We start from the raw sequence: 576,716 nt of genomic DNA on the forward strand, positions 1-576,716 counted from the left end.
AGGGCTCAAACCCAGCAATCTGATATGGGATATGAGCATCTTAGTTGGTGCCTGTCCCTTAAAATTTTTCAAATTATATTTGTGGTTCATTTGTGTGGCTCTCATTATGTTTCATTATGTTTCTATTGGACAGAACTGATCTACAGTATCTGGTCCTTAATTGAAATCTCTCATGATCTTGCCTCCTGCTTGCTCCTGTTCTTGGTCATTTCAATCAAGTCACATTGGCCAACTTGTTATTCCTCTAGCATATGAGTATACCAGCTATGCTCTTTAGCCTTCCTTGCAATCATGTGGGTGTTCCTCCTCCTACTCTGGGCTTTATTCAACCTTCACCTTCTCAGCAAAAGCTTGCCTGCTCCCTGCTGAACCTCCTTGACCATACATACCCCCATTCCCATATTCACTGATCCCCTTCCATGTTTTACTCTTCCCCGTAGCATTTGTCACCAGGTAACCTACTGTCAAATTTTCATTTATTTTCTTTATTGTTTAACTTCCTCTCTAGAATCCACAAGGGCAGAGTTTCACTTAAAGGTATACTCCCAACACTTAGAACTGTACCTGGTACATAGTAGGTGCTTAAATATGTTAAATAAACAAATCTTAAATCAATCATAAAATTATACAGGTAAAGAAACTGAGGATGATATTTCCAGTGTCTCACAGTGAGTTAGGGGCCTCGTGGATGCACCCTGCATAAAATCAGATGCTATCAAGCAGAAGTTCATGTGTCACCATCTAGATCCAAGCCCTTTACTTACATCTGTGTCTCCTCACTGGCCTCTGTCCCCATTTGCATGCCCGTCCTTTAAGCCTGTGCTGTAAGGAAGAGAGATCTACAGAAGTAATGTGCTCAGTTTCACCCAGGGAATGACTTCCAATATTCTCTTTTATTCCAAGGATGAACATTTGAGATTCTTTTTTTTAAACCCTACACAGGAATTCTGTAAGTCTAGAAGTAAGGAAACTAACATTTCACTAAGAGAAAAAAATGCTTGAAGGAAACCACTACATTTGATTATATAACAAAATATTTAAACTGTCATCTGCAGGATTTAAACTTGTTTATTAGTTAGACTCATGAACACGTTTTCATTGAGCACTAATATATGCTGGGTATTTTTTTAATACTGGGAATAAACAGATAAATGTGACATGGTCAAGGAGCTACGAGTTTAGTGTGTATTTATGGAGGAGAGGGCAAGCAGACCAATACACAGAATGTATTAGTTTCCCATTGCTTCAATAATAAATTATCACAAGCTTAGTGCCTTAAAAGCACACATGTTTGTTCCCTTACAGTTCTGGCAGTCAGAAGTCCAAATTGGATCTTGTTCCACGGAAATCAAGGTGTCTAGAGACTGTGTCCTTTCGGGAGGCCCTAGGGAAGCACTTGTGTTCTTGCCTTTCCAGCTTCTAGTGGTTGCTTGTCTCCTTGGCTTGTAACCCCTTCCTCCATCTTCCAAGTCCATCACTCTAAACTCTGCTTCTGTTACCAAACACCACCTCCTGTCACTGAGACTCTTCCCTGAGGATCTTCATGGTGATACTGGCCCCCGGAGACAATCCAGGATAACTCCCCATCACAAGACATTTGACTTAATCACGTCTACTGAGTCCCTTTTGCTGTCTAAGGTCACAGTCACGGGTTTGAGGATTAGGATGAGGACATCTTAGGTGACCTTTACAACCTGCCACATAGGACAAGGTGTGACAAGTGCTACAATGGAGGCAAGTATCAGATGCTATGAAAACACAAATGGCAAATCAGACAGGGTGTGCCAGAGGAGTGGAACAGCTTTCTAGAGTAAGTGAGTTTTTCTCTGACACTTGTATGTTGGTATGGACCATGTATAAAAGAATGTGTAAAGGCTGATGCTATCTTCACTAGTTATCTATTGCTGGGTTACAAATCACCCTTTCCCAACCCTCGATTTAGCAGCTAAAGATAATAAATGTCCTAAGATCTCACACGGTTTCTGGGGAGCATGAGTCCAAGCGTCCCGACCATGTCCTACTGCCTATCGTCTCTCTGGAAGCTGCAGTCGAGTTGCTGGCGAAGGCTGCAGGCATCTGATGCAGCTGGAGGAGCCGTGGCTAAGTCCACTCGCGTAACTGTTGGTGGGAGGAGGCTTCAAGTCCGCACCGCCTGGGCCTCTCCCTTAAATGTAACCACATGACATGGCAACTGGCTTCTCTGAGAGTCTAAGATAGAAGCCCCAGCCATTTATAACCTAATCTCAGAAGTGACAGGCCTCACGTCTGCTTTTCTATTGGTCACACAGACCGACTTTAGTACCAGGTGGGTGGGGACCACACACAGTGCTGAATTCCATGAGGCAGGGGTCATGGAGGTCACCTTGGAGTCTGGCCACCACAGTTGGGGTTACAAGCAGTTTCTTTACAGAGGAGATCATGAAAGACTGGCAAGGACAAGGTTGGCATGGGCAGGAAGGGCTAGGGCATACAAAGTCTGTACACTTGGCCAAGGAGCCAGGAGATAACCTTTTTATGGATAGGGAGGCATTGCTGGGGCTTAGTCATGAGGGCCACATGTGCACATTGCTTTTGACAGTGATTGCAGGTCAGCATATGTGGGGGGTGGAGCAGAGGACCAAGAGATTAGGGTGAAAGAACCACGACTAAGGCTGCACGGTAGGACAGGGGAGAGAGGAGGAGGCTTGGAAAAAGACAAAGAGTGGGCAAGGACTGGCGAGGACAGTGGGTTCAGGGCATATCCAGTCGTAAATTGTTAGGGAGGCTGAGGGTGAGGGAGGCCTCGGGGTGCCTGTCAGGCTACTGGCTTGAAAGAGGGAGAAGAAACATTACGTGGATGCAGAAAGAAGGGCAGGTTGCTGCCTGAGAGTGAACAAGAGCTAAGATACCCAGTTTGATTATACGTTGCCTGTAAGACATTAGGTACAGCTATAACTAATGAGTAGTTAGAATGGGGTGAAATTAGTCTGGGCTAAATACAGAAAGGGCTTATCAGCATTTGTGGAGAGGAACTATGTGCTCTAGCCAGAAGAGAGCTCTTCTCACTCTGTGTTGGTGTAAGTTCCAGCCAAAGCCAAATGGCATTTTCTAGGTACCATCCTCATGTTATCATAATCCCTGTTGTATGCGATGATCTGTGCTTCTCACCGCACACGCTCTGATTTAATTTCAACTTCAGACTAACCCAGGGAAGAATGGAACACTACTGTTTCCATTTTATAGGTGAAGAATCTGAAGAAGGTATCACTGCCATCCCTATTTTTCCTATAAGGAAGCAGACCTAGCTCAGGGCTAACAGTGTCACTCAAGGATGTATATCAAGTAAGTGATGGACAGAGCCCTCGGATCCAGGTCTTCTCACTCTGGACCGTGTACTCTTAGTTGAACTCTGCCCCTATGGTTTGTTTGTGGAATTAAGGATACACTTTCTGGCATGGTTGGCATGGGCTGATGTTTACAATCTGATATGTGAGAGATGAAAAATAAATAAAATAAGAACAAGCTCATGAATCCGCACATGCAGTGGTATGAAGAAAGAGTTGAGTGCCCTATTCCTATTGGACATGTAGATGCCCAAGTATTGGCAGTGTTTACAATCTTCTTTCTAGAATGCTTCCTCTTTTTGATATTTCTGGAAAAAAGTGGCAAAGTGCTTTAATTCACTTTAAAAATAACAAATTGTTCATTCTCTTGCCACAAGAAAGTACCAGCATCCTGCATTAGCCAAATGGCTTTTCAGCCTTAGTATCGCTGCAAGGGAAACTCCCACAGTGGTACTTCTCATTAGAAAGGGGAGCGGGTGGATGATGGATTTCAGACAGATATATCTGTTTTCTTAAGGAAATACCCCACAATGGTGGACAGATTGTTCCAGAAAGAGCTGTCAATTATTTATGTTAAACCTCAATTTTTTAAACGATTTATTTATTTATTGGAGAGGCAGAGTTACAGACAGAGAGGGAGAGACAGAGAGAGAGGTCGTCCATCTAGTTTCAAGCAGCCCCATTGCTTAGAATCTCACATATGGTGTGAAGTGGGAACACTGCCAACCAACCCGTCATAATCTGCTTTGCCCCATGTTTATTGCCTTTAAGTCATTTCAAGGTGAAACTCTATTCCAAGGACATTCCTGACAACTGAAAGGAAGCTGTGAAGTTTCTCTTGTTTCAAGGGGACCCAGGCTTCCACATTCTGATCTGTATTTGAATGCTGTTCCATCAATCTCTTCTTAAATTCTATAGTATAACTGTGGATATGGGAACATTTCTTTGTCTTAAATTTGGGTTTTATGGGGTTGGTGCTGTGGTGTAGTAGGTTAAGCCTCCACCTGCAGTGCAGGCATCCCATATAGGTGCCAGTTTAAGTTCAGTCTGATCCACTTCCAATCCAACTCCCCGCTAATGCACCTGGGAAAGCAGCAGCAGATGACCCAAATGCCTGGGCTCCTGCACCCACATGGGAGACATGGAAGAAACTCTTGGCTCCTGGCTTCAGATCAACCCAGTTCTGGCAATTGCAACCATTTGGAGAATGAAAAGCAGATAGAAGATTGCTTTCTCTCTCTCTCTCTCTCTCTCTCTCGCGCGCGCGCGCTCTCGCTCTCGCTCTCGCTCTCCTTCTCTCTCTGTATTTCTGCCTTTCAAATAAATAAATAAATGTTAAAAAAATAAAGAAACGAGAGAAACTGGAGCAGTACAGAGATGACTGAAAAACCCCAGTGGGTTCAGCCATTGGGAGCTCCGAACAACTTTGGACACAAGAGAACAGCTTGCTCCAACCTGGCTGCTACTGCTTAGTAAGCTCCACCTCCTGGATCTCACTGCCCCTTCCTCCTCATCTCTGTTCCACGATTCTCGGAACCTTGTCAAACCCCCAGCCCAGGTTAGCTGTTCGGTCAGTCTCATTTCCTCGCCTTAATGATTGTTGTGTAAGTGAATGAAACTGCTCAGGATTTGGAGGCGTCCTAGATCTGGCTTAAATTGTTCAGTCTGGAGGGGGGCACATGTCTCTGTTGTGACAGCCTGTGGGCCTTTACATAATTTCTCAATTTAGTTTTGGGTTTCCAAACATGAACACCTAACCAATATTTATTTAATCAACACTCATTAACAGTTTTCTTTCCCAAGTAATTTCAACATATGATGGTTGTCATTTCTTTTGTTTCCCATTCCATGAAATATATATTAAAATAAAGAAAGAAAATGTTGAGACTTTTCCGTCTGACTCTACAATGAATGAGGTGCTCAGGTGCATGTCAGTATATTTGTTTTATTGTTGTGATAAAACACATAACTTCACACAAATGGGCTAAGGGTTGCAAAAGCTACGGAAATACAGGCTAACTGGAAGCCAATCCCCATCCCAAGAGGCCCACAATACGTCAAATATTGAATGCCTGAAGCTTTCTATGACCTGCTTGCACGTTATTACCACAAATTCTTTTACTAAATCAGCCATGAGAAATCAGCTCAGGGCCAGAAGGCAGCCAACCAGTGGACAAATACAGCCTTCAGTTTGAAACTCTACTACTGTTACAATCATAGATATCTTTAGGCTAGGACAGTCAGCATCAAGTGGCAATGAGGATTAGGGAATTAGCAAATGTTAACTTTGGAAAACCTTGGCAAGAAGTTGTTGTTTGTACAACTTGTCAAGTTTTCTATATTTGTCTTTGTAACTCAGCTAGATTTAATTTTGCTTGCTGAAAAAAAAAATCATTTTATGATTTTAGTGAAATGGACATCGTCTGAGAGGTTTTCAGAAAAATAAAATTCCATAAATGTATTTCAGGGTGGAATCTGGGATCTGTTTGGTAGCCTCCCCCTTCTCAGGAACACCTCCAGTCCAAGGAGAGGAAGTGCCCCACGTCCGCACACGGCTGAAACTTTCACACTGGATTCTAAATTGAAGCAGCCACAGAGCCCCAGCCCCCTCACCCTCACTCTGCTTCCTTTCACATAACCCTGCTCTGCTCCCTCCAGCTTTTCCTCTCCTCAGTTCTTCCAATTTAACAACTCTCTTCCAGCTGACAAGCTTCTCCCTTCTTCTTTTGCCCATATTCCCTATCTATGCTGTTTCTTGCTTTTTGACTTGGTGCTTGTTCCAAACACCACTTTGGCCACTGACCTTTCCTGCCCAACCCTGTAATGTGCTCCTGAAAACACTGACCCTTGGGAGGTCCACCTTGTGTTTCAGGGCTATTTCAGCCAGCTCCTGGATTTCTTGCTCTGATTGGAGGCGTTTCTGCTTCTCCAGGCTACCTGGGTCCCATGTGAAACAGCCTATGTGGTAAGTGAAGTTCCACCTGAAAGTGAAACCATGCCAAAGCATTCTCTGCTCAGAAAATACCATGGGATCTCACCCAAGACAAGACCTCATGGAAACCTTGGTATATAAAGGGTACTTCCAAAAGTTCATGGAAAATAGAATAAAAATGTATATATTGTGGTGCAAAAATTTTGAAATTTGTACATATGAGAGGCCTTTCTAAAAGGTTGTGAAAGTTCAATATTATTAAAGTCCATGTATGGATTTCAATTTTTTTGCACCAAATTAAGTGTACCTTTCAATTCCATTTTCCATGAACTTTTTGAAGTGCTCTCTTAGAGTGTGGTCTAGATGATCAATGCTTACTTGGCTAGTCATGTGAGCCTTGCTGAGGGGCTCACATTGCCAAAAATGACACCTGAATCCCCAAGACTTGTCATTTTTATCCCTCTTTTCTGCATCAATCCTTTAATCATCGTGGGATTCCATTGCTTGTGGGGACTTCTCAGGTAAAACAGTAATGCACCACTTGGGTGTGGCTGCATATATTCCGTGTTCAGGTGCCTCTTCTGTTGTCGGGGACATGTTGACCAAGATAATGTGATTCCATTATCACTGCTAGTCCTTTTTTCTTCCAAGAAAAAACGGAACACTTACTGTTTCTTTATTGTGAAAAAATATACATAACATACAATTTATCATTTCAAGTGCATTTCAGGGGCATTAAGCAAATTCACTGTGGTGAAATCATCGTGGCTGTTAACCTCCATAACTTTTTCATCTTCTTGAACTGAAACTCTGTACCCACTAGACAATAATTGCCCTTCTCTCTCTCCACCCAGCCTGTGGTAAGCACCAATGTACTTCCATTTCTGTGTGTTTGACTAGCCTAGGAAACCTCATGTAAGGGGAGTCATGCAATAGCTGTCTTTTTTTTTTTTAAGATTTATGTATGTATTTGAAAGACAGAGTTACAGAGAGAGAAAGGGAGAGACACAGAGAGATCTTCCATCTGCTGGTCCACTCCCCAGATGGCTACAACGGTCAGAGTTGGGCGAGGTTGAAGCCAGGAGTCAGGAGCCAGGAGCTTCTTCTGGGTCTCCTATGTGGGAACAGGGACCCAAGGATTTGGACCATTTTCTGCTGCTTTCCTAGGCACGGAGCTGGATCAGAAGTGGAGTAGCTGGGACTCAAACTGACACTCATGTGGGATGTTGGTGTCATAGGCGGTGGTTTTATATGCTGAGTTATATGCCAGGCCCAGTAGCTGTCTTTTTATAACTGGTTTATTTTGCTTGGAATAATGTCTTCAAGGTTCATCCATGTTGTAGCATGTATCAGAATAAGGCTGAAAAATACCCCATGTATGAATATGCCATGTTTTGTTTATCCATTCATCCACGGACATTTGAGTTGCTTATGCCTTTTGGATATTTTGAATAATGCTTCTGTGAACATGAATGTACAGATATCTGTTTGAGTCCCTGCTTTCAATTTATTTGGGCATATAGAAGAGGAGTTGCTGAATTATATGGTAGTTCTGTTGTTAACTTTTGAGAAGCTACCATGCCATTTTCCACATTCCCACCAGCAATGCACAAGGGTTCCAACTTCTCCACTTCCTCACCAACAGTTATTTTCTCTTTTGTACGTTTATCTTCTATAACAGCCATCCTGGTGGATGTGAAGTGGCTATGTGGTTTTATTCTTTATACATCCCTCATGATGAGTGATGTTGAACATTTTTCATGTGCTTATTGGCCATTTGTATATCTTCTTTGGATAAATGTCTAGTCAAGGCCTTCACTCATTTTGAAATCAGATAGTTTGTTTTTTTTGTTGTTGAGTTATGTCAGAAATCTAATTTTTTAAATGGTCTTTCCCAAATGCCAAATATTGGTTAGAAATAAAACATTAAAAAAGAAAAAAGTGCTGTAGTAATGAAAACTGTGGAGGTCAAACTAATCACATCAGCTGAGCGGCTCTGGCCACAGTACTGCCAGGTCACCGCCTCTTTCTTAAGCACCAAGGGGTTTTGGTCCCCAAAACAGTGGAAGAACCAAATCATGGACATCTGCAGTGTGAGCCTGTACTGTTTAACACACACAGTTCTTGCCAAAGTCTCATTTCCTTCCCCTTTATCACCATTGCAGGATCCATAAGGCTAACCTGTGTTGACCTCAACAAGGGAAGCAAATAACACATTTGGCTTTATTTAAGAGAGGACATCACGTGGCGGCAGGAGGTCCTGGAAAAAAAAGATTCCCATCAGCTGAATGAGAGAGAGTGAGAGCCGGCGCCGTGGCTCAATAGGCTAATCCTCCACCTTGCGGCGCCGGCACACCGGGTTCTAGTCCCGGTTGGGGCGCCGGATTCTGTCCCGGTCGCCCCTCTTCCAGGCCAGCTCTCTGCTATGGCCAGGGAGTGCAGTGGAGGATGGCCCAGGTGCTTGGGCCCTGCACCCCATGGGAGACCAGGAAAAGCACCTGGCTCCTGGCTCCTGCCAGGATCAGCGCGGTGCGCCGGCTGCAGCGGCGGCCATTGGAGGGTGAACCAACGGCAAAAGGAAGACCTTTCTCTCTCTGTCTCTCTCTCTCACTGTCCACTCTGCCTGTCAAAAAAAAAAAAAAAAAAAAAAGAGAGAGAGAGTGAGCCTTTTGCCCCCATGCATATTTTTCACCCAAGAAATATCCTCTGTAAGAGTTCTGTTGACTCACTCTTTTTGCAGGAGGAGAAAACAGCACATTGGTATGGAACTGTATTAACCAGATAACTCAACAAGGGGCAACTGACCTTTGCATTGAGCTCCTCTGCTTGTGTCTGGAAATGGGCTTTGAGTGGGCTCAATGGAAACATCCCCACTGGAGGGTCCTAAGATTGATTTCTGCCCCTGCTGCTTCTGTATTACTGTGTGAACTTACTTTTCTGAGCTCAGTTTCTTACCCTAGAAAATAGACTCAGTAATACCTCTCTGGAGGGGCTTTTGGTAGGAGCAAATAAGACTTTTCTTTTTTTAAAAGAGGAAGTGTTTTTTAAATGTAATAGTCTATGCAGCACTGGTTAACCCTCAGTTTTCTGGATCCCTCTAATCCTAGAGACATTCAAAGGAGCGGGTGTTGCTTATGGTAATATTTAGTCCCAGGCTCTTGCAGATTATATTGAAATTTCTAGCACGCTGGACCTTGCCTTGAAGGCCAGTGGAGTTTTGCTTTGTTTTCCCACTGTAACCATTATTGTCCTGGATATTTGTCACTTGGCAGCACACATGCCTGCTCTGGGCTCCTCAACACACCTGTTGTGATTCACACTATGGCAGTCACAGTATCGGCTCCCCACATTCCTGCTTATACTTGCCTGGGCTGAGTGAGAATCTCCCCACAAGCAAGCACCATTCTTGAGGCCATACTCTGCAACTCACCTAAACAAGGAGGAAAACATTCTGATAAATGTGGAGGATCTCCAGGAATCTTTGGGTCCCAGTTCAGGGAATGGTGTTCATCCTAGAACACGGTACTAGAATGTTTTAATGATGGGAAACAGGAGGCCTGTAACAAAATTGTGAACTTTACATGTTTGAGGCCCTCTCTTTGCTAGCTGTGTTATCTTGGGCAAGTTCATCAACATCTTGAATTTCAACATCCTCTTCTGTAAAGTTAGGTTAATAATATCCTTCTTTTCAATATGATGACAGTTCAAAGAGGTGTCAAATTTAATGTGTCTGAATCTCAGTAGGAGCTTACAAAAGTCAGTTCTTTGACAGGTAATGGATGGAAAATGTACAAGGGACAGAGCCATGAATGATTTGCCAAGTACCAGTCAGAGGTATAGGTTGTCCATTCTTCTTCTCTAAGGTGCCAGGGGTCAGAGAGTTCCCAAGCAGTGGGCCTTCTCATGCCACCTGGTGAGTTTCCTGTACATAGGAAGTAGGTGACTTCCTGAGATGTGGGTGGGTTGTGTCATCTAAGCCTTGTGTCATAGATGCCCACCTCTGCTCCTCTTCAGCACTCTCTCACGACGCTTGGGGGCACTGGGCAAATGCAACTCCTGTGGATAGGCCTCATAGCCTGATTGCTCCCAAATGGGTAGGAAGATTGAGCTCCTCACTGTGCCCTTTCTACACAAATGGCCATAGCTATCATTATTCAAGGCCAAGCCTGTGGAGAAAATTGTTACAACTGCGAAGATTAGGGCCATAACAAATCCGTGGTTTTCAAAATAAGTTAACCCTTAGCAATCCTTTAGTCATCAGTCAGTTCCTTCTTCTAATTCCCTCATATGCTCCACTACGTCTTATCTCTGTTGCCCAAGTCTTGTATACTACCTCTGCTCTCACTCTCCCTGCACATGCACTGGCCTCCAGTTATCTTGGGAAACCCAGTTTGTTGGGACTCATTTTCACCACTGCACTTCTGAAGATGTCCACTTTGATGCCAATCCTTCCCTTCTTCCCCCCAGCCTGAGGAGATGCGACTACTTTCTCTTTTTTTTTTCTTTTCTTTTTTTAAATTTTTAGTGTACAATCTTGTATCTCTTTTTTTTGAAAAAAGATTTATTTATTTATTTATTTGAAAGTTAGAATTACACAGAGAGAGAAAGAGGCAGAGACAGAGAGAGAGAGAAAAAGATATATAAAGAGAAAGGTCTTCCATTCGCTGGCCCACTCTCCAATTGGCTGCAATGGCCGGAGCTGCGCAGATCCGAAGCCAGGAGCCAGGAGCTTCTTCTGGGACTCCCATGCAGGTACGGGGGCCCAAGGACTTGGTCCATCCTCTACTGCTTTCCCAGGCCATAGCAGAGAGCGGATTGGAAGTGGAGCAGCCAGGTCTTGAACCAGTACCCATATGGGATGCCGGCATTACAGGCAGTGGCTTAACCCGCTACGCCACAGCATCAGCCCTGTGACTACTTTCTGACATGCAAGGCCACTCCTTGTACAGTGGGCTCATGTTCAATGTCCCTTCTTCTGACCAAGTGGCCTAGATTACATTTTTGGAACCATCTTCTAATCTCTGTCCATGTGATTTAGTTGGAATTGATCCCAACTCATTTCTGCTCCTAAGACAGATGTATGATCTGTGTTAGCCAATAACAACACACAACCTGCCCCTGGCTATTGTTAAAATATAACTTATGCCTTGGCCAATCAGAGCCAATCAGAGATTCTTGCCAGGTCCACTGAAAGAGGGCGTATTCATTTTCCTGAGCCTATAGGTCTTAGGGACCACGTCATGATGGAGACAGTGAGCTCCATCTTTTCTAGCATGTGGGTGCAGAAATGAGGCCAATAGGGAGGAAAGCGAAGGTGAGAAGAGGAGGAAGAAAATGATGAGGGAGAGAGAGGTGGTTATGGCGTGGAGATACAGGGAGTCCTGATGACATTTTCTTGAGATTTTGAAGCAGCCCTGTCTGGATTGCTTTCAGTGGCTTGAGTTGGCCTGTTCTCCTTTTCTCTGAAGATGATTAGGTGGTTGTTTCATAGAAGTAAGGGTGGCCGGTGCCGCAGCTCAATAGGCTAATCCTCCGCCTTGCGGCGCCAGCACACCAGGTTCTAGTCCCGGTCGGGGCGCCGGATTCTGTCTCGGTTGCCCCTCTTCCAGGCCAGCTCTCTGCTGTGGCCCGGGAGTGCAGTGGAGGATGGCCCAAGTGCTTGGGCCCTGCACCCCATGGGAGACCAGGAGAAGTACCTGGCTCCTGCCATCGGAGCAGCATGGTGCGCCGGCCACGGCGGCCATTGGAGGGTGAACCAACAGCAAAAAGGAAGACCTTTCTCTCTGTCTCTCTCTCTCACTGTCCACTCTGCCTGTCAAAAAAAAAAAAAAAAAAAAAAAAAGAAGTAAGAGTAATTGAAAACACCCTGCCTTCCGGGCTGCCCACGTCAGTAGGGAAGGACTGTGCTTGTGTTATTCATTCCCAGCACTGTGCACAGAGACTGATGTGCAGTAAGTGCTCAGTAACCATTTACTGATTCACTCAACCATTTACTGACTGGTGCTGCGTCCAGCTTTCTTTTTTTAAAAACACTGTTTATTTATTTGAAAGGCAGAGTTACAGAGAGAGAGAGAGAGGGAGGGAGAGAAAGCGCTCTTCCATCTGTTGGTTCACTCCGCAAATGGCCACAATGGCCAGGACCGGGCCAGGCTGAAGACAGGAGCCAGTAATTTTATCTCAGTCTCCCATGTGGGTGCAGGGGCCCAAGGACTTGGGCCATCTTCTGCTGCTTTCCAGGCCACAGCAGAGAGCTGGATTGGAAGAGGGGCAGCCGGGACTAGAACCGCTGCCTGTATAGGATGCTGGGGTAGCAGGCGGCAGCTTAACTCACTACATCACAGTCACAATGCTGACCCCAAGTCCATCTCTTAACTTCACCTCCAGCTCTTATTTCCTTCATTTTATTTCCTATGTTTTAAGATTCTCCCTTCCTCAGATAATTTATTTGCTCAAGACCCTTTAAATCTAAAAATAAAACCAAGCAAACAACAACAAAGCCAAATATCTTCCTTCATTATGGCACTTCTTTCTAGCACCATGACCTACTTTCCCATCTCATCTGATATTTTCAAAAGCGTTCTTAACCCACTGCATCCTGGATTCTGCCCCAGATCTCTGAGTGTTGCCCCAGTTGTTCCAGTTGTTCCTGCCGTCGCTACCACGAAAGCACACAGCACTGTCGGTCAGCCACTCTCCTCACTAACCACAGAGTGCACCGAGCCCCTTTCCTCCTCAGAGCCAGGATGTCTCTCAGACTTTCCCAGAGTTCACCCTCTGGATCTCAGTTCATGGCTCTGCTTGAAAGTTCAGCTTGGAATCTGAGCCTTCCATTAACAGAGTATTTGGATTTTTTTTTTTTTCTTGCCTTGGACTGCAACAGCACAACACTCTTTCTTTGACCTTGGTAATTTGCCCCAGGTGGCAAAGTAGATCAGATCTCCATGATGCAGTGTGTCCAGAGCCTGTAAGACGTCACTTTTTTTTTTTTTTTTTAAGATTTATTTATTTATTTAAAAGGTGAAGTTACTGGTTCACTCCCGAAATGGCTGCAATGGGCAGAGCTGGGCCAATCTGAAGCCAGGGCCAGGAGCTTCTTTCAGGTCTCCCTCCTGGGTGCAGGGGCCCAAGCACTGGGACATTGTCTGCTGCTTTCCCAGGCCATAGCAGAGAGCTGGATTGGAAGTGAGCAGCCAAGACTTGAACTGGTGCCCATATGTAATGTGGGCACTGCAGGTGGCGGCTTTACCTGCTAGGCTACAGCGCTGGCCCCAGATGTTACATTTTGACCTTTGGAATTATGCCAAGTGGAAGATGGCTGTTGTGGTTCAGCCCCCCCCTCCCCCTCCAAGGCTGGTACTCTTAGCTCAACAAATATCAGGGGCCAATCTCTGAGGTAAGCTCTCTAGGTATTGAACTGGGAATATTCTCTGCAACAGCCCGGATTAGGATAGAAATTGATTTCAATTTATCTGGACAAGTATATTATTACCAAAGGCTGTTTCCGGAATGGGACTGTGAAAAGAGGTGCTTTGTCAAATTGACTCAAACAAGAACCCTTCTGGGGATGAACCCTGCCTCATTCTAACAAACACTGGAAGATTCCAGGCATCCAAACAGAAAATCAGGATCCCATGAATGTACATAAATCACCTGAATTCTTTAATTAATAGTAGCTTAAGAGAGAAATGATCTCTGTTCATTCTGCTAGTTTTGGGGAAAATATTGAGTCCTCCAGTGGCTACAGTCTTATTTCATTTCTCCGTTCAGCAAATATTTAGCAAGCACCTACAGCCTACAAAGAGTTTATTATCTATGTAGGGACAAAAATCATGCAGATAAATAGCTTTAATAAAATGTGCTATTAAGTTTCAAATGGGTTTTCTTCTGTTAATTGCCCACAGGAGACTTAAAAGTAAGAGGTCAACAAATATGAAGTGCTCATCTAACTAGCAAAACATCAGGCCGTCTCATTCACTGATGGCCAAAACTGGCTGTATATCAGAGTCTAGAGCAGCAGCCAGAGGTCGACCCTGGAAGCTGATTTTTCAGACAGTGTTTTTGGGTGATTCTGATGCACCCCCGGGCTTGATCATTGAAACAGCCCACTCTTTGCTTTCATAACCACACTTGACATCTCAGTGCCACTTGATGCTGTCTTATTGAGAACGGGTGTTCTCTTGGTTCTCTAACTGTAATCTCCCTGGTTCTTTCCCACCTGGTTTTCCCCAGTCTCTTTCCTGGATACATCTTTTCAACCAGCCATGTACTGGTTCTCTATGGCTTGCATGGCATGTGGTAACCCTAGCGGCTTGAAACCATGCAGATTGATAAATTTTGTAGGTGAGAAATGCACGTAGGGCTCCCTGAGCTGAAGTCTGGGTGTTGGCAGAGCTGCACTCCTTCCTGGAGGCTTCAGGACACAATCTTGCCTTGTCTCTTCCAGCTTCTAGAGGCTGACCACGTTTCTTGGCTCAGGGCTGCCTTCTTTCTTCAAAGTCAGTAACAACTGGCCAGTCTTCCGCACATCTCTCAGTCACCTGACCACTCTTCCGTTGTTCGCTGTCTCTAAGACTCTCCTCTCCTGCATCCCTCTTCATCCCTCCTCCTTTATGGTCAGCAACATTGGGCCAAGTCCTTCTCCTCTGCTTCATCTCACATCCTCTGCTGTCTCCCCCTCCCACTTCTAAAGACTTTCGTGATTGCATTGAGCCCACTTGGGTCATCCAGGGTACTCTCTCTGTTTTCAGGTCTATTGATGAGTGACCCTAATTCCATCTGGTACGTTCATTTCCTTTTGGCATTATCATAAGCTAGTCACAGGTTCTGGGGGTTTGAACATGGGCATCCTTGGGGGAAAGCTCTCTGTCATGCTGTTCTCTTTATTGTGGGTCTTTTTAGCCCTCTCTTTGTAAACTCAAGCCTTTCGGGTTGTTGCAAGTGAGAGAAGCTGAAGAGGGAGACAAAAATGTTGTCAGAAGTAGTGGCTGATCAGCCCAGGGCAATTGTTGCAGTATGAGAACATGGCTTCAGTATTGCCAGATCTTCTGATTTTTCAAAAAAGCCAGAGCTTTAATTTTTCTTTCTCTGTTATATCCCATGACTTCCACTATCTAGAAGAATGCATTACTTAATTATTTCTGAGAAATGGAGATAGAGAGATGGAGCCACAGACACAGAGACAGGCAGACCTTCCTTACTCTGCACATTCACTGAAGTTCCACAATGGCTGAGGCTGTGCTGGGGGTGAAGACAGGAGCTGGGAGCTAGTTCAGGCCTCACATAGGGGTGGCAGGAGCCCTACCCTGCAAGCCTTCACGGCTTCCTCCCAGGATCTGCATGTGCAGGAAGCTGGAGTCAGGAGCCGGAACCAAGACGCAAATCCAGGCACTTTGATATGGAAAATAGCATCTTAACCAGCACCTTACACAGCTAGACTAAATTCCCATTCCTCCTGAAACTTTTGAGTGTTGGCAACAAATGTAAATATTTCAAAGCATTATGCAAATGAAACCAAATGCATCTGCTGCTTTATTTGGCTTTGTGTTGTCCATTTGTAACCTCTGCTCTGTATGTTTTTCCTGGAAGTGATCCCACTATGCCAAAGGATTCAACTATCATCAGTACTGTGCATGATAATTGCAAACCTGTTCATCCAGACCTCTCTGATGAGCTGAGAACATCTCCAACTGCATGCTGGACAGCCACACCAACTCATCTTCTCCCTGCACACACAGTTGCTTCTCAAGCACAAAAACTGGGCTTCTCACTTTCTAATCTAATAAGCATTGAATCCTGGTACATGTCCCTTCCTTACTCTTTTCTTATGGCCTTAATGGCTTTTTTACTGGAATATTGTACAACTTTTTAAATTCCTCCCTTAGGATCCATTCTTCTTCTCCCCAGTTCCTGCTTGTGTTAGTGTGTTTTATGAGCAAAAACTCATTTTTCATAGTTCTGGAGACTGGAAGTTGGAGGTCAGATTGCTGGTGTCGTTAGATTCTGGAGAGGACCCTCTTCTGGGTTGTGGCCTTGCCATCACCACAATCTGCACATGGAAGAAAGAGAGCTAGCTACCCCCCTAGCTTCTTCTTAGAAGGACAATTTGGGGGCTGGTGCTGTGGCATAGTGGGTAAAGCTGCCACCTACAGTGCATCCCACATGGGTGCCAGTTCAAGTCCTGGCTGCTGCACTATTTTTTTTTAAATAGTTTTAGTTATTTATTTTTATTTTTTGACAGGCAGAGTGGACAATGGGAGAGAGAGACAGAGAGGAAGGTCTTCCTTTTTCATTGGTTCACCCCCCTCAATGGCCGCTGCAGCCGGCGCACTGTGACCAGCGCACCGCTGCTGATCTGAAGCCAGGAGCCAGGTGCTTCTCCTGGTCTCCCATGTGGGTGCAGGGAAGGACCTGGGCCACCCTCCACTGCACTTCCGGGCCACAGCAGAGAGCTGGACTGGAAGAGGGGCAACCAGAACAGAATCCAGTGCCCCGACAGGGACTAGAACCCGGGGTGCTGGCGCCACAGGCGGAGGATTAGCCTAGTGAGCTGCGGCGCTGGCCCTGCTCCACTTCTGATCCAGCTCTGGGCTGTGGCCTGAGAAAGCAGTAGATGTCCCACCTCCTCGGGCCCCTGCACCCGCGTGGGAGACCTGGAAGAAGCTCCTGTCTCCTGGCTTCGGATCGGCACAGCTCTGGCCATTGCGGCCATCTGGGGAGTGAACCAGCGGATGGAAGACTTTTCTCTCTGCCTCTCCTTCTCTCTCTGTGTAACTCTTTTAAGTAAAATAAATAAATCTTTTTTTAAAAAAGAAGGACAATTCATTCCTTTCATGAAGGCACCAGCTTTGTGACCTAATTGTCTCCCAAAGATCCTACTTTCAAATACTATAGTGTGGGGTGAGATTTCAACTTATGCACTTTGAGGAAACAGAAGCATTCAAGTCCATTACACAGCCTGATCTCCACAATGCAATTCAGATCATATCACATCTGTCTCCTACTTAACAGGCTTCAATGATTTCAGGCAATCCACAAGATAAAGTCCAAAGTCCTAGCATGACATTCCATGATATGACTCCACATTGCCCTCTGCCATCATTTCTTAGCACTTTCTCCCTGCTATCTGGTCTTCCAGTATTATGGAACATCAATTGTAGTTCCCTTTACACAAGATTTTTTTTTAAAGATTTTATTTCTTTATTTGAGAGGTTGAGTTACAGAGAGAGAGGAAGAGACAGAGAAAAACATCTTCCATCTGCTGGTTCACTCCCCGAATGGCTGCAATGGCCAGAGCTAGGCCCATCCAAAGCCAGGAGTTTCTTCTAGGTCTCCCACGTGGGTGCAGGGGCCCAAACACTTGGGGCATCTTCTACTGCTTTCCCAGACTATAAGCAGAGAGCTGGATTAGAAGTGGAGCAGCCGGGACACGAACTGGTACCGGGACACGAACTGGGATGCCAGTGCAGCAGGCAGAGGGTTAGCCTACTATTCCACAGTGCTGGCCCACAAAATGGTGGTTAACACTTGCTGTTCCCCCTGACTTTCTATTCTTGATATGCATGGAGACCTCCTCCTCCTTAAACCAAAGTCTGGGTTTCACTAACACTGTGAAATGTCCCTGAGTCTTTCCTTGTGCCCTTCTACAGCGCTTCATCCCAGCTGCAAGTGCACTTTGCTTACGCATTCTTTCCTGCATCTGTCTCATGTCACTTTCATCATTTGTCCCCATGCATCCTTATTCCTATCATCTTTGAATCACAAGGACTTATCAGAGAGCCCTCACAACCGACACATCTCATACTATTTCTGAATGAACTCATGAATGAAGGAAGGAGTAATGCCAGGCAGATGGCATCTGTCCTATTTATGATCAAAATTACCCCAAGGAGGTATAATTCTTTGATGAGCTTCTCATTCCTCTCCTCCAGCAAGTTGCCATCTTCCGCCAGCTGCAGAAGCCTTTGAATGACTTAAAATGCAGAATTCAGAATTGGCTGCCAAGAAATGCCACTTCATTTCCTCTTTAGAATAAACTGATTTTCCTCATGACCTGGACAAAACAATAACCCTTGGCTAACTTTTCTGAAAAAGGGGAGATTTTTCAGGGGGAAAAGAAGGGTTACCAGCAGTGGACCTGGCCTCTGCTTATTTTTTCAGCACGCTTCGTGTTCCCCAGGTGTGCCTGTGCAGATGTGACACGGCCTGTGTAGCGTGCACAGGGCAAGGCTACCCAGGTCAGGTTTCTAAGTCTGCGGTGATGCCATCTCAGGAAGTGCCTGCACCCTGTGAACCTTGAGGCTCCTGCAATGGAGTCACAGATCTGGGCGAAGACCACAATTTACAAAGCATTGCTCTCTCAGACGGAGAGTGGATTAGTCATCGTTCTAAAAATGGAAGGAACAGGCACAAAGGAGCCCTTGTCTTGCCAGGCCAGCAAAGCTTGTGGCCTGGCAAGAGGAGTGAGGCCGAAGAGCAGCTTCAAGGGCAGTGTCTCACACTCTGCCCAACCACAGGGCAGGCGCCAAGTGCAAGAAAGAAAAACTAGTTCCCAGGCTTGCATAGCTGCCAGGAGTCACCCTTTTACTGTCGGAGGTTTTCTCTGTCCTATGTCCCTTGGCTAATTAGCCACTTCTCCTCCTTGAGCAACAGAGGTGACCATGCACTGCTTATCTACCATAAACCGGGATGGGCTTTAGGCGCTTTTCCTTTTCTTGTTTTAATCTAGTTTGTATTTCTTAAATCTCCATTTTTAAAGTGAGGGGACTGAGGATGAGCAAGACTAAGTCACTTGCTCGATTCTACACAACCAGTACATGATAGGGGATTATAAAATCCATGCTTGCTCCATTTATGGTGCTGTTGATACAGAAAATAGCTGTGAACATCTAACTTTTGTGCTTTGGTTAGCTGTCTATTTATGACCTTCCCTGGGCCCAGGTGTGCAGAATATTGTCAGTGCAACATCTGAGCAATCAACTATCATATGTTATGCATGGGGACTGTCAGCTGGCCAGAGACCTAAGAACCAGTCAGTGCCCACTGGGACTGCCTTGTACCCGGTGAGACAAAAACAGTGAGGAATAATACAAGAGCCATGGCATCACCCAGGAGCTGCCTCAAGCAATTCTGCACATTTCTACCATGACACGTGGTGGGGATGATGTTAAGTGTGACTCTCCCCTGGGTATTTGTAGGGCCACAGCAGTCACTCTGCTTTTGGCTATGCCAAATGTGTGCTGGAGTGCAAGTAATCAGGAGAATGTTGTTAAAGGTATCGCTGCAATCTGCTCTAATGTTAAATCAAAACAAATCAATGAGGCTCTTTGGTGTTTGAATTATTATTAACTAAACACCAGCTGCTGGCTTACAGCAGATGACGGCACATCTGTGTGCTCAGAGCTCTTGTGCCTGAGAATCCCTGCAGGGGCAGCCACATGGCTGGTGAGAGCTGAGAGGGAGGGGAGCCCAAGGAGGCGAAGAGTGGTGCCCGAGACCAGGCCTAGCCCAGTACCTGGCCTGTGGAGGGGCTCAATAAAGGAACTGAATTGAAAAATTCAGGGCACATGCTGGTCTTGTGCTGAATTGCTGCAGATGCTGGCCATTCACACAGAAGTCCAGCACAAGGAAGTCCTTCTCCCAGTGCAATGAGGACATACAGGTAAACCTTATGTCTTCTCCCTACCTGCAGATAAGGTATCATGCACGGAGAGTCAAGTGGAGGAGGTACTCTCGGAGAGACTATTTTTGAAAGGAACTGCTTGATACATCGTCGGACTGGATTCTGCTTGAAAATGAACAGCCTTAAAAATGAGTTACTTCCTTCCTTAGCCCAGTGGCGAGAAGTTTGGGAAAGAACCAGACTGATAGATTATAAAGGGGCTACATTTCTTCTACCCCGAGTGAGTGCAAGATAAATTTATTGATTCTGTTTTTATTGCTGTTTGGTGATTTTTCAGTTTTAGATGTTGTCTTATACCCTGCTATGGCTTGAACAGGATTTGGTTGCTGATCTTACATGGATGTATAAATTTCAGAGTCATGGGCTGGTGGTGCTGGGAGGGGGATGGAGATGGAGGCTTGATCCAGTCATGGTGTTTAGGAACTGGGACCAGTGGAAAGTTCTTAAGTCATTGGTGATGTGTCCTCAGAAGATGGTTCTCATGAGAGTGTTGATTATAAATCTGAGCTGGGCCCAGAAACTCTGCTTCCCGGCTCATCATGAAGTTGCTCCTCTGCACATATTCAGCTGAACCAGTGGCACCCGCTCGACCTTGGACTGTGAGCCTCCAAAACGGTACATCAAAATAAACCATTTTCCTCCATAATTGCTTACCTTAGGTATTTTGTTGTTATAATTAAAAACTGAGTGATACAGATCCAATGTCCCTGTCTCTTTCTTCATCCTAACTTTTATAGATAACAATATTATCTTTAGTTCTGTCAGTACCTTTGTGTAACTTTAAATTAAATCTGCATATGTCTTTTATATTCCATCAATTTTCAGCAAGGTCCCTGAGCTTTCATTTTGTATGACAAGGACACTCTTCTGTTTACTACTACTACTTGCTAATTCTGTTGCTTTTACAAATAACATTCTATTTAGCCGTATTTTAGTATTATTTTCCATTACATAAAGGCTGATTCTATAAGGTTGAGAATTAAAAATAAATATATGCTATTGTGACTGTTGAAAGTTTTTAGAAACAGAGCCACATGTCAGTAGTGTGACTCCTGCTTCTCTCAGAATACACTGGCACCCAGCTGCTGCTTTAACAAATTGCTCCAGACTTAGTGGCCTAAAAACCATGAATCAACTTTAGTTTTGAGAGTTCTAAGTCTGCCACTTGTCACACTGTAGTAAAATCAAGCTGACAATGTGGTTGGTTCCTTTTGAAGTCTCTAGGGGGAAATTTGTTTCCTTGCCTTTTCCAGCAATAGAAGCCACTTATATCCCTTGTCTTAAGAGACCCTCCTCTATCTTCAAAACCAATATCATTACATTTCTTGACCCTTTTTCCATCATTTTCCTCTCTGAGAAGATCCTGGAAAGGATCTCTGTGTTTACAGTCTCATGTGACACAATTAGGCCTACATGGATCATCCAGGATAATCTCCCTAGTACAAATCTCATAACCTGAATCACATCTGCAATTTTCTTTTTGCCATGTAAGGTAACATATTCACAGGTTCCAAGGATTAGGGCATGGACATCTGAGAGGAGCTATTATTGAATTTATTACACAAAATAGGCCAGCGCCGCGGCTCACTAGGCTAATCCTCCGCCTAGCGGCGCCGGCACAACGGGTTCTAGTCCCAGTCGGGGCGCCGGATTCTGTCCCGGTTGCCCCTCTTCCAGGCCAGCCCTCTGCAGTGGCCAGGGAGTGCAGTGGAGGATGGCCCAGGTGCTTGGGCCCTGCACCCCATGGGAGACCAGGAAAAGCACCTGGCTCCTGGCTCCTGCCATCGGATCAGCGCGGTGTGCCGGCTGCAGCGGCGGCCATTGGAGGGTGAACCAACGGCAAAGGAAGACCTTTCTCTCTGTCTCTCTCTCTCACTGTCCACTCTGCCTGTAAAAAAATAAAATAAAATAAAATAAAATAAAAATGAATTTATTACACAAAATAAAATGTTCCTCACGTTGAGAAAAATTTAATTCTCTTTACATCCTGTCAATTCAACCCAACCACATTTATTTACCAAAGCGCATTACCATTCAAACTACCAAAAATCAAAGACAAAGAGAGAATTTGGGAGCAACAAGAGTGAAGAAACATACTGCATACCAGGGAGCTCCAGTAAACTCTTAGCAGATGCCTTGCAGGTCAAGAGACAGTGGATTGCTATTCAAAGTGCTGAGAGAAAAAAACCTGCCAATAAAGTATCAAGAATACCTCACATAGCAAAGCTGTACTTCAGAAATGAGGAGAAAATAAAGACTTTTCCAGAAAACAAAAGTTGAGGAAATTTATCACCACTATACCTGCATTAAACCACAAATATAAAATTTATGAAGAAAAGCTCCACCAGCAAAGTTTAAAAATAAAAATTTTGGAAGAAAATACCATAATGTGTGAGTATGTAATGCATACTATTCATAAAAACACTATTCTCCACTATCATAAAAACTATTCATAAAAGCACTATTCTCCACTATTCATAAAAAATTCTCCACTATTCATAAAAACAGCTCTATCTAAACCTAATCTTGGGGCCTGGTATAGAGATGCAAAAGGTTAAGCTGATGCTTATAAAGGTGCCATCCCAAAGAGTACCGGTTAAAGTCCTGGCCACTCCTCTTCCCATTCAGATTCCCGCTAAGGCTCCTGGAAAAACAATGGAAGATGGCCCCAGTGCTTGGCCCCTGCCACCCAAGTGGAGACCCAGATGGAGTTCCAGGCTCCTGGCTTCAGCCTGGCCCTGCTCTGGCCATTGTGGCCATTTGGGTAATGAACTAGTGGATGGAAAACTTCTCTCTCGGTGTAACTCTGCTTTTCAAATAGTGACAACTTAGTAGAAGGTCTAGAAACTATTTTACCCTACAAGTATTCTTGAGTGTTTTTTACACAGTTTTTAACTCTCTACTGCATTTTGAGTTGTTTAGTCAGTTGTCCTTTCTGACTTCAATTTCCCTCTTCATCTGTGCATGAGTTACTATGCAATAGTCTTCTGTTTTACTCCCCAGTGGTTACTGTTACTGTTTTTTTTTCCTAGAATTATATTTAATTCTTTTCCCAATTTTGCCATTCTCTTGAAATTTAATTTTTGAGGGTAGAGCACTTTTTTGTTGTTTTTTTGTCCCAAGTTCTTGCAGAGTTGATTTCCTGATTTGTTGCATCTGCCAACTCTCCTTCATGGCAGCTAATTCACTCATGTTATTATAATTTTTTTTAAACATCAGTTTTTGATTTTATTTTCCCTCCAGCGGAACAACATGGTGTGGAGATACCACCATCACGTGGTTGTGCATTTGTCCCTGACAAATGGGCTCAAATAGTTCCACCCAGGCTAATAAAGGAAATGCTGATAACTCAGCAGAAGCTTCTCATGTGCCCTCCTGAGTTTCCTCTCTCTTCTCTTTCTCCCTCAGAGGTAACCATTATCCTGATTTGGTATTTGTCATTTCTGTCCACTTGTTGTTTTTTTTTTTTTTTTTAAGAAAATTGATTATTTATTTATTTATTTAATTTGAAAAGGAGAGAGAGGGAGAGGTGGGGGGATTTTCAATCCACTGGTCATTCACAAAATGCCTGCAACAGCCGTGGCTGGGAGCCCAGAACTCAATCTGAGTCACCCACGTAGGTGGCAGGGACCCAATCAACTGCTGTCTCACAGAGTGCACATTAGCAGTAAGCTGGAACTGGAAGTATAGACAGCTGGGACTTGAACCCAGAGACTCTGAAATGGGATGCGGGTGTTCAAAGCAGTGTCTTAACCAGTGGGCCAAATGTCTGCCCCTCCACACACTTCTTTTATTTTATGAATTACTCATTAACTAACATTCACTAAATGAGCATCTATGGTGCACCAGTCACACCTTTGAAGGAATGTAAAGTGCTCAACTTTATGAAATCTTCTTTGAGGTAGGCATTATTATTATTCCCATTCATTGGTGAGGAAACTAGAATACAGAAGGGGTAGGTACATTTCTCACAGCTACAAAGTTGGTTGTGTGTATAATTTGAATCGAGTTGGCTTTATAATCTCTGCTATTTACCGTTATGGTTACTCTGTATACTTGTATTCTTGCATAATATATTCATTTAGATGATGTTAAACTTTGTATAAACTGTATCATATTAATGACCTTTTCTGCAATTATCTTTTCTCCACTCAGCGTTATGCTTCCGTGGTTCATCCATGTTGATGTTGGTACCTCTAATTCATTCATTTTCTGCATAGAATTCAATATGTGAGTTTAACTATTTGCTCATTTGCATTTTGATGGGTACTTAGATTGCTTCCTTTTTTGCTATTACAAATAATTCTGCAAAAATATTTCTTATATGAGGGAACTTCAAGATATTCTTGGGAGATTGAATTAAAAGGTAAGTTTATTTTGGTGGAAAAATTTAAGATTCATGCATGTGAGGAGCCTTCAAAAAGCTTGTGGAAAATATTTATTCTGAAAAATCCATGCATGAATTTCAAAAAAATTCCACCAAAAAAAACTTAACTTTTAATTTCATTTTTCCATAAACTTTTCAAAAAGGTACATCTCTCCTAATAGACAAATGAATTCCTCTAGGGCTATGTCCCTAGAGTGAAATGGATGGTCACAGGACATGTGTTTTGGCAATTTTACTGGTCTTGCTGGACTTGCCTTCAAAAATGCTTGATCAATATATGTTTCCAATGCCAGTGCATGAGAGTTTTGATTGCTCCACATCTTTGCTACTACTATTTTGTTTAGTGTTCAGGTTTTGCTCAGCTGATGTGTATGCAGTATGGTTTCACTGTGGTTTTATCCACTGCATTTTTAGCTGGACATGCATGTTCCATTTATCCATTACTACAGAACAAATTACCCCAAAATTTAGTCTCTTAAAACAGCCAATTTGGGGCCCGAGCTGTGGCATAGTAAGTAGGCTAAGCCTCTGCAGGCAGTGCCAGCAAATTACATGGGTGTTAGTTGTGTCCCAGCTGCTTCACTTCTGATCCAGCTCTCTGCTAATGGCCTGGGAAAGCAGCAGTAGATGCCCAAGTCCTTGGGCCCCTGGACCCACATGGGAGACCTGGAAGAAGCTCCTGGCTCCTGGCTTCGGATCGATCAGTTCCAGCCGTTGTGGTCATTTCAGGAGTGAACCAGCAGATGGAAGATTTTTCGCTGTTTCTCTCTCTCTCTGTCTCTAACTCTGCCTCTCAAATAAATACAAATCTTTTAAAAAATCACATAAAAATGGCCAATTTATTAAGTTCAGCTATTTCATGGCTCACAAATTTAAATGGATAGTAGAAATGGTTTATCTCCATCCCCAAGGTGTCTGGCAGTTGAGTGCATGAAACAGCTGGAAGTGACTCACTGAGAAGGGGCGGTGTCACCTGGAGGGATCCTCATATATGTAGAGCTTAGTGCTGGCTATTGGTTCAGCCTGCAGATGAAGCTACTGATGCAGATGTTTCATATGGCTTCTAGGTGTGGCCTGGCTTTCTTATAACATGGTAATTCAGGATACTTGAACTTCAGTATACTTGACATGGTGGTTTAAAGGCTTCCAAACTGAAGCTGGTGCAGTGGTGTCACTGGTGTAGCAGGTTGAGACTCTGCGTGTGGCGTGAACATGCTATATGGGTGCCAGTTTGATCCACTTTTGATCTAGCTCTCTACTAAAGCACCTGGGAAAGCAGTGGGAGATGGCCTAAGTGTTTGGGTCCCTGCACTCAAACACGAGACCCAGATGAAGCTCCTGACTCCTGGCTTCAGATTGGCTCAGGTCTAGCCATTGCTGCCATTTGGGGAGTGGACCAGCAGTTGGAAGATCTCTCTCTCTCTCTCTCATCTCTCTCTCTCTCTCCCCTCTCTCTCTCTCTTTCTCCCTTTCAAATAAAATAAATAAATCTTTTTAAAAATAAATAAATAAAAGCCTCCAAACTAGAGTACCTATTGAAACAGGTCGAAGCTGTGCTCTTTTACGATGCACCCTGAGAAGTCACACACCATCACGTCTCTCGTACTCATTTGGCTAAAAGCGATCACCAGGGTAAGTGCAATATCAATGGGAAGGAACATAGACATCAGTTCTGAATGGGAGCAATGACAAAGAGTTTGTGGACAGATTTAGGACTTCTAAGATATTCAGAAGGGATGTTTGGGTATTTTCCATAAAACAACATTAGTTAACAAGGTGTAGTTTGTTTTTGAAAAACACTTTAAATTTTTACGAATTATTAAATTTCATATTTTATTGTTAAAAGTCTCCAAAATATTCAACAAGTTAAAAGTTATGATGAAACTGCAAAATAAATACTTAACTTCATAACAGTTTTAAAATTCAAAACAGTGAAATAAATTCTATTGAGATAATTAAGAGTCTATACAGAAACAAATCTCTGAGTTTGATGATTTCTCTGATGCAGAAAAACATAAAGGAGAGGAAGGAAAAACCATCCATTTTAAAAGAAATATTTTGGGCAATGATTTTCCTTTTACCCGTGATGCTGTTTATTAGAATAATTTCTTAAAAGCTATAATATCAATGAAGATTTTTTTTAAAGATTTTTTTGAAAGGCTGAGTTAGAGAGAGAGAGAGAGAGAGAGAGAGAGAGAGAGAGAGAGAAATATCTTCCATTTGCTGGTTTATTCCCCAAATGGCTGCAACACTCAGGACTGGGCTAGACAGAAACGAGGCACCAAGAGCTTCTTTTGGATTTCCCACGTGGGTGCAAGGGCCCAAGGACTTGGGCCATCCTCCACTTCTTTCCCAGGCACATTAGCAGGGAGCTGGATCGGAAGTGGAACAGCCAGAACTCAGACACTGCAGACAGCAGCTTAACCTAATGTGCTACAGTACCAGCCTTATCAGTGAAATTTTATATATGTCACTCAGGTAAACCCATAAAGTTTTTCCGGAATAACAGAAAATAAATCTTTTCTGTGCAACATTATTGGGCTGCCTTGTTAAATAAGTAGAAAAGATTTGACTCACTCATCTCACCCTCTGCTTTCCTGGCTGAGTAGCACATGTTTATTTGGAGAACTGTCCTCCCCCCATGCACATAATTCTGGTGAGGCTGTCAATCACGTGTCTCCCCTTGGGTAGCCTCGGAAGTAGGCTCTGACCCATCTCCAGCTGGGCAATTAGAGCCTTTTTTTGGGCCTTGATCGAGTGCGAGAGAGAGCTCCTTCTCCTTCATTTGGGATCATAAGCTCTTGAAAGTGCAAGCCTGGAGTAGTTTTGTTTCTGTCCCAGGGAGAGAGTCTATTGAGGGTGAAATCAATTCTGAGGAAAGTAGGGCCCAGATTTGGAGAGAGAGGCAGAGTTTCCATGATCCGGTTTGATCTTTTAGATCAGACTTCCTGAGGAGAGGAAGAGGCTAAAGGAACTTTGCATTGTGTGGTTTGTCACTTGCAAAAGCATGCTTTAAGGTTTCCTTTCTTATAGAAGAAATTATAAAGAAGTCAAACAATTCATCAAAGTAGGAAGGAGAAATTATGAAAAACCCCAAATCCCACGTCATCAGCAATGTTATTAGTCTTTTCTCTGTGCACATACATAGAGAGAAAAGTAGAGAGGTAAATAACTAGATAACACTAGTTTTAGAAAAATTATATCATACTTTTTATTTAATTTTACTTATGAAATCCAATTTGCTAGAAGAAACTGAAATGAAAATAACTATAATTGAATTTAACACAATAAACAGAAGTTGATGTCAAAATGAAAATGGCTGAGAACTGTTCCTTCCCTACCAGCAGAATTTTAAAAAATCTTAAAATTGAGAGGTTAGAGTCATTATTTTATTTAACCACATATGCTAATTTTAGAGTCTATTAGTAGACTCTGTCATAAAAGGCATCGAAATTAGAAATCTTCTATCTTCTCTCATTTCCTCTTTCCTCACCTTCCAATGTTGTCAGTCATATTATTCTGTGTTTGCCAGGGTTTAAATCATTTACATTTGGTATTACACTTCCAATGACTACAGTTTCTTATAATTAGTATTACAGCCAGGCAGAATCAGTGTTTACCATGGGCTTTATATCATTGCTTCTCCATTACTAAATTCTTTATTTGGACTTACATCCATCTGGATGTGAGGGTCCATACATTTTTCTAGTCTTTGTTTTTAGGTTAGTCCAACGCCTCTGTCTTTGTCCCTTTTCATTTGGATTCAGTTTGGCTGTGTATAACACTGTTGGCTCATACCTTCTTTTCCCCAGAACTTTCTAGTTTAACTGCCTTTTGGCATTGAATATTATTGTGCAGACATTGAAGGCCAGCCTGATTCCCTTCCCATCACCTTGAGGGTGGCTTAATTTTTAGGCACAAAATTTTAATTTTTTTAAACTCCAAAACCTTCACCAGGCTATGGCTTGATGTTGAAGGCTCCATGTCTCTTGTTTTCTGAAAAACATGGTGCTCTTTCAACAGGTAAATTCTGCTTTCACTTCACTGCAGGGCAAAGTTTCTGTGTGAAATATTTAAATACTTTTTCCATTTTATTAATTACTTCCTTAATTCAGGTATGTTCAAAGTGGATGCCCTTTATTTCCAATATCCGTTCCCATTTCTAAATTTTCTTTACTCTTTTTTCTTTTGTACTCACTGTAATCATCTCATTGTAATAAAAATCTTCCTTTCACGTTACTTGGTCTGTGGCTTCAGATTCCAGTTATCTCTGTGTATTTCTATTCTGTGGAGATATTTATCTTGTTTTGAGTGCAATGTGTGCCTTAAAGATATTTAAAACCATGCTCTAGCATTGTTATGTGCTTGGGATGGTACAGCAGAAGAAGGATAGGAGGGTCTCTGTGTCTTTAAGGTCCTGGCCAAGCTGAATTTCTCTTCTAAGTTTTAGAGACTGTTCTCTTTCTCTCTCATTTCTTATTCCCAGTGATGTTTATTTTTGGGTTTTCTAATATGTACACCTGTTTGTTTCCTTCAGTCTTCCCAGAGGCTATTTTTTTTTTCTTTTTGGAACCACTTTCCTTCTTCCTGAAATAACTGTTTTCAAAGTTCCTTAATGAGGATGTATTGGTAGAAAAGTCTCTTTAGTTGAAATAGTATTTAATATAGCATTGTTTTTGCTTCTCTTATAGTGATGGCTAGATAAGAAAGGTGATAATGGGAATATCAATCAATGTCTAGTCAGGAAAATAATAAGCAATCTAGGAATCTCAACAGAGGAAATTATTAATATAAGAAATTGGTTACACAGGCCATGAACAAATAGAGAGCCAAACAAATGTGTTCTAAATAAACACAAATGAGTACCTATCACATTGTTACTAGAAAGTTTATAAATCCAACTATAAACAAAGACAAACACTAGGATGGTGAAGTAACCCACAGATGACAAATGGTAGGCGGCTCTATCAGCCCTAAGGCTTGAGAGTAAAGAGAAGAAGGATTCAGGGTTCAGGAGCTGCAGCCACTTCAACATGGAACCCTTTTGGTGCCCAGAAGGTAGGATGTCGAGAAGGTACAGAGAGCAAAGCAAGTTAGGGAGGTTTTGAAACACTTTGCTTTTGATCACTTCCTTGGGCCAGGCCTATCTGAATGCCTGATAACCGGGTACCTGCCTGGAAGCTAGAGTCCTCCCTAGTCCCTGAGGCTACCACTTCACACAAGGAAACATTAGCCAGCTTAGCTATGTAATGTTGAGTGAAAAAACAGTCAGTCAGAACTTCCGCAATGTCACTTTACCTTGTGTCTCATGTAAATAAGAAATTGTCCCTTTGAAGGTCATCTATCCTGGCTCCCTGCCTCCGCTCCTCAACACCATGGATGCTCTTGGGTCTTTGTTTCAGAAATCTTAGATGTGCTTACATTACTGAGGTACAACATATCTTACGTTTCTTCAGCTCAATGATATTTCTTCTATAATTTCTTTATTTCCTTTCCTTCGTCTCTGCCTTTTAGAATTATTAGACAAATCATTGTGTCTCTTGAAATGAACTTCTTGTGTTTCTTGAATGTTCTCAGGTTCTCTCTACCTTTTGAATACACATTGTCAAGGATTTTCTAGACATATATTTTAGATTACAAATCTTCATATACAAAAGATATTTTATTTTAAATTGCTTTTACATCATTGCTACTGAGATATAACATAATTATTATAAACACACAGCTCAATGAGTTTTGACAAATGTGTACAACTAAAAATGCTTTTTAGATACATTAATGTTGATTCTATCAGTCATTTGTGAATCATTTTTTGTTGACCCAGTCACCTGTTGCCAGACATTTGGATTGTTCATAGTGCAGGGGCTATTACAAAGCTGCTATGCACATTTATGTCATTGCATGGACAGAGGATTTTAATATCTTGGGTAAATACCTGGCAGTAGAATGGTCGGTCATATGGTAAATATATCAGTCAGCATTTCATTACTAAAAAACCTGAGAAGAGCTTATTAGCAAAGGTTTATTCAGGCTTACAGTTTGGAGGCTCACAGATCAGGTGGCTCCATTGGTACAGGCATCTGGAGGATGGTGGAGGAGTGATCCATGAGAAGAAAGCAACAGGGAGCAAGCTCTTATCTATCCTCCATGTGATCTCTGCTTCTAATGCCATCATGATTTGATCATGGGGCTTCACCACAGCAACCTAATTCAATCTAATCACTTCTCAAGGGCCTCACCTTCAGATGACATAATTGGATCAAGCCTCCTCCCTAATCCATGAACCGCTGACATTAATCCATTCACTGTTAATATGCCTTTGGAGTTTAAAGGTATACATGAAGCTGGGGAGCCAAATCCTATTCATATAGCAAACAGTAAGTGAGTAATTAATTTTATAAAAAGCTGCTAAATTGTTTTCCAACATGGTTTTCCCCCTTTACATTCCTAGTAGCAATGTATGGTTGTTCTAGTTGCTCTTCACCAACATGGAATTGACAGATTGACAGTCTTTCTTATTTTAGCCATTCTATTGGGTGTGTAGTAGCAGTTAATTGTGATTTTAATTTGTATTTTGCTAATTGAGGAGTACATTCAGCAATTACCGATCCCCATTACAGAGTATTTCCACTGCATGTGTGTGGTAAAGATTGTCCACCAGGTAAGGGGTCCAAACACTTAATGTCCACTCCATGTGGGCTACAGTTTTGCAAACTGTCCGAGTTTGTTAAACAGAATGTGCTCACGCACAAATTTTTTGAAGTAGGTTTAATACTTACTGATTTGATCCATGGTGAGCCAGTCTCCCAAGGCTCTAGAAAGCTACCTGGGGTGGAGGGTCTTTTTTTTTTTTTTTAATAATGTGCATTTCCTTGATTGGCTTTTGGATTTTTAAAAACTTTTATTTTTCAAGATTTTTTATTTATTTATTTGAGAGGCAGACTTACAGACAAAGAAAGGGAGAGACAGAGAGAGAGAGAGAGAGAGAGAGAGAGCAATTTTTCCATCCGCTGGTTCACTCCTCAGATGGCCACAATGCCTGGAGCTGGGCTGAAGTTAGGAGCTTCTTTCAGGTCTCCCATGTGAGTGTAGGGGCCCAAGCACATGACCATCTTCTGCTGCTTTTCCAGGCCATTAGCAAGGCACTGGATCGGAAGTGGAGCAGCTGGGTCTCAAACTGGTGGCCAATTGCAGGCGGAGGCTTAACCTACTATGCCACACTGCCAGCCCTGTTGGCTTTTGGATTTTTTTAAAAAAGATTTATTTAGGAGCCAGCGCTGTGGCGCAGCAGGTTAAAGCCCTGGCCTGAAGCGCAGACATCCCATATGGGCACCGGTTCTAGTCCCAGCTGCTCCTCTTACAATCCAGCTCTCTGCTGTGGCCTAGGAAAGCAGAAGATGGCCCAGGTCCCTCATCCACGTGGGAGACCTGGAAGAAGCTCCGGGCTCCTGGCTTCAGATCAGCTCAGCTCCAGCCATTATGGTCATCTGGGGAATAAACCATTCGATGGAAGATCTTTCTCTCTGTCTCTACCTCTCTCCATAACTCTTTCAAATAAATAAAATAAATCTTAAAAAATATTTATGTTTAATTTGAAAAGGTAGAGTTACGGAGAAAGAATGAGAGAGAGACAGAGAGAGAGAGAGAGAGAGAGAGAGAGAATCTTCCATCTGCTGGTTCACACCCAAATGGCTCCAAAGGCCAGGATTGGGCAGGCTGAAGCCAGGAGCCAGGAACTTCATCCGGGACTCCCACGTGGGTGGCAGGGGCCCAAGCATTTGGGCCATCTTCTGCTGTTTTCCCAGGCCATAGGAAACAGCTGATTGGAAGTAGACTGGCTGGGACGCATACCCTGGATGGAGAGGTACTTGTGTATGCCATACTTACAAAACAGCTGAGGGACCTGAAAGGCAGTTTCCCAGGGGTTATGGTTATGTGTCTCTAGGGCAATGTGATTTACTGAGAAAGCTTTGAAGGGTATGCCTGCAATCCCAGGAAATTCTTCCCTAATGTAAGATGTTACCTCTCCTTGGAGAAACAGGAATAAAGCCCAGGTTATATCAGGCAGTTCGTCAAGATATTACATTCCCAGCACCATTCTACGGTGATTCTGACAGTCAGATGTATATAAGAGGTGTGGGAAGCTTGCACTAGTCTAAGGCTGCCCAGAGAACTGTCTTGCACTAATGAATAGTGATATTAAGTATCTCTCAATGTACCTAGGTAACAGAAGGAATTAAGGTTGTTAATCAGATCATCTTCAAATAGGGAGATTAGCCTGGATTTTCCAGGTGGATCTAACGTAATCACAAGGGTCTCTGAAAGTGAAATGGAGGCAGAAGAGGTCAGAGTGATGCAGTGTGAGAATCTGGATCAATGTCACTGGCTTTAAAGATGGAGAAATGGTGTTGCGAGGCTATGAAAATGGGTGGCCTCTAGAAACTGGGAAAGCAAGAAAGAAGATTCTCCTCTAGAGCCTCCAGAAAAGAATGTAGCCCTGACGACATCCTGATTTTAACTCAATGAAACTCATTCTGGATTTAGACTTGGACTAAGTTTGTGTTATTTTAGGCCAGTAAGTTTGTAGAAATATATTACAGCAGTGATAAGTAAATGCATACATATATGGTAATTGCATACTGTGGGTATCGCTAACACTTGAATAATCAAGAGGTGATAAACCAACAGGGGTTTCCTAGTCAACCCTTCATTCCCATTCCCATTTGCCTTTGGATCATCTCATTGGTAGTATCAGCCTTATGATATGGGCAAAGACTCTAATGCAACAAATCTGGTCTGCCCAATTTTATGCTTTATTTGTACTCATTTAAGAGGATAGCTTGACACTAAGAGTAGGTCTGATCTGGAATTAGTGGTTTGAGTTACACTTGTTTTCCCCTGCTACTGTTTAGTATCTTCTGCTTGTAGTCCAGGAAAGATAGCAGGTACACTGAGGGGTGTGAGCACACTGACACATTTTTGGTGGATTTTGCCCATGATAAATCAGTTCAGTTCTGGCCAAGCATAAAGCATCTAAGAGAGATCAATGTAAGCCTCTCACCAAGGGAATGCATAGCCCCATGGCTGTATTGGTTTGCTAGGGTTGCCACAACAAACTGAGTACCACAGATTGAGTTCCTTAAACAATGGAAGTTTGTTTTCTCATGGTTCTGGAGGCTAGAAGTCCAGGATCAAGAAGTCGGTAAAGTTGGCTTCTTCGGAAGTCTCTTCCCACAGCTTGAAGAAGCTCATCTTCTCCCTGTGTCTTCCTAGTCTCATCCCTCTGTGTGCTATGTCCTAATCTCTTCATTTCTTTAAGAAGGACAATGGTTATAGTGGATTAGGGTGCACCCATAAGACCTCATTTTACCTTGGTTGCCCCTTTAAAGATCTTATCTCCAAATACAATCACATTCTTAGTTCCTATACCAGGGATGAGGACTTCAGTATACACATTTCTTTTTCCTAACAAAATTCACAACTCAGTCCTTAATAATGTGCACAAAAGCTTATAAATAAATATATAGAAAATCTTCAGAAAAGCTAAAATGAAAATAAGAATTTACCTTCATTTCTAATATTTGTGCCTGAGAAAATTTATAGTTAATGAAATTTCAAATGATGACAGTCCTGAAGATTTTTATAATTATTTTTACAAGAAAATGTGAACATTGGAATTTATAGTAAGCTCTGATAATAATAAATAAAGCAAGCACTAGTATAAAAATAGTAAGCAGCATGTAATAAAATATAGGAATATTTACAAATGTTTGCAATAACAAATAAAATGGTAAAACTATTAAAAATTATCTAAAAAAATGAGTGTTTCTCAGAATAAAGGACAACTATAGAAGTACATACTAATCAGCCTGATTAAAATAGGTAGATACCATGTGAAGCTCCCGAAGAAAAAAGTGTAAGTTCACTTTTACAATTTAAGGATGCTGATGCAGTATCAACCCTTCAAATATGAATTTTTCCAATATTTCTTAGGTGTAATTTGGACCAATATAAGAAATAAAGAAGCAGAACTACTTTTTAGAAACTATCACATGAATATAGCAATTGCTTAATAAGCATCCACTGTGAATAGATCCTTAGAAACTCCCTTCTCTGTTGTTCTACTCCTACAAGTATCAACCCAAATGCATCAAAACTCAGAATCTATAAGTATCTGTAGTGCCAGCAAGAAAGAAATCAGGAGATAAGGGCATCAAATAGAATTCAAGACTCTGTAAATTATTTTATCTTTGAAGATACTTTAATTGTACAGTTATGGATTAATTAAAAAACACAGTTGTTTTCAGCATTTCCTAGCTATAGTAGTGCATAGGAAATTCCATTCTAAATAAAGAAGTAACTAATGAAATAACAACACACCTTAACATTTTACATTGATAGCTTACAGTGTACAAGGTGCTTTCACATACATTATTTCATTTGATTCTTACAACAAGCAGAAAAAACAATCAGGGGCAAATAAACATTTTTTTTTCAGGCTTACAATGAGTATTTTCAGGCCAATGGGCAGTCAATATAAGAACATACCAAGAACAAGACAACGATACCCAAAAGCCACAGTATCATTTTTGGTAGGCTGACAGTTTGATATCAACTGGGTATTTAGCATCAGTGAATGAGGAAGGAATCAGGACAGACACAAGGTTCTCATGATATCCAAGTAGAAGAACACTGTCAGAGATAAGTAAGATCCCCCTATAACATACCGCTTTACTGTGATGGCTTCAAAACACAATGCCCCTTCAAAACACAAGATAAAAAGAGACTCTTGTCATCACATCTGCAAGTTAGAAGAGACCTTAGAAACTGCCTAATCTAATGCTTCCACAGTACAGATAAGAGAACCATACTGATAGTTTTCTGGCCTGAAACTCACATGTCTTGACTTTCTTTTTCAATTCCCTCCTATACAATGTCATCTCTTTATTTACTGAGCAAAAGCACAATTTCTTCTGTTTCAAATAATATAACTTATGGTTAAACACTGATTTATGCCACGGATTTCTTATTCAAGTTTTTATCTTGTTCTTGGCTACGCTGTGGCTGAATTTCATTTACTTTAAAAATATTCTAATTAAGTATATTTAGTCTTAAACAAACTCCCTTGACATATCTGAAAGCTTGCTCTTGTCCTTTAAATAGAGAGAAAATGGAATGGCTGCATAGCCTAGGGATTATCTACCTAGGTAGATTCTACAGTTGGGCACTAGGAATTTCATAGAAAAAATAATTTCAGAATTCATAGAAATCTTCTTGATTACTGAAAATTAAATTGCAATAATCAAATTGTCATCCCCATGATTTATTAAAATAATTTTACAATAATATACAACAAAGCTACCATAGAATTTGTAGCATACATATAGAATACAATGATCATCAGCATGTTCTTGAATCTAAATGAAATACAAAAACATTGATTAAGATTTTTTTACAAATGCTATTTTAAATTTATTAACATGATGGTATATTTTTGTGACATAAAACTTGCTACAGCAGAGTATTTCAAATTTTTCTTGCACATTATAAATATAGGTGGACCAACTGAAATCAGTATTAGGCTTTACGTGAACATTATCATGCAGAAATACTTGGCAACCAAAAGACATACAGATTGGAGGAGAGAATATTTCAGACAGGATTTCTTAATGTTTTCAAAGGCTTTACAAGGGTATGGTACAGCTGAAAAGAAGTAGTATCAGTGACCTACCTGCACCAATAATAAAACAAACAAAATGGTTATATACATTAATATCAGTATGATAAAAAACAAGCGATTTTATATGCATATAGACTGATCATAAAGATGAAATAAGTTTATTTTAAACTATTTTGATGTGTTGTTTAAAGATAGGTCACTGAGACACAGATAAAATCAGGGGAAATTAAATCAAAGAAAAAAGTAGTTTAAAAATTGAGTTAAGCCATAGAATCTCAATAAACACTGAACTAAATGTGCAAAAGTGCTTGAAATTTCCACATCACAGCAATGTTGTTAAGTCAGTTGGCAAAAAAGTATAAAAAATAACTAACTCAAATACCAAAATTTGTATCTGCATGATCATTCATTCTGTTTATTGAGAGAAAAGAGGCTAGAAATGATGATTTATCTAAAAATATCATCCCTCAAAATTAAAATATAACTGTGGCAGTTTTATAAACTTTGTCCTTGTCCCCTTTCCTCTTTGATGAGACATGGGATAAAAGCAAAAGTTGCAACCATGCCCCTACCTTAGGCTTACAAATATAGCACACCAGAATAATAAGCTGGTGACAACTTCTTTTGTTCTTAACTATTACAAAACAAAACAAAACAAAACAAAAAGCTCATTTAAATAAGAGTACCTCTATACTATTTGCAAGAATCAAGTCATTTGTTTGACTTAGCAAAGTGTTTATCCAAACCAATGTTCTTTTTAGCTTGCTTCCTTCCCTGTAAAAACTTTACAATAGGGACTATTTGAGAAACTTCAAATATTGTCATTTTCACTAATCTTGTTCTATTAAAACAGCAGCTAAAACCCTTGAGGAAGAGGTAAGGTTTATAAGCCTTCAAGCCCTTCTGTAATACTTACAGAAATGCTGGTACCAAGTGAGAGAATTTGGGTGATGAGCCATATCATTAGAATTTGCTGCTGAAGGAGACACATTTGTCACAATGCACAGGGCTGGTTATTTCATTACTTAAGGGATAGAGGTGGGGGAGATAATATAAAAGGAAGCAAAGGGAAATAGAACCTCTGATTTATAGGAATCCAAATTGTTGGGTATAACTACTCAATATTAGTCTATCTAAATGCATTGCCAGAATAGTGAATTTCAAGGAAATTAAAATGAACTTCATTTATGCGAATGTCTTGGGTGGTAAGACATTATTCAATTAAAGAATTGTCTAGAGTTTTGGCAAAACTGAGTTTGAGCTGATCAAACAAAAACAATTACTAGAAAGTTCATCTTCAGGCCATTTACCAACAAAAACATTGGCAAGAACTACTAAAAGCAACAGTTGTCCTGCCCTTCAGAGATTGTGTAGCCATAACACTGTGCACCTGAAACACCAGCAAGATAAAATGCAGTGCTGTTTGGAGGAAAACTAATGAAAAAGAAGGAGGAGAAGAAAAAGACAAACCAAGAAAAGTAGTCTAGTACTGTGTTATGGCACAGGAAATGCTTACTTAGCGGTGCCTTTTTACATAGGTGGATGCAGAGTGCACACACAGATGACAGCAATAAAGACCTCACTCAGTCGCTGGAATGAAGGAACTAGGTAACTGCTTCAACAAGGAGGGTCTCAGCTCCACCTTGTCTCTCACCAGAGTGCAAAGATTGAGTGTGAGCTCTGATCGCCTCTTGTTATCCCTCTCTAAAATTCACAAAATTCTTTCGCACATTTTTCTGTTATAGAGACACGGATATCTTCTTCTTCATAGTCATCAAAGTTGCTGGTATCTCCAGAGCCTCTGAACTTTGGTATGAATGGAGCTTCAACCTATATAATTGGGATAGAGAGGAAAATAAGAGGAAAACTAAATTCCTGAGAGTTTGTAAACACTAAGGAAAATAAATTTCCACTCTTAATAACTGGTGGCATCTTTGAATGCCGTTAAATCCCTAAAATATATTGGCATCAGAAGAAGGAGCAAACAGTAGATTTGCTGTTTAACTCATCATTTTCATTCAAGGAATATAACAACATTGAGACATTCCTAGGATAATTAATTGTTGGCATCAAAATGTAGGCTCCTAAGATTACAGAATTCCAGTTTTTTCCTTTATTATTTATGTTCAAAGACTTTATTTTTCTATCCTCACTTTTATATTCCTTTCTTCTGAAGCTGACAGATAAATCTTAGACTTTCTTTTAATTGCCTTCCTTTTTTAATTTCCAAGTTTATTTTAATTATCTGTCTACATAAATGTGCAACTGTCATAAGTTGGAAAGAAATGTATCTCTTTTGGAATTATAGAACTGCTAAATCTTAAATGTTTTTCTCCTTTCAGATCCTGAAAGTAAACTGTCTTTCCACCATTCAGAGTATGGTCTTTCACAAAGATTATGTGGTATAATGAAAACATTTGAGGAAACTATTTAAAAGCTACAAACATAATAACACAATTTTCACAATCCTTACTGAATTTACAATTACACATACAATTTTTTCATTTCTTCTTCAGTACCACATTATGAAGAAGGCAGAGCAGGTATATTTTATTCTTATTTGTAAAAATCATAAAACAGAGTTGGCCAAAATCACATGACTAGTAGGAGGCTAAAGCAAGTCTCAAACTCATAATTTTCTACTTCTGGATCAGAGCTCTTTCTATTACGTATGTCAGTGGTTTCCAAATCTTTTTGATTTCTATCTCTTTCAGTAAAATAGTTCCTAGCACACATTATCAATATTTGTATAGTTATTTATTTATACATTATTCACATGGTTGACCATATAATATAAGATAAACACAGAAATATGACATTTTAAAAGAATAAAGTGAAAATAAATTGGAATGGAAATTCAAGTATCTTTATTTTTCAGCTGATTATCTTGCACCCATTGCTTTGGGGACTGCTGTTTTGTTCTAGAAGAATGAGTTAAACAGACAGTTGCCTCATGTCTAGCCAGACAACAATTTAGGATTCTACTTTTGGGCAATCATCTCTAGAGAGTGACTGTACAGTTTGAGTCATCTAGGCCATTTCTTTCTTTCTTTCTCTCTCTCTCTTTATCATCGTTCTCCTAGATTCATTTGGCTATTTCACATTCATGAACACTGGATCACAAAATAAAAACCATGACAACCATTCAAATTTACTATCTTTTTATTTTTTGCACTGCTGTGCATTCTTATAGTTGAGAAGATATTAAAACAAATGGCCAAATTAAAGTACTGGATTATTTCTATTTGTAAATCACCCAGGGATCCTAGCGTCTATTTTGTTAATCAAGATTTTGCTGTTATTAAACAAATTATCTAATTTGAACTATAATGAAGCATATCTCAACCAGAACTCAAAGGGAGCTTGGCTAATCTGTCTGATCTTTCTTCCCCAAACTACTCTTCCATCTTAAAGGTGATTAAATTGATGCTTTACAGAAGTTAAATTATTTGTTTAAGATTATAACAATAATGCTTGGTTGATCTGGGACTGAACCTCAGAGTTTATGCTCTTTTTTAACAGCCTTTTGAGAAAGAGTCTTCCTACCCTCAAGGGTCAATATGTGGAAGTCAAGCAGATGATATGAAAATTTTATGAAACAATGTATTGTGCAGTGGTTTGGAGCATCATTTGATCATGTTAAAAGGACTTTAAATGGGTAATGTGGCTCTGGGAATAGGAATCTGAAGAAAGCAAGATCAAAGATAGGCATCATTCAGTAGTTATAAGATTTTTACATTAAGTAACCTTTCTGAGTTGATTTTCTGATTAGTAAAATGAAGAAAATGGTACCACCCATTTCAAAGAATACTTTAAGGATTAATATGAAAAGTTAAAGGCAGTCGCTTTCAGTCATTATAAAGTATTGCATTGATGCTAACAATTATAGAAAAAATACAAAAATATGAAATTCTTTTTATGACAACTAAAGATTATTTTAAATTACTATGGACCCTGTTCTTGACTACATAGCATATCCATTTGTAATAACAATGTTAACAGATATGTTTCCCGAATGGTTGGAGAGTGAACTACTTTTTTGAGAAATAGAGGTTGTACTGCATTTACATTGTTTAGGTCTTGTTATTTCTTCTGTATGTTGCACTTAAAATTCTTTTACTGCTTTGTTTTTTCAATCTTTTATAAAAGTATCAATTACGAAGATACAAAAAATGTGCTTTTGATACTCAGCTAGAATATTAACATTTTCTCACTCTAATATGTGAAGTTGAAAATACTTCTACATATAATTAAACACCAACTTTTAAAAAGTCTTACCTTCCTCTGGTAAATAGCAATCCAATCTGTTGTGGCAAACCATTTGTGAGTTTTTATGTCACTCACACCATTCTTTAGATTTCCAAATCGTTTCGTCAAATCCACTTGCAGTAGGTTCCTTAGAAGATCTTTGAGATCTGAACTGAAGTGGGATGGGAATCGGACCTACACAAACACGTCAAATGATAAAACACAAATTCCAAAACTCATGATATTTCTATTTTGATTTCACATTTTTTAAAGGTAGCAGGGCATTATATTAACAAAATTGTTTAATGACAACTTCAAATGCTTTTAAGTAAAAGTCACAGTCCCTATAGTAGTCTTTTTTATAGAAAGCTTTTATTTAATAAATATAAATTTCATAAGTATAACTTTTGGATTATAGCAGTTCTTCTCCCCATACCTTCCCTCCCACCCCCAAACAATCCCATCTCCTACTCCCTCTCCCATCCCATTCTTCATTAAGATTCATTTTTAATTATCTATATATACAGAAGATCAACTCTATACTAAGTAAAGATTTCAACAGTTTGCACCCACACAGACACACAAAGTATATAGTACTGTTTGAAGACTAGTTTTACTGTTAATTCTCATAGTACAACACATTAAGGACAGAGGTCCTACATGGGGAGCAAGTGCACAGTGACTCCTGTTGTTGATTTAACAATTGACACACCCTACAGTAGTCTTAAAGTAGAGAATTATTTGTGTGAATGAACTAAAACTGTTCCCTTAGTGTCTTGTTTTGGTCATAAATTCCCTTTTAGAACATGGAGCAGTCTCCAGGAAAATGTGCACATATTTAGAACTTTTCCAACAATATCAGTATGTTCACCCATTGTCAAGAGAGAGCTCCCTTGTCTCAGAGATGTGAGAACTGAAACTTGTTCTATACAAATAGAGCAAGCAGCATATGAAACAAATCAGCATGTACATTTTGAAGAGATCTACCAAAAAAGAAGTCTAAAAATGTTTGTAAAAACCCACACTCTTTCAAAGCACAGGGAACTATTTTTCATTTATTATAGATGGTTTTTAAGTATAACTCTGCTATTATGCAATAGTATAAAAATTATGAGAATTAACTGGGAGATAATATTGTAAAAATGCAGTTCCTGGGGCTTACCTTAAACAATGAGGACATTGAGTCTAAAATCTGAGCTTTTATCTTCAAATGATTCGTATATACATGCAAACTGAAGAAACACTATTCTCAACTCTATTCAATACTAACTCCTCAGTACTTTATGTAGAGATTTTGTTCTTTTTTTTTTTAAACTAATACAACCTATAAAATTTTAAATGGAAATAATAAACTGAAACCATCATCATAACAGAGGAAAATTCACATTAGGAGAGAGAGAGGGAGTAGAGAAGGGAAAGGTGAGAGTAATGGAGAGAGTTAGGGAGAGGGGAGGGGAGAGAGTTCCCATCTGCTGGTTCACCACCCAAATGTCTGCAATACCCAAGGCTAGGTTTAACTGAAGCTGGGAGTCAGAACCTCAAATCAGGTATCCCACGTAGGTGGCAGGAACCCAATTACTTGAGCTATCACTTATGTCTCCCATGGCCTGCTTTAGCAGGAATTTGTAGGAGTGGGGTATCTAACTCAGATACTCTGATATGGGAGATGGGCTTCTAATTCAGCAAATTAACCACTAGGCTAAATCCCTGCACCTGTACTTTTAATTTTTTCTATACTGCTTCCATTATGCAATAACCTGAAAAGAGCTATTTCCAGGAAACATCTTAAAGGTTGACATTTTCATCATAAAAATATTTTGCTGTACATTTCCTTATTTATTTATTTTTTTGACAGGCAGAGTGGACAGTGAGAGAGACAGAGAGAAAGGTCTTCCTTTGCCGTTGGTTCACCCTCCAATGGCCACCGTGGCCGGAGCGCTGCAGCTGGCGTACTGCGCTGATCCGAAGGCAGGAGCCAGGTGCTTCTCCTGGTCTCCCATGCAGGTTCAGGGCCCAAGCACTTGGGCCATCCTCCACTGCACTCCCGGGCCACAGCAGAGAGCTGGACTGGAAGAGGGGCAACCGAGACAGACTTCAGCGCCCCGACCGGGACTAGAACCTGGTGTGCCAGCGCCGCAGGTGGAGGATTAGCCTATTGAGCCACAGCACCGGCCTACATTTCCTTATTTATCCTAGTCAGAGTAATAACTAGAAGAGGGGCTTATTTTTCCAGTAGGTATATTAGTTCATAGTTTTTTCCAGTGGTAAGTCTAGTTTGTTTATACTTCAAAGAAATAACTTATTTGAAGTAGATTTTTCTTTGTTTAGAACAGAATTTGTGTGGACTTTCCAATGGTAATATGCCAATTATCCCCTTCATGATGTTCAGAATGGTAGGCAGTAATGGTAGACTACATATAAACTATTACTTCATATAAACTATCTTCTGAATTTAGGATATGCAATGCAATGCATAAATATATAAGCACTTAAAGGAGTTATTGTGGAATGCAAATAAAGTGATGTTCTTGAATTAGTTAATGTGGGGGAGTGTGTATGTATGTGTCTGTTTAATCTTCACAATAGTGATTTCCAAATGGGGAGTGGTAGCAGGTTGTGATGGAAGATATCAGAATCTTATGGGAATGTTTAAAAATTATAGACATAGTCTCCTCACCTCTCTTATCACATCTTGTTCTTGCACAGAGATACTGACAGGTATACTATGCTCACACAGTGGCTCATGATAATGAGGGGAATCTGTCATATCCTCAAAGTATATTGGAGGAGAAATAATAAGGGTCATTGTGAAAGCATGTTTTCTATGATTGTTCTGAAATGTAATTTCTTTGTTGACTGAACTTTCCAAACAGTTATGCTGATTCATCAAATTGGAATTAGCAGCAAAACTTCTACAAAATTATGTTTTAAATGCAAGACCTTTATTTGTAGCATATTAACCTGGAGACACCAATGATTTCTCTGATGGGAACAGTGACTAATTTTTTCCTTCAAAAGTATATCAACAGGAGTATTTTTAGTATATGTGCTGCCGAAGTGAGCACTCAACAGGAGTATTTTTATTATCAATTATATTTACTATAGAAAGTGAAATCTGAATCCTGGATATTGGCGCTAGAGGAGATTTAATTTATTCTATGCCTTCATATTAAAGAATCCTGAGCTCTAGTTAGGTTACCAACTCAGTCAGTGAGATCACAGAGAAAATTAGTTAATCGTTTCTATTTCCATAAATACAGTTTCCACTCAGTCCAGGATAGGGCATAATGTGATGGCAGCTGTAATAAGCCAGATGTAGAAAAGAGAAAGAAAGTCTATACTCATTAAACCATTAGGTATGAGAGAGAAGGTTCCTGGAAACTTGGAATATGGAAGAGGTGCTTGGACAACATGAAAGAGATATCTGGGTAACATAACACTTCTAAGAGTGTTTTTTTTTTTTTTTTTTTTTTTTTTTTTGGTGATCTTTTTTCCTTAATATTATTTCTTTGTTAGGATTCTTCTCCAACTGTTAGAGACTACCTTATACTTGAGAATTCTAATATATGTGTCTCCACTGAAAATACTCTCTCAACACATGGTGTAAATCAGAATTGTCTACTATCATCAGAAAAAAATACAGATGTTTGGCAGCCACATAAGACCAACTGAATCAGTATCTCTAGGGTGGGACAACAAAGTGGAGTCCAATTCATGACAGCTTCATGATGGCAGAGACCACAATTGATTTGTTCTCTCTCTCACTTAGAACTGATCTGGTATATACTATGTGCTTAATAAATTCATGAATTCAAATTAGACAAATATTGATTGAACACATACTATATTCTAAGCATAATACTATCAACACATAATACTATGAAAACATTCCTGCCTTTGTGGAGTTTACATTCTAGTGAAGAAGACATTCTAGTAAAAAATGATTTATATATATATATATATATATATATATATATAAAATTATGATTTAGCAATTGGGTTCTTTGAAAATGTCATGCTATCATTCCTCACAAAATATAGCATTATAAGATCTTTGAGTTTTACTCTGAAGAAAACTGGGAGTCATTTCAAGCTTTTGAAAGGAGTAACAGGATCTCACTGAACATTTCTAGAGAACCACTCTATTGCCTCAGATGAGAGTGGTGGCAGTGAAGACGTTAAGAAGCACTGAATTCTGTTATATATTCTAAAGGCAGAGCCAGAATGATTTCCTTCTGAATTAGCTATGGGAGGAGGATTCTCAGGTGTTTTAGCCTGACCAACTGGTCAAGGATGGTGTTGCTGACAACTAAAATAGGTTGTGAGAGGAATAGACTTGCTAGGGGGACCAAAAACCTGTCTGTTTTTTTAGGTTAACCTGAAATATTTATTACACATTGGAGTGAAGATCTCAGGTGAGAAACTGGATACATGAGTATGGAATTAGGTAATCAGGTAGGAACTAGAAAAATGATTTTTGGAATGATCAGTTAGTATGTAAAGTCATGAGGTTGGATGAAACTGCCAATGGAGGAAGTGTAGTCAAAGAGAAGAGGAATCAGAGAAGTGAAGATCAGTCAGTGGAACAAAACCAAGACTGTGAAAACTCATTGACACCAAATGAAGGAATAATGAATGAAACAAATGAAATTAATCCTACTTCCTGCTGTGTCACAAACTACTGCTTGTCTTTGAGTAATTCTGAGACTTATTTACCTACACATTGAATAAAGGATTTTTATTTGAATGGCAGAATGATAGAGTCAGGTAGGGGGTGTAGAGAATGAATCTTCTATTCACTGGTTCACCTCCCAAATGTCCTGGGGCTAGGCCTAGCTGGGGCTGGACCAGGTTAAATTCAGGAGCCAGGAAAACCACCTAGGTCTCCCATATAGGGGTAGGGGCTCAAGTACTTGGATCATCCTCTGCTGCCTTCCCAGGCACATTAACAGGAAGGTGAGTAAGAAATAGAGTGTGGTTGCCTGGACTCCAACCAGCACCACTCTTAGATTGGATGCTGGCATCACAAATAGCAGCTTAGCCCACTGTACCACAAATCTGTTCCCTCAGAGTATTTCTTTAGTATAAAGAATTATTAATGGTTTAAAAAACAACAGCCACCAACAAATATACACATAGACTGAAAGTGGAAGAATGCACAAAGATATTCCATGTAAACAGAAAGCAGAAACCAGCAGGTGTAGCCATACTAATATCAGACAAAATGGACTTTAACACAAAAACTGTTAAAACAAAGAAGGACATTATTTAATGACTGAGAGATCAATTCAACAGGAAGATGTGACTACTGTAAATGTATGTGTACCCCATGACTGGCTATTTAAAATAAGTGTTGATGGATCTAAAAGGAGATATAAACTCCAATATAATAGCAATGGGGGCCTTCAACACCCCACTTTCATCATTGGACAGATCAACTAGACAAAAAATCAACAAAGATACAGATAGACCATAGGTAAGTTAAGCCATAGGCAGATAAGCCATAAGTAAGTTTCAACCAATTCAAAAAAACTGAAGTCATACCATGTATCTTATCTGACCACAATGGAATGAAGCTGGAAATTAACAATTTTAAGAAATTCTACAAGATAAGAGTCGGAGAACTCAGAGGGCTTCCATAGCCTTGGAAACTCATGACTGGAGCATAGGGAGATTACTGATGCCATAGACAGGAGTGTCAATTGGTAAAGTCAACAACAGGAGTCACTGTGCACTTACTCCTCATGTAGGATCTCTGTCCTTAATGTGCTGTGCATTGAGATTTAATGCTATAACGAGTACTCAAACAATATATTTCACTTTGTGTTTCTATGGGGGTGCAAACTGTTGAAATCTTTACTTAATGCATACTAAACTGATCTTCTGTAAAAAAAAAAGAAATTATCAATTTCCAACTTGACTCTCAATGGGATTAAACATGACAATAGGTCTGATCTGATTTCATCATCATTTAAAAAAATCATCTATTATTTTTCACTTTATGTTTCTGTGTGGGAGCAAACTGTTGAAATCCTTACTTAATGTATACTAAGCTGATCTTCTGTATATTAAGATAATCGAAAATGAATCGTGATGTGAATAGAAGGGGAGAGGGAGTGGGAAAGGGGAGGGTTGTGGGTGGGAGGGACGGTATGGGGGGGAAGCCATTGTAATCCATAAGTCGTACTTTGGAAATTTATATTCATTAAATAAAAGTTAAAAAAAAAAAACAGAAAAAAAAAGAAATTCTAGAAAACATGCAAACACATGGAGACTGAACAACACGCTTTCCTCAGAAGTGAAATAAAAAATTCTTAGAAACAAATGAAGATGACAACACAACATATTAAAACTTGTAGGATATAGCAAAAAGCAGTGTTGGGGCCGGTGCTGTGGCATAGCAGGTTAAACCACAGCCTGTAGTGCAGGCATCCCATATGGGTGCCGGTTCAAGTCTCAGCTGCTCCACTTCTGATCCAGCTCTCAGCTATGGCCTGGGAAAGCAGTAGAAGATGACCCAAGTCCTTTGGCCCCTGCACCCACGTGGGAGAACTGGGAGAAGCTCCTGGCTCCTGGCTTTGGATTGGCGCAGCTCCAGACTTTGCAGCCAACTGGGGAGTAAACCATTGGATGGAAGACCTCTCTCTCTCTCTCTCTTTCTCTCTGCCTTTTCTTCTTTCTTCATGTAACTCTTTCAAATAAATTAATTAATTTTAAAAAAAGCAGTGTTAATTATAGCGATTAGTGCCTACATCAAGAAATTTGAAAGGCATCAAATAAATAATCTAACAATGCATCTCAGGGACCTAGAAAAACAAGAACAAACCAAATCCCATATTAGTAGGAGGGAAAGAAATACTTAAAATCAGAGAAGAAATAAACAAAATTGAAACAAAAAAAATACCAAAGATCAGTGAAATGAGGAGCTTTTTTTTTTATAAATAAACAAAAATGATACACCACTGCCCCAACTAAACAAAAAGGGGTGGGGGAAAGACCCAAATTAATACAATCAGAGATGAAAAAGGAGATGTTTCAATGGATACCACAGAAATAAAAAGAATCATCAGGAATTACTACAAATAGTTATATGCCAAGAAATTAGAAAATCTAGAAGAAATGGACAGATTTCTGGACACATACAATCTATCAAAATTGAGTTAAAGAAGAATTAGAATTAGTTCTTCTTTAAGGTTTAGTAGCATCCAGCAGTGAAGTCACCCAGTACTGGGCTTTTTTGGGGGGGAAGATCTTTATTACTGATTCAATTGAAAGGGAAGGAATACCCTCAAACTCCTTCTAGGAGTCCAGAACCACCTTAATTCCAAAATCAGAGAAAATACAACAAAGAAAAATATAGGCCAATTTGCCTGATAAACAATGATGCAAAATAGCTAATAGAAATCCAATGAAACATCAGAAAGATCATTCTCCCGGACCAAGTAGGATTTATTACTGGTATGCAGGGATGGCTCAACATATGGAAATCAATAAATGTTACACATTGCATTAATAAATTGAGGAACTAAAACTATATGATCATCTCAACAGATACAGAGAAAGCATCTGATTAAATACAACATTTTTTCATGATAAAAATTTTAAGCAAATTGGGTATAGAAGGAACATTCCTCAATACAATCAAGGCAATGTATGTCAAACCTGCAGTCAGCATTACATTCAATGGGGGAAGAGCTAGAAGCATTTCCACTAAGAACCAGACAAGGATGCCTACTTTCACTATTGCTATGCAATATAGTTCTGGACATTTTGGCTAGAGTCTTTAGCCAGAAATAGAATTTAAAGGGATACAAATTGAAAGGAGGAGGTCAAATTATCCCTGTTTGCAGAGGACACAATCCCGTATATAGGGGAATGGGAAGACTCTACTGAGAGACTATTGGAACTTGTAAGAGAGTTTAACAAAGTTGCAGAATATAAATCAATACAGAAATCAATAGCCTCTGTATATACAAACAATGCCATTGCTAAGATTGCCTCAGTGAAAATTATAAAGCATTAAAGAAAGAGATAAAAAGGCACAAAAAATGGAAAAATGTTCATGTTCCTGGATTGGAAGAATTAATATCATCAATATGTCCATACTAACCAAGCAATTTAGAAATTCAATGTTATCCAACTCAAAATACTAATGACATTCTTCTCAGATCTAGAAAAAATTATGCTAAAATTTATATGGAGGGCCGGCGCCGCGGCTCAATAGGCTAATCCTCCGCCTAGCGGCGCCGGCACACCGGGTTCTAGTCCCGGTCGGGGCGCCGGATTCTGTCCCGGTTGCCCCTCTTCCAGGCCAGCCCTCTGCTGTGGCCAGGGAGTGCAGTGGAGGATGGCCCAGGTGCTTGGGCCCTGCACCCCATGGGAGACCAGGAAAAGCACCTGGCTCCTGGCTCCTGCCATCGGATCAGCGCGGTGCGCCGGCCGCAGCGCGCCGGCCGCGGCGGCCATTGGAGGGTGAACCAACGGCAAAGGAAGACCTTTCTCTCTGTCTCTCTCTCTCACTGTCCACTCTGCCTGTCAAAAAATAAAAAAAAAAAAAAAAAAAAAAAAAAAAAAAAAAAAAAAAAAAAAAATTTATATGGAAACACAAGAGATCACAAAGAGCTAAAGCACTCTTAAACAACAACAACAACAACAAAAAAGCCAGAAACATCACAATACCAGATTTCAAGATATAGTACATGGCAGTTATAATCAAATCAGCCTGGTTACTGGCACAGAAAGAGACATGTAGATCAATGGGACAAAACAAAAACATGAGAAATTAGTCCATTCATCTACAACTAACTAATTTTTGACAAAGGAGCTAAAATCACTCCCTGGAGAAAGGACAGTCTCTTCAACAAATGGTGCTGGAAAATTAGGATCTCTGTGTGCAGAAATATGAAACAAGGCCCCTACCTTACACCTTGTGCAAATATGAGCTCAAAATGGATCAAGGATCTAAATCTATGCGATGATACCATAAAATTACTAGAGGAGAACACTGAGGCAACTCTGTAAGACACTGTCATAGGCAAAGACTTATTGAAAAAAAAAAAACCAGAAGCACAGACAATCAAAGCTGAAATAGACAAAAATGAAATTATGTCAAGCTAAGAAGGTTCTGCACTGAAAAGGAAACATTCAATAGAGTTCAGAGGCAACCAACAGAATGGGAGAAAATATTTGCAAACTACACAATTTATAAAGGATTAATATCTGGATCTATAAAGAGCTCAAGAAATTCAACAACAACAAAACAAATAATCCAATCAAGAAATGGGTAAGGAACATGAACAGGCATTGTTCAAAGGATGAAATACAAATTGTCAACAGACACATGAAAAAATGCTCAGGATCGCTAGCCATCAGGGAAAGGCAAATCAAAATCACACTGAGGTTTCACCTCATCACAGTTACAATGGTTATCAAACAGAAATCAAAAAACAATAAATGCTGGTAAGGATGTGAGGGAAAAGGTACCCTATTACACTGTTGGTGGGAATGTAAACTAGTACAACCATTATGGAAGACAGTGTGGAGATTCCTCAAAAATCTGAAAATAGATTTACCATATGACCCAGCCATCCCACTCCGGGGAATTTTCCCAAAGGAAATGAAATCAGCATATCAAAGAGTGATCTGCACCTCCATGTTTACTGCAGTTCATTTCACAGTAGCTAAGATATGGAATCAACCTAGATGTGTATCAACTGATGACTGGACAAAGAAAATGTGATATATATATATATCACATACTATATATATATAGTATGGAATACTATTCAGCCATAAAAAGAATGAAATCCTGTCTTTTGCAATAAAATGGATATAACTGGAAACCATCATGCTTAGTGAAGTAAGCTAGTCTTAATATGACAAATATCATATGCTTTCTCTGATATGTGGTAGTTAATACAGAATATAAAAGTTACATAGGCGGCCATTGGAGGGTGAACCAACGGCAAAAAGGAAGACCTTTCTCTCTGTCTCTCTCACTGTCCACTCTGCCTGTATAAAAAAATAAAAAGATGTATTATTGCAACTTTTCCTTTTCTTGTTATATTTGCTGATGAATCTTTGAAAATTATTTATTTATTTATTGACAGGTAGAGTTATAGACAGTGAGAGAGAGACAGAGAGAAAGGTCTTCCTTCCTTTGGTTCACTCCCCAAATGGCCACAACGGCCGGAGCTGTGCCGATCTGAAGCTAGGAGCCAGGTACTTCCTCCTGGTCTCCCATGCGGGTGCAGGGGCCCAAACACTTGGGCCATCTTCTACTGCCTTCCCGGGACACAACAGAGAGCTGGACTGGAAGAGCAGCAGCCGGGACTAGAACCGGCACCCATATGGGATGCTGGCACCACAGGTGGAGGATTAACCAAGTGAGCCATGGTGCCAGTCCCTGAAAATTATTTTGTTAAATATTTTTGATTCAATTTATTCTAGGGATATCCTGACAAATGATGTAACTTCATATTTTAGGCAATCCAGTGTGTTTTATTTTGTATAGTTTTTTCTCTCTTTTAAAAAATCATCTTCTTTTATATTTGCTCATTGTTACTGTCTCTCAACATATATGAATTGTTTTTATTTCTGTGTATGATTCACTTTCATGTTTGTGTGTCTCATATGTTTTGTCGAAAATAGATATTTGAAGTAATATAATAAGACAACTCTGTTAATCAAAAAAAAATTCTTGACTTTCAATCCAAATTCTAGTTACATAAATATTCTGTGATCTAGGGCAAATCCTTTTACCTCTCTGAGTCTTAGTTTCCTCATCTATAAAATTATTATAGTGTATTTTATCTGGCAGGTAGGAAAAGAAGTTATATAACTCTTATGAAACTGCTTTGTATTATGCCTAATATATTGTAAGCTCTACTTCAATACAGCTTTCATTTTTAAGCTTCCAATTAGAATAGTATTTTAATGATCTGAAACTGAATTCCTGAATCAAAGAAGGAACTTGGAACAGAGTAAATCTGTAATATTAATATCATTGTGTTCCAGACTTTCCATGCAGTTTGCATTAGAAGTCATTTAGACAATAAGAAAGTTTCTCTTTTCTCATTGATTCATGCTCTACCTATTAAATTTCTGAATGAACATTTTCCCTTTTCTTTCATTTTTTAAAAGATTTATTTATTTGAAAGAGTTACATAGAAGACAGGGAGAGATCTTCTATCCTCTGGTTCTTTTCCCAGATGGCCCCAATAGCCAGGGCTTGGCCAGGCCAAAGCCAGGAGCCAGGAGCTTCTTCCATGTCTCCCATATGGGCTCAGGGTCCCAAGGACTTGGGCCACTTTTCGCTGCTTTCCCAATCAGATTAGCAAGGAAATGGATTGAGAGTGAAGCAACCAGGACTGAAATCAAAACGCACATGGGATGTTGGCAACGCAGGTGGTGGCTCAAACTTCTATGTTACAGTGCTGGCCCCTACTTTAATCTTTTTTTAACCTTCAGATTGACAGAGTGAGGTGGAAGATGGTGACTATTATCTTGTTTTATAAGGACAGCACTGCGAATATAGCTGATATCCAAAAATACTTTGTCAAATTACATTTTATAACATGTTAAACAAACTATGAAACTCACTCTGAATTGAGCCAACTCAATACAATATTTGTTCTGATTTCAGTACCAATTACAAAGTCTTATACTTTTCAGTTTGGGGAATGATTACTTTCTAAAAATTTAGGAGGAAGTTATATACAAATTTAGGAGGAAGTTATATACAAAAAGCAAATCAGTTCATGTTCTTATGATATCCACAGTGAATGATTTAAATTCACTAACTGACTTTTTTTTTTTTTAGAAACAAAATAATACCAAATTGAATTTATCTATACTGAGCTAAATCACAGAAATTACAAGGTTGATGCTTGACTGAAAAAAGGGAGAAATCTTACTGCTGATCTACAGTTAATCAGCAAGGAGATGGATTGTTTACCAACATTATCTTTTATGCAATGGATAAAATTTACAAGGCCTAAATGGCTCAAAAGAGTTTGTACACACCAAATAATCAAAAGTCTATTAACTTATGGCCACAAGCATGTTGGAATAAATTTTAAGAAATTGTGTCTTGGGAGTGGCCATTTAGCCTAATAGTAAAGATGCCTGTTTCCCGTATTGGAGTACCTGGGTTTGATTGCTGGCTCTAGTTCCTCACTCCAGCTTCTTGCTAATACAGGGGAGGCAGCACTGCTAGCTCAAATAATTAGATTTCTGCCACTCATGTCGGAGACCTGTATAGTCCCTAACTTTGTTGCAACCTAGATCCAGCCATTACAGGTATTTCGAAGGACTTCTCTCTCTGTCTCTCAAATAAATAAAAATCTTTAACAAGGATTTAGTTCTCTAAATTAGGTACAGCAAGTTCTAAAAAAGCTGCAGTTCTGGTAAAAGATTTATCTAGCAAAAATGGGCATATACATTCATCAATTTTTCAAAAGGCATAATAGTTTTTCATATATTAGACCTTCTATAGATAGGGTGTCAAGCTTCATACTACCTCACAGGACTTAAGGGCAAATCTATTCAGCCTGGACTATATAGATAGATAGATAGAGATAGAACCCTAAAAAATTTTGTAAACATTGGTGCCCTGCCTGTGTGCTCGCTAACCTGTTATCCCCTTTGTGGAAACTGTGGTGGATAACCAACCTAGCTGGATGCAGGGGGCTATTACTCATCATTTTCTTGCTCCCTTCCCTTCTAGTGGCCTAATGACCACTAAAGTAAAGGGATGTCTTAAAACAATTATTAATATGAAATTTAAATGACCACAGTGAAGTGTTAAAAAATAGCCCTAGCTGATAGAATAAAAAAGGGAGAGAACGATCCAACTGGGAAGCGAGATACACAGCAGACCCATAGAATGGCAGATGTCCTGAACAGCACTCTGGCCTCAGAATCAGTCCTTAAGGCATGCGGATCTGGCTGAAAAGCCCATGAGAGTATTTCAGGCATGGAAAGCCAAGACACTCTGGCAAAAAACAAAAAAACAAAAACAAAAAAAAAAAACCAAACACCTAAATGAAAGATCTCCGTGAGTGAGATCCCAGTGGAAAGAACGGGTCATCAAAGAAGGAGGTACCTTTCTCTGAAGGGAGGAGAGAACTACCACTCTGACTATGACCTTGTCTAAATATGATCAGAGTTGGTGAACTCAAAAGGCTTCCATAGCCTTGGCAGCTCATGACAAGAGCCTAGGGTGATTACTGAGGCCATAAACAAGAGTGTCAATTTGTAAAGTCAACAACAGGAGTCACTGTGCACTTACTCCTCATGTAGGATCTCTGTCCTTAATGTGCTATACATTGTGATTTAATGCTATAACTAGTACTCAAACAGTATTTTTCACTTTGTGTTTCTATGTGGGAGCAAACTGTTGAAATCTTTACTTAATATATGCTAAACTGATCTTCTGTATATAAAGAGAAACGAAAATGAATGTTGATGTGAATGGAAGGGGAGAGGGAGAGGGAGAGGGGAGGGTTGTGGGTGGGAGGGAAGTTATGGGGGGGGAAGCCATTGTAATCCATAAGCTGTACTTTGGAAATTTATATTCATTAAATAAAAGTTAAAAAAAAATAGCCCTAGGTTTTATGCAAATAGTACAATTGCTTTTGTATTTTATGTACCTTTAGGAACTTCTGAATCTCTTTACCTATAGCGATAGACAAATAGAAAATGACATTTGCATCTTAGAAAATGTGTAGTGTTTAACTGCATAGGTGTGTGGTATCTAGGAAACAGAAGGTATGCAGAAAAGAGTTAACATTGTGGGCCTGGGATTGCCACCTTCTGAAAGGACTGCTTGTCAGTCTGGTCCTTGATCAGTTCCTTACACTGCAATGAAAGTTGCCCTCAATGATCAGAGCGCCTTACTATATTTAGATTGTTTGTACAGATAATATTGTTTTTGCTGAACATCTGCTTTCACTTTGGCAGCTTGCTGTAGGCTGAAGGTGCACATATGACCAGCTTCCAATGTAGAATTTGGGCAGAGTCTCTAATGAGGTTCACTGATCTATAACATTTCACATGTGTTGTCACATTTTGTTGCTGAAGGAATTAAGTGCATCCCTTGTGACTCTACTGGGACAGAACTCTTGACAGCTTTTCCCTTTTTTCCTCTAGACTTTGTCCCAATTGCCTTTTCCCCTTGCTTTGTATCCTTACACTGTAATACATCTTAGTTGTGACTACCATTATATGATGAGTCCTGTGAGTCCTTCCTGTGAATCGGCAGTCCTGGAGATGGTTTTGGGGACCCCTGACAAGGAAAGGAATAGCCACTGGGCTGCTAATCAATTGCCCTGCAGATGGATGCTGAATTTTCCTTCCAGGAAAATAAATAGACTCTTTTGTCATTCAGTACAGACTTATATTCATACCCCTATATTTTGTACAGTATCTTCTTTGCAATGTTAGTGCTCATTAAAAGTGGCATAATATTTACCTCATATATAACGAAGCCAATGATTTTTTCAAATTAAGTCAAGGACTCTAAAATTAAGGTTTCTACAACTGTTCTTACTTGATTACCTTACTTGCAAATATCAAGTTTAACACAATATTTACTTTTAAATTTCTGTGGGTAACATAGGCAGAGTTGCTGTGGAAACTAACTAGGTTTTTACGACAGAATATATGGTGCTGAGGCATGAAATTTAAAGACTATATACAGAAACTCAGCATATGTATTGCTAGGATGAGGTACAGTTAATGCAGGAATTGTGAGTCTGTCAACTGTGCCTTTCTAAACCTGAACCTTAATATTACATGAATAATTTGACATTTAAATACCACCTCTTCTGTTTTTGAAAGGCAAAATATGTGTAGGAGAGAATCTAACAAGCTGATTGATCATCTTTCTGTACATTTAAAAATATCTGCCTGAGCTAAAATATAGTAACAGAGAAAATACTTAAAAATCTAATGCTCAAATATATTTAGTAATGTATCTAGTATTTAAGTATTTAGTAAATTATTCACAATATTCACTTAATAACTTTTTTTTTGAGAGAGAGAGAGAGAAAGAGAGAGAGAGAGAGGTCTTCCGTCCGATGGTTCACTCCCCAATTGGCCGCAATGGCCAGAGATGTGCCAATCCGAAGCCAGGAGCCAGGAGCTTCCTCTAGGTCTCCCACACGGGTGCAGAGGCCCAAGGACTTGGGTCATCTTTTACTACTTTCCCAGGCCACAACAGAGAGCTGGATCGGAAGTGGAGCAGCTGGCCCATATGGGATGCTGGCGCTTCAGGCCACGGCGTTAACCCACCCAGCCACAATGCCGGTCCCACACTTAATAACTTAACTTTGATAAGTCACTGGCTCCTATAATCTTTCATTTTTAACTGAAGGTGCCAGATTCTCCCCATATTGAATATAAAGTTATTTCCATCTTTGTTCCTTTACTCATCTAAAGCAGAACTCAGGAAAGTGGAATATTGCCATCAACTGATCTCTAGGATCTGTACTATGTGAAATATAAGTCATATCTATCACATCTCAATAAAACTATCTATTTCAACATGCAAATCCAAACTAGGATATGTCTTTACCCACATTGCAAAAAATAGTATTGTCTCTCTGCTTAGTAGCTAAAAGCCAAATTCAAAACTAATGACTTTTTTTCTGTTCACCTCATTAAAAGTACAACTTTGATCTTATATTTGTAGATTCTATATTTGCATTTAAACTTTTAATGGTTTTAATTATATAGCATTTAAGAAAATACTTTCCATACACAATTGCTTTTTCTGATTTTAAAACCATGCATTTTATGCAGTAAGATGTTTATATTGATTGTACTCCATCATATTTCTAAAAAAATGGAAAGGAAATAACTCATTTTGTGGTATGATACATTTTTTAAAAGATTTATTTTATTTATTTGAAAGGCAGAGTGACAGAGAGAGGAGAGAGGAGAGAGGAGAGAGGAGAGAGGAGAGAGGAGAGAGGAGAGAGGAGAGAGAGAGAGAGAAAGGGATCTGCTAGTTCACTCCCCAAATGGCTACAACGGCTGGGCCTGGACCAGACCAAAGTCAGGAGCTCCTTCCGGGTCTCCCACATGGATGCAGAGGTCCAAGCACTTGGCCGTTCTCTGACACTTTCCCAAGCCACTAGCAGGGAACTAGATTGGAATCTGAACAGCCCGGACTCGAATCAGTGCCCACATGGGAATTCCAGCATTGCAGGGGGAGGCTTAACTTGCTAAACCACAGTGATGGCCCTGATATGATATAATTTTATGTTGTTATTTTTTCTAGGGAGACTAGAATTTAAACTGTTATGATTTTAGGAAGTATGAAGATTATTGGATACAAAATATTAAAATTTAATATGAAATGAAACTAAGGAGCTGAAAAAATTTTTACCCAATATAGAATGAATGGCAAGCTGCGGCTGATTCATACAGATGAAATTACCTTCATTTTAACTAAAGCAATTTTTCTATGTAAATGTAAATTAGTTATGACACCATCCTTGTCAGAAAAATCTGGTTTCTCTTATGAAGAATTTAAGAACAAATAAAAGCAATATAGTAAAGATTGAAGAACTTTGTAATTACTTCTAATTAAATTATTAGAAGGTATTTCTATAATATCTGCTTATTAGTCTTTGTATTCTTCTGACTTAACCTATTTTAGTCTACTCATCATCCTTTGTATGACTCTTAGCTCTTATTTGCTCTTGAAAGTTAAATAATCACTTCTCAAGTTCTCTAAAAATAAATTACAACTTTGTCTTAATTTTCCCTCAATGTTTTGTTTTGTTCATATCAAAAGTTCTTTTACTATGACTTTTTATATTCTGCTGGGGGAAAGCAACTATAAAGACAACAAGTCTGAAACCTAGACGTTCATAAATATAACAAAGACAGCAGTGATACTTAATTTTTAAAATACATATTATATATGTCCTTCCGTATTGCCTCATCAGTATAAATCTTTCAATACTTCACTTAGTTATTTATCTGTAAGAGCTATTTATTTTGCCTTTGACATAGTTGAGGTATGAATTCTTTCTTAGTTTCCTAATTTGTGAATAATGACATAACATAAAATTCATCCATAAAATGCAGTAAAATATAAGGGAAAATCTTGTGACCCTGGTGACTGCATATATGCAGGAAAATAGGAAGGAAGGAAAATATCCCTTTCCATTTACTCTTTTATTGTATAGATTGGCTCCTTCTGGGTTGTCTGAAAGCCTACTCGTTCTTTGCTACATGGTAGGAAGCCTCAGGCTCATGGATATTGACATTTCTGTGATATAGTGTTTTTAAATAAAAGAATCTCAGGGGGCCAGTGCTGTGGCACAGTGGGTTTTGCCACTACTTGCAGTGCTTGCATCCCATATGGGTGCCAGTTCGATTCCTGGCTGCTATGCCACTTCTGATCCAACTCCCTGCTAATGTGCCTGGCCAGGCAGCAGAAGATGGCCCAAGTGTTTGGACCCCTTCACCCATATGGGAAACCCAGATGAAGCCCATGGCTACGGGCTTCGGCCTGGCCCAGCCTGGTTATTGTGGCCATTTGGGGAATGAAACAGCAGATATAAGATCTCTCTATCTTTCTCTCTCTTTGTAACTCTGCCTTTGAAATAAATAAATAAATCTTAAAAAAAAGTAAATAAATAAATTCTGAAAAATAATAACAAAAATGAAATAAAAAAAGATCTCAGGTTTGAGCTAAGGCAAAAGTGCATGACTGACCTCAAATGAAACACTTTCAGCAGCAAAATTAGAGATTATAAATGCAAAAGAAGGCGGGCTTTGGAATAACTTACAAAATATAAAATACCATGACAGCAAAACTTCTCATATACAAAAATACTATTGTTATTTTTCATATTTGCTAAAAATTAATGGCAATTATAATCAACATGAACAATTCTGTTAAAATCAATTCTATGAATTTCCATTCTAAAAGAAGTCTATCCACTTTACATTTACTTTTAATTTTGTGTGATTGACATAACTCAAACAAGAAAGCTGTCATAAAAAATCAAGGACATATAAAAGCAGTTCCTAAAACTTCTCTTCAAGGAGACATCCACATGCAATAACAATTTTTACTTATTTGAAGGGGTACTGAGAATTACCTCAATGATCCTGTGCTTTCAAAGGGATAAAAATTCTAAAAATTGAAATTGCCTAGTTATTTTGTTAATTTGCTTGTTAAACTGTGCTTTTTCCTTAAGTGACTACAGTGATTTGATACTTATGCTATTATCTTAAATGAAAGCTAGAGACAAGAGTAACAATTATGATGTTTTATTTTTCCCAATTTAAGAGAATATTCTGATAACTTATGATTTTAATCTACAAAGTTTAAGATTAATATAGAGAAATAATTAATATCAGAGGAAGAAAAATATATTACTTACTTTTCCAGAAACGATCTTTTCATAAATCTGAATTGGTTGGTCTGCAAAGAATGGGGGGTAGCCAGCTGCCATTTCATAGATTAGCACTCCTAATGCCCACCAATCCACTGCCTTATTGTAGCCCTAAGATAAACCGACACCAATGTCAATTATTACTTAAGTTACTCAAAAGAAAATGAAATCACAGGTAATTTCAAAATTATCTGGAAGCATGTTAAAAAGCTTTTAAAGCAGTTGCTAAGCAGCTATTCAGAATATAATTTTTCAAATTAACATATTGTTTTCAGGTCAGAACTAAATTAAACAAAGAGAATTTCCAGACAATAGAATTGAGTATTAAGAAAGATTATCAAATCCTCTTCCTAAAATAATTAAGAATATTATAGACAATTTCACTGGTATAATTTAGGTATTGCTCAATCATACAGAGGGAGCTGGATTTAATTACATCTTACAAGTCATAATCTTATGAATCAGATTATACATAACACACCTAGAAAGGTCAAAAGTTTTGAAACAATACAGTAGATATTGAAATTCACAATAAATACTGGAATTGACTTCAAAATATATTCTTGGAGTTAGGAGAGTAAATGTAGTGGGATAATCCCATGCATTTCACAGGATCTCGTGAATGCTAAATGGTTCATATGCAATCCAACTAATGTAAGTATTAAAGTATTCTTTTGTTAACAACTGTTTTGCTTCTCATCTTTAAAATAAATTCAAGAAAAAACCCTAGTACAACATAGGGTTTTTGAGGACTATATCAAATCAAAGGGAATAATATTTATAAGTAGTGCTTTGCAAATCGAATGTACAATTCACAGGTTGTCTGACTTTTAAAATATTAAGTGTACTAAAATTACCATCTTGAATATCTATAAGAAAATAAATAATAGACACATGTAATATGTAATAACATATTAACTTATTTATATAGTTTTAAAAATAAACTATGATTGGTGTTAACTTGCACTAAAGATTATTGGGGAAAAAACCCAAAAGCCACCTGATCTTGAGAAGAAATAATCTGAGTTCTTCACAGATCTTTTGTTTTACCCTCAATGTACCCTCTAATTACCATCCCCACTCCCTACATTTCACCATTTTGTGAAAATTTTGGCTCTACAAATTATTTAGTTTTCAAATTATTAACTAAAGTTTAATACTACTATATGGAGATTTTCTTTTCTCTTTTTTCCTGATTCTGTATGTTTTTAAAGGGAGGAACTTGTATTAAAAGAATAACACTTTGTTTTACTAATAGAAATGGGCATCAACTTTGTTTAACTTTCATTTCTATGTTTTAAATTGTGTGCTAATCTTCATAGTAAATATGCAAGAAACAAATTAAATCTGGGTATAGAGAATTAAAACAAATCAATACAAAAAATGCTCCATTTAATAGACAAATGGGCAAAAGACATGAACTAATAACTTACATACACACACAAAGAAATACCAAATGGGTAGTAAGCATTTGAAAAACTAATAATCAAAGACATGAGAAATAAAAAAGTAATATCATTTATTGAGTATTAAATTAGTAAATATTTAAAAAATGAGAATAACCAGTACTAGAAAGGGTGTGGTGAAACAGGTAATTTTATACACTACTGCTAGGAGTGTAAAATGGTACAAATTTTTTGAAAAACAATTTATCAATATGTATCAAGAGCCTTAAAAATATTCATACCCTTTGACCCAGTAATTCCACTTCTGGGAATCTATCCTAAGGAAATAATGTGAAATACAGAAAAAGCTTTATGCACAAAGATGTTTATCACAGTTATTTATAACAGCAAAAAATAAAAAATGAATAAAAAGAACCAAAAAAACCAAAATAGTAACAACAAACAAAAATAAAAAGAAAAGTTGAATATTCAGCAACAGAAGAATGGCTACATACTTTATGGTCCATTTGCAAACAAGCCAACAGAATGTTTGCATGCTTGTTATCATGCAACTGAAAAAAGTCACACACTCAAAACTATCCATTCGCTATGATCCCAACTATGATAACATGCATTGGAAAATATATCAAAATGTTAAAAATAAAAGAGGCTGACTCTGAGGGTGGGATTGCAGGTTTTGGAGTTGTTTCTTCATATTTTTCTGTTTTTTAAAATTTTGTACAATTTATATCTGTTACTTTTACAATATATATACATTTGTAAACCTTGTGGTGCTTATTATATCCCATGGTCACATTATTTGTTAAAAGTAAGGAGAAGAAATCTGCTAACAGCAATGATATTTCGATTATAAAATACTAAAATATTACATAAGATTTAAATGATGAATGCTAGTAAGAGGAAAGCTATAAAAATTTTATTTTACTCTAACACTTCTACAGGTTAACCAAATTTCAATTATTCAATATATGACCATCCAGGCATGTGCCCAATGGCTTTCCCTCTCCTTGCTCCTATTTGTGTCCAATTCTTGTTAAGGTTCTTCTTTCTACTTTTCTCTATCAAAGGATGGTAGAAGAAAGGGAAAGAGAAGTTAATGCATTTTTTAAAAGATATGTTTATAGCTTTTCTCACCACATTTCATTGTTTAGAAAACTATTACTACTTTCAGTAAGACTAAAACCAACTCAATTGCTTTAAAATTCCTTTTAAAGTTGTAAATTTGAGACAAAAGAATGGACAATGAGCATATATCCTACGTAATTTTGTTTCTTTTTTTTCAAAATTTAGTTAATTTATTTGAAAGAGCAAGAGAGTGAGAGACAAAAGATAAAGAGGGAGAGAGAAAGAAAGAGAGGGAGGGAGAGAGAGAGAGAGGATAGGGAGGGAGAGGGTAGGGAGGGTGAGAGGGAGGGAAGGGAAGGGGAGGAGGGAGGGAGGGAGGGAGAGAGAGAAAGAGAGAGAGAGAGAGAGAGAGAGAGAGAGAGCGAGCGAGCTCCTATCTACTGTTTCATTTTCCAAATGCCTACAATGGCCCCCTCTGGGGCCAAAGCTGGGAGCTAGGAGCTCAACCCAGGTCTCCTACGTGGATAACAGAAACTCAATCATTTGAGCATTTACCACTGCTTCCCAGGTCCACATTAGCAGGAAGCTGGAGTCAGGAGAGGAGCCAGGTATGAACCAGACACTCCAATATGGGATTTAACCACTAGGTCAAGTGCCCACTCCTAGATTTGCCTCTTGAGAGAATCAGCAAGTTTCCCCACTCAAGCATTAATGAGGATAATTAACAAAAGACTGTTTTTTTGCTTCAAAACATGTATCTAAAAGGCCAGATTTATTCACACAGTTTCTCAGCCCAAAGTTAAAATTAGGGGGTTAGTGGTAAACTGTAATTATTTCTTAGTTATCATGCATGGGTAGATAAAAATTTATAATATAGAACAAATAAAAATATAAAATTAGACCAATAAGCTAATTTTTACAAAAGTCCACAGTGATGCATGCTTATATGTCTACTTCTTATATATTGACATTATAAATATACCTTGCTCAGGATTATTTCTGGAGCCAAATATTCTGGGGTGCCACATAATGTCCAAGTTCTGCCTTTAACTCTTTTGGCAAACCCAAAGTCTGTGACCTATAAAAGGAAAAAGAGCCTTCTGAGAATTTATTGTATCTAAATTGAAATCTAAAAATTCAGGGTTAAAAATAAAATGATGAAAAAATATAAAAAAATTAAGTTAGTCAGTTTAACAGATTAATTTGTGACAACTTAATGAATGAAGTTTAGGACAAGCCCAATTAGAAACTCTCTCCCCTAATCAAAACAAAGAAAAAACTGAAAACAACAATAACAAAAACTCTTTTCAGTCATTATCTTAAGGTCCCAGATTTAAGAAATTAAAAGTGAAAATAAAATGTTAAAATAAAACAATTTTAATGAAAATGAAACGATAAAAGTGTTCCTTAAGTTCAACATTAATTGCACCACCAGAAGTACAAAAACATCAATGGGAGACCTACTGATAATTGTATAAAAGGGGTGCTCTCACTCTCTAATGCTAGAAATGGAAAAAAAAGCATTGTACTCAGTTCAGTAGTGGTATTTTGGGTTCCTTTGGCAGTTGTATTATCGTGGTAAAGAGAAAGGACTATGGAATCACACCTGCTTGAGTTAAAATTCTGATGCTACCATTTACTGGCTGTGCAACCTTGCTATGCCTTAGTTTTGTTAGCCTTAAAATGAGGATAACAACAGTATTGTCACTTCATAGGGTTATCAGGATTAAAAGACATAATACAATTTGGTTATCCAAAAACTCTTGTGACAAGAAGTGTTTCAGATTTCAGGTTTTTCCTGTTTGGAATATTTACAAATATATAATGAGATAATTTGGAAGATAGCAAACAGTTTAAACATCAGATGAATTTATGTTTCAGATACATCTTATACACATAGTCTGAAGATAATTCATACAATATTTTAGTGTTCCTGTGTTTGGACTGCCTCTGTCACAGAGGTCACGTGCAGAATTTTCTACTTGTGATGTCATGTCAGTGCTCAAAAAGTTTTAGATTTGGGAGTATTCTGATTTCAGATTTTCAGATCAGGGATTCTCAACCTGTACATGGCCTGACTCTAATGAATGTTCACAAATTTAGCTATTATTTCCTTATTGAAGAGCCTGTGCTCAGCTCACAAATATAGATTATGGCTAATATTAAACAGGTTCCATCCTAGAGGGAATTTTTGATTCTCTATAAAAGTGGAAGAAATATGGGCTCAACTGAAAGATATTAGGAAGAAGTAACTGTCTCTTTCAAAAAAGAAAAATCCAATATTGATATCTTATGTTAAGTTTATAACTGTCTTGCCTAATATTTTTGCAAATATGTCATAAATAACATTTTCAAGTCATACCTGGATATAACCTTGATGGTCAATTAAGAGATTTTCTGGTTTTAGATCTCTGTAGATGAGGTCTAGTGAATGGAGGTACTCGAATGTTAGCACTATCTGAGCTGCATAGAACCGTGCATGGGGTTCACTGAAAAGAAATAAAACAGTAATTTTCTGTAAAATAGTTAACAAATATATAAGTAGATCAACCATGAAAATTAACATATGGAGAGGTATTTCAGGAGCTAAAAGTACTTTTTCTTCTAAAGAATATTTTTAGTTTCTAAATATTTAATATTTAATATTCTAAACTGTCTTCAATTAATATTTTATGTAAGGGATAGCATATGCTGAAAACACACCTTAAACTAGCCATCTAATTGTAAGCTATTATTGCCTGTATTTTAATATATTGATGTCTTTATAATTATGTCTGACCTAGAGAATGACTGAAAAGCTAATGTGCCAACTGGATTTTCTATCAGTCACTGCTAAAGTTAATAGGCTCTGCTAAGGTTTGAACAGAATTTGGGTTCCCCAATTCATGGCAGGCCTTGTAAATCCCAAAGTTTTATGTTAACAATTAATGGATTAATGATGGTTGTTGATGGATTAAAGGTGGAGATGATACAGTTATGGTGTCTAGAATAGCAGCCTAATGAGAGGTCTTTAGGTCATTGAGGGTGTGTCTTGCAAAAGTAATTCCCCCAAAGGTAATTCTTGGTTACTTAAGCCAATTTCAGCCTAGCTTACTGTTTCCTAGCTCATGATGAGGTTCTCCATCTGCACACATTCCACCATCCATTGCCCTCATCAGACACCAGACTAATATGACCACCTAATCTTGGATGTGAACTTATGAAATTGTAAGCTGAAATAAACTTTCCTTTCTAAGTAGTTCCTCTCAAGTATTTGTTAAAAGTAATGAAAAATTGACTAGTATAGGCTCTACCTTTCTCACAGATTTCAAGTGCTTAAAGAATTTAACTATAGAGAAGCTTTATAACTGCACTGATTTGCAGATTAATTTCATTTTGTTTACTTATCTATTATCTCCTGTTATAAAAATTACATCTACTCAATATAGAAAAAATAATATATTGGTGAAGAGTAAAGAACACCCACAGTCTCATACAGAAACCAGAGATACAATTTTGGCCTGTGACTTTCCAACTCTTCTACTATGCATGTCTACAGAGACAAAATGTGGGTATAATCTGTGAGTTTGCATAAACATGTACTGTTCTTGCATGCATATATTAAATCAACATATCAGTACAATTCAGTGTCACAATCTAGTACTACAAATGGATACACCAATTTTATAATTTGGGTTTCTAATTCATTTTCTGGTATTCATTCAATTTTGCTAATCTGCCAGATAAATTGCAATGATTTTCAGATTTGTGTCTTCAGTGAATGACTGTAACAACAAATTGAATTTCCTTCAAGATACAGTCATGCATTTGATCTTGTAGTACCAGAAATAAATTTTTTTAAAAAAGATTATATAAGTATACATTGCTCCCATTATTTACCATCACTTTCCCAGGTCCTAGTCAAGTTTACATCAGTAAATACTTGTTGAATGAATGAATAGATAAAGTAAAATACTTTGAGGGGCAATATTTTATAATATTCTTCCAGTTTCATCCCATCTCAATACTTTAGCAATCTACCTTTGCATGTCAAATGTCAAGGAATGATGGGAACATTGTAAACAGAGATTGGGAGAATCATCCCAGTCATTGAAACATTAAACTTGAAAACACTTCATGTGAGAAACTTCATTTTTTTTCATGTACCTGTAAATATAAACATCTTATAATATTTATTTTTACATACTAATGTTTGGAAGAATACAGACATTACACAGATCTATCATCAAATTGCTGAACAGTGAAAGCAAAACATTCCAAATGCAACTTATTACTGGGCATTTCCAATTCATACTTAAGGAAATGCAGGAAGACAATAGTAACATTTAATGCTATAGCACCTTTAAGTCGATACATTCTAGTTAAGTAAGAGATAATCACAACGACTCTGTTGATTTTGATGAAAGATATGCTAAGCAATAACTCATATTCTTGCTGCCTCAATGTTTCTTTTTTTTTCTCCAGATTGTATTTTTTAATGTTTTTCCCATTCAAAGTATACAGTCAATAGTTTTTAGTATATTGAGGATTGTGCAACCATCATCACATTTGAGAATATCCTCAACAACTCAAAAAGGAATCCTCCTATCCTTTAGCTATTACTACTCCCTAACCTTTCTATCATCCCTAGTCTTAACACCCCAATCTATTTTCTCCACATATACAAGTGTAAGTTTTCTTTAAAAAAAAAAAAAAAAAAAACCAACCTTAGAGTACTGCAAGGGAAGACTTTCAAAGTTTTCCTAACATATTCTCTATTTTGTATTTCCTTCTTTTCTAACCCCATGGTTTGGAGACACAGACATTAAGCCCAGTTCTCTGCATTCCCTTTGGTCTGGTACCTATCCCAGAATGCACCATTCTCTTCAAAAGTAAGGCAGATTAATGTCTACTTTTCTAAAGCTTCATCTCATATCAAAGGACACCACTGTAAAAGGCAAAATACTTCATCTCTACTATGATCATGGAATGTCTTTGACAAGTTGGAGTAGGCTTTCCTTCTTTTTTTAAAAATTATTTATATATATATATATATATATATATTTTTTTTTTACCAGAATAAAAGGAAAGGTTTTATTGTCGGGGGAGGGAGGACCCAACAGGCTGCTTCTCCATTCACAAGAGAACAACCAATTATTTATATATTTTAAAACCTCAATGTAACAACCTCAAGAATTATATTTGTGAAAACACTTTTATCATCACAATACCTTGATATCATTTTTATCATTTTTGTATATATGCCTTTCTCCTCTTCATCCTTTCAAATCTGTCTCAGAGTTGCATCATTAATATTTGTTCAGTAAATACTGCTATTTTAAAATTCAATTAACCTTTACATTTTTTGGCAATTTTTAAATAATGGACCTTTACAATGCTTACTAATGGTAGAATATTTAAATTGATTTCATAGTGCTTTTACTTGACTCTTTTTTTTTTTTAAAAGATTTATTTTATTTATTTGAAAGACAGAGTTACAGAGAAAAGTAGAAACAGAAAGAGCGGTCTTCCATCTGCTGGTTCACTCCCCAGATGGCTGCAATGGCCGGAGCTGAGCCAGGAGCCAGGAGCTACAAGCTTCTTCTGGGTCTCCCACGTGGGTGCAGGGACCCAAAGACTTGGGCCATCTTCCACTGCTTTACTAGGCCATAGCAGAGAGCTGGATCAGAAGAGGTGCAGCCGGGACTAGAGCCGGCAATGCCTGTGTGGGATCCCAGTGCTTCAGGCCGGGGTTTTAATCTGCTGCGCCACAGCACCGGCCCCTTACTTGACTCTTAAAACCCATATATGGTGTGGCTTCCTGTTAATGTTTCCACTTAATGCTTCATATAGCTAAAATATTGGTTAATTAAATGAAATAAAATTTTGACATTGGTCTTAAAAAAACTTCTGGTTTAAAACAAATACAGCATATGAAGATTTGAACAGGGGAAAAGCATTAGTTACCTGAACCTTCCAATTCTTCTTAGATGTGAAAACATTTCACCCCCAGGAACATATTCCATAACCATGTATAAATTAGAATTATCCTATGGACAATTAAGAAGGAAATAAATCAAAATTTATAAATACTAAAAAGGTACAAAAGTTTTTTTAATCACACCATGTTGAATTAGGAAAAAAAATCTTAAATCCAACTGACAGACTAAATAACATTGAGATATAAAGAACAGATGGAAAATGCTCCAGCTTTTTTATAGTGGGAACTCATTTTCTTTTCACTCCTTGTTATTTTGTCCCAAATTAGTCTGGGACTTTTGCTGGTCCTGCTCTTTTAGGGGAGATTTAAATATTGAACAATTAAACCTTGAGGCAATGACTTAAAGCTTCTGCATATGCAGAGAATAACTAAGTTAAAAAACAATTTTTAAAAGTTAATAATATCTAGATTTTATTAAAGAGACATTAATAATTTTAGTATATTAAAACGTAGGTGCTCATGTGATTTAAAGAATAAAGTGGGGTAGGAGGTTAAAATATTATATATGATTCAATAGTGCAGACAGATGTGAAGTATCATTCCAAAAGCTAAAAAGCTGCCAATTTAAAGAATATCTAGTGCAACTTTGCCAGACATTTGAACTGTATAGCAAAGCTGTTCTGCCTTGTATAAGTGAAAAGACCAGAAAATACAAATTATGAAATAAAAAGATGGTGAGATCCTGGCAGAAAAGATTTAAAAGAAGTAAAGATATGTTAAAGACATTCAGTTGCATGAGTGTAAGAATTTGCTTAATAAAGCATCATTATGGTTATTGATCACTTGAAATATTTGATTTTGTAATACTATCTCATGAATAATTATACATGTCACCTTGAACAATTAATTTCCCTAGACAGAATTAAAATCTTTTCAATTATTATTAAAGTTTATAAGCACAAAAAGATTTAAACACATAAAATCTAGAAACATTTAACTTTTACTTATACTCTCTAGGTTTACTACCTGGTTAGCTCTTACTAAGCTTTACATTTTAAAAAATAATATCAGTTGTAAAATATCTTATTTAGATGTTGTAAAAACTTACCTTAAAAGAATATTCCAGTCGAACAAGAAAAGGAAAATTCACTGCCTGTAATATTCTTTTCTCATTCAGGGTATGTTCTATTTGCTTCAGTTTAACAACCTGTGAGAGATAAATATATTTTAAACAAAATTATAGTTACTATCATTTTAAAAGAAATGTTTTCCATACAATAATGAATGTTGATAAGCAAAACTGATAAACTTGTACCATCCAGGCTTATTTGATTAAAAAACCCAAACCAAAAAAATCTAACAGAGATAAACCCTGGTCTCAAGAAGGTCAACTATGATTTAAGTGAAGAAGCAGAAGTCAGGGCAGGCGCTGTGGCATAGCCAGTTAAGCCACTCCTGCAGTGCTGACATCTAAAACAGGTACCAGTTTAAGTCCCGGCTACTTCACTTCTGATCTAGTTCCCTGCTAATGCGCCTGGGGAAGTAGCAGAAGATGGTCCAAGTGCTTGGGCCCTTGCATCCACGTGGGAGACCTGGAAGAAGTTACTGGCTCCTGGCTTGGGCCTGGCTCAGCCCTGGCGTTGCGTTCATTTGGGGAATGAATCAGAAGATGGAAGATCTCTCTACCTCTGCCTCTCTGTAACTCTCCGTTTCAAATAAATAAAAATGAATCATTTTTTGAAAAAAGAACTAGATCCATAAAAATTACTTTAAAATTAATGTGAAAATTTTAGCTCCTAAAGACTTACAGGCCATGGAAGAAGCTGGCTCAAGACATCATGTTGAGTGAAATAAGCAGGACACAGAAAGATTCTGCATGTTTGGTCTTATTTGTGGGAAATAATATTTTTAAAAAAATCGAAAAACAAAACAAAAAAGAAAGAAATGCCTGTGTATATCAGGTAACTATTGATTTTAAATAACTCAAAAGATTACTAAGGAAATTAAGGATTAGGAAAAAGTCAATAATTAAAAACTACATGAATAAATAGTGGTATAGATTCTAAATATTCAATTACACAGTCACAAAAGAAGATATGACACACTGGAAAACAAGTATTTCATCTTTCTAACAGGTCATCCAGGATTAATCAAGTCTCCTCTGCATTGTCTATTCAATAGAAGGAGAAATCAATTTACTTTGACTTTATGAAGACTGTGATTACATCCAATCTGGGATTCTGTTTGGAACATAAGAAAAGGTGACCTTAGGGAGGTAAAAATAATGCTTTGTATATGTATAAGTCATTAGAAAGCAGCATTGTGTTTTGCTAGATGCTTTTTTAAAATAAAGATTTATTTTATTTATTTGAAAGGCAGAGTGACACAGAGGGATAAACAAAGAGAAAGATCTTCCATTTTCTTGCATTTTTTATTTTATTAATTTTTTGTTTTTGATAACATATTTTCATTTTACAGTATAGTCAAAGGCTTTATGCTCCACTAAATAAAGAGTTCAACAAACTAAAAGCAAGGGCCATAAACAACAACCAAATAAACAGATGTCACCTTCACCAATACACAGTAAATTTCAAGACGGTCACAGATCATCAAAACTCTGGTAGTATATGACTCCCACTAATTTGCCTGATAAATATCCAAAACAAAGTTTGACAGAACACTATATTTGCAGCAAAAATTATATCCATAGGCATTTCTCTCTCTTTTTTTTTTATTTAAAAAAAAAACAAATTAGCTCCCACAAATAAGACCAAACATGCAGAATCTGTCTTTCTGTGACCAGCTTTTTTTTTTTTTTTTTTTTTTTTTTGTCTTACAGGCAGTTAGACAGTGAGTGAGTCAGAGAGAAAGGTCTTTCTTCTGGTGAGAAATTTTATGTTTTTAATAGATAGCACTTATTATTCCAACCAGGAGTATAACAGCCAACTAAGACTGAATGTACCGTAGGCCTGGTAGGAAGAGAGTTTATTGGTAAAGGAGAAAGATCATGCATTTTTTTTTTTTTTTTTTTGGACAGGCAGAGTTAGACAGTGAGAGAGAGAGAGAGAGAGACAGAGAGAAAGATCTTCCTTCCATTGGTTCACCCCCTAAATGGCCGCTACGGCCGGCCCACTGAGCTGATCCGAAACCAGGAGCCAGGTGCTTCCTCCCGGTCTCCCATGCAGGTGCGGGGCCCAAGCACTTGGGCCATCCTCCACTGCCTTCCCGGGCCACAGCAGAGAGCTGGACTGGAAGAGGAGCAACTGGGACAGAATCCGGCGCCCCAACTGGGACTAGAACCTGGGGTGCCAGTGCCACAGGTGGAGGATTAGCCTAGTGAGCTGTGGCGCTGGCCTGTTACCAACTTATTTTAATCAACATGATGTCCTCTAGTTGCAATCATTTGTATGCAAATGATAGAATTTCCTTCTTTTTTTATAGTTGAATAATATCCCATTACATAAATGTGTGTGTATGCATATGTATATGTTTGTATATGTGTGTGTGTATATATATATATATTTCACATTTTCTTTACCCATTCATCTGATGATGGACACCTTGTCTGATTCCATACTTTGGTTACTGCGAACAGTGCTGCTGTGAACATGATGGTACAAGTGTCTTTTTGATAAAATGTGTGCATGTCTTCTGGGTAAACACCCACTGGTGGGACTGCTGGATCACATGGAAAATCTATTTCTATTTTTAAAGAAATCTCCATACTGTTTTCCACAGTGGTTGCACTAATCCACATTTCTATCATGTCCTCACTAGCATTTGCTACTCCAGCTCTTTTGGATAACAGCTATTCTGACAGGGGTGAGGTGATTTCTCATTGTATTTTGATTTGCGTTTCTATGACACCTGGTGATGGTGAGCATTTTTTCATATATTTGTTGGCTATTTGTATTTCTTCTTTTGAGAACTGTCTTTGAGGATCTTTGCCCATTTGTTAACTGGATTGGTTGTATTATCAATATAATCACAGAAGAAGTTGAATATGGGTAAGAAAGTTATATATTCATTATATACATAAAATTAGGAGTAGACAATATTAAGCAAAGAATAATTGACTAGGGGTTAGAAGACCTGTGGTTTTTAAAATTTTTTAAAAAGATTTATTTATTTGAAAGTCAGAGTTATGAGAGACAGAGAGAGTGAAAGAGAGAGAGAGAGATATCTTTCATCTACTGGTTCGCTCCCCAAAGGTCCACAATGATGGGGGCTAGGCCAGGCAGAAGCCAGGAGCCAGGAACTTCCTCTGGGTCTTTCACATGGGTCCAGGGACCCAAGTACTTTGGGCCATCCTCTGCTGTTTTTCGCAGGTGCATTAGTAGGGGAGGTGGATCAGAAGGGAGAGAGAGGGGAAGGGTGAAGAGAGAGAACAAGAGGGAGAGGGGGAGGGAAGGGAAAATGAGGGAGGGGAGGGAGGGGGAGAGAGAGAGGAGGGAGAGAAAGGGAAAGAGAGAGGAGGGAGAGGGAAAAGGGAAGGGAGGGGGAGAGAGAAGGGGGGAAGGAGATGAGGGAAAGGGGGAAGGGAAGGGAGAGGTGAGGGAGAATGAGAAGGAGAGGGGGAGGGAGATTAGGGAGAGGGGAAAGGGAAGAGGAGGGAGGGGGAGAGAAAGGGAGAGGGGAAGGGAAATGGGGAGGAAGGGGAGGAAGAGGTAGAAGAAACAAGAATTAGCTTCATTCTGGTTCACTTCTCAAGTACCAACAATGGCCAGGACAGGGCCAAGCCAAAGCAAAGGGCTAGGAACTCAGTCCAGGTCTCCCACCTGAGTGGCAGGAACCTATGTACTTGAGACATCACCTGCTGCCTCCCATGGCCTGCATTGACAGGAAGCTGAAATTGGAAGCAGGAGCTGGTCATAGACTCAGGCACTATGAATTGGAAACGGACTTCTTAACTACCAGGCCAAATGCCCACCCCATTATTACTTATTTTAGCAAATTAAAGTAAGTAAACTCGGAGACATTTCAAAAGATAAAGTTTTTTTTGTCCTAGTTATGCGTTTTGCAAGAATAAAAATAATATTAAATAGCAGCTATTCTTCTGAGAAATATTTAATTACTATGATTTTTTCAAGATGTAACCAACTCAATAACTGACTTAACAAGTCATAACCTTACTAAAAAAATAGAGTTAAAGACTTCTTCCATAATACTTTGAATCACTAAAATGGTACTTTTTTTATCTTTTGAATATTTTCTGAATAAAGGCACATTCTATTAATTCCTTAAGGAAGGAAAAATGAAACATTATGGGTTATACATACAATAATATTTTATTGGCAGATTTAATATAAAAGATGTCTGAAGCATTTTGTTGTTGTTGTGCTACCAACACAAGTAAACAAGTCATCTGCCCTCTAAGAGACACCATAAGCAATATAGAAATGGGAGCAAGAGCTAAGTGCTCTTTGCTCAGACTGTACGAATTAGAAGGGTATAGCTCCAGAAATATCCAAGGCTATTAGATGAGAGGGTACAGAATAAGCAACAGAGAAGAAGAGCTACTGCAGAGCCTTGGGATTATCAAGCTTTAAATAATAGAAGAAAAAGCAGGACAAAACAGAAATACAGACTTAAAAAAAGAAGAAGAGCCCACGGGGCAGGAGCATAATCAGTAGAGTATGAGATTTCAGGAGTCAAGGGACAAGACAGTTTCAAAGGCATGGTGAGAACAGCCATTTGCTTAAAAAAATGTCAAATAAGATGAGCAGAGTCCACTGGACTCAGAGTTGAGGTCACGGAATTGGTGACACTTGGTAGTGCCATTTCAGTAGAGTATCAAAAGAGAGGGGATAACTACAGAGGAAAACAAGTTGTTGTGGACTATATAATTAACAGGATGGAAGTAAGTGGCTAGAGTAACTGAACTATTTTTTGAAGAATCATGGTTAGAAAAAAATATGAGAATGAGATGAAGATACATAACTAAATATATGTATTGGTATATTTAATTTTAGAGACTTACTCCTGAGCCATAACCCCTTTTCATGTTAAAGATGAAAGTTTAGTTAGATTGGAGATTGAACTGAAGTCTCAGATCAGTCTAATGCTAGGCTGTACAATATGGTAAGGATTAGCCACATGTGGTTATTTAACAGATGAGTTATGACTAGTTCAAATTCAGGTGTATTCCAAGTATAAAATACACTTCAGATTTTGAAGCCATAGTATGAAAATGCAAGATATTTCAATACTTCTTATTTTAATTACATATTGAAATAAAAATTATTTGAATGTTTTGGGCTATTAAACATGTTATGAGAACTGATTTCAACTATTTTTACAATTTAAAGTATGGCTGCCAGAAAATTTTAAATTGTGTATGTGGCTCACATTATATTTCTGTTGGATAGCATGAGTCTAGCCACTATCTGTAACCCTGACTTCTAGTTCAGTTCTGTTTCCTCCACATTTTTCTATCTATATCCCAATAGGCTGAAAAGTTATTCCTGGGAACATATCTTTAAAATAATATATCAAGATTTATTATTTTTCTTTTTCTTTCCTTTAATTATGATTACTAGTGAAGTAGAAGTTTAATATTTAAAGCATGAATACTTCAGATATCCTGAGTCATTAGGTTAAGCAACATGGGGTAAATACTTAAAAATTATTTTTGTTATATGTAGGTTTAAAATTTTTCTTTGCTTTAATTGGCATTTTAAGTTTATTGAACCCAATCATGTTAAATAAGAGTTTTCTACAATAAAACTGCTAAATTTCTGATACCTTAATCTAAGATTTAAAAATTGATTCCTACATTTTCCCAAAAGGCAGAAAGTATTGGACATGCTTGATCTATACATGCTGAATTCAATATTTTGTGCATAAGCATACACATGCATATTATGTATAATTATTGAAATAATAATGTATCTTATATACTAAAGTCCTTATGCATCATATAATCACAATAAATAAGAATAAAAATTGAATATAACAATAACATCATTTGATTATATCAATACAGGTATTATGCTGCATCTGTTTAATAGTCTAGCTAATAAAACTGAAGTTTATCCTGCAGGTAGATACTGAGGAATACACTAACCTTCTGCTTATCTAAGATCTTCATAGCATAATACTGTTCAGTGGCTTTATGTTTCACCAGCATGACTCTTCCAAATGAACCCGTTCCAAGGGTCTTTTTCCTTTCAAAATCCTCAAGTCCGGCATTATTCTGTGTATACATGAAAAAAAAGACCCATAAGGCTTTAGAAAAAGATTATGGTAATTACAATTACTTTGGCAATATATAATCAGAATGTATAATTTAATTTATAAATATCCATTTAAAACAATAAAAATACTATTGATATTCTAAGTCATTGGTCCTGTTTCCCCTTTTGAATAAGAAAGGATCTAATATCTGAAAATATAACTACATTGCCAAATACAGCATAATAGTAATGGGAGGGGCCGGTGCCACGGCTCACTAGGCTAATCCTCCGCCTTGTGGCACCAGCACACCGGGTTCTAGTCCAGGTTGGGGCACCGGATTCTGTCCCGGTTGCCCCTCTTCCAGACCAGCTCTCTGCTGTGGCCAGGGAGTGCAGTAGAGGATGGTCCAAGTCCTTGGGCCCTGCACCCCATGGGAGACCAGGATAAGCACCTGGCTCCTGCCATCGGATCAGCGCAGTGCGCCGGCCACAGCGCGCCGGCCGCAGTGGCCATTGGAAGGTGAACCAACAGCAAAGGAAGACCTTTCTCTTTCTCTTTGTCTCTCTCTCTCTCTCTCACTGTCCACTCTGCCTGTCAAAAAAAAAAAAAAAAGAAAAAAGAAAAAAAGAAAAGGAAAACATAAAAAAAATAGTAATGGGAGGAAATAACAACCGCAGCTGAAATATTGAGGCTCATTACCAAATATGAATTCCTAGTACTGGTCTCTAATAAATTGGTTACACATTTTAATAATAAGAATCATGTTAGTCATACAGTCTAGGGATACTTGTAAACAATTTGATGAATAGACAAGCGAGGGATCAGCCCTTTCACATAAGATAAGCTCTGCTTACTTCATTTTTATTTTTATACATGCTTACAAAACTAGGTAACAGCAGTAAGAGAGATCCTAGAGGCTTTCTCTGTCTGATGTTATAATAACGCAGTATTACCTAAAACAGTAACAATAAGGAAAGAAGAGTTCTTCACTCCACAAAGAACCAAAAGCCAGACTCCCAGAACAATAATCAGACTCTCTCTCTTCTTCAATAGATGTTTTGTTAGAAGCAAACATCTTTGTTTGGCTTTGACTAAGCATAGAAGCAAAGAATCAGAAGCATCAATCTATTGAATTTGTTGCTGCCACAACAAAACGAAAATTACTAGGAACAAATAATGTGCTAAGTAGCAACAAATAGTAATTGCTGACCCATTTATTTAATAGGTTGTCATTACAAAGATCTCCATGAAAATCTCAGAAAAAATATTTTCAAGGCCTAGTCTTCATAATACTTAGTTTGAGAAAAATGTCTACAATATGATTCTTTTTAAAAATTAGGAATATAGTTATTAGAGTTCGCAGTTGTTGGATTTAATCTCTTGCAATTCAAACCTATCTTTCAAGATACAACATATTTTAATTTCATAATAATAGGATTCTTTACCAGTGTAGAAAGAGTATATAATTCTAATTAAATTTATTTTATAGATTAGTTTCTTCGTTTTAACAACTAGATGATTGAAATGTTTAATATAGTTTAACCAAATAATGGAAATAAATTTTATTAATAAACAGAACATGTCTTTATGCTAGTCCTTGATTTTCTTTCAATAATAAATATACCAACTGCCTCATATCCTGTAATATTTCAAGTTATATAATATCAAACATTTTGTAATCATATTGTCAAACTTTTGTATATGCTGTCAAAGACATAATTCTATAGTAACATAATAGAAAATTACAAGGGTTCATAGGAACCTGAAATTAGTATCAAAATTTATAATTAGCTATTATTGCAGAAATTAGTTCCTTCTCTAAGCTTATATAAAATGAATGTTTAATAAATCAAAACATGGCATTATGGCAAATTCCCATCTTAAGCTTGTATTTACTAATGTACTTGCAAATTGAAATTTCTTAAGTAGTAAATCATTAGGCAAGAATCATGATTTTACTTAGCACAAGGTTTTTAAATAAAGAATATAAGAATATTTTAAATATTCCTTACCGGAGGAGGATTCTCCCATTTTTTCAAAAAGTCTTCTTTGGCTTTGGCTAGAAATTCTTTCACTGAAATTATATATAAAAACAGATTTTGTCTTGTAAGAATACTACATATAAAATTTTCTCCTTAAGAAAAAGCAGACTATGTCAACTATTGCAACAAAACGTATATTCACCAACATGACACACTAGAGAGCTATTAAGTGTCTCTGAACAAGAAAGAAAACACTTTCTCAAATTTCTGTGATGCTCTAATCTTGTTCTATATGAAGATGGCTCTGATAATTTCAAATCTAATAACAAAAATACTGTTCCTGAAAACATACCTGAAAGTAATATTAAAACAGTTAGAAATTAACCCAGAACAAAATAGTGATTGTGGATCAATAAGTCTGCAGTGATAGTAACAGAGCCTTTAAACAAGACATAAAGCATCTGGAGGCCATGAACTTATTCATTTGTGGAGTCCAAAAATAACTGATTTTGATAGAAAGCTGTTTTCAGGTACAAGAATTTATGTTATTAATTTTTTGTTCTTTCTACTAAGGATAGAGAAAAGATAAAACCACCGACTAACAAACACACAAAGGATATCCACACCACCTTAAAAACAAAGCAGAACAAAACACCACAAAAACCTCAGTTTAAAAATCTCATTCTAAATCTGAAACAAATGTAAATGTTTTATTTAAAATTTATACTAAAGTAATTCAAAACCAGATATTTTTATATTGAACAGTAATAGTCATTATTTTATAGAGATGTGATATGAAATTTTAAATTTATTAATGATGAATCATTTAAAAGTATTATTTTTCATTGTTTTCCCCCAAATTTATTAACAATGGGTTCTGTTTACAAAACAACTTCAGCTGTTTAAAAACAAATAATAGAAAGAAAACTTTAAAGAGAAAAAATGGCATTAACAAAAAGCACTCATGTTTGTAGGTATAAGAGTAGAACTTAACTGTACTAGTTATTATCTTGGTTTCCTTTTGTTCAAAAAGTAGTATTACCATGAGGCATGTAAATATATACATTATTAGTTCCTCCTTGATCCCCAATGCAATCTTTGGCAAAAGATTTTTATTAACCAAAAGGCTGCTGACATTCTAAATGTTTTGAGATTGCCAATCATGTTGACTGTATCAAAAGCAGACATTAATTTTTAAGTAACAGTAAAGAATGTATTTCTGGAGATATTACTATTTTCTATAAAGTGTCATAAGTATTTTGCTCTAAAATATTCTCAAATACCTATTTTAGAAAATTTGAGAAAAATTATTTTAAAAATTACAATATTCCCATTAGGAAAATATCATACACCAAAATAATTAATTAAATAGTTGCACCTAATTAACCAAATGTGATCTAATTCCTCATCTCCCATTGTGGATAGAGGGCCAGGGTGCACTGTTGAGTGAAAAGTTCTTACATTTTCTTGGGGTTTAGGATCGTTCAAGTCATTTTATTTCTAAAACTATGTATTAGTTACAACTGAAGAATAGTGATTTTATAAGGTTTATTTTTGCATGAAACAGCCATGTCTACATATGGCTTTAACTTAGAACTCATGGCTATAAAATAAATTAAAACACAATCTATTACAAAATACAACTTGGCTTTTAAGAAACAATTTGTGATTCTCTGAATATACCTCTTATCATTAAAAATATATTGTAAAACTATTTTAAACCTGCACATCAAGTTCCAGTATAAACTTGAGATGTCTGCATGAACATAGAAATTTGGAAACAAGGAAGAGAACAAGAGAAAGAAAAAAAACTAATATTCTGTTTCAACTTTTCCTATCACTTTATGATGTGTATCTGGAATTAAGAAAAAATGTAGAAGGTAAACAATAGATATCATGAAGATATTATGAAAAAATTAGAAATGCATATTAGTCAAATATTCACTCTTGTGAATTGTTTCAACATAAAAAAGAATTCCCCTGTAAAGATTACTGTTAACTTTTTATTTTGTCTTTAAATACTCCTATGAAGCAATCTGTGTTCTTGAAACATTTTTGTCATATAAATATATACACATACATGAAATATCTAGTTTATATGTACACTATTTAGATGCAAAGATGACCACAGTTAACTTTCTCTGAAAATATAATAACCATAATATACATCTTATAAATAACAAAACATAAATACCAAAATTAAACTATCTCACACTACATTGTATTATGAATAATCCTAAAACAACAAGCAATCCAGAAATACACATATTTACTTTCAATTTTATTATTTTTAGACAGTGGTAAGCTTAACTCTAAATACATGATTTTCTGCTTCTTTTAAAAACTTCTATCACAGACACAAGGTTTTTGTAGTAAATTGATAAGGGGTGAGAGAGACAGCCAGATTCAAACACTGTACCACATTCAAATCAGAATTTCCAGTAAAGCACATACTCTAAGGTTCTCAATTTTTTAGTTTTCTTGAGTTCTAATACATAAGCCATATGTATGTTTAACCGTTTAAACTATTGTGGTACCCTAAAATAGTCACAGGCTTTGGAACTTGGCCCATAGTTAAAATATTGGCTCTAATACTTAGCTGTGTGATCACAGGCATCTACCCATAAAGCATCTAACAGTGATTAGTAACTTTCCCTAGGGAAAAAAAAAAAAAACTCTCAAAGAATATAATGTAAATATATTTTGTTCTGTATTGGTTAATAAGGGAGCAAACTAGGTACTAGGGGAAGCAGGACACAACAAAAATTTTTATCCCAGTAGTATTCATTTTCAATTATATTCTCTTTCCAAATATGCTTATTTTCTCTATAGTTTGTATTTTTTAGAGAGTATATCAGATTGCATTCTAAAGAAGATGTACAAAAAGAAATCTATATGTCCATAACCCAGAATTTGTTTGCAGGAACATTCAACCATGTTCATGAGATGAAGAAAGAAGAAACAAAAGGCAATTTGTGTGCATTTCTATGGGTACATAAAGGCACAATTCTTATTCCCTCCCTGAAATACTTCTGCATTTACTTATATATGTCATAATTTAAAGTTCAGGTTACAAAGTTCGCTTTAAGCATTTTGAAAATTTAATAAAAATTCATATATGGCATAACTTTATCTCATGTAATTCAGATAATTCTACAATGAAGAACACTTTACAAATAACATTTTGCAAATGTATTAGGCATTTTGGGGTGCTCTTTTAGATAAACTAGAGTTCTGCTTAAATAAGAAAACTTGCTGTGAGTTATAATATATCACTATCCAATTCTTAAAAAGGATTATCATTCACATTTTATAAGAAGAGTTCATAAATCTATTACTGTATAGATTATGACTATTCTATATGTTTAGTTTTCTAGACTCTCTGCAATACATTTCATTTCCTTTTTTATATCTTTTTGACAATAAAAGCACAACTTTCACTTTTATTGAATGTAAGAAAAATAGAAAGGAAAAACAGAACACAGGAAATAGAGTAAACATTTTCTAAAGTAAATATTAAAATACTAGCTGTTTCATTCAAAATTAATAACTATATATATATTTTCTCAAAAACCACTCATTAACCTGAGTAATGTAACATAAGTGGTGTGTATTACAATTTGTCTTCTGCTACCCTGTACAACTTCCACTGCTTCATAGTGATATTTATTGTTTCTAAAATATCATAGAAGAAACTATAATACCTGTATGAATCATTTCTGTAGTTTAAGCCCAACATAAAATTCAACAAAGCATTTTTTATCAACTAAAACATTTTAACTCAATACACTTAATAAAATAAAACTTTATGAGAACAAAAACTTGCAAACAACCAAATAAAAACTTTAAAGGTAACATTTATTTTATTAAAAAATAATCGCCTACCAGATATTTCTGAAGAGGAGCAAGCTTGTGTCCAAAAAATAAATTAAACAGTGATTAAATCATACTCATAGAAAATAACATATTACCATGAAGTCACCAAACACATTTCCCCAGAATATATACAGAAATAAAATGCTAATATAGAAACTCAATTATTTGACTGTATGTATTTGAGTAGGACACTTAAAAATTCAATGGGAAAGAAAGAAAACCAGTAACTACTGCCCAGTGCCAAGTTTCCTTAAAGCCACAAGTAACAAAAACTTAAATAACTCATGGTGATATGGCTAATAAGATTAATATATAAACATTAAAATACATATTCTGGACCTATTGTGATACCATTTCTAGATTTCTGTTATTAAACTCTACTATAGGAAAGACACCACAAATTATAACACTTTTTTCACTCTCTTCTGAAAGACATGAAGTTTCTTTCATATATTATACTTCCATGGTGCTGGTTTAATGTTTTCAACAATTAGTGAGCACCTTTAGCACTGTCTGATAAGGTAGTGATTTTCTGAATACTACAAAAAATAAATATCTCTCTACTGCTAAGGAGATGAGAAAAGCTAAGACATACTATAATGGAGTTGATAAGGACCACAACCAAGGCAATTAACTATAAGGAACTATTAGCGTTTGCAGGAAGAAATTCTTGGATAGTAAGGTAAGGCATAATTGAAGACACACAGCTTTTGTACTGAGTATTGAATAATAGAGTCCCTCTGGCAGATAAAGTTGGGGAAGAAGACATTCTAAGCTGAGATGATCTTGTATAGAAGGCACAGAGGAACAGCACAGTTTATCCAGGAAATGGCAACTGACTTTTAATAGATGAAGCATAGGCTACGAGTGTATACAGCAGTGGGAGGTGCTTGTCTGCAGTGGTGATGCTTTCCAATGTGCAGGAAGGAAGGGGACTAAACTGTATTAGTTCACAGTTGCTAGATTTTATTTCTCCTGGGAAACAGAAGATAAGCTCACTGGCCAAGATACAGGGCAGTCAGATGGAGTATAGAGGGAATGATGAGGGTTAGAGGCCTGAACATTATAAACCTTGATGGCTAATGCAGGTAGTATGAGAAAATTTTCTGTTATGACAAGAGCAGGTATTAGGTAGTATGTGGAAATAATGAATTTGTTTTTTAATGGTATCTTTCTTATAATTACAGTATCAATATTTGTTACTAAACAGATTATTATTCATGTGCTCCCCATTGTCTTCGTAATTAAAGTGTTTTCATCTCCCTCTTTTACATGAATAAAAGTACTATTCTATTTCAGAGTTATCTAGTGTATGTATGTCAAAAGCACAAAATAGGATAGAAATGGGAATAAAATAACTCATGAAGACAATGAAGAAAATAACTGAAGAGGGAAAGTAACTTTCTAAAACTTCTGGAAGGTATAAATCTAGTCAAGTGTGTGAGTCTGTCTTCTGCCATCTCTATTTCAAACACCCAACTCTTTAGAGCTCTATTTGCTTTATCTAAGAATACCTTCTCCCTCCCCACATAGACACACTATACTAAAATTCATTTCAATACATAGAATTCATGGAAAAGCTAAATACAGAATATTCTAATTGCCACAAAACACCTCAAAAATCCAACTTACAACAATCAAAGTAACAGTTATTCTGTAAAGAGAAGTTTCCTACCAGATGCATCTGATGATTTGCGTGCTTGATCAAAAAGAATAAATTAAACAGAGATTAAATAACATATAAATAACATATTCACAAGAAGTCACCCACCTATATTCACTACTATATTACACACAGAAATAGAATTTAAAATACTTGCATATATATTATAGAAGAATTATGATAAATCCTTTGAAAATATATATGTATGTATATATATGATATACATATACATATTATATATATACTTTTAACCAATAAAACCCCTACTCTGGAAATATGTTAATGAATTATAATATTCTATTCATATAATCTGAAGTATAATTCAGGGGTGCTTTATTTAGCTCATACTACTCAAGTAGGTTAATTCAAAGCAAATTCATTACATCCTTAAAATGATAATGGTTCAAAAAAACAACATTAATACTACTACTGGATTTGTGTAATTTATTGGATTGGACCATGACTACTTTTGATTTCTAAGGCATTAATCTTTATATAAAGAATAAAGTATTTAATTAGAATTTCATGAATATATGGAAATTCAATAAGCAACAAAAGCTGCATTTTCTGTTGTTACATTTATTTTACTTGTCTTTCCCCCTCTTTATGCTTTATGATTAGCTAATTCTTTATCAAGTCTTGGTTACAAGTGAACAGTGTAATTGACTGACTCACTAAATTATGAAAAATAAAAACTTTTATTATAGTTTTTATACAGAAAATATACTTTGGTAGATTTTAAATAAATCAAATTCTAGAAAGAGACGCATTATCTTATTTGATTCATATCTACCTGGATATCTGGATGCACTAGGAATCCACACAGTGTACTCATTCACAACCAGTCATATGTAAAGTTCTCTCAACTTCCTCTCTATTTGAGGATGCTAAAGCTGTGAATACTATGTTTGATGGGATTTTGTAATAAAAACTTAAACCAAACTTATAGTCCTAAAACTAATGCTCCAAGGCAATCATTCGGATGCACTTTATAATATCTACCACAATTTATGTCAAGAATTTCCTTGGCAGTTCTGAATTCACACATTCTGCCTTGTTGCCAGACAGTATGATGCTAGAAGTGGATCTCTAGATGATAGGGAATGTGCATTATCAGTTTAGTAACTATCAATAAATGATTTTGTCAATTTATATTTGCACCACATCCCTAATATTCCATAGCCTTAACAAAATGTGTTACTGTCAGACTTTCAATTTTTGCTATTCTAATGAGTATGAATATCTTCTGTTAAAGATTAAACAAGTTTCTCAGTAAAATTTTGTATTTTTTCCTTTAAAGGACTCATTTATTAGACTTGTCTCTAAGTTCTTAGAGCTTCAGTTGCTATTGTAAAAGTAAGACACTTAAAAATCACTTTTCTGTTTGCTGCTGTTGAACAGAACACAATTTACGTTTATATATTGATCTTATTATATCTGGAAATCATGCCTGACTCTCTTAGCAATTCTAAAGTTACGCTAGTAGATTCTCTTTAATTTCTTGTACAGATAATCACACATCATTTATGATTAATAACAATCTGTTTTCTCCATTTTTTCTTGTCTTTACTGTTCAGGTTTTGACTAAATGCAATCAAGGAGAGAAACAATGACATTGACCCTCTTTTTCCTAATTTCAGAGAAAATATTTCTAATTTTCTTCTCTAATGTCTTTCTTGTAAAGCTATATGAGGGCATTCAAAAAGCCTGCGGAAAAATGGAATTAAAACCTCAAGTTTAGGGTGAGCATTTAGCTTAGTAATTGTCAACCACATCCCCTATCTGAGTGCTTGGATTTGATACCTGGCTCTGGATCCTGATTCCAGCTACCTGCTAATACAGGAATGGACCAGGCTGAAACTGGGAGACAAGAACTCAACTCAGGTCTCCCACATGTGTCCCAAGGACCTAGTCAATTGAATTATCCATCATTTGCTGTCTCACAGTGTGCACATTAACAGAAAGCTAGCATTAGGAGCAGAGCCAGGAGTTGAACTCAGGTACTCTGATAGAAGGCATGGGTGTCTTAACCAGTCACTTAACCACTAGGCCAAATGCATGACTCCTTTGTCACTAGTTTTAGATGAGAGTGTAAATGTGACATTTCTGCAAGGGGGTCTAAATCTATTGTGTCAGAATGTCATTTGGAGTACATATTTGTGTATGTATCTATTTTGGTTTTGGATTGTGAACTTGAATTGCAGATATGTCCCAGTATAGGGTATTCCATTAGCTTCTGCTAGTCTAGAACTATCCCATTAATATATTTTATTGGTGGCTCCTAGTCCACACAATTAATATATTAAAAAACCTAATCCTACTTGAGGGGAAATCAGTTCATTATAAATTCTCAAGAGAGGTATTTCGGGGCCAATGCTGTGGTACAGTGGGCTAAACCACTGTCTGTGGTGATGCCATCTCATATGTGGGCCTGGATGCTCCACTTCAGATCCAGATTCCTGATAATGTGCCCGGGAAAGCAGTGGAAGATGCTCCAAGTCCTTGGGGCCCTTGCACCCACGTGGGAGACCTGGAAGAAGCTCCTAGCTCCTAGCTTCGACCTGGCAGAGCCTTGGCCCTTGCAGACTTTTGGGGAGTGAACCAGCAGATGGAAGATTCTTTCTCTCTGACTCTTTCAAATAAATAAATCTTGAAAAAAAAAAAAAGGCCTCTCTGTCTCTCTCTCTCTCTCTCTCTCTCTCACACACACACACATACACACACATCCTTCTCTAGCCCCAGGAACTCAAACCAAATAAAACAACTGTCTTATTTTCTCCCAGTGTCATTGAAGAGGTTTTATCTTCTAATCCATGCTTTCACTGAGAGTAGGGTCCTTTGAGGATCCTGGCTTTAAGAAGAAATCCCAAATTGGGTGGATCAGGGTACTTGCCTTCTCTCTCTGTAAGGCCATTTAAAATGAAAGCTCTTTAGTCAATAAAGCATGAAAATCTCCTCATAGTAGTTTACAGCTATGGCTTTCATTTGCTACTTTTTTTTGCACCCTGGGAATTTCTTTTAATTCTTGCAAATTCAGGAATTCAATTAAGGCAATGCATGTTATTGTTTACTCAGTATTTCAAGGTTTGTTGTATTTTCATTCATTTTTGTTCTAGGCTATTACCAAGTTACTTAGTCTCTAATTTTAGATTTTGGTCTTTATAAAACAAATTTTGTGTTAGGCTGTAACATGTAAATAGGCCTGAATGTTTATGGAATTCTTTATTTATCCTTGAAGTTAAAAATTTTCACAAAGACATATTTAGGAGTATGTTTAAAAATCTTGTCAAAATGCAAGAAGTTCTTTAGATTTACAGATCAGGTTTTTCTTTAACTTAAGAAGAGTCTTATATTAGATTATTGCCTTTTTTTTGACAGGCAGAGTTAGACAGTGAGAGAGAGAAACAGACAGAAAGGTCTTCCTTCCGTTGGTTCACCCCCTAAATGGCCGCTGCGGCCGGCATGCTCCAAAGCAGGAGCTAGGTGCTTCCTCCTGGTCTCCCATGGGGTGCAGGGCCCAAGCACTTGGGCCATCCTCCACTGCACTCCCGGGCCACAGCAGAGAGCTGGCCTGGAAGAGGAGTAACTGGGACAGAACCAGCGCCCCAACCGGGACTAGAACCCGGGGTGCCGGCGCCGCAAGCCGGAGGATTAGCCTAGTGAGCTGTGGCACCAGCTATTGCCTTTGTTTTATTAATCATATCTGTTTTGTGGGGGATACTATTCATTTGATTTGCAGAATGTTCAATTTTATTAACATACTTTTCACTTTATACTTTTCATCTTGTCCATTTCCCCTGGATTCTGGAAGGGCTTATCAGGTTAGTTCTTCACATCATTGATTTACCTTGCTGTATTGATTGTTCTGCTATTTACTGCCTTTAATGCAGCTTTATATTCTGCAAATGTTATGTTTTTTTTTTTTTTATAATCCTTCCTTATCACATAAAGATACTGTTTTCCATTGCGCCTGATTCTTGGTCAGCTCTCATTTCATCCAGGTCTCTTGTTTTACCTTCTTATCTTTCATGTTTTATTTTCATGCTCACTTCAAACTTTTAAGGATTGACACTGATGCTCTCTATAATTTGTTAAGTTTACAACGTGCTGCAGAAATACTGTCTAAACATAAATTCAGCACATTATTAATTTACTTTCCTGCAGTGAGTATTCTGCTCTTTACTGCTTCTAATGCAGCTTTCTATTTTACAAATAATAAGTTAGGTCTAGTATATTAAGGCTATGATTTATTTTTTTATTTTTGATGGTCCATAACCCTCTTTATAGGCTCTGTATTACTTTTCTTATTTATTTATTCATAAGCAAAAAGCTTTTCAAAACTTTACAAATATCCTCCAAACAACATAATTGTTTTATTTTTGAACTTCTCACTTTGATCAAGGTGCTGCTAGAATCAACTTCTCAATCTTTTAGTTTATACATATTTATATTATCATTTAGATAATAAGAAGAGTCCTGTCATAACTGGAGAAGGAAAGGCCACTTTTTCAATTTTGAATGGCTTAGTAAATTTTCGGTTGTCCCAATATAGTTGTTTGAGAGTGAAAGAAATTAGCTGTTTTGGGTCTTACATTAATTTTCCCCATGGTCTTTTATAAGCCTCATTGTTCTAAACTAGTGAAGGTGAAACATTTGTTCTCCATGAAGGCAAACTACTCAAACTTGGCTAATCCTCTGCCTGTGGCACCGGTACTCCAGGTTCTAGTCCCGGTTGGGGTGCCGGTTCTGTCCTGGTTGCTCCTCTTCCAGTCCAGCTCTCTGCTGTGGCCTGGGAAGGCAGTGGAGGATGGCCCAAGTGCTTGGGCGCCTGCACCTACATGGGAGACCAGGAGGAAGCACCTGACTCCTAGCTTCGGATGGGTGCAGCACGCCAGACGTAGCGGCCATTTAGGGGGTGAACCAACGGAAGGAAGACCTTTCTGTCTGCCTGTCTCTCTCTCACTGTGTAACTCTGCCTGTCAAAAAAAATCATTGTTTAGACTTTGCAGCCTGAAGATTAATCTCATAAGGTGCATATCTGGGCAAATACCTTTTTTTACTATAAGACGAATACACTGCTTTCCCAGTTTCGTGTTCTTTTATTTTCAGTCAGAATCTAGAAAGGGTATTAATTAAGTGCTTGTGCTGGTTTGTAAGTTCCCTAAAACTAGCAGGTTAACATCTCCTTCTTCAGGCCTTTTCCCTCAACTACTGTTGGGTCATAGTTCTCACCAAAGACTGTGATTCAGTGATGCTGTCCTATCAAGAAGCACATGAACTAGGAGGACATATAAACTATGAACCTGTCAGCTGACTAAGCTCTATCTTGTAGAAGCAGCAGAGCAACACACTCTGTATGTATCGAGACTAACAAAGCAGAAGAAAGAAAAAATGTGAGGAAGAACGTGATCTCAGCAAGAAAAACTGAGAAAGGTGCTGCTATGATCCCAGTCAACTTTCCAAATCCTAATTCTAATGAAAATTAACTCTAACTCTGCATCCAGATAAAATCTGTATTATTTTCTGCTTAAGCCTATTTGAATAGCTTGCTATTTCTTCTAATCCAACAAAACCTTAAGACAGTTCACTCGATTTTTAAGTTTTTTTTTTTTTTAGTATTTCTTGACAAAACTGACTTAAAGAGCAAAACTTTCCCAAAAAGATTTGAAGAAAAAAAGAAATATTTAGAATGTGAAGGCACTTTTTACATTTGTAAACAATTTTTAAATACTAGAAACAGGAAAGTCCTGATTCATACAAAATTTACTTTCTTAATCATTTTAATGTAACTTCATATTATAGAAATGAGGCAGGAATGATAGTAAGCACTTCAAAAATTCATAGAAAATCGAATTAAAAGATAACCTTATTTTAGTGCAAATTTTTTTTCCAAAATTGTTTTTTAGGTCTCTTCTAGTCTTTTTTTTAATAAATATTTTTAGTATTATTTATTTGAGAGGCAGTTACAGACAGAGAGATGGAGAGATGGAGAGAAAGGTCTTTCATCCACTGGTTCACTTCCCCAAATGGCTGCAATGGCCAGAGCTGAGCCGATCCTAAGCCAGAAGCCAGGAGCTTCTTCCTGGTCTCCCATGCAGGTTCAGGGGCCCAAACACTTGGGACATCTTCTACTGTCTTCCCAGGACATAACAGAGAGCTAGTTCAGAAAAAGGAGCAGCCCGGATATGAACCAGCACCCATACGAGATGCTGGAACCACAGGCAGAAGCCAAGCTCACTATGCCACAGTGCCAGCTCCAGTGCAAAAATTTTGAAATTCATGCATATGGGTCTTCAAGCTCATCGAAATTGTGTATTATAAAAGAAGCTATGGGGATTTCAAATTCTTTTTGCGCCAAAATTAAAGTTATCTTTTTAAAATTTTTTTCAATTCCATCAAGGTGGCATGTACCAATGCCATCTCACTAGTCCAAGTGATCAATTTCAGTTCACAATTGATCATAATGCTAGGACTAAGAATCAAAGAGATCACATAATCAAGGCTGGTGTCTGAGAATACTAACCGATAGAACAAAAAAGGGAGAGAACGATCCAACATGGGAAGGGGGATACACAGCAGACTCATAGAATGGCAGATGTCCTAAACAGCACTCTGGCCTCAGACTCAGCCCTAAAGGCATTCGGATCCGGCTGAAAAGCCCATGAGAGTATTTCAGGCATGGAAAGCCAAGACACTCTGTCAAAAAAAAAAAAAAAATGACCTAAATGAAAGATCTCCGTGAGTGAGATCCCAGTGGAAAGAACGGGTCATCAAAGAAGGAGGTACCTTTCTCTGAAGGGAGGAGAGAACTTTCGCTTTGACTATGACCTTGTCTAAATAAGATAAGAGTCGGTGAACTCAAAAGGCTTCCATAGCCTTGGAAACTCATGACTGGTGCATAGGGAGATTACTGATGCCATAAACAAGAGTGTCAATTTGTAAAGTCAACAACAGGAGTCACTGTTCACTTACTCCTCATGTAGGATCTCTGCCCTTAATGTGCTATACATTGTGATTTAATGCTATAACTAGTACTCAAACAGTATTTTTCACTTTGTGTTTCTGTGTGGGTGCAAACTGTTGAAATCATTACTTAATATATACTAAACTGATACTCTGTATATAAAGAGAATTGAAAATGAATCTTGATGTGAATGGAAGGGGAGAGGGAGAGGGAAAGGGGAGGGTTGTGGGTGGGAGGGAAGCTATGGGGGGGGAAAGCCATTGTAATCCATAAGCTGTACTTTGGAAATTTATATTCACTAAATAAAAGTTAAAAAAAAGATCTATTTTTTATTTATTTGAAAGGCAGCATTACAGAGAAAGGGGGAGAGACACAGAGAGAAAATGAGAGAGAGAGAGAGAGAGAGATCCTCCATATACTGGTACATTGGTTCACAACTCAAATGGACACAAGGGCTAAGGCTGGGCCAGGCTGTAGCCAGGAGCCCAGAGCTTCTTCTGGATCTACCACATGGGTACAGGGACCCAAGAACTTGGGCCATCTTCTGCTGCATTCCGAGGTATATTAGCAGGGAGCTGGATCAAAAGTGGAGCAGCCAGGTCTTGAACCAGCATCCATATGGAGTCCAAGCATTTGCAGGTGGAGGGTTAACCTACTATGCCACAATGCCGACCCCATAAAGTTATCTTTTAATTCCCCTTTCTGCAAACTTTTTGAAGTACTGTCATATTTTCTGATTTGAAACAATCAAAACACATGATTGATATTTTCACTGGTAATGTAAGAAAATGTTCGAATATGTAAAAATATTTAAATCATTTATTCTACAAGTATTTGTGTTTTCCTTGCTACGTTTAGTGTACTTGGTAATTAATGGAAACACAAAGATAAAGCACTGTGTTTGGCTTAAGAAGCTCAAAATTTAGAGACCAGAAACTGACAGGCAAATATATAGTTTCTTTTTATTTATTTATTTATTTTTTATTTTATTTTATTTTTTTTGACAGGCAGAGTGGACAGTGAGAGAGGGAGACAGAGAGAAAGGTCTTCCTTTTGCCATTGGTTCACCCTCCAATGGCCGCCGCGGCTGGCGCGCTGTGGCCAGCGCACTGCGCTGATCCGATGGCAGGAGCCAGTACTTATCCTGGTCTCCCATGGGGTACAGGGCCCAAGCACTTGGGCCATCCTCCACTGCACTCCCGGGCCACAGCAGAGAGCTGGCCTGGAAGAGGGGCAACCGGGACAGAATCCGGTGCCCCGACCAGGACTAGAACCCGGTGTGCCGGCGCCGCAAGGCGGAGGATTAGCCTAGTGAGCTGTGGCGCCGGCCCAAATATACAGTTTCAATAAAATACAATAATTTTTTAAGTTTATAAGTTCACTTTGGGAACCCAGAGAAATCACTTAATTCTACAGAGTTGAAAATGGAGGCACTGAGAAGCATGGCTGCTTCTTGGAATATTCATTTTAAAGAATATAGATATGAAAAAGTAGAAAAGAATTATAAGTGGTATAGAACGGCTACATCAAAATTTATGAGACATGCAAATGAAGCCAGAAAGGTAAGTTATTAATCTTGCAGGGCCTGCTAAGGTGTCTAACTTTTCTTAAAGTTTTCATGTTGGGTTAAGAAACAGGCATAATTGCATTTTTAAAGTTGCAGTATGGAAATTTATCTGGAGAAAATTACCAGGAACTGGGAGAGCTGTGAGGCAATTATTGTAAAGGGATTGAGAAGAGACAGAGTGCCTGATCTAAAAGCATTCCCAGTGTTAGTGAGACTGGAGACATTGGAGTGATTTCTGAGGTATTTCTGATGTAGAATCAATAGAACTTAAGGTCTGAGTGCACATCTGGAAGGTAAGAAACATTAGGAATGTCTCCAAGATTTCTGTTTTTACCTCTTACATGGACAGCTAGGTCATTTACAGAAACTAGAATCATTGAAAAAGGAAGAAATGTGGTGATGGCAAGAGAAAATTCACTTTTGAAGTGACAAGTCAGGTAATGACTGAAGATGTATGTATGGATGAGATACTTTGGAGAACGCAGCAGTAAAAGAAGGTGAAAGATACATTCTCAGAAAAAAAAAAAACTAACATTTAACTGTCACAAAGGAGAAGAAAAATCACATACACATACATATTCCACGTATAGTTACATAGACTTAGATTTCAAAGTCTAGCATTGCATATTTTTACAAATCAAATCTCACTTCACTTGTGATTTTCTACATTAGGAATGGCCTGGGAATTTCAACACTTATGGCACTAGTAAAAATCAGTTGAAATTGAACAATTTTGAAAAAGTGAGAATGTCTACTTTCTATTGCTATGATTCTTATGGTAGAAGAAAAGCTTTAAGGGAAAGACCAATATGATCAAGTATATACTATTTACAATCCACATCTTTCTTGAATGAAAAACTAAGCAGTAGAGAAGCAGCAACAATTTTCTTCAGTTAAAACCAACATACTCTATTTTGAATAGCTCCAGAACATCACAGTGGTTTATATGACAGACTTTCAAAGAAAAACACACACTGGCCTGATTCAAAGAACCCCAAAATACCAAAAATAATCAGGTGTAATCAGTTTTCATATCTGTAGAAATACTAGGAGGAGTGTTGACAAGTTGGTTTTCTAATTTTAGTTCAGATTTAGAACACTAGACCAGAGAGATCTACTTCAACAACACAGATATGAAAGTCCAGAAAAATTCATAATATTTTCCACATAAAAATATTTCTCTACTATGTAAGACCACTCTATAAACAAATGTATAATAATGTTAAAGAGCTTTATGTTGTACTGCAGTAGGATAAAGAATATTTATTAGTGATAAAAAGCGATTTCCAGTTATGTAAGAAAAGGTTCATTGATTTGGTTAAACAGCAAAAATTCAACTCTCTCAGATTCTGAATTCCAAATTCAGATCTTTTAAATATAAATTATAGGACTGTTATGTTATCAGAGAAATCATATAATACTTCTCCTAACAAGGACATCTGAATAAAAGATCAACTTCTAAACAGTATTCCTTTTAGTTAAGCAAAAAAGATGCTACTGAATTAAGCTCTAACCAAATATTTCTCACACTGACAACAGGATATCTATTTTTAGCTGCAGGTTTGGCTTGAAGTGAACAGCTTTTATCCTATGACAAGCTGCAGTATATGCTGTAGTATATTTTCTTAAAAAACACTTTTTGAAATGTTTAGAAAATATAACTCATATTGTAATAACAAAAAGGAGAGTATTTATCACAAACATATGTATTCTAGTAAAATAGTCTCCCAAAAAACTTTTTTAAAAAATGTTTAACAAAGCCATCAAAACCAACTTCATGTATTTATTTCATCACCAAATGCCTATGTTTCAATGAGTTATAGTGAAAGCAATCAATAAATCAACAAATTTTGGCAGCATCCCTTTTTCAAAATTACTATTTAAAAATAATAAAAAGGAAGATAAGCAAAAATTAGTATTAGGATTACAAAGCTAATCAAAAGGAAATTAAGCTAATTATCTGTAGGATCAGATACTAAAAAGAAACACAAATGAAAACAAACAATTTCCCTCTTATCAGGGTGGGTCTTCTACTCACTTATAACAACAATGCCTAATGGATTTAATAAATCAATCCATATATAAAATTCAGAACTGATTATTCATATTTGCCATTAACAGTAAGATCATTCCAGTTCTTACTGGCTTTTAAAAGCAATTTACAATAATACCTGATTGCACAAGCATCAACACAAAATGTAATTCACTGTAGCTCTGGCTGTATAACTGTATCTTTAAAAAATATTTTTCTCTTATCGTTAAATATTTTAAAGATATATATAGCTAAAAGTCTCAAACAGCATACTTACCACTCATGATGAAAACCAACCTTTCCAAAACATATTGTTCAAAACAACAATCCAACAGCAAAGGGAGTTATGCTAATCTCTAGAGGTAGAAGAACCGATGGTGTAAACACAGACACTGGAACATGCAGCACACAGAAAATGAAAAGAGCTTTCTTTTGTTTTAAAGAAAAGCCCCTAGAAGCAAAGCACAACTGCCCAGCATGTGATATCACTACTAAATGTCACATTAATCCCAAAGATGCATATAACCAGATTTAATTTCTTTCAAGCTGGTTCTCTTAGCCTCCTTCATATACCACCAGAACAACTCAAAATGGCAGGGAGAAAATGTTCAAACCAGGATGTATAAGATGTTCTCAATTATATCAGCATGAGTTGTTACCACGGCAACATTAGACCAGAATTATCGGTTCACTTGTAACCAAGGAATAGCTTTTCTAAAGCCTTAATCAACCAAGACAAATAAAATATATTTTCTTTTTAGAGCTACATGATTTTATAATTACCACGTCCCTTAAATTTAAGCATTGATCTGCCGTTTTTACATCTTTCAAAGCTAAACAAAAATTGCTGCTTTCTTCAAATACTCACACAATCCCATGTTGAATCTGGCAAGGAACAAACAGCAGAATGATTGCACCTAAACGTCTTTCAATTACACCAGCTCTTACTGCTAGCTGTGGACCTCACTGATATTAAAATGCTGTGTGCTGTTGCTACTGACTATTGGCGATGAATCTTATTGCCCAGATCGCTGATAGCTTTCATTTTTCATGAGCCAGAAAGCTATACTGCAGCACAAATGTTAACCATTTAAAAACATTCTATATTATGGAAGAGACAAAATATAATACTATACACATGCATTTATAAAGGAGAATCATGAAATAACATATATAAACTTCCTTTAAATTCAGCATTACAAACAGTATTGGATGCCGCCCTTGTGGTATTCCAAAGGAAGCAACACACACAAAAAGTTACTCACAATTATTGTTGAAATATACAATTCCTCATATCAAACTGGATTTAGACAACCTATTGTACAGCAAGGTGGGCAAACTGAATGGCTTGGTAAAAGACTGTTCTGATCCCCAGAGACCCAAATTTGTGTCAGCATGGTAAAGAGATATAGAATGATGCCTTGCAAGGAGAATTTCAAGTTAATTTGCCATTTTAAAAGCTGCCAGGTGAGGCAGGACTTCTGTTGATGGGGGTGTGAGCAGGTCAGGAAATCTCCCCAAGAAACAAACACAGAGCTGGAAAAAATTGTCAAAAACAATGATTCCATTGCTCTGGTAAATGAACAATAACAAACAACAAATTGTGAAGCTTTTATACATGAAAAACTGCTGAACTTTGCACAAGAACAGTGGGAGTCTATGGTGCTCTTCCCTGGGGCTGCTCCCATTCCCTCAGTGTTCAATCAGTATAGCACTTCCAGGGAAGGACTGGTGAAGCAGCTTCACTGGTGGAAGGAGGTGACTTGATTTGGAGTGAAGGTAAAGATCCCATATGAGTGATATTTTCAGTTAAAGAAAACTGTATGATTTAATAGAGAAAGTGCTCACCTCATAGTGTAAGTCTGTGGCCCTATTAGGGGTGAGCATCAGATTGGAGGCCTAGTAAGAAATTTAACAAGGAAAATAAAAAGGAGAGAGGCAGAGAACGGCTAAATAAACTCTCCAAATATCCCTGGCTGACCAGAAGAGACCCAAGAGGGCCTCATGGAAAGTTAAAGCTAGTACAGACTCAAAAACTCTCTGAACATTGAATGTGCCCCCCAACCCACACACAGTTCTATGAGCAGACTGGCTCCAAGTGTTCAAAAACAGCTTCTGATCAACTGTTGAGTAACAACTAAGCTATGGAAACACAAGATAATCCCTAGGAAGCTAGGTTAAAAATTAAAAATTGTAAGAATAAAAAACATGAAGAGAGAAATCAACCATACATCATATGGACATGGATTCCATAGATTAAGATCAAGCAAGTTATTAAAATAATAGATAGATAATACCAACCCCAGAGAAGAAAAAATAACCAGAATCCAGAGCTACTACCAACATATTATTTTTAATAGCTCATTTTTGACAAAAACTTGTGAGGTCCATAATGAGGGGAGAAAATAGTAGTCCCTGAATGCACTCTGATGTAGCATTTAGCAGATGAAGACTTCAAAATAGCTATTTTTTTTTTTTTTTGACAGGCAGAGTGGACAGTGAGAGAGACAGAGAGAAAGGTCTTCCTTTTGCCATTGGTTCACCCTCCAATGGCCGCCACGGCTGGCGCACTGCGGCCGGCGCACCGCGCTGATCCGATGGCAGGAGCCAGGTATTTATCCTGGTCTCCCATGGGGTGCAGGGCCCAAGTACCTGGGCCATCCTCCACTGCACTCCCTGGCCACAGCAGAGAGCTGGCCTGGAAGAGGGGCAACTGGGACAGAATCCGGCGCCCCGACCGGGACTAGAACCCAGTGTGCCGGCACCGCAAGGCGGAGGATTAGCCTAGTGAGCCGTGGCGCCGGCCCAAAATAGCTATTTTAAATATGTTAAAAGAATTAACAAGAAACTATGTTTAAAGAATTAAAGGTGGGGCTGGTGCCGTGGCACGGTAAATACTTTGCCTGTGGCGACGGCATCCCATATGGGCACCAGTTCTAGCACGGCTGCTCCTCTTCCAATCCAGCTCTCTGCTATGGCCTGGGAAAGATGTGGAAGATGGCCCAAGTCCTTGGGCCCCTGCAACCACATGGGAGACTGGGAAGAAGCACCTGGCTCCTGGCTTCAGATTGGCACAGCTCTGGCTGTAGCGGCCATCTGGGGAGTGAACCAGCAGATGGAGGACCTTTCTCTCTGTCTCTTCCTCTCACTGTAACTCTACCTCTCAAGTAAATAAATAAAATATTAAAAAAATAATTAAAGGAAAATATGATGGCAATGATGCAGCAGGTTTGGAATTTCAGTAAAAGGAGACACTATTTTAAACATAAAAATATAGACTAGAAATGTCAATAGCTGAAATTTAACAGCACATTAGAGGCCTGGGCAAAAGATCAGATAGTGAACTTGAAGGTAGAACAATAAAAAGTATCCAGTTTGAAGAACATAGAGAAAAGACAAGAGAAAGATGAACAGAATATCAAGAATTTATGGAACATCAAGGATGCCAACATATAATCAATGGGAATTTGAAGGATAGGAGACAAAGGATGCAGAAAGGATATTTGAAGAAATAATGGCTGAAAATGTCCCAATCTGACAGAAATCACTAACTTATAGACCTAAGAAACTCAACTATTGGCAACTATGATAAACACAGAGATCTACATCTAGGCACATACATTCAAGTTACTGAAAGAGGAAATCTTAAAAGCCACAAGAGAAAGGTATACCAAGAGAAAAAACGACTAATAAACAGGGGAAAACAATATGATCACTGATGATTTCTCATTAGCAATATTAGAAGCCAAAGGCAGTGAAATGATATACCCATAGTGCTATATTCATGAACTTTTTTTTTTTTTTTTTGACATGCAGAGTGGACAGTGAGAGAGAGAGACAGAGAGAAAGGTCTTCCTTTTGCCGTTGGTTTACCCTCCAATGGCCGCCGCTGCAGCCGGCGCACCGCGCTGATCCGATGGCAGGAGCCAGGATCCAGGTGCTTTTCCTGGTCTCCCATGGGGTGCAGGGCCCAAGCACCTGGGCCATCCTCCACTGCACTCCCTGGCCATAGCAGAGAGCTGGCCTGGAAGAGGGGCAACCGGGACAGAATCCGGCGCCCCGACCGGGACTAGAACCCGGTGTGCCGGCGCCGCAAGGTGGAGGATTAGCCTATTGAGCCACGGCGCCGGCCAAAACTTTTTAAAGACCTCTCATACTTAAGACAATGATACCAGACAATAAATAACTCAAGATGACAGGAAGATACGAAGAGTACTGGAAATAGTAGATAGGAAAAGGATTATATAAAAATCTGTTATTCTGTTTTCTTCTTTTAATTGCCTTGGAAGACTTAAAATTGTGTGAAGCTATAATTATAATATGGATTGCTGTGTTTATAAAATATGCAGGTGTAACATGTGAAAATAATAATGAATTTGGAGAAGAAATGAAGCTGTATTGTTTGAAAATACTTCTAGTTTACCAGAAGATAAAATGAATATTATAATTTCTAAAGCAACTATTAGAGAAATAACTTTGAAAAATTTAGTGAAAAAAACAACAGAAGAATTAAAATGGCACAATTTATATTTACTTTATACAAAAGAAGGCCTAAAAAAGAGAGGAATAACAATAACAACAACAAAAACTATCAGACATATAAAACAAACAGAAAATAAAATATGCAAATCCAACCATATCAATAATTATTACAAAAGGACACTTAATAATGACAAAAAGATCAACATATTTGGGAAATTTAAAGTTAGAAATGTATATGGATCTAACAGAAGAGTCACCACAATACCAAAACAAAAGTGACAGAATTGAAAAAAGAAGTAGAGAATTCAATAATTATACAGTCATGTGATGCTTATTGATGGGGATATATTCTGAGAAATTCATCATTATAATATTTTATGATTGTGCAAACATTGTGAAGTGTACTTATAGAAACCTCAATGGCATGGCCTACTACGCACCTTGGCTATATGTTATAGCCTATTGCCCTGCTAGATTTACTGCTCTGATTTGCTGTGCCAGACTATTCTTGTTAGACTAGGTCTGGCAAGTAATTTTCCTCCACCATCTTACATAGTTAACAAGAATTTATCATCTGCCTTCATATCAGCACTCACAGAGTCACCACTCACTTCAACATCAGGTAATGAATAACAATTCTTGACTTGTTTAACCACTTAGAGCTGGCAGTAAATTTAATATTGTAGTTGAGTCCAGACTTTTCTTTCAACATGGCAAATAAACATTTTGTTTTGGTCATGATCATCATGGTGCTAAGGAGGATATGTTTCTGTATATTATCTTCAATTCAGCTCATTAGAAAATTTCCATAAATGATATAGGCTCTTCTTAAATTTTTATTAGTTTTGTTGCCTTCAACGAAGTAGATCCCTTAACAGTTTCTATCACTTTTATCTTTGTTTTTCAAGATCATAGCTGTGGTGATATGAAATGTGACTAATGAGCAAAAACCATCACTAATTTTCCACCTTTGCAGTCTTAAACACCTTGAATTTAATTTCCAAGTCAATCATTTGATGTAGCCTTTTACTGGTAATACTAGCAACGGATCTTGTAATGCTTAGGAGCCATGATAAACCAAGCAAAAGATTAAATCAAGCATATGAGAAAATGATGCAATCAAGAAACAGTATGAGATGAATGAGGCTGTTGCTAGTGTAATATGGCATACTATTTTACAGTAAGCTTTTTTAATAAATAAAGGTATAATCTAAAAATTATAAAATAAAGAATTAACACACAAGCCGGTAACATAGATTCTGATTATCAAGTATTATGTACTGTGCATAACTGTGTTATCCCTTTATTCAATTGGCAACACAGTAGGCTTTTTTTTTTAACAGAAGCATCACCACATACACATAATGTATTGTACTACAATGTTATGATGACTAAGATGTCACTGGGTTATAAGAATTTTTGTTTCATTATCTTATTGGAACACCATAATGTATGTTGTTTATCACTAACTAAAACATCATTATGCAGAGTTTGATTGCAGTCAGAGATTTCAATATCCTCTCTCAATAACTCATGGAAAAACTTGACAGGAAATCAGCAGCAATACTCAAAACTTGAATAAAACAAAAAAAACTTCACATATATAAAAATAGTGCCTAATACCAACAGAATACGTATTCCCATAAAATGTATGTGGAAGTCTACATTAATCAGAGGATGAGCAATATAACACTTCTCAATTTTAAAGGATTATTAAATCAAAATATGAATTAAATTAGGAATCAACAACAGAAATAAACTTTGGAAAACTCCAAATATTTGGTTGCTAAACAAAGATCTCATGAGAAATTAGAAAATATTTGAAACTGAATGGAAATCCTATCAACTTTTATAGGATGTAGACAAAGCAGAGCTTAAAGGGAAATTCATAGCTTTACTAACTAAGATTTAAAAGAAAAAAAAAGGACTTAAATCAATAATTTAAGCTTTCACATTAAGAAACTAAAAAAGAAGAACAACAAAACAAAATAAAAATCCCAAAACAGGGGCTGGTGTTGTGGCATAACATGTTAGGCTGCCACTTGTAATGCCAGCATCCCATATCTGAGTGTCAGTTCAAGACCCAGATGCTCTTCTTCCAATCCAACACCCACCTGCTGTGTTGGGAAACCAGTGGAAGATGGCTGAAGTACTTGGGTCCCTGCCACCCACATTGGAGACTCAGATGGAGTTCTACAGTCTTGGCTTTGGCTCGGCCCATCTTTAGCTACTGCCACTCTTTGGAGGGTGAACCAGCAGATGGAAGATCTCTTTCTCTTTCCCTGTCTTTCTGTCTTTCAAATATGAATGTACATACTTACATACATACTACATAAATTATTGTAAAAAGAAAAATTAAACACCCTCCAAAAACAAACAAAAAAAACAAAAAGGAGAGATCATAGAACAATTCAATGAAATAGAAAACAGAAAGACAATAGAAAAAAATAAATGAAACCAAAAGTGTCATTGGTAAAAATTTAGCTAGACTGAATAAAAACAAAGAATACACTAATTAACAAAATCAGGAATCAAAGAACAATATCACCACTGATATTAGAGAAATTTAAAGGATTATAAGGGAGTACTAGAAACAACTTTATGCCAATCATGTAAGATAACTTGAGATGAAATGGAAATTCAAAGGACCCAGAATAGCCAAAACAATTTTTATATTACTTGATTTCAAACCTTAGGTTATAGAATCAACACAGTGTGGCACTGGGAAAAATCAAGAATTCAGAAATAGATCCATATATTTGTGGTCAATTAATTTTTTTAAAAGATTTTTTTTTTATTTGAAAGGCAGAGTTAAAAGACAGAAAGAGAGAGAGAGAGAGAGATCCTCTATCCTCTGGTTCAATCCTCAAATGGTCACAGTGGTCAGGGCTGGGCCAGGCTGAAACCAGGAACTTCTTCCAGGTCTTCCACATGGGTGCAGGGACCCAAACTCTTGGGCCATCTTCCACTGATCTTCCCAGGTGATTAACAGAGAGCTGGGTCACAAGTGGAACAGCTGGGACTTGAACCAGCTGCCATATGGGCTGCTGATGCTGCAGGTGACAGCTTAACCTGCTACCCATCAATTAATTTTTGACAAATGCAGAAAGGAAAACGTTTGCAACAACTGAAGCGGGATATCCACATTAAAAAACAACAACAACAACATTGATCCATACCTTATACCACATACAAAACTTAACAATGGATTTGTATGGGGCCGGTGTTGTTGTGTGGCTGGTAAAGCTGCCACCTGTGATGCTGCAATCCCATATAGGTGCCAGTTTCAGTCCTGGCTGCTCCTCCTCAGATCCAGTTCCCTGCTAATGTGCCTGGAAAAGCAGTAAAAGATGGCCCAAGTACTTGGGCCCTTGCCACCCACATGGGAGACCGGGATGAAGCTTCTGGCTCCTGGCTTCAGCTTGATCCAGTCCTGGCCCAGCCCTGGGCATTGTAGTCATTTAGGGAGTGAACTACCAGATGGAAATTTCTCTCTCTCCATCTCTCTCTCTCTCTCTAATTCTGTCTTTCAAATAAATAAATAAATCTTTAAAAAATGGTTTTGTAGAAGAAAGTACAGATTAAAATTTTCCATTGCTTTGGGCTAGACAAATATTGCTTCAATATTGGCACCAAAAGTAAACCCCCCGCCCAAAAAGAGAGATAAATTAGACTTTACTAAAATTATAAACTTTTGCACTTCAAAGATATCACTAAAAATGACAGGACAAGCTGCAGCTAGCAGAAAATGTAGAATTTCATATCTGGGAAAGAACAGGTTCAGAATATATAAAGCATTCTTGAGACTTGACAAAAAGAAGACAAACATTTCAGTTTTGAAAGTGGGCAAAAGATTTAAAAATATACTTCTCCAAAGTAAATGCAAACAGGATTACATCATCATCAGTTATTTGGGAAAACCAGACTGAAAACACAACTGAGGAACAGCAATTCACACCCACAGAATGGCTACAGTCAAAAAGACTGGTATCAAGAACTGGTGAGCATGTGCAGAAATTGCAAACCTCTTACATGAATGGTGGCAATGCAAACTGGTGCAGCCACTTTGGAAAACACTTTGGCAGTTTCTTAAATGGCACACATAAATTGATAATATGACCTAGCAATTCTATTCTTAGGTATCTATGCAAAAGATATGAAAATATATGTCCACACGGACATGCTTTCAAATATTTATAGTACCATTATCCAAATATCCAAAAACTGGAGACAGTGCTCATGGTCATCAACTGCAGAATGGATAAACAAAAGGTGTTAAATCCACATGAAATAGTGTAATTCAGTAATAAAAAGGAATTGCTGGTTGATAAGTTCTACAACACGAATATTATTTCAAAATATTATTTCAAGTGGAAGAAATCAGAAACAATATATTACATAATTTCATTTTTATAAAATTTTTAGAAGAGGAAATCTAAAGAGACAGCAGATTAGTGTTTATCTGAATTGAGGTGAAAGTAGAGATGAATTTTGGGTGATGGAAATTATCTAAAACTGAACTGTGAGAATGCTTGCATAACTTCATAAATTTATTAATTACTAGAACCATACATTTATAATGAGTTTTATGGCATATATATTATACCTCAATTTTAAAAAAGTTATCAAGTGCTATATCACCTAGGTAAAGAAAATCTACTTGGAGCAGATCTTCGCTACTCCCTTCAGTGGACAACTTCATTATGTAAATTTGAGGCTAGCAGGCAGCTATTACCTTTGGGAAATGATCTAACAAAACCTTATGGGATTTGGTAAAGGATGTTTCTTCTCAAAGCTCTGTGGTAAACAGAACTAATTAATGGGAAAAAGATAAAACACATTTGCATAAAAAATAAAACAAGAGTTCTGAATGTATATCAAAATAGAGCCCATCCTTTCTGAGGTTCAGAATGACCAGAACCTCTTTCATAAATTTTAGCAACAAATCTATGCACCACAAATGGGAAGACACACTCTAGCTTTATAAACAGACAATCTGAGTGATGATTTAGGCTTAACATTAGACACATTGCAAGGCTAAATCTAAGTGCTTGGCAAAGGCCAAGCAGGTAAAACAATAGAAGTAGTGAGTGTTACAGCAAATCAGACACTATACACCCTGATTGGAAATGACAGTTACTTAGCGCTGCCCACTATTTCTCATATGAGCCAAGCAGGTCACTATAACCAGTTTTTCTAATGGTTCAAGAATATAAAAATCTAGATATCTATATGACTGTTGATTTAAAATAATAGTATTTTATACTTCTGTATTATGTAAGTTATCAAATTCAATTATATTTTACTATTTTTATTTTTTTATTTTTATTTTTATTTATTTATTTATTTTTTAAGGCAGAGAGACAGAGGGAGACCGACAGACACAAATACACATACAGAGAGAGATCTCCCATTTGCTATTCACTCCTCAAAGGCCTGCCAAAGCCAGGGATAGGACATGCCAAAGCCAAGGGGTTGAAACTCAACCTGTCTCTTATATAGGTATCAGGGTCCCAAATATTTGAGCTATAATCTGCTGCCATCCAGGGTGCACATCAGTAGGATGCTGTATTGGAGCAGATTCCAGACTTGAACTAAGCACTCCAATATGGCATGCAGGCTTTCCAAGTACCATCTTAACTGCTACACCAAATATCCGATCCAAATTGAATTATTTAAAAAACATGGTGAAGATTAAATAAAACAAATCTGTGAACTATATTTGGGTCATGAACTACTGGTTTACTAACCCTGGACTAGCTGTTTAAGGAAGGTAGGCTAATTTTGACAAAGTGAAGAAGGGCTGAAAACACCTCATACTTCCAATCTGGCAAGAAAGTCAGGATTGGCCAGCGCCGTGGCTTAATAGGCTAATCCTCCGCCTTGCAGCGCCAGCACACCGGGTTCTAGTCCCGGTCGGGGCGCCGGATTCTGTCCCGGTTGCCCCTCTTCCAGGCCAGCTCTCTGCTGTGGCCAGGGAGTGCAGTGGAGGATGGCCCAAGTGCTTGGGCCCTGCACCCCATGGGAGACCAGAAGCACCTGGCTCCTGCCATCGGATCAGCGCGGTGCACCGGCCGCAGTGTGCCGGCTGCAGTGGCCATTGGAGGGTGAACCAATGGCAAAAGGAAGACCTTTCTCTCTGTCTCTCTCTCACTGTCCACTCTGCCTGTCAAAAAATTAAAAAAAAAAAAAAGTCAGGATTAAAAGCATATGAGTTTAAATAAAAGAAACAAATTTGCTGATGTAATCTTTGAATAAACATAATATTGGTAAAAGATGACTGTCCTCTGACTAAGAATCACTGAGGTGGCCGGTGCTATGGTGCAATGGGAAAAGCCACCACTTGTGGTGCCGGCATCCCATACGGGCACTTGTTCAAGTCCCGGCTGCTTCATTTCTGATCCAGCTTCTGGCTATTGTGCATGGGAGAGCAGTGGAGGATACCCAAGTACTTGGGCCCCTGCACCCATGTAGGAGACCAGTAAGAAGTTCCTGGCTCCATTTGGGGAGTGAACCAGTAGATGGAAGATTCTCTCTCTATATTTTTCTGTAACTCTCAAATAAATAAATAAATTTAAAAAATAAAGAATCACTGAGATCTCTGCAATTATCAGTGGCATCATATCAAGAGCAAGGATACATTACATTCATTAGGACCAATTTTAAACCATGAAACTACTTAGCAGTGGCAAAATCAAAAGCTGCTGAAGATGAAAATCAGTGACTTACATATGGACCAAAATATTCACCTATTTCTTCATTTAACCATTGGAAAGATTAGTCTCTAATGTGCATTCTGGGAGGTAACAGGTGCTAGTTTAAGTGACTAGGTCCCTGCCACCTACGTGGGAGACCCAGACTGAATTTCTGGCTCCTGGCTTTGGCCTGGCCCAGTGTTGGTTGTTGCAGGCATTTGGAGAATGAACCAGCAGATGAGAGATCTCTGCCTGCATCTGTATCTATCTTTTTGTCTTTAAAATAAATTAAATAAAGAATAATTAATAATAGAAGATGAGACCTATTTGTAACCCAAGTGGGTCAGACTTATTAATTAGCAATAACTAGACCCCAGAGCTAGAAGTTGCGACAGTTTTAGGACTTGGCATGTAATGCTGAATCCCTCAGAAAAGTTACCATTTTTTCAATTTTAACTTATTACCTCATTCTAGATTTTAAGTGATTTTCAAAATTCTTTTTCTCTCGAACAATTTTCTAGTAGTAACTGAACAATTTTCACAAATGAGGAAATTTTTTGTTCAAGGCAACTTTGCCTATTTGTGGTCTTTTATAGTTTCCTACAAATTTGGGGATTCTTTTTTCTATTTATGTGAACAATGTCAATTGAATTTTGATAGGGACTGCATTGAATCTATTTTTTTCATAATATGGACATTTTAACAAAAATCAACCTTTGTGATCCATGAACATAGGATCTCTTTTTCTATTTACTTGTTCTTTTTCCAATTTTTTCATTAATGTTTTATAGTTTTCAATTTCCAAATATTTCACCTCATTGGTTAAATTTACTCCTAAATATTTTTATGCAATTGTGAATGGGATTATTGACTTTTCTTCACATAATTTGTTCTCACTATATAATAATTTTACTGATTTTTATATTAATTTTGCTTCCAGCAACTTTACTCAATCCATTTTTTATTAGTTTCAACAGTTTTTTTCTGGTGGAGTTTTTAGGAATATATATTCATGTCAACTACAAATGGGGAAAATTTTACTTCTTCTTTCTGAGTTGGATGCCTTTTACTTTTCCTGCCTAACTTTACTGGCCAGAATTTCAAGTACTATATTGAATAGATAAATGGAAAGTGGGCATTCTTATCTTATTCCTGATGTTACTGGAAAAGCCTTTATCTTTTCTCTACTGAATATAAAGTTAGTTAGAAGCTTGTCATAAATAGCCTTTATTATGTTGAGGTGCATTATTTATATAATTAAAATTTATTAAGATTTTTATCATGAAAAGGCATCTAATTTTGAATTCTTTTTCTTTATCTATTGAGGTAATCATAGAACTTTTAACCTTCATTCTGTTGTATATCATATTTACTGATTTGCCTGCTGAACCAAACTTACATGCCAGGAAAAAAAAAAAACATACTTGATCACGGCATATGATCCCACACTACTGGGTTTGGTTTGCCAGTTTTTTGTTGAGGATTTTTGGATCTATATTCTTGAGGAATTTTGTGCTGTAATTTTCTTTACTTTCAGTGTCCTTGTCTGGCTTTAGTATCAGGGTGCTCCTAGCCTTGTAAATGAGTTTATAAGCACTGTCTCCTCTTCCATTTTTTTTTGGAAGACTTTGAGAAGGAATGGCATTAATTTTTCCTTAAATGTTTAGAATTTACCAGTGGATCCATGAAGTCCTAAGCTCTTCTTTGTTGAAAGCTTTTTTTTTATTTCTAACCCAATCTCTTTACTTGTTATTAGTCTGTTCAGATTTTCTATTTCTTTATGATTCAGTTTTGGTAAGTTATATGTTTCTAAGATATTATATATTTCTCCTAGGATATTCAATATATTGATTTTTATGTAGTTTCTTTGACCTTTGCACAGAAATAAAAAAAAATTCTATACTAAAACTCACATGGAATCAAAGTAATCTTGAGCAAAAAGCACAAAGCTGGAGGCATTATGGCAGCTGATTTCAAAGCATACTACAAACCTGAAGTAGTCAAAACAGCATGGTACTATAAGAAAAACAGACATACAGACTAATGAAATAGACTAGAGAGCCCAGAAATAAATCCACAAAATCAACAAAAATGCCAATCACACACAATGAGAAAAGGACAGCCTTTTCAATAAATGATGTTGGGAAAACTCAATACATATATGCAAAAGAAAGAAATAACACACTTATCTCATAGCATATACAAAAATCAATGCAAAATGGATTGAAGATTTATAAATAAGGCCTAAAATTAGAAAACTACTAGAAGAAAGTCTAGGGGAAAAGCATCTTGACATTGGCTTAAGCAATGAGTTTTTGGATATGATATCCAAAGGACAAGCAACAAAAGCAAAAACGGATATTTGAGATTTCATCAAATTAAAAAGCTTCTTCACAGCCAGGGAAATCATCAGCAGAGTATAGAGACAATATAGCGAATGGGAGAAAATATTTGCAAACTATCCATCTAATAAGGATTCAAACAACTCAATAGCAAGAAAACAAGTAACCTGGATGGGTGTTGTGGCACAGTGGGTGGGACTTCTATGATGCAGGCATCACATTGAGCCCTGGCTGCTCCACTTCCTATCCAGCTCCTGCTAATGTGCCTCAGAAAGCAGCAGAAGATGGCCCAAGTGTTTGGGTCATTGGCATCCTTATGACAGTTCAACTTCCTGCAGATGCAAACCTTGGAAGATGGCAGCTCAAGTGATTGAATTCCTGCCACCTACATGGAAGATCTAGATTGAGTCCCTTGCTCCAGTTCTAAGCCCCAGCTGGGGACCATTCGGTTTCTTAGAGAGTAAACTAGCAGATGGTAGCTCACTCTCTCCCTGTTTGTCTCTCCCTCTCTGTTTTTCTGTCTCTCAAATAAATAAATAATCATTTAGAGGGGGCCTGCTCCATGGCGCACTAGGTTAATCCTCTGCCTGCAGCACTGGCATCCCATATGGGTGCCGGTTCGAGTCCCGGCTGCCCTTCTTCCAATCCAGCTCTCTGCTGTGGCCTGGGAGAGCGGTAGAAGATGGCCCAGACACTTGGGCCCCTCCACCGGCGTGGGAGACCAGGAGGAGGCACCTGAATCCTAGCTTCAGATTGGCGCAGCTCTGGCTGTTGCGACCATCTGAGGAGTGAACCAACGGAGGGAAGACCTTTCTCTCTGTCTGTCCCTCTCACTGTCTGTAACTCTACCTCTCAAACAAATAATAAATAAAATCTTTAAAAAATAATCATTGAGAAACAATAAATAAAATTCAGGGCCATGCAAGTAACAATTCGGTGTCCTGTCCAAATGAGTTTTTAAAAATTAAAAATACTCATTCCTCCCAGCAACCCTACTTCTGGGTATACATCCAAAGGAAATGAAATCACTATGTTGATACATGTACTCCCATATAAATTGTAGCATTATTCATAATAGCCAATACATGGAATCAAGCTAGTTGTACATGGATGGATGAACAGGTAAAGGAAATGCTTATGCACACACACAAACACATATACATACAAGGGTACTTCAAAAAGCCTGTGGAAATGAAATTAATTTGGTGTGAAAATTTTAAAATTAATGTATAGTTCCTTCATAAAATGCATTTTTCATGAACTTCAAAGACACACACACACACACACACACATACACACACACATCAGAATACTGTTCAGCTTTAAGAAGGCACAAAATCCTTTTATCTGGGACAACGTGCAAACCTGAAGGTCATTATAGTGAGTGAAATAAGTTACACAGAGAAAGACAAACCTTGCGTGATCTCACTCATGGAATCCAAAAGTGTCAAACTTGTAGAGACAGATAATAGAATTATTATGCTGTAGACCAGAGTGGGTTAGAAGATGTTAGATACAGCATACACACTTATTAGTTAGGATGAATAAATTCTGAAGGTCTATGCAGTTAGCATTGTGATTACAGTTAATAACAACTTACTGATACTGAAACACAGCTAAGGGAGTAAATCTTAAGAGGTTTTTACCACAAAAAAGATAAATATGTAAGGTGATGGATATGTTAATTAGGTTGATTTAATCCTTCTACAATGTATACATGTCAAAATATCATGTTGCAACTTTATTTTTTTTTTTTTTTATTTTTGACAGGCAGAGTGGACAGTGAGAGAGAGAGACAGAGAGAAAGGTCTTCCTTTGCCGTTGGTTCACCCTCCAATGGCCGCCGCTGCAGCCGGCGCACCGCGCTGATCCGATGGCAGGAGCCAGGATCCAGGTGCTTTTCCTGGTCTCCCATGGGGTGCAGGGCCCAAGCACCTGGGCCATCCTCCACTGCACTCCCTGGCCATAGCAGAGAGCTGGCCTGGAAGAGGGGCAACCGGGACAGAATCCGGCGCCCTGACCGGGACTAGAACCCGGTGTGCCGGCGCCGCAAGGTGGAGGATTAGCCTATTGAGCCACGGCGCCGGCCCGCAACTTTAATAAAGCTGGAAGGGAGTAGAAATAACTCTCCAGACTTAAGTTTATAAAGGATTGAGGTAATTATTAAATACACATTTTCTGTCTTCACATTTATGTTCTTACCATGGCAATATCAATTGCAACAGAGAAGTATAATGGGTCACTATATTTCTAAATTTCATTTAATGTCAATATATTGTTTTAATAATAAATTATAAAATATAAAATTTAAGAAAAAGATCACCTTCAGGGTAGGTAATAAGTATGTAATTACTTTCCAGATAGGCAATTGTTATAATTTATGAAAAAATTGTAATAAGGCATTGTTGTACCCCATGAAAAAGTGGAAAAAATTTTTGAAAATCACTAAAAGTAAGGGAGAAAATAAAGTATGCTTGATGCACCAGAAATTTTTATTAGGGAATTTAAATATTGTAATATGGTAGATGTTCTTACCTGAATAGTGAAACAAATTTAACTCCAAAAGGATATACATATACACCCTGGATGCAATTCATTTAACACAAAAAGTCAAACAGTTCTTTAAGTGTGTTCTATGCCTTCAAGGAATTCAAAATCAAATAAAGGAGATAGATAATATAAGGACTAATAATAATGCAATTTAATACTCTAATAGGAACCACAATAAAGTTAAGTATAAGATGATATGAGAACATAAGATGAAGAATTTAATAAGAATGAAGAACAAATAGCATGACATGGTGATTTAGGGTACATAGAAAATATCTGAGAGGAGCCTTAAAGTTAGAGGAAAATCTCACCACTGTTTGAAGCAGGAAAAAGTACTGTCAGATAGAATAAATACCTAGAATAAGCACTGGTACAAAGGGAATCCATTATCCATTCATTCCTGCCATGTTCACCATAGTGTCAAAAGTGTAAGATCTAATTAAGTACCCAGCACAATCAGAAAATATATAATAGCTATACACATTTCCTTGTAGCAGAATAAGCACACTCACTTATCCTGCATTTGTGCTAGTTAAAATTTTCTAGGCACTTTCAATAAAGGTTATATTATATAACTTTCTACTTTTAAAAACTTCACTGGTTCCCTACTGTCTATTAAAATGTACACCAAAATTCTGAATATCTAACAGAAAACTTTCAGAGATCAGGACCACAAACTCCATTTCCAGAGAGTATCTTACTAAATCTTAAAAGTAAATTCTAACTGTTCATGTTTTCACATACAACTTCAAAAAGTTCATGGAAAAATAAATTGAAAGAGAAGTTTATTTTAATGCAAAAAATTTTGAAATCCACACATACTTTTTTCATAATATGCATTTTCCATAACATTTTTGAAGATTCCTAATTTGCAGATTTAAAACTTTTTGCACCAAAATAAATTTATTTTGTAATCCCATTTTCCATGAACTTTTTAAAGTATCTTTGTATTTGTATATGTTATTTTCTTAAAAGGAAACCTTTTTCTCCTTCTCTGAGTCTCAAAATTCTATTAATTCCCCAGTATTCTTGAAAGCCCCATCTTCTAGCAATAATTTTTTCTTAAACCAACCTCCCATGGTAACCTATTTATACATTTTTATGTGACTACTTCACTATACCTTGAATATTATGTTAATAAATTTGTTCTTGGCACTCTTGTATTTGAGGTCAAGAACTACATTATTTTTCCAGAAACTTTTTTACAGATTACATTATAGTAATTACTTAAAAATATTTATCCAAATGAATAGAAATTGATTGCTATCAAGAAGCTTATAGGGGCAGGTGTAAGCTACTTCTTGAGACACCTGCATCTTATATCAAAGTCCCTGGGTTCAAGTCCCAGTTCTGCTTCTAATCCAGCTTCCTGCTAATGCACACCATGGGAGGCACAAGTGATGCTTCAAGTATTTGGGTCCCTGTCACCCACTTTGGAGATCCAGATTGAGTTCCTGGTTCCCAGTTTTGGTCTGGCCCAGCCCTGGTTGCTGTGGGCATTTGGTGAGTGAACCAGTGGTTGACAGATCTCTTTGTCTGCCTAACTCTATCTCTCTTTACCATTAAAATAAAATAAAATAAAAATAAAAATAAATAAAATAAAATCACTCTTTTTTAAAAAAGCAAGGAGAAGTCAATTGTTGCAACAGGTTAGCCTGCCACTTGGGACACCTGCATCCTATGTCAGGGTGCCAGTTTGAGTCCTGGGTACTCTGCTTAAGATCCAGCTTCCTACTAATGCATCCTGAGAGGCAGCACATGATGGTTTACGTACTTGGGTCCCTGTTACCCACATGGGAGACCAAGATGCAGTTCCAGCTTCTTAGCTTTGCCCTGGCCCAGCCCTAGTGTTGCAAGCAGATGGAAGATTTCTCTCTCTTTCTCTCTCTCTGCCTCTCAAATAAATAAAAATAAACAAACACAAAAGAAAATATTGAATGATGGCAAATGGGAAAAGTAAACAAAAAGATAAAAGTCTGCTAGCTTAGCAGTTAAAACCATGCAGATTCGCTGGTCTAACAAACAGGAAGTAAACCATCTGAAAGACTCCATACACTTTGGAAAGGTAAGACCAAAAAAGTGTTCTATTAAAATCAGTTTAGCTATCTAATTCTACGTGAGGAAATCCATTTTAAAAATTGATCATTAGTCAATATAGTATTTAAACCTAAGATTCCTGAATATAGATTTGTATCTACCGGAGAAACCATCCATCAATTCAAGGGAAAACAGGACATGTAAAGTGTTTGATAGTACTGACGTATTCACTTTAAAATGTTGCTGTTAAACATTCATTACACAAATAAAGTCAAAGATTTAAACCATGCAAAACTTCAATCAACTTTAGCACTGTATAATTCAACAGACCTCAAACATTTAAAAGCTAACAATAATAAATTTACTAGAAAGAGAACTCAATGAACATCAATATTCTCATTCATTCCGAAGCAGAACAAAAATACAGAATTGTCCCATACTTTTCCTTTGCACTTGATGTACTTATATGTGCATGGAATTAGCTGTTACATATTTAGGTTATCAAACAGGAATTCCTGTTACTTAATTTAATAGTAAAAGAAGAAACACCTGGAAACCACTATGTGACCTTTGTTCTATATTTCTTCCTACAAATAATGTCACTGGAGAAGAAAGAAACTTGGATTAAAGCCTGTTACTTTTCTTATCTGCCTAACCTAATTTTTAGAAAATTACATGCAGTTTTTATGTTTGGTTGATCTCTTTAAATACCACTTTTGAGGCAAGCATACTCAGAGTGTTTATATTCATTTTTCTTGTCAAACAAGTTATGCAAGCAATCTGCTTTACGTAGTTTGAAGAATGTAGTTTGTATGAATACTTCATATAGTCAACAACAAAAAAAGAAGGAAAATTTCTGTTTTAGCCACAAAAATAAACCTTTGAAGTTTGAAACAGTAAGATTCCTCTACTTGTATTCTATCAGTGTTCTCTCCACTACATTAGCACATTCCATAATAAAAATCTAGAGCTCCATGCTTATTATTTTCATCCTTACATATAAAGTTGTGTCAGCTACATTTTGGAGACAGGAAAAGAAGAAATGGGCAGAGGAAAATTAAGGAACATTCAGTTACCTTTTTAAGTATTTCATGTACATTGTTTTTTATTCACAGGGTTACACTGTTCCTAAGTTTATTTGGTACAATGACTCTAATTGCCTTACTTGTTGATTTCAAAATAAAGAATCTGTCAACATCTTTTCAGTCTGTTTTTCTTGAAAAAAAAAAAATCATGGTTCATAATATTATTTTCCATTGGGAGACTTTTAAAATGCATTTCAGAACACATCAAAGTTCCCATACATTTAAAAAATGGTGAGAGTCTAGCTTAAACATAACATTATTTTTTTATAAAAACATTTTTTATCCAAGAGACAGAGAGAGTGAAAGACAGACAGACAGACGTAGTTTGAAGAATGATTTGCTGCATGATTACGTCTGATTTGCTGGTTCACTCTCTAAATGTCTACATAGCCAGGACTAGGCCAGGTGCCAGGAACTCAATCCAGGTATCCCTTGTGACATTTATTCATTTGTAATAGATTCACTAAACACCACAATACAAGCATGAGTAACAGGTATTGGGGAATATAATTCAGTTTTGTCCTCATTCCTTATTTAACTTTCAATTAAAAGACCTTTGAAATGCATAGAAATGATTTCTGAGAGGGCTTGGGAAACTGCAACTGTACAGAACAGGGCAAGTGGAATAAACAACAAGCTTTCAAAATACTCGCAAAATTTTAGTAATGTATTACTAAAATTTCAGCCTTCAATAATTCATTAACTTGAAAATAAATGTGATTGATTCCTTATCTGTCAATTTGCTATAAAGACTAACTATAAAAAGTCAAAACCTTTTGAGTTAAAAAAATTACGCCAAGTATGTTCATTTTTATCTTCTCCCTTAAATTTAGCTTGAAGAATGTAAAAACAAATCATGATGTAGTAAAAAATAATTCATATACGTTTCTGTAGAATGGTCAATGTGCTGTTTAAACCAAGGAGCAAATTTTGTAGACTGTTCTTACTTTGGTGTTTTTACAGCTAAGTTTTCTTCCTTAACTGTGTTGGAGTATATGAACAGAAGTGGCAAGCCTTACTGCTATTTGGTGATCCAACACCACAAATGGCAACAGTGCCAAGGGTAATTCTACTGTCCCTGTAATCACAGTGACAAAAATACTTTGGGGAGGGTCCAAGGTGAGATGTGGGATGGAAAAACTGCTCTTGTTTATATGCGAAACTTATCTTTTAAAGTGTACGTCACCAAAAATGATCCTATCTCACCATTTTAACAAAGAAATTATTCCAAATATTTTAATATGTCTAGAAAGAAAGTAATGCATACATAAACAATGTTTCCCTTTCTAGCCATATTTACAAGTAACATAAAATACAATTATGAAAGCTTAGATATCCATGGTTATAAATACAAGGTTTTTACATAGAATAATCATACTTTGCTTTTACTCTAGGAAATCCTACTAAAAACTGAAATGACTTTCACACATACATTTAAAAATAAGACAGGAACCACAATAGAAATTTAACTGCAATTCATGAGACTTCTTGCCTCTTTTAAAGTTTAAATCTTATAAATATAAGCAATTTGAAAAAGTAAACAAGTCATTGTATCTAAACTCTAGGTTTTTAATTTTAAAATACAATAAAAAATCAAAAACAATAACATACACTAGAAAGGATGTGAGGGTTTTATAGAAGATTTTCTAACTGATATTCAACTTAAATAACCATACATAAAACGAAACAATGAACAATGATTCTGCTCAACTTACAATCAAGTTTTAGTGAAATGCTTTCAACTTCATCTTGCAAAATGCCCTTGTGCAAATTATAAAAGACAAACAAAACCAGTTCTTTATGTTTGATTCTAAAACTCCAATTAGTATTTTAGCTGCTAGTTATAATGTATCATTTAGAAGACAAAAAAACTTACTTGATCTGTCCCATAAGGCAGTATGTTCAGAGAAATGAAGGCTGTCATTTTCCAGGGCTGTTTTCTGATCATGTGCAGTACCTTTAGAGTGTCTATGAAATAAACGGCTAGCAAATCCTTCCAATTTCTGAAGAGCAGTAGTTGTACCTGTATACTGGTTACACGGTAGTTCTCTATAAGCTGCCATTCATGTACATTTACACTTTTCTTAAATTAACTGAAAATACTTTCAGAAGGAGTCCAACAACTTCTTACACAGAAGCTAAGAGCTATGCATGTGTCAAACTTCCTGTTTGCAGGGTATTCAAACCACTACTGCTGTTCTGTTTCCTGTTAATATAAAACAGCACATTACTGAGCTTTTCTTAGCCAAACCTTTTCATCTCAACTAGAGATGGGGATTTTTAAAAATTGCAATATTTGCTAAAGGCTCTATGTTTGAGTGTTTTAATATTAAGTATAGGTTTTGAGGAGAATAAATATAGAGTAGACTGAAAATTTTTTAAAAAGAAACATTAGTATAACCCTGCAAACAACTGAAGGCTAAACCTTCCAAATGTAACATGTTAAAATGGTAGACTAGTTTTTCCAAGAAATCACTAATATACAGATTTTATGAGTCTTTATAATTGGATAACTTTCGATAAAAATCTGGTATAGAATGGATATGACAAAATTCTTACAAAAATGTATAACACATATGTTATAATTAAGAAAAATCTGAAAAGCATTTTAAAAAGAAATGAATGTTGCTAATGTATTGACTTAACCTTAATTTATATAGAAACTACAGAAACTAAGTATGTTGGTATTGCTTATCGAGCTTAAAATCTACTAACATGTTTCTAACTTCTAGGAGTGAATTTTAGAACACTCTAAAATTTGAAAAGAGGTACAAAGTAGAAAATTTGAAGTTATATAAGGTAATTACAAATTATAATCATATATCAGCCATAGCAAGAAATTTCAACAAAGAGAGAAAAAAGTTCCTTCTAGTTGACTAAGACAAGTTAATTTTAAAATGTTAATTTGAAAGACTACTGCTTATTTGATCCTCTGATTTACTGGTCTCACTCAGAAATATATCCTTTTATAAAAGGTAAATAAAACTTGCCATCTTTAATTTGCAGGAAGAAAAGTAATTTTTGACATTTAATAAAGATTTAGAGTACCTGACTTTTGACATTAATTAAAGGATGAGAAATTTGTGTGCTATTTTTGAAAGCTCCAAATAACAGAAAAAAGGAAAAGAGAAAATAAAGATCTTTAAAAGTTCTAAAACAAAAATCTTATTTTAGATTTCCTGCCAACTAATCAATAAATACAATAGGAATAATAATGTAATCAAATTAGAAGAATTTCTAGACAGACACATACAAGTTTACAAATGAAACACTGAATTTTGCCATATATCATCTCAGTGTATTCTTCAAGAAAATCAATATTAATTTAAACAAATAGGAAACATTATCTATAAGACTACACTTCTTAAATATGAAGCTTTACATATAAATATTGCCTGTATTACAGGACAATTTATCAGCAATTGGCAATGCCTTACACAAAACAGACACTGACATCCACAGTCTTTAAAACACAACCACGGACCAGGATTTACTGTATATGCAAAGAAATGGGTAAAATTCCTGAATTCATTTGACTTGCCTTTATAATGAAAATTATCTTCATTTTCAAGGCTCACTACAAATATTACCTATTCCTAGAGAGTAAACTGCTTTCTCCTCTGTTTCTACTAATCTTACAATTTTATGTTAAAATTTACTGTTTATGAAAAGAAAGTGAGTTACTTGAATTCATAAATGCAATTCCTGTATTACATACTTGGTAAATGTTAATGTTCATTTTAATAATTTAAAGGTATAACTAGGATTATAAAATACATGAATATGTGGTAATTCATTTGTGATAGGAACATATTTGTAAGTAATCCAACAACCACCAAATTGCTTATGTGCAGAGAACAGAATACAAGCAATATCACTGAGCTTCTCCTTTTTATTTATAGTGTTATGAAATTTTACTCATTCTTTGAGATCTATTTTCATTTAGTGCAAATAGGGTTCCTAAAATAACATCTTACTTCCTTGCCTTTCATCACCCTCTTCATTCCTCTCTGACACATTAGCCTCCCCAAAATACTACACTCATGGTATTCTCTTGCCAAATATATAAATTAATCCTAACACTTCAGCCTGACCATATTCATTTTAAACACATGGCTGGTCAGACTTATTTATGTTCAATGCTGCTTGAGCTAAGTATGGAAATTCCTGATTCCTAGTTAGAACACTAGGATTAATTTTTTCAAAACCATGCATAAATTTTAAAACATAATTACTGTAGCAAAAAAAAAAATAAAAACACTTCATTAGCTGAGAATCTTGAAACACTACCTTTGAAGTTTGTACATTTTTTCCAATAAAATTGCTTCCTTTGGTTATAAAGTCCTTACAGAAAGTATAATATTCAGTCCTTAGAGAAATGTTTCCATAAATGGTTATGTGACCAGGAAGCTGTTGCTATGGAAATGCTCAATTTGATTTTTATTGAAAAAGAACTCTACTGGCATCTACTGCCAGAAAGAAACAACTACAGTTTTAACAGAAACTGAATTCCTTCATAGTTTGAATTAACCTTAAGAAGTATATTGCTTATTATTCTTCTTGAGAGTATTTCAGAATTTTAATTTTTAAAGTATTTCATTTTTATTTCAGAGGGAGAGTGAGTGAGTGAGAGCGCTCCCACACACTTGCTCCCTCACCAAAATATGACAACAGCCAGAGCTGGGCCAACCTGCAGCCAAGGCCAACAGCCAGGAATTCAGCTCAAGTCTCCCATGTGGGTAGGAGAATCCAATTACTTGAGCCATCAAAACCATCACCATCGTCTCCCAGGGTCAGCATTGGCAGGGAACTAGATCAGGAGTTTGAGCCAGGCACTGAAGCTATGTACTCAGATGTGAGATGCAAACATTTTAACTGGTGTCTTAATGACTAGGTGAAATGCTTACCCCCAGTTTTCAGAATTTTAATTTGTACTGTATTATCTAGTCATGTACTCACAGTTTACCATAAAAGCACATTTTGTAAATGAAAATTTAAGTTTCTAAAACTACAGCAATACTCAATTTCATGAGGATATAAAATCCTTATTTCTCATTCTGCATTTATAACAATTTGAATGGAAATAATAGCAATTTTTAGAGTTGAAGCTGCTTTGACTGACACAGATGATCGCAAAATGATTGTTTATTTTATACATGTAATAACAGCAAAGACATATTTGCCAAGAACTTTACAACATATAAAATAATCAGCATTTGTGAAGTTATTATAAGGCTTATGAGATCCTTACAAATGAAGTTAAGTAGCACAGGTATTATTCTTATTTTAAGATGTGAAAATAAACTTATTGTCTTGTACAACGTCACCTCCATCTTCTAACTCCAATACTGAATCTTTCAATGAATGATTCTGCAGTATCTCTTCATTTACTTGGGTTTCTGAATTCTATAAATAGTTTCAGCATGTAGCTCTTGCATATATTGTTAGATTTACACAAACTATATTTTAATTGGAGTTATCATAAATGATACTTTAAAAGTGTTTAGTGATATAAATTAGTTTTGAATGTTGAGTTACATAAATCAACTTTGCTAAACACACAAGTTTTAGGAATATTTTTCTTTTCGTAGATGTCTTGAGATTTTATATGTAGAGAATAATGTCATCTTTGAATAGTTTGTCTCCCTCCCTCCCTTTATTCCTTTCTTCTTCCCTAATTTTTTAAAAATTTATTTATTTGAAAGTCAGAGTTATACAGAGAGAGAGAGACAGAGAGAGAGAGAGAGGTCTTCCATCCAATGGGTCACTCCCCAACTGGCAGCAACAGCCGGAGCTGTGCCAGTCTAAAGCCAGGAGCCTGGAGCTTCTTCCAGGTCTTCCATGCTGGTGCAGGGGCTCAAGGACTTGGGCCATCTTGTACTGCCTTCCCAGGCCATAGCAGAGAGCTAGATCGGAAGTGGAGCAGCCAGGTCACTAGCCAGTGCCCGTATGGGATGCTGGTGCTTCAGGCAGGGCCTTAACCCGCTGCCATCACAGTGCCAGCCCCTTCTTCCCCAATTTTAAGGCATTTCATTATTCTTGTCATTTTGCATTGGCTAACACTTCCAGTATAATTCTGAACAACAGCGATTACAATGGGCATCTTGGCCTTATTTCAAGTCTTGGGAAGAAAGGATTCAGTTTTTCTTAATTACACATGCTAGCTATAGACATTTCTTCTGTAGATACTCCTTATCAAGATAATGAAGTTTTTTTCTGTTTTAGTTATCTGGAAGTTTTTACCTTAGATATTGATTTTATCTAGTGCTTTTTTATCATCTGCAATATTATCACGTGGTTTCACTTCTTTGGTCTGTAATTATGGTGAATTAAATTGTCTAATTTTTAAATATTGCAATGGTTTTGAATTTTCAAAAGAAGTATCTTTTAGTTCTAGAATACTGTCTTTTTTATATGTTGCTGGATTCAACTTACTAATGTTTTGAGGATTTTTGTGTGTGTTCACAAAAAATTTTTTTTGTAGTTTTCTTTTCATTCTGTTTGAAATGTACAGAGAGAATTTTCCCATCTGCTGGCTCACTTCCCAAATGCCTGCAACAACTAGGGCTGGGTCAGATTGAAGCCAGGAATAAAGAACCCAGTCTAGGTCTTCCACATGGATTGCAGGGACCCAATAAGTTGAGCCATCAATTGCAGCCTTAGAGCATATTTAACAGCAAGAACTGTGAGCAGAGCCAGGATTCAAACTGAGGCACTCGGCCGGCACCACGGCTCAATAGGCTAATCCTCAGACTTGTGGCACCGGCACATCTGGTTCTATTCCCGGTCGGGGTGCCAGATTCTGTCCCGGTTGCCACTCTTCCAGGCCAGCCCTCTGCTATGGCCCAGTAGTGCAGTGGAGGATGGCCCAAGTCCTTGGGCACTGCACCCGCATGGGAGACCAGGAGAAGCACCTGGCTCCTGGCTTCGGATCAGCGCGGTGCGGTAGCCGCAGCGCACCGGCCAAGAGGAAAGTTACTAATAATGTGGAAATTATTGATTCAATTTTTAATTTTCTTGACCTATTCAAATACATTTCTCCTCATGTGAGTTTGGATACTTTGTCTTTAAAGGAATTATTGGTCCATTTCATTTATCAAATTTGTGGGAAAAGAGTTTTTCACAATATTCACTTATTATTCTTTTAATGCCCTAGGACTTGTAGTGAAGATTCATCTTTCATTTCTTATATTGATAATTTATGTCTTCTATCTTTTCCCATAGCCTTGATAGAATTTTATCATTTTATTGATATTTTCAAATAATAAGCTTTTTTTTAAATTTTCTTACTGCTTTCAGTTTCATTGGTTTTGGCTCAAACTTTTGTAATTTCTTTCCTTTCACTTATACTGAGCTTAAATTGCTCTTATCTATCTAGTTTCCCAAGGTAGAACTTTATGCTACTGATTTTCATTCTTTCTTCTTTTCTAATACATGTATTTAAGACTATCCATTTCCCTTTTTTTTTTTTAAATTTACTTGACAGATAGACAATGAGAGAGAGAGAGAGAGAGAGAAAGGTCTTCTTTCTGTTGGTTCACCCCCCAAATGGCCGCTACGGCCAGAGCTATGCCGATCCGAAGTCAGGAGCCAGGTGCTTCCTCCTGGTCTCCTATGAGGGTGTAGGGGCCCAAGCACTTGGGCCATCCTCCATTGCCCTCCCGGGCCATAGCAGAGAGCTGAACTGGAAGAGGAGCAACCAGGCCTAGAACCTGGCGCCCATATGGGATGCCGTCACCGCAGGTGGAGGATTAACCAAGTGAGCCACAGCACCGGCCCCCTATCCATTTCCCTTTAAGCACTGCTTTTGCAAAGTCCCCAAAATTCTGATAAATGGCATTTTGTCATTTTGCTTAAAATATTCTAAAATTTCTTGAGACCTCTTATTTGACCTATGTGTTACTCAAAAGGATGCTCTTTGATTTTCAAATATATAGGGATTGCCCAACTTTTTAATATTTTGTCTAGTTTAATTCCTTCTTGGTCTTAGAACATACTTTACATGATTTCTATTTTTAAAAAATTTGTTAAGTATATTGTATGGCCCAGAATGTGCTCTATCTTGATGAATGGTCCATTTAAACTGGAGAAAAGTATATTCTGCAATGGTTTAATGGAATATTCTGTAAATGTCAATTAGCTTAGGTTGACTGATAGCACTGTTTGGGTCAACGACACACTTACTGATTCTCTGCCTGCTTGATTGACCATTATTTAAAAAGTAGTATAGAAGTATCCAACTGTAATAGTGGATTTGCCTAGTCCTTTCAGCTTTGGTTTCATGCATTTTGACTCTCAATTGTTATGGGCACACGTTTAGGATTATGTCTTGAAGTGACTGCTAAATAATTAATGCTTTTTTCTGAAATTAATACAGGTATTGCAGCTTCCTTTTGGGTAGTGATACCATGAAATATTTTTCTCTACCCCTTTACTTTTTAAATATATATTATATTTAATAAACTGATTATTTATATTTATATGTGTTTCTTAAAGACAAACTATAGTCTGGTTTTGTTTTTTATCATTTTGACAACAAATAGCTGGGTCTTTTTTTCATTTGTTAATTATTTGTTATAATTTTATTTGAAAAACAGAGAAAGAGATCTTCCATTTACCGGTTCTTTCCACAAATGCATGTAACATCCAAAGCTTGAAGAAGGCTGAAGCTAGGAGCTCAGAACTCCCAATGTGGGTGGCAGGGACATAAACATTTGAGCCAATACCTGTTGCCTTCCAGGGTGCCTACTAGCAGCAGGATGAATAGGAAGCAGAGTAGACTGAGATTCAAACCAGGAACTTGAACTTGAATTCTTTTGATATGGGATGGGGTTTTCCCAACCTGGATCTTTTTTCTTTTTTTTTTTTTAAGATTGATTTATTTTTTGAAAGTCAATGCTACAAAGAGAGAGGGAGAGGCATTGAGATCTTCCATCCACTGGTTCACACTCCAAATGGCCTCAAAAGCCAGGACTGAGCCAGGCCAAAGCCAGGAGCCAGGCGCTTCATCTGGGTCTCTCACATGAAGACAGGCGCCCAAACAGTTGGGCCATCTTTCACTGATTTTTTCCAGGCAATTACCAGGGAGCTGGATAAGAAGTTGAGGAGGAGGAGTTGGGACACAAACCTGTGTCCATTTGGGATGCTGGCATTGCAGGTGGCCACTTTACTCACTGTGCCAAAGTGTAGCCCCTAAGCAGGGTCTTAACTACCATGTCAAATGTCCACCCCTGCTTATTTGTATTTATGAGTTCTGTTTTTTACCCACTCTGATAATGTCTTTTCATTGTTGCATTTACATCATCCTTTAAAGTGATTATTGACATGATAGATGAATGTCCATGTTTGTACCTGCTTCTACTCATTGCCTCTATTCTTTGTCCCCCTATTCTGCCTCATCTCAATTAGTGTGAAGATTTAATTTAATCAATTAATGTAATTTAATCCAGTTAACTTTCTCTCTTAACATACTGACTATACCTCTTTTTAGAAAAGAATTTCAGGGGCCAGCACTGTGGCTTAGTAGGCTAAGCCTCCTCCTGTGGTACCAGCATCCAAGATGGGCACCAGTTCACGTCCCAGCCACTCCTCTTCCAATCCAGCTCTCTACTTATGGCCTGGGAAAGCAGTGGAAGATGGCTTTAGTGCTTGGGCACCTGCACCCACATGGGAGACCCAGAAGAAGCTTGTGGCTTCTGGCTTAGGATTGGCTTAACTCTGGCCTTTGTGGCCATTTGGGGAATGAAACTTTGTCTCTCCTTTTTTCTGTAACTTTACCTCTCAAATACATAAACTCTTAAAAAAAGACTTTCAGTGGTTGTCCTAGAGTTTGCAATTTATATTTTTAACTAATTGAAGCCTAAGTTCAAATATTACTATACTGACTCTTTGTAGTTCAGGTACATTTTAAAAGACTGTTCCCAAATCTTTCCCCACCCCTGATGTTATTCATTTAACTTTATCCATATTCTATCTTCACCCCATACATTGCTACAATTCATATTTCACATAGCTAAAGAATAGAAAAAAATAAAAGAATTTATTTTATCTTCTTTTTTTCCTTTTCTGGTTATTTTTGGTTCTTTATGTAAGTAAGTTTTAATCTTTATAATTTTCCTTTTCTCTAGAGAACTTCTTTTGTCATTTCTCAGAGAACAGATCTTCGAGCAATGAATAACCTTAATTTTTGTTTGAATAAAAAAGTCCTTATCTGTCCTTCATTTTCAAAGGATAATTTCACTGGATATAGAATTCTAAGTCACTGGTTTTATAATTTCAAATTATTTTACAATACTCTCTTCTTTCTTGGACAGTGATGAGTTTTTTATAATTTGTTTTCTGTACATGCATAGGTACAGTTTTTTTTTTCTTTCCTTCCTCTGATTTCTTTCAAGATGTTCCCTTCATGTTTGATTTTCTACAGTTTGTATATGATGTGCATGGTTTACTTATATGTGTATTTATTTTGCTTGATATTTTCTGAGGTTCTCAATCTATCTTTTGAAGTCTGTCATTAATTTTGTTACATTCATACCATTGGTTGAACTCTTTAACACACAATTATTCTTAGATGTTTAAATTTAACTGAAAAGTGATCCTTGTTAAATATAAGAGTGGGAATAAGACAAGGAAGAGAGGTACAGTTTGGCACATGCTCACTCAGACTTACCCCTAATGGTAGAGCTAGAAACATGCCAGGGCATTCCAATTCAATCACATCAAGGTGGCATGTGCCAATGTCATCTCACTAGTCAAAGTGATCGGTTTCACTTCATAATTGATCATAATGATAGGATTAACAGTCAAAGAGATCACATAAACAAAACTAGTATCTGCTAATACTAAACTGATAGAATTAAAAAAGGAGAGAACAATCCAACATGGGAAGCAGGATATATAGCAGACTCATAGAATGGCAGATATCCTAAACAGCACTCTGGTCTCAGAATCAGCCCTTAAGGCATTCGGATCTGGCTAAAAGCCCATGAGAGTATTTCAGGCATGGAAAGCCAAGACACTGTGGCAAAAAAAAAAAAAAAAAAAAAATGACCTGAATGAAGGATCTCTGTGAGTGAAGCCCCAATGGAAAGAACAGGCCATCAAAGAAGGAGGTACCTTTCTCTGAAGGGAGGAGAGAATTTCCACTTTGACTATGGCCTTGTCTAAATAAGATTGAAGTTGGCGAACTCAAGAGGCTTCCATAGCCTTGGCAGCTCATGACAAGAGCCTAGGGTTAGTACTGACACCATAAACAAGAGTGTCAATTGTTAAATCAACAACAGAAGTCACTGTGCACTTACTTCCCATGTAGGATCTCTGTCCTTAATGTGTCGCACTACGTGAATTAATGGTACAACTAGTACTCAAATAGTACTTTATACTTTGAGTTTCTGTGTGGGTGCAAACTATTGAAATCTTTATTTAGTATATACTAAATTGATCTGTATATAAAGATAATTTAAAATGAATCTTGATGTGAATGGGATGGAGAGGGAGTGGGAGATAGGTTGGTTGCGGGTGGGAGGGAGGTGATGGGGGAAAAAAGTGCTATAATCCAAAAGTTGTACTTTGGAAGTTTATATTTATTAAATAAAATTAAAAAAATTTTTGTTACATTCTCAGCCCTTATTACTTCAAATATTTCTTTTGCTTTTCCTTCTCCTCATGATATTCCAATTATACATCTATTACACTTTTCAAAATTATACCACAGTTCTAGATGTCTTGGTTTTTCTTTTTCTTTCATTCTTGTCTTCATATTTTAGTGAAGGATGTTCCTACTGACCTATATTCTACTTCATTGATCCTTTGTTCAGTTGTGTACATTTTCTATATATCAACCCACAAAAGGCATTCTTCCTTGCTGATAGTGTGTGTTTAGCATATCATTTTTTTAAAAAAAACATTCGTTTTATTTATTTGAAAGGCAAAATTAGGGAGAGAGAGACAGAGAGGTCTTTCATCTGCTGCTTCACTACCCAAATGGTCATAATAGCCAGGGCTGGGCCAGGCTGAAGCCAGGAGCCAGGAGCTTCTTCCAGGTCTCCCACTTGGGTGCAGGGGCCCAAGCACTTGGCCCTTCCTCTCTTCTTTCCCAAACACATTAGCAGGGAACTGGATTGGAAGTAGGACAGCTGGGACTTGGATTAGCACCCATATTAGATGCTGGCACTGCAGGCTGAAGCTTATCCTGCTGTGTCACAATGCCAGTCTCTAGAATATCCTTTAGATTTTTCTTAAGAATTTCTTTCTGCTTAACATTACTCACACATACATGCTTTCTCCATTTTCTACTGGAGTCCTTAACATGTTAATCATGATTATCTTATATTCTTTATAACTCCAACATCTATGATATCTGAGTCTGGTTCTGACACTTGCCTTGTCTCTTCATACTGCTTATTCTTGCCTTTAGGAATGTCTTCTAGTTTTTAAAGTTAATCATTTTTGCATTGGATAATTGAAACAGAGGCAAATAAGAATTTATTTCTTGTTTTCTACAGGTGTCAAAAGTTTCATGTTCCTCTGGTTTTCGTATTTTTGCTTCCCTTATTGACTTTGACTTTCCCTCGTACTCTTCCTTGGATAGAGTCTGTCCTTGCAGTTCTTCCAGCTGTAATGTGTTGTTATTATACTCTAGTCCTACCTGTATGGTGGTAATTTGTAAGGAATGAAAAACATTCTATACTTTTGAGATTAAATAGCATTTTATTTTATTTTTTTTTAAACTTTTATTTAATGAATATAAATTTCCAAACTACGACTTAAGGATTACAATGGCTTCCCCCCCATACCGTCCCTCCCACCCACAACCCTCCCCTTTCCCACTCCCTCTCCCCTTCCATTCACATCAAGATTCATTTTCAATTATCTTAATATACAGAAGATCAGCTTAGTATACATTAAGTAAGGATTTCAACAGTTTGCTCCCACATAGAAACATAAAGTGAAAAATAATAGATGATTTTTTTTTAAAATGATGATGAAATCAGAGCAGACCTATTGTCATGTTTAATCCCAGTGAGAGTCAAGTTGGGAATTGATAATTTCTTTTTTTTTTTTTTTATTTTTTTTTTTACAGAGGATCAGTTTAGTATGCATTAAGTAAAGATTTCAACAGTTTGCACCCCCATAGAAACACAAAGTGAAATATACTGTTTGAGTACTCGTTATAGCATTAAATCTCAATGCACTGCACATTAAGGACAGAGATCCTACATGAGGAGTAAGTGCACAGTGACTCCTGTTGTTGACTTTACCAATTGACACTCCTGTCTATGGCATCAGTAATCTCCCTATGCTCCAGTCATGAGTTTCCAAGGCTATGGAAGCCCTCTGAGTTCTCCGACTCTTATCTTGTTTAGACAAGGTCATAGTCAAAGTGGAGGTTCTCTCCTCCCTTCAGAGAAAGGTACCTCCTTCTTTGAAGACCTGTTCTTTCCACTGGGATCTCACTCACAGAGATCTTTTGCCAGAGTGTCTTGGCTTTCCGTGCCTGAAATACTCTCATGGGCTTATCAGCCAGATCCGAATGCCTTTAGGGCTGATTCTGAGGCCAGAGTGCTATTTAGGACATCTGCCATTCTATGAGTCTGCTGGGTATCTCACTTCCCATGTTGGATCACTCTCCCCTTTATTTATTCTATCGGTTAGTGTTAGCAGGTACTAGACTTGTTTATGTGCTCCCTTTGACTCTTAGTCCTTTCATTATGATCAATTGTGAACTGAAATTGATCACTTGGACTAGTGAGATGGCATTGGTACATGCCACCTTGATGGGATTGAATTGGAATTCCCTGGTATGTTTCTAACTCTACCATTTGGGGCAAGTCAGCTTGAGCATGTCCCAAATTATACATCTCTTCCCTCTCTTATTCCCACTCTTATGTTTAACAGGGATCACATTTCAGTTAAATTTCAACACTTAAGAATAACTATGTATTAACTACAGAATTAAACCAGTCATACTAAGCAGAACAGACAAAAAAACTACCAAGACACTTTTCAAAAGAGGAAACCCAAATGGCCAACAGGCACATGAAAAAATGTTCAAGGTCATTAGCAATCAGGGAAATGCAAATCAAAACCACAATGAGGTTTCACCTCACCCCGGTTAGAATGGCTCACATGCAGAAATCTACCAACAACAGATGCTGGCGAGGATGTGGGGAAAAAGGGACACTAACCCACTGTTCGTGGGAATGCAAACTGGTCAAGCCACTATGGAAGTCAGTTTGGAGATTCCTCAGAAACCTGAAGATAACCCTACCGTTCGACCCAGCCATCCCACTCCTTGGAATTTACCCAAAGGAAATTAAATTGGCAAACAAAAAAGCAGTCTGCACCCTAATGTTTATTGCAGCTCAATTCACAATAGCTAAGACCTGGAACCAACCTAAATGCCCATCAACGGTAGACTGGATAAAGAAATTATGGGATATGTACTCTTTAGAATACTATACCGCAGTAAGAAACAACGAAATCCAGTCATTTGCAACAAAATGGAGGAATCTGGAACACATCATGCTGAGTGAAATAAGCCTGTCCCAAAGGGACAAATACCATATGTTCTCCCTGATCGGTGACAACTGACTGAACACCAAAAAAAGGAAACCTCCTGAAGTGAAATGGACAGTATGGGAAACGGTGACTTGATCAGCATGGCCCTGACTGTTGGTGGGCAACTTGGTACGTTGTCCCTCTTGGTAGTTTTTTTGTCTGTTCTGCTTAGTATGACTGGTTTAATTCTGAGATTAAATAGCATTTTATTTTTACTTTACCTCTTTCCCTGGTCTGTAATCTTCAGCGATATTTCTCCAGTGATATAGCTTATATTATCTTTTATTTATTTATTTATTTATTTATTTTTACATTTTACATTACTTTTATTTTCAAATTTTTATTTTTAACTTTTTATTTATATAAAGGGAATAAACTTAATGTATTTCCTATATACAGTTTTAAGAGCATAATGATACTTCCCACTGTACCCTATCTTCCTTCCTCACCTCCTCCTCCCTCTTTTTCTTATACTTCTTTTAAGTTTTACAATGCCATACTTTCAATTTACTTTATAATTATAAGCTTAATCACCATTAAATAAATAATTCAACAAGTAGTAAGCAGAAAAACAAATGTTCTTCAAGAGTATAGACAAGAGCTATAAGCAACAATCAAATCTCAAAATGTAAATTTCATTCATATACATCACATTTTTCTACTATGTATAGTAGTTTCTGCAAACCAGGGAAAACATGTGATATTCATCTTTTTGAGACTAGCTCATTTCACTAAACATAATGGTCTGAATTTGCATTTATTTTTTTCAACGACAGAATTTCTTTTTTTTTTTGGTCTCGGTAGTACTCACAATGTATATATACCACAATTTCTTTATCCAGTATCAGTTGATTGATATCTGGGTTGATTTCAGATCTTAGCTATTGTGAGTTGAGTTGCTATAAACATGGGGGTACAGATAATTCTTTCATATGCTGATTTAATTTCCTTTGGATAAATTCCCAGGAGTGGAATGGCTGGATCATAGGGTAGATCTATTTTCATATTTCTGAGGAATCTCCAGACTGTCTTCCACAGTGGTTTGAACAGTTTACATTCCCACCAATAGTGTGCTAGGAAACCTTTCCCCTCACATCCTAGCCAGCATTTGTATATTTTTAAATTTTTGGATGACAGCCATTCTACTTGGGGTGAGGTGAAACCTTATTGTGGTTTTTATTTACATTTCCCTAATGGCTAGTGATCCTGGACATCTTTTCATTTGTCTGTTTGCGATTTGTATTTCATCTTTTAAAAAATGTCTGCCCATATCCTTAGCCTATTTCTTAACTGGACTGCTTGTTTTGTTACTGTTGAGTTTCCTGAACTCCTTATATATCCTGAATATTAATCCTTTATTAGATGTATAACTTACAAGCCATTTTCTCCCATTCTGACAGCTGCCTCTTTACTTTATTCAGTGTTTCCTTTGCTGTGCAGAAGTTTCTTAGCTTGAAGTAATCCCACTTGCCTATTCTTGCCTCTATATGCTGTGCTTCTGGGGTCTTATCCAAGAAGTCTTCACCTAATTCCAATATCTTGCAGTGTTTCCCCTATATTTTCCTCTAGGAATTCAGTGGTTTCACGTTTTAGATTTATATGCTTGATAAATTATGAGTTGATTTTTTTTTTTATATAAAGTGCAAGGTTGAGGTCTTGTTTCATACTTCTGCATACAGAGTTCCAATTTTCCCAACACCATGTGTTGAAGAGGCTGCCCTTTCTCCAGGGAGTAACTTTAGCTTGTTTGTCATGCATTAGTTGGTTGTACATAGTTGGATTAATTTCTAGGGTCTCTAGTCTGTTCTACTGGTCCAACATGTCTATTCTTAAACCAATACAACCTGTTCTGATTATAATTGCACTGCAATATGTCTTAAAATGTGGTATTGTGATGTCTCCAACTTTCATTTTTATTGTTCAGGATTGCTTTAGCTATCCAGGGTCTCTTGCAGTTAAATTTCAACACTTAAGAATAACTGTGTATTAATTACAGAATTAAACCAGTCATATTAAGTAGAACAGACAAAAAAACTACTAAGAGGGATAATGTATTAAGTTGTTCATTAACAGTCAGGGCTATGCTGATCAAGTCACCATTTCCCATAGTGTCCATTTCACTTCAACAGGTTTCCTTTTTGGTGTTCAGTCAGTTGTCACTGATCAGGGAGAACATATGGTATTTGTCCCTTTGGGACAGGCTTATTTCACTCAGCATGATGTGTTCCAGATTCCTCCATTTTGTTGCAAATGACTGGATTTCGTTGTTTCTTACTGCGGTATAGTATTCTAAAGAGTACATATCCCATAATTTATTAATTATTTAATGAATATAAATTTCCAAAGTACAGAATATTGATTACAATGACTTCCCCCCCATAACGTCCCTCCAACCCGCAACCCTCCACTTATCCACTCCCTCTCCCCTTCCATTCATGTCAAGATTCATTTTCGATTCTCTTTATATACAGAAGATCAGTTTAGCATACATTAAGTAAAGATTTCAACAGTTTGCTCCCACACAGAAACATAAAGTGAAAAATACTGTTTGAGTACTAGTTATAGCATTAAATCTCAATGTACAGCACACTAAGGACAAAGATCCTATATGAGGAATAAGTGCACAGTGACTCCTGTTGTTGACTTAACAAATTGACACTCTTGTTTATGGCCTCAGTAATCACCCTAGGCTCTTGTCACGAGCTGCCAAGGCTATGGAAGACCCTTGGGTTCACTGACTCTGATAATTTTTAGAGAAGGCCATGGTCAAAGTGGAAGTTCTCCCCTCCCTTCAGAGAAAGGTACCTCCTTCTTTGATGTCGTGGAGATCTTTCATTTAGGTTTTTTTTTTTTTCCCCCAGAGTGTCTTGGCTTTCCATGCCTGAAATACTCTCATGGGCTTTTAGCCAGATCCAAATGCCTTAAGGGCTGATTCTGAGGCCAGAGTGCTGTTTAGGACATCTGCCATTCTATGGGTCTGCTGTGTATCTCACTTCCCATGTTGGACCGTTCTCTCCCTTTTTTATTCTATCAGCTAGTATTTGCAGACACTATTCTTGTATAAGTGATCCCTTTGGTTCTTAGTCCTATTATTGTGATCAACTGTGAACAGAAATTGATCACTGGGACTAGTGAGATGGCATTGGTACATGCCACCTTGATGGGATTGAATTGGAATCCCCTGGTATGTTTCTAACTCTACCGTGTGAGGTAAGTCAGCTTGAGCATGTCCCGAATTGCACATCTCTTCCCTCTCTTATTCCCACTCTTATATTTAACAGGGATCACTTTTCAGTTAAGTTTCAGCACTTAAGAAGAATTGTGTATTGATTACAGTATTCAACCAAAAGTATTAAGTAGAACAAACAAAAAAAATACTAAGAGGGATAACATATTAAGTTGCTCATCAACAGTCAGGGTGAAGACTGATCAAGTCACCGTTTCTCATAGTGTTCATTTCACTTTAACAGGTTTCCTTTTTGGTGCTCAGTTAGTTGTCACCTATCAAGGAGAACAAGTGGTATTTGTCCCTTTGGGATTGGCTTATCTCACTCAACATAATGTTTTCCAAATTCCTAACAGGGATCACTTTTCAGTTAAAATTTAAACACCTAAGAATAATTGTGTGTTAAGTACAGAGTCCAACCAATGGTACTAGAACAAAAAAAATACTAAAATGGATAAAGTATTACATTGTACATCAACCGTCAGGACAAGAGCTGATCAAGTCACTGTTTCTCACAGTGTCCATTTCACTTCAACAAGTTTCCCCTTTGGTGTTCAGTTAGTTGTCGCCAATCAGGGAGAACATATGATATTTGTCCCTTTGGGACTGGCTTAATTCACTCAGCATGATGTTTTCCAAATTCCTCCATCTTGTTGCAAATGACTGGGTTTCGTTGTTTTTGACTGCTGTATAGTATTCTATAGAGTACATGTCCCATAATTTCTTTATCCAGTCTACTGTTGATGGGCATTTGGGTTGGCTCCAGGTCTTAGCTATTGTGAATTGAGCTGCAATAAACATTAGGGTGCAGACTGCTTTTTTGTTTGCCAATTTAATTTCCTTTGGGTAAATTCCAAGGAGTGGGATGGCTGGGTTGAATGGTAGGGTTATCTTCAGGTTTCTGAGGAATCTCCAAACTGACTTCCATAGTGGCTTAACTAGTTTGCATTCCCACCAACAGTGGGTTAGTGTCCCTTTTTCCCCACATTCTCCAACATCTATTGTTGGTAGATTTCTGAATGTGAGCCATTCTAACTGGGGTGAGGTGGAACCTCATTGTGGTTTTGATTTGCATTTCCCTGATTGCTAGTGACCTTGAACATTTTTTCATGTGTCTGTTGGCCATTTGGATTTCCTCTTTTGAAAAATGTCTATTGAGGTTCTTGGCCCATCTCTTAAGTGGGTTGTTTGTTTTGATCTTGTGGAGTTTCTTGATTTCTTTGTAGATTCTGGTTATCAACCCTTTATCAGTTGCATAGTTTGCAAATATATTTTCCCATTCTGTCGGTTGTCTCTTCACTTTCCTGACTGTTTCTTTTGCAGTACAGAAACTTCTCAATTTGATGCAATCCCAAATGTTAATTTTGGCTTTGACTGCCTGTGCTTCTGGGGTGTTTTCCAAGAAGTCTTTGCCGGTCCTATATCTTGCAGCGTTTTTCCAATGCTCTCTAATAATTTGATGGTGTCAGGTCGTAGATTTAAGTCTTTAATCCATGTTGAGTGGATTTTTGTGTAAGGTGAAAGGTAGGGGTCTTGCTTCATGCTTCTGCACGTGGAAATCCAATTTTGCCAGCACCATTTATTGAATAGACTGTCCTTACTCCAGGGATTGGTTTTGGACCCTTGATCAAATATGAGTTGGCTGTAGATGTTTGGATTGATTTCTGGTGTTTCAATTCTGTTCCATTGGTCTATCCATCTGTTTCTGTACCAGTACCATGCTGTTTTGATTACAACTGCCATGTAGTATGTCCTGAAATCTGGTATTGTGATGCCTCTGGCTTTGTTTTTGTTGTACAAGATTGCTTAGACCCCAATACAATAGTACTGGGGGACTTCAATACTCCACTCTCAGAAATAGACAGATCAACAGGACAGAAGATCAACAAGGAGACAGTAGATTTAAACGACACTATAGCCCAAATGGATCTAACAGATATATACAGAACTTTCAATCCTACAGCTAAAGATTTTACATTCTTCTCAGCAGTACATGGAACCTTCTCTAGGATTGACCACATACTAGGCCATAAAGCAAGTCTCAGCAAATTCAAAAGAATTAGAATCATACCATGCAGCTTCTCAGACCATAAATAATGAAGTTGGAAATTAGCAACTCAGGAATCCCTAGAGCATATGCAAACACATGGAGATTGAACAACATGCTCCTGAATGAACAATGGGTCATAGAAGAAATTAAATGAGAAATCAAAAATTTTCTGGAAGTAAATGAGGATAACAACACAACATACCAAAACTTATGGGACGCAGCAAAAGCAGTGTTAAGAGGAAAGTTTATATCAATAGGTGCCTACATCAAGAAATTGGAAAGGCACCAAATAGATGAGCTTTCAACGCATCTCAAGGATTTAGAAAAACTGCAGCAAACCAGACCCAAATCTAGTAGGAGAAGAGAAATATTTAAAATCAGAGAAGAAATCAACAGGATTGAATCCAAAAAAAATTACAAAAAATCAGCCAAACGAGGAGCTGGTTTTTTGAAAAAATAAAAAAAATTGACACCCCATTGGCTCAACTAACTAAAAAAAAAAAAAGAGAAAAGACCCAAATCAATAAAATCAGAGATGAAAAAGGAAACGTAACAACAGACACCACAGAAATAAAAAGAATCATCAGAAATTACTACAAGGACTTGTATGCCAGCAAACAGGGAAACCTATCAGAAATGGATAGATTCCTGGACACATGCAACCTACCTAAATTGAACCAGGAAGACATCGAAAACCTAAACAGACCCATAACTGAGACAGAAATTGAAACAGTAATAAAGGCCCTCCCAACAAAGAAAAGCCCAGGACCAGATGGATTCACTGCTGAATTCTACCAGACATTTCAAGAAGAACTAACTCCAATTCTTCTCAAACTATTCAGAACAATCGAAGAAGAGGGAATCCTCCCAAACTCTTTCTATGAAGCCAGCATCACCTTAATTCCTAAGCCGGAAAAAGATGCAGCATTGAAAGAGAATTGCAGACCAATATCCCTGATGAACATAGACGCAAAAATCCTCAATAAAATTCTGGCCAATAGAATGCAACAACACATCAGAAAGATCATCCACCCAGACCAAGTGGGATTTATCCCTGGTATGCAGGGATGGTTTAATGTGCGCAAGACAATCAATGTGATACACCACATTAACAGACTGCAGAAGAAAAACCATATGATTATCTCAATAGATGCCGAGAAAGCATTTGATAAAATACAACACCCTTTCATGATGAAAACTCTAAGCAAACTGGGTTTGGAAGGAACATTCCTCTATACAATCAAAGCAATCTATGAAAAACCCACAGCCAACATCCTATTGAATGGGGAAAAGTTGGAAGCATTTCCACTGAGATCTGGTACCAGACAGGGATGCCCACTCTCACCACTGCTATTCAATATAGTTCTGGAAGTTCTAGCCAGAGCTATTAGGCAAGAAAGAGAAATTAAAGGGATACAAATTGGGAAGGAAGAACTCAAACTATCCCTCTTTGCAGATGATATGATTCTTTATTTAGGGGACCCAAAGAACTCTACTAAGAGACTATTGGAACTCATAGAAGAGTTTGGCAAAGTAGCAGGGTATAAAATCAATGCACAAAAATCAACAGCCTTTGTATACACAGACAATGCCATGGCTGAGGAAGAACTTCTAAGATCAATCCCATTCACAATAGCTACAAAAACAATCAAATACCTTGGAATAAACTTAAGCAAGGATGTTAAAGATCTCTACGATGAAAATTACAAAACCTTAAAGAAAGAAATAGAAGAGGATACCAAGAAATGGAAAACTCTTCCATGCTCATGGATTGGAAGAATCAATATCATCAAAATGTCCATTCTCCCAAAAGCAATTTATAAATTCAATGCAATACCAATCAAGATACTGAAGACCTTCTTCTCAGATCTAGAAAAAATGATGCTGAAATTTATATGGAGACACAGGAGACCTCGAATAGCTAAAGGAATTTTTCAAAATCATCATTTAAATGTTTTTACTGACTTACAACTCTAGTGGCTTCTGCTCCAGGTAGTCAGATCTCTGTGGGTCTCTAGATTTGCTTTTTTCTTTGGATTGCAGTCTGGTGGTTGTCCTGCAATCTCAGTTCTCTTATGTGTCCAGGAGAAATCACTGATCTTCAGTTTTACTGAATATTAAGTCTTCTTTCTACTTTTCATCCCTGTTTCCCAATTCCTGCCTCCTTTTGGATAGAGTGAATATCCATACATTTGTGTGGTTATTCTTTTACCTTTTTTGATGCTGTTCTGGAGATCTGATTTTTTTTTTTTTGGTGGGTGTATTTTTCTAGAGATTTCAATATATACATTTCACTTCTCAATCTCTTAGAATTTTGTCACTTCAAGGGTAATTTAGAAATCTTGCAATCATTTGATTTTCTATAACTTTACCCTCCCCATTATATCATAGTTGTCATATGTAGACATCGAAATACATTAGAATTTAGATAATATGATAACTTTTATTTCCATCATTATACACATTTTAATGAACCTAAGAAAACCAGTCTGCTATAGACTAAACAGAATTTCACTTTCTGTAGGCATGCAGACATTTAAATTCCAAAGTTTTATGTTAACAGTTAATAAATTGATGCAAATGGTTGATAGATTGGCATAGAGGCTTGATTCAATTACCATGTCTGAAGGTAGCATCTTTCAGAAGTGGCTGGATTGGATTAGCATAGTAGGATAGAGTGCCTCGATTGAGTAACTATGGTTTTATAAAGGAGATACCTCCTAGAAGGTAGAGGAAGAGTGTGCTCTCTGTATGTAGCTGCTTCCTTCCTCTATCATTCTACAAACTCAACAGATGCCTAAACTAATGGGCTAATCTCAGACTGTGAATCTCCAAAAACGTAAACAGAAATCAGAAATAAACTTTCTTTCTTCATAGGAAGCTTCCCTCAGACAATCTGTTAAAGCAATGAAAAGCTGACTAATGCACAGTACATTGGCAGGCATTTGGCCTAGCAGTTAAGCCACTACTTAATACACCCAGGAACCACACTGAAGTGCCTGAGTTCAATATTTGGCTCATGCTCCTAATTCCAGCTTCCTACCAACATACACCATGGGAGGAGGCAGTGACAGCCTAAGTGAATGGGTCCTTGCCACCTATAAGACACTGGATTGAGTTCCTGGCTCCCTGCTTAATCCTTGTAGTGCCCAGGGATGTTGTGGGTGATTGGGGAGTGACCAGAGGATAGAAACTCTTTGTCTCTATTAATATATCTCTCTATATTTCTAATTTCTGTGGGAGATAATAGGGTGATATATGTTCACTTCACTGGAACTAGAAACCAATCCCATAATATTTTATTAATTTAATATTAGATTCATAAATCAAATTTTTTTTTGACAGGCAGAGTTAGACAGTGAGAGAGAGAGACAGACAGAAAGGTCTTCCTTCTGTTGGTTCACCCCCTAAATGGCTACTACAGCCGGCGTGTTGTACCAATCTGAAGCCAGGAGCCAGGTGCTTCCTCCTGGTCTCCCATGCGGGTGCAGGGCCCAAGCACTTGGGCCATCCTCCACTGCCTTCCTGGGCCACAGCAGAGAGCTGGAATGGAAGAGGAGCAATCAGGACAGAATCCGGCACCCTAAGCAGGACTAGAACCCGGGATGCTGGTGCCACAGGCAGAGGATTAGCCTAGTGAGCCGTGGTGTCAGCCCCATAAATTAAATTTTTATTTTTTTTTATTTTTTTTTATTTTATTTTATTTTTATCTTTTATTTAATGAATATAAATTTCCAAAGTACGACTCATGGGTTACAATGGCTTTCCCCCCCATACCGTCCCTCCCACCCACAACCCTCCCCTTTCCCATTCCCTCTCCCCTTCCATTCACATCAAGATTCATTTTCGATTATCTTAATATACAGAAGATCAGCTTAGTATACCTTAAGTAAGGATTTCAACAGTTTGTTCCCACACAGAAACATAAAGTGAAAAATAATAGATGATTTTTTTTTTTTTAATCATGATGAAATCAGATCAGACCTATTGTCATGTTTAATCCCAGTGAGAGTCAAGTTGGGAATTGATAATTTCTTTTTTTTTTTTTTTATTTTTACAGAAGATCAGTTTAGTGTACATTAAGTAAAGATTTCAATCGTTTGCACCCCCATAGAAACACAAAGTGAAATATACTGTTTGAGTACTCGTTATAGCATTAAGCCTCAGTGTACAGCACATTAAGGACAGAGATCCTACATGAGGAGTAAGTGCACAGTGACTCCTGTTGTTGACTTTACAAATTGACACTCCTGTTTATGGCATCAATAATCTCCCTATGCACCAGTCATGAGTTTCCAAGGCTATGGAAGCCCCTTGAGTTCTCCGACTCTTATCTTGTTTAGACAAGGTCATAGTCAAAGTGGAGGTTCTCTCCTCCCTTCAGAGAAAGGCACCTCCCTCTTTGAAGACCTGTTCTTTCCACTGGGATCTCACTCACAGAGATCTTTTTGCCAGAGTGCCTTGGCTTTCCATGCCTGAAATACTCTCATGGTCTTTTCAGCCAGATCCGAGTGCCTTTAGGGCTGATTCTGAGGCCAGAGTGCTATTTAGGACATCCGCCATTCTATGAGTCTGCTGAGTATCTCACTTCCCATGTTGGATCACTCTCCCCTTTATTTATTCTATCGGTTAGTGTTAGCAGATACTAGACTTGTTTATGTGCTCCCTTTGACTCTTAGTCCTTTCATTATGATCAATTGTGAACTGAAATTGATCACTTGGAATAGTGAGATGGCATTGGCACATGCCACCTTGATGGGATTGAATTGGAATCCCCTGGTATGTTTCCAACTCTACCAATTGGGGCAAGTCAGCCCGAGCATGCCCCAAATTATACATCTCTTCCCTCTCTTATTCCCACTTTTATGTTTAACAGGGATCACATTTCAGTTAATTTTCAACACTTAAGAATAACTGTGTGATAATTGCAGAATGAAACCAGTCATATTAAGTAGAACAGACAAAAAAAAATACTATGAGGGATAATATATTAAGTTGTCCATTAGCAGTCAGGGCTATGCTGATCAAGTCACCATTTCCCATAGTGTCCATTTCACTTCAGGAGGTTTCCTTTTTGGTGTTCAGTCAGTTGTCACCGATCAGGGAGAACATATGGTATTTGTCCATATGTTCGGGATGTCCATATCCCGGGATGCTGGTGCCACAGGCAGAGGATTAGCCTAGTGAGCCGTGGTGTCAGCCCCATAAATTAAATTTTTAAAAATACAATTTGACTTTCAATATGCTCTACCTTGATTTCAGTGTGAAATTAGCATATTTCTCCAAGTAAATCAGCAATTAAGTTATAGTACTTTTGTCAGTAAATTTATGCAAGAAATATTATATGTACACATTTTTTATATATTACATGCTCTGAGCAATTGTATATTCTTACATACAAATTTCCTTAAGATTCAATAAACTTCCATTTCTGTGTGGATATGGAACAGTAAGATGCTGTCTTTATATCTTGCATTGTCTCATTCCTCAATAATTAGCAAGTTTGTAAGCTTTATTGGATTGCTATATCCCATGATTTATTACCACATAATATTTTAGGAATTATGGAGATTCCAAGGATGAAAAATATGTAGTGTTCTCACTGAAAATTTGTTTAGATAGTTAACAGTGGATCAGTTTTCCAAATGTTAGTCAATTCCATATTAGCAAGCATACCATCTATGTTATTAATACCACATTTTCTATAAAATTTCATGTTTTAAAAAATGTGTACATATATTTCTTTCATAAATTTACTATGACAAAAGTACTATAACTTGATGAATTAACTGTTTCCTTGCACACTGAGTTTTTTTTTTAAATTTATTCATTTATGTGAAAGGCAGCAGCATTAGAAAGAAAAGAGACAAGAAAAACAATCTGTTGCTTTTCTCCCCAAATGGCTGCAATGACCAGGGTTGGACCAGGCTGAAGCCAGGAGCCAGAGCTTCTTCCAGGTCTATCACATAAGTGTGGGGGCCCAGGGACTTGGGCCATCCTCGCTGCTTTCCCAAGAACCTTAGCAAGGAATTGGATCAGAAGTAAAGCAGCCGGGACTTGAACCAGTACCCATATGGGATGCTGGCACTGCAGGCCGTGGCTTAACTTGCTGTGCCACACCACTTACCTCCACACTAATTTAAAGAACCTAGGACTTGCTATGCTAATAGATGGGTTTATGTCACTCCACTCATCAGTTATCTCTATAATACCTGGTTTCTTCTTCTTCAGAACAAGATCACTAATAATATTCTTGACTATATTACTAATTTTGTATGACTCAAATAAGGTGATACAAGTGAATCTTCTTTGTAAATGTAAATGATGACTATTACTGAAATACAAATCTTATTAATGAATATATGGCTGTTATTTATTTAAATCAGAATGAATAAAATCAAAGTACAATTTAATATTATTTTTAAATCTATGGAAATGACAAACCAAATATGTTGAACAAAAAGGTTCAACACACAAAAAAATCTGTTATAATATTTGAGTGTGTCTATAAGAAAGTAGTGGATATGTAATAACATAACAGTTAATTTATGGAACTGTGAGAGAATGCTACAGATCTGAATTAATATTTCCAGTAACACCAAGGCAATATTGCTCTCCAAGGAAAGGTATCAGTTCTCTCTATATACAGTATATAAAGGACTACATTTTGGTAAAACATCAGTTTTCAAATTGATCTTCATGGCATCTAAGGTACATATATTTGGGGGAAATTTTTAATGAAAAACAGATTGGATTCTGAATAGTAAAAATCTTGGTAAAAGTCTTTTTTGCATAATATACAACTTTACAAATTGGATTTCTTTCAAAAATTCCCACTAAACATGTTATATTTAATATAATTTTATAATATAAAATTATAAATATTATATTTTCATAAAAAATAAGCAGATGGCATTGTGGCATCGCAGGTTAAGCTGACACTTGCAATACTGGTGTCCCACATCAGAGTGCCTGTTCAAATCCTGTCTGCTCTGCTTCCTATCCAGCTTCCTGCTAATGTGCTGGGAAGGCAGTGGATGATGACCCAAGTTCTTGAACCCCTGCCACCCATTTGAGAGAGAAGAATGGAGCTCCTGGCTCCTGCCTTCAGACTGGCCCAGACCTGGCTGTTGCAGCCTTTTAAGGAGCTACCAGCTGATGGAAGAGCCTCTCTCTCTCCCCTCCCCTCTCTCTGTCACTCTGCCTTTCAAATAAATAAATATTTTTTTAAAATGTAAATATATTCATTGGAAGTATTTTTGTACAAATTAGTAAACATCCAGATAGAGAAATAGTCGATAAGAAAATTCAATGTGTTATTAAAACAACTTTTCAAAATTCAGAGTACAATGGAAAACAATAATAAATTTGATGTCTATAGCTATCAAAAATTTAAAAAAGGAAAAGGAGAAGTCATAATATTCTCATTTATTTTAGTCATAAACAATGAAATAGTTCAGTAAATTGCAAGGAATAACTAAACCCTTGTGGCAAATGATTAACTTCTGAACTCATGCTGTTTATCTAATTAAATACATCAATACTACCTGCAAGTAAATAATTTCATTGTTCTTTTCAGAAAGACAGTTGAATGATACTGTTGAGTATACCTCTAGCAGAGTTGATTAGAACACTTTTGTTTTCAGTTTTTGTTATTCCTTCCAACAAATAAAAGCTTTAGAATGTATAGCTCAAGATTTTACAGATTTTTTCAGGAATAGGAAAATTAGCATGCTTACTAATGATACATTTAAATTACTGATATACCTATTTTCAGATTTTATTTGATGGATGACTATCCCATAGTTATTTTACCCTTTTGTCTTCTACTCTTATTTTAAAATCACATGCAAATGTACACGTTTTATAATGTGTTTCAGGTAACACAGAGTAGAATTTATTCCATTGCTGTACACCCTCTCAAATACTGGTCATGACTTCAATCAGTAAAATTCTACTCATAAATGGCAGCTACTTCCACATGAACTAGCTTTATTAAGTTTTCAGAAAGTGGTTTTGCTATTAGTATAACGAACTTATTTCGAGGTTCAAGTTCCAAAGAATTTAACAAATTCCAATGCAACTCCGTCTTATTTTTCAACCTAATTAACAATTCAAGAAATAGAGAATATTCAAACTCCCATAAATACGTACTGAATATCTTTAATGTTCAAAGACTGAACTGAAGAGAATATAAAATAATTATGTAAAAAGTAAGTGTTCACAGAATTTAAAAGTCAAGTTAAATAAAATCTAGTACTCAAGATATATCATCATTTGATGACATGTCATCAAATATGTAACTGTGAAACACAGTGAAAATTTTACCTATTATTAAATTTTATTGGTACAAAAGAGTACTTTTAAAAACAAACAAATAAAATTACTCTTAAACATGCTTGTGAAATACCACTCAAATCACAGAACTCCAGTCACTGGGTCTATATGGAACATACCACAGCCAATGGGGGAAATTTTTTGGTTACTTCAAAAGCCTAGCACCCTTGATCATTTCCTGGTTAAGGGACATTGGTGTCCCAAAAGACGATAAAAAGTAGACAGGGGAGTTCAAGAGCATACTATGAATTGAGGAAAACAGACTGAAATATGTGAAATTTGAGAAAGGTCTTGTGTATATAGATAGGATTCAGACAGATGGGAAAAAGTAAGGCAATTAGAGATGAAACTATTTGAATGCTCAGAGGTAAATATAAATATGATACTTGTAGAACAAAGCTGAAAGCTCTCTGCAGAACAGAAAATATGTTGGCAAGTAATATAGAAAATGTTATATTAGTTAAATGGGGCCAGATTATGATTCTCTATGACCCAATCATTCCTTGGAAATGCCTTCTCTAACATACTCTATTCACCCAATTCACTTATCTCTTTGGATTAAGAAATGTGAAGAGAGAAATAAGATATGATAGAAAGCATGTGGGGAGAGGGTTACTTTATATAAGGTGATATAAAAATTTCTGAAGGGAGACGACACCATGGTGTAGCAGGTAAAGTCACAGCCTGCAGGACTGGCATCCAATATGGGCGCCAGTTTGTGTCCAGGCTGCTCCACTTCCAATCCAGCTGATGTGCCTGGGAAAGCAGTGGAAGATAGCCCAAGTGCTTGGGCTCCTGCATTCATATGGGAAACCTTGAAGAAGCTCCTGGCTCCTGGTTTCGGATGGGCACAGCTCTAGGCATTTGTGGTCATTTGGGGAGTGAACCAGCAGATGGAAGATCTCTGTCTATATATATCTCTCTTTAACTCTGCCTTTCAAATAAATAAGTAAATCTTAAAAAATTTCTTTTCTGAAGAATGTGACCTTTCTTTGAGTTGTTAAGATTTGTGGTATAACCAAACAGAATAAGCCAAAGGATGAATGAAGAAGAGTACATCAAGTAGAGGGAATAGTTAACTAAAAACCCTGAGATGGAAATGAGGACAGGTGTTTCAACACAGAAGTTAAACCACCTGAGATGCCTGCATCTCATATTAGAGTGCCTGGAATAGAGTCCTGCTCTGCTTCCAAGTTAGTTTCCTGCTAATGAACACTTTGGGAGGCAGCAGATGATGGTTCAAGTCCTTGGGTCCCTGCCAGCCACATGGGGGACCCAAATTTAGTTCCTGGCTTCTGGCTTTGATCTGGACAAGACCTAACTGTTGCAGGCATTTGGAGAGTGAACCAAAACATGGAAGATCTCTCTCTCTCTCTCTTTAAATAAGTAAAAACAAACTTTTTAAAAAGAAAGAAATATGGCAGAAAAAATGTAGCTACTGGACACATAATTGATTGTGAAACTGTCTATGTTGGTTGAAGGTAAAACTGGAAAAGAATTAAGGACTACTCCAAGAATCCAGGCAAGACATGACAGCTACTTGAACTAAGATGATAGGAATGACAGAAATGGACATATTTAACATTTTCATACACATATTTCATATATATTTTGGAGAACCAGGGAGATTTGGTGATAGGTTTAAGCTAGAGAGAGAATGAAAGGAAGTAATCAAAAACAATTCCTAAGTATTGGCTTGAATATCTGGATAACAATATTATAAATACTCACCCAGGACATTTCACCTTTACCCATAATCACCCTGTTAGAAGCTCAGACTTCCTCTCTTAAATACAGTACATAATCTGAAAGGCTCATTCTTCAGGTTACGTATGAAAAAATATTCATGATATGAAAGGGTGAATAGTAGTAATAACATGAAATGTGAAGTTAAATCAATAAAGATTGAACATAGATGCTCCACTTACATAAGAAGACCTTCTTCTGGCAAATTCCTACTTGTCACTTGAAGTTTAGTTCAATGTTCTTTCCTCTGACCTAACTCTTAAATATATTAACACCCAAGATTGTAATGGCCACACTGTACAATATGTGGTGATCCTGTGCCTGGCTGAGAGACTGCCTAGCCCATGCAGGAGGTTAGGAGGGCATGGCACACCATGCCTCCCGGGAAAGACCCTGGTTCGGGGCTCAGCACACTGAGACCCACATATGACCTGTCTGCTGGAAGGTGGCAGAGGCCCCAGGCACATTTCCCCACCCCCAATTCCTGTTGAGGGCCTTGTAATTGTCAACTAGGTAAACAGCTCCCAGGTGTGGCCCAGACCCATAAGACCACCTGGAAGGCTATGTAGGCTATGTGACCTTCAAGCTGATTAGAGAAGTGTAGGGGCACCAGTATCAGCTTTATCTTATAGAATTAGTGTTGCTACCCTGAGCTAGGTACTCCCATTTGCCTGCCCTATAAAAGCTTGTGCCTGATTGTTAATAAACGGACATGTTCACTGAAACTGTCTCTGGTGCTTTTTGTCAAAGAACACCATTGCCCCACCATCCCAACAATGAGGGCCTCACAGGTCAAGCCCACAACAATAATTACATGTTTATATTTATAACTCTTTTTTCTGAGCTTTTCACATCATTTTCTACCTCCAGAATCCAACATAATGGTGATCACACAGGAAGCATTCAATAAATGTTTTTGAATTGATCAGTTTCTTAGAGACTCCATAGCACTTTCATGAGACAGTTTTTGGTACTTCAAGCCAAAGATGAGTCACATACAGAAATAGGGGGCCTTGAATAGGCCCTAGTATATCAAATATATTTTTACACTGGTTTAGAGAGCTTTGTATTTCCAATATCAAAGTTATTCCTCACAACAACTGGCCTTTAAAGCATTACATTTTCCAGAGACACAAACAAGCTGTGTTACAAAAAAATCTCAAAACTGTAATTCTATAAAATTTTATGATTTTTTTTGACAGGCAGATTTAGACAGTGAGAGTGAGAGTGAGAGAGAGAGAGAGAGAGAAAGGTCTTCCTTCCATTGGTTCATCCCCCACATGGCCACTATGGCTGGCGCACTGCGCTGATCCAAAACCAGGAGCCAGGTGCTTCCCCCTGGTTTCCCATGTGGGTGCAGGGCCCAAGCACTTGGGCCATCCTCCACTGCCTTCCTGGTCCACAGCAGAGAGCTGGACTGGAAGAGGAACAACCAAGGACAGAACCCAGAGCCCCAACTGGGACTAGAACCTGGGGTACCAGGGCTGCAGACAGAGGATTAACTAAGTGAGCTGCAGCACCAGCCAAAATTTTATGTTTTAATTCCTTCTCCTTATCCCCAGTCAAGGTATACTATACTCATTTTAAATAAACTACATTTTCAAAAGTTTTGAGCCTTTCCAAAAATCTTTTCTGAATAACCTGAATTTCTGAATAACTTTGAAAACATGCAAATACATTGAAATTTCACAAATCCAGAGATATAAAGTACTAAGACTTTAACATGCATATGGTTTCTGCTTTTATTTTAGTGCTCTATTAAGTTGTTACTGAAACCAACATTAATTTCTTTATAAGAAATTAGCAGTGATTTCAGTAACTTTCACTTATAAATTCTCTGAATAACTCTCTTCTTGTAACTGAAAAACCGCTAGCAAACTAGATTCAGTTTTAATGTCAGGTAATACTTGAAAAAACTTTAGTATTGTATTGTGAAAAAGTCAAAGTTATAAACATATACTATGGAGGAAGCAGCCCCACAATATTGTCTTGTGGTATCCTATTCCAATAAACTCTAATATAGTTTAAACTAAAAAATATATGTAAGCCTACAATTCTAGAACTGTGTTATAGCTCAAACTAACCTCATTTGGAATCTCCTAGGCCCCCAGATAAAAGATCTGGTGCCAACCAGCACAGGAACAGCTCCATGACACTGCTTAGTTCCTAGCACTGTAAGACACAAAGTCAGCCAGAAGGTGGCAGAATGGGACCATTTAGATTCTCGGCCAAATTCAGAAAAATCTTCCAGGTTTTGGCAATAAATAAGGACCACAATTTAGATTTTTACATAAATAATTTTGCATACTAGAAATCCACAAGAACATTATTCCATGTGTACAATTCAAACAATAAAATTTTCACATAAACCAGCATATTCAAAGACTAACCCCCATTCTCCCTCTCATAAACCTATGTATACATTTCTATGAAAAAAAAGTGTCCCCCAAAGTCCCCAATATCATCCCAATGCTGCATTTGAGTTTACTAATAACTTAATGGAAGATTACTAGTAAATGTTACATTATGTAATATATTTAATTTGGTAAGCTCTATAATTGTTACTACACAGCGGCAAAATGAAATCTTTCATAAAACTCCATATAACTATTTTAAAAAGCAGCTGTATTTTTATACTTGATCTTAGCCAAAAGTCCAAGAAGCAATAAAAGCAGCTGTATTTTTAAAAACTTATTTTATTTAAAAGGCAGAGTAACAGGGAGAGAGGGAGAGAGAGTGAGAGGGAGGGAAGGAGAGGGAAAGAAAGGGAAAGAAAGATTCTTTCATATGCTGGTTCACTCCCCAAATGGTCACAACATCCAGGTTAGGCCAGGCCAAAGCCAAGAGTCAGGAACTCCATTCAGGTCTCTCACATGAGTGACATGAACTCAAGCATTTGCGACATCATCCATTGCATCCCAGGCACATTAGCAGGAAGCTAGATTGGACTAGAAGGGGCACTCCAATGAGATGCGAACATCCCAAGCAGCAGCTTAACCAACTGCACCACAAAGCCCTCAACAAAAGCAGTAGTATTCATATTGAATTTGTTTAATGGTGTTTCAAACAGTGGTTTAACATATGGCAAATTAATAATATTGTTCATATTACATTGGACTGTTTTACAATAGATTTGTTTATCTCTGCATTCCCAGTCCCACCATAGGACCTAGAACACATAAAGCTTCAGAAACATTTGCTCAATTGAATATAAGATTTCAATGAGAAAACAAAAGGCTGAAAGAAGATAGTTAAGACACCAAACTGTATTAAAATAGTTCTCTTTATTTTTCCAGCAGGTGAGCAGCCCCACAATCACCCCAAGTCCTCCAAACTAAAGACAAAGGGGATAAGTGAAAGCTAATTGCCTGAAGGTAGGGACTAGACCACCTACAGAGACAAATTTAGAGTCTAAAACCAGATCTTCCAACATTAGTTAATTCACATCAAAGGAAGAGACTGAAGAATCCTGGTAAGAACTGTTGTAGAGTTGTCAGGTATAGGACAAAATTTAAGGGAAGGGAGTGGATAAAGCCACCTCTGCCCAGTGACAGAGTGAAAAGAGTTGTGTTGAGAGAAAGAGCTCCATTTGTAACCAAAGGGAAAATTGGTCTATGTCCCATGGACTTTAGAAAAAGGAGAGTGGGCAGTTAGAGTCTGAGAGGCATTTCCTCAGAAAGGGTGCTGAAATCCCAGGTCCACAGCAGTTTTACTGTGAGGCTAAATCTTAATCTTCAGGACCCTCAAGTACAGGGGCAACTTTTAATGGCCTGTGAGAAGTTCTAGCATTCTGTTCATAAGGACTTATGCTTTTTAATTTGCAAAAATAAGACATTTTAACTGCAGTTGGTTAAAACTGCTGTCTCTTTTCACTCCAATTTCCCCTCCTTCACATTTCCCATTATGTTAGGAACCAACAGAGTAGCTGCAGGTATTTTAGAGATTTTGCTGATGGGAAGCTGAGATACAAATATGCCATTTTAGTTGCAAGTGTGAAGATATGGAATTTTCAAATAAAGATAATAACATTACAGACTCTTGATATGAATGTAAATGAAGAGCACCTCTTTCTTCATATTTAAATATGTATTTAAAAACCAAGATAAAATTTAGATTAAAAACAGAAGGAAATAACAAAAAAAACTATAAAGATGAGCCACAAAAATCAACAATATTATTGTATAGAAAAAAACAGATGTTTCTGCAGATCATACAAAAGCACTAAATTATTAAGACAAAAATCTAAATATATAAGCACTGTTTCATAATCTAATGAAGAGAATACACATGTTAGATAAAGATTTTTTTTGACAGGCAGAGTGGACAGTGAGAGAGAGAGAGACAGAGAGAAATGTCTTCTTTTGCCATTGGTTCACCCTCCAACGGCCACCGCGGCCAGCGCACTGCGCTGATCAGATGGCAGAAGCCAGGTACTTCTGGTCTCCCATGGGGTGCAGGGCCCAAGGACTTGGGCCATCCTCCACTGCCTTCCCGGGCCACAGCAGAGAGCTGGCCTGGAAGAGAGGCAACCGGGACAGAATCCGGCACCCTGACCGGGACTAGAACCCAGTGTGCCGGCGCCACAAGGCGGAGGATTAGCCTAGTGAGCCGTGGTGCCGGCCTAGATAAAGATTTTGAAAACTTTTGCTGATTGACACAAATACTAACTGACAAAGATACATAAAATTCATAATAGACTGTAGGAAAACACTATGAACAAGTGATTAATAGATATTTTTGTTCAAAAATTATTTGATTGGTTAAGAAAACTGAAATGATCTGAAACTATATTGCTCAGGGATGAAAGAAATCTGTCAGGGACCAGAAAATAGTGTTTTCCTCAACCATAGGTAGCTTTCCTCAACCATAATATACATATATTTAAGTGTCAGAGAGTGAAGGTAGGAGTGGTATACCTTACCAGTCTATTTCATTGAATGTAAGAGTATTAGTTGACAGAATCATCATTATTTCATGTAACACTAAGAAAGAAAAAGTCCAGCAATTAAACTCAGATGCCTTATTAGTTATAATTTTTATTAAGAAAATTACCTTAGACTTACTGAACCTGACTTTTTATAACACTCTGTATACACATAAAATGAAAAAATAAATTTAAAAATTGGTAAAAAAATTCCTAAAACTACTTCACATTCCAAATCTGCTTCTTCAAAACCATTTCTGATTCCTTCATTACTGTATTTTTACACAACTGTTTTTTATAACATCAAAAATATGGCTAATGCAGTATTCCTTGCAGTTTCTCTACCACCTCCTATATTTTCTTGTAAGCTGCTGAAATCCATTTTCATGTTTGTACATATGTAGACAATGACAATATATGTCACAAGAACTGCCTGATAGTAAATATAAGATGTCATGAAATTTAGGAAGCATTCTAATTTGAGAGACATTAAATTGTGAAAATATATGTAGGTTAGAATTAATTAAATATACATCAGAATTATCCACTTGAAAAACTTCTGTCTCCTAGTCCTGTAACTTTAGATTCTGATTTTTTTAGAAATCTTCATCCCCGGGTGAAAAAAGCCATTTGCACCTCAATATTTGTTGCAGCTCAATTCACAATAGCTAAGACATGGAATCAACCTAAATGTCCATCAACGGATGACTGGATAAAGAAACTATGGGATATGTACTCTATGGAACACTATACAGCAGTAAAAAACAACGAAATCCAGGCATTCACAACAAAATGGAGGAAGCTGGAAAACATCATGCTGAGTGAAATAAGCCAGTCCAAAAGGGATAAATATCACATGTTCTCCCTGATTGATGGCAACTAAACGAGCACCTAAAATGATACCCATTGAAGTGAAATGGACACTATGAGAGACAATGACATGAGCAGCCCTTGTCTAGACTGTTGAGGAAAAACTTACTATTTTGTTCCTTTAGTATTTTTGTTGTTGTTGTTGTTGCTCGGTATGCTCTACACAAGACCACTGGTTGAACTCTGCAATCAATGCACAATCATTCTTAAGCGTTTAAAAATTAATAGGAAATTGATCTCTGTGGAACATGGGAGTGGGAATAAGAGAGAAAGGAGATATATAGGACGGCACATACTCAATCAGACCTACCTCCAATGGTGGAACTGGAAATGTGCCAGGGGATTTCAACTCAATCTTACCAAGGAGGCAGGTACCAATGCCAGCACACTTGGTAAAGAGACAAATATAAATACACAACTGATCCAAGAGATAGGGTAAGTGTCGAAGAGAGTACACAAATAAGACCAGTGTAAGCAAATAATGAAAGATAGAATCAAAAGGGTTGAGAATGATCCTGCGGGGGAAGCAGGTCACACAGCAGACTCATAGAATGGCAAATGCCCAAAACAGCACTCCTGCCTCAGAATCAACCCTTGGGACATTCGGATCTGACTAAAAGGTCCATGAGAGTCTCGCAGGCATGGAAAGCCATGACACGGTGGCAAAAAACAATCTAAATGAAGGATCCTGGCGAACAACACTCCAGCAGAAGGATCAGGCCATCAAGGAGAGAGGCGCCTTTCTCTGAAGGGAGGAAGGAACCTCCACTGTGATATGGCCTTGACTAAACAAATTCAGAGTTGGTGAACTCAAGGGGCCTCCATAGCCTAGACAGCTCATAGCAAGAGTCTCGGGTGATTGCTGACGTCATAAATAAGAGTGCCAATTGTTAAATCAACAACGGAGTCACTGGGTTCATGCTCCCCTCGCAGGATCTCTGTCCTTAATATGTTTATCTATGAAACTCAAAAACAACACTACTAGTCGAACAATACCCTATACCTGGTTCGGTTGTGTGAGTGCAACCTGTTGAAATCCCTGCTTAGTATATACTAAATTGATCTTCGGTATATGAAGGTAACTGAAAATGAAACGTAATGAAGGGGGGAGAGGGGAGAGGAGGTGGGTGAGGGGAGGGCCACGGGAGGGAGGGAGGTCGGGGGGAAGCCACAACAATGCAAAAGATGCATTTTATATTCTACTTAAAACTATTGGTTGAGCTCTGTAATTAATACACAATTACTCTTAGGTGTTTAATTAATGCTATAACTAGTACTCAAATAGTATTTTACACTTTATGTTTCTGTGTGGGAGCAAAATGTGGTAATCTTTACTTAACATACGCTAAATTGATCTTCTGTATATAAAGATAATTGAAAATTAATTGTGATGTGAAGGGGAAGGGAAGAGGAAGTGGGAGAGGGGAGCATTGTGAATGGGAGGGAAGACACGGGGGGGGGGGAGGCTATTGTGGTCCATAAGCTGTACTTTGGAAATTTATGCTCATTAAATAAATTAAAAAAAAAAATCTTCATCCCCATAAAAGAGAGCTTCTACGATGGACACACAATGCATCCCCTGAACTGGAAGTTGAGAGTCCCATGGGTATATTCTGGGCTCCTCATGTCACTGAAATAGCAGGCAAAAGGGGGGAGTTATTTTTGCTTAAAATGACTAATCCTAGTTATCAGTGAAATGCAGGTTCCTGCTATTAAATGAAGGCAGGGAGGAATATGTCTGGAACCAGATCTTGTGAGGTACCCTCTTACTGAATGTAGTTTCTGGTTCCTGGCTTTGGCCTGGCCCAACCCTGGCTGTTATGGCCACTTGAGAAATGAACCAGCAGATAGAAGATTCTCATTCATTCTCATTCTCACTCTCACTCTCACTCTCTCTCTTTCTCTCTCTCCTTTTCAAATAAAGAAATAAAGCCTGACTCTGACTAAAGGACTTGGCACTGCCCTTCTTAAAATGATTCTGTGTATAAATTATTTTCAACTTATAATGGGTTTATTGGGATGTAACCCCAATTTAAGTTGAGGAGCAACTGCTTAGGAAACACGACCTGTCTCAGTGACTCAGGAATGATTGTCTGAACTACTACCTTGAAAAAGTACCCCTTCTGGGTAATATGCTAGCAGTGGGAACACAGAATGATCAATAAAATGTAAATATAAGAAATTCTCCAACAGAACAATTATTGTAGCAGCTACTCATGAATACAACCTTCCTCTCCTATATGTGTATTTATATGCATGCATTTTCTTCCCTCATTTCCCTAGTAATTTTACATAAGATTTGATAGTAACAGTTAACATTATAGTTCAGCACCAGGGTTACAGAAAATCAAGGTTACTTTTGGCAAAATTAAATGAGTGAATATTGTCATCCAGAGACTGACAGAGAGATTGATGGAATTTTGGGTCTCTCCTTTTGGGTAAAAGTTGAATATGTTTTCATTTAGATGAAAGACAGTAACATGAAGTTAGAGGTAGTATGTTGTGAATGCCATTGTATTTGGAAGTATCAGTAAAAGGTATTAAGAGGTGATAAGTAGCCAAAGGAATGGACCATGCTAGATTGATTGATTCACTCAAAATCTATTTGATTCTCCTTCTATGATAGTAGGAGAGGCTGGAAAGCTATAAAAATGTATTTCCTGGCCTTGTGATTCCTAAAGTTTGAATGCATGAGAGTATATCACATGCACTTCTATGATATTTGAACGTATATTTCTGATGGCAAGCATGGTCATGGAAATGAGGTTTCAGTGACTTCCAGCTTCAAAACAATAAAATATCATATCAATACTAAAAGACAGAAACAGATAATAGAGGCAAAAATACAAAAGAAGAAAAAGAGGGAAAAAAAGATATCATCTGAGGTCCTGGATATTGTATTGCATAAAGGCCATTTGACTACTTTAGCTTTCAAGTTACTATAGAAAATTATTTTCCTTTTTGTTTTAATCAGTTTGAGTTGGGTTTCTGCCTCTTGCAGCTATAAGAAACTTATTAAATACGCAGAAACTCATTAGACATACTCTAGAAATAAGAATAACTTTAGGTTAGTGTACTTTTTACATATGTCAACTGATTTCTGTGTATAAATTTATTTATTTTTATCTGGGTAATAAAGTGACTCCCTACTTTCCTCAACTGAAGAAATGAATATCAAAAGTGATTCGAAAGTACAGCTGGATTTTATAAGCAGATATTATTGTTGAATAAGAAATAGAAGAGGATGACAAAGGTGTCACATGTGGCTATAAAATACTCAAATTATAACTTGGACAGCTCACTAATAATATTATGGCTCCTGCCAACAAAATGCCCCGATTCTTATGTTCCCTGTATTACCAGGCAGAGCCCTAGGTTTTCCTATTGTAGTCACTGACTCTGTTCAAAGGTCAGTGTCCTCAATGGGCAGCTGCTGTCCCACTCTTGTTATGGTCTTGTGGTCTGCTTTGGATATACAAGGTGATCACTGTCATTTTCAACTTATTTTTTCCCCTCCATTTTACAACTTTATGTTAGGTAACCAAAGAGAGAGAAAACTTTTACATCTGTTTCTTGGATTTTGGATTTCTGTCCTTAGTTTTATACCCAGAAATACTACTGGTATTTTGGAATATTTGATTCAAGTCCATTTTTCTGCTTATACTTCAAAAACTGCACAATTTTGAATTATAATATCTATTTAGAAATTGGAACATTAGAAACAAGATTACTAATTATTACTCTCATTCTGATTACTCTGCTCCTCAGAAGCAACTACTATTCTAAATTTGCTTGTAGCCTTTAATTTTTTAAAATATATTTATATATTTTAAAAATATACCTAGATACTACTGTGTCTTTTAAAACATATACATTTTTTTAAAAGATTTATTTTATTATTTGAAAGAGTTACACAGAGAGGTAGAGACAGAGAGAGAGGTCTTCCATCCCCTGGTTCACTCCCCAGATGGCTGCAACAGCTGGAGCTATGCCGATTCGAAGCCAGGAGCCAGGAGCTTCTTCTGGGTCTCCCACGTGGGTGCAGGGGCCCAAGCATTTGGGCCATCTTCTACTGATTTCCCAGGCCATAGCAGAGAGCTGGATTGGAAGAGGAGCAGCCGGGACTAGAACTACAGCCCATATGGGATGCCGGCGCTTTAGGCCAGGGCTTCAATCCACTGTGCCACAGAACCGGCCCCAAAACATATACATTTTTATAACATACTTTGACAGTATGTGCTCTGCATATCTTCTTAAAAAATATTATTCCTGAGGCCCCTGCACCACGAGAAAGATCTGGAGGAAGCTCCTGTCTCCTGACTTGGTGCAGCTCATGCCATTGCAGCCAACTGGGGAGTGAACTATCGGATGGAAGACCTCTCTCTGTCGCTCTACGTAACTCTGACATGCAAATAAAATAAATAAATCTTTAAAAAATATATTTTTCCTAATGCAGGATCCTTGGGTTGGTGTTTTGGTGCAGCATGTTAACCTGAGATTAGCAATGCCAACATCCCATATTGGAGCTCAAGTTCAAGTCCTGGCTGCTCCACTTCTCATCCAATTTCCTACTAATGCACCTGGGAAACCAGTAGGATATGGCTCAAGTACTTGTGCCCCTGAAACCCACTTGAGAGACCTGGATAGAGTTCTGGGCTCCTAGCCTGGACCAACACCAGCCCTGGCCATTGTAGCCACTTGGGGAGTAAACCAGCAGATGGGAGATCCTTCCCCTCCTTCCCTCCCTCTCTGTTTTTGTTTCAAATAAACAAATCTTTTTTAAAAAGAAAAAAATGGAGGCCTGCATTGTGTTGTAGTGGGTTGGGCTACTGCCTGCAGTCCTGGCATCTCATATGGGCACTGGTTTCTGTCCCGGTTGCTCCCACTTCCGAGATAGCTCCCTAATAAGGTGCCTGGGAAAAGCAGCAGAAGATGGCCCAAGTGATTGGTCCCTTGTCCACTGATAGGGCCCTTCCTGGCTCCTAGCTTTGGCTTGGCCCAGCCCTGGCCATTGGCAGCCATTTGGAGAGTGAACCAGCAGATGGAGGATTCATTCTCTCTCTCTGTCTCTGTCTCTCTCTCTCCTCTCCCTTCCTCGCTCCCTCTTCCTCTCTCTCTCCCTCTCTCTCCTCCTCTGTAGCTCTGACTTTCAAATAAACAAATAAAAATCTTTTAAAAGAAAAAAATGGGGGAGGAGGCAAAATGGCGGAATAGGAAGGGAGCACACTGATAGTCCGGGGAGAGACAGTTTAATAAAAGTGGAGAGTAGGGGAGGAAACAGCAGAAGAAACTCTTCCGGAACGCGTGATTCACAGTGGACCTGTGTGGAGAGCGTGGGGGCCCACAGTTCGGGACACCAGCGGCAGACTCAACACACCAGCGCTGGAACACAAGGTGAGCCTAACCTCAATAGCCTGAGACACCGGCAGGCAAGTGGAGAGAGGAGACTAGAGGGAACGAACCCCGGGGGGGAAAAGTTTACCAGGCTAACTGGAAGAGAGAGAGAGAGAGAGAGAGAAAAAAGGTGACTGGTACAGACACGGGTTTCTCTCTCTCCGCTCACCTCTCAAGGGCGAGCAAGACAAAGAGCAGGTGCCACCTTGGACATACGTCATAAGCAGAGCGACCTCAGGTCTGCACCGGCCCTGAGCCTAGCAGAAAACCTGACTCTGGGTGGGGAGAATTAACAGGAGATTAGGACCTAGTAAATATGTGGTGCTACTGAACTGAGACTGTGAAAAAAGAGACGGTGGGGGAGAGAACTCACGGAATTCACGTGAGTACTCTCCAGAGACTCTACAATTCCGTAACTTTGGCAACCCAGTGGGAGACTGAAGGAGAATTTGAGCCCACTATGAGGGCCAAACAGATTCCCTGTGTGGTCCTTGGGAAAGAGCTTCCCATCTCTGGCTCCTGTGGGTGTATCATTTGCCTGATAACTACCTCCAACTTTGTTCAGCTGTGTGGAATTACTTCCCTTTTGAATCAAAAAAAGAAAGAGAGAGAGAGAGATCTACCACGCCTAACCTGGGAGTGTCACCTTTGGCACACCAAACAGAGCTCTCAGGCCACACCCATCTCAAGCCTCTAAGGCTCCATCTAAAACAGACAGTCCACTTAATCTAGAGTCTTAGTATAACAAGAAAAAGCACCACAGTGAAGAAACCAAATATCTCCAATATGCCAAATAACAAACACAAAAACCGAGGTAATAAAAACAAGGAAGTCACCATGATGCCCCCAAATGAAAAAGGCACCCCAATTCAAGATTATGAAGATGATGAGATAGAAGAAATGCAAGAAGCAGATCTCAAAAAATTGATAAGAACATTAAGAAGTTCTCAAAAACAAATTCTTGAACTACAGAAATCCTTAATGGACAAGATAGAAAATCTCTCTCCTGAAAATGAAATATTAAGGAGGAATCAAAATGAAACGAAACAACTAGTACAACAGGAAACTATGATAGTGACGAGAAATCATAATGAAGTGAAGAATTCAATAGATCAAATGAAAAACACAATAGAGAGCCTTACAAACAGAATGGGTGAAGGAGAAGAGAGAATATCGGACTTAGAAGACAGAGAACAGGAAAGGATACAGTCAGACCAAAGAAAAGAAGAGGAAATTAGAAATCTAAAACATATTATCAGGAATCTTCAGGATACTATTAAAAAAACCAACATTCGGGTTCTAGGAGTTCCTGAAGGCATGGAGAGGGAGAAAGGATTAGAAGGCCTTTTTAGTGAGATATTAGCAGAAAATTTCCCAGGTTTGGAGAAGGACAGAGAAATCCTAGTACAGGAAGCTCACAGAACCCCTAATAAACACGACCAAAAGAGATCCTCACCACAACACGTTGTAATTAAACTCTCCACAGTGAAACATAAAGAAAAGATCCTAAAATGTGCAAGAGAGAAACATCAGATTACTCTCAGAGGATGTCCAATCAGACTCACAGCTGACTTCTCATCAGAAACCCTACAAGCTAGGAGGGAATGGCGAGATATAGCCCAGGTACTAAGAGAGAAAAACTGCCAGCCCAGAATATTATATCCTGCAAAGCTATCATTTGTGAATGGTGAAATAAAGACTTTTCATAGCAAACAGAAATTGAAAGAATTTGTCGCCACTCGTCCAGCCCTGCGAAGATGCTTAAAGATGTGTTACACACAGAAACACAGAAACACGGTCATCAATATGAAAGAAGGTAAAGGAAGGAAACCTCACAGCAAAAGATCACAGGGAATTCAAAGCATATATTAGAACTTATCCTTGGCAAATGGCAGGGCAAAGTTACCACTTATCATTAGTCACATTGAACGTGAATGGCCTGAACTGTCCAGTTAAAAGACACAGATTGGCTGATTGGGTTAAGGAACAAAACCCATCTATTTGCTGCTTACAAGAAACACATCTTTCCAACAAAGATCCATACAGACTGAAAGTGAAAGGCTGGAAAAAGATATACCATGCCAACAGAAATGAAAAAACAGCGGGTGTAGCCATCTTAATATCGGACAACATAAACTTTACCACAAAAACTGTTAAGAGAGACAAAGAGGGACACTATATAATGATTAGGGGATCAATACAACAAGAAGATATAACAATTATCAATGTATATGCACCTAACTACAAGGCAACGGTTTATCTAAAAGATTTGTTACGGGACTTAAAGGGAGACTTAGACCCCAATACAATAGTACTGGGGGACTTCAATACTCCACTCTCAGAAATAGACAGATCAACAGGACAGAAGATCAACAAGGAGACAGTAGATTTAAACGACACTATAGCCCAAATGGATCTAACAGATATATACAGAACTTTCAATCCTACAGCTAAAGATTTTACATTCTTCTCAGCAGTACATGGAACCTTCTCTAGGATTGACCACATACTAGGCCATAAAGCAAGTCTCAGCAAATTCAAAAGAATTAGAATCATACCATGCAGCTTCTCAGACCATAAATAATGAAGTTGGAAATTAGCAACTCAGGAATCCCTAGAGCATATGCAAACACATGGAGATTGAACAACATGCTCCTGAATGAACAATGGGTCATAGAAGAAATTAAATGAGAAATCAAAAATTTTCTGGAAGTAAATGAGGATAACAGCACAACATACCAAAACTTATGGGACGCAGCAAAAGCAGTGTTAAGAGGAAAGTTTATATCAATAGGTGCCTACATCAAGAAATTGGAAAGGCACCAAATAGATGAGCTTTCAACGCATCTCAAGGATCTAGAAAACCTACAGCAAACCAGACCCAAATCTAGTAGGAGAAGAGAAATATTTAAAATCAGAGAAGAAATCAACAGGATTGAATCCAAAAAAAATTATAAAAAATCAGCCAAACGAGGAGCTGGTTTTTTGAAAAAATAAACAAAAATGACACCCCATTGGCTCAACTAACTAAAAAAAGGCCCAAATCAATAAAATCAGAGATGAAAAAGGAAACGTAACAACAGACACCACAGAAATAAAAAGAATCATCAGAAATTACTACAAGGACTTGTATGCCAGCAAACAGGGAAACCTATCAGAAATGGATAGATTCCTGGACACATGCAACCTACCTAAATTGAACCAGGAAGACATCGAAAACCTAAACAGACCCATAACTGAGACAGAAATTGAAACAGTAATAAAGGCCCTCCCAACAAAGAAAAGCCCAGGACCAGATGGATTCACTGCTGAATTCTACCAGACATTTCAAGAAGAACTAACTCCAATTCTTCTCAAACTATTCAGAACAATCGAAGAAGAGGGAATCCTCCCAAACTCTTTCTATGAAGCCAGCATCACCTTAATTCCTAAGCCGGAAAAAGATGCAGCACTGAAAGAGAATTGCAGACCAATATCCCTGATGAACATAGATGCAAAAATCCTCAATAAAATTCTCGCCAATAGAATGCAACAACACATCAGAAAGATCATCCACCCAGACCAAGTGGGATTTATCCCTGGTATGCAGGGATGGATTAATGTGCGCAAAACAATCAATGTGATACACCACATTAACAGACTGCAGAAGAAAAACCATATGATTATCTCAATAGATGCCGAGAAAGCATTTGATAAAATACAACACCCTTTCATGATGAAAACTCTAAGCAAACTGGGTTTGGAAGGAACATTCCTCTATACAATCAAAGCAATCTATGAAAAACCCACAGCCAACATCCTATTGAATGGGGAAAAGTTGGAAGCATTTCCACTGAGATCTGGTACCAGACAGGGATGCCCACTCTCACCACTGCTATTCAATATAGTTCTGGAAGTTCTAGCCAGAGCTATTAGGCAAGAAAAAGAAATTAAAGGGATACAAATTGGGAAGGAAGAACTCAAACTATCCCTCTTTGCAGATGATATGATTCTTTATTTAGGGGACCCAAAGAACTCTACTAAGAAACTATTGGAACTCATAGAAGATTTTGGCAAAGTAGCAGGGTATAAAATCAATGCACAAAAATCAACAGCCTTTGTATACACAGACAATGCCATGGCTGAGGAAGAACTTCTAAGATCAATCCCATTCACAATAGCTACAAAAACAATCAAATACCTTGGAATAAACTTAAGCAAGGATGTTAAAGATCTCTACGATGAAAATTACAAAACCTTAAAGAAAGAAATAGAAGAGGATACCAAGAAATGGAAAACTCTTCCATGCTCATGGATTGGAAGAATCAATATCATCAAAATGTCCATTCTCCCAAAAGCAATTTATAAATTCAATGTAATACCAATCAAGATACCGAAGACATTCTTCTCAGATCTGGAAAAAATGGTGCTGAAATTTATATGGAGGCACAAGAGACCTCGAATAGCTAAAGCAATCTTGTACAACAAAAACAAAGCCAGAGGCATCACAATACCAGATTTCAGGACATACTACAGGGCAGTTGTAATCAAAACAGCATGGTACTGGTACAGAAACAGATGGATAGACCAATGGAACAGAATTGAAACACCAGAAATCAACCCAAACATCTACAGCCAACTCATATTTGATCAAGGATCAAAAACCAATCCCTGGAGCAAGGACAGTCTATTCAATAAATGGTGCTGGGAAAACTGGATTTCCACGTGCAGAAGCATGAAGCAAGACCCCTACCATACACCTTACACAAAAATCCACTCAACATGGATTAAAGACCTAAATCTATGACCTGATACCATCTTGTTATTAGAGAACATTGGAGAAACCCTTCAAGATATTGGCACAGGCAAAGAGTTTCTGGAAAAACCCGGGAGGCACAGGCAGTCAAAGCCAAAATTAACATTTGGGATTGCATCAAATTGAGAAGTTTCTGTACTGCAAAAGAAACAGTCAGGAAAGTGAAGAGACAACCGACAGAATGGGAAAAAATATTTGCAAACTATGCAACAGACAAAGGGTTAATAACCAGAATATAAAAGAGATCAAGAAACTCCACAAAAACAAAACAAACAACCCACTTAAGAGATGGGCCAAGGACCTCAATAGACATTTTTCAAAAGAGGAAATCCAAATGGCCAACAGACACATGAAAAAATGTTCAAGGTCACTAGCAATCAGGGAAATGCAAATCAAAACCACAATGAGGTTTCACCTCACCCCGGTTAGAATGGCTCACATGCAGAAATCTACCAACAATAGATGTTGGAGAGTATGTGGGGAAAAAGGGACACTAACCCACTGTTGGTGGGAATGCAAACTGGTCAAGCCACTATGGAAGTCAGTCTGGAGATTCCTCAGAAACCTGAAGATAACCCTACCGTTCGACCCAGCCATCCCACTCCTTGGAATTTACCCAAAGGAATTTAAATTGGCAAACAAAAAAAGCGGTCTGCACCTTAATGTTTATTGCAGCACAATTCACAATAGCCAAGACCTGGAACCAACCTAAATGCCCATCAACGGTAGACTGGATAAAGAAATTATGGGATATGTACTCTTTAGAATACTATACCGCAGTAAGAAACAACGAAATCCAGTCATTTGCAACAAAATGGAGGAATCTGGAACACATCATGCTGAGTGAAATAAGCCTGTCCCAAAGGGACAAATACCATATGTTCTCCCTGATTGGTGACAACTGACTGAACACCAAAAAGGAAACCTGTTGAAATGAAATCGACACTATGAGAAACGGTGACTTGATCAGCATAGCCCTGACTGTTTGGTTTGTTTTTTTTTTTTTTTTGACAGGCAGAGTGGACAGTGAGAGAGACAGAGGGAAAGGTCTTCCTTTGCCACTGGTTCACCCTCCAATGGCCGCCACGACCGGCGCGCTGCGGCCGGCACACCGCGCTGATCCGATGGCAGGAGCCAGGAGCCAGGTGCTTTTCCTGGTCTCCCATGGGGTGCAGGGCCCAAGCACCTGGGCCATCCTCCACTGCACTCCCTGGCCACAGCAGAGGGCTGGCCTGGAAGAGGGGCAACCGGGACAGAATCCGGCGCCCCGACCGGGAATAGAACCCGGTGTGCCGGCGCTGCAAGGTGGAGGATTAGCCTAGTGAGCCGCGGTGCTGGCCATAGCCCTGACTTCCAACTTAATATATTATCCCTCTTAGTTTTTTTTTCCTGTTCTACCTAATATGACTGGTTTAATTCTGTAATTAATACACAGTTATTCTTAAGTGTTGAAATTTAACTGAAATGTGATCCCTGTTAAACATAAGAGTGGGAATAAGAGAGGGAAGAGATGTACAATTTGGGACATGCTCAAGCTGACTTGCCCCAAATGGTAGAGTTAGAAACCTAGGGTGATTACTGAGGCCATAAACAAGAGTGTCAATTTGTTAAGTCAACAACAGGAGTCACTGTGCACTTACTCCTCATGTAGGATCTCTGTCCTTAGCGTGCTGTACATTGAGACTTAATGCTATAACGAGTACTCAAACAGTATATTTCACTTTGTGTTTCTATGGGGGTGCAAACTGTTGAAATCTTTACTTAATGTATACTAAACTGATCTTCTGTTAAAAAAAAAATAGAAGAAGAAGAAATTATCAATTCCCAACTTGACTCTCACTGGGATTAAACATGACAATAGGTCTGATCTGATTTCATCATCATTTAAAAAATCATCTATTATTTTTCACTTTATGTTTCTGTGTGGGAGCAAACTGTTGAAATCTTTACTTAATGTATGCTAAACTGATCTTCTGTATATAAAGAGAATCGAAAATGAATCTTGATGTGAATGGAAGGGGAGAGGGAGTGGGAGAGGGGAGGGTTGCGGGTGGGAGGGACGTTATGGGGGGGAAGCCATTGTTATCCATAAGCTGTACTTTGGAAATTTATATTCATTAAATAAAAGTTAAAAAAAAGATGAATTGGATGACTTATTTGAATCTCTTTGTAGCAACTGTCAATCTGTTTACATGTGTAACCCAAATTCAGTGTTTGTTTTTTTTTTTTTAAAGATTTATTTATTCATTTGAAAGGCAGAGCTACAGAGAGACAGAGGTAGAGAGAGAGGTCTTCCATCTGCTGGTTCCCTTCCAAGATGGCTGAAATGGCTGCAGCTGAGCCTATCCAAAGTTAAGAACCAGGAGCTTCTTCGGAGTCTCCCATGTGGGTGCAGGGGCACAAGGAATTGGGCCATCTTCTACTGCTTTCTTAGAAATTTATATTCATTAAATAAAAGTTAAAAAAAATTTTTTAAAAAAGGAATTTACTAGAAAAAAACAAATATGGAATAAATATGAATGCTAAGTGAAGTACAAAAAAAAAGAAAAAAATGAAAACAAATGAAGCATCTTTTACTCATTTCTCCTTTAATGGGTGTTCAGGCTATTTCCAACTTCTATTATAACAAATCATTGAGTAATGACCATCAGATTCCTCTGCTTGTGGGCCTATTTGTGTGTTTCTATTTTGTTTATACTAACTTCATGTGCATTTCCACATTTTAAAAATTTCTCAAGTCCTAATATGCTTCTACCATGATTTCTCTTGGTTATCATTCATCCAAGAACTGTTAAACCATCTCAAGACTACAACATTTATAAAATTCATAATAATCATTTATACAACTTTATTGAGTTATACTGTTCATTTGTTTTAACTGTATAATCCAGTGATTTTTTAGTAAACTTATAGAATGGTGCAATGCTCAATACTATTTAATTTTAGAATATCATTCCCATTACCCCAAGAAGAAACCTCAAGCCAATTTGCAGTTACTCTACATTTTGACCCTCAGCTTTAGACAATCAATAATTTGCTTTCTGATTCTCCAAATTTGCCTTTCCTTTTCATATGACGAAACCATATAATATGTGGTCTCTTGTGTCCATACAACATGTATTTTTGAGGTTTATCCATGTTGTAGCATGTATCAATATTTTGCTTCTTTTTATTACTAAATGTATTGCACTGATTAGAAAGACCATATCCTGACTATTTACTGGTTATTTCTACTTTAAGACTATTATGAATATTACTGCTATGAATATTAGTGGACAAATTCTGCATGGATATATTTTTAATGTTTATTTATTTATTTGAGAGAGAGACAAAGAATGAGAGTGAAAATGAGTGAGACAGAGAGACAAAGTACTAGCTCCAAGTTGCTGGTTTACCCCCCAAATGCCTGTGATGGCTGAAGTTAGGCCAGGCTAAAAACAGGAGCTAGGAACCCAGTTCAGATATCCCACATAGATGGCAGGACCACTACTTGAGGTATGCCTATTGCCAGGACGAACATTAGCAGGAAGCTGGAATTGGGTTGCAGCCAGGACTTGAAATTGTACGTATTGGAAAGGAGCTGTGAGATGGCATTAGTCTGGCCTGCTTCTAGTCCTGCACTCCCTCACATTCTAGATATAGATACAGATAATTCCCAACAGGAAAAAAAAAACCAAAATAATTTGATTTAGTTTTAAACTAACTAAACCCGTTTTTTTCCACAGTAGATTGGTCTTTTTGCAACTTTCAAAATGATCCATTAGATCTTAATAAACATTAACAGTATAGTAAAGATCATTCTGTGATTGGGGGCACACTTATGAATATTAAAATTTTTGGTGTTAAAGTCAATAAAAATGTCAGTACAATCACAGTCATAATAATGTCTTATTGTGCCTTAAAAGGGCTATAAGGAATAATAGGAAGGAAATCAAACAAGATAAAGGTGTCTAATCATGACAGGTCCTATAAGCTATATTATGAATAGATTTTATTCTATATAGGTATGGAGATCTATAAAAATAATTTTAAGCAGAAGTAATCATAGCAGATTTGGAATATAGAGTAGGAAAACTAAAAGCACGGAAATTAGTTAGGATACAATTATAGATATTTTGGAAAAGGGTGATAAAGTCTTGAACTAAAATATAAGTGGTAAAAAGTTTTGGGAAAGATAATTTCCTCAATTTGACTTTTCAAGGATCACATGAAATCAAAATTAGACTCGAGAACATAAGAATGATATGTATTGATCACAAAGACAAGAAGTAATAGAAAGTGACTATACTTGAAGTAATTAGTGCGCAAATAACTCACTTGAAGGAAATAAAATAGAGAAGGGAATCTCTATTACAGAGTAGGGGAATGGGGAGGCCCACAACAGAAAGAACTCAAGATTATTGATGATGCTTACAGAGCAGGAGGGAACAGAAATCAACTTGGGAGGATTTGAAAATAGAAGCTCTGCCACTTAACTAGCTGTGTGGCCTTGTTTATCTTCTCTAAGCCTTGTTTTTTTTACTAGAGAAAAATGATAATAGTAGTATGTACTCCACAGAGTTAACATGAGAAATAAATGATGAAGAGCAAAGCAGAATTTGGAAGGAAATAACAGAGACTAGAAAAATAATTGGAATATCAAAGAAACAAATCTAAATAAAACTGACAAACGCTTAGCTACACAAACCAAGAAGTATCTTTACTTAGTATATACTAAGTTGATCTTCTGTATATAAAGATAATTGAAAATGAATCTTGATGAAGAATGGGATGGGAGAGGGAGTGGGAGATAGGATGGTTGCAGGTGTGAGGGTAGTTATGAGGGGAAAAAGCCATTATAATCCAAAAGATGTACTTTGGAAATTTATATTTATTAAATAAAAGTTAAAAAAAGAAACAGAGAATACTCAAATAAATAAAATCAGAAAGAGGAAAGCATTACAATTGGCACCAAAATACAAAGGACCATAAGAGACTATTGTGAACAATTTTATGTCAACAAATTGGACAGCCTAGAAGTGGATAAAACCCTAGAAACATATAACCTACCAAGACTGAACCACAAAGAAATCAGAAATCTGAGTACATCAATAAGGATTAGTGAGATTGAGTCACTAATTAAAAGCCTGCCACCAAAGAAGGGCTAGACCAGACAGCTTCATGGCTGAATGCTACCAAACATTAAATAAGAACTACTATGAACTGTTCTCAAATTCTTTCAAAATGTTGAAGAAAGAATTCTTCAAATTCATTTTCCAAGGCCAGCATCAAACTGATACCAAAGCCAGACAAATACTCTATAAGAAAACTATAGTTCAATACCACTGATGGATACAGAAGCAAAAATCCTCAATAAAATACAAACAAACCATATTCAACAGTACATTAAAAGGATTATGCATCACAATCAAGTGACATTTATCCCTAGGATGTAAGGTTGGCTCAACAAATGCAAAGCAACAAATGTGATTCACCATATTAAAATGAAGAACAAAAATAACATGATCATATTGATGCAGAAAAAGCATTTTGACAAAACTCAACAGACTTGTATGATAAAACTCCTAACAAATTAGGCATAGAAGGAATGTTCCTCTGCACAACTTGTCATATACGACAACCCACATCTACCGTGTTCAGTGAATGAAAAGCTGAAAGTTTCCTCTAAGATCAGGAACAAGAAAAGGAATATCTACTCTCACTATTTCTGTGAACACAGTACTGGGAATCTTAGCCAGATCAATTTGGGCATGAGAAAGACATAAAAGGCATCCAAATCAGAAAGAATAAAACGAAATTGTCTGTTTTCTGTAATTCTTATATATAGAAAATCCCGAGAACTCCATCAATAAAAAAAAAAAAATCCTGTTGTAACTGACATATGAAGTCAGTAAAGTTGCAGGGTACAAAATCAACTTACCAAAAATAGTGTTTTTAATCATCAACACACTGTCTGAAAAAGAAATTAAGAAAACAATTCTTTATTTCAGTATCAGAAAACAAACCAAAACAAAACAAAACAAATACAGTGAGCATTTATCCCTGCATCCCATATTGGAGAACCTGGGTTTTATACCTGTCTCAGACTACTGATTCCAGCTTCCTGATAATGCCTTTCAGGAGAAAAGCAGCAGTCATTGTAAATGTGTTTCTGCCACTCATGAGGAAGACCTGGATTAAGTTCCTGGTTCCTGGCTTCAGCCCAGCCTCTCTCAGGACATTGTGGACACTTCAGGACTAACTAGAGAATGGGAGTGACCTCTTTCTCTCTCTCAAATAAATAAAAATTAAAAAAAAAAAACTCAATAACAACAAAGGAAGTCAAAGAGCTATATACTGAACACTATAAAGAAACTTCATATAATTATTAAAGTTTTGATAACTTTCTAAAATTTCCTTTATTTTTATAATCCTTATATTCTTGGTGATCCACAGGTTATAAGTATAAAAGAGTTTCCTATAATCTAATAAAAAATTATCCTGGTAATTTGTTGCTTCTAGTTTTCTACAGTCTAGTTTAGACCACTTATTAAAAATGTGGTTAATAATCGTTAACCACAATCTATAAAGATAGTATAACTACTGTTTATTGATCAATTTCCAGATGCCCAGAGAAACACAATCATATGTAATTTCTAAACCTCACAACTTAAAACTATCCCCATTTTGCAAATGAGGAAAAATTCTGAAAATAACTCCATGAATTCTGATACAAATACTTTGAAATATCTATTACTGTTTTTTGAGAACATTTTTATTACATTTTGGAACTCAAAGAGATATAAACAAAGTTAATAAGATTAATTGCCCAGGTAAGTAATCTCTGTTCCCTTAAATAACTAGTTTCTAATTTCTCAAAGGACACTTAGTTAATTTAAAAACAGGGTGGGGGAGTATGGGGTGAGTATTTGGCCTAGTCATTAAGACACCCCTATGTCCCAAATCAGAGTGCTTGGATTCTATTCCCAGCTCTGGCTACTGACTCCAACTTCCTGTTAATACAGACCCTGGGAGGGAGCAGTGATGGCTCAAGTGATTGGGTATCTGCCACCCACATGGGAAATCTGGATGGTATTTGGTGAGTGAGTCAATGGATGGGAGCTCTCTCTCTTTCTGTCTCAAGTAAATAATTTTTTTAAAAGTGGGAAGGAGAAAAAACAACTCCTTTCTCAATTATATAAATTTATATTTGCTGTTAATAAAAGCAATATTTCCACAGAAAATAATACATTCTCATTTAATTATATAAGCATGAATATGATTAAATTAAGAAGAGATGCACAGTTTTTTAAGGATTTATTTTATTTATTTGAAAGACAGAGTAAGAGAGAGAGAGTGTGTGCACTTCCAACTGCTGATGTACTCCCCAAATGACCACAACAGCCAGTGCTGGGCCAGGTCAAAGCCAGGAGCCATTCTAACCTGTGTGAGGTGAAACTTCATTGTGGTTTAGATTTGCATTTCCCTGATGGCTAGTGATCCTGAGCATTTTTTCATGTGTATGTTGGCCATTTAAATTTCCTCTTGTGAAAATATTTATTCAGGTCCTTTGCCCATTGCTTAACTGGATTGTTTGTATTGTAGTTGCTGAGTTTCTTGAGCTCTTTTTAGATTCTGGAAATTAATTCTTTATCAGTTGCATAGCTTGCAAATACTTTCTCCCATTTTCTCGATTATCTGTTCACTTTGCTGTGTGTTTCTTTTGCAGTGCAGAAATTTCTCAGTTTGATGTAATCCCATTTGTTAATTTTGGCTTTGAATCCCTGTGCTTCTGGGGTCTTTTCCAAGAAGTCTTTCCCTATGCCAATGTCTATCAGGGTTTCCCCAATGTTCTTTAGTAATTTGATGGATGGCATCAGGTTGTAGATTTAGGTCTCTGATCTATTTTGAGTACATTTTTGTTTACAGTGTAAGATAGGGGTCTTGTTTCATGCTTATGCACACAGACATCCAGTTTTCCCAGTACCATTTGTTGAAGGGACTGTCTTGGCTCCAGGGATTGATTTTTGCTCTTTTGTCAAAGAAAAGTTGGTTGTAGACATGTGGGTTCATTTCTGGAATTTCTATTCTGTTCCATTGGTCTACACATGTTTTTGTGCCAGTACCAGGCTGTTTTGATTATAACTGCCCTATTGTATGTCATGAGATCTGGTATTGTGATGCGTCCAACTTGTTTTTGCTGTTTAAGATTGCTTTAGGGAGCTGGCACTGTGGTGTAGCAGGTAAAGTCGCTGCCTGCAGTACCGGCATCCCATATAGGCGCTGGTTCAAGTCCCAGCTGCTCCACTTCTGATATAACTCTCTGCTATGGCCTGGGAATCAACAGAAGGTGGCCAAGTTCTTGGGCACCTGCACCTGCATGGGAGTCCTGGAAGAAGCTCCTGGCTCAGCTTTGGATCAGCACAGATTCAGCTCCTGCAGCCATCTGGGGAGTGAACTAGCAAATGGAAGATCTCTCTCTCTCTCTGCCTCTACCTTTCAAATTAATAAATAAATCTTTAAAAAAAATAAAGATTGCTTTAGCTATTTGGGGTACTCCGAGTTTCCATGTGAATTCTAGCATCATTTTTTAGAGATCTGAGAAGAATGTCATTGATATTTTATTGGGATTGCATTAAATCTATAAATTGCTTTTGGTAGTATGGGCGTTTTGATGATATGTATTTTTCCAATCCATGAACATGGAAGATTTTTCTACTTTTTTATGTCTTCTTCTATTTCTCTAACGTCTTATAATTTTTATCATAGAGATCTTTGACATTCTTGGTTAAATTTATTCCAAGGTATTTAAATTTTTTGAAGCTATTTTGAATGGGATTGATCTTAGAAGTTCTTTCTCAGCTATGGCATTGTCTGTTTATAAAAAAGCTATTGATTTTTGTGTGCCGATTTTTATATCCTGCTACTTTACCAAATTGTTTCATGAGTTCCAATAGTCTCTTCAGGGAGTCTTTTGGGTCCCCTATATATAGAATCATGTCATCAGTGAAAAGTGATAATTTGACTTCTTCTTTTCCAATTTGTATCCCTTTGATTTCTTTTTCTTGCCTAATGGCTCTGGCTAAAACTTCCAGGACTATATTGAATAGCAATGGTGAGAGTAGGCATCCTTGTCTGGTTCCAGATCTTAATGGGAATGCTTCCAATTTTTCCCCACCCAATAGGATGTTGGCTATAGCTTTGTCATAAATTACCTCGATTATATTACAGAATATTCCTTCTGTACTCAATTTTCTTAAGGTTTTCCTCATAATAGGATGTTGAATTTTATCAAATGTTTTCTCTGTATCTTTTGAGATAATCCTATGGGTTTTGTTCTTCAGTTGTTCATGTGATGTATCACATTTATTGATTTGCAAATGTTGAAACTTCCTTCCATACCAAGGATAAATACCACTTGGTCCGGATGAATAATCTTTCTGATGTGTTGCAGGATTTGATTGGCTAATTTTGTTGAGGATTTTTACATCTATGTTCATCAGGGAAATTGGTCTATAGTTCTTTTTCTCTGCTGCATCTTTTCTGATTTAGGAATTTAGGTGATGCTGGCTTCAGAGAAGGAGTTTGGGAGGATTCTCTCCCTTTCAATTCTTTTGAATAGCTTGAGTAGAATTGGATTTAGTTATTTAAATGTCTGGTAAAATTCAGCAGTGAAGCCATCTGGTCCTGGGCTTTTCTTTGTTGGGAGGGTCTTTATTATTGATTCAATTTCCATCTTTGTTATTGGTCTCTTTAGGTGTTATATGTCTTCATGACTTAATTTTGGTAGATTGTATGCATCCAGCAATCTATTTTTTCTAGGTTTCCCAATTTGTTGGCATACAACACTTCATGGTAATTTCTGGTGAGTCTATTTATTTTTGTGTTATCTGTTGCTGCATTTTTTTCATCTCTGATTTTATTGAATGGGTCTTCTTCCTCCTTTTTTTTTTGTTAGTTGGGCCAATGGTGGGTCAATTTTATTTTATTTTTTCAAAAAACAAGCTCTTCATTTTACTGATCTGTATTTCTGGGGATGGGTTTCAATTTTGTTTATTTCTTCTCTAATTTTGTTTCTTTCCTCCTACTTTGGTTTTTTGGTTTTTTTCTAGGTCTTGAGATGCATTGACAGCTCATTTACTTGGTGACTTTCCAGTTTCTTGATATAGGCACCAATTCCTATAAATTTCCCTTTTAACAGAGCTTTTGCTTATCTCTTAAATTTTGATATTGTGTATTGTCATTTTAATTCATTTCCAGGGTTTTTAAAATTTCTGAGTTTTTTCTATTACCCACTGTTCATTCAGGAGCATGCTGTTCAGTATCCATTGTTTGCATATGTTGTAGAGCCTCTTGAATTATGGATTTCAAGCTTCAATCCATTGTGATCAGGGAAGATGCATGGTATGATATGGACTTTACTGAATTTGCTGAGACTTGCTTTATGGCCTAGTATATGTTCTTTCCTAGAGAAAGTTCCATGCACTGATGAAAAGAATGTGTATTCTGCAACTGTGGGTTGAAAAGTTCTCTAGATACCAGTTAGGTCCATTTGGTCCATAGTGTAGATTAGCTCTGTTGTTTCTTTGTTGATTTTTTGTCTGGTTGATCTACACATTGATGAAAGTTGGGTGTTGAAGTCTCCATTACTATTGTATTGGAGTCTATGTCTCCATTTTGATCCATTAACAGTTCTTTTAAAGAGTCAGGTGCCTTGGAGTTGCATGCATACACATTTATTATAGTTACATCTTCCGTTGAATTGATCCCTTAATCATTACATAGTGCCCTTCTCTGTCTGTTTTAACAGTTTTTGTGTTAAAGTCTATTTGGTCTGATATTAGGATGGCAACACCTGACCTTTTTGCTTTCTGTTAGCATGGAATATCTTTTTCCATCCTTTCACTTTCAGTCTATGTGTATCTTTATTGGTGAGATGTGTTTCTTAGAAGCAGCAAATAGATAGGTCTTATTTTTTAATCCATTCAGCCAGTCTGTATCTTTTTTTTTTTTTTTTTTTTGGACAGGCAGAGTGGACAGTGAAAGAGAGAGACAGAGAGAAAGGTCTTCCTTTGCCGTTGGTTCACCCTCCAATGGCCGCCATGGCCGGCGCGCTGCGGCTGGCGCACCACGCTGATCCGATGGCAGGAGCCAGGTACTTATCCTGGTCTCCCATGGGGTGCAGGGCCCAAGCACTTGGGCCATCCTCCACTGCCTTCCCGGGCCACAGCAGAGAGCTGGCCTGGAAGAGGGGCAACCGGGACAGAATCCGGCGCCCCGACTGGGACTAGAACCCGGTGTGCCGGCGCCACAAGGCGGAGGATTAGCCTAGTGAGCCGCGGCGCCGGCCACCAGTCTGTATCTTTTAACTGGAGAGTTGAGGCCATTTACATTCAAGGTAACTATTGATAACTAACTACTTGACCCTGCCATTTTTCTGTGAATATTCCAATTGTTTGCTTTGGATTTCTTTTGTATTTTTCCTGGGGGAATTTCTGCCCTCACATTCTTTCATGAGGATGGCTTTCTCTGTGTTTCTGTGTATAGCACATCCATTAACATCTTTTGTAAGGCTGAATTAGTGGTGACAAATTCTTTCAATTTCTTTTTTTTATGGAAGGTCTTTATTTCACCTTCATTCATAAATGAGAGCTTTGCAGGGTACAGTATTCTGGATTGACAGTTTTTTTTCTCTTAAGACTTGGAATATATCTTGCCATTGTCTTCTAGGCTGGAGGGTTTCTGATGAGAATTCAGCTGTGCATCTAATTGGAGATCCTCTGAAAGTAATCTGGTGTTTCTCTCATGCACATTTTAGAATACTTTCTTAATGTTTTTACTGTGGAGAATTTGATTACAATGTGTTATGGTGAAGATCTTTTCTGGTCATGTCTGTTAGGATTTCTATGTACTTCCTGTACTTTCTGTCTCCAAATAGGGATGTTTTCTCTAATTATTTCACTCAATAAGCCTTCTAGTCCAGTCTCTCTTTCCATACCTTCAGAAACTCTTAAGACCCGCATGTTGGGTTGTTTGACAGTATCCCATAAATCTCCAATACTGTTTCAAAGCTTTCTATTTTTTTTTTTTTTTTTTTTTTGGTTTGACTAAGATTTTGTCTTCTAGTTCAGGTTCTTTCTTCCGCCTCACCAAGTGTGCTGTTAAGTCTTTCCATTACATTTTTATTTTGTCTGTTGAATTATTCATTTCTAATATTTCAATTTCTCTTTAAAATCTCAATTTCATGGGAAAAACTTTCATTAATATCATGTACAATTTCCTTTAGTTCATGTGCTTCTGATTGCTTTTGAGTAATACTGTCATTAATTTTTTGAATTCCATTTCCAGAATTTCCTCAATCTCTTCATCTTCACACTGTAATATTGAAATTTTGTTGTGTTCCTTTGGGGGGGATCATGGTATCTTCCTTATTCTTGTTTTTTTTGAACATCTGCATTTATTTTTAGGCATTTGTAGAATTAATTGTTTATTTTTCCTCTGATGCCTTTTATTTTTGAGCTATGCCTCTGTGGCTTAGTGAAGCATCTGCACTCTCTGAATACCAAGAGGTATTTGTGGTAGGTGTGGCTAGGGAGCTCTAGTTAGTGCTCCAGGGTGTTCTGAGTATCCAGGGTAACACTCAAGTTGGGCGTGCGAGCTCCTCTGGTTAACAGGATAGAGAGGAATATTCACTTCTGTTGGTGTGACCACCCCCTCATCTCTACTCCTCCAAGCTGAGCAATGCCCAGGTGTTAGCCCCAGTGTGTTCAATACTTGTCTGCACCACCATGTGAACTGCACAAATGATCTTCATAGTCCTCCCTGTAAGCACAGTTCCCTGTGCTATGCAACCAAAGAGCTCTGAGAGTATGCAGCAGTACTCAGTGGTTTCCCAGAAACCCAGCTACACCCTGCCTCCTCTCATGTGTCACAGTGTTTTCTCAGCTCAGCATTCAGGGCTCTCATGGTCAAGGAGTGCAAGAAGGACACTCCATCTTGCTATCTTGTTCCATCCACAGAAGAGAGACTGAGGGGTTCCCAGGGCCAGTGCCTGTGTGCATTCCACCCAGCTGGATAGAGCCTGATCCTCCTGGTCAGACTCAAAGTCAATGGGAATCGTGGGTTTTTCTCTCTGGCAAAATCCTTGGATTACAGGTGTGCACAATACCCACAGCCCTGCTCTCTTCACAACTATGCTGGGCATGTACAAGAGTCCCTACAGGCAGCACTTCCCTTCCATTGGGATGGCTCCCCCTCCCCACCCACTGCAGAGTGGGTGCAGCTGGTGAAGTGGAGACTATCCTTGCCAGTTGCTCTTAAACTACTATAGCTGGCCCTGCAGCCTGGGTAGAATGTGTCCCTGATAGTTGCTGGGTGCATGCACAACAGCAAGAGCAGCTGCTATCTGTTTATGTTCAAAAATGGTGCCAGTCCTCACACAGCTGGCCATAGGTCACTGTTGTAGGAGTGGAGAAGGAGAGAAAGAGATGTACCACTCCCCCTACACCGCCCCAGATGAGTTGTCACACTATTCCCCTCAGGGTCTGGGCTCGTCTCAAAGACAGTGGAGTCCACTAGGCTCTCCCTCCAGCTGTATCAACAGTGGCACAGGTCCAAGTGGTCTAACCTCACCTTGTTTGCCAGGGTGAGAGTTTTTTCTGGATGCAAGCTGCTGGATCCTTTGTTGTGTCCTTGCTCATTGCTGTGTGTCTGCACCTTACACACAGGTCTGAAACGTTTCTTCTGCTTTTGCAGGACCTCCCACTGTAGTTTATCCTGAGAGTGTACTTTCTCCACTTTTTTTCTATTAATTTTGCTTAGCCTGGATCAGACTACCCTTTCATTATTCTACCATCTTCTGCTGCTGTGTTCTTTTGAGCTCACTCCCTTTAATATCTCAACTCCAATATATTTTTTTTTTTTTTTTTTTTTTTTTTTTTTTTTTTTTTTAGAGACGGGGAGACAAGAGTTCCCATTCATTGATTCATTTTCCAAATGTCTACGTAGAATGGCTGGGTCTGAGCAAGTTTGAAGCCAGGACCTGGGATTTCAATGCAGGTCTCCCACAAGGATGGCCTGGACCCAACTAGCTGAGCCATCAATGCTACCTCCTATGGTCTGCACTATAGCATAGTGGAATTGGGAGAGGTGCTGGGACTCAAAACTAGGTACTCCAATATGGGACATGCTCATTTTAATCACCTGGTCAAACGGTTAAGCCCTTGACTCTAACAGTATTCAGACCATACTAAGATCTCCAATCCTTTTCACTATTCTTTATACTCTAATATGGCTTTTCTCTATAAAAAGCACAAATTTTAAGGTCAAGCATTGCAATCACCCCTTGCATACACTTTCAGCCACCTCTCTCATTTGTCCATCCATATTGCTTGGCATAATCATAAAACTGATGCAACCTTTCTACCCACTGTGTATCTGTACAAGTGCAGCTGTATGAGGCTGAAGAAAAATATAAACTACTTTAAATTTTACCATTGGAAATCCATAGCAAAAAACCTCAAGTGCATCTTTATTGATGTCTAGAAATCATGCTGCATATTTCCCTAGTCCATTCAATTTCCCTGCATACTAGAAACTTTACATATCTTCTTTTCTTTCCCAAACCTCTAATACTTTCTCCATAATTCTTACTTTCAGCTAACATTGCTTCCCACTGTTTTAAGAAATATAAGCATATCTAATTGTGAAAGATATGGTTTTTGGAAGAAAACAATATCTTCATGAACTTAGTTCTTAAATTTCTTAAATCAAAAAAAAATGTGCTAACCATAAAAGAAAATAAAGCTGATATTTTGAGCATAGTGAGACCTAGAACTTGTGTTCATTTAAAGATAACACTGAGAGAATAAAAACACAGCCCAGAATTAGAGAAAATACATATTCCTGGAAAATAACATTCATGCAAAATAATAACTTTAATGTTCTTTTTCCAATAGAAAAGTGGGTAAAAGATTCAGATACCACAACTAAAATGGCCAAAAAAAAAACACACACAAAAAAACAGTGCTCATCTTGATTAGTCATCAGAGAGATGAAAATGAAAAGCATAATTACATATTGATATGCACCCTCTGTGATGATTAATTCCATTTGTCAAATTGATTGGGCTATGAGATGCCCAGATAGCGGCAAAACATCATTTATGGTTGTGTCTGTAAGGGTATTTCTGGGAGAAATTAGCATATGAATCAGAAGATTGAGTAAAGATTACCTTCATAAATGTGGGTAGGCATTAACAAATTTGTTGAAGACTCAAATAGAACAAAAACAGAGGAAGAGCACATTTTCTATATTTAAGCTGAGAAATCTATCTTCTCCTGCCTTTGGATCTCAGTGCTGCTCTTGGGCCTGCAGACTCAAATAGGGTTACTCATGTAAGAGTTTCTACATATGCATGTAATATGAGATTTAATACGAGAATATTGTATTCCTACTTACATAAGCACACACCTTCTTTTAGGTCTGTTTCTCTGAAGAACAGTGACTAATATAACTAACAAAAAGTAAATTTACTTTGGCGCAAAATATTTTGCAACCAGGAGCTAGCCTTGTGGCACAATGGGTAAGGGCACGACTTTGGACAACCACATTCCACATTGGAGAGCCAGTTTGTGTGCCAGCTAGTCTGCTTCCAATCCTGCTTCCTGTTGATGCATTCGTAGAGGCAGCATATGATGGCTAAAGCACTTGGATCCCTGTCACTTACATGGGAGACCTGGATGGAGTTGTGGCTCCTGACTTTGGCCCAGCTAAGGCCTGGCTGTTGCAGACACCTGGGGAGTAAACCAGCAGAAACAAGATTCTCTTTCTGTTCTGCCTTTCAAATAAGTAAACTTCTTTTAAAAAAATTAAATCCATGCATAGCTTTATAATGAACTCTCAAACTTTTTGAAGACCAATTGATACAAACCAAAATGGCTAAAGCAAAGCAAAACAAAAGTAATGTTTGACAGTATCAAGGATGATGACTTTGTGAAGAAGTGGGAACTTCCCTTCACTGCTGCTATGAATGTAAATTGTTGCAAGCTCTGTGGAAAAATGTTTGGCATCATCTACAAAAACTGATAGGCATTCTTTATAACTGAGCAATTCTATTCACAGGTATACGCTTAACAGAAATTAGTATAAATGTATATGACAAAGAATGCTCAACAATATTCACAAAAGTTTTACTTATAATAGTCCCAAACTGAAAATATCCCAAGCATCCATTGACCGTAGAATGGAAAAATAAATCATGCTATAGTCACAAAATGGAATATATATATATATATAAATATATATGTAAAAAAATAAAGTACACCCCTATGCAAATTTCAGACATCATGTTGAGATAAAAATTCCAGATACAAAAGACTAAAACTGTGAATTTATTTATGTACAGCTCAAAAACAGGCAAAACTAATCTATTTTGACAAAATTCAGAATAGTAGGTTCCTTTGAGGGAAGGATGCTTACTTGACTTTGAAAGGGCACTAAAGATGCTTCTAGAATGCTTTTAATTTACATATTATGATCTAGTTGTAATTATGTAGGTAAATTCATTTGGCTCTTCAATATGTAAGCTTAAAAAAAAAAAAAAAACCCTGCCACCATGAGACTTCTGCTTCAATGAAATAAGTTATATCAGAAAAAAAAAATACCTCTTGCTGAAAATAGCATAAATACTGAGAGAATGGTGGTAATAGTTGAGTGAAAGTACTGGAAAGCAAACAAGGTGGCAATTTTTGAGAAGTCAAAATCCTGAAAAAGATGAGAAACTATTGAGCTAAAACCTAACCTATATTCTCTACTGCTTTTGCTGGCAAGGCTTTTTCGCAATTGGTATAAAGGCCAAGCAAAAAGCTACGATTCAGATACTCTACATTTGTCTGGAGAGAGGCTCCACTCATAGGGATAAGGATAAATACGGTACTGACCAATCACTACAAAGACTTCGACCAGCAAAAATTTCATTTCCACTGTTGAATACATCAACACGATCTGACTCGATTCTAAGCAATCTCCCAAAGAAATCCTCTCTGAAGAAAGATCTCTCGCTCTTGCTCTCTCTCTCTCTCTCTTTCTGTAACTCTGACTTTCAAAATAAATAAATAAATCTTTTTTAAAAAGCAACCGAAGTCTGGAGGTTAAATATCGAAAGTGTGCATTAGTACATTTGATACATACAAACGTACATATGTATGTAAGTACGTAATTTGTATTCTGTAAAAAGCAAAAAGAAAGGATGCAGTAGAGGCAATATGATTTACTGGCTAAAATTATTTTAAATGGATGAAAGCTATCAAGCCAAAGGTTCTAAAAAGCTACAAAAACCAACTAGGAAGAATAAATTTGCCTAGCATATCCTATTGAAACTGCCTAAAATCAAAGGCAAAGTCAAACATCTTAAAATTGAGTAAGAAAATATATATTACCTTCAACAAACAATGAAGCTAATAGCTGATTTCTCAACAGAACAATGGACAATAAAACATGATGAAACCACACTAAAATGAAGAAAAGAATTCTCAACCTGAAATTCTATATCTATAGAACATGTCCTGGTAAACTAGTAATAAAAAATAGATAAGTCTAGAAAAATAAAAACTGACATAATTCATTACTAGGATACCTTCACTACAAAAAATAAATAAGGGCTTAGACTTCAGATCAGAGAAATACTCATGGGAATGTATGAAGAAATGAATACAACAAAGAGTGAAAAATATGAGTGATTATACATCAATAAACATTGATGGCTCAGAACAACAGTAGTCTTGCATGGTGGGGACTTAAATATATATACAGTTAAAAGCATAAAATTAACACATAAGATGAAAAGAGAGAGTGGCAAATGGAATTGGTATTCTAAAGTCCTATCCTGGAATTACTGTAAAAGTAATAATTTTATATTATACTGTAATAGGTCAGGAGTAAACACTGTAATGTCTAGAGAAACTAAGACAAAAGCAAAAAAAAACTATAACAAGCAAATGGGAGGAAGACTGGAGTACTAAAACTGATTAAAAATAGGACAAGAAAGGACAGACAAAATGAGTAAGTAGGAAAAAAAGTTCATAAATAACACAATGATAAAAATAAAACCAACTGTATCAGTAAATGCCTTAGTGTGTAAATGGACTTACTACACAAATCAAAAATGAAGATCATTAGGTGTTATTCACAGAATTATCAATTATACAAGAGACAGTCCCTAAATATAGATATTGAAAGGTTGAAAATAGGGAATTTACAGATGTATGTCATGAAAATGCTAACAAGGATGATGATTTAACTGTACCAACATCTGACAAACTAAATAAGAAAAGAAATATTACAAAAGATAAAGAATGGCACTGCATAATTATTTTTAATAACAACTGTAAATTTATATGTAAAAACATTAACTTTGAAATAATTAAAATAAAATATGACTGAAAGGAAAAATAGGGGGCCAGCACCATGGCTCACTTAGTTAATTCTCCACCTGCGGCGCCAGCATTCCATATGGGTGCCGGGTTCTAATCCTAGTTGCTCCTCTTCCACTCCAGCTCTCTGCTGTGGCCCAGGAAGGCAGTGGAGGATGGCCCAAGTGCTTGGGCCCCTGCACCCCCGCATGGGAGACCAGGAGGAAGCACCTGGCTTCTGGCTTCAGATCAGCACAGTGCTAGCCATAGCAGCCATTTGTGGGGTGAACCAACAGAAGGAAGATCTTTCTCTCTGTTTCTCTCATTGTCTAACGCTATCTGTCAAATAAAAGAAAAAAGAAAGGAAAAATAAGAGAAATCCATACACTATTTAAATGTCTCTGTACTAAAAAAATCAGAAAAAATAATAAAAATAAATAATATGAAACTATGCAATAATAAAAAGAATCTGTGTATTGGTGGGTGGAGGATTGGGAAAGGAGATGAGGAAAGAGACAAGGAAAGCACACTATAGGCACAAAAAGCAGAATACACATTGTCTTTAAAAGTCAACAGAACAGTTATTACTAGTATGTATGGTGGACCAAAAGTGAAGTCTCAATAAATTTCAAAGGATTAAAAATAGGTTTTCTGACCACAATGAAATTAGAAACCCCCAAATATTTGAAAAGTAACCAACATTGCCATTAGTCAAAGAAAAATTCATAACAGAAATTAGAAAACATATAGAGATTAAAAAAAAAAAACCAAACTCACTGTTATATAAAAGGGATATAAAAAGGTGTTTCACAGCCAGGATGGGTTTATTCTAGGTATGCAACATTGAAGTAATGTTTAAACCTCATGGATGCAGAAATAACATATGACAAAATTAAACATTCTCAATTTTAAAAAAATACATTTTAGCAAACAAGAAATAGAAAAGACCTTCCTTAGCTAAAAAGTATATTAAAATTTTTTATCTATTAAACATGACAATAGGTCTGATCTGATTTCATCATCATTTAAAAAAATCATCTATTATTTTTCACTTTATGTTTCTGTGTGAGAGCAAACTGTTGAAATCCTTACTTAATGTATACTAAGCTGATCTTCTGTATATTAAGATAATCGAAAATGAATCTTGATGTGAATGGAAGGGGAGAGGGAGTGGGAAAGGGGAGGGTAGTGGGTGGGAGGGACGGTATGTGGGGGAAGCCATTGTAATCCATAAATCGTACTTTGGAAATTTATATTCATTAAATAAAAGTTAAAAAAAAAATTTTTATCTAATGTCAAAGTATTGAAAGATTTTTCAGGGATGCCAGGAACACAACAAAAGTATCTATATCATTATTTGTATTTACAATTGTACTGAAAGTCTTAACCAGTATAATAAGACAAGAAAAAAAGGAATAAGCATTGAAAGAGAAAAAAAATTACAGTCACAATTAGGCTGAAGTATAGTTTTACTGTATGTGTCTATAAAAAATTAACATAGTCCCAAATTGCACATCTCTTCCCTCTCTTATTCCCACTCTTATATTTAACAGCGATCAATTTTCAGTTAAGTTTCAACACTCAGAATAACTGTGTATTGATTACAATATTCAACCAAAAGTATTAAGTAGAACAAACAAAAAAAATACTAAGAGGGATAACGTATTAAGTTTTTTATCAACAGTCAGGGCAAGGGGGCTAATCAAGTCACCGTTTCTCATAGTGTTCATTTCATTTAACAGGTTTCCTTTTTGGTGCTCAGTTAGTTGTCACCGATCAGGGAGAACATATGATATTTGGCCCTTTGGGACTGGCTTATTTCACTCAGCATAATGTTTTCCAAATTCCTAACAGGGATCACTTAGCTGACTTGCCCCAAACGGTAGAGTTAGAAACATATCAGGGGATTCCAATTCAATCCCATCAAGGTGGCATGTACCAATGCCATCTCACTAGTCCCAGTGATCAATTTCTGTTCACAATTGATCATAATGATAGGACTAAGAACCAAAGGGAGCATTTATACAAGACTAGTGTCTGCAAATACTAGCTGATAGAATAAAAAAGGGAAGAGAGCAATCCAACATGGGAAGCGAGATACACAGCAGATTCATAGAATGGCAAATGTCCTAAACAGCACTCTGGCCTCAGACTCAGCCCTAAAGGCATGCGGATCCGGCTGAAAAGCCCATGAGAGTATTTCAGGCATGGAAAGCCAAGACACTCAAGGGAAAAAAAAAAAAAAACTAAATGAAAAATCTCCACGAGTGAGATCCCAGTGGAAAGAATGGGTCATCAAAGAAGGAGGTACCTTTCTCTGAAGGGAGGAAAGAACTTCCACTCTGACTACGACCTTGTCTAAATACGATCAGAGTCGGTGAACTCAAAAGGCTTCCATAGCCTTGGAAACTCATGACTAGAGCCTAGGGTGATTACTGAGGCCATAAACAAGAGTGTCAATTTGTTAAGTCAACAACAGGAGTCACTGTGCACTTACTCCTCATGTAGGATCTCTGTCCTTAATGTGCTGTACATTGAGATTTAATGCTATAACTAGTACTCAAACAGTATTTTTCACTTTGTGTTTCTATGTGGGTGCAAACTGTTGAAATCTTTACTTAATATATGCTAAACTGATCTTCTGTATATAAAGAGAATTGAAAATGAATCTTGATGTGAATGGAAGGGGAGAGGGAGCAGAAAAGGGGAGGGTTTCGGGTGGAAGGGAAATTATGGGGGGGGGAAGCCATTGTAATCCATAAGCTGTACTTTGGAAATTTATATTCATTAAATAAAAGTTAAAAAAAAAAAACATAGTACCAAAAGGGGGGAATAACTGAGTGAGAATTTTTTAAAGGAAAGGATACTGAAATAGCCAGTACAGATATGGAAAAATAACCATGATTATCAGTCATCAAGTATGTGTAAATTAAAACCAGGACATGTTCATCAGAATAGGTATAAATAGAAATATGAAAAACACCACGTTAGGAAAGGATATAGAGCAACAAACACCCTGAAGCACTGCTGGTTGGAAATAGGTTCAATCTCTCTGAAAATATATTGGGCAGTATTTAGCAAAGCCACATACTCTATGACCCAGAAATCCAGCAATTTATTCAATCTCAAACTCAATCTGTTTCGGTCTTACTCTCTCTCTCACACATACAAATACATGCAAATACATATGTATGCATATGTATACATAAACAAATTCAGCATATACTCATCAAAACATAAATATACTCACCAAAAATCATATATGAGCATTATTCCTTAGAGGAATAACATTATATTTAAGAGGTCCAAAGTAGAAACAATCCAAATTTATATCAAGATAAAAAATGCATTTTGTTAATCTTACACAATGATATATATCTGTGCAAATTAATGAACTACTACTATCACAAAAAATGGATCAATCTCACAAATACATTGAGTGAAAGAAGCCAGACACGAAGGAAAATGATGTGATATTCCATCTTCTAAGTCTAGTAATGATTGGGAGAGGCAAGAAGGAGTCTTTTGGGGTATCAAAAAATATTCCATTACTTGGTAGGAAATTCTCTTTACCAAATCCATTAACCTATACATTAGTATTTAACTGCTTTTTCCCATATATTTCCATTGACTTTTTACTTCCAAATATTATAACATAATCTCATAATTCTATTTCATGAAATATTGTAAAAGTAGACCCAACACAAAAATGCTTTCTCCTTGCCCACTCTGCCTCTGCTAGGATCCTCACTGTTACTATTAGAGAAATCAATGGGGCAGGGGGAGGTGGAAACTGGAGAATGTTGGGTCAGTGATACCTTTTAACACAAAAAAGACAAAGGACAAGAAGTCCTTAAGATATTTGCTTTCCCCAATAAACTTGTATAAGTAATATAAAGGGACTTCAAAATGCACCTGGGACAGTAGAATTAAAAGATAAAAATTAAAAAGTAAAACTTTACTTCTCAATGTAAGTTCCATCAAGTTCAAGACACTTGTAAGCACTCATACCTGCCACTTAGTCTGTCCCTAAGAATATTTATCAAGGAAAATAACTACGTCAATGCTTTTATATATTATATAACTGGAGAAAAATGGATGCCCTTTATAGACATTTTATAATTAAGAAACAAAAAGCCAAATGGTGAATGGCTAATGATTTCTCATTGATTTTGCCCCAAATTGCCCTTGATTAATGAGAGGAATGAATAGGTACATTGCAATGGAGACAGCCTGGCAAAGTTTTGACTAACTTTCCCTAAACCCTTCCTAATAAGCAGATATGACTGTTCTTTGCTACTCCAGAAGGTCAATAAGCAAATTGCCTTGAACATCCCCAAAACTGTTTCCATGATCTTTGTCCCTCACTAGTCAGTCTACTTCTGCTTCAATTGGACCACTTCCTCTTCTTGGTAACCATTGTTTTGATTGTGCTTTGTCTTCAGGATCAGTAAAGCCAAGTTTTGTCTCTTGCTCTAGTTCTTTGAGCCTACTAATTTAAGATCTGTTCTTAATTGCAGCTGATATGAGTGCCACAGTTTGGGCTCTTATCAAGCAAAAAGCTTATCACACTTTAATTTTTCATTCAGAATTGTGTAAGCTGAACCAGTTAAGATGTCTAAGGTATTGTTTATTATTTATGCTGTTAATTATCAATCCTTTGAAATAAGGGTATGATAAAGATTACTTTTTTCTAACAAATTGATGTGGATAGTCTGCCAGTATAGCCTTCATCTTCATCATCTCATCTTTTCTCATTTGTTTTCAAGATTTACTTTCAAAATTTATATTTATTAAATAAAAGTTTAAAAATATTCAGAGTGGGAATGTGAGAGGGAAGAGGAAGAAGGAAGAAGGGTTGGAGTGTGGGCACCAGGGCGTGGGGGAAGTGTCACTATGTTCTTAAATTTGCATATATGTAATCCATGAAACTTGTATAACTTAAATAACATTTTAAAAATTTTTAAAAAAAAAGATGTATTTATTTTGAAAGTCAGAGTTACACACAGAGAGAAGGAGAGACAAACAGAGAGATCTTCCATCCACTGGTTCATTTCCCAAATGGCTGCGATGATGACTAGGCCAGGACGGAGGCAGGAGCCATGAGCCAGGAGCTTCTTCCGAGTCTCCCACATGGATGCAGAGGCCCAAGCATTTGGGCCATCCTCCACTGTTATCCCAATAAGGAGCTGCAACAGAAGTAGGGCAGCCAGGATTGAGCCGGCATCCCATATGAGTGCCAGCCTTGTAGGCTGTGGATTAACCCACTGCACCACAGCACCAACCCCTATCTCATCCTTCCTTAAAGCAAGGTCTCCACCTGTAAACTCCTGATTTCTTTGAGGCATTGTCCCCATCAACTTTACATAAAGCATCAAAGACTTCACCATTCTCCCACTCAAGTGTTACATAAATTTGAGATTTGATCTTGCTTCAATTTTAGCACAAATTATTGTTGCTCTAAAATAAATTATTTTAAAACTGATTATCTTATCCTTCTTGAGAGCCTCAAACTAGATCATGTTCAGACACATAGGAACAACTGAGTATGAGTTTTAGTGTCATAATAAAAAGTTTTTGAGATCCATATATAGTTTTATTACAATATACATTTTTATGAACTTTTTGAGAGTCTCTTGTAAAATCGGGTTAATTCTTACCATAAACAAAATCAAGAGCTTGTTAGGTCAAAGAATCTAACGATGTTCAGAGGATAGGTTCCTATTTATTTACTGGATGGCACATTATAATTCAGACTGACATTTTTGTATTGCCATATATTTTATATAACTTCATGTTAAATACTCCAATATTAACAAAACTAACTTTCAAGCAAACTGTAGTCTAAAAGCTGAACTGTATTAAATTTAGGTTAAGGTCTCTGTATCTTGATTGTAGGTAGCTCTAATATAATGAATCTTCAAAAAGATCATGGAAAATACACATTACAGAAAGAGTATACATGAATTTCAAAATGTTTTGAACCCAAAGAAACTTTTAATTCCATTTTCCCAGGAGCTTTAGGAAGTACTCCAACATTGCATGCAAAGAAAAAAAAATACTTTCACCTCTTTTTCCATTGGCCTCATGTTTTATCCCAAACAAATTAAAATTACCTGTCTGGCCACTGAAGGCAAATGACATGACCACACATACTGTAAACCACAGGCCAGTTCCCTTTAGTAGATGAGAGATGAAAAGGAGAAAGAAGAGAAAGTAGAGTCAAATAACAGACTTGAAAGTTAAAGGAAATGAGATATGTGTTTTTAAATGAACAAGAAGACATATTGGATATAAAAGATAAGAATACATGATAACATAAAGACTTCCGGGAAAGCAGGAAGGAATGGGCTCTAAAATAACAATAGAGAGATTGGACTTTCTGCAAAATGTGGTGGTTTTTAAAACTCGTCTAAAAACTATTTTAATTCCTTGTACCAAGGGTAGAATCTAATTCGCCTATCTTTGAATATGAAATCACCTAAATGACTTACTTCTAGTGAACAGAATGCAGCAGAAGTGACACTGCTTGACTTTGGAGATTAGGTCATAATGGGATATTACTTCCACCTAGCTCTCTCCCTACCATGTTACAAAGAGGCCCAAGTCAAATGAAAGAGGTCACACATAATAGGTGTTCCAGACAGTCCTAGTAAGGTTCAAACTGCTAACAGCTAGCATCAGCAAGAATGAGAAAGTCTATAGGTGATTTATATTCCCAGCCTTCGAGCCAAACTAGATATCAAACAGAACAGGGACAAGCTATCTTTGCGGAGCTCCACGCAAATTGTGTTTTCCTAACAAAAATAAATGTTGTCATGGCTTTAAGCCATTATGTGTTATATGATTATTTTACTATAACAGAATAAGAAGATAAAGTTAAAAACAATGGGTGTAAATGTTTGATAGAAAGAAGTTAAAGGGGTTCCCATCTGAAAGTTTTTATTTTGCCAGTAAAACATGGGTAAGATCATTTACTATAAGAAAGATATGGAGAAGTCAAAGGTGTAAAGAGAGAAAAATGAAATCGAAATTGTGAAAAATGGGAGACAGAGTTGCACAGAGTAATGTGGTAGAATTATAAGTGATGTTGACAGTCCATCTGAAGTTGAAGGTGGTGAATTTATACAGCCCTTCTGTGTGACTTTCTCAAGGAGTACTTAGCTCTTGGTTGAAAGCACTGAGAATACAGATACGGACAGCTGATTTATTAGAGTTGGACTTTTGTCTGAAGGATATGATAAAAACACAAAAATATAAAGGATTTTGGGAACCATGCAATCTCAACTGGTTAAGAAAAAAAATGAAGAGGAGAACTGATGGGTGAATAGATGATGAGTTTTTTTGTTTGTTTGTTTGGTTTTTTTGACAGGTAGAGTTATAGACCGTGACAGATAGGGAGAGACAGAGGGAAGAAAGGCCTTCCTTCCATTGGTTTACTCTCCAAATGGCTGCTACGGCCGGCACTACGCCAATCTGAAACCAGGAGCCAGGTGCCTCTTCCTGGTCTCCCATGTGGGTGCAGGGGCCCAAGCACTTGGGCCATCCTCCACTGCCCTCCCGGGCTACAGCAGAGAGCTAGAATGGAAGAGGAGCAATCTGGACTAAAAGCGGCACCCATATGGGATGCTGGCACCGCAGGTGGAAGATTAACCAAGTGAGCCACGGCACTGGCCGGAGAAGTTCTAATATTAAATGATCATAGCAGGAATATATTTTTTTAAACTTTTATTTAATGAATATAAATTTCCAAAGCACAGCTTATGGATTACAATGGCTTCCCCCCCCCATAACGTTTCTCCCACCCGCAACCCTCCCCTTTCCCACTCCCTCTCCCCTTCCATTCACATCAAGATTCATTTTCAATTCTCTTTATATACAGAAGATCAGTTTAGCATACATTAAGTAAAGATTTCAACAGTTTGCTCCCACACAGAAACATAAAGTGAAAAATACTGTCTGAGTACTAGTTATAGCATTAAATCTCAATGTACAGCACACTAAGGACAAAGATCCTACATGAGGAGTAAGTGCACAGTGACTCCTGTTGTTGACTTAACAAATTGACACTCTTGTTTATGGCCTCAGTAATCACCCTAGGCTCTTGTCATGAACTGCCAAGGCTATGGAAGCCCCCTGAGTTCACTGACTCTGATAATTTTTAGAGAAGGCCATGGTCAAAGTGGAAGTTCTCTCCTCCCTTCAGAGAAAGGTACCTCCTTCTTTGATGACCCGTTCTTTCCACTGGGATCTCACTCGCGGAGATCTTTCATTTAGGTTTTTTTTTTTTTTTCCCCAGAGTGTCTTGGCTTTCCATGCCTGAAATACTCTCATGGGCTTTTCAGCCAGATCCGCCTGCCTTAAGGGCTGATTCTGAGGCCAGAGTGCTGTTTAGGACATCTGCCATTCTATGAGTCTGCTGTGTATTTCACTTCCCATGTTGGATCATTCTCTCCCTTTTTTATTCTATCAGCTAGTATTTGCAGACACTAGTCTTGTATAAATGCTCCCTTTGGTTCTTAGTCCTATCATTATGATCAATTGTGAACAGAAATTGATCACTGGGACTAGTGAGATGGCATTGGTACATGCCACCTTGATGGGATTGAATTGGAATCCCCTGATATGTTTCTAACTCTACCGTTTGAGGCAAGGCAGCTTGAGCATGTCAGCAGGAATATTTTTAAAGTAAACAAAATGAGAGGATATTATGATCAAGAATAATGGTATTCCTAGACTTTGTGATTCTTGATCAGTTAATGAATAACATAAGATTCTTGGTGAGACTAGATGAAATGAAGTAAAGAGAAAAGGATGGGAGAGAAAATGGTCAAGAAACTGAGATGTAACAATGATGACTGGATCATCCACAAAGAATTTAAAGCCACTCACAAATAATGCAGGGCTTAGAGCATAGATAAAGATTTTGAGGGAGGTGTTGCAAAGTTTTTGATGAATGAAAAGTAAGGGCTTGGTAAATGATAGCAACAAGGATGAGACACATAGTGGTACAGTTGAACTATATGTCTCAAATCAAAGTTGTTGTTGTTGTTGTTGTTTGAGAGGCAGAGCCAAAGAGAGAGAGTTCACTTCCACTGGTTCATTTCCCAAATACCTGCAAGAGCCAAAGTTGAGCCAAGCCAAAGCTGGGAGCCAGGAACTCAATCAAAGTCTCCCACATGGGTAGTAGGGACCCAATTACTTGAGCCATCTCTGCTGTCTCTCATGGGTACACATCACCAAGAAGCTGCAACAGGAACAGAGCTGGGACTTGAACCCAAACACTCCAATATGAGATGTGGGTATCCTAAGTAATAAATTAACCACAAGACAAAAAGCTTGCCTCTCAAATGATAGATTTTTCAAAAGGTTGGAAGCACACAGTTTTTCCTAATCCAATATCTTATCTTCCTGAGACCGATATCTCCCTAGCAGTTAAAAGTGATATGTTTGGTATATAAACTACTATTCTAAAAAGAGATAAAGAGGCATCCTCATACAAACAAATCAGATATTATCTCAAAATAGTTAGTATATTACAGAGAAAGTTCCTGCCAACTGGGGATGGTGGGAGATGATTATGCTTCTAACAGAGGCTTGAGTTTTTGATACATTTAACTATCTATACTCTTAGCTTCCAACATGACACAGCCCAAGAACTGCTAATTCTAGGGCTTAAAACACTAAACAAAATAGATGTTCTCTCTACCACCATAGATCACACTGTAGAGTAGGGGAAGCAGCTAAGAAAGTGATACAATGTGTTACAATTATAGGTGTAAAAATCTCCAAAATGAACTCAAAACAGGTTTCTACTCCATCAGTTTCAGTCTATTTCCCAAGATAACCTCAGAAATTCCAAACTTATTCCTATATAAACTCCTACATTGCATTTTCACTCTACTATCAATTTCGGGAATCAGCACATCATTATAAATATCATAAAATCTATCTCTCAACTTAAGTACAACGGCCAAGTCATATAATTTTTTGTATCTATGGACTTGCATAGTGTCTGGTACCATGCAGGCACTCAGTAAGTACACATTAAGAATGACTGAAGGGGCTGGAGTTGTGGCATAGTGGGTAAAGTCACCGCCTGCAGTGCCAGCATCCCATAGGGGCAACAGTTCAAGTCCTGGCTGCTCCACTTCCAATCTAGCTCTCTGTTATGGCCTGGGAAAGCAGTAGAAGATGGCCCAACTCCTTACGCCCCTGCACCTATGTGGGAGACCCAGAAGAGGCTCCTGGCTCCTGGCTTCAGATAGGCACAGCTTCAATTGTTGCGGCCATTAGGGGAATGAACCAGTGGATGGAAGACCTTTCTCTCTCTCTGCCTCTGCCTCCACCTTTGTCCCTCTGTAGCTCTGCCTTTCAGATAAATAAATCTTAAAAAAAAAAAAAAAAAGACTGAAGGATTGAATGAACAAATTAAATTAAATTGATTAATTAAGTGAATTAGATTAAATGAATGTCTTATCCCTCTGTCATTCTATGAGTTGACCTATGGCTTATTTAGTGAGCTCAAGATTACACTCAAAAGTACAATTCATCCTTCTCCAGTTTAATCTTCCATAGCTCCTACTCAACAAGGAAGTGAGCTGGGATCGGAGTAGCCAACACTATCAGCATAACTGGTCCCTATAAAAGAAGTTAAGTAACATCTGTATGAAAATGTTCTCTCAAATTTGTGGCTTACATATAATAGCCTACTGATGTTGTTGATAATCTACTTTAAAAATGTAGTATAAAAATTGAATATTCACTCTATTAACTTGGACCCTAAACTAATCAGACCTCAAGGCAGTCTCTAACTTTTTGAGGACAAAGACCTGATAGAGAAGAGAGGTTTGCTACAGATTTGAGGTTTAAATTCAACAGTTGCCTCACAAGAGTACGAAAGTTTCAGAAGTCACCAAAAAGTTAACATACAAACAGTAGGCAATAGTGAATACAATAAATTATGGCTTTATAACTCATTATCCCAAGCCAGATAAAAGATATGGCATCTTTGTAAGGCAGAACTAATTTCTATTATGCTGGTGCATCAATTCACTTAGTGCATTAGTGCATTTCTGTCTTTAAAAGAATCCCGGGGGGGCTGGTACTGTGGCATAGTGGGTAAAGCTGCAGCCTGCAGTGCCGGCATCCCATATGGGTGCCGGTTCAAGTCCCAGCTGCTCCACTTCAGATCCAGATCTCTGATGTGGCCAGGGAAAGCAGCAGAAGATGGCCCAAGTCCTTGGGCCCCTGCACCCAATTGTGAGACTTCGGACCAGAAGCTCCTGGCTTTGGATTGGCACAGCTCTGGCCATTGTGGCCATCTGGGGCATGAACCAGCAGAATGGAAGACCCCTCCCTCTCTCTCTGCCTCCGCCTCTAACTCTGCTTTTCAAATAAGTAAATGCATCTTTACAAAAAAAAAAAAAAAGAATCCCAGGCACTGGTGTTGTAGCACACCAGGTTAGGTTAAGTCACTGCCTGCAATGCCAGCATCCCATCTAGATGCCAGTTTGAATTCTGGCTGCTCTACTTCCAATCCAGCTCCCTGTTAACGGCCTGGGAAAAGCAGTGGAAGGCCTGGGAAAAGCCCTGGACATTATGGCCATTTGAGGAGTTAATCAGCAGTTGGAAGATCAATCTCTTTCTCTCCCTCTAACTCTGCCCATCAAATAAATAAAACAAATCTTAAAAAAAATCCCGGCCGGCGCCGCGGCTCACTAGGCTAATCCTCCGCCTTGTGGCGCCGGCACACCGGGTTCTAGTCCCAGTCGGGGCGCCGGATTCTGTCCCGGTTGCCCCTCTTCCAGGCCAGCTCTCTGCTGTGGCCCGGGAAGGCAGCGGAGGATGGCCCAAGTCCTTGGGCCCTGCACCCCATGGGAGACCAGGATAAGTACCTGGCTCCTGCCATTGGATCAGCGCGGTGCGCCGGCCGCAGTGCGCTGGCCGCGCCGGCCATTGGAGGGTGAACCAATGGCAAAGGAAGACCTTTCTCTCTGTCTCTCTCTCTCACTGTCCACTCTGCCTGTCAAAAAATAAAAAAAATAAAAAAAAAAATCCCAAGTTTGATTCAGAAAATCACTTGCATAGATACAGAGCAATAATGATTCAGATTTTTCATTATAATAGCAAAATGAAAAACCAAATTATTGTCAAAGAAAATATCCTATACTCTACTTCCTACAACATTCTCATAATTATGGTTTTAGCTATGTTAAATCTTTTAATAGACTGAAAGCTACATGAAAGGAACTCTTTATTCCTCATCCCCTTAGTTAAAGAATAAAAATCAATAAATAAATGCTTGCTTTTTAGCAAGTTGAAATATAAAAATGCATTAAAAGTTAAACTATACCTCCAGATCAGGAGAAATAATTTATTATTTATTTAATAGTAGTAAATTTCAATATTAGCAACAAAAAAGACACGCTTATGAATATTGATGATTCTTTCAGAAGGTATAGTGGACAGCAGGTTATAATACTTAGAAAAACTGTGAAAAGAAAAATAAAACTTTTCCAAATGTTTTTAAAGATTTATTTATTTATTTTGAAAGTAAGAGTTACAGAGAGATGGAGAAAGAGATTGATTTTCCATCTACTGGTTCATTCCCCGAGATGGCCACAGCAGCAAGCACTAGGCCAGGCTGAAGCCAGGAGCCAGAAGCTTCATCTGGGTCTACAACATGAATGTCAGGAGCTCAAACACTTGAGCCATCTTCTGCTGCTTTTCCCAGGACATTAGCAGGGAGCTAAATTGGAAGTGGAACAGCTGGGACAAAAACCAGTGCCCATATGAGAATCCAGCGTCACTGGCAGTAGTTTATCTGCTACACCACAATACCAACCTGTAGCTTTTCCAATTTTTAGATACACTAGCTGAATTTATAAAAATAAATGTTTTCAATTTTAAACATAAATGACAACTAATCAGTTAAATACATTTATTCTTTAAGCCCAGTTGATACCAAGGTTTACTCTACTTCCTTTTATTTTCTGTACTTGCTGTTTAAAAAAATTTTAACTGATATATAAAAATTGTACATATTTATAGGGTACCATGAGATATTTTGATACATATATACATTGTGTGATGTTAAAATCAGGGTAAACATGTTTCCTCAAATAGTTATTTCTTTATTATAAAAACAATAAAAATCTTTTCTTCTGGCTTTTTTTGAAAAATATACAGTACATCATCATTATGTACAGTCACCTGAGAAGAACAATGAACATATTTCTTCCAACTATAACTTAATACCCATTAATCAACCTCTCCCTATACCTCCCTTCCTGCTACTCTCCCTAGCAACCACTACTGTACACTCCACTTCTGTGAGTCAATTCTTTTAGATTCTATAGATGAGTATCATCACATGGTATCTGTCTTTCTATGCCAGGTTATTTCACTAACATATTGACCTGTAGTTCCATCAATGTTGCACAACTGGCTTGTATTGGTCTTGAAGAATAGTCTAGGGGTTCTACTGTTTGAAATTTAGGTGTAATACTTTATCCATTTTAGTATTTTTTTTGTTCTAGTACCATTGGTTGAACTCTGTAATTAACACACAATTATTCTTAGGTGTTTAAATTTTAACTGAAAAGTGATCTCTGTTAGGAATTTGGAAAACATTATGCTGAGTGAAATAAGCCAATCCCAAAGGGACAAATACCACTTGTTCTCCTTGATAGGTGACAACTAACTGAGCACCAAAAAGGAAACCTGTTAAAGTGAAATGAACACTATGAGAAACGGTGACTTGATCAGCCCTCACCCTGACTGTTGATGAGCAACTTAATATGTTATCCCTCTTAGTATTTTTTTTGTTTGTTCTACTTAATACTTTTGGTTGAATACTGTAATCAATACACAATTCTTCTTAAGTGCTGAAACTTAACTGAAAAGTGATCCCTGTTAAATATAAGAGTGGGAATAAGAGAGGGAAGAGATGTGCAATTCGGGACATGCTCAAGCTGACTTACCTCAAATGGTAGAGTTAGAAACATATCAGGGGATTCCAATTCAATCCCATCAAGGTGGCATGTACCAATGCCATCTCACTAGTCCCAGTGATCAATTTCTGTTCACAATTGATCATAATGATAGGACTAAGAACCAAAGGGATCACTTATACAAGAATAGTGTCTGCAAATACTAGCTGATAGAATAAAAAAGGGAGAGAATGATCCAACATGGGAAGTGAGATACACAGCAGACTCATAGAATGGCAGATGTCCTAAACAGCACTCTGGCCTCAGAATCAGCCCTTAAGGCAGGCGGATCTGGCTGAAAAGCCCATGAGAGTATTTCAGGCATGGAAAGCCAAGACACTCTGGGGAAAAAAAAAAAAAAAAAACCTAAATGAAAGATCTCCGCGAGTGAGATCCCAGTAGAAAGAACGGGTCATCAAAGAAGGAGGTACCTTTCTCTGAAGGGAGGAGAGAACTTCCACTTTGACCATGGCCTTCTCTAAAAATTATCAGAGTCAGTGAACTCAGGGGGCTTCCATAGCCTTGGCAGTTCATGACAAGAGCCTAGGGTGATTACTGAGGCCATAAACAAGAGTGTCAATTTGTTAAGTCAACAACAGGAGTCACTGTGCACTTACTCCTCATGTAGGATCTCTGTCCTTAGTATGCTGTACATTGAGATTTAATGCTATAACTAGTACTCAAACAGTATTTTTCACTTTATGTTTCTGTGTGGGAGCAAACTGTTGAAATCTTTACTTAATGTATGCTAAACTGATCTTCTGCATATAAAGAGAATCGAAAATGAATCTTGATGTGAATGGAAGGGGAGAGGGAGTGGGAAAGGGGATGGTTGCAGGTGGGAGGGAAGTTATGTGGGGGGAAGCCATTGTAATCCATAAGCTGTACTTTGGAAATTTATATTCATTAAATAAAAGTTTAAAAAAAGATTTTCTGTGTGTATACTACTTTATTTTAAATACTTTAATCATATAGCCCTAATTTATCTAGATTAAAGAGCTCTAATTTTTTAAAATTCATATTCATACAATAGGCCTTCCTTTTTCTTACTCCTATAAGCCACCTCTAATATAAACTTTCTGGTTCTGCCATATACCAAACATCACAACTACATATAGTATATATGGAGGGTTTTACATGAAAGTAGAATGCTATGTTTTATTTCCAATACTCTCCCCAGATGGGCAACATTTAGATGACTCTTTTCTTGTAATACAATATGAAAATATTTTAAAACATCAGTACAGTGATTCATAAATTTGTTTCTTGGGTCATAACTCAGAGACTATCATTCTTTAAGTGAAGATTTAAATTGTTCTCTAAATATATTACCTTATTTTCATTTGCATATATAGTTTCACTTACCATTTCTCTAACCCATACAATTTGTGAAAGCTTTCTATAATGTATAATTTACAAGAAAGTCTTTTTTTTTTTTTAATAATTATAATAAAACCATTAGGTTATGAAGCTGGAAGAGATCATAGCACTACCATTGAATCCACCCTTCTCAATTTTATACCACAGCTTGGAGACTTCAGAAAACTCTAGGGGAAGAAAATTGATATTTACTTTGAATATAAGCTATGTTGTTGCTATATTTTACATGTTATTTTCACTATTACAAATGATTAAAGTTCAATAGCTTACCAGATATATAAACTATGAAACTAGTATTTCATATGACTTTAAATTACTCTGCTGCTTTAAAAGTTACATTGCTCTAATCTGTACTTTGGCTTTTACACTTTTCAAAACAAAAATGCTAAAATTTTAGTACTTACAGTTCTTAATTTATAGAAATTATTTCAGATAACACAGTTTCTAAACAGCTGGTCTTAAAAAAGAAATAAAATGAATATGGAATGTAGGAAAAGCCCCTTAATTATCCAAAGTCATATCCCAGCCACCCATGGCTGGGAGGATGAAAAGCAGTCCATATTCACAACATCCAATCATTTTTCAGAAATGTCATGGGCATCCTGACTTCAGTATTTCCCTGACCTTACTACTTCCAAATCTACTCCTGCCCTGTGTTCATTTCCTGACTCCATTATTAGCATCACAACCTATCCATAAGACACGAAAGTTAACTTCAGTGTCACCCCCAATTTTTCCTCTCCCTTAATCCCTATGGGCAATTAGTAAAATACAGTCTGTTCTTCTTTGGTTTCCAAATTTCTCCCAATGCAGATTCTGGGCCCTATCCATGTCTCTCTATCACCTTGGTTCTCAGAATTCTTCAGACAAATGGACTATACAAGTTTTCTTGCTCCATTTGCTCCACAGTGATGCATCTTCACATGGCCATAAGAATAATCTCTTTAAATCCCAAATTTTATAATATCTTTCCCTATTTCAAAGTATAATAGCTCCTAAGTGTGCACACTAACTCTGTCCATTATGTGATCTTTGTCAATTCTTCAGTCTCATCATTATATATTCTCTTCCCTCCCTACCACGAACCTCATACTCTTATCAATTAGTAACAATGGAAATTTACCTCTTTATCTTGAATAGCTACGGTGCTTCACTCCTCTGAATCTGCCTACTCTGTGCTCCCTCTACTCAGAACACCCTTCCTCTTGTAGTCCATTTAGTGAACAGTTTCCATTTTTACTTCTCAACTCAGGGTTCACTTCTCTGTGAAGCGCTTCTCGAACCTTTCCCCATCCCAGTAGAAATCATCATTTTTCCCTAGGTTACCCTATGGAACTTTCATGAAAGCATTCGTATCAGGGTTCCTCTCGTTTACTGTCGATATATCTGTCTCTATTCTGTAATAATAGGCACCCTGGTGAAGTTACTACATCCTATTTAATCTTTATTTCTATAGCCTTCCATAGAATCTGTCATATATTGGGAGCTCAATTATAAGTACTGAATGAATGAAACAACAAGGAAAATAGCTAGGCAGAATACACTTGATGGAATATTTTTTTAAAGAAAGACTGCTCAAAATAATACGGTATTGACCTACATATATATATATGTGTGTGTGTGTGTATATTTTTTTTTTTTTTTTTGACAGGCAGAGTTAGACAGTGAGAGAGAGAGAGAGACAGAGAGAAAGGTCTTCCTTCCATGGGTTCACTCCCCAAATGGCCACTATGGCTAGTGCTACGCCAATCTGAAGCCAGGAGCCAGGTGCTTCCTCCTGGTCTCCCATGCGGGTGCAGGGCCCAAGCACTTGGGCCATCCTCCACTGCCTTCCCAGGCCACAGCAGAGAGCTGGACTGGAAGAGGAGCAACCGGGACAGAATCTGGCACCCCAACCAGGACTAAAACCCAGTGTACCAGCGCGGCAGGCGGAGGATTAGCCTAGTGATCCGCAGCGCTGGCCGACCTACATATATTTGCCTCCTATAAATTCTGCACTTTCTATTTAACCTAATTTTTTAATTAAAAACTTAAGATTTATTCATCTGAGGAAATTTGGTTACATATGTGTGCTAACACTTATTATCACTTAGATATACTGACAATTTCATACATTATAGTAATTGTATCAACTTAATGGAATCTCAAAATTCATGATGGTTAACTTTTAACTGACAAGACCTTAATAACTATCCTGGCTTACCTAGGATTAGCTCAAGTGCTGCTTCTGCCACTCAGTCATGGCTTACTTTTCTAAGCTGCCTTTGGTGCTTAGAAAATGCTCTAGGCCAGTGCCGCTGTTAAAATATGTTATCTGTTCAGAAACTTGTATTTTGTTGAACCTAATCTATTTATGGCTTTCTTTGATTTCTATTCACCTTCAAGTTATTCAAACAGAGATTCTCTGCAAAACATTCAAAGATCATTAAGTGAACACTAAGCTAAGGGGTCTTTACCACTTGTAGTCATGAGAGAATCTGTATCAAAATCTATAATAACTCTCAACATCTTTATCAAGAGTAAATAATACAAGGTCCCATTGGCAATCTGTAGGTGCAATATTTTTTAAAAAGTAATTGACAAATAAAAACCCTTCCCAGGTTAAAAGAAGTGGCATGTTGAGGCTGGTGCCATGGTGTTAGGAGTAAAAGCTGGTGCCTACAGTGCCAGAATCCCATATGGGTGCGGGTTTGAGTCCCAACTGCTCCACTTCCAATCCAGCCCTCTGCGATAGCCTGGGAAAGCAGTAGAAGATGGCCAAGTCCTTGAGCCCCTGCACCTGTGTGGAAGACCCAGAAGAATCTCCTGGTTCCTGGCTTTGGATTGGCACAGCTCCAGCAGTTGCAGCCAACTGGGGAGTGAACCAGCAGATGAAAAACCTCTCTCTCTCTCTCTCTCTCTTTATCTCTCACTCTCTCTGCCTCTCCTTCGCTCTCTGTGTAGCTCTAACTTTCAAGTAAATAAATAAATCTTTTTTTAAAAAAGTGGGATGTATTTTTTGTGTTGGTGACTGTGGGTAGAGTAAAAAGTAGGAAGCTGCGTAAGTAAAACAATATGGAATGATGAGTTTAAAACTTCATAGAGAATTGTAGTCTCACTTGTATATTGTGATTACTGACGCCATAAACAAGAGTGTCAATTGTTAAATCAACAACAGGAGTCACTGTGCACTTAGTCCCCATGTAGGATCTCTGTCCTTAATGTGTTGTACTATGTGAATTAACAGTATAACTAGTACTCAAACAGTACTTTACACTTTGTGTTTCTGTGTGGGTGCAAACTGTTAAATCTTTACTTAGTATATACTAAATTGATCTTCTGCATATAAAGATAATTGAAAATGAATCTTGATGTGAATGGGATGGGAGAGGGAGCAGGAGATGGGAGGGTTGCAGGTAGGAGGGAGGTTATGGGGTGGGGGGGAAGCCACTGTAATCCAAAAGCTGTACTTTGGAAATTTATATTTGTTAAATCAAAGTTTAAAAAAAAAAACTTTATGCTTCTGTGTATTAGCTGATATATTTTTTTTTGACAGGCAGTTAGAGAGAGAGAGAGAGAGACAGAGAATTATAGACAGTGAGAGAGAGACAAAGAGAAAGGTCTTCCTTCTGTTGATTCACTCCCTTAATGGCCGCCACGGCCAGTGCTGCACTGATCCGAAGCCTGGAGCTGGGTGCTTCCTACCAGTCTCCCATGCAGGTGCAGGGCCCAAACACTTGGACCATCCTCCACTGCCCTCCTGGGCCACAGCAGAGAGCTGGACTGGAAGAGTAGCAACCAGGACCAGTACCCTGCGCCCCAACCAGGACTAGAACCCAGGTTGCTGGCACCGCAGGCGGAGGATTAGCCAAGTGAGCCACAGCGCTGGCCAGCTGATATTTAATTAACTACACATCAACTTAGTTTGAAGAATAATTTTTATTTATTTATCTGTATTTATTTGAGAGACAGGCAGAACTCCCATCTACTGATTCACTCTGCAGTTGCTCACACCTCCAAGGGCAAGGCCTTATCAAAGCCAGGAACCAGTAACTTAATCTAGGTCTCTCATATGGGTGTTACAGATCCAACAACTCAAACCCAGGCTCTCTGATATGGAATGCAGGTATCCCAATCAGCTCCTTAGCCACTATGCTCACTGCCTGCTCCAAAGAATAATATTTTTAAAAACATAGGTATGCAAAGGAGGCTACTTCTTGGTTTTTGGTCTAGAATCAGGTACATAATGTTAAGTTATTATTTCATTAAGTTTTAAGCCACATCAATACAATTTCCTAGTTCATTATAGTACAGCAGGTACCCAAATTAATGTTATGTCCAGAATTTGTGGAGATGAGACTGGAATATCCCTAGTTTATTCAATATAGGTACCACATAATCAAAGTTAACCAACTCTCTCAATCATCTGTATGCTCAACTTTATTCTTCTGGGGTACTTTTAGAGATAAGCTCTAAATTCACCTACCTGTGAGAGATTAGTCCTAACCATAAACTTTTAATCAACTTGGTATTTTCAAATCAAACATTTTCCTATTGGCAATTTTTAGAATTCTAACTTTGCTTTTTCACAACATTAGCACTTATATTTTGCCTTTCAGTTAACGTTTATATTCGCATCTTCTCTCTCAGACTAGACAGTAAAACTTTTGAGTTTTCATTTTAACACTTGGCAAATGTATTAATTGATTATCTAGTGATACAGAATGGTGTCGGGCCATAAGATTTATCCCTTACTCTGATATTATTAATAGCAGGATCTCAACTCCTGCATTTTCAGAAGTCAGGTTGTTTGGCTTTGGAATGGAATGACTACATAAGCTAATTTCTAAGATCACTTACAATTCTAAAACTTTATGTGTCACCTGAAGTTTAAATAACTACATTCAAGTTTGGAAACATAAATGTTCAAGAATAGTTCTCTTAAAAAATATAGAGAACAGTTAGGCACATAATGCTAAGAGTTGTTCTTTCCTTAAGGTTTACAACATATCAATACAATTTCTTTTTTCACTACATTAGAATAGCAACATATACCTAATAACATTGTTCCAAATGAAACTGCAAACACTGATCAACTTGTGATTTTTCAAATAGTTTTCCCTATGAGTAGTATCTGTTCTTTTCTTTAGTCTCTGCACAACATTTTTTCAAACTATTATGATGACCTTCAGTTACCATAAATAAACAACATAAAAAGCTTAAGAACTAGGCTGTCATCAACACTTAAGATTTTAGACAAAAAGTTACTCATAGGAATCATTTAAATATGTTTAGATATGCATTTAAAGTTTCTATTCTGTTTTCTGCAGATATTCCAATTGTTTGTCACAGCTGTGAGTTTCAAATTAACACTATCTGGATAAGAACTGATTTGGTAACTTATTAACAGAAATATATAGATGACAGAAGAGTCTACTACCATCATTAGAAATATGAACACTGTACAAGATACCACTCACTAAAGAAAATCACTGATGTGATTCAATCTTCACACATGGTTTTGTAATTTAATTAGCACAGATTTTATCTTTCAGTCAGCAGAGCTTTAAATGAACAGGGAAAACATCAACCTGTCAGGTACAAATAATTCTTCATATTTTCTGAATTCGTTACATTTTTGTACAGCTGGTTACCAATTTTGTGCAATTTAAAAAAGATAACCCAAGGTCTACTTCCACGCTTACTTCAAAAAATCTCCAGATCACACTAACTAAAGTATGCTCATAAAGTTTGTATGAGAGTTCATCAAACTTTTCTGGAGCTCCTGAAAATTAACACCAAAACCTTATTGATGAGACACAAGCCATATAATCAGTTGATTTCATTCACATTAAACAAAATGAATGATTAAATCCTTCTCTATCAATTCTGCTTCAATACAGAAAAAAAAAAAAAAAAGCTATTCGCTTCACCTTAATTACAAAAGTAGCCTAACTCTTATGTTACAAACATAGAAACATTAAAAGATACTATGTACATGAACTTTAATAAATTACCAGGTTCAGTTCCAGAGCTGAGATGTCATTTACTCCTAATGATATAATAAATATCAAATGGTGTTATTTGGTCATTCCGAATTATAAAATCTAACATGAACCTTGCCTAGGCAAACCAATTTTCTTTCACAACAACAACAACAATGCAAACACACAGAAAACCACACAGCCACGGCCACAGCCACAGGGCAATTCAGTGGGTATGGATTTTTGCTGTTTGGTGTAAAGTGTTGAATGCCCGCACGCACTTTCAGCTCTCAGAAGAAATCACCAGTGTTCTAGAAGCACTTCAACTCCGCATGACCTTTAAGTTTTACAAGCAGTGCAGTAGATTCGGGGAGGGGGGTGTCTAGAGATAAAGCACACCTGCTTCGATTTTTCCTCTAACGGGTCAAATTGCCGTTTGGTCGTACTACGTTTTCCATTCCTAATCAGAAGAGATGAAGGATCGCTAAGACTCGGGATTAACTTCCTTGCGGAGAGCCAGCCTCGCAGCCCCTCACCTTGCGAGAGGCTGGGTTGGACCCAAGTGATGGAGTGGAGAGCGCGAAGTCTACCCACAGCACTACCTGTGGCGCCCAGCGAGGGGCTCGGGTGGGATGGCACACGGGACTTCTCCTGGACCACCTTTGGGGAAGTGTCCCAGGATGTGTGCGGTCCCGCTCGCTCTGAAGAGAAAGGGCATCGCGGGACCGCTTTCCCTTGGCTCGCCCCATCCGGCCCTTCACGCTCAGCGTTCACCCCGGAGCTGGCGGAGGGCGTGGGGGAGGCAGGCAGCTGGTCCCCGGGGCCCCAGGACTGGTTCCCAGCGGCCGCCGCTAGGCCTGGGCCATGCCCGCGGCCTCGGGGGCTGTGATGAGAGGGGCGCTCCGGGTCCCGCCCCGGCTCTCCCAGCGCGTCCCCAGACCCAGCCCTCGACTCACCGCTCTCCACCTCGCTGCCTTTCTTGGCGGTCGCCGCGTTCCCCATGACTGGGGCGATGGCAAGAAGGGGTCAGGGAGAGGAAGGGGGCTGGGGCCGACTCCGCCGTTCCACAGTCTAAGCCAACTCCCGCTTCTGCACCCGCCAGAGCAAGGGTTGCGCCCCGGTGCCCGCGATCCGGGCGGGAAGACCGGGCCGGGTCTGAGGAAAGGGATTCAGCCAACTCCACAGCGGCGGCGGCGGCGGCGGCGGCGGCGGCGGCGGCAGCGGTGGGGTAGCGGCGGCGGCGGCGGCAGCGGCGGCGGGCAGACACTCCCCCTTCCCCCAGCCCGCCCTCCCTGCGCGCCCCCGGACAGCCGCGCGCCCCGGGCTCGGCCCTAGCCCGGGTATATCTCCGCGGGCGGGCGCGCGCGCCGGAAGTGACGTGCGGGCCCGGGCCCGGGGGGCCCGCGGTGGGTCCCCGCTCTGCTTAGCTGGGGGGCCGTGGACTGAGATGGGGCGCAGAGGCGGCCGGGGGAGGTTCCTCGCTGCTGTGTCCCCCGTCTGGCACTCGGGCGCCCGTCCTCGAGGTAGCGGGAGGCGGCGTGAGAACCGTTAGTTGTGAAGAACGGAGAATCCTCTCCTGCCTAGCGCTCCCCGCCTGGGCCCCCGACGTCCTGAGATGGCCGGGGTTGCTTTCCTTGTGCAACGCGGCGGCTCCTAGCTCGAAGGCTGCCTTCTCCCCGCCCGGGCCGGAGAGGAACCGCACCGTCGGGCTGGAGACGGCACGCGAAGGGAAACCTCTGGGCCGCGGTATAAGCCCGGTCCCTGCTAGGGTCCTGGGTCAAGCCTGTGTTTCCCTGGCAGATGCAGGTACTCGCGGAGCCTACATTGTTGTCCTTCCGGTTCCTGGGCTCTGGTACCCTAGCCCTGGGATGTTTGCAGTGAGGTTGTTCACTCGCAGGTTTTGTCAGACGTCCCAGAGGAAGATGAAGAAAACGTTACTGTTTCTGCAGAATTTCGGTGGATGTGGAGCATTGTACTTAGCAACTTTGTAGATCTCAAAATAAAATACATTCGCCATTGTTAGTGCATTTGTTTTAATACAGAAATTAGGTTACTTGGGTTGCTATTAAGTTTACTTATCAGGTCGTTTTATGCGGCCATCTAGTATTTTCTTCTTGCATGTTCCTTTGGACTTTGTTTTGTGAACATTTATTCCGAATTTAAAGTAGAATGAGTCCTCTCGGAGGGGCAGATAATACATGAATGTATTTTGTGTCCACAGGCACTGCAGTTGTTTAATGAATACCTGTTGGCTTGAAAATAAGCTGAGGAAATTTCTCAGGATTAAAAAAAAAAAAAAGAAGAAGGAAAAAGCTTCAATACTCACAAAAAAACAGAATGGTAACTGTAGGAGTTTCTCAGTAAACTCTTCTTATTGTTAGTTTTGTAAAAATATCACATATTTACATCATGCATAATGTATTCCAAATACAAGCAGTAGCTCATTTGATCCTTAGAACGCAATGCCATACAGCCTGGTACTTATTAACAGACAACATGGAGAAGTTAACTAACGCACCCAGTGGTATCCAGCTGTTACCTGGCAGGAGCAAGGTTGGAGCCTAGGCATTTGGGTTCTAAAGTCTGAGAGTCTGTCCATCATGCTATCAGTCAAATGTGTATGCTGTAGTAAATTGCATTTCCAATATTTGAAGTCTATAGAGTTGAAAAGGTAGATGCACAATGAGTATTCTTCTTGATGGAAATTCATTATATTGTTTTCTGGGTTTCCAATAAATCCAAATAAAACAATATGGAACCAAAGATTTTGATTAGATGATGTGAGATTTTGTATCAGCAGGCAACAATACCACGTTTAGTTTTTTGGTTGTGACATTTTGGCCTGCATAAATTAAAAAGTCATTAGCATCGAACCATATATATAATAAAAATTTTATACTCTATTTTTGGAGCAAATCCTTTTAGACTCTTGGAATAATCATATTGCCTTCACTGGTTCAGTTTTTAAATGCATGCCTTTTTAAAGACCAACTAATAATAAAAGAGTAGTTAAATGCATAATATGTCACTTGCCATTACAAACACACAGAGAGAGAAAGAGAGAAGTACAGAGAGTCAAAGAAAGAGAGTTTCCACTCATTGGATCACTCCCCCAGACACCTGCAGTACCTCAAATTGGATCAGGTGGAAGCCAGTAACCAGAAACTCAGTCCAGTTCTCCCACATGGTTGGTGGCAGGAAACTAGAGTCAGGAGCCAGAGCCAGGTATTGAACTCAGGTACTCTAATATGGGATGTGGGCATCTTACCCACTTAGCTAAATGTCTATGCCATCATGTAGTTTTGAATTCTATGTTTCTAATGAGAGGGGAGCCATAAGTTTAATAATTCATTAATTTGAAAAGGAGAGAGCTCTTATAAAGTTAGATGTAATAATAGCCTGGAAAATTAACACATAAAAATAAAATTATTTTGTTTTCTCAATTTATCATTGCTTAAGGAAGTATATTATTTGCTAATGGAAAAAAATCTATTTAAAATTATTTTACCATTTTTATTTTTTCTTTATATGGTTACTTCAGTTTTATATTATCTTACACTGCTGCTCTGATTCAATGAAGCTTATACTTTAAAAGTACAGTTTGATTGGTTAACATTCATAATTATTATAACTACATACAAGTTGTTTTCTATATTAAAAATGATTTCCCTCTAGGGAGCCACTGTTTGGGTGATATCTAAAAGACTATTTCAAGAATTGTTTCTAAATTCTAGAAGAGGCAGAAGTTTTATTACTTTTCCAGTTATTCTTGAACGATTGGACTAGTGTGGGACAATTGCTACCTTGGGCCACAAATGTCTTTGCTTTGCACCAGATCTAGATCTTTTTCCAGGGAAGCAGACTTATTAAGAAGGGAGTCATGGCCGGCGCCGCGGCTCACTAGGCTAATCCTCCGCCTAGCGGCGCCGGCACACCGGGTTCTAGTCCCGGTCGGGGCGCCGGATTCTGTCCCGGTTGCCCCTCTTCCAGGCCAGCCCTCTGCTGTGGCCCGGGAGTGCAGTGGAGGATGGCCCAGGTGCTTGGGCCCTGCACCCCATGGGAGACCAGGAAAAGCACCTGGCTCCTGGCTCCTGCCATCGGATCAGTGCGGTGCGCCGGCCGCAGTGCGCTGGCCACGGCGGCCATTGGAGGATGAACCAACAGCAAAAGGAAGACCTCTCTCTCTGTCTCTCTCTCTCACTGTCCACTCTGCCTGTCAAAAAAAAAAAAAAAAAAAAAAAGGGAGTCATACAGAAAACAGACAGCCTCCCTTTCCATATAATATTTTGGCTAACCTCAGAACATGTAAGACTATGTAGCAGGGAAAATTCTATCAGTGGTAGCTTTAAGAAATAATTATCCTTTTTTCAATAATTTATTTTTAATTAATGAATGAATGAGTTAATTAAATGTATTCATTTGAAAAGCAGAGAGACAGCTCCCATTAGTTGGTTCAACTCCAAATGCCCACAACAGCTAGGGGTGGGCTTAGGTGAAGCCAAGAGCTAGGAACTCAGTTCTCACCTCACATTTCCGTGGCGGGGGCCCAAATATTCAAGCCATTAACTGCTGCCTCCCAGGGTGTGCATTAGCCAGAAGCTAGAACTAAAATCAGACCTGAGAATTGAACCCAGGCACTCTGATATGGGATGCAGTTGTTCCAAAGAGTGTTTTAGTTATTAAACCAAATGCTCACTTCATATTTTCTAGTACTTTATAAAAAATTTTTCATGTATCATTATCTTATCTGACCCTCACAACAAACATACATAAGAGAAATAGATATTAGCACCATTTTACAAATGTTTAAAATAAAATGCCAAAGAAATGCAGTCACTTGGTCAAGGTCACTCAAAGAGTAAAAGGCAAAGCATCAGATTACCTGCAATCACTGTGTGGCAGAAACAATCTTGATCCTCATTAAGATTAGGTTTTATTATTTCTAGTTTCCAGATGAGGAAATGAAGGCTTAGGAACAAGGAGCCTTGGCTCCCTTCTTCCTAGAATCATCTGTTCACTCAAGAATGAGAAAAGGGAAAGAATGAGAGAATGAGTAAATTTTTACTCATTTATTTTCTAGTTTTTACTTATATTGTCAACTTGATTTCTGAGTCCTTTCAAAGTAAAGCAGCATATAAACATAATGTATGTCAAAAATACTTGTTTTTCTTTTATGGTCAGTGGAACAGATAAACTTGAAACTGATAACTACTGAACAATAATGACTGAGTCATTTTGTTTTTATATTTTACTTTACATCAAATAAACGCAAGTGAAGACTAATTTAACCATCACAGGGTTGTGATTATTTTGACTAATAATCCATAATCTTTATAGTCTAATATTTTATTATTGGATAAGATTCCTAAACCAAATGCACCCCTATGAATATAAGGCAAAGTGCAAAATAATGCTTCCAAATGAGGAAGTAAATGTACAGCTAAAATGTTATAATTCTTCAAATCATGCTAGTACAGTACGAAGTTGTCTTGTTGGGAGTAATCCCAACTGCTTTATTCAATAATGAATTGAGTATCTGAAGTTTGTTATGCATTTTGTGGAATATTCTTTTTCAATAAGAAAACTAAAGTAGTTGACTTTGATTAAGTAACCTGGTAAAAAGTCAACAAAAATGAGCTAGCCCCAGAGTAGAATTATAGCTTACTTCTTTTGCAGAAGGACTAGAATACAAATGAGAAAACAAAGCAGGTTCAGAAGAGGAGAAAAATGATTTCCTTTCTTATATATAGGAACTCTCAAAGTTTACATTTTTTTCCACTGTTCTTGCTTTATTAGTGTGTTTTTATTGAAACTGTTGTTAAATGTGAATTTCAGTGGTGTGCTATACATTTTTTCACATATACATGCAGAACAAAGATTCAGATTTACAAAACACTTGCTGCTTTATGAGATTGCCAAAAATTGTGCAAATCTTTTAGGAAACCTCAGTTTGTAACTGGAGCCTATCTTGACCAAGGTGAAAAAAAGGAGAATCTGGCTAATGAGATTAACATGCTGATGTTATTGATATTGACAAACCAAAGTACGGTATAGTCAGGTAGAAAGGATTCAACATTTGCAGACAAAAATCTAAGCTCATATTGGGGTTTCACTACCATATGTGATCTCCACATAAATTACTTAATTTCCCTTGGTCTTAGTTTCCTGAGTGTAACAATACGTGGATTAAATTAAATAATCTATAAAATCACCCAGGATAACTTTGGTTATATAATAGAGATTCAGTAACTATAAATCTGCCTGCTACCTTTTAATAACATTGTGTTTTCTTTCACTTAGGTTTCAACAGTCATTCAATAGATTTGGTTATAGTGGATTTAATGAGTTCCTATGTGCAAAGCATTATGCACAGTCCAAATATGAACCCTCATGAAGTTTTTGTGCAAGGGAAGATGGATGTATAAGTAATTCTATAAAAATAAGACAAATTAAAATTTTTACTATAGTATAAATATAAGTGACTCATTAAAGAAATGAAAAGGAAAGTGCTGTTGAATCACAGACCATATAAGAATTCAGCTTTGGAATTTGATGTTAAATATGTGGGGAAGATTGTTGAGAACTAAAATCACACGAGCAGAGGCTTTCATGGAAATTATCCCTGTGTCATACTAGATCAGATTTTATGGAAGAATGCAGTAACATTTGCAACCTTCAAACCAAATTGTGATTATTCTGGGAAAACTTAAATTCCATTGAGATATGTGGACTTTGTTTATTATGTGATAGAGAACCACTTAAGTTATTTTAAAAGAGTGGTAACATAATCTTACATCTTATTAATAAGCTAACTTTGATAGCAATATGACGTATACACTGAAGAAGCAATATAATGGCAGCAAGTAGACCTGTAAAGTGATTGTTGTAATAGAAGAATGACATGAAGGTATTAAATATTGTGGTAGTGGTGGAAGAGAAAAAGGGTGCCTGTGAGACATTTCAATGTTAAGATCAGTAGAGTTTGTTGTCTGTCAGGACTCTAAAGTATAATATAAGTGATAGATATCAAATTCAAATTAGCTTGAGAAAAGTGAATTTTTTGAGTCATAGAACTGGAAAGTCTAGGTTGGACATGGTTTTAGGTTTAAGTAGATCCAGTAATTTAAGGCTATGTATCTCCACTTATTGGCCCTTATTCTTTTTATACATTTGACTGTGTTCTACTAAATAGTTTCTGCCCACATGACAGATTTACATCCTTCCAGTTTAGCTACTCACTGTACTGAAGAGTTTCATGTTTTCTCTTCCTTTTATTGGTTTCACATGGATCACATGATTATTCTTGTGCAAGGGACTTTGACATGGAATAAGAGAATTTCAGTTTTCTAGAAGTCTTTGAATAAGGTAGACAAAAACAACGGCCACCCAATATAGTGGAAATGAAAGACTAAAACTTCAGTTTCCTATCTTAGGTGACTGGATAAGAGAGATCCAGAATAAAGGAGAAAAATTTTATTTTTATATTAATGAGAGATCTGTGACTTGGTTCATATTGAATTTGAGTTGACAGTGGGACATCTATATGGGGATGATGAACAGCAAAGCAAATATAAAGTCAGATCAGTAGAAATATTGTTGAGTTCACTACGAAGACTAGAGTCAAAGCCACAGCTCTGAAAGAAATGGAGATAACATGTAAACAGAAGAAGGCTGCTAAGGATGGACGAAGAAGAAAGAGGTCAGAAAAGAAGCCTGGTATAGCAGGAGCCTGTCATGGTCAGACAAAATCAAAGAGAACCAGGAAATATGGTCATAGAGGTCAATAAGGAGATAAGAGCAGCAGTTTGAAATTGATGCTAGAAATTTATCCTAATGAATATGTATAAGCAAAACAGAAATGTATTGGAAGGATATACAGATGCTTGTAGAAATGAAAGGAAAGGTAGAGAAGCAGTTGGGGACATTCAGAAACCAGGCAGTGCCAGTGTTGAAATCACAGTGGCTGCTTGGCATCTATCCTTGATACAACCACCAAGGAGTGGGAGTGGGAAACTCCTTTCAGTCTTGTTCCTTTTCCCACAGTTCCATTTCTGAGGGGAGAAGTCCAATGGCCGACCTTAGGAAGTCTCTGCTTCTTACCTAGGATGAGGCAAATGATTAGTGGTCTCATAAGACTCTTCAGTGAAAGCAGAAATTTCCCCTTATCAAAAGAAGATGGAATGGAAGTTCAACACTCAATTAAAAAAAAAGGCACAACAATGTGTGCTACAGAGGACTTATTTGATGGTATTGGTAAAGACAAGCAGTTCTCCCCAGTGGAGCTGCCTTGGAGGTAGTACCTTATGTACTTTATCATAAAGTCATAGATCTTTTTGGTTTGAGATACAACAAATATTCTGTTACCTGATATTGTGGGCAGAAGAATGCTCTTTCTAAAAATATCCATGTCTTAATTCCTAGAATCTGTGAATATATTACCTTACCTACATGACAAAGGGAAATTGAGATTTCTGATTAGCTGACTTTAAAATGGGGTAATCATTCTAGACTATCTTGGTGGGCCCCATGTAATCACAATGGCCTTTAAAAGTGTAAGAGGGAGACAGGAGATGAGGTCAGAGAAATGTGATATGAAAAAGACTCAACACCATTGCTTGCTTTGACAATGGAGAAAGGGGGCCAAAAGTCACGGAATAGGTGTGCAGCCTCTTGAGTGCAAAAAGCGTGGAAAACCAGTTCTTCTCTATAGTCTCCCAAAAGGAACATGCTCTGCCCAATGAGACCCATATGACTTCTGACCTATTGAACTCTAAGATCATTTTGTTTTAAGCCACTAAATATGATAATTTGTTATGTCAGCTAAACTAAAACACACCACCACATTCAAACAGAGACAAATAAAGAGTTAAGTGATTTGCTAAATTGTCCTAAGCTTTAGATTCCAAAGTTAGTATTCATTATATATAAGTCACGTGTGCTAGATATCCTTGCCAATAAAACTAGTGATTGTTTGGAAACAGGATAAAAATGAAAAGTAAGTTTGATTTTCCTCTTAATTATTCTGTTAAATAATTTTAGGGTTCAACTAAGGAAAACGAAGTTAAGTATAATTTCATAGTTTTTTTTTACCTATTGAAAGGGTTATTTAAATAATATCTGTGGAGTATAGCAGAACCATTTTATAATGTTAAGGTGAGTTTTATTTCTTTTTACTTTAAACCTGACAACTACCTTCCTCTCAGTATCATGTCCAAATGCTTTAGTTTTTAGTATGAATTACTTATAACCATAATTATTCTCTCAGAAAAGATGAACCTTACTAAATATTTTTTTAAATCAGTGACTATGCAAGTTTAGGAATGGGTAAAGAGAGAGAAATGTTTCTTCTTAGAGGAGATTTCAAAATGTCATGGTAATTTAGGAGAGTGGAAATGTGGAAGGAAGATATAAATGGAATAATTAGCAAGATATCAGGAGATTGGGAATATTATATAGGGTGGTGCAGCCAATGCAGATAACAGATCTGACATGTGATTACAAGTTATGTTTTACATAGCACATAAAGTAGTGCCCAAATCGTCTTCGATTAAAAGTTCTGCTTCATGGCCGGCACCATGGCTCACTAGGCTAATCCTCCGCCTTGCGGCGCCGGCACACCGGGTTCTAGTCCCGGTTGGGGCGCCGGATTCTGTCCTGGTTGCCCCTCTTCCAGGCCAGCTCTCTGCTGTGGCCCGGGAAGGCAGTGGAGGATGGCCCAAGTCCTTGGGCCCTGCACCCCATGGGAGACCAGGATAAGTACCTGGCTCCTGCCATCGGATCAGCGCGGTGCGCCAGCAGCAATGCACCAGCCGCGGCAGCCATTGGAGGGTGAACCAACGGCAAAGGAAGACCTTTCTCTCTGTCTCTCTCTCTCACTGTCCACTCTGCCTGTAAAAAAAAAAAAAAAAAAAAAAAAAAAATTCTGCTTCATGCAACAGCAACAGTAACAGCCTTGTCAGTCTTCCTTCCTTCCTTCCTTCCTCCCTTCCTTCCTTCCTTCCTTCCTTCCTTCCTTCCTTCCTTTTATGTGAGAGAGCAAAATAGAGAGAGAGATGGGGAGACATGTAGACAGATATCTTCCATCCACTGGTTCATTCCCACAATAACCAGGGCTGGACCAGGATGGAGCCAGGAGCCTAAAACTCATTCTGGATCTCCCCTATGGTGGAAAGGATCCAAGTAATTCAGCCATCATCTGCTGCCACCCAGAGTGTGCATTACTGTCTCTACGGGTTCACATTAGCAGGAAGGTGGATTGGAAGCAGAACAACCAGAATTTAAAGCAAGTACTTCAATATGGGATGCAGGCATCCCAAGTGGTGACTTAACACTGTATCCAACACCCACCCCAACGGCCTTGTCTTTGTGGTTGCCTGAGGGGAAATGATAAAGTATAAAGGACCATTTTTGCCTTTGGCTTTAAAATTATGGCTGAGAGCACTCTGGCCTCAGAATCGGCCCTTAAAGCATTCGGATCTGGCTGAAAAGCCCATGAGAGTATTCAGGCATGGAAAGCCAAGACACTCTGGGAAAAAAAAAAAAAAAAAAAAAAAACACCTAAATGAAAGATCTCCACGAGTGAGATCCCAGTGGAAAGAACAGGTCATCAAAGAAGGAGGTACCTTTCTCTGAAGGGACGAGAGAACTACCACTCTGACTACAACCTTTTCTAAATATGATCAGAGTCGGTGAACTCAAAAGGCTTCCATAGCCTTGGCGACTCATGACAAGAGCCTAGGGTGATTACTGATGCCATAAACAAGAGTGTCAATTCGTTAAGTCAACAACAGGAGTCACTGTGCACTTACTCCTCATGTAGGATCTCTGTCAATGTGCTGTACATTGTGATTTAATGCTATAACTAGTACTCAAACAGTATTTTTCACTTTGTGTTTCTTTGTGGGTGCAAAACTGTTGAAATCTTTACTTAATATATGCTAAACTGATCTTCTGTATATAAAGAGAATTGAAAATGAATCGTGATGTGAATGGAAGGGGAGAGGGAGCAGAAAAGGGGAGGGTTGCAGGTGGGAGGGAAGTTATGGGGGGGGAAGCCATTGTAATCCATAAGCTGTACTTTGGAAATTTATATTTATTAAATAAAAGTTAAAAAAATCATGGCTGAGAAATAAACAGTCTTAAGTTAAAATGGAACAAAGAATAAAAATTCCCAAGAGGCAAGAAATCAGAGTGCAAGGGGTCCGTGAAAGTAAGCCCAGCAAAGCTGTATATAAAATCCTAAGGAGTGTTTTGGATACTAACACTCATATAATCAGGATTTGAATCAACTGTCTGTAGAAGCTGAGTAGCTGGTTGATCCCAACTGAACTCAAGGCTACAAAATCACAACCATCAATACTACCACTATCATGAATCCTAAAACTTACAGAAGGTTCTTCATGTACCAAGCTGTGCACTAAAACCTTGTAAATATACTACCTCATATAACTCACGTAATAATCCTATAAGCTATTATATTCCCATTTCACAAAATGAAAATATATAGGGAAAATGAAAAACAAAACAATACAAAAATTTCCTTAACGTTTTTATACCTAGGAAATGAAGAACTATATGAATTTCAGTTGAACCCAGATTTATCTTATTCCAGAACCATACCTAGTAAAACAGTGAATCCAAATATCTTATCTGAACCATGCACATTAAAATGATGGGTGAGTGCTTGTTTTAAAAATACAAATTCCTAGATGCTATACAAGTCAAAATCTTTTTTTTTTCTTAAGAATTATTTTATTTACTTGAAAGACAGAGTTACAGAGTGAGGTAGAGTCAGAGAGAGAGAGGTTTTCCGTTCCACTGGTTCACTCCCCAGCTGACCACAACTGCCAGAGCTGAGCTGATCTGAAGCCAGGAGCCAGGAGCCTCCTCCAGGTCTCCCACGTGGGTGCAGGGGCCCAAGGACTTGGACTTGAGCCATCTTCCACTGCTTTCCCAGGCCATAGCAGAGAGCTGAATCAGAAGAGAAGCAGCCGGGACTCAAACCAGCACCCAAATGGGATGCTGGCACTGCAGGTCAGGGCTTTAAGCCACTGCACCACAGCGCCGGCCCCACAAGTCAAAATCTTTTGTGTGAACTCAAAATAATCTAACTTTTAGCAAAATGTGGTCTGTGTATATGGCTTTAATCCTTATGTGCTTAAGTGTGACCCATAAACCCACTTAAGTTTAAGAATCACTACACTCTTCTGTTGTATACAAATCCTACTTCCCTAGATCAATAGTTCTAACACAGGGTTGGTCAGGCAACCCTTGATTGTATTTAGGATAGTACCTAACTTTTGGAATTGGTAAAGATAATTTATATAGCATATTTTTACTATCTGTTTATGTAAGAGTACTTCAAAAATCTCATGGAAATGTGCATTATTTTATAATTCCATTTTTCTATGAACTTTGAGGCCCCCTTGTACACATATATTGCATAGTATGGTATGGGGAAATCAATGAGAAAATGGTTGATAGAGGAAACTGAAGAATTATTGAGTCTTACTTGGAGCTATGGGCTGTGCTAGACATTTATATTAACCCTAATGTCAATCCTAAGTAATTATCCAAACTGTCTCCTCTCCCACATCTCGATAACAGAGCCCCAGATCTTCAGATTTCTTTTGTGTAATTGCATTAGTTCTGTAATTAGTCTCTCTATCCCCTATGTTCCTCCTATCCCTGGTATTAAATACTCTCAGATTGTAGAGTATACTTTTAAAAGGCTGCATAAATACAAATGTGCAAATTCTATATAATAACCATAACCCAAAATTCCTATACCCACATTCAGGCCAGAAACAGAGTATTATCATTCCTCAGATGCCTCTTACATGAGCCTGCCTGCCTCATTGCCCCCATCCAAAGATATATCCTTAATTAATTCTCTTTTCTCCTGTGTAGTTTCTGTGGGATTATTTTAGGGGTTTGTTCTTTTTTTTTGCTACCTAATAATATAGCTCTAAAAAATACTCTTCAGTTTCACCTGTTTTTGAAATTCAGAAGAATTTGTAAGAATTCTGTAACTTGCTGCTTTCATTCAACATTGTTTTTGAGGTCTAGTCATGTTGATGTATGTTCTGTAGTTCATTTTATATCTATAATATTTTATGAATATACCATAAATTATTTCTACATCAAACAAATGGATGTTTTAGAATTTTTTATTTGAACAATGTTTCCATGAGCACTCTTGCTTATAAGCATACGCATTCAATAGTTTATTTAGGTATATAACTAATAGTGGAATTGAGGTTATGTAGAGTTTGAGCATGTTCAGTTTTCCTGGGTAATAGAAAACTGCTTTCAAAAGTGATTTATCAATTTATATAAATGGCAGTAACAGCTAACAATAAATTCCTACTCTTGTACATCTTCGTATAATTATGTGGTCTAACATTTCCATTCTGACCAATCTGGAAAGTGATTTAACTTACATAGTGGAGAAATTGAGTATAATTTCTTATGTTTGAAAACTATTTATATATCTTTTAATGTAAAATTTCTATTCATTAGTGTTACCCACTATTCCATTGAGTTATTATCCTTTTTCTTATTGGTTCTTAGATGCCATTGGTATTTACTAAATTCTAATCCTTACAACTACAGTAACTATCTGGTTTCTATTTGTGGTTTGACTTTTTATCTTTATTATGATATTTTGATGCATTTAATATTTTATAAGTTTTATTGAAGATCATTGACATAGTTAAATGGACAATAAGGTTGTCTTTAATTTTTGTTTATATCAAAAAAATTTCATTTATTTCATATATACAGCTTTAAGAACATAATGATACTTCCCCCTTGATCCTCCCTCCATCCTCCCCACTCTCCTCTTTTCTTATTTTTCTTTTAATTTTTGTAATGACATACTTTAAATTTTACTTTATAATCACATAATTAATACATATTGTCTCATGTATCAATGATTCACTCTTTTTATTGCTGAGTAGAATATCATTGAATGACTTTTTTTTTTTAATTTATTTGACAGGTAGAGTTACAGACAGTGAGACAGAGAGACAGAGAGAAAAGTCTTCCTTCTATTGGTTCACCCCCCAAATGGCTGCTGCGGCCGGCACGCTGTGCCGATCCGAAGCCAGGAGCCAGGTGCTTCTTCCTGGTCTCCCATGTGGGTGCAGGGGCCCAAGCACTTGGGCCATCCTCCACTGCCTTCCCGGGCCACCGCAGAGAGCTGGACTGGAAGAGGAGCAACCGGGACAGAACCGGAGCCCATATGGGATGCTGTTGCTGCAAGCAGAGGGTTAAACAAGTTAACCCTCATGGTGCCAGCCCTGAATGACTATATTTTTTAAAGATTTATTTATTTATTTGAAAGTCACAGTTACAGAAGGAGGGAGAGACAGAGAGATCTTCCATGCACTGGTTAACTCTCCAGATAGCCATATCAGTCAGGGTTGGGCCAGGCTGAAGCCAGGAGCCAGGAGCTTCTTCTGAGACTCCCACATGTGTGTAGGGACCCAAGGACATGGGCCATCTTCTGCTGCTCTTCCAGGTACATTATCAGGGAGCTAGGTCACAAGTGGAGCAGCCAGGACTTGAATCTGCGCCCATATGGGTTGCCAGCACTGCAGGCGGCAGCTTAACCTTCTAAGCCACAGCACTGGCCCCCCAAATGACTCTATTTATATGGTTATTAATTGACCAGCATTCCCATTAGTTCCATTTTTTTTTTTTTGGTCTGTTTCAGCAAAGCTACTGTGACTATTCCTGCTCAAGTCTATCATTTTACATTTCCAACAGCATGAAAGTTCCAATCACTTCACCTCCTCACAGCAATTTGTATATTTTTTTTTGCTTTTCAGTGCTAGACACTCTTTTTTAAATTTTATTTAAGCTACACAAATTTCATGTATTTCATATATACAAATTTAGGAACATAGTGACACTTCCCCTCTTACCCTCCCTCCTGCTCATGCTCCATTCCATCTTCCTCCTCCCTCTCACATTCCCACTCTTAATTTTTACAAAGTCTATTTTCAGTTTACTTAATATAGTATAATTAACCCTACACTTAGTAAGAGTTCAATAATAGTATAAAGAAAACAAACAAACAAAAACCCTTTGTTCCTTAATGGAAGAGACAAGGGCTGTAACTTAATCATCAAATCTAAAAATGTCAATTTCACTCCAATACATCAAATTTTAGGTACTCTATTAGCTACCACAGATTAGGGAAAACATGATCTCTGTCTTTCTGGGACTGGCTTATTTCACTAAGTATAATGGTTTTCATTCACATTCATCGTTTCAAAGGACAGGATTTTATTTTTTTTATAATTGAGTAGTATTCCATGGTGTATATATCCCATAATTTCTTTATCCGGTCAACAGTTGATGAATATCAGAGTTGATTTCATATCTTAGCTATTATGAGTTGTACTGCAATTAGGATGGCAACACCTGCCTTTTTTTTTTTTTTTTTTTGCTTTCTGTTGGCATGGAATATTTTTTCTATCCTTTCACTTTCGATCTACATGTATATTTGTTGGTGAGATGTGTTTCTTGTAAGCAACAAATACATGGGTCTTGTTTTTTAATCCATTCAGCCAGTCTGTATTTTTTAACTGGAGAGTTGAGGCCATTTACATTCAAGGTGACTATTGGTAAGTAACAACTTGGTTCTGCCTAGCATATTATGTCATTCACTAACCCACCATCTTGGAATCTCCAATGTTAGACATTCTAACAAATATGTCATGGTAGCCTATTGAGGCAATAATTTACATTTATTACTAGGATTGTCTTTTTGTGTGCTTACTTGCCATTCAAATATTTTCTTGGTAAATATCTGTTAAGACATTTTCCCATTTGTAATTGTGTTTTTATTATTGAATTTTGAAAGTTTATTATATATTCTGAATACAGGTATTTTGTCAGATATATATATATTTTTTTTCATTCCATTAACAGTGTCTGTCAAAGAACAGAAGTTCCTAATTTGGATGGTGTTCAATTTTTTAATAATTTTCTGTTTTGGATCTTGTTTTATTGCATATCCAACAATTTTTAACTTAGGCACAAATTTCAATCACAGATGGCTTCACTGGTGAATCTTACCAAAGATTTAAGAAAGAAATAGCACCAATTCTATACAGTCTTTCAGAAAATTGAAGAAAGAAGTATACATCTCAACTTACTCTATTGAGCTACCATAATTCTGTTACCCAAACTAGAAAAAGACATTACAAAGAAAAAAATCATGAACGCACATACAAAAATTCTAAATGAAATTCTAATACACTGAATCTAACAATATGTAAAAGGGATAATACATCATTGCTAACTGAGGCTTATCCCAGAAATGCAAGGTTATTTTAACATAGAAAAACCTATCACTGTGTTAGCAACGTAGAACAGAAAAACCAAAATTATCTAAATAAATGAATAAAGCATTTGACAAAATACAACTTCCAATGAACTAAGAAAAAAAGAAAACTACTTCAGCCTTTAAATGACATCCGCAAAAACCCTGCAGCAAGTATTCTTAGTGGTGAAAGAACAAATGCTTCCTCTCCGAGTGAAGTAAATGTGATGGAACAGTTGGTAAAGCTGCTCCTTGGGATGCTTGCATCCCTTTTTGGAGTGCCTGGGATCCAGTTTTCTGCTAATGTACATCTTGTGATGATGGCTCAAGTACTTGTGTCTCTTCTACTCAATGGGAAATCTGGATGGATTTCCTGGCTCTTGGCTTTGGCCCTACTCTTGCAGGCATTTTGGTAGTGAGCCAGTAGATGGAAGATTTCTACCTATCTGTAGCTCTGTCTTTCAAATCAATAAATAAACTTAAAAATGTGTATACACTGAGAATTTAGGAGTAAATCTTACAAAAGAGGTTCCAGACTTGACAACTTACAAATACAAAGCTTTGCTGTGAGAAGATTACAAAGAACTAAATAAATAGAGTGGCAATACCATGTTCATAGACCAGAACATTTGGTTTTGCTTTGATAACGATTCTCAAAATTCTCCTGTACACTCAATGCATTCCCAAGACAGATTACAACAGGACAGTGTTGTTTTGTTGTTTTTAATTGACAAGTTGATTTTAAAGTTCATATAAGAATGAAAAAGGTTTAGTATAGTAAACATAACTTTGAGAAAGAAGAAGCAGGTTGGAAGAATTGCACTACCTAACTGAAACACTTGTAATAAAACTACAGTAATGAAAAGAGGGTGCTATTGGTAGTAAGACAGACAAGAAAATCAATAGAACAGAATAGAATGTCCAGAAATGGACCCATACATATCTTTTCTTTTCTTTTCTTTTCTTTCTTTCTTTTTCTTTCTTTTTTTTTTTGACAGGCAGAGTTAGACAGTGAGAGAGAGAGACAGAGAGAAAGGTCTTCCTTTTTCCGTTGGTTCACCCCCCAAGTGGCCGCTATGGCCCACGTGTTGCGGCTGGCACACTGCACTGATCCGAAGCCAGGAGCCAGGTGCTTCCTCCTGGTCTCTCATGCGTGTGCAGGGCCCAAGGACCTGGGCCATCCTCTACTGCCCTCCCGGGCCACAGCAGAGAGCTGGATGGGAAGAGGAGCAACCGGGACTAGAACCTGGGGTGCCAGCGCCACAGGCAGAGAATTAGCCTAGTGAGCTGCGGCGCCGGCTAATACATATATTTTCAACTGATTGTTGATAAAGGAACAAAAGATCCAAAGGTGTAAATTCAGCGAAAGATGGATAATCCTTTATCAATATTTTTTAACAAGAACTTTGATCTATCCCTTCCACTATATACAAAAGGTAATAATTTATGAAAAAGTTTTCAATTTTCTTATATAAGCGCTTGTCCATTTTACTTATCCTTCCTCCTTTCCCATGCCTGAATACAACAAGAAAAGACAGTTTCTCCTTGTCAGAGATCAGAAAGACAAGAGAAGTCTGGTCTTCATGATACTATGGTCTGAAACAGAATATTCCATATATATATTTCCAAATGGAAAAATCTAACTCTGTAAAAGATGTTATTAATTTGCACTATTCCTGCATTGTTGTCAGAGTATATTCTTTGTATTATTTAATTATTTGAATTACATAGCTGTATGATAAAATTTTGTACATGTACTATGTATTAAAAGAATATATGTTCAATATATATGCCAGTGCTGTTGCATAATTGGTAAGGCCACCACTTGCAATGCTAGTATCCCATATGGGCACCAATTGGAGTCCTGGCTGCTGCACTTCCAATCCTGTTCTCTGGTATGGCATGAAAAGGCAGTAGAAGATGGCCCAAGTGCTTGGGCCCCTACACCTGCATGGAAGACCGGAAGATGCTCCTGGCTCCTGGCTTCTGATAGCCCCAGCTCTGGCCATTGCAGCCAATTGGGGAGTGAACTAGCAGATGGAATATCTCTCTCTCTCTCTATCTCTATCTCTCTCTCTCCCTCTCTCTCTGCTTCTGCCTCTCTGTAACTCTGCCTTTCAAATAAATAAATAAATCTTAAAAAAAGAATATACATTCAGTGGGAGTATTGATGAGAGGGATATGGGGTGGGGGGAAGAATCACCATGTTCCCAAATTTGTATATATTAAATGCATGAATTTGTATTCCTTTAAAAAATGCAGCCATACCTAATTAGCAACTATTAAAAAAATGTTCTGCAGTTGTTCTGTTGTGATTAATATATGTCTATTAAGTTAATTGTGTTAATCATGTTACTCAATTGTTACATATGTATACTGAATTTTGGGGTATTTAAAGCAAATACGGAGAGAAGTGTGCTAAAACCTTCCACTAGAATAACATAGATTTTGTTTTTTGAGTTCATTTTTCCTTATAAGTTTCCCAATTTTTGCTTCCCATATTTTGAGGCAATTTTATTAGAAGCATCAAGTGATAGAATTAACCTCATTCATTTATTGAGCAAAACTTCCTGAGCTTGTAGTACCTCCCACTTATTGTGGTAGATTCTAAAAATAATAATGTCATTGAACTATCGTATGGGGAGAAAAGCAAACTCAATCTAATGCAGTCAACTTTTTCTAACACGGATGTTGCAAGTCCATGTGGGCACTAACGGGATCACTGAGAGGGAAGGCATTGAACTCTGAGGATTGTTAACCTGAGCACTGAGGTGCTAGGTGAAAGTTGCCCAAAGGATGTAGAGAGATGGCAATAGGCGTGTGAGACTTTTAACCTACCCTTATGTGTCTTTATTTTATCCTGATAGTGAAAGGGAATGGTTGAAGGACTTTTTATGGGAATATCTACTTTGTGTTTTCAAAATAATGTCTGTACCCTGATAAAGAATGAACTGAAAAAACTCAACACCAGAGATGCTAGTTGATTTCCCAGCCTTTGTCTAATCATCTTTACCTTTTGTTTGGAATAATGTTGTTAAAATACATATATACTGCTTTCCTAGGATTTTATTTTCATTCAGGGTAAATACATGATCCAATTTTGTACTAGAAGGTATAAGTTATTGGTTTATGAAAAAGCTTTCAGTTTTCTAATAAAGGTGCTTCCGCTTCTTATTTATCTTCACCTTTTTCTTTCCCAAATACAAGAACAAAAGCCACTTTCCTTACATGGAGGCTCAGAAAAACAAGAGAAGCCTAATCTTGATGATATTATTGAATCTGAAACAGTCTTCTGTTAGGCTTCCATCAGTTAGTTCACGTTACTTGCAGCTGCTGAACACCATCCTATTTGATATGCAGTAAATATTTTATTACTCTCCATATACCAAATTCTACCTTGATCCTAGGCAAAGAATCCCACATCCTCCCCTAGATACTCATCTTTTTGAAATATCCTTAGATATTTTCCTTCACAGTGCTCTTTCTATCACCCAGCACTTTAAATCTTGTCTTCTTGACAATAGAATCTATTCTGATGGACATCAGAAATCTTATACTTCTCAGTGTTTTATAACACAAATTAGGTACTCTAAATTTCAGCTGTAGTCCTGTTCCTTTCCTTCCAATTTGTATGTTACATTTAGGGAACAACTTGTCAAACCATATGAAAAATTGTTTTCCTGTGAGAAAATAATTTAAGTATGTGATAGATTAAGTATGTGATAGAACTCAAAGAAAATTTCAATTGGAAATACTGAAAAGAGGTTGTCAATTTAAAGAGCTAATTCTTTAATTTTTATTAACTTAATCAATTTTTCTGAGATTAAGAGTGCACCTCTAAGACCTTTCTCATTTCTTCTTCCTTTTTTTTTTATTTTTTGCCAGGCAGAGTTAGACAGTGAGAGAGAGAGACAGAGAGAGAGTTATAGACAGTGAGTGAGAGAGAGAAAGGTCTTCCTTCTGTTGGTTCACTCTGCAAATGGCTGCTATAGCCGGTGTTGAGAGGATCAGAAGCCAGGAGCCAGGTGCTTCCTCTCAGTCTCCTGTGCTGGTGCAGGGACCCAAGCACTTGGGCTATCATCCACTGCCCTCCCGAGCCACAGCAGAGAGCTGGACTGGAAGAGGAGTAACTGGGACTAGTACCCAGTGCCCCAACCGGGACTAGAACCCTGGGTGCTGGTCCTCAGGCAGAAGATTAGCCAAGTGAGCCATGGCGCTGGCTAGATCTTTATTTCTAAAGCAAGTCTACTTTACAGTCAAAGGAATACACAGCTGCTGTCATCTCCTTGCTAACTAGACTATTAGATTTAACAAGCCTGATTACTAATATTCATAAAATCTGTGAAATACATATCACACTGGCTAACCACTAAGAAAAAAAGATTATTCCAATTCCTTATACCAAATTAATTCAAAATTATTACAGATATACATACAACTAATAAAACTCTCCAAGTGTATATTGGTGGAATAAAAAGACTTTTAACTCTATCATAAAATGGAAATTATACAATAAAAGAATGTATATATACTCTTGTATCTGTGTGCGCATACATATTGCAAACATATATATCATATATGCAACCTAATTAATATTTCAAAGAGAGAAAGAAAAAGGAAAAAAGAAAAACCAAAAAAAATTACAAGAAAGTTTTATTTAAATATAAGTAGCAATTAGGAATCAGTAAGATGAGGGGCTGGCATTGTGGCACAAGGGTTAAGCTACAGCCTGTGGTGCTGTTATCTGATATGGGCACCTGGTTCAAGTACCAGCTGCTCCGCTTTAGAACCAACTCCCTGCTAATGGCCTGGGGAAAAGCAACAAAAGATGGCTCAAATCCTTGGGCCTCTCCCGCCCATGTAGGAGACCAGGATGAAGCTCCTGGCTATGGCCTGGCCCAACACTGGCCATTGTGGCCATTTGGAGAGTGAACCAGTGGAGAGAAGATCTTTCTGTCTCTCTCTCTCATCTCTCTGTAACTCTTTCAAATAAATAAATAAATCTTAAAGAAAACTCAATAAGATGAAAAAGGAAAAGGAAATTGTTAATACAAGAACAGCTTAAAATATAGAAAAAGAAATTTGGATTTATGCATGTAAATTAAATAACATGGGATAAGGTATATACATGTCAACTAAAATAAAACTGGGATATTTTCTGCACGTCTGATTCACAACTGTTATAAAGAAGGATAAAGACTGTATAGTCTTCTTGCACATTAGATAGAATTTCAGTACTACATGTGGAGCCATTTCAAGCAACAAAAAGCATAAAAATGTGACATTAGATAGACTGGGAAAAGGACACTTGTTTGTAGCATGAGAACTGAAAAAAGAAGGGACCATATAACCTTGTTTGACCTCAGTTAAGGATGTGTGCCATAAATGATTCAAACATTTCATTGCTGTATGTAAGCTCAGATAGCCAGGTAAAATACTGTAAGTATTGATTTTGGGATTATGAATAAAGCTTAATGAGTAAGTGAATTTACAAACATGGAATCTATGAATAAGGGAGAATTAACTGTATATTCACCTTGACCAGGAACTACTTCTCCTTCTATAGGGCCATGAGAGGTGGGGAAGGCATTGTTAACAATATTGCCTTTTATATTATATTAATTATAATTATATTATATTAATAATAACAAGCATTATTTCTGAAGCATATCTCATGTCAGGTTTTTGCAAAAATTTTTAGCTAAGGAGAGGCAGTTCTCTTCCAATGACGGATAAGAGCCTAGTCTACCTTTCAGAGTATTCTGGTGGTATTAGTTTCAGATTTGCCCATCCTTTTCTATCAGATCTCTGTCTTTAACATTAGACTTGAGAAGGTAAGCATTCGTTCTTTATCAGAACACTGGCACACTTACAAACAGATCCTAATTTTCTTATAGCCTCCTTGATGACAGGGTGGAGATATAACAGTCTCTAGCATACAGATCTCTTACCAGACTTGTTCACTACACCCAAGAACATGGCATAAGTTCCCTGCAACTTGTCCCAAAAATATTTGAACAGACATCTCTAACACCAAATCCTCAAACTCTATCTAGATCAAATTTTGGTCTAAGTTTTCTCTCTTTGACCACCCCAACTCCTTTCTCTCTCTCCATTCTCTCTGCCTCTCTTGCCATGTTTTTTCATTCTAATTCTCTCTTTTCTTCTTCTTTCACCACCTGGTGCACTCTTAAGAGAAAATTTTCAGGCCCTACTTCCTGATTTCTCAAGATGAGGTCCTGGGGCCAGTGCTGTGGCATAACGGTAGAGCTGCCTCCAGTGCTGGCATCCCATATGGGCGCCGGTTTGATTCCCAGATGTTCCACTGCCAATCCAGCTCTCTGCTATAACCTGGGAAAGCAGCGGAAGATGGTCCAAGTTCTTGGGCCCCTGCACCCACATGGGAGACCCAGAAGAAGCTCCTGGCTCCTGGCTTCGGATACGCACAATTCCAGTTGTTGGGGCTATCTGGGGAGTGAAACAGCAGATGGAAGACCTCTCTCTCTCTCTCTCTCTCTCTCTCTCTCTCTGCCTCTCTCTCTCTGTGTAACTCTGAATTTCAAATAAATAAATAAATCTTTTTTTTTTTAAAAAAGGATGAGGTCCTAATAAATACAGTCATGTTTTTCCCATTGACAAATAGTTTCTCGGGGGAGATTTGGATCAAGACTAGCATGACACCTACTAAGTAGAGCAGGAACAAGAAAAGACAATCAGTACATTTTGGAAAGGAATATAAACCTACCAAAGGCCTACACAAAATCTCTATTCTAGATTATTCATTCAGTGAAACTATGTACTAATGTTAAATTTTCACACCTAAAGTATATGGCTGTCTCATCTTTCAATACTTTTATTATGATCTGGTTAAAACCCCACTTTACTTTGATAAATACAGTTAGAGTGTCAGTAAATATTATATATAAAGAAATAAAAAATTGATAATACAGTGAAATACAACATTTTCCTGAAATGGGGGAGTCTTCAAATAGTTCATGGAAAAAATGTGTATTTTGAAAGAAACCTATGCATTGATTTTTAAATTTTTTGCACCAAAATAAACTTAAGTACCCTTGTATTCCCAAGATTATTTAAAGCATGTTTCCTTGTAATATGAATCCCTGGCTAGAAATAAAATGTGTGTTTATATACTTTAGCTCAGAATTTAAATCATTTTTCTCAAAAATATCTTCTTTTGCTTAGATACAGATCTGTACAGTAATAGGAATATTATGTCACTGCTTCGTTTAACCTTTCTCATTGACTATAAAATAGGCTCCAAACTCCATAGCCTTTATTTATTTTTTTAAAGATTTACTTATTTGAGAGACAGAGTTAGAGAGAGACGAGACAGTCAGAGAGATCTTCCATCTGCTGGTTCACTCCTCAAATGACTGCATCAGCTGAAGCTGGGCCAATCAGAAGTCAGGAGCTGGGAACTTCTTCTGGGTCTCCAATGTGGGTGCAGCAGCCCAAGCACTTAGACCATCTTGTGCTGCTTTACCAGGCACAATAGCAGGAAGCAGGATCAGAAGTGGAGTAACCAGAACTCCCAACTGGTATCCATATGGGATGCCAGCACCATAAGCAGCTGCTTTACCTGCTACACCACAGCGCTGGCCCCTAGCCTTTATTTCAGCTGTACAAGAATAGTGCATTTTTGGTGTCCACAGAGAAAAGGATTCAGGAATGATGTCTTGAAATGGCTGGGGGACATGATTAGGTAAGGATTTAGAAATGCAGCAGGGAAGAATGATCCAAATGAATATTCACAACAGATCTGAGACTGGAGTGTAGAACATGGCTAGAATACAGAAGACAGTAAGTTTAATTAATAGCAGTGGGGTTAAATTCTGGTTAGCCTAAAAGGAATTTTAGTTGGAGATCATTTATGGTTTCCGGAAAGGGAAATAAGTTCATAAAAAATGTTCCTTTAAGGAATATGCTTCAAACTATCGTGCAGAGACTATACTATCTTTCTGAGAATTCTAATTGTCAGTAAAATATATCAGAAATATTAAGAAAGATTTGTATTTGATTTAATTGCTTGCATATATTTCTTTTGATCATTGAAGTTCTGATAAAATGAAAAGCCTCATATATGGTCTTATCAAAGGAACACATAGAATTTGATAGAGAGCAATCAATATAATGTCTTTCTTGGACCTGTGCCCTTGTGTTCTTTTTAAAGAACATTTTCTTTGAAGTTGAAAATAGGAATGAAGACTGATTTCCACTCCTGTATTTTGTGTGTGTTTATGTGTGTGTGTATGCATGTATGTATATATGATAATAGGTTTTGCAGACACAAGAGCAAGAAAGTTTTTTTTTTTTTGGCTTTAGTTTAAAATAGATACTCAATGTAACCAGGAAGAAATGCATTTGCAACTTTCACTGCAATGTTATTTGAGCTAGTTTATGAAAACTTATATTTTCAAAATACTCTCACAGGCTTTGATATAATGATGAATAAGTTTTTCAGTAGAAATAAAATTACTATTTTCCTTGGGCCTAACAAGATCAAGGGTTCTGTTTAATTAAAAACATGGAACAGGGGCCAGTGCTGTAGCATAGTAGGCTCTCTCCATTTGCAGTGCCAGCAACCTATAGGGTTGCTAGTTTGAGTCCCTGATGCTCCACTTCTGATCTAGATCTCTGCTAATGGCTTGGGAAAGCAGTGGAAGATGGCCCAAGTGCTTTGGCCTCTGCATGTATGTGAGAAACCCAGAAGAAGCTCCTGGCTCCTGGCTTCAGAATTAGTCAAGATACACCCGAGGCAACCATTTGGGGAGTGAACCAGTGAATGGAAGATCTCTCTCTCCTTCTCTCCCTCTTTCTGTCTGTAATTCTGCCTCTCAAATCAGTAAATAAAAATCTAAAAAAATGGAATATTTACAAAAAAGACAATCCAAAGGGGGACATTTATGATTTCTTTCAAATGATAGGTCTAATATTTAAAGTCTATGGGTCTTTTTATTTTTAGTTTTAAAGAAATAGGCTGACAGAGCAAGTAAGTAAGATGATAAATAGATACGTAGATACATAGTTTATTTTGTTCTAAAAAATCAAGGATTTCAGTTTTTATACTTAGAGAATAGAAGCTTGATCCAAATAATTTGGAAAAAATTTAAATAATTTCTGGACTTCAAAATAGGATCTAAACAAACACAAAGTTCATAATTCTTTCTAGAAATTTCAAGGCAAGGAAAAGTATGAATATGTAGATATTATAATTCAATTAAAAGGAAGCACTGTGTTTTTAAAGGGGCATATTTATAAATGGAATTGTGTATACAATCTTCTCAATACATAATCAGTGAATATACAAAAACATGCAAAATACAAAGAATTAGGACTGGTTCATAAAATTTTAACTCATGCATACCCTTTAAAATTTTTTTTTGATGAAACTACATTTTTGAGGCACATTTTGGGTTAGTACATGGATTATTGGGTTAGTACATGGATTATAACCTAAATAAACTTATTGATAATACCTGGAAGACTACGCTTTCCTAGTATTACATAGGTTTTTGTTGCTATCACATAGATTTCAGGAGTATTACAAAGGGTTGGCCAGCGCCACGGCTCAATAGGCTAATCCTCCACCCTGCGGCGCCTGCACACCAGGTTCTAGTACCGGTTGGGGCACCGGATTCTTTCCCGGTTGCCCCTCTTCCAGGCCAGCTCTCTGCTGTGGCCCGGGAAGGCAGTGGAGGATGGCCCAAGTGCTTGGGCCCTGCATCCGCATGGGAGACCAGGAGGAGCACCTGGCTCCTGCCTTCGGTTCAGCATGGTGCGCCGGCCACAGCGCACCAGCCGTGGCAGCCATTGGAGGGTGAACCAATGGCAAAAAAAAAAAAAAAAAAAAAAAAAAAACAACAAAAAAAAACAATTATCAATGTATATGCACCTAACTACAGGGCACCGGTTTATCTAAAAGATTTGTTACGGGACTTAAAGGGAGACTTAGACCCCAATACAATAGTACTGGGGGACTTCAATACTCCACTCTCAGAAATAGACAGATCAATAGGACAGAAGATCAACAAGGATACAGTAGATTTAAACGACACTATAGCCCAAATGGATCTAACAGATATATACAGAACTTTCAATCCTACAGCTAAAGACTTTACATTCTTCTCAGCAGTACATGGAACCTTCTCTAGGCCATAAAGCAAGTCTCAGCAAATTCAAAAGAATTAGAATCATACCATGCAGCTTCTCAGACCATAAAGGAATGAAGTTGGAAATTAGCAACTCAGGAATCCCTAGAGCATATGCAAACACATGGAGATTGAACAACATGCTCCTGAATGAACAATGAGTCATAGAAGAAATCAAAAGAGAAATCAAAAACTTTCTGGAAGTAAATGAGGATAACAGCACAACATACCAAAACTTATGGGACGCAACAAAAGCAGTGTTAAGAGGAAAGTTTATATCACTAGGTGCCTACATCAAGAAATTGGAAAGGCACCAAAGAGATGAGCTTTCAATTCACCTCAAGGATCTAGAAAACCTACAGCAAATCAGACCCAAATCTAGTAGGAGAAGAGAAATAATTAAAATCAGAGAAGAAATCAACAGGATTGAATCAAGAAAAACATTACGAAAAATCAGCCAAACGAGGAGCTGGTTTTTTGAAAAAATAAACAAAATTGACACCCCATTGGCCCAACTAACTAAAAAAAGAAGAGAAAAGACCCAAATCAATAAAATCAGAGATGAAAAAGGAAACGTAACAACAGACACCACAGAAATAAAAAGAATCATCAGAAATTACTACAAGCACTTGTATGCCAGCAAACAGGGAAACCTATCAGAAGTGGATAGATTCCTGGACACATGCAACCTACCTAAATTGAACCAGGAAGACATCGAAAACCTAAACAGACCCATAACTGAGACAGAAATTGAAACAGTAATAAAGGCCCTCCCAACAAAGAAAAGCCCAGGACCAGATGGATTCACTGCTGAATTCTACCAGACATTTCAAGAAGAACTAACTCCAATTCTTCTCAAACTATTCAGAACAATCGAAGAAGAGGGAGTCCTCCCAAATTCTTTCTATGAAGCCAGCATCACCTTAATTCCTAAGCCGGAAAAAGATGCAGCACTGAAAGAGAATTACAGACCAATATCCCTGATGAACATAGATGCAAAAATCCTCAATACAATTCTGGCCAATAGAATGCAACAACACATCAGAAAGATCATCCACCCAGACCAAGTGGGATTTATCCCTGGTATGCAGGGATGGATTAATGTGCACAAGACAATCAATGTGATACACCACATTAACAGACTGCAGAAGAAAAACCATATGATTCTCTCAATAGACGCAGAGAAAGCATTTGATAAAATACAACACCCGTTCATGATGAAAACTCTAAGCAAACTGGGTTTGGAAGGAACATTCCTCTATACAATCAAAGCAATCTATGAAAAACCCACAGCCAACATCCTATTGAATGGGGAAAAGTTGGAAGCATTTCCACTGAGATCTGGTACCAGACAGGGATGCCCACTCTCACCACTGCTATTCAATATAGTTCTGGAGGTTCTAGCCAGAGCTATTAGGCAAGAAAGAGAAATTAAAGGGATACAAATTGGGAAGGAAGAACTCAAACTATCCCTCTTTGCAGATGACATGATTCTTTATTTAGGGGACCCAAAGAACTCTACTAAGAGACTATTGGAACTCATAGCAGATTTTGGCAAAGTAGCAGGGTATAAAATCAATGCACAAAAATCAACAGCCTTTGTATACACAGACAATGCCATGGCTGAGGAAGAACTTCTAAGATCAATCCCATTCACAATAGCTACAAAAACAATCAAATACCTTGGAATAAACTTAACCAAGGACGTTAAAGATCTCTACGATGAAAATTACAAAACCTTAAAGAAAGAAATAGAAGAGGATACCAAGAAATGGAAAACTCTTCCATGCTCATGGATTGGAAGAATCAATATCATCAAAATGTCCATTCTCCCAAAAGCAATTTATAGATTCAATGCAATACCAATCAAGATACCGAAGACCTTCTTCTCAGATCTGGAAAAATTGGTGCTGAAATTTATATGGAGGCACAAGAGACCTCGAATAGCTAAAGCAATCTTGTACAACAAAAACAAAGCCGGAGGCATCACAATACCAGATTTCAGGACATACTACAGGGCAGTTGTAATCAAAACAGCATGGTACTGGTACAGAAACAGATGGATAGACCAATGGAACAGAATTGAAACACCAGAAATCAACCCAAACATCTACAGCCAACTTATATTTGATCAAGGATCTAAAACCAATTCCTGGAGCAAGGACAGTCTATTCAATAAATGGTGCTGGGAAAACTGGATTTCCACGTGCAGAAGCATGAAGCAAGACCCCTACCTTACACCTTACACAAAAATCCACTCAACATGGATTAAAGACCTAAATCTACGACCTGACACCATCAAGTTACTAGAGAACATTGGAGAAACCCTTCAAGATATTGGCACAGGCAAAGAGTTTCTGGAAAAGACCCGGGAGGCACAGGCAGTCAAAGCCAAAATTAACTATTGGGATTGCATCAAATTGAGAAGTTTCTGTACTGCAAAAGAAACAGTCAGGAGAGTGAAGAGACAACCGACAGAATGGGAAAAAATATTTGCAAACTATGCAACAGATAAAGGGTTAATAACCAGAATCTACAAAGAGATCAAGAAACTCCACAAAAACAAAACCAACAACCCAATTAAGAGATGGGCCAAGGACCTCAATAGACATTTTTCAAAAGAGGAAATCCAAATGGCCAACAGGCACATGAAAAAATGTTCAAGGTCATTAGTAATCAGGGAAATGCAAATCAAAACCACAATGAGGTTTCACCTCACCCCGGTTAGAATGGCTCACATTCAGAAATCTACCAACAACAGATGCTGGCGAGGATGTGGGGAAAAAGGGACACTAACCCACTGTTGGTGGGAATGTAAACTGGTCAAGCCACTATGGAAGTCAGTCTGGAGATTCCTCAGAAACCTGAAGATAACCCTACCGTTCGACCCAGCCATCCCACTCCTTGGAATATACCCAAAGGAATTTAAATTGGCAAACAAAAAAGCGGTCTGCAGCCTAATGTTTATTGCAGCTCAATTCACAATAGCTAAGACCTGGAACCGACCTAAATGCCCATCAACGGTAGATTGGATAAAGAAATTATGGGATATGTACTCTTTAGAATACTATACCGCAGTAAGAAACAACGAAATCCAGTCATTTGCAACAAAATGGAGGAATCTGGAACACATCATGCTGAGTGAAATAAGCCAGTCCCAAAGGGACAAATACCATATGTTCTCCCTGATCAGTGACAACTGACTGAACACCAAAAAGGAAACCTCCTGAAGTGAAACGGACTCTATGGGAAACGGTGACTCGATCAGCATAGCCCTGACTGTTAATGAACAACTTAATACGTTATCCCTCTTAGTAGTTTTTTTTTTTTTGTCTGTTCTACTTAATATGACTGGTTTAATTCTGTAATTAATACACAGTTATTCTTAAGTGTTTAAAATTAACTGAAATGTGATCCCTGTTAAACATAAGAGTGGGAATAAGAGAGGGAAGAGATGTATAATTTGGGACATGCTCAAGCTGACTTGCCCCAAATGGTAGAGTTAGAAACATACCAGGGAATTCCAATTCAATCCCATCAAGGTGGCATGTACCAATGCCATCTCACTAGTCCAAGTGATCAATTTCAGTTCACAATTGATCATAATGAAAGGACTAAGAGTCAAAGGGAGCACATAAACAAGTCTAGTACCTGCTAACACTAACCGATGGAATAAATAAAGGGGAGAGTGATCCAACATGGGAAGTGAGATACTCAGCAGACTCATAGAATGGCAGATGTCCTAAATAGCACTCTGGCCTCAGAATCAGCCCTAAAGGCATTTGGATCTGGCTGAAAAGCCCATGAGAGTATTTCAGGCATGGAAAGCCAAGACACTCTGGCAAAAGATCTCTGCGAGTGAGATCCCAGTGGAAAGAACAGGTCTTCAAAGAAGGAGGTAACTTTCTCTGAAGGGAGGAGAGAACCTCCACTTTGACTATGACCTTGTCTAAACAAGATAAGAATCGGAGAACTCAGAGGGCTTCCATAGCCTTGGAAACTCATGACCGGAGCATAGGGAGACTACTGATGCCATACACAGGAGTGTCAATTGGTAAAGTCAACAACAGGAGTCACTGTGCACTTACTCCTCATGTAGGATCTCTGTCCTTAATGTGCTGTGTATTGAGATTTAATGCTATAATGAGTACTCAAACAATATATTTCACTTTGTGTTTTTATGGGGGTGCAAACTGTTGAAATCTTTACTTAATGCATACTAAACTGATCCTCTGTAAAAGAAAAAAAAAAAAGAAATTATCAGCTCCCAACTTGACTCTCATCTATTATTTTTCACTTTATGTTTCTGTGTGAGAGCAAACTGTTGAAATCCTTACTTAATGTATACTAAGCTGATCTTCTGTATATTAAGATAATCGAAAATGAATCTTGATGTGAATGGAAGGGGAGAGGGAGTGGGAAAGGGGAGGGTAGTGGGTGGGAGGGACGGTATGTGGGGGAAGCCATTGTAATCCATAAATCGTACTTTGGAAATTTATATTCATTAAATAAAAGTTAAAAAAAAAAAAAAACCTTTCTCTCTGTCTTTCTCTCTCACTATCCACTCTGCCTGTCAAAAAAAAAAAAAGGTTAAAAATATTTCTATTTTTTTCTTAAAAATGCTCAAAATGACCCTTAACAAAGTCTAAAGTGCTGATCTCCACTGATTTCTGAAGAAAATAATGATCTTAGAATGCTTGACATGCTGCTTCAGACAGGCTATATTACTTTTGTTAACATGAGACCTAATGCTTGTTTAATTTGTTCACTGTTTTATTTCTCTAATTACCAGCAATTTTTGCATCTGTGTTTGGTATAAAATGGGATCTGAATTTTTTTCCAGTGCCCTTTTTCCATCCATGGCCTTGGACAGAAAATAGCAATTAACATTTTTGCTTGTATTACTGTTCTCTTTAACCTTTGGGAAGTCCATGAATAAAGCAGCATAGCCATATATGGCTATCTCAATGTTATGGTCACCCATGCATGGTTTCCACAACATAGATTTACCTCCTTAGACAACCATTAAAATTCTAACTCTCTGCTTGTAAGGACTGTATCCAATGCTGATAACCTTTTGAGTTTTGCTCACTATTCTAACTTTGAATCCCGTTCATTTCTGGCCTTTGAATTTGTCTTTTGTTTCTTTTGAGTTCAACAATAAAGTGTAAATAATATTTTGTAATTTATGGAGTGTTTGTATGTATTTGAAGCAGGTACCTGAGGTATCTTACACATCAAGTCAGTCTATAATATTTACCAGATCTCTGTTATTTGGGGATTCTTTTTTGTCCTTGAGATTATTTCTTTTATTCCTAAATTTCCCATCCACTGGCCTCAGTGGCCAGGTAGATATATCCTACAAAAAGAAGTCTGTGAAAATGTTAAGTAAAAATTTCGAAATTTTAAACCAGAATCACAGTCTGAAACCAAAGAGCTTTTTGACTGACAAGGGCTAGTTCTTCTAAGGAAAGCTGTTTTGTTTTTATTTCTGAAAATTTTTGGTTTGAATCATCAAAACCAGGGACTATAGATTATAGCATAGATTATTTAAAAAGTTAAACATTGACTAGGGCAGAATTTAGAACATGGCATTAGAGGAAGCACAGAAAACAGTTGATAGCTAAAAATTAGTGTATTGACCAAGGAATTCCTGTAGGAGGAAACAAAGGAAACCTGAAGCAAAAGCTATAGGTAAACCACCCAAAACAAGGAGCCAGGTAGAGGATTTAGCTGAATCTCAAACAACAAGTCTATGAATGCCAAGGTAATGTCTGAGGTAACCACTCATTCTCACTCCATTGAAGACATCAAGCAACAAGCTACATTATCAGTGGGGAAGGCATGTAAAGGGGCAGGCAACATCAGAAAGAACCAGAAGCCTCTCTTCCACTACTGTCGCTCCCCCTCTTCGTGGAGGAACGACACAGGACCCTGCGCTGTTCTTTCGTCTGCTCGGCCCTCCCCGGGTTTGCTGCTGGTTCTTCCCGGGTTGGCTACTATCCCTTCCACCTCCGTGGAAGGGCAGTTCCCCCTGGCCACATTCCCCACTTCCGCGGGGGAGCGGCACACCGCCGGCCGGTTCTCTCGGGGGCTGCACAGGTGTTCCTTCAGCTAGATGTTCCCGGTGCATGCCGTCTCTCTCCTCCTTTATAGTCCTCCTCCGCCAATCCTAACTCGGCTGCCCACACGCCGAGTACGCTGCTCTCCAATCAGGAGCAAGTCCTACAGTTTATTGGTTGAACTGGAGGCAGCTGTGTGGAAGCTGTTTACTTCTCTCCCAGCGCCATATTGTGGGAGAGCAGATGCATAGAATAAGTCTTAATTCCAGTAACTCAGTCCAGTCCGGATTGCTCCCCACACACTACAATGATAATGGTTAGCATATAGAACCTGTTCTAAGCACTGAATGGCTTATCTGTTTAATTCTCACAACTTATGAATTGGCAGTAGTGTTATATCTAGTTTTTTAATTAATTGATTAATTTTATTTATTTGAAAGATAAACAGAAAGAAAGAGAGGAACACACAGTCACTCACTCACTAACTCACTCACACAGAGCTCCTATCTGCTGGCTTACTCTCCAAATACCTACAATAGCCAAACCTGTGCCAGACTGAAGCTGGGAGATAGGAATTCAATCCAGTTCTCCCACATGGGTGATGGGGACTCAGGAACTGTAGCCATTACTACTGCTTTCTAGGGTATGCATTAGCAGGAAGCCAGAATTGGAGTGGAGCTGAAGTTTGAACCCAGGCATTTTAATGTGGAATGTGCTAATCTCAATTGGAGACTCAACAATTAGGCCAAATCACCCCATTATTTCTATTTTAAATATGAAACAAAGATAGAAAATTTAAGGTTATATAACTGGAATGTAGTAGATTCGTAATTTTATTTGTATCCAGATCCTACTGAAGGAAGAAAAATGAGGAGAAAAATCCTGGAGGAGGTTGAAGAGCCTGTTGAAGTTTGAACTTAAAATGACCCAATTTATATCCTAAAGAGGGTGAAATTTTACCCCAATTATTTGTGTTAGGATTCTCTAGTGAGGCAGAAGTAATAAGATATTAGATAGATAATAAAGACATATGATAGAAAGATACAGATAGATTGATAGACAGATAGTCACATAGACAAGGAAAGCCAGTGATTAAGTTTCAGCCCAACTCTGAAGATCTGAGGACTAGGAGAGCTAATAGTTAACTTCTAGTCTGAAGACAGAAGGAAAGCAATGATTGATCCAGCTCAGTCAGGTAAAGAGAACAAATCCTCCCTTACTGTTCCTTTGGTTCTATGCAGACCTCCAATGGATTAGATGAGGTCTGCTTATGTGAATTGGTAAGAACAATAAGCTTTACACTCAGTCTACTGATTCAAATCTTAATCTCATCCAGAAACATCCTCAAACACACCCAGAGTAATGTTTAACCAAATACCTGAGGACGCTACAGCTGAGTCAAGTTGATCCTAAAATTAACCATCACAGTTCACCACTTCTCAATTTGACATCCATACAAATCTCTTAATCTGTAGTTAATCTCCAAATAAATAGGAACTTCACCTCACATATTACAACTGTTCTGTCTGCAACTGAAAATGTATGCACTACAATTGTCCCCCTATTCCACAGCAGATATGTTCTGAGACCTCCAGTGCATACCCAAAAACACAGGTAATACCAAATTAGGTATATACTACTAAGTGATTAATGGGCAGGACCAAGATAATAGCATAAAATTAAGAAATCTCCATAATGTTCACATTACATTTTAAATTCTCTCCAACTTTCTGTGACCTTGTTGACTATCAGTATATCTATTTCATCCCTGAAGTTCCTTGAACATGGATCATGACAAGTCCTGTACTGTCTGTATTTCTATATTTTATAATTAACCCAATGAAGGAAACACAATGTAGCAAACAGTGTTTCATAAATACTTGTTATCTAATCAAGGAAGAAAAATTGTCCATGTTGATACACTGGCCAAAGAAATGATTCACATCCTGGCCACTGTTAAAAACAGTGCACAATTTAAAACACATTGATTGTTAATTTCTGAAAATTTTCCATTTATTATTTTTGAACATCTTACCGTAACTAAAAATCATGAAAAGTGAAGCCTTGAATAAGATAAAACCATTATAATCTATTCCAAAGAAGATAAGGTAGAGTCCTTGAGTGATATTTATTTTTCTTTTTGTGACTCCATAACTTAAACACTGCTATATAAAATCAAGAATACTGAAATATTATGATTATAAATCAATATATCTGTGTCACAGGGGAAGGACATAAGAGAGGGCAGAAAACAAAGACACAGACACATACTCATAAGGAAATAAAGAGGACTACTCATGACCATTACACATGGCCATATTTGTAAGTACTTTTTCTACTACCCTGTGTTCCCTTTACCTTCATCAAGTACTTTAGCTAGTCATGGTTCTTTATCTGGTAAAGTGATCCAAATCCCCATTACTGAATAAAATGAAGTTCTACTTGAATTGGGTTGGAGAAGTTTCCCATTGACATTAATAATAGACTATGTAATACTGAGACATCCCCAGGAAGCTCATACACAAGTCTTCCAGACAAACTCTTCCTCACAGCCATTGTGGAGCAGCAGTACAATTTCACCTTAGTTGTCAGGATCAGTCAATCATCCAGCCAGCACAGATATCCCTTCTTTACCAATTGATTCACAGAAGTGAAGATTCAAAGTAGCCAGGCAACATTCTTAACTCCTAGTTCAATGGAACCATTGCTGTATCTTCTGGTGGAAGCATTCTTATATTTGGGAATAAGACCTCTAGGCCAGCAGAGCATAAGTTCACAGAATCAGGGAGTGGGTTCCTAGGGACAGTTGTGAGTAGTGCCACTCTCATTTCGACTCTTTGATTCCTGAACCTTGAATCCTGGCCAGGGAATAAATAGCACCATATATTAGACACTGATTTAGAGCACATACAGCATATACAGCCTTATGGAGAAACTTTCCTCAGTTACACAAGAAAGTGCCATCTAACTGGAGTTATAACTTGATCCTCAAAAGCCATTCCACTGTTCTGTCAAACCAGCTATTCAGGATGAAGAGGAAGAACTTGGTAAGACCAGTGACTTCCATGAACATGAGCTCACGGTTGTGCTTCTTTTGCTGTGAAGTGAGTTCCTTGGTTAGAAGCAATACTAGGCCAGCTCTGTGGCTCATTAGGCTAATCCTCCGCCTACGGCGCTTGCACCCCGGGTTCTAGTCCTGGTTGGGGCACCGGATTCTGTACCGGTTGCTCCTCTTCCAGTCCAGCTCTCTGCTGTGGCCCGGGAAGGCAGTGGAGGATGGCCTAAGTGGTTGGACCCCTGCACCCATGTAGGGGACCTAGAAGAAGCTCCTGGCTCCTGGCTTTGGATCGGCGCAGCATGATGGCCATAGCAGCCATTTGTGGGGGTGAACCAATGGAAGGAAGACCTTTCTCTCTGTCTCTCTCTATCTCTCACTGTCTAAATCTGCCTGTCAAAAAAAAAAAGAAAAAAAAAAGGCAGCAATACTATGTGGAATACCATAATGGTGGACAAGGTATTCTGTAAATCCATGATTTGACAGAAGCATTGCATGAAACAAGGGCAAATTTGTAGCCAGAGTAACTATTCCAACAAGAACAAAACACTGCCCCCTTCTGTGATGGAGTGGTCCAGTGTAGTCATGGTGCCATATTCCAGACTCAGCATTGGTCTCTGCTGTTGGCATAATGGGCAGTCAGCAGTGAACATTGCCAGGTATGTATTGGTGAATGGAAGTCCACATTGCTGAGCCCATGCATGATCTCCATCTCTGCCACCATAGCCACTTGGTTCATAGGCTCATTGTTCACGAGGAACTGCAAAAAAAGTTTGGTTGTCTAGTCTACTTCATTATTAATATCCTCCTTTGCTGAGGTCATCCTTGGATGAGCATTCACAGAGACACATATATCTTTACATTTTTTTTGGCCCATTTACCCATTTAAATAATTCTTTCCCAAATTTCCTTGTTACCAATTTCTCATTCAAAGTTCCTGACCAACTAGCCAGACCACCGGCCATAGCCCATGATTCAGTATAGCATCAATTTCTGGCCATTTGTCCTTCCAAGCAAAGTGAACAATCAGATGCAGTGCTGGAAGTTCTGCCCACTGGGGAAATTTTCTTTCACCACTGCCCGTCAAGGATGTCCCAAAGAAGCTATAAGCTGTGAAGTTTGGTAGTACCTACATGTTAAATAGAACCATCTCTAAACTAGACCAAAGCTCTCTCTTCCTCTGTTAACTAATCATTTGGAATTCACGGTGAAGTCATATGTGCAGGCTTGGAGGAGAAAGGTAGTGTAGCTAGAGTAGGATCCTTGGGTATTTGGGCTACCTCTTCATGTAACTTACCTGTGCTTCAAGGATGTTCATGCCTAATCATAAATGCACACTCCTATTTGATGATGCAGTGCTGTTGTGCATGCCTACTGTATGGCTTGGTATGTCATAATGGTAAGTTTAGGACACATAGTAACTTGTTGGTTCATGGTTAAGTAGTCATGGGAGATGGCAGAGCTTTGCTCCAAAATCCTAAGGGCCTACACCACTAATTCACCTATAGTGACTTACCAGAAACTGCAAACAGTATTCCTATCTGATGCTTCACTGAATCTGCTGGCTCATATGGTCCAAACTTCACAAGTTGTAAATCAGCCTTAGACCCATTGCAAAATCTTCCATTATGGACCAAGTTCAAAACTAGCAGCTTTTGAGGTCACATGGTAAGCTGACAAGAGTGACACCTCAAGTAAGGGATGTGTTGTCTGTAAAATTCAAAGATACCCACTAGGCATTATGTCCTTTTCTTGGTTGTAAGAGCGACTGGATGCAAAAACTTATCTTTCACCAAGGAAGGGATGTCTCAACAAGATCCTGACACCTGGAACCTAGAAATTTCACATAAATGAAAGATCTCTGAGGATTTGTCAGATTATTTCCCACCTTCTAGTATGCAAATATACTACCAAATACCTATTTTAGTTGCTACTTCTTTCACACTATGATCAATCAGCATAATGCCACCAGTGTAATGGGCCTGTGTGATAGCATGTGGAAAGGAAGAGACATCAGGATCTCTGTAAACAATTATACACAAAGCTAGAAAGTTGATATACTGCTGAGGTCAGAGAGTGATGGTGTGTTGCTGGGCTTGCCAACTGAAAGCAAACTGCTTCTGATGATTCTTAATGAGAGGAACGAAGAAAAAGAACAATAGTTGTGTATCAAGTGCAAAGGGATAGTTAATTTGCTCATGCTATGAAAACACATCTAATGCAGCAGTTGGAACTGGAGTCATCATCTGGCTAAACTGTCATAATCACTGTCATTCTCCAGATTCCATCTGTCTTTTGCACAGGCCCCTTCGGATTGTTTAATGGGGATATTATAGAAACCATCACCTCTGCAGCCTTCAAGTGCTTGATGCTGGCACTAATTTCTGCAGTTCTTCCAGGGATGCAGCATGGCTTTTGGTTTACTCTTTTCTGAAACAGAGGAAGTTCTAGTGGCTTTCCTTTGGCCTTCTCACAGTTATAGATTTCCCTCCATAGATCAGGGAATTAATGTGTTATAACACTGTGTTTTACAAGATTGTTTTTCTTAACTGCACATAAATGGGGGCATTGCAAGCACATTAAGCTTAGTTATAAATAAAGGTGGCTCTTATCTGTATTGTGACTGTAAATGTCAGACTGCTATACACTAAGCCTCCAGCATCTCAACATTCTACAAATGTTTGCAATTATTATTATTATTAACCCCCTAGCCTGAATGTAAATTGCTTTGGTTATCTATCCAAGAGTTTTACTCCAAAAATCAAGGATCTGCTTTTTTTCCAGAGGTCTCTTCTGGTCCCAGAGTTTCTCTGTGATGATGTAGTTTTCTGATTCCGATTGCTTCCCTTATAGTGCAAATGTTTGGCTCTTGCTGCTACCACTTGCTACTCCTTGGGTCCTTATATGAGTCTGCACAGCTGCAATAATAGAATACTGTAGACTTAAACAGAAATTTATTTTATCACACTTCTGGAAACTTGAAGTTCCAGATCAAGTTCCCAGCAAATTCAGTTTCTGGTAAGTGAAAGGTTCTCTTCAGGCCTTCTCACTATATTCTCACATGGTTTTCCTCAATGTGTGCATGCAGTGAGGTGGGGGCGGGGGAGCTGCAGGGCGAGGGGAGAGGGAGAGAGAGAGAGAGAGAGAGAGAGCGCGCGCTAGCTTTCTTGTGTCTCTTATTATAAGGACACTAATCTTATCAGATCAGGACCCCTCCCTTCTGAAATCACTTTAATTGCTTCTTTGCAGCTTGGTAACAGCAACGGGGGTTAGGGATTCACCATACAAATTTGTGCATTTGTTGGGGAAGGGGTTGGAGACACAAACATTCGGTTAATAGTCCCAGTCTTTGCTTGTTGCTCCACCCTTTCCTGTGTTACCTTCTTTGCCGTGGAAGTATATTTGCTCAGTGATGGCCATTTCTTTTCTACCTTAACTCTTCAGGTCAATCAAAATATTCTGATCCATATTTTGCTGCCTCCACAATATATATATATATATTTTGACAGGCAGAGTGGACAGTGAGAGAGAGAGATAGAGAGAAAGGTCTTCCTTTTTGCTGTTGGTTCACCCTCCAATGGCCGCCGGGGCCGGCGTGCTACAGCCGGCGCACAGCGCTGATCCGATGGCAGGAGCCAGGTGCTTCTCCTGGTCTCCCATGGGGTGCAGGGCCCAAGTACTTGGGCCATCCTCACTGCACTCCCTGGCCACAGCAGAGAGCTGGCCTGGAAGAGGGGCAACTGAGACAGACTCCAGCGCCCCGACCGGGACTAGAACCTGGTGTGCCAGCGCCGCAAGGTGGAGGATTAGCCTAGTGAGCCACGGCACCGGCCCACAATATATTTAAAGCTATTAACCTAGTAACAATAAATACTGTACATTATTCTATTTAATCCCATTTAATATTTTGTTGGCCACTATCAGAAAATGGCATATTCCATGGAATGGCATAAAATAAAAATTTAATTTGCATAGATTTTAAAAACACACTCTTCCCTCAAAGTTACTGTCACTGATTATTGGAGTAGTAGGGATGGCAATTTGCCTCTCTTCTCTCTGCCTCATTAAACTGAATAATAAGCAAGTCACTAGTAGTCCTACTTATTTCAGTTTCCCTGGCATTATTCCCTTCTCTCCCATCCTACCACTCCTTACCCTCACTTGGCATTGCCCACATGAACATGGACACCCACACCCACATACCCACACCTACACACTCACACACACACCCACCCACGAACACCCACACACACAAAGAAGGAGAAAGAAGGAGGAGGAGAAACAGGAGAAACAAACTCTCAATAATCTTTCAAAGTAAATATTATAATGTTAGAACTGAGTCTTAAATGGATTTTTTTTTTGACAGGCAGAGTTAGACAGAGAGAGAGAAAGAGAGAAAGGTCTTCCTTCCATTGGTTCACCCCCACAAATGGCCGCTACAGCTGGAGCTACGCTGATCCGAAGCCAGGAGCCAGGTGCTTCCTCCTGGTCTCCCATGGGGTGCAGGGCCCAAGCACTTGGGCCATCCTCCACTGCCCTCCCGGGCCACAGCAGAGAGCTGGACTGGAAGAGGAGCAACCGGGACAGGACCGGCGCCCCAACCGGGACTAGAACCCGCAGTGCTGGCGCTGCAGGCAGAGGATTAGCCTAGTGAGCCACGGCACTGGCTTAAACGGATATTTTTAAAAGCACAACTTGCTTAAGCTACAAAAGGCAGAAACAACAAAGTTGGCAACAAGTACAATGATAGTTTTAGAGACAGCAGCACTCAGAAAGTAGAGCAGATATTAGAAGCAACAGCAGAAAACCATGAGACAGAAACCACCAGACCCTATAAAGAACGGTCAACATCTGGGCTTGGGACCCTCGCTTGCTCAATAAAAACAATCACTAAAGAATTACCAATTATTTGGCCATTGTTTGAAGTTTTTAAATATTTTATTTCAGAATAGTTTTAAATTTACAAAACAAAAATTGCGAGGCAGAAATACAAAGAGTTCCCATATGCTGTAATCCTATTTCCCCTATTTACATTTCATATTAATATCTTTGTCACAATTAATGAACTATATTCAGCTTCTCCTATTTTTTTTTAAAGATTTATCTGAACGAATTATAGGGAGAGAGAAGGAGAGACAGAGAGATCTTTCCATGCACTGGTTTATTCTCCAAATGGCTGCAACAGCCAAGGCTGAGCCAGGTAGAAGCCAGGAGCTTCTTCCAAGGTCCCACATGTATGCCAGGGAGCTGGATCGGAAGTAGTGTAACTGGGACTTCAACTCAGATCCATGTGGGATATCGGCATTGCAGTCATTGGCTTAATCTATTGTGCCACAGCACAGAACCCAGTTTCCCCAACTTTTATGCAAACTCCTTTTATCACTCCATCCCTCTCAGCTCTGGTAATCCACATTCTGTTTTCAGATGGGATGTTTGTTTTTGTTTAGCTCCTACATATAAGGGAGAACATCTAGCATTGTCTTTTTGTGTCTGACTCATTTTGCTCAACATGATGTCCTCCAGTTCCACTGATTTTGCTGCAAATGACAGCATTTCATTCTTTTTTATGGCTGAATATTATTCCATGTTTGTGTGTGTAAATATATATATATATAAAACCATATGACGATAGACACATTGGCTGATTCCATATTTTATCTATTATGAATATTGCTACTATAAGCATAGTGCTTCCAATGCTTTATTTAAACAGTAGTGAGGAAGTTATTTTTGTTATACTAATGACTTTAAGGTTTTAAGAAACTGATATTTTGGGGGGGCTGTGGCACGGTGGGTCAAAGTCCTGGCCTGAAGTACCAGCATCCTATTTGGGCACTGGTTCTAGTCCTGGCTGCTCCTCTTCTGATCTAGCTCTCTGCTATAGTTTGGAAAAGCAGTGGAAGATGGTCCAAGTACTTGGGCCCCTGCACCCATGTGGGAGACCTGGAGGAGGCTCTTGGCTCCTGGCTTCAGACTGGCCCAGCTCCAACCGTTTCAGCCATTTGGGGAGTGAACCAGTGGATGGAAGACCCTTTTCTTTTTCTCTCCCTCTCATTGTCTTTCACTCTACTTGTCAAATAAATAAACAAATAAATAATATTTTTAAAGAAACTGGTATTTTGACTCAAACTGTACATTTTCATTAAAGGTTAACTATATGCTAACTGGAAGCATGGAGATCTTGGTTTGAATCCCAACTCTTCTGCTCTTTAACCTGTGCCAACTTGGTAAGTTTTTTAACCCCCATAAATCCATATTACTCATCCATAAAATGAGAAAAATAATAGTAACTAGCTCAGAGTGTTGTGGTGAGCATTAAACTAAATAATGTAGTTATTCATGTAGTATCTGACATGTAAGAAGCAATCAGTAAATGCTAGCATACATTTTTAAGTGCAGGGAATAAAAATTTAAAATTGACACTACCCTTAGTGGTTTAGTAGAAGTATCTAAAAGTGCAATCAGGAAACAACAAATAGAAAAAATAATTCTGTAGAAAAATTGGGGAATACTATAGCATATAGATGATTTTTTAGTTAGAGCAGTAGAACTATATTTCTATAAGGAGAATGTATTGATGAAAATTTTTGAGGCAGAAAAATCAAACGCCAGCCATCCTTAGAGTGAGTAAGGTCATGAAATGACCATTTAATTCAGCTAAAGCATTGAAATCACGTTTTTCACGTATAATGGGAAAATTCTCATCCATGCCCAACATTATTTTACTCATATTTGCAATTCTGCTTTCTATTTCCTTTTTTATAAATCTAAGTTTTACTTTTAAAATCCTTTCTTCCTATAATATGATATAACTGTCAAAAAGTTAATGTGGTTTTAGTTTGAATTAGTAGAAATGTAGAGCCTAGAAAAAGGAAAATGATGGGATATCTCTACTCTGACCAAAATATCAAAGTATACTTTGGTTACTGTACTGAGTTCTGAGTACACACAATAAGGAACAATACAATCTGTAATGCTTTCCAATGAAAGCAACCTCTGTGGTGATGAGGAATTGAAATCATGAGCTATGCTAAACAGGTAGAAGATCCAGCAATGATTAGCCTAGAGGAGACCACAGGGAGAGTGGAGAGAAGCAGATGTTCCTCTCAGAATTAGCAGAATTAGCTGAGATATATGGAAACTAAAGATGTTGAAATCATTCTAGATGGGACTGTGTAATAATCTACATGGAGTTTGGGACAAAAAACTCAAAAAGCCACAAATGAATCAATTCTCTTTTGCTAGAGATGTTGGAGTTACAACTTAAAAATCTTGCTGGCCTATGTAAAAATAAACAAGAAAAATCATATCTCATTTGTATTTAAGCATTAGCTCCTTTTTTTGCACAGCTGAATATTTGTGATTATTTTATTTCTTGGGCATTCTGCTGCAAAAAATAAATAAATAAATGAAACAGGACATAAGGAAAAATAACACCCACATTGTAGAGCTCTTGGATGAAATGACACGTTGCTGTTAGTGCTAGATTCTCTTAGAGATTCTTTAAGACAATTTAGAATCTTGAGGATACATTAATGATAGAGTAGTCTGCCATCCAGACTGCCATTTTATTCAGATTGCATCCGGGATTGATAGGCCACATGCAAAAGGAGAATGATTATATTTAGTGTTCCTTAGAATGATATTCTGAAAAAATACTATCTAAGAGAAGTGAAGAACTTTTTCTTTCATCTGGTCACAGTGTCAAGTCTGGTTTTCCTGACATATGTTTATCTTGGATAGCTCTCCTTCTCTCTTCAATTCCCCAAGAAATATCTTTAAGTTTGAGCCTTCACCCAACTCCAAATTCAGTGGATGAAGTATTCAGAATTAGGACAGATCTTACAAATCTGATAGGGAGGGGCTGGTGCCACGGCTCACTAGGCTAATCCTCCTCCTGGGGTGCCGGTACTCCAGGTTCTAGTCCCAGATGGGGCGCTGGTTCTGTCCCAGTTGCTCCTCTTCCAGTCCAGCTCTCTGCTGTGGCCTGGGGAAGGCAGTGGAGGATGGCCCAAGTGTTTGGGCCCTGGAAGCACCTGGCTCCTGGCTTCGGATCAGCACAGCGTGCCAGCCGTAGGGACCATTTTGGGGGGTGAACCAATGGAAGGAAGACCTTTCTCTCTGTCTCTCTCTCTCACTGTCTAACTCTGCCTGTCAAAAAAAAAAATCTGATAGGGAGGAATGGTGACATTTGGCAATAAGAATTCAGAAGTGGTTTGTTTAATAGAAAAAGAAAGTGCATAGAAAATGGACATTTAAAATTTTGAACCATCTATGACTATAAACTCTTTGTACTTTAGTGAGAATCACAGAATAGACAGGAAATTCCATGAAATGAACCTATTACTAATAGCCACCCCATTTTAAGAAGTAAATAAGTGGTCCGCCTTGTGGCGCCGGCACACCGGGTTCTAGTCCCGGTCGGGGCACCGGATTCTGTTCCGGTTGCCCCTCTTCCAGGCCAGCTCTCTGCTGTGGCCAGGGAGTGCGGTGGAGGATGGCCCAAGTGCTTGGGCCCTGCATCCCATGGGAGACCAGGAGAAGCACCTGGCTCCTGCCAAGCGGCGGCCATTGGAGGGTGAACCAACAGCAAAAAGGAAGACCTTTCTCTCTGTCTCTCTCTCTCACTGTCCACTCTGCCTGTCAAAAAAAAAAAAAAAAAAAGTGGTATCAATTACTATTGTTATTAGCTATCATTATTATGGATAGGTAGCCAGTTTAACTGTTGCCCCAAAACTATTAAAGTTTCTCAAGATACATAAAGAAGACAAAAGGGAAAAGTCAAATGAGTAAAATATGTTTGTGTCAGTTCTTGGATATATAAAATGAGAGATGTGTGTAATAGCTTTTCATCTCTCAATAGTCAGTATCCCATTCTGTGTTAGCCAGGTTTTTGTTACTTTAACTAAAAAACTGAGAGGAGCTGCTAACAAAGGAGGAAGGTTTATTTTGGCTCATGGTTGGAAGTTCACAATTCAAGAATGGGTGACCCTATTACTATCTGATAGAGGTTGGCAATGGCAGAGCACTGGGATGTTGAGAGACACAGGAAGCACACCTACCTTCTATGTGACCTCTCCTTAAAACACCATTGTGAGTGTTCCTAAACCTAAATCAAGCCAATAAATACCAAAATGCTCTACCTTCATCCATCATAATTGCATCAAACATCTACCCTTAATCCAGCAACTATGAATTCATTAAGAGCTAACATAAGACTTTGGAATTTGAATACCTTCATGTGTTTGGGGAGCCAAGTCCCATTCAAAAAATAACATCTTCTTTCTTAGTAATAGAATTCTAAGTTTCAACTCAGCCAAAGACTACATAACCCAATGAATTCTACACCTAGATTTGACTGTGTGACCACTCTGGCCAAAGATAAATGGATGTAAGTGATAAGTACTGCATCCAAGTCAAGTTCTTGGTAGGAAGCTGTTTTATCTTCCACTTCCTTCTTCTTTTTCTTCATGGGAATTGAATGAGTGTCAAACTTGTCAATAAGGACAATGAGGAAGAACCCCTAGTTCCTGGATGACCTGATATCCACTTGTAGACAATCTGCCCCTAAACAATTTTCCATGGTCAGGGAGCACTAATTTCTATTTTTTTTAGCACTGTGTCTTTAGTCTCCCCTTAGAGCAAGTTAGCCTAATACATGAAATATAATGCCTGGTACATGCCAATCAGCTGAAAGAGAAAAGAATACATTTGTATCATTATGAAAAGGAGAGATTTATAATTAATAAAAATACATCATTTAAGATGATGTCTAAAAATGTGGTCATTATTACAATTGAATTCTCTTGGTACAAAAACCATCATGCCTTTATGACACCTATGTTTACTGTTTGAATTTTTTGAGGAATATATTATGGGTGAAAGTAGGGGATTCTAAAGTATTGTTTAAGAGTACACATGCTTTGGAAGCTTTGCAGCTTTCTCTGCATTCAGAATATAAGCAGCAGTCTTAGACTTGGGGCAAGTACCAGGGGGCTCCTATTTAGTTGCCAGTGAAGCCAAGAAGTCTGCTCCCACATCATGTATCCAGGGCATGGATGAAAGTCTTCAAGTTATACAATGCAAAACAATGATGGCCACAATGTAAACACTAAGCAAAAGAAAGAAAAAAAAATTTCATTCACAAAGAAAGCTATGTTTTTCTTTGTTGACATATTATTTGCACTCTTACTGAGCACTTGGTTCTTTCTACACTTTTTTTTAAAAAAAATTATTTATTTATTTAAAAGGCGATTGACACAGAGGTAGAGGCAGAGAGAGGGAGAGAGATCTTCATCTGCTGGTTCATTCCCTGAATGGCCACAATGGCCAGAGCTGCACTGATCCAAAGCCAGGAGCCAGGAACATCTTCCAGGTCTCCCACATGAGTTCAAGGGCCCAAGGACTTGAGCCATCTTCTACTGCTTTCCCAGGCCACAGAAGAGAGCTGATTGGAAGTGGAGCAGCAAGGACTTGAACTGGTACCCATATGGGATGCCAGCACTGCAGGCAGCAGGTTTACCCACTACACCACAGTGTTGGCCCATACACTGACTTTTCACATTGAATATATAGACACACCTAGCAACATAGCCATTTTTATTCTGAGTTTTATATTCATGTCTCATGTTCTCTGAATATACACATTAGATTTCCTGAGTCTCTACTGCCCCAGTTTTATCCTTCAATCACAAAAATCTCTGAATTTATATTTCTGCAAAAGAAAAGCCATTAACTAAATGAAATGACAGGTAGATTTCCAAAGACTACTAACCTAGAAGCCAGGCTTCTGGTTCCAGTTATACTATGACCCCTTATGTGACTTTTGTTCAATTACACAGTTTATTTGCGTTTCAATCAATAAAATGAAAGAATTGAATGGGATGGCTTCCTATTGGCCTTACGCTGTGATTCTACAAATGTGTGTTGTAAGGAGGATTTGATCCATAGGGAATCAAATTCTTTCCCTTACATTCAGGTCATGAGGAAAATGTATTTTCAAAGAATTTGTTCCAGAAAGTGTAAGCATCATACATTTTCTTGTATTTAAAGTGAAAATTCTGAAATTATGAAACTTTAAAAATAATTGAAAAGTTTTATAGAATGACTATTATGTGCTAGCCTAGATACAGAATGGGAACACAGTCCTATCCTGAATGGAGCTCAGGAAGGCAAATATCAAGAAAGGCAATTTACATGAATGATGAGTGTTCTAAAGAATAGATGTGGAAGGCTTTGGGCACTGCACACATAGGAGATTTAGGATAGTCTGCATAAGCTACAGTGTGAGCATAAAGAGGGTCAGGTAAATTTTGAGAATAAAATCCAATAAAAAATAAATGACAATTTTCCAGTGCTGAAGTAGTGCTTAGAAGCTGTATAGATCTGGGTTTGAATGCCAGCCCTGCCATACACTGCATCATCTTGGGTACCCTTTCTAAACTAGTTTTCTTCTCTGTAATGAGAAGGAAGATATTAGTATCTACCTCATAAGATTGTTGGGAGAACTGAATGAAATAGTGCTGTGCCAGACGCAATAGTTATACCAGTTATTATTATTGTTATTGCTATTTTTAAAAGTCACAAATTGCTACCAGACTTCCAGCTCTCCCCCAAATTCTACAATTAGTAAGGCAACATTGATTTGCAGCAGAAAATTTTTAACTTGTAACAAAACAAGTAATCTGTAGTTTATTCAAGAGAGGGTTTCATAAAGCTTTCCTAGGCTCTTATTCCCATGCCAAATCTGTACCCCAGGGAATAGGGGAGGAGGAAGCAGAAAAGGAGCATGACCTCTCTCTGCGAGCTGGAGCACATGTCTGAGAGCCAAGGATAAGGGATTTGGCCCTGTGCCACCCAACTACCATTCCAAAGGATGTGGACTCGATTGACCTATTTTGTATGCATGATAGAAACCTTATGGTAAGTCATGACATGTTTAATTTCAGTTAGTGATAGATACATAAGCTGGCAAAATAGGACAAACTTAAAAAGGAATGAAAAAACAATCCCATGAGGGGCAAGAGAAAGCTGTTTTTGGCTGAGCTACAAGTAGATGAAAAGAAGGGCATATTCCTCCCAAGTCAGCCAGCAGCATCCTTCCCCAGTGGCTCCAACACTTCTGCAGACGTTTTATAAGACAATAAGGTGTCTGCACCTGAGCCTCCATTCCTTCTTCAGGGCATTTCTGCTTCCTTGGCACTAGTCTTCCTTACTGTTAATCAGGCTTCATTGCCTAAATGTCTGTCTCTCATCCCTAACTCATATAGCATAATCTGGTACAGTATAATCATATGATATGATATGATACCCTTACAACAGAATATGAGTGAGCTTAATAGGTGTGATGATCTGTCCCACAATAATGTCTTAATATCCAAAATTACAAACTGATTCAGATGACCACAATTCCAAGTCCAGAATTGGACCTTTATGATGGCCCAGCTACAGCCATTATAGCTATCTGGGGAGTGAACCAGTAGATGGAAGATATCTTTCTGTCACTTCTCTCTCTCTCTTTCTGTAACTCTGTCTTTCAAATACATAAATATATGTATCTTTTTAAAAAGATTAATAGTATATTACTCTTTTAAAAAAGATTTATCATGATAATTCTTATCATTTATATATTCTGAGAGGAAACTGAAATCTTGCATTCTTCAGTTTTAAGTAATAGAAATAAGTTCTGGTTAACTTAAGGAAAAAATAAACCTTTGTGTTGATGATGGGGAGTTACCGGAATCCAAGGGTAAGCAAAAGAAACAAACTTACACAAGAACCAGGGTAATTTTTAGGGACCAGATAACAAGGGTTACTTAACTATCATATTGGAGGAACTCCACTGAAAGAATGAACTCTAACTATCACTGGTTCTCAAGATGTAAAACAGGAGACAATTTCCAATTGGCCAGCTTAGTCTTTATGCCTATCCCTTAGTTTTAGGAAGACACTGTGGCCATTCACAATGGAAAATAGGAAATGCTTTAAAATATTTGATGTATCAGTAGAGTATGTGAAAGGATTCTGGATAGGTAAGAAAATAATTTTCTTCTATGCCTCAAGATGTTGCTGATTTATGAATTTCAATATGTTGTAACCCACATTTTATTTGTTTATCCACTCAACAAATATTTATTTGACATTTGTTAAATGAAAGGCATTAAATGAAAGACATTTGGGGCAAATAAACACAAAATGAAGAATATTTATTAAATTATTAACTTATATACTTTATTTCTTGGTTTTTAATTTTATTTTAGAATGTGTGGAAGAGTAGACAGGTAGGTAGATAGATCTTCCATGTACTGGTTCATTCCCCAAATGCCTAACAATGGCTGGGCAAGGGCTAGGTGAAATCTGGAAGCCAAGAATTCAATCCAGGGCTCTCATGGGATCAAACTTCTTGATCCATCTGCCTTCCAGATTCTGCATTAGTAGGAAACTGGATTAGCAAGCTGGAGCTGGGTCTTGAACCCAGGAGTTCCAATATGCGATGTGGGAGTCTTAACTGCCTGCTAGGCAAAACACCACTTGTTTGTTTTTATCTTGAAAATTTAGATGATAATGAACATGTAAAATGTGAATATATTTTGTTTTGGCAATAAACAATAAGAGGAGAGTTGAGGATAATACTAGGGAATTTAATTTTACTCATGAAATCATGTGGACTACTACATGATACTGAAAGGAAAAGAAACCATAGCCTTTGGAAGATAAATGCTCTGTATGGTATAAAAATACACTTTTTCTCTTTTTATAATTAGATGAATTTCAGTGATTTTTCTTCTTGGAGAATTCTATGGGATCTCTTAATTTTGGCAATGACTTAAAAGGGCGATGTCAAAGACTGTACAGAATTACATTTGATGGAATTATTTCCTATGAGTCAAATTTTCATTTTTTGTACTTTTAAGGAAATTACTGTTCTAAGAATCTAGAATAGGCCAAAAGGTTAGCAAGTTTAATGTTATATTTTTTTTCCTTGGCAAATGGAATGATTTTCTTAAGGAACTGCCCTGCTGAGAAAATGCTCCATGTTTGAGATATTTGAGTCCCTAAATGTGATTGACCATATTGGCTTCTCTTTAATGAGGAAGTGGAATGATGAAGTAAGGGTGGATAGAGTCTCAGAAATCACAAAGAGCTGAATTTAAGCCAACTTAGTTTCAAATTCCACTCTGCCAATTTCTAACTTTGTAACTTGGGAAGGTTTTGTAAATACATTGAAAATCCTAGTTTCCTTGACTATAAGAAGAATGTACTGTGGTAACCTTGTGAGGATTAAATCAAGTCCTTTGTATAGTGTATTTTATTTACTAAAAGCTCAATGAAATAGATAGAACCACTACCCATTTACAATAATAATCTGTCAAACTTATATTTTTTATGGAGATAAATTTGATCCACTGAATTTCTATTATTAACAGATAGACTTCCTACAATTACTTACCAGAAATTTTAGTTCCACCCTTAAAATAATCAGACTTGATATTACAATTTTTAGAAGGTGTCTGTTACTCGGGGCAGCAAACAGAACATCTCACATCACATACCTGACAGAGTGAAGAAGTAGGGGTTGCACTGAATAAATCATATCACCCTAATATAGGAGCTATGTACAAGACTAGAGATATTCTCTGCCTGAGAGGCTAACAAGTTTGTAGTCTTCCAATTTGTCTCAAAATAATATGGCTATAATTAGTAGAATAAGTATTTGAGAGTTTTTGTTTTTAATATGCTTTGTTGGTGATTTAATTTTGAATTATTTCTTCCCTAAGTGAGAAGGAGATGGTATGATGGGTTTTGAGATAGATGAGTTAGTTTAGTCTTTGGACCCATCATCGATTCCTTGTTGGACCCTGGAAAATGGCCCTGTGGCCCAGTTTCCTTCTCAGTTGCATTTTGATTGTAGAAGTGTGTTCCCTCAAACTATATCTATTTTTTTTAAAAAAGATTTATTTATTTGAAAGGCAGAGTTACAGAGAGGCAGAGAGAGAGAGAGAGAGAGAGAGAGAGAGAGAGATGTCTTCCATCTGCTAGTTCACTCCCCAGATGGCCGCATCAAATGGAGCTGTGCTGATCTAAAGCCAGGAGCTTCTTCCTGGTCTCCCACACGGGTGCAGGGGACCGAGGACTTGGGCCATCTTGTACTGCTTTCCCAGGCCACAGCAGAGAGCTGAATCAGAAGAGGAGCAGCCAGGACTGGAACTGGTGCTCATATGGAATACCAGCACTGCAGGCAGCGGCTTACCCCCTACGCCACAGCACTGGCCCGGTTCCCTCAAACTTCAGCAGCTGAGGGTAAAGATGGAGACATAGTAACCACAAATAGTCAACCTTGGCTATTCTCTGAGATAAGAGATAAAGGTATCTGAGGCATTTTGGGTTCCACTTAGGTTCTTCAGTTTTTTCAGGGAGAGGAATGGAGCTGGTGGATCTGCTCAACTCAGGACATTTGATTACTAAGGGCGTCCTTCCCTTCTGCTTGAGATTCCAGTAGCTCAGTCTGCTGCGACTCATGCTGCTTCCCCCCTAGTTTGCTGACATTGCTAATTCCAATAAGTTACTGCCCTTAAAGAGGGCTCAACTGCAATTGGGAAAACAAGCAACAACAATCCTGAAATTAACCAAAAAGACTTACTATCTTTGCCCAGGATGTCCCCAAAACTACTGTCCTGTGCTGTCCATGTGTTACTGAGTTTTCAGTAAGACTGACATTTTAGTTTTACTGGGCCCCCACTTTACCAGGACTTACACCAGGGAGCTTGGCAGCTTGGCCAGAGGACAATGTGAGCAGAAGATATTGAACCACGCTTAAATTACCCCTTCCTTCTGGCACAGACATCATGTGGAAACCAGCTCGTGTGCCTGGCTTTTTCCTCCTTTGGGATGAATGCTTTTTAAACCACTAAACTCCTTAGTCTCTCATTCAGATATATCCTTGACAGACATCAGTCTTCCAGCAAGTCCTAACTAATCTTCAATCATGGGCTACCTGAACTCAGCCAGGAACCCGGCTTCATTGTCCTTTTTATGACATGAAAATAGGAGTTAGGTCATGCCATAATAACCAACACAGACAGTCTGGCTCTATGCAGGTACCAAAATGGATAGATGACTCAGATCAGATGCCCATTTGTCTCGCCTGAACATATCAGCCTCGTGTAAGGACTACACAGTTTTAACCCAATTCCAGATTTCGAATTGGCTGAGACCAAATCTTTATTGCCTGATGAAATTAAAAATTCAAATAAAAGCTAATTTGAGTCATAGAAAAACACAGTTATGCATAAGGGGGACTCTGGTCATAAGTTTTAATACAAACACAGCTCCTCTTCCATTTATTGTCAGTTCTAAGGTTTCTGCCTTTTAGGAGTCTAATGGCAGCTGGCTTTATGAGAAGCTGGATAGAAGTGAGAAGTCTTGGGTTCTGTTGAGATTTTTAGCAGATGGAAACCAGCCCCAAACTTTGTTCCCCACAATATGAGTAAAGAACATCATCAAGGCACTACTGAGAACTAAGAGTAGTCCTGAGAAATGCTGACTGGTTAGGGATCTCTGGAGAGAAGACAATGTTGGCTCATATCTCCTGACCCTGACAAGGCCAGGAAAGACCCATGCAGAAAGTCTGGATCTTCCTGTTCCTCAGGCTTTGGGGAAACCCAGAGAGCTGAGAGCAGGCAGCTGAATCAGAGTCTAGCAGCCTTCTCCTTTAAACCACAGACCCCTCCTTTCACTGGCTGTGAGATTCCTGTCATTTACAATCCGAGTTCCAATGAGCTGGTACAGAATCATCAATAGCTTAGAGAACAGCAGTTGTCAGAATAGACATATCATTGGATAGAGTGCTTCTGAAAGAGAGAGTGACAATTTGAACAAAGATTTGAGATCAGCATAAAAAGTTCTTTCTGGGATTGAAAATGTAACTTCTCCAGTAAAATCTCAGGAAAAGAATCAAAGGAGATGATGGTCTCTATTGAAAATTGAACTAGTGGTTTGAAAGATTAAAGTCTAAAAATATATCAAAGTAAAAGGCAACAGGAAGTGAACCTCAAAAGAAAATGAAGTCCAATGCAATGCGCCTAGCATGTTTGGAATTTCACAGGAAAGAAAGAGAAAAAAAGAAAAAAAAATGGAGGTAAGGCCAATAATTTAAAATAGCCAAAAGAAAATTTCCCTGGTTTAAGTCTGATAAAATTATTGGATGCTAAAGATACATGAGAGAAACATCTAGGTTTCCAGTCAATAAAAGCATTAACTAGTTTTCATACATTACTCTAAGAATAGGACAACCAGAGAATTTAATGCCCTGACTAAATATCATTTACCTTTCAGCATAAAAAAGATAGAAATACAAGAAAGAATTTCCTACTTTATGTATTTTGTCACAGGTACATCAACAAGAAAAGGTCTGACCCAAGTAAGAAATAGACCAGAGTAGAAATTTCAAATAAGAGAGGGAAGAGATGTACAATTTGGGACATGCTCAATCGGACTTGCCCCAAATGGTGGAGTTAGAAACATGCCAGGGGACTCCAATACAATCCCATCAAGATTGCATGTACCAATGCCATCTCACTAGTCCAAGTGATCAATTTCAGTTCACAATTGATCACATGGATAGGTCTAAGAGTCAAAGGAATCACACAAACAAGACTAGTGTCTGCTAATACTAACTGATAGAATTAAAAAGGGAGAGAATGATCCAACATGGGAAGTGAGATACACAGCAGACTCATAGAATGGCAGATGTCCTAAACAGCACTCTGGCCTCAGAATCAGCCCTTAGGGCATTTGGATCTGGCTGAAGAGCCCATGAGAGTATTTTAGGCATGGAAAGCCAAGACACTCTGGAAAAAAAAAATGACCTAAATGAAAGATCTCTGCGAGTGAGATCCCAGTAGAAAGAGGGCCATCAGAGGAGGAGGTACCTTTCTCTGGAGGGAGGAGAGAACTTCCACTTTGACTATGACCTTATCTAAATAAGATCGAAGTCAGCGAACTCAAAAGGCTTCCATAGCCTTGGAAACTCATGACTAGATCCTAGGGAAATTTCTGACGCCATAAATAAGAGTGTCAAATTGTTAAGTCAACAACAGGAGTCACTGTGCACTTACTCCTCATGTGGGATCTCTGTCCTTAATGTGTTGTCCAATGTGAAGTAATGCTATAACTAGTACTGAAACAGTATTTTACACTTTATGTGCTGTGTGGGTGCAAACTGTTGAAATCTTTACTTAAAATATACTAAATCGATCTTCTGTATATAAAGATAATTGAAAATGAAAAAAAAGAAATACCTTCTTGTAAGGATAAATATATTTTGAATTTCCATAACACTTTTACAAAAAAAAAATTGTGTGCTTAGGCAAAAAATATTAACAAATTCAAAGAAGACAGCTTACAAATTACATTCTCTTATAGTCCAATTAGGTTAATTGAAAATTAAGAAACACACAATGAGATGAGTCTGTTATAAAATATGAAATTAAAGAAAATAAAGAATTATTTTGGAAATATTTGGAAAATGATACACTTGTAAAGCAATAGGACACAGCAAAAAGTTAACTGACAGGAAAATGTGTTTTGTCTAATTTTGTAAGCAGAAAGATCCACATAAAGGAATTAAGTACTTAACAAATCCAAGTAACAACAACAAAAGCAAAAAGAACCAGTAAAGAAGATAAACACCATGTGAGCTTGCTAAGGAAAAAGAAATGAAATAAAATCAGACAAGATTAATTATATGAAAGTTGAAAGGATATTAAAAGAATTCTAAGTAAATATTAAAGGTGACTAGGTAGCAATACATTAAATAACTCTAAAGGAAACTAATACTTCCTTAGAAAAATATACATTATCACAACTGACATAGAAGAAGTAAAAACCTGAACTGACCGAGTGTTATAGAAGAGACTGGAGAAGTGAATAATGACCTACTATTGAAAAAAGCTGCAGGCAGATGAATTCATAGCTGATTTTTTAACCTACAGAACAGGTGATTTCAATATCATGTAAGCTATCATAGATTTTACCAAATGATCAAAAGCTCTTGCTATTTTGTGAAGTTAGACTAATTCAAATATCAAATCCTAAGATGGAGAGCAAGAACAATTAAAAGTACAGGTCAATTTTGTTGAAATGTTTAAATAACATATTAGAGAATACAATAGAGGAATGAATCAAAACAGCAATGTGTAGGAGAAAATAACTTTATTAGAGTAATGAAAGGGTGGCTGCATACCATACAGCCCAGCTATGTATTGACTATGCTAGAAAGGAAAAGGAAAAATTTTACCATTGTCAATACCTTTTGAAATGAATTAGATAAAGGTCAAACAACTGACACCTAAACAAATTCTAAGCAAGATAGGAACAGAAAGAAGTTACTTACAGTAGAGTCTACTATCAAACATCCTAAATGGCAAAAATTAAGCCATTCACTTAAAATCAGGAATCAGGCATCACCATAATCATTTAGACTGATGATTCTAGAGGATGTAAATAAAAGTAAATGCTATGAATGATGAAAAAAGAGATAACATTTCTGACTGATGGAATGCCTGTTTTCTTAGATAACCTAAAAAATTCTCATGAAAAAACAAATAAGAGATTTTGGTGCTTTTGATGATTACAAACTAAATTTAGGGAAATTATCAGCCTCTTTCCTTTTAGACAAATGCATCTAGAAAAGGAATGGGAAGAACATTTCACAAATATTATAATTTGGTATAAATTTGGTATTGAACATAGATGAACAAAACCATAAAAACATTATGGGGACATGTGAAAAAATATAAACAAATGGGAAGCTTATCATTTTCTCAGATGATGATGTTATAAACATGCCAATTCTCCAAAAAAGTGAATACACAGATTTAACGTAGTTCCCATTACTCTGCTTTCTTTTACATAAAGTACTATGTATTTATTGAAGAGGTCTTCAAAGTCCAAATATTTACATAGAGTGGTAATTAGGGCTTTTGAAGAGTTGTCTGGAATGATCAAAGCAACACTGAAAAATGGTCCTGAATAGTTTAGTAAATACATCTGTTACATAAAAAGTTTAAAACTATACACAATAGATTTTAAATACCAGTCCCCCACTTCCTTGTCATTAAATGGTGGGTTAAAATGTTGAATATGGTGCCATTGCCCTGGCTCAATAGGCTAATCCTCTGCCTGTGGCGCTGGCACACCAGATTCTAGTCCTGGTCGGGGCGCTGGATTCTGTCCCGGTTGCCCCTCTTCCAGTCCAGCTCTCTGCTGTGGCCTGGGAGTGCAGTGGAGGATGGCCCAAGTGCTTGGGCCCTGCACCCCATGGGAGACCAGGAGAAGCACCTGGCTCCTGGCTTCAGATCAGCGCCATTGAGGGGTGAACCAACGGAAAAGGAAGACCTTTCTCTGTCTCTCTCTCTCACTGTCCACTCTGCCTGTCAAAAAAAAAAAAAAAAAAATGTTGAATCTGGGAGACTGCATATTTTTTTGTGAGCTGCATTTTGTTCTTGCCCTGTGTGGTCTGGGCAAACTTGATTGTACACTGGAATCACCTATGTAGCTTCATAAGATTATGGAATCCAGAGTCTTACCCAAGAGTTTGTGCCATCAGAATCTGTAGCAAGAATTTTAGGGATCACTGACCACATTTTTGCTTCAAGGATCACTGCTTATTTCAGGGTCTTTTTTGAGGGCACAAAAATCTAGAAGAGGCTACCCAATGTTCCAGTAGGGAAGACTTTCATTGAAATCCTATTTTTGGAAATAACTCATTTTATGAATGTAAGTTGAAAATAAATTTTAAAAATAAATAAACAATAGATTTTCTACAGCAGAGAAACATGCAATGTATACCTTGTTTTCTGTGTATCAGGGAACAGTAAAATTATGTGGAGAGAAACATCATACGTTTGGGTTTGAAACATCCCTTTGCCTCTTTCTGGCCTTCGTCAAATTATTAACCATTGTAACTCTTAGCTTCTTCATCTATAAAATAGGGATGAAGTAGTACTTACTTCACATGGTGATAGTACTTATCTCAAATACACCAACAGCTTAATAGGTGCTGGTTAACAGCAAACAAGAATGACATTATTAAATACTTTCTTCAGCAGGAATAATTGGGGATATGTATCAGATGCCTTAATGGGAGTTAATACATACTAGGAACTTTATGAATATTCTTGAATCAAGGGGCAGGCATTTGGCCTAGTGGTTAATTGTTGGGATGCCTTCATTGCATATAATAGTGCCCGGGTTCGAATCCCAGCTATGTTTCCTGATTCCAACTTCCTGCTAATGCACACCCCAGGAGGCAGCAGGTGGTGGCTCAAGTAACTGAGACCCTGCCACATATGTGGAAGACCCAGATTAAGTTCCTGGCTCCTGCTTTGGCTTGGCCTACACTCAGCTGTTGCAGGCATTTGGGGAATGAATCTATTCCCTTCCCGTGTCTCTTTCTCTCTGCCTCTTAAGTAAAGTATATATAAAATTAATAAAAATTTAAAAATTTTTGAATCAAGGTTTAACACTGTGTGATGCACACTGAAGATTTATCAAAGGCAGTAAGTATTTTCTCTCTCCCTCTCTTCTTACTAGTATCATCTAAAAAACAATACCTTTTGAATGTCCCAGGTCAAGCTGGTTTGTGAATATGATTGAATTCACTTTAATGGCAGTGTATAAATAAGGTTTAACAACAATTTTTTTTTTTTAAAGATTTATTTATTTGAAAGGTAGAGTTACAGAGAGACAGAGAGAGAGATGTTCCATCTGCGGTTCACTTTCCAAATGGCTTCAAAAACCTGGGATGGACCAGGCAGAAGCTGGGGGCCAAACCTCCCTCTGGGTCTCCTGTGTGGGTGGCAGGAGCCTGAGACCTTGGGCCATCCTCTCATGCTTTTCCAGATGCATTAGCAGGGATCTGGACTGGAAGTAGAGCTGCTGGGACTTAAGGCACTCAAATGGAATACCAGTGTTGCAGACTGTGGCTTTACATACTGCTCCACAGTGCCAGCCTCAACAATAGTCTTATGTAACATTTATCTTCCCACACCAAGGCTCCCTCATTCATGAAGAAAATCTTCAGTTTTATCGCTCAGCTGCTCAGGAACAATTCCACTCCTTCTCTACTGCTCTGGGGTTCTGGTCAAGTTACCTTGACCTTGTATTGGCCAGCAGTGTGCTTCATGAGAATATGCTCTTGCCGGGAAAGCAGCTCCCTGCTGTGCAGTGATCCCTGGCAAACTAGGGAGACAATGGCTCTCTCTCCAGCTCTGTGCTGGACTTTGTCAGGAGGCTCAAAGTGTACTTCTTAGTCATCTGTGACTTTTCAAATGACTCCTCAGCTTCTGACCCCACCAATCCATCCTCAGGGGGCTCAAAATCATTCAAAGACTGGGGGAGAACAGAGGATGCAGCCATTCCGCTTCCCTCAATTCCTCTGTTCCTTTGGACAGTTTCCTAGCATGAGAATTCCACTTCCTCCTTGATTTGGAAATATACACTCCAAGGATGTCAACTGATGGAGAGAGAGAACATCAGCCCATCAGGTCCAAGAAGGACAAATTCTAAATTTCCCTAGGGTCTTATGTGGACCACCCACGATTTTTCCCTCTTTCCTACAGCCTTATCATCTAGCATCTTAGAAAAAGTACTAGTGCTCGGCCGGCGCCGCGGCTCTCTAGGCTAATCCTCCACCTTGCGGCACCGGCACACGGGGTTCGAGTCCCGGTTGGGGCGCCGGATTCTGTCCCGGTTGCCCCTCTTCCAGGCCAGCTCTCTGCTGTGGCCCAGGAGTGCAGTGGAGGATGGCCCAAGTGCTTGGGCCCTGCACCCCATGGGAGACCAGGAGAAGCACCTGGCTCCTGCCATCGGATCAGGGCGGCGCGATGGCGGCAGTGCGCCGGCCGCGGTGGCCATTGGAGGGTGAACCAACGGCAAAGGAAGACCTTTCTCTCTGTCTCTCTCTCTCTCTCACTGTTCACTCTGCCTGTCAAAAAACAAAAAACAAAAAAAAAAAAAAAAAAAAGAAAAAGAAAAGAAAAAGTACTAGTGCAAAGGCACCTCGTCCATTCTTGTTCTATTCCTGTTATGTTTGCCTTTGAAAGTGAAATAACTGCACACGAGGAGAAGGCTCAAACACTGATGAGGCTCAGTGCACTCTGGCTCTGAGTTGCAGCTGCCTGGCTTCTCTGGGGACCCAGTACTCTGGCTCCTCACAACATGGAGCTCTGGGCATATCTGTTGTGCTTGTACTCATGTGTAAATGTTTATAATAGCAGTTAACGGGGGCATAGCATAGGGACACCACATAATTTTATTCCTAATTTCTCAAAAGCTCTCTTGAGGTGGTGTGAGAATTGTTACTATCCCTGATAGTTTTTCTATAAATTCTGGTAAGGTAAGAAGAGGAAACGTGACATGAGGTCCATTAAAAAACTTGCTACTGCCTAGAAGATGGCCCAACTGCTTGGACCCCTGCACCCATGTGGGAGACTTGGAAGAAGATCCTGGCTCCTGGCTTTGGATCCACCCAGCTCCAGGCATTGTGGCCATTTGGGGAGTGAACCAGTGGATGGAAGACCTTTCTCTCTGTCTCTCCCTCTGTCTGTAACTCTGCCTCTCAAATAAATAAATAAATAAATCTTTACAAAATATTAAAAAAAAACTTGCTACTACCAAGAATTGGAAGACTGAGAAAGTAAAATGTTATTAGTGACAGTGTAAGTGTGAAGTATTACACCGAGCAAATGACAGTATAAAAGTCAATAACCAGAGGGCAATAACCCCTCCTTACCTTCACAAGACCCCAACAACATGTTTCAATCTTGCTTTTCAAATAAGAATTATTTATATATAGCTGGGACTAGAACAGGTGATCATATGGGATGCTGGTGTCAAAGGCAGTAGCTTAAAATGCTGCACCACAATGCTGTGCCCATTTTTTAAAAACAAATGTTATGTTAGAGGGAAGTGGAGGAGGAGACAAAATGAATACCGATTCACTCCCCAAATGCCCACAATGGCAGCGATTGGGCTGGAGTCATAGCCAGGAACCCAAACCAGGTCTCCCAGGTGGGAGGCAGGAACCCAATTACTTGAGCCATCACCTGCTGCCACCCAGGGTCTGCATTAGCAGAGAGGTGGAGTCAGGGGCTGGAGCCACAAACTGAACCCAGGCACTTTGAAGTGGACACAGGTGTGTTAATCACGGGTTTAAAATGCTCATACTCTAACTGCAATTCTGCAGTTCTGATTTGCAGATTAGTGAAGCCCAGACTCTTCCTAATGCCTATTCCTACCTCAGGGTAATATCTGCCTTAGATACTTAAGAATCCCCTCTCTTTATTGTGAAACCCTGTTTTTCTAAAGCTAAGTTAAACTCACATTCAAATGCCAATCATATATGCAATAAGGTTTAATGTGCACCTTTCTCAGAGGCATTCTAGTGGAATGGCCCTAGTCAAAGACTCCAGGAAGCAATACCCACTCTTTCACTTACAATCTATGGGACTTGAACCTAACACAACAAACTCAGAACACAGTTTCTCTGTTTAGGTAATGGGAGCAATATTATCAATTGCACAGGAGTTTTTAATAAGCATAAATGAGGGGATGAAATTGGAAATCCCGGCTGTTCCAGGGGCGGGGACAAAAAAAGTGTCCAGCATCCCATATGATCACCTGTTCTAGTCCCAGCTGCTCCACTCCCCATCCAGCTCTGATGTGCCAGGGAAAGCAGTGGATGATGGCCCAAGTCCTTTGGCCCCTGCCACCCATGTGGGATACCCAGATGGAGTTTCAGGTTCCTGGCTTTGGCCTGGACCAGCCCCGACCGTTGCAACCACTCGGACTCTATCTTTCCCTCACTCTAATTTTGCCATATCACGTATTTTCTAAAGAAAGACCCTCCAGGTCTATAAAGTTTATCTAAGGACACGATTGCCTTCCAAGCAAGGTATTAATCTCAAACATCCTTGACTTTCTTCCATAACCTTGCAGAGTTCTGTATGCTGAAAAGGGTTTCCTCCATCTGCACTTTGCACCTGCAGTGACTCAACATTTGCTTGACAGCAACTCTGGGATTCCCACTGTCCCTCCTCTCTTATTTGCGAAGTGCCTACAGGGTGGGGGCCCCACCTGATTTTATTTGCTAACTTTCAAGCCCGCCTTGGATACTCCTTCATTCTTTGCTTCACAGGGATGCTGAGGTTAACAGATCTGAGGCGCTCCTCCAAGCAATGGGGACGTCCGGCTTGGTTGTGCCGTCGGACGTGCACCGGGAACCGGTGTCCTGGGCCCGGCGGAAGACGAGGAGATGGCGGCGGCGCGGCGCAGGCCGGCGGGCAGCGCCCCTCGCATCCCCTCGGGAGGGACCCCGCCCAAGCACTCCCGTTGCTAGGTCCTCTGTTGGCCGCGTTCGGGAGGAGCCCAGAGCCAGACCAAGGCGAACGCGAATGGGGGTGCCCGGAGAAGCCCGAGCGCCGGCTTCAGTCGGTCACCGGGACGAGCAAGCGGCTCCTCGGTGGGTACCTCGTGGCCCCGAGCGCTCCTGGCTCTGCGCGGGCAGAAGACCCCCTCGCCCGTGGTGCCTCCCAACCGCCGCCAGCCCCCGGCGCTCGCCGCTCGCGCCTCCCCGCTCGTTGCGCACCCCCGGCCGCAGCGGGCGAATGGTCTGGCCCGTCGGTAGCCACCACCCCCTAGGGCAGCGACAGCTGCTCCAGCTGCTCCTGGTCGAGCGTAGGAGCCCCGAGCCGTGGCTGCCGCGGGCGGTGGGCAGGCGGAGGGCATCGCCGGACCACCAGCGCAGGTTGCCCGGGCCCTGGGGAGCCGCCCGCGGGCAAGCCGGGGAGCGCGGGAACTGCCGAGGGACGGCCCGTGGCGGGAAGGTGAGGACCTGGGCTGGCTGCCCTCACCCCCAGTGAGTACCTGCTGCCGCCATCCCGCCCTCTCCCTCCTCCCCCCCGCAACCTCCTTCCACCGTTCCCACGTTCCGGAGGCCGCAGCCGCTGCCCTGGGGACAGTGTCCCCTCCGGGAGCAACGGACGGAGAGCTGCTGCTGCTGTCCGCGCTCATGATTCAGCACCATCCGCGCCCCGAGAGGTGGAGGCAGAATGGGGGAGGGGGCGAAGTCAGTTGTGAGGCTCTTACCTGAGTTCCCAGGCTGCAGGTGCAGGAGCCCGGCGGGCAGGGTCGGGGTGGGGGCGGGGAGGCTCCCTGTCGGCTCGCTCCGTAATTCCGCCCTGTCCCCACATCCTGGTGCAAAGCTCCGTGAGTATACGCTGAGTTCTTGAAAGTGTGTCAGAGGCATGTCTTTTTGGCACACGCGAGAGAAGTCCAGGGCTGCTTGTCAGTGCCTCTCAGCGTCTGTGCCTCTCGCTCCGTCGGATGCCAGATTCGTGCGGTCCTACGCTTCATTTCCTATCGCAGCATTCCCCTGACTCATGGGAAAGACGCCCCATCAAACTTGTCTTGTGTTCAGGGTGGGTTTGATTGGTGCTAGCAGAGAAAGAAAAGATTCAAGGGAGGTGGGAAAGGATACTTGCAGATCCTCGGTACTTACTTTTATATACTCGGATCGTATTTCATTAAATCATCGCAACCACCCCTTACCAAATGTGGAAAGTGAGGAGCAGAGAAGTCAAATTACATCCCCAAGGTCACAGAACAGGCATCGGAATACAAGTCTCCTTTAAAGTCCATGGACCTCCCACTGCATTTGAGTCGTGTGGCCAGATTTGTGTGTGCATACTGTATTAGTGATTAAACATGGAATTAATTTTCAGAGTAGTAACCTTAAACAACAGCAACAACAACCTGTAAACTTACTGCATGTGGAACTATTGCTCCTTTAGCATAAAATTAAAAAAGAAAACCTATTTTTCTTAGAAAGAAAGTATGGGGAAAATATCTGGACAACGTTGCCTGGACAGCTAGGTTCTAACAGATGTGCAACACCTTTTTTGGCAGTGATATATGGTGGATGCTCAAGTGTTCAGAAATCAATTAGGAAAGTAAAAAATCTGGAAAATTTAAAGCTTTAGAGAAACATTTGAAGTAAGAATGGTTATTTAGCTCATAGGGTGTGGGACTGAGCTACTTCCTTCTATAGGAAGACAAACAGATATTTTTGATTCACCAACCTTCGATTTGGCATAGCAGGTGGTAACTCCAATGTAACAGACTAAGGAAATAAAATAAAGAGAAGGCTCAGGATCACTCAGAAAGTGGGGAAGTCTGGTACTAACTCATCTACAAAACATGTATGTTGTAGTAAAATGTTCTGTCTAGTGGGGGCCTGGATTGATTTTTTTTTGCCTTGCCCTTCAGAGTCAGCAGTTGTATTGACCTCCTATACTCCTTCTGCAAGAATAATGAATTCTAGATCATTCTTCTGTCCTTTGGTGGGTCATTTGACTTGTTTTCATTTATGATTTATGGATATTCTCTTAGGATGTGCACCTCTTGTTGATGTCTCAAGAGGCAGGTTGCTATAATACAGAAGCTCATTATCTCTAGGTACTGGCATCAGATTTGATGGTAGCCAAGCACATCATTGTTTTAGTCCATCATTTGTAAAGTATTGGACATTCGCAGTGGAGAATTCCTTTGTAAATGAATGAGGATGTTGATGGATTAAGCCTACTGCCTACATAAGGATGTAAAATGGAGATACAAATTTATATTTGTTGCTTAGAGAAGACTATAAAATAAGTAGGGTGCAGTGAAGAGTCTTCAAGTTTGATCTCTAGAGGTTATTTCTTTTTGCTGTTTATGTGACAGTTGGCTGTACACTGAACCTTGGTGGGGCATGCAGTCCAATCTGTTTAATCCCAAGAAGAGTAGCAGAATTAGTAGTAATGAATAAGCAAAAAGACAACATCACTGCTATTTTAAAAACAAGGAAACAGGAAAGTGAATGTGCTAGTGCTGGACAGTCAGCAGCAGTGTTTGAAACAGAGGCATCCTGTTTTATTTAGATGACATCACTGAAAGTATGAGCGTAATGTCAACCTGGCTTTAGAATTGCACTTTCTGTGTATATTTGGCCGCAGATCATCTAAATTCCTGAGTGTTAGGAACTTAAAATCTATCTTGGGGGATGTTTACTTACACATGAATAGTTAGCACAATAAAGTTAGAATTGGCTTAATTCCAGAAAATAGTGGTACAGACCTAAGTGCTAGTGCTATAGCAATACCTTAAGAATTCAGAGACATTGTAGAGATTGAGGGTGATCAGAGGATCAGGAAAGTCTTTATGGATGGAAGTGAATTAAACCAATCTTTGGGTTATGGGAAGGATTTTGGTAGATAAAGAGAATGCCAGGCAAAGGTTCAGCTGAGGGGCACTGTTTACATACATGCTGACAGATGATTTAGAACCTTGAATGTCAGGCAGTGAGATATGTTACTGATCTGGTAATCATAAGGAACTAATGTAGGTTCCCCTTTCTTTATTTATTTTTTAAATTTTGTTTGAAAGGCAGAGAGAGAAAGAGAGAGAGAGAAGGAAAGAGAAATAAAGAGTACTACCCAAACACCCACAGCAGTGCAGGGTTGGGTCAGGTCGGGAAGCAAGGAGCCGAAAATTCAATCTGGGTCTCCCATGTGGGTGGCAAGGACCAAAATGTTTGAGTCCTCATCTCCTGTCTGCCAGGATGTGCATTAGCAGGAGGCTGGAATTGGAAATGGAGATGGGATCTGAAACCAGGCACTCCCATATGGGATGCAAACATCTTAGCTGCTACATCAAAGTCTCACCCCCGATGTAGGTTTCTAAGCAGGCCAAGTTTCTCTTGTTCATGTTCTTCATATTCCTTTTCCCAAGCCTTCTTCCAGAAAATGGTGTATTTCTTGGTTACAGCTATTAAAAGGATTGGTTGTCAAGCAAACCCAGAAAAAGTATTTTATGCAAGTAAAATTAGTCCTCTTCCAAAAAAAAATTGCCTTTTAAAATGCTGCTCACTCATTATAGAATTATGAACAATTTGGAAAGGATAAGAACATAAAAGGGAAAAATATAATCATCATAATTTTACCAGCTAAAGCCAACCACTATTAATATTTTGATGTGTTTCTTCTCTTCTTTCTATACATAGTTTTAATCATGCTGTACACATTACTTTTTAGTAAAAATATATTTGGGGCTAGTGCTGTGGCGTAGCAGGTACAGCTGCCGCCTACAGTGCTGGCATTCCATATGTGCACCAGTTTGAGTCCTGGCCGCTCCTCTTCTGATCCAGCTCTCTGCTATGGCCTGGGAAAGCAGTAGAAAATGGGCCATGTGCTTGGGCCCCTGCACTTATGTGGGAGACCTGGAGGAAGCTCCTGGCTCCTGGCTTTGGATTGGCGCAGCTGCAGCCATCTGGGGAGTGAACCAGAAGACTTCTTTCTCTCTCTGCCTCTGCTCTGCCTTTCAAATAAATAAATAATAATAAAAAATATTTATTTGTTTGAAAGGCAGAGTGACAGAAAGAAAGGGCATGACAGAGAGAGAAAGATTTTCCATCTTTCAGTTCACTCCCCAAATGGCTACAGCAGCCAGATCTGAGCCAAGCTGAAACCAGGAGCTAGGAACTCCATCTAAGGCTCCAGTGTGGGTGACAGGGGCCCAAGAATTTGGGCCACCTTCTACTGTTTTCTCGAGCATATTAGCAGGGAGCTGTACTGGAAGTGGAGCAGCTGTGACTTGAACCAGAACTCTGCCATAAGATGCTGGTATAGCCAGTGTGGAGTAACCAGCTGCGCCACAATGCTGGCCCATGTATGTTACTTTTCATATATTTTTACATCATACATTAGTTTTGATTTAATTACAGTTAAGCAGTAAGCATTTAAAATACATAATTTCCCATTATTTTCTGTATTTTGTTAGTACCTTAAGATAGAACCTCAGAGTTAAAATTTCTGGGTTAAAAGGATGTGAGTTAGATTTGGACTGTTTAAGGAAGTTTTGAAAATCTAGATTCTATATGTTTGATTTGAATACTTATTTACATATTGGCCATGAAATATTTGCATATCAATAACTCCCTAGTTAATGACACCCAATCTGTCTGTGGCTCTTTTAGACAACCTCTTCTTTTGATTAGAAAGATGATTAAGTCATGAAGACTGGGAGAAAGGCTGCTGGGACTCAGGAGAGAAGATACAATTGAAGGGAGAGAACAGGTTTGGTGAGCAAGAGTTTCTAATCGGAGAAGGTGCACAGGTGATAGGCTGCTTTCTCATGCTAGTGTTGCAATTGTGGACCTCAACCACAAGCTTCCATTCCTCTCTTTCCTTAACACATACCACACGCTATATCTGTCTCTTTGAAACTTCAGCTTCTTCCTCCCCCCTGTATTAGATTCTTGTGCCTCCTGCTTCAGTATCCTGGTAACACAAGGCACAGATAAGAACTTACTCTTGCACTGTAATTTGGAGAATTTACATAGGTGAGGGCAGGAATTTGGGGCTTCTGCCCAGCTCTTAGCAGAGGCCCCAAGTACAAGATGCAGGGGTGAATGAGAGGCACACTTGTGGACGCTGAAGACTTCTGTCCCCTCTCTTGTGCACATTTGCCAAGGGATGGCCTTTGAACAGTCCCTACTGGGAGGTTCATTTCCTAATATGCCCCTCCAGCGTTCAGATTCTCCCTTCCCCTTGTTTCCAGTGTCCCTCTACCAAAGGAAATCCCTGCACACAGCAGAGAGATGGTGCCTCAGTTTCCCCCATCAGTTGTTGGGTAGACGTTGCTAGCTCCTTATGAGGAGAGGGGCGGTGGCGCAATGTGGGACAGGTATTTCCCCTGAGCTTCTTCCAGGTCCCATCTCTCCTCTCCTGGGGCCTCCAGGTTGGAGTCCAGGAATCCATGTAGGCAGGCTTGCCGGTAAGTGTCTCTGAGGGCCTGTGGAAGGGGAGTCAAGGCAGATGAATGTAATGAGCTGGCAAGCGAGGGAGCAGAGAGGCAGAATCTTATAGTAGGCAGAAGTCTTGGGAGACCTGGAAGGAAATGATGAAAACTAAAGCATCACATTGCAAACTGAAAAGAGGCCACCTCCTCTTTCCAGGTCCCTAGAGAGAGATGCTTTCTGGTGGAAGCTGGACATTCAAATAGAGTATTTTAGACAGAATTTGTCCTATGTGTACATGTCACCTATTATTAAAAAAATTCACTTAAGCTCTTGGAAGGTGGTAAATCTATTTCCATTTCTTTCATGCATTATCTGTCAAAGTTAATGTGTTAATGTTCAAGTAGAAAGGTTAAATGTGGATAGGCTTGCATTTACTTCCCATTTGACATTTACTTGATTGTGCACTCCTGCTCATAGCACACACAGCAATTGACAAAGTCAAGCCATTGGGTTCATTTAGGCTCTATGGGCAGCGGCGCAAATGCAAATACATTTTTTTCCACTTTTTACTTGTGAGCAAGTGGTTGGCCTATTTTTTATTTTATTTTTTTTGGTTGAGAATTTAGAGCTAAGTGATCATCAAGTGCTCACCTGGTTTTCTCTCATGCTGGTCTGAAGGTCTCTGAGCACTTCTTCCTTTTGAAGTTGATGATATTGTTGCTGCACTGGGTATGCTGAACCAGCCACATTATTTGTTTCTTTCTAAATTTTGTTGTGGCACCCAAGCTTCCGCACTTCTGTCTTATTTTTGTCCCTCTGCTTGGCCATGTGAAATGGAACATTATATTGACAAAGGATTAATTTGAACATTTCCGTCTCTCTTACCCACTACTTTGCAGAGTGTGAACTGGTGTCACAGCTATTTCAACAAGATGCCAGTAGCCTGTTTCCATAAAATTCTCCCAATTCCATTATGTGCAGTGCACCTGCAGCAAAATTGACTTTTACTTTAAAATGAGCATTTGTCTATTTGGAGATGGATCAGAAGCAATCCAAGTAGCAGCTTCAAGATCATTTCAAGGCTATGTGTGGATTGAAATTTTAAGGCTGCTTACCTAGCCCTCTCATTGAAAGTAGTTTATCTTTCTTTGGTAACTGAAGTGCCTCCAGTTAAACTTGGTGTAAAATCTGCTGTAATTGACCTGATCTTGATACTATGTGTTACAGGTGGAATTTTGGTAGGAAAAGTTAGCAACTGTGGGTTTAATTTGAATTATTGAATTAATGGAAAAATTTTCATGTGTAATTTTCACATTACTTTTATTTAAAATCTAAATTTCAACCAATTAAAATCTGTGACCATCTGTGACAGTGATGCTAAAAACTCAGGACAACAGTTTTAGCATATACCTCAGTCTATATTTAGAATCAGAAAGTCTTCAGTGAACCAAAAAATACATTACATACTAGTTATTTTAAGAAGAGAAAAGATAGAAATTGAGCCCTTTCTGTTATCAGTGCAATATGCATAAAACTGATAGGGGCTTTTTTTTTTTTTTTTTTTTTTTTTTTTTTTTTTTTTTTTTTGCTCTGCTTTAGGTTTGGCCACATCTGAGATGATAATGTTGAGTTGCTTAGCATCTCTCAATCTAAAATCCTAAATATTGGCAGATATTATCTCCTCCATTTTAACAATGAGAAATATTCAGCTAAAGCTAGTAAAAAGCCAAGATAAATCAGCATGCAGAAGCATAGTGGAATTAGAAGTTGGTCCCAGCTGCCCCCTTTAGAGACTAATTGTGACACTAGATGCTAGTCTTTACTGTTATGTAAATAAGAGGATGGCCTTTATTGGTTTATTAGTCTTTTTGGGTTTCTTTCTCTTGGGGTATTTGAGGAAAAAAGGAAGCTAAGTTCATTGAATAGTTTTTACAAAACTCTGGTGTCTACTTTCAGGTCTCATTGTCTTCTTCACTGGTCAGCATGTACATACTTGAAACCATAATTTTGGGAAAATATAGCCCAGATTTTTCCGGAACTTGCCACAACAACTGGAAAGAAATGGATATTTAACTATTAAGAAAGATTTGAAACAGAAGGATCAGTGCTTCTCAAAATTAAGGAATTGTATATATGTGAAAAAGCTTTTTCACTTGTCAAAAATCAGTGCTTAATGAGCCTTTTTGACATAAAGAATAATTTACTGTTGTGCATGTCATAGGGTTGTCATTTTAGAATTATTTTGTTTTAAAAATTTATCTGAGGGCTGTGACATAGGAGGTGAAGCTGCTGCCTACAGCGCCAGTATCCCATCTGGGCACCAGTTCAAGTCCTGGCTGCTCTACTTCAGATTCAGTTCTCTGCTGTGGCCTGGGAAAGCAGTAGAAGACGGCCCAAGTCCTTGGGCCCCTGCATCCGTGTGACAACATTATCATCTCAGATGTGACCCAGAAGAAGCTCCAGGCTCCTGGCTTCAGATTGACCCAGCTTTGGCTGTTGTGGCCATTTGGGGATTAAACCAGCAGATGGAAGACTTCTCTCTCTCTGCTTCTGCCTCTCTGTAACTCTGCCTTTCCAATAAAAAAAACCTTTAAAAAATTCATCTGGGATCTATAATATTAGTTGAGTTCTTTTTTTTAAAGATTTATTTTATTTATTTGAAAGAGTTACAGAGAGAGGTAAAGACAGAGAGGTCTTCCATCTGCTCATTCATTCCCCAGATGGCCACAATGGCAGGAGCTACACCGATTGGAAGCCAGGAGCTAGAAGCTTCTTCTGAGTCTCTCACGTGGGTGCAGGGGCCCAAGGACTTGGGCCTTCTTCTACTGCTTTCCCAGGCCATAGCAGAGAGCTGGGTCGGAAGAGGAGCAGCCGGGACTAGAGCCAGCAATGCCCATGTGGGATGCCGGCATTGCAGGCCAGGGCTTTAACCCATTGCACCACAGCACCGGCCCCAGTTGAGCTATTTTCATCCTTGATTAATAATTTAAAGTTAAGTATGTTTTTCATTAGTGGTAGGATGGCATATAAACCTCTATATTGTGCTTAATGATGTATCTGTGGAATTTTGTTTTTAGAACATTAAAGCATTAGAATAAAATAAACATAAAATTTAGGAAGGTTCTAAAGTTTAGCTTGCAAAATTAAGCAAATACACCCTGCAGTATCTATGAATATAGATTAAGATTTGGATATAAAATTATTGAGATTTTCTCTCCTTATCACAGCTGTATATATTCTGGAAATGTGAAAGTGATCATCATATTTTCTGAAGAAAAAAGTATAGTGGTCCCTTCTTCACCATCTTTAATTGTACATTCTGTATTTCCAGTTATCTGTGGTCAAATTATAGTAAATGGAAAATACTAGAAGTAAATGATCCATATGTTTTAAATTGTGCGGTGTTCCAGTCTGATTACATTTTGTACAGTTGTGCACTGTCCCACCCAGGATGTGAATCATTCCTTTGTGGAGTGTATCCACTGTGGATGCACTACCCGCCTGTTAGTCCCTTGGTAGCCTCTTTGTTATCAGGTTGACAGTACTGGTATCACAGTGCTTGTGTCCAAGTAGTCATCATTTTGTTTAATAATGGACCCCCAGTACAAGAGAAGTGATGGTGGCAATTCAAATATGCCAAAGGGAAGCCATAAAGTGCTGCTTTTGTGTGAAAAGGAAAGGAAAAACATACACCTGTGTTTGCTGCTGCCTACAGTATAATATGATATTTTGAAAGAAAGACCACCTCACCTAACTTTTGTTACAGTAAACTGTTATAACTATTATATTTTATTTTGTTTGTTGTCAGCCTCTTGCTGTGCCTAATTTATAAGGTAAACTTTTTCACAGATATGTCTGTATGGGAAAAACCAGTGCAGCTGGCCCTCTGCATCCATGGGTTTTGCATCCCTGGATTCAGCCAAGCACAGGGAAAAAATTGCTGCTGTGCTGAAAACATAGAGACGTTTTGTCTTGTCATCATCCCCTAAGCAATACGGTGTAGAACTATTTACACAGTGTTTATATCATGTTAGGTGTTTCACGTGGTCCGGGGGTGATTTAAATTGTACGGCAGATGAGCTTAGCTGATGGCAAATACCATGCCATTTTACGAGAGGACTTGAGCATCTTCAGTTCCTAGTATCTGAGGGGTGTCCTGGAGCCAATCCCCCATGAATCCTGAAGTATGACTCTGTCTGAAGAGTTTGGCGCTATCAGTGGTTTCAGACGCCTACTGAGGATCTTGGAATTTGTCTACTGTGGTGAAAGGGAGTACTCTGGAAACTTTGTCTTTCAGAATAGTGTACAAATATGGACATTTAATTACTTGGATGACTTCTAACATTTGTAGGCATTCTGCAAATTAAACTGCTTCTTCTAGCAAATATTTTATAGTTGGGGTGGGGATAGAAAGAGAGAGAGAGAGAGACAACAACTTCCAGTTTCTGGTTCACTCCCAAATGCCCGAAACAGCCAGGACTGGGCCAGGCCAAAGCCAGGAACCAGGAACTCCATCTGGGTCTCCCAGGTGGGTGACAGGAACCAAATACTTCAGCAATCATCTGCTGCTTTGTAGGGTGTGCATAAGCAGGAAGCTGGTCAGAAGTGGAGCGAGGACTTGAACTCAGGGACTCTGATATGGGATGTGAGTATCCAAGGCAGTGCCAAACACTGTACTAAATGCTCGCCCCATCTTTGCTCATTTTTAAACAGGGTTATTTGATTTTTTTGATAGGTCAGTTGTAGGAGTTGTATATCTATGAGTAGTCTAGATGTAAACTCTTTTGAAATGCATGTGATTTATTTTATCCCATTTTGTAAATTGCCTTTTATTCTGTTTATCATGCCCTTTGATATACACAAAAAATTAGGTTTAATGTAGTTCCGCTTGATTACTTTTGTTGTGTATGTAGCATTAGTTATTTTGGGAAGTTTAAAAATGTATTGTTACAGTTGTTTACTTATTCTTTTGATCCTTATTCCCTAAAGTCTACAAGATTTTTTTTAATAATGCCTTGTCATTATTTTATTAATTTAATTTAATTTTGATTTTTGCTGTCTGTGGAAGAGCCTCTATTTACTTTATCTAATGTAGAATTTTGTATTTATTATTTAACCAGATGTTAATAGAAATTGTGTTAAACCAATACAACAATTTAGGGAGGATTCACATTTTCACTATGTTGATTCTTCCAATCCATGAATGTGGTTTGTCTCTCCAGGTATTTAGATCTTAGTTGATTTCTTTTCATTAATATCCTGTATACGTTTTGTTACATTTATATCTAAGTATATACTTTTCATTGGAGCAGTTATTAATGGTATGCAATTTTAAATTTGTTTTCTTTTTTGATAGTATGTAGAAATGCAGTTAGTTTTAGTGTTTTGAATTTCTATTTTACAACCTTCCTGAACACACTTTTTGGTTACAGGAATTGTGATGTAGTGGGTAAAGCCACTACCCACGAAGCCAGCATATCATATGGGCCCCTGTTTCTGTCCTGTTTCTGTTCACTTCTGATCCAGCTCCCTGATAGTGGCCTGGGGAAAGCACTGGACGATGACCCAAGTGCTTAGGCCCTTGCCACCCATGTGGGAAACCTCGAAGAAGCTCCTTGTTCCTGACTTCAGCCTGGCCCAGTCCTGGCTTTTGTGGCCATTTAGGGAGTGAACAGTAAATGGCAGATCTCTGTCTCTCTGTCTTACACTCTCTGACTGTATCTCTGACTTTCATATAAATCCTTAAACAAAAACAGGCATGTCATCTGAAAATAGAGACAGTTTAATTTCTTTCTTTGCAATCTGTATGCCTTTATTTTTCTTGCATTATTACAATGACTAGAATTTTCAGCACAATGGTAAATAAAAGTGATGAGAGTGGACATCGTTCCCGTGGTCCCAGTCTTGGAAATAATTTAGTCTTTCTCTATTTACTTTTCAAATTTTCTTTTCACTGTTTAAGATTGATTTATTTTATCTATTTCAAAGGCAGAGTGCGCGTGCACGCGTGTGCACACACACACACACACACACAGAGAGAGAGAAAGAGAGAGAGAGAGAGAGAGAGAGAGAGAGATTTTCCCTCTGTTGGTTCGCTCCTCAAATGGCTGCAATGGCCAGGGCTGAGCCAAGCTGAAGCCAGGAGCTTCTTCCTGGCCATCTTCGGCTGCTTTCCCAGGTGTATCAGCAGGAAGCTGGGTTGAAAATGGAGCAGCTGGTTCTAAAATGGGATGCCAGTGTCACAGGTGGAGGCCTTATCCACTATGCCACAACACTGGTATATAATATATTATATTATTATAAAGACAGAGACGCACAGAAACAGATGGAGAGTCTTCCATCCACTGTTTTCTTCTCATGTGCATGCAATAGCCAGGACTGGGCCAGGCCCAAGCCACGGGCCTGGAACTCTATTTCCCACATGGATGTCAGGGACCCAAGTACTAGAGCCATCATTTGCTACCACCCAGGGTGTGCATTAATGGGAAGCTGGATCAGAAGTGGAGTAGCTGAGGCGCCAACTACGTGCTCTGATATTGGATGTGGGTGTCACAAGCAGTGACTTAACCACTGTGTCACACACTCCCCTCTCAGCTTTTTCCTGTTAGCTGTAGTTTTTTTGTACGTGTTCTTTTTAGTATCAAGGAAGATCTCTGTTCTTAGAGTACTGAAGCTTTTTATCCCAAATAGATACTGAATTATATCAAATGCTTTTTCTACATCAATTGATATGGGCATATAATTTTCTTACTTAGCTTTCTGATATGGTGAATCACATTTTTTGAAAGATTTATTTATTTACTTTGAAAGAGTGACAGAGGGGGAGGGAAAGATCCCTAAACTGCTGGCTTCCTCCCCAAATGTCCACAATGGCCAGAGCTGGTCCAGGCAGAAGCCAGGAACCTGGAACTCTTTCCAGGTCTACCATGTGGGTGGTGCCATCTTCTGCTGCCTTTTCAGGTGTGTTTGTAGGAAGCTAGATTAGAAGAGGAGCAGCCAGGACTCAAACTGGTGCTTTGATATAGGGCACCACCATTGTAAGCAGGGACTTAACCCACTGCACTGTAACATCGGCCCCACTGATTGATTTTTGAATATTACATCACCTTTGTATACATGGAGTGAATCTCGTTTGGTTGTGATGCACACACACACATAAACATATACACACATGAGGGTACTTCAAAAATTTCATGAAAGTAATGGAACTGAAAAATAAGTATTTTGGCACAAGAATTTTTTAAATCTGTGCCCAGTTTTTCATAATATACATTTTGTGCAAATATCTGAAAACTCCTTGTGTGTGTGTTTTGTGTATATGTACACATCATTGAATTCAATTTGTAAAGTTAAATATTTTTATATCTAAATTCATGAGATACTGGTCTGTGTTTCCTATTCATTGTGCTTTCTTTATTTTCTATTTCTAAAGTATATTTTATAAAATTGGTATGACTTTTTCTTTGAGTATTTGGGAGAATTCTATAATAAAATTAGCTGGGCCTGGAGATTTCTGTGTCATGAGCTCTTTAGTTATAAAATCAAAATGATTTAGAGTTAGACAGTGAGAGAGAGAGAGAGAGAAAGATAAAGATCTTCCTTCCATTGGTTCACTCCTCAAATGGCCGCTCTGGCCGGCGAGCTGCAGCCGGGCGCGCTACGCCGATCCAAAGCCAGGAGCCAGGTGCTTCCTCCTGGTCTCCTATGCGGGTGCAGGGCCCAAACACTTGGGCCATCTTTCCCTGCCCTCATGGGCCACAGGAGAGAACTGAACAGAGGAGCAACTGGGACAGAATCCGGCGCCCCAACCGGGACTAGAACCTGGGGTGCCGGCACCACAGGCAGAGGATTACCCAAGTGAGCCACAGCGCCGGCCAAAATCAAAATCATTTAATAGTTATAGAACCATTCAGATGATCTGTTTTGTCTTGATAGAGATTTGTTAGTTTGTGGGTTTTAAGGAATTGATCCATTTTCTTTTACTTGTGGAATTTAAGAATGTAAAGGTCCTTATAGTTTTCTCTCATTATGCTGTTAATGTGTCTAGGTTCAGGTTAGGTAGTCTCTTTTTAGTGTTCATATTGGGCATTTGTGCCTTTGAAAATCTTTGTCATTATTGCTAGAAGTTTATCTATTTTATTGATCCTTTTAAAAGGTCCAGAGATTTTGTTTGTTCAGTTTATTTATTCCCTGTTATTTTCTTGTTTTTAATTCCATTAATTTATGCTTCCTTTGTATTCTTTCTTTTTGTATACTTTGGGTTTATTTTTCTCTTCTGGTTTCTTGAGGAATAAACTTAATTATTGATTACAGATTGTCTTTTCTAGTTTAAGTATTTAATACTCTAAATTTCCCTCAGCCTGGGTTTAGTTGTTATATCTTACAGATTGTGATATGTTGTGTTTCCATTTTTATTCATTTTTATATATTTTAAATTTCTTTTGAGACATCCTTAACCTATAGTTTGTTGAGAAACATATTGTGTTATTTCCAAGAGCGCCACTTTTTCTAGTCTTCATGGTTGCACATGAGAAATTTGCTGCCATTTGAGTTGTTGCTTCTTTATAGATATTATGTCATTCCTCTTGGCTGTTTTTTCAAGCTTTTTTTCCTTTGTCTTTATATTTCAGAAATATAATTTGGGTGTGTTGTGCAGATCTCTTTGGGTTTATCCTGTATGGACTTTGCATTGCTTCTTGAATCTGTAGGTTTATGTCTTTTGCCTAATTCAGGAAATTTCCAATATTTAATTCTTCAAACATCTTGTCATTCATTCCTACATTCTCTCTTGGTTTCTTACAATATTAAATTATCTGCAGTTTCCCCAAAAATATTGGAGGCTTTGTTCACTATTTTTTCATATCTGCTTTCCTCTGTTGTTCTGATTGAGCAAATTCTTCTTCATATTCAATAACCCTATCTTCAAAAACTGAAAGTTTAAAAATGGATATGTTTGCTTCAGTGGGTAAGTTGCTATTTAGGACACCTGCATCCCATATCACAGCACCTGGTTTGAGTCCTGGTTACTACACTTCCCATCCAGTTCCTGCTAATACCTGTTGTGGTAGGCATCAGATGATGGCTCAAATAGCTGGGTCCCTGCTACTCATATGGGAGACCCAGATGGAGTTCCGGGTTCCTGGGGTTGAGCTGGGTCAGCCCTGGCTCTTACATTTATAGAGTGAATCAGGGGATGGATACAATCTCTGCCTTTCAAATGAATTGATAATTTATAAATAAATAAGTAGTTCTATCCTCAGTCATTTCCACTTTATAGTTGAGACAATCTAGCAAGGTTTTAATTTAAGTTATTGTATTTTTAAGCTATGTGGTTTCCATTGGGTTCTTTTAAAAAAAAAAAAACAAAACAAACATTTATTCATTTGAAAGGCAGAGTTATAGAGAAGAAGAGACAGAGAGAAAGAGACCTTCCATCCACTGGCTCACTCCCCAAATGACTGCAGTGGCCAGGCTGAAGCCCATAGCCTGGAACTGCATCAGATCCTACTGTATGAGTGGCAGGGATTTAAGCTCTTGGACCATCTTCAACTGCTTTCCTAGGCACATTAACATGGAACTGAATCAGTGGAGCGACTGGGTCTCCAACAAGTGCTCATAAGGGGTGCTGGCTTGGTTGCAAATGGTTTAACTAGCTGGACCACAGACTGGCTCCTATTTAGCTCTTTTTTATAACTTTTGTTTAATTGCTGAAGTTTTCTATTTTTTTCATTTGTTGCAACAGATTCTAAAATAAATTACTGAAGCATTTTTAAAAGATAGCTGCTTTTTTTTTTCTTTTTTGATAGGCAGAGTGGACAGTGAGAGAGAGACAGAGAGAAAGGTCTTCCTTTTTTCCATTGGTTCACCCCCCAATGGCTGCTGCAGCCGGTGCACTGCGGCTGGCGCACCACACTGATCCGAAGCCAGGAGCCAGGTGCTTCTCCTGCCCTCCCATGCTGGTGCAGGGCCCAAGTACTTGGGCCATCCTCCACTGCACTCCCGGGCTACAGCAGAGAGCTGGACTGGAAGAGGAGCAACCGGGACAGAATCCGGCACCCCGACCGGGACTAGAACCTGGGGTGCTGGCACCACAGGCAGAGGATTAGCCTATTGAACTGTGGCACCGGCCAAGATAGCTGCTTTAAAATTCTTGTTAGATAATTTTAATATTTGACTATCTTTGTGTTGCCAATGCTATGGTATTTTCTTGTTCAGAATTTGGTTTTCCTCGTTTTTAGTATGACATAATTTTTGATTGTGTTCTTGGCATCTTGACAATTATTTTGGGAGACTCTCAATCCTATAAATCTCATGTTTTAGCAGTTGATCACTGTGATTAGGTTTAGTGTGTAGGATCTGGTCTACCTTTCTGTGCTATAGTTTCCATGACAGTTTAATTTTCAGAGCCATTTCAATGGTACTTTCATGTGAGTAATTCTATGTGCTCCTCAATAATTCTGCTAATGATGTCTGTGATGTTATAAGGGACTTCTATGGGCTGCTGCCTTCTTAGGGATGGGAGGAGGTTGTAGCAGGTGCTATAGTCTTCTTATAACTTTGATCTAGGTCTTCTTATACCTTTGGGCAGAGGGAAGACAGGCACACAGTCTCTGCTGACACTCTCCACCAATGATTCGGATCATCTTCCAATGCCTCCTTTGTGAAGCAGATATCTCAGCCCAGTGCTAGGTCCCTGTTGAACTTTCCTTTTCTGGTCCTTTGCCTAGAGACAGGAGGCTTTATCTGTGCCTGTTGGTGGTTATGGATTCCAGGCCTCTGACACTCAACCCCTGGGTAGATAGGAGATAAAAAGAAAACCCAGGGAACTCAGCACACACATTATTGTTCCTCAGGTGCCAAGGTTCCTAGCCAATCTTCCTTCTAATTTCCAGATTTCAGAATCCTTTCATTGTTGTCTGATGGATAATTATCAGGGTAGTTAGTTGTATATAGAGAGGAGGAACAGGGGAAATAGAATCTGTTGTATTTAAAAAAATTTTTTTTTGAGAGAGATCTCCCATCTGCTGGTTCACTCATCAAATGTTCTCAACAACCAGGGGTGGGCAAGGCTGAATCCAGAAGCCAGGAACTCAGTCCAAGTCTCACATCTGGTTGGCAGGGACTCAGCAACTTAAGCTGTCACAACATGCTGCCACTCCAAGTGTGGATTAGCAGGAAGCTGAAATCAGGAGTGGAGCCAGGGCTCAAACTCAGGCACTCCGTGTGAGATGCTGGTGTCTCAAGCAGCATCTTTTTTTTTTTTTTTAAAAGATTTATTTATTTATTTGAAAGAGTTACGCGGGGGTGGGGTGGGGGGTCTTCCATTCGCTGGTTCACTCCCCAATTGGCAGCAACAGCTGGAGCCATGCCGGTCTAAAGCTACTAGCCAGGAGCTTCTTCCAGGTCTCCCACGTGGGTGCAGGGGCCCAAGGACTTGGGCCATCTTCTACTGCTTTCCCAGGCTATAGCAGAGAGCTGGATTGGAAGTGGAGCAGCTAGGTCCCGAACTGGCACCCATATGGGATGCTGGCACTTCAGGCCAGGTTATTAACCCGTTGCGCCACAGCACCGGCCTCAAGCAGCATCTTAACCACTGTGCCAAATGCCTGTCCCATTCTTTCTCCTTTGTTCCAGGATGAGAGTACATGCCTTCCTATATATTGTTGTTACTTGATTGACAGTATACATAGAGACTTCTGCTGTATATCAAAGTATGATGACTATCTCAACAAAAGTATTTGTGACATTTTTGAGTTGCAACTGAATTAGTGGCTTTTATCATGAAATACCCTTTTTATTTGAAGGAAAAATTGACATACAAATCATAGTTTTTCAGACTTTGCTATTTGGCAGTAATTTTTCTTGGAAATGAACAAAGTGAGCCTATCACATCAGGTAAAACCAGTGACAGGTTTTGTTGCCAATGTCACAGTTTGTGTTTGCAAGAGAAAATCAGTTTTGGAAATTTGGAACCATCACTGTGAGCCTGTTAGCTTTCCAACACCTAAAGACTTTTCTGATGAAATCATGTAGTGATTTTTTTTAATGTTGTATAATGAAATGTATCAATGTTTTAAAGATTTGCATAAGTGAGTAAATCAATATTTTTAAATGAATAAATTGTGTTGTTGTAAAATCATGCACTGGTAAAAGTTCTATTTGAAGTATAAGTTATACCATTGGATTTTTAGAAAGTTATTATTAATATATTCTTGATAATGCACATTTGTAGGATGTGATATTTTTATATATGTATATAATGTAGCATTATTAAATCAAGCCAATTAACATAGCCATCTCCTCACTTATCTATTGTATTTTATACTGAGACATTTGAAATTTGCTTAGTTTTTTTGAAATATATAATACATTATTACTGCCAATCTGCTGCATAATAGGTCTCCAAATCTATTCTGCCTGTCTATCTACAATTTATACCTCTTTAAAGATTTATTTATTCACTTAAAAGGGTGGGGGAAGAGAGAGAGAGAGATCTCCCATCTGCTGTTCCCTTCTTAAATGCCCGCAACAGATGGTGTTGCCGGTGCTACTGGGAACTCAATCTGGGTTTCCACATGATGGTAGGAGCCCAGCTATTTGAATGGCTGCCTCCCATGATACACCTGTGCCATGCTCTTAGACTTCCTAGCCTACAGAGCTGTGAGGTAAACTTCTATTCTTTATAAATTACCCGGTCCCACATATTTTGCATTAAGAAGATACTGTCCTTTCCTCATTGTGTGTTCTTTGTCAGAGAATACCTTTGTCAAAAGTCAGTTAATTGAGTGTATGGATTTATTTCCTAATCTGTATCCTGTTCTGTTGGTTAATATGTCTGTTTTTATGCCTGTCCTGTGTTGTTTTGATTGCAATAGCTTTTCAACATTTTGAAATAAGGGAGTATGAAGCTTCTAAATTTCTTTTTTTGGTCAAGATTGTTTTAGCTATTCAGGTGGATCATTTGATTTTGATGTAACAGAATGAAAAGCTCATTAACATGATCTCAGATTTCACACTGCAACAAATCTAAGAGATTACTGCTTGTTGAGCTTTGGTGTTGTTTCGAATTAGAATATCTTTATTTACATGAAAAAGTTATGGAAATATTCTTATTTTCAGTTGCATGTTTCTGTGAGGTCAAATTTTCTCATATACTTTATTTATTTATTTTGCAGCCAGACTGAATTTATTCAAAGAAAAGAAACTTGCAGAGGTTAACCAACTGCCAGCATGCGCACAGACTAAACACATGGTAGAGGGCCCAGACCCCAGTAGGCTGGACCTTTTTGTATCTTAGGTGGGATAGGAGTGGGGGTGGGGGCAGTAGGTGGAGGTGAGTTTCCCCATTCAGATTCTTCAAGTTTGGTCCTGCTGGCTTCCAAAGCTGGGGAATAATGCAGGAGGTGGGGTGGAGAATAGGGTGTGAGACTGAATTGGTCTCTTGAAAGAAGGCAGGGGAAACAATAACCTAAAATGGCTGAGGCTTATGTCCTTGTTCCATCAATCCTGACTCTGAGTATAGATAAGGAGATGGGGCGCTTTCTGGCTACTTCTTGCCGATACAGGGTGTAGGTGTGGGGGGAAGATCTGGGTGAAAATGTATACTTGGGATAGGACTGATTGGAGAAGAGCAGGCTGTGTTGTTCCTGCCTCATTGCTTGGGTGGGATATAGCGATCATATGCACCTGTAAGGACTTTTGAAACATGTTAATTATACATGGTAGGACTAGGAGCACCATGATCATGAGGATAAAAGGAGATGTTAACGACATTGCCCATGGTGGAGAAGATGGCAAAAATGAGGAGGGCAAAAAGGGAAATAGGAAAGCAAGAGTCCTGTCCATATGCCTGGTTGCCATGGAGAAAGAACGCTCCCATTTAGCTTAATGTGAACGTGCTGGCAATCAGCTGTGGGATGGAGTCAGTCTGGCCTGCGTCTGGTCCTGGGCTCCCTCATTTCTTCCCTCTGCTTATGGAAACCCTGGCTGCTGTCGTGGGTTAACCAAGACAACTTGGATCAAATGTGAAACCATTAGCTTTTTTTATGAAGCCAACATATTAAAAAGATTTAAATATGTATAAAACAATTCTGGTGTTCTTATTTGAGAATTATAGTTATTTTCAAAATAAAATGTTTTTGTTAGTATGTAATTGTTTTATTAGTTATTTTAGAGTGAACAAATAGATACGTTAAACATTCATCAGTTTTGATTTCTAACATGGTACCTAGTGAAGGTATCATCCACAAAACTCAATAATTTTTAAGAGTTTAAAGCATTCCAAGACAAAAATTTGAGAATCACTAGCCTGTGAGTACTCAGGCAAGGAGAAAGGTGAAGTGAGAGGCGTGGGCATGTGGCATCTAAAATCTGCCAAGCAGAGGCATTGTGTTACTGAGTTGCTCCGTATGCCTGTTTAGTTCTTTTTTTTCTAATACTTTCATTTTTACAAAAGATGCTTTCCTTCAGGTTGACTCATTCATAGACATTCTCCTCCCTGAGAATAAATATGGGAAATAGACCAGTAGAATTCGACAATGAAATATTCACAAGGTGAAATGCTGGAAAATCACCCCTACCCTAACTCTAACAATCATCACATAAAAAAGATAACTATCTCTTAAGATATAAATTATAATAAATACATTAATACTGTTGATGTGGTGATGAAGCATGCAACAATGCAGTAACTTAGAAAGGTTTATCAAGAACTGAACAATATTACAAAAATATTTGAATTACTAGGTTTTGATTTTGATTATTATAAATGACTTTCCTTTTGTACTTTCTTCCAGTACTTTATTGAGGTATAATTTATATATAGTAAAAATTACAACTTAGTGATTTCTTTGCAAAATTTTGATAAAGAGCTAACTTCACACATTTCCACATCATTAAAAGCCATTCTGGGCTACCCATGGAGGACTAACTGATTGACTATGGTGTCTTCAGGCCACAGAAGCTACAGGATAGTCTTCTCTCTGTATCCGATGGCTCCCAAAGGAAGGACCCAGATCCGTCCTGTCTAAACTAATCTATTGAGGAGGTCAAGGTCATGAGGTTCTGAGACCTTCAGGTACTTTTAATGTGTTGAACTAATGAATGCATGGAGAGTCAATTCAGAGGCAAGTTTATATCCTAGTCCACATCACTGTTTTGAAATTGTAAGCAACTAATTTGATAACAACCAAATGTTTTTCATATTTTTATCACTGCTAGACTAGAGTTGCAGGGATTTAAATAAATGCGCTGATTTAGTTTTCATTCACTTCTTCTCCAAATACCAAAGCATTTTCCTTAATTGGAAAGCTTAATGGTATAATTTTGGTGTACACTGATCCTTAAAAATTAGTTATAGAAATGTTACAACTTTAGTGAACTATTAAAATATTGAATCTATGAAACCAGTGCTTGAATCTTACTTTCATGGTTGAGATTTGTAGTTTCTTTTTTTTTTAAGATTTTATTTATTTATTTGAGAGGTAGAGTTACAGACAGTGAGAAGGAGAGACAGAGAGAAAGGTCTTCCTTCCGTTGGTCACTCCCCAGATGGCCGCAATGGTCGGAGCTGCGCCGATCTGAAGTCAGAAGCCAGGTGCTTCCTCCTGGTCTCCCACATGGGTGCAGGGGCCCAAGCCCTTGGGCCATCCTCCACTGCACTCCCGGGCCACAGCAGAGAGCCGGATTGGGAGGGGGCAGCCGGGTGCCCATATGGGTTGCTGGCGCTGCAGGTGGAGGATTAACCTGTGCCACGGTGCTGGCCCCGAGATTTGTAGTTTCTTATAGGAAAACTAGATGACTATGTTTGATTTTTGACAAAGTGCATTTTTCCTCTATAATATGTAAATATATAGTATGCCATTCTAGAGGGTGATTAAGACAGGTAATCTTTCATTTTGTTTAGTGACTTTAATTTATATCCTATTGGAATTTCGGATAGGATTCTGGTTAAGGATTCTTTTGTTAGGATGTGACCTCTACTTTGTGGTTTCTTGCTGTCATGAAGAGCTAGATAAATAGGCTGGGAAGGTAAGAAAGACCTCACCATAGGTTATTTAGTCACCTGGGTGCATCTGAAACTCTGTCTCCATCACTAATGCCTGCACTTGTATCCTGATGGTCTGTTTAGGTAGCTACCTCAGCTTCCACAATGGGTGAAGGATTATTACTTTAACTCTGTGATGCTTAGTTATATCTTTGGTAGGTGAGAAAGATGTCATATAAAATCTAACAAACTAAAATGAAGAAAATAGGAGATTCATTGTTTTGCTATAGGCTCTCCAGAGGGAATTATTCTACAAACATAAATATTTAGGTAAGACAGTCATATAACACTTGTTGATGCATTTAACCAATAAGGAAAACATTGTTCTGTTCTAAAACCAGACCAAAATTGTCTGATTTTGGAACTGCAGCATGGCTTTGCAAATTATTGCTCCTACATTTAACCTACTTCTGCCCCCTTTTCTGGTCCCAAAGAGCTAAATTTAAATTTAAATGCAAACAGTAGCAAGCTGTATGTCTTGTTTACTTTCAGTCCTCTGGTCTGTGCTCTAAGAGGAAATAGTTGGTTTAGGACCGGTTGTTTCCCTTCTTTGGACTTCATCAAAACTGTGGATGTGAAAGGCTGTTTCTTCCTGAGACAAGTCAGTGATGCTATCACCACGGCTCCTTTGGGCTAACAACTGAGCCTGTGGTGTTAAGTGAAGCTGCTCACAGCCAAAGATAGTCATTTCAGTTGGGCCAAAAATTTGAGATAAAAGATCATATATGATTTTTTCTCCTTACATTTTAAGATTGTATGATGCTTGTGACTAGAAATTTTTTAGGTTAACCTTTCAGAAAGACTGGCAACATTTTTCATGTGGTTTCCTAAAATAGACTTTTATGGAGTTGTGTGTATGCTCTCTGGAATTCTCCTGAGCTTACATCTCATTTCTATCCTAGTGTAATTTTAAGTTACTGTCTTCTAATGCTGAAGAAATTTTAGTGTTATATATATTGTTTCCATATTCACTGGTACTTCTAGATGCAGTCAATTATTTTCATGAAATGTCTTAACTAGTCAGATCATTGTGAAAATAGAGGACCTTCAGCTAGTCAGGAACATAAAGCTTAGAAGCCATATAAATACATAAATGTATATGTGTATATAACATTAGTTTTAAAAATATATTATTTTTCAATAGTCAAAAAGTTCTACAGTTTCAATATAGTTAAGAAATGGGAAGACATAAAGTAACTTTATATAGATGAACGTAGATAAGAAAAAGAATTTGATGGAGTAAAACTGGCAAGATCAGGAGAGAACTGCTGGTTATTTCCTTTTGATTAGTGTAACTGTCAACTTTTTTTTTTATCACTACCATTCAGAAAATGGAAGCAAACTACAAGTTATTTAGTGTGTTTTATTTGGTAAGTATTCAATGTCATCATTGTTGAATTAATAGTAAGGAGGGAAACAAATTGGAAACAATTATTTCACCTTAGAATGACTAAGAGGATAGGCTGGTGTAAGGAAGGTCTGGTAACCCAGTGGGACTTCTGTAGGTAATAGATAATGCCTTCTTGCTCCTCTGCTGTAACCTCTGGCAGAGGAGAGCCTGTGGGGACTAAGTGTGGATAACCCAGCTCTTAAAGTACGTCTAGTAGGAACTGGGACTGTTTAGAAATATAGAAGATGCAGTTCACTCCTAGTAGCTTGTATTTTGTATAACTAAAATTTCATGTATAAAGAAATGGAGAGCTATTGTACCTAATTAAAAAAGTTTAACTCCACGATGTTTTGATCTCTGCGTTTTGTTCATATTATTCAGAATGAGAGATATTCTCCTTTCTAATAAAATTTTTAAGTGGATATCAGAAAGCTTTTTTTTTAAAGATTTATTTATGTATTTGAAAAGCAAAGTTACAGAGATGCAGAGGCAGAGAGAGAGAGAAAGAGAGGTCTTCCATCCACTGGTTCACTCCCCAGATGACTGCAACGGCTGGAGCTGTGCTGATCCAAAGCCACGAGCCAGGAGCTTCTTCCAGGTCTCCTACACAGGTGCAGGGGCCCAAGGACTTGGACCATCTTCTACTGCTCTCCCAGGCCATAGCAGAGAGCTGGATTGGAAGTGGAGCAGATGGGACTCGAACTGGCGCCCATATGGGATGCCGGCAACGCAGGCAGCAGCTTTACTCGTTATACCACAGCTCCAGCCCCCAGAAAGCTTTTGGGCTAACATAGTGGGTGTTTTAATAATGGCAGTGCACTGGAGGACAGTTGAATCTGTGTTCTACAGAAAAGGGAGGAAGGGGACAACTAAGCTGGGCCTGATGCTGTGTAGAGAAGGAAGGCACTCTAGGATTATAGGAAAACACAATGGTACATTAAGTCAGAAAGTGAATGATGTTTTCAGGGTGTTTTTTAATCTCTCTTTAGAATATCTTTCAAATTTATTTTGACTGTAACTTACGATAAGAAACATGTTTTACTTCTTGAGTTTTATGCACACATGTATACACATACACAGAACTCAAAATTTCAAGACAGCATACTTGCAGTTAATACTTTATTTTTCTGGCACTGTAATGTTTTCATCAATTCTATTGTTACTCAATTAAAAATGTTTATTGAGACTTATATCAACAATTGTTAATGACCCTCTATGCATCATGGTTTGGTGTTTAAAAGTGAGACAAATGAAACAAAAGCATGTAGCAGAGCTCAAAATACATGAGAGATCTTCATATCCAATATGCATATTTACAAAGAAATTATTTGGCTCTTTGATAGAAACAGACTGATGGCTTTGGCATATCTGCTATTCAGAAGACAAAATTATGTAGCACAAAGGCTTTGAAAGCTGAACAGACCCATCCAAGTCATTGAAAGTTTACGAAATCTCCCTGAGTTTTAGTTTTCTCATCAGTAAAATATAATTAATAAAGCAATCTATAATGATTGAATGAAGTAACATATCTACTTAAAGTATGCTTCTCAAAGAGGAGCCTCAACAAATCGCTATGCTCAGGTTGCATTCCAGACCAACTGAAGTTTGGGGCTGGGACTCAGTATTTTTTTTTAAACTCCTTTTGTGCAGTCTGTATTGAAATGTCTGATTGTAAAGCCTGCAGTGCGGTGTGTGTAACAAAACAGGCATCTGATACATATCTAGTTCCCTTCAATAAATATCAGCAATAATGTAGCACTTGTCATGTCATGTAGATGTATGCTTTGTTTTTGTTGTTCTGCTATATGATGGAATAGCCTATGGCTGAGATAAAGAGAAAGAACATTGCTTATTAGAGAGGTTTATCCGGAGCCAAGATAATATGCATGAATTACTTCAGTGAGTTATGGGATTGACATTCATTGAATAGTCTCCAAAATGGAGATTGGAAACTTAAAAAATTAGATTAAAATTTAAACCTTAAATAAACTTATAGGGCAGATGCAACATCAGTTTGGCACAGATAAATACTTCAAACATGTACCAATCCTTATTTGAACAGAAATATTGTTATTAGGTGGTAGATAATATCTAATATATTTTCAGTATAGTACTTGGATTGAATTCTGGAGTTTGTGGTAAGTATCCAAACCAGAGTTGAATCTTATGAAGACTGACATATATTATCAATATGATTATCTGCCATGTGGTTTCTGCTATTGTCATTCTCCAATTATCATCTCTGATGCTGTGGAATCAACCATAAGAGTCTCTAAGAATTAACCTACCAGTGCTGCCACCATATTATTGTTTACATGACACCAAAATCTGTTAGCTTTCATCGTGAGAAAACATTTTAATGTGTTGATTAACAAGGTCCATATTTCAATTTTTATGTAGTGGATATACCTAGTAGTCTGCTGGCATACTTTTTGTTGTTGTTTGCTTTGATTTTTGTCTAAGAAGCTTATTTATTTATGGTAGTTTTTTCAATATGATTTTTTCTTAACTGCTTTATAAAGAACATGCAAATGAATAATTTGTTTTAAATACATAATTAATAGTTTTCATCACATATAAATAAGAATTTACTTACTCTTGTCATGGTCCTTAGTTTGCGTCCTATTTTCAATAACAATATGAGTCTTTACACTTAGTGCATATTCAAATAACAAAACCTTTTTTCTCATGTCCAGGAAATGGATTTATAAATGCTTATTTACTTTTTCCTTTGTGCTTTCTCATTATTAAAGCATTAGTTGGATACCTATATTCTTAAATGAGTTAATGGCACTTAGTAAGCATTTAATAAATGGTTTTATCTACTGTCAATGACTCACAAAAATGCATAATGCAAAAGCATATTATGAACTGAAAATTGGTTTCACTAAAAAATAAGAATGGGAAAAGAAGAGGGAGGAGGAATAAAGGTGGGAGTATGTGTGGGAGTGAGTTAGGGAGGGAAGAATCACCACGTTCCCAAATCTGTATATCTTAAATGCATGAAGCTGTATTCCTTAAAATTAAAAAAAGTAAATTGAAAGAGTGAAAAGAAAGTATATTATGATAAAGATATTTTCAAAATAAGCTAAAGAACTTTAAGTTTTGTGACTGAGAATAGAAGTTGCTATTTCTGATTTTCAATGTTCAACATATAAAATTGAAGTGCTTGAAATGCCAATAGGTATTATATATTCAGAGCTAAAATTAGGTATTTAAAATTAAGGTGTCTGATTCAAGAAAGAGAAGTTAGATTTTTGATAATTTATTTTAAAAAGATTTGTTATTAAAGATAGTAAGAATTTTTGAGAATTATAAGGCTAGAGAAATGCCTAATCCTTTATTTTATTTATTTGTTTCAAAATCACTTTTCTTTAAAGATTTCTCTTATTTATTAGAAAGGTAGAGTTAGAGAGAGAGAGAGAGAGAAGAAGGAGGAGGATAGAGGTTTTCCATTTGCTGGTTTACTCTGCAAATGGCAGTGGCAAAGATCAGGGTTGGGCCAAACTGAAGCCAGGAACCAGGACTTTCTTCTGGGTTTCCCATATGGGCACAGAGGTCCCAAGCACTTGGACCACCTTCTGCAGCTTTCCTAGGCACATTGACAGGGAGCTGGAAAATATTAATAGTACCAGTTTCAGAGGACTTTGATAAGTATTGTATAAGCTGATTTGTGTAAAGTACTTAACCCAGTGCTTCACACAGCAAATGTTCATTCACTCACTCAACAAACAATTCTTTTGTGACTGCTGTGACCCAGGCATTTTCCCAGGTGCTCGGGATGTAAAAGTGAGTAGAACCAAATGTAGTCTTTCTACTTTGCAAGTCCAATTAGATAGAATTAAGTAATTAAAAATAAATGCATGATTTCTATGTAAGTGCGGCAAAAGAAGTTTACCTAATGCTGTGACAGTAATGTCAGGAAAGATGGGCTTTAACTAGGGAAAGGTGGGGGACAGAAAGGTTGGGTTCCAAGCAGAAAAGATAGCCTGTGCACAATGCCTGTGTAGTGGGAATATGTGGTGATGACAGCATCACGGAGTGGAAGAGAAGGTGGCTCAGGATCAGATTGGAAAAGACAGCAAGGCTAACAGACTCTTGTAACTCTGAGTTCTATCAGAGAAGCAGAGTCACTAGAAATGATATGGAATACAATATTTATTACAAGTATTAGAAGTCGTCAGTGGGGGAGGGGCACCATTGTGGTGCAGTGGGCTGAGCCACTGTTGCCTGTGATGCCAGCATCACATACAAGTGTAGGTTCAAGTCCTCTCTGCTCCACTTAGATTCAGCTCCCTGCTAATGTGCCTGGGAAAGCAGCAGACAGCCCAGCTGTTTGGGCTCTTGTCACTCATGTGGGAGACCTGAATGGAGTTCCAGGTTCCTGGTGATAGCCTGGCCCAGCCATGGCCCTTACAGTAATTTGGGGAGTGAACCATTGAATGGAAGATCTTTCTTAGTCTCTGGCATTCCCACTCTGTAACTCTGCCTTTCAAATAAATAAATCTTTAAAAAAGAAAGAAATGAATGTTGGGGGTGGGGCTTGTTAATCCCTGCATCTAGTAGTAGGTCAACAAGGCAGGCAATCAGATAGAACAGCCAGACATGAATTAGAACCCACTTGGACAAGTTGGAACCCATAAAGATGAACTGAAGCCTAAATCTGATTCTTACTTTCTCAAACCTTTACATTGTGAGGGATATCTACATGGAGCTAGTGCTTTTTGATGTAGAGCTGCACAGGTACCTGACCCAGAAAGCCTGGATGTTCCAGGGCTTACAGAACCTGAAGGAGAAACTCTGGCACGCTTTAGTTTAGTTTCAGGTTCAGTTGCTACTCTATACCAATAAGAGGACCAAGCAGATCAGTGCTGGGGGCAACAACTAGTGTGTGGTACCTAAGCTGACCTTCAGAACATAATGCCTGGTGCTTAACTTCTGCTGTCAAAATCATGTGCAGATTTCTCTGTGGATAACTCTAATTTATTTTTTTATTTTTATAAAGATTTTATTTACTTATTTGAGAGGTAGAGTTACAGACAGTGAGAGGGAGAGATAGAGAGAGAGGTCTTCCTTCCGTTGGTTCACTCCCCAAATGGCTGCAATAGCCAGAGCTGAGCCAATCTGAAGCCAGGAGCCAGGAGCTTCTTCCCGGTATCCCACATGGGTGCAGGGTCCCAAGGACTTGGGCCATATTCTGCTGCTTTCCCAGGCCACAGCAGAGAGCAGGATTGGAAGAGGAGCAGCTGGTACTAGAACTGGCACCCATATGGGATGCTGGTGTCACAGGCAGAGGATTAACCTACTGTGCCACGGTGCCAGCCCCCAGGATAACTCTAATTTAAAATTAGGTAAAGGAAGGAATTCTTGAAAATATTGTTAGCATAGTTAATAGAGCCATTCCTTGCAAGGTATTTGTTTGCTGCTATTGGGCATTTGGATTTCATCATATAAGCATCAGAAAGGCACCAGAAGGGTCTAATCCAACTAAGATGGAGAAGGGGAAGCAGGAAGAGTAACATGACCAGATTTGCAATCAGATTTGCATTTTGTTGGAGTCTCACATTTCTTTGTAGAAAATGAATTGAAGGAGACCAAGAGTGAGTCTAGTAGATCTATTAGGAACCTAATGCTGTGGCCCAAGTGAGACATTGGTGGATAAGAGGCAAAGGGGATACAAGCAGTAGATGATCTCCAAAAATATGTAAAGGATAAAATAAACAGGAGTTGGAGACGGAATTGCCAAAGTTTGAGGGAGAGAAAAGTGCTAAGATAATGAGTTTGCAGTGACATTGAGAACATCCACATGGAAATGCTTAGCGGGCAGTTTTACATTAATAATAGTCATTGCTATAGTAGTGGAAGCAGCAGCAGTACTAGCTGTTAATATTCTTATTATTGACTTAATTTCCAGGGGCCTAAAGCCATTTCAGATTTATTTATTTATACACAGTACTCTGATCATTCCATGCCATAGCATAGAACTAATTTTGTATATCCCTCTTTCATTCTTTCACTAAATCTTTGCATAATGATGCATTTTCTACTTTTCCCAGGGCTAGTCTCTCTATGCTAATTTCATCTCCTTCCAGCTCCAAGAAGACCCAAGTGACCCTAAGTCAGGGGTCATTACACTGTTTCTGTAAAAGGCCAGATTATTTCTTCTGCAACTGTTCAACTCTACATTTTTAGGGTAAAATTAGTAATAGACGATACATAAACAAACAGGGCTGGCTATGTTTCAATAAATACTTATTTCCAAAGCAAGCATGTGTGGGATTTTGGCTTGTGGGGTGTAGTTAGACTTTGGTGCATAGTCTATGTGTTTCATTTCTTTTTTATTTTTTGTCATCTTCTCTAATTTTTATTATTTATTTTCTCCTACCAATTTTGGGTTTGGTTTGTTCTTGTTTTCCTAGGTCTTGAGATGCATCATTAGGTCATTTATTTGATAGCTTTCCAATTTTTTGATGAAGATACTAATTGCAGAAAATGTTCCCCTTAACATTGCTTTCACTGTATCCCATAAATATTACTATGTTATCATTTTCATTTGTCTCAAAGAATTTTTTAATTTTTCCTTTTGATTTCTTCTATGATCCATTGTTCATTCAGGAGCATGTTGTTCAGTCTTCATGTATTTGTTTATTTTATAGAGTTTCTTATGTTGTTAATTTCTGGCTTCATTCCAATGTGGTCAGAAAAGATACATGGTATGGTTTCAATTTTTTTGAATTTGTTGAGTCTTTGCTTTATGGCCTTTTACATTATTTATCCTGGAGAATGTTCTACTCACTGGTGAAAATAATGTGTATTCTGCAGCTATGGGACGAAATGTTCTGTAAATAACAATTAGATTCATTTGGTTGATAGTGTAGATTAGCTTTGTTGTTTCTTTTTGATTGCTTGTCTGGTAGATCAATCCTTTGATGAAAGTGGGGTGTTGAGGTCCCTCATTATCATTGTTTTGGAATTTATGCCTCCCTTTAGGACCATTAACATTTGTTTTAAATTGTTGGGTGGCCTAGCATTGGGTACCTATGCGTGTACTATAGGCACATCTTCCTGTTGAATTGATCCCTCAATCATTACAGAATGACCTTATTTGATGCTTTTTTTTTTTTTGACAGGCAGAGCTAGACAGAGAGAGAGAGACAGGAAGGTCTTCCTTTCCATTGGTTCACCCCACAAATGGCCGCCGCGGCTAGCACACTGCGCCGATCTGAAGCCAAGAGCCAGGTGGTTCCTCCTGGTCTCCCATTCGGGTGCAGGGCCCAAGCACTTGGGCCATCCTCCACTGCCTTCCCCAGGCCACAGCAGAGAGCTGGCCTGGAAGAGGAGCAACTGGGACCGAATCCGGTGCCCCAACCGGGACTAGAACCCAGGGTGCTGGCGCCGCACGCAGAAGATTAGCCAAGTGAGCTGTGGCACCAGCCCTTATTTGTTTTAAAGTCTATTTTGTCATACTATTGCTACTTCTGCTAATTTTTTATTTCCATGTGTATGGAATGTATTCTTCTATTCTTTCTTTCAATCTGTGTTTCTATATTAGTGAAATATATTTCTTGAAGACAGCATTTGGATGGATTTTGTTTTTTAATCCATTCAACCAGCCTGCACCTTTTAACTGGAGAATTTAGTCCATTTACATTCAAGGTTATTATTGGTAAGTAATAAGTTAGTCCAGCCAGTTTTCTGTAAACATTCCCATAGTTTGTTTTGTATTTCCTTTGTTTTTTTTTTTTTAATAGGAACTTTTATGCCTTCACATTCTTTGTTGATGCTGATTATCTTTCTCTGTTTCTGTTTGTAGTACATCTTTTTTATTCTTTTAAGATTTATTTATTTATTTGAAAGGAAGAGTTACAGACAGGCAGAGGGAGGGAGGGAGGGAGGGAGAGAGAGAGAGAGAGAGAGAGGTAGAGGTTTTCCATCCACTGGTTCACTCCCCAAATGGCTGCAACAGCTGGAGCTGATCCGATCTGAAACCAGGAGCCAGGAGCTTCTTCTGAATCTCCCATGCAGGTGCAGGGGCCTAGGGACTTGGGCTATCTTCTTACTGCTTTCCTAGGCCATAGCAAAGAGCTGGATCAGAAGTGGAGCAGCCAGGGACTTGAACTGGTTCCCATATGGGATGCCAGCACTGCAGGCAGCAGCTTCACCGGCTATGCCACAGTGCCAGCCCCTGTAGTACAACTGTAAGTATCATGGGAGAGTAAGTTGCTTGAATTTAAACATCAAATCTCAATGGATTTAAGATCAAGTAAATGATAGTTGAAGTTTCCAGCACAAATAATATAATTTAGGATTAGGTGTTAGGTGGATGCCCTCAGTGCCTTGTTCATATCTTTTGTTCTTTATCACTTCATTTTGCTCTGCTTAGTTTCTTTTTTTTTAATTTTTATTTTTTAAAAAATTTTATTTATTTATTTATATATTTTTTGACAGGCAGAGTTAGAGAAAGAGAGACAGAGAGAAAGGTCTTCCTTTTCCCATTGGTTCACCCCCCAAGGGGCCGCTACGCCTGGCACGTTGTGGCCAGCGTGCTGCGCTGATCCAAAGCCAGGAGCCAGGTGCCTCTCCTGGTCTCCCATGCAGGTGCAGGGCCCAAGGACCTGGGCCATCCTCCACTGCACTCACGGGCCACAGCAGAGAGCTGGACGGGAAGAGGAGCAACCAGGACAGAACCGGCACCCCAACCGGGACTAGAACCCAGGGTGCCAGCGCCGCAGGTGGAGGATTAGCCTAGTGAGCTGCGGCGCCAGCCTCTGCTTACTTTCTACTACCTGCCAATGTCTGCCTGTCTATGCCTGTTGGCTTGGGGACTTTCCTCCAAGGCTTGGGACTGGAGGCTGCTTGCTTTTCTAGGCCTCTCCCTCTCCATACCCCATCACTCAGAAGAGTGGGAAATGCCATGCAGTTAATTCTCACTTATACACACAGTAGACTTTAAGCCATCTTTGACTCTGGCTGAGTTACCTAAGAAGCTGTGTGTCTTCTACTGGTTCCCAGTTTCCTAGGGGAGTAAGCTTCAACCTGCCACAATGTAGCTGGGGTTGTTAAACATCCTTTATTGGCTGCCTTCCCTTCTTTGTCTTGCTTCACTGCTTCTCTAGCAGTGTTTCTGGCATTTCACAAAATAAACTAAATGCATATGATACATAATGAAATTTTGTTTAAAACATACCTTGTATATGATGGTGGTCCCATAGGATTGTATTACAGGGGTGGCGCTGTGGTGTGGTGGGTTAAGCTGTGGGCTGCAGTGCTGGCATCTCATGTGGACACTGTTTCCCAGCTGCTCTATTTCTGATCCAGCTCCCTGCTGGAAGGCAGGAAAGGCAGTGGAGGATGGCCCAAGTTCTTAGGCCCCTGCCACCCACGTGGGAGACCCAGAGAAGCTCGTGGCCTTTCGCTTTTACTTGGCACAACTTTGGCCATTGCAGCCATTTGGGGAGTGGACCAGTGGTTGGAAGATCTCTGTCTCTCCTTCTCTCTCTCTAACTCTGCCTTTCAAATAAATAAATATATCTTAAAAAAGGGAAAGATTGTATTACTTAGTGGTGTCATAGTGCTCTTTGTTTAATACACTCTATGATGCTCAAGCAAATTAGCTAACAACCCATTTCTCAGAACATCCTTTCATAGTTAGGTGCCATATGGCTGTGCTTGTATTTGATCTTCATTTCAGAGTTTGTTTCTGAGGAAGCTGAATTAGGAAAGATCTTTTGTATAATACCTACAAGGACACCTAAAAGGTGGATGGGGGAAGAAAAACTACATCTCATTTTCTTAATTCTCAGCTATTTTTTGACTGTTTCCTAGAATTTCTACATGGACATACTGTTGATATCTCAAACCTGACTTGTCTACACGGAAATCAGAAATTGAAAAGCTAACTGCTTCCACATAGATTAGGAAGAGAAACCATCTAGGATTGTGTGTGCTTTCTTTTTGCTCATCACTAAATGGAAAATCTTTTAAATGAGTTCAGTATGTACTGTGTATTCCTAATTTTCTCTGACTCGGGTGTGAATAGCACTTCATATAAATATAACTTGAACTGCAACTTCACCGCTTGCTATTTTTACATGATGACCTCAGTCTTGGCTTGAATTTCTGGAATCTAGGATCAGTTTACATTTTGATTTACTCTGGAAGTGTTAACCTCAGGTAGTTTAGCAAATATTCCAAGTGCCCAAATAAACACAAAATGTTGAAATTCATAATTATAATCCTTGTCAACTACTCAGGAATCAATCTGTTATGTAAGTAGCCAATTTTATAGAAAATTTTCAGAGGTTTTTATTAATACTGCATGCTAAAATTCATCTTGGCATATGATTCATAATTGACTTTAAATATCTTTAAAGTATTTTGAACATTCAGAAAATAAATTAAATATGACATGTAAAGCAGTTAGGTAGTGAATATAATATCCCAATTTAGGCATATTTGCTTAGGCTTAGAAAATTAAAGCAAATCTTTTACTACTTTGTCATTTGTACTAAGTATTTTTTATGAGTCATTCCTATTCTTGCTCAGATAATTATGTGTTTTCCTACAGCAGTAAAAGCTCCTCTTAGTAACTTTTTTTTTTTTTTTGACAGACAGAGTGGACAGTGACACAGAGAGACAGAGAGAAAGGTCTTCCTTTTGCCGTTGGTTCACCCTCCAATGGCCGCCGCAGCCGATGCGCTGCGGCCGGCGCACCGCGCTGATCCGATGGCAGGAGCCAGGTACTTCTCCTGGTCTCCCATGGGGTGCAGGGCCCAAGCACTTGGGCCATCCTCCACTGCACTCCCTGGCCACAGCAGAGAGCTGGCCTGGAAGAGGGGCAACTGGGACAGAATCTGGCGCCCCGACCGGGACTAGAACCCGGTGTGCTGCTGCCACAAGGCGGAGGATTAGCCTAGTGAGTCGTGGCACTGGCCTACTCTTAGTAACTTTTAATGACCATGTAATAACTCACTGTTTGGATATCACAGTTTATGGAATTCCCCCTTTGAATGCATGTAGATTGTTTTCAGTTAGACTACATACATCCTTGTTCACAGATGTTCCTCAATATTTCAGATGACTTATTAGGAGTGATTCCTAGATGTGATATTGCCAAATAAAGAGCACCAACACATCACATGTATTAGGGTTTTGCTTGTATACTTTCTAGTTTCTTTCAAGAAAGCTTCCTTTTAGTGATGGCCCAGCAGGGTTGGGGAATGTTTGGTCCATGGGCCATGGAAAGCCTGTGAAATCTTCTGGTCCTGCCCTGCCAAGGCACCTGCAGGTGGGACTTGAATCAGTGGCTGATTTTTAAGTTGATAATTTTGTATGGCCTACGAATGATACTATAAAAATCCAAATGGCCCTTGGCAGAAAAAAAGGTGGCCTACCCCTGCTAGAGAGAAAAAACATTACAGATTACCTTCAAATAAGTAGTCTAATAATAAATTACACTGTTTGATTTCAGAAATTCCCTGTGCTTGGTTCTCTAAATTATTAGTAATGAAATCAGTGTTTTGCTTTTAAGATTTTTTAAAATTTATTTAAAAGGCAGAGTTAGAGAGAGAGAGGGAGAAACACACAGAGAGAGATCTTTCATCTGTTGGTTCACTTCCCAGATGGCACCAATGGGCCAGACTGAATCCAGGAGCCTGGAGCTTCTTCCAGGTCTCCTATGTGGGTGCAAAGGCCTAAGCGCTTGGGCCATCTGCCACTGCTTTCCCAGGCACATGAGCAGGGAGCTGGAAGTGAAGTGGAGTAGTCAGGTTTTAAATCAGCCCCCATGTAGGGTAGCTGGCACTGCACACAGCAGCTTAGGCAACAGTTCTAGCCCCTGGGACTTATCCCTTTAAGAGTCTTATCTAACTAGAAGCCTAGTAAAAATCAGGATTTAAATATAAGTGAGTTTTGGTTAGCCAAAATTGAGTAATGTCCCCACTAAAAACATGAATTCAGATATAATCTGCTTTTGGAATCTGCACTAAAGGTATTATCTTGGCAACTGGGTGAGGAGTGGAGGTTGTGAGTATGGCAAACAGAAAAAAAAAAAAAATGGCAGGCAACTTGGTTTTGGGATTTGATGCAATGGAGGGCTAGTACCCAATGATTCCAATATTTTTCTGGCCAATAATAGTTGGTCTGGGATCACAACCACATGCAGCTGTGAATTGGTCGTCCACTATTCTTTGCTTCTGAGTCTGCTATTGTATTTTGGCAAGCCTGTAGGCATGGTGGTTTTGCATACTTTGTTAGTATTCTCTAGCAGTAGTAAAGCAGCTGTTTTTCCCAGCCTGCCAGCCCTGGTGGAGTTTACCAATGGGATTGGAGGGTCATGCTGTATGGGCATGGCTCCAGGATAAAACATCACTCCTACTGTTCTTACTCCAAGTTCAGTAGTTTTTCTCAAATAAAAGAAATTTCTTGTATGCCTTTGATCATTTTCCAAAGTCCTGAACTGATTTTTTTACAACATTGTATGGTTTTGCCATTGTTTATTTGAAGAGAATTGCTAACCTCCTATCTCTGCTGTTTTGGAAGTTCTGCCATTCTGGCGCCAATTTTAATTGGAATATTAAAAGCTTTATGTTGAGTGAGGACTGAGTTAGAAAACTGGCCTAGATTTTGAGTTAACTAAAGTACCTATTTTTTCCCTTAGGGCCAAACACTTTAGGAATTTAGAGCTTAAGGGTTTTAGGTCTGCTTTCTTTGTTTTTCAGATTAAAAATTGGAAGCAGTAGTGCCTTGAGCAGTTATCCCACAGGTTGTGTGTTAGGGTTTGATTTGGAAATGGATCATTGGTGAGGCAGTGGTTGCCTCTCCCACCTTGTGCAGTCTACAGGTACTGATGTCCCTCTCTCCAGGCCCAGTCCTCTGCCCCTGAGCTCATTGGGCCTAAGTGAGCACCTAGGAGGATTCTCTGCCCTGCCCAAAGAAGAGGTCTGACATGAGTTGTCTGCCTTGACTATGAAGCTTAGCAGTGGGGCCTGGCCATCACATTCTCCAGGAAATTCTGATATGTGTGCAAGTTTGAGAACTGCTGGCAGAGCAAAAAGGCTCAAAAGGTAGTTGCTCTTATTTTTGTTTCTATACATTAGAAATTTGGATAACCAGTAAGTTCCCGTTTTTCATGACAGCTACAATCAAATTCACTATAAGACATACTCTTGTTATATTTACTTGAAAACAAAACAAAACAAACCGCTAATTTCAACGCTACAACAGTGCTTTCTTAGAACTATAATTTTATTTTACTCACTTTGAAAGAGCCTTTTAAAAGTTTTAAAAATATCACATCACTTTGCTGCATATGAAAGAAAGGCAATATATAAGTAAAATAAATGGGTTAAATTCCTCTACCTTCTTCACATTGGAAGTCAGACTCTTCTGACGCGCTTCTTGATCGTGCCCTCACAGTCCTTGTTTTTCCACATGACATCATCCTCTGGCCATCAGATGATTTGGGATTTCCTAAAATAGTGTTCCACTATTGTATCTGCTTTTTTTTTTTTTTTTAGCTCTGACACTGACTCTGCAAATTTTGATCTGTTTGTACAGACAATGATAACCATGTCGGGACCGTCACCTGGTTGACAGTGATTATAAGATGCACCATAATTTTAAACATTTTAAATGTTAAAAATAAAACAAAGTGGTATGGCTTGGAATCAAAGAAATACTGTGTAATTATGGACTGTCTCTTATCTATTCATTTCTTCACTTCTGTTCTAGGGATAATCATGTAAATTGTTCTTTATACAATATTCTTCATCCATTTTCATCTTTTCATAATTATCTTAGCACTTCTAGTCTAGGATTTGGTTATATTTAGGTTGGCATTATCTTTTACTCCATAAACTTTTTGCCTTACTAGAATATTTTAAATCAAATTTTAGTCTTAGGAAATGTAGCTGATTATGATAATGAATGTGTTAAGGTTCTCGAGAGAAGCAGAACTGAACTATATTTCAGAACAGATTATTATTTCTCTTTCTCTTATATATAAAGACAGAACTGTAGGCATGGTGCTTTTCCATACTTTTATATTGGATTTACTCAAAGTTTACTGATTTAAATGTCAATATCATCTACCACATAGCTTGATAGCAACATCCACACTGGTTTTTGAACAAATATCTGGGTCCTGTGGCCTAGCTAAGTTGACACATAAAGTTCATCATCACAATGACCTTATTTATAATCTTTATTTATAATCTTAATCATACAATCTGCTGTAGACATCATTTTGAACTTCCAAATGATTTTAGCCTCCTCACCTATTATTAACTACTTGATAGCAAGTGGCAGGTTTAAGTTGTCATGCTCTTTTGGGTCTTGGGATGTAAGGTCAAGATGAGGAAGTTAGGTGTACTGATTAATTAACTAATTAAACACTCATTGTGGACTTAAAATCCAGAACATGACACCAAGTGCTGTGGTGAATGCAGAATATTTCACTGTACATTGCCTTGAAGAAGCTTATATTTTAGTTGTTAAAGAAGACAGCCAAGTGAAACATTTAATTGAGTAATCAAATAAGAATAGAAAGTAATAATGTAGGCAGAGAGAGTATTTAAATTTGTATAACTAGTGTATGTTGGAAGACTCATCTTTTCTGTTTTCTTAATGTAAGCAAGTTTGCTCTATTGTTTTCTTTAAAAAGACTGAGGAAAGATAAGTGAAGCACCTTGGAAACCATCTATTAGTATCAGTTACAGCAATGGGGCATGAGCACCGAAGCACTTACCCAGAAATGAATGGCAATTTTACAGTGTATTGATTAATATTTTTCTAAAGAATGAACTTTTCTTTTCTAGTTAGGCTTGTGTACATGAATAATTTTGGATAAAGGGTAAGACTAAAAATAATTCCAAGTCTCATGAGACACAACTGAAAATCATGTGTGTGATTTAGTAAAATACCTAATTTATAACAATGGTATACACATTGTGAGTATATGGTTGCATGTATAATTTAGTAGATTTCCATGGCCAGTTGCTATTCATGAATATATTTATAGTCAATATAATCAATATATCAGTTTTGGATGAATTCTTAATTTTCAGGTATTTTGGAGCTGCTAAGTATGGAAAATATGTTTATGTTGAAGGTAGGAGGCATATTTGTTTTTCTTGTTATAGTGCCTGATAAGATGATGAGCACTAAAAAAAAAATTACTGTGATTAATTTGTACTATTTGAGAGTGTCTTTGGAGATTGTATGCTGGTTAACTTCAGGCTGTGATTCTAGTCTGTATTCCATTATTGTTTGTTAGAATGAAAGACAAAAATAGTTCTTTTCCTTTCCACGTCTATAAAAGGATTGGTTTCATGGTGAAGAGTGTAGTGCCGGGTAGATAGTGTTGTTAAAGATGTGGAAGGACTTTTGAGAAGGATTTTTAATTTTACCAGGAAGTAAACTTTTTAAACATATAAGATTTTGATTAATGTTTTTAAGAGGGCATATTAAGTAAGGGCTATTTGTATTTTATTTCTTTCCAAAGTTTATCTTGTAAATTTAGCTAGCATCTAAATTAAAGATCTAGAAACAAAATGGCCTTACCATTTCCACCTTCTTAAGAACTTACAGCCAGCGCCGCGGCTCACTAGGCTAATCCTCCGCCTTGCGGTGCCGGCACCCAAGGTTCTAGTCCCAGTCGGGGTGCCGGATTCTGTCCCGGTTGCCCCTCTTCCAGGCCAGCTCTCTGCTGTGGCCCAGGAGTGCAGTGGAGGATGGCCCAAGTCCTTGGGCCCTGCACCCCATGGGAGACCAGGTTAAGTACCTGGCTCCTGCCATCGGATCAGCGCGGTGTGCCGGCTGCAGCGTGCCGGCCGCGGCGGCCATTGGAGGGTGAACCAACAGCAAAAGGAAGACCTTTCTCTCTGTCTCTCTCTCTCACTGTCCACTCTGCCTGTCAAAATAAAAAAGAAACAAACAAAAAAAAAATAAAATGTGTAACATATATATTATATGCATTTCTTTTTTTAACAATTAAGCTTTCTACATGCACTCATCCTTTATTGAAATGTCTTCTTAATCTGAGAATTTTTTATTTTTTTATTTCTTTTTTAAAGATTTTATTTTATTTATTTGAAAGAGTTACAGAGAGAGGAGAGACAGAGAGAGAGAGAGGTCTTCCATCCACTGGTTCACTTCCCAGATGGCCACAACGGCCAGAGCTGTGCCAATCTGAAGCCAGGAGCCAGGAGCTTCTTTTGGGTTTCCCACATGGGTGCAGGGGCCCAAGGACCCAGGCCATCCTCCACTGCTTTCCCAGGCCATAGCAGAGAGCTGGATTGGAAGAGAAGCATCCAGGACTAGAACCGGCGACCATATGGGATGCCAGCGTTTCAGGCCAGGGCTTTAACCCGCTGGGCCACAGTGCCGGCCCAATATTATATACATTTCTTAGCTTAGCAGTTGAAGACATACAGATGATATATGAAGTAGGTCCGTGAAGGAGTTAAAAATGTGGCGTCTCAAAATATGCTGATTGTTCAAATCACTTGAGGAACTGAAACTCCAGAAAGGCCATTTGGCTTCTCTTGTCCTATGTGTAGCGAACCATAAAGGTTCTTTTAGGAAGGACAACCTGCGCATCCCAAGGCCAGAAAATATCCTTGATCACCATCGGGCTGCCAGTGAACCTGAATAAACAAACTCTGAAGTAATCCTTATCTTCCACTACTGTCTGCTTCCCTCTCCCTACCATATATCTCTTTGTGGTGCCTCTAGAATTTTACTGCCTTAGTCCATAGATTCATCTGTCCTGTGATTGTTTCAGAATTTTTTTTTTTTTGTCTTAGGAGTATGAAAAAATCATGCTTTGGTCACTTCTTCAAGTGACCAATATCTTGGGAATCTATGTATGTATAAAATCAATAAAATGTGTGCTTTTCTTCTCTTTTTAATAAGTTCTTGTATTAATTGGGTTCCTAGGTCCAGCCGAAGAGTACACATGAGAACTAAGGGAGTTAGAGGAGAGCTTTCTCTCCCCTACATCTGTTCATTTGCCTTTTTCGCTATGGTTTTCTAAATTTTGCATGATTCTTGGACCATGTTTTAATTTTAATGGAATATAGTTTAGTCCAGAGAAGTTTGAAAGCCATGAGAAAGTTACCTGATTCTAGAAAGCTGTATCTTTTTGGTAGGGTAGTTCAGCTGCTTAATTCCCGTATTTCAGACTCTGTATTTGAGATTGGAGAATATGTAAATTAAAAGATTTTTTTTTAAGCCACTGCCTAGGACCCAGCTGTTTCATGGAAGAAACATGTATGGAAATCTCTCTTGTTTCACTTGAGTTGTTGCATTTTATGCAAGGACATTTTGAAGTACCTTTTTTTTTTAATTTAAGAGCAAAATAAAAAAATGAACCAAATTCGTTATCATTTGTTTTGGTTAGAACCTGGTTTAAGCAAAAGGAGAGCTTTTTTTTTTTTATATTACTGAAAATTCCAGGGATCTTTCAAAAGTTTGTTGTCTGTCTTTCTGTTCTGTCTCCTTCCTGTTGATTTTATCCCCAGCTTCGTGCAGAGCAATATGGAGACCAGCAATTGAAGGTATATAGTCTGTCAGATTCAAATCCAACTCAGTAAAGACCTATGTCCTATGTTCTTTTAGAATCCAAAAATCAGTTCTGGACCTGCCACTCTCTGGCCTTAGATCCTGTGTTCATTTCTGAATCAATTCCGTGGTCAAGAGAATGGGAGGAGTGGGCATTTGGCACAGAGACGGAAACACTGCTTGGGATGCCTGCGTTCCGCATTGGAGTGCTTTGCTTGAAGTCCCAAATCTGTTTCCAGTTCCAGTGTCCTACTAACATGCACCCCAGGAGGCAGCAGATGATGGCTCAAGCATTTGGATCTCTGGTACCCACTTGGGAGACCCAGACTGAGTTCCCAGCTTCCAGGCCAGCCCCAGCTATTTTGGAGATTTAGAAAGTGAACCAGGGGCCAGCACTGCGGTGCAGTGGGTTAAAGCCCTGGCCTAAAGCACCAGCATCTCATATGGGTGCCGGTTTGAGACCTGGCTGCTCCACTTCCCATCCAGCTCTCTCTTATGGCCTGGGAAGGCAGTAGAAGATGGCCCAAATCCTTGGGCCCCTGCAACCATGTGGGAGAGATGAAAGAAGCTCCTGGCTCCTGGCTTTGGATCGGCGCAGCTCTGGCTGTTGTGGCCAATTAGGGAGTAAACCAGAGGATGGAGGACCTCTCTCACTCTCTTTGCCTCTCCTCTCTCTGTGTAACTCTGACTCTCAAATAAATAAATAAATTAAAAAAAAAAAAAGTGAACCAGCAGATGGAAGATTTCCCTGCATCTGTCTTGTCTCTCTGCCATTAGGAAAAAGAGAGAATGGGATTTCATTATTGTTTTAGGCAAAGTAATCTATCTTTTGAGCTGGGGTTGACATCAACCCCAGCTAAAGCAGTTGGCTTAATATGAGGATAATGTTTCAGAGGAAATTCAGATTACTGTTAGCAGGAACTGGATAAATGTAGGCTGTGGCAAAAATTATACATGTTCAAAAAATCATTGCACCGCTGACTTTGTGTTTAGGTTGGTATATCTTTTTTAGAAACCAAAATAGTAATTTCTGCAGCAGTAGCATGTCTGTTAGAGGGGCCATTTAGTTAATGATAACAGTAAGTTAAAATAACAGAGCCTTAAACAAAGTAGAGATTTATTTTCTCGGCAGGAAGGCCATCCAAGACTGATGAAGCATTTCTAAGACAAAAACAATATCATGTTGAATTGCTACAGCTACTGTAATAGCATTTGCATTCCAGATTGGAATGATGGACAGCAAATATATGAATGTCCACTGATCACATACTTCTCTGACAAGGTGTCTTACTGGGAAGTCTTACTCAACAACTTCTATTCATTGGTCGGAACTTGGTTACATGGCCACGTACACTGGGGAAATGTAGCTTTTTATTTAAGCACAACGGTACCTCTAAAAAAAAATCCAGTAGGTGTTTTATTAGTAAGGATTAGTGAATGACTATTAGGTAGGTTTAAAGCTCATAAAAATAGATGGAAATCTAAAGGGTAAACCTATAATATACTCTGACTTTGGTAATATGGTGTGCATTGAATAAGTTCAGACAATGAGGTCAATGGAAAAGCCAGTGGTGATTCTGATGTATTTCGTAGGTGTTTGACAATATGGTAATACTCTTTATCAAGATAAGGAACATAAGAGGAATACCAGGTTTTCAGGGGAAGTTAAAGAGTTAAGTTTTGGATATTTAGAAGTGTAAATGCTGGCATTAAATGGCATTTGGCTGATGTCATTTGTTCAGCAGCTAAACAGCTGCACATTTTTGACATCTATTGTGCATTTTCTGACAAAGAATGGAAAAACTGATGGTTTCAGTAATTCTCCACTTCTCTATTCCCCTTCTTTAGCCTTGTGGTCCAGGTTGCTGAAACCTGGGGAGAGAGTTCAGTCCTAGGTACCCTCAATTCCTACTCCATAACAAGAACAAGAGAGGTCTTTGTTGTTTACTTAAGCATAGATTGTTTTGAGAACGGGAGGCTTAACTCTCAGGTGTGGTACTTTTCTTTGAAGGATGAGGGAATGGGAGGAGGTAAATGGATTAATAAAAAGTGGATGCACATGTGAAAGTTAACAGAGCCCATCACATTGCTAAGGAGCAGCTGAGATTTTTTTGAGGCTACCAGAGAACTATTTAGAAATGCAATGTTGTCTTCTAGGAGAAATGTACCTAATGGTATTTTTGACGCTACTTGAATTTTGATAGCTATACTATGAGATAACCTCGTCTTCTACTTTAATAGCTGAATTATACCTGTTTACTTAAACTTTTTTCAATTTACTCATGATGGGAATACAAATATTAATAAGGAAAATCTCTATAAGGTACGCTGTGTTGTCTTACTTATCAACCTCTACTTTTTCATGACATACTAAGCTAAATCTCCAAAACAAGAAGCTCCATAGAGCTTAGTGAGCATTTGGTAGGAGTGGTGTAATTTAATCGTAAACATTGCATAAATACTAAGCAAACTAAGGCCGATTTGAAAGATAAATAAGTACTGCATCAGCAGTAGGTACTGTTGAGCAAGGTCAATGTTAATTCTGTTACCAGAAAGAATAAATAGTTCTTCTGTTTATTCTTACAAGCTATTATACTTGACTCCTATCAGGTGTTTCAAAGTGGTTAATCAAATGGTTGTTTCGGGTCTAGAAAACACTACAGATCTAGCTTTGGAGAATACACACAGCCCAAGGAAGGGAGACAAAGTGACTATGTTCAGAGTAAGTAGCTTTTCTAAAAACCCTTTTAATTGGCACACACAGTGAGTGGTGCCAGCCAATGTATTATTGTTATAAGAGTTGTTTGAATGATGTCATTTGTTCACCAGTCATGCAGCTGTGCATTTCAAAATCTTTTGTCATTTCTTGGCAAAAAGCATAGAAATAGGATCAGTTATGCTTTAGAAGGGATCTGTGTTCAGTTAAAGCCATTTTGTTAATAAATGTAGAGGTTTTCCTTAACACTTATCTCTAATCACTAATTCTGTTTTCTTATTTTCTTCAGCCATTCTTTTCTTCAAATATGAAGAGGACTGAAGTCCTCTTACCACCCAAATTGATCTTTCTTCAGGCTGTATCTTGATGAATGGAGCCATCTTCTACCCAAATCCCAAAGACAGAAATCCACAAATTGTCTGAAATTACTTTTTCTTTTTTGACAGGCAGAGTTAGACAGTGAGAGAGAGAGAGACCGAGAGAAAGGTCTTCCTTCCATTGGTTCACCCCCCAAATGGCTGCTACAGCTGGCGCATTGCGCCGATCCAAAGCCAGGAGCCAGGTGCTTCCTCCTGGTCTCCCGTGCGGGTGCAGGGCCCAAGTACTTGGGCCATCCTCCACTGCCTTCTCGGGCCACAGCAGAGAGCTGGACTGGAAGAGGAGCAACCGGGACAGAATCCAGCGCCCTGGCCGGGACTAGAACCCGGAGTGCCGGTGCCACAGGCGGAGGATTAGCCTAGTGAGCCACAGCACTGGCCTGATTACTTTTTCTCTCTTGAGAACCCATGTCCAGTTGCTGTTCTGTAGTAGCAGGATTCTTTCTCCCAATGTCTGTTGCTTCTATCTGTGATTAAGCATTTGTCATTTCTCTCTTGGAATTCTGTAACATCCTCTTAAGACTCTATCTCCACTCCTGCCCCCACAGTAACTGCCGGTGCAATCTATCAAAAAGAAGTCTGGATTTTGTTACTCTTCTTGGAGTCTTTCAGGGACTCCACATTGCTGATGCTTCAGGATCAGGCCTAAGTTTCCAGAGTTTGATTTAGAACACAATACTTCCAAGGAGATACACATTGGCTCAACCAAAAGTGTTATAGCTATTTTATTTCCACCCATTATTTGAAAAGGCTAAACTGTGATATATGTACATTTATCCTTTATTGTAAGCATCATCTCTTTGGTATGTATAAACACAGGCAGTCACTCTCTGTAGAACAGGGCTGGTTACTTCATCCTCCCTCTTACTCAACAGGTATCAGACTTGGTGTTTATCATTCCCATGTGGTTCTTCATACTTTTTATTTCATGTGCGTTAATTTCATAGAGACCCATGTACTTATGTTATTTAGTATAACTTTAAGCTTAATGTGAATGCTGTACTATATATATTTTTTCAGTTGTTTCTGATCTGCATGGTTTATGCAGTTGATCATGTTGGTTTAGTTCATTTCACTGGTGCACAAGATTTTCATTCTAGAAGAACTACTCTTGTTGGTGTTGATTTGCATTCCCATTTCCCCTCCTCACCCTCACCACCATCTGCATTATTCTTGTTGTCCATGGCCTTTTCCGATGATGTTCCCAGGCTTCTGGCCTGATACATGGGAATAGGTGTGTATCTTTAATCTCTGTCATTGCCGTTACTCCTCATAGGTTTAATGATTCTGTTGGGTTGCTTATTTATAAAATGAATGTGTTGGTTGGCCAACACTAGTAGCTGATTTGAAGTAAACTGTCTTTCCAGATTAGCAAACCTCATCTCACAAGCAGGATTGCTGGCAACAGGAAGTGAGATCCTTTGCAGCAAACTTCTTTTCCAGCTGTTCTCCAAAGCAGGTTTTGAAAGCAAAACGAGGGCCCTGCTTGGAAAATACTTTTTCTTCCAACTGTTGCTTAGTTCAGTGACTGCTGAGTCACTAGCACAGCTCTGCTTCAACACCACAGTGGGGAGGGAATAGACTGTAGGAGTGGTGTTCACCCACTTTCCTGGCACCTGCTCCATGCCACAAGCCATTGGCTCTCTAGTCCAGTGGTTCTCAAATGTTAGTGCATCAGAGTCACTTGGAAGGCCTTTCAATGGATGGGCCTCACCTCTATATGTGTGGTTGAGAAATTCTGAGGCTGGCTTTGAGAATATGTATTTCTAAGAATTTTGCAGATGATGCTGATGCTACTGGTCCTGGTACCATACCTTGAGAAGCACTGCTCTAGGTTAACGTTTCCCAATCCTTTTCATTATTTTATTGGCTCTGGACTCCTTTAAACATTAATATATAATCTTTTTTTTTTAAATTTTAAATTTTTTTTATTTTTGACTATTTTTTTTATTTTGACTAGAACCCGGGGTGCCGGCGCTGCAGGCGGAGGATTAGTCTAGTGAGCCGCGGCACCGGCCTAGTATATAATCTTGCAAACACATGAATTTTAAAGTCATTTTATAGTTTCCTAATTTGCTGATGTTATAAAGGGATTTAAGTTAACAAATTTGTAGCAACAATATATTAAACATAGTGGTGGTCCAGAGCCTTGTTACTCAAAATGTGGTCTGAGACCAACATAGCTGGGGACTTGGTAGTAATCCAGACTCTCAGGTCCTACTGTAGATTTAATGATCTGAATATGATCTTTTATTCTCAGGTAATTAGTATGCACATTAAAATTTAGGAAGCACTGGTCCAATCCTAATAATATTGAAAACAAACATTTTAACTTTTGGTGCCAAAAATGTTGATGGTGCATATTTCACTTTTATTCTCTTAATTTCATATAAAAATAGCATGGTATCTTGACAATAAAAATAATACAGCTGTCAAAGTTAGTGTTAGCATTGTTTACTACCTTTTCCCCTCACTGGTCATATGATAGTTTGTACTTCCTAGTTCTTAGGTAGGGTCATGTGAGTACTTCATTCCGGTGGGCGTGTCTCTGTTGCCTGTAGGAGAGCCCCCACAACTCTCTGGCCTTCTGGAATACTGACACTGTTTAGATGATGGCTGTTCTAATAGCCTGCCTTCCTGTGTGACTCTGATAGGCAGAGCACCCCTGCCAATTGTGGTGGGTATGTAGTGTGATCAAGAAATAGATCTCAGGAGGTAGACATTTGGCTCCACAGTTAATGTGCTCACATCTCGTATTGGAATATCTGGTTGAGTCCTGCCTCTGATCCTGATTCCAGCTCCCTGCTGATATGCATCCTGGGAGGCAGCTGCAGTGATGGCACAAGAAGCTGGGTCCTTACTACTCGTGTGGGAAACCTAGATTGAGTCCTTGGCTCCTGACTTTTACCTGGTCTAGCCCTGGCAGTTGTTGGCATTTGGGGAGTGAACCAGAGAATGAAATCTCTTCTCTCTATGTATGAAATAAATGATTAAAAAATAGTTCTTAATAATTTTTAGCTCCTGAGATGTGGAAGCTTTTTTTTAATTGCAGCAAAATGTAGTCTTTCATGACTCATGAAGTTTTTTATCAGATTCTTCTTTTTTTTTTTTTAATAACTTTCATTTTATTTGTAAGGCAGAGAAAAGGAAGAGAGAGAGAGAGAGAATGAGAATGAATGTCTTCCCATCCGGTGGTTTACTTCCCAAATGCCTACAATTGCTAGTGCTGGGTCAGGGCAAAACCAGGAAACTAGAACTCAATTCCAGGTATCCCATAGAGATTGCGGGGACCCATGTACTTAGACATCATCTGCATACAGGGTGTGAATAAGCAGAAAGCTTGATCAGAAGTTATGGAGCCAGGACTCAAATCAGGCATTCCAATATGGGATGCTTTGGTATCAGTTGGTGACTTAACTGCTGGGCCATATGCCTGCCCCTAATAAAGGTTGTTTTGGGTGGGTTTTGAGAACTGAAATGCCATATAATAGGATACAAAGTATGGAGTTAGGGTAGGGAGTGAGATAGATGCCAGAAACTATGATAGTCCAAGGCCGACTCAAATATAAAATTTGATGGGTTTTGGTAGCAACATATTATTTTTGACAGAATCTTTTGTCACTTATGTGTTGATTTTGTGAATAAGTAATACATATGTATGGTACTATAAGGTGTGAATATAAGTAAGTTTCCCTTAGCCCTGTCTTGGAACCATAGTAGGCCACCACCGCCATGTGCATTTATCTCATATGTTCTCCTGTTGGCTTACCCAAGTGACAGTATAATTTGTACACTTTTATATACTTTATTTTTTTCACATAAAATGTGAAAGTGATACATTGTAAATGATACGTGATTTGCTTTACCTCTAGGGCTCCATGACAATCTCTCCTAGACCCAGATCTCATCAGTGAATTGATTTATTAACTCATTATCTTAGTCGCAATAAAAAAATACAACTGATTAGGTAATTGATAAATAATAGAAGCTTATTTCTCATAGTTCTGAGAAGTTCAAAGTCAGTACACCAGCAAGTTCAGTGTATGGTGAGCACTGCTTTCTCTATTTATTCCCAAGTGTCTTGCTGCTGCATCCTCTGAAAGGGGAACACTGTGTGTCCTCAGTGCTGGAAGGGATGGACGGCATCAAGGGCTGAGTGCTGTTTTGAAACCTCTTTTATTAGTGCCTTAATCCCATTCATGAGAGTGGAGGCCTCATGACTAATCACCTTTTAAAGGACTTACTTTACTTCTTAATACTGTTGCACTGGGGCGTGAGTGGAAATATGAAATTTGAAGACATAAATGTTCAAGCCAAGGTACTCATTAACAAATGCATATTGAATACTGAGCCAGGTACAGTTCCAGGCTCTGGGAATGGAAGAATAAAAACAGATAAAAACCACCTTCTTCAAAAAGCTTATCTTCTTGGAATGACTGTGGTTATGATCAGTTATAAATAGAGGTCTTTATTATAGGCCATATGGGGGAGAAATGAATTTCTTTAGTCATGGTCAGAGGAAGCTTTAAGGAAAAAGTGGCAAATTTATCTGGATCGTAAGTGGTTGTGGTAAGTTTAGCAGTAATAATTGAGGAGAAAGTGCACTGTGGCACAAAATGTATTTACTTATTTGACTCTGTTTCAATCTTGTATATCTATTACCACTTTGAAGTTCTATTTCCAAAACTACCAGTTACTTGAAATTTTGGAAAATTTCTGAAATATTTCTGAAAATGAATTCTTCGTTTCTTAGAGATCAGTTTCAGCTGATATACTAATTCCTTTTTTTCTGTTTGTTTAGTTGAACTGGACATAAGGATTTTCATAGATTAATTTTATCTATTTATCCCTTTTAAAATTAAGATTTAATTATTTATTTGAAAGGTAGAGTGACAGAGAGGGAGAGAGACAGAAAGATCTTGCATCTGCTGGTTCACTCCCCAAATGGCTGTAATGGCAGGGGCTGTGCCAGGCTGAAGCCAGGAGCCTGAAATTCTATCAGATTCTCCTATGTGGGTGTCAGGGGCCCAAATACTTGGGCCATCACTTGCTGCCTTCCCAGGCTCATTAGCAGGAACTTGGATCTGAAGCAGAGCAGCTGGAAATTGAGCCAGCATTCCAAAATGAGATGGTGGCAATGCAAGCCCATGGACCACAATGCTGAGTCTTGTCTTTTTTTTTTTGAAATTGTTGCGAGAGTTTTCTTGTTTTGCCTTTTTCATATGATTTTAAATGTGTATGTTATAATTAACTATTATATCTTCAATATCCTTATGTGCTTACAATAAGGGTTCTCAACCTTGGGCAAGTATACTTGAATTATTTGGAGAGCTTAGCTTTAAAAATGCTAATGGCTGGGTCCCACCTTGTGTTGGGATACAGTCTGGGCACCAGGATTTTCAAGGGCTCCTCAAATGATTCTACTTTGAAGACAAGGTAGAGAAGACACTGGCTTAAAGTATTCTTAAAGGACCTGGAACATGATTTCTGATTTTGAAAAGCAGGTAACTATGGCTTAAATGAGTGACATGATAAATCTAAAAATCTCTTGCTTAGCATAAAATGAAATAATTAGGATTGGGATAGTAGAATGAAGTCTTTGAGTTTGTTAAAGTACTTTTACCAACCATTCAGTAAAACGTATATGTGTATAGAATAATTCTATGGGCTCTGTAAGTTCTCCTTTGCATGAGGAGAGGGATGAAAATATATAGATTAAAGTTGTTTGCCTCATCCTTTAATTCAGAAATGAACAAGTCGGTAATTAGGGCCTGGTGTACTTAGGCAAACATTGTTTTCTAACTCTTGTTGACTTTGTCACCTACTTTCAATGTACTGTTACTGTAAAAGGGACCTTTGTTTACTCCAGTAACAAGATGTTGGACGAGAATTTATAAACACAAGTGGTTGCCTCCCTGAGGTATCAGAGGCCCTCCAGAAGGAAATCGAATGGAATTCAATCTGCTGAAAAGTGGTCCAGTCTATTTCCAGATTGGAATTAGGAATTATAATCCATTTAAAAATGTTTACTGTAATTTCACTGTTTGAAGTTTAGTGAATTCCCAAAACACCACCATAAGATACAGTCTGTACTGTAACAGAATGGAAAACTTCTTGAATGTCTATATATCTTATTAACAAGGTGGCTGAAAACAGTGAGATTTAATGAATAGAGAGAGTCTAGTTTTTATATTTCTAGGCTGTGGGTCCTTGATTTATTTAACTTATCTATCCTTAGTTTTCATATTTGGAACATGGGGTAAGAGGATACCTAGTTTCAAGGTTTGTTCATGAGGTAAACTATTTCAAATGGTTCTTACAGTGCATGTCCACAGTTGGACTATAATAAGTAATATTTCTCATCTTTTTTTTTTTAAAGATTTTTTTATTTGAAAGGCAGAGTTACAGAGGGGCACAGGCAGAAGCAGAGAGAGAGAGTTCTTCCATCCACTGATTCACTCCCCAAATGGCTGCAATGGCTAGAGCTGGGCCGATGTAAAGCCAGGAGCTTCTTCCAGGTCTCCCACATGGATGCAGGGACCCAAGTATTTGAGCCATTTTCTACTGCTTTCCCAGGCCATCGGAGAGAGCTGGATCAGAAATGGAGCAGCCAGGTCTTAAACTGTCACCCATATGGGATGCCAGCACTATAGACAGTGGCTTTACCTACTAGGCCACAGCGCCGGCCCTGACCCCAGTATTTCTCAGTTTTAATATTGAGTTTTATGAGAAAATTACTCTAGTAAAAATGGTACCTGAGATCAAATAAAGCTCTAAGATTTCTTTAATAATGGATCTTATTAATAATAATGAATATTGAGGATGAATAGGAGTCATAATTTGTGTAGCTGAATTTCTGATACACATTCTGATAACCCCCTGAAAACAGTGTTGATATCATACCTTTGTTTATCATAATGAGCTTTATAATTTTTATTGTGTTTAGAGACATTTTACAAGAACTGAAAGATTCTTATAATATGAATGGGAAATTACAAAGTTGATAGTGTGGACTGGACAGTGTAAGATATTCAGAGTATAAATACCTAGGTTCATACGTACTTGTACAGTGAAAAATATAAGCAAAGTATAATACAGACCGTGATGAGATGTAGCCAAAGCAAATTAGTTCATTCATAAATACATGTTTATTGTACTCCTCTGTATGTCCAAGCAGGATTGTTGTGCCTATGAATCTTCCCATTTTCTGCCCTTCAAAGTTGTTCTCGTTTTTTTTTTTTTTTTTAATGGCACAAGTCAAGTGTGGCCTACTTTATGGAGACCTTCCCTCTACCCATTAAAAAGGAATCACTTGTGTGCATTCTCTGGACACGCGATCTGTACCTTGGCACTCCATTCACAGTCTCATATTTAAAGCAGTGCTGCTGCTCTGTTTTAGGGACTGGCTTGAAAGGTACTGGGGGAGGGGCGTCTGACATCAGAAGGTCCTCAGTTTAATCTTCACTCTGTCACTCCCTGTAAAGACAGGCACCATATTGTCCTTTCTGAGCTTAATGTAAATGTAAATATGATGCATGACTTAATAAAATTTTCTCCCCAAGACTAAATGCTCTTTCAGGACAAGGAACCATCACTTAATAGTTAAAAAGTTTGATAAATTGATTAAAAGGTATCATTGAGGTAACATATTTAGCTTTTTTGTTTTTTGGCTTTTAAAAATAATAGTATTGGGATATATCAAAAAAATTCCATGAAAGTTGTTTTCTAAATGACTTTGTTTTCAAAATCCCTACAGGTACTTTCTTATCCCGTAACTTCAGTGTCTTGAAATCTGAGGATTCCACCAAGATAATATGATAAGAACTTTCAGTGGTTTGGGGCCACATCCTACTTAGGCTAATGTGGGACTTTGCTTTCCTGAGAAACTAGTACAGCAGCACACACTGCTTGCTAATTGGATAGGCAGTCATGCCATCACTGCCTCAAGATGGAGGTAAGCAAATGTAGCCATGTTACGAAATATGAATGTGTTCTAGATCAGCACTGCTAACTTAAAAAAAAAAAAGTGTTAACAACCTAGATAGGACTTCTAAAATATGATTTTACTTTGTTTTGGAGGGGGGCATTTGTGTTCCCGGATGTGGATTTTTTGTTATTTTAGTGATGTTTGGTTGTTTTACATTTCTTTTAAAGTTATTCAGGGGTCCTCTCCCTTGGATCTGAATACAGAATTACCTTATCAAAGCACAATGAAAAGGAAAGTCGGAAAGAAGAAAAAGAAGGGGATCATCACAGCAAATGTTGCTGGGACGAAGTTTGAAATTGGTAGGTCTCCTGAGAAGCCCGGGACTTTTGTAACTGTGGGAAAAGCTGGTCTGGTGTTGAAAACAGTGTAGCATTTCAGAGAACTACCTTTTAAAGCCTTCTATAGATTGTGACATAGTAGAGGGATTCCTTTTACGTGCTGTGGAAGGTGCTACGCTTCAAAAGATGCCAATCGCTTTCCAAAATTTCAGTTCCAACAAACATGTGATTAAATTATTTAGTTGAGAAACAAAAAGGTTAAATACCTGACATTGTATTTTTCTTTGAAGTCCAACGTTGTCATCTAGCTGAGCTTTGACTCACATAGTAAAAAGAATTTGTCTATAGCCAACCTTACATATTCAATTTAATCTTTTCCACTGTTCTTGTAAACCCTGGACGTTCCCAGCCTCACCTGTTTGCATAAGCACAGATACCTCAGTTCAGGTGGCTCCTTTTACTCCCTTCCTCCATAACTGCCGGGAGTTCCATTTATCTCAGCAAGCTCTTCCCAGTTACTTCTGAGAGGCCCTGGATAATGTGCATCCTAGAACCCAGGGCTGCTCCTGGGCTGCTACTCTGATTTACCGCTTGGGAGGCAGCTAAAGGGCCGTGCTGCCGCTGCTTTCGCCCTCTCTGTGAGCTCTGGGTAGGTAGCATGGCAGCTGCTGAGCTCTCGGGATGCCGAGGGTACATGCCAGCCTGCGCAGATGAGAGAACGGCCCTTTCCCGACTGTTTGGTTTGTACATTCTCAGTGGGGACTCCTTACAACCCCAGATAACACCGAGTCTCTCATTGAAACAGTAAATTCCACACACACTCCTCTCCGGGCTCCCAACTGCACCCTGTCTCAGCCCCTTTCTTTTATGCCTGCTTTCCAGATACTGCTGCATAAAAGGTGCTTTCTTTCCCCCACCAACAATAATCGAGAGCTTCTAGGTATATGGTTATCAGTTCTGTACTTGATCTAAGTTGTTCACACAAATGATAGCATTTCTCCTTATCCTCATATGTAGGGTGCTAGTAAAAAGAAAACATTGTAAGAACACTGCTATATCATTCTGGTAAGACCCGGAATTCTGTTGGAATCCCAAAACTAACCTAAGTATTTGGCTTATTCTATCCTGTTGGAACCCCAAAACTTGAAATTCATTGGAAGAAAAAATCAATATGTTAACCGTGAAAATGTGAATGTGTTAATTGTGAATATGTAGATGGTTTGTACTACGCTTTCCTCTGAACATAAACTTTCTCAGTAAGATTAGAAGGTTGGGTGGACAGGAAGACCAGTGCTCACATCTCTCCTGTGCATTCTGCCTTGTTATTTCATATTCTGGACAAACTTAAATGACTTGGTTTTGGGTGCTAAAAATAATTCGAACTACAGAGGTAGAAAGTATAGCTTAGATCTGATGACCAGGAGCTATTTTTACCTTTGCTGCTTTTTTTTTTTTTTTTTTTTTTAAACTTAGCTCATCATCACAAAGAAGCCATAAAAGAACCTTTTCCTGAATAGAGGTGTTGTCTCAGCTTTGTGTGTGTTCTCACTGTGCAAAAAACAATCACTAAACCCTCTGGCAGTTTTGTGTACCTGTGAAATCTGAGAAGATTGAAGCTAAGGATTTTGGGAGTAACCTAAAAACAATTCTCAGTTCTACTGAGTATAATTTGTCTCAAGGGAAAAATAACTGTTATAAGATTATATTATAACCATTGGATGTTTTGTAAATTAAATGATGTGAACTTTATGTGTGTGTGTGTGTGTGTGTATATATATACAAAAATATACTTATGAGAAATGTTTCACACTGAATATGTTTCAGAAGTATTTTAATTCTGGCTTCACTATTTGCAGTTCGTTTAGTAATAGATGAAATGGGATTTATGAAAACTCCAGATGAAGATGAAACGAGTAACCTTATATGGTGTGACTCTGCTGTCCAGCAGGAGAAGATTGCAGAGCTGCAGAACTATCAGGTGGGAAATTAATCATGACCATTTATGGGTATGATGAAAATACTTTAATCATAATTTCCTTTAGAGGAGTTCTTAATATGTTGACTGATATGTTTCGGTTCTGACTCACTTGCCTGTTTTGTTCCTATCCAATTGCATTGACTTAGTTTGAAGGCTACATCCTTTTCAAATTTAACTTTGAACCTCTTTCAATCTTTAAGGAAGAACACACAGGAGAAACCTATTCCTGAGATGCTGCTTTGCATTGCACTTAGACATGTGTGATGTGGAATAGATTGCATAGGGAGATCAGGATGTGGAAATGGGTGGTAATGTCAGCTATATGTTGTCATCTGGCTTCATTCTTTTATTTCTAGAATGTATCAAACATATTCAGAAGAAAATGGACATCAAACTAAAAAAAACAAAAACAAGGAATTTTGGACCATTGACATTTTGTGTAGATGTTATCTATTAATTTAGAGGGCAATACAAAAATTATCCATAAGGAGCAAAAACTGTCTCCATTTTCACTGATTTTTTTCTATACTGCCTAACAGTATTTATATGGTAAATATAGAATATAAAAAATAATTCGGATTGAATTACCACCTACTCAACACAGAAAATTGTAACTTTACCAACTAAATACACTTTTTTTTTGATTTCTTTAAAATTTTGCAATTTTATTCTCTGATTCACAGATTCTTTAATTATACAAATTCATTGTAAATCATTTAATTTTAAATATTTTACATTACTAATTGCCATGCTGCTAAAACATAAAACTCAGAAGATGGACCTAACTGTATTATAGCATAAGTGAATATATTCATTAAATTAATGAGATATTAATATTTACTTTTTTTATTTTCCAGAGGATCAACCATTTTCCAGGAATGGGGGAGATCTGTAGGAAGGATTTCTTAGCAAGAAATATGACCAAGTAATCTTCATTTTCTTGTAATAGTGATGATGTTTAAAATTTATGCTGTGGATATTATAGTGCCATCTTTCACAAAGTTACATTGATTCGAGATGTTACTTAGATGGTTAGATGGAAGAGAGAATTTTAGAGCTAGAAGTTTCTTAAAAGTTTCCTGGTTGTAGTCTTTTAGTTTGCAGAGGAGAGAACTAAGGGTCTGAGAAGTGCTTATCTTGGAATATTAAGTTACTAGTGGAGCTGAGTCAGAATCCCAGGACTCTTTTTCCTGCAACTTGGCCTTCTCTGAGTAGCACACGTTTTTCTTTTAAACATAAGAAGTTGTCCTTATGTGATATTCAACAGAAACTAGTTTATTTTTGGTTAAACCTTGCAGGAACTATTTTTTTTTGCATTATATGTGTGTTCCTTATGTGTACTTATGTTGGTTATTGAATGTCTAGTATACACCAGGCACTGTATTAGGTGCATGCATATATACACATACAACTAGACACATGTGTGTGTGCTTACCCAGGGACATATGTGCACATAGGTTTATTTCTGAGATCAATGTTTAGAGCAGTTATTTACTTCCATGGGAGACACTTAATAGATAATGAAGTGTTTTAGTGAAAGAACTGCAAAATTGTTATTAAGTTTATATTTTTGTTCATTAGTGTTTTTTTAAGAATTTTTTTTTATTTGAGAGGTAGAGTTACAGAAAGATGGGGAGACTGAGAGAAAGATCTTCCATTGGCTGGTTCAGCCCCCAAATGGCTGCAATGGCTGGAGCTGGGGGCCAGGAGCTTCTTTTGGGTCTCCTTTGTAGGTACAAGGGTCCAAGCACATGGGCCATCTTTCACTGCTTTCCCAGGCCATAGCAGAGAGCTGGATTGAAAAGGAACAGCCGGGACTCGAACCGGCGGCCATATGGGATGCCAGCACTGCAGGCTGAGGCTTCGCCCACTACACCACAGTGCAGGCCCCTTGTGTTTTTGTTTTTAAGAAAGTTGTAGCTTAACTTAAGAAAGAGACTTAAAAAATATCGGGACTCTAGTTAGTTTAATAAAGTTGTATTTGTGCCATGGACCACTTCGGGTTTTTTCCTCTCTTGGAAGCCCCCCTGCATGCCACTCTGGCTGGAGGTCTTTGACTCTAATAAATCTTGCTTTTTAAATCTCAAAAAAAGATAAAAAAGCAATAGTACTATTTCTATGCAGAAGTTAATAATTATGCATCTACTCATACAACAAATATTTTTCTATGTCTATTCTGTGCCCTAGAGACTGCAAATTTTTATGTCAATGGGATAAATAAGAACTAGTTTCTGCTTGTGTCTCCCAGTAGTAAGGGAGGAATGTAAAGTTGCATAAGACCATTTGATGATGCCCCATTAGAGGTGGGGTCAGTGTGCAGTAGAGACCAACCTGGTTGAGGAGATCATTTTTTGCAGTTGAGAGTTAAAGTGCAAAATGGATACTGAAAAGTGTACAAGAGCTTACTCTTGGAGAAGAGGGTGAGAAGACTAGGCAGAGACAACAGTAGAGGGAAATGTATGGAGTCTTGAATGTATGGAGTGTTTGGGGGATCTTTAAGCATTTTCTTTGGTTGTACAGGATGTTAGGAGGCTCAACTTCAGTTGATTCTGGAGGTATGTGCAAAGGCCAGTCTTTGTATGCCATGTTGTTAAAATTCATTTCAGCCATCTCTTTAGTCAACAAGTTATTTTTGTCCTGAGAGAAATGGGAAGTTACCAAATGAGTTTTAGCAGGGAAATAATGTTTTAGGAAACCAGAAAACCATGGTGGCAGTTGATGAAAACAGAACTATAGGGAGAATGCCCTGTGAGGTTAAAAAATGACGAGCATCTAATAAACCAAAAGTGTGTTAGGAGAAATGGGAAAGGAGACTATGTCTGAAGCATAGCCATTGAATACTGCTCTATTGGAAGAATTAAAGACAGGGAGGTCAAACATGTCCAATATGACTCCTAGGATTCTGGTTATGATATTATGTTGGTATTTCGTTAACAATTGACTACAAGAAGAATGGACTGAGAGGAAAGGGAGTTACTTCTGTAAAGTTTTGAGCCTGTGTTTCATTTGTCATGTAACAAACATTTTATTAAGGCAAGTATTACTGTTTACCAGCGCTGGGCCTGGACACATGAGTTTATCAAAAGCAGACTTGGGGTTCTTACAACATCCACCTGCAACTGTGATGTGTGCTGTGAAGTAGAGACACATAGTTCTACATTGGCGAGTCATAAAGAAAGTTGGTCTAGTTAGGGAGGTTTGGGGGAGTTCCCCTGATGCAGTGATGCAGAAACTAAACCAGAACCATCGAAGCAGCAAGGCTAGCATGAGCACAAGGTTATGTGGTGGAAGAAAGCATAAATAGTAAAGATTCTGAATAGTGTCAAGTGCAGCTGCAGTGCGGATGGATGGATGGGGAGCAGGGGAGAGATTAGCTGGAGGGGGATGCTCAGAATTACAGCTTTTATCTTACAAACCACAGGGGAGCTGGGGGTGGAGGAGACTGAGGGCAGTGGTAATACGGCCAGATGTGCGTTTTGAAAAGACCATTCTGGCTGCTTTGTGGAAAATAGGATTCCGTATTGTTGGATGAGATAAGAGGGATAAAATTTAAAAATGTAGATAAGCAGTTCTCATGGAGTCCCTGAATTTCTCCTCAAGAAAAATTATTTTCTATTAGATAAAAAGTTAGGACTTTGTAGTATAAAAATAAATGTAACTAATTTACCTACTTAATATTATTTAGTAAACTCAAGACAGAGCCAAGAGCAGAGGTTATCCCAAATCTGCAAATTCCTAAGTAAAACTGCATGTCTCTTTTGAACTAGATTATCTGAACAGAATAAGGTGTTTCATTTCAATAATTATGCGTAGATTTTTTTCCCAGTATAAATGTAGAAGAATGATATAACTCATATATACCACAGATAGTTTTTGACATGTTTTTCTAATTAAAGCTATAATTTGATCTAATTTCATGTCATTGTTAAATATATTATACATACATTTAAAGGTGTTGGAAACAAAAGCCTGGACTGTTAGCATTCTTCCTCAAGTTTTTTTTTTTCTTTTTGATGTGGTATGTAATTTTAAAACTAGTCCATATTAGCCTATTTTGTACTGAGATTTAACTTATTGGCTTAATCTGGATTTTCAGATGGAGTTGGTAATTATTTCAGATGGAGTTGGTAATGTAACTTTCTTACAGGATTCTCTTAAAAGAGCACTTAAATTATAATAATCAATTGTGAAAGCCAAGTGGTTGATGTATTCCATGCTCTGGACTTAGAATTCTATGCAAACTATATACTATGGATCCATTTTGGTTTTTACTACTTCATTTGGGGATAATACTTTCCCATCTATAAAAGACTTACATACATTTAGAAAAAAAGTTTTTTTTCAAACATTTTTAATAAATAGTATTTAAAAATCTTTCTCATTATTTTTTCCTGGGAATTTATAAGTACAAAATAGTTTTGATTAATCAAAAGTCAATGTTTTATACCCAGTATTATCCCTACACTGTATTTCAAATAGGCAACCTAATTTGCAGCTAATACAAAAAAAAATCGGGGCATATATTGTGGCTATAAAAAGCACACACAGAAGTGGTTCACATAAACAAACCTCTGAGTCAGAGGCTTTCAGTGTGGTTTTCTCAGAAATGTAAACTCTAAAATTAAACAGTGACATTAAAGGCAATCAAAAACTGCTTCCTTTAGGTGACCAGAAGACTCAAAATCACCGTTAAAGAAGCAAAGTAAATGGCTGTTGGCCTTAAAATATTCCCTACTCTCTACCCTCATCCCTGAGGCAGAGTTAATGACTCCTTCTATATGGTATCATGCCTTAAAAGCCCATTAGTATACCTATTACATTCTTTGTAATTAACAGCCTATCAATAAATTCCTTGGGGGTGGAGACCATACTAATTTATCTTGATATCCCCAATGCCTGGCACATCATGCTTGCTCAAATAAATGTTTGATGCACAGTCTAGGGCAGAGGTTCCTGTCTATGTTTTTCAGTGATGTATGGCAGGTCTAGAATAGTGTCTAGCACATTGTTGGTGTCACTGAGGGAATCAATAAATGAATGTATAAGTGAAGGAATGGAGGGAATATAAATCTCTGTGGTAAATATCACTAGCATGAGAAAAGAAAATTTACAAAAATTTCAATAGAAATTATTTTTTATGTTGTCTCAAATTTACAGAATGATCAAGTCTCGGCCTCTGGATTATACCTTTATTCCCCGAACATGGATCTTCCCTGCTGAATATACTCAGTTCCAGAACTATGTGAAAGAATTGAAGAAAAAACGGAAGCAGAAAACTTTTATAGTAAAACCAGCTAATGGTGCAATGGGTCATGGGTAGGTTTGTTTTTACCTGCAATATATAAAAAATTTAAAAATTTTGAGGAAAAGAATAAATGTGTGTAATTACCCATGGATGTGTATCAATATGAAAAAAATAATAAAACAGCTATCTATTACTTTTCTGTAAGTAAACACTTAGTAGGACTCATACTTTTTACCTCTACCATAGGCTTCAGTAAGTAATTGAAGTTACAAAAGTGAAAATGAAATCAGTAGGTTGCAAGAGTTTAATAGGAGACAAGACTTTAATAGGTTGTAAGCCTTCAATAGGAGATAACAAAATAGATAAAAACAGTTGTTTACTGATTTTTTAAATAAGCTTAAGTGTAAAATCAGTTGCTACTGTGAGCTAAACTGACTTAGAAAAGTGAAAAGAAATTTACTTTTTCCGTTGTTAGAAGTCTTGATGCAAAATATATTTCTTCTTTGCTTTCTAAATAAGTTTTCTCTTTAGGTAGCCATGGTAATTGGATTAAAGATGAGTAGCACACATTTAAAGTTGAAGTGCCAAGAACTAGCTGAGAATAGAGTATGCAACCCATATTCTTTCCTTTGCTTACTTTAGTTTCCTGCAGTGTACTTTTTCAAAGAAAAAGACTGCTTTTTCATAAAATACACTTGAGTAATTTTAAGTTTTTGATTTAGAATATTATGGGAAAAACTATTTGGAAATGTAGTTATTAGGTAAATTATTAGTTATAGTTTCCTTTTCACTTTTAATCATAGCTTAATTCAATCATGTGTCATTCTAATATTTAAAATTTTATTTATTTGTATTTATTTGAAAGGCAGAGATACAGACACAGAGAGATCTTCCACCTACTGGTTCACTCTCCAAATACCTGCAACAGCTAGGGTTCAGCCAGAAGCTTGAAACTCAGTCTGGGTCTCCTGCATAGATGGCAGGGACCCAAATACTTGAGCCATCACCTGCTACCTCCCAAATGCAAATCTAGAACTCAAACCTTGGCATTTCAATATGGAACATGGACATCTTAAGTGCTGCATCAATGCCTACCCCCATACATTATTTTTTAAATGTAATCTGGTAATTTTAAAATAAATAGTCTCTGGTGTTAGTGGAAATCTTGTATCAGTTGCTTAGGGTTAAAATGGCTCCTTGGATATTAGTATAAGAGGAAAATTTGTGGGTAGGGGGACAACTGAATTTCACATTTTTTTCTCAATTTTAGTGTTTTTTTTTTGAGAAAAAAAAATTGAGTAACTAAGTGTATTTACATTTGGTATTAGTATATTATAAGTAACTAATAATCTTCTAGTTTATTTTAATGACAACATTTTAAAAAGTAGTTGGGAAAGCAGATAATTGAAAGGGTATTCTGTGTTACTGGGTTTCGTTCATGTAATACAATAGTACCTAGGTAAAGGTTACTTCCCTCTTCTGTTGAGTATATCTATTTCCTAGCTAAACCTTTATCTAATTGTTTTACAAAGTAAAGTACTGAACATTACAACTATTATTGTTCAATTAGTTCTCCCTTCAATTCTGTTCATTTGCACTGGTTTTTTGTCATTACATATGATATCTTTGTCATAATTTTTTTTATCTTAAAGTCTGTTTTGTCTAGCACTAGTATAGCCAACTCTAGGTTACTATTTATTTGCAATATCTTCAATCCCTTTAATTTTACCTACTTGAGTCTGATTCTGTAGGGACTTTCTTATACACTACATACCATTGGACCACTAAATTTTATTTATTCCCAGAGCAGACACACACACACACACACAGCTGCAGGGAGGGTTGCTACCATCTGCTGGTTCATTCCTCAAAGCCTACAATGGCTGGGGCTGGGGCAGGGCAGAAGCTGGGATCCAGGAACTCTATTCAGGTCTCCCACAGTGGGTAGCAGGAAACCAATGACTGCTTCCTCCCAGGGTTCGAATTAGCCAGAAGATGGAGCAGGGCCCAGGGCCAGGTATTGAACTCAGGTACTCCAGTGTGAGATATGGGCATCTTAACTGATACCTTGACTGCTAGACCAAATGCCTGCCCCAATCATTTTTGTTTTATTTTATTTTATTTTTTTTTTTGACAGGCAGAGTGGACAGTGAGAGAGAGAGACAGAGAGAAAGGTCTTCCTTTGCCGTTGGTTCACCCTCCAATGGCCGCCGCGGCCGGCGCGCTGCGACCGGCGCACCGCGCTGATCCGATGGCAGGAGCCAGGAGCCAGGTGCTTTTCCTGGTCTCCCATGGGGTGCAGGGCCCAAGCACCTGGGCCATCCTCCACTGCACTCCCTGGCCACAGCAGAGAGCTGGCCTGGAAGAGGGGCAACCGGGACAGAATCCGGCGCCCCGACCGGGACTAGAACCCGGTGTGCCGGCGCCGCTAGGCGGAGGATTAGCCTAGTGAGCCGCGGCGCCGGCCCATTTTTGTTTTATTTTTCCATTATGGAAAGCCCTGCCTTTTGTTGGAGAGTTAATCTAGTGCTATTTATACTTAGTGTAATTTCTGAAAGAAAAAGGATTGGTTTACTTCTGCCATTTTATAATTTGTTTCATGTATGTTCATATAGCTTTTGTTCTTTAATTGCTCCATTACTATACTGTTTTGTTTTATTTTCTTGTGTACCTTTAAAATTCTGTCATTTTTTTACTGTACATTTTTTAAAAAGAGTTATTTATTGAGTTACAGAGGTTGTCCCTGTGGCATAGCAGGTAAAGCCACCGCCCGAAATGCTGGTATCCCATTCTAGCTGGGGTGAGGTGGTTTTGATTTGCATTTCCTTGATGGCTAGTGATCCTGAGCATTTTTTCCAGTATCTGCTGGCCAGTTGAATTTCCTCTCTTGAAAAATGCCTGTTCAAGTCCTTTGTCCAATTTTTAACTGGATTGTTTGTTTTGTTGTTTTTGATCTTGACCTCTTTATAGATTCTGGAGATTAATCCTTTATCAGTTGCATAGTTTGCAAGTGTTTCCCCCAATTCTGTCGGTTGCCTCTTGTGGAGTGTTTCTTTTGCAGTGCAGAAGCTTCTCAGCTTGATGTAATCCCATTTGTCAATTTCGTCATTGATTGCCTGTGCTTCTGATTTCTTTTTCAAGAAATCTTTGACTATGCCAGTGTCTTACAGAGTTTCCCCAGTGTTCTCTAGTAATTTGATGGCATTGAGATTTAGGTCTTTGATCCATGTTGAGTGGATTTTTGTGTAAGGTGTAATGTCTTGTTTCATACCTCTGCATGCTGAGATATAGTTTTTCCAGCATATTTTGTTGAAGTGAGTGTTTTTGCTTCAGGGATTGATTTTAGCTCCTTTGTCAAAGATTAGTTGGTTGATTTCTGTTTCTATTCTGTTCCACTGGTCAAGAGGCATTTTTTTTTTTTTTTTTTTTTGGCCAGGACCAGGATTTTTTGATTATAACTTCCCTGTAGTATGTCTTGAAATCTGGTATTGTGATGCCTCCAACTTTGTTTTTGTTGTTTAAGATTTCTTTAGCTATTCAGGGTCTATTTTGTTTCACTCAGTGCTTTGTACATAGTTTCTTTTTTTTTTTTTCTTCCCTTTTCCTCTCTGAATAGATTTTAAATAGTTGATTATCCTAGTAAGACCCAAGTCTAGGCTTCCTCAGGGACAGTTTCTATTAATTGATGCTTTCCCTATATGTTTGTTATACTTTATTTTTCTTTCATATGCCTCATAATTGTTTGTTGAAGTGTGGACATTTGAGTATTGTGATGCAGCAATTTTGGAACCCAGACTTCTGCTCCCCACCCCTGCCACAGTTTGTTATTGTTGATTGTAGTACTTTTCGTTTAGTTACCTCTCAACTGATTTTATAAATTCTGTATTCTTTGCTTTGTATGGCCATTGAAGTTGCTGTTCTTTCATGGTTAGCTAGTAATTGGGCCGAGATTCCCTTAAATAATTGGAATAAAATAAATTGTGACCAAAAATATCTCACAATCTTCACAGAGGAGTTGTGTGTATTGTGCAGGCTGCTTACAACACTACCTTACCCCTTACTTCCTGCTTGTGCAGTCTGATGGTTGACCAGAGAGCTTAGGGTCTTCTTGGGTCAGTTCTGAGCATGCACCCTGCCTTGGGCACACAAGTGACCTTTTAGATTCCCCCAACTATGTCTGAGGTTTTTGAAGTCCCTAGATATTCATTTCCTAGCCTTTCCTCCCAATATCTATAGTTAATCTACTATTTTCCCAGCTGTTAATTGTTGTCCTAGAAAGCAGGAACTAACACATTTACTTTTAAATGTTTTTAACAATTTTACCTCAAACTAGTTGCCTCAGCACTGGTGGAGTTCTGAGTTAGGCTAGATAAAAGGAAACCTTTTGGGGTCTTCCAGGGAATCCCAGACAGGTCAAAACAAACCACCACCAGAATAAGGTTCATTTCTCCCTTTCAAGGACCAGTACCTGTTTGTGCTAAGAATGTGGGCTGATTTTCAATGCCACTGCTGAATTGGTAGTAGGTAACAGGACTACAACAAGTAAAATGCCATAAAACTGTTTTACACAGATTTAGCTGTCTTTTTTGATTAAGATTTTTTGGTTGATGCCAGCTTTTAGTTTCTGGGGTTCCAAAAATTGATTCTGACAATTGAAAAAATATGTATTTGTTTTTATTTGAGAGAGACTCAGAGACACACAACGCGTGCTCACACACACACACACACACACACACGTCTCATCAGCTGCTTCATTACCCAAGTGTCCATCACTGGTCAGTACTGGGCTGGACCGAAGCTGGAAGGGATTCACTCAGTTTAGGTGTCCCATATGGGTTGCCTGGAACCAACTACTTGAGCCATCACCTGTTGTCTCCCAGAATTTGCATTGGTGGGAAGGTAGAATGGGGAGCCAGAACTAGGACTTGAACCCAGACATTTTGATAAAGTATGTGGATGTCTCACTTGGTGTTTTAACTGGTAGACCAAACACCGCCCCATTCTGACAGTTGTTTTAACTATTCATTGCTTTTGTGGAGGGACAGACTCTTGGCGCTCTACCCCACTATTTTCCATGTGAATATGTCTCTAGCTTTAAAAACATTTCTCCCTCTTATCAAATTATTCTTTTTATTTTTTTTCTTTAAACTTAGGATATCTTTAATAAGAAATGGTGACAAACTTCCATCTCAGGATCATTTGATTGTGCAAGAATATATTGAAAAGCCTTTCCTAATGGAAGGTTACAAGTTTGATTTACGGATATATATTCTGATAACATCATGTGATCCATTAAAAATATTTCTCTACCATGATGGGCTTGTACGCATGGGGACAGAGAAGTATATCCCACCTAATGAGTCCAATTTGGTAAGTGATACAGTTAGAATTTATGTTTTCATTTTTTTAAACATGTACTTAAAATTACTTGTTTTTTTCAGTGGCAAAGAGAGATAGAGGTAGAGGTAGAGGTAGAGGTAGAGGTAGAGGTAGAGAGAGAGAGAGAGAGAGAGAGAGAATGTATACTGCCATCTGCTGGTTCCCTGTCCAAAGGCTCATTGAAGCCAGGGCTGGGGAAGTCAATTCCGATGTCAACATAGATGGCAGGAACCACTAGGTCTGCATTAGTAGGAAGCTGAAGTCAGAGTAGGGGCCAGGACAGAACCCAGGCTCTTTGATGTGGGAAATAGGCATCCTAACCAACATGTTAACTGCTAATTCAAACACCTACCCCAGCATGTACTTTTTAAAACACACATTATATGTATAAAAAATGTGTGGATCAATGTACCTCTTCTCAGGATTTTAAGATCTTGAAGAATCATGCTTAAGCAAGACTGCTTCTAACTTATAAGCAGTCTTGTGAAAATTAGAAAAGAATGTGTTTTCTCTAGACGGGCTAATTAGGTAAAAGTAACATTTGAGTATAAGTGCTTTGAGCCAGCCTGAGTTTCAGGGCACACATTTGTATGCAATGGCCCTAAATAGAAATGGCTGTAATATAAATCAAAGTAATATTCCATAGAGATACATGGATACATGGTTATGGGTTGAAGGGAGAGTTTGTGTTCACCTCCTCCCCATGAAGGGTGTAGCATTGCAACAGGCTTTGTATAAAAGTGGTCTTTGAACCTGCTGAATGTAGGAGAAAGTACATGAAACAGAAAAAGCAAAAGTTACTAGAAAGTAGAGCTATTCATTTTTGTTGAAATAGAAGTAAGTTTGTAAAATTTTAATTGAGAAAATGTGAAGTTGAGACTCAATAAGCCATTTCAGTATACATTTTAAAATCTATTATATGGAGATTTTATAGCACTTTTTCTATTAATAGTTTCTTTGTGAAGCCATAGTGTATTCATGAAAATCATAACTAACCTCACAAAAATCACAAAATATAACTTGTAGTTTATGAAAGTCAAGTTATGTTTGTTATCAGTACTTGGAAATTTAATCAACATTTAATCCTACTTTTAAATCTACTAATTATAGTAAAATTTTACCTAATTATTGTTTCTAATTGTCAAAGGCCTGGTGACTGTTTTTCCCTCAATATTCTATACACAACTAACTCCATTAAGAATGACTGTATTTTCAATATTAAATACTGACTGGATCATAAATGTTGATATTTTCAATAAATTGAAAAATGTTATATACTTGGCAATGGAAGAAGCAGGGAACCGTCAAGCTTATAGGAAAGAAAGTTAAAAGAAACATTTCATAAGGCATGGATATAACCAGTCACCAAGTTAAACTCTACTATGTTCTAGGCATTGTGCTGGTTTTGGAAAAATAGTGACCAAGACAGATACAGTGGTTGACCTCATGGAAGCAAGTCTAGTGGGGAAACAGGAAGTAAAATAAGCAAATATAATACCTAGTGGTAAGTGTGACGGTCTGAGAAACTGAAGGTGCCATGGCCCTGCAAAACTGGGGCACTTAACCCAGCTGGAGACAAACAAGGGTTAGAGAAGGCGTTCCCTTGTGAACTGGAATCTGAATGTGGGTTAGGTAGCCAGGTTGGGGGAGCTCTAGGCAGATGGCCCTGTAGGAGGCAGAGAGTGTGGAATTCCTGGGAAAGTAGACACATTCAGTTTGGCTCCAGTGTAGCCTGAGAAGCTGTGGCTGTTCAGAGATGAGGCTGGAGCGTCCTGGGAGTCAGGCCGTGCAAGGCTTTGCAGGCCACGTTAGGGGTTTGAAAATTTAACGTAAGGTGGAAGGAAGCCCTGAAAGATCCTGAACAGAGGAATGTGGTTTATGTTTTTAAAAGCTCACCTGTGTATGTGGTGGGCAATGTGAGGGGAAGGTGGAGATAGGTACAAAAACCCAGAGCAAGGCAGACGTGAAGCTGTCTGACCACATGTGACAGAAGAAAGTGTTAGACAGGGATAAATAGCATTTAGGTTAGATGATGAATAAGAACATGGACCTCTGAAATATTTAAGATAATATGGGTGAAATTGCTATAAAGTGGTGACAGGCTAGATTTGTGGAGAAATCCAGGATAAAGCTCAGATTTGTGGTATGGACCATTATTCTCTGTGAGACAGTAACACAGAAGCTATTAAAGGCTTTGTGGAAAGCTGACACATTTGGTTTAAATGCCTGAGTGCCCTCCAGATGGATCCATGTTCTGCAGGTATTTGGATATAGAGAATAAGTTTGAAGTTTGGAGGAGAGATCTGAGCTATGGGCATAATTTGGGACTTGTCAGCTAACAGATTATAGTTAAAATAATTGGATCAGGTAAGAATGGATTATGTATATTCAAGGCAGCTGTGATTGTTTGGTAGTATTAAGAAGGGTCAGCTCTAGAGGAGCCCTTTTAGGTGGTAAAGTGCTTCATTCTGATCTCTAAATTATGTTTGTAATTTGCTGAAGTACACTGGTTTAGAAAGTCATAATGAGAGATTGGGAGGAAGAAAATGTGTCCTCTAGGTTTTACTTTGTCAAGTGCTCTTGAATTATCACACAAACTTCTGGCTTTGGTTTCAACATGTATAGAAAAAGCATATTCTCCTATAAAAATGCCAAAATCTCTCCTATGTCTCTTTAATTTGATGATTGAATTCCCAGATGGAGACAGGAAAAAAATAAAAATTTTATGTAAAGTGAGACAACAGTTTTATGAAAGGTAAGTTTAAGAAAGAAGATTGAAAAGAAATAAATAAAAATGTTCTCGTTGATTGTTTTTAGATGGTACACAACAACATTTTGCCCTATGTCTTATTTCCAGTTTTTAAAATAGTGACTTTTTTTTTAAAGATTTATTTTATTTATTTGAAAGACAGAGTTACAGAGAGAGGTAGAGAAAGAGAGAGAGAGAGGTCTTCCATCCGCTGGTTCACTCCCCAGATAGCCACAATGGCCAGAGCTGCGCCGATCCAAAGCCAGGAGCCAGGAGCTTCTTCTGGGTCTCCCACGTGGGTGCAGGGCCCAAGGACTTGGGCCATCCTCCACTGCATTCCCAGGCCACAGCAGAGAGCTGGATTGGAAGAGGAGCAACCAAGACTAGAACTGGTGCCCATATAGGATGCCGGTGACGCAAGTGGAAGATTAACCTAGTGTGCCACAGCGCTGGCCCCTGAGCTGTGTATTTCTACATGAACTAAATATTCACAAATTATATACAAAGATATTTCTAGAAATTTGTGGAAAAATGCAATTAAAAGATAAATTTATGATTGTACAAAAATGAAATGCATGTATTTGTCTTCAAAAAGTTCATGAAAATGAATATTATGAAAATATATTCAAAGATTTCAAAGATTGCACCAAAGAAAAACCTCAACTTATGTTTTAATTCCGTTTTTCCATTAACTTCTTGGATTGTCTTCAATAAGGAGATTATAAGAAAGAAAATTTCAGACATTAAAATATAATAAACATTATTTTTTGCTACCAATAGAATGATTGGCCAATCCTAGAAAAGTTTTGTATATATAAATTCATTATATGTAACTTATATGTTGAAAAACAGAGTGGGATGTATATCATTTTCATACGTTGCAGGTTGTTATGTGGTTCCTTGTTGCCTTCATGCTGCTTCCAGCAAATGACCACTGGCAGTGAACTGTTCAGATAAAAGGGGTTTGTGTTAAGTTAGATATGAAACTGTGGAATTTCCAGCTCCACTTACAAAAAGAATGTTTTAAGAAAAATGCAGTCCGATTCCTTACTTTTTCAGAATAGCTAGTACTTCTTCATTACAAGTATTAGTTTAAAGAAATGCTTTCCAAATGGAGATTCTTTTTCTAAGATTTCTTAATTTATTTGAAAGAGTTATAGAAAGAGAGAGAGAGAGACAGGGAGAGATCTTCCCTCTACCGGTTCACTCACCAAATGACTACGACAACCAGGGTGGACCAGGCTGAAGCCAGGAGCCAGGAGCTTCATCTGTCTCCCATGTAGGTGGCAGGGGCCCAAACAGTTGGGCCATCTTCCACTGCTTTTCCCAGGCACATTAGCCGGGAACTAGATCAGAAGTGGAGCAGCTGGGACACAAACCAGCCCTGAAATGGGATCCCGGTGTCTCAGGAACTGAGAACTTATTATTTTCCTACCCTATTTTAAATCAAATATTTGTATTTTGAAAATAGGAAATGTTATAGCTTCATTAATATATTTTTTCTTAAAATTAAGCATAATGTTTATGCTCTTTAAGTGTCACTTAATTTAAAGCATTGTCTAAGTTTTATGAGGATGGAGACTGTGTCTGCCTTATTTATCTTTGTATCCACAGGGTCCAGCACAAATTCCTGCATATGGTAGGTGTTCCTTCAAAAGTGTTTAAGGAATGAAAAAAAAAATTGTTCATTAGTGGTAGTCACATGGGTTAATAATCAACATGTAACCCCAATTATCATTTCTGCTATTTCCTTCAAAGATTTCAATATCTAGACCTAAGGAACTATATTGAAAATGAAAAAGTGACATGAACGTAGTTGGTTTTAAGAAATCAAAATAATAATCATGTGAATGAAGTTCATTCATTGTGAGGCGCCATTGTTGTCTAAAGAAATGTTTGTGAATAGGATCATGAGGAGGATATGAATTAAAGATAGATCCCATGAATGTTTATGCTAGCTTGATAAGAAGGCCTTATATGTTTATTCTGTGACAATTATGATGAGAAGTTTTAAAATTTGGATTCTTTTTCAAGTTTATTTAAGGACAGTAGTATCAACAAACACAGGAATATAAAGAGACTATCACATAAGAGGTCCAACATGGAGCAATATCCACTGTTAATCACCCAGGTCATCTAGGCATCTGTTCAGCGTCCTGTGGTGCATTCTGTCAGCTGGTCCCAGTGCCCTCTGTCTCATTCATAACAATAGAGCACCTTCAGGCAGGGTGGGAGTGCAGAGGCTGCGTTTTCTAGTCCTGCCTCTTGCTATATACAGCTCACTTGAGCTCTCATTTTTCATTTTTCTTTGAAAAGACATAGAATGCTCTTGCCAACAATTCCTTTTCCAAAACGGATTTGGATGAAAGCTCTAAAGGCCAAAAGTATTAGACAGATTAACTAAGACAAACTCAGTGCACTCTTCTCTCTTAGCAATGCATAGTTTCACTTTTGAATTTACTTATCCTCTATATTCTTACTCATTTGATTTTTTTTGACGTGTTTGGTATAGAAAGCAAATCTGTAGATTATTATATTCTGAATTCTTTAAGGGAAATATGCCATTCCATTCGATTTGAAAATTACCTAAATAACTGTCATATTATCAGTCTGTGTAGCTTAAACTTTAAAATTGTCTTTAATCTTTGAATGGCTCGTTTTCTGTGACATCTCGCGGCTCTGGAATCACATAGGTGCTAACAGCTTTGAATCCTGCTTGTCACAGACCCAGTTATACATGCATCTGACAAACTACTCCGTGAACAAGCATAATGAGCATTTTGAACGGGATGAAACCGAAAACAAAGGCAGCAAACGTTCCATCAAATGGTTTACAGAATTCCTGCAAGCAAATCAACACGACGTTGCTAAGTTTTGGAGTGATATTTCAGTAAGATTATACCATTCCACAATTATAATTATCTTCTCTCAGCATTAATTTAATATACCATCAAGAATTATTTTTTAAAAAGTTTATTTATTTATTTAAAAGTCAGAGTTAGAGAGAGGGAGAGACAGAGAAGGAGAGATCTTCCATTCACTGGTTCACTCCTTAGGTGGCCACAATGGCCAGGATTGGACCAGATAGAAACCAGAGGCCTGGAGTTTCATCCGTGTCTCACATGTAGGTGCAGAGGCCCAAATACTTGGGCCATCTTTTTCTGCTTTTCCCAGGCTATTAGCAGGGAACTGGATCAGAACTGCAGTAGCTGTGACAAAGCCCGGAGGTGGCTTTATCTGTCTCGCCACATCACCAGCCCCATACAGTCAAGCATTTTAAATAAATAACAAGTTACATTAGATCGGGCAAATAAAGGATAAATGAACAACAAATTACATTAGATTGGGCAAATAAAGGACATTTGCATGAAAGAAAATCACCTGTAATAGCTCTTGCTCATTAGAAATTTTACTGCTTGGGATCGGGGAGAGAAGTAATTTTAGCCAGAGGCAAAAGCATCAGTAGAGGAATGGAGGTGTTATGATAAATGAATTATGATAAATGATGCAGGTTGTCACGTGTGTGGCAGATTTGTGAGGACTTAAGGCTGAGAACTTTAGATCTGAAAACAAAAGCTTAGCTTAGTGGGCAGTAGGGGTTCACTCAGTTTTTGATGGAGCAGAGTGATATAATCCAAACTATGTATTTAGAAGATAAATCTGAAAATGGGGATAGGCTATAGTAAAGGCCAGGAGTAGGTAGAGAGGGTATTTGGAAGGCCCTTTGTAAGTATTAAAAGGGAAACAAACTGTCCTGAGTTGAACCATAGTTAGAGGTGACAAGAAGGTGAACATTGGGGTTAACTAAATCTCCAAGATGAGGAAGAAGTTTTTGTAGATCCTTCCTTAAATTTTAAGGAGAAAATATAGGGAGAATCGGTGTGGCATTAGCTGAAATAGAGTAAGAAGCAATTTATTGTAAGAGGATATAGAGCTTTATTTTGATGATAAAGGAAAACATTCCTGCTCATTTGATGATTTGAAGACTTATAAGACATAATTCCAGTCTTCAAAAACTTACATTCTGATAGGAAAAAAGATGATAATATTAATAGAAGGTAGCAAGCACAAGAGAGCCTTGCATTTGGGTCTGTGGGTCTGTGGGGGATGCAGAGGGAAATCACCAAGAGTGGCTTAGAATGGATGAGGTAGGAGGAGGAGCTTCCTGGAGATGCCAGTAACTGAACTGCGGGCTCAAAGTCCATGAATCTTTGAGGGTAAGTTCCCACTTAGGTAAGCTGAATTTGAAATACTATCTCAGGTGGAAAGATCAGTTGGATGGCTAAAAGTGTACATTTAGGATGTAGTTGATAACAAAGCCATGGCAGTGAATGAAACTAAATGATAACGGTACCAAGAAAAAAAAGGAAACAGATGTGAGAAGATAGCCTTTGTCAATCTAAATAAGAAATATGATTATAAAAATGCTGCAATTGTTTATTTATGTATTTAGCCTATCAGACCAATTTTGTGGATACTCCAAAAACTGTAATGATGACAGTTTACTGTCAGAGTGTTCCAGAAGCATCAAAATGGTGAACTTTATTATTTTCGGACAGTACCTCATTGATGGAAGATCACACTTGATACCTGGATGATTTAATGAATGAGTCATTGGATGAATGGCTCAATAAGACAAAGAAAGCTTTATAGACTCTTTGATATTCTGCTTTTGGTGATCAAAATTTTAGCTTCCAGATGAGTTTGATTCTTTGAGAAGACTTTGTAGAAAGGAGGAACATCTTACACTGTGTTGGTGAGGAAGGTACTGAGAGAATCAGAAAAAAATGAGCATCATTAACTTTATTTACAGGATTTGTAAGTGGTACTTTCCTAATGCAATTGAATTAAGAGAAGGTATACTAGCAAGATGCATATTAATAAGAGGGTTTGGAATTTAACTTTCCTATTAGAGACTAATGAGTAATGTACAGAAATGACTCCAACATGGCCAATGTGGGCCTGTTAAGTCTTAACACTGCATGGTTTTGTCTGTAAATAGTAAGTTTAACATCCTTCTTAGAATGCAAATTAATAATCAATTACCAGTTGGTTATAATCAATCATTTTTAACCTTCCCAAATGATTTTATTATAATTATCTCTCTGTGTTTGAGTAATTATGAAAATTTGCTTTCTTCATTGAGAACTGGTATACTTAATATATCAAATTAAGATAAATCAATGGGATAATATATAAAAAAGGAGCTAGAAAATGCAATTATGTAGTGAATTTTTATCTTAATTGCTTAGTTTACAACTTCTATTAATTCAACTTAGGACATTTTCCCAATGACTTCTTCTATGAGGTTAATTTCACTCTAAAAAGTAACCACCTATTTATGAAAACTAATGTTTATCAGTACTCTCTACAAAGAACAAAGCTGTGTGCTTGTCAAGATTGAATAGGAAATCTATAAGAAATCAGACCATGGAGATTAAAAATGAGTGTAAGCACTCAGTGGATTATCCCATCTGAAGCCGTTTTTGGGTCCTTAAGGTACAGACCTACAAAATCATACTTCAGAACAATGACACCATGTTGGAAATCCTTAAAAACAGTGGGATTTTGTTCGGTTATATTATTCCTGATTTTCCCATCTATTTAGAATCCCACCTTTACAGTTTAAAATTGTGTTGTCTTCTATGTAGCAAAAACATGTATTTGTAATATAGGTTCTAAGACTATTAGTATTCCCTGCCTCCACATTGGCTCCTCTGATCAGGTACTTTGTTTGTTCAAGTGGATTCAGTAGCATCGCCAAAGATTTAGGAGATGACCTTTTTTTGCCTTTTATACACTGTGGTGCTACTGTGAATTTATTATCTTAAACACAATTTTTAAAATATATTTTATTTATTTATTTATTTGAGAGGTAGCATTAAAAACAGAGGGAAAGACAGAAAGGCTTTCCATCCACTGGTTCACTCTCCAGATGGCCACAATGGGCCAAAGCTGGGTAGATCTGAAGCCAGGAGCCAGGAGCTTCTTCCAGGTCTCCCATGCAGGTGCAAGGGCCCAAGCACTTGGGCCATCTTCTGCTGCTTTCCCAGGCCATAGCAGAGAGCTAGCTCGATTGGAAGAGGAGCAGGAGGGACATGAGCTGGCATATGGGATGCTGATTCTGCACATGGAGGCTTAGCATACTACACCACAGTGCTGGCCCAGAACACAATTTTTTGAACACAGCTTTCTACAACATCTGTGATACTTATCTCCAAATAGGAACTCAGTTGTGGTTCTGACATCAGTGATATTAGTCTCTATCTTTCCCCCTTTCCCCATATAATAATTATTGCTCCAACCAGGAAGTGGAATATTTGTGCCTGACCTGACACAGAGGTGAAGTTCTGGAAGAATGATAGGATACTATTCTGAAATAGCAGTAATGATAGTGATAGAGTAGCCAACACTTACTGAAGACTTACTCTGTTTAAGGCACTGAAAGAGTTTTGCATGAAGTCTAATTTTGTGCTTATATCAACCTTTTGCAGTTTAGATTTTGGAAAAACAGCTTACAGAGTTTAAGCAACATGATTGAGGTTGCACAGCTACCAAATAAGAAGGCCAGCAAGTAGCAATGCCAAGAGCAAACCCAGAAAGATTGACTTTGAAGCCATGTTCTTTACTGCCCTTCTGTAATGCCAACGCCTGTAGAGGGGATTTATAAAACAGTGTGTTGTAAGCAAATCAAGTGATACAGTTTTTCCACATTCCATATCCTTGTTTTCAAACTTCAGTGGAATAATTATTTAAACATCAGCATGAATAACTCATCCTAGTAGTATTATGTGTATCCTCACAGAAAATGTTACATAGCCACTTCTTTTTAATTAAAAAAAGAAAGGTAAATTTACCTTAAAGGCAGAGAGAGAAACAGAGAGAGGTATTCTCCCATCCATTCGTTCACTCCCCAAATGTCTCAAACAGCTGGGACAAGGCTGGGAACTCAATTCATGTCTTCCCTGGGGTTAGCAGGTTCCCAATTACCTGCTCTGTCACCTGGTGCCTCCAAGGGTGCCTGTTAGCAGGAATGCTGGATTGGGAACAGAGTGAACTCAGGCACCCTGAAATGGCACGTGGGCATCCCAGCTGGTGTCTTAGCTACTCCACCAGATGCCTGCCCCGATAGCCACTTCTTTGATAGGCAGCACTTCCTTCTTGGATAGACCTTATGGACTACAAAATCACCACAGTACAAAGAAGCACAGCTCTCAGAGGCTCTGCCTTTTGAGCTCGTCTTATTGGTGTTTCCATAATGCTGTTTGTGAAATAATTCAATCTACTTGGAATTTGTCTTCTCTATGGAGCTCCTGCCTTACCTGTTTAACAAACAGAAGCCACATTTGTCTATGTTTACTATACTGACCTTGTCTATGGATGTTATTGATCTTCTGCTAAATGCCAAGTTGAAGGCACTGGGAATGGGGTTATGTAAGACAGATAAGGGCCCTGCTTCGAACAAAAAAGAAAACATACCATGTGTAGTGATGCAGTAAGGAATGGTTACTGGTGGTTACTTTGCACATGAGGGGTTGGGGAAGGTCTCTGTGGATATTAAGGAGCCAGACATGAGGACATAGGGGAAAGAGTGTTTCAGGAAGAGGGAGCAACTAGTGCAAAGGAGCGAAGTATGACCCACTTACGGGACCTACAGAAAGCAAGCATGACAGGAGCATCGTGGGTGGGTGGAGGTCAGGGAAAAGAGTTGGGCAAAATGAAGTCAGAACCGTGGCAGGGGCTGGGTGCCATGAAGCCTTGTGTATCTGGTCAGGATGCTCCTTTACGGGACCATGTTATATTTGGACATATGTAAATGAGGCACAAAAAATAAAAGGCGTTTTAATCTGCTCTTTTATCACGATCTTCATAGGAATTGGTGGTAAAGACTCTGATTGTGGCAGAACCTCATGTCCTGCATGCGTATCGAATGTGCAGACCTGGCCAACCTCCAGGAAGTGAGAGTGTCTGCTTTGAAGTCCTGGGATTTGATATTTTGTTGGATAGAAAACTAAAGCCATGGCTTCTGGAGGTAAGGCATTTGTTCAGAGGAAAGAAGTTATCATTGTTCCTTTGTATTAAAGGAGATGCCTTTCAGGGTGTGTGTGATGCTCTTGTCCTATCAGCTGACCAGAATGAAGCCTGAATGGGAGTATGTCGGAGAAAGAAAGGAAATTGAGGGAGGCACGGGCACTCTGTGGTGCAGCGGTTTAAGCCCCCGTTGCAGCACCTGTGTCAGTACCCGAGCACCAGGGCAAGTCCTGGCTATGCTTGATTCCCATCCAGTTTCCTGCGAATGCACCTAGGAAGCAACAGATGATAGCTCGAAGTACTTGACTCTCTACCACCCATGTGGAAGACCCAAGCTGAAGTTCCCAGCTCCTGGCCTTGTCCTGGTTCAGCCCTGGCTGTTGTAGCCATTTGGAGAATAAACCAGCAGATGGAAGAGCTCTCTGTCTCTCCTTCTCTCTCATCACTTTGCCTTTCAAATCATAAGTAAATAAATAAATAAATAAATCTTTTTTTAAAAAAAGCAAAGAGAAAATTCAGGGAATAAATCAGTTCTGAGAATAAATTAATATGTGTTTGATATTATTTTTCCCAAACTAGCATTGAGAGGATTTCTGGGCCAGGAACTTTGAATATATGTGGGGCTCTGCTTTATTTATTGGTTGGTAACCTGGTGTACTATTTCCTCACCTTCATGGTTCTATCATGTAATAAACTCTGGATGTTGTCTTTCCTGCGTGGGGCCTGGGCTTCAGGGTCCTGGCTTCAGTGTATCTCTCCTTAACTCTTAAAAGAAGAGAGGCTGTACTTGGTCCATTAATCAGTATTTGGTGCCTAAAACCCTGGGTGGCATAGGTGCTGCTTGGACACTGTCTTGTGTGCCTGGGTCTCCTTTCATGTCCTTCCTGGCAACTGTGTGCCATTGGGTGTGTTCCCAATCCCTGGTGTGATTAGAATTGTCTTCAGTTTTCTTTGATCATAAAAGGCCATTTAACATTTGGAGAAGATGGAATAATATGTATTAGTCTGTTTTCTGTTGTGTAGTAGGACACCTGGCACTATCCTTTATAAAGAAAACAGTTCTTCATGGTTCTGGAAATTTGAGGTTGAGGAGCCACGTCCAACCAGGGCCTTCTTGCTGATGGAGTTCGGTGCAGGGCATCATGTGTCAGTAAACATGGAGCACGTGTGTGTGTGTATGTGTGTGTGTGTGTGTCTCCTCTGATTTCTCTCTTCTCTTATAATGCCACCCACATGCAGAATAGGGGCTCTGAAAACTCCTGCCTCCCAAAGGACCACACCACAGCTATTCCTCCTACACTTCCTGATCTGGGGTCATAGAATCTCCTCATGGCCACTGAAATACTTTTTAGGAAAACAGCACCCATCTAAACAGTGTTCACTGGATTAGTTACATGTTTAGGAATATACTGCTATATGAGATATAACCCACAGCTGCCTTTCATTTTTAAATTATCTCCCTTTTTGTTCGTGATTCAGAAGTTAAGAGTTGCATCTGTAATATCGAGGTTTGCATAAGTAGACTGAATGACAGGTAGATTAAGATATTCAAAGTATATTTTTTAGGAATGAATTTGAAGGCCAATTTGAGGGTGTGTATGTTCATCTGTTGTGAACAAACAGTGTGTATCGTATTTCTATGGAAATATGTTCCCTCTGTTGGATATTTAAGTGTGCTCCAGTCTGGGTCCTAGAAATAAGGGGTTTTGTTTATCTTTTGCTTCCCCCTGTTTGTGGATATGAAAACACTTGAGCAAGGCCTGATGTTTTCTTTAGATGTACTTCTTTGTCTGCAGTAATCCTTTCCTCTCGTTAGTGGTACTTTTTTTCTTTTTTGTCCCTGCTACTTATCTTTGGTCTTAAATGGGCTGAGAGAGAAGAGCCCAAAGGAATAGCAGGGAACAGCACTGTGTAGGTTACCTTTTAAAAAACTCATTCACCTAACTGGAGTTTTCCATTAAGCTAAGTCAAAATTCACTGATTAGTTGAATTCTGTATTTTATTTTATTTTTTAAAACTCAAAATACTATTATTTGCATTGCTTCTTCATTCCTTATTCCCTCCTTCATCATTTTCAGGTCGGTCAGATCATTTAAAAAAATTCCATAGTAACAAACAGCTGTGGATAATAAATATTCATTATTTTAAAACAATCAAAAGGGTCTTTGTAGTTCTTGTTTTGTATTTATTCTGCCAGCCAAAATTGTAGTGGGGCTTAATATACATCGTTTAAAAAACCTTTTGGCGCCATCAAGTGGAATAATGTAGAAGGTGCATCTAAGAACATGGTACTGGTTTAACTAGAATAATTTCAAGTCAAATTGGTGGTGGTAAAATTGCAGAAATTTTCAAGCAGCGCAGAACATTTTTTTAGGGGGAAAAACATGGAAGTTGAGTGGATTGTGACTATACTAATGCTTTAGGGACCCTTAAATTTAACAAAGTGGTGGGGATGCAAGAAGACAAAATGCTTGCCCTGCTCTGGTGGGGACTCACCTGTGCGTTTTATACAGTTATAAGTAGAAGGAGGGGACATGGATTTAACACAGACACGGGATTGATTTGTCTGTAACCGTGTATGTGTTTGAGAGTTTATTAAAAAAGAAAAGTTTGCAAAAGAAACAGCTGAGAAGAGTTTTCAAGACTGCTGAGAGAGAGAGAGAGAGAGAGAGAGAGAGAGAGAGAGAGAAGGTGAGGGTGGGCAGAAGGCTGTAGGAAAGAGAGAATTACAGTAATTTAGGAACACAGAATTTGTTATTGATGCTTTAATATGTGCAGGAAATGGTTGTGTTTGTGTTGATAATAAAACTATGTTTTAGAAAATTAATAGTATTCTAATCTAATTTGTTTTCTAATAATTGTTATTGTTGCATGCATTTACAAGCTGCTGGACTTTAATGCTCTAACATCTGCTGGGATTTGTCCATTTCAGAATGAGGGCAGGAAATGAGAAGCAAAGGAACCTCAGCATTACAGAGCAGTTGGCTGGGTAGAGCCCCAGTTCCCACAGTTTCTTCTGTCAGCGCCTTGCAGTTCTTCTTCTAAGTTTTTTCTTCACCTTTCTCATGAAATTTAAAAGCAAACAAAACCCAAGAATAATCGTGAATGATAAAATTGAAAAAAGTTTTCTGCCTTTACACTCTAGTTTATTTTCTGAAGGTACATTTGTTCGTGGGTTTGTTTCTTTTACATTATAGCAGAGAGAAGACAGGAAGGGAGGTATGAAGTTGTTTTAAACGAAGACCTCAATACAGTCCAGGAGGAGGGATATGCCTGACAGAATTCCACCCTGCAAGTTGTCATGGAATTCCTATGGAATTCTGTAAAGATACACAACATTCCAGCGTGCCATTTAGTCCTCAGTTCTTAAATATCTTGTTTAGTTTAGATGAGATCTGGCACATTCAGGGTGGTATGGCTGTAGATTGTCCTGTTTATTTTATAATCTTGTCACACATAGTAACAGAGCTGTCATTCATCTTTCATTATAATTTTCAGAGATTTGCATTTGTATAATTGAAACTTTTTTCATGTAAATTGCTTTGCCCATTCTCTGAACTTGTAGGAAGAAATGTTCAGAGCTTTGAAGTAACAGATTGATAGACTTTCTTTCTTAAATTGATTTGGAATAAACGGATGTTGCAATTCTCAAGCAATTTCTTTCTCCTTGAGACCTTATCACAAAGACATGATGTCCATCACCTTGTAAATCAGAAACCTACAAAGAACTCAAAATACAATATGGGTTATCTCTGTAGAAAGAAAGCCATGCATTCATCAAAATGCTGGCATGATGAAAGTTTCTCATGACACACTGTTAAGAGAAAAACTGGGGTTATAAAATATACTTTTTATAGATGTGTGTGTGTTTTAAGATTTATTTATTTTATTTGCAAGACAGATTTAGAAAGAGAGAGGGAGAGGTAGAGATCTTCCATCTGCTGGTTCATTCCCCAAATGACCACAGTGGCCAGAACTGGGCCAGGCTGAAGCCAGGAGCTTCCTCCTGGTCTCCCACGTTGGGGCAGGATCCCAAGCACATGGGTCACCTTCCGCTGCTTTCCCAAGTGGATCAAAAGAAAGCTGGATCAGAGGTGGAGCAGCAGAACTCAAACAGGTGCCCATATGGGACACTGGTGCCACAGGTGGCGGCTTTACACACTATGTCTTGGTGCTGGCCCTGGATATGTTTTTTAAAGATAAAATGCTATTTTAAAAATGCATGCATAGAAAATATCTGTAGTACTATTTACCAAATGGTCAACAGACTTGAAGGAGTTCCAGGAAAAGATGCCAGACTGGTACATTAATTCCTTCCAGCTGAAATTGCCTGAACAACCTTGTATTGAGAAAGGGCCATTTGGCTTGGCTTCTCCTGCAATGCAGCAAGCTGTAAAGATCCCTCTGTGGGAGGGGTCCTGCCTGTGTGAAGGCCGAGAAATAGCCTTGATCACCGCAGACTGGCAGTCGGGGCTGTGGTGCACCTGAATAAACAGACTGGCAGGAGTAACCCTTATCTTCCACTGTCTCCCCCCGCCCCCCTCCCCAGTCTGTCTCCTCATGACACTCCCAGAGTTTACTGTCCTAGTCCAGAGATCGATTTGTCATGTCACCCCTTCACAGATGTGTTTGTGTGTGTGTAAAAGTATAAAGGCATCATACCTTGATGATTTCTTGGACTTAACACTCTTTTGAATCTCCATGTACATGTGCAGTTCATAAAATTGTGTGCTTTTCTCGTGTTGATCAGCGTTGACTGCATTGGGGTCCTAGATCCAGCCAAAGAGCCGACATAAGAACTAAGGGGACAAAGGGGATAACTCCCCCTCCCCTCACTAGGTATTGGGGTTACAGCTGATCCTTTCTTGTTTATCTTTCTGCAGTGAACCTGTGCCTTGTTTCTTTTTCTTTTTTAAGATTTATTTATTTCAAAGGCAGAGATACAGAAAGAAAGAGAGACAGATATTCTATCTGTTGGTTCATTCCCCAAATGGCCACAACAGCCAGGGCTGAGCCAACCTGAAGCCAGGAGCTTCTTCTGAGACTCCCACGTGGCTGCAGGGGCCCAAACACTTGGGCTATCTTCTGCTGCTTTCCCAGGTGCAGTAGCAGGGAGCTGGATCAGAAGTGGAGTGACCAGGGCTTGAACCGGTGCCCATATGGGATGCCAATGCTGCAGGCAGAGGCTTAACCTTCTACACCACAGCACCCACCCTCCCTGCATTTCTAATTAGAGAAATTGTATTGCTGGATGATTTATTGAGTGTAATGTGGTATTTCCTCAGGGTCTAGTTGTAGAATGCATGCGAGCAGCTGTTTGTCTCTTGTGATGGTTTTGTATAATTATGACTAGTAACTTATATTCTGTTTTTTTTTTTTTTTTTTTTTTTTTTTTTAAGAAAACCTAAGAGGTTGGGGGTTGGTGATCACAAAGCTGAATCTCGGTTTTTGAATTCAGCAGTATTCTTAACAATTGATTTAATTGATTAAGCAATTTTCTTAAGCATCTGATATTGCAGACTTTACATTTTCTTTCCTTTCTTTTTTTTAATATTTATTTATTTCTTTGAAAGGCAGAGTTACAGAGAGGCAGAAAGAGAGAGAGAGAGAGAGAGAGAGAGAGAGAGGTCTTTCATCCACTGCTTCACTCCCCAAATGGTCGCAATGGCTGGAGCTGGGCCAATCTGAAGCCAGAAGCCAGGAGCTTCTTCTGGGTCTCCCACTTGAGTACAGGGTCCCAAGAACTTGGGCCATCCTCTACTGCTTTCCTAGGGCATAGCAGAGAGCTGGATGGGAAGTGGAGCAGCCAGGACTTGAACTGGCGCCCTTATGGGATGCCAGCACTGCAGGCAGCAGCTTTTACCCATTACATGACAGCGCCAGCTCCAACAATTACATTTTCATAACAACAATAAAACCCAATATCGGTAAAGACCAAAAAAAAAAAAAAAAAAAAAAAAACACCTGTAGCTATTGAAGTGGTAGAATATTGTATAGTGGATTTCAGGGTATAAACTGTCGCTTCTTACTTTTCATCTTAACAAAACCTTAGAAATGATGTCAGCAAGCAGAATGGTAGCACATTGCCTACTTATTCCCCTTACAATCCTTGCATAGTTAGAAAACTTCATGGGGTCTGTAGCTGCCCTTAGCAGTCTCTTCTGAAATTATCATTGCTGCCTTTTGAAATGGAGTTTGATGAATTATTGTTTGAGCCAGGTAGCAACAAACTAGCTTTGTTTCTAGGCAGCAATAGATGAACTTATCAGGAGGAGCTGGTTTGGTGCAGAGAGGGCACTGATCACTTCTGTATGGGAAATCTGTGCATGTATAGGATTATTATATATGTCGGTAATGTGAATGCCATCTTCTGTTACTGTGCTCCCAACCTTTCTGTCAGGGTAAACCACTTCTAACTTCCATGACGTGAAAGGGAAGGAGCCAGGTAATGCTGGCCGTGAAGACGCAGGAGTGAGGCAGCCAGGATGGACTGGCGCTCGTAGTCACTCCCTCGTAATTGCTTGACCTGTGGTGATGGGGAATGGAGATGTCCCAATGGTGACGGGGTCATCCACCTTGGGAAGTTTTGAGAGTCATTGTGCAGCCCTGCTGGTTGAAGATCCTCATTAGACTAACAAATATGTGTTGAATATTTACTGAGTTTCCAACATTAGGCTGCTTTCATTGTTTTCTTTGTAAATTTTAGATTAACCGAGCCCCAAGCTTTGGAACTGATCAGAAAATAGACTATGACGTAAAGAGAGGTGTGCTGCTGAACGCTCTGAAGCTGCTAAACATCAGGTAAAGTATTTCCTCCATCTCTTGGAACTTTTTCTCCAATTTGGCAGAGATGAGTCATTTACATGAAATTGGCTTATAACCTTTTATATTTTTTCTCTTTACACTTTGAATTTGTTGATCTGTTCCTTAAACTGATACTATTTTTTTAAATAACAAAATCTTTTCCTTTCTCCCCATATATGGCTCTTCCCTCCTGTGTAATGTTCCACATATGTGGTAAATGCAGTCAGATTATGCCAGTGGTGGTATAGTTATTTAATATCGAGCATGAGGTTGAATTGGAGACGTCAGTTCCTTTAGGAGACCCTCTGGATTGCCTTCCTCATTTTACAAGAAGACCCGAAAGCACAGAGGGGTCATTCAGGAAAAAGAAAGAAATCGCAAACCTGAGTTCTGGCCTTGCTGAGCAGGGATCTCTCTGCTGGATTGAGCTGCCTGCGCAGTGAAGGGCAACGTTCTGACTAGTAGTGCAGACACAGAGGAAACAAGATCTGTGGGCAGACGTAGAAGGAGTGATGGTGGGCTGGTTGCAGTGCACACGATCATGGATTTCAAACATTTGACGTGCTTTTATGTGGGAAAAGCTGAACTCATCTTGAAAGAAGTGTGTCAGGAGTTTTCCTGAACTGCTTCCTAGAACGGTGTGGTGTTTATCGTTTTAAGTGTTCCAAATGAAGTTAGTGTGTTGGATGAAAGGACCTTTGAGGTAGTTTAAGCTCAAGAGATTTATGATTTCAAATATTCCAAATTGTCACTCACAAATTCCTGAAGAATTAGGGGATGCTCCCAAGCAGTTGTTAAAGTATTTCCACATTTAGCAGATACTTGACCGAGAAATAGCCTTGTGTGGAAAGCATCATGAATGCAGGCATTGGAAATGTAAAGCTGTTGATAAATGTTTTTTTTTTTTCAAATAAACTTTAGTGAGTACAAATTTCATAACAACTTTAGGAATATAGTGATTCTTCCCATCATATCCATCCTTTTACCCCCAACTCCTACCCTACCTCCTCCTCCCTCTCCCATTCCAAGTCCCATTTTCCATTAAGAAAAAATAAAAACTGTTCCCCAACAGTCAAGACAAGGGCTGTTCAAGTCATTGCTTCTCAAAGTGTCAATATCACTTCTACAGATTTCCTTTTAGGTGCTCTATTAGTTATTCAGGTCAAGGAGAACATATGGTATTTGTCCTTTTGGGATTGGCTTATTTCATTAAGTGTAATGTTTTTCAGATTCATCCATTTTGTTGCAAATGACCGGATTTATTTATTTATTTAACCACTGTGTAGTATACCATAGAGTAGTACATAGCCCATAATTTCTTTATCCAGTCTTCAGTTGATGGGCATTTAGGTTGATTCCATGTCTTAGCTATTGTGAATTGAGCTGCAATAAACATGGGGGTGCAGATAACTTTTTTAGTTAATATAGCCGCTTCTTTTGTCTGATGAAAGGCTGACTTTTCTAAATTCTATTTTAGTGATCCTAAAAGAAATGAGTAGAAATGAGGGAGGTGTAGAATGAGTAGATTTTGTTTAGCAGATACACATGCATTAAGTATTTTAGATTATTTAAAAAATGTGCCTGTACATTTTTGTGTGTGTGTGAAAGTTTAGTACTATTATTCAAATAAGCTTGTGTTTAGGGTTTTGTTTTTTTTTTTTTTTTGGTTTGTTTTTGGCATGTTTTCTGAATTTGACAATGATGACACCCACTTAGGACATTAACTATGAATGTTTTGGGTCTTTTTAAAAGGTTGTTTAGGAGCTGGCATAGTGGCACAGAGTTAAACTGCTGCTTAAATGCCAGCGTCCCATCTCAGAGTGCTAGTTCAAGTCCTGGCTCCTCTGATTCTGATCTAGCTTCCTACTAATGTGCCTGTGAAGCCAGCAGAAGATGGCCCATGTGCTAAGACCCCTGGCACCCAGTGGAAGACCAGGATAGAGGTCTTGGCTCCTGGCTCCAGCCTAGTCCAGCCCTGGCTGATTGTGGCCATTTGAGGAATGAACCAGCAGTTGAAAGATCACTCTCTGTGTATCGCTCTGCCTTTCAAATAAATCAATGAATAAATCGTAAAAATTTTTATTTAAAAGCTTATGTTAATATGTTACACATTTTTATGCAGTACAGTGAAATATTTCAACACGTATATATAGTATAAACAGATCAAATCAGGAAATTAGTTGGATAATTTTGTTGGAGCCTATGATCTCGTCTCTTCTGGACTTTTTTTTTTTTTTAAGATTTATTTATTTATTTGAAAGGCAGAGAGACAGAAGCAGAGAAAGAAGTCTTCTATTTGCTGGTTCACTCCGCAAATGGCCACGCCAGCCAGAGCTGTGCTGTTCCGAAGCCAGGAGCTTCTTGTGGGTCTCCCACGTGGGTGCAGGGGCCCAAGCACTCGTGCCATCTTCTACTGTTTCCCAGGCCATAGAAAAGAGCTGGATTGGAAGTGGAGCAGCCAGGCAGGTCTCGAACTAGTGCCTATATGGGATGCTGGCACTGCAGGCGGTGGCTTTACCCACTATGCCACAGTGTTGGCCCCTGGACATTTTTAAGAGCCTATGCTAGGGGACCAGTATTGTGGCACAGTGGGTTAAGCTTCTACCAGAGATAGCCACATCCTTATGGGTGTCCTGGCTACTTCACTTCCAATCCAACTCCCTGGTAATGCACCTGAGAAAGTAGTTAAAGATGGGCCCCTGAACCCATGTGAGAGACCTGGATGGAGTTCCAGGCTCCTGGCCTCTACCTGGTCCAGCCCTGGTCATTGCAGCCATTTGGGGAGTGAACCAGTGAGTGAAAGATTCTTTCTCTCTGTCTTTGCACTCTGCCATTCAAACAAATAAATCAATCCCTCACCCACCCCCCCCCCCCCGCCAAAAAAAAAGCAGGTGTGTGTGCATCCTATGCTGTACTAGGAGCTAGAGATAGAAAAATACATAAAATTTCCTCTCCTTAAGTGGCTGACTTATTGAAAGGGAAATATATGCTCATATATAAGTACAATAGAATAATAATCACCTAAACCTAGTTTTCTTTCCTTGCTTTGCTGGTTGATGATGAAACTATTTGCATAAAACTCCAGGCTACAAAGCAGAGAGTTCTCCTTAATTCCTTTCTTATTATTCTGAATCAACTGAATCGTGTCAAATTTGTGACTACCACTTAATTGCCTTTTCTCCTTTCCAAGTGTAAGAATTTCTTATCTCTCTCTTGGACTTTTTTTTTTTTTTTTTAAATCAGTTTCCTTCCTGCTTCTGGTATAACTCCCACCCCATTTTGCAGCTTCCACTCTCTTGCTCTGCAAATCATTCAACAACTCCTTGCATTTATTGAGTGCCTACTACTACTGGGGTAGGTATCAGGAATTTAAAGCCTCTACTGCTTCCTTGATTTCTAGCTTGACTATCTTGTTTGCCAATATGCCATTCACTTGGATAAAGATTATAGGCGAGAAATAGGTTTAGAGAAAGGATGGAGGCAGGTAGAAAGAGAAAGAATTTTAAACATGGTTATTTTTAGGTGCTTTGAGACATGAAGGCAGAATTGTTTAGTGGAAAATTGGACATACAGGACCCCAGGAGGTAGTGATATCTCTTTGATTGACATTCATGTGTAAATCACAATAGAATTTAATGAATGAGGTCACAGAGTGTATATTTTGAGAATTAAAGAGGGGCAAGGACAGAGAGAACCCCAAGCATTGCCAACATTTGAAGAGATATTTATAAACTCTGATATTCTGATCAGATTGTTTCTATACTATCAGATAAACTTTAACATCCTTCACATTATATACAAGGCACCTTTTGATATCTGGTGAGTTTCCACTCTTGTTTTTTTTTAAATTTTTGACAGGCAGAGTTAGACAGAGAGAGAGAGAGACAGAGAGAAAGGTCTTCCTTCTGTTGGTTCACCCCCAAAATGGCTGCTACGGCCTGCGCGCTGCACCGATCCGAAGCCAGGAACCAGGTGCTTCCTCCTGGTCTCCCATGTGGGTGCAGGGCCCAAGCACTTGGGCCATCCTCCACTGTCCTCCTGGGCCACAGCAGAGAGCTGGACTGGAAGATGAGCAACCGGGATAGAATCCGGCGCCCCAACCGGGACTAGAACCCGGGGTGCTGGCGCTGTGAGCTGTGGCACTGGCCTCTACTCATTTTTTTAAAATTGTGGTAAAATATACAATTTACCATGTTAGCCATTTAAAAACTTTTTTAATTAAAAATATTTTAAAGATTTATTTTATTGATTTGAAATGTAGAGTTACAGAGAGAGGGAGAGACAGAGAAAGATTGAGGGATATTCCATCTACTAGTTCACTTCCCAAATGGCCTCAAGGGCCAGGAGTGGGCCAGGTCAAAACCAGGAACATAGAACTCCATATAGATCTCCCACATGGGTAGAAGGGGCCCAAGCACTTGGGCCATCTTCTACTGCTTTCTCAGGTGCATTAGCAGGGAGCTGGATTGGAAGTAGAGTAGCCAGGACTCAAACTGGTGTTCACATGGGATGGGATGCCAGCATGGCAGATAGTAGCTTAACCCACTGCACATGACTGTAGCCCCCCCCCCCCATTTTAACCATTTTTAAGTGTATAATTCAGCGACATCAAGTTACATGCACATTGTTATGGGACTGTCATCATCGTCCCTTTCCAGAATTCTTTTGATGGTGCAAAACTGCAACAATGTACCTACTAACCACTACACCTCATCCTCCCTTCCCCATTATGGCAGTCACCAATCTTCTGTCTCTGATTTGAGTGTCCTGCTGTCATAGTCCACTTTTCTGCTGGCTGTCAGTGAATCCCACAAACTGGGTAGCTTGCATATAATAAAGATCACGGTTCTGGGGATCCAGATGTGAGAGGACTCTGCATCTGCAGAGGGCCTTCTTGCTGGTGGAGCCTTCTGCAGGATGCTGAGGTAAGGTGGTACAGGCATCATACAGGAAGACAGCGCAAGCCAGCTACCCCAAGTGTGTCTGTCTGTCTCTCTCCCGTTATAAAGCCATTAATGCAGTTATGGGAGCCCCATCCTCATGACTCCTCTAATCCTAATTACTTCCCTAATTTCCCACCTCTGAACACTGTTACAATGGCAATCCAGTCTCAACAGGAGTTGCTTGGTGGGAACAAACATTCAAACCATAGCACCTATGCTGAGTATCTTACGGAAGTAGAATAATGCAGTTATTTTTCCTTTGTTGCTAGTTCATTTCTATTAGTATAATGTCTTCCAGTTCATCCATGTTGTAGAATGTTTCAGAATTTCCTTCCTTTTCAAGACTAACATTCTGTTGTACATAATGCCACATTTCTATTAACTCCTTGTGTAAAACTTAGCCAAGCCTGACTTTATATTTGAAGCCCTCTGTTGATGGAAATAAACAGGCTCTGTGAAAATTTTATATGAGGTTAGTTCAGGGCAGAATATGACTGAGAGAGGCCTGGGAGAGAGATACAAGCCTGATGACTTTTAATAAGTTTTAGGAAGTATCCTGAAATGGTCAAATTCTGGTCACAATTTATGTATAACATGGAAGTAAATTTTCATTTATCATTACACTGTGAGCATGTATTGGCTTGGCCCAGAAGAGCAAATTTTAGCTAAGCAGGAGCAAATTTTCTCACAAGTTGGGCATTAGTTTTTTAAGAACATGAGTTGTTACAGACATCTTCAGATACAAGATACCTTGAAAGGAAGTTACTAAAAAGAAAGCTACCGATTATACTTAAGAAGGATGTTTCTGGGACCAGATAAGCTCTAGATCAGGACAAAGGATTGTTTAAGGTTGCGCTGAGCCGGTGCCGCGGCTCAATAGGCTAATCCTCTGCCTAGCGGCGCCGGCACACCGGGTTCTAGTCCCGGTCGGGGCGCCGGATTCTGTCCCGGTTGCCCCTCTTCCAGGCCAGCTCTCTGCTGTGGCCAGGGAGCTCAGTGGAGGATGGCCCAGGTCCTTGGGCCCTGCACCCCATGGGAGACCAGGATAAACACCTGGCTCCTGCCTTCACATCAGTGCGGTGCGCCAGCCGCAGTGTGCTGACCGCAGCAGCCATTAGAGGGTGAACCAAGGACAAAAGGAAGACCTTTCTCTCTGTCTCTCTCTTTCACTGTCCACTCTGCCTGTTTAAAAAAAAAAAAAGGTTGCTCTGAATAACTAAAACAAAACATCCTATGTGTACATTACACAAGTCAGATCGACATGGTGGATACTCTTAATAACCCAGTGTCCACATACTTCTCAGACGGTTCTCAGGAGATGGCTCTCTTGAAGGCTTTGCAAGCTTTCTAGAGGCAGTTTGTTCTCAGTTTGCCCTCTTGGCCACCTATCACTAGTTTGTGCATATGTAGGCAAACCACCAATATGATCCCATATAGCTGAGAAGGCTCATTCCCAGAAGGTCTCTCAATGGTGATGTAGCAGTGATTTCAGACTAGTAAAGCTATAATTAAATAATATCCTGGATCATATCTAATTGTGCTGTTATTATCTGGGCTTTTACTTGGATCTGTTGACATCTACAGCATCTTGACCAACATTTGCAAGCAACTCATTAGCAATAAATGACAGGAGAACAAGAATGACTATAAAAAGAATATGTCCTAGATAAGATACACTGAATCAGAGGGTAACATGTATCCTAATCAATGAAAATTTTTCTTACAAACATTGTTGTGTTCTTTTACTAACTCCAACATGTATTTGTCTTCTTTATCATAGTCAATTATTGGATCTTGTGATAGAGCTTATTGTTATCAAGTCTTGGTTTCGTATTTTTTAAAAAATATTTATTTGAAAGATAGAATGACAGAGATAGAAAGGGAGATCTAGAGGGAGGGATTTTCCATCTGCTAGTTATTCCTCAAATGACTGCTACAGTTACAGGATGCAGTCAAGACCTAGGAACTTCCTCCAGGTCTCCCATATGGGTGGTAGAAACCCAAGTACTTGGGCCATCAACAGCTGCCTCCCAGGCACATTAAGAGGAAGCTGAATTGGAAGCAGAGACAGAGGTGGGTCTCAAACTGGGCACTACGATATGGGATGCAGGCATCACAATCCATGGCTTACCCCACTGCACCACAACACCTGCCCAGGTATTTTATTTTTAACTTTTCTTCAGGCCAGGCTATTTCTGTTGGGATTAAACCATGGAGAAGAAAGGGTGGTGTCTTAGAGAGGATTAATTAAAGGGAGTCTACTAATGCTTATATGGTAAAATTTAAATACAACTCTAATCATTATCACAACCAAGTAAGAACTTATTCCAAGGATAATGCCAAAGATCCCAATCATGATCTTTAATAGATGAACAGGATCAGTGGATATAAAAATATAAGAATATAGGTCAAAAGCAAAGCAAATTTTGGAGTCATCAGAGTTCATCTGTTTGGGTCATTTTCCATAAATGCAGACAAGTTTTATCGATGGCTTCAGAAGTCTGCTTTGGTTTTATGTGTTGATTCAGGTACATGCTTGAGATTTAAACCATGTATTCAAGAGTTGACTCCCTTCAGTTTGGTGGTGCAGGAGGCGGTCAGGAATACTTGATAGGGTCATTTGCATTGAAGCTGTAAGGAGTTCTTCACTGAGTTGATTTTCAATACACCAAGTGCCCAGGGCTTAGTCTGTGGTCTTTGATGTCTTCATCTCTTGGAAGCTCACTGGGAACTTAGATGTTTTAGTTGCAAGCTCATGATTTTGGAGGTTGTTTTTCCCCTTTTCAGTTGCAGTCTAGGACAGTTGGTCAGCTAGAGTCACTAGACCGTCAGTGGGAAGACATACCTAGGTTACATTATTTTTTTTAATTTGGAGATTAGTTTCTTTAGCAAACACTTCTGTGAAGCCAGAATATAGAAGGTTGTCATTTTTGTGATTTTTAAAAATTTCAGGGGGAATCCTGGAGTGTTGTTCACAAGTCCTTTCAAAACAAATATGAAGATCAGGGAGAGGTTCATCAGGTCTTAACCTTATGCTGTGCATCTTAACCCAATCTGTGACTCAAACTTTGGGCAGCCGTATACTCAATACATCCTAATCTCCTTATGAGTGTTCCAGGCATCAGCATCTGTTTTATCAAAGTCATTGAGTAGTTTCTTCCACTCTGCTCATCTAAACAATTCTTCAGGTTTACTCCCTGATTCCAGTAATTGAACTAATTGGTATAAATCAGATTACCCAGAGTCCTAGGTACTGGGATTAATTTGAAATTCTTTTGCAAATTCTAATGGGTCTTGGATTGGCTGATACTAAGGCTTTTGATTCTGTTTTTGTCAAGGGAGCGTACATAGTACATTGGTCACCACTGTAGTGAGTTTGGTTGTAAAATGAGTGGTTACAACATTCATTCCTTTCTCTGTGTTTTCTTTCTTTTCATTAATTATAGTTAAAGTTCCAGGTAGAGGGGGAGGAGAAAACTTGAGATCCAGAGCTGGAGGTAATTCAAAGAAGAAAAGATAGGGAAGAGCTGTGGGTAGAATAAGTGGATATGAAGGCTCAAGGGCGATTGGGTTTTTTCTGGCAGCCTCTGTTGCTCTTTTAATTTCTTTCACAATCTCAAAAATTATTCTTGAACTCCTTGTAATGAGGCTAATTTATCATTCTCTTTTTGATGCCTCAAGAAATCAGTCAACATAATTTCCCATTGACCCTAGCCTTACCAATTTTACCCTAAGAAAAACTAGTTTTAGCATATAGGTGGGGCCGGCCGGTGGGTTAATGCCCTGGCCTGAAGCGCCGGCATCCCATATGGGCGCTGGTTCTGGTCCTGGCTGCTCCTCTTCTTATCCAGCTCTCTGCTATGGCCTGGGATATCAGTGGAGGATGGCCCAAGTCCTTGGGCCCCTGCAGCTGCGTGGGAGACTTGGAGGAATCTCCTGGCTCCTGGCTTCGGATTGGCGCAGCTCTGGCCTTTGCGGCCATCTGGGGAGTAAACCAGCAGATGGAAGACCTCTCTTTCTGTCTCTACCTCTCTCTGTAACTCTGTCTTTCAAATAAACAAAATAAATCTTTAAAAAAAAAAACAACGGAGAGCTACTTAAATCCTAGCATTTCCTTTTTCCTTAACTGAGGAAGCTCAAAGCCAAATTTGTATTCATCATTGGTAAAATTATATTCTCTGTCACCCAGTCACCAAAATTGGCAATCTTGCTGTCATCACAAATTCATCACTTTTCTTATTTCTTACATCTAATTAGGCTTCAAAGAATATCCGTTCATCCTCAAAAACACCATTCTAAACTCATACTCTTTCTCTAACCCCATTACTGCTTCCCTGGTCCCTGTCCTCATCCTTCATATTTGCTAAAGAAATAGCATCTCATTTGAGCATCTACCTCTAAGCTACTGTACATATTGTCAAGGGCATAATCTTTAACATACGGAAATATAATTATGCACTTTTTAAAATTCATGTCCTTCTCCATTACATAAAGTTAAATTTGAGGGATAGCCTGTTATTCAAGCCCTTCATGATTAGCTGGGATCCTTCTATTCCCTCATGGCACCAGGCATACTGAATGACTTGCAATTTTCTGGATGTCTTTATGTTTTTCCTCAAATTATTTCATTAGCCCTGACCACCAGTTAAACTCCTGCCACTCAGATCTCAGTGGTGTCTTGAAAGAGAATAGAATAGTTTCATAACACTGTTGCAAGTTCAAGTTATGACGGTGGTAGGTATACACTGGAGGCAAAGGAATACTGTCTCAGGCTGTCTCATGTACTCTCAGTGCAATCTCCCATTTAATTGAATGGGGCCATTTGTAAACACAATGCTTATTTTACATCACTACACTAGAAGCTGGCCACATGGCCATTGTGTCCCCTTTTCTTTGGTTTTATCCTTATCTAGGCTATACCAAAGTAATGTCATTGAAAGGTATGGAATTGTAACCTCAATGATAAGAACTCTTTTTCTGCTCACTATGGCTGAGGTTGTAATTGGTGATCTTTTCATAAGAGTAGCAGTTGGAGGGAGGAGAGACTTTAGGCTTCCTTATCGCATCACCTATGTAGGGGGGTAAGAGAGACAAAAGGGGCTCACAGGAAAACAATCCCACAACAGGACTTTTCCTATATAAATCAGGGTGTTATAACGAAATTTTCAGGATTGTTAAGAAAAATGAGAAGGGCTGTGTAGATGTTTTCACATAGATGTTGATAGGCTGAGATTCCAGTTAAGATGTACTAATGAGTGGTCACTATCAATAAATATTTAAATATAAATGAAACTGGTTGAAGGGGGAGAGTAGAACCAGAATATATTTAGTATCTATTGATGTTGCCACAAATTAATCTTTGGTTTTTAAAGGTTTTTTAAAAAAATGTATTTGAAAGGCAGAGTGACAGAGGCAGTGACAGAAAGAAAAAGATCTTCCTTCCATTGGTTCACTCCCCAGATGGCTGTGATGATCGGGGCTGGGCCAGGCTGAAGCCAGGAGCCTGGAACTCCATCTGGGTCTCCCACATAGGGGCAGGGGTCCAAGTATTTGGGCCTTCCGCTGCTTTCCCAGGCACACTGTCAGGAGACTGGATCAGAAGCAGAGCAGCCAGGACTCAAACCAGTGCTCCGATGTGGGAGCTGGTGTTGCAGGCGACAGCTTAAACTATTGCACCATAATGCTAGCCCACAAATTAATCTTTATAACTTTAGGAGAAAAACATTACTGCTAACATCTGCTAGATAAGGAAACAGACACAGCAGTGAACTGACTCCTCTACAATTATTTGGCTAGTAAAGTTGCTAGGATGGATTATTAAACTCAGGGTCTCTAATTCTTCAGATCATATACCATTTCCATTTCATATTGTTATCTTCATGCCTTGTATTTAACATACAGAGACCCATATTTGATGGATGGTTTGACAAACATATTGTATGGGAATCTATAAATCTAATAATAAGCATGGATTCCTGTCTGCACTGCATCTGGTTTGAATTCTGGAATATGGTCTTGTGTTGTTTATTTTAGGACCAGTGATAAAAGGAGAAACTTGGCTAAACAAAAAGCTGAGGCTCAAAGGAGGCTTTATGGTCAAAATTCCATAAAAAGGCTCTTACCAGGTTCCTCAGACTGGGAACAGCAGAGACACCAGTTGGAGAGGCGGAAGGAGGAATTGGTATGCTAATGTTCAAAAAGTAAACACAATTTGAATTGTATGATGTATTTTTCAGATTTCACTTGTAAATTTCCTCATTTCTAGAAAGAAAGACTTGCGCAAGTACGAAAGCAGGTCTCAAGAGAAGAACATGAAAATCGCCATATGGGGAATTATAGGTAACTATGACGTATGGATGGATGGAAGAAGCGCAGTGTCAAAGCAGTCGTTCTGTATGTTTTTAAACTCTTGGGCTTAGTTTAAGCAGTGTTCTTTCATTCTGAGGATGTGCTTTTTTGCATATCTTTCAAGAAAGAAAAGGTGGTCACCAAGTCTAGTCCAGCCATGAGACAGCTCCTTCTGGCTGACTCTGATGTGTTTGTAGATCTTTTTACACGGCTATTTTCCTGTGATGGTGTTTGCTTAGAGTGTGGGATTTTAAGAAAGTCAGGGTTCAGGTCTCTTAGTATTCTTTCTGTCACTTCATAATGGTTGTCGTACTTTGTTTTAAACTCAGATGCTTCAGGAACCAGGCAAATAGTGAAAATGTTGGAAGGATCTGGGTATGAGATGATACAAGGGAGTGTGAACTGTGCTGAACTGGAGCCCCTCACAGTATCACTCTTTGATAGGATCAAAAGGGGACCCCTGGGCTCCTTGTGTTCTTTGAAAGATGGCCTCCCTTCCCAGCTCTGCCATTGCATCATAGGGATAGGGAACACCGGGCCGGCCAGCTGTCCAAGGCCTGTGACATCATTAGTCTGACTGTGCCAAGACAACTGCAGGCAGGTCTCACATTCAATGAATCCACGTATGAGGCTAATTTTTAAGTTGATAATTTTATATGGCCCACAGATGATGTTATAATTATCCATATGGCTCTTGGCAGAGAAAAGATTCCTCACCCCTGGAATAGAGGCCCAGAGTTTCTTTGACTCCTGATGAGAATGCTGTTTTCTGGCTTCAATACCTCACCAGTGGTGATGAGAAAACATTCCTCCTACCTTACTTCTACCCAGTGGTAAATTCCACCCCCTCATTAGAGCTCCTTGGGAGTAATGTGTATGTTCTTGTATACTATAGTAACTGCACTGAGCCAAGAACTTTTGCATTATCCCTCATCGCTGGAACTATCCTTTCCTACTAAGTTCTGTATTTCTACCATTATCCCAAGTGCCATTCCCTCTAACTACTTCTTCCCAAACAAAGCCTTATGCTAAACTTTCTGGAGCTGCATTGTGTAATGAAAATTATCTGGATGCATTTTAATTTGTGTAGGTAACAGGTAAAGATTTATGAATTTCTCATAATTGTCTTCATCCTTATTTCTAGCCATTGGTAATAGGACTGAAATGGAGTAGGGGTCAGGGATTGTCTATGCTGTTGACCTTCACTATTGAGCTTTGATAGAGATTGAAAACCAAATTGGTTTATATGATTTTATTGTAGACGGATTTATCCTCCTGATGATAAAATACTGCTTGAAAAGTATGAAAACTTGTTGGCTGCTGCCTTCCAGACCTTTCTTTCAGGAAGAGCAGCTTCCTTCCAGAGAGAACTAAATAATCCTTTGAAAAGGATGAAGGTAAGAGAATTAGTACTTATATAGAGGACAACAAATAAGCCAAGCAATATGACTTCAAAAACAACCTATCTTTGTCTTAGATATAAAAAATATTTTATTATTAAGGTGTATTTTACTCCTTTTCATCTTAATGGTTAGTAATATTTCATAATGAACTAAGCCATTTTGTAAATAATATGTCTAACAGGAAAATTATAAATTAGAGGATTTTCTTGTTATGTTGTAATATCAATATTTTTTTTGATTTTTTTTAACTTTTATTTAATGAATATAAATTTCCAAAGTACGGCTTATGGATTACAATGGCTTCCCCCCCATATCGTCTCTCCCACCCGCATCCCTCCCCTTTCCCACTCCCTCTCCCCTTCCATTCACATGAGGATTCATTTTCGATTCTCTTTATATACAGAAGATCAGTTTAGCATACATTAAGTAAAGATTTCAACAGTTTGCTCCCACACAAACATAAAGTGAAAAATAATAGATGATTTTTTAAATGATGATGAAATCAGATCAGACCTATTGTCATGTTTAATCCCAGTGAGAGTCAAGTTGGGAATTGATAATTTCTTCTTTTTTTTTACAGAAGATCAGTTTAGTATACATTAAGTAAAGATTTCAACAGTTTGCACCCCCATAGAAACACAAAGCAAAATATACTGTTTGAGTACTCATTATAGCATTAAGTCTCAATGTACAGCACATTAAGGACAGAGATCCTACATGGGGAGTAAGTGCACAGTGACTCCTGTTGTTGACTTTACAAATTGACACTCCTGTTTATGGCATCAGTAATCTCCCTATGCACCATACATTATCCCTCTTAGTAGTTTTTTTGTCTGTTCTACTTAATATGACTGGTTTAATTCTGTAATTAATACACAGTTATTCTTAAGTGTTGAAATTTAACTGAAATGTGATCCCTGTTAAACATAAGAGTGGGAATAAGAGGGAAGAGATGTATAATTTGGGACATGCTCAAGCTGACTTGCCCCAAATGGTAGAGTTAGAAACATACCAGGGGACTCCAATTTAATCCCATCAAGGTGGCATGTACCAATGCCATCTCACCAGTCCAAGTGATCAATTTCAGTTCACAATTGATCATAATGAAAGGACTAAGAGTCAAAGGAAGCACATAAACAAGTCTAGTACCTGCTAATACTAACTGATAGAATAAATAAAGGGGAGAGTGATCCAACATGGGAAGCGAGATACTCAGCAGACTCATAGAATGGCGGATGTCCTAAACAGCACTCTGGCCTCAGAATCAGCCCTAAAGGCACTCGGATCTGGCTGAAAAGCCCATGAGAGTATTTCATGCATGGAAAGCCAAGACACTCTGGGGGAAAAAAAAAAAAAACCCTAAATGAAAGATCTCTGTGAGTGAGATCCCAGTGGAAAGAACAGGTCTTCAAAGAAGGAGGTACCTTTCTCTGAAGGGAGGAGAGAACCTCCACTTTGAATATGACCTTGTCTAAACAAGATAAGAGTCGGTGAACTCAAAAGGCTTCCATAGCCTTGGAAACTCAATATATTTTAATAGCATATTTTATTATATGAACATGTATAAGTAACTGGATAAAGAAGAGGATTGAATTAACCTAGTGGTTTGCAATGCTCCTTATTTGAATTGTAACTAACAATATATGGGATTTTTTCTTGATACTACATAGACATGGCATATGAGAAGAGTAGTTAAAAAATACACATATATACACAAACTAATCTGTTTACCTTAATGAAAGATCTTTCAGTTATCTACTGAAGCATAACAAACCACTTCATTTATTTGCTTGGCTGAGCACAGCTGAGTGGTTCTTTTGTAGTCTTGCCTGGGATCAGTCATGTAGCTGCATTTATCTGAAAGCAGAATTTCTCACACTCAGCTGGAATTAGAAGTGCAAGGAGGCTTCAGTCACATGCTGCCATGTCAGATAAGATAGCTGGATCTTCTGAAAGATGGGTGGATGCCTCTTTCTCTCTATGCCAGATCTCTTAAAATAGTAACTTGGGGTTCCAAAAGCTAGCATTTCAAGGATCCTCTTTATTCCAGTAGAATGTCTCCGCCTATCACAGACTTGATCTCTGCCCACCTATGTTCTGACTTGATAGATAACCTGAAAGTACAAAATGGCCACTTGTATCTGCTCACCTAGGAAGAACTTGTCCCTCTCGAGAATTTAATTCATTTATGTTGCTTTTTATCTACAGATTTCTCAAGTTTTGCAAAAATAGGATTGTTTAGTTCATCTGAATTTTTTAGTTACTAGGATGAACATATTGTCTATTATTCTCTTTCTCCTAAACAGAAGCAGACATCCTTGAGTTTCTTTTTAACTATCTCATACTGCTATATGTGGAATTCATTGAGGGATAATTGCTTAATCAAAACTTTATATCAAGAGTCTTGGTATTTGAATAGCTAACATTCCTTAGATTAGGACATAGAGCAACTTATTTTAAAACTACTACTGCATAGTTAAATTTCTAGTTTCTTAAAAAAACATTTTTATTGTTGTTGGTTGTTATTAAGGGGTGTGTATGTGTGTGTGTGTGTGTGAGAGAGAGAGAGAGAGAGAGAGAGAGAGAGAGAGATCATCTACTGTTTTCTCCACAAATGTCCTCAAAGTCTGGGGCTGGGCCAGAGTGAAGCTGGGAGCCAGAAACTTAATCAGGGTCACTACCCACATGAGTGACAGCAGCCCAACTACTTAAGTTATCATTTGCTGCCTCCCAGGGTGCACATTAACAGGAAGCTGGAATCAGAAGTGGAACTGGAACTTGAATCAAGGCAGTCTGATATTTGATGCAAGTGTTCCAATTGGGATCTTTTTTTTTTTATTTAGTAAATATAAATTTCCAAAGTACAGTTTATGGATTACATTGCCCCCCCCCCCATAATTTCCCTCCCACTCACACCCCTCCCATCTCCCGCTCCCTCTCCCATTCCATTCACATCAAGATTCATTTTCAATTATCTTTATATACAGAAGATTGATTCAGTATATATTAAGTTAAGATTTCATCAGTTTGCACCCACACAGAAACACAAAGTATAAAATATTGTTTCAGTTCTAGTTATAGCATTACTTCACATTGGACAACATATTAAGGACAGATCCCACATGAGAAGTAAGTACACAGTGACTCCTGTTGTTGACTTAACAATGTGACACTCTTGTTTATGGAGTCAGTAATCTCCTTAGGCTCTTTTCATGAGTTGCCAAGGCTATGGAAGCCTTTTGAGTTTGCCAACTTCGCTCTTATTCCGACAGGGTCATAGTCAAAGTGGAAGTTCTCTCCTCCCTTCAGAGAAAAGTACCTCCTTCTTTGATGACCTGTTCTTTCCACTGGGATCTCACTCACAGAGATCTTTCATTTAGGTCTTCCTTTTTTTTTTTTTTTTTTTTTTCCAGAGTGTCTTGGCTTTCCATGCCTAAAATACTCTCATGGGCTCTTCAGCCAGATCTGAATGCCTTAAGGGCTGATTCTGAGGCCAGAGTGCTGTTTAGGACATCTGCCATTCTATGAGTCTGCTGTGTATCCCACTTCCCATGATGGATCGTTGTCTCCCTTTTTGATTCTATCAGTTAGTATTAGCAGACACTAGTCTTGTTTGTGTGATCCCTTTGACTCTTAGACCTATCAGTGTGATCAATTGTGAATTGCAATTGATCACTGGGACTAGTGAGATGGCATTGGTACATGCCACCTTGATGGGATTGAATTGGAATCCCCTGGCACGTTTCTAACTCCCATTGGGATCTTAACTGCTAGGCCAAAGACCCTTCCCCCAAGCCCTTTTGTACAGTAACATTGAAGCATAAATCATAACTATATAAATAAAGATTTATATTTGATAGATTGAAAAAATAAGTCAATGAAGTAGTTGATTACAACTCTTTATGCCTAACTGTTGTGCTCCCATTGCTCTGGTTTGTTCAATTTCCGTGGGATGTATGTTTTTGTAACTTTTCCTTTACTTCAGAATGACTCTAGAGGAGTGCGAGAGAAGGTATTAGGGCACCTGTGAATTTGTGCAATGACTTGAACAGCTTTCATAGTGTTCTAAAAATATTCTTGTTCAAAAGTTAAATAGTGCCCATTAACTAAACACAAACCTTTGATTCTTTCTAATAGAAACTCTTAGGCCACTGATTAGTTTTGTGTCTGGAGTATTAATATTATTTTGTGCTAACTGGTATAGAAATTATTGATAAATTTGTAGTATGGAAAATTAGAATGGACTTCCAGAAATTTTAAAGTATTCCATGGGTTAACTTATTGATGTATTGTACACTGCAATTTTAATGGTACACTATAATTTTAAAGGTACAGTGGATCATAAGCATACATTTGTTCACGATTATTAATTCACAGTAGATTCCAAGTATATTATTTTTTGTATTACCAGATTTTAGTGGATATTTCTTCAAGAGAGTTTTCCATGACCCTTTATTTCTCCATCTTTGATCTGTGTTTCAGGAATTCATATACATTAATTTGTGGAATAAATAATGAACTTGGAAAAAATTCTAGAGAATATTAGTGATCACTATTTTAATTAAAATATTTTTTGAAGGAGGAAGACATTTTGGATCTTCTGGAACAATGTGAAATTGATGATGAAAAGTTGATGGGAAAAACTACCAAGCCTCGAGGACCAAAGGTATACTGACTCTCCCTTCCTTAGTATCCAAGTAGAGGGTACTAAATACAGTTGATTTTTTTCCTTGATGTTTCTCTTTATATGGAAGACTTGTGACACTTACGAGAAACCGTGGGTGCTGTGTGTCCAGTGAAGGTAGAATTGACAAGATGGTATTATCTTTTACTCATGAGAAGTTTCATTTTGTTAGTTTCCTTCATTTTTTTCCCCTCATGCTAGCAAAAGCCCTTCGAATCAGGGCCAAGATAGACCTAGAAGTAGCACCCTTATTCTCACTCAGTATAAAGTGTTTCTCAGATATCTATATAGATAATTAGCAAAGAAAGATGTGGCATTATGGATAAGGCAAATCATGACTTCAGAGTCTCTTACTGAGAACCCTACTTTTTGCTGACCTAGAAACATTGATAATGTATCAGTTAAAATAGGCACAGTCACTAGGAACCAATAGAAGGCTGTCATGTAGGCAAAAATGAGCAGGTGTGTGCTTTATCTGCATCTGCTCTGTGTTGGTCACATCCGTATGTTCTAGTATAGGCTGAAGTTCTTACTAGTAGTGTAGGGAGTAGAGAAGGAAAGAGATGGATTGGAAAATCATTTTCATTCTGTTCCTTTTACCTTCTATTTCCACATTAGGCACATGATGCTTTCCTGCTTTTCCATGCCTCTGAAATACTACCTGATAAATAAATATTACTGATATGTTGCTTGGTTGCTTAGAGGCCCCTTCCTAACCCAGTGTGCTGTTTCTGCCCTTGTGAAGCCTTTTCTCATTCCCCATTAGCCTTAGATATTTTCCTTCCCTTCCTTCTTTTGCTGTACCATAAATAACACTTCTACAGAGCGGTTGTAACAGATCATTATTTGTATGTTTGATCATACAAATGAGGTCATACATGCCTTAAAGGTAGGAAGTGGGTTTTCATCTTTTCATCTCCAGCACCTAGTACAGCATCTGGCATAAGCTCTCAAAATTCAGTGGTTAAATTTCTTTAAATGCCCGCAGGTGCTAGTGGCTAGTGGATGAGATATGTAACAAAAAAGTAGGTTGCAATTTGACAAATACTGTAATAAAGGTTGTATAGTGTGCTATAACAGCATAGAGAAGAATGGGATTGGTAGGAGGGAGGTGGCTTCAAAAAGGCTTAGCTTTGACCTGCATTTTGAAAAGTTAATAGTACTGTAAACATTTCAGAGGGATGGGAGGATATTCAGAATAAAGGATATATTCAAGGCAAAGACATGAGATGTTGTAATGAAATGTATAGGATGAATGGGGTAGAAGGGTCTGAGAGGATGAAAGAAGGCAGGCTGAGTCTGGTAGAAATCTTGTTTGTCAGATACTCTCCTGAAATATGTGCTGTAGTTTTTGAGGCACTGTGGCATATGTAGTTGATAATCTCTGGAAAAGCTATAGTTAGAGTATCTGTAAAAGTCAGTAACTTCATGAGTCATGACTTTCATTTGGGAAACACTGGGAGATTTCTAAGCTTTGTATATTAATTATTTCAGTTTGGAAAATTGGACATGAGACCACCTGTGGGGCACTGTGCATAGCAGAATAGCAAATGGCAGCCTTACACTAAGATTTTCCTTTGTTTCATTTATGTAAGGCTTGTCATCCAAACAAATGTAAAACCTCTTGGAGGGCTGAAGTCACATTGTATTTTCTTTGATCACACTCATTCTGGGCAAGTAGTGAGGTGCAGTAATGCATTAGTTGAAATCAAATTAATTGGATAAATTAATGTAATTGTTAAAGCCAGTAATATTTCAAAGTGGTTGACAGCAACACAATCCAGTCTGAATTAGAAGCATTTTTATAACATTTGACTTTAAATTTATAAGAATTTAAAGTAAACCAAACTTCAAAGGAGCCCTCCCTTTTTTAGAGGGATGATATCACATGCCAAACATTGATTTCCTATGTCTTACTGGTAGAAGAATAACAGGAGATCATCAGGGTTTAATAAAACTAGTGTTTGTACTAACTTTTCAGTTATTTGGGAGTCTAAAAAATATCAGCTACATGAAGAGTAAACAGCACATAAAGTATTAGCAGTGTTCTTTTTTAAAAGCTGGGTGGTAGATTCTTGGACATTTTTTGTATATACATTTTATAATAAGATGGAACATAAAGATAAAGTAGTATGGTTTGTGTCACAACTCATGCCAGCTTACAAATCTGATTCTTTAATTAAGGCACTGTTTAGAGTTTATGATGCTGTGACTTCTAATTAATTATTGCTTGAACAGTTTGTTGGTCAAAAAGTCCCAAATGCATATATGACACAAGGTTCAGCTATCCGTTTCCCCTTGTGATTCTTTATAGGGTCGAATAACTCATTATGTAGTCAAGCTCCTTAAGAATCCTTAAAGCTGTTTGCTACATGAAGGAAGGCACCACTAGCAAGCCTGATTGTGCCACTGTTTCTTCTGGGTATGCTAAACTTCTGAAGAAACATCCTTCCTCTAGAATTCATATTCCCCAAGACTGTCAAAATGTTTGATGATTATGTTACTGGTAAATGTTTTTATGCATATCTCTTTGATCATTCTTAGTACTCAGTAAATATTATCCCATCAAAAGGAAAACATACTTTTAAACACAACTTGATACCTTAGTGTATTAAACTACTTTCTTGCTTTGGTTATTTTTCATCCTTTGCAAAGTCTGTAACTTAAAGATCATATTTTGGCATATTGTGTTTTCCAGGCACTTCCTGAAATGCTATTTCTCTCTATCTTTCATCCTACAGTGTTACACTAGAGGATATACCATCTTTCAGTGAAATCCCATGGTATCCAAGGATTTCATTATAGTGTATGCTAACATCAAAACATTTTTATTTGGTTTAACAGAGAAGAAACAACTAGTGTACAACTATAGGAACCTCTCCCAGTAGGAATATGAGACATATGGTGTATGTAATAAATAGTCTCTTAAAATTACTGAGTAGCAAAACTGTCCTTCTCTTGGCTCTGCACTTTCTTTCTGAAGTTAAGCTGTCCTGTGTCTCTTCTCTGTTAATCCTTTAGTTGGCATCATTGGAAGTACATTAATTGGGGTGATTGGAAACAAGTGATTCTAATGACAGATTGATGCATCAGTACATGGCATTTTGAATCTTTACAGATTTACCCATAGGAATTATCCTCATAAAAATATTTATTCCATTGACTTTCACATTATGTCATTTAAAAAAAAATGTACCATGGGCACTGAAGAGCGGTGTTAAGGCAGACCCTCTCCCTGTGTGTCAGATTTAGGACTCCTCTGAGAAAAGATGTCTTTTGTGACAAGTTGGAAAAGTGGGTATTTAATGACTTTTTAAAAATGTTCCATCAATATCCACAGCAAATTGTCAATATGAGGGATATCTTTCTTCTTGCTACACCTTTTCTGAGTGCATGGGCTCTCAGGCTCTGTTTTAAGACGTGGCCTTATTTATGGTGGCTTTGCTGGCTGTTGCTTTCTTATTTTCTTTGTCCCCTCTTGCCCTTCCTTCTCCCCATCTCCCTCTCCTTTCTCTCTTATTATCTCTCTCTGTCTCTTTCACACACAAACACAGAAATATATATAAATATATACATATGTACACATTTATTAAGTTACTGAATATTAATGATACAACAAAAGTGTATCTCTTGAGTCTTGATGAGTTATCTTTATATGTGAAATGAAGAAAACCTGAGTATGCTTAAGAATTTTCTGTTTTATCTCTGATATGTTTCCTTTGTCTTGTTTTTCCTTGTTTATCAATACTGTGGTGCTTTATTTCAGTCATGTGGAAATAGCATTTTCCTTATCATGACTGTGCTGTATCATTTAGGAAACAATATTTTACAGACACAGAACTGTAAATAGGGTGACAGGCTAAGCAACAATGTAGCTTAAGCCTGCAGTGAAAGGCAGCAAGTGTATGGGGAGAAATTAAGAGTAGTAACTAACCGTGTTAAGAAGCCTTTTTAGATAGTTCTAACAGAATAACACATCTTCCTCTGTTTCAGCCGCTGTGTTCTATGCCCGAGAGCACTGAAATAATGAAAAGACAGAAGCACCACAGCAGTGACAGCAGTTATGAAAGTAGCAGCAGCTCTTCAGAATCTGATGAAAATGAAAAAGAAGAGTATGAAAATAAAAAAGGAGACAAACAAGTTACATATAATCTTAAACCCTCCAACCAATGCAAATTGATTCAACAATCCAGTAAGTCAGCTTCTTCTAATTTAGTTGACATATGGAGAATTATAAATCTGAAATCTGTTGAGCTCAGTCAAAGGTCGCTGGACCAACTGGATCCTCATCTTATATGAGGAGACCAGGCTTCTATCCCACTTCCTTCCCTAACGAGACTCAGGCACAGCCCGCAGTCCCTGGCAGGTCCTGCAAATAGAAACAAGAGGGTTGAAGGAAGGATCCACTCTTCTGTATTTCATGGTTTTTTGTTCAGTGACAGATTTTTCCTGGCTTTTATAACATATGTGCCTCCTGGCTGATCTGCTGAGGACTTTCTCTCTTAAGGCAAAAGTAGGAGGCATCAAGAAGTTCAAGGATGCGTGCAAACAAAAGATCATGCGAATTTCCCGGGAGCTTTTTGAAGCCCTTCAGACCTTCCTCTCAATCCATGCCCAGCTCTGTCACCTGAGTTGTTTTATACCATCACCTATTTTTAAAATGTATTTATCTTTCTAGGCATTTGACTTGAATGTATTTGAGAGTCACACAATTGAGAAATAGTTGAAGTTTTGTTCCCTCCTATTTTCATCTCATCTCAGGCAGGCGCTTACGTCAGGGATTTTGGTGCGCAGGAAGTATTTAGGACCGCAGTGAGCCAGCTTGTCTAACTTCCCCTCCTGCCTGCTTTTCTCTCTTTCTGCCTGCCTTTATTTCTGTGCACGTACACATTCTCTTTTCCTTTCTCCTCTCTTCTGTTTCTTCTTCAGCGCCAGGTGTGCAGTGTGCTGTTGGAGTTTGCCTGGACTCACTTGGAAAACTCCTTCCTGACATTGCCTTCAGTCCTGGACTTCAGAAAAGCCCTGTCTCTCTAGCTCTGTTTGCCTTGTGCTCTGTTGCCCTAGAGGTCTAGGGACCAGTTCAGTAATGCAATAAACAGTGTTCTTGAGCAGTGGTTGAACATACTAGCTTCCCTAATAATGGAGATACTTTAAAACTGGTCCCCTGTGCTTATGACAAAATACATCAGGAGTGTAGATCCAACCAACAGAGAATTTTGTAATGCCACTTTTATTCCTATCATTGAGGGTTTATGTATTTGGAAGGGACATGATGTGCTATGTTCCATTTCTTTTATTTATTTACTCATTCAAGAGATTTTTAGAGAGCTCCTATTCCAGGGTTTGTAAACTACTTTTCAATTGCTTCTTTTAACTCTTAAGGATTTCTTAAGTGCTTTCATTGTGTCTGTGTAAGTATACATATATTATTTCTGCTTCAGAAGGGGACATTTTCCTACCCCAGTTATTTTTTTTAAGTTTTTTTTTTTTTTAATTTGAAAAGCAGAGTTATAGGAAGAGAGGTCTTCCATCCACTGGTTCACTCCCCAAATGGCTGCAATGGCCTGGGCTGGGCCAGGTCTAAACCAGGAGCCAGGAGCTTCTTCCAGGTTTCCCATGTGGGTGCAGGGGCCCAACTACCTGGACCATTCTCCACTGCTTTCCCAAGTACATGAGTAGGGATCTGGATCAAAAGTGGAGCAGCTGGGACTCAAACCGGCACCTTTGTGGGAAGTGTTGCTGCAGGTGGTGGCTTAACCTGGTATGCCATGCTGCCGGCCCTATGTTTTGTCAGTTTTAAAATCCCTCTTCTATTAGATAATGGGTTCATTCATAATATCATGAATGGAAAGGGGCATAAGGAGAGAGTAGAGAACAAATTGCTAGATTTCTTTACAGTTCTGAGATTGTTCTTTGTGCTCAGATCAATAGGTTAATAAGTTGAGACCAGAAAATAGTGTACTAAAGTATGATACAGATTTTTTTTTTTTGACAGGCAGAGTGGACAGTGAGAGAGACAGAGAGAAAGGTCTTCCTTTGCCGTTGGTTCACCCTCCAATGGCCGCCACGGCCAGCACGCTGCGGCCGGCGCACCGCACTGATCCGATGGCAGGAGCCAGGTGCTTCTCCTGGTCTCCCAAGGGGTGCAGGGCCCAAGTACTTGGGCCATCCTTCACTGCACTCCCTGGCCACAGCAGAGAGCTGGCCTAGAAGAGGGGCAACCAGGACAGAATCCGGCGCCCCGACCGGGACTAGAACCCGGTGTGCTGGCACCGCAAGGCGGAGGATTAGCCTAGTGAGCTGCGGCGCCGGCCTATGATACAGATTTTTAAAAATGTTTTAAGTGTGGGGTGGCGCTGTGGTGTAGCGGGTAAAGCTGTCACCTGCAGTGCTGGCATCCTGTATGGGTGCCAGGTGAGTCCCCGCTGCTCCTCTTCCAATCCAGCTCTCTGCTATGGCCTGGGAAAGCAGTAGAAGATGACCCAAGTCCTTGGGCCCTGCACCCACGTGGGAGACCTAGAGGAAGCTCCTGGCTCCTGGCTCCTGGCTTAAGATTGGCACATTCCTGGCCGTTGCGGCCATCTGGGGAGCAAACCAGTGCATGGAAGATCTCTCTCTCTCTCTCTCTCTCTCTCTCTCTCTCTCTGCCTCTCCTCTCTCTCTATAACTGACTTTCAAATAAATAAATAAATCTTTAAAAAATGTTTTAAGTGTAAATCCTCATTTTAATGCTACTCTAATTCAATTATATATCCTTTTCCTATTAACTGTGGATTATAGTAGGAGTTCTTTTTCCTTCATTTTATTTTCTTTCTTTAATCCTACATTAAGGAACACCATAGCCATGCATCCTCCTCGAGTTTTGTTTCTGAAGAGGATGCAGGTGACTGAGAAAAAAAAATCCAGATTCTGTGTAGTATTTTTCTCATAGATAACTTGGGAAATTCAAACTTGCTGTAACTTCAATGGTATATATTCTGCTTTGATATAAGGTAATCATATAAAAAACTATAGAAAACATTTTTCCATGTTTGTGGATGTTAGTTGCAACCATTTTTCATCAGTCTACCCAAATATCATTGGTATATCTGGCTACTTAGTTATTCTGTATGAATTTCCAGTATATGCAACTGGAAAATTGGACTATGCTATGATTCAATAGATAGAATATTTTCACCACGCTGATCTGAAGCCAGGAGCCAGGTGCTTCTCCTGGTCTCCCATGCAGATGCAGGACCCAAGGACTTGGGCCATCCTCTACTGCACTCCTGGGCCACAGCAGAGAGCTGGACTGAAAGAGGGGCAACCAGGACAGAATCCGGCGCCCCGACTGGGACTAGAACCCAGTGTGCTGGCGCCTCAGGTGGAGGATTAGCCTATTGAGCCATGGCGCCAGCCAAGATTCATTTTCAAGTATTTTTATATACAGAAGATCAATTTAGCATATATTAAGTAAAGCTTTCAACAGTTTGCACCCACACAGAAACACAAAGTAAAAAATACTGTTTGAGTACTAGTTATAGCATTAATTCACATTGTACAATACATTAAGGACAGAGATCCTACATGAGGAGTAAGTGTACAGTGACTCCTGCTGTTGACTTAACAAATTGACACTCTTGTTTAAGGCGTCAGTAATCACCCTAGGCTCTTGTCATGAGCTGCCAAGGCTATGGAGGCCTTTTAAGTTCGCCAACTCTGATCATATTTAGACAAGGTCATAGTCAAAGTGGAAGTTCTCTCCTCCCTTCAGAGAAAGATACCTCCTTCTTTGATGACCTGTTCTTTCCACTGGGATCTCACTTGCAAAGATCTTTCATTTAGGTCATTTCTCTCTCTCTCTCTCTCTCTCTTTTTTTTTTTTCCAGAGTGTCTTGGCTTTCCATGCCTGAAATATTCTCATGGGCTTTTCAGCCAGATCCACATGCTTAAGGGCTGATTCTGAGGCCAGAGTGCTGTTTAGGACATCTGCCATTCTATGAGTCTGCTGTGTATCCCACTTCCCATGTTGGATCATTCTCTCCCTTTTTGATTCTATCAGTTAGTATTAGCAGACACTAGTCTTGTTTGTGTGATCCCTTTGACTCTTAGTCCTATCATTATGATCAATTGTGAACTGAAATTGATCATTTGGACTAGTGAGTTGGCATTGGTACATGCCACCTTGATGGGATTGAATTGGAATCCCTTGGCACGTTTCTAACTCTACCATTTGGGGCAAGTCCAATTGAGCATGTCCCAAATTGTACAAGAGATAGAATATTTTCTTCCCATCCTGTTATCATACTATATATATCTCAGAGGGAACAGAACTACAGTATGGTTAGTAGCACCTGATTTTGGGCATTTTCTTTGTAGAAGTTTTACCTTTGAACACACTGGTCAGTTCTTCATTTAAAAAAGCAAAAGTCTTGATTAGTGATGTATTTCTTAAGTAACCTTTCAGTAGAAGTAGTGTCCTTCCATTTTTTTTAAAGAAAGATTTATTTATTTGAAAGGCAGAGTTATAGAGGGAGAGAGAGAGAGCTCTTCCATCTGCTGGTTCATTCCCTAAATGGTGGCAATGTTTGGAGCTAGGCCTATCCGAAGCTGGGAGCCTGAACCCAGGAGCTTCCTTTTTTGAGTCTTCCATGTGGGTGCAGGGGCACAAGCACTTGGGCCATCCTCCACTGCTTTCCAAGGAACATTAGCAGGGGACTAGATTGGAAGTAGAGCAACTGGGACTAGAATTGGCACTCATGGGATGCCGGCACTGCAGATTTTAGCTTAACCTGCTACACTACAGTGCCAGCTCTAAGCATTGTCCTTTAAAAAAGTGGTATGAATTTCCGGTGCAGGAGGAAGTAAAGAGTTGGAACAAATGGACTTGTTTTTACACAGTTATGGCTAGAATGAGGATTTTTTTTATACTCTCCAGAACCTAAATTAGATTCATTATCTACTCAAAATTTCTTTTAGATACATCTCTAGTTACTAGGTTTGTATCTGTGACCTTTATGAAGGTTTAATTTTTTTCTACAGTTAATGAAAAGAAGTATTTGGTTATACAACATGACTTTGTGAGTATTATTAAATTATTTAATTACTAGAGATTAATAAATTCCCCAAGCACAAAAAGAATATAGAACAAAGGATATATAGGCCATTGGATCTTAAAACAGATTAAAATGTTGATAGCATTAAATGATAATGTATTTCCCTGTGTCAGAAACCAAAATTAATCTGGAACACTTGGTTCTTTCTTAAGTGTTTTGAGTATGCTGTGGGGAAGACATGGCCTATGCTTTTCCCCCAGATATTTGTTCTGATAACAACCCTGTAGACCCATGTGGTTTTCTTCCTTCACTCAAACCTTTTACTAATGGAATTGAAAATAAGTTTTTAAATTCTTTATTTTTACAAATACAAAGACTATTTAATAGGACTCTCAAAGCAACTAATTAAATATTGACACTTTATTAGGATAATCTGTATTTTCCTTCTTACTGTTTTCTAATGGTCCCTATATTGTATAACATGTTTTTTTCCCCCCCTCTGGACACTCTAGACTGCTTTCTACCCCTCCCTGAGATCTTGCAAAATCTCTCACCTAGATGCAGATTCTAATAGATGACCAATCTAATCCCAAGGCCAGGGGATGGTGTCATGGTATTATAGAAAGAGGGCAGCACCTGTAATTTGGTCAATCAGGGTTTGAGTCTGAGCTTGGCCACTTTCTTGCTGTGTGATCTTGAGAAAGTCCTTCCTCTGAGCCTCTGGACCATGTGGTTCCTAATTCAGAGGCTTTCCATGAGGACTAAGCTAAAAATGTGGCACCTTGCACAGTGCCTGGCTAACAGCAGGTGCTCCATAGATGCTAGCTATCTTTTCTTCTGGTTCTTTTTGTTCATGTTTTGATAACCTAACATCAAGGTACTGTTTATATTATTATTATTCTGTTATTGCAAGATAGCTATTCTTTCTCCGTCATGGGGATTCTGCACCAGGTTCACTATTTAAATTGAAGAGTTAATTCCAAACTTGTATTCTCATGATGATGACTGTGCCTTGACATTTATGGTCACTCTACTGCCACCTGTTCTTATTTTCAGTTTCTATAGACCAAACACGGGGAAGGGGGAACCTCTGCTAGCACTGCTGCTGTGCTTTCTGTCTTCTCCCTCATCCTTAGATTCCATGAGGCGTTCCGTCAGCTGTCCTCGGTCCATCTCTACGCAGTCACCTACCAGTGCAGACAGCCGCCCCTTTTCTGCTCAGCAAGTGATATCTGTATCACGGCCAACTTCCGCATCTAGGTCACATTCCCTAAACCGTGCTTCCTCCTACATGAAGCATCTGTCACACAGTGATGATGCCAGCTCCACCAGTTCTCAGGTGGTAAGTCCTGTTTGGCCCTTTGAAGATTGCAGGAAGCACTGTACTCAGAATCTACTTGGCAAAGGAGATCAGCTGAGGAGAGAACAGGCTGAACCCAAGCTCCTTGCTGTAATTCAGCTCATGGCCTCCTGGAATTTGGATCACTCATTTATGTTTCACTGTATTACAGAACTTGAGGGTGGGCGCTGAGAATTAGCATTGTTTCATTTTTCATTTGCAGATGCAGTAGGATAATAGTGTGGAAAATCATCTAAATATATGATTTTTCAGTGTGCTATACAGTCTGTATATTTGGGGAAATTCGTTCTATGGGAAATTCATTCTAATGGGAACTATTGACTGATATGCTAAAATTATTGAAAAATTCTCCTTAGAGAATTATTGATAAATTATCCTTAGAGCATAATGTTGAGTCCTTAGAGTATAATGTCGTTTATAATGTTTCCCATATACTGAATCAACATTTAGTATTCCCTTCTTAGAATGAGTCTCAGAAATTTGGTATTGAAGAAGTCAATTTATTTTGTAGGCAAGCTTACTTCTAGTACAAATAGATAGCTTTAAATTCATGTACATAAAACAGCAATTTATTTAATTTGTTTATTTAATGTGGATGGTGGTTCCAAAGGGAAGAGTTAGGAAACAGAAGCAAGTGAATCTAACTTAAAAACAATGAATGATTCTTTTTCAAATTAAGAAGACTTGCTAGGGCAGGCGTTTGACTTAGTGTTTAACTTGCTGGTTGAGAAACCCACATCCCATATTGGAGTGCTGGGTTTGAATCCCAACTCTTGCTCCAGCTTCCTGCTAGTGTGTACATCCTGGTAGGCAGCCAGTGATGGCTCAAGTAGTTGGATGCCTGCCACCCATGTGGGAGACCTGGGTGGAGTTTCTAACTCCTGACTTCAGCCTGGTTCCATCCTAGCATTTGAGAAGTGAACTAGTAGGTGGGAGCTCTCTGTCTGTCTCTCTGCCTGTCAAATACATTAAAAAAAAAAAAAAAGGAGAATGAGGGATGAAGAAGAGGAAGAAATGAGGAAGAGGAGGAGGAGGAAGAAGAGGAAAAAAGTTGACTAAGGCATAGATAGCAAATGAAACTAAATAGGAAGTAGTTTTTAAACACTCATATTTTTAAGTATTTTGAGCCAAACACAAGTGGGAAAGATGCTCTTGGCGTTCATATCCATTCAATGCTAAGAATTCATGAATGTAAAGAAGTTATTTTCTCTCTCTTTGAAATTATTTTTTCAATTCAAAGTACATCATTTTTACCTAGAAATATCTTTCAGATTATACTGGCACAATGAAATAAGACCCCCCTCCAAATATCTGTATTCTTTCAAATTTAAGAGTGAGTCTTTGCAGCGACTGAAAACAAAAGAACAAGAAGATGATTTAACAAGTCAGACCTTAATTGTTCTCAAGGATATGAAGATTCGGTTTCCAGGAAAATCAGATGCAGAATCAGAACTTCTGATAGAAGATGTGAGTATCTGATCTATATAAAATGTCAAGGAGTTCATACCCTCTGTTATTTTAAAAGACATTAAAATTTATTTTTCCCAATGACATTTTATACTCAATTATATAGCAAACTTAATTAATGTTCTTTTTAACCTCTACAAGCTTTAGAAAATACAAGGGTTTATTTTAATTATCATGATTCATGATCAGTGAGATTCCATGTATAATCAGCAATGCAAAATATCTTTTAGTATAAGTCCCATTTTAATGACAAGACTCCTTCATCAAGTAAGGATAATTAGTATTAAATAAATATTGTTCTTGCTGATTAAAGAAATACCAGGTTAAACCAGCTTCTACAAAGATTCACTAAGACTTAAGATAGAACGTGATGTGACGAAAAAACTGTGGCCTTGACATAAAATGTCAAGAATATTTAAATGCGACTCCTTGAATATCACATTTTTTACTCAAATTTTAAAATGACGAATGTGCAATTTTATGTGTGTGTGTGTATGTGTTTCTTGGCAAATACATATTTGCACCACCCAGTGGAACATTCTAAAATGTAAAATATCTGAAAATTTACATTAAAGTCAATGACTTACTCTTAACTCTGAAACCTGGTCTAAGTTATTAAAATATTTTTGGTGACAGACTGTTTCTTCATGGAAACATCTTTTTCAAATGATCATTCTTGGATAATTCCTCAGTAATGGAATATTGTTTTCTCGGAGCCCTACATATTTTTTTTTTTCCAGAGGAGAAGGCACCATCTAGTGGCCAACTGTAGGATTAAAAATCATAGCCATGAACTATTTATTTTTTTTGGTACTATTTTATACTTTCTAAAGCAAATATATACAAACAAAAAGCAAAATAACAACAATAAAAAGATTGCTGGTTTAATAAAATCTATAGTGGCAATTTATATTGTTAATCATAACATTATCATAACTGAAATCCCCAATATGCACTTCATTGTTATATATTTTTTGAAAAATTAAAATGGTGTCTTGTTTGCAAGTAAGCTTCTACTTGTTAGATCAGAGGAAAGGAAGGAAAAATAACACTATTTGTAAGGAGTTATTTTAGATGGAATATAGACAGGCTTTATATAAGAATTATATATTAGTAAAGTATACTTAATGATTATGTCAGACATTAGATTATTTACTTCATATTAACCATGTGTTATAAATATTTTAATATGTTACAGCATATATTACAATATGTATACAAAAATATTACATATTTACATAGGCAAAAAACAAAAAGGGATGGCAATAACCTAATCCTATGAAGGTTGCCTTATGTTATATCATTCAATATTCTATTATTGTGCGTGATGTGGTGAATATAGCCCTTGGAACCACTGTAGAAATCTGTTTCTTGGATTTCTTCCTAAACCTTATGTGCCTAAAGGCTTTTGACTTTCATACAATGAAGACTGTGTTGTTGGGACAACATGCAGAGAAGCTTCGGATTCAGATGTTTTCACTAGCATTCCTATGTTAAAAATGTTTGTATAAATCTTTTTATGAAAGTTGGCATCGTTTATTGAAAGTCATAGCATTATCATTGTACAAATTAATTAGTAAAATTGGTTTTCACCCATTTATTTACTATTCCTCTATTACTTCTGATGAATGTTCTAGATTAAATGTCTTAATGTTTCTCTTCTCCAAATAGATCATCGATAACTGGAAGTATCATAAAACAAAAGTGGCTTCATATTGGCTTATAAAATTGGACTCTGTTAAACAACGAAAAGTAAGTGATGCTGAAAAACAATTTTGTCCTTTTATATTATATATTAAGATGGGATCATTAAACCACACTAAGAAACTTTAGTGTGCTTTAGGTGCTTGTTTCTTTGCTTACTTCTTCAAAAAATATTTGTGACTACCTACTGTGTGTAAAGCACTGATCTGTATTCTGAAGATTAAAAAGCGAATTTAAAAAAAAGCCATGCTCTCATTGAGCTTACCATCTAATTAAGGTTTTGGATGATAAACAAGTTTATTATAGGGGCTGGTGCTGTAGCACCAGGTTAATCCTCCGCCTGTGGCTCTGGCATCCCATATGGGCGCCGGTTTGAGTCCTGGCTGCTCCTCTTCCAATCCAGCTCTCTGCTATGGCCCAGGAAAGCAGAAGAAGATGGCCCAACTGCTTGGGCCCCTGCACCCATATGGGAGACCAGGAAGAAGCTCCTGATCAGCCCAGCTCCAGCCGTTGCGGCCATTTGGGGAGTGAACCAGCAGACTGAAGAGCTCTCTCTCTGTCTCTCTCTCTCAGTGTAACTCTACCTCTCAAATAAATAAATAAATAAACCAGTATACTATAGAGTGTAGGGTAGTATTAAGTATAATATAGAAAACTAATGTAAGAGAAACAAAGAGAAGTTAACATTTGGGCAATGACTTGAAGAGAATCACACTGTGCAAATATCTACAGATGTGATGTATTCGGCAAAGGGAAGAGCAAATATATGAGGCCTGAAGTAGAAATTAGCTTAATATAATAAGTACATGAAGAAGAACAGATCACCATTTTATTGACTTATTTATAGGACAGTTTGGTTTTGCTGGGAAAGAGCAAGTGAGTGTTAAGGAATAAGGCTAGACAAATAGGTTGCGCCTAGAAGAATTTATAGGTTGTGGGAAGACTGGGTTTTATTCTAATGAATGGGAAGCAGTTTAAAAGTTTTGAATGAAAGAGTTGCTTAGTCTGACTCATAAATTAAAAGGACCATTAGAGGGTCACAGATTTGGCACAGTGGTTAAGACATTGCTTTGCACACTTGCAGTCCATATCATCAGAGTACCACTTCCAATTCCAGCTTCTTGCTAATGGCCCAAATGGATCCGCACCACCCATGTGGGAGACCTAGATTGAGTTCCAGGCTTCTGGCTTTAACCTGAGCCAGCCATGACTGTTGTGGGCTTTTGGGAAGGGAACCAGTAGATGGAGGACTTCCCTCTGTCTCTACCTTTCTTTGTGTCAGTCTTTCAAATAAATAGGAAATAATAAATAAATTAAAACCTTAAAACAATGGATCATGGGAGCTACTTGTGGAGAACTGAACTGAGGGAGACAGAATGTGGTAGAATAGAAGTAGAGACTAGCTTGAAGATTCCCAGTGTAACTGATGCAAGGACTTAATGGATACTTAACTAGGGTGGTACCTGAATGGGTGGATACTGTAGAAAAAACAAGGTTTTGTTGTTGTTGTAGTTTTATTTAATTGTTATTTTGGAATGCTGATATTGATATATTGATTAGACAGCCAGGTGAAGATGTTCAAATTGTAGTTCAAATGAGTTTAAATTTAAGGCTGGCGTTGTATATGGAGATAAAAATGAATGAGGCTCCAAGATAATTAGGGCCATGGGACTAGATGAGATGACCTGGACAGTGAGTGTGATTACAGAAGACAGGTGTTTCAGGGACTGAGCCCTGGGCCACAGCTTTACATGGAAATCAGAGGTGAGGACTGAGAGGGAGCAGTCAGTGAAGTAGAAAAAAATATGAGAACTGATGTCCTTAATTCCAAGTAAAGAAATTATCTAAGATCAGAGTAATCTGGTCTAAATGTTGCTGATAAGGGTATAAGATGTACACTAAGAAGTATCTGTTGCTTTCAATAACATGGAGGTTACTGGTGACCCCAGTTACAACAAATTCAGAGGAATAAAACTTGATTGAAGTAGGTTCGGTGGATGAAGAGCGGAAATGAAAAAAATAAGTGGGTTGTATGGGTACTTTTTCTTTTTCAAAAGTTTTATTTAATAAGCAGAGAGACACACTGACACACAGAGAGGGAGAGGTAGTGGGGGAGCGAGAGGGAAAGGGGGAGGGACAGAGGAAGGGAGGGGAGAGAGATCTTCCATCTGCTGGTTCACTCTCCACATACTCGTAACAGTTGGGGCTAGGCCAGACCAAACTCAGGAGCCTGAAACTCATTCAGGGTCTCCATCATGAGTGGCAAGGGCCCAAGTATATGACCTATCACCTGCTGCCTCTTGGGATGCACATTAGCAGGAAGCTGGATGGGAAGCAGAGCAGAAACTCAAATCAGGCAGTCTGATATGGGATGCAGCCATCCCAAGTGGCATCTTAACAGCTGCATCAAAACACTTGCCCCATACAGGCACTTTTGAAAGCAATTTTGCAGTAGAGGGGAAAGGGAAATATTTTGGTAGCTGGAGAGGGATGATGTGGGCTAATGAGGTTTTTTTTTATTTGTTTGTTTCTAAGATGAAGGTATCTACAATTATGAGAATGATCTAGAATAGAGGAATAGCTTAGGGAAGGGAAATAATAAAAAGTTTTTGGGTGAAGCAAGCATTTAGCCTCTAGAAGGTTAACATGCCTGCATCCCACAGCAGTGTGCTTGGGTTCAATTCCTCGTTCTGGCACCTGATTGCAATTTCCTGCTAGTGCAGACCCTGGGAGGTAGCAGGTGAAGGCTCAGATCTGTGGGTCCCTGCCGCCCATGTGGGAAACCTGGATTAGGTTCCTGGCTTCTGACTCCAGCTGTGGCTCAGCACCAGCCATTGAGGGCATTTGGAGAGGGAAGCAGTCAGTAGGGAGCTCTTTGTTTTTTGTCTGTCTCTCTAATAATAAAAATAACAATAACAAATAGTACTAAAAATTATTGAGTAAGGTGGGATGGTTTGTTCTAATGCAGAACATTTATTCTAATAGAGGTGTAGGATTGTGTGCTGTGTGATGGAAAGATGGGAATGTTATGCTCTGGTAGGAATTTTGAGGAGAAGGTAACAAGCATGTAAATAGTTCTCTTGCTGAGTGGGAGAGGGGAGTGGCCAGCACTATGACTGCCTGTCAAATGCACTGTACCATTGTTTTGGGGAGATAAACTATTTGAGTAGCTTCAGTGAAGTTGTAGTATTCCTTCACTAAAACAAACTATCATTTGTCCTTTCTAGAATCTATTGTTAATCAGACTTGATAGCAGTCAGATTATGACTTTTAAATTATAAACTTTTATCTGAGTAAACTAAGCTCAATATTTTATATTAACACATCCAACAAATATTTACTTTGTGTTCTGCCATGTGCCAAAGATAACACCACTATTGAGGAACTTATAGCATTGCTCCTTAACAGAAGTGGTTTGCAAAACATATGGTATGCCCCAATACATGTTTGCTCAGACCCTGCCTCTGGCCTTGACTGATAATGATAAGAAGCTTTCATTAAAACTGGAGCCCTGAATTTCCTCAAGGCTCTGTGTGTAATCTAGAAAAGAGAACAATAGGTAAATTGCTAATTAAAACAAAATAGAGTCCAGAATCAGATTATAAGGTATCAATACATGATAAATGTAGCATTTCAAATCACTAGAGAAAAGGTGATTTTTCTGGTAAATGGCACTGAAACAATTGACTATGAGTATTTGCAAGAAAATTGTTAGAGCCTTATCTCACTATATACAAAGGTAAAGATTCCAATTTTATATGTAAAAAATAAAAATACTAAAGATTTAAAAGGAAAATACAAAAGAATTGTGTTTATATCTTAGATTGGAAAAATTTCTTAAGAAAGTAGTAAAAGCAAGGAAGCTTAAAGGAAAAGACTGACAGATTTGATCATATAAATTTATGAGTGACAACATACATCTGAAACCACATTAAAAGGCAGAAGTAGTGAAGAGAATTGCTGGGGGTGGAGTGGGGTGATGGTTTGAGGACGACAAATATTTCTAGCACATAAAATGAAAGTAACCACAGTAAACCAATACTTCCTACAAACCAATCAGCACAAGAGAAACTAGCTTGTAGACATTGATACATAAAACGGCAACATGTATAAAAAGGCCATGAAAGGCATTTTATGGATCTTCAGATAGCCAGTTAATGTAAATAGATCCTTGGCCTCACCAATGATGAAGAAAAAGCAAGCAAAAACTATCATATTGGCAAAAATCAATAAGACAAATAGTATCCTGTGATGGGACTAATATGGATAAAAGAGCCTTTACTTTACTATTAGAGAGAGGATATATTGCTATAATTCTTAGAAAGGTAACTTGCCATATCTACTATGATTATAAATATTCACCACCTATGACTCCGCAAAACCACTTCCATCATTCTGTCCTTCAGATGAATAACTTGAATCTACAAAAGATTTATGTACATGAGCATTCTTTCCAGGGACACTCATATTTATGAAACCAAAACATTTGAAGCAACCCATATGTTTTTCAATAGAGGCTAAATAAATTTTAGGTTAACCATACAATCTAGTGGTTTTCAATTGAGTACTATTCCACAATCATAGATTTTAACCTGCAATACAGCCCAAGACTATGACTTGTGATATGAAACAAGCATGCATCAGCAAAGTCACCCAAACTTTATTAATCATGAATGAAGGAAACACACAGGAAGCAGCCTCAAAATGCAGGGTCTTCAGGAATCTGAGAGTCCCTTAGCTCTCTGTGGTCATGTCTTAAATACCTGGATATGTTCTGGGTTCAGAGTAACAAGTGCCAATGTTGGCAGATGGAGCCTTTCAGATTTGTATGGCTTCCATTTTTATTCTTTATTTATCACTCATGAGGCCTGTGTGACTATCTTGTATTCCCTAGCTGGATGAAATAGATATTCCAGGTTTATTTACTATGAGTATTGTTCACAGAGCTTCCTGTAATGATAGAAATGTCCTGTGATAGCCCATACAGTAATCCTTAGCCACATGTGACTATTGAGCACTTGAGATTTGGCTTTTGAAAATAAGGAACCGGATTTTTTTCAATTTAATTTTAATTTACATTTAAATAGTCAGCAGTGTTTAGTTGTTCTTGCATTTGATAGTGTGGATCTAGAGAGAACAGGTAAAATTGAAAAACATGCATTGATAACATAAGGATTTCCTCCGTTTTCTTCCTGCTGATAAATTCAGTTGAAAGATTTATCAAAATGACCAGTAAAATCAACATTGCCTTGGGCATCTCAAAGAGGAAACACCTCTATTAACTTTTTCCTTTCTTTATTCCATCCTAAAAATATATCAAGATATTAAATGATAGAAACAAGTTATATAATACTATGTGTTGCCCTATTTAATTCACTTACTGTATGTGTACTATATATAACATATTCATATGTTACATATTAATATATATTTAGTATTAGACTGTTAAAAAACTGAGTACCAAATAGTTATGGTTATGATAACTTACATCTAGATGGTAGACTTACTGAGCCAGAGGATGGAAAGTGGTGACACTTAGTTTCATTTATTTCTTTTATTTTTGTGTATGTCTATATTTTTTCAAGTTACAAGAATCTTTTTGAAAATGGAGAGATAACAGAGAGACCCAGGTACCTCTGTCAGAAAGGGCTGGTGAAGTAATTGTGATGTAGGATGGTTTCAGGTCCCAAATGGTGATCTCATATTGAGATCTTATGTTGAGGTGAGAACAAGAGAGGGAGTCAGAGAGCACTGCATCTGGTCCCAGGTCCCTCCTTTTTTCACTGCTATGCACCACTTGTTTTTGAAGTTCCAGTTCCATCTTCATGAGGCTTGAAACCTGTCTGGATAGTCCTATGGTCAGGTGCTGTCTTTCCCTTTCTGACTCCTCAAGGCACTTTGTACTCAGTTGTGCTTAGAACTGCCTTGAGAGATTTTTGATTGAATATTTCCACCCCTCTGTAGTTGAGGGAGAGGTTTCATTTCCTAGATTCTTGTAGGAGGCATTCTATAAACATTTGTTAAGTTGATTCAATTCTAGACTCTTAGGAGCTCTGTCAATAGCAAACAATCTTCTTTCTGTACCCTGGTTTCTTTACCAGTGATATGTGCTTTTCACAACATATTAAGACAGTAGTCTTCTGTTGTTTACATGTCATGTGAGACAGCCTGATAAACATTGTGTGAGATGACCAAATGCTAGGTTTGAATAGTAATAATATCTATAAATTGGAAGAAATTATTTATTTCATGTTTTAGTGTTCTTGTACTCAACTGGCTTCTAAACTTTGAGTTAAAATAAATGTGTGCATATCAACTTACTAGCAAACATATATGCCTGTGATCTACTCCTCTCCTGCCCATTTGCTCTAATATTTGATGTGAATTATCTTGTGTAATCTTTTCTTCAGTTCTAGGGATGCAGGCATACCCAGCATTAATCATAACCTGTTCTATTGAGTGATTGGGAGCGCTCTCTGAGGGGCAGGGTCTTTACTACAATATATACACCTTGTCACTCTTTCTTTGTACCTCTTTGTAGCTTCTTTCTTTTAGGCACAAATCGAAAGATGGTGTATTTCCTTTGTGCTTGTAAGAAAGTAACAAGATAGTATATCCCTAATAACAAAACTTGCTAACGTCTCAGAGTTTGCATTACTCAAGCAATTATAGTTATTATTCTACATAGACAACTTAATAGACAATCATTTCTCTTGGAGAATAATTCAGATTTTGAATTTTGATTCTCAAAGACCAGAAGGGGTTGATTTTTTTAAAAAAAGATTTATTGATTTATTTGAAAGTCAGAGTTACACAGAGAGAGAAGGAGAGGCAGAAAGAGAAAGAGAGGTCTTCCATCTGCTGGTTCACTCCACAATTGGCCACAACGACCAGAGCTGCACGGATCCAAAGCCAGGAGGCAAGAGCTTTTTCCAGGTCTCCCATGCGGGTGCAGGGGCCCTAGGACTTGGGCCTTCTTCTACTGCTTTCCTAGGCCACAGCAGAGAGCTAGATCGGAAGTGGAGCAGCTGGGACTTGAACCGGTGCCCATGTGGGATGCCAGCACTGCAGGCAGCGGCTTTACCCGCTATGCCACAATGCTGGCCCTGAAAGGGTTGATCTTAACTACAGCAAGTATACTTTGCAAAGTTGCCCACTGTCAGGGAAGCTCAGTATGTGGCTGAGGAATGCTAGGCCCAGGCAGTGAGCAGAAGCCAAAGCCCAGGATTTAGACCCATGAAACTTACTTATAATAATTTTTCTTCTATCCTCATGATTACCATGGCTCCTTCTCTTTACTTAGGCATTTCATCTTTAAGAGAATTTTCCCAGGACAAACTCTAATTTCTTACTTATAATTTCTAATTTCTCAGAAACCAGCATCCAGGGGTCTCCCACATGAGTGACAGGGGCCCAAGTACTTGGACTGTCATCTGCTGCCTTCCCAGCCGCATTAGCAAGAAGCTGTGTTGGAAGCAGGAAGAGCCGGGGAGCCAACCAGAGCTCTGATATAGGATGTGGCCTCCAAAGCAGTGGCTTAACTCTATACCTCAATGCTAGTCCAGGATTTTTTTTTTTTTTTTTTAGCATTTTGTGCACTGATTCAATAGCATTAGAATTTAATATGTGAGATACTTAAAATTCACCCCAGAACAGAATAAAAGAAAAAAAAAAAGAAAATGTGGAAATATCATTTGGACAAACTTAATTCTGTTCAGTTGATTTATTTATATATGAGTATGTTATATGTATTTAAGAGGTGAATGTTTTTCCCCACCTCTTCTCTACCTCAAGTTCATTTCAGAGGAAATCAGAGGTGAGGTAGAGAAGAATTCACTGAAATGTTTCTGACCATAAGAGTTAATGTGATTCCAAGTGCCTGGAAAAATAAGCTTCATATCATGAAATTAGAGAGGCAACGTTAGGTAGAAGACAGAGGACTTGTCATATTGGCTTGGGTTCAACAGTGCTTCTGCCCCGATCTTTGGCATGGAACTTCTCAGAACTCTGACATTTATAATGCCAGCTACAGGAGAATGCTTGTGAGGAATTCGGACAGCATAGAGGATTGCACTCTGGCCTTAGAAGGGCTAAAAGGCAGCCTGTTTTTTTTTTTTTTTTTTCCCAAGGGCCTTCAAGCTAGGCTGTTTCTCGGATGTATTTTTACTTTATTAATAATTCTTCAAAAAAATAATTCTTCTCATGCAGAATTTCTAGAATATGTAGAAATGAGGATAAAATAAACTATTGTCGTATAACGTATTGGCCATGTATTGGACTATCAGTTTGAAATTTGTACTATTGCCTGCTAGAGCCAGAGATTGCATCTAAGAAAACAAAAAGAACCTGAAAATGTAGGTCAGCTGTGGGAGGCAGAATTAGATATAAGAAGTTACCTGTTTAAAAAGCAAACGAATCACGGCCGACGCTGTGGCGCACTAGGTTAATCCTCCACCTGCTGCACTGGCATCCCATGTGGGCGCCGGTTCTAGTCCTGGCTGCCCCTCTTCCAATCCAGCTCTCTGCTATGGCCTGGGAAAGCAATAGAAGATGGCCCAAGTGCTTGGGCCCCTGCACCCTCATGGGAGACCAGGAAGAGAAGTTCCTGGCTGTGGATCAGCACAGCTCTGGTGGTTGCGGCCACCTTGGGAGTGAACCAACAGAAGGAAAACCTTTCTCTCTGTCTCCCTCTCACTGTCTGTAACTCTACCTCTCAAATAAATAAATAAAATCTTTTTGTTTAAAGGAAAAAAAATTAACTAATTTACATTGCTTGTGGGTTCATCAGATCCCTCCTTTGGCTGTGATGATAGTCAGTAATCACTGGGAAGCTTTGCCAGTTAGAAGTAAAGACATCTACAAGGGAAAACACTCAGGGAAGATAAAGGGGAGAACGAGCTGGCCTCGTCAGGATGTGCCTTTAGCCCCCAGTGTAGGTCTGACACCTGTGAGGGAAGGGAGGATGCGGTGGGAAGAGCCTCAGGCTTTCAGGAAGTTCTGAGAGTCTGGGTGGCTCCGTCTGCGGGTCCGGGGGAAAGACTGCCTGTCTGAGGGATCCCACTCAAGAGGAGGAGACCTTCCCTGGTTCCCCAGCCACATTGAGTCCTTGGCCAGGAGCAGTGTGGAGGGAGCTTCTGTGTGGCTTGAATGTTGCTAAGGATTCTGGGTGGGGAAGCCATCCCCTGGCTGCCTGCCGTCTTTAAAACAGATTAAGTGGCAGGTCCTGGTGGCTGCCACAGAGGTTGTGTGCGAAACTGTTTAATTTAACAAACTTTTACTGTTAGCTGTCACAAAACACACCGAACACTGGAGTACGGGAAGAGGTTTATTGGGGAACACCCAACAGACCAGAGGGGTGAGGCGGCGAAGGAAAAAGAGAGAAAGAGTATAAGAGAGAGAGAGACAGAGGAGAGGAGATAGTGAGGAGAGAAGATAGAGCAGAGAGATGAGCCAAAAGAGAAGAGCCAAGAGAGCAGGAGAGAAGCCAAGAGAGCACGTGTTCAGGAACAGGCCCTTTTAACACTTTGCCAGGGCGCACAGGGAAGCAGGAGCCGCGAATCCCATTAGGATGGGGGTGGAGCTTGACCACAGAGGTTGGGCCATGTGCCCACCTGGCTTCCAGCAATGGTGGCGGGGGCTAGAGCTTGGGAGGTAATGTGCCATAGATAAAACTGCACCAGTTTCCTAACATTTACTGATTGTCGTTTTAAAAATAGGAATCATGCTAGGTACTCTGGGAGGTTTTGAGGGCTTTTGTTTAATTAACATGCATTCAACAGGTATTTATTGCGGGACTGCTGTGTCCCAAGCACTATTGCAGGTGTGGAATGCAATATTGATTCCATGTGGAAGCCATTGTTGGAATACATATCTCACTTTCCCTTTTGCAGGATCATGGCATTTACTAGTTGTTTATTAGACTATTGTAATACTCTATGATTAGAATCTCATACACATAAAGTCTCCCACATGTTTTACTTTTTTATGTTCTTGGAAATAAAATAAAATTATTTGCTTTACTTCAAGTTTTCCTTAATTGTATAAAATTTAAAGTCAAGGGCATGAAAATTCGATACTGTAAAAGATCCTCACTAGGTGAAAATGAAAATAGTTAATCTTATTTAGTGTCGTGTTGCAGTAAGTCCAAACTTGCATAATTTAGCTTTCTTTCAGAATGCAGTTATTCTATCCTTGTGTATTTTATAAGGGGTGTGTATAAAGTATGAACATATTGCAGTGTTGGTGGACTGCGAAGAATGCCAGATTTGCTGAACAGTTTCTTCTCTGATGTGATATCCAGGCATAAAACTAAGATTGGAGGATGAAGAGAAATAATAGTGGTAGTAAGGTTGTACTATATTTCCATTTGTTTTAAGGTTCTAGGATATTCTTGTTTATTCCATATTTATTCTCTAAATAACAATTCCTTTTTAATACCTGCCATGGTGGCTTCTGCATGTATTTTGGTGATATTATTTTCAATCTCTTTTTCATTTGGGCTGACATCGATGCTGTTCGTTTTGCATCAGCAAAGCTGCCTTTACCCTATAGCCATGGCTGCATGCATCATTAGTATAGCATGTAGTGATTTTAATGTTATTTCTAAACCACCCTCACCTCATGCCATTATTTTAATTTAGGACCAACTGTTCAGCCATATGGAGTAGTTTGTCATTCAACATCTGTATGTTCTTGCAAAATATGAGTTTGTCTGTGTGCATTATGCCTTCAGATGTGCTATATTTCATATGGAAAAGACAAATCTTTTCATTTTATTAATGTTGTCATTGACCGAATCATTTATTTTTCCCTTGGAAAGCTTAATGTTGAATTGGGATGCTTTTAAAAGCTGTAATGTAAAGAAATGGATATCCATGTTCCGTAAGTTAGTCTCACTTGGTGCCACAGATAAAAACAAAGGCACCTTATTGACATTTTTCTGTGTGTTTCACAAATCACTCATCTTCCGCCATTTTCTTTTTACCTCAAAGCATCAGAAATAAAAGGAAAAAATCACAAATATAACTGGCATGGATTTACCTCATCCCAGTCTAATTTTTTGTCTGCCTGCTCTCTGCCTTCTTAAAATTATTCAGTGGATGTTTTTCTAAAGCTGTAATCATTGTCTCCCTGTCTGCATAGCCTCCGAAGCAAATTAGTCCACACTGTCCTTTGTGGCTATGGCAGAGGGCACCTGGGCAGCCTGGTTTGCACATAGTGCTCCCACTCTTCTCCCCATGACCAAAGCTTGCCTTCTTGGAGAGGGTCCCTAAAAATCAGAGGTGACTGGGGTCAGTGTTGTGGTGTAGTGGGTTGAAGTCCTAGCTGCCCCACTTCTACTCCAGCCCCCTGCTAATGGACATGGAAAGCAGTGGAGGATGGCCGAAGTGCTTGGGCCCCTGCCACCCGTGTGGGAGACCTGGAAGGAGTTCCAGGTTCTTGGCTTTGGCCTGGCCCAGACCTGGCCATTGTACCCATTTGAGAAGTAAACCAGCAGATGGAAGATCTCTTTTCTTTAACTCTGCTTTTTAAATAAATAGATAAATAAATAAATAACCCTTAAACAAGAGGCAAAGAGAAACAAAAAAGAATGTGTATTCCCTGTGGTTTGCTCTGAAGAGGAGTGAGGAAGAGCCTGCATTGCCCAGTCCCTGTTGAGCTAGGAAATTCCTCCTTGGGCAGGGGTCTAGCAGTGATGCTAAGTTATCTGAAACATTTTCCATCTCCATATTAGAGAAAACATTGAGAGTGGAGCAGAAGCATTTCCCATATGTAACTCCCTACCACCATTCTGAAATTACTAGAATATTAAGGCTAGTCATACTTTTAAAATTCATTCTCAATTAAGAATAAAATATATGCAGAGCTGTGATCGAAATTTTATTAAGTAAGGTTTTCCTCACTACACTGAAACACCTAAGACAAACTACTCACAAAGGAAGGAGGTTTATTTGAGGCTTGTGGTTTTGGAGCACCACAGTCTAAGACTGGTTGGCCCCATTCGTTCAGTGATCTAGAGAGGCTGGAGGATGGTGATGGCTATGTGCAAGGAGTAATCACATGATAAGATGGTGAGACAGGAGACAGAGAGAGAAAGTGTCCCACCCCCTAGATGCTATGATTGGATTAAGTCTCCACTCTGTTAGTATCATTAACCATGACCTTATGGGCCATGTAACAGTCAATCATAACATTCCACCCCTGGCTCCTTGGTACTTCCTTCCAGTCACTCCAAAGTCTTAACTCAATGTTCATCTGAAAGTCCAAAATCTCATCTGAGACCCAAAGTAAATTCCTTCAGCTGTGAGCCTGTAAAAATCCAAGTCATGTACTTCCATGAAGCAATGGAGGGATGGGCACAGGGTGTTGATTTTCTTCTCAAAGGCTGGGGGTGGTGGGTGGGGTGATAGAGAAGTAGGAAGGATTAATAGGACCAAAGCAAGACCTAAAACCAGCAGGACAAACATTAAATCATAAAGCTCCCAGGCACACTCTGGGAAAGGTAGTCCTGCCTGTACAGCTTTGTTGGTCAGAGTCTGTGGTTCAGTTCTCACAGGTTACAGTCTTGTCTGCAGCTCCCGAGGTGTTTCCCTGGTGGGGATCTGCAGCAGCTTTGACACCACATTTCTGCTTGCCATTACTCCACTGAAGGCTTTCCACAGTGGCTCCACCTCTGTGACAGTTTCTGTCTGGGTCCCCAGGTTGTCCTAGACATCCTGTGGAATCTGGATGGAGGCCTCCATGCCTCTATGGCCATGTTGCTTCTGCCCACATGGCTGCACTGATGTTGGCAGCATTCCCAGGCTTGCTAGACATGTTGCTTGCAGCTTCCCTCAGTGGGTATCTCATGTTGCTGCTACCTTTATTCTCAGTGGTCTCCACATGGCTTCAGTCCCACAGCTTTGCTAGGCATTAGAGCCTCCACACAGGGGCTCCAGCCTTGTACCACATCTCTGTCTGTCCTAGGCTTTCCTTTGAAATCCCCATGGAACGCACGGTCATTGCATAACTCTTGCATTCTGTACATCTGCAAAAACAGCATCATATGGATGACGCCAAGGTCAGCCTCCAGGATGAACTGTCCTTGGGCCAGCTTGAACCAGGGCTGTGATTTCCTCAGAGCACTTTGCTGGCCAGGCAGAACCTGGAGCTGGCTCTAGGTGAGCGGGTTGCTTCAGGGTTCTTTCTTGAAAGCGTTATGCCCTGGAAGGCCTTGGAAACAAATTTGCACTTCTAGGCCTATAATAGGACTGTGAGGGGAGGGAGCATCTGAAGATTTCTGAGATGCCCTCCAGGCCTTTTCCCACTGTCTTGCCGATTAGCACATGGCTCCCTGTTACCTGAGTTACTCAGCAAGCTGCTTCTGTACCACACTGTAACTGAACATACTTTTTCTTTGTTCCTTGTCTGGCCAGGCTGTGGATTTTTCAAATCTTTCTGCTCTTTGTGTTCTTGATTCTCACTGTAAAACTGACTAAAAGCAGCCAATAATACCCATGCTGCAGCCTGAATGCTTTGCTGGTTTGAACTCTTCTCTGCCAAATATACCAGGCCACAACATCTAAGCTCACCCTCTTGCAAATACTCAGGACAGGGACACAATGTAGTCAAGTTCCCTGTATTATCTGACAAAGGTGGCCAGTTCCCAATAGACTCCCCTTTCCCCATGGCTGGTCTTGTGGCTCAGCTGGTTGAACCGCTGTGGGGGATGCTGTATCCCATATCAGAGTACCAGTTTGAATGCTGGCTGTTTTACTTCAGATCCAACTCTCTGCTAATGTGCCTGGAACACCAGCAGAGGGTGGCCCAAGTACTTGGACACCTGTACCCACGTGGGAGATCTGAATGGAGTTTCTGGCTCCTGGCTTTGGCCTAGCCCAGCCCTGACTGTTGCGGCCACTGCGGGAGTGATCCAATGGTTGGAAGATCTCTTTCTGTCTCTCTTCTTTCTAATAAATAAATAAATGTTTTTCTTTAAAAAGAGTCCTCATCCCCCTCAGAAACCACATCAGCATGGCCTTTATTACCCATTTCTGTCAGCATCCTGAGCCCTCGTCTGAATTGCCCATATTGGTCTGCTTACAGCAACCCAACCTTTCCCTAACCTGCTTCTCCAAACTCTTCCAACATTTGTCAGTTTGCCAATTCCAAAGCCATCTCCATGTGTTAGGCTATAGTTACAGTAATGACCTTATCCCTTAGAACCAGTTTTCTGTACTGGTCAACTTTTCCTCACTGCAGCCAAATACCCAAGATAGGCTGCTTACGAAGTAAGGAGGCTTATTCTGACTCATGGTTTTGTAGGCTCACAGTCCAACATTGGGCAGCTCTCATTCATTTAGCCATCTGGTAAGGCTAGAGAATGACAGTGGCAAAGTATGTGTAGAGGAATTATCATATGTGAGCTAGGAAATGAAGGAGGGGAGGTGGGGAGGAGGGAGAGAGGGAGGGAGGCAGGGAGGCAGAGGGAGAGAGAGAACGGGGCGGGGCTGAGTCCAAGTTGGCTTTTTAGGGCAAACTTCTGAGAACTACCTTCTCAGGACGTGCAGCCAGTGACCTAAGACCTTCCACTCTGCCCACCCCTAAGCACGATAATGGGATTTAGTTTTCACTCTCTTAGTATTATTAACTATAACTTTGCTATCTAACCATTTGCGTGAGTTTGGGATCCATATCCTTTCCAAACCATAGCAAGAGTCTCTAAGTAACTTACCCAGTACAGTGGTTTGAACAGGCAGCCAGTATGTGTTAATTGTCCTTCTCCTAGGCTCTAGTGTATCATGGGCAATTTGCCATGCAGTATATTTAAAAAGAAATGAATGAAAACCCTGTAATCTCAAATTCTGTATCCTTTTAAAGCCAAATATAATTATTTCATTATATATTGTGAACGCTGATTAGCTTAGGCTAATGATAAAATTTCCAAAATTGATAACATTTTTCAATTTCAATCATTTTATATAACTGTAATTTATTCTTGAGACTAGTTTAAGGGTCATCTTGGCTGCTTTTTTACTCTTTCCCTCCTGCATTATGACTTTTGGGCTCCTATTACTTTCTAACATATCGACTGAGAACAGAAAGAAAAATTGAGAAGAGAAATGATTTCAATTTATCATTCACTGCTAATATTGATTCTTACATCGGTCACAAGTACTACTTTCTACATTAAAAAAAACAAAGAGTTAAACAGCTTAAATGAAAATTATAAAAAAAGACATGGATTAATGCCTGATCTGCATATTTTATCAGTGTTATTATGAATAATTCATATTAAGGTTTTAAAAAATTCCTCTTTATAATTAAGCATTCATTAACTGTAATAGTGAGGTTTTCCAGGACAAATGTTTTTCACAAACTACTTGGCTTCCCACCCACCCCCGCCTGACACACCCTGGCCTCTTGTCAAGTTCACATGAATGTCCCCACTGCAAGTGAAGGAGCTAGGACAGGAAGGGAAGGGGTGAAGCTGCCCCCACCATCCAGCATGGGAAACTGTAGTTGGTATTCTTCACCACATAAAGCGTTAGTTTGAAAATTTGTACTGAACTGAATTTTTAAGAATTTTTATTTATTTATTTGAAAGGCAGAGTTATGGAGATGCAGAGGCAGACAAAGAGAGAAAGATCTTCTTCCGGTGGTTCACTCCCCAAGTGGCCGCAACAGCCGGAGCTGGGCTGATCCGAAGCCAGGAGCCACCAGCTTCTTTCAGGTCTCCCACGTGGGTGCAGGGGTCCAAGCACTTGAGCCATCTTCTGCTGCTTCCCCAGGCTATAGCAGAGGGCTGGAGCTGAAGAGGAGCAGCCAGGACTAGAACTGGTGCCCATATGGGATGCAGGCACTGCAGGTGGCAGCTTAGCCTGCTGCACCACAGTGCTGGCCTCTTCTGAATTGATTTTTAAACAGATCTTTGTTCTAAATTTGCCTTGATCTGAGATAACTAATATAACTGTTATGAAGAGAAACAAATAACTTTTTTCACCTGCTTCCAGTTCTTCGTATGTTTCTCTCAACCTTTATGTTTGAAAGTCTTTTTATCTTTTCACTCTCATTTTTATAGGTAGTTCCCATAATTTTATGTATGTATATATAAGATTTAAATATACATATATAAAATTTGTGCACATACAAAACAAGGGAAAACTACTGTAGTGAGCTATAATTAAATTGTATTTGTTGGTATTTGCTTTTTTACAAAAAAAATTTGCCAGAAATACATACATTGCCTAAGTATCAAGTACCTATGAAATAGATAACTTATCTTTTTGGGGGTTTATACATTTTTGGAAGGCCTTTAGGATTTCAGTTGTCCAGATTAATCACAGTGCATTTCTCTCAATGCTTTTTCATTTTTGCCATCTGTGTGGCCTGATTTTACTTACTGTTTTTAGGTAACTGTACCATCTATGAACTGAACACTCAAAACACAAGCTAGGATCTTGGCAATAACATTTATCTGTCTCACCAAATGATTCCCTCTATCCCTCGGAGATCCTCAAGTCTCACATAGTCATTTTCCCGAGTCGCTGTTCACCAATCTCTTGCTTGCTTTCTTTACATTTTGTTATATATATGTAATATATACGTTTTTATATATTAATGTATATGATCTCTCTATATATATAGTATATATATATATATATATATTTGTGTGTGTTAAATTTAGTTGTTTTTACTTCCTATTTTTTGAAAGATATCTTTATTTTTCCATGACTTCCTTTTAAACATTTATTTACTTATTTTCATCTACTTGAAAAGCAGAGTGACAGAGAGAGTGAAAAATATATCTGCTGCTGGTTCACTCCACAAATGCCCACAGTAGCCAGGGCTGGGCCCGGCTGAAGTCAGGAGCACGGAATTCCTTTGGGTCTCCCATGTGGGTAGTAGGGCTACAAGCATTTGAACCATTATCTGCTGGCCTGCAGGAAGCAGGGTTAGAAGCAGAGTAGCCAGGACTAGATCTGATATGGGATGTGGGTGTCCCCAGCAGCACTTAACCCTCTTTGCCATAACACCTGCCCCTGTTTATTTCCATTAAAAGGGTATCATAATTGTCTGTAATCTTGGATATCTGTTTTTTTTAAATTTGCCTTTCTATTACTAAGATGCTCAGTATTGTGTGTTGTGTTTCGTTTATTTTGAATACTGTGTAATAGTCAAGGGAGGAGTATATTTGTATTTATCTACTTTACTATTGTTGGAGAGTTGTTTCTAAGTGTTTATAATTGTGAACAGCTGCTTTGAACACTTTCCTATGTGCTTCTTGGTTGTGTTTTTTTTTTTTTTTTTTAACCATTGAGAGTCTCTTAGGAATAAAACTGCTAGATCATTGGGAGAATGAATTTTCAACTTTGGCAATGAGGCCAAGCTGTTTATCAGAATGATTGCACTAATTTATACTTACACCAACAAAATCTAAGAGACCACATCCTCGCTAGTACTTGCTATTGTCAAATTTTTTGCCAATTTTTGTTAATTACATTGATATTAAATTGTCTTCTTATATTTTTACTTTTATTCTTTGTTTATTGTCTTATTTCCTTTTTTATGAAATGTCAACATATAAATTTTTGTACATTTTTTTCTTGTTAAGATGTTTGTAATAGCAATTTTGGGGCTTTTTAAAAAATGGATATTTCATATATTTCATGTACACAGACCTAGGAACATAGTGACACTTCCTACCCTACCTATGCTCCGACCATTCTTCCTCCTCCTTCACACATTCCCACTCTTAGTTTTTACAAAGATCTATTTTCAGTTTATTTAATGATCATATAGTTAAGCCTATACTAAGTAAAATAGTTCAATAAATAGTATGAAGAAAGAATACACTGTTCCTCAACAGAAGAGACAAGGGCTGTAAACAATCACTGGACCTCAAAATGTCCATATCACTACAACACATTACATTTTACATACACTATTAGGCACCTCAGATCAGGGAAAAATGATATTTGTATTTTGGGGACTTTCTTATTTCGCTAAGTATAATGGTTTCCAGTTGCATCCATCTTGTTGTAAAAGGCAAGATTTCAATTTCTTTTATAACTGAATAGTACTTTATAGTGTGTATATGGTATCATTCCCTTACTAGTCAACAGTTGATGGACATCTGGGTTGATTCAGTTTCTTAGCTATTGTGAATTGTGCTACAATGAACATGGAGGTACAGATAACTCTTTCACATGCTGATTTGGTTTGGGTAAATTCACAGGAGTGGGATGGCTGGAGCATATGGCAGGTCTGTATTCAGATTCCTGAGGTATCTTTACACTGTCTCTTACAGTGGCTGTACCAGTTTACATTCCCACAAACAATGGATTAGGGTACCTTTTCTCCCACATCCTCACCAGCATTTGTTTCTTGATTTCTGTATGAGAGCCATTCTAACTGGAGTGAGGTGAAACCACACTGTGGTTTTAATTTGCATTTCCCTGATGGCTAGTGATCCTGAGCATTTTTTAAAGTGTCTGTTGGCCATTTGAACTTCCTCTCTTGAAAAATATCTGTTTGAGCTGGCACCATGGCTCTCTAGAGTAATCCTCTGCCTGCGGTGCCGGCACCCCCGGTTCTAGTCCCGTTTGGGGCACTGGATTCTGTCCCAGTTTCTCCTCTTCCAGTCCAGCTCTCTGCTGTGGCCTGGGAAGGCAGTGGAGGATGGCCCAAGTGCTTAGCCCTGCACCCGCATGGGAGACCAGGAGGAAGCACCTGGCTCCTGGCTTCGGGTCGGCGTAGTGTGCCAGCTGTAGCGGCCGTTTGGGGAGTGAACCAACTGAAGGAAGACCTTTCTCTCCGTCTCTCTCTCTCACTGTCTAACTCTGCCTGTCAAAAAAAAAAAAAAAAAAAAAAAAAAAAAAAAAGAAAAATGACCGAGTCAGTCCTTTTAGGCCTTCTTTATGCATTCCTGATACTAATCTTTTGTTTGATGTATTTGTTTTGGATATATTTTCCTAGGTTATTCATTTGTGTTTTATTTTCTTTAATGAACATAATTTCTTAGTTTTTTAAAGTTTTATTTATTTATTTGAAAGGCAGAGTGAGTGTGAAAGATAGTAAGAGAGAGAAAGGTCTTCAGTCTACTAGTTCATGCCCCAGGTATTTGGAAAAGCCATGGCTGGCCAGGCTAAGACCAGGAGCCAGGAATAACAACCCGGTTTCCCATGGGGTGGCAGGAATCCAAGCACTTGCACCATTATCTGCTGTATCTTATTTGCATTAGAGGGAAGCTGGGTTGGAAGCAGAGGCAGGGGTGGATCTCAGCTGGATATGCCATGTGGACGTCCCAAGTGGTTGTTCAACCCCCTGGAGTACAATGCCTACAACTTAATTTTAATATAATCAAAATTGGTTCATTTTTTATGATTCATACCTTTCTGTGACTCAAGTAAACTTTTCACTCAATGGATTTTTTTTCACCTAAGACATTAATCCCTTGAATGTTAATATTTTGTTAGTTGAGTGAAGTAAGGGCTCAAGTTTACCTATTTTTTCAAAAAGATCACTACTTTTAAATTTCCACTTACTGAACAGTTGTCTCACTTGCCAGATTTGTCATACGCCAAAGGTTTATAAGTGCATGGACTGGTTCTGGATTTCTTATTCCATGCTGTTGTTTAATTGTATGGAGTATGTGTACTCATCACTGAATTTTAGAAACACATCCATACCTAATTTTAAGTAATTTTTTTCCACTAGGTTTTGGACATAGTAAAAACAAGTGTTCGTACAGTTCTTCCACGCATCTGGAAGGTCCCTGATGTTGAGGAAGTAAATTTATATCGGATTTTCAACCGGGTTTTTAATCGCTTACTCTGGAGTCATGGCCAAGGACTGTGGAATTGTTTCTGTGATTCAGGGTAAGTGCTAAGCCACGTTTCATTATTGTAATCATAAATATTTTACTATTTAAAAAGGCAGTCCAATAAAATGGTTGAATTTCTTTAATAATACTTTCAAATGTAGTTATTTTTATTGCATGTAATTTTTAGTATTCAACTATAATTTATATTAGTTAAGCTGATTGAGATAAGATGATGAATATGAATATGAATACAATAACACCTAACTAATTTGAATTCAATGGAGAGAAAGGAGTCTTAATTAATGTTAAAATCTCAATTGCAAGCCAATATCCTGAAACTTCTGCTGTTGGTTTTATATAACAGACTGTTAAATTATGCTTACAATCCTGCTTGTCTCCAGAGTTTCAGTGCTACTAAAGCTCCTATGATTTAATTGTCATTTTAGCCTCAAGTTATCTAAAACCAGAGATTCCTTCCATACCCTCTGGTTCGGAAATGGCTTCCCTACCTGCCTTCCCTTAATCCTATGGTTATTATGGTCATACAGGTTTGATATCTCCCGTTTCTCTCATTGTCTTTATTTAGTTGTTTGCTAAATCCTATTAGTTTTTCTATCACATTCAAACTGTGGCTACTCTTGATTATTTTTATTAGTTCTTTAAACAATTATTAAGTACTTAGGGTCCGGTGCTGTGGCATAGTGAGTAAAGCTGCTTCTTACAGCACCAGTGTCCCATATGGGCGACAGTTTGAGTTCCAGCTGCTCCACTTCTGACCCAGATTCCTGCTAATGCACTTGTGAAAGCAGCTGAAGATGCCCTAAGTCCCTGAGTCCCTGCACCCATGTGAGAGACCCAGAAGAAGCTCTGGCTCCTAGCTTTGAATTGGCCCAGCTCCAGCCATTGGAGCCATTTAGAGAGTGGGCCAGCAGATGGAAGATCTCCTAGTGTATCTTTCTCTCTCTGTAACTCCGCCTTTCATATAAATAAATGAATAAATAAATAAATAAATCTTTTTTAAAAAAGGATTATCAAGTACTTGTCTGTGTTAGATACTTTGAAAGATACAAGAACGAAGTTGAGCCTGACACACATCCTCTCCTCCAGAAACTTAGCAATGATGAGAAACTCCTCTTGCTACCACGTTTCAGGCTTTGTTCTAATCACTTTGTTTGTCAAGTGATTTAATGTTCATAAGGTCACTTTGCATCTCATTCTGTGTTATCTGTCAAGGCACAGACAGATGCTAAGGAGCCAGTAGAACTGGGATTTCAACTAATTTAGCTTTTACCCAGAGTTCACATTCATGATCACTAAGCTCTGGTCTCAAGAAGATAAAATATGATTTACATAGAAGCAGTCATCAGAAAAGAAGCACAGGTATACAGATAAAGTATGACACAATTTCACATAGAGGGGGTCTTTTTTTTTTCTAAAGATTTGCTTATTTATTTGAAAGGCAGAGTTACACAGAAAGGGGGAGAGAGAGATCTTCCACTGACTGCCTCACTCCCCAAATGGCCACAACAGCCTGGCAAGAAGCCAGGAGCTTCTTCTGGGTCTCCCATGTGGGTGGCAAGGGCCCAAGAACTTGGTTCATCTTTTGGTACTTTTCCAGGCCATTAGCAGGAAGCTGGATTGGAAGTGGGGCAGCTGGAACACAAACCAGTGCCGAGAAGTGATGCTGGCATTATGGACAGTGGCTTAACTTGCAGATTCTTGCAATTTGAGCTCATCATTTAAATGTTTTCTGTTGCTGTTGTTTGTTGATCCATTGTTTTGTGTTAACAAACTGGAACTCAAACTGGCACCCATATGGGATGCTAGCACTGTGGTGGCAGCCTTACCTGCTATGCCACGGTGCTGGACCCTAAGTACTTGATAATTGTTGAAAGAAACAAATGAAAATAATCTAGAATAGCCACAATGGGAATGCGATTAAAAAACTAACAGGATTTTGTGAACAACTAAATAAAGACAGAGAGAAGGGAGATATCAAACCTGTATGACCAGAAGAATAACCACAGGATTAAGGGAAGGCAGGTTGGGAAGCCATTTCTGTCTATGAATCTCAGCTACTTTGCACCTTAGAAGGCACTGAGACATTCTGTTACTGAAATTGGTGCTGGTGGCTTGGAGTCCATGGCTATTTGCTAATGCTCGACTTGAAGACACCCATAAAATGTATTTCCTTGCCTCTCTAGGCCAACACACCTAACTGGATTTAGAATTCTTTTTCTCCTCTTGCAGGTACAATATTTCCCTCAAATTCTCCTGATGGTATCTCTACTATTGGTAATGAGAGTGATAGTAAATGATATTAATTGAAGGCAAACTAAATGTCTGATAATCTGTTACATAGTAAATGTTTGGAAAATCTTCACAAAAATATTTTGAGTGAAGTATTGCTATTGTTCCCATTTAACAGTTGAAGATCTTGAGCCACGAACAGAATAAGTAACTTGTCCAGCTCCCCTTGTAAGTGAGTGAGCCTGAGGCAAGAGCCCATTCTCCTACATTTGTGTTTCACTGCCTCTCAGAGCTTGCCGGTGGTTTCAAGCTTGTCTTACTCTAAGTTCCACAGCATTAGCTAAAGGCCAAGCATTATGTCTGGGTGTGTGGAGCAGAAGTAGCTTTGAGTCGAGTTTGACTCTACTCTCCATTCATTTCTTTCAGTTTGGTGATTTGTAGAGGTCACTTTAACACCAGGTTTATTTTGCAGGTTTATTTACAAATGCAATTCTTAGGCTTCCTCAGTTTGCTGAAGTCATATAGTACTATGAGTGTCTGATTCTCAATTTGGATCCAGAATAATTCTATTTATCCTTTGAGTTGATACAAATACACACACACACTGCTTTAACCTTTGATCTAACTAATGGGCAGTCAAGGTGAAAATCTACTCTGCTAATTTTTAAAGGAATGTTTTCTATATGAGGTGTAACTTTATTTCAAATTTAGGTGTAAAATCTTGAAAACTATAATCCACACAACTCTAGGCCACCTTGACTCCTGCCTCTGCCTGTCAGCATCCCCAATAATAAAACAAAGTAAGTAAGCCATCCACTGTCTGCCTCCATAGACATCAAAGAGTGGTATAGATCTTTGTGGCAGGTTTCTGTAGGATTGGCCAAGGGGTTTTATGAATGCATCAAACAGAAAACCTCCTTGTCCCTCTTTTTGCTCTTGCAGGCTGCTAAAGAGCAGGCCAAGGAATGCTTTTATCACATGTGGGCTTGCAGAGTGCTAGGATGCCCCACATTCTGAATCAGTTCTTTTAGGGGAATAGCCCTGGGAATTTTCTTTTCTTTATTTACCTAAAGGGAACAGATTTCATATATTCAGTTTTAAGGACATAATTATACCTTCTTCCATTCCTCTCTCCTTCACACATCCCCTGTTTCCTTAGTTTTCTGTAAATTTTTGCGATGGCATACTTTCAGTTTACTTTATAATCACAAACTTAATCTTTCACTAAAAAAGGAATTCATCAAGTAGGAAGTAGAAAGATCACTGTTCCTCAGGAGTATACACACAGCTATAAACAATAATCAAATCTCAAGATGTCAATATCACTCATATACATTACTTTTTTTGTACTGTCCACATTCATCACTGCAAATCAGAAAAAACATGATATTTGTCTTTTTGGGACTGGCATATTTTATTAAGAATAATGGTCTCCAATTGGATCTCTTTTGTTGTGAAAGACAGGATTTCATTCTGTTTTATGAATAATACTTCATCATGTATATATACCACATTTTCTTTATCTAGTCATCAGTTGTTGGAAATCTGAGTTGATTCCATAAAAAGCTTTTTTGAATTGAGCTGCTGTAAACAAAGAAGTACAGATAACTCTTTTATGTTCTGATTTCATTTCCTTTGGGTAAATTTCCAGGAGTGGAATAACTGAGTAATGTTTTCAAATTTCTGAGGAATCTCTTTACTGTCTTCCATAGTGGTTATACTAATTTGAATTCCTACAACAGTGTGTTAGGGTACTTTCTTCTTCCACATATTTGCCGTCATTTGTTATATTTTGATTCTTGGATGATAGCCATTCTAACTGGGGTGAGGTAAAACCTCATTGTGGTTTTTATTTTCATTTCCCTAATGGCTAGTGATCCTTAGCATGTTTTCATGTGTCTGTTGGCCATTCATATTTCATTCCTTGAAAAATATCTGTTCATATTATTCTTAGCCCATTTCTTAACTAGATTGCTTGTTTTGTTGTTGACTTTCTTGAACTCTATATATTCTGGATATTAATCCTTTATCAGATGTATAGTTTGCAAATATTTTCTCCCATTCTGTCAGTTGCCTTTTATCTTTGCTGGGTGTTTTCGTTGTGGTGCAGAAGCTTCTTAGGTTAATATAATCCCATCAGTCTATTTTTGCTTTTATTGCCTTAACTCTGGAATCTTATCTAAGAAGTCTTTGTGTCAGTCAACATCTTTCAGTGTATCCCCTATGTTCTCCTCTAGTAATTTGATAGTTCCAAGTCTTAGGTTTAGATCCTTTTTCCACTGTGAGTTGATTTTTGTATACTGTGTGAGGTAAGGGTCTTGTTTTATACTTCTACATGCAGAGATCCAATTTTCCTGATACCATTTGTTGAACAGACTATCCTTTCTCCAGGGAGTGATTTGTACTCATTCATCAAAGATTAGTTGGTTGTAGATGAATGGATTAATTTCTTGGGCTTCTACTCTGTTCTGTTGGTCCACATGTCTATTTTTTGTGCCAATATCAGTCTGTTTTGTATATGACAACCTTGTAGTATGCCTTGATAGCTGGTAATGTGATGCCTCTGACTTTGTTTTTATTATTTAATATTGCTTTAGCAATTTGGGGTCTCTTGTATTTCAATATGAATTTTAGGGTCTTTTTTCTAGATCTGAGAAGAATGTCTTTTATTTTTTACATTTTTTTAAATTTTAAATTGCTTTCGGTAGTATAGAGATTTTGATGATAATTCTATGAATATGAAAGATTTCTCCACTTTTTGTGTCTTCCTCTATTTCTTAATGTTTTATAATTTCCATTACAGAGATCTTTCATGTCATTGATTAAATTTTTTTGTTAGCTTTTGGAATTTTCTTGATTAAAATTATCTACTAGGTTTCACTGGGATGAGGAGCCTTAGGGCTCTATTGAACTTGAACTCATGCCTGGGAACTCAGGGAAGGCAGCTATGGGAAGTTAAAACTTGGGTAGTATGAGAGAAGGAATACCCTGATTTGGAAAAGCCAAAATGTACCCGCAAAGAATAGAATCTGTGGAAGACCCCTGTGACCCACCCTCCCTTTTTTTTTGGCCTGTTCTGGCCCTGGCTGCTTCTCCATTCCAGTCCCGGTTACTTAGCCTGCATTTCTGCTAATGCCAGGCTCCTGTAAAGGATGGAGAAGTTGCATGGTGTTTTCTTTTCCCGTGTCAACAAACTTTAGGCTAAATGTGTGATTGGGCTCTGGAATAAGTGTCAGTATGTGTGTATATATGCGTGTGTTTTAAGTTCTGTATGGTTTCCTATATTACATAGACATGCACACACAATAGTACTTCAAAAGTTTGGGGAAAAAAGAAATTAGAAGATAAATTTATTGTAATGGTTTGGACCCTTGAGCCAAACGCCTTTTCCTGAGATACTTTGGAATGTGTAAGCTTTTTTTTTAGACTCTTAGGACAAGCAGACATTTCAAGGGGTGTTTGAAGGGTGTTCCTAGGATGAATTATGCCTTCTTGAAAATGCATGCATAAAATAGAGACCCTTAAATTGACGTGACTCTTGCTTTTCTCATGTCCCTTTTGATTGGATAAGTTCTCATTAGTCCTTGTTTTCGGCTCAGTAATCTCTGTTGGTGATTATTCTGTTGGCATATTGCACAGTTTTTGTTGTTGTTTTTGTTTTTACTTTCCTTTGTTCTTTCTGCTAATTATCTTTGAGCCACTCAGTCATCAACTAGGATTTCTACCATAGGAGAAAGAAAATCAGTTTTGTTCTTTAGATAATTACTTTGTTAAATGTTTTGATGAGAAAAAGGGTGAAAATTTTTTGGATTACTGGATAATTCGAGGATTTTTTTAAAGCCTTTGGATTTCATTAATAACTCCTTTTATTGACAGAGTTACTCAGTATTCTGTATCTTATCATTATATTACTTTAAAAACCATTTAAATTCATTTCCCTTTATATTTCTGGGGGGATTAGGAAGAGTGAGAAAGAACTTTTTAATCATTTAATTTTTCTTTTTGAATTCGTAGATTTTTGGCACTCCCTTTTCTCTGGAATTTAGATTCAGAGAGCAAGCAGATGGTACCCAGGGTTCTTTGAAAAAGCCCTGTTTTTTTTTTTTTTTTTTTTTTAACTATTTCTAGCTCCTTTCTTTTAACAAAACTTTGTGTTGCTCATAATGAAAATCAAGATCCAGTATCATTGCAAAAGCATTTTCTATCTACTCAGGCAATGCCAGGTGGCAGGGAAGAGGTGGGAAATAGTCTGATGCACTCGCTTTGAGGAGCATGTCTCCTTCACGCAGGAGCACCGATAGCCTATTACCATGCACAGAATATCTGATTCATTTTATTTCTTTCTTATTTTTTTAAAAAATTTATTTATTGGAAAGGCAGAAGTACAGAAAGAGAAAGAGAGAGAGAATGAAAATGATATAGACAGACAGATCTTCCATTCACTGGTTCACTTCCTAAATGGCCACATGGCTGGGCAGGGCCAGGCTGAAGCCAAGAGCCAGGAGCTTCTTCCAGGTTTCCTTGGGTCATCTTCTGCTGTTTTCCTATGTGCATTAGCAGGGAGCTAGATCAGAAGTGGAGCAGCCAGGACCCATTGGTGCTCACATGGAATGCTGGCATTGTAGACAGCAGTTTAACTCATATGCCACAGTGGCAGCCGCATATATTTGCTTAGAATATTAAAGGAAGTTTGAGAAGACGAGAAGCCAAAACTAGTTATTTATTTTATGACTCATATATTCAGAAATTTATATCAAATTAGGGTATTACAGAAGAAATTCTTTCATCTTCCTTCCATTTATTTGTTTTTTCCTACCTCTAAGTCCTGAATTAAGTAAAGGGAAATTACCATGATCAGAACGACCCTGTTAGTAGATCTCATAAAATGGCTCCAAAATATAAAAGCAATGTATTTCCAAGTTGAGAGTAGGTGGACTTTTGTATGCATATTCAAAGTCTCTGCAGAGAGAAGGGAATGTGCTAGACAGTCAAATTACTGGATGTTTTCTGTATATATTTATGAAAATCTTATTTTTCTGGGTGCAGATTTGTAGGGTCTGCTAGAGTAAGACATAGTAATTAAAAATATGTTCCATAATTAATTTTCTACAATGTTTTTCTTGATCAAGTTAAGTAAATACATTTCATTTCTTTATTCATCTTGATAAACATATATATAATCACATCTAGTTTTTCTTATATTTGGTAATAATATAAATTTTATTTTTACAGTTAATTCAAGTACCATATTATTGTTTTATGAATGAAGAGAACGTTGATTCCTTTGTTAATTGAAAACACCTCAATATTATATTCAGTCTTGAACATCTCAGAACAGAGAAGAAAAATTGTTTCTTCCAGTTAACTCATTTGAATCTTATTTCCTTTAAAAATCTTGTCATTCACTGATGAAATGCTATATTTTGGGGACCATGTTTCTCCTGATAAAATAAACAGCATCTTTTCTACTAAAAAATTACCTGAACTTCTAAAGCATTTTAAAAAATTCCAAATATATCAGAAGTCCACAGAAGGTTGAAAATGCAGCCTTTGAATTTTCCATTGGGTAGTACATTTCTTTAGGTAAATATTTTCCTTAATATTTTTTTCTTTCTGAAAACCTACTCTCTTTTCTCTCTTAAGGTAGCATGAAATAGTTTATGTAAAATGAAACTTGAACCATTACTAAGTCTCAAATTAAACTTACCCCTCAAGGCTTCAAAAGAGTTTCACTTACACTAAGGAATTTCTCTCTCTCTCTTTCTGCATGTGTGTATATGTCTCTTTGCTCATTGATAATGGTGTGGTAGTAAGGTGGTTTCTGATTTCAGCCGTGATAGAAAACTATTGTTCTCTCTCACACACACAATTAAAGTTAAACAAGGGTGAGCTACCACTTCTTTGAAATAAGCTGAGTGTCCGGAAGGAGGAAGGATGCCACTTTGGGGATAGCAGTAGAGCAGCGTTTGTTGAGACATCTTTACTTCTGTAGTGAAGAATCTGCCTGTGCTGTAAGAATCTCATGGGTAAACCTATGTCTGAAAGATGTAGAAAAAGGTGATCATAATAAAGGGATTAACCTAAATTCTCCTAAGGCAGAGAACTCACAAATTAAGTTACAGGAACGTTTTAATTCTTTTGTGGGACCACTATTAATATTCAGGTAAATATTGATTCCTAGAAACCTACATTGCTAAAATAGTTAATTTTTGAAACATTAGCTCAGTATTTTCCAAATCACTCGACTTTTTAGAAAGTACTGGGAAATCACCTTGTTGTCTATGCATTAAAGGCAATAAAGAAAAATGGTATATGAATTTGATGTTTTGTTTCTTAAATGCAAAGGATAATTTCCTAATCTGCGCCTATTAGATACTTTCAGCCATCCATGGTTGCTGCAAATGTGTGAGGACACAGTTTGTTGCTAGGTAAGTGATATAGATGATTGCCATTTTTAACAGTGAACATGAGGTCATGTCTGTTTCCATGCCAACAGATCCTCTTGGGAGAGTATATTCAGTAAAAGCCCGGAGGTGGTGACTCCTTTGCAGCTCCAGTGCTGCCAGCGCCTGGTAGAGCTTTGTAAACAGTGCCTGCTAGTGGTTTACAAATATGCAAGTGACACAAGAGGATCACTCTCAGGCTTTGCTCCTGACTGGGGTCATTCCAGGTACTTGTTTACATTCTCTGTTCCCTGTGAGTTTTACATAAAGTAATGCCACAGCACTGTTTGAAACTGAGAGTCTGTTTTTGCTTCTATGGCTAGAGAGAATGCTGAATTCTGAAAAGTCTTATGTGCTGTTATCTACAAATGATTTCTAAAGTACAGTCTTTTAAGGCACTGACCATGGACAGCAATCCCAAGCCTGAAGGTTATATCGATTATATACATAGAATGAGACTGTTTGGCATATATAATTTTGCTTTCAAAAAACATCTAATATAGTAATAAATTTTACTTTTGTTTTCCCAGAGGAATAGGTCACTGCTTATCCTTGAGCCTGCTACACTCAGGAAAGATGCTTCCAGCTAGTTCTTATTGTTCAGTATGCTTCTCTTATGCCTTTCATCACCAAACAAATCTGTAGGAGGCGCCTTCTGATAAGTTCAATCTAAACATTGAATTTTATAAATATTGTCTAGCTAAAAAGGTAATATTCCAAAAGCACACAAAAATATTATTTTAAACTGAAAAAACATAAAGAATAAGCAAGAAGTACATTTTAAAATTTCTCAGGGCAATTGTGGTCCCCATTAGAAATAAAGATGAGCATGTGACTTTTGATTTTGGTATGTGTAAAACCGCAGTGCTGTTCAGGATTGAATAAAGTAAACTGTGACTCTGAAAAAGTAGTGAGGACTTAAAAATCAACTGCTAATGGAATAAACAATGAGGCGAATGGGACCAGTATCACTTAGGTTTTCTTTTTGAAAGACCTACAAATTGACATTTATAATAAGGGTTTCAGGGAGTATAAGAAAGCTAACTTTTTACAAAAGTAACTTGCAGTAGAGGAATGGCTCAGAATTTTATATACAAAAAAAAACTACTGAGAGAAATTTTTAATCTTTTCCTTGGTTTCTGTCTTTGTACTTTTGTGGGACTTCTAATCTATTCTAAGCTTTCTGTAAATAGAAACTGATCACAACATTAGCATTAAACACCAATATAGAAAATATGTAAATGACAGTTAAATTATTAAAATAAAATGTTACTTTCATTAATACTTTAACATAATTTAAAAGAACAACAGCTATTTTTAGACATTATAGCATATAAACACAGAGCCTTCTCTTTAAGGGGTGATACTCTGGGGCTGTGATCAGGAAGACCTTAAATTCCAGTATAAGGAAAAGTTTACTAAGATTCTTAAATGCTAGTGCTACCAGTTTCAGAGTTCATAACCCAATTTCATGGGTGGATCTTGTTGCTTTAGTGGGTAGGCAAAATGGGATGAGTCTTCCTGCTTGCACTGGAGGAAGAGTTATGTCTTACAGTTGCTCAGACCATTGGATTTTCTTCACCACCTGACAGTCAGTTCTGATAATTGCTCAAAGTAACCCCAGTCTAGTGACTGTAAGCATGTTGGGGTGCCGGTAAATGCACCTTTGTTTCTGCTTACCTTCAGAACCATTTGAAAGAAAAATACCAGAGTCAGACAGGTGGTCACCAAAATAGAGTTCTACTATTGATCAAAGTTACATTGGGTGGAGGGAGGGCAAGGGGCATGGTGTAGATGTGAACCAAGTGAGTTTCCTATTGTGGAATTCAAGAATTAAACTTGTCCACCCCAAAGCACAGCTGGGTCAACCCAAACTTTCCACTAACACTACCCCATGAAGTTTAGCTCCTTGAGCACTGACAGGCAAAAAACAAGAATGTATTCTTTCTGCAGAAAGGATGAGTCAGAGAGAAGCCAAATACACCTTTTTCTCCTTTTAAAACCCACAGTTTGGAAATTTGGATAACTCAGTCCTGTAAAGAGGCCAGGAAGTTCTTTTACATGGAAACACACATGTGGAGGCAGGAATATAAACATTTCTGCCTAATATTCAATTATTAAAACCCAGTCAGTGTCACATAAATTTAAAAACATGTAAAAAGTGGCCATATTTCCTTCATATGAAAAGGCACCTATAACATTGACTGTCCATGAAGATGTCACTTAATATTTATTAATAGATTGATAAATTTCATTTATGAACTTTACCTGATGAAGCATAAATATAAATTTATATGTGTGTAAATAAGTATACTTGATATAAATAATTTATGTGATATACATAAATAATTTATGAAGAAATATATTTTTGGCTAATTTATCCATAAAATTAAGAAAGGAAAAAAATAGAGCTCACATTAGTCAGGTTTTGAAGACTATGTTTATCTTGACCAAAGATCTGTGGGATATTTTTTAAGAGGATTTAAAGACTATAAGACCTCTGTTGCTTGAAAGAGAGGGTCATCAACATTACAGTCCCAGAAAAATGATAATAATTTCATAGGCACACCAAGTGAAAAGCCATTTCTCACAGGTAGATTCATAGTGACTTACAGATAGGACTGTACTTGAACCTCCCTGGTCAATTAGAAATATATAACTACTGGTTTATCTCCAGGACACTGGAATTCTTGACCAGCTCCACAGGTCACTTACTTGAGAAGCAATGTGAACTCCAAACACTTTTCAACCTCAGCGTCTCTGTGTTTCTGTTTCTTATGCACTGAGCCTTTACATAAACTCATCTCACAAGGCGTTCCATAGCTAAAAACATTTTTTAAAACCATCAAGTTAGCACTTTGCTTTGGTAACAGCACTAGATACATGGACAAATCCTTCCTCTGGTGACAAGTATGAAAGTTGGATTAAAATACCAATTTATTAGCTTGAGGACGTTAGAGGATTAATCAGATACTTGTTAATGAGTACTTGTTAGAACTGAGTCATGCTTTGACAGCCTTGTGAGTCTAAGGTAAAAAGTCCAGGACCTTCCAAAGATTGGGGGTCTTATTAAACACCCCAGGTTCCTAGGAGTAATGGTGCCTTAGATGGTTTGCAAAGCAAAATTTGACAGAATTCAAAGGGAAAAGTATGACGAATCTTTAACAAGAGAGGGATATTTTGAAAGTCATTTCTCAGGAAAAAAATCAGTAAAGATGCAGAAAATTGTGACAAAATAATTAATGGAAAACTGTCTTACATGGAAGTGAATCAACTTCAGAAATGCAATATACTGAGCACATTAGGGACTTTTAAAAAAATCAACCTGGTAGTTGAGTAACAAAATAAATTTCAACAAATTTCAGAAGATTGAAATCATGTGAGTATTTCTTTAAAATATTTATTTTATTTACTTGAAAGGCAGAGTTATAGGACACGGGAGAGATAGAGAAAGAGATTTTCCATCCACTGATTGTTGCTCCAAATGACTGCAATGGCCAGGGCTCAGCCGAGCTGAAGCCTGGAGCCTAGAATTCCCTCCAGGTCTTTCACATAGGTGACAGAGGCCCAAGTACTTGGTCCATCTTCCACTGCTTTCTCAGATGCATTAGCAGCGAGCTGGATCAGAAGCTGAGCAGGCCAGCACTTGAACCAGTGCTCAGATACGGGATGCAGAGTCACTGTTGGCAGCTTAACCTGCTACACTGCAACATCAGCCTCACAGAGCGTTTATTCTGTCCACAATGTCTTTCAGCCTTCAAGTGTATAATGAGCAAGAAATCCATACTTAAAAGATGCTATATAACTGATGAATCAAAGAAGAAATCATAATGGACACAAAAATATTTTGAACTGAATAATATAAAAATATGAATAAAATTTATAGGACATTTCAAAATCATTATTAGAGTGATATTTACAGACTTTAGTGGGTTTACTAGGAAAAATAAAGGTGAAACTCAATCAGTAATCTGGAAAGATAACAAAAACCACATTCAAAAACAAATGTCAAAGAGGGCTGATGTTGTGGTGCAGTAGTTTAACCCATTGCCTGCAGTGCGGCATCCTCTATAAGCACTGGTTCAAGTCCCAGCTGCTCTACTTATGATCCAGCTCCCTGCTAATGTTCTTGGAAAAGCTATGGAAAATGGCCCAAAACCTTGGGCTCCATGCCCATGTAAAAGCCAGGATCCTGGCTTTGGCCTATCCCAACCCCAGTGTTTCAGCCTGCTGGGGGAGTGAACCAGTTGATGGGAGACCTCTCTCTGTCTCTCCCTCTCTCTGTGTCAAAATCTTTAAAAACAGATGAACCCAAAGAATATAGAAGAAAGGAATAATAAAATTGTGAGCAGAAATTAATGGTATAATGAAACAAACAGAATAAAGATGATAAGCATAGCCAAAAAAAGATTTTAGGAAGGAATAATAAGAATGGATGAATATCTGACTAAGAATATAAAAGTAATGAATAGTTAACATCTGCAACAAAAAGGGAGATCTGACTGCAGACCCTACAAATATTAAAAACTTGATAAAGTATTATGAATATTTTCATGCCAATAAACTTGGTAATTTAGATGAAGCTAAAAAATTCCTAGAAAAGTACATATCAGCAAAAGTGACACAAAAAGAAATAGAAAGCCTTAAATAGTTTTATAACTACTAAAGAAACATATTTGATAATTACAATCCCTCCCACAGAGAACACTCCTGGTTTTATGTGGCTTCAGTAGCCAATTTGATCAACCCACTCAGAGAACAAAAAAAGAGGGAACTTTTTTCCCTTGTTTTATGAGGCTGCTATTTTTGATAGCAAAACCTGACCAGGGCATTATGGCAAAGAAAAATGAAGTCCAATCTCACTCCCACACATAGATGCAAAACTTTTAAAGCAAATATTATCAAACTGAACCCAAACAGCTTATACTGGATAATAGTCATTATGAACTCCAGCTTATTGCATTAATTTAAGGTTGCAAGAACATTGAAAAATTAGTGGACTTTGCTACATTAATAGAATAAAAGACCATTTTAAAAGATACAGATAAATCACCTCATACAATTCAGTATACAGTCATGCTTTTAAAAATGCTTAGCTCGCTAGAAACAAAGAGAAATTACTCAATCTAATAAAGCATAACTACATAAAAAACTTGCAGTAACCATACTTAATGTTGAAATGTTGAAGGTGTTCCTTTATACCATCACTTCTATTCAGCACTGTATTAAGGACCCGGTTTAATGAGGCAAACAAAAGAAAAGGCATTAGGCATGAAAGAACTAGAGTTCATACTACTAGATTTAACAGTGTTAGTATAAATCTTAAAAAAACCTGTAGATAAATTTTTAAGTAAATGTGACTTTGTTGATGAAATCACAATAAGAAAGTCAATTGTATTTTTATTTACCAACAATGAACTAAAATTTTAGAAATGATTTTAATAGCCTGAAAGAGGATCTAAAACTTGGGAGTAAATTGAGCAAAAACAATTAAGACATTTATGTCAAAAATGTAAGCAGGAGAAAGATATACCTACTTCATCATTGAAATCAACATTATTAATGCCAATTCCTCTCAAATATTTCCATGCATCTATAAATTCAATGTAATACTATTATAAAGCCCCCTTCCATTTTTATTTTTATTTTGGAACAGAAAATGTTTCACTATATCTTTTTTGGGGAAATGAAAGTTCTAAGACTCATACAGAAAACCAAAGGAATAAGAATAGGTAAGACAATCTTGAAGTAGAAAATGCAATGATAGGGTTTATTATCTATAATATATCAAGATTTAAAGCTAAAGCTATGTAAGATAGTGTAATACTGGCAAAAAAGAATAAACAAATATACCAATAGAACCATTCATAAAGCATAAAACCAATACAGATCTACCTGGAGCTTTGAAATCTGTCCAAAGGGAGTATGCTTGATTTATGGCAATTGGTAAAAAAGAAGTTTATTTAAAAAAATTATGCTAGGGCAGTTGGATTTCCAAATAATAATAAAAATTAAACTTTATCTACACTATGAAACACAAATCAGTTCCAGATTAATTTTTTTAATAGATGTGGAAATCAAAACTAAAGATTTCAGAAGATAATATAGGTATCTTGAGGTATGCAATGATTATAAAAATGGAATTAAAGAGTACTAATCATAATGAAAATATGAATACATTTGACTCTATTAAAAATAAGAATACATGTTGATCAGAAGATCCAACAAGAGATGAAGAACCTTGCAAGCCACAGGATGAAAGAAGGTGTTTGCAACCCATAAAATCTATAAAAATGTTTGTGCAGATTATGTTATGAGGTCTTGCAAATTTCTAAGGAAAAGAAGTCTACTCAATAGAAAAATGGGGAAGAAACTTGAAAAGACCAATAAACATTTGAAAAAGGTATTTAATAATCAGGCAAATGCAAAAATCACAAAAACACTGCATACCAATTGATGAGCATGTAGAGTAACAGGAACTCTATTGCACGGCTGTGATAGGGAAAATTGTTGCCTTTTACATACACTTTTCTGTTTCATACTGAATCTACGTTTTCACAGCTATTCTATTCACAATAAACTCAACCGAAATGTATAGACCATGTACCAAGGTCCTTATTAAAAAGTTTTAAGGATGAAGTAATTAAACACATAGTACCATTTATAGCCTTAGTCTAAGATAGCTTGACACATCTGTTTCAAAGCAGGGATGGTCTTGCTAGTGAGGCTGATGTTCTAAATCTATAGATTATAAATAGTATTTATTGTACATTTTTCATTCTATTTGAGCTAGTCATGGATTTTTTTCACAATGAGAAAACAGGCCCAAAGAGGTTAAATGGCTTATCCAAATGCACATTGGTAGCATGTGGCAGAGGTGGAACTTGAAACCAGGACACACCCATCAAATCAAAGTTAAGATCACAGGACAAGGCACTTCTACTATTGTCAAAGAGGTGCAAAAAAGTAAGTGTTCATGAAAATGAGAAGGTGCAACCCTTGTATCTTGCTGGTGAGCATAGAAAATGGTATAGCAGCTGTGGAAAAAAGTTTGGCAGTTTCCTAAAAAAGTGAAATATAGAATTACCATACGACCCAGTAACTCCACTCTTAGGTGTACACCCAAAAGAACTGATAAAAAGGAGTCAAAGAGCAGAGCTTTAGACATTAATGTCCATAGCAGCATTATTTATAATAGCCAAAGATGGAAATAATGAAATTGTACATCAATAGGTGAATGGATAAAATATATATGCTCAAATAGTAGAATGCAATTCAGCCATAAAACAGAATGGAATCATGCTACAACATGGTAGACCTTGAACATATGCTAAGTTAAATAAGCCAGACACAAAGAACAAATATTGTGATTCCATTTATTTTAAATATGTAGAATAGGCAAACTTATAGAGATGGAAAATAAAATATATGACACCAGGAAGAGGAAGAAGAAAATGGGAGTTTAGTATCTTTTGAGTGTGGAGTTGTTTTTAGGGTGATGGAAACATTGTGAATATACTTACTCTGAATTGTACACTTAAAATGATAAGAAAACGAATAGTGAATTTCATATTTTATGTATTTTACTACAACAATTTTTAAAAACCCACCTACTAGGAAAATGAGCTTACTTTGGGGGTAGGGATCAGGAGTCCTGGTCATATTCCAGGAAGATACCAGAAGAGGTGTAGTTTACACTTTCAAGGTTCGTTTCCTACCAGTGTTTAAATGCTCCATATTCTAGAGATCCTCCCACAGTCAGCAATAAAATGGCACATAAAAGACCAACTGATTATTTATCCATCATGAATTAAACAAATACATGTTCTTTTTATTTTTATTATTTGAAAGAGTGACAGAGAAGGAGAGATAGAGACAGAGATTATCCATCTGCTGGTTCACTCCCTAAATGGCCACAATGGTGAGGGCTTGGGTAGGCCAAAGCCAGGAGCCAGGAGCCAGGAACTCCAACCAGGTCTCCCATGTGAGTGGCAGGGGCAGAGCACTTGGGCCGTCTTCTGCTGCTTTCCCAAACGCATTATCAGGAAGCTAGATAGGAAGCAGAGAAGCTGGGACTCAAACCAGCACTCCAAAATGGGATTCTGGTGTTACAGTTGGTAGTTTAACCTGTTGCACCACAACAGCTGGCCCCCAAATGTTTGAAAATTGGATAAGTGGAACTGTGTACACCTAGCCTGAGGGATGAGATGAGGCCATGTGTCTGAAGTACCTGGAGACTGTGTAGTCTGAGGCATTTCTCCTTAGTTCAAGGTAGCTATTTTGCATATCAAGAACTTAACCCTACCATTCAACCCAGCCATCCCACTCCTTGGAATTTACCCAAAGGAAATTAAATTGGCAAACAAAAAAGCGGTCTGCACCTTAATGTTTATTGCAGCTCAATTCACAATAGCTAAGACCTGGAATCAACCTAAAGGCCCATCAACAGTAGACTGGATAAAGAAATTATGGGATATGTACTCTACAGAATACTATACAGCAGTAAAAAACAATGAAACCTGGTCATTTGCAACAAAATGGAGGAATTTGGAAAACATCATGCTGAGTAAAATAAGCCAGTCCCAAAGGGACAAACATCATATGTTCTCCCTGATCGGTGATGACTAACTGTGCACCAAAAAGGAAACCTGTTGAAGTGAAATGGACACTATGAGAAATGGTGACTTGATCAGCCCTTCCCTGACTGTTGATGAACAACTTAATACTTTATCCTTCCTAGTATTTTTTTTTTGTTTGTTCTACTTAATGCTATTGGTTGAATTCTGTAATTAATACACAGTTATTCTTAAATGTTGATACTTAACTGAAAAAATGATCCCTGTTAAACGTTAAGAGTGAGAATAAGAAAGGGAAGAGATGTACAATTTGGGACATGCTCAAGCTGACTTGCCCCAAACGGTAGAGTTAGAAACATACCAGGGGATTCCAATTCAGTCCCATCAAGGTGGCATGTACCAATGCCATCTCCCAAGTGATCAATTTCTGTTCACAATTGATCATAATGATAGGACTAAGAACCAAAGGGATCACATAAACAAGAATAGTGTCTGAAAATACTAACCTATAGAATAAAAAAGGGAGAGAACGATCCAACATGGGAAGGGGGATACACAGCAGACTCATAGAATGGCAGATGTCCTAAACAGCACTCTGGCCTCAGAATCAGCCCTTAAGGCATGCAGATCCGGCTGAAAAGCCCATGAGAGTATTTCAGGCATGGAAAGCCAAGACAAAAACAAAAACAAAAACCTAAATGAAAGATCTCTGCGAGTGAGATCCCAGTGGAAAGAACAGGTCATCAAAGAAGGAGGTACCTTTCTCTGAAGGGAGGAGAGAACTTCCACTTTGACCATGGCCTTGTCTAAATATGATCAGAGTCGATGAACTCAAAAGGCTTCCAAAGCCTTGGCAACTCATGATAAGAGCCTAGGGTGATTACTGATGCCATAAACAAGAGTGTCAATTTGTTAAGTCAACAACAGGAGTCACTGTGCACTCACTCTCCATGTAGGATCTCTGTCCTTAGTGTGCTGTACATTGAGATTTAATGCTATAACTAGTACTCAAATAGTATTTTTCACTTTGTGTTTCTATGTGGGTGCAAACTGTTGAAATCTTTACTTAATATGTACTAAATTGATCTTCTGTATCTAAAGAGAATCGAAAATGAATCTTGATGTAAATGGAAGGGGAGAGAGAGTGGGAAAGGGGAGGGTTGCGGGTGGGAGGGAAGTTATGGGGGGGAAGCCATTGTAATCCATAAGCTGTACTTTGGAAATTTATATTCATTAAATAAAAGTTAAAAAAAAAAGAATACTCTAAATTCTGGTGGGCACTAGGTGCAGCATTTGAGATGCTGCTTAGGACCACCCACATACCATATCAGGGTGCCTGGTTTTAGTTCTAGCTCCTCACTTCTTGTCCAGCTCACTGCTAATGCATACCCCCAGGGAGGCAGGAGGGAATGACTCAAGTACTTGGGTCCCTGGCACCTCTGTGGGAGACTCAGATGAGCTCTGGGATCCTGGCTGTGATCTAACCTACTCTTGGTTGTTGCAGGCATTCAGGGAGTGAACCAGCAAATGGGAGGTCTCTCTCTGTCTTTCTATTTCTCTCTTTCAAATAGAAATGAAAATAAAATTTTAAAAATTGAAAGAATATATAAAACATACAGAATATGCGGAGGGAAAATGAAGCTGTAAATTGTTCACATTTTTTGGTGCTTTACGCAAAGTAGTCAGACATGGGCTAGAAATCCACTGCTTTGAAATAGTCTTCCCGCTAAAAATATACATTGTGTTGTTTAACTTTATTTCAAAAATAATCTTTGATGTTTAGGTAGTATGGGATCTCCCAAGAGATATTAATGAAGATACTAAGGTAAATAATCCATTATGTTTCACTGCAATACTTTAAAATATCTCACAGCACTTTCTTTAGGGAAGCAAAATGTTCCTTCCAAGTACGATTTCATAATCTTTTCTTAGTTAATACTGAAATTCTTTTTCTTTTTAAATATTAAAAGAAGTTTCATTTTTACTTTTTCTGATTCAATTAAAAAGTTAAGTGTTGTGGAATGTATATTTTTCTGCTTTTTAGGTTATTTGATATTTCATTATTTCTGAAAAAATTATTTTAATAATTATACATATTAGTTTTTAAATTGAGACTCATATAGCAATGATGTGAGATTGTGATGTCAATAGGTGTAGTTGCTGGGAGCACAGATGTTGGGCTTAGCCTGCCTGGTGTTTGAATCCTAGCTCTGCCACTTACTATCTGTGTATCCATGGGCAAAGCAGCTAATTCCTTCTTGCTTCATGAAGTTTATTCATCTATAAAATGGAACTAACAATACCATAGAGAACTGTTGTTAGAACTAAATGAGTTAATATTTGTATAGCAACTAGTATAGTGCTAAAAATACTATTTAAATATTTATTCAGTAAAAATAGCATAATTTAGCTGTCGTACTGGACTCTGTACTTTTTTCAAGTGTGAAACGGAGATCTTTTATTCAAAAATTTATGTGATGGTTACTAAAATGTCAATTGTAATTATTGCTTGGACATTCTTTGAAAGAAAGCTGTTGGGAGTTACTATGTATCATTACTTGTCAGTGTCAGTGTAATTAGGATGAATTTTCAAGTGAAGTACAAATAACCCTCATTTAATATAGAATTGTATTTTTTTTGAGCAAAAACCTTATTCTCTTCTGTACCTCCATTCTAGATATGAAGGGCAGCCTTCTCATGGCAGAATATATTAGATTAATCATCATGACTTCAACAGTTCTTAACATAATAATTCATATAAATTACCCGAGTTATATTAAGAAAATAATTTATGTAATTTATGATGTGAGAAATCAATTGTTTCATTATTCATCACCCATTATACAATTTTGTTTTAATTTGGTTTGTTGTCTATTATTTTACTGCTCTATTAACTTAATGATTTGAGCAATTATTTATAGTCTGTGATATTAGATAATAGATTTAGAGGATATTATTAGATAATTCATGATGAAGATGATGTCTATGGATATTAGAGAAAATTCTGTTATTTTAATCTGAATACTATGTTCAGTTTGATTATAATGAATTCATTTTCTTTTAATAAAATTCATGTAACACAACTGTAAGTATAATTTTCCATTGACATAATGGTATCCTAGCTATCAATATTATTTAACATAGGTAGGTAGCTAATAATGTCCTTGGACTTCACTTTCTTCATATATTTATATATATATACATATATTTATGGAAATATCACTTGAGGATTCTAATGTCAAATGAAGAAAATATAATAAATGATTTGATATTCTACTATTGTTTATTTTTCCAAGACCACTGCTAATTAAAAATTTCCTATCACTATTTCTGTTCTTGGAATTCCTTAATTTATAAGTATTTTGTCCTTTATAGCATGTCCTTATCATTACAAGGACCTACACTTTGAATAACATTGTTTCTTTGCATTATGTTTACGTGGATTTCCTCAACCACTTCTGTCTGGACATATAGATTGAAAGGGCATACTACTAACCAAGGTTTTTCACAGAAAAATGGATTATACAAGTGCACAATTTCCTACTTGCAATTCCTAATTTCCAAACCTTTGAAAATAAAAACAAAAACCAAAGAAAAGGATGCATTTGTTGACAAATCTACCTGCATTTATATTAAGCTATTTATAATCTCTGTCTGATTTATTGTGAATATTTGTGCATTTTATTACAGAAATATTAGTGGTTCATTACAGGATGCTTACCCAGACTCTGATGAGGTGTCACAGAGTATATACACTACATGGTTTTACTAAAATCTGAAAAAAAATCATATAGCCTATAATAGACTAATTTGCAAGAGTTACTTACATGTGATATCATGATTATTTCTGATGTTCTGTAAACATAAATACTATGCTATATGAATTTATAATTACAATTGTTCAACTTTTTCTTTAATGAAGCATCAATGATATTGAACTATAATTAGTATTCTCATCATCCTTGAAGCAAATAATTATTGCAAATATGGATAGTCAAATTCTCATGTTGAATATTTTTAAGAAATATTTGATTGACTCCACATACTAATAACAAGAACTGATGCAAAATTCTAAATTAACATGAGCCACATAAACAGTTTCATAGCATAGAGTGGAGTGACTCCTGAGGAGATGTTTGGATACCAACATTCTGTTACATCCATAGTCAATTCTTTCCTTCTCCCCTCCTATTCTCAGTCTAGGAAAGAAAATCTTTTTCTGTGAGTTGCTTTGTTGTTATGGTAACATTTTTCATGTATGATAAGTATGTAAATTACTAACCACATAAATAAAAGATGTTAATACTAATTTGCTTATAATAGTCTAATTTTAAAACTATCATTTCTAGGTATTTACTGCCAGGAAGTACCCAGTTCTTCATGAGAACACCAACTTTCAACATGAAATACAATTCACCTGGAATGACTCGCTCCAATGTTTTGTTTACATCCCGATATGGCCATTTGTGAAACAGAAGGGAAGATCGCCATGGGTTATGCATAATAGTAATTCATTTTTTTCCCTCAAGTGGAACATGCAAAGAAAGTGACCATTAAGTGCTGTTTTATGTATATATGACTTAAATATGTGTGAAAATATATACACATGCACTCAAATAACATATATATTTATTATAATATTTGAAAGAAGAATTAGCAGAAAATTGAAGACTTAACCTTTCTGGAAATATAATAAACCATGTTAAATTTGTTTACACAAATATGTGAATGTCTAGAATTTGCTAGGTTTATAATTAATTCCTTCCTACTAGAAATGTTATTTTTGCTGCAGAGTATATAAAACAGAATTAATCTTGAATATCCCATTACAGTGTTAAATTATTTTCTAGATAACACAGCTTTTAACTTGAAAAAGCATTAATAGCATAATACCTTATTAATACTCCTATATGTAGTAGCCATTTAAAATGAACCAAAAAAGATTTAGAAACCTGATGTTGCTTGATGATAGAATTAAGTATAAAACGGGTTTATCATTACAATAGCACATTATAAACTACTGGAAACATCTTAACCTGATTTTCCAATATTTTTATTCCCCTAAGTAGAAATTTAACTGCTTGTAATAATAGACATTTTCAGTAAGGATCTGGTAAGATCATTATGATTCAAGTGGAAGACAATCTGGTGGGTTAAAAATAAAAATGTAAACCAGCTTTTATTTTTACTTTTCATAGGGAATCACATAAAGGAATAGAAAATGATGGCAATGATAAAAATCTTTCTGTACGATTTTTGTATCTCATACCACTAATTTTTATTTGGAAGTTATATCTTTGATGGGTTTAACATGTGGTTAAATAAATTTTTTCTGTTCTACATAAATAGAAGAGCTGACATTTCAAACTCATTTTGGTATTATAGGATAATGTGTCACTTATTTTATAAGTCTCTCAAGAATGAGACCAACTTACATTGTGAAGTCTAATACAGTAGTTTCTTATTACACCATATATAGTCAATAGTTTTGACTAGAAGATTCCAGTTACCACATAATTAATATACCCTTGAGGGTTTTGTAAAAAATCAATAAGATTATAAACTTTTCTTCCTGTCAAAAGTTATTATGCATAAGTTTCATAGCAATTTACTTCCTTATTTTGCTTACAGTTTCAAAAACAATGAGTGAGCTTTCAATTTTCCATAAAAATATAAAAAGCAATGCTTTGACAATGATACCCCCCAGAAAGTATATTATTTACCCTTTAGAAATTTATTTAAACTCCTTCCCTGAATAATTTTATTTTCTCATAAATGCTAATTGTTTGCAAAATTATGACTGTTTCACCTTTTTTTTTTTTTTTTTTTTTTACTATCCTCAATACTATTTTCAGTAAATCAGAGAATGTCTCCAAGGCACAAAGAGAACAGAGAGGGGCAAACTGGCTGGGTCTAACACAAACTGGATGGACAGCAAAGCTGTTAGACATGTTTTCTTTTAAAATAACCTTGTGAGGCTGTATTAGACTGAAATAACTCGTTTCTCTCCTAAGTTATTGCTAGTTACCAGATTCTTATGACTACCTTAGATCCAAGTTTCAGTGGATGTTCTTCCTTGCTGGAAGCTTCCTGAAGAAGCTGCAGTGGTCTTTGTGGAAGAGGAGGATAAGGGTGTCAGGAGGGAGCAGTTCACAGGGTAGTGTTCATGATTTCATTTTGAGAACTCTTAACTATGTCATAGATTTCTTAGAAAAAACAATGCGGAATTTGAAATATTACAAAATCACCATAAGAATGATCAACAAGTAAGTCTTTCATGGAGTGTTTTTTTTGTCAATTTTCTTTTTTTTCTTTATTTGATATAATTAGACAGTGAAATAGAAAGAGAAAGGTCTTCCTTTTTCCGTTGGTTCACCCCCCGAATGACTGCTACGGCCAGAGCTACTGGCCGACCCAAAGCCAGGAGCCAGGTGCTTCCTCCTGGTCTCCCATGTGGGTGCAGGAGCTCAAGCACTTGGGCCATTTTCTACTGTTTTCCTGGGCCACAGCAGAGAGCTGGACTGGAGGAGGAGCAACCGGGACTAGAACCCGATGCCCATATGGGATGCTACTGCTGCAGGCAGAAGATTAACCAAGAGAGCCATGGCGCCACCCCCATCAATTTTCTTTTAAATTCATCATTTGGCAATGAAAGAGAAATGACTCGAAGTGTCTGATATATGATTAGCTAACTCACAAATGGCTAGTTAATTTGCTAGAATGTATGCTGGAACTTCCATCCTTATTGTACAAGAGTAAAAATTTCATTTAAAACAAAAATTAAGAATACCCAATTTTGAGAGGAACCCTCTCCTCCCCAGAAACACACACACACACACACACACACACACACTTTAAAAATGAAGAGTAAATTTAGATTATGGAACTGCCCAACTAATTCATGAACAGATGCAATTTATATAGCTATTTAAGGGTCTGTCCTTATTTTGAGCACTAGAATTTTATTGTTCACATTAACCTATTTATACCAATGCGGTTTGATATGGTGAATTTGTGAATAAAAGCCATGTGCTCATTATTTATATATACTACCTGGTGTGCTTTGGACCATGGCTGCTGTAGTGCTACTCCCTAATGAGCAACTAAGAAGAGAAGATGCAATAAACTATGGAAGTCTCAAGAGGCCATAGAAAAGTTTTAGGGGTATGAAATATTCCTTTGTTTTTATTATAAACTTTTTATTCATAAGGTTAAAACATATCAATATAAGTAATGGTACAGGCCTGACTTTCCCTTCTAGGAGAGAAAATAGCTTTATCTTAAAAACTGCAGAAGCTACTCAATCTTAGCAGGGGGTTTTAATAAGGGATTTGATTTATTTACACTGAAAGCATATTTTCTTCCTGTTACAGAAAAACACATGCTTGCTTATTTGGTAAATCTAAGTTTAGAATGCTTTCTGGAACTGTATGAGATTGATATGATTTCTAGAATTGTCTAAGAAACCACCTTCTTATTTTAAATCATCACCTACAAACATAGTCTGAGATTGCAAATTAGTTTTCACGTGAATAATCCACTATTATAGGTTACATACCATTTGCTTTATGGGATGTGTGGAAGGAGCTAATTGGGGTTCATACTTTAATTTTACCAGAACAAATTTTATCTTACTAGCATTTCACTTATGTTGAATATATAGAAATGTAATGTTACAGGATCAAATATGGAAACGGCAGTGGTAACTCTGGTTATTCATAAAGTGCAAAGATCTATAAAAATTTTATCATATGCCTAAATTAAGACCAAATAAACAAAATCTTCCCACTAGATTCTCTTCTCTTAAACTAAATCCAAATCAAAGCCGAACAAACAAAAAAACCCTGTCTCTTTTCATCTAATATTTATACACAACAAGGTAATAGTGATGTCTTGAACATTAAGAAAGCATTTTCATTTTAATTCTCATTCTAATTTGAAAGCATGTGAGCACATAATTGTGTTAGAATTTTCTTTTTTAAGATTTATTTATTTACTTGAAAGGCAGATTTACAGAGAGAAAGGAGAGACAAAGGGATCTGTCATGCACTGGTTAACTCCCCAAATAGCTGCAACAGCCCAGGATGGGCCAGGCTGGAGCCAGGAGCCAGGAGTTTCTTCCAGGTCTCCTAAATGGATGCAGGGGCCCAACCACTTGGGCCATCCCTCACTGCTGTCCCAGGCAAATTAGCTGGAAGCTGGATCAGAAGTGGAGCAGCCAGGACTCGAACCGGCATCCATAAGGGATGCTGGCACTGCAGACAATAGCTTAACCTGCTGTGCCACAGCATTGGCTCCTATTATTGAATTAAAATTTCAGATATTTTATTATAAATGAACCCAAATATTTTCTCCTGTAGCATGTCATTCTGTTTAAAAGTTCTGATCTTTTCAAAAGTACCAAAAATTGCATACAAAAATACCATTATTCGATTTTCTGTAAAGTGCTGTTTCATTCTTAAAGTATAATCTTTAAAAAATAATAGCAATTATCTCACAAATGATAGAAAATATAATACTTTCTATTCTATAATGCTAATTTACACTTTGAATATTTTACTTCTAAGGGTTTAAATAAAAAGTTTAACTGTATAATTGTGTTCCTATAACTTGATGATTCCTTAAATATTTTACTTTCCCCTTAAATTGAAAAATTTGAAATTTTAAAATCCTTATTATTTAAATATGTTGAGCTAATGTTGTCTTACAAATAAATGAAATATTTAGAAACATTCATGATGAAAATTTTATTTCTTAGTATTTTCTTTCTTTCTTTATCCTGTTTTGCAATCTCTAAGTTACCTTTGATGCTTTGACCTTTACATGCACTAAATCAAGAAAAAGGAAATCCTGCCTTTCACACTGGTTTTTTCTTATATTTTATGGTGGTATGTTTTTGCCTCAGCAACAATAAAGCTTAGATAAAATACACTATTGAATCAAGTTCAGGTTTTTAGCTGACATCTTTAAGAATCAGGTATAAAGTCTTTATGCCTAAAAATAAGCATTAATTGTCTGAATCCATATAATGCAAGACACCGACTACAAATAACAATGTTGTAACCAAAAATTGGTATATTAAGACTTATTTCACACTATCAGAATGCCACCCTTTTTTGGTGCCCTTTTTTTTTTTTTTTTTTTTTTTGGCTTCATCATAAATGGGTAAAGGAAAATGTTGAAGGAAAATAAATCAGGTAACATATTCTGCATGAACTGGACTATATTATCTAAGAAAAGCTACATAAAGCTTTTATTTTGTCCCTACCTATTAACTTGAAAGCTGTTGGTAAAGGCATTTTTCAATAGACTATTAAATTAGTAAGAAGGTTTACATTACAAAAGTAATCAAATGATGCTGATATTTCTTTTTCAAAGCCTAACAACGATTCTTGGTCCTGAGCTGTTCAATTCATACAATAACCACTTTACATGCTACAACATTTGAATATTAATGCATTTGCTAAAGATTCTGAATTTGAAGATTAGCTTGAAAGCAATACATTTGGTAATATGAATCATGATTCAAATTATCTCCATGTGCTTTATTACCTGTATATGAATGCAAATGTTGTTACAGAAAATATGCTTGAAATGTCAACACAATGTGCAATTAGCATTGCATTGTCATGCTCCAGCATGTGCTATCTGTATGGCAAAGTTATTTCAATTACTCGGGTGTGTTATTACAATAAAAAATGTTTAACAAAAGAAGGCTATAATATGTCATCAAATGCTTATTTCTGTTTCATACACACACATACACAGATTTTGTAATAGCAGAGACACTTGAAATTGAGCTTTCAGAGTGATCAGATATATTGTCACAGTAATTTTTTCTGCTGTATGTATCTGGCATCATAGATTGTAATAACAGTATTACTTATCTAATCACAATTATGTCAACATTTTAAGGACATTCTCAGGTACGAATTTATAACTTCATCATTGCTAAAACTAAAACTCAGAAGTAAATCTTAGTCTTACTGCCATTTATAACATTGAGATAATTATATATAAAGAACTTAGAATAGTTTTCCTTTAGGGAAAGGAAGTACTTTGAATAAAAGATCCTATGATGGAAAATTTTTTTTTTGCTTTGTTTTAAGATTGATTAGTTGAAAGGCAGAGTGACAGAAAAAGAGAAACAATGACATTTTCCATCCACTGGTTCACTTTTATATCTTTCTGCAACAGCTGGGGTTGTGCCATCCTGAAGCCAGGAGCCAGGAACTTCATCTGGGTCTCCCACCTGGGTGGCAGGGATCCAGCCACTGGGGTCATCCATCTGCTGCTTCCCAGGCACATTAGCAGAGACCTAGATAACAAGCTGAGAAGCTGGAAATTTGCCTTCCTATATGGAATTGACAACCAAATGGTAGAAAGGTCAACTCAAAAAATTCATTTTACAGCATTCACTATTATCTTATAAGGTTCAAATATACTATAAAGTATTTTAAAAGTTCTTGATTTTTTTTCAGTAACAAAAATGGACTCCCTGTAGGTAGTTTGGCATATGTCCCTATTTTATCAAAAAATTTTCAAGATGTATATAAAGTTAAATGAGGAAAAATCTTTAAACATTACAAAATAAGTCATATTGAAATATTTTCAAGTGTTAGAAAACTTCATTTAGTTCCTTAAAAACAAAATGTACATTTAGCTCCTTTGTAGAGAGTAAAACAACAAATCCTTAAATTAATTTGGAGAGTTATCTTTTAATGACTAATCATAATACATAGTAAGAGCATGATGAAAAAAATGCCATCTCCATGATCAGATACATTTGGAAGACTTTAAAAATTGGAATGTGTTTCTCTACTTTCAAAATCTCTACAAGTCTTTAGTAGACTAAGATGCACTTGGGGCCAAAGCTGTGGCATAGCAGGAAAAGCTGGTGCCTGCAAGGCTGGCATCCTATATGGGCACCAGTTCGAGTCCCTGTTGCACCTCTTTCTGTTTAGCTCTCTGCTAAGGCCTGGGAAAACCCTGGAGATGGCCCAAGTGCTTGGGCCCCTCCACCCATGGGGGAAACCTGGAAGAAGCTAGGAAGTGAACCAGTGGATGGAAGACACCTCTCTCTCTCTCTCTCTCTCTCTCTCTCTCTCTGCCTCTGGAACTCTACCTTTCAAATAAATGAATAAAATCTTTAAAAAAATGCACTGAGTCTAGAAAGGGAGAAGAGTAACATGTGTCAGTTCCCAAACTAATTTCAGCACAGTACCTCTTATTGCAATGCATCTCCCAAGATACGTCTTCTTATCTAGCAAACACTGGCAAACACAAAATTAAATCAATCACTAATAAAATAATCAAGTATCTTATCAAATATCAATACTACGTTACTGGTCTAATTATAAACACTGACAAATCTAATCCCAGAAATGTACTGGAACTTGACACTTGATAATTTGATCACTTACAAATGAATATCTGAACCAGAGTTTCAGGAGGGATGGCTTGAGGGAAAGAAGGTTGGTTGTAGTCAAACAATGATGAACATCAGCTCTACTAGGCATTTGCAACATAAGTGTGATGCAGAAAGTAATATAAAATGCTTTGGAATGTGATCAGAATGTTATCCAAACACTCGCAAAAAGATGAATCATTTATTGGATCATACTTAAGTAAAAATTTATCTTTAATCAGAATCTAGAGTTACCCATCAGCAGTAAGAACTTTGCCATGAACAAATGATATATCTGGAAGCAGCTGCTACCCTTCTGAAAGTCTCTCTGATACAAACAAAAAGGCCTGTTTTTGCTGGACCTACTTTGTTCAAAACAAGAATTTACTCAGAGTTTGTCATAGTGTTTGTGAGACAATATTTATCATGTCATATTGTTTGTCTTTGTTTTCCTTAAGCAACATGTTAGGTACTATGTGAGCCTTGGGAAGTTTTGTTTACACTCCATTCTCTTTTGTCCCCTGTGAAATATTGCCAAATTAATCTTTCTCTTTAAAGAAATACAACAAATCTGTTTCTATTCTGCATATTTATAGTTAGGAAATGAAACTGTGGTGACCTAAATTAAATTATTTCAAGTTGTTTTCGAAAATACTGAGATTTTTGTATTCTGATAGTATTCTGACTGTTGCACAAAAAGGGGCACCCTGTTTTCAAAGTGTTTTATCAGGGAAGATTTTAATATTTGATTTATTAATAGAAATATGTGTTGAGAATATGTAGATTCCAACTACTGTTCTAAGAATAGGTGCACATGGACATAAGCACTTTAAATATGGGGTAGACACTAGCGACAGAATTCCAGGAGAACAACAAAGCTATTTAATTCAGCCACACTCTATTCTACTAGAGACGTGCTGCAGCTTGTATTAGAGTAAGATAGCTTTAGAAAGATCAAGAAACAATAAAATTGATGTTTTCAAAACCGCTAGCATGCTGTTAGCAGTGAGAACAATCAGCATGTTCATAATAGATCTGATTTAGAGGGAAGCATATGACACAGTGTATATGAAAAATGCGGAGTATATAAACCTTAATGCAATCTAAGAAAATGCCATTTCAGTATATTACCTCATTTTCATTAAAATGATGCAAATATGAATTCCAAAAACTACTTAGGCCTTAGGCTAAAAATAGGTATTTCATCAAAACCTAATATCATTTTAGCTCCAATTGATATTTGTTCAGTACATGATAATAGTGAGAAGTACAAAGAGAAACTCAAATTTGGGGAAGAAATTGAAGAGATTTAAAAAAAATAAGCAAATTTAACTAATTCCATTGTGCTTTGACTTCCCAATGGAAGCAATAGACTTGTCATGAAACATTTACTACAAATAAATAATAAAACGATTCCTCAGAGATTAGCTTATTTTTCTAAAGATTTATTTATTTATTTGAAAGTCAGAGTTACACACAGAAGAAGAGGCAGAAAGAGAGAGAGGTCTTGTATCTGCTGGTTCACTCCCCAGTTGGCCACAACGGCTGGAGCTGCTGCGATCCTAAGCCAGGAGCCAGGAGCTTCTTGCAGGTCTCCTGTGCAAGTGCAGGGGCCAAGGACTAGGGCCATCTTCTACTGCTTTCCCAGGCTGTAGCAGAGAGCTGGATCAGAAGTGGAGCAGCCAGGACTTGAACCTGTGCCCATATGGGATGCCAGCACTGAAGGCGGTGGCTTTACCGGCTACGCATAGCACCTGCCCCTGCTTAATTTATTATTCTAGCCTCAGGCTTCTCAATCAAATGTTACTTATTTTTGTTTTTTGAATATTTTTTCCTGGACCATTTCTCCAAGTCTAAATTCATGTCATTTAATGAAGCACTGCCACCTTACACTGAACCTACAAATGCTGAGTAAACCTTCCCTTGGTTGTTCTAACGAACACATTGAGTTCCTACATTTATAAGAAAGAGTGGAAAGGGCAGAGATGGATTCCACTTCATCATTGTTGCACTTTTGTACTAATTTGTACTAATTTGCCCCGGAGTCCTATTTCTGAGCAGCGGGTGCGTGAGGACAGCTCTTCTACATTCTGCAATTACTCAGACTCTCTCAGGAATATACTCCTGAGTCACTCCTGGAGAAGCAGAAGCTCACTCCAAGACCTGAACCGTCCTGACGTCGATTTCCTTTCTCCCTATACATGCTAGGACGTTTCCATAGCAGAACACACATCTGATCTAGGTATCCAGTGAATAGATGGGGGATTACAAATTTTTAAAGGGTTGTACACCACCATAACGCTTTGCCAATTAGTCCCAGGCTTTGGGAAAATAAAGCACCTCACAAATGTTGAAGTATCCACTTTATTATTCTCGTTGGCTTATTACTGCGCCCCTGCTTTATGGTTTATTTTTCTTATGTAATAAAATATACACTGGGCTAGGAGGCAGAAGCCGGGGTTCCAGTCCTGGCTTTGCTATGCACAAGCCTGTGTTTCCTAATCCTAAATACCAACGTGGTTCACGTGACAGTGCTGTGAGGAAAATGGCCCAGCACTAGTGGCTGCAGCGCCGTTATCTCCTCATCGTGTCCACCAAGTCTCCGAAGGTCAGAAGCATCCTCCTTCTGTGATTCTGAGTCTGGCAGGTTATTGTTGGGATCTGGGTCCAGTAAGAACGGGCCTCAGGAAACGTGACATCAGTAACATCCATCCATTAGTAGGCTTTGTGGACACACTCATTGGCGGGCCCTCCTGCTGGCACTAGTGACACCCAGCCGACAGCAATACTTCCATGCGGTGACAGGGAGATGCCTAAGCCGCCCACGGGCTCGCTGGTCCAGAGGCTCAGTGTTTGCCTGGCCCTGATTGGCCTTCATGCCTGCGGGTCAGAGAGTCAGTGGCAGGACTGCTGGAGGTGTGGCAAATTCCGTGATGGCAGAGGTGTTGGCCTGAACTGGACTTGGATGATGACATACGCCAGCAGAAATCCCGCCGGGCCCGTCCTCTGCGGTCTGCGGCTCAAGCTGGACTCCCAGCAGGGCGGGTGACGATGGGGATCTCTCCGGGGTCTGCGGCCACTGCCTGTGGAGGGGTGGGATGAGTGTCCTTTAAGACTTGCGCAGGTCTCCTTTCTGCCCACGAGGGATTCTAGGCGTCAGACGACAAAGTGAGTTAAAAACCATATGTCACTTAACTAAGTGTCTGACCTTGGATAAGACATTGTGTACCGTGTCAGTCAGTGTTTTGTTGCTACTTACAACATCTGAGAGGAGCGACCTAGGAAGGAAGAAGGGTTATGTCAGCTTACCTTTTTGGAGGTTCACAATTCAAGATTGGGCAGCTCCATTAGTCTAAGCGTGTGGGGAGATTGAAGGCTGGTGGAGAGATGATCACATGATGAGGAAGGAAGCAGAGACCCAGGGAGCATACTCTTCATATCCACCCAACACTTGGCAGAAACTATCATGTAAGGGCAAGACTACAAAGACAGAAAGATGTCCTAATATGCCTCCCTCCCAGGCGCTACAATTAGATCGTCTCCACCCTTTTTAAACATTTTAAGATAATTTTTAAATTTATATAAGATGAACAAATTTCATGTTTTCATATATACAGATTAAGGATCATAGGGTACTTCCCACTCTACCCTCTCTCTTCTTGCTTTCTTATTCTTTCTTTTAACTTTTATGACATACTTTCAGTTTATTTTATAATCATAAGATTAACCATACACTAAGTAAAGAATTCAAGAAGAAAAAAAACCCACTGTTTCTCAGTTGGAGAGACAAGGATTGTAAATAATAATTCTCAAAATGTCAATTTTTCTCATAGACATTATGGTTTTTTTGTACTCTTTTGGTTATGACAGATCAGGTATAACATATGACATTTGTCTTTCTGGGACTGGCTTATTTCACTAAATATAGTGGTTTTCAGTTGCATCCATTTTCTTGCAAAAGACAGAATTTCATTCTTTTTACGGCTGAGAAGTATTCCATAGTGTAAATGTACCACATTTTCTTTATCTAGGCATGGGTTGCTGGGCATCTGGGTAGATTCTATATTTTGGCTATTGTGTACTGATCTGCAACAATAAATATGGAGGTACAGATGACTCCTTCATATGCTAATTTCATTTCTTCTGGGTAAATTCCTAAGAATGTGATAGCTGGGTAATTTTCAGACTTCTGAGGAATATCCAAACTGTCTTCCACAATGGATGTATTAGTTTACATTTCTACCAGCAGTGGGTTAGGGTACCTTTCCCTCCAGAATACTTGCCAGCATTTATTGTTTGTTGATTTCTGAATGGGAACCATTCTAACTGGGGTGAGGTGAAACCTCATTGTGATTTTGATTTGCAATTCCCTGATTGCTAGTGATCCTGAGCATTTTTCGTGTGTCTGTTGGCCATTTGAATTTCCTCTTTAAAAAATGCCTATTCAAATCCTTTGCCCATTTCTTAACTGGGTAGTTTGTTTTTTTGATGTTGAGTTTCTTGAGCTCTTTATAGAATATGGATATTAATCCTTTATCAGTTGCAAAGTTTGCAAATATTTTCTCCCATTCTGCCAGTTGCCTCTTCATTTTGTTGAGTGTTTCCTTTGCAATACAGAAGCTTCTTAGCTTGATATAATCCTATTTGTCTATTTTAAGTTTGATTGTCTGTGCTGCTGAGGTCTTTTCCAAAAAGTCTTTGTCTATGACAATGTCTTGCAGAGTTTCCCCAATGCCCAGTATCTTCCTCTAGTAATTTGATAGTTTCAGGTCATAGATTAAGAACCATGATCCATTTTGAGTTGATTTTTATATAAGGTATAAGGTATGGGTCTTAATTAATATTTCTGTACATGGAGATCCAATTTTCCCAGCACCATTTGTTGAAGAGACTATCCTTTCACCAAGGATTGATTATAGCTTCTTTGTCAAAAATCACTTGGTTGTTGATGTGTGGACTGATTTTAAGGGTTTCTATTCTGTTCTATTGGCCTACAGATTTTTTTTTTTTTTTTGCCAGCACCAGACAGTTTTGATTATAACTGCCCTGTATTATGTATTTTTTAAAGCTTTTATTTAATGAATGCATTTTTCATATGTATAACTTTAGGAATATAGTGGTTCTTCCCCCCATACCCACCCTTCTTCCCTGACTTCCATCCTACTTCCTACTCCCTTCCCATCCCATTCTTCATTATGGTTCATTTTTAGTTTAATTTTATATACAGAGGACCAACTCTATGTTAAGTATAGATTTCAACAGTTTACACCCCCCACACACAACATACAGAGTACAGTTTGAGAACAAGTTTTGCAGTTAATTATCATAGAACAACTCATTAAGGATGGAGGTCCTACATGGGGAGTAAGTGCACAGTGATTTCTCTTGTTCCTTTAACAATTAACCCTCTTATTTATGCTGTGGTATGTCTTGAAATCTGATATTGTGGTATCTCTGGCTTTGTTTTTGTTGTTAAAGATTGCTTCAGTTATTTGAGGTCTCTTGCGTTTATGAATTTTTAGCATCTATTTTTCTAGATATGAGAATAATATTGTTGGTATTTTGATTGGGATTGCATTGAATCTGTAAATGCCTTTTCATAGAACGGATGTTTGATGATATTCATTCTTCCAATCCATGAACATGAAGATTTTTCCATTTTTTAGATCTTTCTTTCTTCTTTCTTTCTTTCTTTCTTTTTTTCTTCCTTCCTTCCTTCTTAAATTTATTTTACAGGTAGAGTTACAGACAGTGAGAGAGAGAGAGACAGAGACAGAGAGAAAGGTCTTTTTTTTTTTTTATTTTTGATAGGCAGAGTGGACAGTGAGAGAGAGAGACAGAGAGAGAAAGGTCTTCCTTTGCCATTGGTTCACCCTCCAATGGCCGCCGCTGCAGCTGGTGCACCGCGCTGATCCGATGGCAGGAGCCAGGAGCCAGGTGCTTTTCCTGGTCTCCCATGGGGTGCAGGGCCCAAGCACCTGGGCCATCCTCCACTGCACTCCCTGGCCATAGCAGAGAGCTGGCCTGGAAGAGGGGCAACCGGGACAGAATCCGGTGCCCCGACTGGGACTAGAACCCGGTGTGCCGGCGCCGCAAGGTGGAGGATTAGCCTATTGAGCCACGGCGCCGGCTTGAGAGAAAGGTCTTTCTTCCATTGGTTCACTCCCCAAATGGCCACAACGGCCGGAGCTATGCCAATCCGAAACCAGGATCCAGGAGCTTCCTCCTGGTCTCCCACGCGGATGCAGGGCCCAAGCACTTGGGCCATTCTCCACTGCCTTCCCAGGCCACAGCAGAGAGCTCGACTGGAAGAATAGTACCCAGGACTAGAACCTGGCATGCATATGGGATGCCGGCAACACAGGTGGAGGATTAACCTAGTGTGATACCATGATGCTGGCCCCCTATTTCTTTCTTTAATATTTTGTGATTTTCATCATAGAAATCTTGACCTCCTTGATTAAATTTTTCCAAGGTGTTTTTTTTTTTTTTATTGTTATTGTGAATGGGACTGATCATATAAGTTCTTTCTGAGCCATGGCCTTGTCTGTATATACAAGGGCTATTGATTTTTGTGTGTTAATTTTACATCCTGCAATTTTACCAAACTCTCTTTATGAGTTCCAATAGTTTCTTAAAGGAGTCTTTTGGTTCTCTCTCTATAGAATCATGTCATCTGCAAATAGGGAGAATTTGACTTCCTCTTTTCCAATTTGAATCCATTTGATTTTTTTTCCTTATGGCTCTGGCTAAAACTTTCAGCACTATATTGAATAGCAGTGGTGAAAGTGGCCATCCTGGGCCGGCGCTGTGGCTCACTTGGTTAATCCTCCGCCTGCGGTGCTGGCATCCCATATGGGCACCAGGTTCTAGTCCTAGTTGCTCCTTCTGCAGTCCAGCTCTCTGCTGTGGCCCGGGAGGGCAGTGGAGGATGGCTCAAGTGCTTGGGCCCCTGCACCCACATGGGAGACCAGGAAGAAGCACCTGGCTCCTGGCTTCGGATCTGCCAGCACCAGCTGTAGCGGTCATGTGGGGAGTGAACCAACGGAAGGAAAACCTTTCTCTCTGACTCTCTCTCTCACTGTTTGCAACTCTGTCAAATAAATAATAAAAAAGTGGTCATCATTTTCTGGTTGTGGATCTTTGTGGAAATGCTTCCAGCTTTTCCCCATTCAATATGATGCAGGACGTGGTTTGTTGTATATTGCCTTGATCATCTTTACAAATGTTCCTTCTATATCCAATTTACTTAAGATTTTTATCATGAAAAAATGTTGTATTTTATCAAATGCTTTCTCTACATCTATTGAGATAATCATATGATTTTATTCTTCAATTTGTTAGTGTGATGTGTTATATTATTGATTTTTTGTATGCTGAATCATCATCATGTGATTTTCTGTCTAGTTGATCTGTACATTGATGAAAGTTGGATATTGAAGTTTCCCATTACTATTGTATTGGACTATGTGTTAAAGGACCTATATGTTCCTTTAAGTCCATTAACATTTGTTTTAAATAGCCAGGTGCCCTAGCATTGGGCACATTTATATTTATTATAGTCACATCTTCCTGTTGAATTGGTACCCTAATTATTACATAATGTCCTTCTTTGTCTCTTTCAATACTTTTTGTGTTAAAGTCTATTTTTTCTGATATCAGGAAGTATACACCTACTCTATTTTGCTTTCCATGAGCATGGATTATCTTTTTATATCCTTTCAGTTTTAGTCTGCAGGTATCTTTGTTGGTGAGGTATGTTTCTTGTAGACAGCAAATAGATAGTTTTTTTCATCTGTTTATCCAGTCTGTACATTTTAATTAGAGAATTTAGGCCATTTGCATTCATGGTTACTATTGATAAATAATGACTTGGCCTCGCCCTTTTTCCTTAAATATTCCCATTGTTTGCTTTGGAATTCCTTTGTACTTTTACTAGGAGATTTTCTGCTTTCACATTCTTTCATAATCATGACTAACTTTCTTTCTCTGCTTCGTGTATAGCACATCCTAAAGCATCATTTTTAAAAAATATTTTTTTATTTGAGAGACAGAGTTACAAAGAGAAAGAGAGGGAGAAAGAGGGGGAGAGAGAGAGAGAGAGAGAGAGAGAGAGAGAGAGGTCTTACACCTACTTTTCATTCTTCAAATGGCTTCAATGACTGGTGTTGGGCCTATCCAAAGCCAGGAGCCAGGAGCTTCTTTTGGGTCTCCCACGTGGATGCAGAGGCCCAAGCACTTGGGCCATCATCTGCTGCTTTTCCGGACCATAAGAAGAGAGCTGGTTTGGAAGTAGAGCAGCTGGGACATGAATTGGTGCCCATATGGAATGCTGTTGCTGCAGGTGGATGCTTAAGCTACTATACACCACAGCGCTGGCCCCCTTAAGCACCATTTGTAAGACTTGATGAGTGGTGACAAATTCTTTCAATTTATGTTTGTTATGGAAGGACTTAATTTCACCTTAATTTGTAAATGAGAGCTTTGCAGGGTACAGTATTTTAGATTGATAGTTTTTTTTTTTTTCCTTTTAAGACTGGAGTATTTCTCACCATTCTTTTCTAGCCCCATAGGGTTTCCGATGATAAGTCAGCTGTAAGTTTCTAGAGGTCCTCTGAAGGTAATTTGGCATTTCTCTCTTGCACATGTTAGTATCTTTTCTGTACGTTTTACTGTTGAAAGTTTGATTACAATGTGTTGTGGAGAAGATCTTTTCTGGTCATATCTATTATGAATTCTATGTACTTTCTGTCCCTCTCTTCCTGTCCCTTTCTTTCTCCACATTAGGGAAATTTTCTGTTATTATTTTACTGACTAGACCTTCTATTCTAATATTTCTTTCCATACATTCAGGAACTCCTAAGACCTTCATGTTGGGTTGTTTGATAGTATTCCATAAATCTCCAGTACTGTTTTAAAATTTTGAATTTCTTTTCCTTTTTTATCTGAGATATTTTCAAAAATCTGTCTTCTAGCTCAAATGTTCTTCTACCTCACCAACTCTGTTCTTTAAGCTTTAGATCATATTTTTCATTTGACATATTGAATTCTTCATTTCTAATATTTCAGTTTGATTTCTCTACAGAATCTCTATCTCACATGTAAATTTTTCATCCATGTCATGTATGGATTTCTTTAACTCAAGCACTTGCTTCTCATTGCTACTGAATAATCCTATGGTCATTCTTCTGAATCTTTACATTCTTTTTTTTTAACTTTTATTTAATGAATATAAATTTCCAAAGTACAGAATATTGATTACAATGGCTTCCCCCCCATAATGTCCCTCCCACCCGCAACCCTCCCCTTTCCCACTCCCTCTCCCCTTCCATTCACATCAAGATTCATTTTAAATTCTCTTTATATACAGAGGATCAGTTTGGCATACATTAAGTAAAGATTTCAACAGTTTGCTCCCACACAGAAACATAAAGTGAAAAATACTGTTTGAGTACTAGTTATAGCATTAGATCTCAATGTACAGCACACTAAGGACAAAGATCCTACATGAGGAGTAAGTGCACAGTGACTCCTGTTGTTGATTTAACAAATTGACACTCTTTTTTATGGCGTCAGTAATCACCCTAGGCTCTTATGAGTTGCCAAGGCTATGGAAGCCCCCTGAGTTCACCGACTCTGATCATATTTAGACAAGGCCATGGTCAAAGTGGAAGTTCTCTCCTCCCTTCAGAGAAAGGTACCTCTTTCTTTGATGACCCGTTCTTTCCACTGAGATCTCACTCACGGAGATCTTTCTGAATCTTTACATTCTAATATTGAAGTGTTGTTGTGTTCCTTTAGGGGAGTCATGTTACCTTCTTTTTTGTTGCTTCTTGTATTTCTGATTTATTTTTGGCATTGTGGAGACACTTACTGGTTTTCTCCACTGTTGGGTTTTATCTTGAATTACGCCTCTGTGTCTTAGTGGTGTGGGGAGCAACTGGGAGCAACTCGGACTAGACTAAGTTACTGGAATTAAGACTTATTCTATGCATCTGCTCTCCCACAATATGGCGCTGGGAGAGGAGAAAACAGCTTCTACACAGCTGCCTCCAGTTCAACCAATAAACAGCAGGACCTGCTCCTGATTGGAGGAGAGCAGCGTACTCGGCGTGTGGGTAGCAGAGTTGGGATTGGTGGAAGAGGACTATAAGGGAGGAGAGAGACAACATGCACCAGGAACACCTGAGGAACATCTGAGCAGTCCCCGAGAGAGCCGGCCAGCGGTGTGCCGCTCCCCCACGGAAGTGGGGAAAGTGGCTACGGGGAACCGCCCTTCCACGGAGGTGGAAGGGACGGTAGCCAACCCGGGAAGAACCAGCAGCAAACCCGGGAAGGGCCGAGCAGACGAAAGAACAGCGCAGGGTCCTGTGTCGTTCCTCCACGAAGAGGGGGAGTGACAAGTGGAGTGCCCCTTCCTTCAGTGCATATCCAGGGGCATGTTCTGGGTGGAGCCAGGGAGTTCTGGTCAGTGCTCAAGGATAGGGCAAGAATTTAGGGTGACACAAAAGTTGGGTGTGGTAGATCTCCTCTATTGTCAGTATTGGGGAGGGTATGATCATACCTATTTGTGTAATCATATCCTCATCCCCTCTCTTCCAAGGTGACCAATGCCTGATATTAGTCCAGAGTAGGTACAACCCTTACCCATGGTGGCACCTGTGCTGCACAAAGGATCTGTGCAGTCCTCAGTGTTAGCACAACATCCTTTACAATGATCCACCCAGGCAGTCAGGGGGCTCTGAGCCTCTGGTGGCAGACACAGTGATTCACCAGAGACCCAGCTATGCCCCAAACCCTATCATGCAGCTACAGAATTCCCACAGTCACAGCACATAAGGCTCCAAAGATCATAGGGTACTGAAGATCCTCTCCCTACCTGTGAGCATGCCCTATCCATGGAGAGAACAGAGATGTTCCCAGAGCTAGCTGCCTGTGGGTGCTCTGCCTTGGCAATTTGAGTCCTAGAGCCTGTGGTAAGTTGTGAGGATGGTAGCACCTCACAATCCTAAGTGATTGCTCAGCCCCCTGTCAACACTTCCAGCCATATTGAAAGTCAGTGGGAAATATGGCTTTTTCCCTCTGGTATAATCCCCTGCTCATGCATGCAAGAGCTGCTGCAGCCTCTACTGATGTCATGATATTGCCTTCTCCCCATTAGTTGTCAGATACCTTTGCTCTCTGAAGCTGGCATCTCCTCTAACCACTGGCTATGGGAGTTGTGTGTGGTGTACTCACTCGCTATTGCTCATTTACTCTTTCCAAGCTGCTCCACAACATACTTTTTTCCATGGAATTTCCACTGCAAACTTCTCTCCATCTCTTCCCTTGGAATACACTTTCTCTACTTTTTTCCTGCTATATTCCCCTGGTCAAAATCAACATATCTTTTCCCTATTCAGCCCGCTTGGAATCCCCTCAATCTCCACCCTTAATGCTTAAGTCCATGAACTATTAACAGTTTGGATTTTAAACATCTATCTGCATAGGGACAGCCACATCCTGTTCAGACCATAGCATTCTACCCTTGGCTCCCCCAAACTCATGTCCCTTTCACATACAACCTATGATCACTCCATCTCTTAAGTACCAAGATCAGTTCAACATTGATTCTGAAGTCCAAAATCCATAGTTTTAACAGATCCTCAAGGCAAACTCCCTGAGCTGTGAACTTTTGTATAAATAAAAAACAAGTTTATAACGTCCATAATTCAATGGTGATACAGGCACATAATAAACACCCCCATTTCGAAAGGAGGATAAAGATAGGGGATTAATCAGGCTAAAGAAAGACCAAACACCAGCAGGGCAAACGTTAAGCTCTAAAGTTCCATATCTGGCATCCTAAGCACATTGTTCTCACAGGCCCCATCGCTGCAGTTTCCCTGGGCATTATCTTGGTGGAAGACTGTCTGAGATAGCTACATGGCCCCACATTTCTTTTTGGCACAACCCTAGCAAAGACTCTACCCTGACTCAGTACCTGTGAGAGATTTCTGTCTGGGGCCCTGGTTTACCCAAAATGTCATTTAAGATCCAGATGGAGACCTCCATGTCCCAATGGCTCTGTTGATCTCTGTTCACTTAGCTGCTGTCTGAGGCCACATTTTTATGTCTGTGGTTTTCCTAGGGTTGCCTGGTATACTGCCTGTAGCTTCTCTTAGCAATTGTTTCACATTGCAGACATTTCTACCATTGTGGGGCCTCCATTGTGGCTTCATTCCCACAGCTTCACTAGGCATTGCTCCCTGCAGGGACTCCAAACCTGTAGCACAGCTCAGCCTGGCTTCTCAGGGTTTTCTTTGACATCTCAGTGCCAGTTGCCATGACTCCATAATTCCCATGTTCTGCACACCTGCAAAGCTAGCATCACATGGATGATGTCAAGGTTTGCCTCCAATAGGAGCAACACCTGAGTCCACTTGAAGCCTGGCTATGGCAGTGATGCAGCACTTTGCCATCAAGCCAGAATCTGGAGTTGGTCCCAAGTGAGTGGATCGCCCCAGGGCTCTTATATAAAAAGCTTCTTCCCTGGAAGGTTTTGAAACAAACTTGTACTTCTAGACCTCTCATGGGACTGTGATGGGAGGCTCTGCCTCTAAGTTCTCTGAAATGCCTTTGGAGTCTTTATCCCATTGTCTTGCCTGTTAACACATGGCTTCCTTTTACCTTCTTTTAGCAGGCAGTTTTTCCACCACATTCTGTCTGGAACATATTTTTATTCACTTCTTCCCAGGCTAGGCTGAGAATTTTCTAAATCGTTCTTCTTTGCTCCCTTTTGCTCCTCATTCCTACCATAAAACTTAGGAATGGCAGCCAGTAATACTCAGGCTGCAGTCTGAACACTTTGTTGTCTTAAAATCTCTTCTGCCAAACAAACCAGCCCACTCTCCTTAAGTTCAACCTGCTACATAGTCTCAGGACATGGATATAAAAAAAAAACAAACAAAATCAGGTTCTTTTCTACCATGTAACATAGGTGACTTTTAGTCCAGTTCCCAACAGAATGCTCATTTTCATCTGAAAACTCATCAACAATGGCTGTTGCTGTCCACATTTCTCCCAGAATTCTGGTCTTCTGAACTTTTTTGAGAATCACTCATAATGCCTGATAACAGCAACATTTTATATTTTCTCTAGCCTGCTATTCTAACTTTTCCAAATTTTCTTAGCAAACTACTTCCGAAGGTTCCTCTGTGTCTTCAGGAATAGTTAACAGTAATAACCCCACATTGCTGGTATCATTTTCATGTATTATTCACTTTTTCATTACTTTAGATTACCTAAGGGGACAAACTTGGGAAGGAAGGTGTATTTTTGGCCTGTAATTTTGGAGGTTCACAATGGAGCAATCTCATTGATTCAGGCATTTGGTGAGGTCAGAGGATGCTGGAAGAATCATCATATCGTGAGCCAAGAAGCACAGAGAGAAGCTAAGCCAAACTCAGCTTGAATAATGAACCCTGTCTGAGGGTAAGCCCTAAGGACTTAAGGACCTCCCACTCGGCCCTCTGCCTAGATGCCATAATTAGTTCAATTCTACACCTTACTTCACTAGTCTTAATCCATTAACCATTAATATAAGTCTTTGATGCTTAAATGTCTGCATAAGCTTGGGAGCCAAATTCTGTTCCAACCATAACAGATAATACTTTGTATCTCATTTCCCTTATCTGTGAAATAGGGATGATAATGGTGGTACTTGTAAGGTTGTTACAGAAATGCTTAATGTTATAGAAATGTATGCGTGCATTTTCCAGGTCAATGAGAGGAAGTCTCATTTTCATTCCCTGTGAAACACAAACTTCAAAATAACTGTACCCTGAGGTCAGATTTTTATTTTATTAAATAAATACTTTATTGATTTGGTGCAGCTTTTAAAAAGTTATTTTTTATTATATGGTTTCACAATAGATTCTGACTATATGTTGTATTTAAAACTGATTCTCATATATCTTCAACTTAATGACTTGTAACATTGAAAATTACATTTTCATTGATTGTTCTTTGTAGCCTGATGATTCTTTCTTTCTGTGTCACTGATATGATGATGTTCCTGTTTGTCTGTCAATAATATTAGAAACAATCTTATATCACCAGGTATTTTTTTTAAGATGGACATATTTAGTCTGAGGTTTTAGTGATAAACAGACAACTCTTGCTGTCTGATGATTATATTTTTCTAGCATCTTTTTTTATCTTAAATATACCTTTGTTTTTGGTTTTCCATCTTTCATTCAAGGATGAACTTAAATGGCTTTATTTCTATCTTTCATGACCAATACTATTTATCATTTGCTCAGCTATGCTATTGCTGTTAGTGACGTTGTTGAAGCTAGTTAGCTGAACTATTACTCAATTACTCTTTTCTATTATTTATATGTAATTATTAATTAATTAATATTATATTCAACAGAATAGTCATCTTGAGGTGTAATATCTTCAAGTGGATTCTGGGGATAAAAGCAGAACTGGAATAATAATCAGTCAAAGCTTCTCTTGATACTCCCCTTCACTCAGGGAACTGTACCTAATGCAAACACAAGCTAACAGACCTTGTGTTGTGAGTTCATTTCCATGCCTTTGACGGATGTGAGCTGCAGAAGACTGTGATGCTTTAGAAGTTAAATTTTTATGTCTCGTAGGTAGGCAATTCTACTTGAAGATTTTAAACGCCCTATCATTGGCTTCTGAGATTATTTCTCTAAACTTCTGGATGAATTTCCCAAGTGCAAAGACTCAAAAGGCTCCCGACTCTTACCTTTTCAAGGTGAATATCTAAGTGAACATATGAGGGGCTTAGATTATGGAACATAATTTTCAAGTTTGCTGAGCGAAATTTTGATCACAACTTTTATACCTTCATGCCATTGAACATCCACATGCACTGTCTCATATTTAAAATACAAACCCATACATTACTTGACTTGAGTGTGGTATTTGGATAAGTTAAGAATTTCCCAATAGTTACTCAATTCTATCTGACTACTATAGAGAACTGATTCTAAATGTGATTGAAGTGCCACTTTCTGAAAAGACTTTTGATGTGGAGGAGAGGAAATAACAATTACAAGTAGTTTCTACCCTGAAAATAAAATGCTATATATTATTAAGCTTATAAATGTATGAAGAGATGGACTAGATACTCTTCTGTTTCAAAACAGTATACTAAATTTAGCAATATTTTCATTTACACAATGTTTGATTTGTAATCATTTTCCATGGAAGTTCTTTATTCAATATTTATACTCATTGAAATTTAAAAACTTTGTTAATTATATATCAGTTGCCATTAGTCAAGCGAAATGTCCTCTTTTTTTGAGTCCTTTGGCATTTCACTGGCATGCTGGTGATCGTTTAATAACTAGTGCTCCAAATTACCACCAACAACCACAACTCACACACACACACACACACACACAATGAATGGCAAAGCCCTTATTTTTAATGTTTGCTAATTTCTGTGGGGAAAATACTCCCACCATGATAAATTTGACCACCAACATTGTGTTACTGGATATGGAGTTGGAAAGATATGTGCAAAAGTCAGCTCTTGCAGGCTGGTATACAAGCTGGCTCCAGCACACTGCTGGTTTTCATATTAAAATTGGTTAGAATAAAAGTTTTTTTTTCTTTTTACATGTTTAGACTTATGCTGCTCTATGTCTATTCAGTAACTTAAAAGATGGATCGTAATCTGTTTCTGTATAAATGTAAATCCATAGAGCAATTAGGAGGCTTTGCCAATATTTTCACCTTCTTTCAGTGAATCAAATTTTCAAAGCTGAATTTCCTATTTTGTTAGTAACCTCCTGCTTTTCATTTTATTTGTTACTTTGTTTATTATAAAATGAAATTTCCTGGAGGCCATAAATGAAAACATTTGAATGTGGGCTCCAACTGGCTTTTAATTCATGTCAATTTAGAAACTCAGAATTATTTAAAGTAGTTCTAGCTGTTCTAAGGTTAGCAATTAGCACTTTAATTTGTGCAAATGGCACTGAAAATGCTGTATCAAAACAGACTGTTTCTCTTAACAAGAAAACCTTAAAAAAAAAAGTAAAAAAATTCCGTGGTAATCAATTTGAACAGTACTACTTTTTCACCAAGAGAGAGCAACATAAGCACACTTTACAAAAATACATGTAAGTGGCCATTTTACATTGTCAGCAGTAACATCATGTCCATGCTTCATGTAGGAATCTATTACTTACCTGCCTCTGAACCTGATGGATGAGGTGCACTGATTAGCTAGGGTTATGGCAGTTGATAACACATTTTGTAAAGATCACATTTTTGTCTTTAGATGTCTTCTATGCAGAATGTTTCTTCATTATGATTTCCCTTATGGCTTATGCTTATGAATTTATAAAAATCGACATCTTTTTTTTTCTATCAGAAAAGGCTTTCAACAGGATACATTTTCTCTATCTGTTATAATGAGGTCAGGAAGAACTGCAAGAGTTTTAAATATGTGAGTGACGGATTTTTAATTTTTGTATTGCTTTAACATAAAGATGTAAAACAGCCAACTTTAAGAGAATGGTATGTCTTGAAATTTTAGAATATTTTAGTACTATTAAACGTAATGGCAACTCTTTGAATATAAACAACCAATATATGACTATACACCAAATTTTGAACTTCTAAAGAATTAATGATGATTAACTTTAATTAAAAACTTTACTGGATTTTGTGACTTATAGTCTGGCCTTAATTATTTTAGGGACAGTGTTCCCACTCATGGCTTTCACACTTCAATAAAATATAGTGTCTTTAGGTTGCAGTGACTAAATATTAAACTTATATTGCTTCCATATAACAGCAGGAGTACCTGCAAAACATATTAGTTAAAACTCGATAAGGCCAAATCTTAAAACTGCCAGTAACAAGTGATTTATTATTCTTATTAAACTCATGTCTTATGGATCTTTAGGTGCTTGTCATCCTGGGGGGTGGGGATGGGGCAGGGCACAGGGGCATTCCCCATAAAGACAAGAAATGGTCATGGCTACACATACATGCAATACCTCTGAGTTTCTAGGACAATTATTTTCATGTGGTTTTCAATTTGGAAGAAATTAAAATATACAAATTAATTATTGTTAAAGGATATATTTTAGAAGACATTATAGGGAAAAGTTTGTAGATTGTAAAAATGTTTTGTAAAAATTTATCTGTATGTATGATTTCTAGATTTCTGTTATGAATGTGACAGGCATGTGTTAGGAACTTCAGTGCCACAAGGAGGTATTTGCCCTGTGTACCCTGGTCAGGTACTATTGGTCTTATCCTTTCATAGCTATTTTTGAAAAAAAATTGTAAATATATCTAAGATTTTGGGTACAATTCTATACTTCACATATTTACTTCAGAATATAGAAAACTGTGTATTCCATGAGCCATCTTTAACTGAATTTTATTTATTTGAGAGGTAGAGAGAGGGAGAGAGACAGCAAGAGAGAGCTCCTTCTTGCTGGTTCCTTCCTCACATGTCCATAACAACAAAGACTGGGTTGGTCTGAACATGGAAACTGGGAGGTAGAAGCTCAATCCGTGTCTTCCATGTGAGTGGCAGAGACTCAACTAAACCATCACTGCCACTTCCCAGGGTATGCATTAACAGGGAGCTGGTCATAAACCTAGGCACTGTGATATGGGATACAGATGTCTTAACTGCTAGACCAAATGCCTGTCCCCAACCTCTCTTAAAATTTATATATAAATATTTGAGAGGCAGGGAGACAGAAAGAGAAGAGGCAAAGAGAAAGAAATAAAGATAGTGACACCTCCTTTTTAAAAGAAGCATTATTAGATACATATAACCCATTTATGTTATATACATTTGTCTATCCTTATAACTGCAAAATCCCATGTCTAATAGTGTAACTTAAGAATGATTCTACAAGGGGACCAGGGAGTGACATAGCAGATAAAGATGCCGCCTGAAGTGCATGCATCCTATATGGGGGCTGGTTTGAGTCCCGGCTGCTCCATTTCCTATCCAGCTCTCTGCTATGGCCTGGGAAAGCAGTAGAAGATGGCCCAAGTCCTTGGGCTTCTGCATCTTCATGAGAGGAAGATCTTGGATCTTGAATCTTGGATCTGGATCAAAATCTGGATCCTGGATCTTGGTTTTGGATTGGCCCAAGACCAGCTGTTGAGGCCATTTGGGGAGTGAACCAGCAGATGGAAGACCTCTCTCTCTCTCTCTCTGCTTCTGCCTTTCTGTAATTCTACCTTTCAAATAAATAAATAAATCTTTTTTTTAAAAAAAGAATGATTTACAAGCTTCAAAATATGTCACTTCAGGATTCCTTCATATAAAACCCTCCTCTAGTGAATTTAGAATGTAAATTGAATGAAATACAGAGTTGTGAAACCACCAATCAACCCATAAGTTGAGCATTTAGTGAGTATATATGATGTTTTGGGCACTTCTGGGAATCCCAGTGCTAAAAATCTCTCTACCGGTGGAAGAATGTTCCACTGAAGCTCAAAGTCCCAAAGAGGCACAAGATACCCTGAATAGAGAAAGGCCAGTGCAGTTGGCATGTGAAGAGTCAAGGAGAGTGGTGCAAATGAGCAGTGGAAGTAAGAGCAATGTACATGGGATATTCAAGGCCATGGTGTGGAATTTGCTTGTTAAGTTCAGGAGAAGCCATTGGATAATACTATTCATTACTTAGTACTTTGAACTAAGACTTAAGGCTAAAGCTTAATAATGAAGAGCAACCAAATAAGAATGAATAAGGTGAATAATCTGACTGATTTTAGAATATTAGAGTTTAATGTATTTGTGAAATGATTTTATTTCATACTAGGGAATTAATTATCTGAGGACATGAAATCAATTAAAGTGGTGATCAAGAAAGGTATTTCTACAAGTTATTTTCTAGGCATTAAAGAATTTCTCTTCTTGCTTACAATCTGTTCATTTCCAGATTTATTTTAAGGGTATTTCTTGTTACCTTCAAATTAAATTGCGTTTCCCTAGCCCACATACTAAATGTAAAAGAAATCAAGCCAAGCCTAATGAAAATCATAGTGAGACTTTTGATAATCAGACAATGAATAAAAATGAGATGAATAATAACTACCCTATTATTTATGGGTTTCTAAAATCACTATTATATTCTATAGGAATCTGTTTTGGGATGAAATCTGAGCTATCTCTAATATCTCTCTCCCTCTCTCCGCCCCCAACCCCCATATCTTATCTGGGAGTTGTCTACTCAGGAGGTTGAGAACTTACTTTTCTATCAAGTACTTCTGACATTTAAATGGAGAAAAATCATACAAGAGATACATTTGTAAATTACAGAGGAAGATGTAAAGTTTAAACATTAAGATTTAAGATCAGAGAACACAAAAATGTAACAAATGTAACAAAATAGGGTTTCACTTAACTCAGTATGGAAGAGTGAATGAGAGCGTTGAAAAGAGAGTTGTGACATTCAACTGGGGAGCAAAGACTGGTCAAGATAATCAGATTTTCCCTTGAACAGCAATACAGAGTATAAATGTAAAGTTCAATATACACACCCAGTTTTCCCAGATAAATTGAATAGGAAGGAAGAAGAGACCGCCATATAAATACACTAAATAAAAGAGATTAAGAGCTCCCTAAAGGCAAGGATTATTTCTCATTTATCTTTGTGTCTTCAGCTCCTAGTACACCAAAGTCGTTTCTTAGCAAATGTTTGTTAAAATGTTGAAAAACAGAGAAAACAATTTGTTATTCAGTAATATCTCATCTTGTAGCCTACAAAGGTACATTGCAACTATAGGCATGAATGGAATACATAAACTGCTTGTAGTCACTCCTCTGAGGACTATAAAGAATTAACTGAACAGTGAAGATTTTCACCTATACTTTAGCCTATTGATATGGAAAGCAATAGAAGGAAGGCCTCCTGACTTGGAATTGTTGAGGTCAGCGCTAAGAGGTCATGAAATGGTCAATACAAACACATTTCCAAAGACCTGCTAGGAAGTTTCTATAAGGCTGAATGAAATGTCTATAACTATTGGGAAATGCACAATGTACTATAAACATTTGCAGAGACCTGATAAATTTCTGGTATAGTCAGGTGCTGCTCAATGACAGGGACACATTCTGAGAATTGCATTGTCAGGCAGCTCTGTTGTGTGAACATCATAGGGTGTACTTATACAAATTAAGGTGGTACAGTCAACAGAAGCCTTAAGGTGTAGCCTCAATTGTAGGTACAGCCTGTCATTGACCAAATCATTACATGTCACATGGCTGTATATAATTTTGAAAACTGTATATCACCTAATATAACATATGGCATATCCAAATACTTATGTTGATTTGAATAGAAGATCTTCATTGCCAAATCTCCTTTACTTCTTCTTGGTTTTCTTTTGATAAGGCAAGGAACCTTAACTTAGTTAACTTAGCTTAACTTAGTTTCCAGAAAAGAAAAAGTGTTTTCTTGTACCATTCTTAATATATGGGGCCAGGGAAGAAATTGGTTTGAAATTCAGTTATCATGGAAAGCTAGATTCCCCACATATTCAAGCTAAGAAAGGAGTTTAGATTGGTAATGTGAATAACTTGTAGTAAGTAGAACAGAAACTGTCTTTGCCTTATTCTGAATTTTTCGAATTGTTGGGTTCTATTTTTCTTGTTATGTTTTTCTCCTATGTAAGCCTTGGGTTATTGCTTTTTTTTTTTTTTTAAAGATTTATTTATTTATTTGAGAGACAGAGTTACAAACATAGAGGTCTTCCATCCGCTGCTTCACTTCTCAAATGACCCCAAAGGCTGGAGCTGGGCCAATCCCAAGCCAGGAGCCAGGAGCTTCTTCTGGATATCCCACATGGGTGCAGGGGCCAAAGTACTTGGACATCTTCCACTGCTTTACAGGGCATAACAGAGAGCTGGATCAGAAGTGGAGCAGGGCCGGCACTGTATTGTAGCGGGTAAAGCCATCGCCTGCAGTGCCAGTATCTTTAAATGAAAGCAGTGGAGCAGCTGGGACGTGAACTGGCACCAATATAGGATGCTGGCACTGTAGGCAGAGCCTTAACCTACTACACCACAGTGTCAGCACCTGGGTTATTGCTTATAAGTGTGTTTAGAACTTATCCTAAGAGAAGCACTGTCTAACAGTGGTGTTTTGGCATAGGCTTTAGGGGATTGGGTGACAGCAGTCACTCAGAGCAATCTATGTATGGAAGAGAGGGCTGACAGTCTCTCCTTCCACAGTGATAATACCACAGTGATACTCAAGGTCACTGTGTTGGGGCCTTTTAAGTGTCCTGGACCATCAAGGGTTGGGGGTTGGAAAAGAGGGGCAGAATGTCTGTAAAGGTTGATTTAGAAGGGGCTGAACATACTGGCTTGATTACCATGTAGTAAGAGGACTGCAGTGGACACTAAGTCCTCTGTTGATGATAATGGAAGGTATAGTTGATATTTTTCAGCGTAGTTCATGTACAGTTGTCCATCAGATGCTTTGGGAGATGGTTCCCTCTGCCTTTCTCCCGCTTGCTGGTCGTATATAGCTTTTTCTCTGGCAAAGATACGACAGTTTTTGGATGTCCCATGTTTTGCCTATAGTCTTGGGTTCCAATCCTTGGTCTCCCTAACTTCTCACCCCAGTCACATTCTCCTCCAACATTGTTTCCCCTCTTCCAGCACTCTGATTCTTTATCTCCTCTGGCACTCAATAAAATCTTGGGGCCTTCCTAATTAGTGTTCGTGGTTCAAACTTGATGTCATGAGTTCCTTTAGTGCTTTGCCTGTTTTATTTTTTACCCAGTTCCCCAAAGCATGCATTTTAAAAAATGCATTTTTTTAAAAAAAAATGCTTCTTTCTTGCAAAACAATCCAGTTCTTGCAAGTAAAAGCATTCGCTTTCATATTTCTTTGCTATCAGTTTTATAAAGATCCATTAAAATTCACAACCGAGCACTGTTTCTTTTCACTCCCTTTTCATTTCTGTTATAACAAGGCTGATCTCCCTGAAAAGGAAAGGCCATTGATTATTGGTGTTGGGGAACACATCGAGATTTTGTGGGAGCTGGGAAGCCACCGATGCTGGGTAAGAGGCAGCAGCAAGATAATTCCTTGCTGTCATTATTTGATGTCAACACACAAAGGACAGGAATAGTTGGTAGAGAATCACACACAGCTTCATTGAAATGAAATGTATTTCCCTTTTCTCTAGACTTTTACCTCCCTGGTTGACCCTGGAGAAGATTGTCTCTGGAGAAGCCAGAGATAGATGGTGGAGGAGAGAGAGTGTAAGGGAAAGAACAGACCATGCTCAGCTTCTGCACCACAGGAGCTTGGAGTCAGAGGGCCCTGAGCCCATGCTAGGGTGAGGGTAGTAGCTTAGATTGAGATGCGAGATTAAAATTTAAATGTAGCAACAACATTCTACCTGGAGGTGGCTCATAATTACTGAAATAAGGCTCATTGTTATTGTTGCTGCAAATGACTAGGAAGCTATGGGAGCTGCCGGCAACCTTAAGGTATAGGAAAGGAGAATCTGACATATTGAACAGCAGGGCTAGGAGGAAAATACAGCTGCTTCCTGTTTGTACTCATTATGCTCAGCCCTTTCAATAAACCGGTTACACATCTATTGATTGTTATGTAGTCATACAGTGACTAATAGCTACCCACACTGCATCTCAATAGAAGGAAGGCTAAGGAAGGAGAATAATAGGTACAGCATGGACGTATCCAGGTTTCCCAGCCTATGGAGAGACATGAATGAACTGATCTGTATGTCTAGTGAGCCAACACCTAGAACTCAGAGTTCTATTTACCTTGTTCTCAACTTCTAAGCTGAATTTGCCAACATTCTCCATTTAACCTCTGTCCCATTCTGTGTTTATGACTTCTTGCTCAAGATCATCCTTGACTTAGGCTTCACTTTGTCTTTGACAGCTCTTCTGGTTCTCCCCTTCACATTTAACAGGTAATTCTGTAAATTCTACCTCTGAGACAGTTTTCAAAAGCACTTCTGGTTTAAGCTTTCATTACTTCTCACTTGAACCTTCACTTTATTCATAAATGTTTAAGGGCACAATGTTGTTGACAAAGCACACACATTGACAAGAAATTCTTGTTCTCTTGGCACTTGTAGTTCAGTGTCATGAGGTAACAGTGGCGATGCGTTCAAAGGTACCTGGAAATCTAGTGAAGGCATGAAGGAGTAGCTAACTGCTTAGCAGCATGGAGAAGAGTCAACAGGGGAGGGACATCTGAACTGGTCTCTTAAGGAAGAAACACAGAGAAGTGGAAAATCAAGGGAGTGGCACGTGTTGTGCTGCAATGGGTGAAGCTGCTGCTTGGGAAGCCCCCATCCCACATTGGAGGGCCTGGGATTCAGTCTCACATTTATGTCTGATTCAGCTTTTTTTTATTTTTTTTAAATTTTTTTTTATTTTTTGACAGGCAGAGTGGACAGTGAGAGAGACAGAGAGAAAGGTCTTCCTTTGCCATTGGTTCACCCTCCAATGGCCGCCGCGGCCGGCGCACCGTGCTGATCCGATGGCAGGAGCCAGGAGCCAGGTGCTTTTCCTGGTCTCCCATGGGGTGCAGGGCCCAAGCACCTGGGCCATCCTCCACTGCACTCCCTGGCCACAGCAGAGGGCTGGCCTGGAAGAGGGGCAACCGGGACAGAATCCGGCGCCCCGACCGGGACTAGAACCCAGTGTGCCGGCGCCACTAGGCGGAGGATTAGCCTAGTGAGCCATGGCGCCGGCCCTGATTCAGCTTTATGCTTATGTGCCTTGGAAAGAGATGACGGCTCAAGTACTAAGTCCCTGCCACTCATGTGGGAGACCTGGATGGAGTTCCTGGCTCTTGGCTTTGGTTTGACCCAGCTATGGCTGTTGTGGCTATGTATAGAGAGAAGCAGTGGAAAGAAGATCTCTCTTTTCCTCTCTCTCTCCTTCTCTGTGTGTCACTCTGCCTTTCAAATACATAAAAATGAAGAAATAAACATTTTATTCTTTTTTTTTTTTGACAGGCAGAGTGGACAGTGAGAGAGAGAGACAGAGAGAAAGGTCTTCCTTTGCCATTGGTTCACCCTCCAATGGCCACCGGGGCCGGTGCACCGCGCTGATCCGATGGCAGGAGCCAGGTACTTCTCCTGGTCTCCATGGGGTGCAGGGCCCAAGCACTTGGGCCATCCTCCACTGCACTCCTGGGCCACAGCAGAGAGCTGGCCTGGAAGAGGGGCAACCGGGACAGAATCCGGCGTCCCGACCGGGACTAGAACCTGGTGTGTCGGCGCCGCAAGGCGGAGGATTAGCCTAGTGAGCCACGGGGCTGGGCCGGCCAAGAAATAAACATTTTAAAACATCAGATAAGGCCGGCACCGCGGCTCACTAGGCTAATCCTCCACCTTGCGGCGCCGGCACACCGGGTTCTAGTCCCTGTCGGGGTGCCGGATTCTGTCCCGGTTGCCCCTCTTCCAGGCCAGCTCTCTGCTGTGGCCCAGGAGTGCAGTGGAGGATGGCCCAAGTGCCTGGGCCCTGCACCCCATGGGACACCAGGATAAGTACCTGGCTCCTGCCATCGGATCAGCGCGGTGCGCCGGCCCCGGCGGCCATTGGAGGGTGAACCAATGGCAAAGGAAGACCTTTCTCTCTGTCTCTCTCTCTCACTTTCCACTCTGCCTGTCCAAAAAAAAAAAAAAAAAAAAAAAAAAAAAAAAAAAAAAAAAGATAGATTACACTTTAAAAAGAAAAAGCAAGGAACAAGATCAACCAGCAGGAAGCTGTAAACAAAGGCATAGAGACAATAAGAAATGTAAGTAATTCCTTATAGTTGGAGGTAGATTGATGTGGGAAATGACAAGAGATAAAGCTACAGAGAGATACTTTAATATTTGAGATCATTTCTTTAGAATAGGTTTTCAGAAATAAGAGCTACTTGTCTTTTTTTTAAAGATTCATTTTATTTATTTGAAAGACAGAGCTACAGAGAAAGGTAGAGACAGAGAGAGAGGTTCTCCATCTGCTGGTTCACTCCCCAGATGGCCGCAACAGCTGGAACTATGCTGATCTGAAGCAAGGAGCCAGGAGCTTCTTCTGGGTCTCCCATGTGGGTGCAGGGGCCCAAGGACTTGAGCCATCCTCCATTGCTCTCCTAGGCCACAGCAGAGAGCCAGATCAGAAGGGGAGCAGCTGGGACCAGACCCGGCGCCCATATGGGATGCCAATGCCTCAGGCCAGGGCTTTAACCTGGTGCTCCACAACGCTGGCCCCAGGAGCTACTTGTCTTTAATATTTCTCCTGGGAGGGAAGGAGAACATAGTTCCAACAGAGGCTGAATGGGCTTAGGTAAATCAACAAAGAGGGTGGGGAGATTTGTGTTAGTGGATGAAGATAAAGAAGTAGGTTTTAGCCAAATTTTGACTACATAGTGTACTGTGTCCTTTGTTAGGCATTGGTACCATCAGTGGTTTTGAAGTAAGGCAGCGAGGAATGTACATATATTTTAGAGACATGATTCTAGCAGTAAAGAGAAAGTCAAAGCAGGAGGGTATTGTAGTCATCCAAGTAAGAGGTAAGGAGGATCTGAAGAAAGCGGTGTGACTGGGTATTAAATGGTAGGACAAATTCAACAAGAGACAATTAAGAGTAGTCAGTCGCTCCCAATCTGGCTAAGCATCCAAATCACCTCTGGCTAACTATTGTTAGAGAAATTCAAAGGCTGTACACTAGCCCACCTAAATCAGAAGCTCCTGAAATTTGGACAAAGTCTGATGATTAACCAGGTTTGTAAACTACAACACTAAGTCATCTGACTTTGCTTTCTCTCCTAATTCTTTTTGTACCTAGTTATGATTCAGGTTACTATTTAATAATCATTATCTACCGTCACCAACTTCTTGTAGATCTCACCTCTAAGGACCTCTTTTGCCCATATGCCTTTGCATGTGTCAATACCTTCTGCAATATCTTATGCCCTACTTCCCTGTTAGCCCAATTCTCATACATCCTTGGAGCACTACATGAATTGAAATCTGTTCTGTAAAGGTTTCCCTTATTTTTCTTCCTTCTTTACCTGACCTTGCCCAGCTGCCCCCGCCCTCCCGGCGCCGCCGCCGCCCCCCAGTGAATGAGATGGTAATCCTACCTAGCGCGGAATCTGCCTCAGAGCAACTCACCTATAGTTCACTTACAGAACCATCACTCTTTATTGTGTAACATAGCTACATGGTACATATCTTTTCTGTCATGCTGTGAACTCCTTAGCAAAGAGATTGTGTTTTGTATTTAGTAGGTGCTCAGTAAAGAATAAGTAAGTAAACATTAGTAATCACTTTTAACAACTTATTACTAAAGAATAGTGTGAAAAAATTTATTTTTCCTTACTGAGTGAAAAATAAATTTAAAAGATAACAAAACACAACCTTTTAATTAAGTCCTCCAATTTGCTCAGGATATTTGCACAGTTTTGTACGACTGAGACATGATCTATCTTTAAGGTCCAAATATATCAATAATATTTGTTCCTTATTTTAATGGAGATAAATTCCTTTGCAAAGGAAAATTGTAACCCTTTCAACAGTAACACTTACAAAAATAACTCTCCTAATTCTTTTTAAATAAATCTCAGAGAAAGAAATGCCATCAGATGAATGTACCTAGGTCATTGTAAAGTGTTGGAACTCCTGTTCTAGGAGCCCACAATAGATAGCTTTGCTGTTTTCCAATGGCCATCGTTATTTTTTATCTCATATAGTTGCTAGTTTAGGATTTGCTGGAATGGTAAATTATTTCTAGCAAATTGCATGCAATATGGATGAATGGGCATGGAGTATTTCGTTTTTGCCTCATTATGCTTTAGATTTGGGATCTCCTGTTTTGTAAATGATAGCTGTGATATGTCAGTCCATCTTCACACATGCTCATGCTTGAATGCATCCTGCTTCTCCTCCCATATGGAACAGTGTCAATCATGATGTACAACCATTGTTAAGATATATCTTTTGTCTACAGAAAATAATGCATAAGTATTTGTTATGGAAAATATATAAGATTACACAGACACACAAGAGAATTGGTCTTGGTCTTAAATCACACACACACATGCATGTGCATGCACACACACACACACACGCACACACCTCCTTGGCATAGTTTTATGTAGACAGAGATAAAAAGTATTCCAATTTCTTAAGGCTCCAAATTCCCACTCATGATCCCTTTTACTCTCTGGGTGACCGAAACGTTTGGTATCATATTCCCAGTCCTTGGTTTCTTCATTTGTGGATAACTTTTAGAGTTGACAGCATTTTGTGAGGAACAACAAATACAAAGACTTTGAAAGCCCTTTGCAAGGCTACAGTACTCTGTAAATGCTTAATGATAATAATATACAGTAGGGCATCTTCCCTTGAAAACAGCAGGAGCGTTTCCTTCCATAATGACCTGACAGATGGGTTATGGTATCTAATCCCCTTAAACCCCCAAAGCTCTTTGATAGTGGATGTTGTAAAAGGCCAGATTAGAGCACATGCTGCTCTTTTATTGAGCCCTTTCTTTCAGTGTCTATGCCATATTCAATTGCTTCCTTCTCTAAGTACCTTACATGTTAACCTACTACCTGCAGGAACAATTAGGAGCAAAAATAGAGACTAAAGGACAGTGCACTCCAGTAGGAAAAATTAGTTAATGCTTGTTGTCCCCAATATTAAAAATCCACTTTGGCCTTCACATGTGGCTTTTATCAAAAGTTCCTGCCCTCCTAATTCCTGACTATTAATCTCAAGCTGTGGGTATTTGTCAATGTTGAACACAAGGCTTTTTTTTTTTTTTTTTTTTTTTTTGTGAGACAGTCTGTATGCTGTGAGAATGGAGCTTTAGTGATATTAATTCTAAACCAGTGATGCTTAGGAAAATCACAGGCAGTTTAGGATATTTGTAGCATTTATGTAAGAATTGGAGCTTTCAATCAGTTCAAAATGAGAAAAGGGTGATTAGCAGTTATTCTACTGTAACCTTAATTCAGCTCTTGAACCTGGATTGGACCGAGAAGCTTTTTACATTTCCACTTTTGGCCATGCTTGTCTTTTGAGAATAGCTATTAAAGTTATCAGCTTTTAAAACCTTTTGTGACAATCTTTCAACCCAAATTCATCATCCTTCCTTAGTTACCAACTTTGCTTTCTTAGCATGTTTGAAGAGGTATAAATTGTGAAATCACCCATGGCATGTAATCTGTATCATCAAAGAAGAGAAAAAGAAACAGGAGCACTTAATAATAGGATTTTATAAAACCTGAATATATGCCAGCACTGCAATAAATGTCCCAAGTGCACTATTGCTTTGAACTTGGAGTATTTAAACAAATCCAAGATGGGTGTTTAAGGACCTCTTAGAAGGGTCCTCCACAGTTCTGCTACATCCACCTCTTCTCAACCTCTCCGAGATACCACTTCCACATTTGTGCCTTCTTTCTCCTGCATCGTCATATATTCCTTCTAATCTGAATCATTCCCCTGGTACAAAAATGCAGAAATAGCTCAATGCTTGATAAAACAAACCTTTACTTAGGCTCTACATTCCCTTCATACGCTGTTATTCTGAGTCTCCTGATAGCAGAACTTCCCCAAACAGTAATAGCTACTGTTGTCTCTGTGTCTTAGTCTGTGCAGGCTGTGGAAACAAGCTAATACAGACTGGATGATTTATAAGAAATTTATTTCTCACAGTTCTGGAGGCTGAGAAGTTCAAGATCGAGATACTGGAAGGTTTAGTGTCTGGTGAAGGTGCTCTCTTCTTGTTACTGTGGCCTCCAGAAGGAATGGAAAGCAAAAGGAAGAGACTTAAGCTAGTTCCCTCCAGCTCCTTTGGAAGGCACTCATTCACTTTGCAAAAGGCCTACCTTTTTATAGCACCATAATGAGATTAAGTTTCAACATCAAATTTTCAGGGGACACATTTAAACCATAGCACTTCACTTTGTTTTTTCCAGTTCTCTCTGCCTATTCCATCTCTTTCAATACAAGTTTGTGTGTGTGTGTATACTGTATGTGCATGTGTATACATACAATATATACATACATGTATATACTATATATACCACACACACACACAATGCACATTTTTTTTTTATTTGACAGAGTTGAACAGTGAGAGAGACAGAGAGAAAGGTTTTCCTTCCATTGGTTCACTCCCCAAATGGCTGCTATGTCTGGAACTATGCCGATCCGAAGCCAGGAGACAGGGGTTTCCTCCTGGTCTCTCATGTGGGTGCAGGCGCCCAAGCACTTAGGCCATCCTCCACTGCCTTCTTGGGCCACAGCAGAGAGCTGGACTGGAAGAGGAGCAACCAGGACTAGAACCATTGCCCATATGGGATGCCGGCGCCTCAGGCAGAGGATTAACCAAGTGAGCCACAGTGCCAGCCCCAATGCACATGTTTTGATAGGTGTTAAACACTGACCATGAGTCCCCATGGAAATTTTATTTAGTTCAGTTTATTCTTTTTTAAAAGACATATTTTGAAAGTCAGAGTTACATACAGAGAGAAAAGGAGAGTGAGCAAAATCTTCCATCTGCTGGTTCACTCCCCAGATGGCTGCAATGGCCAGATCTGGGCTGGTGGAAGCCAGGAGTCAGGAGCTTCATTTGGGCCTCCCACAGGGGTGGCAGAGGCCCAAACTCTTGGGTCATCTTCCGCTGCTTTCCCAGGCACATTAGCTGGGAGCTGGATTGGAAGTGGAGCGGTCAGGACACAAATCGGCATCCATATGAGATGCAGGTTTTGCAGGTGGCAGCTTCACCCCCTATGCCATAACATTGGCCCTGTTTATTCTTTTGTAATTCACAGCTATCATCCTATATATTTTTTACAGAATTGTGTGAATTGCTAGTGTACAATTAAGTGGACAAATGTGAACACTCATGTAGCACAGTTCACTAAAGATGCAGATCATTCCCTCACTTCAGGATTCCCTTGTGCCTCTTTTTAGGCAATCCCCAAGCCAATAGGTAATCACCGTTCTGATCTTTTAATACCTAGATTATTTCTTCCTGTTTCTGTACCTCGTATAAATGCAATAATAATAAAGTATTTTTTTTTTGCTTAATGTAAGGGTTTTGTGGCTCATCCAGTTGTTGTTACTTATATTAATAATCCATTTCTTGTTATGTAAATGTGCCACAATTCTTTCTGAACCTTTATAGTTAAAATCTATGTGAGCAGTATATCTTACTTTCTTAACCAGATTGACAATCTCTGACTTTTTTATTGGTTTACACCATTTATATTTAGTATAATGATTATTATGGCTGATTGACATCCACCATCTTGCTATGGGACAGATTTCCCATACATTTACTATGGGACAAATTTCTTCTGTTCTCCTATCCCTCATATTCCTCTCTTATTCTTTGGTGTTTTATTCTATTTCAGCCATCATCCTCACTTGCTCAGTCTCCTTCTGGGGTAGGAAACCTTTTTTCTTTCTAGGGTCACTTTGATATTTATAACATCATTAGTGGGTCATGCAAAATTATCAATTTAAAATTAGCCTGCTATAGTTTTATTGAATTTCTAGTCCTGCTTATGGTCACCTTGGCAGTACCAGACCCAGTGATTTTGCTGTCTTGTGCATCACTTAGGTGGATGTTCCCCACCCTTCATACACTCTAGTGAACAAATAAACGCATTTCTACCTCGAGACTTTACTGGTATTTTATGCCTATTGGGTTCTTCTCCCAGATATTGTTTCAACCTATTGGCTTCATGTCCCCTCTGCTCAAATGTGACCTTCAGGGGCTGCCCTTCATTATCCTTGCTGTTAAGCCTCTTTCACTGCCTGATTTTTCATTATGGTACCTTTTTAATTCCTAACATTATATTTATACTTGCTTGCTGATTTTCTTTATCCTCAGACTCTCATGTAGGCTCCAGATAACAGACATCTGCATTGTTCATGGGTGTATTGAATCACCAGAACTCAAAATAGGATCTGCTGAATAGAACACACCCACAAATGTTTTTGAAATAAATGAATGAAAAGTATATGTTTTAGTCTTGTTAACATTATTATTATATGTCTATTCTATGTTTTAAATGACATGGTCACAGGATGTGAATCTGTGTGAACAGGGTCACAGAGTGTGAGAGATATAGATGAAATTCACCTGTTGGTTAGGAATGGCATTTAATCAATAGTAATTAAAGGAATGGAATAGACCTATAACAATAATATCAAAACAATTAAAAACAAAATACTGAGGTCAATTTTACATGTTAAGAATCCATGGTATAATATTGATAGAAAATTGGAGAAAAAAGCTCTAGAATTACTCAATTGTTTTTGCTTCTGTTATTTGTCAAGTAAACTAACCTTCAAACTACATCTGATACACGTGAAGTTATACAAAGGAAATAGAGTCAAGGATAATAAAGAGATTGAAAGAACACCTAGAAATTCCATTTGATGCTGAGTCTTCTAGCACAGGTGCTTACATTGCAGATGTCATTGTCTGCATGATCATGAGACATGCTGGAAGGCGAGAGAGAGAGAGAGAGACAGAGAGAGAGAGAGAGAGAGAGAGAGAGTGGAGACAAGTGGAAGGTGAGGAAGCAAGACGCAAAGAGCTTAGAGAAGAGCTACTCCTATCCATGGTGAAGTCTGATGGACATCCAAATTATAAGAAACATAGAAAACTCTGATTCTTCCCAGACTTTGGTGATGGCAAGGGGCCATTTGAGGTGACAGAGCAGGGCTTGGCAATGGAGTGGGTAACTGGTAGGTCATTTTGCTGTTAAAGTTAATAATCAGAATATCAGAAGCAGAGTATGGCCTCTGGCTAGAAATAAACAGAATAATTCAGGACTCCTAGCCTAGAGATTAGTGCTGGACTCAGTTCTAACTATAGTTGGATACGAAGATAGTCAGACATTTACAAACACATACTCATATTTTAACATATGTGGTCAGTATTACAATGAAGGATAGAGGTCAAAACTTCTTCATACATTCAGAGAACAAAATTAAATACAGCATCACATGGTGTGAGAGCCACAGATAAAATTTCCTGGTAGGGAAGGATAAGAATTGCCTGTTATTGCCTCTGGGTCTGGTCAAGACTAATCCTGCCCATAGCTGCATAGGATTTTTGCCACTTCTGTGGCAAAGGACTTCTTGAGAACTTGTGGAAGAACCAGAAAACTAGAAACAGAAAAAAAAAAGTAGATTAGTGAACCACAGATTCTTTCATTCAGCCACCATTTGTTGAATGCCTACTGGGTGCTGAGCTAGGTGTAGGGCTCTCAGAGCACCAGGCAGTTATAAGTGCCTGTTCTCATGGAGTTTTTGATATACCAAGCCCAAAGATAAATTCTACAAATTGATGTCAATTCCAGGGAAAATTATAGGACAGTCATTGAACGGATGGATGGATTTATTAAAAACAAGACATGTTAATGTAATTTTCTTTGCCAGATCTATTTTGACTGGAAGATCTTGGAAATGCATTATTTTATTTTGACTTTTGCCAGCTGTATCTTAATAATCTTGAATTAAGGAGACACAAAGGCTGCCTGGAAGTAAAATGAGCAGTGTCATAACAAAATGAGTAACTATATCCAAATCTTTCTGATGAACTAATCAATATTAAGCTAGTGGGACGTTTATAATATTTCTTTTTCCAAACATATTGTGGTAGCATTCTGTTAATAGTTTGCTTGAAAATAGAAAGGTGTGATTTTCAAATTTGCTGATAAGATAAGTCTGGGAAGAACATCAAATATTTGATGCATGAAGACATCAAGAGATGAATTGGAAGATTTATCTCCCAATTTCATTGCTTGTGTCATAAATTTTTTTAGTCTCCTGTAATTTGTATGGAAAATGCCTTTTTAAAAAAAATCCACCTTCAGGTAGATTCCTGTCCACAGCAAAAGACTCTCCTGTATAGAAATTCTGCAGTCACTTTGATTTAGACGACAGAATTAGTAGTGAAAGCACACTGACAAGCTAAAGAGATAAGTATACTCTATGATTAGTTTAAATAGTGTTAACTGTAAGGTCATGTGTGTTGGTCCAAATCAGAAGTAAACAAGCTCCAATGATGGAGAATTAGAGAGAAGGAACTGGGGTAGGGAGCTAGCTTGTTGGCAACTTTTGTTTAAAAAAATAACTGGGCGATCTCTGTCAATGGACTTATGAGATATAGCCAGCCACAGGCTCATGTGATCATGGCTTGCAAAAATGAAATTACAGCATCTAAACTGAGCCAAGAGCACTTGAAGTATCTAAGAATAACAGAATCACACTGAAGAGCATTAGATAAGGGCAACCTGTAAGGTAAAGAGACTTCAAATGTTGACATAAGGGAAAAAATTAGAAAAGCTGGAAATGGCTAACCTGGAGGTAATGTGAAAGTAGAAAAGGACTTAATGGACAGAAGAGTTGCCCTCAAATATCAGAAATCCTGTGAGTAAAATAAGGAATTGTTGTTACTCATTTTCATCTCAAGAACTAAAGCAGGTGCTATTGAATGTAAATCTACGTTTAGGTGTATTTTGGGTCAATGGAATTAAGAACTTCACATTACTCAGGGTAGTTTTAAGGTGCAGTGGGCTATATCAGAGTGACATGGGAAGGCTGAACAAATACATAGATTGCTAAGCTCACTCCAGAATTCTTTCCAGCACTGGGAGTCTAGGAGATGTATTGCTTTTAACCTTCTTAGATGCTTCTTATATGAAACCAAGTTTGGAAACTACCAGGTCAAACAATCTGTTTTGGACGTGATGTGTAATAGAATAACCAGTAATTGATGGAGAGGTCAAGATGCAATTTGACTCTGTGACCTTGGAAGGCTCTTCACCCCAAAACTCATAAAGTGGCACAATATACTTTATGTGTGTGAATTCACCTGGGTTCAGACACTGGTCCCTACCCTTGCAGCCGTAAAAACTTAAATTTTTCTTCATGTCAAATGGAACCAGACTTGGGTCCTTTGACTCACATTGAAAACAAACAAACAAACAAAAAAACCCACCACCACCACAAGAAAACTTGTGGCAAGATGGCTGAAACCAGAGGACATTATAGTGTTATGTGAACTAAGCTAGACAGAAAGACAAGTGTCACATGCTCTCACTCCTACAAGGAAGCTAAACTCATGTGCGCTACAGAAGTAGAGAATAGAAACAGGGAAGGGTAGGTGGGAGGGAAGAAGAAAGGTTGGATAATAGGTACAAAAATACAATTAAATAGTAACAGTGCAGTGACTATAGTTTGCAACACATTATTATAGATTTTGTAAAGAACTAGAAGAGAGGAGTTTAAAGGTTCTACACACAAAGAAATAATGCATGTTGAAGGAGATGGAAATGCTAAGCACCCTTATTTGACCACTATACATTATATACAAATATTATATTGCCTCTCATAAATATTTATACTTATAAATACGTATCTATTTAAAAGATCTCCTCGGAACTTGGAGTGGTTGGTTTTGGTCATGAAACAACTCTTCTACCTTCCCTCCAGCCCATTCTTTGAGGGGGAAAATACTTTTGTCATGTTGTGTGTTGTCTGGATGATACAGTAAATTCTGGTACATGCTTTTCAACTGTAGTAGATGAAGAAGCTCCTCTGGCCATATGTTTTATCTCATAACTTTATTAAGGTTAGGGACAGTTATGTGATTAACCTTCACCAATCAGGTATTTTCTCCTGGGATGTAGGCAGATGACACAAAGGCAGGAGGGGTATAGAAGTCAAGCATTCTCCTTGTTACTCCCTGTGCAGATTGCCCCAGCTCCAAGGCCATCTCTTGAGTTCTTGCTCTGGAGCTACTTTTCTTCCTGCATGTTCCTCAGATTGGATTCTCTTGTCCTCCAACGATTTGCTCTTACAAATGTTCTCTTTATTATATTTAGCCAAAATTAATTTTTATTGCTTTCATTCTAAGTGATATAAAACTTATACAAACATAAAATCTGAAAGTTTAACTTATTAATTTACATAAATATTGAACATTTGCTATGCAAGTGAAGTATCTTTCTATAGAAAACCTCCTAGGAAGCTAAAATACCAGAATGTTTCCTATTAAGAATAAAATAAGAATAAACCAATTTATTTATGATTGATGTTTCATTATAGTGTCACGGTGTTATTAATATATAGACCTGTCAAAATTCTATATGCATATTAACCTGCAAGGCATCATGTCTCCCAAAAGTGTTTGAGGAGTACAAACTGAATTTTTTCCAGGACTCTTCTTCTTCTTTGTTTTGCAGAGATTGATCCAATTCAGATGTTCTAACTCTTTTGCCCAGGTTCCTGGCAGTCCATATAGACCTCAGATCCTGTGTATTTAAGTAAATTTTGCATTCATACCTCTGCTTTGAGAAGAATAACTTTATTTCCATCCTTGAGTCCTCTCAAAATGTCCTTGGCTCTTTTATTTCTCATGTATCCCTAGATTCCCAGGTCACTTAAACTCAGGAGTTTTGTCTTCATGTTGGCATGACACAGCGACCACAGAAGCCTTAGCCCATAGCTGAATCTTTTATAAATGGAGGACTTTCTCTGGGTGCAGCTAGTTGGGATTTGATTTCATTGGATTTCTCACAGGACAAAAGTAAAAGTTGACTGCCTTAAAAAAATTGATCAACCCTGTGTTTCGTTATTCAAGAATATTCCTAGATGGAATTTTAGAATTCACTGGTATTTAGGAAGATATGTTGTGTGGAACATGATGCAATGTATAAATGGAATTATAATTTCTTTAGGATCAAGCTGGGTAAGATTGATTTTTTTTTTCTTTCTTGCAGAATATTTGCCTTGAAAGAGAGATATGCTAGATCTAGTTTCACTAATGATTTTCCCCATTACCTAATTGGCCTGTAATTGGTCTCCTGTTTATTAGATGATATGCAATATAAGGTGGTTCAAGTTGTAGATATTTACATAAGGACTATTACAATTACTGACTCTGGACTCTTCTCACATAACAAGAAAATGGATTTTCAATTTTACTGACTCAATTAGAGAATTAGAATATGAGGAGTCAATTTATAAATGAATGACCTCTTAAATGTAGAAGATTTAACTGTATGTTTAGGTCAATGTCCAAATGATATCTATTTGAAATTCTAAAACTATGAATTTTAGTTTTTGGCAACCTAAAATATTTAAGTATGTCAACACATGTATATTGACCTAATCATATAAGAGAACCACTTTAAAAAGAAAAAAATGTGAAGTATTAGTAACAGTATGAGAAATAGAAAGCCAATTACAAAGTTATGTTCAAGAAAGATTTGGTTAGATTCCTTTTCACCTCTTAAAAACTGTGTGTCCGTGGGCAAGCTGCTTAATCTCTCTAAACTGTATTTCCATTGTTTATTGATAAAATGAATGTAAAAGTAATTCTGCTGTCATATTTTGTATCAATTGAATAGCAGTGAAATTGTCTAGACAAAGATTCTGAAGCTGCTCCTTTGAGTAGTAACATTTTTGCTGTTCCATTTGACATCCTTTTACAAAGGTGTTTATTGGGTGTTTCATTGATTAGGATGTTGAGGCCAGCACCGCGGCTCAATAGACCAATCCTCCTCCTGCGGCGCCAGCACACTGGGTTCTAGTCCCGGTCGGGGTGCCGGATTCTGTCCCGGGCCCCTCTTCCAGGCCAGCTCTCTGCTATGGCCCGGGAGTGCAGTGGAGGATGGCCCAAGTACTTGGGCCCCGCACCCCATGGGAGACCAGGATAAGAACCTGGCTCCTGGCTTTGGATCAGCGCAGTGCGCCGGCCGCAGCGCGCCAGCCGCAGTGGCGGCTATTGGAGGGTGAACCAACGGTAAAGGAAGACCTTTCTCTCTCTCTCTCTCACTGTCCACTCTGCCTGTCAAAAAAAAAAAAAAAAAAAAAGAAAAAGAAAAAGAAAAAAAAGGATGTTGAACTGAACTGTTTCTGTGTCTCATGTTTGCAGGTAAGTCACCGCATGTGAGAACAGTAAACCTCCTCTTGCATAGCCTCTAATGCCTCTTGCAGGACCTACCTGGGAGGTGGCAGAACTAGCTTAGCTATTATCCTGTCCAGTTATACACAGTCCAGGAGAGTAATTAGAGAGGTTTTCAGTTCAGTGGACAGTAAGTACATTTTGGACACCTATCTCTGCCTACACACCAAGTCAAGTGAGGGGAATCCTAAGAAAGATTTTTAATGTTTAAGAGTATTTGAAAAAAAGGAGACAAAGTGGCTTCTTCCCTCCAGATGGATCTGTGTATGTCATAGACTTAGTGATTTGACTAAAGAACAAAAGAATTGGCTCAGGATGGCAGGACGAAAAGGAATGGGAGTACTGCTTAAAGTCATACAACTATTTGGATTAGCAGGGTTCCATGAGTTTCTTTTGGATGTCTGGGACTCAGTTGGAGCTAACCAGGCTCCAATCATCTGACTAGGATGCTGACCAGGTGCCGGATGACAGGACATCAGCAGCAGGGAGGCAGTGAGGAGTCATACCAGAGGCAGATAAAAAGATGGAAGAAATCATATCAGATAGCACTGTCCCCTGACAAGGAAGTATGCAGCAGGCACGAAGCCTTGCAGTGTTCAGATTGTTCCATATACCGGTTACACTGGGTTTCTTCAGGGATTTTTGTCTGCAACCACAACAGGATCCCAATAATGAAAAGCAATAATCTCAGGCTTAGCACTCGCACGTGAAGTCACTGGAACCATAGTTTCTCAAACTCTGCCCATCAATAAAAGAAGTATCCTGTGGTCTTTTAGCAAGTCCTTTGACGCAGTAGCTCTCCATAAATCTCCTTCCTGTTTCTGCTCCATCACTCCCAGGAAAGTCCTGGTGCTCCCAGGTAACTGAGGTATTATCTTTTTTTTTTTTTCCAAGTGACTTAGTTCTAGTAGTTCTTAAGTCCTGCTCCAGCAGTCTCTACACAGAAGTGAGAAAATATCCTCTTTTCTCTTTCTTTCTCATCTCTAGTGGTTTGATTCTGTCCAGTAAGTTATTCCTTATGCCAAGAATTTTCCTTTGGAGATAATCTGAGTGTCACCAAACACAGGTGCTCAAAGCCATTCATTTGTCCCCCGTGATCCTGCAACAATGCCCCTGAGTCAAGTGTGGGACCTCAGCCTTCTTATGATGGCTCATTATTCCCAGGAGACTCAGCATTACCTCCTTCATCCTGCCAAAGTGTGTCTAGCTAGGCACTGTGCCTGGTGCCTGTGGAATGTCACCTTCCTGGACAATTTAGCAATCTTAATCCTGGCAATCAAATGTTGGGCTTAGTATTTCAAGGTTTTCCGGACTCCTCTATCTTCTTACAAATAAAATCTGGCTGGCCTTTGCTGCCAGCCTCTGGGACAAGAGAAACCCAGTATTGCAATGCACTTGTATATTCAATTTAAAACCTGGTTTTGACACACATTCATGGAACTAATAATTCTTTAGGAGACATTAGTGGGGAAAAGATCTGAAAAAGACAGGATATGTTCATAGCAGTTTTAAAAACAATACTTCCAGTTGATTTTCTCTAGTGAATCATATCTTCATAATCCAGCTTTACTGTGTTAGCAACTCTCAAGGCTTTTCTTTCTAACTGCTTTCAGAAATGCCAATAGCTACAAGTGATTGTTAACAAGCATATATATAATTTTGCAATAAAATGAATCATTACAGAGGGAAAGGACCAAGCGAAAATTTTTGACAAGAATAGGGAAATGTAGACATTAACAAGATTTGTTTTTGAGATGTTATTTGGGAGATTTAAATAAATCATGCTAATTATTCCAATTTTTGAGCTATAAGTGGTCCTTAGTTTTAAGATTTTTTGTTTTTTGTTGGGCAAATAGTGTAAGGAGGAACCCCCAATTGCTGAATGTGATGGCCTTCATGTTCAGGTTCATGGAAAATTGTGCATTGAAATTCTTGAAAAATGCTTCCATGCTCATTATACTACTTAAAAAACTGCCTCCGGTCTTGGACTTTTTAAAGACAGTGGTAAATTTTTCTGGATTCAACAACTTGAGATCAAAGTTCACATCCTAAGTCAGGCTAATTTGGGCAGATATTTAAGTACTGTGCAATCCAAGGTGTTCTCTTCAACTCCAAATTTCAATTTCTTGTCATAGAGACTCTGAGGATACCTGTCAGAAATAGGTTATTTAAATTCACTGGGGCTTTGCAATGGCACCTGGCCTGGTAGGACCTAGTCACACTGAGAAGGATAGTCCTTGAAAACCTCCAGACCCAGAGGTCCCATAAACCCTTCAGTCATCTGCACCAATTGAATGTCCTTCTGTGCATTTGAGGGCTTCTTTCCTGATTTAATTTCTTTTCTCCCAGTGGAGATAGAGAATAGCCGGTCCATCCCTGTGTAAAATTCCTTTATTTATGATGCTCCCTGACTCTGATTAAAAGTGAAATTCTATTATTGTTATACTTTATGTATCTGTGTGGGTGCAAACTGTTGAAATCTTTTCTTGGTACATATTAAGTTGATCTTCTGTATATAAAGTTAATTGAAAATAAACCTTGATGAAGAATGGGATGAGAGAGAGAGAGCGGGAGATGGGATGGTTGCAGGTGGGAGGGAGGTTATGGGGGCAAAAACTGCTATAATCCAAAAGTTGTACTTTCAAAATTTATATTTATTAAATAAAAGTTTAAAAAAAGTGTTCCTTGATTTAAAATGTAAAATTCTAGTTCTTTATGCATTTAGTAAAAATTGCTGCTTATTGAAACCATAGGGAATACATTCCTTTGAAAAAGTTCATTTGCCAATAAAGTTTCATGTCTCTGTAATAAACCTTTTTATTTTTTTTTAAAAAAAGAGAGATTTATTTATTTATTTGAAAGTCAGTGTTACATACAGAGAGAAGGAGAGACAGAGAGAGAGAGAAAGAGGTCTTCCATCCACTGGTTCAGTCCCCAAATGGCCACAATGGATGGACTGTGCCAATCTGAAGCCAGGAGCCAGGAGCTTCTTCCAGGTCTTCCATGCAGGTGCAGGGGCCCAAGGATTTGGGCCATCTTCTACTGCTCTCCCAGGCCATAGCAGAGGGCTGGATGGGAAGAGGATCAGCTGGGACTCTAACTGGCCCCCATATATGATGCTGGCACTGCAGGAAGCGGCTTTACCCACTATGCCACAGTGCCGGCCCATGTAATAAACCTTTCTTAGCAGAGCAGTTTCCTTACCAGGATCTGCCTTCGTGGAAGCTCAGGTAGGTAGATATGTGTGTCCATCATTTTATAAATGCCTTGAAGTAACCAATGTGTAAGAAATTAAGTAACAGTGAAAAGCTTAAAGGCCAGTTAGAACAACAAATTCATGCCTAATCTTCCAAAACTATCACAAATTGTAATAATCTCAGAGTTGCTTCATGTATGAATGAAGTTTTTAAAAGTCAAATTTTTGGTTTACAAAAACTAGGCATTCACAGCTGTGCAAGCTGGCTTCTTTCTTCAGATTTCTCAATTTATGACCATTCAACAAGAAGAATGTTATTTCATATCTAGAGACATTTTAATAAAAGCCTTCAGCATTCATATCCTTTCTTCAAATTTTTAACAGATGACAGTATCATTCTTGATTCTTAGAGACAACTTGCTTTAAGCAGTATAAAAACATGAGCTTAATGTAAAACAGTGATGTGTATTTTTCAACCAGACGCTGAAAACAGAAAAAAAAAAAAAAGTGGCCATGTTAACAGTGGGCTTGTCTCCTTTTACAGAAATGTACTATTTCTAACAATACAGTGAATACAGTAATAAATTACTGAGTGCTTCTTATGTGTTGATCATGGTGCTTAGCTCTCTATGATATTTGACAACGCTAACAGATATTACTTTCTGCACTTACAGCTCTATTAAATAACTGAATTTTCTCTAGAGGGCAAGTGACTTGTCCAAAGTCATTCTTTTACTAGGTGACTGAACTAAGATTTAAACCCAGGCTATCTGATTCCAAAGTCATGCTCTTAAGCCATCTGATGTCTTCATTTTCTACTAGAGGAACATACCAGTTGTTCACTCATTGAGGTCTTTAAAATCTCAAAGGTTTTCCATTTTAAAACCACAAAGTCATATGCAAGCAGTTTCAAAAGATGTGGAGCTCAGCATCCTGAATGTCAAGACCTTGTCTTTCCTCGGAGATTCAGTCTGGTCACCAGCATTTCAGAGGCGCATGCTGGTTGCAGCAATTACATTTCTCTATTAGCAGAACTCGGGGAACAATACTTTACTCTAGAGCTGTTTTTTCTCTTTTTAATTGCTTGGATGGAAACTGCCGTTTCCATTTATTTAAAAAGAAAGTTAAGCCTTTACTTAATTTTTGTGGAATCGCCCACACCCACTCTATTTTAAGTTGACCTTTGCTCACCAATTTAATTTCCCTTATCCCAAGACTGCTCCTTGATTGAGCAACTTGAATGGGCGTCTCACAAAACTGCAGTCTGTGTAGATGACGACTTCAGGATACAGGGGCTTCAGATAAATCACATGGCTCACGATTCAGACCATTTCTTCTCCCAAGTGACATTTTTTCTGTGTATGATCAAAAAGCAGAGAAGTCATATGATTCATACCAAATGGTGCCTAAAACCAACTTCAGTATTTCATATGTATAGCTTATTATTCAGAGTTATTATTCCATCAAAATAATGTTATCAAGACAAAAATAGACAGTGAGATGATGTAATACCCATCAGTGTGATCAGTAGAGACTCTGCTTACTAGAAGCCACTCTCACTCCTTATAAAATTTTAGAATTGAAAGTTCCAGCACACTGTACAATCAGAGCTATCTATAATTGACAGTAATGTTGAATTGAAAAATTGAAATGGAGTAGTTTTTCCTAAGTCTTGAAATTCAATTTATAAGTTTTAGTGTTATCATTAAGAATTTACATTTTTAATAATTAAGAACCATAACTTTGAGAGGCAACTGATTAAGTGATAAACTTAACAAACTAAATTTTCTTTAAACAATCAATCTCATTTACAAATGTGGGCATTTTAAACTGCAGCTGTAAATGTAATATATTCAATTTTCTTTTTAAGCTCTTCAGGTACTTGACCAGACAAGTTCATGTCTCTAATGAGCAAAACAATCTTGAGAATTTGAATAAGTCCTTTAGGTCTAATAAATTATTAAACTTATAAATATAGTAAATCTAGTTCTCTTAAACATTCTAATTCTGTTTACAAACTTAGTCAAAAATCTTACACCTTCAACTTGAAGCCACAAGTCAATTACACATTTTAAATTGGAATCACAAGGCTAATCTGTCAGAGTCTCTAATATGCCAGTTCTAAATCATTACCAACACTTTAAATACTGAATATACACAGATTGTCCCAATGATTAAAAACCTACTCCTGAACTTGACACAGAAGTATTAATACTTCATCATCTTTGTAATTAATTCTAAACCATCCTGGATTTGGAAAGCCACTAGGAGGACAATTTGATCATTTCAGATGTGGAGTCTGGGCTTTGCATGTTCAAGATGATTTTTTTTTTTACCTCAAATGTGGCCATCTGGAGCCCTTTAAATAGTTTCTATTGGGGGCCGTTGCTGTGACACAGTGGGTCAAAGTCCTGGCTTGAAATGCTGGCATCCCATGTGGGCGTGGGTTAGAGTCTTGGCTGCTCCTCTTCCGATCCAGCTCTCTGCAATGGTGTGGGAAAGCAGTAGAAAATGGCCCAAATCCTTGGACCCCTGCATCCACATGGGAGACCTGGAAGAAGCTCCTGGCTCCTGGCTTCGGACCGGTGCAGCTCCGGCTGTTGTGACCATTTGGGGAGTGAACCAGTGGATGGAAGACCCCTCTCTCTGTCTCTACCTCTCTCTATAACTCTGTCTTAAAAAAAATTAGTTTCTATTAAAACAGCATCTCCAAGCTACATCCTTCAGATAAGGAGTTTCTTAGAATTCCTATTTCCTGGGTTCAAAATATTGCTTCAGCTGATAGAGCTGGGGCAAGTCTATAATGTCCTTAACCTGGATATTATAGCGCGCCAGCACTCAGCCCTTCATTTTCCATTTCTTGATTACATTCTGGACATTTTCCATATTCTTCCTGACTTTTTACCAGAACACTAGTCTAATGCCATCTCATTGGATCCTCCTGTTTCTCATACTGATAAAGCCATACTAATCATAGATGCATTTTTGAAGGAATATATTACAAATTGGAAATTAATTTTAGTAAACTTTTGATTAAACATGAAATGGGTGGAAAAGATCACGGAAGACTCCTTTATTTTTTTCATTGTCTTGATGAACAAATTAGTTTTTCTTTTCAATGAGTCTAAGAGTGAAAATCAAACTTTAAGAAACTGGTATCTTACAAAAAACTTTTTCAGATATGATACCAAAAGCACCAGCAAGAGAAAAAAAAGATAAATTGAACTTCATCAAAATTAAAAGATTCTGTGCATCACAGAATACTAGCAATAAAGTGAGGGGACCAACGCTGTGACAAAGTAGGTTAAAACTCTACCTTATGGCATCCCACATGGGCACTGTTACAAGTTCTGCCTGCTCCACTTCTGATCTAGGTCCTTGACAGTGGCCTGGGAAAGCAGTGGAAGATGGCCCTTCTGCTTGGGCCCCTGCATCCATGTGGGAGAACCAGAAAAAACTCCTGGTTCCTGGTTTTGGATTAGCCCAGTTCATGCTGTTGTTGCCATTTGGGGAGTGAATCAGCAAATGGAAGATCTCTCTCTCTCTCACTCTCTCTCTCTCTTCCTTTCTCTGTAACTCTGCCTCTCAAATAAATTAATTAATTGAAAAAAAAAAAAAAGAAAGTGAAAAGACAACCTGCAAATTGTCAGAAAATAATTACATTAACGTTTCTCCCACACAGAAACATAAAGTGAAAAATACTGTTTGAGTACTAGTTATAGCATTAAATCTCAATGTACAGCACACTAAGGACAAAGATCCTACATGAGGAGTAAGTGCACAGTGAATCCTGTTGTTGACTTAACAATTTGACACTCTTGTTTATGGCATCAGTAATCACCCTAGGCTCTTGTCACGAGCTGCCAAGGCTATGGAAGCCCCCTGAGTTCACTGACTCTGATCATATTTAGACAAGGCCATGGTCAAAGTGGAAGTTCTCTCCTCCCTTCAGAGAAAGGTACCTCCTTCTTTGATGACCAGTTCTTTCCACTGGGATCTCACTCACAGAGATCTTTCATTTAGTTTTTTTTTTTTTTTCCCCCCAGAGTGTCTTGGCTTTCCATGCCTGAAATACTCTCATGGGCTCTTCAGCCAGATCCGCATACCTTAAGGGCTGATTCTGAGGCCAGAGTGCTGTTTAGGACATCTGCCATTCTATGGGTCTGCTGTGTATCTCACTTCCCATATTGGATCGTTCTCTCCCTTTTTGATTCTATCAGCTAATATTTGCAGACACTATTTTTGTTTATGTGATCCCTTTGATTCTTAGTCCTATCATTATGATCAATTGTGAACAGAAATTGATCACTGGGACTAGTGAGATGGCATTGGTACATGCCACCTTGATGGGATTGAATTGGAATCCCCTAGTATGTTTCTAACTCTACCGTGTGAGGTAAGTCAGCTTGAGCATGTCCCGAATTGCACATCTCTTCCCTCTCTTATTCCCACTCTTATATTTGACAGTGATCACTTTTCAGTTAAGTTTCAGCACTTAAGAAAAATTGTGTATTGATTACAGTATTCAACCAAAAGTATTAAGTAGAACAAACAAAAAAAATACTAAGAGGGATAACATATTAAGTTGCTCATCAACAGTCAGGGTGAGGGCTGATCAAGTCACTGTTTCTCCTAGTGTTCATTTCACTTTAACAGGTTTCCTTTTTGGTGCTCAGTTAGTTGTCACCTATCAGGGAGAACAAGTGGTATTTGTCCCTTTGGGATTGGCTTATTTCACTCAGCATAATGTTTTCCAAATTCTTAACAGGGATCACTTTTCAGTTAAAATTTAAACCCCTAAGAATAATTGTGTGTTAATTACAGAGTTCAACCAATGGTATTAGAACAAAAAAAGTACTAAAATGGATAAAGTATTACATTGTACATCAACCGTCAGGACAAGAGCTGATCAAGTCACTGTTTCTCATAGTGTCCATTTCACTTTGACAAGTTTCCCCTTTGGTGCTCAGTTAGTTGTCGCTGATCAGGGAGAACATATGATATTTGTCCCTTTGGGACTGGCTTAATTCACTCAGCATGATGTTTTCCAAATTCCTCCATCTTGTTGCAAATGACTGGGTCTGGAAATTTATATTCATTAAATAAAAGTTAAAAAAAAAAGAAAATAATTACATTTGTGTATCTGGTGAGGTCCTAGTATCCAAAATATATAAAGATCCTTTTCAACTCCACATCAAAAAGACAAAAGCCAATTTAAGAAAAGGGCAAAAGACTGGAACAGACATTTCTTCAAAGAAGATATGAAGTTTCCAACAAGCACATGTAAAGATACCCAACATTATTAATCATTAGGAAAATGCAAATCAAAACCAAAATGTAGTATCACCTCACAGCCACCTAGGAAGTTATAATAAAAAAAGTTGGAAAATAATATTACTAAGGATGTGAAGAAATTGGAACACCTGTACATCACTGGTGGGAGTATAAAATGGGATAGCTGCTGTGGGAACATTTTGACAGATCCTCAAGAAGTAAAATATAGAATTACCATATGACACAGTAATTCAACTTCTACCCTAAAGAATTGAAAACAGGTATTCGTTGCAACACTATTCACAATAGGCACAAGGTAGAAATGACTTTGTCTCTCTGCTAATGAATGCATTAGCAAAATATGGTAAGTCCTTACAATACACTATTATTCAGCCATAAAAGGAATGACAGATGTGCCAACATGAGGAGCCTTGAAATATTACAGCAAGAAATCAGACATGACTTGCTGTCCATTGGGATAGCAAGCACATTGTTGGTTTCTAGGGACTTAGAGGAGAGGCAATGGGGAGTGGCTACTTGATGGGTATGAGATTTCCCTTGGGGCTGTGAAAATTTTTTGGAAGTAGATAGAAAGATGATATTTTGAATATATTAAATGGCACTGAATAGTACATTTTAAAACAGTCAATCAACACTACCTGAATTTTACTTGCATTAAAAATTTTTATTGGAGAGGGAGACTTTTTCAACAAAGTCTCATTTTTTCCCCTTTACTCAAGGTGATGTTATGGATCAGATGTTATCTGTACTCTTTGTTCTTACTTTTCTGGTGAGATTTCACTACATATAAGGAGGCACTTTCACCTAAGGAATGGACAAAGCTCTGGAGAAACATCATGGTCCCAGGTTTATTAGAGGCAACGTGACTTGACTCACTCATGTAAATGAGATGTTTGGCAATGATGGCATCAATTATGACATTTCCTTCTAATTTGGGCCACCAAGTAGCCAGCTTCCTCCATTCTTTAACAGAAATTTTACAAAGTACCAAGACACCTAATTACTTACTCAACCCTGAAATCAACAAAGTTTTCAGAGCATTTCAAATGTTCTCCTGTCCTTTCTGTTCCCACATTTGCCACTGATGTTTTGCAAATGGAATGGATCAATTCTTTTGGTATCACGCCCTAGAAATACTTACAATAAAAACAGAACAGCACATTAAATCCCTAGGAAAAAAACTTATGAAATAGATAGTTTTCACCCCTAGTTCCCAAGGAGGAGATTGAGGGACATCAAGATTAAGTAAATTGGCTAAATATCCTTAATAAATAGTAGCATTAGCATTCAAGCCCAGTCAATCTCACTCCAAAGCTCAGATGCTCAAACTAATATGCTTTTCTGGTTTGCCTCTGCTAGAAATCGTTTATCAAGCCTATCATGCTTTAAGTGAAGAAAGTTTTGGAAAAAGTAGCTTGTGTGCACTGAATATCCAAGGATCCTTGACCTTTCTCAGCCTTCTTTGCAGCTGTGTTGACTAATTTAGGTGAGACGAAGTGATGTTTGTCACTGCTAAATCCAAGGCAATTAAGAGCAGGGATGAGTGCTCCAGGTTCTTCAATCCCATCTGCAAGCTGGAAAGAGAGATGTTTGAGATGATCAAGTTGCAAGATGGAGCTACCTGCATCCCTGAATGGCTATTAGAGGAAAGTTACTTCCCCACTAGACCCACATCAGACATTGATGGGAGTGAGAAATTGAACCTGATTATGTAAAGTCATGAATTCACTTGTTACTAAACATATCCCAACATCTTCTAACTCAAGATTGTCCTAAAATAAATGACACAAAAGTTGTACTAATGGGGCAGAATATTTCCAAGAGCCTCCCGGTGTCCTTAGTGACTATTAGGATTGAATTATGCTCTCCTTCTCTCACTAAGGTGGTTGGAGATATAAGTTGTCAATATGAATTCAGTAGGGTGAGCTCTAATCCAGTATTACTGGTGTCTTCAGGAAGAGTAGAAATTTGGACACAGAGACATGTGCACAGGAAGAATGCCATGTGAAGATGAAGGCAAGTATTATTCATTAACCAAGGAACAAGAGAAATGGTATGCAAACCACCTGGAGTTAGGGGAGAGGCCCAGAACACATTCTCCCTTTCCACCCTTAGAGGGAACCAACCCTGCCAACATTTTGAACTTGGACTTCTTGCTGCAGAGATGTGAGAGAAGACATGGCTGTTGTGTGAGCCGTCCAGTTTGTGATGTTCTGTTATGATGGCTCTGGCAGGCCAGCATGTGTGCTACCTTAGGTGGAAGGACAGCTGGAGTCACGCATTCTTGGGCTCACTGACTGAGACACAAGCGTAACACCCTAGCTGTTAGAATTCTCCCCTAACTCCCTTAAGAATGACCACAAATCCATTAATAATGACCCAAATGGAGCAATAATTTCTTTGTTTTAAAAGAAAACCTCTTTATAAATAAACATGGAAAAGATCACAGGGTGAGAAAACACATTGAAACAATAATGGGAAGTGTACTACAATACATGGTGTAGACAGAGCTTGAGGCTGAGAGACACAATTTTAAGGTCTGAAATTGAAATTTCTCACTAATAAATTCTTTACCCCGTGACAAAGGGGAGCCTCGAACGAGAGAGCTCACTAACCCCTGGGAGCTTGTTCAGACACTGATAGCAAACTCAATCTTCCTGGGCCAGGCAGAGGTCGAGCCCAAAATGGAATTCTTTTTTTTTTCTTTCTGCCTGTGGATTTTGGTTACTCCCTGCCTGCCCGAGCTACTCTCTCTGCATCCGAAAGGAAGATACCTGAAGCAGGAGAGGAGAGAAGGAAACTCACTTTGTGCAGGCAGCCTGACCTCAAAAAGGGAAGAAACCTTCTCAAATACTCATCAAGCAGAGAGAAAATATTCCAAAGTAGTCAGCATCTTCCTCATGCAACAAAGCAACATGGGATAACCCCTGCCACATGGACATGTCCTCAAAATTGCTGTAAGAACTTTTCCCCTCTCTGAATAAGAACTGTAACAGAGGGATATCAGTCACTCCGGTTCAGCCCAAGTGGTATGCCTTGAATCTGAACTGAGATATCCAGGCCTGAGCACACTTTGCAACCCTATTGTTTCCCTCTCACACACCTTGCATAGAAAAAGACGGACTGTTGTGAGTCATGGTTGGGTCTGCTATTTATTTACTTAAATGGTTTTCATTTCTTTAATGGAGAGTTTAGAGAAAGGGCTTTGCTGTACCCATCTACACCTTGGCTTTCCTGCCCTTGCCTATCTGTATATATCCCCTGGCAAGGTTTGCTCATTCAAAGTTATGAGTAAGATATTGATTGCCAGGGGGAAGATTAGAAACCAAAAATTAGTCCAGGCAAGGGCTTGAGGGATAGCTAATGAGTTCTATTCATCTACTGGAATTGTAAGAGGAAGGAAAATTATTTTCTTTGTTTTTAAAGATTTATTTGCTTATTTGAAAGTGACAGAGAGAGGGAGAGGGAGAGGGAGAGGGAGAGGGAGAGGGAGAGGGAGAGGGAGAGAGAGAGAGAGAGAGAGAGAGAACTTCCATCCAGTGGTTCATTCCCCAAATGGCCTCAACAGCCTAGGCTAAGCCAGGCCAAAGGCAGGGGCCAGGAACTCTCTCCTGTCTCTCACATAGGTGGCAGAAACCCAAGCACCTGAGACATTTTTCACTGACTCTTCAGGCACATTAACAGGAAGCTGAGCTAGAGGAGGAACAGCCAGGACCCAGACTGGTGCTTTGATATGGGATGCCGGCATCGCCAGTGGTGGCTTAACCCTCTGTACCACTGTGCCGGCTCCTAAGAGAAATTATTTGAACAGGATATTATTACTTGTTCTAGGTAGTATGAGGCTGTCACATCTTTTCTTTGCAGTACGCTTCCTTGTTCCAAAGAAGGAACATCTGAGAAACGGGAGCAATTGTCTCTATGGCACAGGCTAAGTCCCTGAACTCAGGAAATATCTTCAAAATCAAAATCCTCACCTCCCAGTCAACAGTCATCAAGTGAGCAGAACTGCTGTTCAAAGCACAGAAGGGCTGTGCTGATGTGAACTTGAAGCAGTCTTGACTTCTACGAGTTCACAGAGCAGAAGGAAAGAGAGACAATAATATAGACAATACTATCCCAATCCAACTCAATTCCATCTCACAAAGATTTATACAGTTCCAGCCAGGAGCATGGAAAGGGAATGAAATAAGGAAATTCTGGGACATTCATTTGGGTGGAGCTGTTAGAGAAGCCTGGGTTTGGGGCAGGGCCTGAACGATGGGTGTTTGGCTGATCCAGATAGGCAGAAGGACGCTGCATGGTAGAAAGGGTGGTTGAAGACTGCTAAGCTGGACAGTACAGAAGGAGTGATGGAAAGGAGGGTCACAAGGAATACGGCTGGAAATGGGGCATACCATGGAGGATATAAGAAGAGCAGGATACGCCGTCTCTGCTCCAGAGCAGCAGCCTGCAGCTTATACGACTTGAAGCAGGGTGGTAGGTGAGGGCTCTTGCTTTAAAAAATATGTATTTATTTATTCGAAGGGCCGAGTGACAAAGAGAGAGGAGAAGGATGGTGGAGAAGGAAGAGAGAGAGAGAGAGAGAGAGAGAGAGAGAGAGAGAATATGTTCAATTCTCTGGTTCACTGCCCCAAATGGCCTTAACAGCCTTGGCTAGGCCAGGCTGAAGACGGGAGCTAGGAACTCTATTCATATGGGTGACAGGGACCCGAGGACCTGGGCCAGCTTCGACTGCCTTTCCAGGCTTATTAGCAGGAAGATGGATTGGAAATGGTGCAGCTGGGACTTGAATGGACACTTGAATATGGGATGTCAGTATCACAAGGTGAGGGGTTTAATTGCTGTGCCATATCCCCAACCCCTGAGGCAGTCAGTGGAAGGTTATTTAAAGAAATTAAGATTATGAACGTAAAATTATGTGTGTAAATAAAAATTACTTAGGTTGAAGAAAAGTTAGATGATCAAGTGATTGGAGCCTTGAAGATTCAGGTCTCTACTGTTATAGACCTCTTTAAGTAATTTACCAGGAATGCCAACACTGAATCCTCTGTGATTGAAAGCTGACTTTTACCTCCCTACTAGGACATTGCAATTCTCAGCATGTCCCATTCTCACCACTCCCAGGAGCTTGTTCTAATGAAGTTTAAACCTCTTTAGTGTCACCGTAAATCCACCTGTGCAGAAGTCTCCAAACTTTGCGATTCCTCACGGGTAAAATGTTTGAGTCTTCTGTGTCTAGGAGGGGATGGTTGTGATTAGCAGGATCACAAATCACTCTGAAATGCAGTTAGAATAGGGAAGCAGCAATTTTTTTTGAAAGGCAGAGTGATAAAGAGAAAGCGAGAGACAGAAAGAGAGAGATTTCTTCCGTCCACTACTTCATTCCTCAAATGGCTACATTGGCTGGAGCTAGACCAGAACAAAGTCAGAAGCCCAAAACTCCATCCAGGTAGGGGAGCAAGTACTTGGACCATCACCTTCTGTCTTCCTAGGAGCATAAACATGGAGCTGGAATGGAAGTGGAGAAACCAGGGAGTGGAAATAATGCTCCAATATGGGAGGCTGGTGTCATAGCCATAGCTTGAGCTACTGTGCCACAACACAAGCCCCATTGGAAGCAGTTTCTTAAAAGAATGGGGATGGATTGAAGTTTGGGTTATCAAAATAGTATTTGAGAAGACAAGTACGGCAACGATGTGGAGAAGACACTGGAAAGCAGGGAATCTTTAGGTGGGAGGCCCAGTTAGGAGACTAGCACAAATTTGAAAGGATAATATGGAAAGGTAATGGTAAAGAAATGAAGGACTGGGGCTGCATTGTGGCATAGGCATCTCATATGGACACTGGTTGGAATCCCAGGTCCTCCACTTCCCATTCAGCTCCCTGCTAATGGCTTGGAAAAAGCATCCCTGCCACCCACATGGGAGACTTGGAAAAACCTCCTTGTTCCTGGCTTTGGCCTGGCACAGCCCTGACTATTGCTGCCACCTGGGGAGTGAACCAGTGGGTGAATTATCTCTCTGTTTTTCTCCCTTTCTCTCTGTAATTCTGCCTTTCAAATAAATAAATAAATATTAAAAGACAGAGGGAGAAAGGATCAACCGTGAGTCACATTTTGAAGAAGAGATTAAGCACACTTGGGCACAATAGCTTTCAACATCATCAGTGAAGTCCTAACAGTGCAATGTCTCTAACAATACATAACAGCCCAGAAGAGGTTATAAAATGCCAGGCTCTGTTTAGGTATAGATTCGATTATTTTGAATCTGACTTCATATCTACCCGGTGCCCTCAAACTGACCCATGGATGATAACTGTGGCATATTTTGAACCCCTGATGGGATTTGAAGTACACCAACTCATCAATTCTCAGGGTAGAGGTTCTACTTTTTTTTCCTTTCTAAGGGATCACCACACATATCACCCCCACACATGGAGGTGGCAGAAAACTAGTGCCTTGTTTACTCAATAGGACCCTCTAGGACAATTTTGGTTTCTGTCTTTGCAATGGAAACATCATTATTTCTTGAATATCAGTCTCTGTCCCTCTTTATAAGTAACAGTTCAGCTTCAATTTGTAATGGCTCCCGCTTAGGCTGTAAAGCTTTGATATACTTAAACTAGTCTTTTGCCAAAAGTTAGCAGTACACAACCAGCCTCTAAAGCTTTCCAAGCGAATACTTGCTCTTGTGCTCTAATTATTACTTCTCTCTTCCTGATGACCCCTGAGGAATATAGCTAAGAAGCAGAGATACCACCTCTCTGTTTTCCTCCATCTGTTTATTTTTCACAGCAAATTGCCAGCTCTTTGTTTGACATCGGAGTAAAACACTGCTGTGCCTCTTATCTATAATTCTTGAAAGTGCAGCAAAGCATATACCCTTTAATTCTAACATAATCAAGAATTTACTTTTCACAAACTACATTTCATCTCTTTCTCTCTCATGTGGCTACTGGTGTTTGGAGTAGTTTCAAGTTGTTTGAGAATGTGCTTACATCAACAAAATCAGCAATTTATTTCTGCACACAGTGTAAAGATGGAAAAGTGGAGATTCCACTGAGAGTAGTGGGAAATCTACCCGTGACACTATAACTCAAAGAATGCTTAATTAGGCAACACATTCATACCTACAGGTGCCGTGATCCTCAGTGTGGTAGGCCAAGTGGCTGGGATTCTAGCGTCATTTTGTGTACTTCCAAACCTTCGCATCTGAGGGCATTGGAACTTCTCTCATTATTTGTGACCTAGTTTGGCAGTATCAGTTAAGCAGTCATACCTTGGAATGGCATTGAATGGGGCAACTTTCTTCCCCACTAGAACTTAGGAAATGGAATAATTGTGCTCCGAGTAGTTATGCACCCAGAAATGGTTGAGATGCTAATTAATTCACACATCTGCAGACACTGGTTCAGTTTATTCAACAAATGCTTGCTTAGTTTACCTTCTGTGCCATGTCAATAACATACAGCCATAGCCTCTCTCAGTGCAGCTTCTGTTAGGGAAGAAAGAATTGCTAATTGACTACTTTGATGCAGTGTTGTAAACTCAGTGATAGAAAGATAGACACCAGGTAGCACTGGATAAGGTATACCTGACTCAGTCTGAAGGTGGTGAGGGAAGACATAAGGGAGGAATTCCTGGAGGAGAGGCACTAAGCACTGAGTCTTCAAAAAGGAAGTAGGACTTAGGGGAGCAGTGAAGGCAAGGGCTAGGGGCCACTAGAGAGCATGGATGTGTGCTTGCCACCCAGCAGTTTCAAGTTGAGCAATGGAAAACATGAGGTAAAAAGTAAGAGACAAGATAGGGGAGCAGAGACAGCTAATGGACAGGCTTGGCTGCCATCCTGCAGAGATAGAACTTGAACCTGTGGGCAGTGGTGAGGTTGTGCATTAAGTCACAAAGTGAGTGCCTAGTGTGATTCCATGTGATTTGGGCAGCCTGGGTAGAGTGGATTTGAGAAAAGAAAACTGGCAATAGAGGACCAGAGCCACTGCAGCAGCTCAGGAGAGAGCTGAAGAGGGCCTGGGGAAGGAGAACAGTGAGATGAGGCACTGACTGGACACAGGGATGTCCAGAGCTGAAGCCTGGGGTTGGGGTGTGGCTAGGGATGCACATCATTACTATGTTAGCTCTGGGTAGGCTCAGATTACATGCGATTAGCAAGCTCATGTGCAGTGTATGAAGTAAGAACAAAAAAGCTAAGTTCAGTGCTCTGGGGAAAACAGCCTCCTTGAGAGTTTACAGGAAGACACTGCCCATGATGGAGGCTGGGTAAAGAGGAAAGAGGGTAATGGGCAAAGCAAGGTACTACACAGTCAGGTGAGCAGAGAAGTATACATGTGAATCCTCACATCTGGGGCTGTGCTGTGAAAGCTAAGGTTAATTCATAAATTCAACAAATATTTACCTAGTACCAACCATGTATCATGCGTGTGCTAGACAGTTTGCAGTATTTTAACTTTACTACTTTCCAAAGGCCAATTTGCAAATTAATCACAAAATGCAATCTTAAGATAGGTGTGTGGAATTCCACTCTGGCAAGTATTTCTCTGCTCATAATTATTTTCAGTTGATCTTTCATACTGTACAAAAAGGCAAAGACTTCCATCCAAGTATGGCATTCAGGAAGGCAGTGACAGAGATGTTGTTGACTGCTGGTGAACTAGATATAATAAAAAGAGAAGAATGCGTGTTCTTTCCATTCCTCATAATAAGCAGGTAGGATGCTTTGGAAGACAGTGTTACTGTTTAATTGAAACAATTGTTCTTCATTGTTCCAGTTCCCATAATGTGAAAATGTGTCACATTTCTTTGACAATGTCCTGCCCAAAAATACTAACAATGGACAAGTACATGATATGGAACATGGAAACCCCATTACTTAGGTTCACCTTCATGTCAAATGAGTGAAATTTGCTTCTTTTTATCATCTCCAACTATGACAGGAAAGGTCTCCTAGGCTACATATGGCTAATTAGTGATTTTTCATTGTTTAAATAGGTACTTCTTCGTGTTTTATTCCTTTGTGTGCCCAAGCCACACCCAAAGTAAAGGAATCATCATGGCTCTGTTGATCAATGGGCCCAGTCATTCTTTGATCAATAGGCATTTGCTAAGCAACTTGTTAGGACTCACACAGACAGGAAAAGTAAGAAAGATGGACGAGCTCTACTTATGGCATTTGATTATTCATCATATAATAAGATAATTCATATATGTTGCAATTCTTCGCTCACTCTTGGCCCCTTTTAGCTTTCATAAATTCCAGTATGCACGATGGCTTACAAAAAAGGTGCAGCATCTATTGTAGGCAGTGGCTGGTCTCAGGTGACTGGTCTTCACCTCCCTCTGACTTCATGATTTTTAAGAGACATTTAAAAATATGTATGTATGCATTTATTTATTTGAAAGAGTGAGACAGGGAGAGAGAGACAGGTCAGGAGGGAGAGAGGGAGAACAAGTGAGTGCTCCTGTCTGCTAGTTCATTCCCCAAATGTCCACAAAGTCTAGGGCTCTGCCAAAGTCAGGCCACAATCTCAAAGCAGGACTCTTATTTGGGTAGCAGGGATCTAATCACTTAAGCCTCTCTGGGTCTGCATTGGCAGGAAGCTAGAATTGGGAGCCAGAGCAGGTAATTGAACCTAGGTACTCTGATTTGGGATGCAAATGTCTTAGCCACTAGATCAAATATCTGCTCCCAGACTTCAAATTCTTTCACAATTTCTGGCCTGATTCTTTGGGTCAGGAAGCCCTAAAAATTATCATAGGTGGGACATCCACTTATCTTTTTTTCTTTTTTCTTTTTTTAGAGATTATTTATTTATTTATTTGAGAGGTAGAGTTACAGACAGTGAGAGGGAGAGACAGAGAGAAAGATCTTCTGTCTGTTGGTTCACTCCCCAGTGGTCGCAAAAGCCAGAGCTGTGCTGATCTGAAGCCAGGAACCAGGTGCTTCTTCCTGGTCCCATGTGGGTGCAGGGGCCCAAGGACTTGGGCCATCTTCCACTGCTTTCCCAGTCCATAGCAGAGAGCTGGGTTGGAAGAGGAGCAGCTGGGACTAGAACTGGCTCCCATATGGGATGCTGGCACTGAAGGCGGAAGATTAACCCACTGCGCGATGGCGCCAGGCCCAGGGACACCCACTTTTCCTGCCTTGGCCTGCAGGATCCATCACTAAGAGATGATTGGAAATTTCATAGTTTTATGTAATCATAAAATCTTATATAAAATCCCAGTGTAAACTCTTCATTTGAGTACTTGTAATTTCAGGATGACCAATAGCTTATTAAGTAGTAAAAGACATGCTTATTGTAATATTCCCAAAAATATGCTCTATTCTCCTTCTAGCTAAGTGTTTATATGTATTGATTTGTTTTATGATTAAAAATCTTAAAATTGCATTTTCTTCATGTTCTCAAATGCCATTTGCTTTAAAGATCTGATGTTTTCTCTGGTAGCTTCCACATGGCATCTGCTTAAACTGTCCTTCAGACTACTGCAGTAATTTGCTGAATGTGAAAACCTGTCTTTTACGAGTCGCCCTTCCTCCAAATCAACAACACATCGGGATGTTCCATCTGGCAAAAGCATTGCTTCCCTCAAGGCAGTGTGGCATATTGGTTAAGAGCTGGGGCTCTAGAGTCCTTCGGGCATGGGTCTGAGTTCCAGGTTTAGAACTTGCTAGACCTATGATCTAGAATGATTTAAATTGTTCAAGTATGTAAATCATCCAAGAATGTAAATCATTCAAGTGATCTGTGGGATTCCTGTAAAGTGATTAGCACAGGATCTGGCCCAGTATAAATGCTTAAAGTTTCTTTTAAAAGTTTTCTGTCTGGGGCCGGCATTGTGACATGGTGGATTAAGCCGCCACCTACATGTTGGCATCCCATAGTGTGCCTATTTGAAACCTGGCTGCTCCACTTCTGAACCAGTTATCTGCTAATGCACCTGGGAAAGCAGTGGAAGATGGCCCAAGTGTTTGGGCCACTGCACCCACGTGGGAGACCCAGATGAAGCTCTGGCTCCTGGCTTCAGCCTGATTCAGCACCAGCTGTTGCAACCATTTGGGGACTGAACCAGCATCCTCCTTCAAGACCTCTCTCTCTTGTCTCTCCCTCTCTGTGTAACTCTGCCTTTTAAATAAATAAAAAATATATCTTTTTAAAAAAATATCCTTTCTTTTCTTGATATTGTTTTATATCATAAATAATATATTGACATAATGAGTTTATAATTATATAGTGTTATATAGATACTATGATTTTCTTGTCACAGTGGTCTGAACACAAACATGGAAATCAGACCAACTCATTCAAATTCTATCAAAGAGTGAACCAGTTGCCTTTCTGAGTCTGTTTCCTCATCTGTTATATGGAAATAATAATTAAGATAAAATAGATGCATATAAAATCTGCATTCTTCTTGGCCTTTGCTATCCTTCCAACTATACACACATTTTCCCACATTTTACACTTGCTAGGAACTGTATTTGTATTTCAAGACCCAGGTGAAACGCTGCCTCTTTCGAGGAGCCTTAACTATGTCATCCAAGTAAAGTTAAAGTTACTTGTGGCCCAAGTGCTGTGGATTAGATGGCTGCCCTCTTGTGAAACTGTCAGTTATTTCATGGACTCTTATTGCAGATCAGTACACTGTTTGGTCCATAGGAGACAGTGCTGCTTACTTGAATTCATCAAATTGAGCAAGTCACCTCTCAACTTTGAGTCTAGGCTTCCACAACTTTATGTGTGTTAATGACACATTTTCATGAATAACAGGTAAAGATTAAATGAGATTAAGAGAAATATAGCTAATTATTTGAATGCTTCTGATGATGGCTGACATAGGGTTTACCTTTAGTAAATGTCTTATGAATCTGACCTTATTTTCTAGATCATATTTTTTTAATAATGAGGTTTCACCACCCATTTTCTTAACACTTTTTCACTGTCTAATGATTTTGTGATTGTTACTATTCTTTTTCTTTGATTTCCAAAGGAAACCCTTCCTTTAGTTTTTTGTTTCTAAATGAAGTTTTTTTTTTATTCTTTTTTTTTAAAAATTGTTTTAGATCAGTGTCAAGTTCAAAGCAAAACTCAATGGAAAGTACAGACAGTTCCCACCTTTTCCCCTCCTCCCACCACATACAGCCTCCCCTACAATCAGCATCCCACAAAAGTGAGGTGAATGTGTTGCAAACAATGAGTTAACATTGGTGAATCATTGTCAATCAAAGTCTATCGTTTATATTAGAATCTTATAGTTCATGGATATACATTCTAGGTACAGTGTAGGAGTATTGTACTTTTTATGGGTTTTGACAAATGCATAATTCTCTGTTGCATTGTACATTCTATGGGTTTTACATTCTGTGGTTTTTGACAAATGTATAATGACATATGTCTACCATTACAGTATTGTACAGAATAGTTTTACTGCTCTAAAAATCCCCCATGATCCATCTAATCATCCCCCCTCCCCTTGAACCCCAGGCTATCACTGACAGTTATACCTTTCCCATAATGTCATACAGTTGGCATCATACAGTAAATAGCCTTTCCACTTCATTATATGTATTTTAGATTTCCCCATGTCTTAGTGTAGCTCAATGCTTCATTTTCTTTTTCACATGGAGTGAAATTCCATTGAGTATTATAGTTTTTTTTAAAAACTGTTTTCATCCAGTTGAGTCCCCGATAGAGGTCAATCCGTTACCCTACTTGATCACCTAAGTCCACACTACCAACCACCTCTGTTTTTAGGTTCTCATGCACTGGGCTATAACATGGCTCCCAAATAGCCTTTAGGCCATGTACCTGACAACATGGCACAGCCTTTATGCCCCATAGCCCTCTGAAATCATCCAAACTTCCAATCTTAAGTCTGTTTAGCCTTCCTCGTCCATGCTTCCCTGTGGAAACCATAATTAAAGGTCCTTCCCACAGCTCCCTTCTACCCTCCTATCTTGTGAAGAAACCTGGTGCATCTCCTAGGTAGCCCCCTGTGGGAGGGTGATTGTGTTCGGCCCTCTTGATTTGTGTCTCACCTCACCACACCTCACCCAAAATAATATGGGTAAAACATTTGGTCTAATTGTAGCACAGTTTGTCCATTCACCTATTGAAAGACATCTTGTTTTTTTTTCCTAGTTTTGGCAAGTGGGAATGAAACTGCTATATATACTTGTGGACAGATTTTGGTATGGACATAAGTTTTACACTTCTTTGGGAAAATACCAAGGAACATGATTGCTGGGTCCTAGAGTATGTTTAATTTGTGTAACAAAATATCTGACTGCCTTCTCAAGTATAGCATTGTTCATTCCCACCAGCAGCAAATGAGAGTTCTTTTTGCTCCATATCTTTGCTGGAATTTATTGTTGTCAGTGGTTTGGATTTCAGCATTTTTTTTAAAGGCAGATTGGACAGTGAGAGAGAGAGATAGAAAGAAAGGTCTTCCTTTGCCGTTGGTTCACCCTCCAATGGCTGCCACAGCTGGCGTGCTGCGGCCAGCGCATCTCCTGGTCTCCCATGTGGGTGCAGGGCCCAAGGACTTGGGTCATCCCCCACTGCACTCCCGGGCCACAGCAGAGAGCTGGACTGGAAGAGGGGCAACCGGGACAGAATCCGGCGTCCCGACTGGGACTAGAACCCGGTGTGCCAGCACTGCAGGTGGAGGATTAGCCTATTGAGCTGCGGCGCCGGCCTGGATTTCAGCAATTCCAATAAGTATTTAGTAGTGTCCCATTGCTTTCATTTGTAGTGACCAATGACACATGATGCTAAAGTATTTTCTCAATGTTTATTTGCATCTGTATGTCATCTTTGGTGAGGTGTCCATTGAGATATTTTGTCTAATTTTAATTGGGTTGTCTAGTATTGTTGAGTTTTAAGTGTGCTTGGATAAAAGTGAGATATGTCTTTCATGCGATATGTTCTTTTCAATCTGCTATCTGGTTCTCTAACAATTCATATAGGAACTCTTTTAATGGATGGTTCTCTGTATCTGTCTTGGTTTATGTAAAAGGACATTTTGTTAGTCATATTTATTAAAGCAATAGATTGGGAGATACTGACAATCTTTATTGTTACTTATAAAATATTAATCAATTTTGAGTTAATCCAATACTTATTAGGTACCTTATATTTTCTAGATTCTGTGTGAAATTACAAGACAATAAAAGGCCTGGTCACTGGATAGTCATAGCATATTATGAAGGCTAATTTAAATGAAAATGTAGGGCTCACTTTGGTACTAATTATAAGTGCAATAGAAATCCAGAGAACAAGCATCTGTGTGGACTAGAATTATTAGGGAAAGATTCATGGAAGGCATGAAGACTGATGCAGGCCTAGAAGATCAAGTAATTCATGGGCAAATGGGAAAGAATAAAGATATAAGGCCAGGCAGAGCACCTTGTAGTTAAGTGCTTCAAGCATTATAAACACAACATTTTCATCACAGAGCTAGCTCCTCAAGAAGGTGATAAGACAGCTTTTTACTAAATGATTGATTTGAAAGAGTCAGCAGGACCTCAATTTCTGTATCAAAATATCATTCCTACTATCTGTCTACTCTTAGCATACCATTTTAGATATTTATTCATTTGGTTCTAAAAAATGTGTAATCTTTAAGAGACACTAGTTAAAAAGGAATGCATTTATGAAACAAAGAGATATTTATAAATTAATTGCTCATCCACTCATTTATGTAGTCTTTTCACTTATTTATCAACAAGTATGCATTGAGTCCCTACTCCACGGTAAGCATTACACAGAATCCTGAGTATAAAAGATGAATTAGCTCTAACCCCTGCCTAAAGTAGCTCAGGCATAGTGACCCTGTATATGCCAATGACTGGGATACAATGTGATTTGTTTCATTTAACATGTGAAAAGGAGTGTTGAAGGCTTTTGGATGGAGTATTGTGAGGATTAAGGGGTAAGAGAGTTGAGCTTTTTTTGTTTTGTTTGTTTTTTGTTTTACTTTTATTCACCTTTCTCTTTTGTGTTCCCTGCTAAACAAATTCTTCTCAAAGGCTTTAGAAGAATACCAGTGGAGTGGTGTCTTCAGGGAACAATGAGGGGGAACATCTGTGGTAAGAAGAGGAAGGTGACCACACAGGTAGCTTGTGACCCACCATGGAGTGCTGGGGCCCAAGTGAGGTGAGAAGTGCCTCCCTTCGAGAGAAGCACTGAGTGAGGAGCCAGAGCTCAAGCAGTAGATTAGGAGTCCATTGGAGGAGAGCAGTGGCAGCCATAGAGATGGACCAAGTAAATAAATATATTAGGAATAGGTGAGACACATGCATGTGAAAATGAGAAAGCAAGAATGGACTCAGCTGTATGGTATCAGAATTTGAGTTATCAGTAAGAACCCATGACTTTATATATACATACATATACATACATACACACACACACATATATATATATATATATATAGAGAGAGAGAGAGAGAGAGAGAGAGAGTCACAGAAACAAATATAAGATTGGTATGTGTGTGTGTGTGTATGCACATATATGTCCCAGTTCACAGAAATAAATATAAGATTGGTATGTATATGTGTGTGGGTGTGTGTGTGCACATATGTGTCCTAGTTTTGTACCCTGAGGGTGCACAACCAAAGTTCTAGCTCTTTGGCTTATTCAAAATTGGTGTGGAGCCATTGCAAGAAATGACTCAAAATAAATGATATTGCCATACATTTCAACTTTTGAAAACAAATAAGAATCCATGCTCTCACAATGATAAATTATTCAATATATAAATTGAAAGTTTGGCTTAAGTAATGGAATGGCTGTATCAGCTGAAAGTATTCCTCACAACATGCTTAATTATAAGAGATGAAAGTTACTGTCCAGTGGATAAGCCTTTCATAAATCATCTTAATTAAGCAATCAACTGAAATATAATCAGAAATGGGAACCACCAAAATCATGTGCTACCTGGTGAGATACAATGAAACACATACAACATCACTTCCATGATATTCTTATCAAAAGTTTAAGAAACTGAATGCAGTCATGGGGAAACATCAAAGATAACATGAGGAACAATATACAAATACTGTCATCTACTCTTCAAAAATGTTGAGGTCATAAAAGTCAAGAAAACACTGAGGAACCATTCTACATTGAATGAGACTGTGACAGCTAAATACATTGTGTGATTCTGGACTGGATTCTTGACCCAGAAAGGATACTTTTGGGAAACTGAGGAAATGATCTGTGGGTTACATGGTAGTCATGTATCAATGCTAGTTTCCTAATTCTGAAGTTTGTGGTCAATAATATACGAAAAATATATTTTTATAACATAGGTATATCTTTATTTATAAGATACATGCACCAAAGTGTTTGTGGTCTTAGAATACCATGCTAGCAACTATCTCTCAAATAGTTTAAGGAAAATAGTTCTCTGCATCATATGCAAAACTTTTCCACAAGTTTTGTGCCTCAAAATTACTCAGAACCAAAAGCAGTAGAAGAGAAGCTTCTATCAAGAGGCCTAAATCTATTGTCAGCGAACAACACACTAGTGGATGCTTCACTGACGGTCCATTGAGAATACAGCTCTGGAAAATACAACACTAGGGGGTTGCCTACAATGGCTCTGGGATTCTGGGCATGGGGTCCAGGTCTGGGTTTGTAGTTTAACAGCAGAGTGTCTTTAGATAAAACCCCAACTCTCTGTGGATTGCTATTTCCTCATCTGTAAAATGAAAAGTTACTGAAGCTGCCTTCAAGCTCTAAAATTCAACACGTGGCTTCATCTTTTGGTATATCACATCTTGCTGCCACCTTGGTGGTGTTTTTTATTGCAAAGTCCTCTGTATCCATCCGGTCCAGGGAGGTCTCTGATGAATGTGGAGCTGCCCAGTTTGGCAGTTTGGCCATGTTGGCCTTATTTAATTCTTGGGCAGGTAGGATTAGTGTCTCTGGTACACCCGGCCCCGAGAAGGGAGCACACCCTGCTCTGATAGTGCAGCAATAGCCTGTGAGATAAATCCATGCTCTCTTCTGTCCCGTATAATCCCAGAAGCCTGATTTGAGGCTCGGTTGGGATCTTGCCACAGAGAATGTTCGAATATCCCCCTGGGGGCCTCCAAATGTTAATTCTGGAGATGATGGCAGAACCAGGAGGTGGTGCGCCAGAAGGGCAATACTGGTCCACGGTGGGGTTCTCATCTCCCACACGTCAGCCTGTCTGAGTTTCAGAACACATCAGGACGCTTTAGCAGCCTCCACACATGTCCATGCCAACCACACATGAAAAATGGGCATTCCAATTGACATTTGGCTGATGGAAATTAATATGCTGCAGTGTGCTGAAAATTCTCTCTTCTTAATACTAACCAGATTTAAGAGAATGAGAACAAGATGCAAGACTACTGAAAAGTGAAGGGCCATGATCTGTGTATCTCATTTTCTCATCCGGTGTAAATTTCCAAATTCCAAAGGCTGTAGGTTTTCTATGTAATTTAACTGGGGAGGTTTCTTTTAGGTATTATTATTAGAAATTTTAACGTATTAGGGGGACTTGATTGCTTCAGAAAGAAAGCCAACAGGATATGTACATTTCTTTGCTCAATTGCTTCAGTGCCAGGTCTGTAACTGATGCTCAATAAGTATTTTGAGAATGAATGTAGAAAGTTTACATATTCACCTATGATGCATATATTCAGGGAAGTGGATTTGACAACTGACTGTATTTTAAAAATATTGTGCAACTTATGTACCTTGTAGAATTCTAAAACAGATGGAGATTAAGTAAGAATTGGTTAAAACTAATAATTAGTGTTTCCTGATTGAAACAGAGTGTTCAATCTGAGAGGTCTTTTCCTGTTTAGCTGAAATTCTGTTTCTCTTTTAATTTTTTTAGTTTCAGGTAACGGAGTTTATTGTGGGGGAAGACTTCTTCCTCCATACTGCATCCCTCCAATCCCACAGATAAGGGCACTATAAACTAGAATGAAGCTCCTTTATATGTGCAGTGAGATTTCTCCAGTACAGTTCAGCCCTTCCACAAGGATGATAGCTTGCTTATACAGCTGGGGTAATGAATAGCTTAAGATTTATTTTCACATTTATTTAGGGCAATCTTCTCACTGTCACTGTGCCAACACCATCAGCACAACTTGATGTTGCATTAAAAAAGCACAAGCTTTGAAGAAAGAGAAAAAAAATCTGTGTTTCAATGTCTGCTCTGCCATTTATCAACTGCATGACCTTGGGATGGTCACTGAACATATTTGAGTCTCCTTTTGCTTGCAGCAATGTTGTTCCAGTTAAACAAGATGGAATTTGTGCAATGCCTGGCACCGAGTAGGCCTGCAATGTTAATTCCTTTTAGTTAAATTCCTCTTTTTCCCTCTTCTTTTCTATGCAATATTTATTTGGAAAGCAGAGATAAAGAGGAAGAGAGGCTGGGGGAAGAAAGAGCGAGAGAAATCTTCTATCTCTGATGGTTCATTCTTCAAATTCTGGCAACAGCTCAGGCTAGGCAGAGAGAAGCCAGGAACCAGAAACTCCATCTGAGTCTCACACATGGGTAATGGGAACCCAAGCACTTAAGACATCATCTGCTTCCTCCCAGAGTGCAGATAATAAGGAAGCTGAATCAGAATTTGAGGTAGGTCTAGAACCCAGGCATTCCCAAATGGCATGTGGGCATCCTAAGTGGCATCCTTAACCCACTGCACCACAATGCCTGGCCCACACCATCTTCCTCCCTCTCTTCCTCCCTTCTTCCCCTTTTCCTTCCTTCCTTCCTCCTCTCCCTCCCTCCCTCCCTTCCTCTCTCTCTCCCTCCTTTCCTTTTCTCCCTCTCCCCTCTTTCATTTTAAAATGTATCTGAGAGGCAGGGAGAAATAGAGAGCGAGTGAGGGAGATAGAGAACAAACTCCTTTCACTAGTTCACTCCACAAATTCCCACAATAGTTAGTCCTGGGCCGGGCTGAAGCTAGGTGTTGGGAACTCAGTTCAGGTCTCTCATGTGGTAGGGACCCACCACTTAAGCTATCCCTGCTGTCTCCTAGTAATGAAACCCACACAGCTGCCAGAGCGATTCTTCAAAACATGTCAGATAATAAATGACACTCCTGTGCTCAGTACTGTCCAGCGGCTTCCCATCTTCCCTGGAATAACAGTCAGGCCCTTGTATCCCATGGCCTGGGTGACCCTGTGTGCTGGGGCCCTGCCTACTCTCCGCCTTTGTCTCCTCATTCTCTCCCTTATTCACTATATGCCAGTCCCATGGGCCTCTTTTGCTGTTTCCCACCTTACAGAAATCAAGGTTCCGGTTTCCCCCTCGGGACTTTCATTTCTCGTCGGAAGCTCACCTTCCTCACAGCCACATTGTTCTTGTTCTGCTCCAACACCGTCTCCTCAGGACGGTCTATATTAGCCCCAGTGACCACCATGCTTTGTCCCTTAATAAGCTTTATTTTTCTGCCCACGTGAACACACATGCGTTGGTTGTTTAATGTCTGTCTACACTTGTAGAATGCAGGCTCTCTAGAAGACAGGGACTTGGCTTCTTCACTGGTGGTATGGGATAGAGCAGGGCCTGGCTCAGAAAAGAGCCTCAGTAAATGGGGACTGACGGAAGGAATGCATTACTTTAGGAATAGCCCTGAGGTTTTATGTAATTTGGTAAGAAAAGGGCTGTGAAACCGTTTTTGCTCAGAGACACTGAGATGCTATGTCTTCATAATAAAACAGGAACGACAGCAATGTAATAGCTTCAATTTATTGAACATTATGATGCCTTGCTCAGTAGGAATCTACAAGTTGTTTGTGATCATTCATGAGCTTATAATTTTATCACTTTGGTCTATGGGAAAAATGTGCAATCGTTTGTTATAAGGTTATTACAAAGGAAATTTGCAGTTTTTAAACTACTATGCTAAGAGCGTACCATGAAAATTACACTCTTATCTGTTGATGTACACACACTGCGGTGTCGTAAGAGGCCCTCTTACCATGTTAGTCCTTCCTGATACATTGTGTAACACTGTGCCCTGACTTCCCAATTTCCTGGCAAACAGAGATAAAGTCTCCCAGGGCATGGGACTAGGATTCCAAAGTCTGGTCTCTAGTTCCAGACAGGGGTGGTTCAGATTGGTATGACGTTGAAAGATTTACTTAAAGTCTCTGTGGTTCAGCTCCTTAATCCATTATGTGGAAATAGTGATAGTATTGGCATCATAGATATACACTATTTGAAAAAGAAATAAAATAATGGCAAAGTCATTAGCATAGATTCATCACTCAATAATTATTAAATAGAATATAAGGAGGCAGTGCCTACCTTCACCAATTTCTACCTTGAGACAAGAATTAATTTTCTCCAAGATATAGACATTTATATATACATACATATATATGTGTATATATATATATATATAAATCATATCAGTCTTTGGAAATTCATATACTTTGCCAATTTGCATGGTTATTTTGGCTGGAACAGTGAAGGGTGAAGATAATGACATGAATAGAGTGAAGTAGGTCATAGCAAAGACTGAAACCATTGGGAAAGAATACAGGAAGAGCAGGAAGAATGATGTAGTAAAATGAATAAGTAAATAAATAAATACCTTTCAAAGATAAAATGCCATTGTCCTCATAGCTATCACTATAATTAGCCACCTGAGTCCAGCACCTTCAGCTCTCAACCACTGCATAGAGTGTGCATATGCTTTGTTAAACAATCCTCATTGTTTTTTATTTTGGGGCAATTTGGCTGCTTTCTGAATGGTGTGTGAGAAGTGGTTCCAGGAATAGGCCCAGGAATGACAGATTTGCTGTGTGAGGTCAGATGCGAGCAGAGCTCCACTGAGGGCAGATTCATGTGTCACTCAGAAGGAGATGTTAAGAGCTCTCTTCTCTCTCTTAAACCATGGTCATTTTATACCTTGAGTCTTCTTTTCTTTAGTCACAACCCTTAGATAAAGCATGCATTATTGTCCTCACTGAGACACAATGGTAATTTTATTAGTGTTCCTTTCGTTGAGCATCGACTTTTATTTGGAGGAAGAAGTAGATGCTATTTCATATAGTAAGACACATGCACACACGCACATATATGTACACATCTGAGTCTGAGGTAGATCCAGAGAGACCTCCAAAAAAGAAAGAAGAGAATCTAAAGGCATATCTCTGAAGTGATCTTGAGTCAACTTTTGGGGGCAAAATTTGCTTAAAAACCACTCTTTGTCTCTCTAGGGTAAATTCTATAGTCACATAGGAAATGTCAGCTCAGAGTTCTTGAGCTAAGGTGTGTATGCGTATGTGGTTGGAGGTGGGGGTAGGGGGTACCAGGATAACGAGGGGGGATAAGAAACAGATATTGCTCCAACAGAAATAATGTTCTATTTATTGCATATCCCCCCACTCACATAAAATATAATTTTCCAAATTACACATCAGCTGTTTGCAGTGTCTGAGGCAGAATGCCTGAGCTGGGAATATGTTTTTTTTTTTTTTTTTTCCTGGCAAGAAACTAGGAAATGAGTCATAAAACATTAATACTACCTTAAAATAACTTAGGGAAGGGTGATCCCAAGATGAACTCAAGTTGAGCAGCAGAGGGAAGCTGCACCTCCGGAGGAGAAATTTCATTAAGGAGGGCCTGCCCTTTCCCACGGAGGGCTTTGGGTCTGACTTCTTGAAGCTGTGAGGGCTGTGTCATGCTGAGTGAGAATCCTGGCAGCTTCCCACATCTGCCTCTCCGGAGAAGCAGAAACTATAGAAGAAGGAAGGCACCTCCCCCAACTCCCCATTCTAAACAAAGGGATTCAAACTCATCAGCTGATCCCAGTTTCCATAAGCTCAACTATAGTAAGAACTTCACTCATGTGGAAATGGGGAAACTTAGGTAGAGCCAGGTTGAAATATAGAGCATTGTTAAGTGCATGGCTTTCACAGTCAGACAGGCGTGGGTTAGAATCCTGGCTTTGCCCCTTATTAGCTAAGACCTTCAACAATTTATTTGTTTGCTGCTAACACTGCTTTCTTTTCTGTGAAACTGGAATAATCATCCCTAATAATAATATTGTTAAGGTTAAATAGGATAACGACTGCATAACAATCCATGGTTAAAAAAAAAGTCTTCAAGCAGAAGTTGCACAGTGGGTTAAGCTGCTGCTTGGGATGCTTGCATCCCATATCAAAATGCTGCTTCGAGTCCCCCATCCCCACCCCCTCCACACCTCTGCTTCTGACCCAGGCTCCTGTTAATGTGCTTCAGCCAAAGATGATTAAAGTGCCTAGGTCCCTATCACTAACATGGGAAACCCATATGAATTCCCAGGCCTCTGGCTTCAGCCTGACCCAGCCCTGGCTGTTGTAGCCATTTGGGTACTAAACCAGCAGGTGGATGATTCTCTCTCTCTCTTTCTCTCTCTCTGGCTGCTTTTCAAGTAGATGAAAATAAGTATATTTTTAAATGAAGTCATATTCTCTCTCATATTTAAATGATTCCGTCTTCATCCTATTGATTATATTAAGTTAAATTTCCTATTGGATTCTTCTCCCCCAAGTTACTTATGGGGACAACAGAAAAAAAAAAAAATACTTGTAAGTTAACCCCAGTAGTCACTACTCATCTGAGCGATTTCTACTCCAGAGATCCTGTGTAACTTCATGCCCTTGTATAGCTCATGTCTCTGGGCTTAAATGAGAATGAAACCTCAGCTCGAATATATAGTGCCTTTGTGTGAATCAGCAAAAGGTTCTCCCTCCAGATCAGGCAATGACTCCATGAAGAGATCAAGCCTTGGAACTAGAATTAGAAAATGAGTCCTCTTTCTTTGTCCAGATGCACGCAGCACCATGTCAGGATCCTTGGGTTGCTGAGGGGAGTGCAGATTTAATTTCAGCCCCTTTCCTCTCCCAGAACCAGATGCTTTGGGACAATAAAATAGCAATACATCTCTAAGCAACAGGCCTGGGTAGGCTTTGGCTGCAAGTAGCATAACACTGGCTTCAAGAAAACCGAGGCTTATTTCCTGCTCATGTAAAAGACAGTAGGTTTTCCAAGGTGTCTCTGACCATTTCCCAGTGTTGGTAGAGTGCTAAGTTCCTATTTTTCTGTCCCATTATCCCAAGTGCCTAGCTTCTATTGTCAAGGTGATGTAAGGGTTCATGATGGCCATGCAGGTCATGCTAATATCCAAATTCTAGGCAGCAGAAAGGAAGAAGAGGTGATGACTAGCACATCCCCAGTGCGCACAGATAGTTTTGTATACATCTTATTGACCAAAAATTCATCCTATGACCACACATGTCTGCAAAGTGAAGGGAGAAATGTGGAAAAGGGGCTAATGGGTACTGGGGATGTGCAATGGTGATTGCCCACAAGGTTTTTCTCATTCAGTTCTACTTTACCATACACTCTATTACCTCAACTCAGACAGCCTAGATTCTGATTCAATAAAATTTAGTTGCATGTAGAGGAGGATAAGAAAGCAACAATACAGAGAGCTGCAGTAAGGTTCTTATGAATGTTAAATATATGTAATAGAAATATATTTATATATAGTGTTAAATATATATTTATATTTATAAATATATAAAACACATAGCTCACTTAGCGCAGAATGGATGTATTCCTGCAATATCACACTCTAAGGGATGCGAGAGCAGACAGACTATGACATATTCCTGACCATGGTCTCTTGTAGATACCATTTGTAAATATCTTGGTTCATCCTTCCATTTTGTAGCAATATTTATGAAGTTCTTCCTAATGTCATAAGACTCACCAAGACCTAATTGCTGACTGATCTTTTTCTTTGGTTTGTCCTATTGCATCCTTGAATAGCCAGAAAACTTGCATTTGAAGAGTTAGTGTGATTCTCATTCTTTGTGTCAATTAGCACAGATCATTTGCTTACCTTTGCCAGTCATTGTTTATCAAAACTACTTGCCAAGAATAAATGGTGGAAAGAGAAACCACAAAGGAATGAAAATTACAGAAGGCACTCAACTCTCTGGGAGTGTTTGCAGCATCTAATTCTTATGCTCATTGGCCGCTAGTCAACAGTCTGGGCTGTCCTGCCAGCTCTCCTATATTTATCCGCATGGCAATATGTGGACTATATTGGATGGCCATATATAAATGTTTATGTTCTTAATTTTTTATATTTTAAGGAAAATATTTTTGAGACAAATGGAAATATAGTCAGTACTGTGGCAGGTAACAGCAAACAGCTTGGGGGGATGTATAAAAATCATACTATTTCACTGAGAGAAAGTTGACAAATAAGTGTTCAGCGAAGAAATAAAAATGAAGATACACACTGCCACCACTGGTGATTACTGTTGGAGTTTGTAGGTGCTGACTCCAGTCTGAAGGTCCTGACTTTGCTCCTGACAAATTCCCAAGCAGTACAGGCCCCACTCCACTGTCATGGAGAATCTAGGCCCCTCCTGCCTCAGTCCTCAGTTTGAGAGATGGGGAGGTGCCCTGTCCCTCTGCACAGGTCACAGGATTTCCTCCCTGAGCATGGCTGGCAGCAGAACCTCATGTCCTTCAGGGAAGCTCCTAGCCCTCCCTTGGGGCACTGTCCTGACAAGATCATAGCAAAGGCTGAGAGTGCTCAAAAAGTGGGTTTTTTCTCCCAACTGAAGTAGAACCATATGTGGATTCCAAAATCCAGCCTAAATCTAGTTTAATCCATATTTTCAAAAAAGCATTTCTCTATATGTATAAGGATATAGTGCTGGCTCTTGCTTATATTGTAACAATAAAAACTTAATATCTTGATCTCTAGCATCATCATTAAGACATACAGTGACTTCACAGACTTTTTCCCTCCAAAAAAGCTACAAATAAGAACCAGTTTTATTTACATTAGTAACAGTAATTTTTCATGAAAATAATATCAACCCACAGCTCCCAATAGGATGTCCCAAAGGTCTCCATCTAAAGAAACTGAAAACCATCAACAATTCCCAGATTGAACTTCTCTTGCTTAAAAAGAAAATTAAAAGTGCTTCTTTCACTGGGGACTAAATGCGCATATAAAGCTTTGTAAGTATTTCACATATTACGGGAAGCACTAAAATGGAATCCATTATTTCCACTTACTTCTTTTTTTAAAAATGTACTTATTATGACTTTGGATAATGGACTTATGTAAAATGAGTTCACAACATTATAAAATCAGGATCATGTAAAAGAAATGATCTCTGTTAACTGTAGAAGCAGTGCATTGCTGTGAGTTTCCTTGCAGCCAGGGCAAAAAAAGGAAATACGTCTAGCTTTATAATTTTTTTAACTTTTATTTAAAGAATATAAATTTCCAAAGTACAGCTTATGGATTACAATGGCTTCCCCCCTATAACTTCCCTCCCACCCACAACCCTCCCATCGCCTGCTCCCTCTCCCCTTCCATTCACATCAAGATTCATTTTCAATTCTCTTTATATACAGAAGATCAGTTTAGTATATATTAAATAAAGATTTCAACAGTTTGCACCCACATAGAAACACAAAATAAAAAATACTGTTTGAGTACTAGTTATAGCATTAAATCACAATGTACAGCACATTAAGGACAGAGATCCTACATGAGGAGTAAGTGCACAGTGACTCCTGTTGTTGACTTAACAAATTGACACTCTTGTTTATGGCATCAGTAATCACCCTAGGCTCTTGTCATGAGTTGCCAAGGCTATGGAAGCCTTTTGCGTTCACCCACTCTGATCATATTTAGACAAGGTCATAGTATAATTCAGAGGTGAATAAACATACCAATTCTTCAATGGAGCAATTTTTCATGGCGCCCATTCTAAAAGATATTTCCTTGGGAGCTTCTTTTTCTGCTAGGAATATCTAAGCAAGATTTCCTTAGTGTCTAGTGAGAGACATAATAATCAGAGACAGGAGGGGTGCGAGTGGGAGGGAAGTTACGGGGTGGGGGGAAGCCATTGTAATCCATCAATGTACTTTGGAAATTTATATTTACTAAATAAAAGTTAAAAAAATAAAAAAAAATCAGTGTCCTTGAAAACAGATTTATAAAACCTACACCAGCATGTTTCTTGTGGCTATCTCTTGTAACAACTGAGAAAAGCTGATGGCACAGTGTTTTTGAGACGCATCTAACCACTGTAAGAGTGGTTGGGCTGCTGGAGAGGTGTGCCTAGGACAAGGGATAGGCATTGAAAGATCTCAGGGATCTGGATACTGGATTCTGGAATTCTCAGGAGTCAAATATTCCTTTGTCTCAGATATTTAAGGGTAAACTGTGATTTTCAGAGGATGTGGAAAGGACCAAAGGAGTAGGTAATATTGTTGAATTTGATCTTTGGTATTACATTTTTAAAAAGTTTTCTGAGTGCATGGATTATAGATATGTTTATAACAACTTAGATACGAATTTGTCTTTTCAAAAGGCTTCCATAACCTAGGCAGCTATGTCAAGAGCCTTGGGTGATCAATGACGTCATACATAAGAGTGCTAATGGTTAAATTAACAAGAGGAGTCACTGTGCACTAACTCCCCATGCAGGACCTTTGTTTTATGAGAATTAACTGTAAAACTTGTTCTGAAACAGGTTTTTTTGTGTGTGTGTATGCAAATTTTTGAACTCTTTACTTAGTATAGAGTCAATCTTCTGTGTATAAATTTAATTGAGAATGAATCTTAATGGAGAAGGAGACTGGGAATGGGAGAGGGAGGAGGAGGTGGAGAAGGAGTGGGAGTGGGAGGGCGGGTATGGTGGGAAGAATCACTATATTCCTAAAGTTGTACTTATGAAATTTGTACTCATTAAATAAAAGGTTTCTTTCGAAAAAAAAAATAAAATAGATATAACACAGAAAATTGATGGTAAAGAAAAAATTACCCACATGTCCATCATCTTAACTTAGAAGCTGTGGTGATTTTAAGCATATCCATAAATTCCTTGATAATCTTCTTTTAAAAGGTGGAGGCTAATTTCCCTCGCTTTGAGGGGGAGCCGTACCTTGTGTGACTTGATCCTCACAACAGAGTGTGTGATGTGCTTACCTGCTCTTGGATCACTTGCTCTGAAAGAAGCCCGCTGTCGCTTTTTGAGGACTTGTAGGAAGCTTTTGGCAGGGAATAAGTGCTCCCAGCCAACAGACAATAAGGCACTGAGGCCTCCTGCCCCCAGCCCTGTAAGTGAGCTTTGTTAGAAGTAGCTGCTGTGGCCCCGGTCCAGCTTCACCTGACCATAGCTGGAGCCTACAGCTTGACTGCAACCCCGTGAGAGGCCCTGAGGCACTTCTGAATTCCTGACCTGTAGAACCTGGAAGACAATAGGCACTAGCTGTTTCCAACTGCTGTGTGGCTGAGGGTCATTTTGTCACACAGCAGCAGGTAACTAAGACAGTCACCATTGAGACCCTTCTGGTTTATTAACTGCCATTTTCTTCTCTCTGCTTCAGGGATGCCTGTGGTCTACATGTCCAATCAAAATGTTTGTATGCTGTGGCGTAGCAAGTAAAACCACCACCTGCGGTGCCTGCATCTCATATGGGGGCCAGTTAGAGTCCCTGCTGCTCCACTTCCAAACCAGCTCTCTGCTATGGCCTGGGAAAGCAGTGGAGGATGGCTCAAGTCCTTGGGCCCCTGCACCCACGTGGGAGACCCAGAAGCAGCTCCTGGCTCCTGGCTTCAGATCAGCCCAGCTCTAGCCATTGGGGAGTGAACCAGCAGCTGGAAGACTTTTCTCTCTCTCTCTCTCTCTCTCTCTCTCTCTCTCTCTCTCTCTGCCTCTCTGTAACTCTGCCTTTCAAATAAATAATAAATAAGTACTTAAAATATTCATAAGTTTGTCCTCTATGTTTTTCCTGTAACGGTTGAGAGGCAGGATGGTAAAGTGACCAAGAATGCACAAATCCAATGTACCTGGATTTGAATCCTGCCTTCTCTCTTCGTGCTTTTAAGCATGTCACTTTCTTTGTGCTTATTTTTTTTAATATTTTCACTAGATATGATAATATATACATAATAACCCTATAATGGGATTACTCTGAAGATTAGATGAGTTAATATGTATAAAGAGGTGCTGTGGCGCAGCAGGTTAATGTCCTGGCCTGAAGTGCTGGCATCCCATATAGGTGCTGGTTCTAGTCTCAGCTGCTGCTCTTCCGATCCAGCTATGGCTCTGCTATGGCCGGAAGAGGCTCCTGGCTCCTGACTTCGGATCAGCACAGCTCCAGCCGTTGCGGCCATGTGGGGTGTGAACCAGCGGATGGAAGACTTCTCTCTCTGTCTCTACCTCTCTCTATAACTCTGTCTTTCAAATAAATAAAAAATCTTTTAAAAATATGTATAAAGAGATTAGGGGTATCTGACATGCAATAAGCACTATTTAAGAGTAAGTGATTATTATGCTATGTAGCAGTTGATCATTATTTTTAATGACTACATAATACTGTGTACAGAGATGTACCATATTTGTCTCATCACTTCCTTACTATCTGAAAGTTAGGTTATCTTGACTTTTTTTGCTGTTATAACTTATGATGTGAGAGCAAGAGAGTTTAACCTTGTGCCTAAGAGGCCTGCAGCCTGTACTTTACACCTGAGACTGATTCCCAGCTCCGGCTCCTGACTCCAGCTTCCTGCTGATGCAGGTTCTGGGAAGAGGTGATGGCTCTAGTAACTGGGTTCCTACACCTGTGTGAGAGACCTGGGCTGAGTCCTTGGCTCTAAGAGTTGGCTCCAGTCCATCAACGGCAGCCATTGTGGGCATTTGGGGAATAAATCAGCAAAAGAGAGCCTCTCTGTCTGCCTCTCTCCCCTTGCCTCTCAAATAAATAAAATACCGTGACAAGCATGATTGGCAACATACTATTTCGTCAGAGTCTCAATACGTAAACATTGAACCAACTCAAAAATATTGAAAGTGATTAAGCTATGCATTAAAAATTATGTAATTCAGATTTTCAGTTACTCAGCGTACACTTTAGTTAATGAATGGCTCTTCAGGTCACATTTGTGAATGTTTTAGTAGCAGGTCTGCATGTGGTGTAAGTGGCGACAGCTCCTATGCAGGGGCTTGGAGACTTCAGGCACTAATTTCATTTGAGTTTTACAACATCAAAAATCACAACTGTGCCAAGGCCCAGATAACAGGGACCATGGTTCCAGACACCGGGGAATCAAGGCAACTGAGCTTAAATTTTAGTGCTGCTACATGTTAGCTGTGTGACCTTGAGCAAAGTCAAGGCTCATTGTTCTTGCATGTAAATTTCTAGGATAATAATTCCTACCTTATGAGGGACAGGCAAAGGATACAGTAAAATAGCTTTTGTTCAAGTACAAAGTAAAAATACAAAGTTGGTTGTTATTCCTAGGACTGTGAGCTTCCTGGAGGCAGGAAACTGTGACTTTTTCTCCTTCTGGTGAATAAATTCCATTGCAGCTTTGATTGTGATTGCATCATCAATAGAGGCCATACATCTCCAGCATCTAGCACATAGCAGGCACTCTGCAAATGTCAATTGAATGAACAAACTAATTACTCTTACCTTGAACAGGGACTCGTGTCCTCTGGCGAGCTGTTCACCATCTGAATCCCTCAGCTAGACTTCACACTAGGGCTGCTCCTCCAACCACAGGAGTTCCTCAAGGGTGAGCTGTTTCACAGCCAGAGCCAGTGCCAGCACTGCTGTTGGCCATTATCATGGGAGAGGTCCTGGGACTTCACTCAATGGCATCCCACTGGGATGACTGAGGAGTGAGGGAGAATGAAGCAAAAGCATTAGCTTGTCTCAGCATTTCCTCATCTGAGTCTTGGCATCTTCCTTGCCTGCCGGCTTCCCCCCATCCTCACTTTCTCTCTTCCATCCAAAAAGACACACACGTACCTCCCAAGTATCACTGTAGGGCTGGAGTCCAAAGTCTTTCCTTATCTGAAATTCACTGTGCACTTGCCATTTGGCAGAGCCTGCAAACAGCTCAGTGGGTGTTTTTACAGTCAGTATTAAAAAAAATGCCACACTACTAATAAAGTTTTCCTTATTGTTGGAAGTGTTGGCAAAGGCAGATGTCTGGGGAGATTGACTGCCTGAAAAGCTCCATTATGCTGCAAGAATATATTTGATAGAATTTCTACAGCTCCTTACTGACTGTCAACTGCACCGTGTAGCTTTTGAAAGTTCCTCCCCACTTCTTCCTAACAGGTCCTCAAACTCACAAAACACTCAGGTCAGTTGTTGAGTAGCTGAATCTTTCCGAGTAATTAGCATGTAGAATTACCAGGTAGCAGGCAATGTTTGCTTGTAATCCGTCAATAGGCGCTCCAGTATGGTAATTGTCATCTTGAGTGGCCTTGCAGCCACGTCTAAATTAAAGTGTCAATAGAGAGTTTATTTCTGTCTTTTGTTCCCACTGCCAGGCTGTGAGTTTTTCCTTTAGACATCCAAGCTCAAAGCAAGACAGGTGTAAAACACATGAATTTCAAGGGAAAAATCTTTCCCAGTGACGCAAAATAGGTAAATGAATTTAGGCTTCCTTCCTCTATCCACTGACTTGGTCAGTTTGTGTCAGTTTATATATTCAAGGGAGCTATACAGTATCTGATCAAGGCAAGATGGACAAGAAGTCTTGAAATAAACTGTGAAACTATACTTTGCCAGCTGAACTGGGGGTGGACAAAGGTGGGAGGCTCTTTATTTTTGAATTTTGATTTTAAAGTTTCTATTCATTTACTTAGGAGGAAGAGAGAAGGTGGGGTGGGGGGGGAGAGAGGAGAGAATGAGTGAGCGAGCTTCTATCTATTTGTTTACTTCCCAAATGTCTACACCAGCCAGAGTCGGCCTGAGGCTAGGCAGGGATGGTGGGGGCAAACCTAGGAGCCTGGAACTCAATCCATGCCTCCCAGATGGGTAACAAGGACCCAATTATTTGAGTCATTGCCACTGCCTACCAAGGTCTGCATTAGCAGGAAGCTGGAGTCAGGATCAAGAGGAAGGGATCATCACCAGGGTCTACAATGTGGGACAGGGGCCTGAGGGTGGGGGGGGTCTTAACTGTTTGGCTCAATGCCAGCCCATGAGGGTCTTAATGATTCATTGACATTTACCATATAGTGTCGGCTGTTACCACCGCTGGGCTTCCTATTTTGGCTTCTTATCCTTTCTTTCTTAATGCTTCCAGTAACAGTTTTCCAGCTCAAGACAGGTGGATTTGCCAAAATTACAAAGCCTACATCTCATACAGTGTTCCTAGATTGACAGAGCACAGATTCAGGAACACTTTTCTCCATTAGGAGAGTCAGTCCTGGCTGACTTCACGTTTTGTGATTCTCCTGGAATCAGTGGGTCAAGCCTCTACGAGGTCCAGCCAGTGCTTCATTATCATCAATGCCTTTCCTCTTTGAAGTTCTCTTGATTGGAGAAAATCATTTCTCATTTTATATTAAGAGACAGGATCTTATTTCCTCCTTTCGTTCATTCTTTTCTTTCTTTCTTTTTTTCCTGACTCACATATAGAACCAAGATGTTGGTCTCCAGAAGTCCATATGCTAATTCACAGATGGCTTTTACGGATGTTTCTTCCCTTTACCATTTGAATCATTTAGGTAATGTGCTTTATTTTCCAATACAGGATAAAAAACACTCTAAATAGACATTGGTGTCATATGGTATCTAACAATTTCTTCAGGTACTGCAGTCAATGTAGCTTGGTAATGATCATGAACAAGACACAAATATTATTATGAGGTTTTTCTTGGATTTGCCTTCTTGAAGATTTCATTTAAAGTTGGAATCTGAAATGTTGTGCGCACAACAGTTGGTATTCAGCATTTGCTTTGAATTTATTTCTAATCAAGATAAATACATTTTCTTCATAGGTAAAAAGAAATCCAGAATGGAAAAAACAGAGGGATGTCCTTATAATCAATATGTTCTGTTAATGTATCTTAACTTCAGTGTTAATCAGTTTGTTGCAGAGGGGGAGAGCACAAAGAGAAATGTGTGATTTAATGTGGTCTTTTCCTAGGCATCCAATATCTATCTGGCCTTGGTAGGTCATCATACAAAGGAAGATCCAAACTTGAGAAAGGAACCCCCTGGAAACTTGTCTCTATAACATCCCAATGATTAAAAATCAATTTCCCAAACCCCTGTATTAGATAGCCATCAGCAAATACACAGGTGATTCCTGCAAATTTTGGTAGAAAGAATCAAAAATGTGTTACAAGCCTATCCATGATATAAGTAAGCTTCAGTGCATAAGTCCCCTCTGATGGGGATTTTTGACAGTCTGTGGCAACTTGACAGATGTGTCATAATGTCTAATCCCTTTAAACCCCTAAAGCTCTTGGAAAGTGGATGTTTTAAAAGAGCAGATTGAAAAACATGCTGATCTTGTATTGAGCTTTTTCCTTCAGTGTCTGTACTGCCCCCAAATCCTTTCCTTCTGCAAAGTGCTAGAGGATAGGCAATATGCAAATCTAGACCTTGAAACAGCAATAGGGAAACAGGAGCTGGATGGTATTCCCTGCAGCTGAAACAATAAAAACAGAAGAAGGTGAACCTAAACGAGCCCTCCTTTCCCCAGCTGAAACCCCAAAGCTCTACTGTTTTAATAAGAAGCTGCCTTCCACCAAAGCCCTCTGTGGCCACATGCCTGCATACCTCAGTTAAAGAAATACATTCCCAGTTGGGGTCTGGAAGGGCAAGAGAACAGAAGTGGGGATATTCTCATAATGAAAAAATAAGACTTGACCTGCTCCCAGCCCGCAAAGTTCCTCCCCATCCTGGTCTGTGATTTTGAGCTGTGGTCCACAATTCTGAATTGTGGAAAGCCAAGCTTAGCGTGCGGCTCGGTGCCAGATTCGGTGGAGGCCAGGAGGTGCTTTCATGGAGCACACTGACACCCTTGGAACTGCACACAGTTGTGAGGTCTGCTTCTCAGACATTTGGCCAACTGCCACGGGGAAGGGAGGGAGGAAATTGGGCCAGTTTGCATTCTGTTACAGACCAGCCTTTTGGATGACAGAATTCTTTCCAATCAAAATGCCATGGATTACTCCCTGCTGTGAGCTAATAGGGCGCTAATTAGCATATTTCATTTATTTACTTAACTGGGATAGAAACCATTGGGCATGTGGCCCACTTAGAATGGTTTCCTGGGGAAGCCATGAACTGCTCTAAGTGCTACCTCCATATGCATTAAGGAAACCAGTTCACAGAAGCATAGTATGAGGCCCCCGCCTCTGCCCTTCTCCCCTTCACACCTCCCGATCCTTCAAACACACACACAACACAGGCAAGGGCTGAGTCTAATCAGGTCACACTTCAGTAAGAATCTGAAGTGAGAAATGAATTGCTATGACCGTTTCCAAATGTCCACCCTCATAAGTGTGTTTTGGCCACTGTGGGGACCATTGTTGACTTGCCGCATCACCCATGATGATGATGATGCTTGGGCACGAGTGGAAGCAAGGGCCCCTCCTGATCTCTTCCTCACTCTCTTAGATGGAGAGATCAACTCACACAGTGGGCAAAGATGGTTTGCTGTGTCCCAGGGCCTCTTCTGCACTATTAAGTGGGGAATCACGAAACACTTACTTGCCATAACTTCCTCCTTACTTAGGGAAGAACCGACTATATATAATACATACAATTCTTACACCACTCTGAAATAGGTCTAAGTTCTTTGGAGTTCCATGTCTGTTAATCTCTTACAGGGGTAGGGAAACTTTTTTCTGGAAGGGCCATTTAGATATTCAAAATATCATTCATGGGCCATACAAAATTATCAGTTTAGGTGCTGGCACTGTGGTGTAGTAGGCTAAGCCTCTGCCTGTGGTGCCAGCATCCCATATGGGTGCTGGTTCATGTCCCAGCTGCTCTTCTTCTGATCCAGCTCTCTGCTATGGCCTGGGAAAGCAGTAGAAGATGGCCTAAGTCCTTCGGCCCCTGCACCCACCTGGGAGACCTGGAAGAAGCTCTTAATTCCTGACTTTGGATAGGCCTAGCTCCAGTTTTTGCAGCCATTTGGGTAGTGAACCAGTGGATGGAAGACTTCTCTCCTCTGTCTATAACTCTACCTCTCAAATTAATAAGTAGACTCTTTAAAAAGATTATCAACTTAAAAATTAGCCTACTATAGATTTATTGAATTTTGAGTCCTGCCTTCAGTTGCCTTGGTGGGGCTGGAGCAGATGATATGGCGGGCCTTATATGGCCCATGGGCTGGACATTCCCTACCCCTACAATGACATTTTCAGTTTGTTCAGGGACAAATCATTAACGAAGCATCCAACACTCACTACTTCTTGTGGTGCAGGGCCCAGGTGCTAAGTAGGTGCACCAAGGGATTAGAAATCAGGCAGTCAGTGCTCCACCAGGACCTCTGTCTGAGTGGTCCAAGAGAGCCAGTCTCATACAGTGGAAGAATTTCTCAACAACTGGCAGAAATAAATATGTGCAACGGTTCTTACATTTCTGTATAGTCTTTATTTACCAAAACTCAGTCAGTGACTCCATAGTCCTGCTAATTATCCAAGATAAAAATCTGAGTGCCAAGGTGAAGGCTTCCTCTCACTTTTCCATCCTGATGTTTTTCAGCCCTGGCATCTCACCTGCTCTCCCTCTGTTTCTTCTTCTTCTTCTTCTTCTCCTCCTTCTCCTCCTCCTCTTCCCCTCCCCTCCCCCTTTCCCCTCCTCCTCCTTCTTGTGTGGTTTTCACTTCACAGTATCACTGACATTCCTAAGGATCTGGCATCACCTGGAAGTGAACTGATCACTTGCGGGTGTCCGTCTGTCTTGGAGCAGTCTTCAGGCATGGTTATAGGTCCATGCTAGTGTTCACTGAGCAGCCAGATCTCCAGCTTTCCTTACTATTACTCTTGATTTTGACTGTCTTTGCTGCTTTCTCTTGTGGCACTTGTTTGTGACAATCAGAAAGTTACCTTTGAGCAAACTGGCTTTCTCTCTTTTTGGCTAATTTTAAACCCTTCTCAGAGGCATGGAGAATGCCTTGACTGCTCTCTGTAGCCAAGAGGGATGCAGTGGGACTGCCCAGATCCTCTGTAGCACAGACTCACAGCTCTCGTCCTCCAGAAAAATTTGTACCCAGGCACTTGAGGGTTTTATCTACCTTTTAGCTGCTGTTTCTTTTACTTTTTCTGCTACTCCAAACTTTGCACTGTGCCTTATCAAATGAAACAAGGATTTCTCTGCATCTTCAGCCTCTTAACAGACCATCCCCTATACCTTTCTCCTAAACTGTGTGTAGATTCAGAGTAAGTACATAAATAAAGTAAATGATTCAACAAATGAAATTTTACCATATACTTATAAAATAACCTTGAGGCCTTCTGGCTCTGGGTCTGCTGACATTCCTGACAGTACACCATGGAACATATTGACTCCCAATTCTCCCATTCAACTCACCTGGGCTTTTTGGATGGGTCACTTAGCATCTCTGCATTCCCGTTGTAAAATGTTTATGAGAATGATACTCTCTGCCAGGTAATTATGATGTACTTTGAGCCCCTGGGAGAGGAAATAACTATAGGTAATGTTTGCATATATCGGTTTCTCATATTTTGTCCAGAAATTCTCTCCCTTTTCCTTTTTTGCACAACTCATTTTAGTGAGATATTAGGCAATCTGTAAGGCAAAGACTCTTTCCTTGCCTTCTTTTATATTTCATAGGGATTAGTGCAAAATGAGGTATACAGTTGGTACCTAATGAATGTACACGTAATTAATAAGCAAATAGAATTCTACTCTTGTATTTCCTGAACCATGTGAAAGGTCCTCTATCTCGGTGACATTTATGATGCAGTTTATTATTTACTGCTTTATTCAGGAGTGTTTTCACTTTAATATCACAAGCTGTTTTTAAATTTAAAGCACTCTTCCTTGGCTTCAGAGTGCCAGCTATATCATATCAGAGGGTCATATTGCGTGCACTTGTTGAGGACATCTTTCCAAATGAAACAGCACATATGCAGCCACAATTTGTCATTCTCCCAGTTATGTACAAGCTCAGGTGTTAATACATAACTAAAATCAATCAATGGATTTAGCTTTCCCTCTCTGATCTACTTAATCCCTTCTCAGGGTGCTCCTTTTGGAAATCTTACCAAATTTCTCATGTCCTGATTTGAAGTTACCATCCCTATATAGTTTATAACATTTCCTATTAATTCTAAATTGATGTGATTCCTTCTTTTAAAAAATTTACCATACTCTATCTTTTATAGATCTTGATCAGATTTCTTGATCAGATTTGAAGTTCTCAGAGCAGAAAGCAATATAATTGTTTATATAATTGTTTTGGACTCTATAAAATTCCATGCCATAATTGTCTAGTAGCTGAGCTTCCTTAACTGAATTAATATGAAGTCTAGTTTTTTAAACTATTTATTTATTTATTTTTTATTTGAAAGACAAAGAGAGAGGCGGGGGGCTTCCATCCACTGGTTCATGCCTGCAATAGCCTTGGATAGGCCAGCCTAAAGCTGGGAGCAAGACCTCAATCCACACTGGTGGCAGAGACCCAACTACTTGAGTCATCACTGCTGCCTCCGTGGGTGTACATTAGTATGAAGCAGAAGTCAGGAACCAGTGCTGGGACTCAAACCCAGGTTTCTAAGCATTTCCATCTCTGATATGTGATGTGAACATCTTAACTGCTAGCCCAAGTGCCTATGCAGGAATCCTCCTTTTATTTTTTAATATAAGATGCTATTTCTTGCTTGAAACATGGGAACTATTGAATAGTATCTTAATATTACAACCTACTTCTCCAAATAATTAACCTCATAAACTAAATTCTCCTATTGAGGGATCTAAGATAGGTGAATAAGAAGAAGACACGCCGAGTTTAACCATGGGAAGATATTAGAGAAACAAATCAAGAGCCACATCCCCAGAGTATTATTTGAGACAAATTTTCAGGTGAGGAAGTAGAGAAGAGAACAGATGCTGAGTAGCAAGACAGTGTACACACACACAGCAGTTGGCAGAACACCACCGGTGACTCCTGTGGCCAGCAGCAGGTGGGGAAACGTCATCTTCCCAGGCAAAGATAAGAGGAAGTTTCAGTGGCCCACATGCCACTGGTGATTTCATGTGAGGGAGAACTCCATAGTCACCACTAACATTGAGTTTGGGAGGAGAACTGATGGGTGGAGGGTAGATTGTCCACTGAACCTTGAGAAGTGTGGCCATGTTGCTACCCTTCACTCCTCCAACCAAAGCACCAGACTCAGCTTGCTGAAGCAGAATTCCAACCAACCGCTGTTGGGCAGCTTGCTCCGAGAATGGTTCAGCACGCAGGGCAGACACATCCCCTGCACACTGTGATTGTAAGAATCCTGTGATGATGTGAGCTCTGCATAGGCTGAGAAACTGAGAAGAGTGTGGAGTGCATCTGGATTTATGGGCACTCACTCTGTCTGACTCCTGAAAATCAGAACCTCCTGAGTGCTGGGGAGATATGGAGCACATAGGTACTACGCACAGTCCATGTGCCTGAGTGAGTGCAGTGAGTCAGTTCACCTAGGCACAGAGAAGGACTGAGACTGTGAACATGCCAGCAGCATGTGCATTCCCTACCCGTACTGATGATAGTCAGAGGAGATCTACCATGCCCAACTTGGGTATCACTCTGGACTCTTTCCCTACCCACAAAGGGTGGCTAGAGTTCCCTGGCCACACCAAGCACACATATCTGGATGTTTGCTGTAAGCCACAGGCATTCTGCCATGCCACAGAGGCACATTTCCAAGAGCAAAACCTTCAGAGGAGATACCAACAATTGATTCTCCAGATGCATGAAAATAAATGCAGAAATATAAGAAATATGAACAAGAAAGTCAATATGACTCTCGAAAAGAAACACAATAATACATCAATATTAGACTGTGAAGACTAGGAGAGTGACAAAATGCCTGAAAAGAAATTCAAGAGAATGTAAGATTACTTAAATTAAAATTAAAATTACTTTGTAAGATTACTTAAAACATGGAGAAGCAGTTACATGAAATAAAGAAATTTGTACATAACGCAGATGAAAACTTCAGCAGGGTTATGGAAATATTAAAGAAACAATCAAATTGAAATATTATAAGTGGGCCGGCGCCGCGGCTCAACAGGCTAATCCTCCACCTAGCGGCGCCGGCACACCGGGTTCTAGTCCCGGTTGCCCCTCTTCCAGGCCGGCTCTCTGCTATGGCCCGGGAGTGCAGTGGAGGATGGCCCAGGTGCTTGGGCCCTGCACCCCATGGGAGACCAGGAGAAGCACTTGGCTCCTGCCTTTGGATCAGCACAGTGCACCTGCCGTGGGGCGCCGGCTGCGGCGGCCATTGGAGGGTGAACCAATGGCAAAGGAAGACCTTTCTCTCTGTATCTCTCTCACTGTCCACTCTGTCTGAAAAAAAAAAAAGAAAAATTATAAGTGAAGAATTTACTATTCATATACAAAAGCATAGCAGAAAGCCTTAACAAAAGACTCAGTGACGCAGAAGAAAGTGTATCTGAGCTGGAAGACATTAGACATATCTTTTGAAACATCTCATTCGATGAAGAGGAGGAGGAGGAAGAAGAAGAAGAAAAAGAAGAAGGAAAAGAAGAAAATGATAATTAGAAAAATCCAAAACAGAGTTTCGGATCTATGTGATACCATTAAACAACCAAATATATGTCTTAAGAGTTCATGAATGAGTGGAAAAAGCGGAATGACTTAGAAAAATTTCTCAGTGAAATAGTAGCAGAAAACCCTCCCAATTTGGAGAAAGATATGGATATCTAAATACAGTAAGCACATAGAACCCCAAATAAGAATGCTCAGAAAAGATCTTCACCATGGCACATTATAGCTAAACTTTCAAAGGTAAAACACAAATAAAATACCCTAAAATGTCAAGAGAGAAATGTAAGAATACCTTTAAAGATTTACAGTTAGACTGGCAGCAGATTTTTTCATCAGAAACCCTATAAGCTAGGAGAGAATGAAGAGATATACTCCAATTCCTAAAATTCAAAAGAAACAGTTATGCCATAACACCAGCCCCAAAGATACCTTTCTAACTGGACGCAATCAGTCATACAGTATATAATCCTAGTCAGTTTACCTGACAATTAGATTAGGACTTTGCTTTTTCAGTGTTAGGAAACCTACTGAAGGACAGTAATAACTATCTCCCATGTGGTTCAGGAATAAAACAGAACAAATTTAGGGTTATTAAGGGACAAAATAGTGTTCTTGTTAAGAGTACTGAATTGGCATACAACTGTGATTTCCCTGGTGTCTTCAGAATGAGACCTGATAAAAAATGAAGTGAAAGTACAAAGTCAAATTCCCAGATCTAGTTCTCTGGGTTACACACTTTCCAAGGGATCAAAAATTAAAGTTGATTATGGAATCTCTGAATCTAGCACTTCCTTCCCTTAGTATCCAATGCCTTAATAAGAAAAATATGATAGAGATGTTCAGGAGAAAAAAATGAAACTATGTAGAAGAGCAAAAATATTGATGGAAAACTATATATATATTCTTTCCAGCTTCTTTCAGAGGCTGCAGGGTGTATATGGGTTTAGAGGAAATCTAGACTATCTTTCCTGAAACCTCCTTTATGGGAAGTTCTGTTAAGTGACAATCCCATCCCTCATCTTACCCAAGAGTTTCTGAGAGGACTTTCTGTTACTTTCCAACTGTATGTAGTGTAAGATACAAGGGAGGGAATCCTATGTCTATAGGCTACAGTTGCTGATAAGGGGAGGGTGGTGGATTTGACAGGTGCAATGTAAGTAAGGTTGTTGCTTATGATTGGTGGGTACAGGAATTTGAAAGTGGAGTTATTCTTTAAGAGTCTAGTTGATAGCAATTGCTATCTGAAGATGGTGGACAGTGAACAGCTAAAATGAAAAACTATAGACTTTTAAACAGTCATTTGATAAGGTTGGTGACCTTCTGGAAGCTGTAGTTGAATACTGTGTAGCATGAGAGTCTATACAATCAGAAAATGTTTTGATTAAGTAGATTGGAGGAGATAAAGTTGATAAAATAGCTCTCATATTCTGGTTTTCAAAGTAGGGTTTTTTAAAAAAATATTTATTTATTTGAATAACAGAATTATGGGCCAGCGCTGTGGCTTACTTGGTTAATCCTCTGCCTGCAGCACCGGCATAGCATGTGGGTGCCGGGTTCTAGTCCCAGTTGCTCCTCTTCTATTCCAGCTCTCTTCTGTGGCCCGGGAAGGCAGTGAAGGATGGTCCAGGTGCTTGGTCCCCTGTGCCCACATGGGAGACTACAAGAAAGCACCTGGTTCTTGCTTCGGATTGGGGTAGGTCCAGCCATAGCAGCCATTTGGGTGGTGAGCCAATGGAAGGAAGACCTTTCTCTCTCTCTCTCTCTCTCTCTCTCTCACTGTCTAACTCTGTCAAATAAATAAATAAATAATTTAAAAAATATGAACAACAGAATTACAGAGAGAGTGAGAGATGGAGAGGGAGATCTTTCATATGCTGGTTCATTCCCCAAATGGCCACAATGGCTAGGGCTGGGCCAGACTGAAGCCAGGAACTGGGAGCTTCATCCTGGTTTCCCACATGGGTGCAGTGGTCCAAGTACGTGGGCCATCTTATGCTGCTTTTCCAGGTACACTAGCAGGGAGCTGGATTGGAAGTGGAGCAGCCAGTACTTGAACCAATGCCTGTATGAGATGCTGGCATCACAGGTGGTAGCTTAACCCACCAACCCACAATGCTGGCCCCCAAACTAGGTTTTTAATTCACTATTTTGGAGCACCTGATACTTACGAAATGGAAAAGGAAAGTGTTCAAATAATGATGATTCTCCTTCCTCTCCCATGATTCTGGGGCAATATTACTTACTACAGTATAATAGTATACAATGGGATAAACTAAGAGGCAACATGAGATTTATAGAGGTCAAATTGATTGGAAATAAAAGTCCTCAGCACTGAATTTCTATAGGTCTTCTTCAAAATATGAGGTTATTTCAAAATGTTCATGGAAAATGGAATTGAAAGATGTTTATTTTCATGAAAAAATATTGAAATGCAGGCATATGAGAAGTGTTCAAAAACTTAATGGAAAATTTGTATCATGAAAAAACTATGCATTCGTTTAAATTTTTACACCCAAAACATTTATCTTTTAATTCCATTTTCTATTGAATTCAATTTTCTGTGAATTTTTTGAAACTTGCCTTGAAGAGCATAGGAGGTTTGTAAGAAAGACAAATAAGGTCTTCTTCCCCTAGAATACAGCAGTGGTTTAGGGTCAAAGCAGCAAACATAAACTTAGAGAAAAATGCACCCCAGAAAGTAGAAACTAAGTATGGAAGATAGAATCCTGTGAACATTGGAGGGATTAGCTGTTTTGGGTTGCCTTGAGGCTATGTAGTTTAGAGCTGGCGATACCTTATATAGAACTCCTCTTGAGACATTCTGGTATATAGTTTATTTTCCATAGCTCCACCTTGCATTTTCAAGTATGCATATTTCAGAGTTAATCTAATAGTGGTGGCAACAGGTGTTGGGTGAAGGTTCAGGCTCATTGAATACCACCTAGACATATCATGTTGGAATATCATTAGGTAGGCTATGTCTTCTTGGTTTGGGAGACCGTGTGAGATATTTCTTAGAGTTGTATGTTACTCAATATGGAAAGTCATCTTTGTCACTCCCCCATTCGCAGAGGAACGACACTAGACCCTGCGCTGTTCTTTCTGCCTGGCCCTTCCCGGGTTAGCTGCCGTTCCCTCACTCGCAGAGGAATGACGCCATCCTGGGTTAGCTGCCGGCCCCTCCACCTCCGTGAAGGGGCGGCACCCCACGCCGCTTTTCCCGCTTCCGCAGAGGAGCGGCACACCGCCGGCCGGCTCTCTCGGGGGCTGCTCAGATGTTCCTCAGGTGTTCCTCCAGATGTTCCCGGTGCATGTTGTCTCTCTCCTCCTTTATAGTCCTCTTCTACCAATCCCAACTCTGCTGCCCCACGCCGAGCACGCTGCTCTCCTCCAATCAGGAGCAGGATCAGCTCCTGCAGCTTATCAGTCAAATTGGTGAGAGGCAGCTGCGTAGAAGTTTACTCCTCCCCAGCGCCATATTGTGGGAGAGCAGATGCATAGAATAAGTCTTAATTCCAGTAACTTAGTCTAGTCTCAGTTGCTCCCCACAATCTTTTACTCATGACCAGAAACAGGTGAGGTTGTAGATGTCCTGGTATCTCATTTTATAGAGATTATATAACCTCTTTGAGCTACTTTATCTTTAGGACTTGGTGATGTCCCCAGAAGGGTAATATTCAGATTAATAACTGTGGTATTCTTGTCAGAAGTAGAATTATCCATTCTCTAGAAAACATACTCAGGCCTATAGGGTGAAAGCAAAGCTTCATGGCCTCTTGCTCTGAGCTGGTGTTCATGCGGTTGTAGAACACTCTGGCCTTTGGTTTAGAGAGACAAGGACATAAAACTCAAATTCTGTATCATTCATGTTCCCAATATAAGATTGGCTCTCCAGGTTTATAGCTGAACAAACACCTAAGAGTTGGCATATGGGCAGGAAGAGTCCAGGACTAATCAAGAGAGGCAGAGAATAACTGCAGTATACAGTTGAGATAAGAGAAAGTTTGGGTTTTCCAGATCATGGGACTCTGATAAATGAAGTCCTAGAAACAAAGAGAAATGTGGGCTGCAGATAATGGGAACCATCAGTTACTTGCTATGCTAATCTTGATGACAACTGTTTCTTGGGTTTCTGATACCTCAGGAAAGGAGAAAAGTGCTTAGGACAGGATAAGAAGCTGGTTAAAAGACTTGGAATTTAGTCTTTGTGGCTGCCTCTGGGATTATGACTCTACAGATTCAGCACCAGCTGACTGACTACTCTGAGTATCACAATTTCCCTTCTTGGTCAAGGACTGGAGTGTTAGGAGGTGAAGGCCAATAGCCTGCTATTAGAGTGGACCACACTTCCCTGGGGAGGTCACCTATAGGTGATGATGGTCTTCCCACTGCAGCAAAGGAACAGTTGCTCACTCTGGAGGCATATCTCAATAATGGTTCCTGAGTGTGAGCAGCAGACATTTCTGCCTTCAGATCATGGTCAGGTTTTTTTTTTTTTTTTTTTTTTACAGGCAGAGTGGACAGTGAGAGAGAGAGACAGAGAGAAACGTCTTCCTTTGCTGTTGGTTCACCCTCCAATGGCCGCCGTGGCTGGTGCGCTGCTGCCGGCGCACCGCACTGATCCGATGGCAGGAGCCAGGTACTTATCCTGGTCTCCCATGGGGTGCAGGGCCCAAGCACTTGTGCCATCCTCCACTGCCTTCCTGGGCCACAGCAGAGAGCTGGACTGGAAGAGGGGCAACCGGGACAGAATCCGGCGCCCTGACCGGGACTAGAACCCGGTGTGCTGGCGCCACAGGCAGAGGATTAGCCTAGTGAGCTGCGGCGCCGGCCTATGGTCAGGTTTTGATAGTCTGAGTTATCAACTCCCAAGTTTTATATCAAAGCTTGGATTTTCTCCATTTTTTATGTTGTTGTGGACTAGGAAATAAGAGAAAGAGAGCAACCCAGATAGGTGGTTAGCATTTCCATTCTCTTTGGGTCCTGCCAGTACATCATTTAGAATTTGCTTTCCAGGAAGATAATAAGACATATTGCTTGATAAAAGTCTATATCCTAGTAGTCTCTCTGGCCAGAGAAGAGACTCTATCATCTTTTCTGCCACTTGAAAGGCCCGCACCCATTGTTTGATGTTTACCAACCACATATATGTAAATACACTCTCTCTCTCTCTCTCTCTCTCTCTCTCTCTCTCCATACCTAGCTTCCTGGTTGATTCATTGTGTATATTTTAACCAAACTTGTTGACTAAAAGTTAATGACATTATTGGCTCAAGTGAGTTAAAAGTGAATGAATAACTACAGCTATGCATTTTAAATAATTTTGTATATATGGATTTTTATCTGTTTTTAACCCTTAATTCCAATACTGGTTTTAACCCAAAGGTGATTAAATGGTTCTACATTGTTCTAAAATGTCTTTGAACAGCTTCTGAGGCAATATACTTTTCAATACATTCAGCAGGAAGTAAAAACACCTCTCTTTCCCCAGGAGTCATACACAACATCTCCCGTTATCTCATTGGCTCAAACTGTATTACATGCATATTGTTGGACCATTTACTGTAGCCTGGGAGATGAGTATCACTGATAGGATTAGGTTAATCAAGGCACTTTATAGGTATTTAAACCACTAATTATTTAAAAAAAAATTAAGTAAATACATTGTAATACTTAAACATAATCATCATTTTTGGGAAAGAATTATTCTGAATTAGCTATAAAAGAATTCTGAGTTTTCCAATAATTCAATGAGGTACCAGGTAAAGCATGAAAGACTTGCCAAACTACTTAATGTTAGAAATGTATTGTGGGGCAAGTGTTCAGACAGCAGTTAAGATGACAGATGGAACAAACCTGTTTTGGAATGCCTGGCAGGCAGCAGGTGATGACTCAAGTTCTTGGGTAACTGCCACCCACTTGGAAGACCTGGATTGAGTTTCTGGATCACAGGCATTTGGGGAGTGAACCAGCAATGGGAATGCTCTCTCTCTCTGCCAATTAAATTATATGTATACACACACACACACACACACATACACACATATCTTATAGATAAAGTTGGCTGAGACTGTATTCCTTAGAAATCTGGAAAATACCTTATTTTCAATTAGACATTTGGCCCACCCTTTCTGATTTATGGGATGTCCTGATTTAACCCAAGAAGACAGAATAGATAAAGGCTCAAAGATATTTTTCATCTCTGCAGTAACTAGGAAAATACACAGGGAATAGTCTGTATTCTTCTTATTATGAAGAAAATTTTAAAAACACATACACACACTTGAGAAATGAGCTTTTTCCTGTTAGATGTCTTGATAATATTGCCTCAGAGAGTAAGAAAAGCAGGGGATGAAAACCTGGAGAAAATTGGTTTCTGTTCTCTTCTCTGTCACATCCCAACTGTGTTACCTTGGTCAAACCATTTCAGCTACCTTCTTACCTGTAAAATGTAGGTAATAATTCTTATTCTCTTTCTGCCTTATCAAGTTGCCATGAGGACCTAAAAGAACTCTTAAACAGTAAACAACTCTCTGTATATAATGTATTATAATCATTACTAATATTTGCTATATTTACTCCAAATAAATAAAATTAATAACCTTGACCAACTGTTTTCAACATTTTCACTCTCATTTTTTCTACTTATAATAATAAAAAACCCAGATGTTCTCTAATATCTCTTCTAGCTCAGTTTTGGAATCTCTTAATTAAAATTTCTTTCTAGTGACTATTGAGGAATACTTACATATTCAGCAAAGAGTTAAGGGGGCATGTATTTACAATGGTCAGCTTTGGCCAGCAACGCTGAGAGTCACCTACAGCTATGGCCCTGATGCAGTGTTTTGGAATTTTAGTCATGATGATAGCAACCAATGCAATACGATTATTCAGTGCCTTTAGTTAGTTTTTTTTTTTTAATATGCAAGCTTAGTTATACATTAATTTACAGGTTAGTTTAGTTTGTGGACATACTTAATTTTAAAAAATTTAAAAATCTATTTATTTTAGAAACATAGAGAAAGAGAGAATTTATGTGTTCTCATTTGCTGGTTCAGTTCCCAAATGCCTGCATGGCTGGAACTGGTCAAATCAGGGAGCCTGGAACTGAATCCATGTCTCCCACCTGGGCAGCAGGGATCAATTACATATGGGCTCAAATTAGTAGGAATCTGGACTCAGGAGCTGGAGGTGGAATACTAAATCCAAGAATTCCAATATGGGTTGCGGACATTCTAACCTGGCATATTAACTACTAGATCAAATGCCTATCCATGGAAATACTTACTGAGAGAGAATGTGCCCAACACAGGGAAATAATAAGTTAACCAATGACATCCAATTTATTGGCAATTTCAGGAACAGAACTCATACATTTTGATCTTCATGGGGCAGGATTTGCAGTTATTATATTTTTAGTTTTGAAGAAATAACTGAATTGGTGAGAAAATCGCCTCCAAAGCTAATGAGGAAGGGTGGCCTTTGATGGTAGGAGATTCTGAACTATCTTGATGCATAGGAAAATGAAAGGAAAGCTCAGAGAATTAGGACTTTGAAACAGTGAACTCTTTTTTGTGAGCTAAAGGAATGCCATTTGTGAATCTTCCTTATGGGAAGATCTAGACAGCACTTTTATCTGTTAATATTTTGAGACCAGAAATATGAATTCCTTTGCCAGAGATGATGATAACCACAACAGGACAATAATAATAACTAACATTCATTCTATACTTATTCTCTGCCAGTTTCTACTACAAGTGTGCTACATGTACTCTCTAATTTTCTCCTAACTATGACTTCTGGTAATGGGCACTGTTATTACTATTATTATTATTATTATTTTGCAGAGGAAGAAACAGAAATACAGAATGGTTAATTAACTCACTCAAGATCACATGGTAAGTAAGGGACAGAATTGTGATCCAAGATTGTAGAACACTGACACTACATTTATCCAATTCAATATATCCCTTAACACCATCACCAACGTGGACCATCAACCACACTGATGTCTTTGTTATTTCACGAACATAATTTGTCAATTTATTTGATCCTCTTAACAAGTCATGGCAGTATATACTGTCATCATTTCCATCTTGTGTGTGTGAAAGTTGAAGAGGGCTAGGCTAGCTCTATAGCTCCTGTTCTTGACTATTATACTGTAACATAGCAATATATAAAAACAGTAATAGAAAGCACTTTAGAAATAATAGCAACAAGGAATTGAGATATTTTTGTAGGTTGGCTGCAAAATAATCTGCTATTTTTTACTATAATTATTTTTACTCTGATCATATTACGCACAAATAGTTTTAGCCGCTTCTTACAAAGGATGAAACTGAGATTTTAGAAAAACTAAGAAACTAGCTTCCAAAATCTCAAATATGATGATAGAACCATGACTCAGACTTGGAGACTGAGCCTCAATATGCATGTGTAATTACCCTACTTTGAATCATGTTCAATCACATTTGGGACAGAACATTATGAAATGTTGTCTCTTCATTACCACAACATTTCTTCATTAATTAATTAATTCTTTTAATAAATGCTACTGAGTACTACATACTGTGTACCAAATGATATATGATATGATATATATGATAAATGATATATGATATATGATATATGTGATATGGGTTTCCAGGGAGAGGGGACGGCAAGGAGTAGCTATAAAATGGTGCATAATATTTCCTCAACCACAGAAAGCCTCTAGATAGTTGAATAAATGATTGCAAGGATGTTTTAGAAATGAAAAGATAGTCTGATAGTGATAATTCTAGATTCTGTCTCAGGAAATATTTAAAATAACAGATCACATTTTAAAACAAAATATTTAAGTTGACAAGTAGCAGTAAAAATTTCACAAACTGATTATAAAATAAAAATTATACAAACTGATCAGGACAACTTAATTAATTCAGAATTATTCCAGATTTCTCTCCTCATTGCAGGAACTAAATTAGTGAAAATCAAATGAGCTTACATAGTGCAGTGTTTTAAAATTTATTGAAAAGTTTCCTTCACTATTTTACTTGCAAAGTGAGTATCAGTAAGGTAATAGTCTTTGGACTAGAATATTTGGCTGGGAGCAATGAATAACAACAATTAGGAAGCCAGTCACTTTATGGCTGGGAGAAGCTACAGGGCATTCTAGACAAAGAGTCTGTGTGTGATTCACCTTCTTCTCCTGTTGGACACTTGATATTTCCTTCTACCTGCTTTTATGCATAGGACTTTTCATTTCAAAAAATCGAATTCCTTGGCAAATGTTTACTTTTACTCTGTAAAAATGAGTCTAATTGTCTCTGTTGCTTTTCTTCTGTGTTTTAAGAACAAAAATGTGTATTAATGAAGTGTTTGTTGTCAACATAGCTTTGTTAAAATTCTAGAACTAACCAATGCTGGCAGAAATGGGCCCTCATGACTCAGATCACATATGTATCTAGCCCTCTTTCAATTTTCAAAATGTGACACTTCACAATATATGATAGTATATTCTACATGGTAGATTTTAAATGTATGCTTGTTGGATTGGAATTAAAACATTTTAATTGACATATAATTAACATAGAGTGAAATCTTCAGCATTAATTTGGTGAATGTTCCCAATATTCTCAACCCTATAAACACTACTCCTGCTAAAAATATAGGCCATTTCCACCATCCTGAAAGGTCTTGCTCAATCCCTGTCCTCGTGCTGGAATTCTCCCACTTTCTAGCTTCTTAGATTGATTTCTCCAGGTATCAGAGTTCATATGAAAGAAAACATGCAGTATATTTTCATGTCAGGATTCTTTTGTTCATCTTAATGTTTTTGAAACTCATTTACATTGTTGCTTGAATCTGCCTTCATTATTTTTATTGCTCAGTGGTATTCTTTTTTATGAATACATTTTGCTTGTATATTGTTTTGCCAATGGACACTTCAGCTATCTTGGGTTTTAGCCTATTGATAGTCTAAAACAAGGTGTGTGGATCATTGTCATATCCTCTGGATACATACCTAGGATGACATTCCAGGTTTTCAGGGTAAATGTGTGTTTTCAGCTTTACAAGAGACTTCCATACAGTTCTTCAAAGTGGTATGCCATTTTACATTCCCACAGGTATCAAGATTCTAGTTGTATCCCATCCTCACTAACACTGAAGATTTCATAATCTTGTCCACCACATGTAAACATTTTATGGTGTAAAATGGTATCATATTGTGCATTTACTTTGCATTTTTCTCACCTCAGACATTAGCATGTGCTCATTGGCTATGTGTTTTTCTTCTTTGTGAGGTGTCCAAGTCTTTGCCCTTTTACAATTAGTTAGAATATGTCAGAGTCTATTTCTTGACTCACTTTTCCACTGATTTGACATGTTATGACAATATCCATTGTTTTGATTATTGTGATTTAAGGATTTATTTATTTGAAAGTCAGAGTTACACAGAGAAAGAAAGAGAGGCAGAGAGAGAGAGAGAGAGAGAGAGAGAGAGGTCTTCCATCCACTGGCTCACTCCCCAATTGGCCACAACAGCTGAAGCTGTGCCGATCTGAAGCCAGGTACCAGGAGCCAGGAGCCAGGAGCCAGGAAACTCCTCTGGGTAATCCCAAGGACTTGGGCCATCTTCTACTGTTTTCCCAGGCCATAGCAGAGAGCTGGATGGGAAATGGAGCAACTGGGATTTGAACCAGCACCCATATGGGATGCTGGCTCTGCAGGAAGCGGTTTTATCTGCTATGCCACTGCGCCGGCCCCAGATTACTGTGATTTATAATAAGTCTTGAAATAAGATAGTGTGAATCCTGTAATTTATTGTTATTTTCATGATTGCTTAAGCTATTCTAGACCCATTGCATTCCACATAAAGCTTAAGATTATAATCATTTTTAAAAATGCCTAACGGCGGCTGGCGCCACGGTTCACTAGGCTAATCCTCCGCCTGTGGCGCCGGCACTCTGGGTTCTAGTCCTGGCTGGGACACTGGTTCTGTCCCGGTTGCTCCTCTTCCAGTCCAGCTCTCTGCTGTGGCCCGGGAGTGCAGTGGAGGATGGCCCAGGTGCTTGGGCCCTGCACCCGCATGGGAGACCAGTAGGAAGCACCTGGCTCCTGGATTTGGATCGGCGCAGTGCACTGGCCATGGCGGCCATTTTGGGTGGGGTGAACCAACGGAAGAAAGACCTTTCTCTCTAAATAAAAAAAAAATGCCTAACGGCATTTTGACAGATATTGCATTGAAGATACAGGTAAATTTGGGAGGAACGTGCATTGTAACATTATCAAGCCATATGATACGTGTATATGATATTTCTCACTATCTACTTACGTATTTATTAATTTTCTTAACCATGTTTTGCCATTTTCATCACTTTAAAAAGTTATTTGAAAGCATTGTAAATTGTATTTCTAAAATGTCAGCAATTTTCCATTACTAATATATGGATACAAAATTGATTTTTACATAATGATCTTGTATTTTGTAAGCTTGCTAAATTCACTTACCCATTATATTTTTTGTAGTTTTTTATATACATAGTCATAGAGTCTGTGAATAGTTCATTTTTAATATTTTTTTCAGTGTTTGCTTTTTATGTATTTATTTTCCTTCATTAGCTTGGACTTCAATACAATGTTGAAAAGTAGTGACAGTATCCGTATTTATTTTGCTTCTATTCTTAGCCTTGGCAATTAAATCTGATGTTAGTTATAATTGTACTTAAATACTAATTAGGATGAGGAAATTCCTATTTATTCCTAGCTTGGTGAGAGTTTTTGCCCTGGACAAGTATTTTTAAAAAAAATTTTCCTGCTTCTATGGAGATTTTCCCCTCCATTTACCCTGTTGATGTGGTGAATTCATTGATAGATTTTCAAATGTTGCTCAAAACTTCCACTTTGGCATAAAACTACTTGGCCTTGTTGTATTTTTGAACTCAATTTAATAATTGTTTTTAAATATTGATTTATTTAAAAGTCAGAGTTACACAGAGAGAGAAGGAGAGGCAGAGAGAGAGGTCTTCCATCTGCTGGTTCACTCCCCAATTGGCTGCAATGGCCAGAGCTGCACCCATCTGAAGCCAGGAGCCAGGATCCTTTTCTGGGTCTCCCACACGGGTGCGGGGGCCCAAGGACTTGGGACATCTTCTATTGCTTTTCCAGGCCAGAGCAGAGAGGTGGATGGGAAGCGGAGCAGGCAGGACTTGAACTGGCACCCATATGGGATACCAGCACTGCAGGCAGTGGTTTTACCCAATACACCACAGTGCCGGCCCCAAAAATAGTTTAATCCACTCTATAATCACAGGCTTAATGTACCACTAACCATAATATTCAACAAGTAAAAAGTTCTGAAGGAATATAAACAGAGGCTAAAACCAAACAATCTAATCATAAGATGTCTGTTTCATTCCTCCTCCTGTTCTTCCCAAGGACTTGGGCCATCTTCTACTGCTTTCCCAGGTCATAGCAGAGAGCTGGATGGGAAGTGGAATAGCCAGGATTTGAACGGATGCCCATATGCAGTGCCAGCTTTACCTGCTATGCCACCATGCCAGCCCCCAATTTGACAATTTTTTAAAAAGGAATTTTATGTCTGTGTTTGGAAAGGAGATATTGGCTTATGATTTTTTGTCTTGTAAGATTTTTGTCAAGTCTTGCTTTCAAGGTTATGCTGGCTTCATAAAATCAGTTGGAAAGTGTACCTTCTTCTGTCTTCTGAAACAAGTTTTTATTGGATTAATGCTATCTCTTCCTTGGTTATTTGTCAGAATTCACCATTATGGTCTTGTGGGCCTGAAGTTTTCTCTCTCTTTTTTAAAGGTTTATTAACTTGGAAGGCAGAGTGACACAGAGAAGAGGAGAGACATAGAGAAAGATCTTCCATCTGCTGGTTGACTCCCTACATGGCCACAACAGCTGGAGCTGGGCCACATTAAAGACAGGAGCCTGGAACTTCATCCAGGTCTCCCACATGAGTGTAGGGGCCCAATAATTTGGACCACTCTCCACTGCTATTCTAGGTGCATTAGAGGGGAGCTGAGATGGAAGCAGAGCAGCTGGGACTCGAACAAGTGCTCTGATGGGGATGCAGGCATCGCAGGTGGTGGCTTTATGCTCTGTGCCATTATGCCTGCCCCAGACCTGAAATTTTCTTTGTTTTTGTTATGTATCGAATGCATGTAATTGCTACAAATGTAGCAGCTTAAAACAATTATCATATTGCAGGCGCAGCACCTCTGAATCCTCTGCTTCTGGGACTCTACAGGGTGCAGCTGAGGACCAGGTCTCATTATGGCTTAAATGGAGAAAGATCTGCTTCCAAGCTCACTTGACAATTGATGGGATCCAGTTCCTTTTGGGAGATGCAGGCCTCATTTCTTTGCTGACTCTGGGCTGGAGGTTTGTTTCGCAAGCTGTAGTACATGGAAATTTCACCAAAGCCAGCAAGAGAGAGCATATAGAGAGAATGCTAACAGGATTGGAGTCACAGTCTTTTCTAACAATGATCATGGATATGACAGCCCAACAACTTTGCCTTAGATTATTATGAGAACCAAAGTCAACTATTTCCAATGGAAGGGAATTTCATAAGTACATGAATTAATGGGGATGGGAATAATTGTTAGATAAGTGTTTGTACCACATGAATATAGCGCTTTTTAGAGTTTCTATGTATTCCTGTGTCAGCTTTGGTACATTGTGCTTTTCAAAGAATTTTTCCATTTCAACTAATTTGTCATATTTATTCGTATTATCTCTTTCTTATCTCTTAAAGTATTTCTCAAGTGATGTCCCATTTTACATTCTCCATATGAATTATTTATATTTTCTCTATTTTGCTTTAATAAACCTTACCATGGGTTTACCAATTTTATAAATTTTTTTAAAGATCCAGCTTTTTTAAAAGATTTATTTATTTGAAAGACAGAGTTATAGAGATAGAACTAGAAAGAGAGAGAGAGAGGTCTTCCATCCGCTGGTTCACTCCCCAGATGACTGCAACAGCCGGAGCCAAATTGATCTGAAGCCAGGAGGCAAGAACTTCTTTTGAGTTTCCCATGTGGGTGCAGGGACCCAAGGACTTGGGCCATCTTCTACTGCTTTCCCAGGCCATAGCAGAGAGCTGGATGGGAAGAGGAGCAGCCAGGACTTGAATTGGCTCCCATATGGGATGCCAGTGCTGCAGGTTGGGGCTTTAATCTGTTGCACCACAATGCTGGCCTCCAAAATCCAGCTTTTAATTCTATTTTTTCCCTAGGGTTTAATCCATTTTCTAGTTTACTCTTTTCTCTATCACTTATTGTATTATTTTAATTTTAGCATAATTTGCTCTTATTTTTCTCTTCTCAATTTAGAAGCTTATATTGTTATCTTTACACCACTTTTTCTAATATGAGCAAAATTTTCATAGTTATACGACTAGGTGAATACATTAACAGAATCCCTCCCAGGACATTGGAGAGGGCCTATGCACCAGAAGCTGTGAAGCTGTCTCTTCACTAGATTCACAGTAAATCAGCAACTTCTATTTCATGTGAGATATAAATATTCTTCACATGTTGAAATCCCTGAAAATGGAAGTTTTATAAGCTGTGGTGTCAGCCAGACAGAAGTCACAACATAGTCATCACTGACCATGTATGAACAAACTTGGTTACAGCTGTTCATATTGTCACCATTTAAGTTGAGTTATATGCCTTTCTGGCACCTATGTTGAGTGTAAATGTTAAAATATTGTAAAATGATTATATTGTGATTCAGCACAGAAACCAAAATACAGTGCATGCTATAAAGGAAGGAAAATATAGAAAACGTTAATGAAGCAAGTGTTTTGGAAGAAATTATCATAATTTGATATTTTCTTTCAAAGCATCAATGAATTCATTTCATTTACTTTTTGGGTTTTGTGTGTACATAGTAATACTGTAGGAGAAAAGCCTTCAGTAAATCATAGCTAAAATGAAAGCTTTAAGTGATGAGAAAGCATTGATTCATAATTTTATTGACATTTACTTTATATACATATATAAAACAACTGATAGTGCCTTCAAGCTAATGAAATATGGGTAATTCATTTAATTCTCACATAAAACCCCATGAAGTTGCTGTTATCACCCACTTTCAGACATGAGAAAATGGAACACCGGAGGTTAACTTGTCAAAGATCACATAGCTAGCAGGTGGCAAAGGTGGTATTGGAATATAGTCGTCTATGCCTTTCAATGTTCCGACCCCAAGGTGTGTTGACTCCCTTGCAATGGTAAGTGATGAGAGGTCAACGTACAATCCAGACAAAGGTTTACTGGGGGCTTGTGCTTCAGGTCGAGGCAGAAAGCACAGTGGGAAGATGTTCTACCCTCTAGTCTAAGGAAGGGAGCTGGACAGGGATTTTTATCAAGTGGGGAAGCAAGGCCATCTCCCCTGGGAACGTGGCCCTTTGCACCCAGCCCAGCGTTCTGGTTCAGCCCCCTCTGCACACGACACTTCAGTTTCACTTGGCCTACTGTTCTACACAGGCGCTGTTATTTCTGTTACACAGGATGTGAACAAAATGGTGGTGTTGTTCACAAGCGCCACCTCAGGAAGGATACATGTCTGTTGCCTTGAGCTAATCTGGGGCATGTGCACAAAGGCAACTGGGAGACTTTTGCATTTAGGATGTGAATGCTTGTTCCTGATTGATTTGGGGCTGGGTGGAGTGACCAGGATGTAGAGGTGGATCCTCATCCAGTTGGGAGGGTCATGACTTTGTGAGTCTTGTTTCTGTCTTCTCTCAACTACGACGCTACTACTGCATTGCCTTGCTACCGGAGAAGAGGGGAAGAGCCGTTTCACGTTAGGGATCCTAATGAGATCCTAATTTTTCAGGTAGGCATTGACCTTTTCCCTCTCCTGCTTAAAAATCTATATTAATTTCCCACCTTGCATAAAGCCTAAATATCTTGCAATTCAAAACCTTTCATCAACTGGCTTCAGGCAGCTCTGCAGTTCTGCCTGCTAGGCGCCCCAAACACCAACAGCTACTGTCTCATACGTTACCACAACCATAGGTTCTCACTGGGACATTTACAGTTCACAATCCCAGCATGGATTTGATGGATCTGGCTTTCACTCTTAAAAGAGTGCTGGTTTGGATATTAAGATCACCCTACCTAGGGTCCCTCTAGCTCATATTATCTCCTGGGCTGAAAGACTTAACCAAAGCAGGCCTACCTACTATCTTTTGAAAGGCCTGCCTACAAGGTTGTCCTTTGGGTGCCCTCTGAAAACTTGACTTTCAGGAGGGGTCTGCTTCAAACCATTTGTAGTAGTGCTAAGCTTGACCAAACTGTGCAAACAGTATGTTTTATGCTGTACACCTGTTTTACTTCTGAGATTGGGAATTTTGGTACATGATAGGCACAGATGTGCACATCATGCCCAGATCCCCAGTAAGAAAGCTGGGCTCTGGGTTTTTAGCAAGTATCCCTAGTTGGCAATGCTTCACATCTGTTGTCCCAACTCATCTTGATTAAACAGGTTCTAAGCAAGTTTGAACACTCTTGGAAGCTTACTGTGGTATCCCCTGGACTTCACCCTGGATGCCTTTTCATTTTGCTGATTTTTCTGTGCATCTTTTCATTGTAATAAATCATATCCATAAATATGTGCAGGTAGTCAGTCCTTGAATGAAACATTAAATCTGGGTGTTGTCTTAGGCATCCCCAACATACTCTCCTTTGTCCTGTGCCTTTCTCCTTCATTCTTGGCCTAGAATAATATTTTCCAGGAAGTCCTCTCTGAATCCATTGCCTCTCCATCCTGCTGTATTCTTCCTTGGAACTCCTATAATATCCTGGGGCTGTCTTTGCTATTACATTTATCACATCATTTTATAATTATAGAGATGTTGTTTTGTACTTCACTGCACTGAGTTTCTTGAGGGCAGAAACTACTATATTCATCTTTCTATCTGCACACCTGCCACACAGTGGGGTTCAACTAATATTTGTTGAATAAATGAACATTGTGGCCAATACAGAGCAGTCTTGTGACTGCTAGTGATATCTGTAATTAAAATAATATGGATATAGAAGTTTAGGATAAACTTTGCTAGCCTCTTTGAAAAAAGACATCTTTGCTTACACAATTAGCTATTAAATTATTAAATGTTTCCTCATTCAGTAGATACTTAGAAAATAATTGCTGTGTATTATATATTAAACTGGATTTGGAGTCTAAGAAACAAAGGAAAAAGACCCAAGAGGGCTGAAATTATATTATAAAAAATTAGGAGAATTAAATATAGATTTCAGCAATCCTGTGAAATTGTGCTAAGGGAACCTCCTCTTAATTCATAGTCATGACAAGAAATAAAGGGACCTAGGATAATGCTTTGAGCAAAGGTGCCAGGCAATTTCAAGTCTTCATCAGAAATTTGTGTGCTTCCCTATTAACAAAGAAAATGCACACGTTTTCTATTCTGGATTATTTGCTGGCTAGAAATTTATACTCTTGTTCTAATGGAATTCATTTCTTTATGCATTCATAAAGATGGTATTTAGAATTATTTTTTCCTTCATTCATTTGTTTGCTTATGCTTTTCTTTTCTCTCTCACAGTTACATAAGCAGCTCACTTTTTCAAATACCTCATTTGTGACAAAATCAAATCTAAGCTTTAACAGATACATTTTCATATCTTGGAAGTTGCCTCAATGATTCACTCTGCTATGAACTGAATATATTAAATATCTTTTTATTGTTCTTAATCTTGAAAAGGATATTCCTGAGATGTGATTTTTTTTTCAAGTTAAAATTAGAACTAGAAAAAGATACTCTCCTTTCGCGTGTCAAGGAGCGGAAGTTGTTGGTAATTCAGGATAGAAATAGTTTCTGCTAAGCTCAGCCAACGTTGTAATTACATCTTATATTTTCTATTCATGATGTGGATGAATGTGTAAGAACGGCTGGTGTGGAATTGATCAACGACTGTAACATTCAGTTTGTGAGCAGTTCAGTTGCTCTTAAACTGCTCAAAGCATCTTTCTCACACACTCTCCTTTGGTCACTCTTAACAACCATTGTCCTATCAAGGACAAAATAGTGCCTGGGACCCTGCTTTGGGCAACTTGCAGGGGCGTGGAATTAAACCCATCTAGGTAACTGTTTAGTTCTTCTCTTAATTTTGGGTGCTATACCAATTTTGCCTGTATCATAATCAGTGAAGAATTATTATATGTGATACGTGGGAATATTTTGGATTATTAACATTAACAAAATCATATATGCCATAAGTAGAAAAATCCAGACTTGAGGTTCAGTAATTTATAAAACTTGTAAAGATACTCTGGAGTAAATATTTTTAAAAGACATTATTTAAATTTGTTGCATTGCTCAAGCCTTATACATACATATACTTTTTTTTTTACCAGAATAAGAATTTATGCCAAAATCAAGTCCATGAGAGAGGCAAAAGTCCATGAAGGTCTGGATAACTAACAAAATTGTTGTTTGTGAGAGAGTCAGAAGCTTCCCTCCCAAATGTTCTCTTTTCACCCCCTCTCTTTCTCCCTCCTCTACAGAAATATGCAGATGATCTTTAAATTATCTGTTTTCTAATCAGGGGCATTTTACCTCTTTAAACATAAACAGTCGGCATTTTCAGGTTATATTTTGATCTTAAATTTTAAGAGAGTTTAGAGATTTTGTTCCTTGGCCAGAGCTATTTACTGGCCCACATTTTAGTCTGATGATTCTATCTAAAGCCATTGAAGATACCTGAGTATTACAGTTTAGGTTAATCCTTTTTAGATAGATTTATTTGATACAGTTTTCATTGCTTACGGTTGTACTCTTTCATAAGTCCTACTTCAAGACGTTTGCCTTAAAAAAGAAATGATTTCCTAACATTTCTGATATTGCAACATAAAACTACAGTTGCGTATCCAAAGGAGAACTAAACCAGACTTACAAATTGTGTGGGGAACGGAAGATAGCCAAGGAATCACAAGATGCCACCATTCTGCGTCCTCACTTCTACTCTTTCTCTTCCCCTTGCAATTGCTCAATTCGGTAAAGAAACAGGAACAAAGAGTATTCTGTAGGCATAGTTTCTCTTCCACAGGAAAGCTGCTAAACGTTCAACATCTTGGTGTGAAAATAACTGTTGGAGGAACAAAAGAATCAAAATGAAAATCTCTCACACACTTGAAGAAATATTTTAGCAACAAAGTTCAAACTGCCTCATTAGCGCAAAGCTATTTTTTTCTGGCTCTGAACACTGGTCTGAGAACTAAGGAAAACTGTTCTCATTATTAGTGTCCCCATCCCCAAGATCTCTCATTCTTGCCTTTCAATTTCTGATTTCCTATCAGAATTCCAACTCTCTCAGGCTGCTTGTGAGTGCTGACAGCTCTGGGAAACTGAGCGGCGACTGAACATACAATGATTGCTTCTTGCTCTAATTGCGGTAACAATAAAAAGTTGCCAGATGAGAAAGACGACTTATTGTAAAACAGCAACCCAAATAGTCATATTTTCAAAAACACTCCAGTTTGATGATCTTCATTTTTCTCCTGTTGCAATATATTTGCAAATGTTGAAAAAAAAGTGCCCATAAAAGACTAATTGAAATGTAAAGAGGTGTGTCTATGATTAGGTAGTCAGTTTATTATTTTTCACCACTTGTTTTATTAACATACGTCTTACGTTACACGTAGCTTTAATCTCCTTTATTAAGATGAGCTGAAAGGTCCTGTCGTTATTTACTATTTCAATGCCTCAGGTTCCATGTTTTGTTCTGAATTTTCTATGCCAACTTCTGACAATGAAAGTGAAATGTTGTTTGGGTAGACATGCGAATGGGTCTAGGGTGGGTGTTCTACATGAAAACAATCACAGAGAATCAGTTGTGTGAGCAAATTCTATCTTCAGGCAAAAAAAAAATTTTTTTGCTGCAAATGATATCCCACTGTCAATGGCGCTTAATATGGCTTTCTCTGGGCTAACAGGACTTTTCTCATTGCCGCCCTCCCTTTCCTGCCCCGGACTCCAGTGAAACCGGAGAAACACACGTACTTCTTTCCAGAGGCTCTTGGAGCGGAAAGGGAATACACCACAAACTGCTTCACCACTTTGAGGCAGCTCCTGTAAAGAAGAAAGAGTTAACTTCTCAGTCTGCAGCTGATCCGTGCTTAAGCAGTTCACTGGGGCATCATGGTTATAAATGTGATCGAGCATCCCAGGAGCCTTGCATGGTTTTATGCTATTTTTCATAAATAAGTAAAACTGCATCAGAAGGCATTCCCACTTCCCAAGAAGGCACAATTAAAGAAAAACGGAGGAAAACAAGAGGCGACGGGACTCCGGCTTCAGCCCTGTGGAGGAGAAAGCATTCACTTTTATTTTTTTTCGTTGTTCCGCTTTCCTCCGTCCTCTGATTGAGTAATGACAATAGTTCAGTAGGAAAGCGCACAGAAAGAAAATAATGCCCTAGAGCACATCGGTAGTAAAAGTAATTAGTTCATTGTTAACATCAGGGTGCTGTTAACAAGCACGCAGGCCCTGCTCTCTGGCTATGCTGCCACATATCATGACAGTCAAGTCCAAAATAAAAATTATTTTGTGCAGGAGGAAGGAGAACGAGAATGATAAGAGTGAGGAAAAGACTAAATTTGAAGATCGAGGATATTTTTTAAAAGCATAATCAGAATCTACAAACGTAGCTTTGCCTCCCAGATCTGGTCATTATGCACCACATGTGTATTCAAAGCATGCATGCTTATGAGAAACAGAGAGACACGGGAGAAAGAGAGAGAGAGAGAGAGAGAGAGTAGAGGAGAGGAGAGAGGAGAGACTTGGGGGGGGGAGCAAGAGCAAGCTAGTGAGTGTGGGAGACAGAGCAAAAACCATTATTATACACAGCACCTAGGGAACACAAGATCTAATTGGAGAATCAATAACTGAAACCCCATTTTAAATATTCTGCTCTATTAATTCTTCAGGTTAATAAAAGCTGCCCGCATGATGATATTTTGGGATATAGATATTCAGAGTTGGATTACTTTTGACAAGAGCGTAAGGAATCTATTCAAAGCTGATTTTCCCCCCTTTTGTTCACTGAGGACCTGCAGAATCTAAGATAAAAATGGCAGTTGTCCTGAGGGCACCCTGAGGCATGTCATTAAAATTGGAATTTGATCCTCTTTTCATGGTTACTTGGGACAATCAAGCGCAGGAAACCTGAAAACTCATCAGTTTTCCAAAATATGACATGCCCTTGACTTTGTCAGTTTGGCTGCCATATAGCAGCCCTGGCTATTTCAAAATCCCTTTAGATGTCACTCTGTCTTCAAGAATGTATGCTGCAGATCTTGTGTGCGAGATGAGAGACTCAGAGCCTCCTCTTTGCGCCCTTGCCTGGTTGAAGTGCTTGATTCTCTGTTTTCCATCAAAGAGAAATTCCACCAGTCTTCCAGCAAAAGACCAGGAAGAGGCTAGTGTTTTCTAAGCAGCAAAGCAATTTACTAATTGTAATTCATGTCAGTCTTAGAAGTGTTTTCAATCTACTTAGTCAAGCTTTCAGGTAATGGGTTACCCTGGTTTTTAAAGCTCTGGGACCACAGAGAATCTTGGAGATAATTCGTTATCATATAAAAACATATAGCTTGCTGTCCATTTCTTTGTTGTTTGTTTGTAATGATTTATTCACTTATTCATTTGAAAGCCATAATTACAGAGAGAGGGAGAGATGGGAAGGTGGGGAGAGAGAGAGATATCTTCCATCTGCTGGTTCACTCCACAAAAGGCCTTGGTCCAGGGCTGGGCAAGGCTGAATCCAGGAGCCAAGAGCTTCATCTAGGTCTCCATGTGAGTGCAGGGGCCCAAGAAATTGGGCCATCCTCTGCTGTTTTCCTAGCCATTAGTTAGGAGCTGGTTTGGAAATGGAGCAGTTGGGACTTGAACAGATGCAGCAGATGGTGGCTCAACCCACTGTACCACAGCACTTGCCCCCATCCATTTGTCTTTGTTTCTTGGCTTTGCATTTGGGTTTTAATTTCGACTGCAAAAACCCTTCTTCATTCTATTGTTCAGATTGTCCAAAGTCGGAGACTCCATAAAACTAAAATTACAGGCAACGCGGGTTGTAGGAAAATGAACTGTGTGTTCTGCAAGGGAATCCCCAGGAACCAAAGTTTTCTTTGAACTAATACATTCTTAAATGAATTTGTGAACCAAGGTCTCTTCCCACTTTCTACCCTAACATCGGCTTTTCAAGGATGAATGGCAAAGACAGCCTCCATCTCTGAGCCTTGTGTATTGCCTTGACCTCAGAGATGTGTGAGTATTCCCGGCAGTGAGAATAGCTTTTCATGAGGAAAGGGCAAAACTCTAACCCCAGGGCAAACAGGAGCTTTTTCCAAGTAGGATGCATGTGGGTTAGCTATTTTCCCATATGCCTTAAAACTAACTTTTCTTCTTCCAAATGCAAAAAATGGAGAGAGAGAAAGAGAGTGCACGGGAGAGGGATCTGGCTACTGAATTCTACCTGCCCACTGAAGCCAGCTGCATTTTGATAGATATTGCCTGTTGCAAGTACTGTCAGGTCAAGTCTGTGCAAGGGGCAGCTACGTGATTAACCAGTGTGTATGGGAGAATGAAAGTAATTTAACATTGCTGGCAGGTCTAGAAAATTCTTGTAGTGCTTGGATATTATACTTGAGGTAGTCTTCCATTTATGTAGAACTTTACCATATCTTCTGTTGGTCAAAGCTGTTGTTTAACAATGTGAACTTCCTTTATGAGTTTAATTCCTTTGTGGCTATCACTCTACTACCTGTCACACAGTAAAATTCACCTTTGGCAGAAGTACGCACTGCCACCCATTTCCTCAAATCATGCCTTTCTGTAGGAATGGCTTTTGAGAACATTTTGTCACACCATAGTTGCAGTTCTCATGTTAAATAGTCTTTACCAGGAAAGGAGCGAGCAAGCTCTGCTGCATGTCTGTGACATTGTTTCTTTCAGTTCACCAACATAACTGTTTCATGTAAACTAATCTATTTGCTTTTTTGTTTCCTTTGTTCTATGATTTTGGCATGATTTTGCCTTACCTGGATGTCTTTTCTTTTTCTTCCATCTCTACATGCCCTGATATCTCTTTAAAAAAAAAAAGTTCTAAAATTAGCTCCTTCTGGAATCTTTTCCTGACATCTTGACAAGGATCACTTACGTACTTTTTCTCATTTTGTCATTGTGATATGATAGCTCATAGTTCATTATCGCAGAAACTTGACTGTGTTGTGAGTTAATGAATGTGCCCACAAAGCCCAAAGGGACATCCCTACATAATGTATCCTGTTGCCAAGTATTAGTGTTATCAAGGGCCTAGAGTAGACAATTAGTCCTCCTGGATGTGTGGGTTGCTAAGCTCTTTTCCCATATGGGCATGCTATTTCAGCCACCCTCTGTTTCCTTTCTGTTCTCTAGGGGGCATGATATAGTACCTGGAACAACTAAAGAAAAAAAGGTTATTTTAGTTCAGCAAAGTAGTATGAAGCACTTGTCATGTACAACTCAAAGTAACCTATGATTATGAAGATACACACTCTCTGGTGGTCATTTAGACACTAGCTCAGAGGTTTTCAAACAAAATAGCCATGGGCCACATCTAGCCTGCCATCTTTTTAAGTAAATGAACTTCTATTGATGTGCGTCAATGCTCATTCACTTACATATTATCTGGCTGATTTTGTGCTATGACTTCAGAGTTGAATAGGTCAATAGACAGAGATTATGTGACCAACAACACTGAAATATTTATATCTGGCCCTGTGTTTACAGGAAAAGTTTGCTAATCGTTGGTCTACATTTTGCAACAGATCACAGTAACAAGATAATTACTGGCTTAAAGTATGACAAGGAGTAGTGTAAAAATCAATCTATTTAAACTATTAACAGATAAAGTACACAGATGTACAGTGCTGAGCAACTATAGAGGCAGCATCCCTTTATAAATAAATATATGGAAATGTTTTCAGTGGGGAAAAATCTGGGCCAAGAGAATTGTAATTATCATTTCTCAAATCTGCATAGAATTTCACACTTATCAAACATTATTTATGTAACTGTCTATAAAATACACATTTTGTTTATTTACTTAATAAATATTTAAAGGCTTATTATGTTCGGGTCACTAATGCTTGGCATTTAGGGACCATACTTTATTTTTCCCTGTAAGTTTTGAAATATGAGACGCTAAGAGGTAATTTAAGTGTGACACTGGTACTGATATTTACTAGCCGTATGAATATCATTTCTCTGAACTTCAATTTCCTCATCTGTACAACAGGAGTAAATAGCATCTAACTCTTAGTTTATGGAAGGTAATTTGGCATAACTCTATGTACTGCAAATAAAAAATGAAATCCTGAGCAGTTTAGAATTAAAAATCCCATAAATGCTGTACATAGAAAACTTCTGCCTGGCATCAGGTGAGGCACACTGAGGCATGGATTCATGTATTCATAAATTCACTAACAAATATTTACCAAGAACTGCTACACGCAATCCAGCCACTCTCATTGTCTTGTGCATGACCTGGTTTGCTTGACTCAGAGCCACAGTTTTCTTCATTGTACAAATGAAGACAGAAACACTAGCCTAACAGATTGAGAATGCATTGACACAAAGCATGAGAAGGCTTCTAGCAATGAGTCCAGTATGTACAAGGGGCTTGTGATATATCATTCTCTTTTCTTCTGTTGGTATCCTTTTGAATATCAAGCGCCAATCAGGATTACACTACTACAGTATTAAGAAGCAAACAAAATTGTCAAACAGGAGGAGGAAGAGAAGGGCCTATTTCTTACTCTACTCAGGTATATGTTGAAAATGGTCGGATCTCCCATGGTGACAACCTTGCTGAAAGTGGCCAGGCACCTCAGTGAATGAAAATATGTTAGTACATCCCATCAAATAGTCTTGCTGCTTTGCCTGGCTTTGAAATTTGAAGACAGGAGGGAATCCCTTTTATTACTTTAGTTGCCAGGAGGGATTAGACAAATTACACATAAAAATAGTATTTAAGGGTCAGGTAATTATTCTAGTAACTTGGGGAAACTTTCTTGGTAATAAAAGAAACACTCTCTTATCTCCTCTTAATCCTGAAGTCTAAACTTCTTTGGTGCTAGTCTGCTTTAAAATTAGATGACACTGCTGCTGGCTGTCGTTCCATGATGTTCAAGAAAGTATTGAGCGCTTAATGAATTCAAGGGTGTGTTTCCAGGGATGAGCTGTCTTGTGTTAACAGTGTCAGTGTGAGAGAGACTTGAAGGCACAAAAGACTATGTTTATGTAGGTGTTCTTTCATGTCAGGTGCTGCACTTATTGCTTTTGATTAAGATGTATGATTGAGTTACTGAATATGACATTTGTTGAGAGACGGAGGATTACCATGGGTGAATTGCAAGAGAGTAAAGAATGAGGTGGTGGATGAAGTGTGAACGAAAGGTTACATGCATTGATGTCTTGTTTGTTTGATTTAGGAGTTTAAGAAAGAATTAATCTATTTCGTTTTTTAGTGTCTTAGAAGAACTATCTTAAAAATGTGCTCTCCAATATGTAATCAAAATACATCAAAATAGACTCTGACAGGTAGCTTAAAATCAGTTTTAGTTCTATAAAAGTGTGTGTTGGGGGATTGGGATGAGTGTTGGGGGGCACTAGAGGAGCTTATCCTGCTTTCACATATATTTATATTAATTTTAGTTTATAATATTCCAGTGTAATAAAGTCAGATTTTTTTCATGAAGTTTAAAGGTTTCAAGTGGAAAACTCATTTTATCTGTTATTTTCCTGAAATACTGTGAATGCAAACTAAAACTCATCATCTCTGAACATAGAAATTAAAGAATGAAATGGACTATAAACTGAAGCTGAACAATCTAATTTCACTGTTGCAGTTAATACAGTGAGAAAAACCTCAAAACCACACACATTTCAAAGGGCAGAAAGTAAATGCTGTGTTTGAGGTTAGATTCTCTGAATAACATGTAGATTTGGGTAACTGAAAATGATGTTAAACATCATAACGAAGAACTGAAATTCTTGCAGACTAATCATGTTGTGAAGGTGTGCAGTGTATGCTCCAACTATTTGCTTATTAGGCTTTGCAAAAGGGTCATTCTGGGAATGTTATTGCTTCCATTTCACAGATAAAGACAAATGAAAGAGTAGACTTCTGTTTTTTTTTAGATTTATTTATTTAGTTGAAAGGCAGTGTTAGAGAGAGAGAGAGATATGAGAGACACAGAAAAAGAGGTCTTTCATCTGCCAATTAACTACCCAAATAGCCACAATGACCATGCTGAGCCAGACTGAAGCCAAGAGCCAGGAGCTTCATCTGGGTCTCCCACGTGGATGGCAGGGGCCCCGGGACTTCAGTCATCTTCTACTGCTGTCCCAGTTGCACTATCAGGCAGCTGGGTCAAAAGTGGAGCAGGGCCGGCACTGCGGGTAGCAGCAAAAGCCCACTGCCTGCAGTGTGGCATCCCATATGGACACTGATTCGAGTCTTGGTTGCTCCTCTTCTGATCCAGCTCTCTGCTATGGCTTGGGAAAGCAGTGGAAGATGGCCCAAGTCCGTGGGCCCCTGCATCTGCATGGGAGACCTGGAAGAAGCTCCTGGCTCCTGACTCCTGGCTTCAGAACGACTACTTCTGTTGTGGCCATCTGGGGAGTGAACCAGCAGATGGAAGACTTTCTCTCTTTCTCTTTCTCTCTCTCTGCCTCTACCTCTCTGAAACTCCATCTTTCAAATAAATAAATAGATCTTAAAAAAAATTAGTGGAATAACTGGGATTTGAACCAGCACCCATATGTGATAGTGGTGCTGCAGGCCACAGCTTAACCTGCAGTGCTACAGCATTGGCCCCAAAGATAGAATTCTAAACTGAACTGATTCACAAGTTGAGTCAGTGGGACAGGCAACAATAGAAACTTGGCTCTTTTTTTCTAGGAGTAGTGTTATAGTCTCTTAACCAAATTCCTACTACTTGGTAGATTCTAAATCAATTTGCTCATTTGCATCTTTGGGAAGGAACACAGTGGCCTGGTAAGCCACTGTGATGGTTGGGGCCAGCAGCACTCCTCTGTGAGCCTAGGCTGGCTTCACACTCCAGGAGGCTATTATTGCCCCTACAGGCCCTTCCTGGGTAACATCTTGTATTTTCTCAAAAGGACCACCTCACCTGCCCTGAGGCCTCCATGCTTCATTTTTGTTTGGGAATGAATTATAAAATGATAAAATATTTGTTAATAAATTAAAATAAATACTTTTAATTTTAAAAAATTCCATTTTTCTAAGAATATGGAAATTTTATTTATGTATAAATGTATTTTTATTTATTTGAAAGGCAGAGAAAGAGAGAGAGAAAGATAGACAGAGATCCTCTCTGCTGATTCAGTTCCCAGGTGACTGCGACAGCCAGGTCTGGACTGGGCTGAAGCCAGAAGTCTGAAACCCAATCTAGAGCTCCCACATGGCTGGTGCAGTCCAAGAACTTGAGCTATCACATGCTGCCTCTCCGGGTACACTCCAGCAGGTAGCTGGAATCAGAAGCAGAGCTGGGACTCAAATCTAGGTATTCTAATATGGGATATGGGCATCATAAGCGACTTCTTAACTGCTATACCAAACGTGCAACTCCCCTCAAAAAATTTGAAACTGCAGTTGATTTTTCCCATCCTTGAAAGCAGTGTATCTTAATATGGGAAATTTTGAAAGTAATCAGCAGAATAGTTACAGCATGAAACTTCAGAGTTCACAAGGAAAGTTAACTTCTGTGAAGAGTGAAATAAAACAAACATCTTAATTTCTGTTTTTGATTCATTCAAATGGTTTAGCTCTGTGGTTTAAAACGGAAAGCTTTTATTGCATATTGTGTGTGTGTGTGTGTACATTTATATCTACATCTATGTTATATTAGACACAGAATCAGAGGAAGTATTCTCTCTCCCCTACTCTTTGTTATGATTGCATTGTCTCTATTTTTCTAATCCACCTAGAAGTTATGAAAACAATGTTGCTGGAAACATGAAAGGGAGCACAGAGAGTCAGGCAGTGAACTTTCCTCTGTTGAATCCCAGGCCACAGAGACAGTTTTCCTTCTCTCCCACACAAGGTAATTTCAAATTGCATTCATTTGAGGATTTCTCTTGAAACACACACACAACCAAAAAGCCCAAGCCTGTCTTTCAGAACAGTCTGGAATTTAGCAATGCCAGCCTCACTCAAATAACTGTCTGCCTCCCTGGGCCCCTGATCAAGTGAGGAGCCAGAGGGCATGGATAGAATCTGATATGAAAGCAGCCTATTGATTCTTCAGATTATCTCCTTGGGAAACTAATTATCATGTAATGTTTAAGAGTGCATTTTTGTATTTAAAATTCTACATTTTGGGTCACTAAGAAAAATATTGGTTTTGATGCTCAAAAGTTCTTGTCTCTGAATTTAAAGGGATATTGCTTTAGTTCTCCATCTTTGATGGTATCAATAAACTAGTGGAAATGGTGGCAAACAAATCCCATAGAAAGCAGTCAGAGAAGATCAAAGATACCCTTCACTGCAGACCTAGAGGTGCCTCTTCACTCGAAACCATCCTGACTTGGAGATGCCCTCTTTCACAGAACCAACTTACTCTTTTCTCTTTTGCTAATATTTACACAAAAGTAAACGGTCCTGCTTAAATCACAGATCCAAACTGTTTCATTAGTTTATTCCTAACTAGGTATCATTATAAAAGCATAAATAATACCATGTGTTTGGCGGCCTGGGAACGAATATTAATAAATTATTAACTTTTAATAAATGAGGTTGCCAGGAATCGTTTTAACATAACTTAATCTTGCTGTAGTGTATCCTGCTGAATTGCATTAGTAAATTACTTATCAACTCTGATAATTGGGAGATCGTTTCTTCTTTCAGCGCCATGAACACTGAGAGATTTAAAGATATTTAAGAACAATTAGTCTTTGAGGTATATTTCATTTTACCTTTCTTTTAAAAATACAAAAAATGATATTTCCACATGACTTATTTGTGGCTTTGAAATTTCTGAATGTTTACATTTTACCTGCAACATCACATTATTATTCTACTTAGGATTTTCATGACAGAAAAAATTAAGTACCATGGTGGTTAGGAATGTTATCATGAAGAATTTGATGCTAACAGGGCAATTGGTTAATGAGGGGTTGTGCACCCAGTCAAAGCATGGAATTCTCCTCTTAGGTTGCTCTCTATCTAGATTTTATGACTTTAAGTACTTTATGATCAGTAAATAATAAATTCAATTTAGCAGATAGAAGTTTTGTCACTTAGAAATACTCACTTGGAATATATATTTCTTAATTGGCATCAATGGCACATTTCCCAGGAAGCATAACAAAATGGATCATTTAATAGATGCCCAATCTCTCCATCCATCTATCTATCAGTGTGGCACATGATGTTTTGACTTTAATATGGTAATTATCTCAGGCTGACTTCAGAGCAGGAAGCTGCCTCCCACACAGCAGTGCTTAATTACTTTAGACTTCAGCTTGCCAAGTGAAAAATTGACTGTTTTTTTGCACGTTGCTTGGAATTGAAATGATTTCATTGTCATTTCAGTTGAAATACAGCCTGACATCAGCATAGAATCATGGGAAAGATAATGCAAAATTTCTCTGAAATTCTAAAATGGTCTGAAAGCTGCCTTATTTTTTTATGAAGCTGCATTTCATTTCCAGAATGTTAATGAAGATCCACTTCATCTTGAGAGAAGCAAACTTTTAGGAATTCACTTCTATGTGCATTCCAGCGGCAAGTCAATAAAAGGCTGTGTTATGAGGTAGCTACAACTGAGTTTGAACTTTCACAATTAGGGGGCAGAAGAGCTATTGGAATTGATGTTGACATAATTAGTATTAAAAATTGTTAGCTTGAGCATGTAACTAATAAAAACGATAATATCCATCTTATTCAAAAAATTTAAGAAAGTGCATTTTATGCAGATTATGCATAATAATACCTTTAATGTACTTCTACACTACATAAATTAAAATCCAGGATATCTTTGTGTTGAGATCTATCAAAATTGCTTTTTTCATCAGATTTCAGCTGTCTATCATCGTATGCTACTAATTGAATAATTTTCAAGATACCAAGGACAGATTTCAGGAATAAAATGTCCACAAGAATGTGTGATTAGATAGAAGGAAAAAGCAAAATTAAGAGGGAAGGCATTGGTATAATGGAGCATATCATATCCAAGCTTTCGCTTTGGCCAGAAGCACTCCGCAAGTAGCAGTGACACCTTTGCCATGTAAACCGCAGGGGAAAGTAATTAAATTTAACAGAAGCTGCCCTTGATTTAAAGCCACAGGGGAAGTAATTAAATTTAATAGAAGCCACTACTTCTAAACAAAGATATATGGTATTTCTATCACCAAATGCTACCTTACTTTTTTTTTAATGTGCCTGTAACTACCAGTGATCTGCCTGTTGAAGCCAGTTGCAGAACACCTAGTGGACAGCATAGGTTTGAATATTGTGAGTTGTATTGGACAGTACTCTACTGTCAGCACAACTCTTCTGCAGTTTAAGAACTGGCAGGGTTCTGCTCTCTATAGCAACCTATTCAAAACCAGTACTTGGCATTAAGAAGGAGACAAGAAATTCTGGATAAAATAGTAAATTTGTGATTTTCTTGGTAAGCTGTTGATTTCTGTGCATCAGTTGTCCTCCAGCTTCAGTATCTGGGGCTGCCACTACCTTGTGGACCTGATTCAGTATCCTGGCTTTGGAAGAAATAAAGTTCCCCTTTCGTAGTATGTGTACTCTTGCAGTCAAGACTCTCCAGGTCTGGCCACAGGGATCCACTTGTTTTCTTCCACACTGGATCATTTCAGTTGACGTTGGTCACAGGATCATCTTGGACACCTGAATACTTGTATAAGATGCTTACTGGGAATGACAGCTGGTCTTTTCACCAGGCCCTGGTCCCTGACCCTGTATGCTTGGCAGAAATGGTGCCTTTTAAAATTTTGTAAGGATATCCTGCTTGTCAAATCCTGTGTCTTCTGCACTTTGTCCTAGACCTCAAAGGGGCCATAAGGGCCAGCACAGGCTGGGGTTTTCCTGGCTTCATTTCAACTTTGGGTACTGCTACTTATTTATTTGTTTTTACCAAGTGAGATTGGAAGGATAATATTGGTAGAGGATGAGAGGATTCATGTTCCTTGTTGAATTAAAAAAATTAAGAAAACCAGAAATAAAGAGTGAAGAAACAGCGGATTGGGTTTCATCCAGAGGAGCATCCCCATGAGGACCAGCTGTTAAGAGATTTCCAATCTCAATAAAACACAGTTTACGGAGGCAGAATTATGAATAGCTGGACTCTGGCAGGACTATTTGAGTCTGAATCAGGCAGAGCCATTCCTAAATGCATGACATTGGTTGGCAAGTTACTTTCCAGTATCTTAGCTGTATGATCTCTGAAGTAGTGATAATAACAGTATCTGATACACAGAATGCTGGGAAGGGCCCCCTAGATTCATATATGTATATATGTAAAGTGCCTAGACCAGCATCATCTGATGCATAGACAACACTGTCTACATGTTGAGTCTCAGTACATGCAAGGTATATTGAAGTTAATTGACTGTTGACAATACCCAGTGTCATAAGAGAGTATTTCCTATAGTTTCACTGGAATTGTGCACTCCAAACTTCATTGTAAACATGAACCTGTATGTATTATACTTTTAAGTAGAACCTATGCATCCCCAGTTCCTATTTCTGAGTCTGAAGAGTGGTAGTCACCTTGTTGGAAAGCTGTGATGTGGACCTGGGGGTGGAAGCAGTGAAAGGATGCAACAGAAGGTCAAGTTAGGAAGGGGGTGTGGTGGTGAGAGAAATAGGTCTGTGCATCTTGTTAAATCCTCAAGAAAACCTCGATGACTGCCTCTAAAGCAGTTGTGGATAATGCCAGGTTTCCTGATTAGCCCAGAGTTGCCATCATAATAAGTGAAATGAGTCGCTATCCCTTTCAGGACTGAACACATAGTCACAACACATTTGTCAGCTATGTATTTTCCTGTCAAGAAGCTGTTGGGTGGAAAACCACCAAAAAAGAATTTTTCTTTGTCAAATAAACTTTTCACAATAGAAGAGTGTAGTGAAGGCTTCTAAAATAAATCTAGTGGCACTGGGGAGTTTACAAATACTAGCATATTAATATACAGCTAAAATAATAATAAAAAACACCATGCTGCTAAAGATGTTTAGTATTATCAGCTCACTGCAGGAGTTTATTAGAAACTCCTGCTTTCTTTTATTAAAATTTCAATTGGCTTGGTGAATGAGATCCTATGTTAGTGTCATAAAGTGAGAAGCCAGAAGGAGAGGATATTGGCATTTAAGTGCAGATTTCATTTTAAAAACACTTTACATTATAAAAGAAGATTGCACATTGTAAATATTACATATAATGCTAGTGGTGTTAAAAGTAGTGTTAGTTTTTTTTTAATTCATCAAATTGTCTTTGTTTATGACGATATTTCGCAGATTTTATACTTCTGTAGTAAAGGAAAGTTTTAAATTTGTCCCAAGATGTTTTTAGTTATAAGTAGCAAACATGGTTTTTTGAAAAGTTTTCATAAAATGATGCATAAGTCTAATTTGGTGGAAATCCTCTTTGGCAGTAGCATATGACAATTGCTTAATTTTATAATTTGCTGATTATTTTTCCTGTGCATTTTGCAAGCTTTGTTAAACTAACTTGGTTTAGCTGGGCAGCAAGGAGGGATTACAAAACTTAATCTATGGTTGACGGTTTGGACTGGCAATGCTGGAGTAAATTACATGGAACACTTTCTACACTAAGCCTGAGATTTTCTTCCCTGGCATTATATGCTCCCTGCTTCTTGACCTGGTGAAAACTGCTCAAGAAGATGGCGGCAGGCAAAGCTCTAAGATGCAACAGCTGGGCAGCCAAGAGGAGACCCTCGCTTCCCCATCTCAACATCTGGAGTCTTCATGGAAGTGAGAAGTTTGCAGGTTTGCAGCTGTAGCCCTTTCATGACAAGTTCGGTAAATTTTACACATGGTTGCTTGCTTAGAAAATGTTTTCCAGATTTAACATGTTTACAGCATTGACATTTGAAGCTGAAGCCCTTTCCCTCTTGATTAGAGTAGAGAGTGCTCACAGACTGCATTCTAACTTTATGGGGCTGGAAAACCGGGAATGGGTCATTTACAATTTTCAAACAAATCAAAATGCACTTTGATCTACAGTCCAAGTTTCTTTAAATGCAATGAGTAATAATAATAAATTAGCCCAACTTCACTATTTCCCCCTTAAATATAGTCATTTTTAATGTAATCATTTTATTGCATTCTCAAATCTAACCAACATATTCAATCCATCTTATTCAAAGTATATATTTTCTGAGAAGGAACATTAACTCAGCAAATTAGGTAGAAGAGAATGTGTGTGTCTGCATGTGTGTATATTTTACATTTTAAGCTACAACACATTCTGTGAGGGTGTGCATTTACAATAAAGCAACATTTATCTGTACACATATCTTCTAATTGAAATCTCTCATTTTGCTTACGAATACTTTGGTGCACTGAACGCTGTCAAGCAATGTATTGAATCGTTCAGCAATGAGATGCATTCAAAACAAAGAGATTATGCTCTTGAATTTTCCAATGTTTAAGATTCTGAGTTTGAAATTTATTTTAGCTGGTTATTTTTACATGAATAATATCAGTTTTGTTTAACATTGATTTTAATCATACCCTTAAGATGAGAGATAATTATCTTTTTTTTTGGTACCATAAGTGTTCAGTTGACTGTCAAAATGCCTGTAGGTTGCTAACAGACATGTAAAAGGCATTCATTTCATATGTTACACTTTACCATCTTCATCTCCACAAATGTAAGCCTTGATGCTTTATACTGGATTTACTGGAGTCCAGATGCACAATCTGGGGCATTAGTCACTGTGTTGAATACAGAACTTCTCCTTCATGATTTAGGATAAATTATGGCATACAATACACGAAAAAGTCTTTCATATGGTAGATTTTAGCTTATAATTTTTAAATATAAATAATAGCCACCTCTAGCTCTCAAATAAAACAAAACCACACCAAATGCCTTACCATTGTGAGAAAAATGCAATACCTAAGTGTCAATATTGTGCCTAAAATTTGGAAAAAGCAAAGGTGATTAATTCTTGTGTGTGCCAAGTTTATCCCCCAACTCTTCAAAAAATAAGCTTAATGTCTAACTTAGATCAGGATGATTTATATGAGAATTCAAATTAGTTGCATTGATTCTGATTGTTATAATAGCAAAAAGATATTTTAGCAAGTTTTTTGAAAGAAGAAAATACTTCAAAATCAAATCTATTTGTGATTAAGTACAGAGTCAAACATTTTAATTTTAACTGGGAGGAAGGAACAAATGGAAAAATATGAAGACCGTAATGAGAGCAGTAAAATAATCTAAGTGAATCATTTTATTAAAATGGTTATTTCACTATAAATAAAGAACCATAAAAAATACAGTTTGTATATTTTGCTACAAAAGGCCTCACTCTAGGCAGCCAACTACTAAAATTTTATATGGGGGAAAAATGCTCCCCTAAGGAAAATGTGCATATCTGCTGTTTCTTTTTAACAAAGATAGAGATGCTTATAAAGAACTTTGCACAGACTTCTAAAAATAAATCCTTTGCTGCCGTCCTCATCCCCTCTATTGCACACACGGTGCTTGGGAGGGCTGGCTTTTTCTTTCCTATTCACGCCGAATTGTCTGATTCCAATTTAAATTGCCAGTCAGGGTTTCACAGCTTTGCACTGCACTTTCTACCCCTTTCCTTGTGGGCATCTCTTTTTGCAAAGAAGCTTCCCTGTCTCTCTCGCATACCGGAGACAAACAAGTGTAACTGCTTGATAGTTCAATTGTACCTGGCCAAGCTCAAAAATGAACAGCAAGTTCAGGAAACATGCAACAGGACACAGCCAGCCAGCAAAATTCAAACCCTCGGCAGAGCCGCAGAGATGCAAATGATATTTCGTTATTGGAAACAGCTGCCGTATACCCTCAGACACTTGTTTTCTTCCTCCAGATTTTTCCTGAATCACTTCATGCTCATGTGGGGTACCCTTTCATGCTTTCCCCAGTGACTCTCATGCCATTTACCTTGCTCCAGGTAACTTGGGGAAATACCACAGACTTGTATCATTACAGGGTCTGTATAGTTGTTTGGCTGCTAATTGATTCTCAAAGGAAGCAGACTGATGCTGTCACTATGATGGATATTAAAAATTCGTCGATTTAAGCATTGCTTTTTTTAGTGAAATTAAAACTGCTAGCTGAGTAGATACTTGACTGCAAAAAGCTTTCACGGAAAAGGTTCTAAGAAATATTTCCACTGATGAGTCGGAGAAAAAGAAGAAATTCGTGCAAGTTTTCAGAAGTGAGATGCTTTTTCATGTTTTAAAATTTTACTCTGGTTTTCACTGTGGGTGTACTTGATACACTTTTTGATAAAAATTAAAACTGGGTGCTTGTAAGATGTGGTTCAGGGGGACTCACACCCCCTCTGCAGCATCTCAGAGGATGGCGTAATAAGTGCTTGTCTTAAAAATGGCTTCACATCTCTTAAGTCTTTACTAGGTAACCCTGTTTTCAGTGTCAGTGTTGCAATAAATGTAGTGATATAATAGAAGCTTTCACATAGAAGCGTCCTTCCTTTAAAAACAGAACGTGGTGTCTATATTTTAAAGGTACATTATTCCTATGAATGGGTTTATCAGCAGTACAACAACATTACAAGACAAGCTAAGCCATAAAAAGGATTAAGTGGTGCTGTATAATACTGATTAAGTAACAGAGCAATACGAGTTGGGAGAGTAACTAGTGCTGCCAAGTCTTCTGAAACAACACAGTCATAAAAGTTTACTTTCCTTGCAGACCCAACTTTTTCCTCTGGGACCTTCTCTAATAATATTCCAACATCAGCTCTTCTACGGTCACTAAATTCTGGCTGCATTAAAAACAGCCATCAACAACAGAAAGCGTTTTTAGGTCTTGCTGCTTTTGTAGTGCTGCTAGGGTATGTTTAATTCTGCCACTGCCACTTACTGGCTGCGCAGCCTTGAGTACGAATCCTAAGCCCTTCAGTTGGTTCATCTGTAAAATGGGGGCAGTGAGACTTTAAAGATTGTTATAATATTGAAACATAGAAAGCCTATGAAGTGCTAAAGACACTGGCACATTTTAAGCACTGACCCTTATTAAGGGGAATGATGACAAGTCCTTTTCAAAGGCCCAGGACTAATTTTTTTTTTTTTTAGAAATGAACCCACTTTTCTTTTAAAAGTTTGCAGCACTGCCCCTTGTTTTATTTTTATTGTAATATGAAATGGTGGCAGATACCCCGAGAATATAATGCTTTGCACTAGAAAAGGAACAGTTACAAATAGTCCTTGGTTTAAATTACAGGAAATCTAAGATGGGCACAAAAGGAGATTTCAGATACATGTACTTTTAAAACGCTTTATATAAATGATTTGGATGATTTTCCCAAATGACATATTTCATGTAAAGAATATTCCCAAATTGAAGTTCTCTCACAGAAAATTCTTTACCTGTCAGTTGCTTATGAGAAAGGTTCACCCAGTTCAATTTTTATGTGAGAAATTAGTTTCAGGAGATAATTTCACCCATATCACTTGAAATGTTTTTCATATGGGCTATGCAGTGTTATAAATTCTAACTTAATGCGAGGCAAAGAAGGAAAAAAAATGCCTGTAGATTTCACACATGGAATCCATTGCACATTGTTTTCATGAGTTTTCCCAAGACCCCAGGGGGATCCAACAACAATAGGTTATGTTGAGTGCAATTAGAACCATAATGCAGAAGCAAGTAAATTAGGGCAGATGTTGATTTTTCGGAACTCGTCTGCTTTCCTTACATGCGGACACAGTCCATAAGCTGCTTGGCAAGTTCTGTGATTACTGACAACATCTCCTGTGCAGTACAACAAGACCATTTTGAAAAAGTACCAGAAATCCTGCATCCGTGCCACTCCAAAATCCCACCCCAAACAATAGGAGTCTGTAATCCAGTGTTGATTATGTGATTGTATCTGGAACTGGGACCTTGATTTGAAATGTTTAAATGCCTCTCTGTCAGTTATCTTTCCCAGTTAAGCTGCAGACAGGTGTGGGTGGGAATGGGGTGCCCCGAGGCTGGGGTTGGGACCCACTGGGGCCCAGAGTGGGGTGAGCCAGTTGAGGGAAGCTTTGTTTCTCCAGCCAGCGTTGTGCAGCTGATGGCCGCGATTCTGAATGGGGCTGCTCTGCCTGAGCTGCAGAGGACTAAAAGGACAAGAGGAGCCATGGCTGGGGGCACATGGCGTGCCGAGGGGCAGGGTGTCAGGACACAGACCATGGAATGCAGCTGCCCTCTGAGGGAGCTGAGGGACAGGCCCGGCCCGCATCCTGGAGCGGCTTCCTGAAAAACTAGTCTCCTTTTTCTCCCCGTCAAAACAGAGAAAAACAGTAGAGTGAGCCAACCCCAGAGGACCTCCTCTGCCAAAGAAAGCCTGCGTTTGGGAGGTATATTTTATTTTTATTTATTATCACAACACAGACTATAAATTCTAAAAGCGATTGGAGTAATTTCCCTGAGGAAGCAATCTGACCCCATTCCCACAGCCTCCCCGCTCTCCAAGTGCTAAGTGTGCCACAGAGCATTTGGAATGCGTTGTGAAAGTTCCAGATCATTCGACCACTCCCACCCTGCTAGCGCTCAGTTCACTGCCCAGTGCAGGGAGTGGTGGGCAGGGTGGGTGGCAGCTGCATGGCCTCGCCCCTCCCACCCCCGGGGTGGGGCATAGTGGCAGGTGGAGGCTAAGGGCGACATAATGAACTTTCGGAGACAACCTCTGTAAGCAACTGTTTGTTATACAATAAAAACTACTCGGTGGCTCCGAGCATGAACTCTCCTAGGGAGGGTGCTGCGGGAGGCAGTCAGAGCGGTCGCTTTAAGCAAATGAGCACGCGGGAGCTTGGGGCTTTGTTGTGAGGACGATGACTTTGTGGCGGGCTTCCCTGCTTGGCAGGCAACAGGGCTACCCCCGAGGGACCCTGGGGATGAGGTGACTGCAAAGAGAAAACAGATTGCAAGAACTGGGCAGGGCTAAGGATGGCTGAGAAGCTGCAGAGCAGACGCGGAGCAGAACAGAGTTTTGCAAAGCACCTTCCAAAAATACACAGCTACGTGGCACTTCTTTATCTCCTTTAATGGCACACATTTTCATAAACACGGAAGCAAGTTTCACACCAGACCCTAAAGCACACGGGCTTTGAACTGTGTGAACTGTGGCAACTGACAGAAGCATTGATTCCCAGGGTCCAACCTCACTCCCTCTCCCCGGCCCCGCTCCCCCAGGATAGCTGCGTCTCTGGGGGCTCCAGGGCCGAGCAGCAGGAGGGAGAAGCTGCAGGGAGTCCCTCTGAGGCCGCCTCCAGGGGGCCTCCGGGTTGCTGCTCCCGGGACAGCTCTGCAATGCCGCCGGCATCTGCGGGTGTGAGTGCAGACAGCAGCGAGTGTTGAGATCACACGCCCTGATGCTGGCTCCGGGCCCCTCTTCTGCTTAATCAAGAATGAAGGCTAACATATGCCATTTGCTGGTTTCAGGGAAAAAGGTCCGTGGAGGAGCCAGAAGACAGCAAAGAGAGGCTGGAGCATTAGCGCAAAAAAAGTGAGGTCAGCCCACACCAGAGCCTCGCAGAGCTTTCCGCGGGTGTCTATAGCCAACCAGAGGCAAACGGGCCGTGGACCCGTTCGGCCCGGGAAGTGCGGGGAATGAGTCCCGGCTGCTGAATTGGGCTGCGGAAGGGTGATGCTCTCTGTGGCGCCTCGGGCTGCTGCTGTCTGGGGCTGCCCGCCAGCTCATCAGTCTCTGTGCATGTAAAGCTGGTGATTAGAGGACTTAAGTCTTCCGTGCTCATCTCTTTGAAGCCGATTCCTGGCTCAGAGCGTCTCCCTGTTGCAGGGAGGTTGTGACTCTCCAGCCGGTCCGTCCTGTGAGCCGCCCGCCCGGCGTCCTATTGTCCCCTGGCGTTTGCATGTGCCCCGTTTGCATCTGGTGGAGATGCGCTCCCAAGGACCGGGCGCCTCAGCAGGCATCGGAAGTTTAAATGAGTGAATGGCACAGCGGCACCGGGCAGGATTCGTGACCCGAGCATTTGTAAGGTTGTTTGACGTGGGAGATTTGAAGCCCTTTAGTGGTGAAGAGAAGACAAAGTGGCAAATGTAAAATGCGCAACTGACACCGGATTTCCATTTATAGGATAGTAAATGTGATGCCAGATTTCTCCAGTGGGCAGCAGGGAAAATAAACACTTGAGGCACGGGCCGAAGTCAGAGGACAAACCTTGGGTCCCGTTGTCCATGGCTTCAGCCACCTCATAGGGACTCGCTTTCTCGCACTGAGATTTAGCTGTCTGAGCAGCTGCCTTATGAGGCAGAGTTACTGATATGACTGCTTTGAATATGAAAAATAGGAAGAAAACCCTTTTTAATCTTTGTTTTTATGGCTGCAAACATGATTGCATTGAGGAAAATCAATCCCAATGGAACACAATGGATAATACAAAGTAATTGATTGGCCTTTATCATTTTCCGTGATGATATTAAAATAACACCATAATAACAAGTGGCAGTCACTGACACATAAAGGAAAACAGGAGTTGATTATGTCTAAGGGTAATCAGGTCAGGGAAGTGTGAAGGTAAGATAGATAAGGTAAATACAAAAATGGAAAAAGGCTTAAAAGAAGCAAAAGGGAGTTGGTGGCAAAGAGGCGACATAATAGAGGGGAGATCTGAGGTTTGGAATATCATTAAGCAGGAAGCCACGAGAGACAGTCTATTGCTGCTGTGTGATTGCAGTACGTCTCGGTCGGTGTCCCAAGCCATGGGGGCAAAAGCTGAGTGACTTTCACTTCTCAGGAAGTGCAATAATCCTTTCAGAATACAATGCCTGCAGCCTGACTGCTATCAGGCTATGAAATTTAGAAAATGAAATAGGGGAAGCATTTTACTATTGGTATTTCCCAGGCACTAATGCCACCAGCATGGCATTGCAAGCAGCCGCTTAGAAAACCTCCATTTGCAGTCAACTTCCCAAACTGCCAGAGACCAGGATGGCTTTGTCAGACCCATGGTTTGTGTCCTTGTGGAAAGGAAAGCAGCTGAAGCAGAGCCGTTGAGAAAATTGCATCAACAGGATGCCAAAATACATTATTCTATGTTCTGGTCTATTTTATCTTTCTCTATATATACATATATGTACTTATTCCCTCTTTCATATTTACTAATGCATATATAAATGTTACAAACTATGCCAATTCAGGTAAAAGTATGACCAAGTTTCAATTCCCACCAATATTTTTATTCTTTAAGTATGATTCATATATAAAAATATGTATATGTGCCTTGTGTCTGACCCACAAATGAATACATGCAGAAGCCAGTTCATTAAAAATGTACAAGGTGTTTGCTCCGGTCTCTGCATCACTACATAACACACTTCTGATTTAGATGGCATAACACAGTGTCATCCATGTGCTACGCAGTCCTGCTAAATAATCCTATGTTGTAGCTGGAAGATGGCTTGTTGCATTCACACTTAAAACATAGTAGAAAAATATCATGCCCACCAGAGTGATCTGGGCCTGGATAAGCAGTAATCAGCAATAGAGCTTGAGGTGGTGCAATAGATCTCTGTGTGGGCTGGGAGCCTCAGTGGGCTCGTTCACTGTGATACCATCCAGAGTGGTGGGAAGTAGTTGCTTAGTCATTGGGAGGACTATAGGTATTGTAGAATTTGTTTCTGACTTTTCTAAAGTCTGGAAGTTTGAACTCATTTGTTCATTCACTCACTTATTTGTTCGGCAAACATTGATTAAGTACTGCTATGGGTGGGTCCAGAACTGAACTTGGTTATAAGGTAATAGACAATCTCAAGGGGCACTGTATTTGTCAGAGGCCTCCAAAGAAACAGATCCAATAGGAGAGAGACATATACACATACAAATACAAACATATGTAGATAAATATGTATAATTATATTTATAATATATTATAGGTAATATTTGTATATTATATATTTAGATATGTATTTATATTATTTGTGTATACGTACGTATATCCATATATATATATATATAGAGAGAGAGAGAGAGAGAGAGATGAGAGACAGAGCTACTTTTTTATGGAATTGGCTTACTTGATCATGGAAACCAAGAAGTCCCACTCTGCCACCTGCAGACTGGAGAACCAGGAAAACCAATGATGTGAGTCCTGAGCTGAGTCTGGAGGCCTGAGAACCAAGAGCACATATGTCTGAGGGCAGAACATGGATGTCCCAGCTCACACAGGAAGCAAATCCACCCTTCTGCCTTTTGTTCTATATGGGTCCTCAGTGTGTTGGATGATGGGCATCCAGATCAGTGAGGGCAGATCTTCTTTACTCAGTCAATGGATTCAAACGCTAATTTTTCCCAGAAACACTTTCACAGACATAATCAGAATACAGTTTTGCTAGCTACCTTGGCATTCCTTAGTCCAGTCACATGGACACATAAAACTGCCCAACAACAGGTGCACAGGCTCATGGGGAGGATAGATGCATGTAAACAGGTGCTTGACAAGGCATTGGTAGATAAGATACTAAAGGTAGAAATACAGAGAAACAGAGGTCAGAAAAGGCTTCACAGAGTTTAGGTATGGATAGAAAAGTAGATTCCAGATAGAACGGATGTGGAAGGGCATTTTAGCACATCCCTCCCATGGAAGGTGCAAGTGACACAAGGAAAGCTGACATTTGGGGAACAGAGGGAAAGCCAGAATGATTTGTTTTCAAGGTACTTGGAATGGAATGGTGGAGGAGTGATGGAATTCCAGGTCAAACTTGTTTTCCCAAGTGCCTTGTCTGTTGTGGAGGAAGTTTTCCTCTATGGAAAATTGGAAGCCTGCAAAGGTGTTTAAGCAGAGATACAATTGATTGTTTGGGAGTGATGGGTTATAGCACTTTTATATAGGGTAGATAATAGGTGGGAGTAGGGACAAGCAGAACCATTACACAATATAGTGATCTACCATCCTGGGTGAAGCTTAATACACTAAATGTGGTAAGTGTGGAGAAATCACCCCAAAACAGCCATATGTTGCATATCAAGGACAGCAAATGACAGAAAACTGGCTTAAGCAAAATTGAAACTTATGTCATATAGTAAGAAGTCTGGCTCTGTGTGTGGTCTGTCAGGTCGCAGATCCCCTTCTCTGTCAGTTTCTTATTTATACCTCTTCCATGTGTTGACTTCATCTTCAAGCTGGTAGCGATGTGGCTGTAGTAGTTCTAACAGTCGTGTCTAGACAGACAGTTTCCAGAGGAAGGAGATCCAGCTATTGTTCTCTTCCTAGGATGCTTCTTAGCAATTAAGAACTGAGGAATCCTTTTCTAGAAATTTCCAGCATGCTTTTCCTCACATTTCATTGGATATATTAGATTGAATGCCCATTCCTAATTCACTGAAAAGATTTTGCAGCAAACTTTGCCTACTCAATTAACATGAAAAATTCCTTTTTGATGTTGCATCTTCTCTACTGAGATGATAGATTCTAGGTAGTTTTGTAACTGGTACTAGATTATTCTTTGTGATTCTGTGTGTACATACTGCTATATTTCTTCATAGAATCAAGTCTGGCTTATCGTCACCTGTGAAGATTGGTGGGATGTCTTCTATTAGTTGCTATTCATGGTTCCTTTCCCCTTCTTCATGAAGACTCAGAACAAATGGGGAGGCCCTGGTCTTCAATCCAGGGTACTTTATTCTTGCACTTCTTTGCCCAGGCTTGTAGAGGGTTCTCAGATATAGTTTAAGGTCCCCACAACCCTCTCAGAATCTTCAGGTTCTATCGTATTCCCAGGCACTGGAGATCCAAGTCTTTCTATTTAAATCTGGACACATTTAGCTTAGTTATGTCAGTGGGCATATCTAGGCCTTTTTGGGGGTTGTCTACTTAAACAGAGAACCATCTCCACTTGGTAATTCCTCCCAGACCTCTTGAGTACCCAGATAGTTGGTCACCCTGGCTCAGAGACAGGAGATATGCAGTGGAAAGTTCCTTCAGTTCTTCATGAGGAGCCCAGGGCCAGCCAAATAATAGCATCAATTACTCAGTTGTCTATTCCACAGTATCAAGTGTTCTTAAATTTCCTGATATAGTTTATCATTGTATCAAAGGAGGAAACACAGCTATCCTGGGCCAGCCGGAGTCTCAACAGGTCTCCTAGAGAAAGCCTGACCCATTCCTGCATATACAGTATTCCTTTCTTCTGTTCTCCTTACTCCTCAAGTCCCAAGAAACCCATGTTTCTTGAGTTTACTGATGGGAGGTGTTAGTGGGGAAATAATCAGATTCATTAATTCACACCAAGTAAGAATAACTGTCAATCCTCTTGATCAGCATAGCCCTGACTGCTAATGGACAACTTAATACATTATCCCTCATAGTATTTTTTTTTGTCTGTTCTACTTAATATGACTGGTTTAATTCTGTAATTATCACACAGTTATTCTTAAGTGTTGAAAATTAACTGAAATGTGATCCCTGTTAAACATAAGAGTGGGAATAAGAGAGGGAAGAGATGTATAATTTGGGGCATGCTCAGGCTGACTTGCCCCAATTGGTAGAGTTGGAAACATACCAGGGGATTCCAATTCAATCCCATCAAGGTGGCATGTGCCAATGCCATCTCACTATTCCAAGTGATCAATTTCAGTTCACAATTGATCATAATGAAAGGACTAAGATTCAAAGGGAGCACATAAACAAGTCTAGTATCTGCTAACACCAACCGATAGAATAAATAAAGGGGAGAGTGATCCAACATGGGAAGTGAGACACTCAGCAGACTCATAGAATGGCGGATGTCCTAAATAGCACTCTGGCCTCAGAATCAGCCCTAAAGGCACTCGGATCTGGCTGAAAAGCCCATGAGAGTATTTCAGGCATGGAAAGCCAAGACACTCTGGCAAAAAGATCTCTGTGAGTGAGATCCCAGTGGAAAGAACAGGTCTTCAAAGAGGGAGGTGCCTTTCTCTGAAGGGAGGAGAGAACCTCCACTTTGACTATGACCTTGTCTAAACAAGATAAGAGTCGGAGAACTCAAGGGGCTTCCATAGCCTTGGAAACTCATAACTGGTGCATGGGGAGATTACTGATGCCATAAACAGGAGTGTCAATTTGTAAAGTCAACAACAGGAGTCACTGTGCACTTACTCCTCATGTAGGATCTCTGTCCTTAACGTGCTGTACACTGAGGCTTAATGCTATAACGAGTACTCAAACAGTATATTTCACTTTGTGTTTCTATGGGGGTGCAAATGATTGAAATCTTTACTTAATGTACACTAAACTGATCTTCTGTAAAAAAAAAAAATTATCAATTCCCAACTTGACTCTCACTGGGATTAAACATGACAATAGGTCTGATCTGATTTCATCATCATTTAAAAAAAATCATCTATTATTTTTCACTTTATGTCTCTGTGTGGGAGCAAACTGTTGAAATCCTTACTTAATGTATACTAAGCTGATCTTCTGTATATTAAGATAATCGAAAATGAATCTTGATGTGAATGGAAGGGGAGAGGGAGTGGGAAAGGGGAGGGTTGTGGGTGGGAGGGACGGTATGGGGGGGGAAGCCATTGTAACACATGAGTCGTACTTTGGAAATTTATATTCATTAAATAAAAGATAAAAAAAAAAAAGAATAACTGTCAATCCTGAGAAGGTGATATTGTTATCAGGGCTATTCAAAATGTAAAGAAAGTCATCCTTTAACCCAAATGAATCAACTTTTAGTGCTGCAATTTCAGCCAATATAATGGAACATAGTTATTGACAGAGTTTCAAATGCAATCTCTTAAATCCATATTATGTGTTCTAATAGCACATTTTATACACCTTTTTTGTAGAATATGTCATTTTAATTGCCAGCTTTCTTCCCCACAAAACAGTGACTTCCTTGAGGGCAAGACCATACCTCATTATTGTTTGCTCCTTAGCTCCTAGCACAATTCCTATCACAAAGCAGCTTCATGTTTTTATGTTTTCTTAAAGCATCTTTTTTACAATTAAACTGTTAATGGGCTATGGGGACATTCAAAAAGAAAATGAAGAGATCACTTTCTTCTTTTCCAACCACTAAATAATCCACATTTCCTACCCTTTCACTGCATTTCTATTCTGTAGACTTTTATTGTCCAAGTTGGAACTGTTTTAATTTCCTCACAAGTCCTTTAAAATGCAGAGTCTGCCTGGATGTTTATGTGACCAGTTAAGATGTTCCCATGGTTGAAGCATTCTTGCACAGGGTTTGAGTGCCAGAGGCAGATGTGACTTGCCTCTCACCTACTTTGCCTCTAGATGTGTTTTATAGAGATCTCTTCCCAGAGAAGATTTATCTGAACTTCTTTTCTACAGAGTTAAAAAGGCCGTATTTCAGCCAGAGCATGCAATTCAAGTTTAGCTTTTTAGATGTTCATTTTCAGCTGGAATATGATTGGAAATACATGTGGTTCTATGGCTAATTCTCACTCATTCTTTGTTTTATTTTATTTACTTGAGAGGCAGAGAGAGAGAGACAGGGGGAGGGGAGGGAGAAAGGGGGAGAGGGAGAGGGCCAAAGAGAGGTGGGGGGGGGGAGAGAGAGAGAGAGAGAGAGAGAATCTACTGCTTCACTCTTCAAATTTCTGCAATGGTCAGGCTGAAGCAGGAAGCTGAGAATTCAGTCCAGGGCTCCCAAGTGGGTGTCAGGAACCCAACAACTTGAAATATCACCGTTGCTTCCCATGACCCTCCTGCCTAGCAGGAAGCTAGAAAGATAACAGGAACTGGAGTCAAAAAAATCAAACCCAGATATTCCAATGTGGGATGTGGGCTTCCTAACTGGCGGCTTAACCACTATGCTAAATGCCTGCCCCTCACTCATTCTTCAGCATAAGTGACATTGTTTCAGAATGAATTAGTGAAAAGGACTCACACTTCAACATTCTCCTGTCCTGGCTAAAAAAATAAACACATCATACTTAATTGTTTCATATTATAATGAATTGCTGTATGCTGGTTTTTTTTTCCCAGTAATTATTCCTACCAATATGATAGAGGAGTTGATCACAATCAGGTGCCTTCATCAGGCACCTGATGCTCTTGTGATTGTTCATAGATGACCCATGGCCAATCAACGTCTTCTACAGTATTTTTTCAGGATTTATTAGGAAAGAAGGTGTGGCTTCTCTTTGTTGCAACTAGCATGATATGAGAATTGAATTAAGTTGTTAGGGACTATTTTTACCATCATGTGGAAAGGAAAAACAGAACCAAGAGATGGATGGTGATGGGAGGGAAAGGGAGAGAAAGAGTGAGAGCAAGACAGAGCAGGAGAGATAGAGATAGAGATAGAGATAGAGAGAGAGAGAGAGAGAGAGAGAGAGAGGAAGAGAACTGATGATAAGTTTTGAGGATTGAGGACTTGGCTCTAACCATATTTGAAAATTTAATAGATTCTCTTTTATTCTACTTAAAGTAATTTAAGTTAGTTTCTGAAAACTGTATCAAAACTACTTCAGATAAATAAATAAATATGTCCCCAGTTTATTTACACAAGCACAAATTATATAAGCTTTACAAGATAAGGGTGCATATATTCTTTGGCCATTTAAAAATTGCAGTTTGAAATTGCCATCTGAATCTCTTGAACTGGGCATTATCAAATATTAACTTTGAAGAAACTAAAAAGAACTCATACGTGCTATGAAATGTGCATGACATTACTTCACCATAAGAGCAATTTCTACAGCATACACTTAGATGAAATGTGCAGTTGATTCAGATCCAATGACTTCAAGGGAATTCACCTAAATAAGTAGTAGCTAATGACTAACTTTACAAGCAGCCGAGAATGTGGAAAGTAAGAAAACTGGTTCTAGACTAAAATTATGATTATATTCATTTCAAAAATGACAGAGAAAGAAAGTGATAAGAGCAGAAATTTTTGAATCAAATTATATCCAAAAGTCAGCAATTCCCTCACATATGAGCAAGTGTCAGCAGCTTTAGGATCATCTCTGCTCTTCAGGTAGCAACATGGATACCACTATCTCTGAGAAATCCTCCTCCATGGTACCTAGTTCTTACTCCTTGGCCAGCAGTTACTACACTGAACTGGAATTGTAGTTTCACTTCTTGATTTGTCAACTAGACAACAAGTATTCTGAGGGCAGAGATTGTCTTGTTCATTGCTATATTCAACTTAACTAGCTCAGTGCTCACCACCTGAGCCACTCATAAGGCATAGTGAGCAGAGACACATGTCTCAAGGTTGGCTGTGCAGAGGACCTGTGTTCTGGGGGGTTTGCCCTCTGGGGCCAGACCTGGAGGCTACTATTCCTTCTCTATCATCTGGCACTCCCTTTATGTTGATGATTATGCTTTATTACTTGTTAATGTTTATTATGTAGGTGCCTTGACCGGAGTCCAATAGTCAGTGGGAACATGATCAGACAGTGGAAACTGTATGAAAATTGATCTGAATTTGACTTTGCTTCCAACATTTTACATGTTCAAGCTGCTGATCAATACATGTGGTTCCCAGGGTGGGAGAGAGAAGGTATTCTAAATGTTCCAAGAATGGTTTCATGTATTACAGGCTTAGTTTTACTTAATTCTTCCCTTATTATCCTGTAACTATTATTTCCATTTTAATGGTGATCAACTAACACTGGAAGAAACTTCCTCCAAAATAGAAAATTTTTAGCTAGCCAGGATTTGAATCCAGTTCTACCTAAATTCTCAAATCATGGTGTTTTCCATAACAATACTTTGAAGAATAACCTCAGCTTGGGTATTTCAAGCCTAGGTTAGAATAAATTATTTATTTAAAGTTATGTATTCCTTGACAAGAAAGCAATGTGTTACAAGGCAAATTCAATTACATTCATCTATCAATTATCAAAAATAAATTTTTTTTGAGGAGAGCAGATTGCCAGAAGGTTTTATGTAGGTAAACTCATAAATAATATGTGAATAAGCAAAAATTGCCATCAGACTGCAAACTTGACTTTGAAGAGACTGGTTATAAGTGAGGTGTGATAAGGACCACATTAGTCCAATTGACTCTTCCAGAGTTTATAGCAATTATTTAACAGATGAAATTTTCTGCAGGAAAATTTCATTTATTTGCTCCTATTTACTTATCCCATTTTTTCACAAAGTTAGGTCTATTTAAAAATTGCTTCTGGGATTCTACTTTGGAGAGAAATACAGACTTATTTTACTCAAGAGAGAAAACAAAAGATTGTCTAAACATCAGTTTAACCCACAGAATGTAGTCAAGGCACTATGTCTGTTCCCCATGAAGAGGTCTGAGAGAGTAGAATAAATATTCTGTGTGGACAATCCAGAAGGGACCTCTGTCATAGAGTCAAAATTATGAGGTGTTCTCAGGAAACATGTATTTTATCCCAGGTCGAGGCCAGCTGGGGTTGCAAAGGCAGTCTCTAAAGATTCAAAATTTCCCTGATACCTCCTGGAGGAAATAGTCGAGTTCCTATAGGGGAGTGTGTTCTGGGCTGACAGCTCATGTCTATTTTCAAGGCTCCATTGCCTATGGCAGGTGATGACATATTGTGTACATTTTGACATGGTGAAGGTTGCAATGATTTCAAATGGCCTTGCCCTTGTAGACTGAGATTGCTGCACTCACTATGAGTCTTTACAGACCTCTGTCTCATGTGTAGAAATAGACATAAGGGATCAAGCATGCTCACATATGTGCACATACATGCTCTGTGATACAAATATGTATACTCCTAATTTTGTAACTTTGCACCTTTAAAAAGTTATTCAGTTTTGTTACTTGTGATATGGATAATATTTTGAAAATACCAAGCTATGTATTTGCCCCTTTAAATATTGTTCCTTTGAAGCCTTCCATTTCCAATGCTGACAGTGATTCCTATGGCCTCAGGGAAGATGTGGGCTGGGGTATATACCACTGAGAACCAAGAAATCAAAACTACCCTTGCTATGGATTGAATGATTGTGTACCCTCAATGCATATGCTGAAACTGTAATCCCCAATATGGTAGCATTTGGAGATGGGGGTCTTTGGAAGGTCAAGAAGTCAAGAGGGTAGAGTCCTCCTGATAGGATTAGTGCCCTCACGAAAGATAGGGCAGAGTTTGCTTCCTTCTTTTCTGTCTTCATCATGAGAGGATATACCAAGAGGGTCCTAAACAGAAACTGAGTTGTCTGGCACCTTCATCGTACACTTCCCAGCCTCTAGAACTGTAGGAAATAAATGTTCATAGTCTAAGCTGTCCACTCTATGGTAATTTGTTAGGGTAGCCTGAACTGAGGCAATGATAAAGAGGATGCCCTGACTATAGAAGAAGAAAAAATAGGTGTGCCTTTTGTCCTATGGGATGATAGAAGGAGACAAGGTAAAAGCAGAGAAATAAATGGGAAAAAAACATTTTTAACTCTGATCTATAAAAAAGGATGGGAGGTCACCAACTGGAGGTCACAGAACTCAGTGCTGCTCCCTACCCTCCACCCGTGTCAGCCATCCAGCCGGGTGGGGACTTGTGAGAAATTCTCCATTATTTGCAGAAAACAAACTCCCATTTCTTTGCACATCTGGTATGTTAATTGTGACCCTACTGACATAAGTAATACCTGCAGCACAGTTCTGGAATTCTGCTGGGACAAACGTCATTTTCCAGGTCTGCCATTCTCTAAGCCCAGGAAAAGCAACATTAAGTAAAACCTAGCAGCGTGTCTCAGTGTCTTGCTTCCTGAATTTCTACAGGCTCCCAGGTTTGGTTGGTGCTTGTTCAGAAAATGAAAAATGCCTTTTGGCCTATGTTTTCCTGTGCAGATAAAGATCCTAATTGTGCCCTTACAAGCTGGTGCATAAATCTGTGTCAGGTTTCTCATAATATTCTATCTGCAAATGAGATCTTGAAGGTATTGTTCTCCCCTTCACCTGATTACAGAACAGAAGGCTTCATTGAAAAATGGTAAAAAAAGATGGTTGACTGAGAAAGAAAGATGATCAGCCTGAGCATTTGAATTTGTATGGTATTTTAGGGAAAATGGACCCAGAAAGCAGAACAGTCTTCAAACACACCAAGCAGACAGGCTGAAACATCTGGAAAAATCCCTTTGTGATTGAGTGCATATGAGGTACAACAATGGCAACAACAAGTCTCCATCTTTACTTTTTTATTTGTTTTTATTTTATTTTATTTATTTGTTTATGTGAGAGGTAGAGTTACAGAGAGAGGGAGAGGCAGAGAGAAAGGTCTTTCATCTGCTGGTACCCTCCTAAATGGCCACAATAGCCAGAGCTGAGCCAATCCGAAGTCAGGAGACAGGAGCTTCTTCCAGGTCTCCATGTGGGTGCAGGAGCCCAAGGACCTGGGCCATCTTTTAACTGCTTTCCCGGGCCATAGCAGAGAGCTGGATTGGAAGAAGAGCAGCCAGGACATGAACCAGTGGCCTTGTGGGATGCCGGTACAACAGGCGGATGCTTAGTCCATTATGCCACAGTGGCTGCTCCTGTTTGTTTCTTGATTGCAGTGGAGAAATCGAGTTTCCAGCAGATCTTAAATTGGTCCTAGTTAATACGTGGTATTATTTGCAAAGATATTGAAAAACCTCTAAGCAGAGAGAAAATAAGATGTTAAAATACCTAATATACTCTCTACAAATTTAAGGAAGAAAGAAAAAAGTAGTTAAAGCACCTGCAGTAATTGAATTAGGAGTCAGGAAATTTCACCCAAATCTTGCTTTTATTTGTGGCTTTATTTTTCTCCTAGCAGGATATTTACTAGAGTTCATAAGAGGCCTTTGTATTTATTAACATGTTTATTCCAAGTAGCTCAGAGCCTCCGCAGACATTCTTTTATTATTTACCACAATATCTATAAGGTTTTTGGCAAGAGGATAGGTATTATCCTTGTTAAATCTGTGAAGAAAAAAAGTATTTTCAAATGTAATTCATAAAGACCACCTCTTAGGTTGAAATCTAAACTGCTGTTAAGGAATTCTCTCTTAGGAATGAGTTCTCCCTTTTCCTCTTTCATTTAAAGCATCAGATTGTCAATTCTGTCATTAGTTATTGCAGTAACTTTTCCCTCTTCAGACCAAGGTCAAAAGTCTCCCGCTGTTAGTCTATCCAAGAAAGTGCTTGAACATACACAGCCGCATATCATGCATATTTATGCTGCACAGGTATTAGAGTAAACATAAGAGGAATGAATTATTAAGGGCAGAGGAAGACTGATGAAATGCTGTTGGTTTGGATATTTGACTGATTTGTACTTTTATGAGCTTACATGAAGCAGTTGAAGGCAAAGGAAGCAAACTTGGCCTTGTTGTTATGCTAACTCCTTAAGAATGATAAGACTTAGGGATTGGAAATGGGAAGAAATATAAATATGTACATACATAGACAGTCATCCCTTAGTAGCTGCAGTGAATTGCTTCTAGAACATTCTCCTCCCCCCCTTACCAAAATTTGTGGATGCTCACATCCTGAATGTAAAATGGTATAATATTTGCTTATAACCTAAACACATGCTTCTGTACACTTAAAATAATCTCTATGTAATTTATAATATGCAATACAGTGTAATTTCTATGTAAATAGTTGTTATAATGTGTTTAGGAAATAATGACCAAAAAATCCTCTATGCATGTTCAATACAGATGTAATGTCATGTTTTTACAAATATCTCCAGTCCTTGGTTGATTGAATCCAGAGGTGTGGTACGCAGAGAGGCAGAAACCACAAATATGTAGGGCCCACTGTGTGTTAGTTTACATAGATGTGAATTCTTTCAAGTCATGCACAAGAGCTTCTACTACTTACTTCCCAGTGTGCCTAAGCCCCTTGGACTATGCTATGTGGGTTTCTCTGCTGATCTTGAGTGTTCTGGGCTTTGATTTTGTACTCAAGAGTTAGTATGTATGTACTTCCAAGCCCACCTGCAGTCAATAGTCAATAATCAGAATCCCTGTCTGGAATGAAGGCCCCTTTCCAGATCCTTGACTCTCATGTAGATGGTGCAATATCCTTTCTTTCAACACTTCCACCGTTTCTTAGAGATAATTATTCTTCCATGTTAAAGCACTTCAGTCATTTGGTGCTTAGGGGTCATCATGTTTTTAAGAACTGGGGTATTTTTTTTTTTTTTTTAATCAGATCCTGGTAAACAAGTCCCAGAGGAAATGCTTCCAGTCGTCTGCTAAATCTGTTCTGTCTTCTTTTGTTGGGATTCTCCTTTTGATAGTGGCGGGTTGACTGGGCAGGGAGAATGCAGAATGCTTTAGTCTCTTGGAACAATCTGTTATAATTGGTGCAAAGGGGTGGTAAAACTTTAAAAAAAGGCAGAGAGAGAAAGAGACATTTCTTCCTCCTCTTGTTTGAAGATGTTCTGTGACCTAGGTGCTGAAATGAAATCATGGACTGTGGAGATGGGGGGATGAGGAAAGCATAGATGAGAGAGACAGTTAAAAGGCAGGATATGGAATGTATCTGGAGATCTGAATTTCATGCACAGGAAGAGAAAGTCAAATTCCAATTTCCAGGGCTGCTACAGTCCTGTTTGCCAAGCTATTTCTCTTTCTGTGGTTGAATACATTGCAAGTTATCAAAAAAAAAAAAAAAAAAAAAAGAAAAGAAAAAAGAAACCACCTAAAATAAAATACGCTACCAAAAGTCTTAATATAGAAAAAGGCTCTTTAAGTCAATAACAATAGCAACCCACAACTTATTGCCTGATATGATTTGACTCTTTTTTCACCCTTGCAGACTCAAGACATCAAGGTGCTAGAACCAAGTACCCACCAAATAGCTGCATTTCACAAAGTTACATTTATATAGAAGGTTGTCACATTGTCCAGGTAGTGCTTATCATTTAGAAAATAATTACTTCTTCCCTATTGCTTATAATAACTACTTTAAAGCTCAGAAGTGAAATCTGTTTCCTCACCTCAATTTTCTCTCCTCCATCAGGTCTGCACACACTGTGGGACCTCTGGTGACTGCTGGGTTGCTGGCACTGATCTTTTCTTCCCCTGGGGAAAGAAAGTGGCCTTGAAAATTTTTCCTTTGGGGGAAAATGTCACACATTTTACAAGATAACCAGGTTTCCTCTTCTTTCTTGTGATTCAGGTTGTTTGCGTTATTAAACTGCCTTGGGCTTAACAGTTACTTATCTACCCACCCGTTTATATACAAGAGTACTTCAAAAAGTTCATGGAAAAAAAATGGAACTGGATCATAACTTTGTTTGGATGCAAAAAATTGTTGAAGTCCATTCACAAAGTTTTCGTAATGTATATTTTCTGTAAGTTCTTTGATGACCACTTGTATTCATGGATTTCAAATTTTTTTGCACCAAAATAAACCTATCTTTTAATTCCAGTTTCTATGAACTTTTTGAAGTTCCCTTATCTTCATACACTTGAATATCTACCTATTAATTTGTATGATACTTTAATGTCTGTCATGTGCAGAACTTTGTGCAGAATGTATGGAATGATACAATGACTACAGCAGATACTGTATGTATCTTCATGGAGCTGAAGGCCTGTCAAGTTCCACTAAGATAGGGAGAAGACTGTACCACTGGCTGTTCTCATTCCCATGTAAAATGGCAGGAGAATTTTTGCCAAAGAAGATAGCTGGTATAAGGAGTTTACCCTTGTATTCACTAATCTTGCCAGTAATCCACTAATTACTTGTTCAATTCTCCCATGATGTGATAAACTTTTGGAGATATCAGAGCAATTCTAAAATGTGGATAAAAAGAAAAAAAAATCATGGAATATTCAGACTCTCAGACAGTAGGTAGACTACAAGGAATTGGGTAAAATAGCCAGCTGTTTCTCTGTCAATTCACCTGTTTAGTGAAGAAAGTGCCAATCATTGTATTACATACATTCCCTCAGAGCTGGGTTGGGAACAGCATTTTAGGCTTAGGGAGGAAAGGTCCATCTTAGATGCAAGTGAGAGAGGAAGTGCCATCTTAACTGCATACAACCTAGATAAATTAGAAGTGTTAGAGGGAAATCAAGTTTGGTTAACCAGGAGGCATTATTATGCAGCCCACATCTGAATTTCCCCAATTCTTTGGAATCTCGTATACCAAGTCAGGGTCAGGCAGTGTGCTCCAATCTTGGTGACAGAGCGTCCCACGTGAGACTTGGTAAGCATGAATTGACTTAGGGCTGTGGTTTTACTGGATGCAAATTTCCTCTTGGACTCTGAACTGCAGACCAGAGGAAGTTTCATTGCCAAGAGAGTGAAAGGCAAAAGGAGACCAATACTTCTTTGACCTCTCTTTAAAGTCGCTCCCCTCTGTTTTATTGCTTTTTCAACACTGCATCAAAGCAAGAAGCTTTCAAAGTCTCAGTGAAACAGGAGGATACTGTTTTTCTAGGGAACAGAGTAGTTTTAATCAAAATAGGGTTTTATTTTGGAATGTTTGGCTTTGCATATGAACTGAAAAGAAGGGAAGGAGACAGAGAAAAATGTAGGGCAGTTGATGGTCTCCCTAATGGCAAAAAGATCAATTAATTTACAATGGGGGAAAAAAAGAGAGCTGCATTACAGATTTACAAAGTGTTCATTATCTATGGACTTTGGATATGACCCATCATCAGCTTAATATCCAAGGCAGAGATCTGACAGTTCCAACCCTGAATTCAGGGACCAGTTGATAAATTAAAAATCATTTTAAAATTTAATATTAAAATTGATAATTGCTCTGTGGGAAATAGATTTTCTGAACTTATACTCTTTTCCTGCAGTGCTGAGCAAATGCAAAGCAATAAACTGTCCATTTGTCACAATGATAGATAGACAAATCCTACTTTTACCCTTGTTCCCTGGTACTCATATATTTCAATTAAGGAGAATAAGTGCTACCATTTGTAACACATATCCATATTGTCTCATATAGTTCTTTAGGGCTTGAAGATTTCTCATTAAGAATAGGAAAAAAGTGTCCTGACACATCTCATACAATGGGGGGTGTTCTAGGAACACAGGGAGCCTACAAAGGAAGTTTGTTTCTTTTTAGTATCTTGGAAATGTGGCATAGTAATACTATCTAGTAATAATCTTCTAAATCATACAACTCAAGGGAGCAACTAACTTATGTTGCTTCTACTGAGTTCTTCTCTGTCTGGCAAATGCTGGATTATACTTGAAGTTTTATAATGATTGTCACTTCTCCATTGTTCCCTAATCCTCTTTGCCATGTGGCTTCACAGAAAACTGGAGTAGGGGTGGCATATTTCCCATCCCATTGTTGTGGGGCTTGGCTGTGTGACTTGTTGTAGCCTGCGGCATATTAGAGGATGTGACTTTAGCAAAGATCTTCCATATGTATGTGAGGTTGTGCTTGTCCATTTGAGCTCTGCTCATCATGAGGATAGCAAGTCCTATTACCCAGAGTGAGATACCTGACCTGAAGTCTGTAGACAAGTCCAGCCCACTCAAAATTTGAAACAAACTGCCCCAGATAATCTGCAGACCCATGAGTGGGAATGAGAGGTACTTGTTGGTGAAAGGCAGTAAGTTTCAGTGTAGTTAATTATGAAGACTTAATTGCAGCAATAGCGTCTAATACATCATTTGGTAAGGGAAATCTCCAAGGCCCTCAAGACTATGACTCACTACTAGTCTTTTATCACAATTAAAATGAATCTATATTTTGTTCACCACTCTATCCCTGATGTTATATGAGTTTTTTTTAATTTTTATTTTATTTATTATTATTATTTTTTGACAGGCAGAGTGGACAGTGAGAGAGAGAGACAGAGAGAAAGGTCTTCCTTTGCCATTGGTTCACCCTCCAATGGCTGCCACGGCCGGCGCGCTGCGGCCGCCGCACTGCGCTGATCCGATGGCAGGAGCCAGGTACTTCTCCTGGTCTCCCATGGGGTGCAGGGCCCAAGCACTTGGGCCATCCTCCACTGCACTCCCTGGCCACAGCAGAGAGCTGGCCTGGAAGAGGGGCAACCGGGACGAATCCAGCGCCCCGACCGGGACTAGAACCTGGTGTGCCGGCGCCACAAGGCAGAGGATTAGCCTAGTGAGCTGCGGTGCTGGCTGTCATATGAGTTTTTAATAAGTGTGTATTGAATGAATACATGAAGTGCTTCCCAGGTCTAGTTTACTTGCGACTTCATATCATACCTAACTGACTTGGATCCATTCTATGTCCATAGATAACATTCTGACTAAGCCATATTGAAAATATTAACTTTGTTTCCAGCTATGTCTTTTTTCAATGATATACAAGCTGGAAGGCAGATAACAAATTATTAAGTACATGAAAAAGATGTGTTTGGAGAGCACAAAGTTGGGGAACTGAAATCAGACTGCCAATGAGGTCGTTAGGAGATGCGAGATGTATCCTGGTAGATTTCCTGGGGAAGAAATGCTTGAGTTTTTTGGGGACATTTATGCCAAGTTTTAGAGCTAATATTAAGTTAGTTAATATTAAGTGGTTTACATATGTTATCTCACTTGCAATAGATATTCTGATTATACTTGTTTTACAAATACAGGAAGAAAAGTTCAGAGACAGCCAGTAACTTGCCAGATTTTTTTTGAAAGATTTTATTTACTTATTTCAGAGGTAGAGTTACAGAGAGAGAGAGACAGGGAGAGAGAAAGGCCTTCTATCCACTGGTTCATTCCCCAAACGGCTGCAACAGCCTGAGCTGGGCTGATCCGAAGATAGGAGCCAGGAGCTTCTTCTGGGTCTTCCACATGGATGCAGGGGCCCAAACACTTTAGCCATCTTCTACTGCTTTCCCAGGTCATAGAAAAGAGCTGGATTGGAAGAGGAGCTAGGACATGAACCACTGCCTGTATGGGATGCTGGTGCCAGAGGCAGAGGTTTAGCCTACTGTGCCACAGTGCCACAGCGCTGGCTTCAATTTGCCTGACTTTGCAAGTTAGTAAGTGGTAGAGATGTTGCCAATGTCCAGAGCTCTTCCGCTCTAATGCCAACTTGTAAGATGATTCAAAAACACTCAATGTAGCCATTGAGTACTATGCCCCAGACTGGGGCTGTTGTCCCTCCCAACCCCTAATTTAATTCTCCTGGTTTGGGTCATTATTTTTTATCTCCTCCTTCCATTTCCCTGAAACAAATTCATTCATAACTATGTGCCATAGAGAGAAGAGAACGTGCAGGAAGGGGGTCACTAATTAGCTGGTCCCAGCCCTTCACTAGGCTAGCATGGTTTCTTTATTTTTAAGACTTCAAGGCAGGGGCCAGGCTGGGCAAAGAACAATGAGTAAGTCATGGAGGTGATGCTTTTAATGATACATCCACTAATGAAATGGCACTCCATGGGTTCACTTATTAGTAACTTAGCTCAAACAGCCATGTCCTACTGTCAGCTTGCTACTGACGACCCAGTGTGACCTCAGAATTGTCAGCTCTACCTGAAAAAGAGCAAATGTAGCAGAAAATACAGAAGCAGCAGCATAATTTGGAGTAGAAAGATTAGCAACAACAAGAAAAGCTCTCGAATCTCTCTATTTCCAGTTTTCTGTGAAATTATGCCAGAAATGTAGCTGTTTGAAGAACACACTAACCTTGCAGTATTTGGGTTTACATCCAAGTTGTAAACAATAAGACGACTTGATTGAGTGTTTTCAGGGACTGGATGACAGTGCTGGTATTAGAGGAGTGACTTGCACAACTCCATTCTCAACTAATTACATACCGGGGATCTTCCTTATGTTTTTCCAGGGCATTGGAATTTTAAAACTTATGTTCAGAAAATGATTTATGGGGAAAATACTTTTGAACAGATCTTGCTTGTCAGTTGAGGATCATGAATGATACATAGATGTGAAAGTTTATGATATTTCCCATTTATATAACTTCATTTATTCAAATTATTCAATGCCCTTTGCATCAATTATTGAATTAAACCTTTTAATATTCCTCTGTCAGATGTGAAGTGTGTATTTACTCTTCATTTTATAGTTGGGCAGACAGGGTTGTGATGATTTGAACTGTCTTTTTTGAGGGATGAGCTATATCTTATACTCATGCTTTGTACCCATGCTTAAAGGATATTCCCTAAATGTACACCAATAAGTGAAATTTTCCCTTTTCAAATGCCTGTTTGTAGTCTTATTAAAAATTCATGATTCCTATGCATTTAGTACTTTTTTTGTGCAAAGTTAAACAAACACATGATTTTGTGTGTGTGTGTGTGTGTGTGTGTGTGTGTGTGTTTCTAGGCTCTGATTGTAAAACTAGAGATTTTCCAAGGTCAAATGCATCCCTAGAATTATTATCACATGAAATCCAATGGTCTTCATTCTCACTGGTGAAGGAGCCAGGATTGTTGGTGATAAAAATTATGGAAAGGTCAGGGTATCTGAGGGTTAAATCAGCAGCTTGAGTCAGAAAGGCATTCCAGATGCCAGTTGTATGGCTGAATCAAGCTGGAGTAGATCCTTTTTTCATTTGTCCTCACAGAGTCTTTTTCGTAACTTCCCAGGTCTGTGCATCCTTCCACATAGTGCACCAGCTTCTCACTTTGTCTTCTTGTGAGTTCTGAGTAATCAGCTCATTTCTCTCAGATACTAACACAGCCCCTTCTCTCCCAGCTTCAGCTATCTAGTCACGAAGCCAAGCAGTAATGAGAATGGGTTTCATTAAACAGGAATCCTACTTATTTTCTCAAACCACTATGCTAATAATCTCCCTTCTCAATATAAAGGCTTAAACACATACCAATATAACTAGTTTTTTTTTCCAGCTATTTTTTTCTAAAGAAGATTATTTCCTGGGGATAAAAATATCCCTCTTCAAAATCCAGGACTTTGTTGTTAGAAATGAAGATCTAAAGTATATGGAACTCTTTTTTGCTCCAGAAGCAAATGGAACTTGCAACTGCCACCCTTTAGTCATTCCATTTTTAAAATGACCACAAAGAGATATGAAGAGCTAAAACATTTCCTCACTAAAGCATGAATTTTGCAGTTCCTTATGAATAAATCAAGATGAGTATTAGAATACAGAAATAGTTTGTAGGCATATGAGTATGGGTATTAGGAATATAATTTTTTTCCAAGAACAACTGAAACACGTGCCAGGACATAAGCAGTACAATATTGCAGGGAGACAGTGCACAGGAACTCCGAGGGGCATTGTGTCTTCATTGACGAAAGCCTTGCGTTTGGTAGAACGTCACCCTTTTCTCTTGGCAGGCTGTTATTGCAGACCTTACGCTGATTGGAGTTGTAGCTCTTTGGCCCTGTACCCTCTATCTAATTCCTGTAGTTGCTAGTGGAGTATCTAACTTCCTATTTATATAGATAGAGGCCTGTTTGAAATTGTCCTTGTTAGTCGTTTCCTGGACATCCTGCATCAGAGCCCCAATCTTCCTTTTTTTCCCTCCTTTGTCCTGTCATGAAGTTTGTGATCATCAGCAAGAAGTCAATTTTGACTCTTTTCACTCTCTGGAGCTTTTAAAGCTCTTTGCAAATACAAAGAGCATGACCCTGGAAATTTCTTTTCCCCCAGAAAAGGAGCAAGCTCCACTTGTCAATCAGTCATCCTGAGCATACGTTCTCACAGAGGAACTCAGAGCAGCCCCTGTCTAAATCCATCCAGATGGAGGGGGAATGAGGAAGTGGGGTCAAGTTACCAAATACCTGCGTTCAACTGTAGAGTCCAGCTTCAGCTATTACTCACATTGCCTTCATACTACTCCAACAAAGCAGAGATGCACAAAAGAATGAAAGAACATCAGCTCTTTTGTAAATGGGCAAGTTTAAGGAGCAAGTCATTCTGATTAATGGAATTTCTGGTTAATTGAATCTTAACTTATTTATTGAGGGAGTTAGCCCGGGGCAGGGCTTTCAGTGAAGGGTACAGAAGGATGGATGTTTTATTTCCACATATGCCCAATTCAATGATTCACCCCATCCTGCTTTGCATCTCTCTTCTGGTTCTTATATTTGTTTTATTTTCTAGTGTGATGTCCATATGTTTCTCTCCCTTAGGAGTTTATGGGAAATTTTAGAGCAGGAAATATTTGTCATCTTTGTAAAATCTGCAAAAATATTTTACATCATAGATGTTCATTAGTTATTTGCTGAATTGAGTTGCTCTTGCTTTCCTAACATGTTTTGAGATAAATTGCTTTACTAACAATGAATGTCCACTCTGTAGCTCAATGTCCTAATTACAAAAGAGAGGCCCTCAAAAGATGCAGTGTGTGCTTTGATGAGTCTCATGAAACTTAAAAGCAACAGTTTTACTTAAAATTTTCAATATTCACAAAATAATATCTGAAGTTCTGGATGGAAATATATATATGTATGTATATATATGCTATTTGTGATATTTTCTATTAGAAATGTGAAGAGATGAAAGTGAATCACAGAACAATAAAGCCCCTTGAAAATGCTGAAATATGATTTAAAGAGAAAGAGACTGAGAGTGATTCAACAACAAGTATTTATTCAACATCATTTAGCTTTATCATCTTTTATTATTTAATTTGAGAGTACAAAAATTGAGGTGCTATGTTGCTTTATACACTGTTCTAGGTCCATATGATGCAACACTGAACAACCAAACATACCATTGCTCCTTGTCTTCATGGAGCTGGAGGGGAGAGCTCAAGGATTAACAATTAACACAGTAAGTAAAGTATATGGTGGTAGAAGGGGCCAACCCCCAATAAAGAAGAAACATGGGATAGTATGTTGAAAGTGTCTGCATAGCAAGTTAAGTCGTGTGTGCAGGATTGGCTTCATTGAGAAGGTAACATTTGAACTAAGAATTAGAGAAGGTAGGGAGTTAGCAAGCATCTGTCTGGGGGAGAGAACATTCCACACAGAGGGGGTGATCAGGGCAAAGAGTGAACAAGCAAGCCAGTGTTGGGGGCCAACAAGCAGACCAGTGCAGAATAATCAAGGAAAAGAGCATAGAAGACAAAATCTGAGAGTGTCAACAGGGCAGATGACAAAGGGTCTTAAAGACCACTGCAAGTGAAAGTTGAGTGAAATGGCGATCCATGGCACTGTTTGTAGCAGAGAAATGCTGCAATCGGATGTAACTTTCAGAAGACTCACTCTTGCTCCTGTGCTGAGGTCCACGAGAAGCAGCAGAAGGAGTGAGTAAGAGGCTTCTGTATAATCCAAGTAGGATATCATGATGATGGTCGATGAGTTGTCTGTCTGCCTCCATTTGGACTGTGAGCTCCCTAGGGGAGGCCCACTTTGTAAAGTATCCTTTTTAACACAGGATCTGTCACAAAGTAGGCACTCAACAGATATACATTGCTTAAATGGGTATGTAACTTCAGTGTATTACAAAATGAACAGGATTCCCCCCAAAGGTTGAGAGGTAGTACTACATGTATGTACTAGAGGGGGAAAATCATCTGTAACTTGTGCAGTCTAAATATCTCAATAGGACCAGAAGGACTGGAAGTGATGACAGTGATGACAGTGATAGTAACAGAAACATGATAATAATAACAGCTAACATTTATTGCAGACTACTACACTCCAGGCTGTGTGCTAAATGCTTCACATGTACTGTCAGCTGCAAAGACTAGCAGAGGAAAGCAAGCTCTGGTTTTGAATAGGAGGGTGACTAGTCATTTTGCTTGGTTGAGAACCTGACACAGACTAAATACTAGGAAATAAAAGTGGAAAGACAAGCTGAGGCTAGATTGTGGATGACCTTAAATTTATATATTATACAAGTGTGTTGGATGCTACTCAGATTTTTAAGTTTGTTTATTCAGCAGAATGATAGGTTTAAAGCTGAACTTGGAGGAGATTAGTGTAACTCTTAGATTACCTCTGGATCATTTACTTAGAGAATAAAACTAGATGAACAGTTGTTTCTAAGGTCAAAATTACAGTTTTATCATTCCGAAGCACTGATGTAGAAAACAGAAAAATGACACACCCTAGCATTTATATGAGCCTGTGCATATTGCAAAGGCCCCACACGTGTGTTATCTCCCTTGATCATTACAGCAACCTGGCTAGGTGGCATTGTTACCACGTTTTATGAATTGAGATAATTTTTACAAAGGTTATCAGTGCAGTTAGGCCTGTGTATACTCAAGAAATGGAAGTTGAAGTTGAAAAATAAGGAAGCACGGGCTTAAAAAGTCTAAGCCTATTACTTAAGGTCATAGAGCTGGAAAAAAATGACAGAACCAACATTTAAAGCCAGTTTGTCTGAGTTTGAGACTAATTCTCTTTGCTTGTATTCTGACACCAGAGAATCTCACACGTTCCCAGGAAAATGACAGGAGGGTGGGGCTGTTGTGGTGCAGTGGGCCTGCAGTGCTGGCATCCCATTTCGAATTCCAAGTTTGAGTCCCAGGTTTCTGCTTCCCATACCGACTCCTGCTAATGTGCCTAGGAAGGCAGTGAATGATGGCCCAAGTACTTGGGTCCTTGCCTCCCAGGCGAGAGACCTGCAAAGTTTCTGGCCCTTGGATTTGGCCTGGATCAGACCTGGCTGTAGCAGCCATTTGAAAAGTGAACGAGCTGATGGAAGATTTTCTCCCCCTACCCCAATCCCAACCTCTTCCTCTCTCTCTGGCATATAAATCTTATAAAAATGATAGTAGAAGAAATCAAGCATGATAGTTATTAGCCAATTAATACAAACTCTACTTGTGAAAATATGAACTATTATTTAGTACAAAATTTTATTTTGTCTTAGTGGTTTCTAAACTACAAATATGTATATAAGTTTATGTCTGTATTATATATGCAAGATCATTTCAAAAGGGTTTGTAAAAAACTGAATCAAAAGGTAAGTTTATTTTGATACAAAACCTTTTTGAAATCCATGCATAATTGAACATAACAAATATTTTGTGAACTTTTTGAAGACCTTGCTTATGCATGGATTTCAAAATGTTTTGTATCAAATTAAAATTGTATTTTACTTCCACTTTCCACAAACTTTTAAAGGAACCTCATATACAAGTTCTATATTTTTATATGAAGGGTATTCAAAAGGTTCATGGAAAGCATGTTATGAAAAAAACTATGAATGGATTTAAAAATTTATTTGATTTATTATAGCATGTTTGAACAAAATCTAGTTTGAAGTACTACAAGATATCAGTTTGAAAACGAAACTTCATCAATTCTGCTGAAATTGAAAAAAATCACAAACCTCAAATTTTTGGGGAAACTTCGGTGGTGGAATGGTGAAATCATTGGTATTTTACAAAAAGTGGGTGAGGATAGTGCCCCAAAGAAATCAACACTTTACAAATGGATAACTCATTTTAAGAGGGGATGAGGAAGCAACGTTGAAATTGAAGCCCACAGTGGCAGACAATCCACAGCCATTTGTGAAGAAAAAAAATTTATGTTGTTTGTGCCCTAACTGAAGATTAATGGTTTATAGTAGAAACAATAGCCAACACCATAGATAGCTCAAAAAGTTCAGCTTACACAATTCTGACGAAAACATTAAAATGGAGAAAATTTTCAGCTCAGTGGGTGCCAAGACTATTGCAATGAGTTGAAATGCAGAGGAAAGCAAAGCTTTTAATGGAAATTTTAAATAAATAAGATCAAGGTCTTCAAGTATTTTTTTGAAGAATTGGAAGATAAACTGAAACATGGCTTTACCAGTATGATCCTAAAAATAAAGCACAAAGCAGTGGCTACCAAGAGGTGAACATGACAAGTCAAAGCAAAAGTAGAGTGGTCAAGAACAAAGGCCAGGGCAACCATTTCTGGGGACACCCAAAGCCTTATTCCTGTTGACTTATTGGAGAGACAAAGAGTGATAACATTTTCTTATTGTGAGATTTCTGAGAAAGTTAACGAAGATTTAGCAGAAAAACGCCCTAGGAAAGCTTCACCAGAGTTTTTCTTCACTACAAAAATGCTTTCTGTCTTCAAATCAGGACAATTCTGTGAGACTTTTGATGGGAAATTATTAAGTTTTCAACTTACAGTCCTCATTTGACTCTTTCTTTCTTAATTCTTTTTGTTTCCTCTTTTTTTTTTTTTTTAGAAGATTTATTTATTTATTTGAGAGGCAAAGCAAGGGAGAGACAAACTCTTGGGCCATTTGCTGGTGTACTCCTCAAATGGCCGCAATGGCTAGACCTGGGCTGATCCGAAGCCAGGAGCCAGAATCTCCTTCCAGGTCTCTCACATGAGTGCAAGGGCCCAAGCTCTTGGGCCATCTTCCACTGCTTTTCCAGGTCAATATCAGAGAGCTGGATCAGAGAGCAGCAGCTAGGGCATGACCAGTGCTCATATGGCACACCAGCAACAAAGGCAGAGGCTTAACCTACTACGCCACAAAGTCTGCCCCTAGTATCCCATTCTGAAAAAAGTCTATGGGGGCAGGTGCTATAGTCCAGCACTTTAAGCCTTTGCCTATGATACCAGAAGCCATATCAGTGCTGGCTACTTCACTTCTGATCCAGTTCGCTGCTGGGAAAGCATCGGAGAATGGCCCAAATACTTGCACTCCTCCCACCCATGTAGGAGAACCTAATGGAGTTCCAGGATCGTGGCCTTATCCTGGCTGAGCCCCAGCTATTGTGGCCATTTTGAGCAGGTGATTCAACAGATGGAAGATCTCTCTCTCCCCTCTCCCTTTCTCTGGAACTTTGCATTTCAAAAAAAATAATGCAAATCTTTTAAAAAAAACTTTTAAGGGCATCCATTTTTATTCAATTAATAATATAAAGAAGATTGCCTTGACAAGTTAAATATCCAGGTCTCCTAGGTTTTTAGGGCTGGATTAAATGGCTGGTGCCAATACTTAGAAAAGTGTTTTGATATCTAGAATCTATAAAGAGCTCAAAAAACTCAACAACAGGAAAACAAATTATCCAGTTAAGAAATGGGATAAGGACTTGAACAGGCACTTTTCAAAAGAGGAAATTCTAATGGCCAACAGACACATGAAAAAATGCTTAGGATCACTAGTCATCGGGGAAATTCAAATGAAAACCACAATGAGGTTTCACCTCACCCTGGCTAGAATGACTCTGATACAGAAATCAACAACAACAAAAAATGCTGGTGAAGATGTGGGTGGGTGGGTGGGGGGAAGGTACCCTAATCCACTGCTGGTGGGAATATAAACTAATGTAAACTGGTACAACCACTGTAGAAGACAGTATGGAGATACCTCAGAAATCTGAAAATAGATCTACCATATGACCCAGCAATAGCACTCTTGGGAATTTGCCCAAAGTGAAATCAGCATATGAAATAGTTATCTGTACCTCCATGTCCACTGTAGCTCAATTCACAATAGCTAAGATATGGAATCAACTCAGATGTCCATAAGCTGATGACTGGATAAAGAAGTTATAGGATAAATAAACTATGGAGTACTACTCAGTAATAAAAAATATGAAATTCTGTATTTTGTAAGAAAGTGGATGCAAGTGGAAGCCATTATACTTAGTGAATAAGCCAGTCCCCAAAAGACAGATATCACTTTTTTTTTTGATTTATGGTAACTAATAGAGTACCTAAAATTTAATGTATTGGAGTGAAATTGACATCTTGATATTCAATTATTGTTTATAGCTCTTGTCTCCACTGTTGAGGAGCAGTATTTTTTCTACATAAAAAACAGTGTCTTGAACTTGATGGAACTCATGTTGAGAACTAAATTTATATTTTTATTTTTATCATTTAGTTTCATTTTCCAAGGATATTTTGAAATTCCCTCACACACTGTAATTGCATGTGTGTATGAGCTTGTGTGTGCTGTATTAGTTTGTTAGTGCCCCCATAATAAAATTCCCCAGACTGGATAGTTTCAACAATAGAAACTCATTTTTCATGGTTCTGGGGATTGGAAGTCAAGATTAAGGTGTTTGTAAGTTTCTCTTGAAGCCTCTCACTTAGCTTATAGATGGCCACCCTCTTGCTGTGTCCTCACACAGATTGTCTTTTGTGTATGTGTATCCCTAGTGTCTCTTTGAGTGTCTAAATTCCTTCTTTTTATAATGACATTAGTCACACTGGATTAGGGCCCACCCTAAGGACATCATTTAACTTCATTGCTTTTTTAAAGACCTTATATCAAAACAGTCACAGTCTCAGTTATTGGAAGCTAGAGTTTCAACACATTAAATATAGAAGATATGATTCAGCTTATAGCACACACATCTTTATTGTTATCATTACCTTTATTAGTATTATTGCTCACACACATGCAAGGATATTTTAATAAGTTTGGGAAAAATGGAATTAAAACAAAAGTTTATTTTGGTGCAAAAGAATTGTAAGCCCTGCATGTGAATGTTTATTGTTAATTTTTTTTTTTTTTGCTTTTAGAAATAAATGGACAAACCAGTCTCCTTCAACTTCCTACTGTCATTTTTGTTTGTTAAACATTTTTTTGAAACACTGAGGTCTTAAAACAGTGACACAAGGCAGGGATATGGTGTGGTAAACTCGTGGATATGGCCTGCGTTGTGGATCACATGCAACCTTCATCTAAATGATGATTTCATTGTCATTTTCCATCAATATGGCTAAAGGTGAGTTACTTAAATCCAGTTTCTTTCTCCATAAATTGAGGATGAGCTGGTCCTTTAAGCAGGTTTGGGTGGAGATTAAAGAATCCATGAGAACACGTAAGGCCAACCCCTTTGGAGGAGCTTGGTAGTGCTAGTTCTTTTTTAGGTCACTGCCCCAAGGAAACTCACAGGGTGTACTTCCTCAGAGAGAAGCAGAAATACAGAGAGATAATTCCACTAGAACATGAGGAATGCCATTAGGGCTATATGGAACAAAAGGTTGTTTTCTGCTTGAAAGTTTTTATTAGCTTAACCAAGATATTTCTGTGATAAATAAATAGCACATCATTCATGATTCTATAGAAAAATCACTAGTGAAGCTTTAAAAAATGGTGTGTTATATCTAACTTATGAGTATAAAAATAAGTGAGTAATTTCAAGCCTAGACATTTATCCCACTGCAGTGTGTGGCCTCCAAAATGTCCACCAATGTTTCCTGTGTCCTGATGTTTACATCCTTGGTCCATATCTACCCTCTGCTGAATGTGGATTGGACATAGTGATTCCTTCTAACAAACAGAATTGGATAAAAGTGATGGGTGCACATCTGATACTTAGTTAAAAAAAGACTGTAGCTTTTGTCTTGATCCCTCTCTTTCTGGTACATTTTTCACCAGCCCCCACTTTGTTCTCTGTTTCTCAATACCAGCTGCCATGTCCCGAGGACACCCAGGCAGCCTATGGAGAAACCCATACTGTGAAACACACACAAGTGAGCTGAGCTTGGATGTGAATCCTCTAAGCCCTGCCAACAGCCACGTGAGTAGTCTTGGATGCAGATTCTCTTGCTCTGGCCAAACGCTTGACTGCACCTGAGCCAGAGGCACCCATTAAGCTGTTCCCATATTTGTGACCCACAAAAAACTCTCAGATAATGAATCCTTATTGTTTTAAGTTGCTAAGTTTTGGGGGTGCTTTTCTGTGTAGCAACAGATGATTGCTATACTCAGCATGGACCAAATATATATTTTCTTGAGCACATAAATATTCACACTTCATCCAACTTGAGCATTTCAACAATTCTCTTTACTAGAACCCTTGCTCTATACATCACTAAAACAAAGGAACCAAAAGCAAGTAAGAAAAATAATCAGAGGGCAAGTTTATATTGATTATTTTTACTTAATAGAATCAATAAGTAAAAATGTTGTTAGATTTAACAAAACAAAAAATAAGCAAAGATGTTTTATTTTTAATCACTAGTAAAAAAATTTGCAGAAAAACAGTAATAGATCATCACACAATTTAGGATCATGGCTCACAAATGTGATCTGTGTGCATGGAACTCTGGATACTCAAAGGGTGTCAGAAGAAGCCCTAATAATGCAGGTCTTAAGAAAAGAGGTTGTGTGACTGACTAAAAACAGACCCTGTTAATTTTCACTCTACTGGTAAACACAGAAAATATCTTCATCATACACTGTTGTAAAAAGATTATGCAAAACCTATAATGGTGTTGATAAGTTGGATTTATAGGGCACTTTCATGGCTGATTTTCATCTTTTTTTTGGGTTCTGTCTTTTATGTTTCATAGTTCAGCTCTGAAATAGGTCAGATTACATTTCTTGGCCCTATTTTAGATCGAAAACACAGATTTGACTCTATTACCTTGGGATGTCAGTTGACTAAGTCATCTTTCATTGTAACAATTAGTTCATACTTCATTAAGAAGGTCTCTCCCACCCCCAGCTACTTATGTATATACCTACCCATCCATCCATCCATACATCCATCCATCCATCCAGTGATTCCTCCACCCATCCATGTATCTTCTGCCCTTATCTAAAGGTCAGCTAGCTGGCAATCTCAAGTTTCTGGAAGCTTGTAGATACAGCAGAAAGTCCTCAACCTTGGTTAAAATAACTGTGGCAGAGCACATGTACAAAAACCTAGACTCTGAAACAGGAATTCTTCATTCCTGAAGAGGACTGCAAACATTCAATACAGACGCTATGAACACTGATTGCAATTCAACACAATGCTAACAAGTTGGTTTCTATCCAAGACCAGAGCAGACTAAATGAGAAAAGCCTAAGAAACGGTAGTGAGAGGCTGGAACATCGCTAGTAACCCTAGTTATCTGACAGCAAGGAGAGATAAAGAAGAAAAATTTAAAAGCAACCATAGAACTCAAGAAAGCAGTTTTTGGACACTTTTAAGGTGGTGATAAACATTGTGACCCATTTCAAAATACTATAAAATGGGCCGGCACCATGGCTCACTTGGCTAATCCTCCGCCTGCAGCGCTAGCACCCCGGGTTCTAGTCCTGGTTGGGGCACCGGATTCTGTCCCAGCTGCTCTTCTTCCAGTCCAGCTCTCTGCTGTGGCTCAGGAAGGCAGTGGAGGACGGCCCAGGTGCTTGGGCCCTGAACCTGCATGGGAGACCAGGAGGAAGCACCTGGCTCCTGGCTTCGGATTGGCGCAGCGCACAGGCTGTAGCGGACATTTGGGGGGTGAACCAACGGAAAGGAAGACCTTTCTCTCTGTCTCTCTCTCTCTCTGTCTAAATCTGCCTGTCAAAAAAAATGCTATAAAATGAATAACAATCCTAATTATTACCCCAGAATCATGAAAAATGTCAAAATAAGGTCAGCATGTTGAAGGAGAGAAGTGGGTTTCGGGAGGCGAATACTGAGGATCTACTCTGTAGCCAGAGCTGTGCTAGGTGCTTTACATACATTATCTCTAATCCTCTCAACCCTCAAGGTTTCAGAAATGAGAAAAATGAGACTCAGAGTTTAAACCACTTCTTTAAGGTCATCCATATGCTAATAAATGTCTGCATGAGTCAGGATTCAAACTCAGATTTCTCTGACAGAAAAATGTACACTCTGCCCACTATTCCACACTACCTGAAAGATGTCTACCAAAAACTGCTTAAGGGGGAAAAAAAAAACAAAAGTGTTTTTATGCCTATGAGTGGAGTTTGCTCATCTGGAAACTGAACCAACCCTGTTCTAGCCATCATTCTCCCAAAGTATTGTGTAAGTGAAACATTAAACTCTGTGTCCTTTATTTTTGGAGGAGAGGGCAAACATTTTCTGCTGATGTGAACAGAACAGAATTTAAAAAGCAAAATTAGAATTATACAGCAGCAGGACAGGCTGCTTTGTGGGGTAGTCACTTTCCTATCTCTTGAGAACGTTGCAGTCACTGCTATTTAACATTTTCCAAGGAGTCCAGAGGTGTTATTTTGATACAGAAAAGGAAATGGATTACTAAGAACCTACCTCCTTTCTAAGAATCTGTGTCTCTAAAACTCTATTTATGCTAATATGCAGTATTTATAACAACTCATAAATGGTGAAGAAAAATCTACCACTAGATGAACTGTCATTCTTTAGAGCACAAAACTAGTGAGTTCAGCCCTCTTGGCTGTTGCATTTAGCTAAGAAAATTTTTTTTTTGTCTTTAATTTTTGTCAAATGGATCACTGTATGTTCAATGCTTAATTACCAAACCTTCATCATCCCCAAATAGTTCTGTGCTTAATATTTATTAAAACCCCCTTTTTCAGTGAGATAAACCTCATCTACCATCCAAAATCTAATTTCCCTGACACTTTTTAGATAGTGGATATGAACTAATAATACACAGTGCTATTTGAAATCACCATTCCTTATGTTGTACTATAAAATTAATTTTTCCTTTTGATTTTTAATACATTTCTCTTATTCTATTCAAAGAACAGTAGGGTGCCCTCCTAGTGATAATTTTGACCAGTCATTTTAAATTGCTATTCAAAATGGACTGAGTAGTGTTTTACATGAACATTTCTATTAAATTTCCCATGGTGTTACTTGTGGATTAAAAAATAACTAGTGTGATTTTAAAAAGCCAATGGAATATATAATCAGATTATTTTTATCTCCTACTCAAAACAGATGATATAAACCTAAATTACCTTATGAAAGTAAAAATAAATATCTAATAGATGAGTTTTATTGATTAATACATTTGGCCATTCATTCCAGGGTTGGCTTAACCATTAGTCTCAGTAAGCATATTGTGTAGGATCCACAATACTTTTGGAGCACATGGAAGTGTTTATTTTAAAATCGAAAGGATAAAGTGACTTGTATTCATATTTATGCCAATTCAATTATAAATTATAATTTAATTTTTTAATGGAAAAAGTGACCCAGGAAGACAAACATGGCTAGGAGCCACCCAAGACATAATGCAGTCCTGATTTACTCATTCTATCAAGGTTTATTGGTTTCCTGCTATTTGTCAGGGACTGTGCTAGACCTAATATATGTGTAGGATGAAGGTTAAATGGAGTCAAGCGATAAATTAGATAAAATGGAGAGGATTCAACTCTTGTATTCAAGGAATGCATGATCTAACCAGTGGAGAACAACATATGTGAATCAATAATTGCAATTCAATGTGGTAGAAGTAAACAGATTTACCTCATGGAAATGGGGAGAGGGGAGGGTTCATATAGGATCTTATTGATCACACTAGATTCTGAGAAATGAATTAATAAATGGCAAATTCTTGGCAAGTGCAAAGGCCGAAGGCACAATGGGCCTTGATATTTTCTAGAAACTATGACAGAACCTATGGTTGCATCTAGTGAATACTGTCACACTGGGTATCGTGAGAAAGGTATGCAGGGCCTAGAACAGGAAAAGACCTGGATGCCATCATTCTCATGCTAATGAGACTACATTTTATTCCACAGGTTAAGTTCTATATTTATTCTTCTTTTTTTAAAGATTTATTTATTCATTTATTTATTTGAAAGGCAGAGTTACAGAGAGGCAGAAGCAAAAGCAGAAAGAGAGGTCATCCATCTGCTGGTTTACTCCCTAGATGGCTGCAATGGCTAGGCCTAGGCCAATCTGCAGCCAGAAGCCAGGAGCTTCTTCTGGGTCTCCCACGTGGGTCAGGGGCCCAAGGACTTGAGCCATCTTCTACTGCTTTCCCAGGCCATAGCAGAGAGCTGGATCGGAAGTGGAGCAGCCGCGACTTGAACAGGCACCCATATGGGATGCTGGTACTTCAGGCGTTGGCTTTACCCACTATGCCACAGCGCTGGCCCCAAGTTCTATATTTCTGAACTATGGCATTAAAATACTTTCACATCTGATTTCCACCCCCAAGATGTGCCATCCCCCAAGATGTGCTACTGATAATCACCTGGTTAGATTTTCTTTCCCACTTTTGTTCTTTTGCATGTTTTCCCTTGATCTGGAGTGCATTTCTCTTAAACCAGCTATCTCAGCATTGACTTCACCCCTGAGGTCATACCAGTCCAGGTAGACACGCACATGGTCAATTCAGTTCAAAGCTGCAAAGGACCTTTGGGATTAATTGGTCTTTAGCATTCATTCTACAGAAAAACGTAGGCCCCAAGGGATAAGCAACTTGTACACATTCTCACAGCCAATAAGGAATGGAAGCAAAATGGAACTGCATTTGTTTGATTTAGGGTAGGAACAATTGCTATAGCAATTATCTTCTTAATTTATTTGGTGATTAATCATGTATTGTCTTGACAGAGCTGGTGTTGTTTTAACCATAATTTTACCTGTTGATTTGTCTATATACAACATACATGTTTTCTCAGCCAGATTTTATTGTGATGTGGGCTGTGACTGCCTCTTCCAACGGTTTCCCATAGGGTCTAAATCAATGATTCAATATCAGGAAGTCCTTGAATAGTTAGTGATCTGATTTAGTTTCCTCATTATCATGAAGTGACTTGCCTACACTATGGAGATTACAAAATCCATGACAAGACAGAAAAGCAAACAGTATCTGTCCTAGTTTATGTCTGCAAAAACAGAGCCTGTGATATAGTTTCTTTGCCTTTGGTTTCTTGAGTCTGTGTGCTCTTCAGAAAAGAAAAAAGAAAAAAAGAAAAAAAGAAAAAAAAAAAAAAGCTTGTGAGAGAGAGAGGACAGCAAGAGCCAACTCTTGTCTTGGCCTCATCTGTTGGATGCCTCTGGAGCACAAATCTCACCACAGAGCTGCCCTGCCTGGAGCCAGAGGACCAGCCTTTCAAACCCCCTTGTTCGATGCCAGTCTTCATGTATGGGCCACCCCAGAGTGACTGTGAGAGGTGGGGAGTTAATCTTGTTGCTGTTGTTGGTGGTGGAGCTCTTGTCTGTTAGCAGACAATTCTCTGAGGCTGTGAATCACCAATCACAGCAGCTTGGGAAGGTGCACTGGCTGGGGCACCAGGACGTGGGCAGAGCACTAGCAGACCTACTCTATTTCCATCTGGAGAACAAAACCAAACAAAACCAAACACAT

General features: G+C 38.7%; 2 protein-coding genes across 19 annotated transcripts; one reads left to right on the forward strand and one right to left on the reverse strand.

The window, feature by feature from the left end:
• Positions 1–34,562: 34,562 nt before the first annotated feature.
• PRKACB (protein kinase cAMP-activated catalytic subunit beta) lies at positions 34,563–261,234 on the reverse strand. 8 transcript variants are annotated; one of them, XM_008264968.5, is made up of 12 exons: positions 93,187–93,291; positions 81,768–81,791; positions 80,102–80,125; positions 76,247–76,308; positions 74,125–74,253; positions 68,167–68,265; positions 67,085–67,167; positions 63,501–63,627; positions 62,121–62,216; positions 58,656–58,778; positions 40,279–40,443; positions 34,563–37,830 (listed from the first exon to the last, which is right to left on the reverse strand). In XM_008264968.5, the coding sequence occupies exons 1-12, from the start codon at positions 93,194–93,196 to the stop codon at positions 37,705–37,707; spliced, it is 1,068 nt and encodes a 355-aa protein (XP_008263190.1). In that variant the 5' UTR covers positions 93,197–93,291; the 3' UTR covers positions 34,563–37,704. The 8 variants fall into 8 exon arrangements, with proteins under 8 accessions (XP_008263190.1, XP_069933062.1, XP_069933064.1 ...); XM_070076961.2 differs by lacking the exon at positions 93,187–93,291 and adding an exon at positions 92,596–92,702; XM_070076963.2 differs by lacking the exons at positions 81,768–81,791; positions 93,187–93,291 and adding an exon at positions 92,596–92,635.
• Positions 257,998–417,862, forward strand: TTLL7 (tubulin tyrosine ligase like 7). 11 transcript variants are annotated; one of them, XM_070076955.2, is made up of 22 exons: positions 257,998–258,280; positions 309,440–309,637; positions 309,838–309,969; positions 311,805–311,926; positions 312,784–312,851; positions 317,084–317,242; positions 322,325–322,541; positions 328,025–328,189; positions 333,173–333,331; positions 340,037–340,131; positions 351,111–351,258; positions 351,343–351,416; positions 352,687–352,822; positions 357,408–357,494; positions 361,506–361,704; positions 367,684–367,889; positions 369,240–369,374; positions 371,046–371,126; positions 386,665–386,790; positions 390,777–390,937; positions 399,629–399,802; positions 412,501–417,862. In XM_070076955.2, exons 2-22 carry the CDS (start codon positions 309,613–309,615, stop codon positions 412,619–412,621), a joined length of 2,790 nt encoding a protein of 929 aa, XP_069933056.2. In that variant the 5' UTR covers positions 257,998–258,280; positions 309,440–309,612; the 3' UTR covers positions 412,622–417,862. The 11 variants fall into 11 exon arrangements, 7 of the variants coding, with proteins under 7 accessions (XP_069933056.2, XP_089193267.1, XP_051713490.3 ...); XM_051857530.3 differs by lacking the exon at positions 257,998–258,280 and adding an exon at positions 258,370–258,676; XM_051857531.3 differs by lacking the exon at positions 257,998–258,280 and adding an exon at positions 258,436–258,644.
• The last annotated feature ends 158,854 nt before the right edge of the window (positions 417,863–576,716 follow it).

The sequence above is a fragment of the Oryctolagus cuniculus genome, chromosome 7 (assembly GCF_051225735.1).
Source record: "Oryctolagus cuniculus isolate XC-2025 breed Fujian yellow rabbit chromosome 7, ASM5122573v1, whole genome shotgun sequence".
NCBI lineage: Eukaryota > Metazoa > Chordata > Mammalia > Lagomorpha > Leporidae > Oryctolagus > Oryctolagus cuniculus.

What these genes read in the sequence shown, in the direction of transcription:
- TTLL7 (XM_070076955.2), top strand. Translation starts at nt 309,613, where the DNA reads ATGCCATCACTGCCTCAAGATGGAG. An exon ending in TTAGCAAGAAATATGACCAA is followed by an intron (nt 312,852 to 317,083) that starts GTAATCTTCATT and finishes TCAAATTTACAG; the next exon opens with AATGATCAAGTCTCGGCCTC. An exon ending in TAAAGCCATGGCTTCTGGAG is followed by an intron (nt 333,332 to 340,036) that starts GTAAGGCATTTG and finishes TGTAAATTTTAG; the next exon opens with ATTAACCGAGCCCCAAGCTT.
- PRKACB (XM_002715892.6), bottom strand. Translation starts at nt 113,572, where the DNA reads ATGGCAGCTTATAGAGAACTACCGTGTAACCAGTATACAGGTACAACT. An exon ending in CAGAAATAATCCTGAGCAAG is followed by an intron (nt 58,779 to 62,120) that starts GTATATTTATAA and finishes GGTTTATCTTAG; the next exon opens with GGCTACAATAAGGCAGTGGA. An exon ending in AAAAGATCGTTTCTGGAAAA is followed by an intron (nt 40,444 to 58,655) that starts GTAAGTAATATA and finishes GTGTTTGTGTAG; the next exon opens with GTCCGATTCCCATCCCACTT.